We start from the raw sequence: 525,510 nt of genomic DNA, 5'->3' as shown, positions 1-525,510 counted from the left end.
ATTGGTATTAATTCATTTCATGCTTCCTGCTTAGTTATTGCAAAATACAGAAAGTTACTTTTACAGCAGTTACATTAGTTATATTTATTATATTACAGTTTTAGTTTGGATGAGTGTCGAAGTGATATGATTATATTATATTATTATAAAATTTATATTATATTTATATATAATATATATATTTTTAATTTGTATGTTTTTATCATGAATATATAATAAAATTATACAAAATATATAATTGTTTTATTTTTATATATATATCAGAAAAACTTAACCTATACTCATTTAATATATATTTTAAATAGAAAGTGACAGATGGACAAGAAGATATCTGTAGTCTGTAAGAAATGGCAACACCGCCTTCAAAATGGCAACATCGCTGCATCCCGAAATCGTGCCCAGTAATGTTTCTTGTTTATAACATTGGGTTGGTACTTCTTAGGTTTTCTATGGGTATCTATGGGTATCCATAACCTCTTTTTCAAACATCAGTTTGACAAGTGTTTAATACACACGTGCCAAAATTGTTTTAAAATTATATAGTACGCAAAGTCACTCCACAAAAATGGGTCAGTTTTCAGAGGAACAAATCGAGAAAATCGGCGATCTCCTGAACGACCCGAATAGACCGTTAAAAGAACGATTTCGAGCCTTATTCACATTGAGAAACATCGGTGGCCCGACTAGCATAAAATTCATTGAAAAATGCTTCGGCGACACCTCCGCACTCTTAAAACACGAATTGGCTTATTGTTTAGGTCAAATGCAAGATCCCGCCGCGAATCCAGTACTGGTCAAAGTTTTAGAAAACACAACAGAAGAACCCATGGTCAGACATGAAGCAGGTAATAAATAAACAGTAAAATTTAAACAATTATTTATATTATTAAATTTTAGCTGAAGCTCTGGGAGCCATAGGTAGTCCCGACAGTTTAAAAGTCTTAGAGAAGTATAAGGAAGATAGTGTTGTGGATGTTGCCGAAACTTGTGAAATAGCTTTGGATAGAATAAAGTGGTTGCAAAATCCTGAAAATAAGAATCTCACTCAAAACCCATACAACTCTGTTGATCCTGCACCACCAACTGAAACTAAATCAGTGGAAGAACTTAAAAAAATCCTATTGAATGACTCCTTACCATTGTTTCAAAGGTACAGAGCAATGTTTTCACTCAGGAACATGAGAAACAAGGAATCAGTATTAGCTTTAGGTGAGGCTTTGGAGCATGGCAGTGCTTTGTTCAGGCATGAAGTGGCCTTTGTACTTGGACAACTACAGGATGAAAATGCAGTGCCTTATTTGACTAAGTCACTGGAAAATGTTGAGGAAAGTGCTATGGTGAGACATGAGTGTGCTGAAGCTTTAGGAGCTATTGCTACAGATGAGTGCAACAGGGTGTTGAATAAGTATTTAGAGGATTCAGCTAGAGTTGTTAAGGAGAGTTGTGAGATTGCTTTAGACATGTGTGAATATGAAAATAGTGAAGAATTTCAGTACGCTAATTCTTTGAATATTTCTGGTGAAAAATAATATTTTAAATTGTGATGATTTATATTATATTGTTATAATAAATATATATATTTTTATATTGTTTCACTGATTATTATTTTCCGTTTCTATTTTTCTTATTGGATAAATGAGTCAAGTATAATGTATTTTTAATGTGTAAAGAATGATGTTTGCATTTATTTATAAAGTTTTATCCATTTTTTAATACTCTTAAAATTATGCTTTACAATATTTCATATTTTATAAATGCACTTATCTGTTTATTGACTATTAAATAAAAACATTAAAATCTATATAAAAAGCATTATAAATTTTTTATAAAGGTTTTTATAGAAAAATATTCTGCATAATTTAGACAATATTAATGTTTTTTAAAATCAGAACTTCTGTAAAAGCTATGAAGCACAATGATTTTTAAATTCTTCTGCTTTGCTGTAATCAAATTTGTGTTCAGTTGGAAGTTTGCGTTAAATATAACAGATTATTATGATACTGAAAGTGATGAATGTCTTAACGAATTTCTTGAAAATATGAAATCTATCAAAACGGTATATATTTTGAATAGCACTGTGGTGCTTAATTATCAACTGATAAGAGAAAATTATATGAATAATGTGCAATATATTCCTGCCCAAGTGTACATTTTAAAAACCAGCCCACAAGAAATCGAATCGCTAATATTCAGTTTTAGGAATTACGTATACACAGATACGAGAAATGTATTTGTATATATTTTAAGTGACTTAGATGACTCTGTACTAAAAATCCTGGTGAAATATTACATGTACGAGAGTTTCATTATGCATAATAATTCCATGTTCACCTACAATCCATATTATAGAGAAAATTTACACGAACACAACAACTTGATATTTTACAAAATTGGAGAATGCACTAAAGGTAAATTTATCAGTAGTGAAAAACCATTATTTAACATATTACCAAAAAAATGGAGGAACACTACAATAAAAATTGTATATAAATTAACAGAGCCTTTCATTTTCAATCCAAGGGAAGGTACAGATGTTTTAATGCTACAATTCATACAAAGAAATCTAAATTTTAAATACGAAATGTTGGAAGTAAGAACTGAAGAAGAAATAAAGAATGCTCTAAAAAATGAATTATACGATTTGTGTCTCGGTTGTTCTCGAATTAATGTACCATACAAGTTAAATTTCGGTGCGGTATATATGTACGATGAGTTCACGTTTTTCTTCCCGCTGAAAAAAGCACAAGCATTTTGGATGTTATTTTTCTCAGTTTTTACCACTAATACTTGGATTTTGTTAATATTGATTCTGTTATTTAATATAATAATTGCTTATTTTTTAAAAGATGTGTACAGTTGGTTCCCGATAATCTATATTTTAGAGCAAGTCGATAGGATGCCTAAAAACACGATTTCCAGATATGTATTGGTGGGATTTATGATTTTCAGTTTGAATATTTCAACTATTTTTAAAAGTAAATATACGTCATTATTAGGGTACAAGAATTACGAAAGGAATTTAAATTTTGAGGAAATATTCAAGGATGATACCAGAATGTGCGACACTTCCACATCAGTTTATGAAGACTTGAATCCATCAATTGAAGTGGAAAACGAATACAGAAAACGGTTGATTATGTACGACAATACTAGACAATGTTTGGATGAAACAATATCTGGAAACAACGTAGTTACTTTATCGACAATCAAATCAGTAGAATATTTGTACAAGGAATACATAGACAGTAATGGTGATCCATTGGTTTACTCGAAAATTTCTAATTATTGGCATATTGTAACAATATATTTTAATAAAGGATTGCCACTTTTTGACGATTTCAGAAGCATGTTGATGAGAGCTTATGAAACTGGTATATCTCTGAGGAACTACAACAGTTTGGTGGTACCTTCTTTGACAATCACTGATAAAAAGACCAGTGTACAATTGAAGGCTCAAGTTTTAACACTAGAACATTATTTTTTTCCGTTTCTAATACTTGCTGTTGGCTTCTTTTTAGGAATAGTTAGTTTTGTTGTTGAAATTACCAGTTGTTGCAAATTAAGGGTTATTGATTATAAATAAAGATTAATAATTTGATGATAAATGGTTATACGAGACGCAAATAAATATAAGTAAACAACCAATATCATTTTAAGTTGAAGGTCGATATTTAAAGGTGAAAGCGTGGGTAATTTGTACGTTTTCAGCATTTGGTTATTTTGCGTCTAAATTTAGTCAAAAGAAATATTTCAGTCCTATTAACCAAAACAGGTTTCATTTAAGTGTGTATAATTTCTAACTAGGTAACATTTTAGGTCTATTTCCGAAGTTAAATTAAAGTAATTAAGTCCAGTACTTCATTTGCTATGTTTTGTGAGACCTTATTAATTTACACTTGAATGAATCCTTTCTGACTTTACATTTAAAAAATCTTGCTTTACAACAGGGTCGCTAGCTTTCTTGTACATATCAGCATTGCGTTCACGTATGATTAAGACATGAAAATTACTCACACAAATACGAAAAATACACCGTGACACAATGAAATATCAATTTCTTCGGAATGATAAAAGACGACGGTGTCGTGCGTCTGGAGTCAGCAAACGCATTTGTCAGGATTATCCTGGGTCGTATTGTTAAAACGGGCGCGGCGTATATAAACGGCATTATCCGGACATCCACATACTCTCATTACGCGCACGGATTCATTGTTAAAGGATTATGCGTTAGTGCATGACCTTTCCTCATTCCCTTCAGTTTGTCCGCTCCGCTCCACTCTTATTTTCCGATATATCATATCCAAGGAAACAGTTTTCTTAATCATTTTTACTCGATTCGTCATGCTGTCGCTGCTATGAATAAAGTGGCCGAATCAATCAAACGCTTATCACTGTCAAATCGGGGTTTTGATATTAAGATTCGGCGGCACGTCTTTATTTATATGTGCCGGTCGGTACCAGCAAATTGAATGGACCCACTCTGAATTCAAAATGTACTATACAACAGGAAAATATGAAATAATACTTTTGGTAACACACAAGAAATTTTAAATCAAAATCATTGTTAATCAATTAATAATTGAAAAATAAATTCATATGTTGTCTCGAATAGACTGAAAAATTGTCTTCATGAAATAACTGAGATAACACGATTTTTATACACTGCATTGAGTTAATCTTGGAAAAAGCCCGAACAATTAAAAATACATTACCATTGAAAGTTATTTGTGATTGTAATGTCGTTAATCCCGCTGAAAAGCTGGCGAGCGACGATCCACGCCAAATTAACTTTCCGTTGGGAATTATTTAAGTCGGTAAGTTTCACTTAAAGGGGCTACGAAAAACGTGATTTAACAACGCACAAATTAATAAGACGTCCCGGAAAACTGTGGACTGTTTTCCTTGTGAACAATGGATCCGTTGAACTTTGTCTAAAGGCCAAGGACAATTATGGCGAATAAAATAATATGTAATCATGTGAATCTTTATTAAAACAAATATTAATTTTGTAATCTTTATCTTTTGATAATAGTCTCAACTTATTTTCTTTTAATGGAATCAAAATTATGTGGGAAAACAACTGATAATTAACTTATTACTAAAAGAATGAATAATTTTGAATTAAATCAGAAATATTAATATTCTTACTATAGTCAAAATATTTTCATTATACCGTGTATTTTCTATGACTTCTATTTCTAGGTTAGAACCGGAAGATGAATAATTAATTTCCTTTAAGTTTATCTAGGATCAAGGTTCAAATGCAAACAGAACAGTTTCATTCTGACAATATATTAAAATGTATTAGTTCTATCTTTGCGTTCGCATCGGGTTAAGGAACCTTTCACTTTTTTTCCGGTTAACACAGCCGGTCGTTTTCAGTCGGCTGAACACAAAGATCAGTCGTCACCCTGTAAGAGATTAATCATGCGGTTTAAAAAGGACAAATCGCAATTTCAAAGGACAAAGGAACCTGAAACAATACCCCGCTTTCCCACATTCTGTATGCACAGCATTGTAATTAATTATGTTAACACTAAAACGGGGTACATATTGTGTCACTGTAAACTAATCTTCTTACAAACCCATATCTTACCATATTTCAAATGTTTTCAGGATATTTTCAGAGAATGTAACACATAAGTTTGAGTAATATTGTTTTTTAGTACTCGCAATAACATGATTTCCATAAAAATTATTCTTACTCTAAGAATTATAATTTTAATAATAATATAATTTTAGGCATAAGATTGTATGATGATAACGAATATCTTATTATATCTGATTATTTTATAGAAATTGTAATTTCTTGGTATAATAAAATAGTTTTCAATTTTTGTTTGTTATTTGTCATTCAGCGTTGTCTAGTTAATTTTATCAAATGTAGTGCGATACTAAAAATTTAACACAAACCCTCTTGTTGATGACAGAAGAAAATTGCCGGGAGACTTGGTGTGTCTTACACATCAGTTTTCAGAATGTTAGAAGACAACATTGAAGGTGTTAGACTAAGCCTTTAAACGATTCCACAAAGCTAATATACAATCTCCTATTCCTGTTGGAGACCTAAATTAACCATGGATCATCGTACAGTTCAGTTAAACTTTGCAAAAGAACGCAGACAGAAGCTAAATGAGAACGGATGTGTGCAGAATTTGACTGTATACTTGCGATAAACGTATGAAAGTTGAAAGTTAAATGATAGAAATCGTGTTACAACTCCTACTCAAAATCGTTTTTTGAGACTTTCAACTTTAAGACAACGGTTTCTGAAGCTTACAGTCTCAGTTAGAAAACATAGAAGGGTTCGAATAAGTATTGAAACTATTCTATTGAAAATAATTTGTTCCGTGTTTCTGATCGAGGCCTGACCTTAACCCTGAATCATTGCAGAGTCTGGCTAAATTTTGGTAGGGAGCACGTCAATTGGACAGAAGCGGATTGGGAACGAGTTCACAGATGAATCTATATTTTGCTTGAACACATACGATTGACGCATTCGTGTGTTTCGATGGCCAAATGAAAGATTTGTATATAATATAATATAACATCGCAAATATAGGTTTATTTCGTGGGGGCTCAATTTTGGTGTAGGAATCTTAATGCTGAGCGTTACTATTTTAAAGATTCTTGAAGAACATATCGTGCCATACGCCCTTTTTATAGGTCCAAATTGTTTACTAATGCAGGATAATTCATGACCAAATACAGCCCATGTTATCCAAAATTATCTGGCTGATGTTGAGATTAATGCTATGGCCTGGCCAGCTCGCAGTCCACATCTTAACCTAATAAAACATTCTGGGACATCCTTGAGAGATGTTTAAGAGACCATCCTAACCGTCCGAATAACTTAGAGGTTGTAGAGCATCTTATGCTGCTGAAATTTGAGAGAACTTGGATCAAAATGAAATTCGAACCCAGATTTTGAGTATGAACAGAAGATGTTCGTAATAGGGGTACCCCATATTAAGTTCAAACTTATTTGGATCTGTTGTACTAATTTACCAGAATCAATATAAACACAAATATAATAAATTAATTAAAACTTGTTTTTTTACTAATTAAAAAAAGATGTAAAATTATATATATATATATATATATATATATATATATATATATTATATAGAAATTAAAATAACACCCACCAAATATCCAAATATTTATTATCTTGTTATTTAGAATAATTAAGTCATATTTATTTTTTTATTTAAAACCTCTGTTGTTTACGACAGCTCTCTATCGATTTAGCACATTTAATATCAGCTTGTTTTGGTTTATGTTTGGCTTTACCGCCAAAATTAGCTGCCACTGGTCTCCATAATGGTTTTGGCGATTCTCCAAGTCTTTTTTCATAGCATCCCATAATTTTTCTATTGGGTTAAAATATGGGGAGTTTGCTGGCCAAGGTAATACGCTCTTGTCATTCTCTTCGAATGTGGCCTAGCGTTATTCTGCTGAAAAATGGAATTTGGTCCTATATTGGTTGAATAAGGTAACACAATAAGTAAAACTATGTTGTCGAGATAACAAACTGCATTCAAAGTGATTTCCATAAAAAAGAGGTTCTTGGTTCTTCCACCAGTATTAATTCCTTCCCAAAACACCAAACATTCAAAATTCACCACCTCACGAGCATGTTGTAGCCGTGCTTGGTTTCCAGATTCTCTCTATATACGTATCCTTCCAGAATTTGGGTGGTAACAAAATCTTGACTCATCAGAAAAGAGAAGGCTCCAATCATTAGGACCCCAATTAAGATGTTTTTGTGCCCTAGCTAAACGAGTAGCGCCATTTGCTGGGAAAAATCGGGGTACTCTTAAAGTCTGTGAAATAGACTTTGCTCTCCGATACGGTTTTTGATGATTTGTGTTGACACAATCACATCGTGGGTCCTAAGGAGCTCTTGTCTTAGCCGGGGCAATTTTCGTCTCCGAGCTTGCAAAATCAATCAATGAATCTTCTACCGGAGTAGTTCTCCTACTGCGGCCTGGATGACTTTTTATTATACTCATTGTAACATTTCCACAATCTGCTTACAACACTCATAGATGCGTTTGACTCATTTGACGAGTTACTTCACGTTGTGATGATCCACCCTGTATCGTACCAATTGCACTAAGTTTGTATTTACTTAATAATAAAAGTATTTTATTTATTTTGGAGAATATTGCGTCAATAATACGAGATATACTAAATTGCATCTTTCGACAGGTACCCAGAAATAGTATAAATAAAAAACCCTACTTTTTAAGACAAACAATGTACTATTTATGTATTTTAAAATTATAGGTGGTGCGTTAATTTCTTGGAACAATGTTTATTAGGGGAACCGGAAAGTAATTCCGCTTTCTCATATTGAATTCAAACGAATAAGATTTTATTTTTAATCAATTATGTAATTACCCTCAATCATGAACCGATAAAAATCAATTGATTTTTGAGTAAAAAATCATCTAATTTTATTTTTTTTATTTAGAAGTCAACAAATCACAGTAACTTTAAAATGTCTAATATCAACATGTGCAGAAATGGTCCCCCTAAAACAGTGTATGATTATGAGATTATGTGATCTGTGGTGTATCTATACCTATTCCAGTTTATTCATTTATTTATTTATTGGGAGACATTATAGTAGGGCGTACCAACAACAACAAAAAATATACTAATAATATACGATTTGCTCCTTCTACCATATTGATTCAAAATGTTTGTTTGTTTATACAACGTAACTATCGATCACATACAGCCCGGGTAGTCCAAAATTATCTTTTGGAAATTGTGATTCATAGTATGGTCTGGCGAATCCGTCCAGTCAAATTGAACATATCTATGACATGCTTAAGAATAAATCGTAAATATCTTAATAACTTGGCATCTTCTTATAAGAATATAGAAGGAATTAAATCATAACTAAAACAAAAATAATGGCTAAATATTTTAATTTGTTATTTTTTAAATTTTAACATTTAACAATTTATAATTAGTTTTTATTTGTTATTTTTAGGGTTACATTAAAAAAAGCAACTTTTTAATGAATAAATATATTAACTGCATTAAATATTCAGTCAGTTATTTTTAACGTTAAAATAAAATATTATAAATATCATGTTAGTAACATGTTAATATCTTGGAACATTATAGCTGAGTGCCTGTCTAATAAGACGTAAAATTTGAGTCTCTTTCAGTGCGATTTTCTAGTGATGCACGTGCCAATTCAATTCGCCCGAACATCTCACTTGACTCACGCAAAAACGGCGGTCGACATCTTGAGTCCTAGTAAAAAACTAAATAAATCAATTTATATGCATTATTGTGTACATTTGCAGCGAATTGACTCCGGCAATCCTGCGGGGATAAAAAGTCTCCGTCCCCTTATTGCACTTTTTGGGACCGGGGAACCACCGTCTAATTTTATGTTTTTCATGTGGAATCTCGATTTCGTTTTCGGGAAATGGCCGATTAAGCGACTGTTTCAAACTCACTTAGAAGTTGCCGTCTGGATTGTTGAAGAGTTTTTGTCGTTCGTTGAATTTTCTTAGCCGGCAGCCCGAATAAATTCGCCATACAAGAAATTTTCGTCCAGTAACATGTTCACATTTACCGCAATTAAAATCGGTGGCATTTAAATTCAAATTTCGGTTAATTTATTCGGTCGGGATTTTTATCAACTGGCACCATCTCCCTGTGAGTATAAGTAGCGCAAAATCCCGTGTAACTTTAATTGGATTCCCGCTCCCGCTTTCTTTATTAACATCCAGCTTCTTCCACGTACTTAATGGACGGAGATGTCTATGTTACGGCATTAAAATTCGACTAATGCATTTCTTGGAAAATTTACATCGATTCATTCGTAAAATCTTGGGGTTGGGGAACGTTTACGCCAGACCAGGCGGAAGATTTGTACACGGACACATTTCGCGTTAATATCCGGCGTTTGTTTTGGGGACCGCAAATTCAAGTCCATGTTTCTCTCATTAATGATGGTGCCTTAGTGGGTCGTACACAACTGAATTATCGTCACGCTCCGGATTATTACGTCCCGGATTTTAATCGGTTTAATACCGTGCACGGGATGAAAACACCAACGTCTTAAGAATAAATAACCGGTCTCAAGTATCACTGTAAATATCCCTCTGCAATTTCGTATCGGAAATAATTTTAAATCGCTTTTTTTATGACACGGCACTTTAATTTGTGCGTAATATTAAAATGAAAGTGGATATTCGGGTCGGTTTCAACGAAATAAAGGAGCTTTTAATAAATTAGCTACTTAACTTGTTTATGACTTGCACGTTTACGAGCCGATAAATACTTTTTAATTGCCAAGGAATTTTGTTCCACGCGCTGAAAACACGGCAAAAAAGACAGTTTATTCGACTTGCCGCATATTCTTTTCATTCATGTTTACGTGTTTTTAATGCCATTAATGTTTCGCATTTTATTTCAACGGCTGTTTTGAATTTTTTCGAATGTTTAAATCCGTTGTGATACATTTTTGGTTGGAATAATAATTCGTTGCGCCTCTTTTGGTAACACCGTCTTTAACATGCAGGAATTCAATTAAGGATGGAAGCATGAAATATCTCGTCGATTTTTTTTCTATTGTGGGTTTCAGGGTCATGTCCATTAATCATTCAACGTATCAATTAAAATATATTATGTATGCCTTAAATATTTATTTTGTATCACAATACAAAATTTGTTTACGTTTTTTAGTCGGACTTGTTTGAACGTTTAAATATCGTTTAATGTTTTGCCGAAAGGGTAATTGAAAAAGTAATTGAGGATAAAAAGTATATTATAAGAACACTTTATAATTATTTAATAACATAACTAAGAAGAATTAGTGTTATAATTATCAAAAAAAGTTTCCTTATCATATTTACGTGTGAAGAGGCTAAAAAGGGGTAGAAAAGAAAGTTTTCTTATCATATTTAGGTACGAGGTGGCCAAAAAGTTGACATTGTCAACTTTTCATATTTTTATCGTCCGATAAAAAGAAATTTGATTTTTATCAGTTTCTTTCATTTTCATGAATTTTTACTTGAATAAAAATATATACCACCGCATTTGAAATTTTGGTGAACTAAGGGTTTTTTCAATTAAATGACAACCCCTAAAATGAAATTGTCTTATATGTAGTTAGATAAACTACTGAAAATAAAAATCGAACGACAAATTATGAGTTATGAACTAGTCCAAAATTCATCATTTTGACGTTATTTTTCCGATCAATTTGATAACGTGAAAATAAGTGCCACAGAGCGACGGTATCACGATTTTTCGAATACAGAGATGATGGAATATATTTTTCTGATACGAGAAACATACGATGGAAACAATAAAAAGGGGCTAGAATTATTTATAACACAATTTTAATATAACAAAGGTAAATTTAATTTCAATTGTCTCAATAAAAGGTAGAGAAAATCTTAAAATTGTCGAAAAGCATTGGTCTACTATTGTAAAATTTATAACTTCATAATTGGTCGTTCCATTTTTAATTTCGTAAACGTGTCAACCGCATGTAAGAAAGTTGGTGAAACTTTGAAAATCGTAGTGGGATATGGAAGCCAAAATGGCCAGTGTTGATAATAGTTAAGTAGACTCGTACTCTCACTCTAGACGTTTTAACGTTTTTGTAATACAAATTTAAATGATAAGGTTTTTATTTTACTTACTTCACACTATTTACAAATTTAATTTAATAATTAATAGTTTATTCTGAGACACATTTTAATTTGAAGTATTAATGAAAGATTTTATTTTCTTTGGAGGAACTTTAATTAATTTTATAATATTCTGAAAAAATCTGGTTTTATGGAACAATTTACTTATTTTTTTGCCGATTTCGATGAACGTAAAAAAGGTAGGTCATCAAAACAGTTCTACGTCCAATCCACCGTGTAATTTATTCCAGCGGTCATCCTCAGAGGCAATTCTTCCCTCCGGCTAATGAATGTTGCGGACACATTGGAAAAATTACGGCGGTGTTTTGATTTATCTGTTCCACGGGCGTCGAAACTATTATAAATGGCATAAAGTCGATTTGTGATTGAGTTGTTATAGGTTTGTTGTTAGAGTATGCCGGAAAGCAGCATCGTTTATGCTAATTTACGTTGATTGAACGTGCATGCAAGCTGTCTTTTACTATTTATGGCAATGACAAGGTATGATTTCGTATTCAAATTAGGCTTGAATTAATATTGTTTTTGGCAAATTAAGAGCTGGCCCTCTTCGGAACTGGTACACCATGAAAGGATCAAATATCAATGGCTCGAAAATAGAAAACGTTCATTAATTTTGAGCCCAATATGTGTGCAAGCAAATTGTGGAAATTTGGCCGTAACATTCATTTGTATGAAACGTAATTAACGTAGTAATTACTGGAGGGTCCTGATGGACAATGTCGCGTTTCGGGATAAGGAATGGACGGCGTTGGGATAATTGCAGGAGAATATGTAGGTGTATTGTTTGCGGGTTAACGAACCGACCATTTCGAAATCCAGACGAAAATTATCACGCGATTTTTCAAGTTTAAAGGAAAAGTAACGATGTGTTGAATTGCATGGGGCTTTTCACGTTTATGAATAAAATAATAACAAGTTTAAATAACCAACCTCTTGGAGCAGAATATGAATAGGAAAATTAAAATTGTAAGAACAATTTTGGAAAATTTTTATCAAAAATAGTGATGATTCAACTGTATTCAGATATTTAATGATAAATTTACAGAATATATTAAACATGTATTAATATAAATAACTAAAATTCTTAACTACCTTTGTATTATTAATGCCATCATAATTTCTAAGTGAAAAAAGTATGGAATATTTTTAAAAATTGTTTTTTTATTTCCTGGGATTATTCACATCTGTTGCAATGGTGTGAAACAAATTCACTAGGTTGTGTTTACCATACTAGTATTGTAGTTCATCGTTTTTTGTCTATATCTTTGTATTCGATTCGTTTTTTGACTTGGAAAAAAGTATGGAATATTATTTTCAGTTGTACTTAAATTCATAACATTTTCAGTCGATTTCAACGTAGTATTACCTAAACACGTTTACTTTTCTGTTCAATTTAAGAAAAGAGTGGTTGAACTTTGTGAAAGTGGCCGAACCCAATATGACGTGGTAAACACATTAAATATTACTCAGAGTGCTGTTTCGAATATTTTGTGTAAATTCCGCACTGAAGGTGGTGTTGAAAACCGACACAAGCCAGGACGTCCACGAAAAACCACTCCCAAGATAGACAAAGACTCTCCCTCAAAGATCGAGATCTTACAAAACATCAAGACAAATCACGGATGGAATTTTGACACAATTTAATCTAGGTGATAGTGGTATAACAGTGAGAAATAGCCTCATTGATGCGGTCGGGTTAAAAAAAAACACTGCTATCAAAGAAAAACAGAACGTCCCATCTGTTATTTGTAAAATCCCACTCAGAAAAAATGGAATACTGTCCTTTTGAGTGGCGAAAGTAAATTTAATTTGTTTGGATCTGATGGCAGAATATTTGTGAGACGGCCAGTATGGCAATGATACCATTTTAAATACCAAATTCTTACGGTTAAACATGGCGACCGAAGCTGATGGTTTAGGGATACTTTGAGCACCTTAGGAAAGTATTAGCCATTGCATCTGAACAAATAACATCAAAAGCGAATAAGAACTTCTTCAAACCATACAGAAGCAGTGGCAAGAAATTCTTGTTGACACTAAAAGATGCCAAGCAGTGATAGAAACCAAAAGTTACGCCCCAAATATTGAAATATTGTTAATTTTTATGGGTATTAATAAAATATTCCGTACTTTTTTCCAGACCACATTGATATTTTATTAAAAAGAAATAATAAAAATCTGTGAATATAATGATCATTGTGATTAATGAACCGATCTTATCGTAAATTAGATTTGTTCAGATTTGCAACAAAATAGGAAAAACATTAAGTAACATTTGTAACAAGTAACTAAATATTTCATACCTTTTTCCATCACTGTATATATATATATATATATATATATATATATATATATATATATATATATATATATATATATATATATATCCACATTGTTGTCCATTTGAAAACGAGATACCCCCATATTTTTTGTTCAATTTTGACAATTTTTTTTCATTTCAAGCATAAAAATATGTATGTAAATAAAATTTCACGATTTTTGGCTCAAAACCAAAGCCTACAAAATAATATTTTAGGCATGAATCTTGAAAAAATGATAGTAGCAAATTTTTTATAGAAAATCTAATTACATCACTGGATTAAGCACCTCCTGAAATATTATACCACGAACTTTGGAAAATTTAAAATTTAAGAATCTTGTTGTTGAAAAATCGCATACTTTGTGCTGTTTTTGACAGTTTAATGTGATTATTTATTTCATTAAAAAATAAATTTACAAAAAGAATTTTAAGATTTTTAATTTTTTCACTGAATTATGAATATGCATATTTTTTATGAAAATTAAACTAAGTTTTAATTTCTACATTCCATGGCTTAAATAAATTTTCTTTCGTATACTGCGTGCAAAAAAAACGCGACACCTAAATATAATTGATTTACTTCATTTTTTAAGAAAAATATTAATCTATTACAGAATAATAATTGATTAAAAAATTAAACAAACACCTCATACGAATTTGAGGTCTAAGTTTATTAAGAGTCCGTGGAGAGCGCTTTAAATTCCTTAAACGTCGCCCCATCATATCCTACATATGTTCGGTTGAGGAAAGGTCTGAAAGTCTGGGTGGCCAAAACGGAAAATTCAAAAGGGATTCTTGTAGGAAGTTTAATGTGTTCCTGTCAATATGTGGACGGACATTATCTTGCTCAAAATTAGTCCGAGATCTCTTCTTATGTAGGGATGTAAATAAGACTTCAAAACATCATCCACATATTGCCACTAATGAAAACTGAAGGTGACTTGTTACCATAAGCAATAACAACCCATGTTATTAAACCCATAATGTTATGAATATGACTTACTTACTAACACATGATCGTCGTCATGTCCAACCAAAATCGTGATTCATCACTAAACACAATGTGATTCCATTCCTCATCTAACTCTTGACGTACTATATACCAGTCACTACGTTGGCGCCTATGATTTGCTGGTAAAAGAAAGTCCAAAAAAGGGCGATAAATCCACATGCCAAAAGACCGTATACGGAGGTAAACAGATCGAATACCAATTGGCCTACCTTCATCTGTAAAAAATTCATCAGCAATCATTCGCGTTGAATTCATTCTGCCTGGGTCTTACGGAACCTCTTCTGTCCTCTTCACTCCATGACTGCCAACATCGTATTATAATATTTCATATTTCTGTTCAAACGTTCAAACGTATTGGGTTATTCGGAAAGTCATTTCGTTTTTTCCCGACAGAGGATTTAATTGTATTTTTTTGCACCCAACTTCACACTTAAGCCGTATAATTTTTATATGCATTGAGAGCTCATATAGCAAGCCTTGTGTGTGAAAAATTCCAATTAATTCTAAGTAGTAGTTTTTGGTTGGTGCCCTTTTAAATATGGAGAGCGATAAGCAGCATTTTCGACATATCTTACAGTTTTACTACAGAAAGGGTAAAAATGCTGTTCAAGCCAGAAAGAAATTGACCGATGTGTATGGAGGTGTGTTGACAGTACGCCAGTGCCAGAACTGGTTCGCTAAATTTCGATCCGGCAATTTTGATGTCGAAGATGCACCACGTTCGGGAAGGCCGGTTGAAGCTGATAAAGACGCGATAAAGGCATTAGTTGATGCGAACCGACGAATAACAACACGTGAGATCGGATTGAGGTTAAATTTATCAAATTCAACAGTTTATGACCACTTGAAAGGCCTGGGATTATCCTCGAAACTCTCACAGAGAGAAAAATACGAAATTACTTTCCGAACAACCCAATATTTTTCGAAACGAAATTTCTGCTTCATCCACGCCCACTATTCGATATGCTTGTTTGAGATGAGAGAAACGAAGAAAAAAGACAAAAAAACAACAAATTTCTTGTTTCAAAATGTAGTGTATTTTTAATAGCTTAGCTAGTAGAATCATCTGAGATTTCAATAAGGATGGGGAAAAATTGATTTTACCAAAAAATTAACTATGATCGTTTTGAGGCACGTGTTCTTGTGATTGAATAAAATTCCCTAGTGTTTTTTCATCAAAAAGAAGTTTTAGAGAGTGTCGCAAGGGATTTAATCTTTAACGAACAGTCTACTGTATAATAACTCAAAATGCAGTTAATAATACTATTATTAGTAATATTTTTATAACAAAAAAGATGATATTTTTGTGCAAAAAATAAGTGTCTCTGATTTTTGAATTCTTCAAAACGGTATATTTCATAAAATTATTATTGAGTAATAACAAATCTGAATCATTTTTAAAAATCATTTCATTATTATTTTTCTTTTATAATGAATCTGTTCCTTTTGACAAAGTAAATTATACTTTGGAATATCAGTGGGTTGATTAATGACATTAAGACGGATAAGTTCAATTTTATTTAATATACTTTTTCACTAATAATGACACGAATATAACATATTTAAAGTTATTTTAACAACCTCAGATACTTTTCATATCTCCTTCCATGATTTAATCAATTTATTTAATTAGAAAACATAAAAAATGTGATTTTTAATTCAATTTATTTTTTTTTTAATATCATAACTAATTTTTCTCATATAAAAATAATTTTCAAAATATACAGTTTTAAAGGATGTTAATTCAGTTAAGAATTTAATATTTGCTTGAAAAATACTGATTAATTTCTCATATTTTTTACATAAATTGGTCTCTTGGTGACATTCAATGGATTACTTGATAAGAAGAAATAAAATACCAAATATATTATTGTTAAATAATTTTTTTAATGAAATTTGGTTAAATGAAGAATTGTTTTTATAAAAATTGTTTTATAAATATGTAATTGTATCAATGGTTCCCATTTATTAACTAAAAATACATACATACATTTATGGGGTGTGTCTTTTCCTCTATTATTCATTAAAATAAAAAAAAAGAAAGTGGTGTTTTCATCTTCAATATGAGCCATACTGTATAAACTATATATAACTTTGTAAACTTAAAGACAAGTAACAAATAAATGGTAAAAAGGGGGAAGAAAATATTTATTTTTGTTTTCAGTGGAGAACAAACTTTCGCTGAAACCATGCAATCCCATTTATCGCTGCGATCTCGGCAACGATGCACACAAAGTCCGAATTATTAAATCTGATAAGACCGCATCCGTCCGGGATGCATCTTCGAGTACGGCTGGATCGCGCATGCCGACGAAGAAATGTGGAATATATATTAAAAAATAACCGTGTTTTCGCAGTATACGTATTCCAAATTTTGTTAGACGCGCGCCACTCGGAATACTAAGCGGACACGCCGTCACACCGGCCGTTCTGCCGTTGCGACTAGCCGATTTGAATAAATTTCAGTTCTTGTGTGCCGCTCCGGTCCGACGATTCGGCGATCTGCAGGCCGATCCGAGGATGGATCCCGAGTTCGAATTGAATGTGACTGGCCAAATGACCGATGCCAATCAGACGCTTGACAAGTTCTATTTTTATGGTGTAAGTCATTTTTTATTATCACGAATTCAACAAGTTCTTCTGACAAAATTTATCGGAACAATTAAATTATTATACTAAAATTGTATTGTAACTGCAACATTTTATTTTATTTTTTAATTGTATTCCTCCTATCTGTATTTTTTTCTATATATGTAGTTACTCTAAATTATTTTAATTAGCAGTAATAAATTAACTGTATTTTTTATACACCCATTTTATTCTGATAAAATGGACCGCATATATTTTGTTGGAAATTTAATTATTTTCTTTAATACAAGATTTCATCTTTTGGTCATTAAAAGTTTCTGTCTGAAACTAACTTAATTGGGTCTTGTCTACATTTGGTAAAATATGTAAAATCAACGATAATCTCTACTGTGGCATAAAAAAGAAACTAACTTTTGAAACTCAAATTGGTTAATAATAATTAATAAATATTAATGTACATAATACATTGTGCTAGTTTTTTAAACGTTTTACTTGTTACTTTAAGCAATTTGAATAAAATTTACATACTGTTAACCTAGTAGTGCTTAGATGAACAAAATTCATTAAATAATTTTCCAGACTTTAATAAAGTTTAACACTAATTTCAAAATTATTAAATATTAACGCCTATTCGAGTATTCCTGACCTTAACTCCAATTACAAAAAATATATTTATAACTAACTAATAAAATAATATGAATATTTTTAAAGAATCAATATAAACAAACTATTACTTGTTTTTATGTTTGTGTAAATGTGACATACTTTGATCTTTTTAATTTATTAAAATACAATTTTAGAAAATATACAGAAACAAATTAAACTCAGAAATAAAAATGATTACGATTTTAGAAATACAGTTTTTTATCCACAAATAATTCCCCCAAACTTAATTCGTTCAAAATTGCGCCTTCGGGTAAGACTTAATCATAGGTCACAGGTCTTGATCTATATAATTGAATATCAATTGTGCCATACGTTTTTTTCTGTAGAATTAATTCAAATTGTATGTGTTTTGGCGATTCGCAGCTGTCTCCATTTTTAACATAAACTGGAACGGATTTATTATTTAATTCTGCATCCGAATTATAGAAAAACGAAGTGATCGCCTGCAGATTAAAGAAAGATATCAGAGGTAATGTATAAAAATTGAAAAAGCTAACTCTTGTAACTGTAACTACAATTAAAAAACAAAACAATTAAAAATTATACTGATTAAAATTAAACATAAATATTTGAAATAAAGCAAAAAAATCATATTTGGAAATAGGAGTACAAGGTAGGACTTTTAGTCTGACCTCTTTTTAATTGTTGAGAAAAGATAAGCGAACATTATATGACTCCATAATTATGTAGTTCAGTGATTATGACTAATTGAATATGACAGAAAAATAGTTTTCCTCTTCTTTGATGATTTTCTAACTTTCAAGCACTAAGTATCACAGAATATTTTCTTTATTTGATTGTTTACAGGATTCTTTCACGAACATTTTGAGCTTATAAATATGCATGCAGCCTACGATAAATTATTGGAACAGTGTCTTTTCATTTTTTTATACATGCTTATTTCTCCATTTTCTTGATACTTACAATAATTACTGTTTTGCGAGGTAGATAATCTCAATAGGCAAGATCAGAAAATTATTACGTTATATACATGCTGCTAATTCAACTCTTATCGAAGCAAGTAGAGTTATGTCAAATCCTCTCCATATAAATATCGACCTAATAAAACAGGATTTTAGATGTAAGTAGCCTTGCATTTTAATATATGAGGATTTTAGATGTAAGTAGCCTTGCATTTTAATATATTATCATAGTTTTTCAGAAACTGTGTTTCTAAAATATTAAAGAATGTTTAATGATTCTCAAATATGTAAATTGTGCAGGAAGGTGACGAATTTGTGCAGAAATTAAATGATTGATGATTATTTTGATTATCATCTAAGGTTGAAGATTATGTTTTTTTAGAAAACTAGAAAATTGATAATTATATAAAAATTGTTAAGAATTTACTAGTTTTTTTTTTACTATGCTGTAGTTGTTAATATGCACTTAAAATTATGTTTTCTTATATATAAAAATATATTCTTATGATGTAAGAACATTTTCACCAAAATATAATTATGGAAATTAGGTATCCGGATTATTGGAAAGTGTGCATGTTAAGTAATTAATGCTGAAGAAAATAATATTAAGAAGTACAAATAAAATTCAACATCCACTCTTTCCTCAATACAAAGATAAACTACATACTTTTTTGCAGATATTTCATAGTGTAGCCCATTTCAAAGGGGGCACTTCCATAAAATTTGTATTTTTTTGTCCGATTTTGACAAACTTCTTTTTCAATTGTAAGACATTAAAATATATAATTATAGAGAATATTTCATGTTTTTTGGCAAATCCTACAGGGTAATTTTTAGACATGAAAATTGAACAAATCATACGTAAATTTTTTATAAACAATCTATTTACACCACTGGATTAAGCACCTCCTGAAATGGTTATACACCCAATTTTATAAAAAATATGCTTACTTTTATGAATTTATTTTTTAATCAATTGCCCTATAGGTTATTTTGTCGATAAGTACATATTTTCAAGCTTTACAATTGAAAAAAAGTTTGTTAAAATCGGACAAAAAATTAAATTTAGTGTCCGCTTTCAAATGGGGCACACTATATATCAAATAAAAAAACAAACATTTTCAAATAATAATGAAAATTTCACTTGTAACTAGTGTTATTGATTCAAATTTAGTTAGCTGATCAATTTGAAAACAAAAATTATAATCGTAGTTAATTTCAATATCAAATTTTTCTGGCCTATTAATAAAGCGGTTCTTGTTTACCCATACTAACAAACCTGCAGAAATTTCCATTACACTATTTACCATTAAATATTATTAAACACACGGCTTAATTAATAAGTGTTTATTTACGTATGCGTGGTTGGTAAACCGCCTAAATCAACAAATTAAATATATATATATATATATATATATATATATATATATATATATAAAAGATGTAACCTTACGTTTATTTAAATTATGAATCGATTCGCCGAATAGTTAAATTAGCATCTAACTAACAGATACCGATTGCGTATGCAAACTATTCGCAAAGTACGAGAACATAAGAACCTCGAAATGTTGCTCTATGCAAAGTGAGCGTTCCGTTTTAATTAAAGCGGCTGTTTCAATTCGAACACAATTAAATCGCTACCGGCGAAATTGGCCAATGTCTTGTAACAAAACATATTCGATATAAATAAATGCGTGAAGGAATCAGATCGTGGAAATGTCATTACGACGGTGAAAAATAACCGAAATTAATCAAATCTGTATGTCGCTTCCTTTCCTTCCCGTAACCTATTTCTGTAATTGTTCCGGGGCCGCGCTCAAAATTGCCCCGGTTCCAAAACACCCCGTCGAAAAACAATCCCGGAACTTAATTAGTACTCCTTCCGGATTGGTTTTCGGTCAATCGCTCGGTGAATGCGTCGCGACAAAACAAACCGGCATCGGTCCCATTGTCGGTTTCGAATTTTTGACACAAAGCAGTATGTTTCACTGGAAATTAAATTTGTATTAACGTTGCATTAATGTCATGAATGTGCTTTGGGTTCTAGTTTCCATTGCAACGGGAAAATTATAATGTGCAATTTAATTTTGATTTTGTTAAAATGAACTTACACATTGTTGTTGTATTTTATTGTCTAAAGTTTTTACACAGTTTACACTCAATCTACGTACGTGAACTAGAGATTAAAATTGTTCTGATTAAGTTTAGGAATTTATGAACGATTATTGAAAACGTTTTTTGTTTTTTAAATAACAGCAGGAATAGATTTAATTGATTCTAAGCAATTTTCTGGAAAATATATATTAATAAATATAATTCGACATTATTAGATATTATTATACCAAAACTTTTAAAAATACTCATACAGGCGATTTGATAAATTAAACAAAATATTTGTCAAAAGTCAACTAAAGAAAAAAATTGAGGGTTGTATTTTGTAAATAATAGAAAGAGTTTTCGTGGTAATAATAGGAATATGATACATTTAATTGATTTTAAGAGAAATGTTATTGATAAAGTACCAGTTATTTTCTATCCTAGTCTACCACTGAGTCTTAAATAAAAGAAATTCCAATTATTGAATTGGTTGAATTTTGGTTTAAATAATTAAAGTTTCTGTTTTTTGTGGTGACAGAGTAGATTTAAGTGGTTTAAAAAATGTTTAGAAATACAGTTTGATATTATTGTTTGTTCTTATATAAAAACTTTTAAAAATAGTCGTATAAACGATTCGAAAAATTGAACAAGAAATTTGTCAAAAGTTGAAATAGTGTTACCTTTTTTATGAATTTATTTTTAAATCAAGTAGTCTATAGAATAAACTGCCAAAAATAGCACAAATTATCTTATTTTTCAAGAATATTGGAACATTCAACTTGATTAAAAAATTATTTCTTTCATTTTCTATTTGATAAATATTAAAGTAGTAGCGACTTCCTAATCTAGTTTGCCTAAGGGTGTTAATAAGAGAAATTTCAATTATAATGAATTTTTATTTTGAAAATAATTAAAAGTTTTTGTTTTTTTTTTCGGCGACAGTTGGGATATATTTAATGGATTTTAAATCTTTTTTTAGAGAGTGTGTATTGTTAAATATAGTACGACATTATTTAATATTCTTATGTCAAAAACTTTTATATATATATATATATATATATATATATATATAAGTTGAAATATTAATTACTTTTTATCTTGGTCTTTCTTCAAGTGTCAATTAAATAGGAAAAATTCTAATTATAAAATTATAGAAACTGTTAAAAAAACACGGATAGATTTGAAAATTTAATAAATTTTTTTGTGGTGTCAATTAAAATAGATATTAGATTAAAATAATTAATTTTAAGTTTTTATGGAAAATGTATATGACATTAATAAATATAGTTGTATAAACGATTTGGAAAATTTGAATAAAAGAATTGTCAAAAGTTAAAATAGTAGTTATTTTCTACCTTGGTCTCTGAAAAATAAATATATAAACAAATGCATTTGGATATTTTTTGGATATTAACATATTAAAACTGTGGTTTATCAGCGATTTAAAGAATTGAAAAAAAAAATGGAAACAAGTTAAAGTAGTAGTTATTTTCTAATCTGGTCAACCAATTAAATAAAAAAATATGATTATCAATTGTGTATTATAATTTATAAATTATCATAATTAATTTGGTTGGTTATACATTTTTCTTTAGTGATTTACATCTTAGATAAAAAAACATAAAATTAAAGCTTTTTCTTTGGTGTTTTTAACTTTAGATAAAAAAGCATAAAATTAAAGCTTTAAGCTTTCAAAATTACAAAACTGGGTAAGTTAATCCTTTATACTTTGACCACAACAAAAAAACATTTTCTTTTGACTTCAGAATTATATTTAATTAAACTTAAAATGTCCGTTAACAGTTGCTTTCAATTTACTCCAATCCATTCCATTATTATTTCATAATTTGACTCTCAAGTGATCAATAAAGAAAACTAAATATTCTATTTATAAAAGTTCTTTAGGAATATTGTTCTCGTTGATATGTTGACTTGTTCGAGTGGTTTCGCATTTTCTCTCATTCTGTTTACGACACTTGAAAAGGTCTGTTTCCACATGGAAAACACCATTATAAAAATTTGTCGCATCCCTCCGACGAATGGTAAATCATCGAGCGTCTTATAATATCGCGAGTTCTGGCACTAAATTAAATTTATGTTTCATAAAGTATCGTGATTTTATTGTCGGTGCGCCGTGGCGGAAGGTGAAGGTTCGACCTTGTGGGCCTTTATTAGCCCTCTTGTACCATCCAATTCTGGATATTTGTGAGGAAGTCATTTGTGTAGTAAAATACTTCATGAAGCAGTTCTTCGAGACTTGTAAAATGTATTGAGGAAAGCTGAGCGTTATATATTAATTTAAGCGGGATTTTATTTCAGTTGTCTTCCACACGAAACGGGATTTATTGCAAAAGTATGTCGTTCACTTCCTGCATTAAGTGGGTCAAACCAAACTACGGGTTTTTTGGGTATGAGGATCTGATGTCGCCTTAAAGAATGTTTTTCCATGATTTGTGAGTGTATTTGGGGGGAACCGGCCCAATTTGCAATAAAACACAATTGACGCCGGATTTTCCTAATTAAAATCGACAGGTTCGTTAAGGGATGAATTCCGGGCAGTCCGGGATTTCCTGATTGCATGATTAAGGGAGAAATCGATATTCATTGAACTGATTTTCTTTAATATATTAAATATTGAAAGGCGATAGATTTTTATTAAAATATTCAAACGAATGAATCCGTAGGAAGTGCATTATCATTATAATGCAACAAAAGGAATTTAAATAAGAATTAGTTGTGAGAAAGTACGAAATAAAACTTCATTTCAGATCTAATAATGATAGCTTTGTTGATAGTATTAAATTCGTATATCCGTCAAATAAAAATTAACGGTGAACTTGAACCCTGTTTATTGCGAAATCAGCTCGGACCTTTCAATCCTGATTGTATCCTTTTGATCGCGCCAATCCTAATTGCATTAAGTCCGACGAAAAGTCCTGATGGAAAAAAATTGGATCGGACATAATTTAGTGAGGCTCGGAAATAATCCGCTCTTGAAGCCGGATAATAAAAAACTTTAACAAAAAAAACTTTTTATTGGCTCTTTTCGTTACTTACATCCGGTATTCTGTTATGTATCATTTTCCCATTGACATAATCTGTTTTGTGTAATTCATTTCATTTTTATCGATGGATTTCATTGTGAGCTTGCCATTCGATTGTATTAGATCGAATGACAACCGATTAATTTATTTTTTATTGCTTTCGATGGTTTCCCAATAAGCAATATGTTCAATAATCCCAAAAATTGTCAATTACAATTAACATTACAATTAATTATGCCATATATAGATTATAAATACTACTTTTATTCCTAAATGACGTAGTTTAAACTTAGAAGAGATGGGAATTATTTTTAAGATTTTTCTAGAGGATATTTTTCCATATAAATGCAAATCGGTTCAGAAGTATGACTTAAAGGGGATGAAAATTTATTAGGACGTTATCTATTAATTCAAATAGGATTTTTATGAGGTTCTTTTATACATCTAGTCTCCAATATCGTAATTTTCACTAAATTTTTTGAAATAAATCAAACTTCCAAAAAATTAACTCCCAAATTTAGATAATATGGTAGTATAATTTTGTATTATTTGTATTATTTAACATATTTTTAAAAATTATTACATAATTATCTAATAAAATGTAACGGTGAGTTATTATTAGTCGTATTTTGTGTAAAAAAGTTTCCACAAATTACAGATTTTTTCCTCGTTCAGAGCTACAAACAAATAAAAGAAACAACAAGGATTAAAACAGTTCTGGTGAAAGTTTAGGGATTTATTAGCGGTAATTTAGAACTTGTGTTTGACGATGTATTTTTGACAGTGATAGAGATATTTTTATTTAACTTGGGAATCGTACTCATTTTTTAAACATTAATGTACTAAAACTTTGTAAATGTGAAATACAGTGAATCTCTAGAAGTCGAACTACGTAATACCATTGAAAATGGTTAACAATAGCTTTTAGGGTGAGAATTACTTTTTTATTTAATAACTCCATTGGCTTTATAATGGTAACAAAATATGGTAATTGATTAGAATCACGACTCCACCTACTTTCAGCCATAAAAAATTGAAAAATTGAGCTTTTGAGAAATTTTTTATTCAAAATATTCTATTCTTCAGCACATTATAAAGTAAGTTTAGATCGAGTATAAGAAATTAATATTTCTTAGAGAAAAATTAATTTTAAAATTGAAAAAAAGTTCGTTTTTGTGGTTTTTGCTCGAACAAAAATTTTATATTATATTTTTTTTTCAAAAAGTTCGTCAAAATTGTAGATAATAGAACTTTTAATTTTTTATGAATTTTTTAAAATTTAACAATTTTTATTAAACTGACTCCGTATGAGATAATCAGAAAAATTAAAATTTTCAGTTTTAGACAGCCTATTTTGATCCTTATTCTGGAGTGGGGAAGATTCCTTTGAAGGACAAAAGTAAACGTATTCAACTTCAAATATAATCTGAAGTTTGGAAAGTTACTAAAAATATAGGGTCGTGTTCGTTAATGAATTTTATCAAGGAGATGACAATATTGATACTTCAAAATTTTCTACAAGCGGTTATGTTATCAAGCTTTGTAGATCTCATTGCAAATTTGGATAGTTTTACATCATTCATACATACACAAGGTAATTTATTATTTTTTCTAACCTAGGAATTCATATTTAAACATAAAATATAATATAAATGAGTCACTTTTTTAAAAAACATTACACGAACTCCTTTCATTAATTAAAACTAATAAGTTTTGTAAAAATATATAGAGTGTGGCCCATTTGAAAGCGAGACACCACCATAAAATTTGTATTTTTTGCCCGATTTTGACAAACATTTTTTAATTGTAAGGCATGAAAATAGGTACTTACAGACAAAATGATATATTTTTTGGTCTAAAACTAAAAACAATAGCAAATATTTATAGAAAAACTACATCTCTGGATTTCCCCCAGGAATGGGTATACTCCAAATTTCACAAAATAATTATGTATATTCATAATTCTGTGGAAAAGTTAATGAGATCTGTGAAATAAACTGTCAAAAGTACAAATCTTATTTTTCATGATACTAGATTATTATACCAATAATACCATTCTTATTATTTTTATTTTTTATATTAATAACATACATATATATTACAAATTTTATTTATTTCCACCAAACCACTGTTCAGTTCAATACATTTATTACATATTTTTAGTAAATTCGTAGTTTTCTTTCTCAATTCATTTGATAATTCACATAATTGATTAATTCTACCACGAAAATTTGAGTTTTAAGAATTTTAGTTTGATTATAGTATAATTAGTATGGTATATTTGATATATACCCACTTCAGGGGATGATAGTTTTCCTATAAAAAATTTGCTAGTATGATTTATTCAATTTTCATGCCTAAAAATTATACAGTAGATTTCGGTTTTGGGATAAAAAACGTGAGATTTTGTCTGTAATTACATATTTTTATTTATGTTGAAAAAAAGTTAAAATCGGATAAAAAATACAAAATTTTCCCACTTTCAAATGTGCCACACTATATAAACATGTTCTATAATTGACACATAGTAAATGTACAATTTTTAATTTGAACATTTGTCCACGGTTGACCAAGATTAGTTCTGGGGCATGATGTAAAATCAAAAATCCGTTGTAAAATTTATTTTACATTTGAATTTTAGATTGAAAATGGTTCTAATATAGGGAGATACAATTATTCGTTGAGTATAATAAATTGCCCTTTATAATATTATAAATCGGTACAAAATATCTTTTGTGATCAGAAAGGAGTAGAATGACTTTTAATTAAGCACTTCGTCAAGTGTGCGGATATCAAATTGCCCGAAATAATAAATTACTTAAAAGGCAACCAATTTCGGACGAGACTCCTTAATTCCGTCCCTTTAATTAATTGAAAATAATGAGAAACACGATAAGTGATCGTTTGTTAAATGTGAATGAACCGGAATTTCCGTTTGGTACCGAATTTTGCAATTATTCAACCGGCTCGCACTTAATCAACAGGCGAATCTCTTCAATAACAAATTATAATTGAGTGAATTTCCAAACCACAACACCGATATTTTGGTTTAATGTTATGTGTGAACATCGTATCGAGTTCTTGTACGTGATAAATGTGAAAAATAATAATATCGTTTTGCTTGATAAAAACCGCACGTATGCAGATCAATTGTTTCACGTATTAGAACCCGATACATTCGCCTAACAAATTAGAATTGCGACTAATTTATTTTTACCATCATTTGGATTCACGATCAGTTCCGGATGAATTGCGGTCGACAAAAAAATATTGGGTTTGTTGTTTAGGGAATGAATTGTTACATGTCTTAAAGGAATACTACCAAGTTCGTTGTGCATTTGAATCAAATCTTATTGCTGAAAATGTCATTTCAATTATATTTTAAAGGGGTGGGTGATTTAATAACGAATTCTCAAAATTGTTCACCAACTTGAAGTCGCTTTTCTATGGAAATGAGGAAGTAATTTAGTAAAATTGTAAAACCTCTGAGAGCAAGGATTAGCAATATTTGCACCACTCTCATCGCTCAAATAGTGTCGATGCTGAAGGGAATTTTGGGGGAGAAAATCTGGCCAACCTTTGTTGTCATCCCCATTCAATAAGAAATACACGGGGTACGTCAAAACTTTTGGTTCTTTATGAAAGAAAATGTGTTATATATATTCAAAAATTGTCAGTTTGCGTGACAAGAATGTTAAACGAATTCACTGATTTTTAATATAATTTATCCACACTTGGTCAACGTGTCCGACAGTTATACAGTGGCAAAACGTTTTATTTCTTGTTCCACGAAAATTCTGATAAATTCCGTCGTTTTGTCGTAATAAATCTTAATTCTCGCCGTCCGTTTTTGCCGTGTTCGCACCCATGTTCCCAATAGATCCGTTTTCGTAGCAAATAAAATGTCGATTTAACTATTTGTTTGTATAAAATCGGCTAATTAAAAGGAAAAAGTTTAAGCCAACTGTCGACACACGCGTTCCGAAGTTTACGATTTGAAAGTAATACTAAAAACAAACACTATATCAAAGAATTTTTACCGTTTCGCATCAGACCAAATAAATTATAATAAAATAACGGGCGTACGTAACATTTTAACGGATTATTTTTAGAACCAATGGACCTAATCGTATTTGGGTGAAATTAATTCGTATCTTATATTCATACAATCATTTCCTTTCGGTGTGACCGCATGTATAAATGTCTCATTAGATATCAATGAAAATGGTATATGGTTAGTTGTGCATATAAATCTGATATCCGCTCAGTTACATTGTTGTGCCATTTTAAAATATCTAATGAGCATGTTTAGTCACATAAATTAATATATTTTGGACTGGAACCTCGTGATTGATTTTTTACCGACGAATAATCTTAAAAACTTGTTACTTGTTTGTTGTTCAATAATTATCAATTTATTTCAACATTTAAATTTTTTCATATCTCATTTACTACTCTTTTAGAATTGTGTCAAATATGTTCAACATACAACTAAAAATGTATTTATACTGTTGAGGGCTAAGCTTATCAAAATTAATAGCAAAATAGTTTAAATGTTTACTTATCTTTTGACAAAAAATTCAAGTTTGCTAATATTAATTTTTTAAAAATGAATCATTTTTATGTTATCTTTATATAGTTTCCTAATGAGCAAGTATAATAACAATTTGAAATGGACCTTCGTAATACCAATACATGAGGCTATTTTATTTTTTTTTTTTCTTAATGAGGAATTACTAATTTATTATAACTTTCACAATTTTTTGATATTTTGTTACTGGGTGTTTAAAATGTATTAAATATATTCAGTATACAATTAAAAATGTATTTACATTGTTGAGTGCTAAGCTTATCAAAATCAATGGAAAAATAATTTTTAATTTTTACTTACCTTAAGGTATTTTAATTTCTTTTTTTTTGTTAGTGAGAAATTACTAATTTATAAATTTTGCTTATTGAGCCTTTAAAAATGATTAAAACTTTTAATTTAAATATTTACACTGTTGAGTGCTAAGCTTATCAAAATTAATGGAAACGTATGTTAAATGTTTTTTTCTTTAAAAATTTTATCAGAAAATTTTTATGTTTGATTCGTATACATACAATTTGAAATGGACCTTCGTAATTGATTATTCACCTATCATGGGCAAGCTTTTTTTCTTATCAATTAATATCCAAAAAATGAAAAATAATATATAAATAAAATATAAAAAATATTTAGTCATTATTAATTTATTAATCACGTTAATATTAGGTATTAAGAACAGTTATATCCTTGCATCGTCGATTTATGCTTAAAATGATTTGATGATGATGGGTTTCATACTATCGAATTGATATCTCATTTGCTACCATACTAGTCAAATCTTAGTACAAATCCCACGTCTAAAAGATAATTTTGGATTACCAGAGGAGTATATCGTCGAGTATTCTCCTGCATGAGTAAGAATTTGGACAAATATAAGAAGCATAAGCAACACCTTTTCTTCAAGAATGTGCAATATGTAATGGTCAGCGTTAAGGATACAGTTGGAAAACACCACTAGATCGATATGATCTTTCAACATGTCTCCCGACACCAAAACTAAGTTTAATCTATCATTATCCACGGTTAATGTTAAACCTTAATGCTTCCCTGAGTATTCTGAATCGTTTTGAGACTTAGTTGGACATATTTAATAGTTTCAAGATGAGACTGCAACATTTTTGTTTTAACATATTGTGGCCTTAAAATAAAAAGTCTTGAGATACGGTCTTGACCAAGCTTTGCAACCTCTGCCAGCTTTTAGCTCTTCGAGTATGGTCACCCATTTTCCTATACCGTTGCAATATTCTGAAAATGTATGTATGTGGTACATAGTTTCCCAATCATTCAACGAAAATTCGAACCTCCAACAGCTTGGACCGTTCTTCATATATCAAATTTATAGTATCGCATTACGTTTGATATCATTAAATAATTATTAATATTATTAATTTATTCAATAATTTACTGTAAAGAGGAATCCAAACTAACATATTTTATCAGGAAATGGCACATTTCACACAAAATATTCAATACAAAAGCTATTAATAAACAGTACATACGACGTTGATTCAAAATAATGGGAATCATTTACCCTTTACAGGTGAATTAAATTTATTTCGAAAATTATAGAAATATTTAGCAGTGTGGTTTATAGAGAAAACATACATTTTATATATTTTAGGGTAATTTAGGTGCGCGGAATATGGAAATTTATGTATTTAAATATTTGTTAATGAAGAATTTTGTTTTTGTGCCTTTACAAATGTGTTAAATACTCTCAGTAAGCAATTAAAAATAAAATGTTGAGTTCTAAAATGTCACAAACAAAAGTTTATGGGAAAATGATTTAATTTTCAAGTGGAAAATCTTTGTTATTTGTTCTAATATTCATAGTGTTGTTGACATATGAGTATACAGTTAGTTTAAAAATATTTATATTTAAACAATATATATTTTTAAATATACATACATTAATAAATTTATTTTGCATAGCATAGGGTATAGTGAATAAATATATACATTTATAAATGTTTTTTAAACCAGTTTTTGTAAGAATGTCGATTCTTTTTGATATTTTAAAATGTTATATTTTGGTTAGTGCTGTTTTCTAATCTAATTTTCCAATTTACATTTAAATTATTAAAACATTAACATAATTGATGAGTTCTTCTTTTCTATAATCATAAAGATATCTTTGTTTAATTCTATTAAAATTGAATTATTTTGATTAAACAAGGTACCATGACTTTTAATTAAGCAATACCCGTCTTGATAAAAAAATATTGAAAAACACGAAAATCTGTAGTTGTGACACATGTGGGATAATCCGATAATCCTTTAATTAAGGAAATCATCCGGTTAGATGAGCCGTAAAACAGTCCGCAAATGGTAATGCTATCTATTATGGTAACGAGGGAATCAAGATATTACAGTGGCAATTTCGCGACGAAGAAACATCATAATTTTCTCTAATGCACGCTCCGTTTTTCTCCAATAGAATAAAAAGACTGTGTGCACATTGCAACGGATCATTAAGTCGTTAAATTCGATCGTAATTTTTCGATTTTTTTGAGTGAATATGAATTCAGTGTGATTATCGCGTTGAGTGTTTCTTGCAATATGAACGGATTAAAGTTAAAGCTTTTACACCGTCGTTTTTCATTCTTATACACCAACACGCCTCGAATTAATGATCCAAGAAATGTATTTTATATTCAGATTTTTACAGCGGGATATTATATTTTTAGTCGTTTGGTTAGAATTACTTAACTGAGTTGACGTAGGTGGGATTATACTGAAAAACAAAGTTACACCGCTTTTACGGAACGAATGAAAATAGTTACCATATAACTATATATTAAATATAAAATTTTCATAAAATATTTTTCGCACTCTTGTATTTTCTTTTTACGAAACGCGTAAGTAGTATTACTCTGCACGGTTCTACCAATATGCACAAAAAGCGGTCTTCCCGTTCCTCAAGCATACTTGAAAGGATCATATTCAAAACAATAATAAAATACTTACCTTCTGCTACGACAATATCAATTTCAAAATGTATTTATGGAATTTAATATATGACAAACAAATTCTCATGATTTTGTAATATGTTTTGATTTACATTAATCTGTTTTTCCTAGAATGTATATTTATTTGCATTTAAATTGAACGGTTTTGTCCGTTCACATTCAGGATTGTTATTTGTTTATTTGTCTGAAAATTACAGTGAATCCTACAATAACCGGAATTACTGGAATAACAGGAATAACAGAATGAAAGATAAAACTAATCTGATATTCTCAACTTGAGTTTAAGAGCTTCTAACGAGAGTTGATTGTTATAAATGTTCTCATAGAATGTTACTTAAAAGGATTTACAATTACATTTGTGTTTGTTTACTTTAAAATACACTTTAAGTTATTAGGCAACAAATATCTTCTATTTTAAGTCTTTCGATTATGTTTAACGAATTGATGTCACTACATCTAAGTTACGAATTATGGCCAAACTATTCTATATATAGTTTAATCTTTGATAACTCGAATGTGTTAATAATTTGAACAAAATATTTGTCACAAAATTAGGTAAGTCTAATTTAAGAACAGAATCCTTAATTCCCTTACTAACCGTTTATATAAGTTGATCATAGTTTGTGATCAGGATCTGCATCTAATTTAATTTCGAACAGCTTACATTTTGTTTTATTAGTCTCTGATGTAAAAAAGGTATAAAATAAGGAAGATGTGGTAAAGAAGATTCTTTTTAGATAGTTTATCCATTTTTATTTACATAAATTAAATTTTTATTATATTTGTTTATACACTTATTCGATTAGTAGTTTCTGAGGTATGGCCAACGATTATTATTTGGCCACTCATACTCATTTTGTAGTTTATTTGATAATTTGTTTTCTGGCAAGTTATACTTTGACTAAACACAAAACACAACATGTGTTATAACCATTGCTGTTTTCTAACAAATTATTATTATTATTTTATTTAAAATATAAGGAACAAAAATATTTCACTCAAAGTACTGGCCATCACTAGCCACTACTTTTCCCCATCTTTCTGGTAGCATACAAATTCCTCGTCGGAAAAACCATATGCCTTTTGAGGCTATCAAATAATCGATCCATTCTTTAATATCTTCGTAAAAATAGTTGTTCAGCAAGGGTATATGCCATCGAATGGAATAGGTGAAAATCGGAAGTGGCTATGTCAGGTGATACAGTGGGTGGTGTACAACTTCCAGTTGAAGCGGTTTCAGTGTTTGCAACATGGGGCAAATGTCATGTAACAAAATCTACTTGTCGATTCTCTTGTCGTATAGCGGTCGATTTTTTTTTGGGCACGACTCAAACGCATCAGTTGAAGTGGATAGCAATCTCCCATGATAGTCTCATTCGGTTTGAGCAGTTCATAATAAATTACACCCTGCAGATCTTACCAAATGCAGAAAAGAAGCTTCGAACCATGAATATCTGGTTTAACGAACGATGTTCATACATGTCCGAGTTTACTCCACGATTACCATAGTGTATCTACTTTTCGTCGCCAAACACGATTTTCTACACTTTATATTACCGTAGTGTATCCACTTTTCATTGCCAAACACGACACAAAAGCTGTCCTTGCTTCTGGGTGACTCCTAACACTTTTAAATGGCTTGAAACTATTAACTCATATTAACTAACTATTAACTACTTGTAATGTTTTTACAAGTTCTGCCATCGCTTGACATCGGTCTTAAACAAATATCTCTTCCAATTATTTATCTTCAAATGCGCCAGAACATTGTTTATCCTCAAGTTCAAAATCATTATTTTTAAAGCATCGAAACCAGTCTCTGCATGTCGTATCTAACAGAGCACTGTTATCGCAAGAATTGCGTGTGTGCTTCACAACAACAGATTTCCTTTGAATAAAATAGTGCAATAAAATTTCTCGCAAATACACTTTATTTCGAGCAAAAGTAGAAATAAAAATTACTTTGTTTAGAATAAAGTGAACTAGCATACACTGAAATTTAAGGTATATTTTTGCAGGTGCGTCACCGCTACTGCCATTTTTGAAGTTTTAATATAATTTTATTTTAGATTTTATTAAATAACTTCTGTTTAAACCAATACTTTTGTGCGAAATTCTGAAAATATTGTAAATTAAAGAAGCACCTCGTAAGACAACAAACGTATTTTAGAACCTTTATAACTTCTACATTCTTTTATATTTTAATTTGTTGAAATACCATTATTGGGTAACAGTTAATTTTCATTTAAATAACTATAATATTGTTTAACTGAGCCTCACTAGTTATGGAAGAGTTTACATTAAGCGTGAATTCCGTAATAAAATACATTTATGAAAACAATCTCACACGATTTCACTAAAAAATCATAATTTTTTACATAAAAAACTATAGTATTATTTAACTGTAATCCACCAACTTTCACTGAATGATTATAATTTCTTATATAAAAATAATATTAAATTATTATTATTATAAGTTTTTCAATATTGAATATAATGGCGTTCAAAAATGGCGAATGCGTATCTTTTTATTCAAGATCAGATTAAATGAGATTTTTGAGGGAAACATTTAAATTTATGCGTTTTTCCAGACACTGGGACCACCATAAAATTGAAAACCACTTCTTTGACAGCTTTTTATCTGGCTAGACAAACGTATGTAAGTTATGGAAATGGATGAACAGTCAGATAATGTAATGAACTCAACCCAGTAAATTCAATTTTTGCATACAGTTTTAGTTGTTTTCAGTCTACCATCTGCATATGTAACAAACAAACTGTTTGATGTTGTTAGAACAGATTCGAAAATAAACTTCACAGTTGAACAATAGCAAAACAAGCTGCTTCATAATATCTAAAGCAACCTTAGACTTTTTATAATTACTTCCCCTAACCTTTTATTATAATTAATGTCTCCTTTAATTTGCCTACCCGCTTTTCTTACCCGCTCCAACAATACGAAATCGATAAATTTACAAAATAGAATAATGATTCGAAACTGATGCAAAAAATAAAATCCTAAAGTAAAATATGTACTTGCATCAACTCGTCGTTCTGCAATCTCACCTTTGGAGGCTCTTAGTTTTATTGGACGGGAAAGTGTGAGGAATGGGTAATGCGTGATAATGTTCCGACGTCAGTAATTTGTATTTACAGGGCCGGTTCGAATCTGCCCCCGGGCCTCGAATTTCCCGGAAATGGAAACGAATAAACGGGAAATGGAAATTAATTCTGCTTTTCGGTGAGCGATAAATATTTCTTCGGGCGACAAAATGTGTGAATTGTAATTATAGATGGGATTGGGATCGGACTCGTCTGTTTAAACCTGCGCATTCGCCATAATCATAACATCCAAAATAAAATAAACCCGATTGTGTAGATAAACTGAATTAGCTCATTTTTAAATTGAAACTAAGTTTATGAAAACATCACGAACAATTTTAGACTAAATCCGAATCTTTGTTAACAAGTCCCAAGGGGCGAAATAAATTTCGTTGTATTTTTTGCAAGCTGAATTCCTGAGTATTTCGAACAATAAAACGTCTCCCTCGCGTACTAAATCCTTGCTTTGCGTAATTTAAGTTTATAATTGCGCAAAACACCGTGCGAAACGTCCGTTTCAATTACGAATGTTTCCGCACACGTTTATCGCGACGAAAAGGTGGTGAAAATGGTTCGTTGCGTCGGTGTTATTTTTCTAGATTACGGGGATGAACTGGTTGTTATCTAAATAGCCTGTGCGTGTCACATTGATTTTATTTTATTTTTATTAATTCTATTTCGGGACGGACGCATCCATCATATGACTAATGATGCGGGATTATAGCTACAAATCGGGTCTTTTGTTAACTGGCACGGGGACTTATTATCAGTGAAATAAAATCATTTGTTTTAGTTTGATGAATTGACGACACATAACCTGTTACATAAGGCGGGAGATTTAATTATTTTTTTTTTTTTTCAGTCGTACCAGTTTCCAGTTCTATGTCTGTTGTTCGTTATGACCGTGGTTGGTAATTTGTTGCTCATGTACACATTAATCAAGGGGAAGCACAGGAAGAGCCGCATGAACTTTTTCATCATCAATTTGGCATTCGCAGGTGAGTGTATGGTGAAAGTTTTATCCGGGACATAAACGGTGTCGCGAGAACTTTTCTTTCCCAATAAGTTTATTTGAGTTGTAAAGGGTTCTAATGATTATTTTATTCGGGTTTATTTTGGACTGTACAGAAAATGGGAGGCCGTCTCAACTAATATATAAACTCTTTTGTATTGTTTTATTATTTAAATTTTATCGTTCGTAAACTCCTCGTTGAAATTTACATTCAATTCAATGCGATTTTTTTTAAAAGTACGTGAGATGTAAATTAATCTAATCATAAAATGATTTTGCATGACAGTTTAATTGTGTTTATCTGGACTAAATTTATGGAATTATGTATCTAATATGGGTTTAAATCATCTCGTGTACATTTTGGACCACGCTTTCGTAAATTATATCTTTTTGACACTTAAACCTGCAAAAAATTATATGAAAAAAATATATAAAGTATATTTAAGTTATTTAACTGCAATATTGTTATTATTTTTTAGATTTTACTGTTGGACTAATAAATATACCGACTGATGTAATATGGAAGATAACAATAGGTTGGTATGCGGGCAATATTGCATGCAAGATTATTAAATTTTTGCAGGTTTGTATTTCTCCCTTTACATATTTTTGATGAATAGATTCAAGGAAAATCAAATGCGATTAGTATATACAAAAATAGTATTTCTTTGAATCTATTTTCATCAATTGTGTGTATGTATGTTGTACCCTTGAATTTTAACAAGTAAATATAAAAATTGTTGTGTTTATCATAAACAGGATACATTTATATATTCTCGCCCACAGGAAATAATAAAATCTAAAAATCGACGACAGATAATGAAAATAAACAGAGCACAATATATTGTAAATAGTTTACATCGTAAATTATGATATTCTTGATCAAGTTCACGTAACATTCCATCAAACCTATTGACGTTTTCATTAACCTCCATATTTCATAATAATTATTGATATTCCAGTTTTAAAATTTATAGAGTGTTTAAAAGTTGAGAAGTTTTTAAGTCAATTTGGTGTTTTATTTTGCGGAAGAAATTTACCGCTTTTATCTTCTATCCAGTCACTCTCAATTTACTAACGTTGAAATAATCCAGAAACCGTCTTATTGATAGTAATAATTTGCTCTAGTTTCAAAATTTGAATATGAACTATTTTCAGGCGTAATGTATTTCAATATATTTTAGGTTCTTGTGATTTATGCATCAACCTATGTTCTAGTAGCTTTGAGTATCGATAGATACAATGCGATTAGACATCCCATGAAGTTCTCTCAAAGTTGTAAGTAATAAAACAAATACTCAATGACATTTATTTAATCGTTGTGCACACTTACGTTAAATACATATTAGTATTTTTTAGGGAAGAGGGCAAAGTGTTTGATAATTTCAGCATGGATTTCCAGCGCTTTTTTGTCTTCTCCTATGCTGTACATTTTTAAAGAGCGAGACATTCAAGGTATTAATATATTTTAATTTATTTCATTTGATTAATTTGATATAATTAATTAAATTATAGGTCGAATGCAATGTTGGATGATTGATATGGACATAATATACTTGAAAATTTATGTAACTTTAGCATGTCTGACAGTTTTAATTATACCAACAGGAATAATAAGCACTTGTTACGCTATAATAATAATTACTATTTGGACTAAAAGTAACGAAGTCGCCTTCCACCATGCCAAAAAATCTTCGTCCAACGGAAGACTTGGTAACAATTAAAAATATGGTCAAACAATTAATATGTGTAATTGTTTTAGGTTCTGACAATTCCAAAAGGGCAAGTTCTCGTGGTCTATTTCCGAGAGCAAAAATAAAAACCATTAAAATATCATTCATCATGGTTAGTGGTGAGTAATCCACATACAATATAATGAAAAGTTTCAAGTTGAAAGACAAAAATGGTGTGATATAAAAGAGTGCATCTTAAAAATAGGTTAATTTCTCTATCGACATAAAACCCACGCGTTCCCGCTTTCTCGCAGATGAATTCCGGGTTTATTCGCGCTTCCGGGAAACCCGAGCAAATAAACAATGTCAAATAAGCAACTTTATTCATTTTTTTTTTATTAAAGAAAACCACCATCGACTTTTTTATCTACACGAGCCACACGATCTTTACAAGTGCTATAACATAATTTCGATAAAATTGCGAGCGTAAACGCTAAGCACATTTCCTCAACCTACATGTAACCTGTTTTATTTTATTTTCAGCTTTTATCATCTGTTGGAGTCCGTACATGATTTTCGATTTGCTTCAAGTTTACGGACACATTCAGGAATCGCAAACAACGATGGCGATCGCCACTTTCGTGCAAAGCTTGGCGTTCTTAAACTCGGCCGCCAATCCCATAATTTACTGTCTGCTTTCCACCCAAACCTGTCGAACTTTATGGTAAATATTTTTTAGGTAGTTCTACATAATTTATATTGAAATAATTTTTATACAGGTCCTTGCCGCCATTTAAATGGATATGCAAGAAGAAAAAGAAGCGGCACTTGGACTATTCCGGTACCACTCAAAGCAGCAGTTTGTCTGAATTTTTGTCTAACAACTCGACTGTTAAGAGGCGCACCGAGAAAATATGTTTAACCAATACCCATTCAGTATTACTGCATTAAATAAATACCAAAAATTTGATGTTTATCATCCCCCTAACGATAAGTATTTATTACTGTATTTATTTTATATGTAAGCTAGTTTAGAAGGCATGTAATATAATGAAACGAGGAATGTATTTTGTGTATATTATTAAATAAATATGAAATAAATCGCATCTGTGTCTTTTTATTTACGTTTGAATTGAATATTTGCAGTTATTGAAATTAACGTCTATTCTTTGATACTTATTTTATAATTGAATATGCACTTTAATAACGATTCCTTCTTTGTTTAATGATGTTCCTATTGCTATTGAAATTGATTAAAAACTAATTGAAATTTAAAAAAATAGGACAATAAAATGATATTAAAGAAACTATTAAATTGAAACGATTTCATTCAAAACACATTAGTCTGCTTTTGTCTTAAATTTCAAAAATGTAAAAAATAACTGAATTAAAAGGATTGAGTGTTGGCAAATCCCACAATGAAATTACCAAAGCTAAAAACCGATCTCACTGGGCACCGCAAAACGTTTTGTGCAAACAGGGACACATGATATTAGGAAAACAACCGAGAAAGAAAAATAACTTGGGCTTTAGTGATCGTATTTGAAGCCGCGACTTATATAGGGTTGGCCACGAAAAATTGGCGTTTTAAAATTGTTGTAAAAAAACTGATCAATATTTTGTCTTTATTGAAATGCCTCAATATTCCGGTTAATGATGGAACACCACTTCATTCACATGGCTGCCGCGGCAGGCCTTGCAATAGCCGATTCTGTCGACCCACTTTTTCAACGCATTTTGTGTGGCCGGAATGTTGAGGCATTTCAATAAAGGCAAAATCATTGAAAAATATTTTTTCTTTTTTTTATAGCAATTTTAAAACGCAAATTTTTCGTGGCCCACCCTTTAGAAATAGTTCTGTTAAAGTTGATGGACTAGTGAGAACCACGACTATTAGGAGTGGATTTTCAAATGTAGGTTGGTAAAGAAATAAAACAGGTTCTAGATCAAAACTATCCCTTAATGATCAAAAGTGGTAGTTGGGCAGTTGCTATTGATGTCATCAAAGGGCATGTTGATATTAAGTTATCGGATAGTTTTAGTAAACATTCGTCTTCTGTGCGCGAATGTGTGCTGTGGGGTAGAGGAATGTTTTTGTCACTGATGTTAGAGGGTGTTATACTTGTTGTTGTTATGAATATTATTATTTTATTTAATTGCTATCAATATCCGTTTTTTATTTTTGTGTTGTTTGTGTTAGAACTAGAAGTAAACTTAAATAAATTTTATGAAATATGTCATAAAACTTACAATGGCTTTTGGACATATAAAACGTATAACCTTTGTCTTAATCAAAATAAAAAGAAAGTAAATATGTAAACACGTAGTCTATAAAGTGTTGTATTAAAAAAAAATACAAAAGTAGCCCAAATTTGAGATGTTTTTTATTGCTTATTATATATACCAATAAGATTAACGCAAAGAATTGTGACACGGTTTACATGCAGGAAAAGCTATAAATAAAAAAATCACGTTGTTATTGTTGTTATTATTATTATTTAATTAATGTCAATTACCCAAGGCAACAAATTTAATTTTTTTGGGTATTTTAATATTTTTACTTCTCCCGACTCTGGCTGCTCTAAGAATCACTAATGCATTCTTGTCCGATAAATTTATTGTATGATCTTTGCTATTATACTTTTAAATAACATTAATGTTTAAAAATTAAAAACTGCCTGATAACAAAATGCCAACTTACTTTCTGATGAAGTCAACACCAACTATTCATCTTAACACTAAAATCATCCCTAAATGCATCCTCATACTAAGGATCTTTGAGGGCATTCATTAGGGATAGTTTTGAGTCAGAACCCACTTATTATATCCACTGCATAAGGTACTCCCTAAAAGTGGAATAAAACTCTTTAATCACATTTACACATTTAGGGGTAGTTTTCAGTCATTTCTCTATTTAGGTTTAAATCAAACTAAATTAAGGTGGTACGTAGAATGAAGCGTCCAATCGCAAAATCTCAATTCCACCACCAGCATCTGACATTTTTTAAAAAGAAAGATGTGGGTCCCCAATATGATATAAAACGTAAACCTAGACGTCTTAGAAAAAGAATCGCTGTAATAATCAAAGCGAAAGGTGTACCCAACAAATTTAAATAAAAAAATACAATTACAAAACAATTAAAAACATTAGTCTTATTTCTTAAGACTTTTGATTGTAATATACATATATTTGTATTCCTTTGTTACTTCAGTCTCATATACACTATCGTTTATATGTAGAGCAACAAATTAAAAAACAAAACCATTTTATAAAAAGAACGATTCTTTTTAATTTAAATTCATTTTAAAATTATACATTTTAAAATTATTAGTCTAAACTTTTTTTATTTCGAGCAGGGTTTATAAGTAAAGCAACTAAACCATATATTCAATACAGTTGATTTTTTAATTTATTTCTGCTTCCGACATACGTAAAAATGTCTGAAGGTGTACATATCAATAAAAATTAAACAATAAATTGTAGAAAAGTTACGGAATTGTGAAAAGCAGAGTAAATTTGTAGTCGATTTAAATTTAAACAAATTGATTATTTCTAGGACCATTTCCAATTTTAACAGAAAAAATACACTGGAAGGTGTTCCCAAAATTGGTAGAAAACGTAGGTCTAACAGAGCCGTAGACAGGAAAATAAAAATGTTTGCTGTTCGCGGCCCTTTCATCAGTGCATCCCACATAAATGTATGTTGGTGACTACCATAAAACGAATACTAAAAAAAGCTGTTCTCTATGGTAGAAAATCAGCAAAGAAGCACTTCTTTTCTTTAACAAATAGACCAGCAAGAATACTTTTTTTTCAAGAGAACACGTGGTTTCCCTTGAAAGTCTGTTCCAATTATTTTATTTCATGGATGAGAAGATTAATGAAAGGTATGACCCTAAGTACATTATGACCTATTGGAAACGTTGTGGTTTGGGGATGTTTTTTTGGGTTTGGCATGGATCATTTAATTTATCGTGACATTCTGGACAATCATATGCTTCCATTTGCTGAAGATAACATGAGTTTATGGTGAAACTTCCAGCACGATAACGATCCAAAACACACGTCTCAGTTAGTTAAAGAATGGTTCCGTTTTCAAGAAGTATGTGTAATGTCTTGGTCAGCACCTAGACCTTAATCCAATTGAAAATCTTTAGGATGAAATTGAGCGGAAAATCCATGCAAAAAGACTAACAAATTTAAATGAACTCTACGAAGAAGTTCAAAATCAGTGCAAAGAAATATCGAACGATTATATTGAACAACTACTAAAATCAATAAAAAAAGGTGTTTAGAAGTTATTGGAAATAATAGATATGTTACTAGATACTAAATAAAGGAAGGTTAAATGTACGTATGGTTATTTTATTTTATAGTTGCCCTTGAATTTTTAAGTATTAATAAATAACTAACTAGACACACTAATAAATAATTATATTTCTGTATTGTTGTTATCAGACATACTGAATAACTGACAATAATATGGATTTTTAAAAGTACACTTTTAACAAGACAAATGTAAATGAAAAGTTACTTTACATATAATAAATAATTAGTAATAATAGTATAACAAATTAATAAAATTAATAAAATAATAATGTAAAAAGGATTTAAATATATATTCTATTAATACTAATGTAGTATTTGAATACATGAAGTATTTCCTGGCATCTAGCGAACAAGTTATAAATTTTAGGCTCTCAATTACAGTTTTCTTTCTAGAAGGTTTTTCATAATATTCATTTCATATTTTATATTATCTTCATAAAATATATTAATAATTTAAAATATTTAAATTTAAATTATTTAAATTATTAAATTCTAAATTATTTTATATTTTGTTATGTACATAACTTTAAATTTTGAGGTTATTCAAAACTACATAGTTAACCTCACTTTTTCACATGATATTAAAAACATTTTTATTGTTGTCCTACAGTTCAAAGAGAATATTTATTAATTAAAATGGGAGCGAAATTTAAGAATCATACAAAAGTGCCACAACAAAATGAAGTAAAAACGAGGAAACAGCTTAGAAAGGAAAAACGCAAAGAAAAAAAATCGAAAAAGAATGAATGGTATACAACTAGGAATAAACCAGGTAAATATGTCGTAAATCCAAACAAAGATGATGAGGAAAGCAATTCTATTCCTAAAAAAACTGTTTTGAAGAATGAAAGTATTTCTGAGAAACCTGTCCAGGTAAATGTTTTTATTTTACAATCACCAAGAATGTTCGATAAAAATTATTACTTTTAGGGTTTGTCAGTGGAACAACAACGAAAAAAGGAACAAAAAGAGCAAAAGAATCTTGAAAAAGAAATGCAGAAACAGAGAAGATTACAACTGATTGAAGCAAACAAAATTGAAGAAAGGAACATAAAACAATTAGAAAAGCAATTGAATTTAAACAAGAGAAAGTCAAAAGGCATACCCAAATCTTTTATTGAAGATGGTTTAGGATGTAAGTTGAATTTTTTTATAAATTTTTTATGATAAAATATTCACATTTTACTAAAAGGTATTTGTTTAATTAATAATCTGTAAGATTTCTAGAATAATTGTAATTGCAATTAAAAATTTATCATAAATACTTTAAATTAATTATTATTAATTTAAATTTCCAATTAAATTACTTTATATTTAATTAGAATTAGTAGAGGAATCCAATTTAATTCTATGTTTAAATTATTTCTATTAATACTTCATATAATTATTACTCAAACTTGAGCAAAAATGAGTTATTATTAATAATTATTAATGCAGAAAATTCTTAAATATTTTTTTAATGTAAATACATTATACAGAAAATACAAATCAGTGAAATTTATAAATAAAATCCAAAATATTGGAAATTGTTTATTTAATAAATTTAGAAACAATCAAAGCATTTAACATATTTAAAGCAAAATTAATTCTAAAACTAAATTCGAAAAAATATCATTAGTTCATATACTGTACTTCTGACAGTAGCAATATATTATTTCTAAGAGGTTTTTGCTCAGGAGAAAGCAAAGTAACCGTTTGTTCCTCGCAGTCCACGTCTATGACACAGACAAAACCTGCTACATTGTCTGTAATGATGCCTCCATAAACTTGTTCACACATTGAAACGGACAACAAATGATTTAAAATATGGTTATTAGGCAAAACACGTACTAAGCGTGTCGAATAATCTTCCTCTTTCATTCCGAACGGCAAACAAGATTGAGGAATTGGGTTGTCGCCTATTTTATATATTTGAATATCGGCCCAATTCATTTTAAAACTGTGCGGATATAGCGGCTCCTTTACATATCCGTAGAAGTATCCCCTAATGCGTTCAGCTATTTCTTCCTTTCTCATTTTTTCAGTGCGTTGAACCACTCCGCCGCTTTTCGGCAATCCAATTACATTTACATCGCTGGCAACGTCCCTTTTGAGCATGTGTTCAAGCCTCTCATTGTCCATAACGAGGATAACATCCACTGCAAATTCCCTGACCATGTGCAAGAATTGCTCATAATCCTTCTCCATGTTCCAACTGCTGGTGTTGATTATGACACCGGACGATTTAACTGGCTCTTTTCTTTCTCTAATTACCTCAGCTAGTTGCCTAACTAATAGAGTAAAAAGGGTATAGTTCATCGTTTTCCTCTTATTCCCAACATGGAACACTAGCGGCGCATCGTGAACGAAATCCTCTCCTATTGGAGATGGTCTATCTACGTATAACGCACCAATTGTACCAGGAACTGCTATTTGTCCCTCATCGATATCCAAATCTACGTACATAGGTTTGCGCGAATACTTAACTGCATAATTCAACAATATTCTGCAAAATGTTGACTTACCAGCATCTTTGCCACCGACAATCATCGCATTCGGTCCGTTTGTGTGATTTTTAGCCGCATCGACTCTTAGATTCTCCAATGCAAAGTGACAATTCATGTACTGCCACATTGGAGTGTTTACTCCAATGTATATAGATGCGGGTTTTCCAATAACTTCAAGCGTACATCCGTGCCAGGTGTATATGGCAGTTTTAGATGTTGGCTTGTATTCGTATATTATTCCTTCTACCAGTTCAGTACCAAAGTTTTCAGCCAAGCCGCTCTTCAACTTCACGAAAACTTTCTCATCTTTGTCAACTTCCAATCTGAGTTCAGTTTCCGGCTCTAGTTTATAAAGTGTTCCTTCTGATTTATTTTCTTTCGGCATTTTGTCTTGGTCGTATCAAATGTAATCAAGGTCAAACGATTGGTTACATAAGAAACTTTAATTGTTTAATAAATTATTTCATTGTGACAAGCAGTGTTTGAATTAATAAACGTACAATGTTCTGCGCGTCTCCAAGGCGCATGTGAGGGCGCCACTTGTGGTGACTTAAAAAATCCGCCAATATTTGAATATATCCTATAGGACATGTATATGACTCTGTTCAGAATTCAAAAACTCTTAAGGTAATTTTAATTTAAAATATCTTCAGGTCATAATAGTACAGTATAAGTAGTTAAAGACATATTTAAAATGTTTAATTCTTAATGTTTTATCTATAGCTTAATATACGCATTCTAATTTCCATAGTCTGAATGAATGAATGTTTATATTACAGATTTATTAGAAGTGTGTGACAGTGAACATATGAAGGATGCAGTTGAAGCTGAAAAGGAACTGTTAAATGCAAACGACGATTTCGACGAAGATTTTGCTTTAATGACTGGTTCAAAAATCAAATCAAAATCTAAGATAAACCAAAATAACCAAGATACCTCAGAAAATAACGAGGAAGAATTTGATGATGAAAATGATGGATTAGATGATTTTGAAGATCTTTTAAATGAAGATGATGAATCAGATTTAGATTTAGGTGAAGAGGAAGAATATGAAGATATTAATGAAGAGGACTTGCAGGAAGACTACAGTTCAGACGAAGCTGATTTAAAGTTCAAAGCAGGAATTAATAAAAAAGATATTACTGAATCAGATAATGATGTAGAACATGGGGACTCTGATGGTAGTGAACAATTAGTAAACAAGAAGAGAAAAAAATCTAATGGAAATGTGAATAAAAGCAAAAAGAAAGTCAAGTTTGCAGATGACAGTTCTGATGAAGACACAGAAGAACTTGAAGAAAATTCTGATGCAGATGTACTAGCAGACAACTCTGATGAGGATAATTTAGATAGTGAGAATAAGGAAGAAATCAGTAAATCAAAGTCTAAAATGAATCCAGATGGAACCTGGGAAGATATTTACGGACGATTAAGAGGAAAAGATGGTTCCGTTATAACTGTAAGTCAGTTAAAAACAATAATGGATTTGCAATATATAATTTATTTTTAGAATAATGAACAAAAATACATTCCTCCTGCAGTAAGAGCAAAAATGGAAGCAGGAACTTCTGAGTCTGATAAAAAAAGATCGGAGAAATTAAGCAGATTAAGAAAACAAATCAAAGGTAAATCCAACATAAAATCACAAGTAAACAAACAAACACTTTTATCATTGCAGGTCTCCTCAATAGATTAGCAGAAAGTAACATGCATAGTATTGCGTCACAGATGGAAGAATTGTATATGAACAATAGCAGAAACGACATGAATGATACGCTTACTTCTTTAGTAATGGAATCAGTAATTTCGAATGTAATCACACCAGAAAGACTGCTTATGGAACACGTTTTGCTTATCACAATTCTACATGCGAACGTAGGCACTGAAGTAGGAGCACATTTTTTGCAAACTATTGTCAAAAAATTCGATGAATACCACAGAGATGGGCATCCTGTAGAAAATAAAATGTTGGATAACACCGTAAACGTGATAGCACAATTATACAATTTTAAATTGTTTGATTCCAAATTGGTCTACGAAGTTTTGGACCGTTTGTCTGAGAAGTTTGAAGAGAAAGATGTGGAGTGCATCTTACATATTCTCAAAGCCATTGGCTTTGGATTAAGAAAAGATGACCCTCTGGCTTTAAAAAATTTAATATTGAAGCTGCAGAAACAGGCTGCAAGTGTTTCTGAGGCTACTAGAGATAAGTAAGTTGCCATATTTTTTATTGATAGTTCGTCTAATTTGTGGGGTTCAGTTCTAGGATCAAGTTTATGTTGGATATTCTTCTGGCGATAAAAAATAACAATGTGACCAAAATACCGAATTACGACACGTCATATTCTGAACATCTGAAAAAAATAATGAAAGGTTTTATCAGGAAAGGAAATTATATATCACAGCTAAATATTTCATTGGACGACTTACTGAAAGGTAAAATATTAACATGTTTTGTTATTTGAAGTGTAATAATGTTATTGTAGCTGATGAAAGAGGAAAATGGTGGGTTGTTGGCTCAGCTTGGACAGGCAACATTTCTGAAACCAGTGAGAAAATTAATCAGAATAAATCTGAGGGTTTTTCAACGAAACTGTTGGAACTGGCTCGAAAACAAAGAATGAATACGGATACTAGAAGGAATATATTTTGTATTATTATGTCAGCAGAGGTATGAAATATACTCAGTGACAAAAAGTAGATCCAGTGGTCAAATTTTAACGAAACTTGTCTATATGAGTAAAACAATTATTACATTTTGAAGGTTGTTTGTCAAAGAATTCTCTCATTTATTTCAAATGCTGTTAGTAAAAAGAACATCATGAAAGACTTGCTGGAGATTCAGAAAGACGTCGCCATTCAGCATCAAGTGGTGTATTACGGAATTAAGCACCAGGACGAAACTGATTACCTCATTAGATCAATGCCAAGATGAGTCAATGAATATCTAGATCGTCGTGGATTTCCAATTCTTTATTAGTTAAAAAAATGATATTGACTATTATACTTAATATGTTTGTCTGAAATTTTATTCATTTATTACACTCTAAAGTGTACACCAAAAAATGAATGAAATCTTACCACTGGATACTACTATGTTACCTAGTATAAATAAGCATATTTTTCGGAGTAAAAATACATTTCAAATGATTTTAGGACTACTTAGATGCTTTTGAAAAACTTTTAAAACTTGGATTAAAAAATCAACAGGAACGGGAAATAGTTCACGTTATTTTACACTGTTGTCTTCATGAGAAGGTTTATAATCCTTATTATTCAGTATTGGCACAAAAGTTCTGTGAATATGACAGAAAGTTTCAGGTAACAAGGTTAATTATTGTTAGTTTATTTTTTACAATGTTTCTTTTAGATGACCATAAAATATTCCATATGGGACAAATTAAAAGTTTTAAACGAACACTCAGGCTCTCAAATATCGAATTTGGCAAAGCTGTTGACTCACTTGTTTATAGAAAAAGGATTGCCAATTTCCACATTAAAGGTAAATAAAATGATTACATAACAGATTACAAAATTTTATTCTATTATTTTTAGATTGTTGAATTTAGCGAACTGGATAAAATAACTCTGCGATTTATTCGACAAATATTACTTGGAATATTGTTGCATAATGATGTTGAAGCAATTTTGGGCGTGTTCGAAAAAGTTGCACTGTCCGACAAACTAAAGATGTTCCGTGAAAGTTTAAGACTGTTCATTCATCACTTCCTCTTAAGAAATCTGAAATCAGATACAATAGATGCTGAGCAGAAAGCGTTATTGGAGAACAGATCTAAAATTGTTGAAAAGGTTCTGATTGCCAAAGAAAGCAGAGCCAAATTTTAAATTGTTTTAATAAATATTTTTTTTTGTTTTTTTATATGCTTTATTGGAAAAAATAAAGAAAATATTAATTTGAAAGGTAATTTATTTCATATCCGTACATACATATTATATTTAAATATATTTTTAAAGTTAAAACAAGTTTTAAGTTGTACTTACATTTAATATTAAACACTGGTATGAATAATACTCATAATTTAATGCACAAACATTCAATGATGTCATTTATAATAAAAGTAATTAGAGTCAGTACAAGGTTCATTGAAAGCTATTTCCAAATTCGTCTCGTACTTTTTATTATAGCACCTCAATTCACAAGTGTTGCCAAAAGTCAAGCCTGTTGTCGTGCAAACTGGTGCCATAATCCTGTTGCACAAACATATTTCTTCTCCATAAATGAAAACTGGTAGAACAATAAACAAAATCATAACAGTCTTCATAATAAGCTATTTTTAAAACTAGAAAAAAACTAATTGACATCAATCAATTTAATGATCTAGTTGTGAGTGAGAAACAGCCCAGTTTATAAATAATTTGGATGGGAAATGTTTGTTTATCTGAATCACAACGTAGACAAATTCATTATAATTACTTATGCGCATGTTAATGTTGTTAATAATAGTTAGTTGATAGTTTCTTATCAATTAAAGTTTGTTTATTATAGTTTAAAACAGCGGTCGGCAATCTTTTGGCAGGTAAGGGCAACTTAGTAACAAAAGGAGCCGCGGGCGGCAAAAACAAGGGTGGCGGGCCGTTGGTTGCCGACTGCTGTTTCAAAACATAAATATGTAAGTATTATTATATTTTTTCCACAACTTAAAAATATATTTTTTTTAATTAGTCATTAATTTAATTTGAGATAAAAATTCTTATCTGAATACATTCAGAAATAGGTGTTAAGTCTTTATTTATAAAAATAAGGTGGGTGGATAATATAAACACGTTAATTATTGTCAAAATTTTATTATTTTTTTACAAATTCACTCCATATATCCGCAAAATATGTACAATTGGTCAAAAATATTGTAAAAATATACAATGATAATTAAAATCTTTGGGATTTAAAATTGGTACGTATTTCAGGTAAACAGTTATAATGAAGCTAAATTTGTTCATATCTTATTTTAATTAATATACATAAGAGAGCCTACACCACAATAATTGTACTAGATTTGACAAAACATCAATACCCGGTTTAGTAAGTTGAAATGTTGATAAAATTGCCTAGATATGTTTGCCATAATTTTTTGATTTGATGCTAACATTGGGAACATAGTTGACCTTATGTTTGTACACCTCTCTTGGCAAAAGACATTGCAAAAACACGTTTGTGATAATACCGGTCAAGCCCCATATCCTTCTTTGCCCGCCCAAAAACACGGGGGCTGAAAAAGCCCCCCTAAATTGCGTATGTCGGATTAGCTTCGGATTGCACAGGTCCTCTAGTGATACGCAGAATACTTCTTCAACTTCCTTAGGATTCACGCGTAGCCTGCTCAAATCCAGTTTACCTTTTATTTCACCAACAACAGGCATAACTGATGTTTCGTGCCTGGATATGAGCGTGTTACCTGGACCCCAAATCTTCACGAAGCTAGGATCGATTCCCAATTCTTCTTGGCATTCCCTAAGTGCGGTGTATTCTAAAGTTGGGTCTAGTTCATCTTGCATACCTGAAATTAATATATACAAATCAATTATGTTTTCAACGTTCGTAAAATTCATTAACGGTTACCCCCAGGAAAACTGACTTGTCCCCTATGCGATTTTAAACCGGCCGCTCTGAGTGTGTACAATAGCGACACCTTTCCGTCCATGACGCAAATCGGAACCAAAACAGCGGCCTTCCTAGCCGTCGCTTGACACTGTTTAATGGGTCTGATGGTTTGAAATTGGGCCATTGTTTTCTTGACATTGTCCTCGCTGAGGACCATCTCCGGCGCGAAAACGCTGACATACCTTTTGCCGGTACATGACCGTAGGGCGAAGCGGGACACGTGAAACATTTTTCCGGGACGAATTACTACGTGTGTATCATGACTTGGAATTTATTTGAGTGAATTGGGAAGTGTCACCCGGTCACGGCACCATTGATATGGCAGTTGTTTGCACGGGTACCCTGGGCAATCGTCAATTGTTACGATAACTGGTGGCGGGTTTGTTAACGTCATACATAGGTTGATTCTCACCTCGGGTTCCGTTTCTGACGTTTTTATTGAGCTTTCCACTGTTTTTACGTTGTCATAAAAAGGCGGGAAATTTGAATGAAGCCATATAACGGATCCTAAAAAGAGTAAATTAATTATTATTGTAACCTAAATTTCTATAATATAAAATTACAAGAAGAATCAATATTGATCTATCAACAATTATAATTTAATAATTAATTTAAATTTGTTGTTATCTCATATCTCATATGTACTATTTAATGAATAAGAATTTCTTTAATCGGAGATAATAAAAATTGTTTACAAAACTTGCCCTCAATAAAAAATGTTTTTGTAATATATTAACATTATTTTAAGAAAATTTTTAAATCATACACAATAGACTAATTATTGTTGTTTTTGAGATATTTTTGAAACTTGAATTGAAATGAGATAAACCAAATGATTTTTTGCAGTTTGTTTTGTAAAATGTGATATGTTCAAATAAATGACATTAGTTGTTTTTCAATATCAGTTCACATGCTCCTAAACTGATATTAAACTACTCCAATACGTTCTAAATAGAACGTATCGATAAAATAAAAATTCAAATGTTCATGTTTCAATATTGGAAATAATAATTTATGTTATTAATTTATAATTGTGTAGAAATTCTTATTCTGTGTTATAAATAACAAAAATTTCATCCTGGGTTACAAATTAACAGTTCATTGAAGGAACTAGGGAAGGAAGCTCGAAATAGTGTCGCTCCCATATTTGTTACGTATACTTGCTTGTGGACTACTCTTTCATAATAATCGAAAGCACCCATTATTCGAAGGATGCTTGGTTTTCTATGGTGAAACTAGCTGAATCCGAACATTCGTTCGTTTAGAGCTTCAATTAATTTAAATTTATTTGATGAATGCTGGCGCCATTTAGGACAAATCAGCTGAATATGCAAAGTAATATAATTCAGATAATACAGATTCCGTTAAACACATATGACGGAAAAAAGGCCTTTGGGTACTAATTTTAAAATATATTTAATTTTATTTAAATTTTAAATGATACCATATACTGTATAAGTAGGTGTTCTGAGTAGCTTTTGTTTTAACTTTTCACTTACCATTCCAGTTTGTCTGTCTTTTTTTATGACTGATGAAACTGCGAAATTTACTTGTAAAATATTTTACCTTACTTTATTCAGATTATGACTTGACATGGACTGTACCTTTCATTAATTTACAATCAAAGAAGTGATACTGGAAATCAAATTTGCAAAACCAGTTAACCAAGACATACAGTATTGAATTAAGAAATAAATTGTCTGTCGGAAACAGAAAAAAATATGTATGGTTTTGTTTAAAAAAAAAGAGGGTGATAACAAACAATAAAATATAAAAATTAAGCAAATGAATTTGTTTAGCTATGATCTTCGGCGTTTTTCGTTAGTTTTCAGGTACGTGCTTAAATGAATGAATAACCATGAACATACATGCTGACGAAAATAAATGCACATTTTACTAAATAAGCATTATTGGGTAACGAAATTGTGTTAATTTAATCGATACTTACATGTTAAAACAGTATGATAAAAAATAAATAAAAAAATTGCTTAAATTTTATACACCTTTATTTCTTAGATATCAACGTTTTGATTAACATCTAAGCCTTAAAATACGTAAAAATACATAGGGGCTTCTATAATAAAAATCATTTCCAATACAAATGCAATTTTTAAGTAACTTAACGATTATAAGAAGAAAACAAAGCAGGTTAAGAATATTTTCTTAGATGTAATCCTAAAAATATTTACAAACAAAGATTTAATGTGTACCTTTTATGACATGAAACCTAAACATTATAAAAGTCTCGTCAATATTAACGCGAAATAAATAAAAGTAAAAATTGTTTGTTACGCACTGGTCTCGTTAAAAAATCGCTTATAAAAATGTTAAATTCTCATTTTTTACTTCATTGTAGAAAATATTAACAAAACCTAAAGCTTTTTTATCCACTATACAGGCTGACTAGTTATGATTCTGACAATATAGGAATGGAAGTTGTGAACACGGGCGTCTCAAGCTCTATTCTCGCTGTCGTCTTGATGCCCAGCTGGTTCTTAATATGACTAATGATGTCCTGATCGGCCGGACAACTTTGTCTGAACGCCTCCAGCTCGTACATGTTCGACATGTATCTCCAAAGGGCGGTCAGCCTGGTCGGAATCTCGAATTTGCGGAAGGCCTTCGCGCCAATGCGGATGTGCTGCAGACGCGGCATAAGCTCGCAATCAAAACAGGACATGGTGTCGCCGGTTAGGAATCGTGTGCCACGCTTCGCCAGGAAGTCGTTTATCCTCTCCAGGTGGTGCAACAGAGGCGGGTTCGGGGTGGAGTCTTCTTTGCCATCAGACACAAATTTTGTAACGTACGATTTGAATTTCGTGTAGATGTTTTCAATTAATGTTGCTACTTCTTTATCCTAAACAAAAGACGATGAGCAATTGACAAAATTCATCACTGGATACGTACCTGTACGAAAAGATTGTGTCCGCCCGGCACGGTTTTCATGATGTGCCTCTCGATCTTCTCGTTCTCGAGTATGGCCATGCCACGGTCGATCAGAATGGGAGGCGGCGTCGCCTCGAAGTTGGTGCGGAAATCTGGCGGCGGCTTCTGCATGTCGACAGTTGTGACCTTGAGGCTGATGGTCTTAAGTTCGGCTAGGAGGTACAACTCCATGAAGTACTCCTGGCAGAACAGGCATGCTCCCTTTCGCCTTCCGTCGATGGTCGAAGCCTGCATCCAATAAAAAAAACATTAATTTATTGATGTTTGTGGGGACCGGCAATTAAAAACGAAAAACCACCTTTCCTTTGTGTTTATCTGTAGATGCGATTAAAACGTATTATTATAATATCACGACCATCTGTTGCTAAGAGCAAAGACTTCCTGGACATCCACACAGAACAGTGGGCGCACCATTAATCCGGTATCAATTATCCGATCCAGTACCTCGGATTGAACATCGAAGGAAAACCATTTGCATGGCCATTACACGCGCAATTTAAAACAGCTTCATTTTCCGACCCAATTGCGTTTCATGCACGGTCACCTTAACGATGGTTTCGATGTTGATTTCGGATTGTCACCCTGTCGTGATTAACAGAGCATTGTTTGTGTATGTCAGGATTGATTGGTTACCGCAACGGAGGAAAAAGCCTACCGAAAATGCATTTAACCTTGGCACTGAAGTTAATGTCACGCCTGCTTTCTAGGTGACTCCTTAAAACCTTGCATTTGCGTAATCTCATTACCGGTAATGGATAATAATAGACTGGTGTTTACACGATTTAAAATTGGCATTCAGCTACAATCTTGTTTTTTTTTTCTGAAAACCGTTAATACACATGGCTCGGTGTGAATATATTGTAAACAATAAATTTTTATAACACAACATAAACAGATCGCGACGTTACATGGATTGTGAGTGAATGTGGCCATAAAAATTGCACAACACGAACAATAAACATTTGCACATGTCAATCGAAAGTTGATTAAAAAAGCATCGTTTTAACTCTCAAACGCCTTAAAAGCCGATTTCCTCTCGTACGTGTTTGTCGTGAAAGTTCAACGTAACAGGTCGAGGATGGAAAACGAAAATGTTTAGGTAAGTGAAAATAAATCGGTGGCGTTGCACTCAACGGGCCCAATAAGGATTTGCACATGTTACCAATGAGGATTTCGTTTCCTTCGTTATCGAAACGGCCTGGCAATTAATCAACGTACGGCTAATTGAGAATTTTATAACTCAGAAAAGAAACCGCCGTTTAACAGTTAAGTTGCGCTGCTGGTGTACAATAAAAACTAGACAAATTGACTTAAAAGTGTGCTTATACATTTTTATCATTACTTATTTTTATCGAAGGTTACACCACACGATTTAGATAAAAACCACATAATTTCTCGGAAATAATGCAGTAAAAATTACAATTAAATAATCTTTACCCATAATGGTCTACTTTTGCTTCGAGTCGTTTTATATGCACTAGGGTAATGATGGCAATCAAACGAGTATTGCACTCAAAAACCTTTTAACTTCGAATGGGCGCGATCGGTTAATTAATTTTTACCATTGTATCTGTGAATTATTTCAACGCTAACTAATATTCTAGCCTACAATTTATGGTAATACGGTTCGTGTAGACTTAATAGTTGTGTTTATTCGTGTAACATTTAAAAATCTATAAATACAGTTTCTATTTGTGTCTCATAATGATACAAAAACGGTTGAAAACATTCAATATTATTAATGGGTATGGTAATTGACAATAATTATGATAATTTAACGCAATAGCAGAATTATCATCAATAAAACTAAGTTTTAATTTACTAAATAGAATGTAAATTTCTAACTTTTAAAATACTTATTATATTTTAACAGATTTTGAGAAAGAAAATAATCATATTGTCCTCATGTAGACATTGACCCAGAGTACCAGCGACCAAAAGTAGTACTGTCATATCAAGATCAATTTAATGACTAGTGGTACTTAATGAAACTAACTTTGAAACACTTAATCGAAACAATATCTATGTTAAAGCGAGTACGCCTCTCCACGAGGGACCCGTTAATTGCATTGTAGTACCAGGAGTGCGTCCAGATGGAAAGTTAAGCGAATATGGAGTCGTACTAGCATCGTGGTGTGTGCGACACGGCACGTTTTCTCTTATCTGCGACACCTCGACACTAAAAATACCACCTTGTTAAGATACGACTAGTGGTACCGGTGTTAAAAGCAATTCAGATACTTGTTTGCTCGTTGAGTGGAGTTGGTGCACTCAACGTTTAGGCATGCAAACGAAATATGATTTGAAACCGTTAAATAATAAAATGCGACACACTTCTCGTTGATCCAAATGACGCGGTTATGCCAATTACATTTGGGTTAAATATAGGATTTACCAGTTTTTTATTTGTGCGGCGTGTTGTTTAAACAATCGACAGCCACAAGCGAAGTGACTCAGTTTATTACAGATGTGGGAAAAATGGCTTTTTCAATTGGAAACTGTTTATGGTTAAAATATGTTTTGGAGACTATATCGCAACAAGACAAGGTCCTTTCTCAACAAACACCGAGTAGATTACGTCATTGTTAAACTATCTGGTTTATTCAATTCCCAGGCTTTTGAAACAGATATCATCATTATCTTATAAAAGAAACCATACAAGTCTCTAGGATTTAGACGAGGTGTTTTATTTAGCTTGGTCAAAAAATTAATAAAAATATAATCAATAACCGTGTGCATAAGAATGTACACATTTTCTGGGCGTATTTTTTCAACCCACAATTAACATCATTAATTTTATGAAAGTAGAAGCACTCATTCAACAGTTTCGTTCGCCTATGTAGCAATAATGGCCTCCGGCCCAATTGAACCTATTGTTGGGCAACAACATTGGGATGGTACAACGTCTAAAATGTTAATAACTTACATATGGTTATGTTAATTAATCCGATTAAATTATATGAAATCACTTTTCTAATTCTAACGTGGAATAAATGGTTTATCTAGTTTAAATGTGTCAAAAACATTGTTTTTTTCGAGTGTTTCATTATTTTTTAATATCAATTGTCAGCAAAGGTTGATGATAGGAACAACAGATATTATGTTAGATATCTGAGAGAAATTTGTCCGATACATATGTTTAAGTACTTTACCCTTTTGGTTTGCTTTTACGATTATTTTTTAAATGGCTTACCCGGAAAAGTAATAAAATTATAAGTTATTGACAAATAAGAATTAAAAAGTAAACGTTTAAATGTTGTAATTCAAATCAAATTGGTTGTGCGATTAATTCTTATTCAAGCCATTAAGGAGCTCATCATACAATTTATTACAAAACATTTATATTTTTATGTCATCGTTATGCATAATTATATACATATGTAGGCATAATTATAACATATTATGCTAATATTCATGTTTCCGTTGTGCATTTCGCAACTATTAACTTGTTTATAAATAAAACGGAAATTAAATGCAACTCCAAAACTATGTTTCATATTTCCACGCGTTCGATGTGCACTACGTAAAGACAATTTTTCAAATTGCCATACCTAAAACAGAATTTTAAGTCCGATGTGACCATTTCCCTCGAACAAACGGCTTGTTGGTGACTCAGTATACCATTTGAGTACACTACGCAACAAGAATGACAACTTGTTACATCATAGGTCGTTTACATTGTATTTAAATTTTTAAGTACCACTTTAATTAAATGTGACAGCAAAATTAATCGATCATGAAATTACATATAAAGAATTGAACTTCTAATGAATAATTTTTGTAAATTCACTTACGCAGTTACTGTCTAACAATATAATGTAATTATTTTCTGGACAAATGAATTAATAGTCGCATAAAACTTGGAAAATGATAATAGTCTATTTAACCATCTGCTTTTGGCATTAATAATTATCCAAACAAACCCATATGGTATGATCTATTTATAATTCGTCTAATGAAAACGCTTCAGAAGTTTGTACCGTATAAAAAATCACAAATAATAACAACAATTACCATAAAACGCCCATATGAATAGTATTATTCATGGGTATTTAATCGAATTCGTTTATTTTTTTGTGTAAATTCGAAAGTGAAATCCAACGTAAATGTTTTGAAACGAATAATTTATGAAAATTTAATGTATATATTAACTGCAAATATTATCTTTATTTAATTGTAATTGTTCTAATTAGACATTAATATAGCGTTGAAGAATCCATTTAAAATTTAAATCGCATGAAAATATTCAGCTGTTTTTATGTATATTAAACAAAACCGGGAAAACTTTTAAACTGCATTTGAAACTTTCACAAAAAATTTGTTTAATGAGACTTGCAAGTATAATAATACGTTGTAACTATTATAATAATGCAATTTAGATAGAATAGTTTATACAAGGATAGTAATGAATGGCAAGATTTTGATTAAGGTAGAAATAATAGAAAACGTTTTATCTAAAGGTCATACGTGTATGATATTTATTTCATTATAATGGATTTGATTAGATAAATAAAATGACTGGCGCTGATTATAAAAATAAATATAAGATAAGCAGCACCGTATGCAAAATGATCTCATTTTTCGTTCAATTTTAATAAAACTTTAAATTGGTTATTAATTAATGAGTTTTTAAAATTGTTCATTCGTCATAATCTGGAAATGATGCGGGTGGTAATTTCAAAACATCAAAGCCTAATTGAACATCAGCGTTTAGCCCATTCAACTTTATTTCCCTCCCAAGTGCTCAATATCAAATAACATACCACTCAATTAAGTTTTATGCGTTTATTTACCGGCAAAGCTTGAAATCGAGCAACGGCCTCGCATTGGAACTTTCTTTGTACCGAGCTGGCGAATCCGTGCGATGACCTTGAAGCCAGAAGCCACACATGTGTGTCACTATTATACCGTGGTTAACTGAATAAAATGCCAAAGGAGAATGTGTGTTACTGTTTTTTTTTACAGGCGACAGATTCAAATTGAAACAGGTCCAAACGCATCAATGGGTTTGCAATACGGCTTTGGGCAGCTGGCACCGTCAAAATGTTGAAGGAGAACCTGGTGGACGAGACCTATTCCAAAGTATCGTCGGATCAGACGTTTCCAGAACGACGTGTGCACAAACATAATACCGAAATATTGTTGGGAAGAACGAGTAGAAACGTACCGTTTGGCGTTCATTGGTAACGAGGTCTTGGAGGCCACGAATGCCACCGCATCGGAGGCGAAATAGTGGGTCAACGGGCCCGCATTGTCTGCAGTCGCGCCCGTTCCCATGCAAATGCCCCGCGTGCATAATGCGACGTTTTGTAGTCTGGTGCTTGCTCGTTCGCATAGACCAAGGCCTGGTGCAATCGAACAATGGATCCGGCTTTTTGGTACCATTGTCCTCTTCTCTGCACCATCGCGGAGTGTTTGATGGTCTTTTTAATAACATCCTTATTTGGTCTTACACACAAATTTGCAACCATTAACCTTATTATCTCCCGCTGTAAAGGCAATATAACTCAGTGCTCACGGTATCAAAGATGTTTCTTTTGGAACTATCTACTTTATTTACATTTAAGAATAAAAGAAGTGAATCATTGAAGACAATTTATTAAGAATACACACTCATTTATAGTAAAACATAAATCACCAGTCAATAAATATTATAATCTCGTAGTAGCATAAATCAAACCACGCTATTAATACATCTGGAACCTGCAAATAATAAACAACATACGGCTCAAATTGGCGTATTATCTAAACCCATCCCGTACTTGTTAAACCGTTCCTTCTCTTTGTTTATCAGCGGACAAAGAATCGTCTAATTGCATTTACAAAGTTTATCTCGCGCATTGTTTAAATGTCACAATCCGACTTTCACTACGACCATCAGTCTGAAGATTTGTTTACAATTATGTAACATATTGAATGCCATTAAATTACGTCAAATTCCATGAATAAATTACGTCCAGATTAATACGCTTAAAGATCCACTCATATTGGACAGGAAGTCGGAAAATATGGGTTTTTAATGTTTTAGAAAGCCCAAATTGAAAAATATGCGTGCTTCTATGTTGAAAGCAGTTTTTCCAGGTTTCAAATAATGTGAATCGAGTTAAGGTGTGTCGCAAACCTTTTGTCCAAATCGTATCAATTAATCTGGTCAAATTTTTCCAGGTGAGCAATACAAGTAGGTTATATTTGTATGTATCACTTGCACAACATCAGTAAATCATTTTTCATGCCGTCTAATGTTGTAACAAGATAAACAAGAGTGACTTTCTAATATGGCATTTCGTGATTCATCATCTCGAATGACAGAAGTTTAGCAGTTCGCAATAAGAAATGCAAGCCGCAATAATCGTACGGCGTGTTTCCGTTATTCACTTCAATTCGAAAACATCTGTTATTAAAAGTCTAAATGGTTTTTTTGTCGCCCCGTTTTGTGCGAATCTATAAATTAACATATATAGCTTTAATTATAACACAGATTTCACTTCGATACACCGTAAATTGTACCAAAGCCATCAATTAAGTTGTGATTAGTAACCAACACGCAAGTTGCATGTGGAAGTAACCAAATGAAAAAAGTGAATCTAAAAACATGCTGCCGTTATGCATTCCTTTGCAGTAGAAAAAAATGCAATGAACTGTTAAGTCTGCAATTTGCATAGCCGGTGATATCGCAGTGCTTCAAAAGGACGTTTCGAACCGTTTTATAACCGACGTGATGCGGTTTGTATACTTTCCTCTTTCTAATTACCAAAAATCGGACACGCCATAATTACTTCCAATTTCTAAAAAAAATGTATTTCGTCGATGAGTCGTCGACCACCAAATTAAATTCGAATTAGTGGCATATCCGCTTTTTCAAATTAAGAAACTGCGCTGGCTGATCAATTTAATTTGGATTAGCCTCGATTTTTATCTCTGGTTCAAACGTAAACCTGACGCAATTTTGTAAGGCACTGTGTCTATTTGCCAAACATTATCAGGCAACAAATATGAATAAAGATATAATTAATATTTAGGTAAATATTTGTTCGAAAATTCCTGTACTGGAACAAAATTCATGATGGTATTGCGGCAAGAATACCGGAACTGTCGTCAATTTCTCAGATCGACAAAATTGAATCATTCGCACAACATGTTTCCCAGTGGTTTGATTGTTGATTTAAATAAATTTTTAAATAAACATCTTGTGTTATGTGCTGGTACCGTGAGTAATATTTGAGGTGACGTGATTTACGTTACGTAAAGTTTATATTTAACTTTTATCCGTATGTGAATTTTATGTTCTTTAATTGAATGAAAAGATTTGTATGTGAATGTTAAGCATAATTATCGGTTATGTAATGAGGATGATGTTCATTCAAAAGATATTTTGAAATGGTTCTGTCTACTTTCATTTAAGTGGTATTACAAGTTAAAAATAAAATATTTCTGGTTACAAAAACTGAAAAATAATTTTTCAATCAATCGAAATAAGTAGAAAAACCCACGTTGATGCAAATCTGACGGGTCAAAGAGGCCAATTATGCAAATTTGTCTAATTGAAAACGATTATTCGTGTCTGTTTCTAAACGTGATTCACTTGCTGAATACTAATTTTGTGCATTTTACAAGTTTTATTGTTACCTTAAATAAAAACGTGACTCAAAAATTTCAGAAAGCATTTGCAACATAAGTATATTTATACTATTACAAAATTGTAAGGATGATGAAAACATTTGGAGGTAGGCTAGATAAAATACTTGAGTAATAGTGTTTACCATAATAGGTTTGCAACAATAATTACGGATATGGAACTAAAATTATCACGTAAAATCTGACAATAAATTATAATTTAAATTTACAAAATAACTTCCAAATATATTCAGTGTTAAAAGAAATATTTATATAAATATTTATTAAAGATTCTATCAATTTTTACATACATAAATTTATAATTAGTCTCATTTACAAAGAGATATTTTCCCAAAAACAATATAAAAAATTTAACAATTAAGAAAATAAAATAATTTAGAAAACCAATAATGAGCTTTCTGAATGGTCAAATAAGAACTAGATTTTATTGAAATGTGTTCCTCATTTTTTACATTTGCATGCAACAGTCGCTGCTTTGTTAGGTGGGTTTACTAAACTCTGCTGTTTTCAGCAACAGAAAAGTTCGAAGTAGGTGCCATGAATGTCACCAACCCAACTCTTATTAAAGCAAGTAGAGTTGCAGTGGTGATTATTATATATATATATATATATATATATATATATATATATAGCAACTTTTTAAAATGTTAAATATTTTAGCCATAACTTTTTTAATGTGAACTGTTCAAATATTATTAATTTATTACTGTTTTATATAATATTATAAAATATTATATATTCTTTTTATATAAAACGATGTTACACATATTTTTCTGAATTGAGCTGGATATACATATAATAACTCAAATTTTGAGACGGATTTTTAATGAAATCTGAAAATCTGTGCCATTTAATTTGACAGTATCACTTTGTATAATATCCTTTTATAATTTTGGTCCATTTTCGTGGCATAGAATCGATCGTTTTCCGAATATAGTACGAGTTATTTAAATTTATAAAATTTCTTATAGAACATGGTTATAAAATCGTTCCCCATGTTTTCTATAGAGTTTATGTTATGTCTGAATATTGGGATGCGCAAAACAAAACATCAATTCTTTTAACCAGTCCGACACAATTTTGGGATTTGTAATTGGGATTGTTTCCTTGTTAAATCACATTTATTAACAGCATCATTTCTTCAATATATGGACGTAAATTGTTGTTTATATATTCTTGCACATAAATCAGTATAAGGGCGCCTTTACCAGAAAAAATGGGGGTTTAATTTTGTCTTTGTAAGATGTTTAACATAAACAGAACCATGTTATAAATTAAATTTGGACTCATCGCTAAAATCTACTCGTCCACACTGATCTGTGGTCCAATAAATGTGATGCTAAGCAAGTTAAAACTGGATTTCCATATTAGTGGAACTCAGGATTTTTTTAGTGGTTTTGGGATCAAAGGAACTTCTATACAATAACCGTCTTCTCACAAAGTTTGAACTAATTTCAGCAAGACCTATTTCCTCTAGATTTAATTTCACTTGGAGTGTTTTTTGATGTTCTGATTAATTATCCAATTATTGATTTCGAACTCAGATGTTTCCTAACGATCATTTGGCTAGTTCTCTTCTCTCTTATTTCTCTGGGTCTTGGTAACATTGAATTATTAGTTGTTTTTATATTTTCATTTCGATTAATCATAATAAATATTTATAGTAAGCAGAAGACGGCTAGTAAATAATCAATTTGAAATCTGAGACAGCAATGAAAGACTATAAAGTAAGAAGTTGCTATTACTTCGTTCAAAATTAGATAGACCAGTTGCATAGTAGACACAATAAATACAGAAAAAAACAATAACCCATTACAGGCACTGACATCCCATTCAAGTATATCATATTTTTAATATATTATAATAAATTCCTATTATTAATACTGTATATTATCTTTATTTCATATAAATTTTGGAGTAATGAGAAACTTCAAAATGATCGTAGCCCTGTATATCTTTTCCAAATATTTAAGAAAGCACCTGTGGCGTCCTTCAAATCTGTAAGCTAATCCAATGCAAGATGACCAATTTGTCCAGAAACAACAGAGATAATAGTTATGTAAAAATTGTTTAGAAACTACAATACTATATACGTATATGTGAATACGTGCCAATATGTCTTTATAATTTAATTTCCTGCTCTGCCATATAGATTATTTTCCTCCTAATTTAGAAGTTGAACGTAGACGACGAAAGTTCTAGTTGGAATTTAATTACTAAGCAAAAAAATGTCAGGAATATTTGGTTATGGAAATTTTAGCTGATTATTGCTGGACAAAGATACGAAGTGCTGCTTATACACTTTCTTCAGTACAAACTCTTTATACAACTGATATTATTATAGTACAAAATAAAAAAAATGTGCGAAAAGCATTATAAAAATACTGTTTCATGTTTATGAGCTTAAAATACTCCTTAAACAGCCTTCTAAACCATCAAGTCTTTTTTGTTCATTTTCGTGGATTCTTAATGTCTGAAAGTTGGAACATATGGAAGGGAACAAAAAATCATTTTATTTAGTAGTGGTAACTATTAAGGATAATTATCAAAGAACTTTGCTGGGCTATTACTTTATATCCAAAAAGAAGCAACGAGAAAAGCTGCAAATTTCCTCATTCGATTATCCAATTTTTACAACATTAACAAGCCGTTTCATGTGACCTCATAAAGTTCAAACCAAAACCATGCATTTAAGCACGATAATAATTGGTTAGCCGTCACATCAGCCTCATCCGAAAGCCATCAGTAGGCCTCCGCTTGACCCTTGCGTGCAACAAAATAAAGTCATTATGACAGTTGCACCGTGCAAAATGGGAGGTCGCGGCGGCGCTCAGATGCAAACGTGCTTTAATTGCCGACCGAGTCCCACATTCGCGGCCCACGTGCCTGGAAAAATCGAAGCGGATTAGAAATTCATCGATGGCGATTTTTGCGACCGACTATCGAGCCTCTCGGCCAGCGGTGAAATTAAACGGGACTTATCACCGACCGGATAGGTGAACGGAACGAAAATTCACTACTTAAGGGTGATGAATGGATAGAAAGTCGCGTGAAAATTTTGCATTTCAAATTTACGACTTATCTCGTTTAATTAAAAAGTTTTCCGTTTAACTGTTTGACCATGTTCGAATAAGTACAAACTTGTTTTGACTTCGGGAAACTGATTAACGATGTAATTTACTTGTGCAGCCATTGTGTGTTAATGACCGTGATGTATATTAAGTTGCATAATCGTTATCGGCTTGCAGAACCCAATTGCAAACGCTGCTTGCATGTTTATTGAGATGTTTCAGGGTTACTATTTATTATATGTACAACAATTTATGGTGCATCTTCGAAACAAGCCGATGATGAATCATTTTACGGTTTGTGAATGTTGGCACAAGAAAATGTCACCGCTCGAGAGAACAGAAAGCTTGTCCTCGCCACACTTACCTGCAACTTATCCATATTGGCAGCGTAAAAAATACCACTGACCAATAAACAATAAAACAATGTTAATTCCAAGTCGAAGGAGTCCTTGACATGGTATTACGCACACTAGCGGTATTGAAAAAATAATGTTACGTTCAAGTACTTGCACATTTGTTATAACAGTACTAATAACAAACTGACCAAAAGTTGCAAGAGTTTACGTTTTTTAAATGTTGTAGAAATAAATGAAATAATTTTTTGTACCCTTTCCATTTAAAAAATGAGAAATACGTATTAATCGTCACCCCCTCTTTGAGGGAATGTTGACTAATGTCTAATATATTTTTGGAAATCTAATTTTATTAAATACAATGATAAGAAATGTAAATAAAGTATATTTATATTCTAAAAATAATCAAATAATATACAAAAAGATAGAGTACCACAATTAAGATGGAAATACCCCCGAATTATATTTTTATTTTATTAAACACTGCCTCAATGATACTTATATTTTATACATCCCACAACAGGATCTATAATAACATATTTTGTAGGCAAAATATGAGAAAAAATTTTATTATTTTAGTACGTCATATATATACTCTTGTAATATATATATATATATATATATATATATATATATATATATATTACTGAATGAGAAATATTAAAAAGTAGATTTTTCTTATATATTTCTTATGATCAAGTAAACCAATGAATAAAATGTCAAAAAGATATTTGAAAAACAGTATAAGGTGATAACATTTAATCCTTAGTGTCAACAAAACGCCCAAGTTCAATTTTGTCTGTTACACTATGATCACTAGGACATCACTCATATAAATTTAAATCAATTTCATGAACTTATTCATTTTAATCTTATAATCCATGAAATCAAATGTTAAAAATATATTAGAATACCACATAGTGACTTTTAATTCTTAGTGTCAACAAGACGCCCCAGTTTAATTTTGTCTGTTACACTATGTTCGCTAGGAGAACCCTTTAACAACAAATCAATGATATTAAAACTAATGCGTTATCGGTATTTAATATTTATAAACATTTTTGAGATTTTATACCATAATTTAGTTTACATGATCAAAAGACATAATTTTATTTCTGACCCATTAATAAGCTATATTTTTTTCTGAAATTTGGTATGAACTCACTTGAATGAATGCGAAGGAGAAGGATTATTGTTTCACATTCAGCTTTTCTCTACTTTTGATTAACTATTATATAGAATATTATAACTATAACGTATTTTTACCAATTATTCGTTATTTAATGCAATTGGAAATAAAAAAGTTTCTGGTGAGTTTCCATCTTAAATGGGTCTTACTGTATTTTTCATAAATTTATATTCACTCAAAATATTCTTTCACTCTTTTACACATATGTCTTGGGAAACTATATATCAAATTGCCTCCTTTAACACCAAGCAAATATAATAGAGCCATAAACATGTTGTATCTATCCTTCTTGATGGCCAAATAAGACTTACAGATATTATTGATTATGTTCCAATTTCTCATTTTTTACATGCAATAACCACTAGTTTAGTAAATGGATAAATCAAATTCTCATGCTTTATTTGTCACTGAAATTACTCTTTCAATGAGCAAGATCAAAACATTATGTAAGTTTAATATGGTCAGTAAGAGAGAAGATTAGGAATGTCGCTAATTCAGTTCTTAACGAAGCAAGTAGAGTTATATGCCTTTATTCCATATAAATCTGTGGGTAATAAAAAAACTCCTTGAAGGAATTACTTTCATTTCAATATTTTATCACTGTTTTCCAAATCATTAGATCACTAAGAAGCTGGAAGATGATGAATTTGTGTAGTAATTAAATATATAAAAAATGTTACAATAGATCTCTGCGGGGTGATATTTTTCATGCTTTAAACTATTTAATTATTTTTTGAGCTATTGTCTTAAACGGGTCACACTATATCCAATAGAAATCAACATTCATCCAAAATATTCGTTTCTTCTTGGGCACACATTTATTTCGAAACTAAGCACCAAGTTGCCTCTTTAATACAATACAAACATAAAAGAGTCATCACATATTGTTAACCATTAATGTCAATTTAATGCTTAATGATACATTCAACAAGCGTACTAAACGTTCAATTCAACAGAAAAATTTATGGTTTCAATTCATATTTCACGTATCAATGACCTTTCTAATGACATCAGCTGTATTTGCATGAAAGAATATATCCTGTGAGGAGTTTCGTATTTATGAGCGAGAAATTAAATTGTATAAGCATATTGACACAGTGTGTTAAAATAAGTCCTGACATAAAACCTCACATTCTGATTTATCTAGTTCATATCTGATCAGGTAAGTAATCATATACGTCAGTCAACTTGTTAATTTCTCTGAAAATTATTGGACTAAAGTACACTATTGTTATCATGATAATAGATAAATATAATCTAATTAACCTAATTAGTAGCATTTGGTTGCAGATAAAAAATATATAGCTCCTTAACGTGGCCCGGCGGTAATAACCCATTTTAATACCTCAAACTACAATAAAATGTAGACTAATAAATAAAATATTTTTCGGTTTTTGAAAATATGAGATAATAAACCATCTTATCGCTGCGACTTTTATTGTTGTTACAGTTGAATCACATCTCGACGTACATTAATTTTATGGATATTACTGAAGCCAAGTTTTACACTTTGTTGTATTTGAAATGTCAGTGATGTTCTCATCACATCTTGACATTTTAATGGAACCAATTTGTAATTACAAAATTATGTATTTGTAAATAATAACAACGTTAAGATAAAAATGGAAATTAAAAGTCATTATAAATTATTAAAATTTGTTGAATTAACGTATATATTTATCTAAGCAATTTTTAATGCAATTTAATCATGAGTAACATAAAACATAAATATGTGTGTCCACAAAACGTTTGTTTACGAGACAAACTTTTAACTCAACAAGCATAAACTTTCCACATACTCTTGATGTTGTCAGTACAAAATATAACAAATTGCTCCTCACACAAAATTAATAATATATTATTGAAGTTCTTATCTGGAAAAAGAAAATGCGTTGATCACTCAGTTGATGGACATAGTTATCATTATCAATCTACATATTGATGAAGCTTGTTACCAATAATGAAATTTTATTAGTGTCGTGATCATACGCTTTTCTAATTCAATATTAAATTACGGTAAAGTTTATTTGCAATTAAAATTGATTAGATTGAAGTAAAAAGAGCCTTTTTATGAAGCCAATGTCATTTTGAAATTATCTATTTCTGATACCACGTAGATAATTTTATGTAAGTTTTTGCGTGATTTCACGTTTGTTGTGTCGTAAAGTCAAACCTGGAAAGCTGTGTAAATAAGTCATAAAATTAAAAGTAAGTTCTAGGAAGAGCACAAAATAATCTTTTATTTTGAGGTTTCTTATTATTTTTGCTTTAACAATTTTCTTTCGTATTATTTTAAATAAACATATTTTTTGTCTACTAATGAGTTAATGTTTATCTGTTTAATTTACAACAAAATATAATATTTGACATGCATATTTCAATTTTTGTTGTTACAATATTTTTATTTCCATTAATAAAAATTATTTCACTTACAATTAGAAAATTAATCTTTAACAATATATAATTAGTAATTGTTAATTATGTGTATTATTTAACACGTTACATTGTTTAAGTTACTGATAAAATGTTATTGTAAATTTAACTACATAAATTATTCGAAACAATACTAACTAACTAACATTGATCAAGACCAGATCATAATAAGATTTTGTTAATTAAATTTAACAGATCCTCGTACACTTATTCATAAATAAACGTGAACATAGAAACAGGGAAAAACAACAGGTGGTTTGTTTACCAAATTGATAGGAACGTTGAATTTGAAACGAGCGGTTCGTAATTAATTGCACAAAAAAAACTAAGGTTCAAGTATGCATTATAAATAGAAACGTTAAAATTGCATCTTCTATGTAAATTCCAAGGTCATATACCTGACTTTTACCCTCAATCGGCGTACGGTTACATAAATAAATATAAATTTCGAAAACCCCGTTATCAAAACCTAACGGACCAGTTCCGCGATTTTTCCTTACCAACAAAAACACGAATACTTTCTTTCGCGTGCACTATCCTAGGAGTTGGGTAGGTGTTCCATGTCACGCCCCGCCGTTTCGCCGACAAATTCGTACTTACCCGTATTATCAGTTCGATTTCCGGCACTTCTTCATCGCTTAGTCCCGATGTGCCGTTCTGGGAGACCTCGTCGGCCATTTCGTCCGTAATTATTTAATACAACTTAATGCACAAAAACAAGGCACCAAGATTCGATCGTCCTCTTGCCGCACTACTGCACCGACATAGAAAACTCGACTGATCAAATCTTATGACTCAGTTGGAAATGTCAGGTAAACTGTGGCGCGGTAGTCTCATTATGTTTCGCGTTTGTTGCAGAAAGTTTCAAACACGATTTTTGTCCATCAGTTTGAAATTCGTTCGTCTACTCGGCGGCAGATGGCGCTAGACGGTAATGTAGATTACATTGGTACCATTATTCAGAATTTTTACATTTTCTGTAATTTTATTAATAAGTTCACAACATCACGTATAGATGGATTTCTCAAATTTCTGTGTAGAATCCCTTTTATTAAAATAAGAAACAGGAAAATATAACATTAGTTTACAAATTGGAAATTAATTTCTGTCTTTTGTATTCCTCCTAGATTTTCCTATTTTAGGACACTAAACCTAAAAATCACACTTAATATTTTTTATGGGAGCATTATCAATGTATTTTTGATTTGTTGTTAATTTTCGGAGTCGTACAACATTTTTGAGTATAACTCGAGATGTAATGGATCGATTAGCTAAATATTCAAATTAAAGAAAAATAAATAAACATTAGTCTATTTTTATTTATATAGTTTTGAGACTGGTCCAATAGTTCAGATGTTAACGATTTTAATAATTTGATAAAGACGATTTTTCGGGCAAATATCGGGACTGAAAATTCATAAACCGTCCTAGCAATAATTAAATTAAGTAAGTGCACTTTAATTGTTTTTAAGTGAAGATAACGCTTTTACGAAAAAAATAACAAATTATGAAATTATGAATTTTTAAAAAATACACCAGAATTCAGTTTTTTGACTATTTTTACTTTTTTGTTTTTTTTTTTATTGAAACAATTGAAATTAAATCTACCTTTTGTACAATAAAACTGTATACTTTAGGGGATGTTTTTTGTTAGTCCCAAATTTTGACCATCTCTTTTTGAAACATCTTGTGTAAGTATTATATACTGTAACATTTTTATTTATAATTCGATAATAATAATACCTTAAAATATAGAGAATAAAAAATATTTTCTGGCAGAGATATATTAAACGTTTTTAAATTTTGAAAATATTAGTAAGTCTGTTGTAGAATTGAAAATTGCATTTCTCAGTAAAAATTGGTCTTCTGATCAACTAAATTATCTAAATTATAAAAAAATGAGAAATATCTGATATTAACATATAATATTTTTGAGTTATTATTCAATAAAATCGGAATATGAATAAAAAATTAGAAGGGTGTTTTCATATTAAAGGGCCCACCCTCCATTTTTTAGTACCCAAAAATTATCATGATCCTACACAATGAGATAAACTTGACTCTGAATATTCAAGTATTTAGATAAATATTTAAATATTCAAGTTGAATTTCGAATTTACATTTAGTGCAACAATCTCCATAATACCATCAATCATAACACTTACTTCATTTAACAGGATAAAAATTATACTAACTAGTTAATAATTCTTTTTTTATATATTTAACGAAATTGTCAGTTATGAAAATATTGTTATAAACCCCAAAGTTCCATCAATCACAATCACGATGACAGTGAAACTTGTCTTCACCGACATTTTGCATATGCGATCAGCATCCGAAACCGTCTTAAATCCATCCCGCGGCCCACGCACACCTATCGACTTACGATTGTCATTCCGAAACGGGACTGGAAGCGTCGAGGGGTGGGCAACACCCATATGCCGCGCCTGATTTACGTCCAATTCATCCCACGTGCACTCGCGTACTCCTCCAAATCGATTTTGTTCTTGTTTCGTTCCCGGTTAATTTTTGGCGCCCCGTATTTTACACGTCGGTCCGTCCGTTTTTTTTTTGTCTTCGTTGTTTTGTTTACGATCTTATTACCATTCGGAATTGCGAGTGCCGATGAAAAATGGTCGTGGCGGCGGCGTGTTGTGCTCTATTATGTTAATAAATTTGGAGGCGATACGGAGAATCAAACTGTGGTTGTAAATCAGAGGCTGTTTATAATTGGGTTTTATTTGCCGTTATAAATTTTGACCAGTCCAGACAGTGAAAAAATTGAAGATATAAGCTGCTTGATATGTTTGTCACCCACGATTTGAACTCTGTAATTAAATTTCCAACTAAGAACTGTGGTGTTTTTTTTTTTAATATTTTTCATCAACAACTGTGATCAAAACTGTCATATATTTATATACAATGCAAAAGATAAAAATTGTTTAGAATTGGACAGTTGGATCGAATTAATATGAAAAAAAAAGAAGATAAAAATTTACCTTATATTAAATTGAATTTTGTTCATATCAGTGTGCCCACACATACAACTGTAGGTCTCAATAATTATTAGGAAGAAGAAAGAATTGTATGTTTACGATGGCTGGCGAATTCTCCAGATATAAAAATATAAAATCATAGAATCAAGCAAAAAAACAAAAACGATAATATTTTCAAAAAAAAAAGTATGATCTTTGAAGCAGTTAAAATGGGAACAATATACGAGCCCTATCTCAGTGAAGTTGGCCCAACTAACCAAAATAGTTTTTTTTGAAGAAATTAATTATTAAAATCAGTACAGTTTTCGATTACTTTGGAAACGTTTATTTACTTCTGGCCTATTAAATTATATTTTTAAATGCTAAGAAATCCCTAGTTTATAAACAGAAAATGAATGAAAATTAAATTTAAAATTACCACTGCATTACATCGTCTTTTCGACGTATTATCGCGTATATTCGTCTCGACATACTATAATGTCAACTAATGTTTGGCAATCATCTGTAGTAAAATTATTCTATATTTCTTGGAGACGGGCACTCAACTCTTGGATGGTTCTTGATGATATTCCTAAAAATGTTCAAAAAATACTCTGGTAACGACAATCGCATATTTAAAAAAAAGTGTTACCGACTGTGAAAAAGAAATAAATATAGTCAAACTTCTCAAAAATGGGGATTAGAAACGATTTTATAAACATTAATGTTATTATAAGGAGCAAAATAGATTACAGATGTATCTGCAAAAAACAACACTATAAACAAAATAAACGTATTACAAAACAAAGCTAATCACAGTCTACACGTTTTTTCTGGAGAACATTCATCAAATGTGAGGAGAGAATATTTAACATATTGATATGCTACAAAAGTAATTGCCAACAAGGAGAACAAATCATCAACATGGCAGGAACGTCGATAACACAGACACAATCCAATTAATACAAGAATAACAAATGCAATTTTCCCAGTACATTAAAAATGCAATGGAGCACCTCAAAAAACTTACCCATCATGGTTTAGAAGTTTAATAGAATGCAATTTAAAGCTAAATAAGTAGCACAAAAAAGAAAATAATCTGTCTAATTTAAATCGAGAATTTTTGGTAAAACTAGATGATTGTAAAGATTTTAACATAATATATGCATCCAAATCAGAAGGGGGAGAGGAGCCTCCATCATACTAGAAAGCAGATCAATGTAAATACATTTAAACAATATGAGTAGTATTTTCACTTGAGAATTAATAGCAATATACAAAAAATAAAATCCTTATTATTATCAATTCATCGAGCTCACTGGATCTGCAAAAAACTTACTCAAACAACTCATGGTCATCCATAATCGACTGAAATTACAACTATTTTTTAAACTTGTTAAATACGAAAAACAAAACTGTCGTTCATTTGGGTACCATCTCATATTGGAATCGGCGGCAACGAATAAGCTGATAAAAGCGGAAGAACACAAATTACCTTTCAAAATGTCATAAAAAACATATTTGGCAATCGATATGGGGCATGTAGACCAATAACAAACTGAAAGTAATTATCAAGACAATAGAACAGAAAATTAAACTCCGACAAAGTAGAAATGAGTAAGTAGTTATAGATTTTTTTAGAGTTTTTAACACATCTACTTGTAAATAGCTAACAACAAATCTCTAAAAACTGTCATTCACCAATTTCAATTCTCCTAGAATACCCTAAATTTGAAGAGCTAGATAAAACCTTAAAGATTGCATCAACAAATTTGACATCACGAGAATATGTATACCTTATGGATATCAATGTTTTTAGAAAATTATAAATACTTAAGGTGCTTATGGTATGATTATAAGAGGTTAATGTAGCTATAAAAATAAAAAATATATATCAAAGAATTTGCATGGGGCAACTCTTTCTTACAGGAATTATGAATTGTCGCACTGGAAGGATGTACTCGTATTAGGATACGTCAGGACTACTTGGATAATCTTATTAATAGAATACCAAACATGTTGAGAGTATCTATTAATGAACAGGAAGGCAATAGGGATTGCTGTAGAGTATATTAATAGAACAGAATATTGATCGAATAATGCAGAGAGTGCTCAGGAAGGAGAAAACGGTAATCCCTCCTATTCATGGAGTGTTTGGCGTCGTATAAAGGGACGAAGATAAGGCGGAGGCATTTGCGGAAACTCTTGCAGAAGAGTGTTCGCTAAATGTCTCCGAAGAAGACGAGGACGAGGAACATCAGAGTTGGGTGCAAGAACAGTGTGAGAGAGTCGATAACTATTCTCCGAGATTAGGTGGCCTCAAACCTTCCTCCTTCAAGGAGGTCAAGGAGATAGTTATGCGACTCAGCAAGAAGAAGAGTCCTGGATACGACGACATCACAAATGTCATGATCCGTTTCCTACCCAAGAAGGCGTTGTGTCACCTAGTCAAGATCGCTAACAGTATCCTGCGTTTCTGTTACTTCCCAGAGGTGTGGAAGCGCGCCATAGTCTTGATGATCCCTAAACCTGGGAAGAGTCATACCTTTCCGGAAAATTACCGGCCCATTAGTCTCCTGCCTGGGTTGAGTAAGGTTGTAGAAAGGGTGATTTTGAAGAGGTTGACGGGTGAGGCAGAGGCGCTTCATGTGATTCCAGACCATCAGTTTGGTTCCAGGGCTGGCCATTCAGCGGAGCACCAAGTGCTGCGAGTGGTCAGTCAGATTGCCTCTGGATTTAACAGAAAAGAGGCCACCGGCGCAGTGTTTTTAGATGTAGCCCGAGCGTTTGACAGGGTGTGGCACGATGGCTTAGTTGCCAAAATGTGCAGCCTGGGGTTCTCTGGCAACATAACTAAGCTCACAAGGAGCTTTCTTAATGGCAGAGAAGCCATCACGAGAGTTGGGAGTGCGCACGCAAGTGCGCGTAAAATTGAGGCTGGAGTGTCCCAAGGGGCTGTACTATCGCCCATGCTGTATATCATCTTTGCGTCTGACATGCCGGCAGGCAGTAACGTCCTTATGGCACAATACGCTGATGATACAGCTATTGTGACCTCCAATAGAAATACCTCCATCATCTCCAGGCGACTGCAGGCTGCATTGGATGAAATCCAGAAATGGTGTGTCAGATGGAAGATTAAGCTAAACCCGGGGAAATTCCAAGCAGTTCTCTTTCAAAAGAGAAGGCTTGGCGTTCCGGTCGGCATAGCGGTGAACGGCAACGAGGTGGCATGGGCCAAGGATGCCAAGTACCTTGGAGTTCACCTCGACTCGCGGCTCACTTGGAAGCTCCATACCGACAGAATGAGGGGCAAAGCGAAAGCGGTATTAGGGAAATTATATCCCATGAAGTGTCGCAGGAGCCGGCTGGACCCAGCCATAAAGATAAAAATCATCAGGGCTGTGGTAAGGAGTCAGCTGGCTTACTGCTCGTCGGTATGGGGCTATGCAGCAAAAACTCACATCAAAAAGCTGGCCAGAGTAGAGAGCGTGTGGTTGAGGATGGCCATGAATGTTCCCTGGTTTATTCGCAACAGCCAGCTGTTCAGGGACATTCAATGAACAGAATTCCAGGAGTACATTAAGAAGAAGGCTACTAAGTTCTATACTGCTGCTGCAGACCACCCTAGCGCAGCAATAAGAAAGGCGGCGGAAGGGCCGACGGATGCAGAGAGTATGGTTTAATAAGATCGTCTATAGGATGCCGCGAGATATCCTACGGGATTAGAGTGGTTGTGAGGGTGGTCTGCCAGGCAGGGCAGAGATTAGTTTTTAGACCTGGACTTAGTGTGCGGCAGCTGCTGGAGGGAGGACAGGTGTTCTGGACAGTTACGTGGACTGGTAGGAAGAACCTTCGGAATAATAAAGAATTTAAGAAATTATTACCCCTCTGTGGGGGGGTTGGCGATGGTCCTGTTGGGGGCTGAAGTTTAGCTTTGGCCTCTAGCGGGATCAGGGCTGATCCCTTTGCAGAGGGTCGAGATTATTTTTGTCTTTGTTTGTTTTAGTTATGGTTTCAGTTTGTTTAATTTTTGTTTTTGTTCAATGCTAATTTAGCAAAGATGTTTTTAGGTTAGGTTCGTTGAGTTGGCACCCTGTATCTTGATGTAAGGATACAGGAGTCGTGTGATGCAATTGCACCCGCGGCGGAGGTGCATGAGATGAGACACGAATATTTGAGAAGTAATCTAGGTTTTAAAAAGGTCTTCAACCTGTAAAACCGAATCCCTGTTGCAAAGAGGGTAGGTGGTTAGAGGTTTGGTGGGTAGGCCCTTAAGGCCAGCCTCGGTGCTGGGTGTGCGTAAAAGCATTCCCCCACCTTTATATAAAAAAAAGATCGAATAATTTTTGGTACTTTATATGAATTATATTTGTTTTGGTTCTCTGATTTCTTAGAAAGATAAATACTCCTTTCTGGTGGTGTATTTAGAAGGCAATTTAGAAAATTTCCGGTTGAATGAATGTAATACGAAGGAATTAGATTTGCAACATAACACAGTTTAATATAAAAATCAAAGGAGTTCGTTCTGTCTGGAACATTTAAAATTGCTTGACACAAAGCATTGTGTGTGATATTTATTGTCCCTTTATATGGCCTGTGTAAAGACTAGCAAACATCCAGGCTCTAATAAATAAGAGAAGCATATTTTCGCTCCTACGACGCGTCATATAAAAGAGCAAAACATTGCTTTTGTTTTTGTGCAGGATTTAATCCGGACGCTGCAGAAAACACTCCGAGAGGCCCGACTTCGAAACAGCGAGAACGTACGCGTTTATTCCTTGAAAAAGGTCTTCGCAAACGTTTCCAAGATAAATGGATATTTTCACGCGCTATAAAATAGGATTTCGACATTTCAAATTCAACTGTTCTATTTTTCAACGCATCTTTTTTTGTATGCATAACCGCGAATAAATCTTCGTGTCTTTGTGTAATTTCGAACGGTGGCGATAAATCACCCCTTTTTACCCCCGGGACGTGCGAATCAACGCAACTTTTTCGATACGTTATTTTTTCGGTGGAATGAGAGAATCAAATACTATTTTTCATACATTTGCTGTTTTTAAACAGATGTTACCCGATTTTGATGTGCCAAAGCAGGCGTTATTTATTTGATTGTTTTCTCTCCCAAGTAAACATATCACAATTCAATCACAAATTTATTACTTTTTAAATGGTGAATCTGATTAAAACCTATTCAATTTAAGACTGTTTAAATTCTTGTTAAGCAAAACTTGAAATAACATCATTATGCCTTTCAAAGGATGCAGTGAAAGGTAAGAAGTTTGGGACGTCAAAAAAGAACGTTAAAAAGAAACAAAGTATACAAGTCTGCCTGAAACCTGAAAATATATTATACAAGACACCACCTGTTGACTAATTTAACCTAACGCCATAATTGGCCACAGAAATAAGCAACGTCCTGCACGGTTATTTGCAAACGGACACGACCGCATTGTTTTTACTGCGCCACGTAGAACGAAACATACGGGAATAAAAATAAATATGTCTAGACCGTTTTCGCAGAAGGAACAGGAGACTGGAATAATGAAACGTACTTACCTAGAAGCATTAAAAATTTGCCACACTTACATCGCTTAGAAGGCGAAAGAGCCGGTGAAAAGGTTAACGAGAACTCCGTTCGCAAACGGAAACTCATTATTGGATTTATTTATGTTTCGGGCGAACTGAAACATACTGTCAACCGAAGTGATTGCTGGAAAATCAATAGTGATGTATAATTCTTTTATATCCAGCTGCAAACATATAAAACATATAAAATACATTAGTCGTTTTCCAGTGGAATATAGAGCTGCTTTTGCTAATACGTCACATCAAGAATATCCATTGTGCTGGAATGACATGTCTTGATTATTCTGTTTGTTCCATTTTGGTATGAAACTGGAACAATCTTGCGAAACAATAAGGAACAAGGCACAACATAAATTAGCGCCTTGTAATTCTGCAATATAAATGCAAATGCTACGTTTATAATTTATTTTAATCTGGCTTATACAATTTATGGCTTGTTCTTATCAAACAGCGTTCAGAAATGTTGAAATTAATTTCTTCGGGAATTTCACCCGTAATAAAAAGATTTATTATTTATTGGATGCAGCTGAAGAAAACAATGTTCCGTCAATTTACAAAATAAACAAAACGTATCAATCACGAAACGAGATAAGAAAAATTGTATGGTGTATACTTTTATTGAACCTTTCGGTTATATTTAAATTCTCGATGCGTGCAGATTCATACATATTGACAAGCGAAAGGGCTCTCGTTCGTATCGATGACATTTGGATTCTATTTGTGTAAAACATGAAAATCTGCGCCGCACTTTTGAGTTTGATATGAGTTACAGACGTGACCGGACTTTTTCCTCAGACCGCAACACCGGGGGTCTTCGATACACAACTGCTGTTAAATTTTATCGACAGGATCCATGTGCATCGAATATTTGAAACGATCTATTTACTTATTTAGTTTTAGTTAGAGTGGACTTTTTTATTATGATGAACTGCACATCGATCGTTTCCATTATGTTCGAGAGGATTAAAAACAATCTAAAGGGAAATAAAAGTTTTGAAATATCATTGCATCAGGTCGGCGCCAGTAAAATTTTAATCAACCATGAATAAATAATTTTTGGATACGTCCCCCTTTGTTTCCGGAAATAGTGGCGGTGCGAATGTCACCGTGTCCTAAGTGGATCGTAAAGCCGAAAGTGCCCCATGTAGAAAATGCAAATTATCCGAAATTGTACCAGAGTTATCGTATAAATGAACATGAAACCCTGACATATGCACACTGGCGAATTTATCAAGCAATTTCGGGTACGTTTCAATCCGTTTCAGTTTACCCCTATCTCCCAGGTCCGCGTGTCACTCACTTTAAACGGGCGAGCCCGTTAAACTCTGACAGCCAGTTAGTCACAGCGGTTGAGTTCCATCCCGCGGGAATAGACGGTCAGATATGTGACCTTTGCACCAACGCGAAGTGGTCATCTTACGTTTCAATTTGCTTCGTCGAAGTTTTCGGACGGTGCTTAGCTACGCTTTTTTTGTGACGATTACCGACGACATGTTGAAGAGGGACGCGTCTGACCCTACTTTGAATATCTAATAGGTCACATAAATTCAATGTGAATATTTCATGAATAAATGTAGTATATTAAAACCCCTTGTGGTAGGAGGAGTAACATAAAAGTATGTGATCTTCATCAATATCTGTGCCTGTAGTCCAAATTAGTTAGTTATATTATTAAATCAAGTCAAAAATATACAAAATATTTTTGCAGTTCAGGTACATTTTTATAATACTTTCACAAATGTTGACAAAGGATATAAGATAAAAAAAATTAAAAACCATTTATTAAATAAAATTTTTAGACATTGTTTATAGACTTACGACTTTTTGTCACTTTTTTAAAACTCAATTAATTAAAAGAATGAAGATAGATTATCAAAAAAATTATTATTATTATTATATTTCATACAATAAACAAATTAGGAGACTTATTAGTAGAAAGTATTTTAAACAAGTTTGATTTACAAAAATACAAGGAAATGTCTTTTAAACAACACTAAAAATAAATAGCTTATTATTGAAGTATTTTAAACGGCTTTGATTTAAAAAAAATATTCTATTCACTATCATTTGATTCATTGTCTTCTTTTTCAGATACCGGAATATTATATATTATTAGAGAAATCGTGAAATTGAACTGGTATCCATTCTAGAAGTTTAATCTAATAAGTATGCTTTTTTAAATACTCTTTATCATTTTTCACTGAACTGGCAATTCTTCAGGCAAATTTTGCTTATTTTTTACTGATCTTGCAATATTTAAAGGTTTAATTTGTTATTTATTTATTTATTATTATTATTAATTAATATTATTTACAGTTTAGTAATCAAATACAAAAAAATAAATGATGTAATTAATGGTGGAGATACCATTGTTCACCTCGACAATAAAGTTATCTTACCGCTTTTTCTAATTCGTTAATTTAAATAATTCGTTCATCTGCAGTTTACTACCACAAGAAAATATTAAATTTGTTATTAGCTCCAATTTCGCCAAAAGTGGAATTACGATTATTTACTTCTACAGTACTCATACACACCGTCAAAAGTCTTGAACCTCTAATACTTTTGGGATTAAAAGAGGATATCATATTATAATTAATTGTACATAATTTATTACAATTTTTAGCATATTTGTTTATTAGGTTTGGTGTAGAAAGAAAATTAAAAACAAACTATGACCAAAAAAGTGGTTTACTGAATTTTGTAAATTTGTAAAATAATGTATTTCAAGAAACAAATACATATGTACTCTGGTACTCATGTGTTCTGAAGCAGTGAATTAATCTGTCGTGGTATTGAAAGAATTAAATTATTGATGTCTTCTTGCGAAATGTTGGCTCATCCGTCTCGAATTGCTACAATTAGCTCCTGAGGAGTGTGGATGGATTTAGTCTCCTTAAAATTACAAGACGTCGAGTTCGCTAGCCAATTCAATATTTGCACACTTGCCTCTTCTAACGCCCTAAAAAATAAAATTTTCTCCCATTTCTTGTCTCATTTGGAGGTAGATATTCCCTGTTAATGTATGTAGTATATGAAATTGTGGAGAACGTCGACCAGTCCCTCCCTGAAATGAGACTACTTCTCTACGAAAAGCCAGTCGTGCCGTAAGTCCTGGTTCCCACCAAACCCTCAGACGCCGGCTGTCACTCGTCAACCAAACTTGGATGTTTCTCCACTGCGATGAAAGCCAATTTATGTGCTCTTGAGCACATTCTAGACGGATGGCAATATGTTGCCCAGTAAGTCTAGTCTAGGAACTTAAATTAGCATGAGCAAGTCGTCGTCGCATTGTAGGTGTAGAAATCAGTTTACAGTAGGTTCTTCTAAACTGTGTTCATACAGCTGAGACAGTAACGTTATGGTTGTGTCGTACAAAATTGGCATTTTACTTTTGGACGTCCACCACCTGGTCCTCTATGCATATATCCACTCTCTTGGAAATTTTTTCGCATGACCTAGACGTTCTTTATCTTTCAGGTTGGAATCATCACTCTTAAATCGTCTAATGCATCGCATGCAAGCGTCTTGATTTGGAACATTGTCACCGTAATTAATGTTCAGGGGCAAAGTCATTCCAAATTTGGTAATATTCTGAAAATGTCAGTCTCAATCATATTTAAACCAGTACTGCTAAGGGACCAAGAAGTTTCACATTGATTTGGCTATGCGACAGACTGCTCCCAAGATACTTCCAATTAAATCTTTTATTTTGCTGTTAATCATAGCTTTTACCTTGCCTATGAGAATACATATTTAGATTTTAAAATTATTATTTCTGATTTCACTTTATAAAATCGAAGTTCATATTTATGAATTCATTTGTGACAAGATTCTCAAGATAAATTTTATTTAGACACCACTTGTTTTAAGTGCTTATACTTTTTTTGCATATTTGTATTAATTTCTCCATTTTTTTCATATTAGTTTATTACATTCCAAACTGTTGATTCAGTAATATTAACAGAGTCAAAAATCACATACTTTATTAGCAGAAATATCTGAGAATCTCAAATGGTGATAAGTTGTCATAGCCATAGTCTAATTCTTAGTGCCAACGAGAGTGTGATCAAATTTTTGTGATTCACTATAGCATCTCTCAGTGATACTAGGTATCAGAATTTACGTTTCTGGTTTATAATTTATTGGATTGAATTTTTATATTATGTTAAACTGTATATATTATTTGGACGCTTTTTTATGAAGGTGTTATTAAGTAAGTTAATTTTTCCTTTTTACACTGTATTTAAAACATTTTTAATGGTGTATTTAAGTGCTAAATTTGGATTACAAGTTCAAAAAATAAACTTGAAATAGATGAAGTCGTACGATTTTGGTTTAAAAGTGACGATTAATGCATTGAAGATGAGCAATATCAAGATCAACTTGAAAGTTGTACGAATGAAGATATCAATACATTATGTAGAATTCTCCTATAACATGTTTTAAAATAGGTCATTGTGATGAATCAACTATTAGAAAGAGTCTATGAAGCAAAATTTCATAAAAAAGATGCACAAATGAATTTCATATAAATTAATTAAGAATAAGGCGACAATTCTCACCGTTCTGAACAATGAGTTGAAGCTGTTAAATCTGGTGGAGTAGTATTTAATGTAAACTCTGGTAACTCTATAGTGGACTCCTCGTGGGACCAAATAATCAATGCAAAAATCTGTTGTTAGCGAATTGACCAAATTTTTTAAAAACTTACTAAAAGACGAATTTATTTAGACTAGGCTTTCTGGTTTTTAAAAATTCAAATAAAGCAACAAAATAATAAATGGGAAATTCTATCTCATCTTCCATATATACCAGATATTACTCCATGAGACCATTGTTTATTTTTGTCAATATCCAATTTCTTACGTAATACATGGTTTAATGCTGAAGAGAAGGTCAAAACTGAGGTTTCAAAGACATTTACATCTTTTTTCTTTGAATTTGCTTGTAAAAAGTTATTAATTAATTATTAATTAATTATAATCATAATTATTTTGTTCAATAAAGTTATTTTAAAGTTAAATGTTAAAAAAAAACTTAATACAATTTTTTTAACAATGTCGAATCTGATTGTGACAATAAATACGTCAATTCAATATTTCATATTCTCAACTATTTTTTATTCCATGGTACAGTTAATCAGGAGAAATAAATTCTTCAAATAACGATATTGAGCATCACTGAATAACTTTTAAATTTAATTTTTTTTATAAAATTTATATTCTCCATTAAATCAATTTTTATTTTTCTTCTTACCATAAAAATGTTGTAGAAGATTTGGTCGGATGATATAGAAAACAATTTTTGTGATATGAATGCATCGAATTTTTTTTTCTTTATGTTTTGAGCAGTTATTCATTAAAATCGAGTTATAAATAAAAAAGTTACCGAAGAAATTCCAACTTAAATGGGCCACATTGTATAAGGTGTGGAGTTCCCAGACACACCGAAAAAAGATTTATTACCCTCTGATACAATTTATTCGCACCTTAGAGCCGAAAAACCAAAACGAACTTTTAATTTCTCATTTGATTGCAGGAGATAACCGTTGGGGGCTCCTTATATTGTACATAAAACAAGTGAAAATGGAGTATCCCGGCAACGAGGAGGATCTATTTATTCTACGATAGCCGTAATAAGGAAACGCCCAGTGAAGTGATGTTTTCCTGTTCGTTCGCATTCATCAACCAGATAGCGTCAGGTGTAATGGAAAAATTCAACTGATATCATCTATTGGAATCGATCCTTTTTAAATCTCGGCTCGTTCGCGAATAGGTCCCTTTCCTTCCTGCTCCTTTTTCTCTTCTCCGCTGCTACGCTGCACGCTTCTTTTTCTTATTTATTGCACAATCAAATTTACTTAAGATGGTCCTTTTTCTCCGACAATCGCTGTTTATCCTTATCCTAGGGACCATTGGTTAGTTGAGAAATGATATAAAGGGGATATTGGAGATACGCCCCTCATTTCCATTATATTTTATTTATTTGACTCACCTGCTCGGCTCTGTTCTTGATTTTGATCATAATATATAATAAAAACGAACCTCGATTGTAATAAATTGGTGTTTTATGCCATATCCGATTCAGTTAAAAGGAAAAATGGATCCTTCGTTCAATATTAATAATTTCTTTTTCAATGCAAAAAATAAATATCAGCATACTGTCTCGACTTTTCATTTATAAACCTTGAGTGTTATTAATATTTAGACATTATTAATTTATATTTCTCTATAAGCAAAACTTTAGTGGCCAGTCGCTTCTATTCTCCAATATCAAACATGACTGAAATTGAGACCCTCAATGACGGAGGCGTTAGTTTTCTGCAATAAAATCACGCGGATCGCGCTCTGTTTGTGCAGCCTTTAATATAATGAAAGATTGCTGGCTGTAACAAGTACCGAAACGAGATTAACCGGGACCGAAACGGCAAATACAAAGCAAGTGGATCCTCGGTGTTGCGGTTTTCTACTTGTGATAAACGAGCCTGGATCACTTATGAGTTAAGTTATTCCCCTAGTTTGCCACCTTACGCTCCTCTCCACGGTCGAGGTGCGGGGAATTTCGGGGAGAGGGGTAGCCGCCTCCCAGAAACCATTTGCCGCCACGTCTACGTACAATATGCTTTACTGCAACTCGAAACTACTAAATATACAGCTCGAAATGAATTAGGGAGTGCGAGGACTTACGAAGTGAGGCTGTAAAGTTGCAGAAAGTTACGGGATTTCGGAATATGTACAATAATAGCGTTTTGGGGGGGCACGAAGAATTACAAGAAAAATATAACAGTTAAAATGCTCCTGGGATGGAAAATGTTGTTGCCATATTACCATATAAATGGAGATTGTAAAAATTTAATCACCAGTTGGCTGAAATTTTAACAAGTGTATTCCTGCAAATTAACTTTGATCCATACATTCGTTTGTTATGTGCAAAACGAAGAAATTTTAAAGCGTTTTTCATCGCGGAATCGTACGATCCAATGTATTCAAATCAAATATAAACTTTATAACTAACATTTTAAACCAATGGCAAAAATAAAAGAAGGCCCAAATATATGAGATAAGAACATATCCGTGCCGAAATAGTTCCGGCAGAGTGAGTATGCCCATTTCGTGCATCTGCTGCAGTGTAAATCATAGGAAAGGGACTCGCAATTCGGAAAAAAGCAAAAGTTATGGCTTTAAATAACTATTTGGAGCGGCCGAATTTTATATATGCAGATATATTTTTTTATTTGCGTGGGGCGGATCGCTGTTAATGAAAAAAGTTTCACGTAATTAAGTAACACGATGACGAGGAAGTTGTTACGTTCACGCTAACGATTTGTTTTACTGGCCAATGAAAATTTCACTTTTGCGATCGGAATTTAGTGTTGTTTTCGCTTTTTATAACCTCCGGCTTTTAGTAATCGTAAAGCTCGGACTTGTAAATATTTTTAGAGCTTTATTACATCTGAAATTGTGTTACAAAATCTGGTTTGTTTATTCTTTATTGTTAAATTTTGTTTACTTTCCTTATTTTGACAAAATACATGTGGAAAAGTAAGTCTCTCATAACTGTATTAAAAAATATTTTGTACTTTTGAATTCCTTTGAATTATTTGTAGTATAGTCCACTTCTACGTACAATGTCTACTTTTCAATATTTTTTTTAATAAATTGGTAAAAAATGTGTATTATGTAAATATGCAAATATTTTTTTAAATACGACGTTTAGTTCTTTAAATAATTATAACTTTTTAAAATTAAGTTACTCATCTTTTTTAACATTTGATATGTTTTACAAATAAAATTTTTATTCATCCTTCGTTTAATCTAACAAAGCTGCTCATGATCCAACCATCCTCTCTCTATATGTAATTTTTTTATACACATTAGAGTCATTTTGATTTGCTGAGTACGAAAAATATATAAATTTTTCCCTCATTAATTCATTTAGTTAACAGTAGATTTTAGTTTGTCGTCTTATAACTGTAAGACAAGTGACCTTAGTGAACTTACTGCTGATGAAATTTCAAGTTTTATACAATTGTCATTTTTTGAATATGAAATTTGATTTTAAATTTCATGAGCAGCAACTCAACTGTAATTCATTTGATCGATTTTTGTATTGTTATACGTGTAATTAAATTAATTATCTATCTTACAAAATATAATCCATTTTTTAATTGGTCCTGGGACGTCAGTTTTCTCATAGATCAAAGGTCCAGAATGAGAAAATTATTATTAACTTTTTCGTAAACAGGATATTTAATTACACAATTATTATTAATTAAACACTGATTTACAAATTTGAGTTTTAGAAATATATAACAATTTGTTTTAGGTAAACTGGGATAATTGTTTTTTTTTTGTTTTATTATTTTTTTTTTTGAACTATTTTCCAAATTTTTTCGATAGAATTAACAATAGCTGTGTTACAGACGACTTTTTTAAGAAATTTTTGTCCTAATACTCTCCAACTACAATTAATTCCAATAATAAAGTTGTACATTTTTATTCCTTAATTTATTCATTCAATAGATCATAAACATTTCTAGGACAAAAATGAAAGGGTGATAAAAGAATAAAAAACTAGTATAAAATTGGCTAAACATTTTCAAAAAGTAACTTAAATTTGAACCTTCAACTATTCATCAAATCGAAACGAATTGGATGCCCCACCGTTTAATAATTACTAATGATATATAGTGGTGGCAAAAATTTAAAATTAAACATTTTTTATGTTCATTCAAATTTTATCCAGTCAATATATAAAATATATTTCAATATTATGCAGTTTTTTGTCTTAAAATTGACAGAGATATTACTTTTATTGCACATATTAGTATGATTTGGTTGGCCAGAGAAGTAACGAATTCAAATATATTTACGTTTTGTGGTACTATTTAACATTACTGTTATTAATATTAGTAGTTTTATATTATTGAATAATTCAAATAATAATTAACAAGAAAAAACAAGATTTAAATATTGCTAACATCGTTAAAAACTTAAAATATAATGAGAAAAGATCTTAACAAAGCAACTTCTTTTAATGACAGACAGATTGGAAGGATTAGTAAACGAAATCCTTGTCATCTATATTTGAACAGGAATATATTAATTATCCTCCAACATTTTGTTGAATTTAGAGTGACGTCACTCTAATAGAATAATATTAGGTCATCGTCTATCAAATAAAAGTTAGGAACCTAGATACACTATAATAACTTTGAAATACGGATGAGGAAATGTATGGGGATCCTTTTCTTGGCATAGTATACTCTGTATCATCATTGGTAAAATGAAGTTTTATGAAAGTTGAGACAGCACGAGAGATATAATGGAAGACTTGCCAATGATTATTTACCAGTTAAATAGATTTTTATTATTTAAAAGATAAGAATGTTGAAGTTCTCTATAGACCAGCACAAAGTCCGGATCTAAATCCAATTAGAAACTTTTGAAACTTCAAAAACCTTTAAATTTAAATGAATTATGGTTATTAACTGAAGAGTCGTGGAATTTAACATTTAACATTGTGGTACTAACGTAAGAAATATGGAAAAACGAATAAAGTAAATCATCAATTCTAGGAAGAGTAAATCAACACGAGTGGCTTTATAAATCTAATAAACATAATAAATAACCTACTTACAACTTTGGAAACTTCATTAAACTGAACACCAGTTTGTTCATGTGTTTTTCGGGACGACCCACGTCAACAAGTTCCGTGTTCATTAATTTCAAACTTAGTGTACACAACGTGTCGTCAACGAAGTTGTCATAAAAGCGCATTATTTATTTAAATTTGCATTAAACACGGGCAAATATTTAAATACATTAATCATCAATTCCGGCACAAACACGAAGCCAAACACAAATATAAAGAGAAAGAGGAATGGCGTCGCACTGTCAGCTCCGGTCATATGATATTTGACGAATTACATTCCTGATATAATCCCACATGAAGGATGGTATGTAGGTTCAAAAGACAGATTTATATTTGCGAGGAATCATTCGAATTTTCAATATTTACAGCATACAACTTCGGCTACGGTTTTGATAAATTAAAATCCCGTGTGACATTTCATTTACCATGCGAAGGGTAGGGTGATAAAATAGAAAGTTTACAAGCGACACGCGGGGTTAATTTGTGACCAGAAGGAATATACATTTAGATATCTGGTTTTGTACGTTGTTACCGTTCCACGTTTTAATTAAAAAGGATTAATCTGCGGTCGGTTGTTGTTCCATTAAAAGAATATTGAAACATGTTGAAAACTAACCAGTTTATAGACTTGATTTAAGACAAAAATAGATTGAACAATTTGAATTTGTTTCTTTCTCAATAATTATAATAAATATTTACGAATATAATTGGAATAATAATATGCACCAGGAGGGAACATCAAAACAGAAATGCTAATAATAAATAAGTATTGCCCGATACTTCTGTGTATCTAAAGTGGTTCATTTCTAAACATATCCAAACTCGAGTAACAAATGGTGTGTTCTGAGCTGCATTGTAATTTAAATAAACCCATTTTATTCAGAGGCAATTATTCATGATTTTCGTTCCTTAGAAAAATGCATGCGATGAACGTGATTTATGCAAGCAATAGTTTGAATAAAGTGCCGAAGTATGTTATAGACGCGAACAATCAAAAATTCAAGAGTTTCCCACCCGCGTTTCGAATGCATCTGGTAACTTTGCTATATTATATCAATAAAACTTATTGATTGCAGCACTGACTGGTGCAAATATCGGCGTGCTATATGATTTAGAGGGTCCACGTGGGGCCCCTGATTGTAGCCCGGGCGTCTCTCAAATGAACACATCCATATTTTTTTCGCACATGTTACTGGCAGGACCGTTCCGTTAATATGTCCCCCAACGCAGAATATATATCTATAACCAGTTGGGCTAAAAACAATAAAAACCCTATCAATTTCGGATTGTGTCCGTAACTCATTTCGAGGAGCCAGCCTGTGTCTGGTTGTTTGGGGATTTTTGTTTTTATTAGTTCGGACGTCGTCGGTTTGATCGGCTCGACTGCTTGAGATTTTCTCTAATAAAACTTTACTCCAAACCTCCATCCATAATAAATAAATCTATTATCGTTGTACCGGGACATCTATCAGGTTTAAATCTGGTTTGAAGTTAAAGGGTGCGTGGAAAACCGTAATGACTTTCCCATACCGAATCATACCACTTCAAATGAACACAATAACTCTTGTATAATTGCTCGTGTGCCATACCTGTCCCGATATTATCTCGAAAGTGGGTAAACTAATTTTCCGCGCCGTCTTAGCTACGAACAGGGGAAAGTTCCTATTTTCCAGTCGCTAGACTTAGACGTGGGGGCGAATTAAAAAGAACACGTAAAACTTGCGCAATAAATTACACATAGTTAGCATAATTTCCCCACCGGTGCTGCTGGAACTGATTATAATTTTGAACGAGCCTTCTGAGAGACTGCTAGTCATTGTAGCTTAGCTGCACCTCGTAAATGTATTCATATACACTTTGTTTTACAGTAAACGGTTCCCTCTTACACTGCTCAACACAATAACTTTCTAAAATATTTCTACAAAGGATATTCCAGTTAAAACTTTAGTACCCTCATGTTTGTATTGATTGCAACCATATGCATATTCTTTTGCTGGATATTATTTCATCTTCCAGACACGTCAGTAGAAATTTCCCCCCATTAGTTTACGAACAGGTGCACATACGTTCCTGCAGGCATTGTTTGCAGGAGGAAACTATAACAACGTCAACTTTTATCTGAATTTCGGCTTAATTCATTGGTCTGGCACACCTGTCCGTAGTTCAAACAAAACGGTCCCATAAAGTATTGCCAACGGTGCAGACGATTTGCATAATATCCACTATTTCAATAAACAATATCTGTCAACGTTAAGTCTAGGTTTTAGTTACTGCCCAACGGAACGCTGCTTCATTATGATTAAATACCACCACCGGCTTTGGAGCTTATCTCTGTAGTAAATAAGCCATGATTATGTGCTTAGCGGCGAATAAATTCAATTATAACATATCAAATTGTCGTGAAATTTGATCACATCACGATAATTAATCTTAAATTGTAGAAAATACAATGTTGTCGTTTTACTTATATGGAATTCTTTTAAAAGGACGCTACTGGAAACAGCTCCAGTAACTTATATTGTTGCCATTGCGTTTTTTTGGCACTTGGAAAACCTCACGCATTTAAAATATTCATGGTGTTGTTTGCGACAAGGGGAAAGTGGATTGGAATAAATGAAAACGACTGGGCGAACTTCTGATCCTTTTCGTCTGAGTTGTTGAGAAGGACTTATGACTCCTCCTGTTTTTCTAGCTTACCTACTTTAGATTACTTTTGGGAAAACAAAAGGGATTTAAACTATATTCATTATACTTTGTGGCAGAGCCTGCTGCCGTTTTATTACTGTATTCTTTACGATTTCTCAGTGAGACAGGATTTAACTTCGTTTTAAATTTTTATTTCGCCTTAGCACATATCTCATTACCGCTGTTCAGACACCATAAGTTGCAGGAAATGCACAGATTTATCAATTTTTTCCACTTTGATTTGTTTTAGGCTCTAAGAAATTTACGATGCAGGGAAAAAATGGTCGAATCATCATGTGTTATGTTATATACGAAATTATTACGTTATTACATTCTAATGTGTAATATACGTGTTTAATTACATGTATAACCAGATTTTCAAATTAAATTAACCCAATATTGTTTTTAATTATTAATTATTTCAAAATGAGAAATATAAATGTTGGACTCGTTTGGAAATGTCGAATTGATTCGAGCAATTAAAATTTAAATAGTATTGTTATCGAAATTATGAAGTTGTGTTACAAAATGTAAAAATGATACATTTTTAATTGCGAGACTTCATTTGTACTGTTCCGTTTAAATTCCATTCTACATTGATTGTTTTTTAATGCCACATATTTTATTTATTAGTTAGTTTTACATTTTTATTAAGTAACGGTAAAAAAGATAGAAAAATAGCATTTTGTATAATTGAATATTTTGCAAAAATAAAAGATATATGAAATGAAATATTTAATTTAAAATTTAATTGACTTGTGTAAAGCTATATTACATATGTCAGTTTTTTTGGAATGTTTTGCATTTATATACAGAGGTGGTTAAAAATTTGAGATTTTTGTTAATCTTGTTTTTTTGGACTGATGTTTATAATATGGTTAAAATTTTTGTCATGTAGTGTGTTTCAATATTACTTGCGTTTACATTTTTGATGTTCTACAAACAAACTTTTAAGTTTACAGGAAATCATTAAACACCATTAAACTTCAGTGAGTAAAAGAAACAAATATTTATCAGAAGACTTTTTTTAGCGATCGACTGTATCAACGCTAGATTTCGCACTATTTAAGCATTAGTCAGGGTAGAGCTTTAAAAATTTATAGCAAATTTTGCATACAGGTTAATTTGAAAAGACGTATAATAATTGGACGTCCTCGAAAAACAAATCCAAATGTCGATAAACGCATCAGAATTATTTCGGTAAAAAATCCGACAAAATCTACAAGGCAAATTATACCAAGATTTCGGTGCAGATGTTTCTAATCGAACTGTAAAATGTTGATTATGTGAAACTGTAAAATCTAAATAGAGTTTGCCAAAAACCAATAGTTAAACACAGTGGTGGAAACATATGTTTTCTGACAACTGGTACTGTTCCCATAGTATGAATTGAAAGCAAAATGGATATGAAATTAAAAAAATTTCAAATTTGTTTATTATATTATATACATACTTATGTTTATAACTATTTTTTATTTAAATGTATTTAAATTGAATTAATAGTTTTTCTGTCATTCACATTTATAACCAATATACATATAGTTGTTTCTATTTAATAAGATAAAATATAGAAATAAATTTAATGGAATCAAAAATAAATTAAAATTTATTCCATTCTTTGGACCACCAGTGTATATTTTTAAATGAATCACTCTTCACTTAATCTTCCTTCTTCGTTACGTATAAAATTTGATGTGATTAGTTATAAAACTAGTCAGTTATAAAACATCAAGGATAATGTTCTAATAATTAACAAATGTATGCGGGTTTTTTCTTCTGAGAATCAAAGTAATTAACATTCCAGCAATTTGTAAAATCACTAAGGCGTTGATTTGTGACCTCCAAGTGAAATCCGAGACAAGGGAAAGCCAAGTAGCCAATTGCATCCGTAATATATGTAAATAGTGCACAAATGTTAATGATGATAGACTATTGTGGCTCCCCATTTCCCAATACCTTCCCAATAGAGCAACAGACAAGAAAGAGGAAGGTCCATTCGACTAGATACGATAAATCAACACGTCTCGTGGAGATCATTCTAACGGACCAACAATGGACCCAATAATGAAACACTGAGTCCGTTTTAATTCGGATGACTTTGAATTGAATTTAAACGTTCACGGTATTAGGATGGTGTTTGCTCAGATGCGCGTCCCTATTTTCGGGAGTTTGTGACGACGAGTGTTAATGCGTCAAATGAGGGTGCGAAAACATTTATATGGAAAAGAAGTGAATGGGGTTTAAATTGACGACCATTTAAAACTTTTTATGCGACAAGGCAAAGACAAATAGAAATATTTTAAGTTTACACTTTAAATTCTACTAGATTTCCTCTTGACATTTTACTTTAAACGTGTCAGTAAAAATATTATTTTAAAATCTAAAGGAAGTATTTTATCAAATATTCATCGTCATATGTGGCCATTTCAAATTGTCACTTTTCATCTAAATATTCCGTGTCCGTCACTTGCAATATTCAGTGGTTTTTTGCCGCCTATTTATAAGGGGGATGTCCGTACATGCTTTAATATTTATTACGACGAACAATATGTATAAAAAGAACTCGGTATCGGTTGCGTTGATCCTCCGGGACCGAAACGCGATATCAGGAACGTCTGGCTGCGACCTGCTTTAATGGGCCTTTCATATCTTGAAGAAATGACGCAGACACCTATGACAAGTCCACAAGGAACGGCCTGACTGTTTATCAGGGAATGCCCTCTAGCCAATACTCATGTTGTGCTTTTGGGGATTAGCATCAAATCAAATAAATAACTTGAGAGAAACAAGAGGATGTACTGAATAACGGGGGGATGGACACGGAAGATATTTACTATAGTTTGCTTGTCTGTTATGTTTGGAATGTGACAACTTGCTTGAGTGTAAGGAAATTATATTATTCCTAGAGTATTCCTTACAACAGTTAGTAGCTACAATTTGATAAATTCAAAGGTAGTCAATTTTTGTAACTCATTTCTAAGAGATTATTATTAAGTTGCTACTGGCATGACCGTAAAGTAATTATTTCAGAGTATCCTTTACAACTAATATTTTGGAATTAGATTTAGTAGTAAATGTTATTTATTTAGATTTAAAAGATAACTGATATATGAAAATAAATTTCTATATTTCATAAGATAAAAGAGCAAGTTGATTGAATATAAGAGTATTTCTTTTAACCAACAATTAGTAATTAGATATATAGGTAATTGGTATTTGTCTAAATTCAAAGAAGGATGTTGCATTATTTTTTGCAATCAACAGTTAATAATTGGAGATAAATTTTCAAATTAATTTCTAAATTTAAAAAACTAAAAACTAAAGTAAGATTAATTAATAAAACGTTAAGTTGATTGAATAACAGGAAATTATCTCAGAGTATTCCTTACAATCAACAATTAGTTATTAAATCTTTTGGTAATTGTTATTCATTTAGAATGACAGAAGGATGCTGAAGATACAAATATCATTTTCTATTTTTCATAAAATTAAGTTGCAATTTGCTTGAATGTAAGTAAATTACAATGGTGGAAAAAAGTATGGAATATTTTTATCCCCTCGAATTTTTCGTATTTGTTGTAATGGTGTTAAAGATACTCGTTAGTTTGTGTTTACCATCTGGTATACTAGTATTGTCGCTCACCGTTTTTTGTTTAGGTCTTTTTGTCGGATACGTTTTTTGACTTGGGAAAAAGTATAGAATATTATTTTATTTGCGGTGAGATGTACTTAAATTTTCTGTCGGTACTTTAATTTAGGAAAAGAGTAGTTGAACTTTGCAAAAGTGGCCGAACGTAATGTGAGGCGGTAAAAACATTAAATATTACTCAGAGTGCTGTTTCGAAAATTTGTGTAATTTTCGCACTTAAGGTGGTGTTGAAAATCGACGGAAGTCAGGATGTCCACGAAAAGGTCTTGTAAAACATTAAGACGAATCACGGAGAATATTTCGAACAACTTAATGTAGATGTTAGTAGAACAGTGAGAAATCGCTTTATTGATGCGGAACTACATGGCCGAGTTGTAGTTAAAAAAACTACTGCTATCAAAGAAACTTAGAGAGTCGCGTCTGACATTTGCGAAATACCACTTCTCCTGGACTCAAGAAAAATGGAACTCCTATGGAGTAACGAAAGTAAATTTAATTTACTTACTACGGAAGCATTACGATTTAGGGATGCTTTTCTGTTGGATGTTGGATCCTTGATTCAAGTGGAGGATAAAATGGATGGTTTTCAATATAGAGAGATACTGAAAAACACCATTCCATTTGCTGAGGAAGAGATACCACTACGTTTGATGTTTCAACAAGACAACTATCCCAAACTAATGAAAATCTTAACTGTGATTGTGTAGCCGTCTCAGTTCCCCGATCTAAAACCAACAGAGCACCTGTGGGTAGTATTAGACCGCCACATCTGAACAAAAAACATCAAAAGCAAACAAGAACTTCTTCAAACCATATAAATTTTATGACTAAAGGTTACCAAGCTGTGATGGAAGCCAAATGTTACGCCACAAAATATTGAAATATTTGAGTTATTGTTAATTTTTTATAAAATATTCCATACTTTTTTCCAGACCATATTGATTTTTCATTAAAAATAAAAATAAAAACCTGTGGGTTAAACCTTCTGGTAAATGTGTTTATCTAGATCCAAAAAATGATAAGGATATAAAAATCAATTTATATGTTTCATAATAAGAGAAAAGTAGAGATTTGCTTAAATATATTGTCACAGAGTATACCTCACAAGTAACATGTAGTAACTAAATCTTATTTAGATTCAAAGAAAGATGGATGATAAGGATATAAAAATTCTTGTAACCAACAGTTAACAATTAAAACTTCTCGTAAATGTCAAAGAAGGATACTAAACTCATAAAAATAAAAAAGTTAAATTTATTTGAATATTGTGATTTTAACTCAGAATATTTCTTAGGTTTAGTAATTAGACCTTTTCGTAAACGTTATTCATTTAGATTCAAAGAATAAAGCTAAATATATAAAAAAGATTTCTATATTTCACAGGTATATTAATAAGTTACAAGATCCTTAAATATGATGAATTTATCATAGAGAGTACCTCACAACCACTATGTAGCATCTTCTAATCAATCTTATGTAGTTTCAAAGAAGGGTTATAAAGGTATAAAAGTCAATTTCTATATTCCATAAGCTCGCATTTTGATTAAAACTTATTTGAGTATAAGGAAATTATTGCAAATATGACTTACTCTTAACACAGTTACTAGATCTTGGAACTTAGATTCAAAGAAGGATGATAAAGATATAAAAATCAATTTCTATATTCCATAAGATTATTATTAAGTTGCAACAATAAATCATAAAATATGACACTCTTTTGTGTGGTCCAAAGTTATCTGAATGTCATCGGCCGCAAATGTTATGCCGGTAATTCCTCCCAATGGAGTAGTACGTACAGTGCGTTGACTAAAAGCCCATAACCGATAATAGTGTATTCGTCCTTAATGTAATGCGTTTCGGGGGTGACAACACAATAGTTTACGTTCCGGCGGTGCATAATAAGACGGCCGGTGCCTCAAAAGCCTTCCTGATCCCGCTAGGAATTATCGGGGGGTTAGCCTATGGAGATAACGCTATTAGTTCATTAATTCCAATTCGGTCCGGTTAGTTTTGTTCTCAGTAAGAAATTATTTCGGATTATGGACTTTCAATGGATTTATTAAAATAATATGCTGAAACACATTTCGTGTAAAGGCTACCAAAACAATTTATAGTTAATTGGGAAGATGGAAGAAGTAAAACAGTATTCTAGGTTTAGGAAGACACAAAGGACAGATTTATAATAACGAACAAGCAAAAGCTTGATTTTAACGGCGTCGAGTGTAGTCAGTAAAATAAAGTTAACGCTGTCCCGCTTGTCATCCACCCTTGTTCCCTATTATAATAATAACTTTTGTTTTATTTTTAGTGTGCATTTTTCACGGTCATAACTTGTCATTTTCACCGGCCGTACACGCACTACATGTGTAGGGCGACAAATTTTCATTAGGCGCCTAAATGAAAACATACTGCCACAAACATGTACTTTCCCTCTCGACGAAAATGCGATTCGGGATGAATATAAAATGTGTAAGTGTGTGTCGACAGTTTTTTTTTCAGTGAATTATGGCATTGTTTTTGAGGTGCGACGACATTTACAATATAAAATTTAAATGAGAAATTTAATAAATTCTGGTTTCTGCAGAAAAACATTGATTAATAATAATTGTGGAAATTGCAGTAATTGGTTGTGTATAGAAAAATTAACCGAAGCAATTATTCTCTTTAATAACGAATTTGCTGCGCCAGAAGTGTATTTTGGCCCCGTAACCGCACTCGTACGAATTCTGATTAAAATGCGGCGAACGCAAACAGATTTATTACACTCACACGCACCGAAATGCCGAACTTCTGGCTTTCGCAACCGCCCCCACGCTTGTAAATGTTTATACGAACTCGCACCCTGGAAGCTATAGTAATATAAATTATTCAGTTATGTAACGAGTCGTTATTCAGAGCATTTTCTTAAATTTCCGGTCGCAACACGAAGTAGTTGCCTGTGAATGCGGACCCCGTTCCGGAGCGAATGTCAAACCTCTCGCAGATCAGGATTTCCTATTTGGAATTGTGTTGTATCAAACGTATCGTTCCGAAAACTTAAATTGCATTTCACTTTTCACCTATTGTGCTTTATTTTTATTGTGCGGCCCCTGCACGTAAACTTTACTGCTAGAATCGATAAAAACTACCTTCAAGACGTTTTAGGGTACATAATACTCCGCCAGATTGGATATTCGTGAATTTTGATGTGATCGAATTTTCTATAATATAACATTGATACTTGCATACACACGTATCGAAATTAATAATAAGTGTTATATTTTTAATATTTATTACAATTTTTATTGCCATACGCGTCTGTAATGGGAATCTAGATATTTAAATAGCCATCAGGACCGTATTTTCTTTGGGTTCAAGTCGTCTGAAACATTTACGTGCTGGTGACATAAATTTTCCGCTGCCGGTTAAATTCCAAGTAAAAAGTGTTCTTTTTTCGGTCCTATCTATTTGCAGTGGCGGAGACCCTCTTTAAAATAGCTGCTGCCTGAGAAAGTTTTATAGGCAATTTATTTTTATTGTCTGTTGTTTTAATCTAAACGTTCTCTACTTGCTAACGGGTGCTTAGTCGTAAAATTCAAAGAATCAAAATATCCCAAGTTTTTAGGGACTGTTGAAATAAAAGATGTACAACTGGAAATGTTTACCTTGTCTATAAAACTAGGGGAGGAGTTAAATTTATATTCAAGTAATTAAATTAGATAATTGATCCACTTTTCAATATGATTTCAAAGATAATTCGTCGTTCCCTATTTGTAATGTTTATAAATTTAGTTCAAGTGAGTTTATCTCTAGAATTTTAACAAAGGGTGAATAAATAAATCTGTCTTAATTTAAAAGCCAACTCAGGAATCTGTTTTACATGTAAATAGCTCAAAGAATTAAATAAAAAGTGGCCGCCCTTAATTAAACTTGGTTAAATAGTCTTCCAGTAATTTACAGTTTAAATTCGTATATTTAAAAACATTCCCCATTAAATTAACATAGCGAAAAGTTTGATAATAAATTCGAAAATTATGTTGAAAATATTTTATTTGTATTTGGGAATTTTGCATTAAACACTGCCGAAAATTTCTTGTCAAATAAAACATTCCCTGAATATGTGGGTAAAATAATTGCCCATCATTCGTACTATGACGATCCGCAATGTTCCTCCTAAAATTGAACACGAAATTTTACTCCTTCCGAGATATTATTAGAGAATATGCGCAGATATTATTTTAAAATGGGGACAATATATCACCTAAACTGCAAATTGTGTGTTATAAAATTGTCAACGCCCTTTGAAATACAACTTAAATTGTACTGCAAATAAAAAAATACGCTCGGAAACTTCAAGACACGAAACTTTACTTAAAATTTTCGTTATATATTACATACATGCACGGGCTATTTTAAAAAGGAATGTATTATACTTTTTTCGACCCGCTGAAATACTAAACTGCACGCTGGTCTAAAATAAACACCTAAACTTCTTAATTTGTTCGCACAGCAAAAATGTGACATCTTAAATAATAGATATTTTTATTTTTGTTATGTAAGTAACTTTGTCCATATAAAGTAACAATAATAAAAAAGTCAGTAAACTACGTTTTCTAATTAGAATACTTAGAGTAAAAATAAAATTAATTTAAAGAAACAAATGTTTTGTAAACAAAATACGAAAAGGAAATCTGAAACGTTCTTATTTGTTTATACTATAAATGTGTTTTTGATCATTTGTTGCATCTATACAAAATTCAAAAGAAATGTGTAAATTATTAAAATGTCAGTTATTAATTGATTTCTGAAATTAAATAAGATAGTTTAACTAAATAAACTTAATTGTTTAAAACAAACGAAAATTTAAAAATCTTTCAAGTCATACAGAGAACCAAGTTGTAATCAATATTGTCTAAATAAATTTATATTTCGGAAATGTGATTACCATTCAAACTAACCTTGCATAAAAAATTTTAAAAAGATATTTCATAAAAGGATATAACTCAAATTTTGTTTAATTAGTATAAAAATATATATTTTTCAATATTCTATATGTTTTTTGCTGTTTTTGTCACATATCTTGAAAATGTCTGAGACATTATTTTATAAGCACATATTAGTATGATTTGGTTGGAAAAAGAAATACCACATTCTACTTAAGTACTTTTAATAGAAAGTATTTATTTTTTGTATAATTTATATTATTTTTCTGAAAAAATCATTTTTAGTAGGAAGAAAGAGTCATTGCACCCCACAGAAGACAGAAATAATAATTAACATGAAAAATCAAGGTCTACATATTGCGACACACAATTGAAAATACAATAAGACAACGCCCTAACAAAAGACCAGCTCCTTAGACATATTGGAAAAATCAATAAATCAAATCCTTTCTTGCCTTCTAAGCAAATAATAAATGAATTAATTGAAAAGTTTGCACAAAAATATATTAATTTCTCTCCGAAATTTAGTCGAAGAATACTTTGGAGTGATCAATTCAAGTCCAATGGTTCCAATAAAAGTTTGGACACTAGATACCCTACAAAAGCTTTGAAACTTGGTAGAAGAAATGTTATTGTGTGGGGTTCTTTTCTTGGCATGGTATAAGACCATGCGTCCAAAATACAATCAAACTGTGGTAACTCAAACCATAATTTGCCAGAAATAGAAATCGAGTTTATCGAGTTTTTAAATAAAATTCATAACTAGAAAATTATGAAGTCTAGTAGTATCATTGTACGAGTTACCTTTAAGACATTTAATTTGAAAAACCCTTAGTATGTAAACACCATAAAGTAAATTGTAGGAGTTTCAGACATTATTCTAATCAATCGATAATTGGTCATAGAATTGTTGCCGACAGGGAATGACATTCGAACATAAAACAGGTATCATCGGAAAGGAAAAATCTCGAGGAGTGTGCCAAATATTTAGTTCGAGTTATCAATACATTCGAACAGCCGAATTTCGAGTTATTAAGTAAAAATTACACATCATTTTCACTCCATTGCGCCATTGCCAATCAATTTGCTTCGAGTTGGAATATTTGATTGCATTTAATTTGAAATGTGCTTTTCCTAATTAATTATTTCATTATAATATGTGTAGAAAACACCTAGATTAGAAATGTCACAAAACTACAATCCACCCGGATACCCATTCCGTCTCATAAAGGTTAAGAAATTTTTAAAATAAATTTTAAAATGCTTATTATTTTTTGATGCTTAAAATAATAATTAAATAAAATTAGCTGTTTACTTTTGTGTTTGCGCCGTATTCTGGAAACAATTTATTTATTTATCAAACCATATCATTTGATTTATGAAGATGGCGACCGAGTAAAAATATTTAAATGACAAATGTAGTGTTTTTCGCCTTGACAACTCCCCCCTAATACCACTCAACCTTATCTCTCAGAAATGTGTGTATACGAATGAGATCATCCTGGATACATTCGACTTGACAGTTCTGAAAACATCCGAATCCACGACAAAAGAGTCATAATAATAAAATAGCGAACGGGTATGATCTCCCATTAATTTTATTTATCTAAATCAGGCAGGATTATGGTGTTTGCAGTGAGGTTCCCGAAAAAGTTATAACCGTTTTATGAGGACCCCAAGAAACCTTAATCCTGCAAGGATATAAGACCGTCAAGGAGTCAACTAGGTTAGCGGTTTTGGATGCGAGGCATTAATTTTTAACAGCGACTTCACGGAAACCATAAGTTAGGCCCGCTATTGTCGGGAAATCTGTCTGTCAAAAGGCAAATCTAGTGTAAGAACGGCGTTAAGTTTAATGGATGATTTGAGTGTATGAGTTTAATCCGAGGTGAGACGGTCTTAGTATCCACTTAATAGGGTGGGAATTTTAAGCAGGCTACGTCTTGGGAAGATCTTAATTGAGTTAGGGGATGATATGGGAGATATCGTTATCAGGGACGGAGCAAAATTATTTTTTAAACAAATTTAAACGACAAATTAACTATATTTAGAATATCATTAACTTCTAATTAAAATAAATTCATTTACTTTTTTAGAAATTATATTATTGATTATTGTTATCAATTAATACTATTATAAAAAATAAATAATACAAAATAAATTTTTTTGCCTCTTAATCACTCATAAAATTTCCATCTTCCCGGTGTTTAAACTTTTTCCCCAATTCTGTATTTCCCAAATATAATTTTGTCATTTCATCATCAAAAATCATGAATTCTAAAATGGAAATTCGAAAACGATCATGGGTCTTGGACCAACTGTTCAAAAGAATTACCCATGTTAGGCCAGAATATCGGGAGCAGGGATGTTGATTGACAACGCGGAGGCAAAGGAGTTTTTGGCCAAAAGGGACGTTGATGTGTTGCTACATCCGCCATATTCGCCAGAATTAGTACCAGCAGACTTCTGGCTATTTTAAAAATTAATTCAACATTGTTTCAAATCGTTTTACAGACGATCCCAATGTTGTTTAAATGAGTGTACTTGGAACTATATTAAATAAAAATTACAATTTGTATACTCGTTTTGTTTATCTGAAATTAGTCATCTAATTTTTAAGACAGACTATATAACTATATTTATATATTTCATGCACGCCCCTGTTTTTATTACCTTCTCCAGCGTAATTCCCTACTAGCAGAAACAGAGGGTACCTTTCAAAAGTTGCGAGATATAAATTGTCCAGGTTATACTACATTAATTTCAAGCACTTAGCTGGAGTACGCCGACAAAAATTCTAATTACCAAATTAAGCCGGTTAATTTTTCGATACGGACGGGGGGCAAAGGGATTATGCAGATTGAAACGACAAACCGCCCGCCAAGAATCGTTTCATTCATTAGTCGCACCCCCTAGAAAGTCTAAACATGTTTTTTAGAAAAGTTTTTGCAACGAGATTGAGATTAATTAAAAGTGGCGGTTTTGTTGGGATTTAATTGTTTTCGTACAGAGGTATTAGTCACTAAAATGATTGTTGTTAAAGGAGGGTGAGAAATGAGACCTTGAACCATGTCAAAATTGTTGTTGCAAAAATAAAATTGTTTTTGTACAGACGTATCAGTCAATCATAATGTCTTTTGTTAAAGAAAGGTGAGAAATAAAAAACCTTGAACCATGTCAAAATTGTTGTTATAAAAATAGAATAACATATTAATACACACCAACGACTTTTCACTCCTTAAATGTGATCCAATTCGTCTTTCCTACAATCGCCGACCATAAATAATTTCGGATTTAAATTTCAATTCATCGGCACATTAATATCATTGACAGTTGAAAACTTTAAACCGAAATTGGCTGAGCCGTTTTCGGTAAAACTTCTCTCCAGCTCTTGCGATGTTTCTTTCCGTGTGTCAAAGCCATCAATCTCGTCAATTGTAAACTGCGTGAAAAAAGACCGGATTTCACTACACGTTCCGGTGAAATATTGCTTTTTCTCCCCTTTTCGCGGGTTTCTTTACTACTTTCGTTGTTGTTAAGAAGAGAAATTTTAGCCGGAAAACAGATTAATGATGCCACGCTAATTACCTCCAATTTCCATTAGTTTCCATTCATTTCAGTGGTGAAACGCGTTCTTTCACGAAACCTTATTGATTTTTTAGAACTATAAATTACCAATACATACATAAATATATTAATGAATAAGTACATGAACGAATGTTATATATGGAAGAGAAAGAAAAGATCAATTTTTATTTTCTTTTTTTAGAGACATCAATCGAAACTTAAATTGAATTTCCTCCTTTTCATCCATGAAATTTTCAATTACTTCGAACGGAACCACAACGCATTTTCCTCGTTTGAAAATATCTTCGGTTGGAGTGATATCATTTTCGCAAATTTCAGTTACCTTATATTTCCGTAAGCGACCTCTATAAATTTCAAATTCGTAATAATAGTGTTCGGCTTGGCATTTCGACCCAATTAACTGGAATACCCAGTATACTTTTTTTGCATCTACGTCCACTTTATGCTTATAGAAAAAATATTGGGCACCGTTGAAAAATGGAATCATTTGCACATCGACATAATTATTTGTCAGATTGATTTTCATTTCAGCTTCGGTTTTAAATGTCATCTTCTGGTTGTAGTGGCTTTCTTCAAAATGCTTGAACATTTCATCTAATGTTCCAGTCCAATTGCAGTTTAATTTGGCAAACCTGCTTGCTTCGCATTTGAATATTCTGTATTTGCATTCCAGCTCGTGAGCTGATTTGTCTTCTGCACTCAAAATGAACTTGCAGCCTGAAACGCATGTGTTTAAAAAAATGTTGATAATCAATAATAATTTATATAAATTACCTCTCGACCCGTTGCAACAACCCATCTTCATATGTTTTTGCACACTTTCAATCAGTTGTTCGAGTTGATAGCTACGGACCTTTGTGAGTTTGCCTCTGCATGTCGGACATTTTTGTACTTTGTTGTCCGAAACGCAGTCACCACACATATTATGTCCCCTCTCACACTGTATAATCGGAGCACGCATGGGGTCTAAACATATCGGACATTCCATTATTTTGTCTGGTTGATTAGCCATTCTGCGTCAAAAAATTGATTGAAATTGGTTATTGAACAAAAACTATGAAGTCTCTTAATAATAATGTTCCTTTTGGACTATTCAACAATTAGATACAGTTCAAATTTTTGGTTAGTAAAATGGAACTTCCCGTATAACACTGGAATAATATTAATTGCATAAACGCATTATCAGTGGCGGTTTCTCGGATGAGGCAAGTGAGGCACAGCCTCACCTATGAAAATGATTTTATTAACATAACGTTGATATCGAAAATACTTTTTAATGTTTTTATTCTTTACAATAGAATATTTCTTAATATTTAAACAAACGTAGAAGGGTAATATGTTGTAAAACCGACAATTAAACAAACAATAACTATTTTATATTAAATTTTAATAAATACTTTATGTGCAAGATCTGCAGTGGCACTTTTAAATGTGCCTCTTCGCGCCAATTCGTTTCATAAGTAAATTTTAAATGTTTCTATTTGGTTCCACATTTGCGTATGCGCTTTAAGGTGAGTCTGTGGTCTCAATGATAGAAAAGCTGAGGCAGTCAAATTAATAATTTGAATACATATTACTGGCTCTGTCGTGCATGTTGTCTCTCTCAACATTCAGTCGGATTAAACGCTTTCCAATTGGTATAATTTGCCTCAACAGACTCAAATCTCACGAGCCGCCTCTGGCATTCATAGAAATGTGATAATGTATTGATTAATTAATTAACTGTAGATTTAATATTAGATTAATATTATTGTATTTAAATTATAGAATAATAATACAACGTGACCCATCTAAAACGTACTGCGAGGAATCACGGGTTGCGAAATAACTTTTCGATAAACGTATTGTTGATATTTCAAAGCTTTTTCTAAACAAGTAGACCGATTTTCAAATACTAAGCACCACTCACATATGACATTCCATAATGCTTATTATGGTTTATAGTAACATTATATTTGACGCCAGCTCTGACTGTAATACATACTGAATAAGATAATCGTCGAGGTCATATTTAATAAACGATAATGTGTTGTTTAATTAAATAAAATATAAAATTATAACAGTTGACTAATTGTAGAGATAGAAGGTGGAGAAGATGGTAAAGACAAAACGAGTATCGGTAGGTACAATCATGCAGTGTCATCCCCATCCTTAAAGATGCTTCTTAGCGTAATTTAGATTAAGTATTATTGTTTGTTTTTTATTTGTAGCTATTTGTTTATAAAATATTTTGTATATATTTGAAATCTGTGTTTATCTGAGTTCCAACCCAACTCCTGATAACTCACAGGTGTGACAATATGTACGGAATAAAAAATGGTAGACCGACATTCTCATTTTTAAAAAATTGGGGGATGATACCCTCACTTAAGAGGTCGAAGGTTTTACTGTGCAGACGTGTTTTTGGATTTTGTCAAGTTCTTTGCCAGTCAGTAATGCCTAGCGGTACATTTTATAGGGGCCGTTCTCTTGAAAGTTACGTAGCCATAATAGGCCAAATTTTTGTTGTGTTTTAATTACTTCATCAAAAATCTATGAAATCAGTAATATTTGTACTATCTTCGAATCAATTAACAATTAGGTACAGTTCATATCATGGGATTCCCCTAGTTGCAGAACATTAGTGTAATGTGGATTACATAAATGTTTTCATTAAATCACTCGATTCATTTAACCCAAGTTAAATTGGATACGCACATTTGTTTATTTATATAGTATAAATATAAAAGCGTTAATGAAGACATAAAGGAAACTCCCCCGTCACATTGAAACATAATTCTACATATATTAATTAGCTAAAGGAATTTTAAATAAAAATGTGAAAATAAATTTCGGTAACAGAGAAAATTAATACTTACATGACAATTTACCCTTTCTTAAAATTACTCTTACTTGTCACTAACAATTCCCTTCTCTTAGATATATAAATTTGCAATTGAAAGAGTTATCGCAAGTTAAAGTTCAGCCCAACACAGACAATAAAACAATATTGGTGGTGGTACGACGTTGTCGGTTTTACAATATTATATGAAGTTATGAGAAAGATTATCTTATCTTATTTTATTAATGGTTTTTGTAATACAAAATAAATATTATTCATATTAATTAGATAGTTTCCCATATTCTATTAGAGAATAAATAAAAACTACAATACACAGCACTCAGCTATTATTTATGAAAATGAAGACGAACAAACGTTAAACCTAGATGCACTTTAAGTATATATTCATTTTATGATATTAGTGTTAAAAAGCATACTCTTGTACAATGTTCAGATAAAATAAAAATTAAAATTACTTTACTTTTGTATACTTTCATAGCATTTATAACAATTTACATGCATGTACTAAATATATAAAATTTGTACTTCTATATAAATATAAATTGTTATTTGTTATGTTAAGTACTCTATTTAGAAATTTTAGTTAACATTTGTGATATATTTGTTTGAAGGGTATTTGACAACTATGTAATGTAATTTTCAATGATTCAGTTACTGGGAACAAACTGTTTGTTAGTTCAAGGTCTTATTTAATGCATATTTGCAGAATCATGGGTGGCCAAGTGAATAGGGACGAGTGGGCAGCAGCCGAACATACTAGTTCGGCGGCGTCGGAAATGCACGATTCTTTTCAAAGGTCAACCTCTGTCATCTGGGAGAAACATGGAAAACTAGGGATTTTAGTATTTACATTTAGTAATTTGGTTATAGAAATTCCTAAAATTGACAGTAAAATGGCATAGTGTTTGTGTGAGTGGCGTGGTAGGAACATGTAAGTTTTTATTTTAATTATTATTTCTGTGATATTCTGTGATATAGTTTTATATAGTATTATTTTACAATGGTTTTTCCTCAGCAATCTCTACGTCCTGGTTGGATTAGTAAAAGATGCAGTTATCCTAAATGTTCCAATGCTTATTTAGTTAATGTCGAAGATCCCACTTTTAAAAATAAGTCTTTTTTTTAGCACCATTAATTCCTAATGTAAATCTAGTCTGGCGTTCTATTTGTCAAATTGAAAGTTCTGTAAAAAAATTCTATGTTTGCGAAGATCATTTTTTATCTTCAGATTTTTCTCATAATAATAATCAAAGACCTTGTCTGAAAAAGGGAACTGTACCTATTCCACCTCTTCAAGACATTTCTGCATTTCCTTCCACTTCGACTAATGTTCAAAGTCTAATATCTGATTTTAATTGTAGTTCTTATTCTTCGATACCTAATAATTTAATAAATCTTAATAAACAAATTATTGTACATTCTAATGTTTTACTAAAATGTTCTGATTCTTTTTCTGTTCCTGATGTTCCCTCGACTTCAAGTATTTCTCTTTTTTCAAATTCTCTTTTAGATACAAATAATAATTCTAATATTTCAAAAGACTCTCACTTGATTGTTCTGTTAGATCATTCCTATTGTAAATCTGCATCTCCTATCTGTGATAAAAATAATGCTGAGAAAAAATCATTGTTATATAAGTTGCATCGAAATGCTATTTCAAAAATTTCTAAGTTAAAGGCACGTTGCCAAAAACAAAAGTCTGATATTTCCAATCTTCGTAGTGTTATTAAAAGTGGAAAATTAGAAGAAATTTGTAGAGATTTAAATATGGTTACTAGAAATTTTATCGCTTCTCAATTGCGAAATTCCTGTAGAAAAACTCATGGCAGAACTTGGTCTCTCGACGATAAAACATTTGCACTTTCCATGTACAAACGCAGTGGCAAGCTATATCGTTATTTACAAACTCATTTTTCTTTACCTTCAATTTCTTCTCTCAAAAGTCTTCTAAGTAAATTTGAATTTGAGACTGGTATTAATGAACTATATTTTGAAAATTTAAAGTCTGTTTCTTCTGATTTAAATGATAAAAATTGTTGTCTATTATTTGACGAAATATCTTTAAGTTCTGGATTACATTTTCAAGTTAAAAAACAAGAATTTTGTGGTTTTGAGGATTACGGTCATCTTGGTAAAACTTCTAGGAAAGCAGATCATGCATTAGTTTTTATGATTCGAGGTCTATCATCTAACTGGAAAGAAGTTGTTGCCTACTATTTTTCTAAAGGTACAGTTCCCACAATAAACTTAAAATTAATTATTATTGAAATGATTTCTAAACTACAAAGCATTGGCTTAAATGTTAGGGCTACAGTTTGCGACCAAGGTAGCACAAATAGATCAGCTTTGAGTACTTTATCTTGTCAAACATCTTCTTCTGATTCTTATTTTCTAATTAACAATCGTCGCATTTATATAATTTTCGATGTCCCTCATTTATATAAAAATTCTAGGAATGCACTTTTACGAGGAAATATTTTATTTGAAGACGATAAGCTTGCCAAATTTGAACATATTATTCAAGCATTTATTTTAGATAAATCTAATGTCAATTTTCGTATGTGTCCAAAACTTGCCACCAATTCATCGCAGCATTAAAAACAGTTGTTGCCAATAAATTAAGTGTTCCTACTTTTATCAATAGTAATTGTAAGGATGATGGTGGCAAATCTTTAGGGGCATTTTCAAAATTTTTATCTGATTCCGTCAATTCGGTGACTATACCAGATGTTTCTATTTTCGAGTCTGATCTTAACTTAGTTGAAAAATTCATGTGTGATTCAAATTCTCTTCAAGGTTCTTCATATGTAGCAGGATATTTATTAAAGAAAATTCAAATTCCCGATTGCGACTCATGCCATGGGACCCTTCTCTCAAAAAATGTCACTGAAAAACATATTTTTATTTCTTTTAAAGAATACGACCAAGATTTTAATAAGTTAATTTATCCCAGCGACTTACTTGTAGATTTTATTTCAAATATCCATATTCATTTGTACACTTTTTTAAACGATAATTCGCACAAAAGTTCTTTAGAAACAAATTTTAAAGCATATTTTTCAAAAGTTTCGGATCAATTTGAATTTTGTAAAATCCATAATTGTAAAGATAAAATATTAGATAAATGTATCAGACTAACTATTTATAAATATCTTAAAGATAATAATAAAAAAGAGGGTCCCAAATTTCATAAAAAGTTTTAATACAATGTTTTAAATTTCTCAGTATAATCTTTTCCATTTTTAAAGAGAGTTTATTTTGTGTACATTTCGCTTGTTATGTTTATTTAGAGTATTTATTTATTTTTATATGAATATATGTTTATTTTTACCTGCATATTAGATATTAAGTGTTATACATGCAATATTTATTTATTTTTGTTATGCGTATTATGTTATGTTGTTTTTATTGAATGCTCGTTATTTTATTCTGGAAGAGAATTGAAACACTCCCATGAATTATATTAATACACTTCTGTTTGTAAAATTAAAGTAATCATATGTTTTTCTTTAGTATTTGTTTCTCTTAGTATATTAGAAAGAAGTGGTTAACATACTTCATGTTTGGGTTGCAATGTAGACTGCCTCCACGTGGTGCAACCTGGGTAACTCTAAATAGTCTACAATTTAATTTTAAAAGTATGTTTTAATTATTGTGAAGTCTTTTACTGTATTATTATTATTGTTATTTATTTTGTACAAGTTTCTTGTTTTTAGAAATATATGTATCAATTTTATATCAAATGTATATTCTCTTTGTGTATTTATAATAAAACTTTTGTTAAATATATAAGCGTTTTATTTTTATATATTATAAATTGAACCTAACCTATATTAGTAAAATTTAAATGCTATAAGATCTCCCGCCATCGCAGTTTTCCCGCTCTTTTTGAATGACAGAAAAAAAGGTTTCTGTAATAAAATTAAATGGCAACACCGCTTGTTGTTACATTTGGCAATCCGCCACTTAGTCTTGAGCCCAGTAATGTTTCTCTTTTATAACATTGGGTTGGTACTTCTTAGGTTTTCATGGGTGGCCAAGTGAATAGGGACGAGTGGGCAGCAGCCGAACATACTAGTTCGGAGGCGTCGGAAATGCACGATTCTGGGACGAAAGTGGGGTCAAAGGTCAACCTCTGTCATCTGGGAAAAACATAGAAAACTGGGGATTTTAGTATTTACATTTGGTAATTTGGTTATAGAAATTCCTAAAATTGACAGTAAAATGGCATAGTGTTTGTGTGAGTGGCGTGGTAGGAACATGTAAGTTTCTATTGTAATTATTATTTCTGTGATATTATGTGATAGAGTTTTATATAATATTATTTTACAATGGTTTTTCCTCAGCAATCTCTACGTCCTGGTTGGATTAGTAAAAGATGTAGATATACTAAATGTTCCAATGCTTATTTAGTTAATGTCGAAGATCCCACTTTTAAAAATAAGTCTTTATTTTTAGCACCATTAATTCCTATTGTAAATCTAGTCTGCCGTTCTATTTGTCAAATTTGAAGTTCTGCATTTCCTTCCACTTCGACTAATGTTCTAAGTCTAATATCTGATTTTAATTGTAGTTCTTACTCTTCGATATCAAATAATTTAATAAATCTTAATAAACAAATTATTGTACATTCTAATGTTTTACTAAAATGTTCTGATTCTTTTTCTGTTCCTGATGTTCCCTCGGCTTCAAGTATTTCTCTTTGTTCAAATTCTCTTTTAGATACAAATAATAATTCTAATATTTCGAAAGACTGTCACTTGATTGTTCTGTTAGATCATTCCTATTGCAAATCTACATCTCCTATCTGTGATAAAAATAATGCTGAGAGTTAAAGGCACGTTGCCAAAAGTAAAAAGTATGTTTTAATTATTGTGAAGTCTTTTACTGTATTATTATTATTGTTATTTTGTACAAGTTTCTTGTTTTTAGGAATATATGTATCAATTTTATATCAAATGTGTATTCTCATTGTGTATTTATAATAAAACTTTTGTTAAATATATAAGCGTTTTATTTTTATATATTATAAATTGAACCTAACCTATATTAGTCAAATTTAAATGCTATAAGATCTCCCGCCATCGCAGTTTTCCCGCTCTTTTTGAATGACACAAAAAAAGGTTTCTGTAATAAAATTAAATGGCAACACCGCGTGTTGTTACATTTGGCAATCCGCCACTTAGCCTTGAGCCCAGTAATGTTTCTCTTTTATAACATTGGGTTGGTACTTCTTAGGTTTTCTATGTAGGTTTTCTATGTGCAGAATGGCATTACCACCCTAAGGTCCAGTTTCACTTGCAGTCTGAATATGAGAGTTTGGTTGTGAGAGAGAGCGGTACAGCAAGAAGGTGCTTGTACAAGTGAGACAACAAATTCGTTATGTTGGTGGGCTCTGCTATATTATTAAACCCCAAATTCAATGAATTTACATGTTTTTTCAAGTATTTTTAAAGTAAACCTCTTCTAAGGTAAAGTAACCCAATAATTTGTAGAACACTTGTAACACTTCTAAATCAGTATTAATATTTTGTTTCAAAAAAAAAAAAAAAAAAAATACATATATATGTTACTAAAAAATAAATTTTATTTATGTCATAATTATAATAATATTTTATAATAATATATATTAATTTTAATCTCAATTCTACTAAAATACTAGTCAGTCACTGTTTTAGTTAATAAAAAATTTAAATTTAAAATCCAAACTTAATACTACTTTATAAATGTTCTACAAATTATTGAGTTAAAATCAATTCAAATTATTTTAATATTTATGATTTAGTTAAAGTAATAATATTTGAAATATATAAAATTTTTATTATTAAAGACATATTTTTGTAGTAATAAAAAGATATAATATAAAATAATATAAAATAAATTAAAAATTTTTTAAACCATTTGTCAAATAAGTGTTATGTTATAATTGGATTTCATCAATACAATCAATATTTCAACCAGAGACTCAAAAAATTAAGTAGACATTTTTTTAAATTAATATATATAATATAAATTAATGTATATAATATTTAATCCCAAATATTATTGTAATTTTTCAATTCTAAGAAAAAGTATAGTCTGTATCAATATAAAAATAAATATAATTTTATCAGTTCCAACCTATGTTTCAATTTCATTACATTATGACGAAATTGATTTGAAAATTACGACGACACCAAAATGTAAAGTGTGTAAATTTTCAATTAATTTTATATAAATATTAATATTAAAAATAACGATTATCTTATAGTAGTAGTATAATCTAATTTTAAATATATTTTTCCAAATTTTGACTGGACAGAGCTTATCGATAGCGGGTCACATAAGATTTTGTAAGTAGTAATGCCATTCTGCAGCCGACTGTATTTTGAATCGGATATTAATGTATACAACTGTTTTATAATTACGGTGATTATTGTTTAATTCCTATAATAGCATCTAATTGTTGTCCGACTTCTAATATGTTTAATCTAAAAGAAATTTTACTCAATTAGGAATTATATTCATATCGTATGAAAGTATTACAGTTTTTTACCATATCGTATTCGTCAATAAATGTTAAATTATAATCTAAGTAAAACAAATAAATTAAAAAATAATAATACTTTTCACAAAAATAGGCATAGCAATAAATGTCTATTTTAACAAAATAAATTAGATGATCAATTTATAAGCAACAAAAATAAAAAGAACTCATATTTAAACATTAAAATATATAATCATAAAATTATAAAATACAACTGGTATTAGAGTAAAAAGGAGGGAGAGTAACAATGCATCTCAAGCGATTCTTAATTCGAAGTGTAACTGCAGATACGTGGTTAACCGTACGTTTTTCATAAATATGTCTTTTAAATATGTTAACCGTAACAAATATAGATTAAAAATTTTCTCCAAAAAATTGGAATTAGCCATTAAGTTCAAATTACATTCGATTTTGAGGTTTTCAACGTAACAAGCTACTTCACGATTTTGAATGGTGGCTCCGAGTGACGTGTACATTTGAAGTGCGCGTTGCTTTATTGTTATTCGGGTCACAATAAGGTAAGACAATCGAATGTGCTCATCATAAAAGGGTACCAAGGCCGAACGAGAGCGAAAGGAATTTTCCCGTCGGGCCCCGTTTGATCTCCTCTAACTCAGTTTGCCGATTTGGTAATTCTATTAGGACGCCGATATCGGATACGACTAACAAACTGAATTCTATAAGAGCTTGTTTTCACTTCCATAGTTTTGATGAAAACACCAAAGAAAGAACATTAATTTTACGTACCTATAATATTTTATGGATGCAAAATTTAAATCCCTAAAACGTAAGGAATTGCAGAAAAGCTTTATGGTTTGCAACATAGTCGTTCTTTAACGAAAATAAGCTACTAAAATATTATTATATTAATTCATACATTGTAATTTCGTTACGAGTTTTATTGTGTCATTCTTGCGCTAACGCCAAGACATGAATTAAGTGATCCGGTTGCTAAAGTAAAGGGGGAAGAAAACCAAGACCGGTTAAATTTTGCTAATTCGAAACATTAGTTACTGTCTAAATCCGTACAAATTCACTATGAAAACAGGGCAATATTTCCTGAAACCGTTATTATGTGATATTATTCAGACACACCTGTTCTGTAAAGTAGCAAGGTGTCAAAACCGAGTTCTAAGATACATTTATAATGTGTTTGGATTATTTATGTTATATCCTAACAAACAAACACTCATTTATCTCCTATATTTTTATTTTTAAATTATACTGTGAAACTTGCGCATTCGCCACGATTTCAATATTTTATCGTTAAAACTTAAAATGTTTGCAATAAAGACTGATTTTTGAGTTGAAATATTCTTTTTTATATTATATGGGTTGGTGACAAGAGTAAATTTGGACTAGCACTGCAACTGACATACACATTCGAAAAGTGTAACAGTTAATTCACGAGATGGCTGCATCACTTACAGAGTTACAGTAGAATTTACTGCACCGTCTGACGGCAATAATTAAATTAGTCAAAGTTGAGTTGCGTTTGGCCAACCACACGTTTCTATGCATACTACGAAACTGGAGATTTCGTAGTATGCATAGAAGTGTTGTTACACTTGTGATTAGACAGTAAATAAAATTAAAGCTTCTAAATTTAAAAAATGCTGAAAACTAGATTCTTAAATAAAAACTTTTGGGACGAAAGTAAAAAGTCGATGTCGTCCGAGTTTTTGGGAAATTGAAAGCTATTTATCTGACTAAAATACTGACTAATATATAATATCAGATCCTAGGGTAACTATTTTATTCTTGGAGGGAATAAAATAAAATTTGTAAAAATAACTCGTCTAATCTAATATTTTAATTGATATAGTAAATTTAATTTGTCACTTGTTAACTTTTACTTAGGAAGAGAGGCAATGATCACCGATGATATTAACAAATACTCCGAGTCCCTAGCCCGGCCGTGTGAATTATTTAAGTTTTATCTATAAAAATATTCAATATATTAAAATGAAACAAACTTCATTCTTCTATTTGTGGTACGTATGTCATTAGACACAGCTTGAATTTGAAATTTTTATCCGATGGGATTTTTCATTTATGTTGTGATGATGTTAATAATCATTTTTATTTAGGTTTTTCTATCGGATACGTTTGACTTGGAAAAAAATATGAAATATTATTTTATTTGCGGTAAGTTGTGCTTAAATTCTCTGAGTGCTGTTTCGAAGATATAAATTCTGCATTCAAGGTGGTGTTGAAAATGGTAGCAAGTCAGGACGTTCACGATAAACCACTCCACTATAAACAAAATTATAAAAAAACTCCCTTTCAAAGATCCTCGCTAAACATAAATACAACGGAGGATATTTCAAAACAATTTAATCTAGATATTAGTAGCAGAACAGTGAGAAATCCCCGTATTGATGCGTAACTACATGGCAGAGTCACAGTTAAAAAACAATTGCTATCAAAGAAAAACGGAGAGTCCCACTTGTATGGACAATCATTTGGAGTGACGAAAGTAAATTTGATTTCTTTGAGTCGGATAGTAGAACATGAGGGAAGGCCAGTGGGGCAACGATTACTATTTTAAATACCAAATATTAATACTTATAGCTAAACGTGGTGTCGGAAGCATTGTGGTTTGGAGATGCTTTTCTCGATTCCAAAGTTGGACTCTTAATTCAAGTGGAAGGTAAAATAGATCGTTTTCAATACAGTGACATACAAGAGATGCCACCTCGTTGGATATATCAACAAGATATAGGATATCCCAAGAACGCGTCTAAAATTAGAGTGGTAATGAAAAACTTAACTGTGCTGAATGGCCGCCTCCGTCCGCCGATCTAAATTCTATTAAGCATCTTTGGTAGTATTAAACCATCGCATCCGAATTTCTTCAAAACATACAGTGACAACAAATTATTTTTGGAGTATTACAGAGACTGGTAGATTCTTTGTCTAAAAGTTGGCAAGCAATGACAAAAGGTAAAGGTTATACCACAAAATATTGAAATATTTGAGTTATTGTTAATATTTTTTTAATATTAATTAAATATTCCATATTTTTTTTCGAGACCAAATTGATTTCTTATTAAAAAAATTAAAAACCTGTGAATATAATTAATCATTGTGATTTGTGCAGATTTGCAACAGATTACGGAAAACATTAAGTAACATTTATAAAGTATAAAGTAAATATTCCATACTTTTTATAGAAACAATATCTACAGATATATAAATAGAATTACATCAAGAGCCATCAATATCTCCAATAAAATCTCATATCGAAACCAAAAGAGTAATTGTACGGCGCCTCGAATTTAAATCGGGCCGTATCTTTTAATTTATAACCCATAGATAATTCGCGACAGTAGACGACGGCACCGGGGACCGAACATTAAAGGAACCGGAGGACGCATGCAAACGCAATAAATAACAGGAGACGGCGATCGGCGATTGTTGCAGCGTGGCGCTCTTTGATCTGCCAGTTTTGGCGCTGGGCGAAGAATCCGGAACGTCACGTGGCCAGCACGCTTACCATCAACTCGGTGTCTTTCTAGATCGGGACCCGTGACTCAGCGATTCGGACATTAGCGTTGGCTACATGTAATTAATAGGGTTAGGACAACGTGTTTGGTAACGGGATGCTGCTGGTTTTAAGGAGGGGCGGGCGGTTACTGTGTCGAGGATTGAATTTTCAAAGCGACTGGTGATGGTGGGGTGATATCCGAAACAAATCCCCGATGATAAGAGACTTTGCCGCGATAAATGCACAATTAGGTTTAACTGCACTCGTTGTGATTCATCTCGATGTCGATTTTTAATGCACTCTGTTTCTACACCAGGGCACAGTTTATATTTGATATAATGGTATAAAAAGATCCTTTGATGGTATGGGGTTCTTTATAACATTACAAATTTTTCCAGTGTCCTAGCAAACTAGATTATTATGAAAGGCCTCCCAAAAATTCGAGTTATGTTTTTGGTGTTGCCCAGATTCATAATCACTAATGAACAAGTGAAGTGTTGCAGTGCTTTGCAAGATCTCGTCTATTTTCCTGATTACTTCCATAATATTAAGTCCTAGTAGATAAATTTGGTAAACAGGCAACTAAAAACAAACGCCCGATTCGAGGCTTGGGATTAGGCGAAGTAAGTTTCGCAGGAGATTATTCTAATCGCATTACCACTTATTTTCAACTTTGTTAAGTACCTGTGTAATCGCCGCACGAAAATCTACCGCCAAAACTTACTTACAAGTTGGTGTCTTAAATGCTCCCGTATTATAATAATTTGCGTTTCGTTCCAGGCTATGGCGAACTGACAATAAAATATCTGTGAGTTCGCGAGCACACCTATGTGACACGAATCGGTAAATATGAGCAAGAATTTCAGAAGGGGATGATATTTTAAGCCGAATGGGATTATGACGTGTTTTTGTTGCATTTAGACGGAAACTTTCGAAACGGAGTTCTGTCTTTTGGCGCAGACAAAAACATTCTTAGATCGCATTTCGATAAAAGGAGTTGCTAACATTGTTAAAGGCACTATAACACTTATTTTGAATTACCAGATTTTCCTGCCTGGATTTCAATGTTTCAAAACTTTGTTGTTTGGAAAGGAACATCCCACTTGAAGTGACGTCATTAGTTACATATTAATTTCTAATTAAAACTGGTGCATTTGTTATTTGGTCTAAGATAAATCAATTTAATAAAGTTTCAAACGCATTACATCCATCATTAAATTATGGCTTATAATAGTTTCGATACCGTTTTGTTTTTAAGGACCTGCCGAACGCAATGTGGCTCGATGCCACACACATTCATATAAATAAAACCAATTATAATGAGATACACCTACCCGAGTGGGTGTTAGACAATAAACTGATCACCTGTGGATACCGAAATGGAACTTTTAACGATGCGAACAAAAGAAATTAACAAACCGCAGCCATGAGTTACAAGGGTGAGCCCTAGCATCGAAAAATGCTGAATATATTACAGACAGTTTCGCCAATAACCGCACATATCTCGCTCTCGAACAACAGCTTTATGGCGTCTTAAATTTTAAATAAGTGTTTCATATCGACATCGATATGGTATTAATTTATAACTGCAGATAAGCACAATTGAAACGGGGAGCCGGCATATATACCACGCGATTTTTTCGTTTATTTTTGATAGTTTACTGGCTACAGTTGCAGATAACAATGCGATTCTTCAGACGTATCAAACGAATGTGTTCTGAAGTTATTTAATTAATAAATTTAGTAAAGTTTTCATTCAAGAGAAATTTACAGTTTATAAAATAAAGTTATAACAGTTTGTCAGTAAGAATCAATATTATACTTTTACAAAATCATATAAGGTTTGTTAGAATTATTATAAGTATTAAGAGGAATGATTAAGTATTTTATAAATTATTAAGTAAAATTGACTAAAAATAAGTTTAATATAATTTTATCAGACAATTAGCGTATTTGTACTCTAATGAGAATAATACGTTACAATGACAATAAGAATTATGCATTAAATAAACTATATAACTTAGGTTGTATATTATATTATACATCTCTCTCTTTATTTAAAAAGTTTTTGACTAAAATCGTGTACTATGTAGATCAATGTAGATCAACGAATTAAAAAATAAATATTTTATTAAAAGATTCTTTTTACTTTAAATTAATTTTATTATTAAGTGTCTAAACATTTCGTACCTCCTTTTATATACCGATATCTGTATTTGCATAATTTTTATATAAATTATTATTTCGAGCAGGGTTCGCAAGTAAAGCAACCAAACTGTATATTCAGTACAGTTGATTTTATAATGTCCGACATCGTTCCTTAAAACTAAAAATGCCTAGAGGTGTCGATTTAACGACGAATTAAAAAACAAATTGTGGAAAAGTTACAGAATGGTGAAAAGAAGAATAAAATAGCAGTCGATTTAAATTTAAGGAATATATTGAAAGGAGTTCCCAAAAGTGGTACAAAACGTAAAATTAACAAAGCCTTAGACAGCAAAATAAAAATGCTTGATGTTCGTGACGGTGAGTACCATAAAAGGAAGACTAGCTGGTCTCTATGGTAGAAAATCAGCAAAGAAAACCTTCATTTCTGCAAAAAATATAGCATTGAGACTACTTTTTGTTAGTGAACATGTGAACTGGACAGATGGACAATAGGAAGGTAATATATTGGCTAAGGGTAAGGCAATTCCCAAGTATCTTGCCTACCCACCTGAGCACGGGAATGTAAAACAAATCAGGAATATTCGAAAATCCTCTCTTCGCCACTGGCTTGTGGAATGATATCGAGGGAAAATCTTCAAAAGACATGGATTTTGGAGGCAGTGCCGGGTTTTTGCCGTCTAAAAATTCCTTCCATGGTATTGATGAAATAAGGACACTATTACCTCAGAAGAAGCCCAACATGAAAACAAGGTAATCCTCGCAGATACACAAAACATAATTAAAAATGCCTTTCAACAAAATTGAATGAAATTAAACGCCACGTCCTTAGCACTCCTAAAGAACCGATGATAAGAAAAGAACAGATTATAATAACCCGTCTTAAAATTGGTCATACAAAACGCACACATGGATACTTTCTAAGTGCTGAAGAACCACCATTTTGCGAGATCTGCCATAGTCGACTAACTATAAAACATATACTGACCGAATGTGATCAATTCCGACAAGAAAGAACAGAAATCAACATACCCAACACTATCCAGGAAATTAAGAAGACAAATTATCAGTTATTAACCTAATACCTAAAAAATATTCAAATGTATAATAAGATATAATGTAAAACTATATATACATATTCGCTAATAACCCTTAAGTAGTTGATGCGATTAATAATAAAAGAAACAATCAAGAAGATTTGGGAAATCTTTCTCGGAAAGATTGGAATTATGGTAGGATCCGTTGTTTTCCACTGAAACTGACTTGCGAAATGGTACTGAGCCTCAGAATCACGTCAAGGTGGATCCATTCTGCGGTGATATAGAGTTTTTTATTTAAAATAAAGGGAGAAAATCTTCAAAAGATGGAATCAGAGATAGTGTCGGATTTTTATCGATGAAAAAACTTCTTACTGGAATGTTCGAACAACAAAACAAATCTGAATAATTTTAGTATTTAATGTAAAGTTTTTTAATTAATAGAGCAAACCTTGAAAACAATAGACATAATATGAGAAATTATTTTTTAATTAATTTTAATATTTTGTTTAAAAAAATATTATTTAAAAGATATGAAATTTTAACATAAGTGACAAAAAAATTATTTAAAGATTTCTTCTAGAAATTCTTCAATAAAAATTAAAATTAAATAAATTAATCAAATTTAACTTTTTTAAATGAGAATAATAATAATTTTAGTTTAACCTTTCTTGAGAAATTATTATGGAAGTAGTTTTTAACTTCTGTTATATATTGTTATATATAAATTCTCCACAATTACTGTACATTCAAAGTATTTCCAGTTAAATTAGTCGGAATTATGTAAAAAAATAAAAAACATAACTTAAATGTTATTCTTTCAATTAAATACTTCATTTAAAAAAAATTTTTAACTAACATCACATACACTCGTTTAATACACATATGATTTTTGTTCATATTGTTTTATAGAGATTAGCCGATGTCCAATTTTACTAAAATTTGTATTTTTTACAGCATAGTGTATAATTTCACTCTTTGGCTTAGTGTTCATATTTGAAAGAATATATTAATAGATAAATATATTTTTTTCAGTAATAATAATTTAACCATTTCTTCAATTTTCTTATCTACTACCTTTTCTTATCTGGAATAATTTAAGTGATTTAAAGCTTTTGTTTAATTAAGTAGTAAACAAGAACATACACCAAGTACGCTTTAAGGTAATGAATTAAAGATTGATAAAATCATTTTAAATTATTTTGTAGAATTTTGAAGTCAAATATGTATTATATTAATTATTTAGAAATAAATGTCTAACTTCTTACTGATAAAATTAAACAAACCAAAATAATTTTGGTGGATTGGCAAAGATCCTTCGTACACCTACCGACAATTAATGGTACGAATTAATTAAAGGACAGTTGAATTTAACATTTTGGCATGTAGAATATTCCGGGGGTCGAATGCGGGGGCCGTAAATAACGCTTCAGCCGACCGCAAGACGCAAGTTCTTAGCGAAGTAGTCGGTGGCGAGGCCGTGTGTTCCGACATCCGGTGCCCGTGCCTCAATTTATGGTTACATGTGCCCTTTACAAGTGTTGCGCCCCGCAAAAGCCAGATTTATCGGTCGCCGACTGGATGGGCCATCGGATACAACGACGACCTTAATTATGGGACCCCTTTTCGCTTAAATTCTAAGCCGCGATCTCCACTGTCCGCTCACAAACTGTTTATAACTTGTTCATTAGAACTTCCGAACGTCGTGCGCATCGTTTTGTTGTTTCGCAACGGTATATGGCGATTTAACCAACCACCCCGGAGAGAAAGCGAATTTTAATACGACCAGTTTTTAATTTATGCCTAAATTTGCAAAAAAAGGCCACAGTATCCGTTTAATCTTTTATTGCCATTTTCGTGATTAATACCGTTCGCAGTGTCAGAACTCGTGCTAATCAATTTTCACGACTTTTTGCCCGAATCAGATTACAGCAGTAGCAACCGTTAATTTGTTGATTAATTTAAACTACCTGGGGGCACACACATATAGGTACATGCTCGATAATAATTAATTCCTGCGATAATTACCGCTATTAAAGGAAGATATCAATTTCCCTAATGATATATTTATGCAGCTGTGGCAGACATGTTTGCCAACACCACGAATACCGAATTACGAAATAACATAACTTAAGTAAAATACGTGTCATATTAATTGTGGAACTTTTATTTTAATGCAATGAAAATGTTACATTTCATTAACTCGTTATATTTAAATTGGTTTATTAATAAGTGATGAATTGTTTCAACACGGGTTGTTTTGAAAATCACTCCAGAAGTTCATTCGCGTAGATGTAGATATGAAAATGAGACAAACAGGAGAGGAATAACTACAGTATCAAGTAGCGAAGACGATATCACCGGATTCTGTGCAATTCAAACAAGGCACCGTGAGAGCTAATAAAACACTTCATATAGCGCATAGGTAGTTTAAAACGAATATACACAACAAACACTACAGTCTGGAAAATAGCTTTACCAAACTTGAGCAATTCGTTTCTAAATCTATCAGTGTATTAAACTGGTTTTCAAAATTCAATTTTAGAATTTTAGATATTTTCGCATATTATTTTTTCGAGGTAATTTCGCTGCATTGTGTATGAAAAATGACTTTTAATTTTTTATTCGTTCTCTGTACTAGTGTTCAGATTGAATGACAAAAGTCCGATCTAGATGAATTATATTATGTTACAAAAGTAATTAAATTATGTCGTCCAAAGGTATTCAATTTTAATATTGAACGTAACTGAGTTACAGCTGAAGAAATTTTTAACTATTTTCAGCGTTGCTTGCTTTTGTGATTTACTCAGTGGCGGCTACTCAGAAGAGGCAAGTGAGGCGGACCTCAACTATGAAAAGGGTTTTATTGTTAATATTAAATAATACATTTTTTGTTTTTATTATTTGAAATAGAATATAACTGAATACTTATTTAAAATAAAGGTAGATAGGTAATATTTTGTAAAACCGACGATAACTGTTTTATATTTAATTTCAATGAATACTTTATGTGCGAGTTCTTCAGAGGTACTTTTAAATGTGTCTCTTCGCGTCAATCTTGAATATTTCTATTTGGTTACAACATGCCCTTTAAGATCAGGCTATTGTTTCAACAGTAGGGAAGCTGAGGCATGCCTCTAGCCAATGAGATAACTTCAAATAACGACATAATCGGGTATGTCTGACGAAATATTTTTAACACCGCACCTTTTTTTAATATGATATGACGCCAACTAATACTAACACGAACGAATTTATAAACATAAGAAATGCCGTTGACATGCTGGATATTTTATTAAATAAATGTGTAATAATTTTCAGTTTAAATTACTGTGACAAAATGTTTGTTGTTAATGAATTTAACCGTCCAATTCCTAACTGGAATACATAAAAAATATCAGACAAAAAAACGCGGATTTACTATATCTTGGTACACTAATGAATTTATGAATCAAGTTACTTTGTTACTCTATGTCTTTTATTTTCAAAGGACAATGAAGATATTTGATATAAAAGGAGTTTTTGTGATTAGAAAAATCTGTTTTGCGGACTAAATTTACATGACAAAAGCAATGATCATTCGAATTGTATGTTGTTAATGATGCATAAATAAAAATAAAATATTGTTTATGTTTTTTTTTGTTCTATATATAATTTGCCTCACGAGCTGCCACTTGATTTTTTTAACAACAAAAATATCTGAAATGTACCCCCCTGCAATCCATAATAACATCAAACTAAAAGAGATAAACTTCTTCAAATATCTAGGGCACATTATAAACGTCAATCTTAACGAAGAAGATGACACTCAAAAGCATTAGAGTTCATTATAATTATATGAAGTGAAAAATTTACTTTTACTTTTTCTGGATACATTTTAATTTCAATTTTCATTGGTATACCCAGATCAAAATAATGAGAAATAGAATAGAATAAATTTTTTCTTGTCACAATATTTTCATTTTTTTATTCGATCGTGGTTTGCTAGTGGTTGAAATTTTTCTAACTGACGTTATCGATTACAAATGCGAAGCTTGGAATATCGGAATTATTGGTGGTTGAATAAATTTTTTCAAATGTAGAAAAATGTCTGAAAATCGTCAAAAATTGAATGGAATCTTTGATCAGTTGAAACTCTGCTATTTTTCAGCCGATTAAAGTAAATTGCGTAAAGGTAGACGCATAATTTAATCATTTTACGAACAAAATGTGATTTTTTATCCATCGAATAGGTCATTCATTCAGAAAATAGTATTTTCACAACAACAAATGAAAAAATATTAGTTTCTCGTGTTTAGTGCACTCAAAATAGCTTAAATATGTAAAAGTAAGTTTATAATGTTATGTACATTTTTTCTATGTATTCAACATAAAAATGTTGTCATTTTATTACAAAAACTAGAAGACATGAAAGGAATCCATAATTGAAAAATCTTATAGACATTTCACCCTCTTTATCGCCGATAACATAATTGCGCAATGGCCCACGAGAAATAAATACAGCCATCAAATCTCTCATTGCTCTGGTCCATTATGGCGTAACAAAATATGCCGTCACCGTTGGGACAGTTATTAACAGTATTGCGTTTTTTCAACTCCACTGCATCCGAACTATTGTCATGTTTCCAGTAATATGACCCGATATTCAAGGTCGCAAAACGTTCATGCGTGGGGTGAACGTGCAGATTTTCTATTAGATAAGTCTGGTTACGCAGATACGCATTGATGTGTTTAAGGGTGGGGTGGCACCCCAAAAAATTACGGACTACATTTGTTCGTTAAATATTTGGGTCATTTTACTGAATTTTCCTGCACAATAATTATTTTATTCTGGAGGTAAAATGTACGGTTTTCCTAGTTGATGCCTCCCGGTGGAAGACATCGTGGCACACTTTAATTAGAACCGTTCCCGTTTAATCCCGATCGTTCTCGCTCGATTCATTTCAATTCACCGATTGTCGTCGAGTTCAAAGGCAACATTAGCGAAATAGTGCAATAAATCGAGCCACCCTCCGTGAGTTAATAATGAAATAGTCCTTAGCACATCACCTTTTTCCTACTTTCCCCGTCGCCATCACTCGAACGGACGAATGAAAAGATGATTGTTAAGGAGACAGCGGAGGATCGTAAAATCAGCATACACAGTGCAGATCTTAATGAAAAAGTGCACATCAGCCTTTGCCGCCTCCTTAGATTACCGCCGTCAGGGAACGCATTGTTCGAGATGGAGAATAGGTAAGCACTCGACAATGGAACAGTCTAACAGCTTTCGGCGAGTGGAATTCAGCCAATTTTAGTTCGGTATATAAATAATTATGTCGGAGGGTGCTTTATTAAAAAACTAGGCGCCTCTGAAGCTAAATCGAAACACAATTGAATTATGGCATTGATCTCCTTTGATTATAATCCAGATATGTATTTTCTCGAGAATATTTTCTCTTCGGTCTATCAATTAATTTAATTACTTGACTTGAAATCGATTATTCTAAATAAAAGAAATATTATATTCGTTACATCATAGAAATAGAATTAGTAAAAAATAGCAGAGTGATTCGATCTTATATAGAAGGGAGTTAAACACTCGAAATTGGCACAAAACCCTAAGCAAACTCGGATTTAATCTCGGAGACCTGGTCGCGCTCTAAATTAAAATCCTCTTCGTAATACGCTATTTCAATTGACGTGTGAGTACCAGAGTGACTCACCGTCATCATTAAAATAAAATCCCCAAGTAGTGAGCGTGTGTTATGAACACATGCGGCTCCGTCACTTCATCGGGCTCTAAACTAAAACGACAAATTTTCTGGTGCGGGGTGGAGACTTTTTTAATCGCACAGTGGGGATATATTTTATATCTTAAGGTTTTTTTTGTTAAATTCCAAACAATTTTAATTATTTACTCACACTATTTATTTATTTAAAATTTTATTTTAAAATTAGCAACCTGCGCTAAATTTTTATTGTAAGAATAAAAACATTTATAAATGTTATCACTTTTGTTTCTTTAAAAAATAAAATGAATTTTTTTTGTGGATAACTCAAGCGCTTATGTTGTAAATTATATTAGCCAGGTTTACACTTATTTTAATTATACTTAATAACGTTTTATAGCAATAATGGTTAGAAAAGTAGATTGACAACATTTTATATTGTCCGTTGGCCTGTATTTTGCTCCAAAGTTTTTTTTAATCTATACGGTAATTTATGGATAATACGGAGAGAAACTTGAAAAATTTGCTAATCTTTTTCGGATTACTAAACCTGAATTATGGAAGTTACAGTAGATGATATAAAGTTGTTGTTGTTGTTCGCATTATAGAATTCAATACAATTTTCAGAATAATGATTTATGATAAAAAAATTCAAATTAAAAAGTTCATAAAAATAATGAAAATAAGAACTACTAAGTCAGAGGTGATACTCAAATTCAGATTGTGGAGATTATATATTCCTCTATAATCCTATAATTAGGATTATAAAGGAATTGGAATACTCATAACATACCTTATTATTTTAATTTTAGTTTGGAAATAAAAATTTAATAATAATAAAAAAGTGTTTACCATCATTTCTAAAAATTAAGTAATAATATAAAATTAATAATAGAACATTTGAACTGCAAAATTATCTTTGATAATATTATAATGTACTGTTTTTCAAAATTAATAAACTTTACTATTATTTATTATTGTCAGATACAAAACAAATATTACACTATTAGTGCAGGAAAATGAGCGTTATTTTTACATTTTAGACAAAATCTTTGTTAATATTCAATTTAATTATGCTGAAACATACTTGGCGTTCTTCTGAAAATAACTGTTATTGATGTTTTAAGATGCACAAAATTAAATATAAGTACGAACACCCTATATAATATTTGAATGTATTAATAATGGTTCGTTGTAGAATTGTCCTTATTTAATGTGTATTAGATTGGTCACTAAAATTAAATATCTTGTGACTCCGTCCAAAAAGATTTCTTTGGATCAGTAAACACTATTTTTTTTGAATCACAACAACATGATGACTCAAAATGATCTAAGTTAACTTTTTGGTACTTTTTTTCCACATCCTTATTCAAATCTTACAAATTCTAGAAGTAAAGGTATTAAAAATACGAAAGGAGAGAAGAAATCAATTTGACTATCTTTTATTCTTTATATAAATTTGAAATTATATTTTCTTTTTAAGTTTTTATTTATTTGGGTTCTAAAAATGTTTTTATATATCGAATAAATTTTTATTTTTTATAAAAAAATCTAAAAAAGAAACATGATTTCTTCAAAAAAATTAACTCAGATCGTCCTGAGGCACACTCCTAGTTTTCTCACCAATCAAAATTGTTTGTAAATAATCAATTTAGGTAATTTAAAAATCTAAAAATATACGGGGTGCTCCATTGAACAAAGTTCAGGTTATTTCCATCGAAACCGGGTTCAAAATAAATTAGAAAAGTAGTTCAGGTTATAATTGTCATATAATTTTCAAATCAATAACTTATTCCATTCTCCATAACTTTCTAATGATTTGGTTTAAATTTAATTCGTGTTTTTTTCAACTCGGCTTTCATTCTAATAATAATTCTCCTTTAATTGAAACAACTTCCCAAATTGTTAGTGAAAAGTCCGTCCAATTTAAAACTTTCATTCGGTTTTTGTGGGGCACAGCCTTCGTCAATTTCCGGTCGAAAATTGACACATATGAATCATTTTCCGTGGCAATTAATCTTGTGGCGCGGTGCATGTTTGTCCCCGCGCCAACCCCTTCGATCTTGCCGAACCCCTTTTTGTGCGGCAACTCTTTTAGACGGTCCCGCAGCCACCTCCCGGTTTTTTTTCAGCTTCATTGAACGGACCTTCGGGCTCGTCGAGGACACCCTCTCGCAATCATAGCGAACCCCGAGGGTTTGGCACTTGCTTTTGTTTTAGCACACATTGTTAAAAATTATTCTTTTTTTAATTTATCCGAGTGAGCCGGGCACCGAGACGGCTGGCTTTTGTTTCCTGGCGAGCTGAGAGGAAATTAAAAACTCGGAAACTACTTGGTACGTAGGCGTATGAAAGGGGTTTAGGTTCTAATTTGGGTCAGCGTATGACGAGTTAATGTCCTCTAAATAGGAACGGGGTGCTTTTTTTCCGCTTGCATGATATTTTAATTACTGCTGATTAGCGTTTTAATGCGGATTTTTACGTCATGAAAATGAAGGTTGATCATATGTTGATTTTTCCATAAATAATAAATTTAAATAAGTGTAATATAATTTAGTTTTATTCTTTATATTATGAAGGATTATTACTAATTGTGTAATAACTGTAATTAAGGCAATTTTCGAAATCCTACCCACATCTGCATGTACCGTATATGAATTTACGGTAAAATAATTCATTTAAATATACCTTATACTGACAAATATAGAAAATGATTGTGATTACAAAGTGAAAATTTGCTCAGTTACGGGATACACTTGATTGGTTCCCTCGATCGAGCCTGTGGGTACATCGATATTAAACAATAAATAATTCATCCTTTTAAAGGAAGTATTAAAACGTAATATGGTTTCATCGCATCATTGGATATATCTAATCCTAAGGACTCAAAGGCGAATGATATTTCCGAATCAAATCAGTAATATATGAAAATAAAAAATGAGTCTAATTCAAATGATATATGCACATCACGTGTTGATTTTAAAGCTTTTCTCAGCTTTGAATAAGCTTATGTTTTGGTAATAACTAGGAAGAGAAGCTGAACTTTAGTCATTATTCTTTTTATAAACCAAATCAACATAAAAAGAACGTATTCAAATAAAAGTATTAATCTGAATCAAAGTTAAAACAACAATCTAAATTAAAAGTGCCATCTGAATCTAAAGTGCCATTTAAATTAAAAAAAGATAAATACAAGTCAAAGGATGCATCAAAACCCAGAGAGTTGTCTATATCGAAGAATACATCTACATCTCCCGAAGATCAGTGAAAACCAAAGGATACATCCAAGTCGAATGGTCAAATGAAGCAATGAATGGCTATTTAATTTAATATGAACTGTTAAAATCGGAATATGTGTTAAAATATTAATGTATATAAATATTCTATTCTAAAACCTAATATTTTCTTATTGTATAAAATGTTACTTATATTTTACTGAATATAACAATCTCAATTTAGAAAAGATTTTTTACTGACTAAATGAATAACGTTTAATTTAACATTAATAGTTATAATATCCTTTTCATATATCAGCACATCTCCGACTTGTAGACTTGACCAATTTTCGAATATATGGTGCTTATATTCCTCCAAACTTCTTGAATTGATGTGAAGATTTCTTTTAAATTTATATAATTTTTTTGTAGAATTTTGGTTATTAACATGATCACACATGTTAAGGTTGGCATCTGGAGATTGCGTCAGACAAGACAAAATATTGATGGCTTGATTTTTTAACCAATCCATCACAATTTTGGATTAGTGTTTATTATTGTTATCGTGTTGAAACACATTACATAACATCGTTTCCTCAACATGTGGATACAAATTTTTTAATATACATAAATTGGTCTATGCGAATGAAGAAAGGGACCTACACCAGAAACATGGAAGCATTGCCATTTCATAATTACATAACTCATCATTATATAACAAACGTTTTGTGCAGTTCTGTGCCTCTAAGACATATGACGTAAGTTAAACCTCCTTTTTTAAATAAATTAAATGTAGATTCATCATTAAAAACCCATTGCCACTGATTTGTGGATTCATAGGGGATATTACAAAAACAGTAAAAAGTTGCTGTTCATGACATTAAAACAAAAGAAGCATCCGAACCGAAAAAGACATCTAAATTGAAGGATACATATAGATCTCTCGAAGATAACTAAGAACTGAAGAATACATCCTTGGTCAAATGGTGTTACTGATGCATATAATTTTGAAACACCTTTGTTTACCGGCGATATGTTAATACATAAGCCGAAAGAGAAGTTGCATTCAATCGATGAATGGAAATCAAGTAAGAACATACTTAAAGGATATTTACTCTTTATCTCATAAATTAAATTAATTACAAATAAACAAATTAGCAACAATTTATACAGAAAAAACTGTATTATTAAAAAGTTTGAATGTGCAAAGCAGCTGAGGCATTGATTCGGTATTGATTAAGGTCCCTCCGATGAACGGACCTATTTATCTAGCACACGTGTATTGTTCGTTTTACAATGTTCCAGTCACTAAGGGGTCTCGTTTTTATTATCTCTTGAGAGTTGGTGCACGATGCACTGGCGATTATTACTGCATTCACTGGCAAATGCATGGGCTAATGAAAAGATTACAGCGGATTTAACAGTGGCATTCGTTAAAAATAATTGTGGTCTGGGAACTGTGAGAACATTTTTTTTTTCGGTCCATTGTGATTTATGGGGGTGTTACTGTTTTACGAGTGGCCGGGCGAGTCTGGGGACTCTTTGTTAAATGTTGTAAAAATATACATTCACCATTTTTTCAGTGATGCCCGTTTGGTATCTTGCTAAAATAGTTATATATAAAGGTGCTATGTAAATGATTCGTCCGTGTTTAAACTATCCATTCAATCACACAATTCATCCTCATGAAATGGGGGCATAAATTAATAATTACCAAACAAAAAATGAAGCCTCTTAAGAACAAAGAAGCCATCCCCGTGCACACGGCATGTGAATCTGTCATGTTTTTTCGAACCAGTTGATTGGTAATGTGAAATTAATTGAAAAGTTGATGAGATGCACACTACTGAACGATAGAGGGGAATGTTCATTGGGCCTACTCGTTTGTAAAAAGAGCTACACCACAGTGGGTGAAAATTATTTTTGATAGCTTCGGTACTCAAACCCTCGTAAGAGTGTAATAATCGTTAAAAACTGCACTAGAATTTGAAGCACAGGTTGAAGATCACAATCATCGCATTTAAGGTCCAGCATATTTAACGAATCGTTGCTCCATATAAGCAGTACGGCGTATAAACAGGCACGCAATGGTCCAAGATGAAAGATCTGCGGTAGCAGTAGCATAAGTTAAAAAGAACAAGTCCTCGCCATGCTCCGGTCTAGATAACATTGCACATTTTGTATCCATTAGACTTAATTTTTTTCGTTGCGGCTCGGTTGCCTTCAGAGAGCGCTCCGTAACGTATTGTTCTGGCTTGCTAACCGTATTGCCACAGTATCTATGGGTATAATAAGTGAACGTACAGTGTATGCAAAGCAACATTTTGAACACAATTACGTTAATTTACATACAATAGTGCCCCATCGCAAGATGCCCATTAAAACAAAAACGAACGAATAATTAGTTGTTGGGAGTCTCGGTTGTCTCCGGATCGGTGTGAATCACTGGGCTAGTCGAATTTTTCATATTGTAATGATACTTGACACAAACTGAAAAGACTAGCAGAATTATATTTTATATATTATATATAAGGTGAAAGAAAACCGTACATGTTTTCTTATTGAAATTATATTTTATCCTCATAATATAATATTCTAAAAAGCAAAAGCAAAAATCTTCATAAAATTTGTTTTTTTTGTCCAATTTAGATTTCACTTGTAAAGTATGCAAATATGTATTTATAGACAAAATATCACGTTTTTTAACTCAAAATCAAAACCTATTAGGTAATTTTGTAGACACGAAAAATTTAGCATATTTTTATAGCGAATTCGTTGAAAGCATTTCATTTTTAGCTTTCAATTTATAAAAAATATGTAATATTTATAGATGTGGATAAATTCTGAATATTATGAATTAACAAAAATTAAATATAAAATTCAATAATTTAACTGTAATATAAAAATGTTAAAAACCTGGAAAATCGAAATAACAAGAACATAAATAAAAAATAAATTCATAATAAAATATTCGAAAACTCGGAACCTAAATAAATTGAAATTAACCATTTATGTTTTAGTAATTTACATTTTATTTAGTTATAACAAAACAACAAAATAAGCATCTGAAATATAACAAAGACGGCAAAACAGGTAAAATGAGAATCTATATAAATTTAAATCATTTATATTTTAATAATTTATATCTTGTTTTGTTAGAAAAAATAAATTTCAAAATTTTTAAATCTAAAATAAATTATTATTTATATAAAATTAATTTGGTTGACATATAGACAAATACATCGCTTTTTGGTAATTTGTATTTGTATTTTTGGTAATCCGGAAAAACTGATAAATAAGAACCTGAAATGTCAAAACTTATATTTATTTAGATTATAAATAAGAAATAAAAAGAAGAATCAAAATAAACTGATTTAGAGAAAATATATACCAAAGTCTAACAAAGGGCAACAGATATTTCAAGAGAATCGTAACAAACTCAAATTTGACATTTATTTTTAGTTTTGTAATTGTTTCTTGTTTTCTTTTATAGATAATAAATATAGTATATTTATCTCCTTATTTATTTGGTCCTGCCTTATAGAACCCAAAATCAAAAGAATTATTTTGTACATTATATACCGTGTGGGCCGTTTGAAAGCAGCACACCCCTATAAAATTTATATTTTTCTATCGATTTTGACAAACTTTTTTTTCAGTTGTAAAGTATGAAAGTATGTATTTATAGACAAAATGTTACATTTTTGGCAGAAAATTAAATCATAATAGCAGGTTTTTTATAACAAATCTAACTATATAATAGAATTAAACACTCCCTGAAATGGAGAACTTTCATAAAAAAAATATGCGTAGTAATAATAATTCGGTGGAATAATTAAAAATCATATTCTTATGAATTTATTTTTTTAATCAAGTACTCTATGAAATAAACTGTCAAAAATTGTACAAATTACATTATTTTTCAATAATATTTGAATATTATAATGTACTAATCAAGTTATACTAATAAGTTGGTGACAAATCACGTGATAAATTAATTCTACTATGAACTTACGAAAAAGATATATTATAATAGATGCATTGGTCAGATCGGTGGATTATTAAAATCGAACGAAAAATATAAATTTTATGAGGATGTCCCGCAAATGGCCCACTCTGTATATAATAGTGTATTGAAAAAGAAAATGATTGTTATATTATTAATTAAAAGGAACAGAGCTCGCAGTTCACAGATTTGAAGCCCTTCGCCAAAGTCAATTAAACTCGACCCTTCAGCAGTAGAATATAACAGATCGCCAAACCCAAAAATTAAACAATCCACTAACAAACTAACTCATAAATTATCGCGTTTCACGCATCAAAAACGGCCACACTACACTTATGGTAAGGGGGTTAGGGTTTGCCCCTACCCTATCCTAACATTTCTGCTCATTACCCCACTGCACTATAATAAGGCATTGATCTGTATTGATTTATGCCCCCCGAGAGAATGGGACTATGTACATTGGGCACGCGTATTGTGCATTTTACATTGAGGGTTCGCGTCTGCAAAAATCGTGCATCGTGCCGCCGTGATTACCGGCACCATTCGCACTAGTTAATGAAATGGTTATTGCGAGATTTAATAGTTGTGACTTTTTAAATTGCTTGTGGTGAGAATATTGATATTTTTTTACAACTGGGCGTGACATTAATTGAATGAAATTACTTTTGGGTATTTTATTTATGATTTGATTAATAATTTTGGTACTATGTATAGACAATATTTTTGTAAAAAAATATATATTTTTAATTTTATATTTTTCAAATATATAAAAATAAATATATGTTTATTTTTGTTATAAACTAAATAAAATATTAACACATTCTGTGTTCAATTTTGTGCTTTTAATTAAATAGACCATAAAAATGATGTTGCTACGAGCTTACAAGTAAGTAAAGGTATGTCTAATGGATATTTGATCAGAGAGTGTACAATTTATGGGTAGTTAAATATGTTTGTAGTTGCATCATGTGGATCTGATCATATTCGTATGGCGCCAACGTTGCACCGGCATAAACTAAAGCGATAAAACACATCGACGCCGCCGAAACTGGAACATTTTATTAAATTAAATCCCGGAAAGTTAGTACAAACAACGGGTCCGGCGGATCGAGAGTAGTGCGGTCATTAGGAAGTCCACGGTCCGTACGATCAAAATTCACGGGCTGTCCAAACGGGCACTGTTAGCCCAAACAGTTACCGTCAATTTGGCGAGCAGTTTCCAGATAGTTTCGAAAGGTTATACGTTCTCACCTCGACGGAGATACACTGTCAGCATATCGAATCGGTTCGAACGTCTCCGATTGTCGGTCAGCACTTTCCTCCACTAACTTCAGTCCCCCTTAAGATATGGCTTTCCCTTAATTGGCGTCATTCAAATTAATAATTACTGGTATTGGGTAATCAATTACTAGTTTACTGATAATTGTCGGCCCGTTTCAAGTTGACTTCTGCGGGCAATCGATCGCGCAACTTCGAAATGTATTACTTCCACACCATGATTTTCAATAAAAGTTGCCAACTACACCGAATTTAATAATTATAATACCCCGCACAATTTCCAATGATGTTTAGACCAATAATAATTATCGGCCACTGGTATTTACTGCTACATCTGTTTCGCGGTAAATTTACGATGGCAACACCGGCACCGAACATATTCTTATTGCATTAATTACCGGAATAAACGTCTATTTGAAAACTTAATTAAGTTTATGTATCGCAGTAAAATGCATTTTACGACACCTTTCTGGCCCCTCCACGCCGAACACTAAATTTTAACTGTGGTTACTAATTTACCACCCCCCACGACCAGTCGAATGGGAATAAATAGAATGTCGTACAACGGCGCCACATTTTATTAATGAAACTAAAACAAAACCGTTAAAGTGTCATTAATGGAACGCAAGTTTTACTCCTTCATCAAATTGCGATACAACAGATGCATTAAAACTAATTCGATCCAAATATGGAACCTGTGAATTATTTCAAGCTCTATGGTGGTTCAACCATTATTTGTTTAAAACTTAATTAGGACAATTTTCCGATTTTTCTTTTAATAAAATCTCTTCGACTCTTTAAACATCTGAGAAATGGCACCAGAATAAAACTTTAACTGATCAATTGAAAGGAGATTTAAGAAAAATGAAAAGAAATTCCATGACCCACATAATCATCAAAGCCAGACCTTGTGGGAAGTTGCTGCCCGTAAACTTGTCCTTTTGCAGCACAATTAAAAATCCAAAATTTATAGTGGAGATTATCATACAATTATTTATACTCGAATCCGACTCATATTTAATTAATACCCGAAAAGACTTAATTGTTTGGCAACGATATATATTTCGGCTTTCGCACTAAACCCCGTTTGTCACAACACCGCGTTCCTGTTAATCCTTTAACGCGAAAACTAATATTTGGTAAAACGTTCAGCTCGTAGCTGATTTACGTCGCGGCCGTAAATCCGTCCGTGACAATCGCCATAGCACCATCGATTGTCGATCGGTATCAGCTGATGGATTCGGTTTACGCACAGCAGAAACATGTTTGTCCAAGTATTTATGCAGATAGGCGTTTTGATGGATGACGATCGATCGATATATCCGTGTGTCACTTATCCTCGAGAAATAAATCAGATGGGGGTAGCAGCCATATTTATAATCGCCACGTTCTCTCTCCACTGGTTATTATGCTTTAGGAGCTTTCATTATTTTTCATTTGTTTGGCCTCGACAAACAGGATCATGCAATAAATAAACAGATGATGGAGGACTTTCATTCGTAATCGTTTATGCCTGTTTCGATAGTTCCTCCATCGATAGGGTAGCTTTAATCATTCCGAATTTCATGTGGGCTTTATCAGTCTGGGAAATGATTTTAATTAGTATGAATGGAACAATAGATGTGTTTTTGTGTCTTCACGAAATAAATGTTACATTTGTGTATAAATAGTGTCGTCTAGACAATGAAATGCGACTCTTCCAGTTTAATTAACAGGGCAAGATTTAATTTACAAAAAACAACAGAACAATGAGCTATTCTACTTTTCCATTCATCCTTTGGCAATTAAAAAATATTGCTACTCTTCTCTCTTAACAATCGTTTTGACTTTTAATTCGAACTGCCGAAGTTTCAGTAATAAAAATAAAAAGTTTCAGTGGTTTATTTTGTGTCATAGATAGAACCTATACAAAATTAAACTGCGAAAGCAAAATGACCGAAATGAAACAGCATACCTGCAGTGGATCGTTCTAAATAAATCTCAGGAATCCGCACTCTTTATCCCGTTGCCGTTGCTTTCGACAGCCGAATTCATTTGTGTATCGGGCCGAAGACAATAAATAAAATTAACATGGCACGAACTTAATGAAACACCCTTTGATTTAGTTGCCAAATGCGGAATCGAGAGCGAACGGCACATGTGCCAGTCGTCTTATTGTCTGTGTATGAGCTCCCGGTTCGCATGTAAAATTGCCCGTTTGAATCCGCTGCCAATTATGCTAAATATGTTTTATTACCGTGCAATGCATGCTGCTAATGATCTAATTAATAGTTTTGGCCAGGCGACATTTGGTTTGTCTTCGACGGGGATCTAACATTAGCACATCAAAAACTGGGGTTGTGATAGAACACAATGAACCTTTAATGAACAGGAATCCTTACTGATTAAATTATGTTATGTTGCAATGGGTTTTCTAATGAGGAAACACAATGGGTTCGTAATATAATCAGCGAGACTCACGTATTAATTAATTAAAATGATCAAAATACATCGAAACCATCATTTCCTTTTCACAATAAGATTGATCCATTTCAATTATATCAAGTATATTTTGTACCAACATGAAAATAATTCCAGCTGAAATGTCAGCGTTAGAAATTAGCCGTAACCGGGATAAGCACAATTTGATTGATTGACATCCGGGATATTTATCTAAACTGTTACGACCTTACAAAATAATAACTAAACCCCCCCAAAATTCATTGCGACGGCAAAACGGATGATCACACGGTAAAATCAGAGTCGGTGATCGTTCAACGGCCGATGACAGTTCGGGAGAGTCTGGGGGTCGAGGGGAGCAGCGTTTTTAGATAAACTGGAAAGGGGTAGCCTGCAACGCCGCTGACATTTACAGGGTCTACTTTACTGATTACTCTATTGTGTAGTCACATATTATATTCGCTAGTTCATTTATTTTAAAATTCACAGGCCGTGGCTCGATGAAAACCTAACTCTGTGATGTGCCGAAACCCATTGGCGTACAAATGTCTGGTCTGAACGTATGTTTAAATTCGGCATTTGTGTGCAGTTGTTATAAATTAAATCGATTATTTAATATTATAGTGCAACAAAAAATACACACAATGAAAAAATAATCTTAAAAATCTTTCTTAATGTTTATGACAAACTTTGATTATTTGATATGACTGTGTTTCGTTCTTTATTTTGCATTTTTATAAGCTTCTCAGCCCGACAAAATGGATTCATATAGTTAATGGCTTGGGTAATATTCATAACTAGTGCAAAATTTTAGTTTTTTGTTGCGCCACTGGTATGACGTCCGCCACTCGTCATTTAGCGCATTAACAGTAATCCGTTTATTCTTTATAATAATTTTGATAGATTGTTAAAACCATAATGCATTAGTGAAAAATTTTGTTGTGCTCGTCCGTAGCTTGATAGATTACTGGGACGCATATCGTAATTTAAAATTACAGTCTGGCCATTTTTCACTTCGTTTGTTTCCGTTGCAACTGCACATTATCAGACGCGTATTGACAAATCCTATTGTGAACAGGAAAAATAATTTTAATCTCCCTCCAGTTTTTTTTTGAACGCTACAGAAAATTTAAAAATTTAAAATTACATAAAACTTTGATTAAACGCGTCTGCTTTTCAGATTGAAATTATAAAGAGTAAATTAAAATTAAAAAAATAGACGTGGATGTAAATTATGTGTTGTTCACGTGTAATCCATGGACAATTTTAAATGCACCCGTTCCATCCAGTTAATCTCTATCAATTAGAGAAGATATTTACAGCATCCATGTACATGGTTCAATTGTTCTTAAATCTTTTTAATCGTTTGGCACCATGTGCGAAAGAGTTAACTTTAATTTATTCACCCGACAAAGGGCGTGATAGTTTTAATACAGTAAATTTTGGCTGCAGGACATGCACATCGAGTCTATATTAAAAACGTCGCATATGGTGTCAATTTGTCATCTTGCATTATTTCTTTAAAAAGGGGTTTGTACTAGTGACAAGTGTTGGATGTTCAATAAACTGTCATGTGTCTTTTGTTATGATTTCGGTCGCATTTGGCGGATTCCGGTTGATTAATTGGGCATTTTGTTGATTACGTTTTCTGACCATTACTTTAAACACAAATCATCTAAAATTGTGTTTCATATTATTATCTTTCGGGGCCATAAATTGTCTTCTATTATCTGTAGACACCCGGAAAGTCTACACACTTGGCTGCGATAATACAAATTTTATTTACAACTTTGGCGAATGTACAAATCCCGAATCCGGGGCCATTTTACAGACTTAAGGTTTTAAGGTGCGCTATGTGGAATTTATGAATTGGTTTATGAAACACAATAAAAGACGCGGACGGAAATTGGATCTAACCTTGGCGAAGACGAGGGAATACCTTCGAGACCAGGTCTCGTCTAAAAATTATTGATAGGGCGAAATTCGTGAGAGTACAATCATACAAAAATAATCGTATCAACAAGGATTTCGTTTCTAAATAACTTATTCGTCTGTTATTTTATTTTTATAATGCAAAATCTAAGGTTTCAACTCTTAATATTTTTAAACGCTTGAAAGACGATGCATTTTAGTTTTAGAAAGTAAAACAAGCGATAGTTTAAAATTAAACACTAATAATTTTCGTGGAATTACAATTCTATAAATTATATATTAGAACCGTGACTACAAAAGAACTCAAAAATAATAATTACTCAGCTCGAGGCGTTCTTTAAAAACATCTCAAATAAGTTCGGTCAGAATTCCTTTAATCATTTCGCTTTGACTGTAACGAAGTGCGATGAATTAATTCGTCGAAACATAAATTCTATTAATACGCACCTAATTAAAAGAGATTTTTTTTGTTTCGAATAGCGAATTAACTATTTTTAATTGTCGAGATATAAAACACGGCTAATTGTAACCTCTAGGTGTTGATAATAGTTCTTTTTGTTTCGTTTCTTTTGATGTACAGTTATAATTTGCAAAACATATGTAACTGCTGCATGAACATATTTGGTTAGTGGAATGTGGGAAAAAATCAAAGAAAGTTTAATCATGAGTCATTAGGAAAATATTTATCGGATCTTCTATTAGTGTTTAGTACACATATGGCTTGACGGTTTACATTTGACATAACTGTTACTGGCACGAAGATATTCGCTTGATTCTTAAAAATGTGGAATGTAAAATTAACCGAATCTAATTAAAACACAAAGCTTGCATTGTTTAAGTTGTCATTAATTAATTCGGAGAAAAAACGGGTCCCAGACCGAAACGAACTATTGAAAAATAATATTGTGCACGTGCCAGTGGAGCCCATTGGTTCGATTCTAAAATTGCCCAGTTCAACAATTCCGCTCCATTGTCCGACAACGAAGCGTGAAACTAAACTTATTAACCACCTGTCACACACTGCAAGACATTAAGCAGCCAGTTGTGTATTCAACGGCTAACGGAAAAATGATTTTTCCCCAGTAATGGATCATTTATATCCCGACTAACAATAAACAAATATGGCTGTATGAGCGTCAGAAACTAATTCGATGGGAATTGATGGAACGCTAATGTTTCACTTTACAGTTGATCGAATGTTTATAAATGGGTAATTGTTTTCAAATATTGATTTTCATGAATGTCAGTCTGCATCGCGGTATCATTTGAGGGTCGTCTGGTATAAAAATTATGAAAATAATTGAAATTCTGTTTGTTTCAATCCGATGAACGGAGAATAGATAAATGTTCAAACAAATCCGAATAAATTGATTGAATGATGAAAATGAAAAATCATTTCCGTCTTTAATTATTCACAAAAAAATTATTATTCAGGTTCAGTAAACACCTTTTCAAATGGTATATTTAGTTCATTTAAGCTAGGATAGTTCTTATCTTTTTAGTTATTTTTAAATTATGAAATTTTTTGCCATTATTTATAAATATACTTCATAAAGTATATTTATAAATAAAAATTAAAATAAATTTAAATTATCAATGAGTAAATGTCTAGTCTAGATGTTCTTTTCATTTTTTATATATTTGGCTATTTTTTTTCATACAGTGTGGTCCGTTTGAAAGGACGCCCCCATATAATTTGCATTTTTCGTCTTATTTTGACAAACTTTTTTTCAATTATAAAGCACGAAAATATATTAAATTAATATTTATGGAGAAAATGTCACATTTTTTCGGATTAAAACCAACACCTACTCACAAGCTTTTTGGATATGAAAACTGAGTAAATCATACTAGTAATTTTTTATAGCAAATCTAACTTAAATATTGGATTAACTGTCATCTGAAGAGGGTATATATTATATTCAAAAAGAAATATACATATTTATAATTTTGTAAACATTAAAAATCATATAAAAATTAAAAATAATGAATCAAAATTTTTCTTATGAATTTATTTTTTTAATCAAGTAGCGTAGGGAATAAGCTACTACAAATAGCACAACTAATAATAATATTCTAATTATACTATATTTATTCTATTTATTATATTATTTGTTTCCCCCAATCTATGGTTCAAATCAATGAATTTATCATAACTTTTTCATAAATTCTTGGTAGAATCATGTGGGGATATTACCTCAGAACTATTGAGAAAAGTAACCACGAACTTACGAAAAAGATACGATAAATGTTAAACATTTGATTGGTAGAAGAAAATGAATTTGAGTATTGCGAGTTTTAATATGAGCAAAATATTATTATATCATATAGTATATTCCAATATTGTTGAAAAACAAGAAAAATTTGTTTTATTTTTGATAGTTTATTACATAGCCTACTTGATTAGAAAAAGAAATTCACAAGAAGAATATGATTTTTATTTTTTCCACAAAAAACTTAGTATGATTTGATTTTGTGTCCAAAAAATGTGACATTTTGTCATTCTTTACAATTAAAACAAGTTTGTCAAAATCAGACGAAAAATAAATGGCAAATTTCAGTTTCTAACCTTTCTCAATTTTCATATATTTTGAAATATCTTCTGATATCTTTTCTTTATACTTTGGGATATATTTTCTCTAAATCAATCAAACAAATCATGAATGGCTAATTGTATTTTCCAAATTTTGGATTTTATTTTATACAACTATTTAAAGTTTATTTAGGTTATTATTTTTCATATTCTGTATATTTTGTATATCTATAGTTCTTATTTCTTATTTATAAAAGAAAGCTAAATAAAACGAATATAAAAAATAAATGTTAAATTTCAGTTTAAGTTATTTATTTGTTTTGAGATTTCAGGCTCTTATTTTTCAGTTTTTTCGAATTTTTGCATTTATTTTCTCAAACTTATAAGCAAAAAACTAAAACTAAAATATAATTGACTAAAAACTATAAGTTAATTTAAATTTGTTTACATTATTATATTTTATATATTAAATGACACAACTAAATATAATGTAAAAAACGAATAGATGAGATTATATTTCAGGCTCTCATTCTTTTGATTTCCGGGATTTTATTTATAATGTATTTTCTCTAAGTAAACCAAATTAAATGTGATTTATTAAAAAAGGTTAATTTAGTTTATTTAGGTGTTTAGTTCTAATATACTATATTATTAATATTTTAGTTTTCAAAATTTTTGTAATTTATTTTCTGTAAGACAACAAAGTAAAATATAAATTATTAAAAAATAAAATTATTTAGATTTTAGGATTTATTTTTTGTAAGACATAACCAAAAATTTTGAAATTTATTTTCTGTAAATACAAGTAAACTGTAGGCAAAAAAATAGAGAATATTGCAAGTTCAATTAAAAGGGGGACTAAAAATTGTCAAATTTGTATTCTCAAAGTATGTTGATATTTACACAAATAAAATATTCAGTAATCCGGCGCTTTTTAAAAGTCTAGTCTAGTCTTGAAAATGGAAGATTTTGAAAAATGATTCAATATCTTGTAAGGTCACTTCTAGCTTCTACAACAGCTTGAATACGATGAGGCATACTTTGTATGAAGTTGTCAATCGTATCTTGAGAAATACATCCCATATGTTTTTGATAGCATTCATCGATGGTAAAGGAAGATGCGAAATTTCAAGAAGTTTTAAGAACACTTTCTGTCCTATGAGATCGTGCGTTATCGTCTAAAAACTGGAATTCCTCTTCTACCTCCTCGAAAATTGGTTTGACAATGTTTGTGATGATGTCTTTTCTGTACATTTCACTGTTCATGTTGTCGTCACAAATGTACAATGGTGTTCAGCGACCTAAAGCGATACCACCCTAAACCATTATCGAGCCACCACTAAAAGCGTGAACTTGGACAAATCTGCGATGCCTTGAAAGATTTCTTTGCCTCCACGTCCTAACTCGTCTCGAATCATTATGCAAGGCATACTTGCACTCATCAGAATACATCACGGCGTTCCATTCGGCCACCCAATATTACCTCTTTAGCACCCACCGCACCCTGTTTTGTTGCTGGTGATCAGTGAGGGGTACTCTTCTTCTAGGCACTAAACCGCTTTCGTAAAATCGATTTCGAATGGTTCTAACAGATACTTTTCTACCAGTTATAAATACGTTTTATGCTAAACAAAATTTTCAAAAGTATTCTGTTAAGGTGGCGTAAATTCAATATCCCCTATTTCTTGTCAGCAGTTTAAATAAAATGTAAAGTACTAAAACATAAATAGTTTAATTTTTATTTAGACTCCGATGTGTATATGTTTCGATATTTATTTTTTATTTATGTTTTTCTTATTTTTCATTAAATTTAGTTTATTAAATTTTATGATACAACGTAATTTTTGTTAACCTTATTTTCATAATATTCAAGCTTTCTCTTAAGTCCATATATATTGTAAATTTTTTATAAAAAAATTGAAATGTTTATAGCTAAAAATTAAATGCTTTTAACGAATTTGAATGTGCTTCCTTCAATTTAATTCCCATTTTATTTCGGAAAACAGGATATTCGTATTAAAATCAGACGGCTATATTTTCCAAATTTCATTGCGACACTAATAAACTTAAAAGGCGGAATATAATTGAATATAGCGCGGAACGAGCAGTTTTTCTTGAAACACGAACGAATAAGCAGCCAGAATTTAAAATGAAGTGACATATCCATTAGAAAAGTATTTTTCGGCAGTCGGGGAAACAGATAAATATGTAGCCGAGTTCGTGTCAGCTCATAATTTAACACGGTTCTCCACTTTTGCTCGAATCAAAAAACAAAAAGTCCTCCAGAAATATAATGAGCGGAGCGTACGTACTTATGTAAATTTTTGTAAGAGCTTTGTTTAGAATTTTAGGCGGGACTGTTGATTTCAAGTTTACTGTCACGGACAGACGATTGTCCCAAGTTACTTTTCCATATCTTATTAAACTTCTTTTACTTCTCCGTCAAGATTTCGACGTTGGAATAAAGTTGCAGCTATCAAAACGAGTTGGAGAGAGTTTCATGAGTACACGGCGCGCCGCAAAACAAACAAAACCGGTAAATAGGTAACCCGACACGCTAATTCTCTGTTTGCAATATCAAGAATGGCAGAAATTAACATGTTTCGTAACGTTGGCATCGATTTGTGCAATTACAACATTAAGCTGTAAAATACATAATTCATATGCATATTCATCTTGTGTGGTCGCGGCTATGAAACACAGGTCGGTAGGGAAAAGAGCCCGCAGATATCTCGTTTCAAATAAACGTGCGGTTTGTCTGCGTCTTTTTTGTTTTTTCTTGTAAAAAACCCAGTCTGTTCGACTGGATAAGGTTTACAACATGTGACAGATATTTGCTAGGTTCGAGAACGGCTAATTAGCGCTCGTATGCGTATTTGCCTGCCATCAGCTATGATGATGAGAGGAAAACTCAACGAACATATCTTCTTTCGGTGTCTTGGTAATTGTATTTATCAGGTAGAACAGAAATTTAATTGAATCATTAAATTAATTGTATAACTTTTTTATACAACAGTGTGGCCCCTTTAATATGGAAACATCCACGTAACTTTATTTACCGATTTAAATAAATATTAGCAGAAATGTGAACAATAAAGTTCGTGGAGACTAAAAAATCATATCTTTTTAAAACTTTAAATGATTTATTTAGTTTATTTTAAGTTGGTATAGTTTAACTCAGATCAGGTAACTGGTAAAAAATAAATTATTTTTAAATATGTTTTAACATATTATGTTTAAAGTTATTATTCTTTAGATTTTTCAGATTTTGGAATTTATTTTCTATAAGATACAACCAAATAAAATATAAATAATTAATTCAAATTTTTTATATATTTGATGATAATAAATTACAAAAATATAAATAAGTAAAATAAATTTGAGGGTTACAGTTTTTATGCTCCGACATTTCTTTTACATTTTAAATTCTTATTTTCTAAATTTTCCCTTTATTTATTTTATATAAGAGACAAATGTTAAATTTATTGATATTCTTATATTTCACATTCAGTTACTGGTGTTCTTTTCATCTTAAATTGACCACAATTAAGAAACATTTCAAGAATAAATTTTCTAATTTTGATATACATTTTTAATATTGAATTAAAAAACTGAGAAAGAGAAGTTCTATAAATAAACACTTCGACACAGTTTTCTCTTGTCGTTTCTCTAGTGTCCACTTGGTTTACGCATCGTGGTCGTGTGGGGTTGGTTTGTCGCCCGCTGGGAGGCCATAAGAATCGTTTGGCCACGGGAGCTGGCCGCTTAATGCCGCACAAAGTGGCCGTATAAATTACATCGACTCGATATGAGAGTCTTTGTCGAATGGTTAAAGGAGCATTATACAGGAAAAAATGTTATTTATTATAACAATAAGTTATTATGATAAAGAAAATGTGAGCGGGGGTCGAAATAAAACGGAGACAGTGTATTAGAAGGATTAACCACTAGAAGGAATAGATGGGGTTTTATTGCTGGTCGAGCACATAACGAGAGATATATTTTATCTTGTTACTGGTTTAATTCAATTTCTATAATTGTATTATTATTGTGCTTTTGGCGGAGAACAATAAAACTTTTTCCTGGAGGCAATTCATAATCTCTGTTTTTTTGTCGGTGAAACCAAACTTTTGGGTAATCGCAAAACAATATTCAAATAAAATGGAACTGGTTTTAATTGAAAAATGAGTCAAGTGAAAAGGGTTATGCACGATAAGACTAAATTTACGTTTAAGATAACAACACGAACCTCAAGTGTTTTTGTTACGATTGGTATCCAAACAATACTCAACCCCAGAGTCATACACACGATTTGTTTATTTAGTTTTGGAATGCGTCCTATCTGGCTAATTGAATCGGGGTGGTCTCCATCATCGAATAACGAATAAATTATGATATGTAAATTTTTATTGTCCTTACTTGTTGTACCAATATTCTGTATTACAAAACAGATGTCATTTAATACCAAGCGGACAGATAAGTGAAATTTACACTTCCACGCCGAATGCCTACGTATAATATGATACATTATTGTATAAAAATGTTAGTTTTATGTTATTATCCTTGGCCATTGTAAATCTATCTTAACACACAAAAATATTTATTCGTACGGTCGGTCGAATGCAATCAATGATTATTCACCGCTTACGACAAAATGACAAAGATGACTACATTTTAAACGTTCGGTGTAAAAATAACGGGCAAACAGAGTAGCGTTTTCGTTGCATCATTATGTCTTCACATGTACAAAAGACTATTACTTTTGTGCCCTCCAACATAGCAATTAACCCTGAAACCAATGTAGTGCTCCGAAATAGGCTGTCAACTGTCGCAGCATGCAAAACTGGAATCATTACCCATAAAACAATAAAGACGTCGGACAGTCGCACCCCATCCAGTGGTGACGAGTCTTTATGTGCATAGGAAGCCATAAAAATTCCAGTCAGTTGTGCATCACGTCCAGCTTTTTTCGTATCCGAAATTGATGAATCCTCTCGCATTGTATTCAAATTAAGGGTGAAGGCGTCGCGACAAAGGGGTGCATTGCGCAACCGGGGACAAATATTCCATTGTGTTAACGTACTTTTAAACAATTTTGATAGACGTATTATGTGCAGTGGTCAACGTGTCCATAACCTTTGTTCAACGCGAAATACGTATAGGATTACACACGTAACCAGAAACTGGCCGGGGGTTGTTTGAACCTCTCTAATGAATTGCATATATCCAACTATATTAATATCCCCGGACTTAATTAATCTAATACTATTTGACGATGGTTTAATACTACCGAATCGGGATTATTAGATTTCGGCTCCTCTAATCCGTATGTTACGGCAGAAATATGCGATCGAGACTGAAGCTCCATTAAACCAAACCGTAAACGGGTCTAGTGTAATATTGGTGATATATTTTATTTCATTATTAACAGCCCATTCTTCATTGCCTTCAAACTAAAAGCTTCATCTATCAATTGGTTTGTAATTTTTTTTAATATGATACGAATTTGGTTAATCGGATTACAAGCCAGTACATTAGAGATGGTTACCAGATACAAAAACGGTTAACTCGTATATAATGTATTCTGTTTTGTGGTCACCCTAAATCAATTAGGCCGATAGTCACCAGAAAAATAAACAAACATACCCTTGAAGGGAGACTAGTGTACACTGACCACTGACCAACAGTGAGTGGCCACTCAATGACAAAGGGTTGACTTGTGTGTCACGTCAGTGCGTCCCTATTGTGACTTGTCGGCATCACCCTTTAATATCGACGATTGGAGGCGCTGTGCCACGTGCGAAACTGCATTAATGTGATGGTTGTCTGTTTAAAATATCCAACATTTGATTCACGGACATTTCCACAAACTTGTGGTAAAGAAAGCGAACTGCAAAGCATAAATGGAACCAATTAAGATTCAGTTTCTTTGTGTATAGTTAATTGCGTTAGGGGCAAGTTCTTTATACGTGCAGTGTCCATTAAGGACAAAAGGGGTCCTGGCCAGTTGTCAGGCGACCGTCTCAGACGTTTACCTGCATTGTTATTCAGGATGCGACAGGACCTCTGGCGGTCCGGACCTCCGTTGATTGGCTCCGTAGTCCGGGACGCACTCGTTGCAATCCGTGCGCCCGGATCTTTGACTTTTCCCTCCTTCTTCTCGCCCCGGGACACCGTCCAGATGCATGCAGACTATTAAATCAGCCCGATATTTCGGGGCCCTTCTAAATTCGTTGCAGTTTTTGTTTTTGTTTTCTATGGCGTGGCCGCGTCGCGACGGGACGAACAGCTTTGTCAACCAGATAATGCAATTTCGGAGGTGGAAGTTTGACTTTTATGGATTGCGGAACTGATGCCCGGAAAATATTTTACGACGAAAAACAAAAAAAGACACAGCTACTTTTTTATGACATTTCATATAAAAAACATGCATTATTTTTATTTTTCGAAGTAATTATTGGTCTCCGTAAGACTAAATATCATTAAAATTCTTCAACTAACATGTTTTCATCACTAGTAACATTATTACTGCTGTTGCACTGACAGTAACAATACATAAAGCGAATTTATTGTGTTAAGAATCACTTGGCAAGACGATAGAACGACATAACTTCCCTACAGCTTTTAATAGAGTTGAATTAAACTCATTCCTTATTATATTTTCATTACATTCTTTTTTCATTTTCTGTTATAAAAGTCGTTTGGTATTGATGCCAAGAATGCTTTTATGCAAATTTTTCAGATGTTCGTCGTAAATATAGGAGGTATTTGTACAGATGTTGGTGCTTGATCAACACGGGGACATTTGTAATTATCATGGAGATGTTATCGCGATTTCTAGATGCCGTCAATTTATCTTTCGCCTGTCTTTGTGCGAAGTGAGATACTGCTAAGGGACAAGACGTTATTGTTTTGCTTTGAACAGCTGAGCTCCAGGAAAAAAACCATCAGACGTGAGATGCGTGCGATTTTTCAGTGTAGGATCTAATGAATTTCTTTGAATAACAAATTTCGTCGTTCCGGGTAAATAATGTAAGGGTAAACAGACAATCTAGTTCATTCACGAGATGGAGACGTATTTCTATTTTTGGATTACTGTTTAGTCTTAAATTTAATTGTTCGCGTATATTTAACTGTCAGCCGTGCTCCCTAACAACACATCCATACACACAATTATAGAAAAATTTAGGGGTTTCAAGCAAAATTTGTTGACACCATGTTTCATCCCATTTCGGAGCTTCTGTACATTACTCATTTATACTAGCTCATCACATTTGAATTGTCCTAAATAAATTAAAGCTAAAAGAATGTAAATAACATAGGAATAAGAAAGTATGCAGGACGCAGCTTTACTTTTCCTCTCTTAATACTAGTATACTCCGGAGCACGTACACATTGTTGTGATAAAGCTTTCACGTGTACGGCGAGAATCTCCAGGACTCGACAACTGCACTAATGATGTATTACCACTTAAATCTTGTGTCTGCTCCTTATTCTCGCTGCACTCGGTGCCGACAGGCCGTCGCAGTTTTTTGCATTAGCATATTGTTGTCGAGTGCCTGCCGGTTTGCAAACTTCATCTTTAAGATGGAAAACGGTGTTCGCTACTGATTTTATCTTTGTTATAGACGTGTTTGTTATGGAATTTCGTGTTGGTTTATTTAACAGGTTTATCGGTTTAATGGCAATTTTGTTTTAAGCTCCCTTATTGAAAGGAGCATTCCATCAACGTTTTCATCCGAATAATGGAAGAAGAAAGTATTTGCATTATTATATATTTGCAGCACAATGGAGTGTATTTAAAACTCATTTCAAAATAAATATCTTGTGGAAGAAAAAAAAAACATTTATATTGCGAAACACATGCTTCTCTTAATGTATATTTTAATACGCGTACCGTGTTTAGTATTGTCACACGCTGCAACCGTCCTAAAATTAAGTATTCATTAAATTCCAGTAAAGTACTTAGTAATTGCGTTGCAGCAGTATCATATTTTGTTCTATTTGTTAAGTGCATGCAAGTGAATCCATTGTCGTATCCATTCCGCATTGCTTAAAGTGATTACAGTTGGCAACAATGTAAACCGAGACGGGACAAAAGGGGAATTATAATATTGTTCGCAATGTTCGCTGCCCTACGCTAATGCCAAATTAATACCGCCCGTATTCAGCTGATAAATTATTATTGAAATTGTATGATTGTTTGTGTTTTCCAGACCAGAAATGCGGATTTCGAGGATTTTGGAGCTTAAATTGCCCAGATTTTCAAACTGAATAACCTGATTTTATACCGATTTCTGTCCACTATATACAAACTAAGTGTGATTAATTATTTCCAGTTAAAGTAGATCATGAAATACACTGATATGGCAAATAGTTACCAGTAATAATAAAAATTGTAAAGTTAAAAACAATAAACTGCTGGTAACAATGAACAATTTTATTTAGGAATTAAGAATAAAGTGAATATCATATTAAATGAAATAATAAGAATATTCTCCATTTTACAGAAATATTCAAATGAATAATTATTTATTATTTTCAGGCAAAGTAGGTTGAAAATGTCAATTTCCAGCGTAAATAAAAATTGGAAAATTAAAGCACTAAACATTGAAATGGCAAATAATTTCCAGCAATATTAAAAAATTGCGATATTAGAAACAATAACAGTAATTATCAAACAAGAAATCTATTTCAGGATTAAGAAAAGAAGAAGGGAAGGAGATTATAATAAATTAAAAACACCAAACAAGAAATATCAAATTATAAATCTATTTCAGAATAAAGGAAATTGAAACTGTAGTATTATCTTGAATAAAATAATGATGTTGTTTCTCTTCTTAGGATCATGTCACATGATCATCATCAACTTGAATTTATACTGACTTTTCTCTATTAATTAAAAACCAAGTGTGATTAATTGTTTACAGCTAAATTAAATCTAGAAAAACATTGCAAATAATCACCATCAATATTAAAAAATTAAGAAATTAGGAACAATAAACAGAACTTAAAATTAGGAATCAAAGGAATGTGAAAATGTGCAATTTGTTCTTGAAAGAAATAATATAATATTTTCTTCTTCGAATCATTTCACACAAACATTCAGATGAATAAATTGGATTTATATCAATTTATGTCTACTAAATTTAAACTAAGTTTTACTATGAAAAACATTGAAATGGTAAATAATTTCTAGTAATAAGATTAAAAAAACAATAAATAGTAATCAAAATCAATAAATAGTAATCAAATAAGAAATTTATTTTACAATTTAAAGGAATGTGAAACTGTAATATCATCTTGAATGAAATGAAAACGAATTTCTCTCCTTCTGATTTTTTTATAGAAATATGCTGATGAATCCCAACAAAATAGTGATTAATTATGTCGAGGTAAAGTTGATCGTGAAATATCATAGAATAAAGTGACAAATAATTTACAGCAATAAAAAAAATTGTGAAATTAAAAATATAAAACAGGAAGTATCAAATAAGAAATCTTTTTCAGAATTAGGAATCTAAGGAATGTGAAACTGTAATATCATCTTGAATGAAATAATAATGGTTTTCTCTTCTTCGAATCATTTCACAGAAATATTCAGATGTAATTTGTGCCGTGGGCGAACACTTCCTGCAAATTAAATCGTTAAGTCTGACACGGATTTGCAAACATCGATGACCGCGTTTGTTTCCGTTAATTGAACGTAATTTCCATAAACAAGTATTTAAGATAAATATGAATGACGTTCAGCATCTTTCCGATTTCCTCTCATTTCCCCCTGTCTTCCGCTGTCGGAAGTCGCGAGTGGAAACCGAGGGGTTTTCCATGATAAAAACGGGAGGTTCTTTGTGCCGGCGTAGAGAAAGGCAAAGTTAAAATATTAAAGTGGTCCCAGTGCAGGCATCACTTGAATTTAAATTTTGCATTTGAACTTTTCGGCAAACTTTTATTTCCTGTCTTAATAGGGTGGAGTACACTATATTTAAGAAGTTCGTACCAAGATTGTATTTTGTAAACAACAAATATAAAGTTCATGAGACCACTTTCCATCTTTTCAATCTGAGTTTTAAAAAACAGCTGAGAAAAAACGTGTTTTCAAGTTGATAAAGATCAACACATGTCAGGGACGCCATAAACAGAACAGCCACTTCACGGTTAATCTAAAAAAGAGAATGGGTGGCAATTAACACATTTAAAGTAACCCCAACCAACCCCGTGAAACACTCGAGAGGAAGTTTCGGCTTAAAAGGCAATATAATAAACGCAGTGAAAAAATCGAATTATTCCCATAAATAAACCAAACTTCATAGTATCAAAGAAACCGAAAATACTTTACACGTTTGAGCTCGGCGCGAGTCTAATAAATTATCGACAGGCCAGACCAACAGTTGCGTTTTCGGCCCCTTCGACTGCTTCCAAGCACTTTACTACTTATATGGCACACTGTGTAGTTACATGTGTGTGTCAGCTTTGTTTCTAATTTCATTTGTTAGAATTTTTTCCCGCTCCTCTTTGTCACAACACGGAGACTGTGTGTTACGACGAGAATTGCTGATTGCTTTTTGTTTTTGTGTGTCTTATTTTTTGCCTTTTTAGGTAATTAACTAATGGAGTAATGAATGTGGTGTTTGTTTTCAGGCTTGATGCGGTTTTGCACCAAATGAAATCTAGAGACCTTTTTTTATGGGGGTTGTTTTTACCCTTGAAAATGTGATGAAATGCTCTCTGTCAATGATTGCTAACAATTTTTATAATATATGTTTAAATATTTAATTTTATCTGGTAATTATGTACGCTTGTGGTATTTGCAATTCATTATTGTGATTACCTGATGAAATGTTGCTTAGTGTAGTTTGTAATTAAATGTTTGTTTTTAATTATAATAATTAATTGTCGGTTAATTAAAACATAGTTGAGTTTTAAGTAAATATTATTTGAACGTTTCCTTAATATTCATAATCACTGTTTAAGAAATTTAAAAAGTAAACATATTGTAATATAACAGCTCATTAAAGACAAAGTAACAAATGGTAAGGTTGTAAAGTAGAGTATTTAAATTGCGCAGATTCTAGTTCACAGATTCATTTTTAGCTAGCAATTTGTCAGCGTCTTGAAACTTGCATATTTACATCCTCTAAATTTAAGCCTCAAACTAATATAATCTATTTGTGACTAATAGCAAAACCATGTTCTCTAGATAGTCGGGTCACAACTGTACGTCAACAGTGGAAACACCTTTAGACCTTTAGTAGTTTCAGGTACCCATCAAAATATCTGACTGTTTTCGCTTGTCACTTTGATCTGCTTTCTGAATAACACCTTGAGAACACTTTAAGTTTACAATGTTTGCACAAACTGTTTGGGTTGAGGGTTATTGCCAAAAGTACTCGTTCAATCCACAAATAGCTCTGAGATAAAGGAAAAAAATGGTAAAGTCAAACATTAATCTTTTCCTAATTTTACAACCAACCCGAAAATTCAAACTATCTCTAATTGCAACTTCTAATATTTCCCCCTAATGTCGTAAAACCCGTCAGAATTTTACTAGGATACATTAGATAAGTGAAATCGTGTCTTATATACCAAACGATTCGCTAAATAATAGTGAAGTGCGTATTCAGTTACTGTCGCACTGACAACTATTTAATTTTGCCCGAATTTAATTAGACCCCACTTATGTACGTAGGGTGATTCCGATTATCTCATCAAATTACACAGAGAAAACTAACCCTTGCCACCTCGATCTACTACTGTCACTTAACTCGAAATTCCCCTGTTTATCAAACACAAAACGGACCCATCGTCTTAAATTAGACAAATTAAAATATAACTAGGGGTAAACCTCAACGTCAGTCGCGTGTTCATTTTTACCCATGTCCTCAAGGTAGAGACAGGTTCAATGAGATACAGTGTGAAGTTAAAAAATCTCTGGAAACACAACTTGAGTGTGACTCCTCTGGATTCCACGACCGTGTGAAAACATCGTCTTGAATACACCAGGAGCCCGTGGGTAATTTAATAATTATTAGCGCGAAATGTTGGTGGGCGTTGAATAACGACCAAACGGCCATTTTATCATAATATTTTTTTTTTATTTATGGGGCAATCAAATATGGAATTTAATCGGCGAAGAAAGATGAAAGTAAGTAGTTCTCATTATTAAGAGTACGGTCGGTAATAAAACACTGTTGATTTATACTCGAGTCGGTTTAAATATGGACTGCGCCGAAAGAATGCGTTTATAGCTTCTGACAGCATGAAACTCTTTTGTTATTGTGTTTTTTCATCAAATGTTAATTGTGTTAATATGTTTGTTCATGCATATTACTTTGAATATTTTACTAATAACACCAGTTTACAGATTTTGAAAATTATATACATGTACTACACAAATGTTTTGGGGTAAAATTTTGTGTAGAATTTAAAAACATACTTTTTAAATATAAACGAAACATGGAAGAACATTTTAAATCATTGTACAATAGTAATACACTGTACCCCGGGAATATCGTACTTCCGGTTATTACGTACTCATTTTATTGATCCGGTTAAAATACATTGATTTTATATCGGATATTAGGTACTATATATAATTTTTACTTCGGTTATAAAGCACAATATTCAGTAGCCAAATTCCTGATGTAAAGTATGTGTGCACGTTAAAACCGGAATAACAGTCGGGGGTTCCCCAATTTTCCAGTAATCGTCTGTGGGATTTCAGGTAGTCGATGATAAAGTTCTACACCTAACATATATGATATATTGGATGATTTTCAAAGTTCTGACAACGAAAACGACATTGAAGTTCAACAGGACAAGGTACCAAGATATTCTTGGGCACTTGGTGCCTGCATATGTTACATGTACGTAGCACATATTATATGTTTTTATTTTAATTGTGTAGTTTAGTTTCTGTTTTTATACCTAATGCACATGTAATATTTATAGTGTCTATAGAGTACCATTTTTTTTAATCGTAGGGGGTACTTTATACCCGGAGTTCACCTATCTAGTTCAGTGAGTATAAGAGATTGAATACAATATTGCAACATATTTGTTAATATTTTATTTTAGAAGCATGCCCATTGGCGCTAGTGTATAACTTATACCACTTAAACACCCGATAAACCCCAATACGTTATGAGATTATATGCTGGTGTATTTAGTAACTACGTTTATTAGCCTAGTTCCAGATTGCTACAGATAACCTTCTAGAATTTAATAGTATAGATTCCTAAATTGGGCGCCATCACCCCCTAGTGTGTGCTGTATCGATTTAGGGGGGCGGTGGTGGCCACAGATGCAGTCATGAATAACTTTAAATTAATTAACAAAAAAAAATGGTAGCACGCAGTCAATCACGGTGATTACTACTGACAAAAATAGAGCTGTGGATTACTAAGTTAGTAGCAATACACCAGGTTCCTCCTTGTCATTAAACTTATTTCGAATATTTTAACTTTTTTGTATTACCTTTTTATTCTGAGTTCTATAAATAGTTTCAATTTACACTTTTCTCGACTGTTTTTTTTTAAAAAAGTAGGTAGGTATTTTTTCGAAGACGAGCTTTAGGTCAAATAAGTTTGGGAACCACTATGATAGATAATTTTATGAATATTTTAAGTATAAGGCAATCAATAATACATTTAACCAAAAAAGAAATTTAATGAAATAAAACAATTTCGTATTTTTTATACATTTTATCGGACATTCGATTTAAAATATAGTATTTTACAAATAGTACATACGGTTGTTTGTACAAACACATGTGATGTGTTTGTACATGTGTGTCTACTGATTGCTTATATAACTATACATTACAACAATACTACTATATATTACTATACAACAATAAACACTTAATATCTAATTATTCTGAGGTCTTATTCCCATAGCAATAAAATTTTGGTGTATAATCTAGATGAGAGTGTAAATGTACTTTTAAGGACATATCGACATCCATATCACAGTGGTTTTAAAAGTATTATATTTTTAACAATTTTAACCTAACTATCAACTTCCTTGTTTATGGACAACAATCTTAATTGATAGCCAAAGTCTTGCGTGATTTTTATTTAATATCTGTACAAATTTGTACAATTTCCTAATTTGAGAGCCTTTAGTCAAAATTTTTTTAATATTATAGAAAGACAGTTTCGAAAAACAGGTGATATGATATTGAAATGCAGGGCTACTAGCCTCTAATATTTTCAGTTTTTTATTAGGTCTAGATTTACATGATTTAAAGGACTTTAACATAAATTAAATAATATTAAATATAAATTCTGAGATAATAATTTCAATAAGGACAATTAAAAAAAAGTAAACTAAATTATCATAAAAATATCGTTTTTATAGTACAATATGGCCATTATGTACTCTAATAAAAAATGTGACTTTGGCAATATTACAGAAGCGGGATATAAATTAAAAAGAAAACAAGTATTAATATATATGGACTCTCTGTACATTTTAATACAAAACAGTTTATTTTTATGATATACTTTTTTTTCGTCTAAACTAGTGTAATTTAATATCATTCGGTAATAAATGTATTCATTATTCAACCGCAAATGATCTAATTGATGTTTAATTTAAAATGCGTACTGACCGACCGCCCATATTAATTCCATAATCAATAAAACTCTATTTAATGATAGTGCACGTCCAGGTAACATTTTCGGACCCTTTGAAATCACTGGTCCTGTCCAAATGTGTGCTGTACGTTTTTCATGATTACATACATTAAGGTTATTCCACAACCAATGCAACGTTCGAGGTAATTTATTACGGTGTGTTATTATACGTTATTTATTATTAAATTTTAATTTTATACGTAATATAAATAAGTCGAAAGGTATTTATTATTTTTTAACTGTCGACACATTTATAATTAATATAATGCGTCTAAAATATAGTAAGTTGTTTAAAGTAATTGTTTAAAGTGTGGCAAATCTAAATGGAACAAAGTTAAATTTCTCGGTACAACTAAATACAATGCCAGTGTAAATTGGGGCAAAGTACAACGGGAACTCGGTCCGCAATGTGGGAACGTTCGCGGACCTCTTTGTACGTAGGTTTCGTTTTCAAACCGCCCCTGGAAACAGCTCGGTTAATGTAATTCATTACCGGCAATGTTACCGTTGGGCATAAGTCGGTGTAACGTCTGAAACGTTTTGTCCTGCGACAGTTTACACAGACGAACCGATGATGATGGACATTTATCACCGGCGACGACATTATACGTACCTAAACTGAAAACCAAAAATGTTTATTTCTTAATTTTAATTTGTAGAACAAAACCGATATCAATTGGATTAAAAACGAAATGTGGATTAAACCAGATGCCCGATCTGATGTCGGTATTTGCATTTTAACCAAATAAAATGACGTCGGGTCCGTATAGCGCGGCCATAAATTAATTTGTCCCCGAAATCAGATTTTATAAATCACCGGAATTTTTGTATTCCATCCGTGGCGTACGAAGTGGCCTGCAGCGTCAGCCAGTGAATGAATAAATTCGGGTTAATAATGAAGTTAATTTTAATAAAGGAGTCTAGTTCTAAGTACCTGACTGGAATTTTATGCCTTTGTCAGTGGAGAGTATATTGGATATAAAATTTTATTTTACGATTTTTATCGTGCCATGGAGTGTCTTGTCTAGACTGTCGGATTTACATAAAAATGATTTCATTGGGTTATAAATTTTTATTTAAATAGCACCTTAATTTCTCTCATTTAAATTATATCAATGTGTTACTTTGTAATTAACATTTTTATTGTAGACGGTTACTCTTAACACTTAAAATGAATTCGAAATTGTGTAATGATACAACCGGTATATCTGAAATTCCTGCTGTATTAACCTATTGGACCTTTAACCAGATATCAAACGGCACAGGCGGGCAACGAATGTTTTGATCAACGATACCGAATAATTGCAATGTAGACGGTAAGCTGTGTGCAATTACTTCACGTTTTATTATCAAAAAATTATAATTGCCTCTTGTAAATTACACGCCAGCAAATTATTGAAATTACCGCTTATATATCATTAATGATCAATACGATCTATATGTTACTGGATTGTTGTTGCTGGAAGTCAAGGAACTGTTCTTATGTCGAGGAAGTGCACCTAACTGTGTATCTGGCATTCTTTAATAAGAATATTTTTTCAGTCATTAATTCTTTCACAATTAACATATTATTAAATGTATTTATTTGTTAAATAAAATTATAGCATGGGCAATAAAGAGGAGAAAGTTGGCAAAAACTTTTAATTAACTGTTAAAATCCAAAACAGAATCAAGACTAATTAATGCACTGAACAAATAATTTTGAAATAAGTAATAATTAGTCCTTAAAGCAAATGCTTTATAGCATTAAATTAACGAATTCCTTTATTATATATTTAAATATAATATTTAATAAGATAAAATGTATAATCAGTTAAACAACTTTAATAATATACTAAAAGGCACAAATATCTCAAGTTGATTGCACAATTATTATTCAAATCGCGAATAGAAAAATGAGAGAAAACACAGATGAGCTGTATTTTCGCTGGCTAACCAACGGTAAACTTGTTTTATGCGGGAGGTTGTTTGAAAATGCAGCTTTAATTTCGTACAATTTTGAATAGACGTCCCTCGTCTTGTTTTCCCGTTACAATATTCGTGGCACGTACGAAAGTCCAGACCGTTTATGCTGGAAGCAACGTTATTACACCCTGTATCCTTCTCACTTTCACCGTCGCCAAGGTCTCTGTTCCGCCGTTTCTTATTAGTCTGCGCCGAGGGTGATTTTTCTCTTAATTTTCATTAGGTTTCCTAGAGACCCTAGTGCACCATTAATTTTATAACATTTAAATTTACAATCGGTGTTTATAAAACGTATTGTCGATAGAACTTGCTTACATTTAGGACTACTATTAAATACATGAAACGTTTTAACTAAAAACTAAAAACTAAAAACTAAAAACTAAAAACTAAAAACTAAAAACTAAAAACTAAAAACTAAAAACTAAAAACTAAAAACTAAAAACTAAAAACTAAAAACTAAAAACTAAAAACTAAAAACTAAAAACTAAAAACTAAAAACTAAAAACTAAAAACTAAAAACTAAAAACTAAAAACTAAAAACTAAAAACTAAAAACTAAAAACTAAAAACTAAAAACTAAAAACTAAAAACTAAAAACTAAAAACTAAAAACTAAAAACTAAAAACTAAAAACTAAAAACTAAAAACTAAAAACTAAAAACTAAAAACTAAAAACTAAAAACTAAAAACTAAAAACTAAAAACTAAAAACTAAAAACTAAAAACTAAAAACTAAAAACTAAAAACTAAAAACTAAAAACTAAAAACTAAAAACTAAAAACTAAAAACTAAAAACTAAAAACTAAAAACTAAAAACTAAAAACTAAAAACTAAAAACTAAAAACTAAAAACTAAAAACTAAAAACTAAAAACTAAAAACTAAAAACTAAAAACTAAAAACTAAAAACTAAAAACTAAAAACTAAAAACTAAAAACTAAAAACTAAAAACTAAAAACTAAAAACTAAAAACTAAAAACTAAAAACTAAAAACTAAAAACTAAAAACTAAAAACTAAAAACTAAAAACTAAAAACTAAAAACTAAAAACTAAAAACTAAAAACTAAAAACTAAAAACTAAAAACTAAAAACTAAAAACTAAAAACTAAAAACTAAAAACTAAAAACTAAAAACTAAAAACTAAAAACTAAAAACTAAAAACTAAAAACTAAAAACTAAAAACTAAAAACTAAAAACTAAAAACTAAAAACTAAAAACTAAAAACTAAAAACTAAAAACTAAAAACTAAAAATTAAAAACTAAAAACTAATTAGAAAATAAAAATTAAAAATTGAAAACAAGAAACTAAAGTTAGAAACTAACTAAAACCCATAAACTAGAAACTAAAAACTAGAAACTATAAACAAGAAACGAAAAGCGAAAACTAAAAAGTCTTTATTATTATAATCACTAATATAATCACCTTCGTTATCGTACGTTGATATTTTTTAATCCTGAACCGATAAAAATTAATTGGTTTTTGCATAAAATATGTCTAGATAGTATTTTAGACATTGTGAAAATTTTCAAATTTTATTGCAAAATGTAGGGATCGGTATAAATTGAGATCCGAGGGTGCAATATCGGGTGACTATGCAGTGAGACAGTACCTCACACAGCAATTCACTATTTTTTCCAATGTTGATCTTGCACAGTGTGGTCTTGCATTGTCGTGTTACAGAATGACGCCTTTTTTCCTTTTTTTGTCGACAATCGCTGGACATTTTTAATTTAATAACTATATATTTAACTCATAAATAAGTCTTTTTTGCCTTGTGTTAAGTATAAATTTTAAATTACGATTATTTGATCCCTGTATGATTATTATTTTAAAAATGCCGGAAAAATCTAAAAACGGATAGTGAGACTATTCATGTTCAATTATTATACAAATAGAATAAGTCTTGAAATTACCAAATCTACGAATCTAAAATTATAATTACTACAGTACTTATTTTGTAACATAATGCTAAAAAAACGCTACTTTCAAACTATTTTTATGATAACTGTATTAATTTTCTATTTTTTAAATTCTTCGCCTTGAAAATATGATAAACTCATTTTATTTATGTCACATAAGTATATTCGTTTGCTTAAACGTAAATTTTATATTTAGTCTAAGAAACGACAGGAACAAATAATTTTTTTACATATATATTTCTAAGAAGTACAATAGCAACAGAATATAAATGTTGTGTCAATTTTGACAGTTACATATGCAGGAACAAACTGGAACAATCTATTTTTCAACATACATCTCATAAAAAAGTATTTTAAATATACCACTATAAATATTGGGCACATAAAACACAATATTGTGAATTTTAAAAATTTTGTATATATCCTTTGTGATACTACATACAATTCAGTAAAAACAATAAAATGTTTATAGATATAATATACAAACTGTCAATTAAAATTGGACGTTCATATTTTAATAAAAACAATATCCACTGAATAATAAAAAATAATTAATAATTTAATATCACTTGAAAGAAATTAAGATATTTGCTAGAAAAATTTAATTGTTCTAAAATAATGGAAAAAAAACAGGTTAACTGTAATCTTCTACTTTATTATCTCACCACCATAATTTTGCCAATGGAATAATGAGAAAAGCCAATAAAAATATTAATATATAATAAAATTTCTTTAATAAGTGAGATTTCATTTCTCTATATGCAAATAATAAAAGATGATCGCAACAAGTTTTTAATATTTTATCGATAGCCATTTTAGCAAGTATTCAAGCACTTTATTCATTCATGTAATACAAATCTTAATTTGAAGTTTGTGATCGTCTTTCTACATTATTATGTAGTTCTATTCAGGTATCAAATAATAATCGTAAGAATAACATATCTAATCCAATTAAATTATATATTTTCATAGCATTTTTCATGACACAATTGAAATTGGGATCCTTCAAAGAAAATTTTTCCAGAAACATAAAGTACTTGTTAGATATCATATTTTTAGAATGAAAATATTGAAAATATATGAAACCAATAAACCGAAAATGACAATAAGACATTATATCATTATATTTGAGTATTGTTTCAAATACATTGAGGTTACCTCTCAATGCCACAAATAGTATAATTAGTTAATTTTTCGCTCCTGTAGCATGTTTTATATATGCAGGGTGTTTTATAACTTATCCGAAATATTTTAACCAGATATACACTTCTAAATAATAAGTCGATTTCTTAAAAGCATTCTAATAAAAATCCAACAGAAAACGAGATAAAAAATGTTATTTCATTGTTTTGTTTATTTTTCTTATTATATTTAAATTCACTAGAGAAGAAAATTTTATTATCCATTTTTTTTTAATTTACCTTGTTTACTTAAATTTTCACATGTGTTATTATCTGTATCTATATCATCTACATCAATGATTCACAGAATTTGTAACCTTTAGTATACTACTACCTATAACTCTTCAAGTGGACTTGTAGTCCATTTTGTTCGTTATTCGTAAACTATTGTTCTCAAGTCTATACTAAAATAAATTTGGATTCTTCATAACCTTTTTATTACATTTTTGTTGCTCGTCAAATACAGAATCATTTTTCTCCAAAAAATTATATTCTCAAAAATTCGTAAAATTCTTTTTTTCCTGAAATCAAAATGTATGTAAAGCAAATTAAAAGTTTAAAAAATTTCTTAATCGCACTGCCTGTGTTGTTCCTATTATATTAATATTTAAGTTAAGTTCATAGGATATTCTTCTAAATCATCGAAAAATGAAATATATATATATATATATATATATATATATATCTTGTGCTAAAAATACAATGAAAAATTCTTATCAAAATTTAGTCACTACTATAAAATATGTCAATATTGCAAAACCAAGATAAATACGTGCAATATTACAGTTTTTGAGTTATTTAAATTTTGTTTCTAAGCATAACTGTGTATAACTGTGTAATATAATATTACGTGTAGGAAGGCATTATTAAATTTGAATATTAAAAAATATAAGAGATGTTTCACGAACCCATGGGTCATAATTTTATCTAGGACTAATATTATCTGGTTAAGCTGTGAATGGTGCTGCTGCGGAGTGGTTAACTTCAATGGCGACGTTATTCATAGATTCCAATAAAGTCCGGTTAATTAGATCTGGCCTGCAGTGGAATAAACAACGTTATTGAATTGACTTATACTGCACTTTGCTTAGAAATGTGATTATTGTTTGTCGACGTCAATTGGAAAATGTATAATAGGTACTATTGAGAGGTATTATCCTATATATTGATTTTGTATATTGATAATAGAAAATATTAATTTCAATAATATGTATTAAATTTATTATATTGCAACCGTATAATAATAAGTATTGTAGAGGTCCTGTTTTAAATTTAAATTTTGGATAATGTAAAATTGCGAAAATCGACTAAAACTGGTACCATCACTTCTCCTTTTCACTTGAAGTCATTTAGAAGAGCAATTGTTATAAATGTACTAATTTTTTGTATTAGTTGTATTTCTTGTAAAATTCTAATGTAAGTACCTTCATTTGTCTATTTACTAAATATGTCATCTTAAACTTGTTCGGGGTACTTTGATGTTTTGACACAGTTACAATGACATTGAAGCAAAAAAAAATATGGGAACTTCTCATGTTATTCTGAAACATTTTATACAAATCTGGAAGATTTCGGGACACATTGTAAGTAACATAAAAACCACTTCTAACATTTATATAACAATAATTTTAATTATTATAGATAATTAAAAATAAACTATATATACATTTCTGAACAAAAATTTGGGAACCTTACGATATAATTGTTTAAAATAGCAAATAATCAATAATTATTAATATAAATATTAAAATAAACCTCTTAAATTAAATAAAATTTTGTACATCTACCAGTACGTTTAGTTTCTGATTGTAGTATGCAAATTAAAAATTGCAAAATTGTGAATAAATTTGACATTTCTGGATTTGTTGCGGATTGTCCCAGAGCAGGCAAACTTCACAGTACGGATAAAATTCTTGATAGGCGCATAAAGCGTATATCCCAGAAAAATCCCAGATTGACAGCCAGTTATATTCATCAAGAATCATTGCAGAGTAGTGTACAAAATTTATCCGACTGTGTAAAGAAGATAGCGGGAAACGAAGAAAATCCGCAAAGAAACCCCTTATATCAAACAAAATATAAAGAACAGGCATCTTTCATGGTCCAACGAAAAGTGGGGATAGGTATAGTGATGAAAATAAGTTTAATTTATTTGAAAATGATATGGTAAGGTAATGGTAAGGGGTTTATAAAGCGACCAGTGGGCAAACGGTTCCATAAAAATACCAATTACAGATAGTTAAACACGAAGGGGACAATGTTATGTTACGGCGCTGGTCGATATATGTCGTTGGCCCGTTGGTCCAATTTACCGAAAAAATGTATCTATTTGTTTATGGGAACATATTAAAGGACCACATGCTACCTTTCACGGAGGATAATATGTCACTAAGATAGTTGGTACCAGACTTTAACTTCATCACCGGATCTAAATTCTATAGAAAATCTTTGGGATTATTTAGAAAGGAATATTCGGCAGTACACTTTTAAAAATAAAACAGTTATTGAAAAGGCATCAAATGGAATAGCAAATAATATCTCCTAAATTTACTAGAAAACAATAGGTGTGCAGTAGTCATACAAGCTTATGCTTATGCAACAAAATATTAATTCTTCTATTTGTTTTTGGTTTGTATATCAATAAAAACAGTGTTTGAATATTGAATAAGTTAAAAATTTTAACCGATATCACGAACAAATATCGCTATCGCCAACCATCAATTGAAGCAGGTGGTGTAAGACATTTTTGACGGGCAACAATAACTCCTTTACAGCACCTGAACATTTTAAACAGTATTAGCCGTTCATCTATTAATTTTCCATTTGTGAAAACATCAAGCCTCTGATCAGGTCAATCACAATAAAGCCCTGGGTCGGTCCGGGTCATTATTAGTCTTTTAACAAGCCCACACGTGACAACAAACTTACAAACATGCGAAGGTTAGATAATAGGAAAATAAAAAAATTCGACACTTGAACTTTTATTAAAAACAACTTTATTACAAAAATAAATATTGTTTTGTTTTCAGGTACTAAAAAATAAAAATAAAACATTCAACAATTAAAAATTTTTATTTACAAAATATAGTAATAATAACTCGATATTTTATTAAGCTTATTTATTATTATTTGATTTTACATTTCTTAAAATATATAACACATTAGAGTAAAATTTCAATTGTTTAAATTCTGAACACGTAAAGTGGGTTTTCTTGCCAATAACATTTACATCGCAATAGTAGATCTTCTGTTGAAATGAAAAATTCATATTAAAATAAGGATAATGTGTATAATATGTAATTGAATCTTCTAAATATTCCATAAAGTACAATAACCTTATAATATTTGCGTTTGCGTATTGTCCATAATTTTCATCAATTTTATCAATTTCCGCATAATGAAGTGTCATTGATAGCCAAATATTCATAAAAACTGTTGTTAAAATTATTGCTGTAAAAATAACAAATATGGTCTGTGATTGGCCAACTTTAGAAACCTCAGTTGAAGAACTAAATTCTCCCATCATGATAAATAATACGTAACTAACACTTTCAGCATATGTCATATAAAATCCAAACATTATCGGTATACAAAATATAAGAATGAATACAGCAAATAAAATAAGGTTTTTAAATACTCTTTGTACCATTAGAGACCATCTGGATAATTTTGGATGATATCCCACTTTTAAAAAAAACGATATCGTCAAGGACAGGATGTAAAAATTAAATATAATTGTGTTATCAAGTTCTATAAATTTCATTATACATTGAAGTGTATGCAAAACTAGAAGACAACTATGGCATATTATATCAAACCATTCCAGGAATTTACGAACTTTTAATATAAATAAAATAAAAAAAAGTGGAATTATACTTGAAATCAGAAACAACCATTTATTAACAAGAGAGATTGCCTGAAATGCATACAGGATAATCAGTAGACCAACCAATAAATAATACATTTTGTTCATTAAATGCCATTTCATTTGAATATATGCATATATTAATGGATGGTCTAGACTAGGTTGTATATCTTTTCTCCTAGCAATCTCAATTAGAAGGCGTGAATGTTGTTCGTCATCATCAAAAAAATCTTGAAAGTTGATATAAAGTCTGTGATCATCATGAAATTCTCTTTCTTCAGTAACGTTTAAATATATCCTGGCATCAAAGAGTGTCTGTATGAAACTTGATGTTATATAATTTAAATATTTTTCACCATTGTGATCTTCGTCGAGTAAAGATAAACCTTTATTTAATAACATTTTCAATCCAATTAAATTTTCTAGCTTTATAGAATTCATTAGAGCTCGATTGTAAGTAGACGATTCTATATCAAATTCTTCCAATAATTCAAAATATCTATCTGGTACCATTCCTTTAGTATGAAAATATTGAAAGTCCATAAATTCGGTAATTGATAAGTGACAAGTTTTTGAATATTGTTTTAATAGTTTCTTGAAAACTAAGAAGTTATCTTTCAAAGCCGACATCAGTAATGGAGTTAATCTTCTATTTTTAGTACCTGTTTCCCAGTACTTTACGTGTCTATCCAATAATTCATGTATAAATTCATTTCTATTAAGATATATGGAGCATTGAAGCAATGTCATTTCTCCATCTTCCCAATTAATATTATCTTTTGTTAATATTCTTTTAAATTTTGAAAAGCAATTTTCTATAATACAATTAAATATTATTATAGAATAATTAATGTTTTCCTAAAAATAATATAAGGAGATCACACTTATCGATTAAATATAAATATATCTTTAGTGAATTTACATATTAATAATGTTTACCTACCAAATTTTCCGCCCCACACAAAATAGTTTCCACATCTTCACTAATTTCATATGTTTTTAATTTTCTGACAAACTCTATATCATTTAATAACATGTCCTTAGGTTTTTGTCCATGATAATCCAATTTTTTATTTATATTCGATGAAGTGGTTATAAATTTTAAACAATCAATAAACTTTTGTCCAGTTTCTGGATATCCATATTTCATGAGAAATATTAAAGCGGTTTCTCCATCTTTGGTTGAGTTTAATATTGCCGAATTCTGATAAGTTAATTGTCTTATTATTGGTATATCACAACATGCACTGGCAAAAAATATTTTATTGTCTTTCTTAAATTCATTAATATATGTTTGATTTTTTGCATATGTACGTTCACTTGTACATATTGAGTAACCACATTTAATAATAGCTTTTATAACATCTCTCCATTTCAAATAAATATCATCCGTAACTGTTTTATCTAAAAGTTTTTCATAAAATATTGGTAATATTGTTCTGAAATGTTTATCAAACGCGAATCGATGGTAAAATAAAAGTGGATTATTTTCTAACCGGGTTTTAACGTTTTCTAAATATTTTTTAAAAGTTATATCTTCATTTTTCTTTAAAAAGTTGTGATTTAACATTAATTTGACATTTTCATAAAAATCTTTTTTCCCTGAAATTATATTACTTGTTACTTTAAAAACAAACAATAAAACTTTTCTTACTCACCTTGAAAATAGGCAGCGGGATATTCTTTAAAATAAACCATTTTTGATTCACTGTGAATACTTTTGTATAATGTAACATTTTATTTGTATTAGCATTTATATATACACATTATATATGATTTATATCATAGTGATTGTAATTGATAAGATACGGGATAGAGGCTTAGCAACATTGAACCAAGTTTCATTAAAATATTTAGAAGCAAATCATAAATATTATATATAAAAAATCTATTGAAAAGTTTACCACCCTGTATCACAAGATTTAAGACGTTTAGAATATACAATTTTTTTTTCTTAAAAATACCTAAGAAGTGCCTATTTTACTGATTTCTGTTATATTAACGTTATGATGGTACCACATAAAGGATAGTTCTATCTATACAGGCATTTTTTATTACAAATTTCCAGACACATATGGCAAAAAAGAAAAATGTTTAAAATTATTTTGATCCAATTAAGTTATATTCATTTAGTGAAAGATTATACATTATAGATTACAAGTGACAAGTGACATAAATGATATCTAATAATGCCTTAATTTTGCAATAACATATATGATACCAGTTATCATATCTAAAGATATGAAAAATACATTTATTACATCGTAGGTTTAGAAAAAAACTGTTGCTTCGGCCTAAATAAAAAAATTACAATTAATTACGATTGATTGGTCAATTGGAAAGGGGGTGATTCTATAATTAATTTTTAATATTTAATACTAGTCTATTTTTTTTTTAATTCGCCAACTCCGTCGATCCGACTAATTTAATTCGTTCGATTCCAGAAACGCATTTATTTTTATGGTATAAGTTTAAATAGTTCTCTTTTTGATCCAATAAATTGGAACCGGGGATGAACGGATGATTGAAACAATGTCTCATATGGCATTTCATGTTTAATGCATTAATTAGTTATTTGCTTTGGATCTAATAATAGTGTTATAGTGCAAGTCATTTAAATTTTGATAATTTTTTTAGAAAAACAATTTACCAATATTCAAGTTAAATTTTTATCAAATCTGAATAGGTTCATATTAGAATAGGAACTCTGGATTCCTATGTTTTGTTTTTTGTTGAATATGTGTGTAACAAACGAGAGAATGAAAGTCTAGAACAAAGTTCCCGATCGTAATATCAAAAATCGAAGCGCATCCTCATTAGGACGTAATCAACGGGCACCGTGTTTCATTACGTCGGGAAATGGACCCATAAATTCGGCCCGTGGAAATAGCGGCGCTCCCCTTTCGTGACGTGGGATCCGGTGCCGAATTCCACTAAGCGATACGTTTAATCCGAAAACTTGTCTGGCAACAATGAAATTTTATGTAGTTCCGCGTAACGACTTTAGTTTTTCTGTTTGTGTGTTTTCTATATTCCCGTTCCATGGCCCTAATGTAATTACTCCTTGTTATATGTAATCCGAGCTATAACGAAACTCCCAACTTCCCGAACTGCACTAATGGCGAAATGCACGGACTAAACTCGAACTATATTCGAAATGGCACATGAAGAATCCAGTAACAAACTTGGAGAATGTACTGATTGATTGAAAATAAATTGGACACATTTATATTTTTCACTTGTATTTTATTTCTAAAGAAGAAGTCTTGTTATTCAGCGAAACGCTTCAAAAACCTGTGTTACTTGATTATGCTATTATTCAATAGGTGTTACCTTTCATGTCCGAAACACGTCCAGCAAAACCCTAAATTGTAATATTAAGATATCGAGGGAGGGCCATTAGGGTTGATCGCCATGGATTATTAGCGTTAATACATTTCTATAATCCGTTGGATATCAGTGCGTGCAGTGCGTCCGGTCCATTCCAGGCTGGATCGTTATCGCAGGTATTGTCCGGTCCGGCCGGTCCTAATCGCCATCGGTGGAAATTAAACGTAAGTGCGTATGTGGCGCAAATTTACGGCGGTCGACTTGTCGCCGCACTAAATCAACCGAAGTGTGCATTGTTGAAGTTCTCTGTTAACAGATGGAGATTTAGGGGTTGTGTGTAATGGGAATCACCAGTGCGATGGAGCGGACATCACGAAACACGCTGTTTATTTGAAGATTTTTCCAAATATAGTTGCTACAGTTACGAAATTGTGACCAAAAGTATTGTCTTTACGCAAATATGATAGATTATTTATTTTTGTAAATTAGGTTATTTTCGTTTTCTGTCACTTTACACTTATGCTAAATATTAATAAATAAAGTAATTTCATCACCACGATTAAAATGATGGTTTGAGATTGTGCACGATATTAATAATTGTTTATTTTCTTAAAAATTCGTTGAAAGTTCAAAGACAACATCAGTTATCGCACACATTTAAATATTTAAACGTGGCTTAAACGCAATATCTTATTTTTGTGTTCCGTTTGTTTGTTAACGAATCTGTATGTTGTACAGATCAACGACAAAAACTGTATAATTCATCTGTTTTTGTGTTCTTTGCTCGTCTATAAATAAGCTGCTGTTTATACTAAATACTAATTGCCGTTGACAAGTTGCTTCCTACTTCTATAACTTTATAAATAAACTTAATATTTTCAGTGTCTGTTGGTATGCTTTTAATTACACATTCGGATACCTTAACTTTAAAATAAAAGTGAGATATTGTATCATAATGTGTTATGACAAGGCTTTTAATAAACAATTTGTATCTCTTCCTTAATATTTAAGATCTTTCTAAATGTTTATGATAACCAAAATTTTAAAAATTGCATTAAGATCCGTCGTCTCTTTCCAATTGAATTTGAAAATGACGAGGTAAAAGGGAATTTCGATCCCAGAAATCTACACGTTCCTTGTATACTCGACAAGACTATAGATTAAAAGATTATTTTCAAGAGTTCACTTCCTCCGCTCGCACAAAACATGGCGAGGACTTTATGAAGTAGAAAAATATTGTGAATGAATGTTTGGTCCTTTGTTATCCAGAAATAATGACTCGAGAACTGCTTTATTTTCATCTTAATGCCCGATGCAATGCGCAAGAAAGTGGAAAGCATGCGACAAATAGAGAAAAATAGAGGCAGGTAGTTTATTAGGTTTTATATGGCGTTAGAAAGGGAGAATTAAGAATGTGCCAACTTTTTTCACACCACAACGATTACATATACAATTCTTAAATAATAGTTTAGCTCATGTGAAAAGGAAATATTAGATTTGTACGTCTGCAAATACGAAACTTAAGAGACATTCTCATAAAATTTATACATATCGAACGGAAAACCTTAATATATGTTTTAATCAAATATATAGAATTTAAAATATTTATACCCGTTGTAATTATTTGTTTTAAAGTTAAGTGATTGGAAATGAAAAATGTTGGAGAACAATTATTGATTTGCACTCCACCGGTCTGGCCTGATGGTGGAAGTAGCTGCACAACTCGTGCAAAAACAGTCCAATTTAAATGAATAGTTTATTCGTCCGCAGACGGGAAAAAAGAAATCTTGAAAGCGGCAACTTTTGTAAGTTCGTGCATTTTAATTTAATTTGGGGCCCGTCGCCGCTTTAAACTTAATATCGACAGTGTCGTTATGTAAATGTCTTCCAGTTGGTGCAATTGGTGTTTTAAGGTTGCCCGCCCCGTTGGAATCAGCCACATCGCGGGATGCTCTTTATGGCCCCACTAAATTGTTGCCTACTGTATAAATTTCGCTAGACGATGTAAATTGCTAGTGCGCCTAGTTTAACTGCGGATTAACCGTTATGAACGTTAATTTTTGATGGGGACAAGACCGTCCCCTGATTATTTTCCGTAATTAACGGACCTCGGAAATATTGTCCCAGTTGGTCAGTTGTAATTACGTTCACGATTCTGTCCGCTGTGTTTTGCATGGAATGTACGAATTATGCATCATCCATCTACCTGACTCCTACAGAACTTTTGAATTCATAATTCCGACGTTGGGAACTACGATCGTAACATTTCCAGTTTTGTTAAACAGACGTGAGGAGATCGAGATTAAATCAGAATGCTACCGAATTCTTGTAGCGGTTCGAGTACTAAACAAAAAACTGTCTGACCTCTTGAACCGTCACGATGGTCACTATGTCTTCGGAATGTGTATTTTAAACACCACACATCTTTTGTTGTCATTTTAAGTTTTTTCGGAATTTCAGTTCTTACTATCAGGACAGGTCAAGCCTTCGTTAGTTTATTGATTTCAGATTTTAAACATTTATTAGTTACATCCATAAATCAAAGAAATTATAATGTGAATGTGTTTTAAACGATCTCATTTCCTTCGCCATCTAGTAAGTTATTTGACTCTATGAATTTAAGTGTCTCTTTTTAGCTTTCGTCATTATGGAAAACAAATCTATCAATCCAGTTATTATTAAAATGTCAAAAACCAGACTTACAAGGTTTACCTCATCATCATCATCTCGATTTACACATACCGAACGATAATAGTTCATACTTAAGGATTCAACAAAACATTCGAAATTTCCATAAGTGAAACGTCTTAATTTAGTAAGACTGGGAAATGTTTAATTCATCGATTTAACGACTCTATCATTTAAAATGTAAATGAACCCTGAAAGCACCGGCAACGCAAGAAAATAAATTCATTAGTTTAATTGTCACTACGCACATTAATAAGAACTTGGATATTATCGCTGTGTTAATGTTAATTTTTATGACACAACAAACATTTATTAACACTAACACTACAGAAGACAAATAGACCTTGAATCAAATCTCCATGGCATAATTTTGGCTTAAGAGGCATTGATGTTATCGTTCAAGTAGGAAACCGCATTAAGACAAACTGGATCGTTAATACCATAATACCCACTTGTTATTTCCGATATCAAAACATAATAGAGTAATGCGGAGTTCCTAATAATAGGCACTCGGTTTACCTTTAGGCCATTGAACGGTATTATACCGGTATTTAATGTAAGAGAAGTGCCTTATTGCCAAAATCTATTCATATGAGTTGATCAATAGGTATTCTTCAAACTATAATACAATAGTGCTAGTTCTTAGCTTTGAGCAAAGTCTATAATCGGAGACCGGATGGCAACGCAAAATATTTTTGTTAATCTAGTATAAGTAAGTGACTTCAGCTGATTGTAAATTTGTCAAATGTGTTTGATTGCATGTGTGAAACAAACTAATCATTAAATTTTAATTAGATTTTTCGTCCCACCATAATAGTAAATGTTCGGCCACAATAAAATCTTTAGTTTATGTTTAAAAAAAATATGTTAAAATCAACTGTTGTCCAGTAGATGTTTACCACATGTACGCTTGTATTCTTTCACAAAACCCGAAAACCCCCTGTCGAGTGCAGTAATAACAAATATTTTCGGGATATAAAAGTTTTCGGCTTCAGCGTAGATATATGACGCCCATTCATGGATCGTCTATAAGGGAAACAGTCACTATTAAAACTATAAAAGACGTAAGACATTCGTGTAACATAGTATTACGTTTTATGGGGGAAATGAAATAGATACTGTTCTTTGGGTTAGGTCCATTTGTGTGGTAACTATCTAAGTTCTTTTTAACTATCTAAGCTCAATTTTTTCTTTCGAATACAAACAACACTTAAATGTGTGATAGGTTTGATGTTTATTACAGCAGAAAATTTATCTGCAGATAATTGTAGAAATGTAAGTAGCAGTTCACTAATTCGAGAACGACAGCTCTTAATACAGTCCCCTTAACATAATTTTACCGTAGAGTTAATCTATCAATTTCTGGAACACAATCACTGCGAGCCGACATCATAAACAGATGTAGCAGCCAACATGACATCGGCTGTTGCTGAGAGCGAGCCGAAACGGCATAAAGACGGAAAGTGCTGCGAACGATATCGAAAAGCGAAATTATGAAAGGGAAATCGTTATCATTGCCAGACAGAAATAATAAATCATTCCATTGTGCCCAAGTTTTCTACGTTTCCATTGCCAATCCATCCAAAACAATATCTGGAAAAGTTTCGCCCTGGCGCATAGACCAAGCTCATTTACTAATTATCCCTGATTTAACCCTTTCCGAACCGATGAGGCGGCTGGGATTACTAATGACGCTCCTCTTTTGTTCGCACCAAAATTAAACGCCCGCCACGGAGGGACTTGTTTGTCTTAATTTAACCTTTTTTATCGCGCTCAAGTTTTCCTATTAATTCTTACTAAGCAATTTGTTATGGTTGTTATTAATTGCCCGCGCGCGGGATACAGACCTTAAGCCAAACGACTCCATAATTTATACACAACCCTTTACTTAATAGCCAAATTAAGGAGCAATCTCAAAAGGTCTTTTATTTTAAATTTACAATAAAAAGTAACATTTATGGTACGTCACTGGTGTAGTGTTTCAGTTGATGCAGATGCAGCTGATTGCTGAGGACGGCCGGCAGAAAGATACGACCACCTCGCCATTAGACGAACACCCATCAATCGGCCTACCTATTCCGCGTGCCCGCCGCCCCACTCGATCGGAAATCGATGTTCACGAGCCGTAAAGACGGCTCCAACGTTCGCGTCATTGTTTCCGATGTGCACTTGTCCAGAATCACGCCATCTGCAACCGAAATCGGGCCGGTATCCACGGATTCAATGCACACGATAACATGAAGGCCAGAAAAGGGTGAACCAGTCTTGTCGCTTTAAATTTTTCATTTTATCGTGAAACGACAAGTAAATAAAGGCAAGGTGGTATTATACTTTACAAATAAAAAAAATAAAACAATTAGCTAATATTTGAAGTCACTACTATATTGTTGTTCACCTTCATCTTCTTAAAATTAAATGTTTGTGTGAGAGTGCGTTGGTAGATGAATGGTCTGTAGTAACGGAATCTATAAAATTTCCCTGGTCGACGTTATGGTCCATCAAAGTAACTTAACAGAAGTTCTCAAGAGATTCCGAACTGATTTTTCCTGAGATGGGCACTTCTAATTCTAAAACTGGCTATAACTGGCCCTAAATCTGAATGAATTCGATGGCAAATGGTTTGGAATCACTTAAGGTTTGAAAATTTGCAAGTTTAGAAAGATAAATGAATCAATATCTTTATGATTTCCTGATGGCATGAGAGGTCTTAATAATTAAGATTTCATATTCTTAACCTCGCCAACTAAACAATAAACTAAGATTTATTGCATGTTTATTATTATCCCATGAATTTTAATGTCTCCTCATTACAATTAAAACTTGAATAACAATGTAATTAACACCACAACACGGTAATTCTTTACTTTTGCTATATCACATGCCTTAACTATTTACATATCAAGTTTTAAATGACTTTTTCTTATCCATTAACAAATTAATTAATTGAAAACAATTCATTGATGAGATCTTCATTCAAAAGTAAAAGGAAACTACAGATTCATATGTTATAAATTGCTAATCACAATATTCGATGTTAACTTCACCCTTTTTTCTTGATTGGCCGCAGATGTTTAAAAGCGTGTCCCTGTCAATAATCCCAACATGCAACTTAAGCCCTTTCTACAAAACACATGGATAATTAGCAATCCCCATCAAGCATTACTCTTTCTTTCCGTGTCAAAATAAAACGTCACCTGAATAATGCGCCAGCAAAGTATTAATTTCACTTATTATATTGTGGTGCAAAAAAAAAGACACAGCCTGGCCGTCATTTTTAAAAACGACCCCCATGTTTGTTTTCGATTTCACAAAATACACCGCATCAACATTTAACGGCGTTCAACCGCAACGGGAGTTCAAAAGAAAGAGCCTGCGTTCGGAAACACATCTGCCCTTTTTCTTTCATGTACGATTATCGATGATTGTGCGCTATGGTTGAGTTAATTATTCTCCCATTGAAAAGTAACACTACGAACATAGTAAATCTTTACACAATATGGGGAAAATTTGCAATTTTAATCTGTGTTCCTCTATAACAAATCAATTGTTCGTCGTTCGGGTATTGTTGCATTTCTGGGTGAATTTAAGGGATGACTTTTACCGCATGTGTTTGCGATTACGTGCACGAACATATTATTAATACACGTTATAAAATTTTATTCCGTATCCAAAGGCAGTCAAGAATAAAAACAAACCGCATCTCCTAAAATTCTATATGTTTATCGATCACGAATTCACGTGAGCTTTTGCTCGCAGGGTTCGCGGTAAAAAGTTGCGGGCCAATATTCAAAAATCAGATGCGAGCACACAAGAAAAACCGCATCCTTTGTCTAGCGTCGGATTATAATAAAATTGGTATTCAGGTCGTCGCAAGTATTTGCTGAAATCGGAAGAAAAAAAATCAATCGAAAGTGAACGACATAGACGTCTGGTATAAAAAGTAATATTTATTGTTTCAACAGTTACGGATTGCTTTTAATTCGGCCATTTAGATTTAATTTGATATTGTCTTATTGTAAAAAATTATTGAATATAATCGTGAACATAAGATCAATGCTAAAAATAATTTATTAAGTTTGCAAACATCATTAAAATCAAAAATTGATTCGAAACTCTTTTAGTAAACGTCTTTTTGTAATCATATATAACAACTGGCTAATTTTAATAATTAAAAAATATATACAGTTTACAGGTCTCAACTAAAAAATTATACTTATAAGATTAAAAATTAAAAAAAAAGGAAAAATAATTTGATATTAATATGTTTTTAAATTAAATTTACGTTTACAACTACAAATTTTAAATAGTTCGTAATCAAATTTAATAATAAAGATATTATATTTAAATTTAAATAAAAATAAAATAAAATAAAATCGTAAGTACTTTTAAATTTACATAAATTTTATATATAATTTCAATTAAAATAATTTTAAATTAAAAACAATACTGAAATATAATAAAAAAATACTCGAAAAAATAAATAAATACAATTCATCAAATATCTAATATTATTTTTACAAACCATTTAGTTTTAATTAGATATCGTTTTGTTGTAAAATTATAAAATATAATAGTGATCATAAAAAGAATTTATTGATGAAAAAAGTTCAATTTTCATCATCATTAAGATCAGGAATTTGTTAGAAACTCTTTTCTGTTTTTTTTTGTAACCATAATAATAGCAAAATTTTAATAACTAAATGAATTACATGAATTATTTAAATAGTTTCCTCCAAAATTAAAAAAATACTAAACATATATATAAAAACTAAAATATATGAAAAACTAAAATAAAATAATTTAATTTACACATATTAGAATTAAAGTTTTAAGTATATAATAAAATTAAATAATAAATATTAAATATAAACAGAGACAAGTTATAATTTTTAAAATCTAAGTACAAAAATACAAGTAACAAAAATATCCAAGTTATTTGTTCAAATGATAAAAAGTATCTACTATCTAATATTACTTTTACCAACATAATGAACCTTTACCAAATAAATAACGATGGTCCCAAAAAAGGGTTTCTTAAAGTATATTATTATGTCTTAGTTGACCATCCTACTTTTAGTTTGCATTTCTAATTTCGCTTATTTAATTATTGTAATGGGATAATGCGATGTCGGTGTCATTTCTGTTGGCATAAATCTCGACCAAAATTACTTTTAATAACAGTAATCTTTCGAAATCTGTGGGCGTTATATCCGGGGAGTCGGCCGGTTTATGATTTATGTGTGCACTGAAAAACGTGAATCACGATTAGTTTCATTAGATTTACATAAGAGCAATCGAGACTTCATGAAAGTTCTTCATAGCTATTTTTTTTTCAATTCGGATTTTTCTAAAAGCTTAAACACTGTAACGTGTATTGTGGAAACGTTCTCCCCCCCCAACTTATCACGATCGGTTTGATTTATTGGGAAATTAAACCGATACATGGATGGTCCTTTGTAAAATTTGATGCATTGCTTTCATTTAAATATTTTTACAACAATAAATTTAATGGGGCCGACATTCTACATAAACTACCCGAAAAATTATTACCGCTATAAATAAATATTATTTTTAATTGATACAGCATATCTATTTTATTTTACATTTTGTTTTATATATTTAAATAAATAAATATTTGTATAATACCGGGATGTTGTATCAACAAAAATAATGCGAAATATATTGGTTATGTTTTGGGATAGAATTCGAAACTTTTGTGTGTCTGTTTGTTTGTTTACCATGGCTTTTATCCAGTGTGTTTGTATGTTTGACGATATCCCATATAAATTGGATTTTAAGCGCACTTCTTTTTTCAGTGCCCGTTTCGAGTACTTGAAATTCAGGTGCCGATTGTGACAGAAATATGTTAAATCCCCACAATTCTAAATTAGTCCCTGTCCTCCTGTTTAAAATTCTCCGATCGACATTAGTTCGAGTCAAACGACGATTTTACGAGTTAGTAAATTTCGTTACCTTATGGCCTTAACAATTTCGTCGCGCGGTTGTTTTTTTCACAAAAGCAAACGCGCTCCGGAATTGGCGAAACGTCGTACTTGCCATCAAAAAACGAGACGGGAAAAGAACAAGAAATATAATGGTAATTAACAGTCCGCTCCATGCCGGAGACTGAGAGATGATATTTTTTATGGGAACCAGGGAACATACATATAAAGAAAACTAGTATTACGTATATGGAATTGGCCGCACTGAGTGTTTGCGGACTGAAAATGCGACGTATCAAACTCACTTCTGCTGCTTTTGGCAAATATTTGGCGTATCGTGTTCCAGAAATAATAGATTGTATACATTTGAGCGAATTTCTGGGAAAACGTTTGCTCTAAATAGTTCCACAGTTGTACTGTGTATGTGTGTGTGTATTTTATTATAATAAATGTTCGAAATTCTGAAAATTATTTTATAATTTAGTAAAATTAATTTAAATTCCTAAAGAATTTTCTTCTTTTAAACCCTTTGAATAAAAAATAAAAGTGGAACAAAAATGAAACAATATTGTGTGTATTTTTAAATATTTAGATTTTATAAAATCTGATCATTTATCGAAAATTTAAATATGTATAATAAAAAATATGAATATAAAACAATATATAATTTCATGTTATTAAAATAATGATTCGAAATTTTAAAATTTAAAGTTTTTCAAATATCTATACTATTTCCTTATAAATAAGAATATTCGAATAATGTAATTTACAATAGAATAATTTCTTAGCTTAAATATATTTAAAAACATTTTCAATATGTTTTGTTTTTACCTGTAATATCATTTGAATGTTCGCAGTCGGTCAATAATTTAAATTTAATTTATTTATATATATATATATATATATATATATATATATATATATATATATATAAAATACGCTCTAGGGCTGATTTTCGTGGAAGGGCAAAAATAAAAGTATATTTATATATTTTTATTTAATATTTATTTTACACAGAATACAGAAATTTAAATTTATTCAATTACAGTCATGTCATCTTCTTCTGGAACATCATCATCTAGTCTTCGTGCAGACGTTGGAATCACCTCATCGTGGACGTGGTGAAATATGTAATGAGCAAAACATGGACCCAACTGTTGCTCTTGGAGCAGATTTTCTAACCGTACGGAGAGAACAAGATGGGTATTGCTCATATAAACCGAGAAATTATGACTGCAATCCAATTGAACAAGTATCTGATGGTCTTTAAAGACAAATTTACTCTCGAAATCACCTGCCTCAAAATTTGGAGTAGCTTGCCAATATTGTTGGAGAAGAATGACAGGAAAAGAATTTATTATTCGTTGACTACTGCCAATTAGAATGGAAATTATTTGTATATATATATGATTATTATTCTGTCCTTTTTTAATTTTAAAAAATTTGGTTCTATTAGTTTTATTGCAACTTTAAATGTTCTATTCTTGATACAATTTTATATTTTCTTATACAGAATATTACATTTTTACTAAAATTTATTTTGATATTATGTTGATTGCAACATAATGCCATTAGTATTATCTTTAAATATTAAGTAAATATAATAAAGTATTAATTGATTAATCTAAGATATTAGATAAAATAGGAACAGGTACAATTTTTGAAAAAAATCAATGCGATAATAATCGCATTACTTAATAAAGTAAATAAATAAAACATTTATTACTTGAAATTAATGGAAGTCAGTGGCGGTTCCTGAGGTTTGAGTCTGGTGTGGAATAATTTAAATAAAACAAACAATACAATATTTTATATATATTTATGTATAATTAACAACATTCGTATGATCAGTGTAAATTGTAAATGATTCAGTGAAAATGTAAATTTAGTCCGCAGGATAGATTTTTCAAATCACAAAAACTCCTTTTATACCAAATATCTTCACTACCCTTTGAAAATAAAAGACATGGCCAACAATATAATTTATTCGTTATTATACTTCCCGCTACCGAATCCACCGGACACACACACGACCAAGTAGTTTTTGCACTTCCTTTGAATCGGTATTTGGAGTTATCTCATAGACCAGAGGCACTCCTCAGCTCCCCTATCATTGAAACAATAGTCCGAGCTTAAAACGCATGTGCGAATGTTGGAACCAAATATAAATATTCAAGATTTACTTATGAAACGAATTAGCTCGAAGAGGCACATATAAAAGTGCCTCTGAACAACTTGTCACAAAATATTCATTAAAATTTAATTAAAAACTGTTACTGCTTGTTTAGTTGTCGGTCTAACAACAACGTCCTGTCTTCATTTAAATATAAATTATATTCTATTTTAATAAGTAAAAACATAAAAATCATATTTTTCAATAAAATATTCGAGGGCGTCCTTTCAGATCGATACACTTATTCTAGCGATTTTTCAACTTTTTGATCCTGTTCAAGAATTAAAAAAATAATTTTCCGAGAGGGGACTACTCCGCGAACTCAATTTTTTGTTGAAGAGCCATCTTTTGAGGTCTGAGAAGAGATAATAGTCCGATGGAGCTAAGTCTGACAATAATGTGGATAGGGAAGCAACTGGAGCCTTAAATTGATGCTCTTGAGTGGCGTATTATCTTTCAAAAACAATATATTTTTTCGTTTTATGTGAGGCGTCGCTGCGAAAGTTCGGACTTCAATCGCTCAAATAATGCGCAGTAATACTCGCTGTTGATGGTTTTTCCTTTTTCGAGGTAGTCCACGAAGAGTATGCCATGACAATCCCATTGGAGGACCTGCTGTTACGGACTTCATCGGCAGTGGAGTTTTCGGTCACTATGAACCAGTACTTCACGGTGTAATCTGAAGGAGCATTAGCCCCATAATATTTATACAACTTTTCTTTTGTTTCCTTCGCCGTTTTGCATCTCAGAAAAATATATTTTATGGGAGATCGAAAATCATGATGCCAAACACGTAACCAAACATCAACTGTCAAAACAAAACTAAGGGCTGTATCGGGCTGAAATTTGACATGTCGGCCTAAACATGAATCTGCTATAAGGCATCATAATCTATGTTGCGATAGAAGCGCATTTTGGTGGTCAAGGTGGTTACTTTTCAGTCCACCCGTTATAATCTAAGATGAAATTCTATAAGATAAAATATCTATTTTATCAGATATTGCGTATAATCATTAAAATATAACTATGAGTGGAGCAATTAAAAAAATTAAATTTTATAAAATTTAAAAGAACCACATGCAAAATATAATTAATTTACTATTTGTTAATTATATGTGTCAAGCATTTTATTTCAGTAATTATAATACCTTTACCTGTTGTAGAACTAATGCATCAAACCACTACTTCATATTCCATGGTTTAATTGTTCAGAAAAAATCAATTTATTAAAAGAATGTAATTTTTGATTCATTCACACTCTAACCACATTCAGGTCCCAATTATTATTTATATTTGTCTCTGGGAGATGAGAGTGATATAGAAAATATTTTTTATTATTTATCTTATTATTATTACATTCATGGAAATCTAATCATAAAATTAGAAAGTTACATATTAAATGGACAACATTCTATAATATTTGATTTTATGAAAATTTTTGGCATAATTTTGACATTACCTTTCCGATTTCGATCGAGTAAATATTATTATGATTAGTTAAACCATATTTACATACTAATTATCTAAATAAGCGCATCAACTCACCAATAGTAAACACTACCCCGTATACAATAGTAAACATTTACCAATTGCCAACAATTTCAGCAATTCCGCAATTTAATAAGCATCCGGTAAATTCGGCTATTAAAAATTTCAAGGCAACGTGACCACAAATGAATGCAGAACCAATAATTTTCTGTCGTACATATGTTATTCAGACACTAACAATCTGCTTTTTAAAGAAACATATATATATACGAAAACAACGCTTAACATTTTTTTCGACTTGGGTGGGCGATCTCTTTATTTAATTTTTTTGCCTTAAATTATACAGTCCAGTTTGCACGCACCACTGCCAAGTTTGCAATTATTTTTATAATAAAGTTATTTTTAACGTAAGTATACCTGACGGAAATCGTGCGAACGCATTCTTAACAGCTGTTTATAACTCTCTGAATTAGAGAAAAAATTATACTGATAAATACCATCATATGATTTTAAGGGACGCATATTCTGCACACCCTGTATCTCTGTGCAAATTTAGGGATCATATGTCATAATCAAGTTGAATCTCAATGCTAATAACGTCCATCTGTTCCCTTATCTCTAAACCATTGACCAGTTTTATCAAGCAGATCTTAAACGTGCCATGTTATTTTTATTTGTCATTTGAAACTATCCAGTCAACCCAACAAATGGTGTTCGCCTGTGCTAAACTATCACACCTTAAATGAAGATTGCAAAGTAAACATTTCACTTGCAAAAGAGTTCATTATTTTTTTATATTACAGTGTATATAAAATAATTGTGTTGTTGTGTTTAATTAATTAATGTCAACACAAGGCAATATGACCCTTTAATTCTTAATTAAACAACAAACGAAATAAAATTAAGCGAAGACAAATAAAAACGCAGACGTATTTTTCTTGGTTCGTTCACGAAGTAGGTCATATGTATTTACCCTAGCGCCAATTCCTCGTTCCCAATATTTGTTTAATGTATTCCTGTTTATAGTACAATATTTATTCAGATCCACAGAACGAATCTAAATTAAACATATAAAACACAAGAACTGTAGCCTACCGTGTTGATTTAACAAAACTCCTTCAAACATTAAAAATGTCTTTCTGTTTACTTATAAAGCAGGGCTCGTAATAAATTTAAATTATCTGCCCTCTTACGGTGCTTATTAAATAAAATAACTCATTACAAACAAAAAACGGTGCCCGAGGACCCTCGTTAACTAACTACAATCGTTTGATTTATGTAATGTGGACTGTGCCATTAAAAAAATTCAATGGTCCACGGTGTAAACTTTCCCGGACTTTTTTACCACCCCGTATCCGAAACACAATGTCACATTGTGGGCGGGGTTACGTGTTTCAAAGCCATCTGTTCAGAAGCTACTGTTGTATCTGTGCTACGTTTTCAGGGATGCAGGGCTCTCCATTGTCGCCAGTGACACCTTATAAAACATGACTCTCTCTCTGGAGTGCCAGATATGGGTGGTCAGTTTTTATATTGGACATTTTACCTGGCATGTTTGTAGTTGTGGAGATGTTTCGCAGTGATATTGATCCGGATATGGATTTTATCTGTTAGGTTGGGATGTAAGACTTGATCAAATTACTGGCTTCCTCTTACACATAAGTTGTATTATTTGATTACGATTTTCTTAAAATATACTAAATTTCGCTTTAAGTAATGTACTGAACAATAACAGAAACAAAATCTCAAAATTACTTTAGAATTAATTAACAACAAATAAATACTAAAACACATATTCGTAGATATTTAAAGATTTTGGTATAACAAATTAAAAATGTAAATAAATATAAATAATTTATGCTGATCTAATTTATCTGAACTTGTAGCATTCAAAGATAATTCAGAAAAATTAATTAATTGTAAATCATTGGTGAATAAAAAAGAGAATAAGCGAAGTGCAAAAAGTCTAAAATATTAGGACCTTGAATAAGTTCTCGCTGTTTCTTCAAAAAACGCTCTCTCTGTGCATGGAATTTCGAATTAAATTTCAGTGTATGCTAATTCACTTCAGTGTATTTATGTATGTATTTTTTTTTGTTACATAAATACACTATAGATATCTATATAGATATCTACAGTTGATTTTTTTTATTGGGTCAAAGAGGGGAAAATCTACAAGACGCCTTCTGGTAGAAGTCGAAGGCAGTGTCGGACTAACCGACTAAAAACCCCTCTCCGGGATCATTGCCTAAGAGTATAACCATATAGGTTTAGGAAAATAGAGAGAAGGAAAAAATTAAAGAGGTTTGCAGCTAACCGCTGCATACTAAAGAAAAGATGTCCCAAAGAGACGCAGAGGTCTAGACAGCCAAGAGACAAGGTCTTTTGCATCTGTCAGATTCACAGGGTTGGATGTCATGCAAGCATGCAATCTCCGGATCAGAGTATTGAAAGATAGATCTCCGGAGATTGAGGGCATGTTTGCGCCGCAGCTCCAAAAGAGAGGAAATGTTGTATTCGAAACAGACTTGTCTGTTACGAATATAGTATGGGACCTGACTAGCCTCATGTAGGTCCCTTGCAGGCACCTAATGAGCCAAGGGGCGGCGGTGCCCCATATAGGAAGAGCATAGGTGAAGAGAGAGTGGGCTGTCGCGTTAAATACACGCAACTTAACTGAAGAGGAAAGACGTTTAGAAAGGAAGAAAGATTTCAAAGCAACAAAGGCTGCTAGAGCTTTCCCCTTTACCAAAGCGACCTGGCGAGAGAAACTGAGTTTCTTGCCAAGTATGACACCCAGGTACTTGGCGCTGGAACTCCACTTAACTTGGTGATCATTGATATGGAATTTAGGTGGCAACCTTCGTCGATTTGAGAAGAAGATAGCTTCGGATTTAGAAGGATTGATCTCCGATCTCCATCGAGAGTACCAACAGAGCAGTTTAGGCAGGAAGTTCCTAATATGGATCCCCGCATAAACTATACATCTGTGGGAGCTAATTAAGGCAACGTCATCGGCATACATTGCCATAGTAACTCTAGGACAAGATGGTATGTCGCTACAATAGAGATTGAAGAGAGTAGGAGATAGTTTGGAGCCTTGCGGGACACCAGCGGTAATAGTTCTCGAAGAAGAGAACTCGCTTCCAACCCTGGAACGAAAGGAGCGGTTGGAAAGGAAAGAGCGGATAGTGCCGATCAGATAAGAAGGAAAGTTTAACGAAGCCAGCGTGCCAGACCCTGTCAAACGCCTGCTTGACATCAAGGAGCAACATGGTACCATGCTGCCCCTTGTTACGCCTTCCAGCCATGTCCTCGGTCACTCGCAAAAGCTGATGACCGGTACCATGGCCTCGACGAAATCCAAACTGAGCGTTCGGCAGGATGTGCTGGTCAGCCATAAATTCCTCAAGCCGAGTCCGAATAACCTGCTCCACCACCCTGCTTAGCGAAGAGAGGAGGCTAATGGGACGATAACTGCTAGCAAGGTGGGCAGGTTTGTTGGGTTTTAAATTGGACACTACCGTCGCCACCTTCCATGCCGACGGGAAGTAGTGGAGACGGAGCATCGCATTTATAATGTTAGTAAGCATTGCCACCTGAATGGTAGCAAGCTTCCTAAGGGCCACGTTGGGGATGGTGTCTGAGCCGGGACTTTTCCGGTTATTGAGGGCTTTAAGGATACCACTGACTTCGCTGGGAGAAGTAGGAAGAATGTCACTATCAGGTTTTGGGAAAGTCATAGAGTCCACCTGACGGCTGATGGAGTTGTGCTCTACAACAAACCCAGGAAGACTGGCATTTGGAGAGCACACATGCAGAGATTGGTTTCGACGCTTTAAAAATAATTATTTTGAATTTGAGAAAAAAGAGCATTCTGGAACACCGAAAATATTAACATTGTTTGATCAAGACCGATGTCAGACGCTAATAGAACTTGGAAAAACATTGCAAGTAGTTGATTCAATAGTTTCAAAAATTTAAAAGCGTTAGTAGTGATTTAGAAGCAAGGACATTGGGTGCCGTATGATTTGAAGCTGATAACAGCTTTCTCACGTGTGAACTACCGCTTCAACAGCCGAAAAAAAGGTTTTTTTGCACCGTATCGTATCTGGCGATGAAAAGTGGATACATTATGATAATCCAAAAAGTAGACAATCGTTTGTCCGGACATACATCAACATCGTCCGCAAAACCAAATATTCATGGTTCGAAGCTTCTTCTCTGCATTTGGTAGAATCTGCAGGGTTTAATTTAATATGAGCAGCTCAAACCGAATGAAACTATGACGGCAGATCGCTATCGACTTCAATTGATACTTTTTAGTCGAGTCTTAAAAGAAAAACGGTCACTATGCGAACAAAGACATCAGAAAGTATTTTTGTTACATTACAACGCTTGGCCTCATGTTGCAAAACCAGTGAAAACCTACCTGGAAACGGTTTTATGGGAAGTTCTACCCCACCCGCTGTATTCACTTGACATAACTCCTTCCGATTTTCACATATTCCGTTCGATGGTACAGTCATAAGCATAATGGCATTACCACTTTCCAAACAAAATCGCTTGCGACCCGCTCTCGCTAAGCCCCGCCCAGAACCCCAAAAAAAATAACCATAAAACCCAGGTAGACGTAACAAAGGGTCAATGGTACCAGGTCAAAATATTTACTTCTGTCGATTATATAATAAGTATTTCATATTTTTAGAAATATGAATTGAATTGAAAAAACTTAGTTTTTGCAAATTATTATCTCAGGTAGACATAAATTAAATAAAATAGCCCTATTTATAAAAACTAATAAAAATGTATAAAATTATTTCGCTTTTTTGAGAATTCAAATACTATTGTTTTTTAGTATTTATTATAAATATTTTAAAATATAGTCATACTTTTTAGTTGTAAGCAATTGGGATAATAAATTATTATGCGGTCATTGGTCATAATTTCACTCTATTCAGGGAATTGAATAAAACGACTCCTTCTAATTATATAGCGGCTACTTTTTTACGCTTTACGTTATATTAGCAACCACTACTGCCATTCGTAATTGAGTATCTGAATAGTAGGAACATAACTCAGACTGACCGATTCCGAAAATGAATTATGATAAGAATTTTTCGCAAAAATTTTTGAACGCAATACTCAGAATTGACATCAAACTAACTATAAAACGATTGTTCTGCCATCCAGAGCAAATTCTGGTCATTATTTGGACGTTCTTAATAACGTCATGTTGCCGTCCGTTCGTACACTTTACCCGGCCGATGATATGGAGATAATTAATTTTGTTGACGACAATTGCCCCATTCATCCAGCTCGTATTGTGAGAGAGTGGTTTGCGGCCCACAGAGAGATAAACAGAATACCATGGCCTCCTAGATCACCGGATCTTAACCCAATCGAAAACCTTTGGGGGCTCATGATGCAGATGTGGGAGAACCACAACGAACGAACGCCTGGAGACCTGTATCAGCATTGCCTCCACATATTGGAAGGTTTGCGAAGACGGAACTATTGTCACAATATTGTTAATTCAATGAGGGATCGTTTTGAAGCCGTAATAGCCGCTGATGGCGGCTACACACGTTTTTAATTTTATTTATATTATTAATATATTTATTTAATAAAACTATATAATAAATAACTATATATTTTGCTTTATATTTAGTTATTTTATTTCATCTATTAATATCAAAAATAAATGCACAAAATATATTGTAAATCATACGATGTAAATTTACAAATAATAAATTTATAATAATATAATTATACATCTACTCCAAAAACTTTAAATTTACAGAAGTATTCTACAATTATTGCGTTAAGATGGTCACACAAAATGTTACTTACCTACTAAAATACAAATAAATGTAAATTTTGGGATAATTTATGCGAGCCCGCTTGTTCAGGTCGCAAACGAAACTCGACCTTAGGGTGGTAATGCCATTATGCTTATGACTGTACATGGCCTGGCTGAGCAGTGCTTCCATTCTTACGAAGATACTAAGGAATGGATCGATTCTTGGATAGTCTCAAAAGAGATATGTTTTTTCCGACGAATAATTTATATGCTGCCAGAAAGATGTGAGAAAATAGTGTTGGTTAATACTTTGAGTGAAATATTTTTGTTCCATATATTTCAAATAAATAAAAAAAACAGCGAGAACTTATTCAAGGTCCTAATAACACAACCTAAATGTAAACATGTATAGTTAATTTAACCTAACATAACATAACTTAGTATGACCTGATCTATCCTAACATAAGTTAACCTAAGGTAATATAAGCTAACCTAATGTCACATATTAATATTAAGCTTATCTTAAAAGTGACTTTAAATTAATGTTTAAAATTCATGACCAGAGAGAGTCTTTATAAGAAAGTTCTATAATATTTTAATTTGGAAATGATTTTCATCACCATCAAATATTTTGTCAGCTTCTTTCACAAAACATTAAGACCATTTAATACTGTTTAGTATGCATTGTTAATGCATTTGTATCTGTGTTTGCAATTAATAAATAACTCACACTCGGCCCCACTAAGAGACAATCGCAGTAAATAAAGGAGTGTTTGGTATTTTGTTTGAGTACGAGATAAAAAATTGACAGTGTTAAATGTTGTTTTAACACAACGGACAGGTTTTAAATTAAGAAATATCTCAGCCAACGCGCCCGATCTCAGTCCCCGATACAATGCAGCTTGGGCCGGTCATTTTCATAACTGTTACAGATCGTATCAATTATTTAACTGCGAGAAGTTAATAGAAACTGCTAGTTACGATCGGATGCCGGTGTAAATTTAATGGAAAATAGAAATGAGTATGTGACAGAGTGCATTTGCATTTGTAAATGATATCTTTGTGTTTATACTCGGCATATCCGATTTAATCAGTCATTTATATCGAAAAATATTGTATTTCAAATTGGCTTCTGCGAATTTTAATTCAATATTATTCATAGCATATTGCTTTGATAAGTTTTGTTTATGTTTATGTCAAATTAAGTACTACCTAGTCATATTAAAAAAAAAACTGCATATTTTGAGATAATTAACCCGCTGAAAATTTTGACTCGTTAATAATACCTGGAAGGCATAAGTAAGTGAGTTCTTAGTAAAATTTACCGAATGGATTAAATAATATATTTTATTTAATACAAGGGCGTTTTCTGAAAGATCAGCGGCAGATCGCTGAGTAAATTAATACGTTCCATTTATAACTAGATCAAATAAAACGAAGATCCACTTAAATACCTTGTGATGTTTACATTAGCGCATATTAAAAATGCAAAGCTCCCAAATAAAAAAGTTTCTCTCTACATTTACATGCTTTTTCGCTTCATTTGCTTTAATAAATATGAAATGAAATAAATGTAGCTCTCTAAAATCTAAATGTGGATAGACAGTTTTAGGCGTAAATGAATTGACAAAATAAACCAATTGAACTGACGTGGAAACAGGAAAGTGTATTTCTAAAACGTCTATCTAGATGAATTATGACTGTTTGGCGTATCATAAATTATGCTTGTGTCATTATTGTTTAAATAAACATGTTGTGTATAATGCTTGTTAATATCAAATGCAAAAATGACAAATATGTTTGCAAAATACCCGAAGAAAGCTAGAAAATGTATTATTACATTATTTTTATAAAGAAATAACTCAAAAAATAATCCCAGGCCAAATACTGCACATTAAAAAATAAATAAATAACTAATATACAAAATTAAACAAAGAAATGAAGTCACAATTCTTTTATAATAATTCAAATATGTTATATATAATACAAATAAATCAGATTTTAATATTATAAATATTAATTATACAATTATGTAATAATAAGTATAAATTTGCAAATTCTTTTAAATATATTTAGAGTACACAAATTTTAATTGACGTAATTAAAAGTAAAAATGTTGTATCTCAAATTGACTGATTTTGACTGTTTCATATATACCAGATAGAGAAAAACTGACTTAGGTGTTTATAACTCATTTTTATCTTTATTTATCTTTTATCTATATCTTCAATTTTATACTATCATTTTATTTATGAAAAATATGAAACATTAGCGTGCCAGCAAGATTCACAAATTAAATTTCATTTGTTATATGTTCACTGAATATTAATTGAATCATTGAATATCATATTTTTAAAGATATTTTAATCATATTGTAAAATCTAGTTGTTTAGAAGATATGATTTCTAAATTTGTCAAAGATTTATTAACATGTAAAATGAATGGATTTTTTTTCATAAACAATGCTCTAATCAATTTTTCTGATTTAGTGGTAAAAAATTATAGCAGGCATCTATTTAATTTAAAGAAACACGATATTAATAACTAGTAGAAATATCGAATATTTTAGTAAACACTAAATACAATTTGTTGGAGTGACAATATTTTACAGTTTTTATTCTAGATCGACAGCTTGTTCAATTCAATAGTTTTTTATAACCTTACTGTATTTTATATCAAAAATTTATTAGGAAGTATTAAGTTATTATTAAAAATAATAATCTATGTGAAATAAAAAAAAAAAACATTTTATTAAAATTGGAAAATATAAAAAGAAACTAAAATAGTAATCTCAAAATTGGTACATATATAAAATATAAAGAAAAAGATAAAATTAAAAAAAATCTTATTTTTTAATTCATCTTTTATTGTTAATTCGAAGTAGAAGTAACCCTTCAATGGGAATACGGTATCTAAAAATAATGAGCGAGAAATTCATTTCTGCCATAACATATTTTTGGTCCCGCGTGGTTTCCGTCACATTTCTATAAAACCCGTGCTCCAGCTTAATGACGTAATGGGACCGAAGCTGTTCCGATGTTCCCGCCTATCAATCACTTAGTCTTATCTCGCAGCCAGATGATGACAGCCTCCTCATTTGCCGTTATTGACGTGGACCAGGTTCTCTAGTTCGAACCTATTTGCGAAATTAACGCGTTATCATAGTGCGACGATCTTACCAAATCGAGGTTCGGAAAGAAACCGTTCGGACTTTTTTATCCATTAGGATTGATGGGATTTTGCGGCAATTAGATTACAGCTTGGTTTGTCAAACAAACCACGTAATGTTATTAAAGAAGTTGAATTTGATAAAAAAGAGAAAAACAGTATTTGTTAATATTTGTGCTTTAACTTAAATGACGGCGTAATTAAATTAATTAACGGACAAGAATATTCATTATAAAATAACGGCGTGAACTATATAATTAAAAATAGCCCGACCACACTAATTATATTACATCTCGTAAACCAGACGAGTTTGAATCGGTCTGCGGTCATCAATTAACTTATTGGCTTTTTATTGGCCAATACATTGTACAGGACGGTCTATAACTTTTCTTGGTCGTTGGGAATTTTGTTTTCGAGAAAAGAAAAATCTCCTTAACGCTCAATAAGTCCCAATAAAAACTTTCCGTCCCCGATCCAATCTTAAAGTAATATGACAAATTACTATCGGATGGATCCTTTAATCAAAAAGCTTTTCATCTGTTATCCGATGACATAATGATAAGCGTGATAGGACGCACCGGGAATTTTATTTTACGGTCAGTAAAAATTTATCATTTTATAAATCTGTTTGAGTAACTGGAATAATTCAAACTTTGGAAGTGCATTGTTTTTTACTAAACAATTAAATCCATAGAATAAAATCAAACAATATTAATAATGTAATTATATCTCTAAACTAATAAAGCTAAAAGCGAGCTTTTGTAAATTAATGAATATTAGGCAGAACAATACACTGTACCTACCAAATTAATATATTAATTTTAATTTAATGTTAAATTATGTTAAAAACAACAACAAAGCAAATTGAAATTTAATGCATTGTATATAATAGATTTAATATTTAGTTTTAAAAATACACAACTCCAAATATTAACCAATAAACGTTTTCACTATACAATGATTTTGTTAATTAAAACGATATATTAAATTTATTTTAGCCAAACCAAATTTGAAACAAAACGTTTTGGATCGATGCATTGTTCCCTTGTCTGTTTGTAAATAATACAAGTTGTAATTAAATTTATTTTTAGTAATTTATTTGAAGCGGGCAATTAAAAATGCGGGTGTTAATCGTCGAATGCAGATAAAATCTTTTTTTAAAAAAAGTACATGAATATGTAATAAGGGAAAAAGGTGTCGGTGAGGCCATAACAAAACCAATTTAAATTCGGAACTAAGATTCCACGATTTTTTCCACTAGATTCTAGACCCGAAGCGGAAATAGCAAAGTTGATTTCTAAATGACCGGCGATAATCTTCAAGAAACTGTGGGGAATAATGGAAATGGCACTGTGTATTTGCATTTACGTGATCTAAGAATGTTTATTTAACAAAGTGTGTGGCGCAGATGAAAGCAAGTGAATATAGAAATGATAATAAATTCTAACTGCTGAAAAGGCTGGAAATTTATCGCGTTTTATTCAATTCGTCGTATATCATGTTCAATAAGAGAATTGCTAATAAATTCTTATGAATGGTGATAATTATTTAATACCATAATTATAAATTAATTTAGATGTATTTAAAACTCTTTTTTTAAAAACAGTGTGGTCTAGAAACGCCCCTGTAACTTTTTTATTTATAATTTGATTTTAATGATTAAAAAAGTGGGTAGTAAAAAACTTTATGCAAAGTATAAAATTGGTTTTTATGTCATCCAACAGAAATAGCTCCATTTTAATAATTTTTACAGTTAAAAAATTAGGAATTTTTTTTTATAAAAAATTAAGATTTCCTTATTTTATTCTATAAAAATTGTAATAATTATCTAAAATTCAATTAAACTTCTATAAAACGAATTTCGATAATGTGAACTTTGGTTTCTGAAATATCTCGATAACTCGATAATATTTTGCATAACCTTATATAAGTTGAATTTCTCCTGCCTCAGATAAACTCCTGTCAAACCAATTATTGATAGATTAGGATAATGTCGGAACAACCTACTTTATGATGTCCAACATCCTATATTCTAAATGGAAGAACATTTTACCAAGGGCGTGTTAAATTTACGTTTTTCCTAAAAATGATAAACAATCAATTTTTAACATTTTTTATTGTAAAATTTAGTAGAAAACATTTTTTATCGCTTGCATAGCGCTTATTTTATGTTTAAAATTAATGAAAAAAGTATTACACACATATTACATTTTATAGATTTAGATAATATTAAACCTGTCAAAAAATTTAAAAATATTTTCTTAACCAAGATAGTTTTAAGTTTTATCAATACCAAAATCCTTAGTAAAAAAATATATAAGTTTAAAACGAACACACATCTTATCAAGATCCAATTACCTAATTAAACAAATAACGCAAGAGGCGACGTTGCAGGAGTCTGCGAAGCGTTTGGATAAAATAAACAAATCGCGATCTCGCGAAATTTGTATGCAAAATGGAATTGGGTAGGTGTATAATCCATTTCCTGTGCATAAAATTACAATTTGTATACCTATGCGAAGGTATGGTCAACGTTATTGTCAATTGTGCATGCCTTATTTTATAGTTGTCTGCCTTTTTTTACTGTCATTCTAAATTTAAATAATAGACGCATATACTTCCACCAAGAACCAGTACGTGATACTGAAAATGATTAATTCTTGTTAGGTCTTTTTAGTGGTATCCAAAACGTTTGTGACAAAATACTATAAACATATCAAAAGGTTCAAACAAAATCGCCTTATTTATATTGTTTTCATGCACATGAACATATTTACTATTGTTATTTTTAGTTGGGAATAAAACACGGTGTTCATTCTTTTTTAAACTCCACTACATCTTATAAATCTGTAAGTGCAAGATTAATGGTTGTACAACACCTACACCACATAATTTAATTAAATCATCCATCCGTCTAACTATTTATACACATCTATTTTCCTTGTCACTGTTCTGTGTTCCAAGCGACAGTTTCACTCGATTTGTTTCAGCAATAATTAGACGGACGGATCGAACGTACTAAAATCGTCATTATTAATATTGAATTAATGTGCACGTTCAAAATCAATCATTGAAACGTATAATTAATAATTTTTTGCAGAAATTGACGTGTTCGATTGCTGCAAAAACTAAATCATCGCAGACTGAATTAATATTATGCTAGATTGAGTTGATTGCATTAAAATTTCATAGTTTAATTTCAGCCATAAATTTCATGATATAACTAGATCATAATTGATCAGAACTTGGTTTATTTTATTGAATTATTATAATAAATGTCAATTATGTATATTCTTTCATTCTTATTTGTTTACGGTCGTTCATGACTACTGAATATTAGCATGCAATTTTAAATTGAAATTAAACGAATGGTGTTTTTAATAAATATAGTTTTAATATTACTTTTATTATATAATCACATTTTTGTACAAATATACTTCAAAAAGTATTTATTTTTTTTTCGGATATATAGCAATAAAGTTTCGGAGCTATTTAATTATTATTATATATTATATTATTACAATAATACTATTATATTACAATTTTGAAATATGTGTTTTTATTAAATAAGAGCACAAAATAGTTAAATACTATAACATACAATAATACACTCACTTTTAAAATACTTTTTGATATTTAAAGATTTTGAAAATTTACTCTAATTGCAAATATCTTTACTTCTAAAATTGAATAGTTCTTACAAATATTTGATTATACTCCACTAATTTTTTACAATTTTATACATATTTATTAATCATAAATATTTTTTATACAAACATAAACCGAAGAAAATAAAAATAAAAAATAATGAAAACAAAAAATTTAAGTACGTGTGTATGTATTACATGTGTAACTAATTTGCTTTGGTATAAAAGAAGTTAAATAATAATTATCATTGTATCTTCATTAATTAAATATTCTTTTATACATTAAAATTTTAATATCAGTAAACTTTACTCATTTACTGAATAAAGTAAGTCATTTTTACTATATAAATAAATATCATTTCTATTTTTAAGTCACTTGAAGAAAATTAATAAAACATGTTTAAATACAAACATAAAAAATATATGTAAAAATTCACTTTTATCAACTGATTTTTGTGTAAAGGGAGTAAATCATTTTTTACTGTATGAATAAGTAACTATATTACTTTTGAAGTTATCAAGTATATTTCTCATCATATCCATGTGGTATAAATTTTTAGTTAAGACATTTAAAAATTAGATCTTTAAAATATATATTATTATTATTATTAAATAAAAATAAAATTAATAAACTTTATTTTATTATTGAATATAGTATATCTCTTTTCAATATATGAATAAGTATAATACCTATAATAAGTTAAATATCTTACATTTGAAGGAAGTGATGAGTAATAAAATATGTCAATTATTTTATTGTACAACTACAAATATAAAAATTAAGTTTAATAAATGTTAATTATGTTTAAATTAAATTATTAATTGTTATATACTAAATATTTCGTGATTGTTACATATTACTTATTTTAAAGTGATATAATAAAAATGTGTCTAACAAATATAAATTTAATATAAATAAATATAATCGGGACAACAAATATAATTTTTTAATAGATTTTAAATTAAACTTTTGTAACATTCCATTCATTTCTGATATTTTTTTAAAAAATTAATTAAGCAGTTGAAATATGTAATTTTTTTCAAAAATACATTAATTTCTTCTTTAGTACATAGAATTTTTAATAATATAAAAAAATTCTATACACTTTTTCGAAGACATTAATTAATTTTTTAAATTTTTAGAAAGAAATTATCAATTTTTCAAATTTTTTCATTTTTAATTATACAATTTTAATGGGACAAGCTCCATCATCTCCTTGCTTGTATTTTATTTGTTATAATTATAATACTAGCTTACAGTGGTAAGTATATAAAATTTCTTTTTCACATTTCAGGGTATGCAAAAAACGAGACATACTATTATTTGTTTTATTTGGGTAATTAATATAATCAAAAATCAGTTTCCAAATATGACAATTCAATGAATTTTATCAGGTCAGTTAGTTTTTATTCGACCAAAAAGAGTTCACAAACGGCGAAAAACTAAAATATACCAACTAAAGAATATTCCTAAAATATGTATAACAATGTCCACTGTAACCAGTGTTATTTATTTTATTTATAAAAATAATATAAAATTCAAAGTTGCAAAATTTAAAAAATCAATGATTCTGTTTAAAAAACTCAAAAATCTTGTAGAACATAAATCGAAAAGAGTCTTTTTTTCATTTATTACTTTCAAAAATGAATGATAAAAAAACGTGTTATTTGTGAAAAATGTCACATACGTTTTAATACTATAGTTACTACACTATACGGTACTATAGTATAGTATTTATTATAATGCAAAATTATTTCAGGTGAATCCAAAGAGGTGCCATTTAAAAAGCGTATTTTTTATTTTTTGGTTTTCTAAAATATTTTTAAAAATTATAATTTTTAAAATATATTTTTTTTAGAAAATGTATGTACAATATCACTAATAAAAAACACATGTCATGTTATCGTAGTTAAAATAGCATAAAGCTGATATCGCATGAGTGTGACGTCTGATGCAAGATAGCCGTGCATCGGATATCGGACGGTGGCGCCCACGCGTTTTTCCTGAAACTCTGAAACCGGGACTCCCGGCACACAAGAAGAAGAGAGCTTTCAGCTCGCTTCCTGCCGAACAGGTATTCCGCTGCTGAACCGGCTACCAGGCGACCAGAAAGCGACCGAAGCTCCGCCATCGCCGACCCGACGGCAACCCCCCCGGAAAGCTCGACGGTGACGGTGCCGCGAGACTTCGTCCTGACGCGCCAGACAGCTTTTGCACGAGAGCCAGCGTTTTACGGAGCCGGCCTGCGCATTGGCGTTCTGGTAGGGGAGCCGGGCATCAATGGCCGCACTCTTGCGCCTTCCGTCGCTCAGTCTCGTTACGGCCGCATTGAGCGATTGTACGCAGCCCGCGACCACTCCGATGTTTATACGATTTTGACAGATAAACAATAACAATGACGGACATGTGAATGGAGTAGCGCGCCATCAACCCCCTTCGATCTGAAGCACACCTGTACACCCGGCGTGTCCTGTGCCAGTGACGTTCGACGATATTTTCTGCTTTTTTGTCTTTGGCGAATCCCCAATTCGCCGGCCTCCCTTGACAGTTTTATTGAAAACACGACGCACACACCACACACTTGACAGTTATCGGTGCTACGGCCGAATCCAATTTTGGGTTTGCAGTTCCGCGAGAGGTTGTTTTTGTGATCGGAGAATTCCGTATGGTTTGTGTGGGTGCCTAAAACGTGCAGTGCCCGAAGAAAAAAAAAAACTGTTTTGCCATCGAGCTTCACGCACACTTGTTTCCTCTCTATGCGAAGACGATAGACGAACGTCGAAATGGGTTGGATCGTCGTCTACGTCGTCTGTCTGCTGCAAATTGCTCAAGGTATGCACGTATTTGTTTTTCGTGTGGGACACGGCACAGAGTTCCTTTGCACGAGCCGGCGAACGTCGAATTTCAAGTCGATACTCTTGTTTTCGACGCGAAACAGGAGGAATTCCAGACTGGATAGCCCGAAAGCATTCACGGAACAGCGGCAAATTTAAAGCTCCCTGAGCGTGAAACTTTCGCCGTTCGCCGTTTGCCGTTTCCAGACACGCTGAAATTCAGGCGGAGGAGCAATAAAAAAAAATAAATAAATAAAGAAACACGCGTTTAATGCATTAGGTCGCATACCGTACGTGCCCATGAATATTGCAATATCGGTTTTATCGACTTAAAAGATTACTTTCTGTCAGTGGCATTTCTATTTTATCCTATCGTATCTCACCTTGTTATAATTTATAATATTTGCATTATATGTAAATATAATTACGTGACGATTGTTTATGATTTGGTAATATTGCCCTTATAAAATTTATATATAAAATATATGTATGGTATATTTAATTAATAATTCGGATAATTCTATTAACCATTTATTTTCGTTTGTATGAAATTACAGATTTAAATGTATTAATTTTAATATACCCGTATACTGACAATTTTTAAATATAAAATTTTGAAGGTATTTTTTTAAAATATACGAAGTATTTTTATTAAAATTACATTGTACAGTTTAGAAATGTATGCAACATAAAATTCTTATTAGAATTAAATTTTTATGAAACCCACACCAATTTCAACATTTTAATTTTAAATAGACAATTATAGTACAGAAACATACTATTAAAAATATTGAAAGTTTCTAATTTAATGAATAAATTGTTATATTGCATAGTTTATTCATATTTCTAATTTAAAATATGAAGAATAGAAGAAAATTAAAGAATATTCCATATTTACCAGTCTTTTCAATTTTTTGTTGGTGCCGTTTACAGAAAATTAGTTAATTTTGTAAAATCTAAAAATTCTGATTGATATTGATTTGATTAAAATTAATCAGAATTATATACACTTATTTTATTTAATTTGAAAGTTCTATCTGTATAAATTTTATAAAAATAAAAACATATTGTATTTATTATTATGGTTTATTAAAACAAAATAATATTCTTATATAATACTTTATAAATAAATTAAATTTAAAAATATAAGTTAAAAATACAAATTATTAATTAAAAAGTATTTTTGATTAATATAAAATACATAAATATATTTAAATCTGGCATTTATTTAAATAATAAATATATTTTATTGTTTAAAGTTCCACTAAATCTTAATAAAAACAAAGTAAAAAAATTGTATTTCCCATTAACTTACAGTAAAACAATTTAAGCATTCCATTGCATTTAATTCTGGCTTTCATTTAAATAAAATTGAATATATTAATAATAGAAATTTACAAACAAAAGTTTCTCTATATCTCAATAAAAATAAAATTAAATTGTATTTCCTATTAATTTAACCAACAAATTACCGATTATATGTAATTAGATTTTTTAAAATTAAACGAAGCAAAATAATACAAAATATTCAACGTTTAAGTAATTCCAATTTTTTAACCATTAAATCAAAAGAAACTATTTTTTATATAGTTATTGCAATTATATATTAATAAATCGTTTAAGTCAACTTAATATGATGGAAATGGTTACTTTTTTAAAATCTAAAAATTTTGATAATGCTGTGACTTTAAGTTAATAAAATTAAAATTATATAGGTACAATCGTTTTATTTAATTCAAATTTTCTATCTAAGGAATATACATATACAAAAATAATGTTAATAATGAAAATTATAAATTACATAGTATTTTTGATTTATATCAATTATCCCCTTTAAAAATATATAAATTGATATAACTACAAATAAAGCACGCTAAATGAATTTTAATTTCTAAATATTTAGCCAGTTCGAAAGAAAAAATATATATATTTTAGGAACTATTTATAATATTTTCCCGTATTTAGTTAGGATATTTACTTAGAGAAACTCTGTTGATTTTTCGGCAAACGAAATGCCTTTGAAATACGAGCCAGGTCAAAACTGAAATTCAAACCAAACATGAGGTGTATTATCTGTAACCATGTGAAACGAGAAGTAAATTTGTCTTTAAATATACGTAATTCATTAAACTGGTTATGAATATCTACGGCAAACATTATGATCAATCCATGTATGATATTTAATGTCACTCGTTTTATGTACCCTTTATCAGTTCATGTATGTAAATAATAAGTCTGTTAATCACTTATGGTGAATAAATATGCTACCACTTTATCAATATTTTATTTGGAACAGTTGCTTTAATTCATAAGTATATAATTATTATATGTATAAACAGAAGATAATGCAAATATATTCTGCCAATAATTAAGTTTTATGCGGTTTCATATTTGTAAAAACCGAAGATAACGTAAATCGTTTCTCAGTCATGAATTATTAACCAACCAAGAGCAAAATATGCTAATATGGTGTTCAACACCCAGATCATACCTTTATCATCAATCAATGGCGATTTTTTTTATAACATAGGCTCCATTATATTCCACAAATTGGACACCTAACAATACTGACATGTTATAAGGAGACTTGTAACAATAAATATCTATTCATATGTTAGAATAGACATCAATCATTAGCTAAATGTGTGTGGCTAATAACGGAACCGGACAAAGAAATTGTTGTTGCCTGTATCTCGTGTCAAAGATATTTAAAAAAAATTCTTGAGCAACGTTCTGATTGAAAAAGTTAATTGCCGCAATTTAGGACTGATCGTCCAAGGCTATTTTTTGTGAATCTGTAAATCATTTAATTTATATGCTAATGCGGCGTGGAATTTCTTAATTCCAATGTCGAAATTTTGACAGTGCAGCATCAAAAATTTTTGAATTAAAATCCCAGTAAAAGGAATTCATCTGAATGCCAGAAGATCCAACCGCAAGCAAGTATGATGAACCATATGCCGACCCCCGTAATTTTTTTTCCGTACGCCACAAAAACATTTTGATATGTTAGATTGTGACATTACATTCAACCATCATGGGGACAATGTGCAGGCACAAAAGCCTATTATCGAATATCCTGTGTTCAAGTTTCGACAATAAACGAATGGGCGCCATTTACCAAACACCTTTTATAATTCAGCTCGTCCTCACGCCTGGTTAGGTTCGTTTAGCAATTTATTTCTAATTAACAATTCACAATGCACGAGTAGCGAACTGTGAACTTTGCTCAATGGAAATTGCGAAGTCAACAACATCCAATCCGGGAAAAAGCTCATCAAACCCATCGGAGATCTGAGATCGGTTTAATGGAGAGGAGTTTCTAATTAGAAACTTCCAGGTTAGCCCAGCGAAATTATGGGTGTGCGTTTCGAATATGACTCAGAAAGTGGTAAAAATATTTCCCCGACAACGGATTGTTCTCTGGGACTGTGCGTGTTCCCAACCATTAATATAACGTATGGACGCCGTTTATTTTAAGTGGCTATAGATTCTAACTGTGTTCCCGCTCAATTTGCATGATCAAATTCAACTTCGTAAGTTCGCGGCAACTTAAAATTGCGTTGTCCGGAATTTATTTCAGTAAGGACAGGTACGTGTGTTCCGGATAATTCAAAGCAAATTTTACGCATTACATTCCGTACAACTGGAGGTATGTTAATGTCCTGAAAGTACCACCACAATTTATATACCTTTATGGAACTTTCGTTGAAATATTGGACATTACAGAAATGAGCAGAAAAGAGCTACAAAAAAATGCTTTCTTGAATCATAGAAAGTAATCTTCATCGCTATTTCTAAAATAAAGTACTTTTTGCAGGCAAAGGAGGCGTTAACGTAAACGTTTTGACACACTAAAAACATATCTGTCTAAAATAACACAGATTATCAAAACAAATTGACCTCACACAAAACGAAATCCGGTACTTCCTCATCATTCGAAAATTACAGGCTCCGAAAACAATCTGAAACCCTCCGAAATGACAAATTGCCTATACACATGTAAAATTCCCGAAGCACGCCCATAATTTCGTTAACAAACCGGATTTAACAAATAACATTCATACGGCACACATTCGAAAAATTTGCATCTGTCGCCGATCGGTAGATTTTTAATATTTAAGCGAGCCGTACCGTACGTTTCCGGCACCATTGCTTATCCAATCTGGTTGAGCAATCACTTGGGGCTAAAGGCCTATTTCCGGAGGGGCGGTGCACGTGCCCAGGTGTCCCGGGTAAAAACCCCCCCCTGGCAGAGGGATCGGCGGTACCTCTTTTGTCACCGATCGGTTTCTGCGCTTTGAACCAGAGGTTGAGATCTTAAAATAACACCTAGGTTCTACAGGTGGGATATAAATACTGATAAAATGAGAATTGTGCAACGGATAACTGTCCATATATATTTTAGAAAAACTAATAACTTACAACTTCTCTAAAAGACTATAATATAAATTGAAAACGTTGAAGCAATTCATTAAAATTTGATAAACACCTGGGAGAAATGTGTCGTCCTCATGGATTTTCTCAAGGCCCGTTAATATTAAACGGGGTATGATTTATTCAATTAATTTTAAAATTAGAGCACGCCTAGCTCTTATTTAACAAAGTACACGTGTAAAATGTCAGTATTCATTATCCCATCCACTTAACTTCCAGATAGGAGCTCTAATCGTTCACGTCTACAAATTATTGGGATTCTCTACACAACGAGGCATGAATGCATATAATTTAGGGCAATTTTCAATGAACTACAATTTAGAGGTGAATAAGTGATGCCTTAGCAGTGTTTTAATGTTATTGACACCGAAACAAAACATTCATTTACACAAAACGTGAATTGGGTCATAGAATGACTTGGAAATGTGATATTTGACAATGGCCACATTTCATTCACGAATATTTTCACACATATCGAATTGTTGCCCAAAAACGTCACGATGATATATTAAGACCCCGTAACAGATGATATTCGTTTCAGTTCGCAAAAAAGGTGACAATCTTTAAAAGGCTATTGTCGACTTTCAAAAGGCAGGTAGCAGTAAATGATGAATAACTCCATTCATAAAGTTTCGCCGACACTGAGCTATTTATACACGTACGAAAGGTCTTAAAATATCAGATGTGCAGGGCGGTCTGTCTAAATTATTTTTACCATGTTTTCGTGAGAAAACGCCCCAATTTTGAGCAACACTTTTCGTTTATGCCGAAATACGATGTGTTGTAGTTTAGCACCACACATCTCATTTCTGAACTAATCACAAAACGAACGCGATAAGGAATGAGAACGAGCTGGCCATACATTTCCCATGGAAATAATCAAAATCGCCATGTCGATCTATTGCTACAGCCAATATTAGCGGTGTTTCTTGGAAGTTGACGTGTCGAGTTCATATTGACATAAAATTAACAACAGGGTCGTTAACATTGCCTTAATAGATTCATTTAATCTTTTAATCACACTAAAACCCCATGCATAAAGCTGCGGATGGAGCTATGCAAAATTCCTAGATAACGGCTAGCCGAACCTGTGTGGCTACGATAAGAGCGTCGTAAAACAAACTATCGTCTAATTAAAAATGGCCGTAAACTATCGGTAATGATTCACTTCTGGATATATTCGCCAAAGAGCATAAAAAACGGACTCGGCCAATAAAGATACGGCTTTCGGGCACTCGATACGTTTAAAACGGGAATATAATCCAACTAAAACCTACACGGCACAGATAAAGCCGTTATTTATATCAATTGGTACGTATTCCTCAGAGAATAATTGTTATCTTGGCGTATATGGTGAAGTAAAGATTAGTTTTTGTTAATAAATATTTCGTATGGTGAGATTTTAAACCCGGCTTTCATTTAATTACATTGAAATTTATTGTACGGTACCGCTCCGAGATAAAAGGCTGGTGTTTGGGCTTCGGATATGTTTATCGTGCTAATATATTTTGATGTAATGGGAAAACAACTGCATTCTTGTAAACAAATCCGTACGTAAAATGTTATCTTAGGAAAGTACTCCTTGTACCACTTTTAAATGATTAACTAACTTGCTTCGTTGTCAAATAAATATCTCTTGTATAAAAATGTTCGTATGCTATTATCATTAATATTAAAATCTGACATTTTGTCTCATCATAACATCATAACTGTAAATAAAAAAAGAAGAAACAATTAAGTTTCTTAAAGGGTTTGCTACAACAGAGTATATTCATCAACATCAAAGAAAAGGATTTTAACTATTCAAAAACAACTTCATTAATTTAATAATGTTGGGTCATATTGTTTTCATCATCAAGAAAAAACGAATTTAATTAGTGGAAAAATTAATTTTGTCTTTCAAATATTATTAAACAACACAGATTTTTACCTGGTTTATAATTTGTCGTTAATTAGTCACTAATTAGACGTATGAGAATTAATTTTATCGTTTAAGTATTTACAAATTAATCTCAACAATTCTAATAAGACTCTTCCTTCTCCTTTTCTTCACTCATATATAAAATAAATTGTTTTTTTAATTGTTTAAAATTTATTTAAGTATATTTTTACATAAACTTTTTCATTTTGTATAACAAAATTGTATATACTTATTCTTTACCAAAAATCCAGAATATAAAAAATTATGACAAAAATACTCTTCTGCCAATTATAACATTTCTTTAAAATAAGAATTTATTTTATGTGTGATTCTAGAAGGATTTTGTTGGAGTTTCTTCGATTAATTTTTATCTGCAAAAAGTTATTAGTTCTTGTTTTAAGTATTAAGAGGCAGAAATTAGTTAAAACAATTCTAATAAGATTGCTCCATTTCCTTTTTACCATCATACTTAGAAAATAATATAAAACTAATTACTGTACTTAAATGAAATTCTATGTTTGATAATATAGGTTATTACTATTATTTTAAAAAATGGGATATTGGTGAATAAGTAATATCTTGATTTTATAAATATGTCATTTGGTATTCTGTGACTATTTTGATTGACAGGTTTTAAATCGGGATTTTATAACATATTTTTAGAATTAGTTGTGAATTTGTATTGCTTTTTAAAATACCGTAATTTGATTGATAACAAGTTATTTTACCACAATCAATTAGCGACTAATTAACGACAAATTATAAATTAGGTCAGAAATAAAAAATTTTAAGTAAAAAAGCTTTTATAAACCAAGCCTAGCAAAGCAAATGATAAAATTAATTTAATTACAACTAATTAGCGATTAATTAACAAGTAATAACTCAGGTAAAACAATTGTTTAAAACTGTTTTACTATGTTCCTATAAAGTTGCACAGGAGTCAAAATTTAAAAAAATATTGAACAACAAAATCAAATTAATTAGCCATTATGTTTGAATTTTGATTAAATTTTTATTTTTTTTTTTTTTTTTAATTTTGGCAGACAGGTGCTTTGCTAACTTCACATTCATATTTTTAAATGGTTTAGATAAGCTCCTTTTATCCCATCATTATCTTCATTATTTTAATAACATAAGACCAGTTTTATGCTTCAGAAATTGCTGATAAAATTGCAAATATTGATATGATTACAACATGGGAACAATTCCAGGATGTGTATAAGAAGTATTTAAACGGTTTATCAAAATCTATCAAGTTACCAAACATTGTGGAGACTCAACAAAAACGGATATATATGTTCGTAAGTGGTATCCGAGCTATCTAAAAATATGTTCACACATGCTCACGTCTCGAGATTACCTAAACCTTGAAATTTGCCATGTTCCCCAGTTTCTTCATCCGACCAAAAATTAAACGGAAAGATGTAATCTCCAGATGAAATATCGGCCGTCTTAATCCTTCTTATGAGGGTGGTAGGTTGTGCTCGGTCTGGACCGTAGACGTCTCAACATATTAACACATTTTGGTATGAAAAGGGGCGCCCTTGTGTGACGCATCGGACCGAAATAGCACGGAAACCCTATAATTTAGTTTAAAATTTTAAACCGTGTAATCTTCTGAAAGTCTGAAATGCTGTTGAGATTAATAGCGCCAGGCAACCAGTGGCATGGCACTGGTAAAGGAAACGGTGATTTGTGTGTTCTAGGCTGTAATTATTGCAATTGCTAAATTACACCTTTTACCACAATTGATATTTCAGTATTTATGCATGTAATACTAGAAGTTCGCCTCAGTTAGTTTTCAGAATTCGAGAAAAATGCAAGGAGAAACGGGTTTTTGCTTATTTAAATATTTAATTGGGGTTATTATGCGAAGGAAACACGCCCGTTTCAGTTGTTTATCTTTTGACGCTTTCACAAATATTGGTAATCCTGTCAACTACACAATTTCCAACCAGAAATCATTTCATTAATATTAAACTTTATGTTTGGATGATTGTATAAACAAATTGTAATCCTATTCAATTTACATAATGTAAGTCTTATCGCGTTTTATCTCCACATTCGAACTCTTCCAATTGATATTGAAAGAGAACCCATTAAACTGCATAGTTGGGTGCTGATTTAAATATTCAAATCGAAAACTGATTGAAATATTTCGATTTGACAACATCCGGTGACTTAATTTACCAGAAGTGTTATTCTTTCGTACGACAAAAACCTAATTTAAGCAGATGACAAATTGGCCATTACTCATTCATGGGTTTATGGTAATCGCCGATGAGATCTATTGACTGAAATCAATGGTTCAGATTGATTAATGCAGATAGACTGGAGCGGTAAAAATATTGTTATGTTTATTAAATGGACTTCTAAGGTCACGAACTTTGTCTCATTGATTTGTTATTAACATATTTAGCAGTTGTTTTCATCATAAATCACTCGCTGATTTGATGTTATCGCGGTAATAAGTTTAGAAAGCCATAATGAAATAGCCTGGTTGTGGTTACATTACGAGGTGATATATTTTACATTTTATTGCGTTATTACTTCCTCGATTGTTGTATTTACTACTCATTTTTATTACGTTAATGTGAATAAAATTACAGAAAAATCAAAAACAAACAGTGAAACTTCGATACAATCATTAACACTTGTAATTTACAGATCTATCGCTCGATAGCCGTGCCCGAGTAAATATTTCACACACAATTGGAAGTTGCGTCTTTAATCTTGCATCAGTAATCATTGCAGTTCAGCTGTTCGTATATCCGTCTGGCGTAATGGCCACATACACTTGTTAGTTTTGGCATTAGAGTTTCCACACCTGCGCATCTAAAATTACCATTAAGATGGACAACGATCTCGTCTATTTTCCAGTCTCGTCGACGTACACTGGTAATTTTGTACGGAGTTATGGGCGACACTTGTATCCAGATGTCACGTGTCAAAGAAGACCTGACTCAAAGGTACGCCATCCATATTACATGGCGTTTTGGCACCGCGACGCATGCTGGAGGCCATCTGGATGGGAAACCATTGATTCCGCACATCGCTGGAAACAGATTAGTGCGTTTTCCAAATATCAATTACTCAAAAGCTGGCTCATTTATATTGGAATCGTTTATGCTATTCTCTTTTGGATTCGTGCACATTTAACTGTTTTGATAGATGCACCATCTCCCTCAAAGTACAAGGATTAATTCTTCATCTGTTACCTACCTTACCTATAGCTATTAAGTTTGATGATAGATAGATACATCTTTATTTGCTCTTTGGAAATATCTGATGTAAGATTCGTATTTGTATCAATGCTTAAATACTGTTCTTGGCCAACAAATAGTAGACGAACCGTTACGAGGTTGGTATGGGGTGAAAAATAATCAATTAAAAATAAATTAGGCTAGTCCCACCCGACACGTCACATGCCCAATATCGCACGGTTGTCGTGGGGTTCTACTCTAATTCACAAAGACCTTTAATCGCTGTTTTAGTTGGGGGGTTGGAAACGATACATTTTGAATACACACGTCTTCGTTTAATATTGGAAATTATGCAGTTTGTCAGATAAGGGGATAAACTAAACGTTTTTATCGATAGATCCGGTAAATCTAATTAGCTGGCTAACAATTTGTGTGTTTTGCCTGTGGCGCAACATTAATTATAAAACCAGATGCAATTATTAAAATGAAATGTATCTCTAACTGTACTAGGTGAAAACATGGACTGCATAAGTACAGATAATTTAACCGAGGCATAAAATAAAAATAAATACTGCTGTAATTGACACAGCATTACGCTATCTATTCGTTTCATCAGTGGAAGAATTTTTTGTAACAGCTGCAGCGCATATCGGGTAAAAGTCAGACACGGGGTATTGATTTATATGGTCAGTCCTCATTGACATATCTCAGTGATTTATTTTAATTATGGAATAAAATAAATATCTTTGTTCATTAATTATTGCTCCGATGAAGCTCCAATTAATTAACCCGGCCCACGTGAAAAGTACCAACCAATCAGTACCAAATGTAAATATTCCCCCGGCTAATTGGACCGCTTCAGATTAATTCCATCTCAAGTCAATTAATGGGTCCGATTCACTTTGGCCGAATCGATGATTTCGATTTATTTGCCTTAATTACGTACGTGTATTGATCTCCTAATTCTCTGCAGGTTAAATAATGCAGACATAAGGAAGTTTGCTCGGCTTAAATATTTATGCGGTTAATAATAAATTTGTGACGCGGTCTCGTTGATTCTGTTACATGACACAAACCACAAGCTCCAATGAATATAATCACATACGGATCGATTCCGGGAATTAATAAGTAATAAATTAAAGCTGAAAAACTTTCGTTCGAATCGTGCGTTGACATATTCGCTGCTGATTTTTCACCTTGTGACTTCGGTGCGTAAACTTTCGCCCCGGAAAAAATCAATACCCACAGAAATGCAGTCGTCTGTAATACGAGGGAGTACAAGGAAGTGTCAGTTAGGGGGAGAGAGCTGGTCCTATCTGTTTGCTTTATTCACTCATAGTTACGCCACTATAATCCTATAATACAATTTTATGAAATGTATTGTCAAAATATTTTCTTTGCGAATGCGTGGTTTACCGGGGTGCGCCCAAAACTGGCTTTTAGTGTGCCGCTACGGAAATTGACCGTCAAAAACTTCTGCTAACTGTTATAAAGCCACAAAGATGCTGTTTTCATTGTGTTTTAAAATTTTTCAACCACAATTATTTATCGATTTTGTTACGAAATCGAAGATCGTTTTTTTTCTTAGCTACTAACATTTAAGAGCTGGGGGTAAGTTTAATTGCGTTTTCAAGTATGCAGTTGCTAGAAAATTAATTAAAGGTCTCACCTCACTAATTTTTACTACCAATAAAAGCAATTTATTTCCCCGACTAATTAAAAAATAGCCGCCTGTGTATGAAGAGAAATGTGTCTACCTGATGAGCCGTAAAATTTAACTGCTGCCCTTAGTGCTTCGAAAAAACACCGCAGATAAAAAAATGTTTACATTAAATATAGTATTAAACATAACTCTCACATCAGGGGATTTTTAAGTACCCAAATTTTGTCCAAAAGTGTACTTTTAGTAACTAAAAATAAGAAACAGTTTATATAACCTTGTATTGATAATAATTTGTTTGACAAATGAAATTAAATCAACATCAAATAATAGTCAATTTAATTTTATTGTAACTGAGTAAATTTTTGACTATTTAACCACAACACATCAATAATTTACACAAACCTCATTATCGTCAACCCAAAAAAAAAAATAATAAGTTAAGATATATAAACATATTTTTACACAGTTAACCTGATTTTTGCAGGGTAAATTCGGTAAACCCCTAGTACAGTATTAAGTCGCGTGTTGATAGGTTTAGTAGGTACGTCCCTCATACTAGTCCCAAATTATTATGGTGGTACCACGTATGCGTAACAGCATCCCCACATTAATAAAGCCTAAAAATCGAAAAAAAAAAACACTTTTGTTTAATTATATTCTCGATCAAAGGAAACATTCATTGATATTTTAGGTCGGGGTGAATCAAATGGGATTCATGACACGGTGGAAATAGTTTTTTAACACAGGAAATATAAATTATCTATTCAAAGTTAACCGTTTGTGAACGATTATAAATAGACAGGATACTTGTATTGACAGAAGAGGGATATTTAATTAAGCTTTTCATTAGTTCATATTAATTGTGACCAATCAGCTCTGCCACAGTCCATATGTCATTGTTACACATTTTAATTGTACTTTATCCAGTTCTACAATGAAGGGTGTAAACCTTTTGTTTTGAACATTCCATTTTTGTTCACACGTGAAATCTTCACAGTCAATTCGCATGTTTTTCTTGTAAATTGCATCGTTGAGACGTATTTATGTAAATATGTAAATTGTGGGCAATTCATTGTGAATGTTGAACGAAAGTAAAGTGTAAAGTACTTTGTGTTTACGTTTTTACAAACGCTATCAATCCTTTTGTAAATACACTTCTGTAAAAGGCTCGAACGTTTCGAATAAGAGAATAGCAGGTTGGTATTGCGACCAGACTCTTTAAAACCATGTTTTATGTAAATTAATTTAAATCTGTGCCAAATAGGCCGATTTTATTTTTACCTACATACGTTTTAACAGAATACAATGCGCGAATTAAAGATCCGCCGATTTATAACCAGATTAAATTTAGTCCTTGTAAAACAAGCCTCTCGAACGCAAGTTTACATAGTAAATAAACGGCTAAGATGTATTTCTCTTTCCATTGTCATCGCATTGAGATTTTGCGCCAAAACAATTTCTAAATGCGTCCAAAGCGCTCTCGGTGAAATTAAATTTATTCAGAGTGAAGCCAAAACAATCACCTAGTTCTTTTGCTTCTGCAGCTTGTTGGATGCACTTTGCGTTATTATCGTGCGGATGTAATTCAATTTGCAATTGCCACTGTTCCACCAGCGAAATGAATTGGTCGAATTTACAATGAACCGGTTTCTAGATGATTATGTGCTGCTGTTGGTACTGGGACGAACAAAAAAAATGTTGAAATATTATCAGTCGGAGAATTGGAAGTGATAATGAGTGAGCCGGTGGATTGTCTAACAGCATTTCCATGTTTCCTTTAATGATTTGTAAACAATAAATCTGTATAAACCCTCGAACGTTCCTTTGGTGCACTTCGGGGTAGGTAAGATAGGGAAGTGATTTATGAGCAGCGACGACACGGCACAAATAAAAAAAGGCCCCGAGAATTTCTGCTGACCCAGTGGGTTGGGCAAACAGAAATTATTTTCATTTGTTTGAAGAAATTACGCTCGAAAAAAGGGAAATTCGAACTTGTACAAACACAGATGGAACGAATGTTTACCGGACACGTTTTTAAATTTATTAAGGTCGCAACAAGGGTGTGTACATTGTAACCTTATAGCTTCGGTTTTATAGCCGATGAACAATTTAAAGTACTAATGATATTCTATACTGGAACGATTCGAACACAAACAATAACTTAGCACATGTGAGGCCATAAATTTTCGGTTTGGAAAAAAAACACGAAGGATGTGTGGGTAAAGTAAACTAGTTTTCTGGGCAAGAAAGTAAAAGGGATTGTGAAATTATCACAGACAATACACTAATAAATAGTTTTCTTTTTGTTACTTATGCCTTATTAGTTGTAAAGTAGATGTTTATCTTGTTGAATGTCACTCACGAGATTTATTGTCTATGAATAAACATTTCAAAATGTACAACGCTGGAAATTTTAACATGTTTTTGAAGGAAATTTTGATGTTGTGGTGTGGTATAAAATCAAAAAAGTACTTTTACGTTTTATCTCACAATCAGAATTATTAATCAACGACCACAAGACCACTCTCTCTTGCGTGGAATATAAATTCACAGACTTTTAAGACATTCTGGCTCCGGTAATACTTTTTCACGCAGTGTAATAAAGTGGTACCAACAGGTACTACGTCCGTAAAGAAACCTTTTGTGTAAGCGTAACATTTAGGAAGCCCTAAATGTTTACAGATTAACAAAGAGAAGAATGATCGAGTTTCTGTTGGAAACAAAAATCAATACATGATAAATCAGTATAATGAGGAGACTATGCATTTTAATATAGCCATTCTAACACAAATGAATGTGTAGTTGTACGTAATTTATGATGGATTCTGCACGATATTAACCACTTCGCGTGCTGTACACACACAAGCTATTTAGAAATTATTGTCGGCGATGTGAATATAAATAGATGGATTATACACAAGATGTAGCGAACTATTAATTTAATTTTCATTTGTTATAGTTTATGCTCGTCGCTATTTATAATTTAATTGCTGTTGACACTGATAGTGATATATTGTTCTGGACGAGGATTATCGGATTTTTCCATTTAAAGGCAATCGGTGCAAAACATCTGCATTGTTTACTGTACTGCTTTTCGGTCCACTTTCTGTGCAGCCTTAATTTGAATTTGTAATGTTTCAATTAGACTCATTAATTGCTGTTAACAAGAGTGAGATTTTAATTGATAAAATATCACTTTTTTGTAAACGAAATCCTCTTAAGGAAAATTATAAAATGAAGCCGATCGTAATTGCTTTCAGATAGGCCGAATTCATTTTAGTACGGCTTCTTGTATGTAGGGTACTTAAACCGGAAAAATTCAAATTTAGGGTCTGATGGATTCTATATCGTTTAGCTCGAAACTAATTTAAATAGCGCGAAAAATATATAATAAAATCCGCGTCCTCCGAAATTGGAAAAGTGATTTATACGCTATTATTTTTTGGGATGCTGCCTTCGCAGCACATAGTAATATTAGATTTTATATTAAAAATTGTCGGCGGATAATTAATCATGAGTAATGAGATTATGAGTTAAATAAGGCAGTTTTAATAAGAGATAAGTAAGAACAAAAGATATTAAGGAATGTCTCGAACATCGTTAATCTTGGAAATATAAGTAAATGAATTCCTACACTCACTTCAATGCCTTTCAAATGAAATTTAAATGAAAATAACTTTTTAATTTCATATTTAGAATATTTGTCTCTAGTACACATAAATTCTTAATTCTTTAAGAAATTATTTAATTTTTACTTTGTTATTATTAAATTATTATTAATAAATCTATGGTTAAAAATTACATTACTATTGATTTTTACTATATATTTTGGATATTTGTAAACCTGAAAGTTAGTTTCGTAACAAATTTAAAATTCGTAGATGTAATTTGATATAAGTACAAAAATTAAAAAAATGAAACGTTTAAATTTCAACGAGAAATTAAATTATAAAATATGTACACAAAATTATATTATATAAAAATTATATTTTGTAATATAAAATTACATAATATAAAATATAAATTTCAAAAATTCTGACACATGTTTTTAACATATTTGTTAAATTTTTTAAATGAGATTTTGTTTAATATTTTTTATTACATTTTTAATATAATTACAAACATTTTTTATTTCCAATGGAAAAATAAATATTTATATAACACAATATACAAAATAGAAAGTTTTATCCATTTATAAAATTCTTAACAATTTTTGTTTTTATGCTTATAAAATTTGCCATCTAGTACTTCAAATGGCAAACAAAGATGTTACTATGTGTGATCCATAAATATGTCACTAAATATTTGTCTCCGTCAAATTTTGAGAGCAAGATAAAGACGTTCTATGTAAATTATCAACTGCATATGAAAAATATCCATTATAACCCATTCCACTATACGCTTACATAAATATGTAACACATGTATTCGTGGTCGAAAAAAGCATTTGTATACATTAACCCCACGGATGTGTGTGTATAGCTTATTCATACCCGAAGTGATGAATACCAACATAAACTAAAAATTTAACTTAAATCACTGATTTATACATGTGTAGCCGTCAGTTGGATTTATTCGTTCGGTTGTCAACACTGTTTTTATGCGTCTGCTGCGGATATTTGTTTTTAATTCATATTTATAACAGACAGCTTAATACCCTCATGGTTATGCGCCCGTAATTTGGGCGGATGAAAAATAGCGTCCATTTGTTTTCCTGTTAGGTCTCTAAATAATTCTAATGGTCTAATAAACCACCCAATTATATCGTATGACCTGACTGAAAAATACATTCACAATTAGAGGACGAATTTTAGGAAAACGAACAATCAACATTAAAGTGTACAGAGTCATTAATCTAAATAGTCTTTAACGTGGACAAGGAAAATTATTTTTACATTGCTTTAATTGACATTTTATTATTCTAACGATGTACGAGACCCCATATCAACTTGTAAAAGTAAGTGAAGTAATATGATAAATGTTTTATTTCATTTTTATTTCAACTTAAAATTAATGTTATTATATTTGTATAATAACAATACAGCAAATATTTCATTTACTAAAAAATGTTGTTGTTGGGAAAATGTTTCAACTTAATTAAAATTTGAACGTTAAAATTCAGAACGCTGTAATTTCAGAAATCGGCTTTAATTTAAACATTTATTCAGAAATTGATACCTCAATCTGTATACGCGAACCCACTTGGGAAATGGGAAAAATCGAATTCAAACAAAGCGCTTTCGGGCCGGCGATTTTTAGCATAAATATTAATATACAGAAGGGATTTGTTTGATGTAGGCGTCGAACAGGGAAAAACTCTATCGGGAAAATTGTTTATCATTAAATATACTGCAAAAACAACATCTATTTATGAGTTTATTTAACTTGCGTATTGTGTTTCGAGCGAATAAACAGCCACCGTTCGAAATATCAATAAATCTGCACAAACATTGCGAAATTCCGATGACTTCTCATCGATATTTGGCCATTTCATCGGCCAAACCGAATTTATTAATTATTCCGTTTTATTTATTGGAGGTAACTAACATTGATGTATTTTCAATCCCGGTTTGCGGTGAGTTTCACAAATAAAAATTGTGTCACTGAAATAAAATTGAATTAAAAATGACCGAGGCTGCCATTTAAATAACCGACCGTTTAATAAAGATATCGGAGAAAATTATGCCGTTATAAAAGTGTCAAATTTATTTCTGGATTTGTGGCTTAACAAACGTCATAATTAATAGGCATTACCAGTTCCTGTTGAGCCATGTCGTATTTCATTCCCCACTTAGATCTTCGGTAACGTTCGATACGTACACATAAACATTCTTGTCCGTCGTACAAGTCCTTTTGTTATGTAAATTCCCAACTTATTTATCTACTTATCGATACATAAACTGGCATGAAGTACACAATATAATTTGTAAAATATTGTTCGACTGTGCGGAGTTACGGCGACAGAATCGTACGATAGAGTAATTGTTTATTGGTCTGGCTTGAAATTAAGTTAGGAGTGGGCACGAATTATATTTCTTGATTGGCCGTTCGATATTTATCTGCCCGAATAAATAACATTGCACATTTCAGTGGAAACAACCTGTCAGCGAGTCGAGTAAGAATTTTAAGCGGCTTAATCCGTAAAAAATTAAACTCGGGGTGATTAAACCGAGTACATAAAAACTTAATATCTTAACAAGCCCGTTAAGTACTTAATTAGAGGCTTTGGTTATAATCTTACTTCCTAGAATAATATCAGTTAAGTTTTGTAATTATAATTACCGATTCCGATGTTGGAAACGCGTACATACAAGTGTACTTGTACGAGTTTGTATGTTCGCTTCGTGTATTGATAAGGAGGTAAACATACTCGGAATTACCATAACAAAAGCCTTCAATGTACACGGTTAGGATGTTTATGTCTTTGTACACAACAGTTTTGAGTTATTGAATGTATTTGATGAAGGTTAATGATTCCAGATCAGGATTGTGATATTTTAATCATATCTGTGTACCTTATTAACATAAGTTCTACAGATAAGTCTTGAAGGGTTGATTAATATTTTTACGACAATTATAAACTTTATTCCTTGTTTAATATTTACTTTGTTATATATACAATCCTTTTATTAAATGGTTACCTCTATGTGTGAGTTATTCTATTTGCATATTTCATTACAAATTTTTATTATATAAATTTTACATTTTCTTTTACTTTTTAAGACCATTTTGTAAAATGTATTATTAATTTATTATGTTTATTATATATTTTTTAATGGAAATATTAGAGCAAAAAAAAATAATAAAATTTTATTCAATTTTAATTAAATACATGTGTTCAAACTTTATTCATTTAAATTATTTGAATGAAATAAAAGAAAATAAATTTAATTTAATATGTAGTATTTATTTAATTTTAAAAACTTACTGCATCATAATAAATAAATTCACTATAAGTAAAATTAATTTTAATTTGTTAAAATTTGTACTAAAAGACTTCAACTTGTTCGTAAATTAAATTTTTTATATTAATTTTATTTTAGTAAATTTAATATACGTAGAGTAGAATATTTTATAATTAAAAAATAATAAAGAAAGTTGCAATTAAAAAGTTTCTGTAGTAATGCTTTTAATTTTTACATATTATTAATATTTAAACTATTGCAATTTATTGTTGTATATTTTGTGATATAAACTACTTGTGTAATTTAACATTATTTAATTCATACACGTTTTATTAAAAATAGAGAAGTAAACAAAAAAAGTCTATTTTATATTATATATTGCGATTGAATTTTAAAAATGACTATAATTTATGAAGAAAAACAATTTTTTTTTTTCAACTCATCTTTTAGAAACTTTTTTTTATACTTTTAACACTAAAAAAATACTCACACGTAAAATTGTGTACCTCAAAATTTTTTAAATAAAGTATAATATTATATAGTAGTTTTCAACCAATATTTAAAAAAATAAGTATTTTTTTCTTTACACTTCACTCTTATTTCTAACATTTAGAAAATCACCCAAAATCACTTGTTACAATGTAATTGTCAGTCCCTGTATAATATAGACTGCACAAGGGATAAATATTTAACATCTTTCATCAATAAAACTGGAAATATCTTTCATTAAATGCTACCTAATCTAAAAAAGCTTTTGCGTGTTTGTTATTTAACTGAATTATCTTTTACGTTAAGTAAGTCATTAGTTGAAATGTATTTGCGATAAAACAAATCAGAAACATGTTTGTAAAGAATTTTTACAAAAGTAGTACATTTTTAGCCAATTACACTTTTATTACAACCCACGACAATTTATTACAATCTAGATAATTCTCCTTTATTTTTTACACATTGTAGCTCATAAAATAACCCCCATGTCGTCAAAAAAAAAAGTAAGCATCCAGTCTAACCAAGGAAAAAAGAACTGGTTAACTTTTTTTCCATGTGTATCTATGATCTTATCTCGTGCGACACATGAGTGTGTGCAAATCGCGGTGCCTTGTCTCTCGATGATTAATGCGTTGCCGACGGCGAAAACAAAACGATTTCATCCTTTATTAAAAGCGATATTTCTAATGTTAGAAACCGCTCGCGCGCCTCAAAAATAAAACGCCGCGTTTCATTAAAACGTCCATTTTTCTCGCCGATCATATCTCGATGTCAAATTATTTTTAGATGTGCAGTTAATACGGCTGTCACACCGACAAACTTTCATAATTAATAAACCTGAATGGTTTTTTTTGTCGCCTTCGCGCCAACCCAACTACAGGAACTGCCACATATATTTTTAATGGTTAGTTGACTACGTTGAAACACCATATGCGTACAAACGACATATTTCTTCTATGTTTTTTTTTTTTTGCTAACAAAAATTCACTTTTCATCTGTTTTGTTAATTTACTTGGAAGCGTTGCACCGGACCTTTCGCATCGCATTTTAACCCTTTTCAGCGTACGTACATCCACCTAATTAAGCACCCGCTTAGAGCTAAACGTCCACGTAAACAGGAGGTCGAAATGAACGCGTTGTTTATGCCGTCGCTTTTGTTGTGGCCTTCCATTCGTTCCCCTTATCGGGGACAATTGCACCGTTTAAGAAAATACCTGCGTCGTTAACAAATCGTGATTAAGGAACATTTAGACGCTGAACGGACTAATTCCAGGTTTTATGCGATTAGGGCTAATTTATTTGTTGCTGGCTTTCAAACCCACCATACAGAACGATACAAAGTGGTTTTGTTTCAATTTTCAAGACTATACCATTTTTACGATTTTAAGCGTAATTTTTTGACTCTTTGGACACTAATAGAAGTGAAATGTTGGAAGAAGTAATGTGAGACGAACGAAGACTGATGTACCCAAAACTTCACTTAACTAAATAACTGATAAATAACTGAGAATCACTTAACTAAATAACTGATTTGGTACTAATCCTTTTTGCTCCATACCCTTTAAATATTCTAATCTTCTATTTTTCTATTTTTTCCAAAAAGATGAATGTATATTTCTCTCCCAGAAGATTTTTTAACTTGTATTAATTTATTTACATTCAATTATCTATGTTGCTACTACATTTTCTTCAGTTCTTTTCTTTTTCAAATAGTTAAACAAAAAGTTGTTTTTTAAACACAAATTGGAGAGTTCAAACGATTTATTTTGAATCTTTTCCTTGTATGCATCTGAAATATTCGCTTCTTCACTTCTACTTTTTCAAAGAGTCGAAAAATTCCTACTAAAAGAAAACGTATATATTTTTTTAACTCTCATTGATGATGTGCCAGATTTAAAATTAAATAACTATTTTGCAACTTAGAACCTTTTGTGACATTCTCTTTGGCTGACCGAAAGGATTATTAGTACATGTAAATGTAATGCCAGATGGAACACGTGCATTTTGACGTTTACACGTTTGTTTTTTGCCGTAAACAAATGGAAATCCATTATTTTGAATAATACATGTGCATATGTACTTACAGAGTGAACGTACAGCGTGTCGAGATGTGAAAGCAAGACTGATGCTGATTTTTGTCCGTGTTATCAGTAATACGGATTCATGTAGATGCCGGCAGTTAATCACGCGTTCCAGTTTAGCGTAGGGAAAATATCGCATAATTGACAGGCGACCGAGCCAACGACGGACTCCGAAGCCATAGATCACAATCATATGGCTTAGATTTCTAGTGCAATTATCTGGCGCAGTGTCAGCTGTACATGAGATTCCTCTTATTGACTAATTGATGCGACCGAATGATTGGAATAATGCATCCCGGCAAGCGCTGAATTCAGGGCCTGCTGCTATTATGCGTGGCTGAGTGATTTGTGGTCGAGAGGAGTGTAAACTCGTCCGTACGTCTATCCAGTGTTCCCCTTTATCTGGCTCCAAATTGTGTCGAGAGCGTCACACCAATTCTATGCCAAGGAAAAATTGCACGTCCATTATCACCTTTCAATTAGGTGCTTCATTCAAATCACACGGTACAACCCCATTTGTCAACTGACATGATCCACACGATCTATGTTAGATAGTTTGCTTTTGTGATGATTGCGGTTTTTCGCATCAATTTAATTTTGCGAAGGTGTCCGGAGGCGTTGCGGTTTTGCTATCCGTTTCACTTATTAATTTTCCTGGGACCACCTCTCGGTGCATAACTGCTGGGCAAGTCTTTCACCGCAATTTTTCCAGCATTGCTCCCAGTGAGCCGGTAGTATTGTCTGTCTATAAGAACTTCCTGCTGCAGCGTCGAGTCTCGATGCATAATTGGATTGAAATATAGAGGCGAGCCGGGCTCCGTAACAGTGGCTTAAAGGTAAATTTTATTAAAGTTATTGCAGCCTTCACACATTGTCTTGGCGATGCGAATTTGCATATAAAACACAGGAAGGCGTTATTACAATGAAAAATAATGGCGTTATTCTGTAAAATTATAAGAATATTTGCCTGGGGAGGCATTTCTGAGAGCGCTCGGAGCACAATGCTCCGTTACGAGGGTACGGCAACTCGTGAGGCTATAAAATTATTTTAATTAAGACTACCATCCATTTTACGCCGCTGCCGCGTTATACCGGCTCTTTCATAAAGTGCCTATGCTACTTGCCTGCGCCTTTTTGTTATGTATTTGCCTGTTAAACGCGCTGTACTCCCTACCTTTATTGTCAGGTGTTTATGGACAAAAATCAGACATTAGCTCTTAAAGGAAATTTATTGGTGTTCTTGTCACTACTTTTTCCTTCATTATCTTTGGACTGCGCAAATATCATTGTTAAAGAAATTCTAAGGAATTTTCAAATGGAACACTATGATTGCACTCTTGATGATGATGATGATGATGATGATGAAGTTGGTTTGTCCTATTTTCTTCAACATAAATGCCAATTAAAAAGCCTTAACTAAAATTAATTTGTATTATTTATTATCATGTTCTTAACCTTTATTGTCAGGTATTATGAGTATAAGACAGACAATAACTCATAGGAAAATTTATAGGTGTTCTTGATAGTATTTTTTCTCCACCGTCTTTGTACTCAAATATCGTTGTCATATACAGTCGAACTTCGATAACTCGAAACAAATTGGTTGGCAATGGCGTCCAGGGTGAAAATTATGTATAATTTTTTACTTGACAATTCGAACTTCGATTACTCGAATATTTTGATAACTCGAACTAAATATTTGGCACAACATCCAATAACTCGAAGTATTGATAACTCAAATTTTTTTGTGGCAAATCATGTTTCAAATTATCGAAGCTCAATTGTATCTCTTTATGAACATAAAGTTTTTCTCCTCTCTTCCTAGAAATACACGTGCAATATCAATTTGATTATATGTGAGCTTTGTTATTTTTAGATTACAAGTTCCTGCTTAATTACTCTGTTGTTTATTATTATGGTCTTAACATTAAATTCACATGCCATTCCTTGATAATAGTGAGAATCCCTCTGCATCATATTTCCTGTTTACGATTTTAATCTACTCGCTTTGTACCATGCATATCCTGCCCTTTTCGGTGGAATTATAATGTAGGGCCCAGGCCCCACGGAAATTTCTCGAATTGTGTTTTGCTGGGTTCTTTAGCGTTGTTACATTTTATGATGTTTTGAACTCTGTATTCCGGGAAGCTTCGCCAGATGTGGAGTACCGAGAGGACTTGCCAGATGTAGAAAGTGCTGTCCTTTGAGGCACACATGTGTGGCGTTAGAAAGTGCGTGTTCCACGAAGGCCCACCAGATGTGGAAGTGCCTGGACACCCTTTAAATAGCCTTAGCGCCCTAACTCGATCTCTCAGTCTGTCATCCGTCTCAATCACGGCTCAGTCTCTCTCAGTCAACTCTCGTCCGACTCCTCCGTCTGGATCAGCTTCCATGTGTATCACAGTGATTAATAAACCTATCAAACTCAAGTGCATTTCTGTAGTGTACCACCCGTGTTCGTACACCCATCCTTTACTCCAGCAGACAGTATAAATAGGTGTTCAATCTACAAGCGAACGCCAAATTGGTGACCCCGACGTGATCTGTTGTGAGTAAAATTTTGTGAAAAATGCCAGCCAATGCCGATCAACATGCCACTAACAGCGCCGAAACCACCGATGACGTCCGTACGACCCGAACCATCACCTTACCACCATTTATGGAAAGTGAACCCGAATTTTGGTTCGACATGTTGGAAATGAGGTTTGATGCAGCCCACCTAAACAATCCTGTAGAGCGTTTTATACAGACTTTCGCCGCACTAAGCCCTAGCGTGTCTCTATTGGCAAAAGACCTTATAAAGCCGCCAATAAACAGTGAATCGTATTCACGTTTGAAGGAGAGAGTGGTAAGTCGCCTTACTTTATCACACGAACATCGGATACGGCAACTTCTGGAAACAGAAACTATAGGTGACGACAAACCGTCAGTATTCCTATGGCGTCTACAAAGTCTGGCAGGCCCTGATGTACCCGAGCCGCTTCTGCGAACGATTTGGGAGAGCCGTTTGCCTTCTGATGTTCGTATGCATGTTAGCATGGATCCCAATGTGCCACTTTCTAAGGCAGCGGAAACTGGTGATCGCGCCTATGACATCATCAAAGCCTCGAATTCGAGGGCAGTGAGCGCCAGCTTACCAAATAGTATGGACATGATGGGTCGTATTCTTGAAAGGCTAATCCGGGTCGAAGAGAAGTTGGCATCACAGCAAATTAACCAGCTGGACGTTAGAAATGATCTATCGAGGAGACGCGATAATCGACGTGGGAGATCCCGTTCGCGAACAAGAAGTCCCAGTAGACCGAGAGATGCTAACGGGGTGTGTTGGTATCATTGGAAGTTTGCCGAAAATGCAAGGAAGTGCAAGCAGCCGTGCACGTACCACAGCGCGGGAAACGTCTCGGGCACTCGTTAATGGCGCCGAACGAGATCAGCCCTACAACTTCGCGCCGTTTATTCGTTACGGATCGGACTACCCAAAAACGGTTCCTCGTCGATACAGGGGCGGATTTATGTGTGTATCCACGTACATATCTGCCAGAGCCGCGTACTAGATCCACGTACGAACTGACAGCCGCGAACGGAACCGTAATCCACACTTACGGTACTGTAGATTTGACTCTTAATTTGGGCCTGAGGAGAGTTTTCACCTGGAGTTTTGTGGTAGCTGATATTTCCAAGCCTATCATCGGTGCTGATTTTTTAGCGCATTTTGGACTGCTAGTGGATATAGGACGTCGAAGGCTTCTAGACCAAGTGACCCAGCTTACTTCAACCGGAGAGGTAACTGAGTACAACGGACCGAGCATCAAAACTATTGCAGGTTCAACACCGTACCACGGCCTATTGCAGCAGTATCCAGAAATCACACGCCCCAGAGGAGCACCGAGCGAAGTATTGCATTCCACACGACATCACATCGTAACCACACCAGGGCCTCCCGTCGCGCAACGGCCAAGAAGACTTGCCCCGGACAAACTGCGGGCTGCTCGGAAAGAGTTCCAGACGATGGTAAATCTTGGAATCGCTCGACCTTCTAAAAGTCCGTGGTCTTCGCCTCTTCATATGGTCCCAAAAACTGGAGACGAATGGCGACCATGTGGCGATTACCGTGCTCTCAACGCGAAAACCTGCCCTGACAGGTATCCGGTGAGACACATCCAAGATTACGCTCAAACACTCAGCGGCAAGACTATTTTTTCGACCATCGATCTTGTGCGAGCGTTCAACCAAATACCGGTCGCGGAAGAAGATATTCCGAAAACTGCCATCACCACACCGTTTGGACTTTTTGAATTCAATTTTATGACGTTTGGACTACGTAATGCAGCTCAGACTTTTCAGCGTTTCATCGACGAAGTACTCCAAGGTCTCGAGTTTTGTTTCGCCTATATTGATGACATTCTTGTAGCGTCATCATCTCACGAGGAACACCTACGACACTTGGAGATCTTATTCAAACGCCTGAAGAGTTACGGAGTGGTTATAAATCCGGGAAAATGTGTATTCGGTAAATCCGAGGTGAGATTCCTCGGCTACCTAGTATCAGACACGGGCACTCGTCCATTACCCGAGAAGGTTAGCGCAATTCGTAGCTTCCCGCAGCCACACACCGTGAAGCAACTTCGGCAGTTTCTCGGCATGGTAAACTTTTACAGAAGGTTTCTGCCGAGAGCGGCACATATTCAAGCACCGCTAAATCAACTTCTGCAAGGTAACGAGAAGGGAAAGACGCCTGTTAAGTGGACACCAGAGGCTATCAAGGCTTTTGAAGATACAAAGGAGTGCCTAGCGCAAGCTACACTCCTTGCTCATCCTGCATTGGGTGCACCATTGACAATATTCACTGATGCGTCGGATTTTGCGATTGGTGCGTCCTTGCAACAAAAAATCGGTGATGACTGGCAACCACTAGAATTTTTCTCGAAGAAGTTGAGCCCTGCTGAAATGAAATACGGCGCTTACGATCGAGAATTGCTCGCAATCTACCAAGCCGTAAGGCATTTTCGACACATGGTCGAAGGAAGAGAATTCTCAATCCATACTGACCACAAACCAATCACCTTCGCGTTCAGAAAAAAGGATCACCAGTGCTCGCCACGTCAATTTCGTCACCTAGACTACATAAGTCAGTTTACCACCGATATTCGACATATCTCGGGAGAAGACAATGTTGTCGCAGATACGCTCTCGCGAGTGGAGGAAGTTCACTGTATCTTAGATTATGAAACTCTTGCCTCGGAACAACGGGATGATACGGAACTCCGTCGTTACCTCGAAGATAAAGAATCAGGACTCGATCTTAAATTGGTAAACATTCCTAATTCATCGGCCACACTATATTGCGATGTGTCGACACGGACAGCAAGGCCCTTCATCACGAAGAACTTCCGTCGAACTGCTTTTGACACAGTTCACCGATTGTCGCATCCCGGAATCAAGGCCACGGTTAAGTTGGTAACTCAACGATTCGTATGGCCATCCATCAAAGCTGACTGCCGAGAATGGGCTCGTACGTGTGAGCAATGTCAACGTTCGAAGGTTACCCGGCACGTGTCAGGACCAGTTGGTAATTTCGTACCACCGGCAGAAAGATTCGAACACGTACATCTGGATATTGTGATCATGCCCTATTCCGAGGGGAGCAGGTATTGCTTAACTATGGTGGATCGCTACACTCGTTGGCCGGAAGCTGTGCCCATGCCTAATCAGGAAGCCTCAACGGTGGCTCGTGTGTTCTATGACACATGGATCGCGCGGTTTGGTACACCATTGCGTATAACAACGGATCAGGGCAGACAATTTGAATCCTATCTATTTAAACATCTTAATAGTTTACTAGGTACGACTCATCTACGGACAACTGCCTACCATCCAGCAGCAAATGGCATGGTAGAACGCCTGCATCGACAGTTAAAGGCAGCGATCATGTGTCATCGGCATAGCACATGGACCCAAGCACTATCAACGGTACTACTAGGGATCCGCACTGCATGGAGGAACGATCTTGAAGGTACTGCAGCCGACCTAGTCTATGGACAGTCGTTACGCCTACCAGGAGAGTTCCTAGGAGACTTCCAGAAGCGAAACACTGAAAACGCCTCCGACTATATTAAGGAGTTGCGCCAACATATGCGTAACCTTAATCCAACGAGTGGAAGCCGTCATGGTAATACGAAGATTTTCGTCTTCAAGGACCTTCACACGGCAGACCAAGTGTTCCTACGCAATGATGGTCCTAAAGCACCATTACAACCGCCATATGAGGGACCGTACAAGGTGGTTAAGCGGAATGAACAGACATTCACCTTGGACATCCGCGGACGTCATGTCACGGTGAATGTAGATCGTCTTAAACCAGCACATACTCTCTCAGAGAATATCCCAGAGGAATATGTGCATACCGATGTGGGGAATACGTATATTTTTGTACCAGATAGACCAGCAACACTGGACAATACGGCCCAACCAGGCCCGTCCAGTGACAATTCCAAGAAGAACAAGGATACAGCGCAGCCCGGTTCCAATCAGGACACACCACAGGAACCAAACCAACAACATGCGTTACCAGTACCTACAGGAACAAGTCTACGCAGATCGAACAGAAGAGTTCGATTCGTAGATAGGTACCAAGCCGGATTTTCGTGAACTTCATCACTGGTAGGGGGGTGATGTAGGGCCCAGGCCCCACGGAAATTTCTCGAATTGTGTTTTGCTGGGTTCTTTAGCGTTGTTACATTTTATGATGTTTTGAACTCTGTATTCCGGGAAGCTTCGCCAGATGTGGAGTACCGAGAGGACTTGCCAGATGTAGAAAGTGCTGTCCTTTGAGGCACACATGTGTGGCGTTAGAAAGTGCGTGTTCCACGAAGGCCCACCAGATGTGGAAGTGCCTGGACACCCTTTAAATAGCCTTAGCGCCCTAACTCGATCTCTCAGTCTGTCATCCGTCTCAATCACGGCTCAGTCTCTCTCAGTCAACTCTCGTCCGACTCCTCCGTCTGGATCAGCTTCCATGTGTATCACAGTGATTAATAAACCTATCAAACTCAAGTGCATTTCTGTAGTGTACCACCCGTGTTCGTACACCCATCCTTTACTCCAGCAGACAGTATAAATAGGTGTTCAATCTACAAGCGAACGCCAAAATAATATTTGCGGAAGCGCTTATCTCAAAACCAAAATATTATTTCCACTATTATCAATTAACAAATCCACAAACACTTTTTATCTTCGATGTCCATCAAAATATTTCCAAACATGTCAATGTTGGCACGATTAAAATCGTGAAAAGTCGACAAACCTGACTCTAACTAATACCACACAATTAAGGATAATAAACGAGTCAAAGTTTCGCGATGATTGCGTGTCCTAAAACATGTCACGACATGGTCCTGTGCCTGTCACATTTCGCTTTAGACCCCACCGGTGCTAATGTCACCCACTTGTAAGTTATCGGGATGGATTTCGACGAATAATGTCGTTTTTCCGTCCCACGTGATCTAGATAATTTGCAAATGCTAGTGGAAATCTAAGGCGCGACCGTCTATTGTATTCAAACGCGAAAATTTAACTTGGATCATGGCAGTATGTAAAATTACACATAATTGAAACTTATCTCGTGCCACTCCGGGATTCAATGGCCTTTGTCGAGCGTCCCCCGGTCGTTATTCGCAAATAATTTTCCCAATAGTTCGATTTTCTGACCGTAAAAGTCCAGAAATTACCTGAATAATATTCCCATTGTGCTTTTGTTATGGTAATTCGGCCACTATTTGCTATTCTTATCAAACCACGGCCCGGCAGAATACATTAGACGCTTTTGAATTGACCGTGCCCGGGATCAGACAACAATAATTCATACAATAAATTTGAATAGTGCACCGGGAAATATACGTTTTATAATTAAGATGGGCAATTTGCATAAGAATCAAACCGTACCATGTGCATTCTTGTCCTTATATGCGAGTGAAACTGTCTTAATTATTTGTCTTGTTCGTACACGCCCAATTAACTACGGAATTTATTGGCTATGCGGGATTGTGCAAATGTTAATTTAATTCTCATACATCTGTATTATTATCATTTATATATAATTTTTCTTCTCTTTTGATGTGTTAGTGAAAACAACACATTTAAAGTTAATAATGCATTACGTTTAATAAAAGTACTAATCACATGTTTCTTTTTCAGGTAAGAATCTCATTTCATTCTGTTCTTTTTTATTGGCATATTCCTTTATCATGATGATGTCGGTAAGGTAAGTTATATGAACGTAATTCTAACTTAACTTTATTTTTCGCGCACATAAAAAAATAATGTCTTATAAAAACCATTCATCTTATTAGGTAGAGAAATGTTAGAGAGTTATCACATGGAAGATTTGAGAATGACATTACTTTATGCTTCTATATGTTAATTTAGACTTCTTACTGAAATAAGTCTTGAAAAGTATTATTTTTAACTAAGTCACGTTCTGTCGTGTCAAACATTTCAATTTCTTGTAAAATTGGAGGATATCCATAAATCTATACAGATTCCTTAGAACTCGTCGTCTGTGTTTCTCCGCCCATTAGTATGTCATTAACACCATGGCCTTTGCCTCGGTTTGTTCGTACCGGTAATATTTCTGAATATTAAATTTATGTTCGTCTTTTCCTCTTGGAACCGGAAACGAGAGTTGAACAAATATTTTAGTGTGTTTCAAGAGCCCGGTCCCAAATTGGAATTAGTCATTGTACATCAAGCTGGAAGCCGTTGAACTTGGTGGAGTAACACGATGTATCAATGTCAATAAACAATCGTGAATAGTTAAAGTCGCCTCGATCAAAGTTGCACAAAAGTTTGGTGTACTATACACAACTGCATTACCAAGTACACTGGCTGCCTATAATAATAAGAATAATAATGTATTCATGTGGACCACCTGTTACATAAATAAATTACCAAAATAACAATTACAAAAAACGAATTAAACACGTTGTAAATTTGAACAATAGCCCCTCGAACAAACGACAAAGAATGTAATTTTTTGGCATCGTAAAACTTAAGTTACATGCAGCTTTTATAGAGGCAATTCGACTTTAATTTCTTTCACTGTGTGCAGTCCGTCTTATATGCTCATTCACACTTTTTACGACCTGGCCGATTCTTTTGAACGGGACGGAGATGCTGCCACATCTAAGAATAACTGGCGGGAACACACAGACGATGGTCTTTTGTTACTGTCATCGACACCTCGGTTCTTATAATTACTGTTGGCGTCGACTGGTGGCACTACGGGTTCATCAGATAAAAGGAGAAATTAGCCATCAGGAAATTGTAGAATTGGATAATGGACACGTTTTATTGACGTGTGAAGAGATACGTGTCAATACCGACGTAACAATTGTTTAATTGCAGCAGCCAAACGTGGAAATATTAAAAAACCATCCATATAAATCCACCCTTGTTCCATTCATTCTTGCCCGTTCGAGGCGCTTGTAATTAATGGGTTCCCATGGCTTGTAAGATATATAGATAGGGATTAATTAAATGACTTTTTCAACATACTTACACGTCAGGATTTCAATGAAACGAACGTAGATAATCAATAAATGCAGAGCGTCTTTTTTTTTCTTTCGGTCGGTTGTTAAGCCACCTACGGTAATGTATACGAAAAACGTGTCTAATAACTCCTAATGCGAGTTATTAATTTAAATAATCTTCCTCTGTATCTGTAGCACCGCCGTTCGTTTTATGGATGAGATCGGGCTCTTGACCTTGTCTGATTGTTTATACATTAGTGTGGTACTATGAAATATGATAACCAACACCAAAATAATAATGGTACAGGTATGATGAACAGTTCAGGGAGTTCCCAATTAATATTTTGAATAGTTTGGAAAGTAAATGTTATGAACTTAAACTCTTATCGAAAAGCAAATACAATTTTATCACATTAGGTGTGATTTACTGCTCTAAACTTTAAACTTTCTTACGCAGAAACGGCTCATAAAGAGACCAAATTAGATTCCGTTTTATTTATTTGATTTCCACATCGACGACACATTAAAAAAGGGACTATAAATGTCGCACTCCATCATAAACACTTTAGTTTAATTTAATGAACATCGATAAAGTGAATTTATGATTTTATTTTTAGTAATACAGTCGTTAGGAATTACAGTTTATCGCTTCTACATTTCATTCATCAGCACTGATAAAATAGTAAAAACATTTCAATTTTCAGTAACTGATAGTTGTAAATGCATGAAACAATTTGTGAGACATGCCAGCTGATCAAGTTTCATTAGATTGTACTTTATTGAGTGCAACTGAATTATCATTGTTGACTTGATTACAATTTTGTAATAACCGTACATGTACATGCCTTTTCATTGTTTAGCAAACATCAACTTTTAATGCCTTTAAATATTTAAGTGCACTGAAACGTGATGAAATGATACATTCAATTTATGTAAAGTAACTGTATGAAAGAGCACATTTTTATACGCAGGTTAAATTTTCCTGTAAAAAATGCATCATTGATTGGATCTCAATTTGGCAATTAAAGATGTCATGTTGAATTGGTATTAATTTCTGATGGCTTTGTTTCAATTTTAACAGATGTGGGTACTTAAACCAGTATTAAAAACTTATACAGCTTAATAATTTGTTTACTTTGAATGATTGGTTTATAATAAACCGCTTGAATCATTTATCACCGCAATAATTCTTAATCATAGCGCATCATTACGATCTGTGTATATTGTACATGGTACCATCAACAGTTCGAAATTGTAATGATACTCGTTTATTGCCAGTCCATAATTAGCCGACATTTTTATGCCGCTTGGAGAAAGAACAGACATTTGTCGAGCCTTGAAAATTCAAACAATAGAACAGTCGGACTATCTTTGATTTTCCGATTTGTTATTGCAGTTGAATGGCGTTCAACGAAGAGACTTGTTATTTTTAGAAAAGGATTGTTTTAATTAGAAACGGAGATGAACGTGGCTGATGAATTGGATGGAGGCCTTTGTGAAATTTTACATCTGCTTGTAATTATCTGTCGTGACGTTTTCTGGGGAATAACACGAAAAAAATCAATATCTTGACCCACTCACCGACAACTAAACATGTCATATTCTCTCCCGAACTATCGGATTTGATATCTGACTGGTAATTAAAGTCTGAAAGCGCGAATCCTAACCAGTCCATTAAGATAATTAATTAATAAATCACAATGACCAATTTATTCGGCGCACTGAAAGCTCTGCATTTTTCAAATCGGTTCGCTGCGAAAATGGTTTTTTAATCGAAATTCATTCGTATGCCAAAACATTTTCGTTAATTAACTCTGACAGTCGAACATCAACATTTCACGGCCCGTACATTCGGTATTGAATATTATATCCCTCAATGGAGTTGGCTATAATTGGACACAGAACTAGTTTTCATGTCGGAACGGAGTTTGTTGCAAAAAGTTTTTAGTGTTCGGCAGTTAGGTAAATGGTTCAAGCAAATTGATGTACAGATTATTAAAACACAGGTGCAAACTAAACAAGTGTTTATTTCACTGACACTCGAAATAATTGAACACACATCTCGTTATCAAGTTATTAAAATTGGAAGACGACGTGTGATTGGAGTGAATAGATTGGCACGCTAATTTGGAATATGGCTTGGCAAATTAAAAACATAACGGTTTTAATAATAATCTATAATCTATAAATTGTAAAGTAATTTTTTTATTTTCTAATCTAAAGTAAGTATCGTCAAGTTATTTTGATTAACCAGCCATTAAATAATAGATGATGAAAGAAAAAAAAACTAATATGGAATATATCAGTTTGAGTAGTAACAGTCTAATAATAGAACAATAAAATTGTCGTCGATTTAATCACCCGTTTGAACCATCCGTAGTATCTCCCTAACACTTTTTACAACGATCTCGAGAAACCACATCCAAGAATAAAACGGCGTTTTGCGTTACGGATCTATCGTCACGTTGTCATCGACAGGATCCGGCGGAACAACAAGAGTAGTTAATTTGAATGTCGTAATTGCCTCGAAAATAAAGCCATTTTTACAGGTTTATTTCAGTGCGGGCACTAGAACCGACAGCTGTCACACGTCGAAGCGAGACAGGGCGATCGGTCCGGGGTCCCAATTATCATTAAAAAGTCATTGAAACTCGGTTGTGCTTTGATTAGTGCGGCACCATGCCGATTAATTGGGTATAAAATCGTCTAATCATCGGGCAGGAGTTCTCGTGTGTCCTACGATGTTCACGTCAAGATCAGGTCTGCTGTTAGAGCTCACCTATGACCAATTAGTGAGGGTGTAGTTTGTCATCGGGTATAATAAGCCAAATTGATTGGATGCGAGCTTTTAGAGAGCCGAACGGTATCCGTGGAGCTATTGACAGCGGAGCAAATTAGTTCTAAAAATAGATGGCCAGAGAACTATGTAGAATAGGCGTTTACACATACATATTCATGCAATCCAATTAGTGTGAAGTAATAAGCCGCCGGTGCTTGCTGTTATTAATTCTTATTGAAAATTATGATAATATTCCCGGATTCTACTAGAAAATTGCGAAAAAACTGACATGAGACATGGCCTATAATGAGTTAATTTTAAGCTGGGATGGCTCACAACCACACTTATTTGTTTGTAATATCTTAATATGGCATAATGGCCATTTAATTATAAAACCAACTTACGGCGCTTGATTATAGTGCATCGTATTAAATTAACTACTAGTTTTCAGTTATACATAAAAATTTTACTGCTCTCATTATGTATAGTCTCTCTCTTAAAACCACTCAATTCTGTAATAACTTTAAACGTGCTTTCGTTTACAGCAGAGCGCGATACTTTGTTTATGTTTCTGGTTTTTATTTCAATCAGCTATTATCAGGTTATTACTTTTTTCTTCACAATGTTCGTAATTTATAAAAAATATTGAGGTTCTCTTTCAGAAATTGCAAAATTATTTAAATTTTATTTACCGTTTCAAACTATAAAAAAGTGGCACATTGTCTTTAGGCAAAAAACAAGATTTTCTAAGGAAAAAAAATCACCAACGTCAAATTATTTAAAATTATATAGTAATAATAAGACAAACAAAACTAACATTTTGAAATTTATTTGTTCCTTTTTTATATTATTCCTTGCAAAATTTCAGAGCAACATCTCCGATAATAAAAATTTATCACTCTGCAAAAATTAAAAAAGGTATGGTAAGCCGATACTAAAAATAAGTAGTATGTTGTATATCTTTACCATCTAACACACATTTTATCAAGATTGGCAGAGAGTTCAAAGACACGTAACCATGAAATTTCGCGTGACCCTGATCTTGGTAACAAATGTAAATTAAGATTTTTTAACAACATTAACATGTGCCAACTCGTGAGACCTGCATTCAGGACAGTAAATAAATTGCCACGCATGATGTATGATGGTGTTTATCTGTCCTTTGTGTAATAAATATCAAAATTTATTTAATTAATTCATTCAGTGTGCAATATTCAATAAATTATAAAAGCTCACAACACTGATACATTCACTGACACCGTAACCAAAAGATAACCGTTGCACTTCTGTAATGGAATTTCTATGATGTTTACTAAACAAAATATCAACCGAATGGTTTATTACGCGTAAAACCCGATAAGTGTTCGATATGAAATTAATTATTGGGCCATTTATGGCCTGTATAAGTATAAAACAGGCCCACTTATTTAGCGGCATTATAAAATGTCAAACGCATATAATTGGAATGTCAATCCGAATATAAAGTAGATTAAAAAAATGCGTTACGCGTTCATTAAATTGACCGCAGCATGAGAGATTCAATTAATCGAAATGCCTCGTTAGCTCTAACTGAGTGTATAAAATCCATTTCACGCCTTTCGTTTTTGAGATATTTACGAAATCTAATGGGATTAATAAAGATGTCCGATTTTAAGCTCATGCGAGCGTGTCATAAACTCTCACTTTCGAAATTACTATTGTGCCTAATTGTCAACCATTCAATGCAGAAGCAAGGAATCGTGGAATTCTAAACGTATCCGGATATATTTTGAATCGATTTGGAAGTAGACAAAACACTTACGCAGGGTCTTTTGATGTTTCGAGGAAGAGAGACACTTTGATGTCCGAAAAGCTTGACTGCCTTTAATCACTTAATGGTGTATATCGTTGCAATCATCTCAGAATCTTCCCAGTGTTGACAACGCTAGGGTACGTCGTCAGTTCCACTTACAGCGTCACTAAACATTCTATTTTACCATCAAAAGTGAAATAAAATTAAAAAAAGTTGGGCAAAATTAAAAGCAATTAAAACACGTTTTAGAGTATCATTTCGATTCACGTCAGTAATAAAATATGCCGTGTTGCGATAAATACAATATATTTTGTGCATTTCGAATAAATAATTCGGAACCCGGTAACATGTAAATGTTTGCAATTTAGTAATTATCTGCGGTGTAAATAAAGGACTAATTATTTTGGTCCGTTGCGAATTCCCGTATATTGATTGATCCAGTTTATTAAAAAAAAACATGAATGCAAAATCGCTGAAAATCCAATTTGCGAACTTCCCCTCCAATAAAAATCGGCGTGAAACTTTTTTGGACGATGCGAAGGAGGCAAAAATAAAAATGGAATTTTTTATGGGAGCACTAAGCCACTTCTTAAAGATAACGTGTTGCCGGTGTCACGTCCTAAAAAACTGAATTAATTGCTTCGTAAAAGTGTTATCTTGTAAGTTGATTCTTGAATAATTAAAGAAAGAAATTTTTCAGTTCGGTCTTTGGCCGGGCGTCGTCTGGATCCTGCCTCGCTGGAAGCGCGGGGCCATGAAATACTGCCGTTGACTCTGTAATTTTATAATTAGATTTTAAATTGTGTTCGCCGTGATAAATAATATTTAAAGCGTTATGCTGCTGGGGAGTTTAATTTGTCTTCGATGATTTAGAAGTAGTAACACGAGAGATTTTCGGTTTACCGTCATTTGTAATACGTTTGCCAAGGACCGTGATTATCTTTAGCTTTAGTCTTAATTTCGTAAAATGTTGGTCCTTTTAAAGTCATTTCATGTAATTAATTCAAGTTTAAATTTCAAGGACCCTTATCGAGTGGACTATTGTTCCGCCAGCCTTGTAAGTTGTGTCAAAGCGGAGTAGCTCAGAAATCTTATTTGCAAATTGACTTATTTCCATACAAATGCTGTCCTCTATAATTTTTGTGCACCACCTTGCATGATAATCTCCATAATAATCTAAACAGCGCTTAGCATTACACGTCCATATTTAGCTTTGATCTTTAATAGCTCATCAACGTTACTCATACAAAGCGTTTACAACATGTGAGTAAAATGTTGTTTTTGTTTTAGGTAAGAGGACAAAAGGCAGGAAACTGAACGTTCTGTAAGCTTATTAGCATCGCTATCAATTTCACTCACTCAATCAGTTACAAGACCGAACCGAACGCGATTATTTTAAGAAGTGCATTGACTCAAGCCTACTAATCACACTTGTCAGCCTAATAAAAATCTGGTCCCATGCATGGCGAGACGGAAACGACGTTAGTCGCATGTTCACCGTCAATATTTGCCCTGCCGCCCCGTCGGCAACATCAAACGGAACGCAGAGGTGCAATTCGGAATTATTCATTTCGGATATTAGACCTTAATCTGGCTGCGACAACGTTTCGGTTTTCAATTTGCACAAACGTGACGTGATCGGGGGGTTCCCTCAGCCAGCCGATGCGTTTCAAAGGCTTTCGCGGTTTGTTTGCGCGTCGGATAATTTCTGCGCACGGACTTGGTTTTTTGGGGTCGCAGTTTAATTTAATTCCGTGCATGACCGGAAAAAATAATGTTGGTTGTTGCAATTTGTATGATGTTCGTCTCTCCGGCACTAAAATTTTATATTTTCGGAGGGTGAATATGAGCCCGCGTTTATTCCCTTGTAAATTACCCAGGTTTATAAGTCCTGTCCCGCTTCACTTTACCTTTGTGTCTGCGTATTTCAGTCACATATGCCATCAATAATTAATTATTGTAAAATAGAGGCCGATCTGATAATTATTCGTTAAACGATTATTCTACATGATCGGTCGAACTACGGCACCGTGTATTATCGAAATTAATACAATCCATTACCTTTGTTATAAATTCGGGTCATTAATAGCGGAGTTAACAATTAGGCCCAAGTGATTATTCTCGGTTAAAACGGCGTATTCCAGAGGAAACCCTAATTATAATGTAAGGCATTCCATCTCTGTTTCCCGTCACACACTGACAGCCAACATCTATAAAGGCCCCCAAACCGAAGCGCCGAATTGATTTCTCGGTGTGTTCGAAGTATTCTGTGAAACGGGAATCCGGAGCGTACAAGACTAAATCTTCCGTTTATAAGCGTACGATTATTTAAATTTATGCCGAATTTTGCGTCACTCTTGATAAGACATCTATTAGCAACGGACTCTTAAAACTTGACGGACGAATGTTGGCAAATATTTGTCGCTTTTGTCACGTTTATTTATTGTTTAAGTGATTTTTATTGTGAGATAATAAACATTACCATGAACACAGTTTGCATTTCAACGTTTCAGCATCGAAAAATAAACAAACATTCAACTTGATAATTTATTAAAGATTATGATATGGAAAAATCCTTAATAGCTTGTACAATATTGAGACTAGAGTTTCTCCAGTTTAACATGAAACGTTATTGCCACGCCCTTCAGATGCGCATTGGGCGTATTCTTTTGCTTTTGCGCACATGTGACTCACCATTAGCTCAGAAAACTAGAGCATTTTATTTTATTTATTAATTTTATAATATTTATCAGTTAAACAGACTTCACCTACTTTGTAAAATCTAGATTGTAGAAGGTACTGAGCAATTTTTTTTTCACATTATATAATTGTTATTGTAATCAAATGGCCAATTAATGCGGGCATTCTCGCCTGACCCCAAATAAATTTATTGTCCCCCGATCGGCGACTATGTGGGTTAAGTCTATGCAACCCCATACAAATTGATTTATGTCAGCATTGAACTTGAACATCGACGCTCCCGTCCGCCCCCTCAATTAATTAAGCGCCCCCCGCGCCTCCACCTACCTACCTACCCGTCATTATATTAGCGATTGGATGCTGTTGCTGCAAAGTCGCATTGTCAACTTTGGCACTGGCTGAATTACCGTAATGGAAGCGACACAAGTAAACTGTCGAATCGCGCGATTTCGACGAAATTGATAAACAGGCGTTTTAGCTGATGTTGATTGGGTTTAAGTTCCAATTTAACTGATTGGTATGATTGAAATTGACGATTAACGTCGTGTCTTGCGTTTCCCTTGAGGAACGATAATCGGAAATAGGGAAATCACGGTATAAAATATCCTCTTGTTCTTGTTCGGCACATCCTCCGGTTATTTCAGTGTGTCTGTAACATTTACCGAGTCGCATACCTGCTATTATTAACTCGGATGCTTGTAACAATGTGGTCTTTAACGAATTTTGGCGAAACTCCAGTCCGCACTGTTTGCTTTTGTTTGCGGCACTCGCAATCTTGATGATGAATAAATATCACTCGTTAGTTCTTTTCAATAGATGCCATTCATGATTCGAAATAACAGCATGAATCAGAGGAAGTTTGTTATTTTATTTATACGAAACATGAGTGCATAATTAGTTGCAGCATGTGGACGCCTTCAGATTTCAACTATAAACAAATTATATGTGTAACAGAAGGGCGACAGCGAGACTGCAATAAAACAGGTTCTGTTGTTTCGATTGAAATTGCTTCAGTATTGAAGAATAATAGATGGGACCCTGTAGATACATTGCACTTTGATATTGGTAAGGGCAACGAGAAGTAGAAAAATCCACCCACAGATCCGAGCTTAGTCGCCAGTTCGAGTAGGCGAAGCGAACACCAGCTCCCCATTCCACCGCCAGACCAGATATTAACGTCAAGAACACACATGGAATTATTGCCCGCCCACCCGACAATTAGGGATTTCGTTACTGGGGTTGATCCTGTTGTTTTGCGTTCGCATTGTCGGTATTGCTGATATTTTGCGCGAGTTGAATATTAATTTCGCCCCAGGTCGTATATTAAGGTCCGGATTTCGGGGCGCACCTACCGGCCATAAAACCGACTGCCGGGCCCCGAAAATCTGCCGAAAAGAGGGTAGTCTGAGCCGTTCATATTCAAATTTGACACATGTTACGTTGTAGCCGGTAGTTTTGTCGGGCTGTAAACTTTATTGCCATTTTCGTTCGCGGTGCATCGCCGACTCTGCCCGCTATATTTGAATTTTTGTCTCGAGTTATTGAAACGGCACTCACGCCACTTTATTACGCAATTTTAAATCGGCGAACACCATAAAATCCCGGATTAGAGTCGCCGAAAACTTTAATATGGTCTGTTAACGTTCCGCCAACATTTTATTACTTGTTTAATGCAGAAATGACACAAAATACTCTTCTAGGAATTATCTCATAGGTTTATTATACTATTTTATGACAATTTAATTCGTCATTCCATTTTTAACTATCAATAATTGATCATTATAATATATTTTCCACAATTTCTTGTAAAACATTCTTCCTCTGCTGGAATTAGCTTATTTTGTAGTTGCGTAAAGTTAGTTTATTAAATTAGATATCTACTTTACCGAAACTAATATCAAATTATTTAGTTTTTATTTAAATACTAATTTTTATTGCATATTTAACCTTTGGCTTGGCTAGTCTTTAATATCTTCAATTTAAAATAAAACTTTTTAATTAATAACATAAATTAAAATTTCAGTGATTACAAGTCAAAACGTAACAATGGACTTAAAACAATTCGACCAGGTGTTATTAAACATTTATATGGTTATCTAAACATTTAAAAACGTCCATAGATGGTAAAACGTCTCAAGTACTCATGCCGATTATGTGGTACCGCATATATAGAAAATCGTTTCGAAACTAACTGAACCATTCCCGTACAAATCTCCTTGTATGAAAATTGCAGTTTCTATTTATGTACGAGTCGAGAACGCATTTGCACATTGAACGAGGCAGTTCCTTCTCCTGGAATGCCACACAAGTAATAATGTTTTATATTTAACGTCTCTTTCAGGATATTTAGGTTTAAAATTAAATGCCAGAGGTAATTCGTTGCCAGAAGAAAATAAATATTTGTCAGCATTTATACACCATAATATTATTTTATGGTAATTACACCGAAACTACTAGTTGCTAATTTAATATTCATATTTAAGGCCTGAGGTTGGGTTTATGAGAGAAGTTTAGATCGGAATATGCGGCGAGTTATTCTAAATAAGTAATAAGGGAGTGAACAGAGCAATTATTTTGGTTTCTTGAGCGTAAATATTTTTGAAAGCTTACAACCCGACTGTCATTATTATGGTAATGTTAACAGGAATGTTCGCGGTGTTGAGCAAAATACCAACTAATAATATAATCTGCCAGGCAGAACCAGAACCTTTTCCATCTGTCTTGCAAAATCGATATGGAGTCGAATTAATTCAATAAAGGTGCACTTAAATTATTCATACAACAAATACGGACACACTTATTAAACAATGTTCAGGAAAATGTTAATTTAATATCTATTCTGTGCATTTAAACCCGCAACAGTGCACGTACATTGGTATTATTTATTTCTCTGTAGCTAACACACGAACCATACACTGAATATTAATCAGCATAGATAATTTCAGTTTGTCAGTTGTGTAGAAACAATCCGATTTACATCAACAATGTTTTAGGAAATTGTTATGTATTGTTCAAACAATTTTACCCAGCAACAATTATCGTTTTATATTGATTTGACATATCCGGTAGTAATTTTTATGATTACTCGGTAACCTATAAAAATTATTACTATCACAGAATAATAGTTATTTTTCCGACTTAGTACAGGAAATTACATACAATCTAATTGAGCTTTACACTGTCCAATGGACATGCAAGGTTCTAAATTGACTTCAGTTCCAAAGTTTGATTTTAATGGAACGGAAAATCATTATCCTGGAAAATGTCGACTTTCAATTAAAGCATCCTGGAAAAGAGCTGACCCAGTCAGAAACGAATAAGTTTCCGTAGTTGGCTGCAGCTTGAATTATTGCCCAGATTGTTTTCTTAGGACCGTAGCAATATTTCTTATAAACCAAATAATCCCTGGAAATGGTCGGAGTTTTATTAAATCGGTTCCAAAGCGCCAAAGTTTTTATTTAATAAATTATTTTTACTGGACATTGGGTTTTAAACAAATTTCGATTGGATTTACGATATGTTCAAGATTCAATCTATCGTATTGGATGGAAGAATTCCGTAGGTTTTGTTTTAGTGCTTGTCTTAAGATTTATTACGAGGAGGGAGCTGGACGTTGGGGTCTACTTGAGATTTGTCCCTTTTTAAGTGGACATTCCCTCGCTTCAACTCTGGAATACAATAGAATACAACTTATACAAGTACTTTAGTTAATTAAACTGGCAGCAGTGTATAACTTTTGCAAATACTATCTTGCAAATGATAGTGTATATCCAGCAGAAACTTGGGGAGTCATTCTAAGTCTGTGAACACGAGGTTTAGACCTAAAATTTAACTAATTTTAACATCTAATGCCCTGTAAGACCCGTCGCTTAGCCCGAAACATATCGTCCTCGATATTAAACTCATTCTGAACTGTTAGACCGGTCCTTTATTCAATATGCTGGAACCAATTTCATAGAACAACATATAAATTGCAGTGGCTTGTTATTAAGTTTTCTAATTTACTTGTTACAGCTCGTACTTTATCTGACACAATATCATTGGAACATGTAAGCTTCATTTGGGGTTGGCACGCAATGAATGCCAATTTGTGACCGTCAAAAGCGACCAGATAAAAAAATCCGTTTTGTACCACCACCATGATGGTGCATTCGATGTCCCAGTGAACTTTACGAACGCTCCCCCATTAGTTGGGGTTAAACGAAAATGTTGCTTCATGACACGATAACCAAAATCACCCCTTTTTGCGGCTGACTTTTTAATAAAATTACGCCATTTCACGAGATATTGTGTTACATAATGCATGACATTAAATTTTATCATTCAAATACATGAACGCGGGTTTTAAGGGACGCAACTGATACATCCGCTAAACTTTATGATTCATTTTGTTAAGTGTTCTTTTGTTTTATATCGTTAGGCAGATTTAGGAGTTTTACTTTATTGCATCATAAATGTCACGCATGATATCCTCATTTGATAATTTTCAATGGGAAGAATAGAAGAGCTCAACAAATTGCGGTAACACTTTGCTCTTGAATAATGAGCTCATTGTAGCTTTGTCCGAACGAAAAGAATAGGACCAAATTAAGAATGTACTCACTGTCAACATAAAAAATTGCTTTTATAATACATCCTATCTTATCTAGAAATTTTTTGTACAAGATGAAAAATAGTATCGTACATAAAAATCGCTTTAAGTGTGAGTGTTCGAGAGGCAATTTCTGAATAAATTATCGGACTCTGAATGGCGTATAGAGGTCGAAAACCGAAAACCCAAAGCAATTTGATGCCCGGTACAAGATAAAGAAGACACTTTAGAAATGAATTTGAAAGTCAAATATAACCACATAATATAGACAATCGGAGAGATAAAGAAACCCGTGACATCGATCGAAGAACAAACTAAGGACTTGTATCAACCAGAATTAAGTCAAAAATTAAGTCAATGTATTTACTACGACAACTGCATAAAATTTTTGTTTTGATCAACTAATATTGTCACTTCTAAGGAGTCGTTTCTTTTTTGGAATATGTTGTAACATTATTTTGTTGAAAATGTGGTGTTTAACTTTAATCTAATCTAATGATTTTGGCTAGATTTATATCAAGAAGGCTACTTTGGAACGTACTAAAATCGGTACTACAAAGTTTGGAAAATAAAATAATTATCACTCCATTTGTTTGTTATTACTCTGAGAATAATTCCTAACTTATTGACAGTCGTAACTAAAGATCTACGCATCAAAATCGTTGCTACGAAGAATCTGTTACATTATCTTTGAGAACATATTGGAGATTTGTGTGCCATATTTATCAATTAGTTGGCCAGTATGATCTGTGTGAAAACGTCCGTGGTAATTGGCTCCAATTGAACTTGTCAGTTATCGAATTAAGCAATTAATCCTCGACAATCCGCCATAGTTCCTCCACGTCCGTACCAGTTGTAAAACACGGCATTATGCTTTGTTTACCCGGCCGGAGTCTCGAGTGGTACTGCCGTAAATCGCCGGTACTCAATTTAGACATGTGTTCGGAGACGGCACAGTAAAACTTCGCCATTTGATCTCATAATCCCGGGGATATTAAGGTCGTATTTCAGCCGGTACGAATTAATAAATCACGATTGCGTTGTTGCTCGTCCGACGATACACCTATTAACAACCACCGACCCGCATGCGGAAGGACATGCTTCACTGCGAAGTGCGTGGCTTCGCCGTGAAATATGCCTTAATTTACTTCGGAAAACATACTAATATTTAACGGCGCGTAATTAAGGACAAACGTGCAAGACCATATACAGTTAAATTCAATAAAGGCGACACAAAGCGAAGGTTCAATGGTCCCTTAAATAATTCTCGGAAAACTTAAACGAGCAACAATTTAAAACACTTTAAAATAACACCCACAAATTTGGCGAAAGTGTTGATGAATGCGCGCCAACTGCATTTGCAACAGGACCCCGTGGAACCAAGAGTCGCAGCCTGCGGCGGTATTCATCAAGACAAACGCGATGTTTGGACGTTTTGTGTCGCCCAAAAGCCGGAGATTTATGCGGACATTAATCATTTTGTTTGTTGTGCGAAATATGTACAAGTATTCGCCGTTGAAATGCAGGCACGCTCTTTAAGATGCCACCACGCTAATGGCACCCACTTTCGCAATCTCCACTTGATTGCGCCTCGCCACGAGATTGATCGCGGAGACAATCACCGCGGAAAATGCTAAATAATGTTAATGAATTTCACCGCGAGGCGCCACAACGCGAAGACATTCCGTGGAATTTTAAAAATAACGTTATTCGAATGTGTGCAGAAGAATGTGCCGTGCGGTGTGTCCGAATGTCGAAGGATCGTGTCGGACCTTCACTTAATTTTCATTCCTGTGTGACAGTTACTCTTTCAAACTATTCTGGTCTTTTCTATTTTTTCTTTAATAACAATCCTCATCATGATGAAAATGTTTTATCAGTATAATGCGTTTCCTTCAGACACAGAAAGAACTATTAAATTTCTTCGTGCCATGTAAAATAATAATGTAGAAACTTCTATAAATCCAATTTTTAATAACACGAAGCGAATTGGTTTCCAATGGCGTCGAGGGTGAAAACTATGTGTAATTTGCATATCTTGGAAATGTCGGAAACTCATACAATTTACTTTATGGTGTTTACATGATTACAACATCCTAAATTCTAAATGAAAGTACATTTTACTAAGATATTTTCCAATTAAATGTCTTAAAGGCAACCCCACAATGGTAATATTTATATTTTGCTACTGGGCTTCATGTGAGAAAGAAAATGTTAAGTGGAATGGTTTAATCGTAGCTTTTTTTGAAAATGAAAATACAAATAACTGACTTTACGTAATATAATACATAATAACAATAATAATGTTGATTGTATTTTGTATTACATATTTTTTAGATTTCAAAGTGTTATTTTTGATAAATATTGTACTTTAGGAGTATCTTTTGTAACATCTGGTTTAAATTATACTTACATGACAAATACACATTTATAACTTTCTATGTATGTATTTTATTTAATAACAAGAAGTGTTGATAACTCGAATTTTTTGTACCAAATCATGATACGAGTTATAGAAGTTCGACTGTATTCTGAAAATGTTTAATAATGAGTAGACAGATATTTTATAAAAAACTCATACTATTCATAATAATAAAAAAATAAACATGAAAATTAAATTTAATTATGAATATTAAAAAATTTTTGACAAGAAAAAAAATATTATTTTTAACATGCTCAAAAAATGGATGGTAAAAATACGTCTAAAAATTTTTGTGTATTATTTATTATTATAATTTTTTTTTTGAGTGTCATAAAAACAAATGAACTTTAGAAAAGTACAAATTAAAAAATAACACGGAAGAGTTAAATAAACATATTTGAAAAAATAGTAAGAAATTGTAGAACCCACCAAATTTTAAAACATACATTCAAAAATCTATGTTGTGGAAATAAGTAAAAATAGCATACATTAATAATCCAATATTTCTGAAATTAAGTTTAATTGTACCAAAAAAGAAAAATTTAAAATTATTGATGAACAGTTAGTTCATCAAGAATTTATGAAATTAAAAAAATATATTATAGAGATCATAAAATAAAAATGATTTTGCTTGGAATGCTCCTAAGTTTGAGAAGCAATGGATTTAAAAATATTTAATAAACATTAAAAAGATCCTTGAATGTCCAATATTGACATTTTCTGTGTAATATCGCAAGACGAGTCAGGCTTACTGTCTGACGTCCGGATTTTAATCAGTCGACTCGGACAGAAATATCGCCGTCGAATTAGACAATATAAATGCATAAGATCCAATAAAAACACAGCAATACATTATTTAGTCGGGATGCCGGAGGATCGAGATAAACGCATGAATGTTTGATGCGGAATGCCTGTCCATTGTGAGGGACTGATTGGAGTCTAACTGCCCTTCTGGGCCCCCCATAAATTACGGTACCCCCCAACCCCGCTTTTGTACGTTTGACGGGGCCGTCCGCCCGATTTTATAAGGGACATATTGCATCTGTCGAATTTATAGATAACATCATTAATACATAATTGACTTAATCTAGTTATATTGCGCGATTTACTGCTATGCTAATAATAATTAGCCGGGGCAATAAGTCACATACTCCACGTCAATAGATAGTTCCGGCTGTTCGGCCTCAAATATGACTAATTAATTGCAGTCGAGTATTCTTCGGTAATGAGAATAATTGATTGGTTGTATATTATTGTCTAATTAACTCTAATGTTCCATATGGATTGTGTCCGAGTACTAAGATCACATCAAATCAATATGTCTGCTATGAACAAACACTAAAATAAAACATTCGTTGAGTTTGATAAAGCCGGACATCATTATATTCACAAAGCTGTTATCCTGATCCTACTCGTTGTTTACATTTCTATTTTTACCTAAATCACAGAACGGTTTTCCATGTCGACCATCCGTTTCCGTTGCAATAACAATCATTAACGTGTTTACGTAGATCTGTGTATTTTGCAGACTGCATTTAATTACTAATCCCCTCGTAATGTTCGCCGGTATACAGGTGTAATTGCACCGGTTAATCCTTTAAACAGAGCGATATTTAAGGGGGGAAAGGAACAATGGACGTTAAGCAGTCTCTCCCGCAAGATTAGCTCGTGACGTTCCAAACAAATGAAAATATTCGGGGAAAGGGTTTAATAACTGTATTGTTAGTATTGTCGGGTATTTGGGGTTGATGTATGTATGGTAATATGCCGGATTGCTGAGCTGGATGGCAGTCAATAATTTTGTTAATTTGGATAATGGTCTCTATATTTCAAAATAATTTCGTTCTGTTGAAGCAATACAACAATTAACCCGTTGTTTCTGTTGCAGGTAAGCGGAAGAGCCATTTATGCAGGTAAATCGATATTCTCGTCTGTGAGGGAGAAGTTCCACCAAAATGTCACGAATAGCATGAACATATATCTTGTTCATTTTAATGTACAACAGTTTACACTCTTGTTCAGTATGATGTAATGATTAATGAGTTGTATGTGCTGTCCCAAAGGGACTTGTACTATTGTAAAATTATTCAAAAATGGCAAACAACTGTAGACTATTCAATTTTAGAACTTTTATAAAAATATATGTTGAGTATCTTGCAATAGGATAGCTCTTTAAAACTTTATTATTTTGCAGACAAAAAGAGAATTTAAAATATTGAAATATGTGAACATTTTTTTAAAACATGCAATGAGCAGTCTACATGCATCATTTGTAGCACTTAAAATACGTATTAAAAAGTAAAAAAATACTAGAATTATATTTTTGTCCGTTGACTTCATAGGCATTATTCTCACTCATGTGTCATAACAAATAAACAAATTACTGTTTAATGTCCAATTGTTTGCATTATAGCTCAACAAAACAGCCCCTAGCGATGATTAATTACATTACGCGAAGACCCAAATGGTTTTTTTATTGTTTCTCCGCTGGTTTTTATTTTATTTGCTCAAAACGCACAGTGGTGTTCTTTTGACCGGCCCCAGGCACTAATTAATAATCGATTTTCCGTGTTATTGTTTGGGTTATTAAAAGTTCGCCCCGTTTGATAAAACGCATAGGGATTGATGGATGAATCTGAGTAAAAGTTTTCTATTCAGGGAAGTTTTTACCTTGAAACGGAAAAATGAAATGAAAGACCGACAAGTCTTGGTAAATGGATTTTCCCTTATTGTTCCTATCAAAGGTTCTTCTTGTCTTTTATACGCGAGTTCTAATTATGGTCGGTCTGGTTGTTTTAAACAATTTTGTATCCTTCTTAAAATATTTTCTCATCGTTCATTACCTCATCAAGTATAATTAAAACCTATAGACTTGGCATGGTAAAGGACATTAATGAAGATAGAAAATTAAAACGTCCCCATTTCTTTGATTCTACATCTTTCCAGCAATATTCTTATTTTCTTACATTTAATACATGGTCCAGATTCGGGTTTTCGGCAAAACGCAACGTTGACTGAAATCCAGAGGACGGTCGGACCTCCCGAAGTCCAGGGGGGAAGGTTGATACATTATTGGATTACCGTGTCAGCGGTGATGAAGGAGGCGTTGCGGTCTCGCGTCCCAAGCACCCCCAAGACCGGGGGGAATATGGGGGAGCCGGTGCGTGAGGGTCAAACTGCGTCCTTGCGTAGGGCCCTTCGAGTGATCCTCAAGACGCCGCATCCTGTCTTTAATATCGAACGTACTCATCTTGCGGAGCAGACTTTTATTAAACTGTTTAGATTATGGAAGACACTAAACGTCATGCCTGCGGGGGAGGATGAATCGTCCATCACGGACAATACAACCATCTCCCCTCGGGGATTTATCTTCGCGAAATCTTGATTTTTCATTTTATCTTTTGCATAAAATTATTATTGAATACACAGACCTCAATAAAATTTTAAGATTTTTATTGAGGTAAAGAAAATTTTTCATCTTATCGAGCACGATGTTCATCTGAAGTATGCGGTTATAAGGAAATCGATAAAAGTTTGTTGTTCCGAATTTAATACCAGCTATCCAATTAATAGTTTAATTAAATTACAAACAAAATTGAAACTTTCAAAATCTGGATAATGTCGATACTTAATTCCATTCGTTTCCTTCCTGTTCCTGAACAGCGGAAGGCTTCAAAATAAACCTTTTATAAGGATACATCAATACACGTCACATAACAGTCAGAATATCAAACTGACTACAACGTTCTTTTTATACATTTACACTTCGATGAATTGCAATGTTAGATGTCATCGATTGTTAATCTCTGGACCGATCTGCCATCTCAAAAACTCCAATAAATCTCGACCGATCTCCGAATCGTTTATATGAGTGAAATGGTCGTCCATTTGGTATGTCGCAACTCCGTCGTCCAGCATATTTTCCGACTTATGATTGAAGAGAGTCGACCACATAGCAAAGATTAAATGATACATCATGCGGTCTTTTAAGTAATGTTGACCGGCGTTTTGGGACCGAGTTTAAATGATAAATTGTCCTGGACTCGGAACGAACGCGATGAGAAATCGCGAACATTTGTTTTCCCAACATGGAAAAATTAGACGATTGCGGTAAATGGAGGCTTCTCCCATGATATGTAGGATTTGGAGTTTTTCTAGATGTTTTCGTATGGCTGACTTGAAATGCTCCCAAGATTTGATCAAATGACGCAATTGAAGCAATTTATGAACTGCACAATTTTTGGTGGAATTTTTGTTGATTATTAAATGGGATACTGGAGTCTTCGTTTGATACAATTCGTCTTCGTTAAAGCCATTAGAAAATTTTCTGTCCAATTAAAGCCACATTCGGAACAAATGGACGTAATTAGGCGGAGATCAAATGGTGAATAATTCGTTGGGTTTTATTACTTTTTCTCTCCATCCCCCTAAAGACAAATGAAAATAACGTTGCATTACTTACAACACCGCAAGGGAAAGTAATGAATCCTGAAATAAATGAACTGTCGGACACTAGTGGCGTCTGGATTCCGAGTGATCACGCATCGCGCCAGACTGGGGATATAATGACCACTCAAATGTTTTTCCGAAGTTATCTGGACTCCGTTCCATCCACCGATAATTTGTTTGGAAAGACACGAACATCTGGAATTAACGGAAATTAAGCTGTTAATGAATCTCGTCCAGAGCACTCAACACTTTTTAATCTAGATTTGGTATTGATGAACATTTTTACGTCACGATATTTGTAGATTCAACTAGTTTACTGGTTGTATCAATAAATGTGATTGGAACACCGTTTTTACACCCATTAATGGCAAAGGGAACAAATTTCTCATCATTTATCAATAACTCAAGTTGTGTATTCTGTTCTCATCTTCCAAAGAGCCAGAAGCATAATCCCATACATTATTATTTATTAGCATTGCAACTCCACCTGATTTAATTTGCAAATTACAATTTTGCAGATTTGAAAATTACTCAATCCAAACAGAAATTGCGGAATAATTTCGCTAAGGATGCACGACATTGGCAGATTATAGCTTTAGAATTCACCGTGTAATTTTGTTCACTGAACTTACCTCATTAAAATCATAACATATGCTGGCGCAAAGCAGCTGCTAACGACCAAAGTATATCTGTAATTTAATACTGAATAGCCAATGATATTTGCTTTGTGTCATATGCAAATGTTGCGTTTTTGTCTCCTTAAAAGGCGAGAGACAAGGTGCTACACCCCGTTTTGCCCCGTACATTTCCACGAAACGAAACATTGAGTTTTAGAGATCGATTTATTTTTTGCTTATATTTGAGTCATTCGCTCGTGTAAACATCTTCAAAACGCCGCGTTTTATGAGCGCAAATTTCAAAGAATCGTAAAGTTGTTAAGCTATCAAAATAAAATTAACCTGCGTTTGAAAAGCATAAAACGGTGTCGGTGCCTTTATTATCTGATATCGTACATATTCATATTTGTATTATGAATTACATTGTTAGCATTTGAATATATAGCAAGCATATGTTCCACATCTGAGAACAAATTACCCATTAAATTAACAGTTTCTTTATGCGCGCCCGGTTATTTATAACTTGGACCGAAATATTTTTCGCCAAAAAACGATTTCAACGGAGCCATTACTGTAATGACTTTTGCTTTACACACATTTATTTAAATGTTTTTTTCTTCTCATTTAGCTCCATATCCATTTGTACGAATGTGTACTCACCGAAATTGTTTTTAGTGTAACCGGATACTTTATAACATATGATCTGTTATGATTGAGGACCTAAAAAGTTTAATGCATGACATAAATTAAGCGGATGACAAGCTGGAAATTGAGCTGATTCAAATCATGAGCCTGGAGATCTCCGATGCCATCCGCCACTTGCATAGAGAAGTGCAACGTTTAATTGGACGACTGTAGTAATCTAAATTGATAATTCACATTAATTTTTGAATGCTCCAGACGTGATTATGTTCGTTTTCGAATTACCAGACTCCGGTAATTAATTAAATAGCGGCACAGACCCAATAAAAAAGTTATATAATGTCTAAAAGACACGCTCTGAAACATTCAACAATATCCACGATTACAAAATTTAATTGGAAACGGCCGTTTTATTGCAAAGAATTAAAATTAATTAGAGCTTAATCCCATAGAGAGAAATTTATGTGGCGCTAGAACTGCAATTATGAATTCAACCTGAGAATGTGGTGACCACCCAAGTCAATAATCTCATTATATGTAACCATTCAATCAACTGTTAAACATTTAAACTTTTTAACACGCAATTCATAACTCCATAGTTAACACAGCCATGCGTGCTTGTATACATTGCAGTTATGGACTGGAAAAAAATAACACGTGATGTATAATAAATTGGCCGTAGGAACACATTCCCGTGGAAATTTATGGTGCCGAGGAAACGGGCAGAAGAAAACCATTGCATTTCGATTCGGCGGCCGATAAGTAATGGCGCACACATGCTAACATGTTGATTTTTAATATTACCGATGTTTTCTTTTGTGTTTAACACACACAATTTTATAAACCAAAAAAAAAATTAAAGGCAAATTAATCACAATACTGCAAAACTTTAACTTATTCATACGCGTCCCTAATCCCGACACGACATTAAAAGCACTCGAGAAACTACAAGTGAAGTGGTTGGGGTGAAAACTACAATCGTCACTCCCGGACTTCCATTCACCGGCACCCGGAGTCTGACCTGCCGAAATCCACACACACAGTCGAGTTAATTTATGTAAGGCACTCCGCAAAACGACGGCCCGAAGAAAATTTGAATAACTTCAACAAATCCGGGGGTGTGAACGGAACGCGTGCACGGCTAAGTGATGGTTTTTTTGCGCCGGGCCGGGGTTCCATTGAATGGAATTGAAATTGAACGTGGGACCGTAAAGTTAAAATTCTTGTCGGGAACGGCTCATTACTCGCGATGGCGAGGGAATTAAGTCGTTACATACGTACCGAGGGCTTAAAACGATGTAAAAATGGCCTCGTTACATTTGGGGTGGCGCATTGCCCCCGCAATGAAATCGAAATTTGAATCTGTCTGCCCGCTCCGAATTCCCTAATGGAGTGTTATTTCGGCGGATGATTTTATTAACGAAAAGGTGCTCTTGTATTACCAACCGAAACTGTGTTAACCTCTTTTGGTAACCGTTGTCCGATAATTATTGTCGAGACTCAAAGCGGCAAACATGAGATTTTTCGACGTACAGCTAATTAGCACCGTGTTTGCGGTAATTCCGTTCAAAAACAGTGCGAATGGCGGGGAAGGCTTTCCATTAATTTGCGCTAAAGAGCAACATCAATTGGCCGCGGCTAATATACACGTATGTATCGAGGCTTTATTTGTCCATTATATAAATACGTTCGGTGTCGCGTCCCGACCGATTAAATTGAAACACAGCCCCGGTAATGCATGCAAACATTTAAAATCCACATGATATTCGGTTCCAATTAATTACGGGGACGCGCATCCACCCCGGAAACCACCCCCCAATTTGGCAATCCGGGGGATGCAATTTAATTAAAACCTCAAATATATACATATTTTGTTTAATTGAATATTTGTTTTGTGTATCAGGTAATGAGATCTGTTGAATATAAATTTCAGTCGATTTCGGCTAATCCCCGGGATTTGGACAACGCGAGTCAAGTCACTAATGCTGCAATTCGATTTATTTCCGGATTAGGGGGCGCTAATAGAATTTATTATCAGTTGTGTGCATTCCTGGATCGGTGTTCGTTATTCGGATTTTAAATCATATTTGTCAGGTCACGTGAAAATCCACACCGTATTGTCTACTGTTATGTCTAGTCACAACCGATTCCATTTCATATCACTTAAAAATTATAATCGGTCATACATCCTTAGTTTTTTTATATTATATCTAATAATATTTACGTTTCCTCAATATACTGTTGTTATGATCGCAATCTTTATGTCAAAGTAAATACGCTTATTACATTCAACTACACATATGTCAACTTAGATTGTACTGACCTAGACATGTCAATCTCACTTTAAACTATAATTTACTATTTTATCTAACTGTTTACTGGTTTTGTAATAATGTTTTGAATTTTTTAAATTTTTTCTTCAAAAATGTATTATTTGTTTACAAATACATTCACTTATTTTTTTTTTGTCAAATAATCACTTAATAGTCTAAATAGTTTATATTATTATAAACAAATAAATCACTTTAAAACATAAGATAATTTTTTATTTAGTTTATAAAATCCAATTTTTGAAAATTTAATTTTAATTTTTTTCATCATCTCAGTATAAATATGTCTTTTATGTATGTAGTTTTATTCTATTTTAATTTATATTTAAAAACAATATTGAACTGAACAAATAAATCACGTTTACTTTAAAACGTAAGATAATCTTTTATTTAGTCAATAAAATCCAATTTTTGAAAATTAATTTTTGATTTTTTTGTTATTTCTGCATAAATGTGTTTTTAATTTGATTTCAATTATTCATATTCAAGTACAAAATAGCATTTTTTGTAGTTTCATTCTATTTTAATTTATAATTAAAACAATATTGAGTTAAACAACTAAATCACTTTTACTTTGAAACATAAGATAATGTTTTATTTAATCTGTAAAATTCAATTTTTGAAAATTAAATTTTGATTTTTTTTATTATCTCTACATAAATATGTTCTTAACTTGACTCAAGTATAAAATAGCACTTTTTGTAGTTTTACTCTATTTTAATTTATATTTAATTATGAAGTAGTAAATAGGTTTTTTTTAATTGCAAAATTTTACTTAGTAAATGGTTTCATCTACAATACTCATTAATTTATAAATATCGGAAATTATTAAAAACATTGGTTAGTTTTACTGTTGCTTGAATTTTTATACAATATTTGAAAATTAAATTTTAATTATTTCTTCATCTTAACTTCCATTATTTAAAGTATATACACAACATTTTTCAAAATTTTTCACCAGAAATTTCATTACAAATAAATCGGTCTATTGTTAATTGACCTAGACAAATCTATTTTACTTTAAAACGTAATTGTAATGTTTTATTTATTTTGTTGAATACTATTTTTGAAAATAAATTTTTTGATTTTTTTTATTTTCTCATAATGAATGAATTTTACCAGATATTTTTACATAATCTTATATTTTTAGATGACTTAAATCGTAATGAGCCAGAAAAATCAATGACACTTTGCAATTTGATTTATGCTTTATTTATTCTATTAAATACTGTTTTTGATAATAAGGTTTTGGATTCTGCTTTAAAAAAACGTTTTATAACTTGATTTTAATTATTTAAAATATGTAACAATTTTTGTAGTTTTTGCCAAATATTTCATTACATGCATTTTCATCTCGACTTTCATTATTTAAAAAAAATATTTTTTTATGTTTATAACAAATATTTCATTAAAATTAATGTTTCTTTAATATCTTCATATATAATTTCAACTTATTGATCACAATCATTTGAATACGTGTACCATTTAATTATTAACGACTCACTAAAACAAAAACAAAACTTAAATAATAAATTAAGTCCAGATCTTCATATTGATCGCGTTAAGTTTCCAGGACGCATCTTTAATTCATTCGCGATTATCTACTAGAATCAGACAGTCTAACCCTTGCCTCTTAAAATCACGTTAATATTAACGCCTCGCATATTGCAGTAAAACTTCGGCAAGAAACAATTTTTCAACTTCACAAAAACGTCCCTCTTTGAGCTCGTAACGGATTACGGCCGCGAACTTCTTAATATAATAGCTAATGCTTAATTAATGCAATCATTTCCAGTATTTTGACTCGTGAAGAATGGATGGGGTAAGTTTCGCGGGGGGGAAGAAGCGAGTCCTTGTCCGGATAAGATGACAGATTTCTTAAATAACTTATCGTTTACCACCGCGCAGCGAACGGAAGACGTCGACTGCCGCCTCACGCCCAAACTGGAATCCCCGATTAATAATTAATGCGTCGGACCCGGTGATATGAAGGAGGGGTCGCCGAAGTGGATACTGATCCGCTAATCCCCATAAAATATACATAAGCTTACACGAAAAACCTATAATTCTTACACGAATAAATTTTATTATATTTATACATCGGATGCGCGTTTTGTTTTCGGATACGGACGGACGCGGATTATTTTTGATTTAGTGAGGATGCTGCGTCCATAAATTCGGAAAAATCTATGCGTGCACACCGTTTTTAGCATAAAACGCAAAAAAATTTTACCATTCGAGTCAGTTCGAGGTGTTTATAAATAATTATGATATATATTGTGTCATAACAATGACAAACTTGCCAAACTAGAATGGCACGACAACTAAAATATATTATTACAAGATAACAATAATTTTAATTTGTCTCAGTTTAGCATGTCCATTTGATTAATGCCCTTTATGATTTAAACAATAGAGAAAGTCACCGAACGGCTGACTATAATAGGAGACCATACAAATTCATAATTTGCAGACAATGTATGGATTAATTTTAGAAATAATCAGCCCCATTTAAGTATTAGATATTCAAATTTGAATGCATTAATCCTGGCATAGTTGAACCGATTTAAATTCAATTCCCGGACTAAACGGGCATGAACATAATCGTATTGTCACTTGGTTAATTAAATATGTGTATAAGTATTGCGCTACGGGTTTTTAAAATGAGATTATGAAATTATTTTAAAACTCTTGCTATTTGATTAAAGTTAACTGAATAAAGGAAGTAAAGACGTTAAAAGTTTTTTAATCAGGAAGTTGTAATACAATTACAACACTGGAAAAGTTTAAATACATTTTGTTAAGCGCGCTTTTATTTAAAAAAGAGCATCCATTCCTGCTTTTCCCAAAGTCAATTATTGAAGTTGAATAGGAATGGGACACACAACAGACTTTTCTTAAAGGAAAATTCTTATTTCGGTTGAATGAAGTTGCTTTGTACAAGTCAACTAACTACATATAAAAGGTGAATAAAGTAAAAATTATTTTTGTTGTATTTTTAATTAAATTATTGCATATAAATGTTGTGAACTATCTCTATTTGTTTTTTAATATATGTCATATTATTTTTAAAGGTTTTTCAATCAATTTAAATTTTTGTGTATTTTCTCGTCATTTTATTCTATTATTCTATTTAATTTATATTTAAAACAATATAAAATAGTATGTTTTTTGTTAATTAAGTTTTTTAATTTTAATAAAGAAAAATTTTAAATTTGGCCAGTTACTTGGTTTCATGTGCATACATTAATTTTACAATGGTTACAATGATTAATTTTGCCGTTACCTTTTTTATACAATTATCTTATAAATAGTTGTCAGTTTATTAAAATTTAATTTCTTCTTTCGATTGGTTTTTAAATTAAAAAAAATATTATAGTGTATATTTTAAATTTCTTAAATAAATTTTATTAATTTTTCCCTCAATCATTTAATTTAGAATTACACTTTTCATCAGTTTTATATTAGTATATATTAGTAAAATATGTTTAATTTTTATTTATTTAATTAATTTGAAAATTTCAGTCTTTGTACAAAAAGATATTAAAAAATTCTAGAATAAATATTTTTTATAAAAATTAGTATTAAAAATAAGGTAAAATTAAATATTTTTATAATTTCTTATTTTTAAATTATTTTTAAAAAATTCAATTTTACTATATTTTAAATTAGAATTTAGAATAAATTTTTATAATAATTATTGGTTATTAAATTATTAGATATTTAAAAATAAAATAAAATATGTTCCGTAAGTAGTCCGTTTGAACAAAAACTGCATTCAACATTTTAGATTAATTATTTTTTGCTAAAAACAAAGTTAAAAAAAATAATATTTAACAATTAAATTGAATACTTTGCTATTAATTCTTACATTCTTTATTTTTCTTAATCTATTTATTGAAGAAAGAGGTATTATTGCATTCACTTTGAATGTTTCTAGTAAAAACAGAAAATGGAAGTGTTGAATCAAAGATTAATTATTTTGTTGAGGGAGTTGTTGACAAGTATACATCATCATGCTAAGAACCTCTTACCCTACCAAAAACAAAGCAGCACTCCATTGCGACAAGTAAACGTTGCACAGTGTGTCGAGACAACGGTCCACAATAAAATAAATCAAATACCGTCCTAAAAACGCCGGAAAAACCTCCCTCAGTGGGTGTAACATGTTTTTACCGATGCACCGGCCACTGTTCTCCATCGTGGACAAATGTCAGACCCTTGTTGTCCAATTGTTTCCGTTTCTATCAGGCACACGCGCTGCTGAATAATGGCACAGCATTTGTCAGGAGCATTAATTTATTCAGATAAATGACCGGAGATAAATAAAATGATAAAGCCGAAAGCCGCGGAGTCAAGACAAGTGATTAAGCTACCCGGAAATTCTAGGCGAATTAATGGAGACAACTATACTGAGGTTTTTTCAGCTCGGCCTGGATATGTAATGAGGAAACCGTATGTAAAGGTGATAATCGATGATTCGAATGAAGTCGTGAATCCATTAATGTCCGAAGAAATATTCATGACCATTCTACCACTCTAACATATAAATTACCCGGGCACGTTGAAAAACGTGAGTTCGAAGCGGCTATGTTTGTGCGTATACACAACTACAGAAATGGGTCGGTGAAATTAAAATTCGCCCGTTTCGCTTTGTCATAAAGTTAGACGAACTAAATTTTAAATTAATTCCGCGTGTCAACTCCAAACAATCGTCTCTGAATTTTCGGGTTTGCATGGTGAATTTTAAACGGAATCGATTTTTTAAATGCGCCAGCACGAAATTAAAAGTGAACAACTTGATGCCGGTTGATTTACAGTGAAAGCTCTCGAACCGAACGAAATTTATTGAGCTGCGACTGAAAAACATGGTCCCGATAATTACCTTCGTCATTTTTGAGCTACTTAATAATAACCATACAATTATCGTGCAAGGGGAATTATACTCGTAATGGACCCGATAAATTTGTTATTACTGTATTTGGTTTAATAATATCGGGTTGGTTAATTATATGAAAATTATCTTAGTTCGCCCTAGGTGATGTGATACTTCATTTAAATTTTACATGATGCTGAATTTATTGTTCCACATAATTATACGACAGATCGTGTACCGTTAAACGCATGCAATTTATCCGTAACAAAATGCCATTAATTGTGCATGTATAACTACAACTTACGCCAGACCTTTTTATTATCAAAGACTGCAACTGGGAAATTTTACTAAACGCTCCCGGTTGCCGGATCGACCATCAGCAAAAATTAGGGTCATTCCGAAACTTTCGACACTTTCATTTTCTATCCGCTTAATTAAGTTCACTCCGTTGTACAACCGAACAACAAAAACGTTGCATATAAAACAAGAGGAGCGAACTTGCAGTTCGTGTAACGAAACTAGTTCCAACCAGTGCACAAATGCCTCTGTCGTTGTCCCGTGAGACCTGAAAACTTTGGCACTTACGTTTTACAACCGCCGTTTCAGCATTGTCGTCACTTCAGACGGGACGGTACAAACAGCCTGAAAATTAACCGAATAAAACGCAAACGCCAAATTGGATGGAAACATAAACAATACAATTTGCACCTGAAATGCTTTCCTGTTTATTGTTTCGAGAAGTTCATGTTTAATCGTTGCAGTCACATCAACTGACATAATAGATCCGAAATAGAGTTATTTATTAATACAACAAAGTACTTCGAATGCCTTTCAGACCTATCTGCGCTGAATCATTTACATTAACTTGTTTTAAACTCAAACACACAAAGCGCATTGTTGGCCACTCCGAAATTATGTTACGCGGAAGGGAAACTGTTGTTTTATCGAACAGTGTTCAAATCAATTATTATCACCTTTGCTTCCAGCTTCCACCGCTCCAAACACTTCAACGCGTATCTTGAGCCAATTCAGTGCCTCGAAAATGTTTATGATGAAGCACATCTGAAACTTTTGAGCTGTATTAGGACGCCCCAAATCATAACTCCGGCGACTTATACAATTACTCAGGAGCTAGTTCATTTTACGTGACCGAAAACAATCAGGCAAACAAGGGTTTGACGTTTGTCCACGGCGCGCGGACGCTTTTTAGGCCCGCGCCCCAGTAAAAACATGTAACACCCTCGGCGAGTGGTTTCTCCTCGGTTTTTGGGCCGGACATTGATTTATTTCCGAGTCGAAACATTGTCTTTGCAACGTGTCATGTGAATATGGGAAACGGTTTCCTAAGCCGCAAAGGGATGAAGCGGGGCTTTTTCAGATTAACAAAAAAAAAAACAAACAAACAAACAATGAGCTATTTAATTTAGCCTTGTAATTGTGCTTAGAGAAATTTTAACGTGTTTGCTTTATTTTTCAGGTAAGGGAATGATGAATCAAAACTGGTAAGGCTACTTCTGATGTGATTTATGGCTGCGGGAGTTTTTTTCATCGACGTCAATATTTCGTGATCGTATCTCGTTCATGAGAAACCGGCGCACTGTCAGGTGACCGAAAATCCAATTTTGAGTGGTTTGTGAGTCGCCCCGGGACTCCGGATTTAAATAAAACATTAAAATTAATTATTGGAGCCCCCATCCGGTAATCCCGATACGAATTTCGATAAAGAACGCCACCCATGGCTTAATATCTATGTAAAGATTGTAAGGACAGTGCTGGTAGCACAATAAAATGAAATACCGAATAGTTGGCTATCTTGGCAATATTTCACGTTAGCATTAAATTATTGCCGCATTTGTTGTGTGTGTGCCTTGCAACCGTAAACAAAGGAGATTTTAGATATGACAAATGCATTGTGCATTAAGGCAACTGAGATGAAGCCACCTTTGTGATCGGAAAAGGCAGTTACGATTGTAAAACTCAATTCGAGTTCTAGTTTTGCATTTTAATCTTTCGGCGAAACAATGACAATATATCAGCGGTGATATTTCAGATTGTTTCGCGCAACTTCAGACGTTTAATTTAGAGCGCATTTAGATTTATGTAAAGTGGTCTTGTTAAAACTACTCTCAATTCGTCTGCGACAAAAAGTAAATAAGTTTCAAAAGTTTGCAGCTATGCATCAGCCTGATCAATGGGATCAATGGAAAAAGTATTGTCACTGACTGTAAAAAATTTACGGATATTTTTAGAGTCTATCAAATAAATCCCTACTTCGCTTTATATCTAGCTGAAATACTGCTTTGTATATTGAAACAAAGCAATAATTTTAACTAAACTTTATGTCTGTTAGGGAAACAAGCGACAATCATTTTATGACGACTAAATCATAATTATGCTCAAATGCCAGTCTTTATATTTACTTACGAACTTTTCATCGTTAGCTGTTGTCTTAGATGCGCACGCTAAATTTATGTAGTTCAGACAATTGAAATTATGTAGCAGATCCATTTTACACTTGCGATAAGAATTATGCGCCATTTAAATTATCATAAATATGTCTGGTTCTATTATTATATTTGTATCTAAGCACAATCTAAAGCATCAATTAATCTATTTTAAAAATTATGAAAAGACTATGATGGTTCATGACTTTCTGTATCTAAAAGACCTAATTATGGATTGGATGAAACATTTATTGAATTCTGAAAAGAATTTTCTCTTCATAACAGTTTACATTATCATAAATGCGTCTGGTTTTAGTGTTATGTTTGTATCTGGGCACAATTTGAAGTATCAATTAAATTGTTCGAGGAAACCACTAACATAGTTCTTGACTTGATGTGTCTTAGAGACCTGATGCCTTGGCCAAAAAGGAACTGTCTCTATTTAATTTAAAAACTTCTTTCCACAATGGTCTTAAAACTTTGTCATGTAAAGGAGAACTATGTCGACAAATAGTTGATGTTGATTTTAGATAATTCTAGCCCAATAAGAGTATTGATCAGACGCAGCTTTTCCAATCTCCTTCCTTATGCCACCAATTTATTATTCTCGAAGGTCCACGACTCCTAAGATTATTCATGACCACTTCCAAGACAGAAGCCAAGATTTTATTTACGCATCCCTGCGACGTAATGTAAAAATCCCCCCCATTATTACACCCCTGACGGAACTGGATGCACGAAATGTCTTCGCATCGTCCCCCCCGTACAAAGATCAGCGGCTCCGTGCACCGGTGATGCTCATTTATTATTTACCTCCCTTCACGTGTTCTTGAAAGGGCGATATTTCATGGTCACACCGCCGTGATACAAATTCCATCAGGGCGGGGAGTTTGATACTTTTTGTTTTTATTGTCGGCGATCTGATCGGGGTTTTGACGTGCGCCAACCGCTCGTTACGGTCAACGGTCATTTTTCATGAGATTGTTTTCGGTTTTATACGGTGCAATTTTTGCAAGTGACTGTTCAAAGAAGAGCTATTCGTTGCCTAACTTGCCATGTAAAAATATTTTTTAATTTTTCTAGCGGCAACTCTTTCTCTTAGGTTATATTAGGCTCGTTTCTTCACTATTCTTTTTTTAATTTTTCACTGCCAACTTCTTCGCACCAGAAGTTACTATTCGATGAGGAGATACTCGTTTCCTTACAATTCTTTAACTAAATTTTCTGCCGCCCACTCCTTCATTCCGTTGTTACTGGCAACTTTTTCAGTCTAGTGGAGGTTGTAGGTATTTGATGAGGAGGTACTCGTTTCCTCACTTTTCTACTGGTCATAATATGTTTAAATGCAACAATGTAAATTGAAAACGTAATTTATTCAGATAATAACGCATTTTTGCTCCTCACATAAAATATTTTTACGATATTTGAACTCGTGTATTTATGTGGCGAGTGAATCCGGCGGAAGAAAATTAAGCAGATCCCTCCCGTTTTCACTAAAAATTACTTATGACCCCACCCCGGCAATTCCGGCGAGCATATTTAAAAATTTAAAACGAACGGTCTAGCAGACAGCTCCATAAAAATATTTTATGTCGGGAATAAGCTGGCGTAGTGGCCGCGCCGAGAGGAACGATTATTGCCTTTTCACTGCCAAAAATAAAACGCGCTAGATAAAGTTGTGCTATGCACTGCATTCCTGCACTGTTCACGGTGGTTTTTTGGCCGATTTTCCCCGCACACTCGACTTAATTGGATGGTAATTAATTGGTTTTGGTGAAAATTGAAAACGTTAATTTCAACCCTGACAGTCGTACGAGTTTACTAGATGCCCGCTCCCCGGATTAAATCGTGTTTGCCCATTTTTTTTTTTAATTTTTGTTCCGTATGGAGGTGAATTACTTGAAATTTTTAAGGGTTTTCGGTGCGATAGTCATAGGAACAAAAGGCAACTGGTGGCGCAAGTGCGAACCTAAGCTTTTTGCGAAATTTAAACCATGTATTAAAGTGTGTGTGTGTGTTCTTGTAATGCTTTATGGAAATGTAAACATTGTAAATCTTTTGTTTGTCGCATCTCCGTAATCCTAAAACAAAAGTTAATACCACAATATCCTGTGTTTATTCGTTTGTTTACTGTTCATGGCACACTTTGCCGACGTAATTAATGTGACTAATGCTTAAGCATAAAGCAACATAGTTTAATTCCAGTTCATACGCTTCTTGAAAGGAAGTGGAAGCTTTGTGACCCGGTTTTCGTACGTATATTGAAAGGTATATATTTCTAGTAAATTATTTCCTGAAAAACCTATAGCAATCAATTTTATCAGTAGCGGGAAATGCCTCTTTTCTCTCCTTCCATTATTCCTTCCTTATTTTCACTCCTTCCTTTATCTTTATTTCAAATCTGTTCATTTTCCCTCGCATTGGCATCCATTCGTTTCTCTATTTCCACGTGGTACAAAAGGCCCGTACACAAATCAATTTCACTCACCATCACATTAAAGACAACATTTTCATACGGACATAAAAAAAACGTGCCCCGTTCAATTTAAACCCTCGCATTCGGACTGTTTAAGAAAAACCAATAGGCGCGGGACTACGCGGGGAAAATCGAAGGAAAACGACACGATCCATCACCGCGTCGATACGATGTGTGTGTGTCTGTGTGTTTCCCCGGGGCCGTGTGCAACTCGCCCACTTCATTTTCCAGACAAATGAAACAATTGAAAACGAATGGGACTGCTTGATTTGCTACTGGCGGCAATTTCTCGGCATACATATTGCATTAAGGCGGTTTCGGGAAGGAACATGCCGGAACGCGAACTGAATTACGTGTCACATTCAAATTGCGACGTGAAGTGAAGTAATCGCGTTAAAAAGACCGGAGTTTTCAATATGTTAGTTCACATTATTTTGTTTTTCTTTTACCACGTGTCAGTCAAAGAACGTATTTGCTTGTTGTTAAACGATTTTAAAGACATGCACATTTTTCCAATAATCATAAGATGAATGATTTTTTTTTATTATAAAAAATTGTTTCTATAGTGTAAGCCATTATAATTACAAATAAAGTTTTTGAAATTTAATATATAGTATTTAAAAAAAGAGTATGTGTTACAGTTTACTTGTCAAAAAATGAGTCAATTTATTTAATAATAAATAAAATAAAGTATTCTTATTCATTTATTCTAACAAATATTTATCTTATTTAAATTACAGTGGAACTCGATAACTCAAATTTTTTATAAGTTAAATAAAATTGGTTGGCAGTTGCGCCCAGGGTGAAGATTATGTGCAATTTTTACTTGATAACTCGAACTTCGATTACTCGAATATCTTGATAACTGGAACTGGAACAACCTTTGATAAGTCGAATTTCTCCTGCCTCAGCTAAACTCTTCGAGGTTATCAATATCAATTATCATTAAAATAATGTCGGAAACTCCTATAATTTACTTTAAGATGTTTACATGATTACATCTTCAATTCTACATGGAAGTACATTTTACTAAGGGTTACTCCAATTAAATGTCTTAAAGACAATCCCTAAAATGGTAATGCTTATATTTTGCTGCTAAGCTTCGTGCGAGAAAACCTATGTATGAAAATGTTGACGAAGCTATTTTGAAATGGTGTAATCGTAGCTTTTTTTTCAAAATGAAAATAAAAATCCTATCGTCAAACACAAACAACTGACATTTTTACATTAAAATAAAAACATAATATAATACATAATAATAATAATATTGATTGTATTATGTATTATGTATTTTATTTATATTTTTATTTTTTCAAAATGTTATTTTTGATAAGTAGTGTACTTTAGCAGTATCTTTTGTAATATCTTACTTAAATGATATTTACATAATAAATGCACATTTATAACTTTTTATATATTTTATTTAATAACTCAAATTAAATTTGTGATGTGGCAGTATTTTTAACTCAAAAACAGTCTATTAATTTAAATTAATATATTAAATTATTTACTATTAAATACTAAATATAAAGCTTGCAATAATCATGTAGTACATTATATTATACATAAATATTTTTGCATAATTTATAGTACTAATGGAAAATTCTAAATAATAAATGCATGCTATTAGCGTACCAATTAAAATGTACCATAATACAAATTTAACTTTTGAAATTAACAAAAACGTGTTCAGATTTACTTGATTTATAAAACTAGTATATTTTACAATTTATTTTTCAAAATTATATTTTATTTATTTATGGATAATGTTCATTTTGTGTAAAGTAACATATATAGTTAATCTAGATGAATAAAATGGTGCATTTATAAATTTTATATAAATATATTTATTTTTTAATACAGAAATACTATACTTATATTCAAATTAATAAGTGTATATAAATTTTAAAAGTTATGTTACTTTTAAAATTACTAAAAAATAATTATTGAAATTTACTAAATTTATAAAATCAATTTACTCCACTGTTTGTGAAGTTTATTTTAATTATATTTATTTATATTTAATTTATAAATTTACTTTTAGTATTTAATTTAACAAATAGCTTTAACATTTCTAAATTGTGGCTTGTGTAATTATCTATTATTTACCATTACATTATATTTTAATATAAGTAGTTTTAACTTGGAAAACTACGTTTGTTAATTTAAATAAATGTACTAAATTATTTGCTATTAACTACTTAATGCATGGCTCAACAAATTCGCTTATTTTACGCCACAATATACATAAATAATTGTGCATAATTTATAGTATTTTAATGGAAAATTGTAAATAATAAATGCATGCACTCATTAATGCACCAATTTTATGTAACTTTTAACATTGGAAAATATAAATAAATAAGTCAGATAAGGGATATAAAGTGAGATTAATAATAGCTGATAATGTGCCATATTGTAAAACGTGGACCAATAATTCAACCTTTTTGTCCAATTTGTAATAATCCGATGAGATTTTGGCAATATATTACCTAGGAAACCGCTAATTTCCCAATAATTAGTTAAAATATAATTTATAAGCATTTTAGGGCCCTCAGGTGTGGTCGATATGTTATATGGGAATAAATCAAACGTTCCGCATTTCGAAAAAATACGGGCCGCGAATTTATACGGCCAAATTTAACGAGCATCGTTTATTTGGCGCCATAAATTTTATTGCTGCAATTCGATATTCCGCACTAAACAGTAAACAAACATAAATACATCCACCGGTTTCCTTCAGGATACAAAAAGTAAATCCACATTTTATCCATCCTTAAGAGACAATAAAAAAGCGCCGTTCGCCACTTGAAAACTTTACGTACACAAACGTGGTCGGGTAAATGCGAAAAAGAACAAAATAAAAATTCACAAATCCTTTCATACGCTAATTAACCGCACACACAGATGCATAAATTGGACGTCGCTCATCTCGCAGCCAATTATGCCGGGCTATCAGTTGCACTCAATGCGGCCGGGCATTTTTTCGACCCCGGCCCGTTTCTGTTTGAACAGCTGGCCCCCGTTCATGGCGTCTTTTCAATCTTCATAATTTTACGGCATATTTGCGCCGAATGCGGGAGCGTTCTCGCCCCGGCGCACCACTCGAAAGCTCCTCCACTTGTCAGAAAGTGTTGAGAAATCCCGCGCGCCCGTCCAGACCCGAACTGAATGGAAATTTCGGGACTGGCACGCAGGTGAAACCCCGAAACGCCATTCGAAGTCGTTCGCACGGAAGCAACGACTATTAGACCTTGTTTGTTAGTGAAATTCCGGGTATTTTCCTACATAATGCAGTTTATGGTACAGTAACTTTCAACTCAACGATAATCTGCTGTTGTCAATTGTCACATTCGTGATCGGCCACGTTTCGGCCTGTTGAGGAACTCGAAAAACTAATAATACCACGACTATAGCCATGAATATAATGACTTCTGCAAACCGCACAAAAAATGGATTACTTGTTTTATTCATGGGAGTTGTGATTTTTTTTTTTTTGTGTGTGGTTCGGTCCTGCGAACCAGCATTTCGAAACGCTGACTGTGGATGAAGCATTTAGAGCAACGCTATTAAATGCATGTATGGGGGAGAAAAAGTGAAGTGAAAACCCATCGACCTCACTCACTCACACGGTTTTAACAATTTAACACGTTTAGAGTTCCGGGGGCCCGACATGTGGGTCCCATCGATTCGGCGGCCGCTTGCCATTTTTGCAATTCAGGTCTTTAATTGCCGCACGTTAATAATCCATAAATCAAAGTTTGCGTGGGGTTTTTGATGCCATGCCAAACGTTACATTAGATCTTACACATTTTTACAGGCGTCGATTTGATATTTTAACTGTTCTGTTAGCTTTACAAAATAAATAATATTTTATTAATATAAAAAATGTTGATAATAACATTTACATTTTCGTTAAATTTAAACAAATTATTATTTTTTAAATTTTGAGAATAGTCTTAAAATACAAAAAACATAATATTCGATTATAAAAACATAAAATACTTGAAAAATGTATTCAAATGACCGGTTAATAATTGTTTTTATTACAATTCTAGTTGATTAACAAAGTAACAATTTTGTACATTATTATAGAAACCAAAAAATATTGTTAATTACATATTTTCTCTAGAGGTGCCACATAGTAAATTTTAATGAAGAGCAATTACAATACTTATTGCTAGTTATAAGTGAATACAGAAAAAAATTGCCAAATTGTAGTAAAAGTCTGATAGTGTAACGATATATACTACTTTGATTATAATAAACAATAAATTTTTTTAGTAAAAATCTATTTATTTAAGTAAAATGCTTAATTTTAAGCAGTAAACTAACATTTATTTAATAAAATTTATAGTTTTCAGCAGGTAACTTATGATATGTAAAAAATATCAAAAACTTTTTCGGAGATAGGAAATTGAATTCTCTACAAAAAATGTCATATAAAATTTTCCCATAAAGTTGATGGTTGCGTCAGAAAATGAGAAAAATGTCAAAATTTTAAATCAATCCAACTTTAATGTTAAATAACTTTTGAAAAAATGAATATATCAAAAAACTGTAAGAGACATTTTTTATAGAGCGTTAAATTTTTTATAAAAATCTGTTTTGATCATTTTGAAATATTATCTCTAACGAGAGTTAAAAAATTTCAAAATCTAAGAGAACACCATTCCCGAATATTAAGAGCTGTAACTTTCATAGTATTTTTTTTACTATTTCCAACAAAATTTTCGATATACATAAGACTCTGAAAACAAAATCAGTTGGATAAACAAAATAAAAATTTAATATTTTATTATAAAAAACAAAAAAATAATAATAGGTGCATTTATTAAGAATGATATTTAAATATCCTAAATTTAATATATTTCTAACAGAAAATTTCTTTTTAATAATTGTTTTTCTGAATAATTTTAAAGAAAATTTGAGAAAGGTACACAAGAATTTTCGGTTGATTAACCAAGTAAAACTTATTTTATTACTTCGAAAGTTTTTAAATATATTTCGAAAAAAAGATATGAAAATTATTTATTAATTATTGTTTTCTCTTGCAACTTAAAAATCTAAAAAGAAAAAGAAAAATGTTTCGTCAGTTTAATTAACAGAAAATATGATGTAATCATGAATAATTTTCATACTGACAATGATATTTATATTTTCTGAACTATATCTGAAAAAATACTATTGTTTTAAAAAAATAAACATCATAAGGTTAAAAAATGTTTAAAGAAAATGTGAATGTATACCACACGAGGCATAAACGGGCCCTTTTTACGACTCAAACAGAATACAACAATTAAGGATTAATTTAAAAGGTACATTCCCAGTTAAGGCCGACCGTAATTATTCCAGTGCCCAGAACGTATTAATTGTTTATGATGTAGTGCAAAACGCAGCGGTAATTAGAACTGAAGTAGGCCCCCGGAAGTTTTAATTCACCGTTTATGACCCCCATGGTCGGGCCCAGATAAATATATTAAATCTTCATTACGCACCCGAAATCCCCGAATTAAAGGCCCGAAAATCTTATTTCCCGCCCATCACGGTGGGTCGCGCAACAAACGCATACCAGTCCCACTAGATTGCTTAGATAACGAGGTTACGTAAGAAATTGGGGAGTGACAGATTGTCGCGAGGACCGCTATCGGTCTTCCCGTTTTATTTAATTTACGAACGGTCAACGCCATTTTTTCCGTCGCCCAAAACACTGGCGTTTCCTTCAGTTTCTTCAGACGGGGGTTAATATGAGATTAATCGGGAATTTTTCGATTTCCCCGACAAATTGATAGGATATTGGGGCACAACAAACAACATATGGACCACATTTAGATAAACATTATTGCATTACCAAGTTCTGTTTTCTTTGGAAAATTTTATTAATACAATCTATTTTAATTAAACTTGAATAAGTTATTTCCTTCTACCGTAAGTGACTACAAAAACCACCACCAAGTTTCCAGTTCGTGGTGGCCTTTCAAAGAAACTTATTTATTTTCCCGTAACGACGTTTACCTCGCTGCGGAGATACATCTTAAAGGATACTTTTTAATTTAATAACATCCTTTTATATAAAACTAACAGGGGAAATAATATAATAAATGTAGGAAATGTCAGGGATTTTTCCTTCTATGAAGTCTTGTCCGTAGTCGCATCGTATTAGCATAATATAAAAGCGACTCCTTTTATACACACTGGTTCCGATAGCATGGAAAAGTTCACGGCTGCATTTTCCACAAACTGAATCGATATCCAGACCCTGTTTACATATACATGACTTCTGGCTTCCTGAATCGCTAAATAAAAACCAATAAAATAAATTGAACCATTTATCAACTAGGAAAAAAATTACTCGTTCCGCTCCATCCAGGAAATATGGTTATGGTTAATTCATTGCGTGTTCTATGCATAATTTTTTCGACAATTTAAATAAACCAATCACTTTTTCCCATTTTTTATCACCTCATCTGATTCGAGGATCTATTGTTTCCACTTGGCAGCAATCTTTCAAGTAGTCCGATTCCAAATTCCTTTGTTGGACCATGATGACGCAAAAAATTCTTGAATATCATTAAGTTTAATATTCCCATTTGTTCGATGATAATCTGATTATCTAAACATTGATCTTTTTGATAGCCGATAAACGCGCATATTCCTCATTAAAATTACAAGATTTCATTTGGTTTTAAGTTCCTTTAATTAAATTAAAATTGCCCCGGGTTTTGTGTACGGCTTAACGAATTGGCGTGTTGAAATACGGGCGCCGTAACTCCGTTATTGTAGCGCTAAATCATTTTTTAACATAACAAATGTGAAAAGGAACAATCGAAGGTGGGTCCGTAAATATTTCACCAATTAGGTGGTTCTCAGCTCTTTTGTTCCGTAATTTATGTAGTTATTATAATCATATTTAAATAAGAGTGTTAAATATAACACGTGTTGATGCTTTGGGCCAATTACTCGTTATTCAAGCATAATTAGTGAAGTGGAAGAAACAAATAAGATCTTAATGCGAGCAAACTCTTGCAATTATTAATGAATGAAAGGAAGAAAATGAGGAGCTGTCAATTCTTTAACTGTAATTGAAGAAGGTTTAGTGAAGTGGATGAAAGAAAAAGTATTCTTAGCCTTTCAAACACTTGCTAAAATTATTAATCGAATAAAAGGAAATAAGAACTTGTCAGTCGAGATTAAGTGATGGATTTGAAACGTTGTTACAACACAATTCTAAAGAATAATGGCCATCGGCAGATAATTGACTAATATATATTTGGATTTTGTGTTGATTTTGTGTTTATCTGAGCTACTTCCCAACCCCCCATAAATCACAGGTGTGACAACAACCATGAAGATTATTTTTGAAAATCCAAGTTTAATAATTAAAGGAGTAGCAAGTAAACAACTCTAAGAATCGTTATTAAACTTGAGATTCGCTCCAAACCAGTAGTATTACTACTTCAAAGAAATAAACTTCATCTTGAAATAACCTCTTGGTAAGTTTTGCTTCTTGTTCCATAACTTATAATGAAACAAGAGTACATAAAAATATAAACTCATTATACTTTTATTATTCTTCCAATTGATGAAAGAATCCCAATATTAAATCAAACTTCATTTAATAATCATTTAGAAGGGATGAAATAGATAAACCAACTGACCAAATATCTGATTAGATTATTGATTGACGTTTCATATAAAAACAATCCAAAGGCAACAAGTACAATGGTCGTATAAAAAAAGGCCGAAGCTTTCTCTTATGATAAACTGTTTTCATAACTCATCATCTCCACATGCAGCCTTAAATCACCTACTACATTGAATGTAACTATTAAAGCGACTGTGTTGCAATGCGCCGGGCTAAACCAACAAAAAATAACAAGGAACGACTCACTCAAATATAAATCACTTTTCGATATACTTACGAGATCGTTATGGCAGCATCTCATTTAATTATGGCGGCGCATATTGCTTCTTAATGCATTTGACCCAGTCTTATTTAAATACTTGTTTAACCATAACGAATCCCTCGGGCGATATTAAACCGTAAATAAAGATTTCTTTATAAGATCGCGGAGGAGAGTGGTCCCGTACCTTCGGCGCAACGAGCAACACAATGGCCATTGTACTTCGGGGACTTAACTGTCTCGTTTCAGGACCGCGCAAAGCAAAAAGCCACTATCGTCCCGGCTATCGTTAACTCGGGGCGATCTGCGCTTTTAAAAAATCCACTGGAACTGGCTCATTTCCTCAACTACTGCAACAAAGCAACGAGCAACTCTTTCGGTCCGATCGAAAAAACGATCGGGCCATAAACGTTTCGCCACAATCGTGGAGTTGCTCGCCCGCTTTACTGTTATTGATGTTACCGAACGGGGGAATTATTTTTGTTTTGTTGCACACATTCCATCTGATTGTTTCGCTTCACTTGCATGGATTAGTGCAATAATCGTGGTTCTGCACTACTCGCCCAATTACACATTCGAAGTTGTTTGGAGTTGCCTTTTAATGGTTTTATACAAGATCAAACTGACAATTGCTTTATTTACTGAAACTTACATAATTACATAGTAACACTGTATATATATATTTTAGGAGAGCAACTTAAACTTTAATTCAGATCGAACGTAACCATGTCTGCCAATATTCTGATGGTATATAAGTAAAAGACGAAGTCGTACTTGGAAACAGTAATACTTAGTTTTTAAAACATTTATAAGCCCTCAAAGACAAGAGTTTCATGTTTAAATATTAAATATACTTCAAGCAAGATTTTTTCTTCTGGAAGAAGCAACTCTTCCCAACATACATACACATACTATGATTTTTATTTTTGCTTTTAAAACATCAACCTCATTAATTCAGAGAAAATATGTTTTGATTCTCCTTGTTTTCCTTCGCATATTTTAAAATGACAAAAGCATAATATTTAAAAACTTCTTTATTATAATGAAATTCCTACAATGATATATCTTACCCTGTAATAACTATGACTAAATAGTTGTTTTATTTTCAGGTAAGCGAGCTTCTTTAATATCTCGTTGAACAATGTAGTAAGAACTATACAAATAGCATTTTCGTGATGGATAAATCTTAAGAGAACCGTTTGTCCTTGCGGTGTTACGGTTCCAATCCACCCATGATTTACTGGCCACCCAGACAAAATGTAGCAATAAAACACTGTAACGTTTTGTTTTTTCATCTAATGCAAGTTAAATCAACGATAAAATCGAGAAATATCTCAGGAACCGTAACTTATATTGCCCGTAAATAAAATCGTGATGTCGGGCATAAAACTTTTATTTATTGATCGGATGGGGGTCCTACACCACTTTAATAATTTTATATCCAAATAAGAACTGCAACGCAGGATTTGAACGCGCGATTAGACAGACGGTAATATTTCTCTTTTCTGTTTGGTCGATATTTATGTTTGGGACTTATCGGAACCTTTCGACTTAATCGCCTGTGGCTGAATTGATATCCGATAGAAATTATTGTTTGTCCCTCCTAAAACATGACCATGACCATCTAGGATTTCAGATTTAATTGTCTTTTTGTCTATATGTCGTCAGATATGGTTTGACAAATAGGGACGTTGTTAAATACAAATTCCGGGTACATCGAAATACTATTTTTCATCATCCCCATTAAATTAACGAGTAAAAGTATTAAATTAAACGAGGCATTGTACCAAATAAAATCGTTACACTTTTAATTGGAAAAACGCGGAATTCTCTCAATACACACGGATGAAAAAAGGACCATATCAACCCCCATTAATTACACAATCCACCGGATATATTCGATTTCTGGCCGTGTTCAATTAGAGAAATTATTTAGCGCCGAGTCAATAGTCCGGGGGCGATATTTCAAGATCTAATTCAGCGATGTTGCCGTTATTGTAGCGTAACCGTGTCTGGTTGTGGATTTTTCCGGTTTGCGAGCGAGACGGGGGATAAATAAATCAATCCTGCTAGACAATCGTTGCAGGAAATAAGGAAATCGACGGCGACCGCCTTCGGGCTCTACACATGTTTCCCTACCCGTCTTACGGACCCTTCAATTGAAATTAAATTTGAGACGGTTTATAATTGTGCGACGAGCAGAAAACGAAATGGACACGTGTTTGTGTGAGGTATTAGGGAAATACCGAGTGTGGAGAGTCGCTCATTTATTTACCATAATTACCTATACTTTTTGCCGGCAGTTAATCCTGCTCTGGAGCTTATCACCACCATCGTAATAGGAAAATTTCCTGCACATTAGCCTCGAAAGCCCTCTTTAAAAACGTACAAAAAGAATCGTACATAAATACCTCTAGGTAGTTGCAATAAATAAGAAATATTCGTTTGTTTGGCCATTTAAATATTTTCCGCAATCGTTTTCGAAATATTTACGCCCCAAACTACACATTAAGCAGGATTTATCGACTATGAATAAAATTGAAATCTCCACCAGAAAACGGCTTGTTTAATCGTACTGAATTTTTTAGTTTTTATTTCTCGGTCCAATTGATTATTACAGCTAATGGCCGGTTTAATGGCCACGGTTAATGCGTTGTAACACCAGTGCTAATAAATTTAAAATTAATGATGTTGCACAATTGAAGAAATGAAATTCACCTAATTGCCATTGTAACACAATGAATTTTAAAATAGGCGTTAAATTAATAATTAATAATAATGGTGTATTAAAGAAGAATGGTTTTAAATTTGTCGAAGGTAAAATTGGTTGCCAATTCCTAAATCTATTAGTGCCTCGATCAAATTTATCTACGCCGCATTCCACCCAAAAATAACTAGACAAATATGACGGGGTGATGCGGTTTTATTATGTCTTGTGTCTTGTAGTCTACTCAACATAAACTTGTTAATTTTATCGCACCTGCCACTTGAGAAGAGCAGTTATCACCCCATAAGTTAATTACATAAAGCTGTCTACGGTTGCCTTGCAACCTAAAACAACAAAACGGCCAAAGTAAATTTCTTAAAACGTCAGTATCCCGGTGCATCCGCATGTGGCACCGCCGAACGGAATCGCTCCCCAGACGGCAATTGTTCCGTGTAATCCATGTTCCTTGCGAGTCTTGAATCTACACGATTCACATCCACTGCCTACACACGTGTGCGTTATTTGTATCACTGCTCATTGTGGTTGTGTTGGTTAATGGGCTTTTTATTATGCATAAATTATTAACGTGACACCCACCCAGTACATTTATCAATAACGATCCTGAGTGCGTTCAATTAAACTTAACCGGGGATCTTATTTGACTGCACCATATCGACTGAACGGTACTGTTTATGGCTCTATTCTTAATTCTTTGCCTCGAAATGACAACGAAATGCCGTTTCGAGTGGTTTATTACGGAATTAAGACCTGTTTCAATAGTCCACAACTCAGATCAAAGATAAAACACTAGTTTATTTGGTGTCTCTGTTTGGATATGTCGGAAAACATTTTTTTCTATGATTTGTTGGAAGTGAAATTTTCAACACACATAGATTATTCGATATTAAAATTATTTCAAATATGTTGTATCTTAGCATTCGTTAGAAGGATACTTTTTCTTTGATATTTAGTAATTTTGCTCCAAAGTCACTCGGCGATGTTATTTCCTAAAATTAATTACTTTAAAACTGGAGTGAATGTGTTTTGATTATTAGCTACCCAACACTTTCTATTCAGTTTTCCGACATATGTCACAAATGTGTTTATCTATGTTAACATTATAATTTTAATAATAATATTAATGATTAGCGTTCAGAATTATACATTAATGGGAATTATCAATGATTCAGACTGCAAAATAATATTCATCCTTTCAATATATTGTCCTGTGCCAACGAACAACCTAATAATCAAAATTGATCCATTGTGAGAACGAGCCCATAACAGACGATTAATATTTAAAATCGTGATTTAATTTTCTCCCTCGTGCAGTACATATTCTATTATGGAGAAATCAGAAACACCCCTTTGGAAAAGACATAATGGCATTTAGAGGAAAACTGCATTTAAACAAAACAGATTACAGCCCAAAGCTGTGATTACTTCTCTTAATCATATTATTAATGCAATTTGTTTTCGATATAAGTGAAAAGGAGAAAGGGTGGCCTCCGTTGCCTGGAGCGTTAATATTTTTCATCCAGATGTTGTAATTCTGACTGTGACTACCCCAATGATACCGTCCCCGTATGGGGGTGGTAAACAATGGATGTGAATGGATATCGTGTGGATTATGAATGTCACGGGCACATATCGGTTATCATTAGCTTAAAATTTGACATAGAGACTCCCTAAAATGTCATAAATACACCTGACTCATCATAACGTAAATGTATAATCTACATACTGATGACTGAATTTTATGGAGTAAACATCTGGGAAAATAATGTAAAGGAGTGGTAACGATAATTAAATTAACTTAATGGAGCCAACACAAGAGAGAGAGTGAACCAGATCAGTTGGAGCAAATCCTTGTTTCCTTATTTTAAAACGATAAAGGCCACAAAAAAACTGTATTGTGCATGTCGCTAACAAGGAAATATTGACCCCACGTTTTCAGAATTCTTATCATTTATGGTATGTTTATGACTCTATTATTAATTCCCGGCCCGCAAAAGAAATCAAAGCGTGCTCCTGTTTTACAATAAACAAGCGAGCACGAAGCGATTAGATTGTCAGCGTGCTTTGATCGTTTTTTGACTCGTTTACAATTATAATTAGGCATATCAGAGCAAATGATCTGTAAAGTGGATGGTTTTTTTTTCCTTCGTCCGGATTTAACGCCGTTCCATACAATGGCCCCTTTCACTCCGCTGCCATTTATGTACCCGTTGCAAAATTAATTATGGCAACTTTCTCTCGGGTAAAACAAACACCATATTTCAGATTGAGCTGTTTATTATCGCGGGGCTTTGGCAGAGTGAGTAATTTTTACCTGTCATTTTACATGAAGACGTTTTCTGTTAAAATTATATTAACTAAATATTTATAGAAATTTTCTCAATTTTATGCCAGGTTTTGTTAATATTTATCGTGTTTTCAATTTCCGGAGTTTATTTAAGAAAGTTCATTATTTACATATTATTGTTGCATTGTTTAATGTTCCGTTAAAGTGACTATTAAGTATTGCAACTTAAAGATTATTAACAATCAGTAGTAAACAACATTTTCCTCTATGAAACCAAACTGTTATTGTATACTAAACTTAACAGTTTGCACATAAAATAAGGCATAGATTATCCATATAAAATTTATTTATGTTTACAAATTAAATACAAAGAAAAGTCGTGAACTATAGGCTATTAGAGTCTAATTTCCATATTGATGAGCGATATTTATTGCCCATACATCTGTGCACCCAACATGTCATTAGGGAAAATGAAAATTGAATCGTACCATGGGAACGCACCATACGGTGCATTTTTCACACACACTCTCCGAAATAAACCGTGTATTTTTATCTAGTTTTAAATCTATTTATAACACTCGACACTTTATTGATGATTATTAGCATAAGCACTAAAATTTAGATTTATCTACAATAAAATCTGGACATTAAAAAACGTATATTACATGGAGTCGAGCTAGTTTTATCGTTTGGAAGTCATAAAAATAAAATAACAATCAAAACTATTAAGTTGTTGCAGTAATTGCGCAATGGGCGTTACGAAAATATGTAGAAAATGGAAGAATTCACAAAATTCAAACCTAATGTAAAATTGAATAATATATTTTTTTATTTTTCAGTTGTTTTAGTTGATGAACTAACATTAAGAATAACGATAGGAATATAGATTATATTTAAATTGTTTGTAATTTCCTTCCAGTTAGTAGATGTTTATGAAAATTATAAATTAATATTCAATAGATTTTGATATATAGAATCAAAATATCCTTAGTAATTTAATTGTTAACTTGTTTGAAAGATTTTAACTGATACTTCCAAAATGAATACCTTAGTTTTTTATATACACAATAAAAATTTCACTGCTATTGTTATTTTAATGTTAAAAATATTTTTTGTGATAGTTTCATTTCACTTACTAATTTTCTATGAAAATTCTTAATTAGTTTTTAGTAGAATTTTAATGCAGAATCAAAATTTCATTAGTCATTTAATTGTTAATACTTTCTTGAATGATTTCCTCAAATACTCCCAAAATGAATAGCTTCTTTATTATTGTGTATCAAATCTTCTTGTTGTTATAATAAATTTAATGTTAAAAATATTGTTTGTAAAAGTTCCGTCCGGGATACAAGATTTTCATGTAATTTCTGAATTAATATTCAGTAAATTTTATACACAGAATCAAAATTTGCTCAGTCTTCTCATCAAATATAAACGTCTTGGGGTTTTGTTAAACTGTTTTGAATTATACTTTTTCACCACAGTGGAAAATGACGAAGAATGGCGTATTGTGAAACAGTCCATTGTTCCGTTTCCTCCGTTTTCGTCTTTCCAAATTGAAAGATGGCGTTTTTGCATCAACCCATATCTGACATTCATTTTTTAAAGGCTTATCATTCACAACATTAAATGCTAACAGTGACCGGCTGTCTAAGTAATCCAGTTCCTAAATGAAAATCGTTATTTTTAATATCAATTACCGAGATCCTGAGCGTTCTTGTCGGCGTCCTTAATGTTCCACATGGCGGTTAACTAAACGGATGTTCGAACGTAGCCCCGGCATTACGGGCATAAAGAATATATTTCGCCACCGCGGAGGCGGAAAATCTAATTACACACAAATTAGCGTCGCAAGTTTCCAGCTCTAATGAATGCCGCCCATTATGCGGATAATTTTCCTTCGTTCCGTGACGCGTCGCCGTGAAGGATGGCCGAAAACATCTTTTCTGCATTTTTACCAAAACCTACCCGCATAATCGTCCCGCACACATGCGCCCATCGAGATCCCGACGATGACCAGTTATGGGTAGCAACGAATCAGAGCGGTGAAAACACTCCTTAATTCAATTTTAACATCCTCGGTCGTAAATCCGGATGTTTTTTTTTGCAAACATTAAATTGACAGACGGGCAGTTTTTGCCACCGCTTAACATTTGTTAATGTTCCTGGTTATTTTTTTTTCAGCATTGTTTTTTCGCCAAACAGTTTTAAAAAACATCGGTCGTTGCAGCTCAAGCTTCCATTAGCGGCTTAGTTAATTACCAGCGCAGTACGCTGCGGAAAACAAAGAGCGTGTGCGGCCGAGATCGCAGGTGGCGGATTGCTGAAACGGCCGATCACTTAGTGCCGCGATTAAGCGCCCTCTCTTTGTCCGTTTATTGCGTCTGCAATTCCCCGTCGACTGCATCTCAACATCTTTTCCAATAATGCACCACAATCTATCTCCATCTACTCGCAAGGAATGGGTGGTGTTGTGACTTTTTTGGAACAACTGTACCGGCAAATTGACCGGGAATCGTGAATTATGAATTATGGCCTGTTTAATTTTGAAAACTTTTCAGATTAAAACTCATCGATCAATTCTGCATAATAAGCAAGATTCATTACCGAAATTGAGTCCCCTTGTTGCTGGAGCGCTAATGACTTAATTAATTCCTTAATAAAAAAATCGCCGGGAATTAATGATTGACGTTTTCTGGGGGGACGCAACGTGACGGCCCCGTTTGCGTTGGGGGCGGGCAATTTGCAAATCATCAGTTGCAACGGTGCGGGTATGAACTTTGCAACTGATTGCGTTTTCATTACACCAAACGTATGATGGCAACATATGGCCCTAATGTCTTATTAATGGATGTTTCGTGTAAAAGATCCGCGTTGTGTATAAGTGTATAAGGAATGCGGAGAGGGTTTTTTAATTGTTCCTTATTGGATGAGGACTGTTGCTTCCTTAAGCCGTCATTAATTATCTTGGCTGCTTTTGGTTTTGTCTGGCGTGTCATTCTGTCAGTTCTTGTGTGAAAATCTCGAGTGTGGTCTACATACCGCACGATCATTTACAATATTTAGATGCAGTTCATAGCCTGGATTTGTCTGATGTGTCATTAGTTGCGAGCTTGACAGATTCACATTAGGAATTGACGGCGACCAACTGATTTGTCACCCCCACGTTTCCTGAAACCATCAAAATACCGGCGCATAGAATTTTACAATTTTTATATGCAACAAACGGTAATATAGTCGAACTTCGATAACTAGAATCAAATTGGTTGGCAATGGTTTCCAATGGAATTAAATTTTTCTAAGGGTTTTTCCAATTAAATGTCACCCTTATAGTGATAATGGTTATATTTCTCTTTTAGGCTTCGTGTGAGAAAATGAAAATATAAATTCTATCGTAAAACTTAATATAATAATAATAATAATAATAATAATAATAATAATATATTTTTTAATTTTTAAGGCAAATCATAGTTCGAGTTATCGTAGTTCGACTGTATATTAAGTGAAAATTAAAAAACTTATTTACATTTAGAATATGAAAATGAATAACTGAAAAATTGATTGCGAAGAAAAAATATTATTAAATAACAAATAAATAAATACATATACATATTTCATCAAATATTTACTTTTAAAACAATGTTCCTTTAAAAAACATAATTATACTATTCCAATTAATTAAATATTATTTTACATCCTTCATTGTTGTTTTTCTGTAGATGAATTTTATGCACAATTTATTTTCATATAATTTCATTACAATAATTTTTGTCGATGAATTTAAATTATTTATAAATGAAAACGATTTTTGTTTTGTAATTTCGAATATTTCATATTTGCAGAGTTGCTTTCCGATTCATAAATTATTTCAGCATTATTAAAAGTAGCCTTTCTATTATTTCATTTGTAGGATTAACATTTTATTTGATATATTTTACTGAAATGAAACAGCTACATTGTTCTATTTGAAACTATACACATAAAACAGGAATATATATTTTTTTAAAAATAGCTTTGTGTAACTGTAATATGTGGATATTGATATTTGATGTTTAAACATCGAAATTCACAATTCTAAAAACATCATCCAATTGACATGTTCCTCTCAGTTGTATATTTATACCATCCTAATAGCCCATTCATTTTTATGTATTTATCTGAAATATTTATCCTCGCAAATAAATCTGTTAGCGGTGGCCGCATCCAAAAATAAAAACCGCTGTTGGAACTGTCGTCGGACATTCTTCGATCGTTGAAATCTTCGGACGCTCGCGGCTCAATTAAATTTGTTTATAGAGGAAAAATCGTGGCACGGAAAACTCCGTCGAACTAATCTATTCACATCAATATATCTGGAATGGTACAGACGAAGGCACTTCGGAACGTCAACGCTCGGGCAAATGTAGCAGTAACGGAGTGTCGACGTTAAAGAACACTCTCGCCATCCGCGAGATGATGAAAAAATCCCGATACGCCCTTATCCAGCACCCGCGTCTAATTTATGATGATCTGAATTTATGTTACATAACCGGTGTTAAAAGTGTCGCCTCCTTTTTTTTCATAATTTATATGTTTACACGTATTTCCTGCGATGATTTACGGCCTACGGGCAAGACGTTTCGGCTCTTAATATCGCGGCAAAAGGGGGATGATGCTGAGGACAACCACTGTTTTTATTTTTTTCAATCACTAGTTCTGTTTGTGTTAAGATTACTTTAACACATGCAAGTCGAAAAAATGCACTCGATAATTTGGTGAGTTTGTGTAGTTAACAGTCAACATGTGTGAATGTGTGTGTGTGTTTTCTAAAAAAAATCGAATCACAAATAAATAATTCCCAAGCTGTAAAACCCATTCGTTTAAACCCATTAATACAGCTTACGGCCATTAAATCCTTGTCGTTGGAAGTGTTTAATACTTGCAGCGGAATTCAAAAATGATAATCTCGAGAACCGCAAGCGCACTTGTGCACTTGAAAAGTGCACGCCGTGCAAAAAGTTTCAGCAACAGATGCGGCCGTCCGTGGGGAACGAAGGGGCGGCGAAAGGGCGCTTTTTATTACATCTGGATGTTCCGATCGGCAATTTACCTAATGATTGACAACGGGCCCACCAGATCCGTTTTCCACGACGCTAATGACACAAGTTCGTCGCATCTGGTTTTCTTGTTAAATCGACGGTAATTTGGAAAGTCGTTACCAAATTGCACATTAAAAATTTTTGTTGCCATTAATTAGTTGATTTAATAACTACCCCGAACAGCCCTAATGTTTTACATTAAGTACAGTGTGACAATTAAAAACTCTTTGGGCATTTATATTTTAATTTTTCAGGTATTCTTTTGAAACTTTTGTGGTAAATTAGATGCAGAGAGGTCGTAAAAAGTTACTTCCTAATAATTATATAGATACAACCAAAAAATTTGTGTAAATGTTGACTGTTGACTGCAATTTTTATAGATTATCAAATTATTTCGAAATAAACCCTGGATAGTTTTTTGGAAGTTTATCTAACATATCAAAGGAATCACTCATGAATAGCTACAACTCACCTGATTTTAGCCAGCAATATCCTTGAACAGAGAACAAAAATATCTTACAAATGACATATCAGAAGACCATACAAAAGAAAGCAGTTCATAGAGTCCATATAGTACTAGGAAATTGTATGGCAAAATTAATTAATTGATATATCATTCCAAGTTATCCCACTGTATATATTTTAATATTTATATTATATATAATAAAATATATATATTAAAATTAAAATTTTAGTGATCCACTAGCACAAATTAATGAGTGAAGAACAGGGAGAAGTATTGATTATGAAAATGAAGCTGACATGCTCCCGATTACACAAATATTTAACAAGATTCCGGGATGAATAATTAAATCGACGTCCGCCGAACATAAAAGGACTCGATAAAAATTCATAAAGTCGCAAAAACCAAACTTTTACCCGGCCATGTGTCTCACGCAACCCGCCGTGCGATGCATTATTAAAATCCCCCGTGCATTATAGGGGGGCTCCTCGAAACACCTAATCCTTTGAGTCCTTGCGGCCGCCTTACTTTTATCTGCTTACAACTTCGAATATCCCCACCACGGACACTTTTAAAGCCTTTTACGTCTCCTTGTCCGACGCCGCAAAAAAGTTAAATTCGTCTGAACAACCAACGTGCATAACGATTTTCACCGTAAAGTTTCTCCCCGCTCAACTAATTGCATCGACGAAAAACAATAAATCATTTTTAAACTTCGACGAATAAGGAAAAAAGAAAACTTTTGTAGTTCAAATACATATTTCTTATTAAGGACTGATTGCGCCCTCGCATTTTAATCTTCCCTTAATCTTCCCCGCGTATTGTTCGATATCGCGTCGACTCTGAAAAGGCACGTACATGACAGATTTACTGTTCGACGTCGGCGGAAAAAGTGATTTCCCCGCTCGAGACGCGATTCGAAAATATTTAGGGGCCCGAAGTTTTGCGCTTATAAATTGCTTTTTAGGTGATTGGTAGCATGTGGCGTTTAAAAAAAGTTTTTAATTTATAACGCACCGGTACATGTTTATAAATAAAGTCGAAAACGTATTTACAGGCCGGCGAAATGTGAATGGGCAACATGGAAAGTAGGTTCCATGAAAGGGAATGGAAGTGCGGGAAATACACAATGGTTTCAGTGAAGAAATTATCACCATTAATAGTGGAGATCAAAGCTATAAGATAAAAGCTACGTTAAAGCTAAAAAAATGTCATTGCCTCCGACAGAAATTAATATCTGGAAAGTTTTTTAATCTTTGTTTTTTTTCTTTTATAGGTAAGGAAAATGGTACGACCATCGTGGCACGAACAAAGGGTATGACATCAAATTAGCAATTACCATAAAATAAATGTATTTATGAAAAGTGTAGTGCCAGTTACACTACATGAAAACTTGTGCAACTTCACTTACATTCATAACACCTACTGCAATTTTCTCGAATTAAATGGTTACTTAAAATAATTATTAAAAAAGTTTATTGAAATAACATTTAAAAGTCCTGTCAGATAAACGATTTATTAATATGTACTGTAAATTAAATCAATGTTTTAATAATTTGGAAATCAAGCTAATATTTCTTAAATTAAACTGTAGCAAAAAATTTGATCAAACTATACAAACTTCTGGCAGTTAAATGAATATTTAATATTCCTTTTAAATTAGAGTTCTGTCTTGTTATTTTTCATTAAAATGTGTAAATTAAGGAAATATTGAATATTAATATAAACTATAATAAGAAAATTATTTTAAAGTACTCAATAATATAATAATTAATATTCTTCATAAACCACAATAGAATAGAGTAAATTTCTAAAATTAATTAAATTAAAAAAAAATACTTAATATGTGTGTCAATTGTAGCAAACAATTTTTACTGTTGACAATTAGAGTTGATAAGTGTGTAAAAGAAGGAATTATTTAATATTCTAAACTGAAAACATTGCCCTTTTCTACAGTTCCTTATAGACTCACTGATCATTAAACTTCGTAATATTCGACGTTGCTGTATACTAATAAAACCTGCACACAAAACAATACGAATGAATATAAATTTATCCAGCGCTTAATCCAACCTTTTCTAAATTCCGAATGAGTTACGCTCTCACTTCCTGCCTGAGTTTCTGCCGACGTAACAAATAATAAAACCGGGCGGTCAGGGATGTGTAATTTCGGAATTTACATGCGAATTTATAATTCAATAATAGAATAAAACTGCAGTTTCGGGCCGGTATCGTATGAAATTTATGCGACTGTAAAGTACGAAAACTGAATTAAACTTTGCACGGTTCCGGCACCAAAATTACTGAAAAGGTAATTACGATTATCTGCTACCCATATTAATTCTTATGCCCCTCTTACTGATAATGTTCCCGTATAATCCGCATGGATGTTGGATTTATTAATTAGACTTTCGGGGCGTGTAATTTATTTTTATGTTGGCTGTGCAAAAACATACTTCTACCCTTTTGTGAATTAACTGAAAGAAACAGTGCCATTCCGGCAACAAATTTTTAACATGTCTCCCCCCTTATCTGCCAACCAAAGATGCTTTTTATCTGCAAAAATTTGAGAGTTTACGTCAATTTTTATACGTGTAGTAGGAGGGGAAGTTGGTGAGGGAGACGCACAATACACTTAGCACAAAATCAATCAGTCTATCCATTGATCTGCAAATATTATCATGTTTCCACTTAGTCGGTCACGCAGATTTTCCTATAATAAAATGGCCAGACACCATTATAGTCCAATTTAATTAATACTTATTTGGCAGAACGATAAAAAAACAATGGATGCGGAAACTGGGAAACAAAGACGAAGTCCAGGAACGTACATCATGCAATAACGATGTATCTTAAGTGTCATTCAAGGGCGAATAAAAAAGGAGGAAGTGGCCGTTGAATCGTCGGAAGAAGTTACGGTTTTTGTTATTACGCCGGGGAAAAATATTGTTTTATCAATTTGCTGATGATCGCCGGGCATTCCGAAGGGTTAAAGTTTTCCAATAATGGCTGGAGATTTACTTCGAAACACTCGGGGACAATAAAACTTAGATTAAATTCCCTCGTGATAAAGTACACAAGTTTAAAAGTTATTACTAATAAATTACAATATTTTCGGTTTCATATTACGCCATATATGTATGGTAACGGCACAAAAACACACACATATGTTGCTACATCTGGTTCAATAAAATGTTTATCGGTGTGCATTGTATTATTAATAAATCAAAATAATGTTAGCATATTTTATTATAACACTGTGATAAATTTGCTGTAACACAACAAGAGCAAAGCCGAAAACATCCATATTAATGAACAAAATGAATTATCATTGTAGTCTGGTGTCGGATGAGACGAAATTTTCCGAATTTTAATTAAAGCATGTGCTCCGTCGCTGAATTAAATTAATAAACAAAAATCGATATTGATGTTGGCGGTGTTACGGGTGCGGGACGGCAAAATAATTTTGATTAAAAATCGTAAATACCTCCGGATAATACCGTCGAGTTATTAATGAACCTTTTACAGGGTTAATTAATTAATAAATTCCGTTGCCGGGCGAAATATTCCGGTCGTTTGGTAAATTTAAAGCGCGCAAGGAACTGCACCTCCAGTTTTTGATACACAACGGAATGTGATCGCACAAACGACAACAACATCATCTTATATTTGAGGGGTATTCGTGGCATTTAATTCGAATTATGATCTCGACGAATTGACTGAATTTCTACAGAAATGATAATTGATATTATCTATATTACGTCGACATTCCTTTTAAATTCATGTTGTGTGTTCATAATGAATTTGTCTTACAATTAATGTTTGAATTATAAAACGATATGAATTTTATGAATTTGTAGAATTTTATTATGAATCCGTGATTTTAAAATCAATTGTCGATTATTTAATTATTTAATAATAATTTAAATATAATACATACATTTCTGGAAAAAGTTTAGATAAAATAAGTACTGGTAAATATGTTAAAATATAGTTTATTTCGTACTATAAAATTTAATATGACAAAGTTTTATTATAATTCTTAATAATAATAACCTTTAAAATATATGAACAAAAATTATGTTATACATTAGATTGAGATTATATAGTAATACGATATATATTATTAAAATTAATGTGAATTAAAATATGGTCCCAGAATTTAATTAAAATTTTAAAAAATAAGGATTAAAATGATTTATATTTATTTTAGTATATTAATACTCAAATATGAAAAAACGAATTAAAACAAATTGGAATATTAGATTGTTTAAATAAAATTTTTTACTATATAAAAATAAAATCCAAAATTATTTTGTAAACTATTTGATTAGTTAAAATCTAACTATGGTTTACAATATATTTAAAATAAAGTTTAAATTGCCATAATTTTATTAGATTTAAATAATAGATAGATAATAAAAATAAATATTATTAAAATGGTAATTTACTTAATTAAAAAAAACACGTAAAATTATTTTACTAGTAAATATTTTAAAGTATTGCTAACAGAATTTATTTAAAACAAAATTTCAAATGTCAATATTAGATAAAACAAAAACAAGGATTAAGGATAATAATGTATTCCACACAGAAGTTGTTAGTCTAAAGTTATTCTCCTTTTAATGAATTTACCGCACATTTCCGCACAACCCAACAATTACAATAATTGTTTAATCCATCCCTCGCCACCAAAACAATTAATACAATTTTGACGCGATTAATAATCCATTTTATTACTGAGACCGCACTTAAATTACCGCATCTGATGCGGAGTATCTGTCGCATCCGAGTTGCTAAACGGCTCGGGTTTCACTCTATAATTTAGTCCTCATTTCGGTCCGAGTTATTGTGACGCCTCTTAATAAATTCGATGGGATAAGATTCTTGTCAATTGCATAAATTGTAATTATTTAAATTCGCCCGGTCCCACGCACAAATACGGTTGACGCACCACCTACATTTCTTCGTCTAGACTTCCAGTTCGTTTAATTGCAAGATAAATGTTACAGATGTTGCTCGTAGTTGGAGTTCTACGAAAGTTTCTGTCATTTCGCACGTAACAACGAAGTCGTAAGAGTGCATGGAGCATTAGGTCAAACACCCGGATGCATTTTTCCCGCGTGGAACGAATAAATAATGCAACTTAATTTAAAACTTTCCAGGCTACGATATTACTTTAAACTTTCAATATATTTCCCCCGCATCGAATTTCATCATATTTCTTACTGAGCCCGTTCCCCTTATAAATCCTCCTAAATGCGAGTTTGATTTCTTGGCCGATACATCAACAATATTTTTTACCGCAGCGGATTTATTCATTCCGATCACCGCCAGTTTTATGGCATCAATAAATTTTGGAATGTACGCTGTCGATTTTATCCTGAGTGTTTCCGGTTCATCAAGAAAATTAATAAAATACAACAGGAAACAATTTACGTGTGGATTATTACAGTTTCAGCCTTGGACGAGGTTAATTCGGCGCACAAAGAAACATGTTTTTGGGATGAAAAAGGCGGACCAAATTCAATAAGCGGTCCCGGCTTAACCGAGATGGCAGCAAAAATTCCCTTCCATTCAAATGCGATTTGATTATTCCTTTCATTTTATAATATTATGATAATAAAGGAATGCACAAATATGCTGTGGCGTTTTCCGTCTCGTTTCGGTCCGTTGACGAAATGGCAATGTTCTTCTTGTTCTCGGATAAGTCTTAGAGCTGAGATTAAACTCGTCAACGAGGGGTTGAATTTCATATAAAAAATTACTTTGATAACGTAACATGTTAACACGGAATACATCAAAAAATAAACGTTTCGAGCTAATTATGAAATAAAAAATGCACTATTGTATATGAAATCATTATCTTTACATGGAATTTGTTGGACGTGATAATAGTGGCGTGCAATAATTATTGCTGCAATTTTTATTACATGCAAGAAAATTGTTAGGTGTAAAGCTGTTTTGAAATTATTCCTATCAAAAGCGTTCAGATAAGAGATGATTAATGTTTTCACCATGCGAATTACAACTATTTACTTTATTTCAATCAAAACTATCTTAGAATTGCTAATGAACCATTATGAATGACTCTTTTAGTTGTGTGGCTTTACCAGTCTCCGGCATTAAACAAAAATTCCTCAAAGGAAACAAAATAACGGAATTAAATTATAAAGTGAATATAATTATTTTGATTCAATACAGATCAGCATTGTTCAAGCACTTTTCGTCTTCCTTGATTCTCCCTCCACGCCGAATCCCTTCAAGAAAGAAACACATCGTCTCGAATCCAGCAACAGGATTATAATGTAAAGGAAGCCCCCGCCAAAGGGGGGTGGCGTCCCCGTCTGAGCGTCGAGGGATGGAGCCGAGGAATTTCGGAGAAGTTGCAGAAGCACTTACTTAAATTACTTACAAGGAGATCGCAATTGCCGCGATAAAAATATGAAACACGACGCAGATCAGCCTTATGAAAATGTTTCGGGGGCTTGAAACGCCGTTGAAAATCAAAATGGGGTCGTAATTGGATACTGCCGTTTTTTTTTTCCTTTTTCAGTGTGCATTTCGGCCACGTGTTAAAACTTCTGTTTGTTCCCGATCACGTGAACGCGAGATTAAGCGGAGGCGCGTTTTATTGTTTTAGTTTCGGTCAGGGTGGAAGGCCGCAGGATTTGGCACTTGGTTATTTGTAACACGTAGCCCGGCAGGAAAGTTCTCCTGCGAGCCTTGCCGAGAGCCATCAGCTATTGTTTTCCCGACGAACTTTCAACGGAACACGGAAGCCGAACCGTTTTCCATCAGCAACGGCTTAAGTTGTACAAGTTATTGTTTCGTACGTGGAAAAAGTTACTTGTTGAAAATCTGTTAGGGGAGTGGACCGAAAATTCAACTTCACGAACCGATTTTAGTTTAATGGAATAGTTCTAATCGTATATGAATTCAATTAAATTGTTCCGGTTATCTTAGTCGGGTTTAATCTGGTGTAATGTATTTTTAACAAAGCCCGAAATTAACTGAAACTAGGTCCCGTTGTGTGAAGCTTCTGATTCAGCAACGACTGTAAATCTAGCAATTTAACAGCACCACTATATTGTACATTTACCAGGAGATTTATTAGGTTTTGCTGAATCTAGATAAGGTCGGCCGAAATAGAACTTTTAGGGACGTTAATTTCGGCAGTCATATTTTTTTATTTCCACCAGCAATAAATCCAGTACTTTCCTTAGAAATCCTTCGAGCGTGAATCGACGAAAATACGAATTAACTTTATCTCCATCCGAAGAAAAAATGCTCAGAATTTGCGGGAGTGTCCCAATTGGTGACAATAAAATAGCTTATACTGACTTTTTTGCAATAAATTATGATGACTTAAAAAAACTGTAAGTATGATAATAAATAAAAGTTTTATTCTTTCATGAATAAATTCATCAAATTGAGTTGTGTTTATTAATTTGTAACTAGTAATTATGTGTAGTATTCCAGTAAAACAGATGTTGAATTTGTATTTATGTTAAATTAATTACTGGTTCTATCTATCTATCTAATTATGCTCGCTGTATTGAATAAATAACTAGACAATGGAATATCTTGAAATTCCTCTATATTGTAAGTTATAATTTATAACCATCTCATGCTTCACACCACCAATTATAATTACAATTACAAGTCTTAAATATATTTAAATTTGTCAATAATTTAATTAATTTAAACTGACTCAGTCGCCCCAAAAGCTTATCACTAAAAAAATATCCCTCGGATGTTGTTGGATGGAAGGAAAATGATGGCAGTCAGTTTGACGAAACAAAACCGAATCGAAATTGATAATGAAATTCAATTCAATTTAAATATAAATGATATGTCTGTGCGTAAACGATGGAACAATGCAAAACAACAATACCAAGCATACCCACAGATATATTGAGAGAAGCAGCATAATACTCGGAATTACGTTTGATTATTAATACCCTAAATAATTATACAAAGCCGCCTTGTTATATATTAAACAGAATTACGCCGACTTCCCCCAACTTAATTATGTCTGCTTAATTTAAACGAACAATATGAAATAATGCATAATTATTGATATCGATGACGTTTACGGGTCATATCAGATTACAAGCGTCACGCAGTGATTTATTTTTTCATGGACGAACCTTTCTTAATTTGATTTGTGGTAATTATTTTGTGAGGGTTGTTGTAATGAGGTCAGAAGTTTATAATAATTAAATTGCTTATCACATTGAGTATGCCAATTTTGGAAAGCCGATGACGATCGGGACTGTAACAGTAATTTGTGCAAAAATGAAATACGAAGATGCGACTGCCCAATGCACACAAGCAATCACATTCGATTTAAAAAATAGAGAATCTTTAATGCCATATGTGGACTGTAATAGGATTTGGTGATTTGGAAAAATTTCCCTATTATCCTGTTTGTTTTCTCATCCGGCGTCACTGATATATAAAAAAATCGATTAGACGAGGCGAGCAGTCTAAGCCCGTTCGTCTAAATAGTCCTCATAAAACGGATGAAACAGATCAACGTGGCCATTGGCCAAACTAAAACAAATGAAACTGAAATTGAGAACATAAAAATGCGTCCGTTTCCATCCGGTTTATCTGTATAGTTTAAATTACTTTTTCTTATAAGCGACGGATCTGCAGAAGATAAATTTGCCTGCACTTGTTTATCGAAAAACTTTTGCCAGTGGAACGGAAAACTTGGATACAATTTTTGCTGCTGTCGTTGTTGTCTTTTTGGCGCGCGGGGCGCCTTCTCCACCACTCCAATGATTTATGTGCGGCCGTACTTGTATAGTCTGCAATTGCTCGAAAGCATCCGCGAATTATTTTTCAGCAAATATCTGAGATGTATTATTCAATTTGTCAGGAGTGCATTCCATGGAAAGATAAGTTTGGCGAAAATATGGCTATAAATTATTTAGCTGCTGGTTCACATTCACATCCACAATGTGTTTTGCATTTCGAAATTATTCAATAGACTGGAATTTTTATCGGCCGTTTCTTAAAAGATTGTTTGTACCTTCGAATTTGATTAAACATCAAATGTACAATTTCAGTGTACTCTAATATGGCTGAAAGCTCGCATTAACTGCCGGCGCGGAAAAAGTCAGTGTATGTGTGTACAGTTAATATTAGATTCGATATTGATATGCGGAGTTAAATCGAAAAACAAAACATTTATCGTAGCGACTTGACACGTAAATCAATAGCAAACCCTCTATTTTGCCCGGTAACGCTAAATTATTCCTTACAGTTTGACAGACAAAATAATTGAGCCGACTAACACAAGTTTTGTTCTTTTAGTTGAGTTTCCACACGGAATGCATTTCGACGGTGATATTAGAAAGCGCCGTCAGTGGGCCGAGTAAAATGGAAATAATGGTATGCAAGTTTTAAAGCCGGGAAAAGTTCAGAAAGGAAAAAACAACGAACCCTTATCATGAACAAGAAAATTAAACATGTACCACTCAGTCTAATTTACATTAAAAATAAATTAAAGACCGCGTCCCATTCATTGGACCCACGATTCCGAAATCCTTAGTTTTAAAGCCGATCCGACCTTCGAAAGTAAAATATCCGTAATCCTTTAATGTAACTTTTGAAGTGGCCGGGATGAAGGCCCATTGTATGGGCAGTATCAGCCAATTTCCAGCCTGTCCCGTGCATACGAGCGGGACAAAGGACATTAATCCTGCAGGATTAACATCGGGGCCGCATCCTTTTGACCCCTGCACACCTAATGGGTCTGCGTGGCAGGAATTATATCGCGACGAATTTATGTGACACCTCGTTACGGAGTTAATCAGAGGAAAAGTTTCGCTATTGGGTCAGTTGATTTTAACCAGAAACTGGACACTGGCACGCCCAAGTTTCTAATGAGGCAAAATTATCCAACTGGCTCACAAATTATTATGCAAGGAATGTACAATGAGGATTTTGTTTCAAAGGATTTAGGTTGTTCACATAATATTTTCCCAGAGCAACGTAGTTGTTAGTTTCCATTTATAATCACCACCTAAAATGGTCTAAAAAAGAAGGAGGATTTATCAATGCTAAGTTGACAAGGAGGCTAATAAATTCGTTATCTAGTATGATCATTCAAAAAAATGTTTCATTACAAAACCGCACAGGGGGCGAAAGTTTCGCAAATGAAATTGATTTCATTTGAAGTTGAAATTGGGCAATCCCGAACTTTTGTTATCCGATAGCCGATGAGCAATTGGAATCCGGAGTCATCCACGAAACAATTTCAATTCGCGCAGTTAGACGAGGAGGCTAGGTCGTGCCGGTATGATTAAAGCCATTAAAACAAAGTGGAATAAGTAAATGAGGAAAATAAAACAAACAAATTAAATTCATGGCTTTAATTTATATCAGCGCGCTCGAGCGGGCAACGAAGAGAGAGAGAGAGTGAGATGGAGAAGGAGGATTCTAATTGATGCTGGAAATCAGTCCCGGTGGTGAATCCGAAATCGGGGAAAATGCAAGAAAAGGGTTGGCCAGACTGTGCCGGGCTCTTAATCCACCCCTTGCTTACCTTCATTAGCTTTTCAGACGGCAGAGCACACTCGTCCTTAATGAAATCAAACGGATTGATGAGTACTCTTTAACGCAAAACGCGAATCGCTTAATGGACAACTCAATTCAGGCCATTATTGCAAATAAATAGTTCCGGGCCGTGTTTCTCTCGTTTAATTTGTTTTTTTTTTGTGGGGTGTACGGAATCGTTTTTTACTTGAAACGCCCGATAAATCCTCGGGGGATGCACAATCCAGGGTCATTTATTCGGTTGAAAAACAAGTTGCATTTTCACCTCCCTAACTCACTGTCTAAAAAAATGGTTATGGTTATTTGGTACATGCCTCAACGTCCAGAAGATATAAAATAATCCGGATCTTTTCCCCAAGCCAGGACGATCTCCTCCCAACGAATTGCCGCTGTAAATAAACTCCTTGATTCCTTGATTGTTTTAGTACGTTTTTGTCCTTGTTGTGCGGGCGATAATTCCAAGTGAAGATAACCAACCGCCATACGTTTATATTGTAAATGTTTGCATAAATTAGACCTTGGCTTACAACGACCAGAACTCTGACCATTACGCCCGTCTCGCATCTGCATAATCTACAAGTTGTAAGCCCTTAATCAACGATTTGTTTTCTAAGATTTATTCCGACCCTTTCAGTGCCCCATCAACTGTTGTACTACACACCAACGTAACTGGGTTATGCCGCCACCCGCAACCCCGGGACTCCGGGTGGCGGTAATAAACTGGATGGTTTAATTAACATTGAGTCGGCTGGCCAGAGCACTAAATTCAATAGGATAAAAGCCGTCGGTAGGAGTAGGAAGCGCAAGCGATAACACTGTTTGCGGATTAATGGCCGGGCACGATTCCTGAAAACAAAACAACGCGCACGGTTTTCGGTTAAGCCCATTTTTACCCCGGGAACTGCTTTTTTTCTAGCACAATACATATCGTGTGATCCTTGTTAACAATTTTATTAATTATAGTTTGGCTGTCATATTTAAACTGTATCTCATTACTAATTAAGCTTCAGGAAAATAATTATTACATGTTGTTTAATTAAAATGGGTGTTTTAACCCGCTAAAAATTATTAAATGTATACCAAATAAAGTTTAACAAGCAGTTTTTACTCCCATTAAAAATTAATATCAAAAGTTTGTTCATTACATCAACTCTTTGTTACAACATTGTTATACAACAAAAAATCTAATTAGAACATTGCATAAAATTTGTTCAACTTTGTTTTAACCACGGTAATCTTCAATTAATTAACTCAATGGATTCGAACCTAGCTGATTCAATCCTGTGAAGTTTACGAGTCAATGCGGGAGTTTTTGTGCATATTGATCCAATAACTGGCAAATGACAAATGGGTCGAATGCAACAGTGCGATAGGAAGCGAGAAAACCGCCATAAAACACCCACCGAAGGCTTATCTGGAAAAAAATGTGGACACTTGCACTCGGTCTAGTAAATACACGCCCTCCTGTATCTTTTATTTTATTAAACTCTTTATTGCGTATTTTTTTTTGGACAGAGGGACTGAAATGGCCGTGACACATGATTTAACAGTCAGTTTTCCATTGATAAGGTCGCCCTCAAAGGACATAAAGATCATGGTGTAAAGTTATTGGGTTTGGGTGGGAACAACAACGGCGTCTTTTAGTTATTTTCTTAGTAAACTTTTTCCGTGCAGGTTTTTATGGAACTGATGAAGTTAGTACAAAGACTTTTATTCTCTTAAGAGCTGAGTGTCAAGTAGTTACCTCGCGTAATGGAAAAGGCTCGTATAAAAATGCATCAAATCAACAAAGCCATTATCTGATACGAATTACTTTGTTTAAAACTGTGATTTTGCCACGATATAATGGAACCTATAATTTTATCGTAAATGAATGGCTTCAAAAGAATATTATCAAATTACTGAAATCTAGCACTGACTCAATTTTCTGGTTTCATAATAAGGAGAAAACTGAAAACACAATCGTATTATTGAAAGTAAACGAATTTTAATTTGCAATTTGGATGAGATTAAATATTTATGGTTTTATCATAAGTGCAAACTTATTTTATAACAATAGAAACAATTCAGTATTTTTTGTGTCGTTCTTGTTTGATTCTATCGTGGAGTAAGACTTAAAAATATTAAATAAACATAGAGTGTGAAAAGAGTGGATGCAATATGTATTTAACAATAGTTCTGCCACATAAAATCGAGACAATGTAGTCCATAGATAAGACTAGATAAAAGCTCGTAGAAGAAAAGTTTTTATTATCTCGAGCCAATGCCGCAGATAAACATTGACGTTCCGTGTGTAACCGTCTAGAATTTAAACGTCGCGGAATCTTTCATATACTTTCTTTCCAATTTTACGACATATTTACACTGATTTATCGACATCTATTCTGTAAATTTGTCGCAGACAGTCAGACATACAATTCCATGAGTCCGGGGGCTGTATGAAGGAGATTTGTGGCGGCCAAACTAAGTTCATCATCCATCACACATCGCCCGAAGTCGAATGAAACTATTTGGTGAAACATCAGTAACTCGCCGCCATCGAATTTATCGGTAAAATTCGTGGAATGTTTTAATCAAATCCCGCCGGTGGCTGGCCCCATCTATCCTGCATACGTTCTGTAGGTAACTGAAATTTCCGCGGATTTTTCCTGCAACCGGCCATAAAAAAACACACGAATACAATATTGCACTCCGACGCAGGAATTTTAATATTGCATTGTTCCTGATGCACGAACATTTTTAACATTATAAATTGCATTGGGACCTGATATTGATATTTTTTAATACAGATCCAAAACATTGGCATGTTATTAAATTTTCAGTTTTTTTTTTTTTAATTTTGTACTACATTATTGTGGACACGAATATGTTTAATCTCTTCTGAAAGAATAATAACGTAATTTTCGGCACTTGGAATTGCCGCATCTAAGCGCAACACTACAATTTTATTAAAATTCAAGTCGAAAAATTGTACATTTCCCCAGATGTGTACTTTTACGATCTGGGAAGCGGGGCCCCGTCGCCCAATAATTTTTGCTTAACAATAGCGAAAGTGCATTCGATGAAATGCGAATTTTATCGAATTCTCACCCGGAACACTGGCCCATTATTCCGTGCGGAATGGCCATCGACGGATTTTCGCCAAAAAATTTACCATATGCGTCTTTTTAACATTTTTATGGGCGGTGGGGCGGTTGGGGGGCGGCTGTTTTATATTCATGCAGTCCCTCCATCGTAACTGCACCCTGCCGCCAGTATTGGTTTTCTTAGATATCATCTTAATATGCGATATTTCTCATGCGTGCCGCAGCTTTTTTTATTCGACAGAGTTATGGGACCACTTTCGCAGGGGATTTCCGCCAAAGGATCCGCGATTTAGAAACAAAAAAGCAAAGGCGGGGATTTTATGTCGTTTTTATGTTACGCTCCTGCACTACTAACTTTTTCATACGTGCTTAAAATCGTAGTTGCCCCGTAATGATTGCGGCGCAAGTTCCTCCTGTCTTGTCTGAACATTTCGGTTCACTTGCGGGTTTTTATCAGATACATGCATAACACTAAAACGGAATTGCCTGTTTTTTTTTCTTGTTTAGTGTTTCGGTCTTTATATCCGCATTTCTTTTCGGAAATCTTCATCAAATTTTATGTGTACCTTCAGACTCATAAATGTTTGCATTGCATTGAATACTGGAAGTTATGCAAAGCCATCTTTGTAACAAAAAATTATTAAAGTTAATATGGATTTTCTATTAATTATTCAGCCCGCGCAATTGTACTATAGTGGCGAAGAATAATAAAGTGGCGTTGTTCTTTTGTATTTTTTCTGGTTAATTAACCACCCCGTCGCTAATTACCCCCACCCCATTAAACACCCCCATAACTGGCCGCCATTGTGCTCGGTTGCATCTCGCTCACTTGGCTAGCCCCAAATTTTCGGGTTTCCTCTTTGTGATAAATCAAATGTGAACAAAGAAATTAAGTTAATTATCATCTCAAATTACCCCGCCGAGATTTAAATTGGCAAGAATTATGTTTAACAACTTTGAGGAGTTATTTCCTTTTAATTCCCGTCGGTCTAACGGTTTAATTGCGTAGGCATGGGTGGATGACTTTTCCCAATTAAATGCAGCCAATAATTTAAAATTGTGGCCAACATAATGCTAACGTCAGGTAAAAGGATTCACACCACAATATTTAACATATCACTTAACGTAAATAATAAACGATGAGTTGATTTAGTGATTTATTAAAGAGATTCGTTCTGGGACTTCCTGGATCTTTGCAGTTTTATTGGTCTCGCCTCGGATACGAGAGTATGATGAATGTAGAAGACCAATAACCGTTTGGTGTGGCACGTGCATGAAAGCAACAAAACCCATCGACAAATGAAACATGTAACTCTATCATGGAGCGCACTCGCAACATTCAAACGTATTAAGGAAACGTTTCCATAAATCTTTTGCCGTTGCGACATTTCGCTTTAAATCCACGTCCTTTCCGTCTCTTTTCTCCCCGGCCATTCAAAAATAGATCAGCGACCATAATTCTACGCGGCGTTGACTGGCCACTTACTCAAATTAATTCCCGCATCCTCTGGAAACTTTTGTGGCGGCATAAACAACACTAAATGTTGCATACGACGGCATCAAGCGGCCAACTTCAGCACGCCTGAAAATCACCCGTTACGGCCTGGGATACTGACTTGTTTCAGCTGTTTAATTTTATGAAAGTCGAGACGCTTTACGACGCTCACATAACGACGGGTCACACTCATAAAATGATATGGCGATTAAATTTTTATGTTCTTCGCTACATGTGCGCTTTTTCAAATACGTATTTGCATTGGCTGGAACTAATAGAGCGTTTTAACTAGTTCAAAGTTACCGTGGTTTATGGTCTTTCGGCTTTCAAGGGTCCTTTGCAACGAAATTGGTTTGATTTCCCCTGTTGATGACTTCGTTCACCTTTGGTGATGTTGCAAATCATCTTCATTTTATCCAATTCCAATAACAATCATTTATGGTCTTCAACTTTCTTAAATTATCTACCACAATGTTGGTGTATCTTCCTCTTACTTTTTCGTTGGACTTTAGACGATGTAAGAAATCATCTTCAACGTATCCACTAACTAATTATGAAACAAAACGATTTGTGACCTTAATCTGCTAGTCTAAGAAATATTAAACAGGATCATACATCATTTTTAATGCCAATTCGAGAATCTAAAGGTCTTTAATGTTCCCCCAACAAGTGTTGCGACTCATAACAATGGATGTTGCCCTAATAAAACTGCATGAAAAATGATGAAGCACCGAACTAAAAACATTATTAACCCGTTTATGAAACCTGTTAAGAGAGCAGCCCAATTAATATGAGGAACGTTCCGCGTGGGGAAAAAGTGATCGTTTCGGGTATTAATAAGGGGATAAGTCGACCCCGTTACTCCCGTCCTCTCCCGTTTTCCTTCCCGGCTATTACCTTCGTAACCCGGGACGTCTGAACGCCTTTACATTGTCTGAGGATTCCGCCATCTTGGATACGACCGAATTATACGGACATATGTAGTGGATTTGTTTAGCATCCGGGACGTATGAATTTATCAAATGGAAATCGGACGAAAACAGCAGAAGTGAATAAAATATTTCAGCTTTATGCATCCGGTTCTTTATGTATGTAGCTATCGATCTGCACGTTTAAACTGCTCCAGTATCAGTTTTTCTCCAATAACCTCTGTAATGAGATTCTAATCGCGCGTCCAATTTAAATTCTAATAACTTCATTTTCCGGGAACGCAATTCCGTGGTTATATTTTAATATTTTATGAAGTCGTAAACTATACCGCGAACATATTTTACAAATTCCATCTTGCAGAGTTTGTTTTAAGTGAAAATTTTACCTATTTAAATTCATTTCCAGTTTATGCATATTGAATTGCGTTAATTGAATTAAAATTTTAACATTCACGTTTTTGTGGGCACGAATTCGGGCATTCCCCATCCCCCGCCCCCATAAATATGGAATTAGTTTCGAAATAGTCACGATTAAGTGGCCAGATATGACAAGACAATGCTTTTATTTAATTACCAGACGTCATAACTCACTACTAAAATGTATATATTAACGCGACCGCTTTGTAACTCCAGAAGTGCTTTATCTCCCGTTTTATTCCGTATTGTGCCCGGTTTTATTGCTAAGAAATTTCTGGTTATTATTTCATGATTTATGTTATGACTTTCCCGGTTTTTCATTTGTGCTTTTGACGAATATTGAAATTAGGTACTTTATGGCATACAGGGAAACTTTATGTAGGCTGACTGCTTTCATTGAGGGGTATTAAACTTTAATTTTCAATAACCTGTGTTTAATGGAATAGATAAGTGCATAATTTTACGCCTATGTCAATAATTTAAAACTTGTACCGTTTTTATATTCCGTTCGTTAAGTATTTATTTTACGAGGTAATTTGCATATCTTTAATCTGTGTTTATTTAGAATTAATTTAATGAAAACAGCAAAATTAGATAATAAACTTTCAATTTGTTATACAGATTGCATTTAATTAAAGCATAACCAAAGTATATTTTTACAATCACAAAAAGTTGTCTTATTTACATCAGCAACGAGACAGAATATAAATTTCTTAGTATTCCAATTTCCTTTTGGTGTTCAACATTATAGTCAGATATCATATTTCAACTTGTGACAAACATAAACTTCGTCATAAAATGTGCAGTGAGATTTATGGCGTAATGAAATAAACAGATATTTTGTAGGTCCAATTTTAAAGGTAACCATAAAAACGTCTGGAACACGGACTTCAGTTACGTAAATGAAAAAGACAATTTTCCACGGTTCAATTTCTGTCAATTTGAAAGTATCCGGTTCAAAATACGTTAATTCGCGACACTCCAGAAACGCGGCACACCTGGTGTTGTATTCCCGGGCAATAACCAAGTAAGGGTTGTCTAGTGTCTAAGAACCCTTAACGACGCCCGACTTACACAGTATAACACTTACCTCTGTACTGGATGGCACTTAGTCGCTAGCTCGCAATTATTTCCTTCGGTTTACGTCGAAATTAAACAATACAACGACTACATTATGCCCGGGCAGGGCTGGATTAATTATTTTTCCGGGGCCGTAATTAGGATAATGAGCCTTCCTCGCTGAGAAGTCCGGAAAAACTAAAAGTTTTAAATTGCCTGTTCTATGTTGCGAGAAATTAGGACACTTTAATATTGCCAGTCGACGCTTTCGAAGAACGTACTCAAAGGTTTAACAGATAACAACACCAATAATTCGATTACGTTCTTTAGCAAAAAGTAAAACTTAGAAGCTAATCCTCATTTGTTTAAATTAAGAACAATCTTTGAGTTACTCAACCTGTGTAAACTCTACGTACATACTGTCATATATTTTTTCCGTATGAAGGCCCTACAGTTGAGAAATATTTTAGAATAACTAATGTCGACATCTGTTCAATCAAATTTAAGTTGTTTTAAAAGAATGCGGTAGAACTACGATAATGGCATTAATGGGTGAAAATTAGGTGTAATTTTTATTTAATAACTATTTGGCACTACCTTGGATAAGTCGAATTTCTTCTGCCTCAGGTTAACTCCACGAGGTTTTTCCTTTCCGATGATACCTATCTTATGCTCGAACGGATTCCCTGGTGCTAACAATTCTAAAACCAATTATCGATTGATTAGAATAATGCTGGAAGGCCCTATAACTTACTTTACGATGTTTACATGATTACAACATCCTAAATTCTAAATGGAAGTACATTGTACTAAGGGGTTTTCCAATTAAATGTCTTAAAGACCCCTGCATAGTAATGCTTATGAAATGACAACAAAAATCATTTCGTTAAACGCAAATAACTGTTTTTTGCATTAAAATAAAAACTTTACATAATATAATACATAATAATAATAATAATAATAATAATAATAATAATTGATTGTATTATGTGTTACATATTTTATGTATTTTTGATAAGTAGTTTACTTCAGCAGTATCTTCTATAATATCTAGCTTAATCATATTTACATGATAAATATACTTTTATAATTTTCTAAGTATGTATTTATTCTATTTAATAACTCGAAGTCTTAATTTTTTTGTGACAAATGATAGCTCGAGTTATGGAGGTTCTACTGTTATTAATTTTTATAAATATCGTTTGTAAAATCCTCAAGATGATTAATTTAAATGTCTTAAATAATTGGTAAATTAAAAATAAAAATTGATTTTTATGATAAATCAGTGGTGTTAAACCCCCTAGCAGCGATCTAAAAAACTTAAAAATATGTTCCTGTCTCTTTCGAGTCACTTTCATTAGGCCACCTTATATATTTATAATTAGTTTGTATTTTATTTGATAACTTGAAATCTTGATAAGTGAAACTTTTTCCTGGCAAGTCACGGTCCCAGTTATCGAAGTTCGACCGTATCGACAATTGAAAAAATTCGTTGTCAAAACAGCATGAAGCACGTAAATTAAATCAGCCAGGCATGTTTACTGTTAAGATTTCCCTCTCCCAATTAAACTTTTCTTACTGTCTCGGAAAATTACTTTTTCCACCCTTTTTTCCCCGCCGATTTCCGCATTCCTGCGAAATCTCGTGGAGTTGAGAAGCTCCCCCCCACCCCTGACTCTGACTCGAGATTGGCCTGTCGAGGAATTCGCGCTATGCAGTCGAATTAAATTAATAAACGATGGGCCGAGATGCTATAGTTTTATTGCCGCGTAACGATCTTGACAGGTGCTCTGCACAACGTCACGGATATATCTTGATATGGTGGACTGGCTGTTCGCGCACATCATGGAATTTTGTGCGGCGTTCTCATTAGCCGTGAATCATTGCCTTAAATTTTAAAATTATCGCCGTTAACGTTGTAGTTGAATGTGTCGGAATTGTAGCGTAATTATGTTTCACGACGGATTGATCGAGTTATGTGCGCGATTTTATTTAACAAGCTGGAAAGATTTTAACTCGCTCATTACAGGTGATAAGATTTGCATGTATTACCGATAAATTAAACTCCTTTTACTAATAGCAAATAATAAGCGTACGATTGATTAAAAATAAATCATGATGTTGGTCGAACTAACAAACGTGAGTGTCCTTGTTTAAATGGAATAAAAAATGATGTAGAAACTGGCTTTGTAACGTTCCAATATTGATCAGTCCGCCATGTAAATCGTCCATTACCTGTGATTCAATTAATAAATATTTATATGTTTACAAAAAGTTTTCCAATTTATTTTTCCGTTTTTATCAAACCTCAACAAACAACTAAGCACTAAAACGGTTGTGTGTTTAACATAACACAACAACACGGGGAAATAAGTTCCTTATCTGGGGGCATAATTAAAAGGCTTGATTAAAGTTCATTATTTAAATATCATGACATGTTAGGAAACAATCCAGCTCGGTTTACATGAATTGCATTACCCCGCACACACACAGCCCATAGACATTACTCCGTAATTTAAATCGACCCGAAACTTTTAATCTGGAGGACGAATCTACCAAACACACCGCTGTTGCACGACACCTATGCACAGTGCAGAAAAACCTCAAAAACGTATACCTCACATTCAACCCTCGAAAAGTCCTAAATTCTGTTAAAAAATGACAAGATTTCATCTGTTTCCAATTGGTTTAGTTTGTAAAAGACTTGAAACAAAAATAGAAGCATTAAGGAATTCACATGTTTGATGGGGGTTGACGTTACTGTGCGCTAGCTGCAATGTTCGATGGCATGTTAAGGGGTCGGGGTTATTGTTTTGTCTATGCACAGGAATCTAGATGTCTTCGGCCCTTCGAGCAATAACCGACGAGGGTGCTCTTTAATGGATGCAAAACTGCTCAAGACGTTTACGTGCTCCCGAGCAGAGGTTTTTAATGAGGAATTAGCAAGCACGATAAATCCACCCGGGAAACAACGCGGGTCGTGTGGAAATGCATCCGGAACTGTTTCTGGTTGTGATTAATTGGCGACGTTTTTGGAATAGGCGGATGAAATATTGAATCGATACGCCGGCACTAACTACCTGCAAAACGAAACGATGTTGTAACGGTATTAGTGGGAATCTTGCAAAATATGTAACGTCAGTTAGACAAAGGCAAAATACTCGTCTTAATCATCTTTGTGTGATTGTGTGCCAAATCATGTCTTGTTTACAATATTAAACTGAAGCGTACAAATTGTGTTGAACCTTTCCAGTGTTCAGCGTTCCATAATTCATATGTGGTATGGTATTCCGCTTGTCTCGAATTCGTTCCTCCTAATTTATATCGAATTTCGCTTCATCTCGACAAAAACCGTGCGCCCCACTAAATAATTCAGCTGGGATTAGCCTTAAGGTTGCCACGAATTAACTATCTGACTACATAAACGCACTAAAAGACAACATTCCCCTTTCACTAAGGCCGGATAAAATATCATTGGCTATCAGTGTGTCCGAGCAGGCCGATTAGTTAGTCGATCTTAGGAGGCTTATCGTCGTTATGATGGGCTTAAGGGTAATCCCCCCTCTTCAGATAGTGGGCACACTAACAACTGTAATCAGGTTAAAAAGTCGCCTAGGAGGAGATGGTTACTTGTGCGTATGTGACTCACCGTTCCATACGTGTATAATTGATGAGCCTAAAGAATAAGCTGACAGCAACTAGATTTTGATCGTCAGGCAAATCTAAATCGTTTAAATCTCTAATAAGAATGGGAAATGAAGGTTGGGTTGTCGATTTACTAAGCCATTTATGGTTTTGGGAGAGCTAGCTCAAATTTGGTAAGGCAGTTTTAATTGATGAGACAGTTGCGAGGAATAAATTGACTGGAAGGATTTTCTAATGTCCCTAGCTCATTTGAATAAGAAATGGGAGGAAATAAGTGTTTTTTGATAAACTTCTTACAGAAATGTCGGCTTTAATGAAAAAAAAAAAAAAAATGCTACAGATTTCACACACAAAAAAATATTTATTTCTTGGAGTTTGGTATATTCGCATAAAAAGTTTATTTAAAAGTTTTTTGTATTCGTATGATAATAATAATCAACGTACATATAACTTGTAATTCTCTCATAGCTAATAAAAAATATGCCGCAATATTTTCTATAAACAGAAATATTACGAATATAAAAGGCAGCAGCAGGGTTTTGAATAATTAAAATGGTCTAATTAATATTCGAGCATTCCATCAATTAGTGAAGTTTGATGCACAGAACTAAACAAACTGGCTGAAAGCCCCGGTAGTGGAGTCTTTTAATTATTTAGAATATCTCGTGGAATGAGTTTGTAAAGCAGAAAGTTGAGTTTAATATTTCGTATTTGCATTTCGGAATGGCTGGCTCATTCACTGCCATCCGGAAAATATTAAACAGATTAATCAAAATTAAAGGGACAGAACTCCCGGATTAGATACTTCGCTGATCATAGACCTTGATGTGACACGGGAACTAATTTTATTATGAAGTTTGTCTTTTAAACTTGATTTCGGAAGGGAAGTTTTTCAATAATCGGAATTGGCACCTAACTAATGGGCGGCAACCAACACCTTCCCATTTCGTTTCAGTTAATTATTTTAATTTAGAAATAAATTGAAACACTAATTGTCAGGAATTGCAGAAACTCTCTCATAATTTTATACTTTTTAAATATTGATTAAAAATTTAATCAAAAGAAATTCCCAATTAACTTTAAATTATACTTGAATTTTAACCTACAATAGTTTGTACACTTGGCAGTGGATGGTGAACACATGTAATTTCAGTTTTTATTGAAACGATTTAAATTAGTTGTCAGTCAGTGTCAAATTTTCAATATTGAATTTAATGAGACAAGTCCCGTCCAATTCACACTTCCAAAACGGTCCATCTCTTTACATTGCCCAACGTACCGTATTGACTCGTTCTTGTTGCTTGTACAATTTAAAAGTCATTATTTGGGATTTGATTGAAACAAGACAGGATGAAAATAAAAACAATTACATGAAGAATTCGATTCGTAATTAACATCGTGTCCGTGAGATTAAACAAAAATGTTTTATTCAATACGGGTTGATGATAATAAAAAGAATCAGTGCATAAAAATTTCTCTTTGCATACCTTTGAAAACAACTAAGTCGACTCACTTTATTGCAGCAGTAACGTTATTTTTACTGCCCTTATCCACCTTTTTATTGTCAGACGTCTAGGTAATAATCTTAGATCACTTTATCTTGATCAGGGGAGTCCCCCCTCCATAAACCGGGCGATATTGTAAATCCATAGATAACGGGGCTCTCAACAGGGGGTGCCTTCTTCGCCGGCGAAGTCGAAATCCTTACGAGGAGATGGTGCTGAATGCAAAATATCATCTACGACGCCATCGAGATATAATGGGTTTAATATGATTGTAAGTTGAGCCCTGGACATTAAGAGAGGGCGGCCGCCCCTTCAATACGCAGTGCGTGAGCGGAATCGAAAGCACAGGTGAAGTGAGGGCAATTTTCTTGTTATCGATCTCATAAATGGATAGATAACATAATGTACACGAAAAATTTCGGACGAAAAGTTTGTATCGAAACTGTTATTGAATCATGCAAGTTGGAAGTTTATACAAAAACTACTGTACTAAATGTAACTGCTTTAAAACAAAACCGCATATATAAACGGCCCGGAAAATAAAAATGTTTCTTTGAAATTTTAAATCCTCCCTTGTAACTGTACTTTTTTGCTCATAAAGATTTTAATTTATTATCTTCATTATCAATTTTTTCTCCAGATAATTACACACGTCTCAGAAATTATTATGTAATAATCTACCCATGTTAAATGAGATAAACTGAAGGTTAAAACTGTAAAAATTAAATATAAACAACTTTTAGCACCTTGTGCAGACATAACAAATTACAAAGTGAAACATGTTATTAGTCTAGCTGTAACAGAAACAAATATTTTATCAGTGAGGAATTTCAAAATTGCCACTCACACAACAAGAGATTACTGCAACCTTGTAAACAAGCTTAAGCAGCCAGATATTTCATCAGAATAAAATAATTAATTTGTCAAAACGAAATTTCGAGCCGTCACATAAAAACGTACATAATAAGATTACACGAGCTGTAAAGAATATTTATTAGGCCATAATAATTTCAGCTTATGTGTCCATAACTTTTCATTTGTGCCATAAAAAATTTTAAACGCGACGCCACGGAACGCCGCGCTTTATTTATTAAACCATGGGCCGTGCGATTTAAATCGATTTATTCGCACCGCAATAACGCAATTTCCGAACTAATAACTCGATTTTGTTGCAGCGTACCACCACGAAAACCAACAGCCACCAAAAATCACCGAACACCCGGTCGACACGAGCGTCGCCAGACACGAGCCGGCAACGTTGAATTGCCAGGCTTCCGGTAAACCGGAACCGACCATAACATGGTACAAGGACGGGGTCCTGTTGAGAACCGCGCCGCAGGACGCGCGGAGCCATCGGGTTCTGCTGCCGGCCGGAAGTCTTTTCTTCCTGAAGGTCATGCAGAGCCGGAAGGAGTCCGATGCGGGAGTCTACTGGTGCGAAGCCAGCAACGCACTGGGCAAGGCGAGAAGCAAGAACGCCACCTTAACTGTTGCAGGTAAGAATTTTTCTGTGTGTCAAATGATATGGTAACTGTCACACCCAGGTGTTGAAAGGTAGATGTGGCCAACTCCTTTGCAGTTCTTTAGTATCATGTAATGGTCTTCATTAGCAAATAATCATGAAAGTTGAAGACTCTTCAAATAATCATGTGGAAGGAAGGAGGGATTAACTACTTTGCTTCTTTGATTAAATACAATAGTAAAAGCACTTTAAATTAGACTATTCTGTGTTGAAGAGATCAATTTCTTTGCAGTTTTTTAGTTTAAATAATGTACGATAGGAAAGTCTATTAAAGTTGAAACCACTTTAAGTCATTTTTTTCCTCTTAATCAAATGATACTAAGGAAGGGACCATTTCCAATTCTTTAGTGTAAAGTAAAAAAGTCGGTGACTACGAAAGAAAAAAGAGATCAGTTCCTTTACAGTTCTTTTCAAAAAACTCCATAACAGCAATGAATTATGAAGGTTGAAAGCACTTTAAATTTAAGATCTCTTCCTCTAAAATTGATAATTAAAGACTTCATCTAAACTGAGACAGAAATAACCAAGTAATTCTGATTTTAGAATTCCATTAAAACGGTGACAGTTCGATTCAAATATACGGTTGTAATATTGGACGTTCCCCTTTTTTAAATTTTAATTTAATCCGCCACCTTGTCTATGATTTATAATGATTATGTCGTAAATCAAGCGTAAAACTTAATATAACCCGCAAAAATTCGGGGGCGCCTTTGACTTTTCCAAGTGCGGTTTAATGATTTCATCCGAGCATAATTCAAAATTCAATATTATAAGTAGCCAGGTCTCCCCCTTGGAAAGTCTGTTTTCCTTTCGTTTCGGGCTTAAAACGAAAACCAAATGACAGAGCATAATTTCTGTTTGCTTATTATATGGGCTATCGCGTTACCGGGGTTATTGATTTTTTCAAGATAGAGGAGAGTCGATTTTAATGAATCGTCATTGTATAATACGCTACCAAGTTAAGATATCACGTTGCATTTAAAATAGATAAGATCCATTTCACTATTTGAACATTATTAAGCGACCAATTGTCTTTGTAAGACTACAAACTTCGCTGCAACTCAAACTCAAAAACTTTAGGAATACTAACTATGACGATTTAACTTTGCAACTTTCTGAACTACTTTGAGTCAAACAAAAGTCGGTAATAAGGTACTGAGTCATCGTCGAAACTGTGCCATTTAGAAACCGAAACAAAAACAATGGTGGCATTTTACGGCTCTCGAAAATATTCCTGAAACGTCTGGGCAATTAATTCTGGTTTATTTAAAGCCCTGTGAACGGGAGCGGCCCAAAAAATCTCGCACAAACAGAAGCACGGCTAATGGAAGTCCCTTTCTGACGGGAACATCAAAGTTCGAACACAAACAAAATTAATTATGTTTAGGAAAAAATCCGATTCAGTATAAATAAGCATGTTGTAAATTAATGAGCTGGCGAAATGTGAAAATTGTGGAAAAAACCGAATCTGTTTAGATTGTTTCACTTGGTATAATGTCAAAGTATGAGAACGGAAACTATTAAGCAAGATTTATTTTCTAATTATCTAACATGCGAGTAATGAAACGAGCTCGACAGGATTGCAATTTAGAACACGTTTACTTTGTTATTTTTTTAATCAATTTCGAATGTTTAATTAAATAATAACTGACTAAGGCATATACTTCGCATTAAAATTACTCGGTTGATTAATAGACTCGATTATAAAAACTTAAACGCAGTTTAACACCAATTTGTACAATTAAAATATATTTTTAAACATTCCTTAAGCACAAAGTTTTACTTCGTTATTATAAGTGTTATAAATGAGTGAATTTCTGAACACTTTTAGCAATTACCAATTAGCAAGTATGTGTGATCCGCACTTTTGGCAAATGTAATTAAAACCTTTTTACACCAAAAGCCTTTATTAAAAGCTTTCCTCTCCTCCATTCAAATTCGTTTAATCTCTGAATTCTTGATCACAAAACCACATGGTCCGTATTTACGTGAACTGGTGTTCCCCTCGATGATCCATTATTTAATGTTTGGCCCGAATACGTCTTTTGTTGACTCAATTTAGCTTTAATCTTCGACACGGAGTGTTTTGGTTGGCTTTCGACAAACACCAAACCGTAGGGCCACGAATTAAAGCAAATGTTTAGGTTAAGGTCCTGTATATGCTTTTAGTGCGCAGAGACAAAGATGAGACCGTTCATTAGGGGTCGCTTTCGGAAATATATAAATAAATATTGACCTTATGTTTCACATACATCTCCTTGACAGATTGCTAGCATAAAAACAACAGCGACGGGCACGGGACTCGGGGATCCAAAGAGGAACACATAAAATTTTAGTTGAAAGTGGAATTCCTCGTTTTATTGCCGCCTGAACAAATATGCAATGTTGTAGCTAATTGACTAGTCCACGTTTAGAAGTTCCCAATTAATTATCCCCTGCTAAAAACAACGGTTTGTGATTTTTAGTTTTTCATTTCGAATATCGATGTTGTGCCAGATTTTCATTTGCAATCAATCACCAAAAATCCAGCGGCTTTGCGGTACGCTAAAAAGATTTATAGGCCATTTCCGGAATCACGCAACCTCGTGCCTCAAATCAAATACGCACAATACAAATCATTTTTTTTTTTCGGGGCTAAAGTAACCCAAATTTAACCGACTCATCCATCCGCTTTGTTTCATGCGAAACGTCACTTTCGTGGGGGGTTTCGTGATGCAGTCAATCGATCGCGTTAGATGAGTTATAAATAAATTACTTTTTATTTTTGCCATACGAAACCGAAAATATTAGGTATTACTAGGTAATAATGTTCATAATTGCATATGATTAGTCCGGATTAATGTCGTGAAAACATGCCATTCGTTTTAGATCCGGCTTTTGTGGAAAATTGAATAATAATATGTGTTTTTGTGTGTCGACATTACGGCAGAGAATAAATCAACTTGTTTTTAATTGAAAACTCACTGGGTTATAACAATTACATGCGCAACATTGAATTTTAAATAAAACACGTACGGCAGCAAAATCCATGTTGGCAACTTGTGGTGAATTTGCCGATTTGCATTGGAAATGTTTTCGCGTTTGCACTTTTCCTTCAGCAGTTCGAATTTATACCGTTTTAAAAAGGAAAACAAAAATACTTTTCTCCATAATAGAAATCCTAGTCAAGTTTTTATTGAGATTCAAATTTGCTTAAAATCAACACTAGATACTTCTATCCACCTAACTCGTAGTTCTTATAAAACTTTATTTTAAGTGCACTTTGCTGCGTTTTATAAAGCCGGGCGCATTTCATTCATCAACTCACCGAAGGTTCCAAGATTTATGCACCGTCTATTGCCCCAGTAAATCCGGCTTCCAATCTTAAATCATAATTCAAAAACTGGCGGCGATAAATTTCCATCAGCGCACGGCTAATTGACTCTGATTAAACCGAATAAAGATTGAAACAATTGTTTCGTGCAACTAGAGGCGCGCATTTGTCAATTTATTTTATTAAAATAACGCCGTTTGTCGCGTGGGCTTACCGAACCCAACAATTAATTGTGGGCTCTAACACGCAGCGACGGCAATTGCCTTTAAATTACGAATAAACGCATCCTTCCTGATATCGTAAAAAAAGAAGATTTATGCGTTGGTCGCCGCTAATGATCGAGATTGGATCGATTCGGTCTGGAAATGTTATTTTTCCAATAAAGGAATATTAAAGGGGCTCGACCGCGTAATCTTGTTATTGTTAACATTTGTGCGCGGCTTATCAAAAAAATATTTTACTTCGGTTCAAATTTAATTAGTGTAATCCTTTTGTCGGGCAAATACAATTTTAGCATTTATTTTCTTCATGACAAAGCCCGAGGTAATTACTTTCTAATTTTCTTTATTCCGTCTCCGGGAATGCTCGCTCGTTCACGTCAAACAAACCTCTTCAAATTCATTTAATACATAATGTACCGAAACGAGTGTGCTTTGCTTGTCTGTGTGTGTGTGTGTGACGCAATCGAAACAACACTCGGCGCAATTAAGATTCCAGTGAAACAACTTTGATCATTTTAATTAATAGTTGCATAATTTATGGACTGAGCGTTTTGCTATTTATTAGTTGATCTCTTGGCAAAACGCTCAAATCCCTTAATTTATCATCACTTTAACCCAATGAGGTTAGTGTAACTATTATTTGTGTTTGATTATGTTTCTACAAAATTAATACAATCTGATTGAATTTGCTCTTTAGCTTCTTCTTTGAAACTGTTTAGAGACAGACATTTCAAATTCTTGGATTTATTCGGGCAAAGTTTTACAAACTAATTCAAACAAAATTAAATAAAATATTTTTCAGCTTAATTAGATAATTAGTTAATTTTATGGTAAAGTGTATGCATACACTCAAATCTCTTAATGTGTCTTCATTTTAATCTAATTTGTGAAGATTGTACCAAAAGTTTCTCAAACGAACTGAAGTAATAATCTAAATAAAGTAACAAGTTACCATACCATTTTATTTTGATAAAAAAATCAATGTATAAGTTTAATTCCACAATTAGTTGATCTTTTGATAAAACTCTACACGCCCAAATCTCATAATTTGTAATCGTCAAATTAAAGGTTAGTGTGCCTATTCATTGTATTTGATCCTCTTTTTACAAAATAAACACAAACCAATTGATTTAATTGTTTACTTTGTTCTTTGAAAGAAGTGTTTAGAGACGGACTTTTCAGTTCTAAAGATTCTTGGATTTGTTTGCTGATGGTTATGGCAAAAATTTGTGAAATATTATAAACTTTTCAAAACTAATTGAAACATAATAATTCTAAATAAAGTAACAAATTTATTTGTTTATTTATTTCTATAAATAATTTAGTAAATCAAAACTAGATAATTAGTTAATCTTATGATAAGGTGCCATACAAGTTCAAATCTCTTAATGTATCATCATTTTAACCCAATTTGACCAAAATCAACATAAACTAATTGATTTTATTGTTTAGATTCTTCTTTGAAAGAAATGTTTAGAAATGAACTCTTCAGTTCTTAAGATTCTAATATTTGTTCAAGATTGTATCAAAAGTTTGTGACAGATCATAGTTTTTCAGAGACCTAAAGAAACAACAAATTACTGTACCATTTTATTTTGAAAAAAAAATCATTATATCAGCTTAATTCCATAATTATCTTTTGATAAAAAGATAAATCTCTTAATTTTCATTTAATTTAAGGTTAGAGTATGTAATATTTGATTTGATCTAATTACCTGGTTCTTATCAGTATCATAAAGTTTTCCAAACTAAATAAAACAATAATTTTAAATAAAACAACAAATTACTGTTTGTTTTTAGATTTTAGTTAGATAAACAATGGATTATATCAGCTTAATTAGATAATTAGCTAATCTTGTTTTAAGTTACTACACATGCACGAATTTCTTAATGTATCATATTAATAAGGTTAGTGTAACTATTATTTTTGTTTGATCCAATTTGATAAAAATCAACACAAACGAATTGTTTTTGTTGTAGTTTATTCTTCTCAAGAAGTATTTAAAAACGAATTTGTCAGTCCCAAAAATTGTAGGTTTGTGTTATAATAATAATAATAATAATAATAATCTATATGAAACAATAAATTACTGTACAATTTTATGTAGATAGAAAATTTAATATATGAATTTCATAATTAGTTGATTTTTTGGTAAAAGACTATACCCACTATACTATATCTCTTTAATTTGCTATCATTTTAACCCAATTAGATTAATGTAACTATTATTTGTGTTTGATCCTATTTATACAAAATAAACACAAACTAATTGATTCTGTTGTTCAATTGTTCTTGAATTATACCTTTAGAGAAAATCCTTTTAATACTAAATATCCTTAGATTTGTTTGACAATGATTGAACTATATATTTATGCAATATATAAATTTTCAAACAAACATAATAGTTTTAAATAAAATACAAATTTTTATACTTTTTCAATTAGACATCAAAGGTCTATATCAGTTTAATTCCATAATTAGTTGATATTTCCTGAAAACACTCACACACTCAAATCTGTATCACTATTTTAATGATGTTAATGTAATTATTATGTTTTTAATTCTATTGCTTAGTTTCTTCTATGAAAGGTGTGCATATGGAATTTCCAATTCCAAAGATTATGATATTTATTTGATGGTGAATATACCAAAAGTTTTTAAAATATCAAAAATATATTCAAACGGACTAATTGTTTTTTTTTTTTTTTTTTTTTTTTGTTTAATTTCTTGCCTCAAAAGTGTGTTTATAAAAAGATTTTTTAATCCACAAAATTTGAGGTTTATTTGGTGGTGAATAAACCAAAAGTTTTTAAATTTACACAAATGCCTCTCAAACGAACTGAAACGTAATAATCCTAAATAAAGCAACAAATTACTGTACCATTTTATTTAGACAAAAAAAAAATCACTACATCAGCGTAATTTCGATGGTATTAATTCCGCAATTCCGCTTTCGTTTCGAACGCACTCGTGCAGTCCGAAACGCAAAATTCCCCAGCGTAAATATTCAAATTCGCTCAGCTAAACAAGGAATCGCAATCGTTCCGCCCTTGCCCCCGGAAAAAGTTAAAACTATTTAATCACTGTAGGTAGGCAGCTTCAAAGTGAATCGGAAACGAACTCGAGCGGGGGGCGAATCGAACTGTTATCGGCGACCCCGCGGCTTTGTTGTGAATCCGGACCATTGTTCCGGGGGAATCCGTCGGAGATCACGGGCCGCGTAGTCAAAATAAAGAAAAAATGAAATTCGCAGCAGCGGCACGGGTGTATTTAGCGATTCACGGGCCGATGGCTTAAAGGGGCTCGCCGTGCGCCTTTTGTTTGTGTTGCGGCCTAAGCCGAAATGGCCGCCGCGTACCTTGTGCGAACCGTTTTATGAACGGCAACCCCTTCGTCGCTAATGCCTCCTCCTAAAACTATTGTGCTTGGCTCTTTGTTTTCCGCGACCGCTCATCAAAAATTCAGGGGATTTGCGGCGATATGTTTCGAGCCGCTCGTTGCGGATTCGCGCTGAGATAGACGGATTTTTCGCAATCGCTCTTTTGCTTGTTTATTATCCTAAATAAACAGGGGATGATTATTTCTGCACAGTCTGGTGATTTTTCCTTATGTTTTAACGGGCTGATTGCCTTCGACATCAATATTCTGAAACACTGCAATAAGGAATTTGTATGTTTATACCTTACTTTACTACTTTATACTTTTACAAGAAGCAGTTCAGAAAAAGAATAGAAGAAAATTTTTCAATTTTTATTTTTGAGTCAAATAAAAAGCACACCCCTGTTATTTATTATTTTATATTAAAAACGTACACGACCTGCTAGTTGCCATAAGTTAAATTATACATAAATTTTGTTAACGGTACATATTATTTAATTATTATTTTAAATGTAAAATAATAATTAACTAATATATAACACTGAAGAAGTAACGTACACACTTTTATTTGTACGAACAGAATACATACAATGAATTATTATTTGTTATTTTAAATGTACCTTTAACAAAATCTATATGCAACTTCAACTGTTTTTCTTTTTAATTTATGACGCAGCTCCTGATGATAAATTAATAGGCCAAAACATTCAAGTTTTATGTTAAAATAATGAAAAATAGCAGGGAAGTAGTTTGTTGTTGCTTGATTAAAAAATTAATAAAAATATTACTGTTAAAATAAATATGGCAATTCAAAATATTATATTTTATTGTTGTTGATATACTTTGTACGTACATGTAAGTGGAAATTCACACTAAAAAACTTATTTACATATTGAAAAATTCTCTGATATTCTGCTTAAATAGTTATTTACAAGTTAAAAACTTACTTATCTTTCGTTTCATTTTTATTTTGTAAACAGTTTATTCCTTTTTACTAATGACCTGTAAAAATTAAAATAACATCAGGAAGAAATATAAATACATATTATAAAATCATCCGCCAGTTTTAGTTTCATAGAGTTAATTATTGTTAATTGTTTTAAAAACACAATTTTATATATATATATATATATATATATATATATATATATATATATATATAATTCTATTTTTAAATGAATCTGTTTAACAATTTAATAACGTTTTTAACTACTGTAGTAAAAGAGAAAGAAGAAAGTAGTAGTAGTAAAAGAAAGATAAACTGCAAGTGAAAATTCATAATAAAAATACTTAATTACTTATTTAAAATATTTTAAAACGTTTCTCTAATTCTTCCGATCAAAAACATTATTTAAAATGTTTCTCTAATACTTTCGATTTAAAATTATCATTATGGGAAATGTAAGAAAACGCATATAAATATTTAAATTTCTTTTCCTTTTTATTTCGTAATGCTTGCAAGTTTGCTTTTATTACCACTTTAGAAAATTACAAAATTAATTCATTGAAAAACATATTTTTAGCTTGTATGTTTATTTTTAAATAAATTTATTAATAAAATACCAGTAAATTCTCTTAATTTTAAAATTCATGTAATTCAAATACATTTTTAACTCTTCTCAATATGTTTTTTGCTTGTATTTCTATTTTTAAATAAATTAAATAAGCTTTTTTAATAAATTACTGGAAAATTCTGTTAAATAATTTAATAAAGCTTGTAATAAATTAATTTATCATAAAATTTTAAAATTAATTTAATTCAAATACATTTTTAACTCTTCATTTTATCATGCACATTGTACCAATATAAACCATGATTTTATTTTTTTGCGTTCAAATATTTTCCCTTTATATAAAAATTTAATTAAAAACTACCGATACGATTCTATAAATAATCTACTTACCAATCTATCATTCAATACGTCGAGCCCAGATTTATTTGATCAATCCGAAAAATTCATTATTTCGACTCTAAACGAAAACTTTAGATGGCCGATGCAGCGGAAAATTATCGTGTGCATTTCCCCTCTAGGATAACTGTCCTTTTTCATTAGTGCAGTTTTGTAGTGTACTTGGGGAGAAACCCCCAGACGCCGAGGAACTGATACCGTAGCTCAAGATACATCGAACCTTCAAAGCGAAACACTAACTGCAAGTTTACGATTTAACAAATTTTCTGTTTTATGCATGCGGGCTGAAAGATACAAACGTTTGCTCCGTTATCTATTATAATACCTTAATCTCCCCCATGTTTAAGCAACAGAGGGAACAAATCTTCAGCGTTTCTTTTTTACGTTACACATATTATAAATAAAAATTGTTTTGTTTCAGGTAAGACCGTAAAACCGAATAAAAAATGAAAATATCTTACACGGGGGTAAGTTTGTACATTTAAGAAAACATATGTGAACGGACGGAAAGGCCCGACTTCACCCTTAGGTGCACTGGTGATTTATTCATTTATATTTTTGCGACCATATGGCACGTCAGTTTTACGGTTGACCCTCGGCAAATCATCAAAGAGGTGGTCCGTTCTTTTTCCGCCGTTTTTATTAATTTCTTCTCGCCCCGGCGAACAACAGAAGTTGGCCGTAAAACGCGAAAACGTATGACAGACGCCCGCGAGATTTATCTCAAATGGCCGGATAAACATAAGGATGAAACTGACTGAGAAACAACCGATAAATACATGTGGGAAACGTGTTTTTACACTAGCGGGTTTTCTTTTATTGTCGGGGATGATTTATTTGGAATTAAATATATGCGGGAGAATAAAATATGTAACAATTAATTAGAGTGTTACAATATTTGAGCCTGTGTTAATTAAAGTCCTGCTTCACACAAAATATTCACTATACTAATTATTAATATATGTAATGTTGTGTTTTAGTTGCAGACATTTTAATTAAAAAATACTGTTGAGTCGCTATTACATTTGCATAATTTAAATTTTCCATTCGGCTGTTGTTCATAATCGAAATTACATATTCATAATTGTTAATTGAAAAATTGTTTAATTTCGCAAATATGTTTATGATTTCAAATTACACAATTGTAAATAATGACCGTCATAAACATTATTTACGATGTATTTATAGAATTGTTTCAAAGTTTTACAAGTCATTAAAAATTTATGCCACGTCTAATTTTTAATTAAAACAATAAAAAATTATTTTGAACTCATCCACTATACTATACATTTTTTCTCTGTGAACGTATTCTATTTTTTATTATTTGTCCGTTTTTCGTTGACCTGAAATACACCAGCAGGATTTCATAACAACTCAGTAATTACTCATTATGTTACGTTCACGTGTTGTTTGCCGCCAATTATTTGTTCATTACCGCCGTTAATTTCACTTACCGACGCAATCGATGTTTCTTCCAGTTCCAAAGTCGCCAGTAATTGGACCTTTGGTGGCTGAAAGACGATTGTGCCTTAAGGTGTTTGTTCCATGAACTGATAAAACACTTCCATTAACCTCACGTATTGTGGGGGCCATCTTCCGTCGGAGACAAAACCGATATCGGAACGTATTTACGAGATTTACATCCTGCGACTGGATCCGATAACGTTGTCGTGAAGGACCTTTAAAAGGGACGCGGCTAATTTCGTTCCCGGAATGGAACATTATCGCTTTCTCATCTTTGGAGCCGCCGCTCGCCTTTTTTGCCCGTCCCTAATTGTTTTGATTAATAAAGTCGTTTTGTGAGGACCAAGATAATTATGGATAAACATTTCTTAAATGCCCCCTTTTCAGAATTTCGTCCATTAAAAGTAGATTAGCGTCGTATTTTTGCAACAGTGCATTTTCCATGATGACAGGATGTTTTCAATTTAAAAAAACGTACTCACTCTAACGGAGGTAACGGAGCCCGAAAACAAGGGAAAATCAAACACGACCCCAGATGTCAAGGAGACATCAAATTTTGCGACACAGCAGACATTAAGTGGAGAAATGGGATTTGCAGACTCGGTAATAGTGGCGAAAGCGTAAAATATTCAGATCAAGACACCACCTGCTGGATGATGCAGAAAATTGCCAATAACTCAACGTCAGCGTTTCGGTTTTATTTTTTCCTGTCCCCGTCGATTATGGGGTAGCAGTCTCCATGGTTGCGCTCGGAATGGAGTACAGCAATTTGCAAGAAGTTTTATGATTAACATTTTTAAATACGCTCTTCACGTAAGACATCTAAACGATGGGAAACTGATGTACAAACGGGTGAACAAAATTAAACGAGGAAAAAAAATCGATTATCGTCAGTCGTTTTATTAATCCGGCAACGAAATGGAATGATTTTCGCGTGCAACGAACAAACGGAATTGGGACGGACCGGGGTATTAAATCAATCCCGCCGGCAAACACCAATATTTGCACGACCAGAATCAATAATTTGATCGTCCCTCAAAATGACCCGGCCAGAAAATTTTACAAGGCAAATATGATAATACAAATCGATCGTTTGTGTAGTCCTTAATTAACTAAAATTTATCGGTATTTACTAATTAGTAAACAAGGTCCGAAGCTGCGATTCTAAACGAAACTCAACTTATTTCGAGGAATTTTGATGCTGTTTTGCTTTATTGTTCTATATATGCATCTAATTAGTGGCCAAAATAGATTGTAACAAAGACCGTAAATTATATATACATTGAGAAAATGTTTACTTTGATGTACCTAACTTGTTATTAAATTAAAATCTGTCTTAGCTTTTAAATACTACCCCCAACCAATTTTATTTTTTAAACGTTATTTTCAAATTGGCACCATTCAATTACAATTCCAACATAAATTCATCACAAAATTACAAATATATTTAACTGAGACAAGATAAACAAAAGGCCGCCTAAGGACGTTTCGACAATCGGTTTCAACTCGAACCCGTTGAGTTTTCCCCGGTGTGTTTTTTTGAAAATACTCCTGCGATTATTGCAATTTCCTACGTTCTTCACATTTCTATTATCTTCGCCGCGTAAGCGCAGGCACGTATTAAATACCCACCTCGGAGATGTGTTTTATAAAAACAGGAATAAATAATTCATGAACGGTTGTCCTTTTGTTCGTTCTGGGAAATGCCGCAGGAAAATTAAACAATTATCGTGCAGTTGTCATTAGATTGAGGTAATCTCTGGGGTTTGTATAGAAATGAATTTTGTTTAAAGATAAAAAGTTGTTTTTCTTGAACTTGCCAAAACCAGCTTAGCCGAATGACAAGTACTGCAAATAATAATGTTTATTTTTATGTCTTAAACATTTCAAACACAGAAAACGCTTTAAAATTGTCCCAGTCAACAAGACAGCCTTTTAATTATGCGCTGCCAATTATAAACCTTGTTTCTTAAGAAAAATAGCTGATATTTGAGTAAATTAAATTATTCACAGTCACGTTAATGTCCGTAACTGAAATAAAACTGAATAAACAAGTAATTTATATTAATTAAATGAATTTATAAGTAAAAGAATTATTGACCAAATGAACGCGTATAAATTAATCTCACTTAATTAAATAATTTAATCTATATTTATTAAATAAATATTTTTGTTTTGCGTGTACAGGATTATCGACAAAATAAATTGTATAATCTATGTATTAAGAAGGTTGATTTAAACAGGATCAGCTTTCATTAATTTCTTAGAAAGTTATCAAAGGATACTTTCATTTATATAAATATTATATATGATATTAGAACGGTGCACGAACATATTTTTCAAATTTAATTTTAGAATAAAAAGCTTTGATTATTTTTCATTCGACCTCATTTGAAGTGGATTTCAAGCATTGAGCCATTTATCCTGTGCAGCAGGAAAATTTCATTTCCAAACATTTTTTCATTAGCTGAATTATCTGTCGTCCATTTGCCTAAAAATCACTCCATTCACTTCGGCACAGTCAACAAGGGCTTAATAAAAATGTTTATTCGGTGATAATCCTGAAATTCCACAATTAATTGGGCGCAATTTCATGTTGTATGGATGCCTGATGGACAATCATTTGCATTCACGATCGCCGTTCCCATGGCTCAATTAAAAAATTGCTTATTACAAAAATCCATTCAGAATTATATTCGGGATTATTCGGGATATTAATTCATTTTATAAAATGTTCCAGCCAATTTGTGACCCACAAGAAAATGTCAATGGAATAAAAGATAAATTATTATCAATGACCGGCAAATTTAATCCACGATCAGATAAGCCATACTGGCTTTAAGGTGTGCCGCAACTTCCCAATAAATAATTATTGAACTAGCCCGATATTATAGATAAATCTGCAGATAATGAAACTAATGTCGAACGATCGCAGCAAAATTCAGCAACTAGCTGACCCATTTCCAGCCCACGGAAGAAACCTTAAAATTAATTAACCCTAATGGCCGCCCGACACGATATTTTCACCGTAGATTTTTCGTAGATAATTAAAAAGTAATTGGGTCGTATTTTTTTGCTTGCCGTGCGGAAGAATTTATGAATCGGTCCCTTTTTTCAAGTGTCAACTGTTAATAAATTTAATACCTAGGGACTGAACGATAACTAAGATTGTCGTTCTTAATGAAAAAGACAAACCGTTTCGGAAACTGTTTTTCGGACACACGTCAGACTTTATAAACGCGAGAGCAAAAAAGGGACGATTTAGAGTATCAATCGGTTCTGGCACAGGGCGAAAGTTGCGGTAACCCCGTGTAATCCATCCAGACGAACAATTTATCTCGGCATGATGTCTCCGCGTTATTTACGTCCAATAAAAAACTTTTGACGTTCGCCCGATCTATAAGTAAGAAGTTATAACTTTTCGCTCGTGGTTATCTTGTTCCAAATCAAATTAGAGGCGGTTTTTTTCGAAAGTGAAAAGTTCCATCTGTCTCTCGAATATCTGATACTGTTGTTGAAGTTTCCACGACCAAAGTTCGGATCCCTACAATAAACGGGAGACGATAAATTTACAGACGTTAAATATCGCGGCGGGATTGTCCTTAAAAATTTTCGACCGTGCCACATGAACCGCGATAATTCCCTGTCTTTTAGTTTGGAAAATTAGTTTTCCGCGCACGGAATTCCGTCTCCGCGGAGAAGTTTTTATCTTCCGACAAACTGGAAATTCGTCACAATCGGGAGTAAATTTTAGGTAGCTAATGGCCGAAGGGCGATTAAAAAACATTAATGAGTAACCAAGACTTGTAATCGCTTTGCCCTAATCCCAATTCTGAAGTTCAAGCAGAATATATTCTTACGAACTTGAAATTATGGTATTAACGAATTTGAATTCCATTCAAATTACATTAAATCAACTGTGTTCATTTAAATTTAAAGTAATTGTTTCAGAAATAAATCGTTCGCCACGTACACAATGAACACGTGCATTTTGACAATACGTTCTCATTAATTACAGCGTGTTCTAGGTCACGGTATTAATTCGACAAACATCAAAAACCCGAAAGTTAACAACCATTGAGATAATTGAAGGGCCGAAAAAATCGCTCCGACATTAATTCGTAACGAGGCTGAAACAGTGGCGCTGGATCGCGAGTAATTGAATGTTTTGCATAAAACGAGAGAATTTTCCACTATTAAACAACCCCTTCAGCAATGGGTCAGGTATTTTTGCTCGACTCTTAGTTTGGCGTCGCCGTGTGAAGAGTTCGTAATCTGACCCCGTTACGGCCATTAACTGTCGTTTTATTTTCAATTTATTCGCCATCAAAGCGAAAATGAAACTTTTAATAGAGGCGTAACGTGTGAGTGTGTGTCGGGTGGTCCCGTTAGAAAATTGTTAATTATCTTCTACGCGTACGAACTTAATGGCCAGATAAAATGCAAAGTTGATAGTTAAATTTGTCGTTAATACGGTCCCGGAGCGGTTTTATGGAACATCTGCCGTGGAGATCGCAAGATAGTGACGGCGGATTTCCAGAAAACTCGCCCCCGTGCCCCCGCACTCAGCCACCACAACTTCGGAGAGACTACGAGATAATGGGGAAATACAATAAGAACAAAAATTCAACCAGCTACCGGTTAATTCGGAAACGCTGATCCGGGAATAATTCCGGCAAGTGATTTGTAATTGAAATTTTCGCCGTACGTGCCCAAGACACTTTTGTTAATCTCTTTGTTAATTGCCACGGCAACGATAACCTGTGAAATAGGTTCAATGTTGAAAATTTGCCGATCTGATTATATTAGAATATTGCCAAGGTAAACTATACGTGAATAGGATTTTCAATTTTCAGCAGGTACTATTTGATTAAACGAGTTATAAATAAGTTAAGACTCAAATCTTTAGCTTTCGTTTTATTTAACATACTTTTTATATTCGTCTTTCTTTCTGGTCTATCATAAACTTACAATTAAACATATGATTTGATAAGTCAGGTTAAAATATGTTAAGACTCAAATCTTACTGTCTTTGGCCTTCGCCGTGCCTCTGTTTCTAGAGAAGAGAAGCCTTTTCGACTTCAATTCGTTCAATTTTTCTCATTACTTAAATTTATACTTGTACAAAACTTTCAATCTCTCTTCTTCCCTTCTTATGTAATCTTAGACCGATCCTTAGTAAATCAATCAAGAATTTAAGGCTAATAATCCAATTTTCGGCGCTCCGGGACTCATCAAAAGACGAATGACTCACAAAGAACGCGTAATTATCCAAGATATATACGGAACCTTTAATTGCACTACCCGTGCCAGTTTGCTTTAATTTTGTTTGCCCAGTGTTTCCCCTAACTGTGAGGCTTAGCTTTGTGTCCCCCCCAATAATTAAAAACAAACCTGGCCATGAATAAAGATGTGCCGATCGACGATTGTTAATGCCCACTGTAAACACAAGGGTTGAGGTGGATTGAGTTTTCGGGGGTGACATCTTTGAACCGACTTTAAATGGCTCAAGAAAGACTAAGGTGTTTTGAGAGAAAATATTGGGGAAGAAGTGTTCTTAACTGTATCCCGTTCCGGATAATAATTATGATAATGACATTAACTGTAATTTCATGCAATTAATTTTGCGTTTTGCTTCCAGGTATGTAAACGTCGCATTGAATAAGCACGGGGTAAGATATTAAAAAACGTAAAGCACCAAAAAAGACAGAGATCGATAATTGAGGAGCCGTGAAAAAAAGCCGCCTCAACGCCGAGTGGGGTCAGGTGACGGGAGGATGGGTTTGTACCACCGAAACGAATGGGCGCCATTAGAGTGTGGCTGAGAAATAATGAGGAACAGACTGCGATCGGATGTGCCTGCCCAAAAACAAACCACTTTGCCGTTCCCCGATTTATGCTATTAGTTGGCTACCGACTGCGGTCGCAATGAATACATCCATCGATGGTCACGATTTATAATTCGTCCCTTTTGGGCACGCGTAATTTAACTACCGACGCGCAAATTCCACCCCTTCTATCGTGATGTAATTCGGTTTTCGCGTTTTTCCCCAGTCATATTTTCGAAGGAAAAAAACCGTCCTGGATGGAAACCATGACGACTGGTTTAGAACTAGGTTGATCTTTTGTTTGGTCGATTCTCGTGGAATATCCAATTGAGTTGTCGGAGTTATTTAAACGGTTTCAAGTCTGTTGGAGTGATGTATTTGTGACATAAAGGATAGCAATCTCGTTCCCCCTAGAATTGTCAACTGCAATGGCTAAATAGATAAGGCAGCAATTTCTGGATTTCCGGTTTCCACGACGGAGAGTAGGTTCAGTGGCGGAACGTGGTGCTTTAAACACCATCGGCATCGGACCGGTGACTTCGCGTCGTTAGATGCATATAAACTACGTCTAATTTGGCAAAAAAGACAACGAGAATATCGAAGGTCCCCATTGTGTCGAGCGTGGTTTATGACGCTAGCCAAGATTACAATGGAGAGCAGGCTGCATGAAATTGGGTGTTTTATATTCAGGAAAGGTGTCAGTCATAATAAGCGTTGTTTATCTTACTTTTGTCGTTTTACATGAAAATTGCCTCCTTGGAGGAGATTAGCACCAGGACGTTTTTTTTTCGGTATCTCTCGTTGCGTGGCTGAAGAAAAATGAAAATGGGACATGGGGGCAATGTGAAATGATACATATCATACAAACCTTCATTTACTTCTAAATGGAGGCACTCTTATCTATACATGATTTTTTTCTTGTGCATTTCAAGATGGCCACGAAATTGATTAATACATTCAAGACTTATGGGATCTAAAATTATTTTAGTCTATTAATACAACAGTTATTAAATTGTCGTTATTGACAATAAACCCGAGAACATTATTGCGCTATTAAAAGACGTTAGTTGAAATTTTAACTCGAAATTATATTTTCAGCAGTGAAGTTTATTGTTAGTAATTTAGAATTTTACAGCCGTTCTTTTGTAAAGTAATAAGCACTCGGAAAAAAGCAAATAAAATTTTGAAAGCCGAAGCTAGAAATAAAAACTCTAATAGTTCGACTAATTGGACTGTAATGTAGTTTTATGGAAATTTTACAGCGAAACAAGAATTTTAATCTTAAGTGCGCTGGAAATGAAATCACCAAGTATTTGGCCTTCTCGCCATGTCTTCGTGCTGGTTTATACATATATGTATTTATATATAAAAAAATAAAACCGGACAATTACATATTTTCAACAGCTCTCGTCGTTTGACATGAAAGACACCGTCCCGTCCATTTTTCCAACGAGATCCAAATCTTTATGGCGAAATTCACAAGTGCTTTTACGACTTCTACCTCTTCGGCGTTCAAAATTTATACGTGGGCAGAAATTTTCGACACATTTCACGGACAGGCGAAACGTTAACGCGTTAAAATTCCCAACCGTTCATATCGAGATCTCATATTTTTGAATAAATAACGCCGCCAAACGCACATTAGAATGTAAGACGAAACGTACGAACGTTTTGTTTTTTTTTTTGCCCGCACGGATATTTATTTGGGGGCGGTTTCCGCGTTATTAGTTTTTATGATTTGAGCATGCCTTTAGAATGTGCAAAAGGCCATTTCAAATGTTACATGAGGCGGTTGAGTTTGTGTAAATATGGCACGTTTGCATTTGGGCTAGGTACGGTGGATAATATATAGCTTTGTGCGAAAAGTTCAAGGAGACGTAAATTGTGATGAAAAATTATCTGGAATAATGTCGTACGAGTTAAAAGTCGTTTTTCCGGGGGTTTAATGTGCGGAAGGAATATAAATGGAGCGTAACATTAATAAACCACCCCATATTATTTCATCTAATTAAGGGATCAAACCGAATATTCACACGTCAGTGGACTTCAAAACAGCGCGTTGAATATTTAAAATTCTCCGTTTAATAACCCCCCACATTCAGTCATACGCCCACTAATTATAAACTCACATATTTATATAATTATATTCACCGGAACGAAATGCACCTGGCAGTCCATTTTATTTACCGTCTAGTCGCCATTAATTACAGGTTTTTCGGTAATTATGTAGTTTTGTGCGGTGAAAGTTACCAAAAAAGCAGATGCGTAATGCACCAAGCCCAAAATAATCATCAACCTTCGATAGCTCAGTTGGTAGAGCGGTGGACTGTAGTTTGTAATTGAAATAGGCATCCATAGGTCGCTGGTTCAAATCCGGCTCGAAGGAACTTTTTTGTGTCCTGTATAAAAATATTTTTATAGCGCTTTTACTACTTTGACCACATAAAATATGATACAGTTAATAAAAGTATAACACAAAACATTCTAATGGTTGATCAATTATTGAATAAAATAGTAGCCAAATAGTAAAAGTTGGCCATGTCTCAAAAAACTAGTAATGGAAAATGTCTAGAAAAAAAATTATAATTAAAAGTGGTTCTGAAAAAGCAGAAAACATTTTTACGTCTCTAAGATGACAGCTGGGGGCCTAATATCACTGAGACTGAGACAATTTTTCTTTCTCCTTCAACAATATATTTGAATATTTATCTTGAACACATTTTTATTACAATCTTCTTGTCATCTCTTAAAATAAAATAGTGATAACATTGAACATTCAATTAATATATTTTTTGATTTCAATTTTTTGTCTTTCACTATCTTTTCAAAGTTTTTTTAAAAATATAATTAATATAATAAAATAATGTATTCGAATTGTTGACACATTCAAATTATTGAATTTAGAGTGTATAAAGAAAAAATACACGCAATTTTCTCTGTTGACACTATTACCAATCATTTGATTTATCGAATTTCAAAGTGTATACATAATAAAAAGTAGTTTTCCTCAAAGCAAAGATAATATACTATAATTATATTTCAAATTTCTTTTACAGAAACCATTTAATCATCAAAGGTTAGGTCGTATAAACAAACCAAACAGATTAAACACGTCTAAATATTTCAACCATTTTTTAATCCAAACTCCGATTTATAATTAAACCAAGTGTAGTTGTTATATGTTGGTATCCACATAGCAAAATTAAATCCACTTTGAACAGAGTTCGTACCTATTATTCAACCACATGGAAAATCAAAATTCTATTTGATTGATTCACTCCCCCACACACGAGAATCTGGCGTTCCCCGCGGACAACTTTGTACAGTGTTTATACGTCCGAAAACCGAATCTAAAATATTTAAACATCAAAGGACCGTACGTACAGTTCAACCACTAGCAGGGATAAACAAAACCTATTTAGAGAGGACTTAGGTGCATTTCTCCTGTCGAAGGGCAATTCCCGGCCATGTGCCCTTGGGGAATCTCATTGACGAACCTTTCTAAACACCACGTCCAGCGATTAAACAGATAAAAAAACAGAAGTCGATGCTTGTGAGCCGCCATCTTGCAAGGAATAACCGGGTCGGTATTGTTTGAGAAAACAGTAATAAATATATCGATGGCGGTGTGTTTGAGATGGAGTTTTGTTCGAAATAAGGCCTTATATTAAACGTTTGTTTTTATTTAATATAATAAGAGGATTGGCCTGTTTGTTTGCGATAGCGTCTAATGAAACGTAAATATTTTTCGTTGAGGTCGGGCGCATATTCTCCTTTGGAAACGTGATTTTACAATATTATATGGGGCAGGAAATGTTTATAAAGTCAAGCCTTACAAAACACTGTTTGCGGCACAAATTGATTATCGAGGATTGTAGTTATTTGCTACAACATAAATTTCTATGATTTGCTGAATATCCGAAAAATAACTAAGACTTTAATCCGTGCCTTTTAGTCTTGTTGCATTAACCCACATCTTCGTAAACAACAAGGCTATAAACGGAACAATATTAATGAAGAATTAATAATTCCCCTTTCCTCGACATTCTCCGTGATTATCTCTTGTATTCGACGTCGTTTCCTTGTTTAGTTCGATGCAACGACAGTTTTAAAGGGACTTTGTCGCCCGTTAAAATCCGTACTTAATGTTATTTGTCTGCGTGTTCCATAAAATCCCTAGACGAAATTAAGCAATAACAGTCAGATAAACATCAAAACTGGAGTGTTATTTTAACAATTGACTCTGTCTTGATGTTTCTTGGTAGAATTCCAAATCGGTTTGGGCTTAAAGTACGTTACACACGAACGATATTACATCCGGAATTGGAATTAATATTTTTATGAATATAAAAATATTTTATTTCAACTCACCCAATTAAACTATATGCACCGTTTGCCAAATTGCAAAGCTCGTTACGGTGGTACGTTCAAAATATTGTTTCAATTCACCTACGAGTAAGTACAATGTACATTTTGTGTAAGCGTTGCAAACAGAAACTCATTTCATTTGGGTAAGATGCCAAAATTTCCGCGCTGATCTCAATTTTAAACAGTCTGCCATTGGATGCGGTGCTTTTAGTTGGGTATTCAAAAGATAAAACTCTTTGGTATACCTGTAAGTCCGTCCAATACTAAAAGTCTATTTGTATTCGTATTCTCAACTATTTTCAGATGAAGCAAACTATCTGGCTCACCGTCCGGAATAAGTCTCACTGTATTGTTCCTCGAGCATATTTATTACCCTTATTTGAATTCTTTATAGCGTTCCGGTAAACTATTATTATTGTGGCACTTCGAAAATGTTATTTCAACCCGTTGACGATAAATCTCGGTGTCTATTTATAATCGTATGCCGGTGATAAATTTAATTGTTGTACGCGCGTCGACTTGAACGTTTTTATTGCCCGAGGAGGTTTTTTCATGAAATTGTGCTTAAATAATCCGAATTTGACAGCAATTAATACGTGCGTGGGACAATGAATGGGCCTGATTAACCCGAACCTGGGAACCTGGTGTGGCCATTGCCTGGGAACGTTTCCAAATCACTTTGGGTGATTTTTAAACAATAAATTTAATTTTGCATAAAAAATTAATCACTCTTTGGGCCGCGGTTAAGGTCATTATTCTAATAACTCGCAGTTGATGAATAAGGTCATCGATCCCGTTTTGTTTCGTAAATGCTTTTCTACAATAAGCAGTTTAAAAACATCTTATGTTAGCAGTGATTAAATATGCAACCGTATGTACAAATGCTGCATACGAATATTATTTTTTCAAATAGATATCAGCGGCTCGTTGGTCTAGGGGTATGATTTCCGCTTAGGGTGCGGGAGGTCCCGGGTTCAAATCCCGGACGAGCCCAGTTACTTTTTTGTTTTTTTTTTTACTCAATATGTTTATATTCTTTATTGTTATATTAATAAATTACGAGTGAAACGCGATTAAATGTTTATATAATTATATTTAATAGGACATTATAAACGTGAATCGCGAGGTAACTTAATTTTTGTCAAGTCTCACCTCGTAGATGTCGAAGTCTATTAAAATTATAAACGTCGCAATTTATTTTTATTAAAATCGAAATACTGTAAGAGAAAAACATGGGAGAAACGAGCAGCGAGAGTCTCGTAAAAGGCTGGAGGCGGTAACGAAGTTAACTTTTTTATTGAATTACCTTTAGCGGATACCAGTTACAAGATGTTTCGTTCCTAGTCGCTCCACCGGAACGGATTAGACATTTATATACAAAAAAAATAACTCGGTTAGCGCAGCAAACGTCGCGAACCGTTCGAAAGAATTCGGACTTATTTGCCAGTCAGGCAGAAGTGGAAAATTGTGTGAGATACACTGAAATAAACATACAAATATAATGAGTAATAATTCACGGAACAAAAATGTTAATCACCTCCAAACTGGAGATCTGTAACAAGCGACCGTTCCATTTGACAAAAATTAATGGGCTCTTCAGAACAATTAAAATTACATACGACCAAACCATAAATCACTCGATAATCTGGCGGCTTCGGAAAACGAAATCCCCGTCAAAAATCTATTTGTTATTTCAAAATATCCTAAAACCAAAGGCGGGGTAATTATCCGTCGGAATCTCACGACTAATCCATCATATGCATCTGCCTGTTAACCTTCTAAAAATACACCGAACCACCGTCCGAAAAAGTGGTATAAAAAGGTTTTTGGGGTGCGAAAATGACATATATCTTTGGCGTCGAGACATATACGAGGTACTTAACCGTCAGTCTTGGTCTAGATGTTTTTGCTTGTTTGTTCGCTTTTTCCTATTTCACACGCCATTGGATTCATTGCAGTTTCTTTCTCCGGGAAACGACGATATATTAGTTTACTTAAATGGATATTCCCTTGAAACACGTGTTTTTTATAATAATTCAGCACTACAACAAAGGACACGAACGCAAACTTGGTTAAATCGTTCAAAGTGGTTTATTGTTAACATTACCAATTAAGTAATATTTTCTATAAATATCATTAGTTCTCCTATAAAACCTGCTCCGTTGTTTTGTCTTGTACTTATAAGCTCTTTTCGAAAACATTAGATTGATTGTAGGGTCTTTGTGCTTCTGAACATTGACATATCCGGTCCAATTTGGCAAATGATTGTGTACAGGCATGCAATCACTTAAAATATCCGTCAGAACTCCATTGATTGGAGAACCCAGATGATGTACCTTTTAAACAAGTAGAACTTAATCTCTGATATGGATTTTTCCAGGCTAGGCCTCTTACCGGTATTAAAATGTAGGTCTTTTAAAAGAGCGCAAATTTTCCCCCCTTTTCAGGTCAATATTAATATTCAACGTTGCATGAGTTCCAACAATCCAGTCCGTGACTAAGACTCTTCTTTTATATTTATCCACTCTGACGCGTTGCGTCCCCTTTTTTCCAACCCCCGGCCTAAAGGTGAAGTCTGCCAGGTGATTATATGATCTATTTGCGTTAAGAAAGTAGCTCTCTTTATTCTTGACCAACGCTCCATCATCCGTTAAACACAATTTTTTTCAACAAAACCATTACTCCTCCTTGAGTCAAGTTGAAATTCACTTGAGATCATCGAGTTAAATCATGTATTCCATTAGCAAATTAAAGGATATGATAAACAATCACTCCGTTAAATTAAAAACAACACGTTGTATTCAAATGGCGCCTCATAAACCAACGATATTATTCCGGTGCTCAAATGAAGCTGTTTACGTCTCCGTACCTCGGACATGTTCCGCAACGTTGAACGTTACTTATTTCATCTAAATTAATTCAAAATAAAACAGTTTTTCTATTTGCGTTTCGAGTTGATTAAGAACTGTTGCCTCCGCAAGAATAAATCATAGCGGCCGTTCTGATTTTCATACCAGATTTAATATTTAAATGGCTCCCTGTCGTCGAGCGTCTTTTTAGTCGGTTGCACGCCCACCGCTCGATTTGTAATTTTAAAATATTGAAATACACGCAGCTTGAAAAGAACTGTTTCCACTTAGCTCTTGTCGTGTCCGACATATGGTGTTTATCACTGATAAATTAACTTAAAAAAAACTCGAGACACGGCTTTTCCTTCCACTCCACAACTCTCAACCGTCGATTAGTTTCGAGTCACATCGTACCTCACGTATCCGTCATGAATAATCACGTATTGATAACTCGAACTTCGATTACCCGACTATCTTGATAACTCGACTATCTTGATAACTCGAACTAAATATTTAACACAACTTTCGATAAGTCGAATTTCTCCTGTCTCAGGTAAACTCCTCGAGATTTTTCCTTTTTCATGATACCTGTCTTGTGTCCCTATTGGCAACAATACTAAGACCAATTATCGAATGATTGGAATAGTGCCGGTATGTCATACAATTACTTCACGATGTTTACATGATTACAACATCCTAAATTCTAAATGGAAGTACATTTTACTAAGGTTTTTCCAATTAAATGTCTTAAAGACTTAAGAGCTTAAGAAATGAATTTTATTTTATATGATATTTAACTTTTAAACACTTCTCTTAGTGAAGCATTCTTTCAGACACTAAAAATTTTAAGTAAAATTTAAATCAATATCTTTCAAATAAGCATATAAAAAACATCGTTTATGACCTCATTTCGGTGGCTTAATCAAACGAAGTGCATTAATTCCATGACATCGCGATCGGTCCCGCGAGTCTCACAAACTTTCGTTCCTGCAAAACACACAGTCTCCCGTATCCGGGGCGAAGACGCCGAAGTTTCCGGTAAGTTAGTTATAGACGGAAGTCGGCGACAAACTGGACAACAATATAATGAACGTTCGTACTGTCAAACGGGCATTAAGCCGTCTATAAATTGCTTGTTTATTGGCCCTTTCCGAGCGATACAAAGTGGATGCGATTAACGACGGAAGTTTTTACCGCAAAAAACCTGAACGGGAACTCGGGATCATTTTCGGGGGTCATAAAACTTCATCTCGATTGTTTTATAATATTTATTGCACTGATTGTATTTATGGTTCTCGGAGTGCGCCCTCTTAGTTCGGTTTATGATACAAATTTAGCATTTGTGTTGAACTTTTTGTGATATTTTACGTTCGCGTAACACTTAAATAACATAAATTTTGAAGAACATCTGCAAGGTACAAGGAGAGAATCGTGCCGCATATGCATAATTCAAAACGTAAAACTTAAAAACGTTTATTTAAATCAGTTCCTGTATCGACAACATAATATTATGATTTCGAAGGCGTGATATATTCGGATTGTAAATGACGCGTTCTCCATTTGTCATTATTAAAATTTATTCGGGATCATCCCGACTAATGTACCACGATGTGTTGAGGCAATTGAATAAATGACCGTCGTGATTTAGTGACGCGTTCGTTAAGGTGATACAATTTTCCAGACTTGTAACTACAATTTCGTTAAGTATAATTTTATTCCAGGTTGCGTAGCAAATATACTTTTTCCCTTTGAATAAATTACGACCGATAATTGACAAAACATCAACGACGCACCACAAAAGAACATTAAATTATATTCGTTCATAAATGTCAACCGTGATTCATGGCAACTCAAATCGGATATAACTTTTCCGTTGGCTTTTATTGCGTTTTATTAGATTTCCCGTTAATCGGTGGAAAGCAATATGCAGTTTTCCGATCGAAGTTACGTAAAACACGACATACCTTGACAGCAATCTGACATGTGATATCGAAGAAATGTACACGATGAAAACGAAGGCATTCCGCACAATGGGGGAAACCACTCCAGTTTATTCTATATACATTTTAGAAAATATATACATTTTTAAAATAAAATTATTAGATTAGAGATTAAATGCAAGTTTAAAAAATTATTTTTATTTTAAATCTTAATAATTTATATATTTAATTATATTAATAAATTATTACAATAAGCAAGAAAATATTTTCTTACTAATATGTATTCTTAGCTGCCTAACTGTTCCTTAAAATATACTTAAAATGCAGTCAAACTTTGATAACTTAAACCATGATTTGCCACAAAAAATTCCAGTTTTTAAATAAAATACATAGAAAGTTGTAAAATATACAAATGTATATTTACCATATATGTATAATTTATGTTAGATATTATATACTACTTATCAAAAATAACATTTTGAAACCAATAAAATATATAATACATAATATAATCAATGTTATTATTAATATTATGTATTATATTATCTAAAGTTTTTATTTTAATGCAAGAAAGTCAATTATTTTTTTTCTCATTTTCAAAAAAGGTACGATTAAAAACCATTCCAGAATAGTTGAAAAATGTATTTCCATTTATTATTTCCATCTTCAGTATTCACGAATTTTTTAATTTGTGAAGAATGTGTTATGTTATAGCTAATATACAAACTTGAACTATTCATAAACTTATGTACTTTTACAGAAAACTCTACTTCTCTTAAATTAATACACAGTTTATAACCAATATTTGCCATGTCCCTTAATAATTCTAAGTTCATTAGCCAAATTCTTTATCTAACTGCCAATTTATTTACATTATAAACTATCAAGTTATTTTTTGTTCAATTTTCAAACTGAATGAAATATATTTGTTTCTTTTTTAAACGAATTATTATTTGTATGTCAAACCCCTTTTTATTATCCACACTTACACCAAGCTATTTAAAGTTTATCGCATATTTTTCAATAGAAATCTATCGTGGCAGTCAGCCCATTGTGCTTTCAGTAACGTAAAGCTCGAATGGACGTTGTAAATCACCCGCCACACACGCAAAGAGCTTTCCTTTAAATAAACATTGTCAGTCGGCTTCGGAAAAACAAATGTTACAGTCACATGAAACAAAGAAGAATATCAAAAGGATTACCTAATTAATTCTCTGTTATGACGGATTGTTCAGATGCATGTGCCAACTTCTCGCCAACATATTTAATTATGAGCACATCCGCGTTTATTCCAGTGTGTGTTTTTAATTTGCGAAACGGTATTTTAATATTGGAATAAGCTGTCAATTCCAAACGGAACGATAAGAACAAATCAAAACAGGAGGGCGTGGAGGATAACAGTGTGTACTTCAAGAGGAAAAAAACACATAAATAAGCGAATGGTTTTCGATTGGGAGCGGATGAAAATATTCGTGCATCCGGAAAATGCGAATCAATTTGGAAAATAAGACACCAATCAATTTCCGAACGGTCTGTAAATTGCTGCATCGATGGCGAAGTGTTTTTGGGGTGCATAATTATGATTATTTTCGATGTCTTTGAAGCCGACACCATTAATACGATATGGAATCAGATTTTATTCATAAATAATAACCATGGTTTCAGTAACAGTTAAATTACACATTTGCGTGATGCAGTTCACGCCGAACCGTTTTCTGTTTAAAGAAAAATATTAACACATAATCAAATCGATTTTAAAATTACACGATTGGTTCGCTTCATAAATCACTAAATTTTTAAGTCAGTCTACACGTAATAAATCTGTAAATAATTTTTTTTCTATGTATGAGCATCACCCGGAAACACCTCGTCGGATTTTTATAGAACCTGACACACACTCCTTAGCTTGAATACTTCGTCAAAATTTAGAGGGCTTTTATCCTATAATATAATAAAAAAAAACTACAAAATAACTAATAGTACCATCTATAGTGGGTGTGTTAATAATTTGTTACATAGACAAGTGTTTGGAATTTTGGTAGTAAAAAATATGTACAGTTATTTAGATAAAATGTTAATATTTTCACCCCATAACTATTTATTATAACGGATTCGATTGAGGTTCTCTGTAGTAACAGCAATAATAAAACGGACAATGCATAATTTGAATAGGACTACAAAAACAGTTAATAAAACTCCAAATCACCGCCGAACATACCGTATCTATTAATTATCTTTTAATTACGTTTTCGTTTTAAATTATTCCAATCGAACAAGGGGAAAATAGTCATAAAAACATGGATGAACGCGGATCCATGGTTGTGTTCGAAACAATGCAAATTCGAGTGGCGGTTTTGTATGTTTTATTTTATGTAAACTGCCTTTTCAATAAACAAAATTTATTGTAATAGACTAATAACATAGCAAAAATGGTTAAAAAAAAACAGAAAAATAAACATTTGTGGGGCCATGATTCGAAAATTGATGGTTGCCGGGCCTAATCAAAATTCCTTCTGTGTCACCCAATGTTTTCTACGAATCCTGAAGAGCAATTAAATGTGGACTCTAATGCGATAATTCAAATAAAGAATCGAGAGAATTAATTAAAAACAATGTTAACAGAATATTAAATTAGTTTGTAAATTACACTAGGTGACAATTATTGCCTGGGCCGTATCCCTTTTATTGTCAATCAAAACGACAGAGCATGCATTGAATAATTTAATTTTATATTACATATTCCCAGGAAATCAAAATGTTTTTTACTGCCGGTTTTAATTAATTTTATCATGGTGTAATAGGAATAATTATTACAAGGTGTCTAATAATTCTTCGACGATTTGTTCAATGTCTTGATCGATAAACGACGCCAAGTGAGAAAATGATTTCCACAGATTGTCATTAATCCCTTTTACCAGTGTTTGATTACGTTTTAATTCGATTGAATGCCCGGCCCCGGTCGTAACGAGTTTTTAAAACCGGCGCAGCCCCATTTCATCTTGTAATTAAATAGAAATCAATCCGAGATTCTTATTGGAACCTTACTCGTTTTACTGTCTACCTTTCCTCAATATTCACTTCAGACAACCAACCACTCTTGTTACAGTTTAAGAATGCACCTGCAAAAAAAATAAAGTACTTGGACAAAATGATTTTTACTTGAAAAATACACTAGGTCGATATGCATAAAATAGCAATAGCAATCTAGAATTCCCAGCAAAGATAATAGATAGCCCCATCAAAAAACACACAATACATCCAACCTCGTGATCAAAGAGACCCCGAATCAATTATTTCCGTTGTCTCTCCATCAATTCCGCGGCGTTTTTTTGCCAATCACCCCCCAACATATTATTCCAGAAATTTCCATATAAAAATAGCGGGGTAGTTCGGTAAAAAGTGGCCGTTTTTCCAGTCGAACGGTCTGTTTTGTCGGAAACAGACAAAACAAGTAATTAATGCAAAGAAAACAAGTGCGAATCCCCCTTTGGGCGAATCCCCCTGCACGCGTGCTTCGCCGTTCCACCACCATAAAACTCCCCGCGGCAAACTTACGAGTTAAACACTATTATGTTAATTTGGGGTGTTTTATTGCATTGCCGAGAAAATGGAAACTTCTCAAGTGCAGTTCATGCTCAAGTTAATCAATTAAATTAAACCCCGAAGACCTTTCTTTTCTCGAATAAAAAAAAGAGACGTTAAGGATGTTAGTTTGGACAAACAACAACAACAATAGAGATTTATAAACGTCTTATCGTTTAGATAAAAACGCGGAACGGCGAACGGCGCTTCAAGTACAACAATTTGCGCGGAATTTATTACAGCCCCTGGACTTATGCCCTAACGGTTCCCGGAAAACTCTCGATAGTGTGGCAGATTCGGTAAATCAGCCGTGAACTTTATTCAAATTGCCGAGTTTAACAAAAACAAATGGAGTGTGTCTTGGAGGAGCAGCAAAAGTGGTTACGGCATGCATAATAAAATCATCAACTTCCAACAGCTTACAATAATAACAGCGCGAAACCGTGGCTTTATGCTAATCGCATGAAAGTAATCGCGTTCCGCGCCCTTCCGGCCATACGTTGCTCCAGAAATATTTTCTTTCAATTAATTTCGCAAATCGAATTTCTGCCATTGGTCCGGACCTCTTTCGAGTGCGATTCATCAAGTCCAAACGATTTAACTGGCTACAGTTGACCCACTTTAAATGCAATAAATTTATTTAAATAAATGCAACTTGTTAGATCTAAACTTTTCAAACTCTTTTATTTCCCTTTATTTATTAGAAAACTAGTCTTAAAATAAATAGATTTCCAATGTCTATTTCTATGTTCTAACATTAATTTGAATAAAAATTAATATTTTTTAATAGAAAATTTTATTTTATTTAAAAAAATATTTAGAAATTTCAACTTAAAAGAAAATAAACTTTTTATTCTAATTTATTATTATTTTATTTGAAAACTGCACTTAAAACAAAAGTGTTTTTTAAACTGTTAATAAAAATTAAACTTCTGTCATATTTTGATGCTAAATATTAATTTATGTTATAAAAATGTTTATTAAATTAATCTTTATTGTAACAAAACAATATTTTTATTTTAATTTAATTATTAGAAAATTATACTATAAATTTAATATAATTAAAACAAAAATTCAACTTGATAGAAAAAAAAATCTAATGTATTAATTTTATTTCTTTCAAGGGAAAGCTATTCTTAAAACAAATAGGAGTGAAACCTTTTAATATTAATTATCATTAAAATTTAACTACATTTTATACTAAATATATATTTTTTTTTAATTTAACTTAAAAGTCAAAACTTTTTAATTCAATATATGTATACCATCTTTTTTATTAGATTACATTTTTTAAATAAATTGTTTTTCTATTCTAGAAGATTCTAATAATAAAAATTTATTTATTGTGAAATCCTGTAACGTTAATAAAAATTATAATTTCAAAATTTCAACTTAATAGAAAAAATCTTTGTAACATAATCTTACTTATTTTATTGGAAAATTATTCTTAAAACATATACTTTTTTATTTTGAAAGCACTTAATATTAACATTAATTAAAATTTAGCTACATTTTGTACTAAATATTATTATTTCTAAAAGGTTCAACTTAAAAGAAAAAAGTTTTTAAATAAATCTACTTATTATATTATTGTTATATCTTTTTTATTAGAAAACTATTCTTGAACATATTGTTTTCTGTTCTAAAAGATTTTAATGTTAATAAAAATAAAATTATTTTTCATTTCATTTATGAAAACTATTTTTACCGTTTGCAATTCTTGGAAAACCATTATAATTTTTTAAAAATTCTTTTTAAATAATTGCAGTGAAATAAATGTCATAAAAATTGTATTAATGCAACTGAATGTTTTTTTCTTAATTCAACAATTTTATAATGACTATTTAATTTTAGACAAGTTTCATGAAAATTCCAATTAGTATCCGCCGATGTCGACTAATGAGACTGTTAAAATTGAATTTCAAGAAAATATGGACCACTAATAACCGAGAGATGGATTTTATCTAGCGCTAAGGGATTATCAATTATCTGGGGTGTTTAAAGTAATTTTGATTCGCATTATACTTAACTGATATTTCTAGCACACACATTATACTGCAAGGCAACTAAACTCGGAGATATTATTAAGTTAAGATGATTTTCCGCTGAAATGATTCTGTGCAAACTTAATACCATGCTTCCCATTTAGTCATTCTATTTTCCTCTAAGTGTTATTATAGGAAAACATAATAATGTACGTATTTCCCTTGTTTTATCTTTGGTTTGCTTAACTTTGCACTGCTGACAATAAATATTTCTTTACTTGTTGTCATTTTTGATACGATACAATGTTGTGTGCTTCCACATTTTCATTTTAATTAATGCAAATGTTATTAAAATTTTGCACTCGTGATATTGTTTAATTATTTTGAAAGCTTTTTGCGTAGAAACGTTGCAACAGGATTAGGCTGGATAATTAATTTTTCATTTTAATTATTCTAAATATTTTCATTGACTAAGTCAAACAACTAAGTATTTGTATTTTGTCTAAATTATGCAAATAAACATATCTTTTTGTGTGTTTTTACAATTTTCAAAGCCTTATTTTAAATTTGCTTCAGGCAGTTGTTTACCTTTTTATGTTGTGAAAATGTTTTTCGTACGTTTGTGTTTTTCATTTCAGGTAAACCTGATAAATTACCCAAACTCGATATTATATTTTGCCGAGTTAAAACAAAAACATTTCCTACGAGATGAGTATATTTTAAGATAAATTGCGAAGATGTGTGTTTCATACGCTTGTCAAATCGTGAAACGTTCCACCGCATCGGTGCGTGGATTTATGCAGACGCTTTGGGGACTCCGGCTCCCCGTTTTGCATAAACACTGATAATGCGAAAGTTTTCGAAAACGAAAACAACCAAGCCGACAAGAAAGTGCAAAGTTGCGGTCCCAGTGCGCGGATTATTATTACACGCGGTAAATTCCACATCAGCCGATAAGTTTTATGTTATCTTTACGTTCGGGACTTGAGGCAGTTTTGGCGTATCTGCGATCGGGCTTCACGGTTTTAAAGAAAGTTTCTTTAATTATGGAGATCGTGTCACGAGAGCCATTTTTACTGTTATTTGTAACGAAAAAGTCGTTTGCGATCGCTTCCTGGACCTGAAAACCTTCCAGCGATCATTACCACTAGACTCGATCGAGAAATTATTGCCTTTCTGTCTTGCACAATTATACACATTATTATTTTATTGCCGGAAGAATGTTCTACAAGTTTCTTACGGGGTAATTTCAACTTCATGACCCATTTTAATAAGAAAAAAACCCTTTGAAACTCCCATTAATCATCCAAAATATGTAAGGGTAACGGTGTTCGAGAACTGGGACAAAAAATCTCCTCCTGAATATTTAAAAAGGTTAATCTATCATTATTCTTTTGTTCTTTGCGGAGTTTTCATCAACTCAACTACAAAATTCATGTCGATTTACATTTCAAAGCGAAAAGAATGTAAAGTTTAATTACGAGAAGAATGATCGAGTATTACGGGGCATAACAGTTTTCGTTTCGAACAGCTGGTCTCGTTTCCCACGATTTTTCAACCCGGGAAAACGCGGAAGTTTTAGATAAATGGGCGGCAATTTTTATTTGTACTACGACGAGAAAGAGAAAGAAAAATGAACAATAAAGGTAATCGGGCATAAGAAAGCGTATCAATTTGGAAATAAATTGAAATTGTTCTTGGTGGAGAAAAAAAAAAATATATATATATATACGTAAACGTATCATAATCAATCTCTCAAAGAGGATAAATCCGAACGGTCTAATGAAATGAATGGTTCTGCGCGAAAAACTTAATTGATCACCATTGTGAAGGAAAAATTACAAATTTTTTATTAAGAAATAGTTAACAGACTCGATTTATTAAACAATTTTATAAAATTTAATATTTCATTTAAATATTTTAATGTATTTTTCATGATAACAGCATGAATTGGTTTTTATTTAAATGTGCTTGTTTGTCAAATATCCGATTTACAATTTCAATTGTACTCCATATCTGTGATTACATTCCAAATTAATTTTATTCTATTAAACTTCACATTGTGCAAACAGTCGCAACAAACAGTGGATTTTCAAAATGTCATTACAAAATTAGGATTTTCCATTTAATAACGTTCATCAAAGACAAACGATCAAATAGCGATTTTAATTCGACAGAACTAAATGTAATTAAACTGCATGGGGCCAACTCCATTTTACGGATTTGTATTGTTCGAAATTAATAATCGCAATTAGCTGTTTCGTTAAATTAAACAACAATCGACAATTACGAGTTAATTAGTGTGAGAGTTTATTAAATAGTTTTTGCCGGCTTTAGGAGAGATTGTAATTGAAAAACGTTTGGTGTTGGGCGGACCATTTTCATCTATATACTGAACATGACAACTTATTAAATTGCACCAGGTTTATATTAATTGAATTTATTAATATTAATTTAATTTTCATAAATATAAATAATGGTATTTCATAACAATTCCAAACATTGGTATGACGGTTTCGAAGATATTGAGAATTATTTTCTTCTGCAACATTAATGTATCATACTTTTTTTTTAATTTCTTTTGATTTTTTAACGGCAAAGATTTTGAGAATTATTTTCTTCTACAACATTAATGTATTATACTTCTTTTTGAATCTTTTAATTTTTTAATGGTAAAGATTTGGCAGTATCGGTTTCCAGATAATAGCGTTCTCAGTTTTAACAAATTAAATTTTAAACGTTAACCCAGGCAACATCAAATATTAATTAATTGTCAATAAAGGGTGAGATTTTTTGCTTTTATTTGGGATACCATAGTTGTATACTTTTGAGAATAAAAACTAAAGATAGTAAAAAAATAATTTGGTACGATAGAGGGAAAATGATAATCCTCGGCGTCCCTGAAAATAGTCATTCCTATATTCATTAATACTTTTCTTTATATTTTAAGTCACATTACATTCCATTAAAGTTTGGAACTGACTAGAATAATAATGTTTCTGAAAGAAATAAACCTAGATCTCTGAAACTGTATATTTGCGTTCACAAAGACTTTTTTTTAACACCATGAAGAGCTCAAATCGAAGATGTGTAATAAAATACTAAACTGTAATTATTTGGACACAAATGTGACGTAAATTGTTATTTTGATAGTAGAAAATCCTTGTAGTATATATCAGGCCATCAAGATACGTTAAATCGTTAACTTATTATCCTTGTTAAAGTTATTTCTATTCTATTCCGTTTATAAACTAATTTATATCTTAATTGGAAGGTATCGAATGTGTGCGTTGCTTTTATAGCACCACCAATTTAAAATGTTAATTCCTCACCAAATTGCCCCAGTTCCCGAAACAGCACCGTTCCAACGTTAGTGTCGAAAGCAATTTATAATAACGCACAATGAAACCGGGCCTATAACCGAATAGTGTTATTATGCCGTCACAATAGACGGAGCCTAATATGCATATAAAATCTGATAGTTGTGCGTCAATCAAGGCGGCTTTTAAGGGCCCGGCCCAATATCGACGGACGTGTTACATATGGATAAGTGAGTTTTGGAATACTGCCAGTGCGTAAGTAATTCGATTTCGACGCATACATTATTACCTCGAAAACGGTTCGACCTATTTAAACTGATTAGTATCGGACATTCGCCAGGATAACGCACCTCCATGGTTCGCATTCGTAATGACCCATTCACAAAAGAGTTACAACTCAATTAACTAATGATAGTTAACATACTACAATTGTTTTCGTTTGAATTTGTTCGACGTTTTTCGAATGTTTTTCTGACTTGATTTAAAAATTAAGTAATGATGTATTAAATTTAATTTATTATTATAACATATATACGGTTGGTGTGAGGCTATGGACAGCTCATCCGTCATTTAAGAAAAACTCTGCATATCACGTTCAGTTAAATTTTATTCTGAGACAAGAAGATAAAACGTTAAAGGATCTAAGTAATCTGCCTGCCTGTTGAAATTGATATTAAGTACAAAAGAAATAATTCTTGTGCACATGACCAGTTTTCATCGTGCACATACTTTCGCCCCGGGAGATCTTACAGAAGTCCACCGAACACTTAAAATTTAATATAAATTACTGAAATAGCCCCGTTGAGCGTTCTTAAATGGTGTACCCCGTCGTGATTGCAGGCATATTAAAATCCTGCAAAGACGGCTCCAATAATCCGGCTGCGCCATTTGTCCCGTCAACCATTATTAAATTCCCGCGTATTTTTAATGAAATAAAACACCCAATGTGTGAGTGCGAGTGCATTTGGGTGAAGGAAAAAGGGAAATGAAAATTTCTGATTGATATATCAGTTCGATTCATCGCAATCGTTCCCCAACTATCTCAATTTCCTTTAGCGTTCCGCGTTTCGAATTCGAAATTGACTTTAAATTTAAGTTTATAGTCAGTTTAGGGTCAAATCTATTGCCGCATTAATTTTTATTTGGCAGGGCGTATCGATTCTCCGACGCTCGTTTCCCCAAAGAATCCGACACGCTTTTAATTACCGGCTTCGTTATTTGAATTTTTATTGGACCATCCAATAAGTTCCTTCTTAATTGATATGTGTTTTAAAACTGCATGTAGGTGTGTAATAAAAGTAATTATTGAAATTGATCATTACTACTGCAATAATAATTTACATAAATGTTATTCTAAACTGCTATAAAAGTGAAGATCATTTAAAAAGCATTGTCTATGCCTCGATGAAAAATAAAAATAATTATTTTATATCATATTATTTACAACTTTGTATTATTACATATTAAATCTAACCTCTATCATTGTTTCCAGTATTAAGAGATGAATTCCGCTACGAGCCACAAAGCTCGCAGGTGGCAGCAGGAGAAGACACCATTTTGGAGTGTTCGCCTCCGAAGGGTACACCCGATCCGGTAGTTTTCTGGAAGAAAGATGGCCAACCGTTGACAATAGAGAAAAGACTGAAACTGGTAGATGGCTCAAACCTCGCCATCACTGATACAAAACCCTCTGACCAAGGAAAATACCAGTGCATCGCCAAAAATTACGCCGGCGTACGGGAGAGCAGTGTGGCAGTACTTAATGTTTACGGTAAGTTACCTGCTGTTTAAAAAAAACACAATTATTTTCAATTTTTTGTTTATTTTCAGTTAAACCATACATGATTCATGCCCCTAAAAATGTTGTTGCTTTGGCTGGCAGTACTGTGGAGTTCGCTTGCGGAGCAGGTGGTGATCCGATCCCCGATGTTTTATGGAGGCGAAACGCGCCAGGTGGTACAATGCCACTAGGAAGGGTTCGAGTACTTGAAGACCGAACACTTCGTCTTGAAAGAATCACAATTATGGATGAAGGGGTTTATACATGCGAAGCAGACAATTCTGCTGGGGTAGTCTCAGCTTCCGGCATTTTAACAGTTCATCAGCCCCCAACTTTTACTGTACGTCCATCTGCGCAAACAATCGAACAGGGTCAAGAAGTTACCTTTCACTGCAACGTACAGGGTAGTCCAACTCCGTTTATTTTCTGGTCGTTGGAAGGCGATAGAGCTTTGATTTATCCCGGATCCAGTTCTGGCAACTTCGAAGCCTTCACTTCCTCAGATGGACATTCAACTCTCATATTGAAGAATGCCCAAGTACAAAACTCGAAAACGGTGATTATTTGTTCTGCTGTTAATGCCGCAGGTTCCATTTCGACAAGAACTAGACTCACTGTTACATCCAAAGAAGATAGACCTCCACCAGTAATTATACGAGGTCCGGTGAATCAAACTTTACCAATTCACTCTGTAGCTTTCCTCACGTGTGAAGCTAGCGGGAATCCCAAACCTGTGATATCATGGTATAAAGAAAGTACGCCTGTATCGGCCAGTGATAGAATAAACATGTCTAATCCAAGCCACATAGAAATCTACAATCTCAAAAAAGATGATTCGGGATCCTACACCTGCGTAGCGTCTTCAAGAGGTGGAAAGGCCACATGGACTGGTCATCTTTTAGTTGAGAATCCTAAAAATCCAAACATTAACTTCTTTAAGGCATCTGAACCCGCCATGCTTCCAGGACCACCAAGCAGACCACACGCTTTAAACCAATCAGAGGAAAGTGTCACTATCACTTGGGGACAAAATAATAAAATAGGCTCATCTAGTCTACTGGGTTATCAAATCGAATTGTTCGGAAGAGAAGAAGGTGTAACTCCCACTTGGACCGTCGTTGCAAAAAGAGTGATGGGACCAACTTATACACAACCACTTTTAAGCCCTGGTGTCCCATATACATTTTTGGTGAGGGCTGAAAATTCACATGGACTAGGACCTCCATCCCAACTGTCAGAACCTATACTTGTTGGTATAGATTCGTCTCAGAACTGGGGAAATCCTGAAGTTACAATACTCAGCGAAGCAAGGGCTAGTTTAGTGTCGAGTAATGTTGTAACACTTATTGATGCCATACCGATATCTTCAACGGCAATTAAATTGACTTGGAAAACTGAAGAAATTTTATTTGTTGAGGGATTGTACATTTATTACGTTGCACTAGAAAGTTCTCCTGAAACTCCCAGGACTTACAGTATGCTAACAGTATTACATGCTGGAGACACGAATTCGTTCGTTGTTAATAACTTGGAAAAGTGGTCGAAATACGAATTTTTCATTGTACCTTATTATAAATCGGTTGAAGGACAGCCATCAAATTCAAGGACCGCTAGAACTTTAGAAGACAGTAAGCTATACAATATTATCTATTTAACAATTTACTTACTTAAATTATTTTTACAGTTCCTAGAGAGGCTCCATCTAGCATGGAAGCTAGATTATTGAATTCCACTGCGGTATACTTAACATGGAAACCTCCCCCACTGATGTCCTTAAACGGGGAACTGCAAGGCTTTAAAGTGGAGGTCAAAACTAATGGATCAGAATCCCTTGAAGCTATCAGTGTTGGATCAACACCTTCATTAATGTTGACCAATCTGACTTCTGGAGTTTCTTATTTCGTTCGTGTGGCAGCTTCAACAAGAGCTGGTTTAGGACCTTTCAGTCCTGCAGCAACTCTACGCCTGGATCCTACTAGCAGAACTGTTGATAATAACAGTCAAAGGTAAATTAATAAAATATAGATAAAGTATATTATTTACATGTACGGTTTGTTTTTTAGACCTGTAGATGCTCAATCAGGTGACTTTATAACAGAGACTTGGTTTATGGCACTATTAATCAGTATGGTATCTGTCATGGTAATATTATTTGGTGCTATGCTATTCGTTCGAAGAAGACAAATGTTGTCAAAGAAAACAATGACCCCAAGTAGATCAAACGGCCGTGTATTGTCAACCCCACTAGCTTCTAAACACGAAGCCCCATTATGGTTGGACAAAGACGCGCTTCCCGAGTACGCCAGCACCTTGCCCGAGTATTCCAAGTTGAATCCTCATGAATACAGAGACTACATAAACGCTAGTCCACAGTCCAACAGCATGAACCATAACAGCGTTAACTTGCACAATAATCCGATGCATCCTAATGAGTACAGTCGGCCTAACGATTTGGAGTACTCTTCAGATAAGAGCTACGCCATGAGGAACTCCCAAAACGCTGAATACGCAGAAGTTGATTCGACTCTAATCCAACAGGACAATAACAGCGGAGCTTGTTCTCCGGCTCCGTACGCTACAACGACCCTCGTTACTGGCGGCAGAAAATTCGGAAATTCAATGGTAAGTCTTTTATTAATAAAATTAAGACAAGATATATTACAAGCATTTTCAGAATTGGAGTTCCTCGCATTCTAACGACTCGTCCGATGAATCGCCCTATCCCTCATACAACGGAGGTTACTACAATCGAAAAGTTTACTCTGACTCTTATTCGGCCCCTAATGAAACCCTACGGAAGAACAAAAAAGTCCGAAAGAACTCACAAGAAAATCCACCAGACTTAGTTTCTCCAAATCAACCGGTTTACGCACGTGTGGGTCCACCCGGTATGTCGTGGAGGAATGGAGCGCCATCTATGTCCAGTTTTACGCCGCAACCCCACAACAAGCACTACGCTTCGACTAGAAGTGAACCGGGGAACCCCTTGTGAATGCAAATTAGATTCTAAGAGGCCTAAATATCTGAGAAGTAAGGCGGCCTAAAACTGGGTGGATTTGACATGGATAAAGAGTGTATATACGGGAACTTGAGAATTATATAAGCGTGTACGTGGAATGAAATTTTGCCTAGCTAAGTAATCCATTGATAAATTACCTAGTTTTTGTTTCTATGCCTAAAAAGTGATAAAAACAAAAGTTAACTCTGTATAAATTGTTTATTATTAATTATTTGTTAGTGATATCGTGTTGATAGTTTTTCTGCTACATTATAGTACTATGGAAAAACTGTTAAATAATTAGTTTCAGTGTAATTTATAAGCATAACTATTGTCGAATACGTTACATTGTTGTATGCCAATACGATCGCCTAATTTTGCCGCAAATCATTTACTATATTATTAGAGCTCTAGTAAGACTGAATAATTATTTGACTCGATATATTTTAGGATTCTCACTATTAAACCGTCACACTGAAGCTTTTACCTAATTTCTTTACAAAAATGTGATTTCTAGTCATAGTTTACGTTTAAGTCACTCATTAAAAACATTGATTGGATATATACATAATTAGTGGCTGAATTTAATTTCTAAAAATGTGGATTAAAAGGTCTATATAGTGTAAATCGTCCATTTTAAATGCTAATGTAGGTTTAATCTTTAAATTAAGAGGTATTGTATAAACTATTTGTGAATCTGCCGTTCGTCTGAAAATATTCTGAAAAATAGGCGCACGTAACGTCTATTTCTGGTATTTTTGGTATCTGTAACTACTTAAAGCATTTGTATAAAACACATATCAATAAAATATGTATAAAAATATGACTGTAAAAAGTAGAACCTAGATTTGTACTTATTTAATTTTAATGCAAATACTGTTTGAAAACAATATTCGTCGTAGTATATCATATAATTAATGATAAAACTTTCCCATCTAATGTGCAACACTCGAATATTCTGTAAAAAAGTCATGGTATAAATTTTTTGAAATTTGTACATTAGCAAGGAAACAGTAGATTCTTTATTTAAATAAAGTATTTTAGGGTTTAGCGTTTAATCTATAAATGAAACGAAAATGTCAATAATTATAAACTTAGCGTCGTATTAGCTAAACGCTAAAATATAAAATTTTTATAAAGAATCTTGCATCAATGAACGAATCATGATATATCAATGTTGTTAATTTATAATACTTTTGTATAAACTTTTTGGCATATCAAGCATTTACTTTGTGATTCCTTAGAAAATCTGTTTGGTGTAGATCTTGATATGTCACGACTAAACTAAGTAATAAATAAATAATTCAATCATAATACTTAAGACAGACTCATTAAACTAGGCATTCGTAAACGATATTAAAGAAAACATTCATGAGCCCATTTGATTTATGATCGTTCTTTTAATTTTGTAAAATATTGTACTATATAAATAATTAGGTATATATAATGTAAACTTTATTGTTTTTTATTTTAAAAGTCTTCCTTATTTATCATTTTTTATGTGGCAAATGATGTGCTCATATTTTTTATAAAACAATGTGCCATTAAGTATGTTAAACAGTGTATGTACAGTATTTAACAATAAATTTTTAATGGAAATGCCGCTTTTTATTATAAATATAAAAGAAAGGATAAAAAGTTGTATAACGTCACTTCTAACTCGAGCCACACGAACAAATTAGTTATATAAACAATCTATCCGCATGGATCGAGTCAGCAAAAACGTTACAAGTGAAAAATCTTTAATAAATTCTATTGTTGATGCGCCCTTATGGGCACAATCCAGTACTTCTAAGAATTGAGTTCTCTCTACTCGAGTACTTTTAAGAATCGAATATGAGTACCGAGTACCAAGCAATTCAAACGCAGCGCATATGATGCGAGTTGACTGGTATTCGAATGCACGCCGCATCCGAATCTCGACCGTGATTTAGTCGGGTATATTGAGTTCAAAACAATCATTAGAGTCCTTGGATATTATGATACGCGTCGCTCTCGAGTACATGTATTAAGATCTGAATCTGAATTAAGTTAAAGAGTTATTTGAATACCACTAATAGAAGTACTCGAGTGTACCAAGTACTTTTAAGAATCCTAAAAGTAATAAACGATTTTTGTAGTCCAGTCGCCTATCACTAGTTTTTATTTTTAAAAAACCATAATAATAACAAATTTACTATACGTGACACGGTATTCTAGAACAGAACTTATTTAAATTTCAATTGTCGATACGGTCGAACTAATTAGATGATAAAGAATATTTTTATGTTCAGGAAAGTCAGATAACATGCAAATGGGCTTTAGAAATAGACAACAGTGTTATCAAAACATTAAAATACAATATTCTGCATAGTTATGATCACAAAGTAAAATATTTTTTTAAAAAAACTAAATTTTAGTTTAACTATATGTAATAATTTGTAGTCAGGGAAAGAACAACGTTGTGTAATCTGGAAGCAAATATTAATTCCATTCAGTTTTACTTAATATCTTCAACCAATAATGATTTATAACTCATTGTTTCTATTAAAAATATAATGCGTTTGCAGAACGAACATAAAGAAGCCAGCAGAAGCAAAAGTAGAAGAAAGCTACATATATAAAATTAATCAAAATATAAAATTTATCAATTTCGTCAGACAATTCTTGGGAAAACATTTCAATAAGGACCAAATCGTCAAACCACATTCAATTAATTAAATCAGTCAGTCAGTAACAAAGACTTAAAATCTAATATGAATAATTGGTGACTTACCTGGTGTGCCTAGAAGTGCACCGTGCGAAGCTCGAAGGGAAAATGACACGTAAAGCAACTACATCCAGTCCATAACACTTCCAGATATTATCGGTAAGGCGCCATCTTTTTCTTCATTGGAATGGAAAAGGAAAAAAGATAAGGTGTCTAGTACTGGAAAAGCGTATGTGGAGCATACCTGTACGCCACATTGATAATTTTATATCAATATCCTATGCGATAAAATGCAAATGTATACTAAAAATATGGAAATATTGTGCAGTAGCGTCCACGTGTGTGGAAAACCGTATGACGCTTTGGTGGCACCCAGATTGACATTCACAATTTTAATTGTTTTTCATGAAATATAACATATTTGAATTAGTTTGTTTTTCATTTACGACTGCATTTATTCCAGTATAATCTTACTAGGATATTAAATTTCAATGGCAATTGATTCTAGAGTCATAAACATGAGCGCGCTCTCATATACGAATACCATTTCATGTCTTTATGGTACCGAAGAATATTCCTAAAGCAAATTGATTTCAACTACTATTATTCAACTTTATTAGCATCTTAATACAAGTCATGTCCATATATTACTGATAAAGTTCCGTATTTTTTCCAAATTTATCGATACATTAAATGAGTATATTTTAATTGACGATGCAACCTTCAAATGTGTTGTTTATTAAAATTGAACAAAAATATTAAGTCAACCACGTCACTGTTTTTAACTATCTTTAAAATTTTTTAAGGAACTTATCAATGCATACCCACAAAAAGTAACACTTACGTGTCGACTGATTAATATTTTTGTAAATTACTAACTATATTTTAGCACTATAATAAAGGTACTACTTATATAGCAAGTCTACTACTGGTCGTTATTACAGCAACTTTTTAAAATGCTTAATATTTTAGCCCTAAGTCTTTTATTTAATGTAAAGTTTACATTGTAAACTATAAAAATAATATTATTTTCCTATTGTTGTTTGATTTTGTATTATAAAAACTACTATATTCTTATCTTATAAAATATTACTTATTTTTCTGAGTTGAGCTGGACTTTATGGTAACTTTAATTTTGAATTGTGATTAAATATACGCTACTTAACATTAACCATTTGTGTGACATTCTTTTTGTTCTATAATGTTAACCCATCTTCGTGGCATAGACTCGACCATTTTCCGAATATACAAGTCTATATCGTCCAAGCTTTTTGAATTGTTTTGAAGGGTTCATTTAAATTTGTAAAATATTTATGTCGAATTTGGTTGTAAACCTCCCATGTTTCTTTAACCAGTCCGTCACAATTTTGGATTTGTGTTTGGGATGGCTTCTTGCCCTGTAGGATATTTAACATAATTAGAATCATAATTTTTTTAAAAATTAAATTTAGACTCATCACAAAAAATTAATCATGCAGTCTAGTGAATGTGATCCTAAGCAAATCAAAATTGGACTTGGACTTTAGACTTTTCAGCAGATTTCTAGTAGGTCTGAGATCAAATGAATCCTGATTCATTAACTATTTTCTTAAACTAATTTCAGCAAGACCCATTTTTTTCCAGATTGGTTTTAATTATGAAGTTGATGTTAAGATTGGAGTGTATTTTGACATTTGAACTATCCAGTTATCGATTTTCTCGATTTCTTCTCAGACAATTTTTTCGTACGTACCACTTCGCCAATTTCTCTAATTTTTTTAATAAAACTGGAAACGATTTACTTATTTAACCATAAATTCTTAGCCATATCTTCTTGTTTCTCTCGGTCTTGATAACACTAAATTATAATTTGTTCTTATAGTTTCAAATAATTATAATAAACAAAGGATCGCTAGGAAATAATCGGTTTAAATTCACAAAGAGTAAAGAAAGAACATAAAGTAAACAGTTGCTATAATCTTGTCTATTGAAAGAAAAGTAGGCAGTTTTTTAAAGATTAAAATTATATTGATCAATTAGGAAAAAACATCAAATTCAAATAATTTGTATAATAAAAACCATACAAAATTTATTAAACTATTTAATTATTACATCTCCAGATTGTTATAGGTAAAGAAAGTTCCTGTTTATACTGCTTGCAAATTTTCTCCCACTCAATTTCGCTGGGACTAAAGATTGCCTTGGATCTAAGACTTCCTTTCGCTGTTTCTAAATCCTAAAATAACGAAGTCAAAATATTTCAATTGTAACAAAGGACTAACAAATAAAGCTTTCCTTCTTTTCATATTTGTTAATTTCATTTTCTTACTTACTTTCATCAGTTGTAAATTACGTTCAGCAACTTCTTTTATTGTTAAAAAGTCTTTTATTACAATTGTTTGTTTTGATTTTTTTTCATCATCAATTTTGTTAAAATTTCTAAAATTATTTTTATTTAATAATTTTACTCACTCATTCTGTAAATGTTACGTACTTCTCTTTTATAATACTTTCAATTTTTTCTTCATCTTGTTCATATTTTTTAAGTAATTGTTCTACTTCAGCAATAGGCATTATTGTATGAGATGTTTGTTTGTATTAACTTAAAATTATGTTACCATAGCAATAAAAGGTAAAATGGCAACAGAAATACAACAAATTTTTAAATATTTTATTATTATTTATAGTACATATAATTATTTTATTTCTTTATATAAAAACTTAAATTGTATGCTTGTGTAACACAAATAACTGTAGTCTACCTGAATAATATATTCACTAAGTAACGATAACACAAAAATATTGATTACACACGGCGAGGTTTACGATTCATAAGTTATGAACATGTGATAAGAGTGTTAAAATACTTATTTCTGAAAATGTTCACTACCTATTTACATTATTTTAATATATAAAATTCATATTTGTATGTTTAATATACTAGAATAGTATAGTAATACGGGTTGCAGCATATTATTTTAAAACATACAGGGTAATATATGATCCTCACCTATGGTATAAAATTCCACCAGCATATATAATATAATATAAAGTAAATCCAAATTGATAATATAATCTGATTAAATACAATACAATTTGTTTAATAATAAGTGTGTCGTAACATTTAGGTATTTGTTCAAGAGTTTGAAAAAAAACATACATTTAATATATATTTTGTATACTTTATTTAAAATAATATAAATTAAAAAATAAATAATTTAAAACAGCCTAGTCCTGTGAAGTCACCGACTTGTTACATCAATATAATATGTATCTATAAATTTTCTAGGATATTATAAACTTGTGTATTATATCGGCAACACAAGCACCATCATTTAGATGTAGATGATGTGTACCATCGACAACGTGTCTTTCCAGTTTTTTCGCCGATTTTTCAATTTCATCCAAAACTATATTATAATTTTCGGGAATGTCAAATTTCATGCCGGGGTTTCCCCGAATATTCAAAACTTCGCATTTTATTTGTCGCGCCAAATGCAAAACTTGCTCCATGCAAAGAAATCCGAGACTGGAAACCTTCAATCTCGTATCTCTGGTGAAAACATAATAACCTTCTTTATGTTTTGCAGGCTTAACGGCCCTTTTCAATAAATATTCGCAACCCTGTCTAGTCACGGATCCATTGTGCGCATCTACCAAGATGTCCAGCATCTCCTCTTTCGTGTAACAAGGATGTTTCTCCTCCGGTAGGGTTTCGTAATACAGAAATTTATCGACAGCTGCACCGATTGCAGACACCATTTTTTCTGGTGTCCTGACACTCGGACTGGCGATATCAATACTGACGTACTTCTTGATTTGATCGGGATATGCCGCAGCATACAGGAATGCGATGGCACCACCCAAGGAATGTCCTATGACGGTTATAGGCTCCGTCCACTTGTAATATTTGACCACGCGTCTCAGAAAATGAACTCCATCCCAGAATATGTAGTAAAACTGACCGTCAGGTAAGTGAGAGGACAAACCATGTCCTGGGAGGTCTATGCACAGTAAAGACAGACCTTTTTCTTTCAGTAAAGGGGCGAGACTATCGAAGGTGCCTGAATTGTCTTGCCAACCGTGTATTGCGATTATTGGTTGCGTGTTTTTGGGACCCCACCATTTTCCTGAAAATACAATTAAGTTATTTTAAATTGTTGCATACATTATGTTTACATTTATAATTATTATTTATAATATTCAGGTTTAAGGGAAACTGCTCGTTATAAAGTAAACTGACACAAATAGTTTAATTGGCCATAAGAAACTAAGACCTTCGTTATGTTTACAGAAATTTATCGTAAGCATCGTTTAAACCTATTATGGGTGCAATAATGAACGGTAAAACATACATAATTATTGTGTAGTAAACTTTCCACAATTTAACATATTTTAGTTGTATTTAATTGTGATACAATATCTTAGGCCAAATCGGGCGGTTTGAAAAATTTCTTGATTTTGACTAAATCGATGTTTTTTCAATTTTTTGTCCACATTTTCACGTATAACTAATTGGATGATTTTTTTCTGAATTATCCCAATTTCGAATATCCTGGAAAATATACAAAGTGTTTTCACTCTCTTTATTTATAGAATTTTGTATTTAATTTTTGGTTATAACATGTAAACAGAAAAGATAAGTAAGAAAGTAAACAAATATTTAATAAATATATCATATCATTAATCTGATAAAAAAACCGTCTGTTATTTTTTACGTAGAATTGATTATTCCAAATAGGAATATTATTCAATAAAATAAAAAGTTAATTCCGTAATTTTTATTAAAACAATATTAAAACTACCATTTTAATAGCGTAATGGAATTGTAAATATTCCAAGCATGGGTTTTAAGAAAATATACAACGGACAAACAGGGTAGAAACGACACTTTGAATTGAATTGATTTGAATTTCAAGAAAAATTGTAACATAAATAAAATCATATAAAATATGACTTTTATCTGTATGTTTAATCAAAACCAAAAGTTACAATATGTAATAGTTAATAATTATGAATTTTATGTTTGCAATCAATTTTCATATCAATTATTTTTATAGAATTCGAAAGAAGTCAAAAATAATTTGACAAAATATTGAAATTCCCTCAATGGGTATATACCAGGTTTCAATAAAAAATTATATATATTCATAATTCTGAAGAAAAATCGTATTCTTTTTAGGAATTTATTTTTTTAATTAAGTAGTCTATAAAATAAACTCTCAGAAATTGTCACAAATTATCTTATTTTCTAAGAATATTGGAATATTAGTGGTGTAGTTAGACTTGCTATAAAAACATTACTATTATAATTCTTCAATTTTCAAGTCTAAAAAATTAACCTGTAGGTTTCAGTTTTATAAAATTTGTTAAAATGGCATAAAAACACAATTTTTATGAGGGTATTAAATTAACAGTGAATATTTTGTTTCATATTAATTAAAAATTTAAATCAAATAAATTAAAAATACTTAATACGTTTTATTTTCTATATATATATATATATATATATATATATATATATATATATATATATATATATATATATATATAAAATATAAATATAAATAAATAAATATATAAATAAAATTATTATATATATATATATATATATATATATATATATATATATATATTAATTTTAATGTGAAATTATGTGTCTTGTAAGAATTGCACAGAAAATTAATGGTGTATACAACTAAGCAATGTATTACACCATCAATAATCAATAATGTTAATTAAATTGCCAAATTGCTATTTATAAAATTACAAATGTGCTAACTTTAAGTTAGAACACTTACCACTTATGTGTCCCCAAGGTACAGGAATAGTAATTTCCTCATATACTTCGTAAACATCTTTGTCTGCAGAATATGTACACAAAAGTTAGGTTAAAATCAAGTCACAAATCTAACATTTCATTTCAAAAATTACTCTCACCTTTAATTCCGTTTGTAACTGCAGCCATTTCGACCAATTTCCAAAGTTGTCACCACCAAATGAACGTTCCAATTGCAATTTGTTAATAGCTGATTACACGATCGAATTCAATAACTCACTGGCATCGCTGTAACGCACAGATCGCGTTTTTGCAGTTATTTTGTTCAGGAAGCCCGAAAGCACTGCTCACCTCTCACGATACCTTTACAGTAAGGGGCAAGGTCCGAAAATTTTTGCCATGTCATTACAAGGACGGCGAAATTACATAAAACGGTACGCGTTTCCGCGCCGCTTCGTTTATTTGAATTGCTCAATCGTGATTATCACACTTTTACACGTGCACAACACTCACTATTTTAGGAAATCGACGTTTTATTTGGTGTAACTTCACGACTGTACTCTTTTATTTGTTTATGTATTTTTGCAATACAAAAATTAATGGTTTCGTAAAATTGTGCAAATATATTTTGTTGTTAATAAATTTTATAGGTACAACCGAGGAATAAATAAAACAACATTTACATGTATTTTAAATAATATCATTTATTTGATTTTATTACATGAACGTTCAATCTGCTTGATACTTTGATTCCTAGCTAATTCTATTCCCTTAATTATATTAAATACATCCTTTATTTTTCTGGCATTGATCCACACCTTTCCATTGACACCAACAGCAATTTCATACACTAACTTTCTTCCCAATGTCCTCAAAATGGGGTTGTCTATGTTCAACAATTGAACAGCCTCATGTGGACTAATATTTAATAAGAACCCATCTGCTGAAAGTACTCCTAGCCTTCCGGCCTTAGAATATGAATCAATACATATCAATTCAGGCTCCATTTCTCTGTGTGCGTTTAACAATTTAGCATACACCACATCTCCAACTTGTACATCTGGCTTTTGCTTCTTGGTGGCTCCTTCGAAAGCCAATATGGACAATGAAGCGAACTCAGCACTTCCAATGTCTACTTTGAGCGCATCGCCTGATTTTTTCGTTACTATTCCTACAACCAAGTCTCCTTTTTTTGGTATATATCTGTGCCTGTGGCCCTCAATCCAGTATACGTTTGGTGTCTTAAAGCACAAATTCCCAGACTGTGTAACACACAAAGTGTTCGGCCGTTCACCGTTTCTACGCAAACCTGGTCCAATTATTGTGATCCCTTTTGCTGATTTTATGTCGGTGATTATTTCGCCGGGCACGTAAAATTCGCCCATTGTTATTGTCATTTTGTTTAACTTAACCTTTAATTTTCATGTGCCATGTTTATTCCACAGACATCTCTTTGATTTGGTGACTAGTTTCTGTTGGTATTCTTTATATAACTATAGTATTTATATTCCATGTAATATTTTAAATAAAGTTTATAAAAGTAACACGTAAAAATACTCGAGGAATACTTATTAATACTTTGTCTCTAATTTATGTTTTAATTTGTTATGAAATATCCTAATGATAAAATATCTTTAACAAATGAATTCTGTTGGCACTCATAAAAGTTTCTTGAAAAGTTTTCTATGCATATGTAGTCTATAGGTGGGAGGTTATAAACTCTTTAACATTCGAATGTCAAAGTTGTAAACACCCGGGTTAATTTATCGAAAATTTTGCTGATTTTACCCATTTATACCATCCAAATCAATTTGTAATTGTTTCCTTAATAGGTAAATAATCTTTCTAATGCAAAATTTATGTTACAGACAATAAAATGGCTGCATTAGAGAACCAAGTGCTGCAGGTGACAAATTTGCTCGAAAAACAAATAGATACTGCTATTGAACAAATCGACAATTTGGATGTCAACGACTTGGAACAAATTAGGAAGGCTCGAATGGAAGAGCTCAAGAAACTCGAGGACAAAAAACGTGAGTGGTTATCAAACGGACATGGGAAATATGAAGAATTGGCTGAAGAGAAAATGTTTTTTGATATCATAAAGAAGTCTGATAATGTAGTAATACATTTTTTTACTGGTAGTTCACCAAGATGTGAGATTGTTGATAAACACTTAAAAATCTTGGCCCCAAAACATATTGAAACCCTGTTCACAAAACTGAATGCAGAGAAATGTCCATTTTTGGCAGAAAAACTGAGAATCAAAACCATTCCCTCCATAGTTTTAATTCAAAATAGTGTTATGATTGATAAAATAGTTGGATTTACACAGTTGGGTAACAGAGATGATTTCACAACTGATGTGATGGAATGGAGAATTGCCCAGAATAATGTGATTAATTATGAGGGTGACCTTTCCACACCACCTGATCAGCAACAGAAGAAATCAACAAAATCAACTAGTGGTGGCAGGAAAATCAGAGATGGCTACTACAACAGAGATGATTATGATCTTGACATTGAAGAAGAAGCAATTGCTAGAGACAATTTGAAATCTGAACAAGGATTTAAGATCAAAAGTGAACATTTGTCTACAGAACTTACAGAGGAAGAAGCTGCTGAATTAGGACTGGATGATTAAATTATACTACAGTATTTTTAACATGTTTCTGAGCTTTAACAATTTTTTTATTAATATCTATCCTCAATACTATTTTGATTCACTTTCAAAATACTTTATTTACATTTAATATATTTTATTCACTTTTATATTGTTTTATTGTAATAACCTACATAATTTTTTTAATTCTAAAAATACGTGATTTGTGTTCACAAAATAAAGAGAAATTTAACACAAATATGGTAGATGTAAAAAATACAAAATTAAAAGCTGTAAAAATACATTTAATACAAACTTTTTTTATAACTGTAATTTTAAATTGATTGATATTGTATTACATTAATAAAAGTACAAATACTTTATGAAGTCAAAGATATAATCCTCCAATGTGAGTTGAGGCCATTTGTTAGAAATATATAAAACTAAAATTTGTAAAAATTTATTACTTATCACAAAATTATATAAATATATAGTATAAAACCATGTAGTTTTTTATAGTACATTTGCATCCAAAATATATTAGTTATGCCTCAAGTGCAACAGCTTCCTTAACTTTGGCTTTTTCTAGAAATAAAAATGGTATTATAATTTACTTCCTCAGAAAGTTACGAGATAAGCTACCTTTTTTGGGTGATTCCTTTTCTTTTTCACCTTCCTCAACTTCTTCAGTTTCTAGTTTAGTTTCAGGAACTTCTGGCATTTGTTTGCTTAGAATTTCAGCTAATTCCTCTTCCACAGCCTGTTCATCTTCATCAGTCAAAGTTCCACTTAACATGGCATTTATTTCCTAAAATATTTAACAATAAAAACATCCAGTGTTAGAAAAAATTCAAATCAAACCTCTTGTTTTTCAATTCCCTCTCTTGTTTCATCCAATATTTTTTCAATGTCTTCAATGTTGAGTGCATCATTGACTTTTTTAAGGGCTTCATTACCTACTTTCAAACCTTCTATAACTTGCAATTCAACTTGAGCAAATTCTATATCATGTGTCAACTGTTCCAAATTGGTCAGTTGCCCATCTGTCTTTGTTAGAAGTTGTTCTTGGAATCTTTTCTTTCTTAATAATAGTTTTGCGCGACTAGAAAATTGAATATGTTGCATATTGTTTGAATGTTTTTCATATATTTAACTTACTCTCTTTGGCCTTTATTTAATAGTGTTTTGGCTAGTAGTCTATCTTTTTCCAAGTTTTGTTCAATACGTTTTTGATATTGTTTCAACTTGTCTCTTTGTTGTTTGAGTTGCTGAAATTAGAATTTAAAATAAACATAACCAAACTTTGTGAAAATCCTACCAACACTGCTTTGTCTTGTTGTGTTATCCTAGTTGAAGCCTTTTTCTTTCCAAAAATGATGCCCATATTCTTTAATTCTTGCAACAATCCTTTAATTTAATTTTAGTGTCTAAACCTCAGGACTGATTAATCTAATAACTACTCTGTTGACATAAACCTTCTGTCAAATGTGAGATGATATTTCTATTCTAGATGGCACCAGCATTGCCCGATCGACAAATTTTAATATATTTATTTATTATTTATTATACTCAAGAGAAGTATTGACCGGTCATCTTTTCTCAAATATATGACAAAGAGAATTACAAAAAATATTGTGGTTGTCACCATTCGATGTATTTTATTTCAATTATAACATTCTGCAAATTTCAAAGGAATATTCCAAATTCTCAAAAGGGTCAGGGCCTTTTAAGAATATAGGTATTATTAAAAATTTAAACTTTTGGCTTGTTGTCTTTGGATAGAGATAATATCATACTTGATATTGTAATTATTGGTTAAAAATATCCCACACTTTGCACCCAAATATTTATCAATATTACTTATAAAAAACAATTCAAAAATATTATAATCATTATGTATTGGTAATAAAAAATACAAAACATTATAAATTTTAACATTTATTGGTAACTCATTACTTTACATTGAATTATGTAATAATAATTTTTATACACCTAAATACAATAAAATAAATCACATCTGATATATTTGTTATAAAAATAAGTCAATAACTGAAATGTCCAATCTTCAGAACTAGATAACAGACATTCGTGGTCTCTACATAATACTTCAAGAAAATAATACGTAATCAGAGCACAATATGATCCGGTTCCAGCAATTACAAGACACATGTGCATTATATGAGATTCTTATAAAAATATTATTCCAGAAACATGAGAATGACAGTGGAAATAGTAGATTCATTTTTCAGTCATTTTGGCAGAGTTAAATCATATTTCAGCCTTAATACAGATTAATGATAAGTTCTGTTAAAATTGATTCAACTCCTTCAAAATCTTATTTTATCTTGTTTTTGTTGGACCTAAACAAGTTGTGTCTGTTAAAATATCTACAATATTATTGCTAATAAAATAGCTAGAAAACTATTTTATAGTAGTGTTTTACAGACAAGGAACAACATGACTATGCAACATCCATCTATACAATGTATTTTTTAGTAAAGCAGCGAAAGAGTTAAAAAAAATCTAAACGAATTTGAACAAAATTTGCAAATAAAAATCAAATGACAATTATTATGGTGGTTATATAATAGGAATACAAGAAATAAAAGGAAGTTTGACTTTAAAATATTTTTACACAGACAATTAAAAACTTGAAAAAGGATGTAGGCAGTGTAATTACGTCAAGGACAATTTTTCATTACTAGAAAAGACATATATTGCTAAGGCTAAGAATATATTCCCTAAATATTTCTTGCATATCCCACCATGTCCACCATTCCAAGAAAATTCCATTTAACTTATTGTCACGCTGCATTTTCCACGGGAGGCGTTGTTCCATAATACAATCGAGGGAATGAGCATTAACATCTATTGTGCCTGATTCAGAAACAAACTCGGTGAAAGGTGAGACAAAAGACTTGCTGTCGTGTTGACAATTTATGGCACTTAAAACATTCCGTTATTGAGGTCTCACCTCATTATTTGCTGCCAGTGTCGTATATAGAAAACCAACAAAACAAACTAATTTCAAAATCTTGCCTAAAGCTAAAAACAATCATTTTATTGCACGATTCTAATACAGGCTTCACTTTGGCGAACCCAAATACTTTTATCTACAAGCATTAATATATGATTTTATATATATATCTGTACACTGAACATTATTTATAGTTATGTAACACTCGATATTTTTTTGGTAAAACAATGGCTTGTGAACATTTTCTGTATGTGCATGCACATACTTGTTAACATTCATGCAATGAAAATGGCACAAAAGGCGGAACGAAACGAAATAAATATATGTATGATAATGATATGACAACTTAATCGCCTTGATTTTGTTGTTGATTATAATACTATTTTATAATATAATTAATAAAATCTAAGTACAAATTACAGAAAGTACGTGTTGTTGTTCACATACTGAAAATCTTCCTGTTTCTTTGGTTGTAGGCAGAGATTGCACTAAATTTACTTCAATATTTAGAACGTTGTTTTCATGCCTATTTTTCATCGTTTTTAGTAGGCTGGCGCCTGGAAATCGGTAGGACCTGAAACACATAATTTATTTTATAACATTCATAACTAACACAGAACATTGTACAAATGTATTAGGCACCCTATAAAAATTACAATGCATTGTACCTTAAAAATATTTTTATATTTGATCTTTTAAAGGCCATATCAGGTATTCGATATTATTTAGTCGGTTCCATTTCTGATTTTGATGTAATACTTTTTTCTTTAAAATACCCCAGGAGCATGCAATCGGATAGAGATCAGGCGCGTGCGGATGCTACTTGAGTTTTTCAAATTCATGTCCTTGTATCCACTACATTGACAGTATTGTTTTATGGCATAACGCATCGTCTTTTTCGGACATATTCCAGGTATCACCATAAATGAATAGTTCCAAAGTTGTTTTAAGGATTTCCACATATTTTTTAACAATGCCACCTTGGAAAAAAACATTTTTCCAACACTACATACAACCATGCTGGCTTAGATATTAACCGTGTGTAAATTTGAATATCATGGACTCATTATTTTTAGATGCTCTAAATATAATGTGAACAAACTTCAATAGATCCATCTATAAATTTTAATACTTATTTCACTCGAACACTCGAAGAGGATTTTTTCGTACAACTTACTGATTTGCGTATTAATTCCCAGCAGCTTTTTTGTTTTTACTCTATTATTTTATTTTTGACTATTTGATCTTGTGACTTGCGTTTTATTGAAATTTAATCCTCTTAAAATATTATATTAAAAAATCATTCTGCATGTATTTCAATTCAGTACGTTCACTAATAATTCCAAGTTTTATAAGTTAAAAATAATTTCTTGGAAACCAACTACCACTTGTATTACTTACAAAGTATCATATGTACGTTATTTGTGCAAATAAATCATTTTCATTCTAGGAATCCAAATTGGTACAGAATAAATTAGTAGTTGAATAATAATTGGTTGATAATATCGATAGTTTTGAATTATTTGCGACATACTGATCATAATACATTTTAATTGTTATTTATTATAAAACTGTTTTTCCATTATTACTATAAAAATGTATGAAAATATATTTTTTGGTCTACAGATCGGCACCAATATCGATATTTTTTACAAATTTTATTAATATAATAATTTTGTTTGAAGATATATATTATCTGATATACACAGAGTGTGACTAAAAAGAACCACTTTAATTCTTTAAATGTATTTTTGAACTGTTCAGTTTAAAACTATCTAAACGCAACTTCTTGTATTTTTAATGGGTTTTCTCCCTATTAAATCAAATTTTAGATAAGCAACTTTTTCCGTTATAAAGAATAAACTGAAAATGTATTAAATTGTTCACTTCATTAGGTTTACTGTAAAAGTTATATAAAAAGTTTATATATGAAATTTAAGATGTATTGTCCCACCCCCTTGAAGGTGGCAAAAATATATTACTTTTATGACAACCATAAAATTCTAAATTCGTTAGAATTGTGGAAAATCATATGATTCTGGCAATTAATTGCTTTAATTTAATTTGAATAACTTGGTTATGGTTATAAAACTAATAATTTAAAGAAGAGAGTTATTACCATTAAGTTTTAAACCGAAATATATAAAATGATGTATATCGTACCTAAAACATCCTTCTTGCCTCTACGGGATCAGCAAAAAGGAACAACATTTGAACCAGTACGCCAAAATTGACGAGCCCAAGCTTGCGTTCAAGTCAATGGAAACATTTTTGATAACGAAGTGAATTGTTTGTTATACTGTGTATAATACTAAATTAACGTTTTCAATACTATCGATATTACTATATAAATATGACGACTAGTAGAAATGCATAGTAGTGCCTAATACTTTTGCAAGAATCTTTAATCTGACCTCTTTGGTTGGGACCGGCGGAGAACGGTGGTTCTTGATAGTGTTGATCTGAGTCGGGGCCGCCGGGATACGAGGGATACGATGTGGGCATACTGGTATCAGCCTCATAATTCGTCGCGAAAGCTGCACCTGCTCCTTGTCTGAAACGTTGAAATGCGAAGAAAGCGCAGCCCGCCTAGAATAAAATCAAATCAGTTTTATCTCTTGAACGACTTCCAACTGCGAAGTGTACCCATGAGAAGATCGAGAAGAAAGAGAAAGCTATGGCGGCCTGCATGTTATTCACTCCGTAGCCATTTGGAGGTGTCTTTGACTTGCCCCACTGGTTGGCCAAGTACCAGAAGCCGACGAAGTACAAAAACGACCAGGCTCCTACGGAAAAATATCAGCATATAGAATTCGAAACCGGCACTTATTTAGGACACATGTTCAAACCCACGTGACAATTACATGTGATTAAACATCATTCCGTTGTATTTGACTGGCGACTTGAGGTCACGAAATTGAATCTTACCGGAGAACGCGAGATCTCCCAGAACGTAATGTTTCCTGGTCTTCACCGAGGACATCTGCTCGAAGAGGTATTCGCCAGCGAGGAAAGCCATGCTCGCAAGGAAGGCTATCACACTTATGCCGACGCCGTAGTTGCATGCATTGGAGTCTCCGTTGTAGAGACACTTCTCCTTCTTGTCGCCTTCATCCAGAAGCCAACCTTGCGATGATATGCATCCGAATACAATGATAGAGAACAGCTGAAATCATTTAATTGATTGTTTTAATTGTCGTTCAAATATTCGACACAGAATGTGTTGAATAGGTTCGAATTATTGATCAATTTCAAATTGAGTATTTCTATAGGTGATATTCAATTGGGTACAATTTAAAAAGGTTTAATGAAATAACATTACGTCGGAAATGTTAAAGGTCGTTTCTATTTAATTATAACGTTCTTATAGGTGGGCGATGAGAACGAACTTTCTTTTGTAAAATCTAAACAGATGTTAACACAACTTTAGTTCTTCCATCATTAGCTTTTGACGTTTCTATTATGTGATATATTTTTATAACGTTTTCTTTTATGCAATTAAAATAATGCGAAAATACGAGAAAGTAAATGTTGATACAACGATAGTTTTGTATTAAATTTACTTTACTGATTCAACACACGTAATATTAATGTGGATATGCGAATAATTCTTCAATATGTTTAATATTGTTGTTTTATGTTTTATTATAAATAGAATAAAGTACAAAAACCACAGTAAAATTATATGAAATGTTTGTGTGATTTTAATTAACGAATAATATTGCCACAAAACTTTTCAGTTATAAAGGTTATTGATAATATTTTAATAAGATTTAGCAGCAGAGAAAATTAATTGAAATATATCCCAACCAAAGCATATTTTTAATTATTTGTTTTTCTCACATTTTGTTTCAATTTTCAAAGTAATATGATGTTTCTTTTATTGCCTATTAGATAGATTTGGGGCATAATTAGATTAAATAATTCCGTTTCAAAGGTCAGATTCAGACTAATTACAATTAATTTACCAACGATTTAAGATGTCAATTCGAGCAAAGTCAATGCATTACAATACAAATACATAAAATGAATGTGTTAGTGGTTTATTTTTGGCGAACTTTGTTAAAATTCATTTATTCAAATAATAATTTCAACTCATATTTGATAAGGACATTTTTACATTTATAAGACATTTTTTATAATTTAGTAACAGAAATTGACAAATACATAGGACTAAATTAAGACATGTTTAGTATTGATTAATAAAAATACTACTAGAAAAAAGCACATTTCTAGTCATTAATTTTGAACATAGTTTATTTATTTAATAAGATTACATAATTTTAATAATTAAAATCAAATCAAATATTAAAATTTTACCAAAAAAATGAAGTTTGTTTGGAATAATTTTTAAACAATTTTAAATGCTAATCTGAGCAAATTGAATGGGATTACAAATAGTAGTCCTTATTTATAATAAGAATATTTTAAATACGTAAAATTTAGGCATAAAATTCATTTATTTCAAATAGATGATTTGATAAGAATTAATTCTATGGTTAAAATATTTTTTGATAATAATCTTTCCAGTATTTGTAGGCTGCATCTAATTGGATTAAATTAAAAACCAACATAGTTCAGAATTGGTGCAGCTCTATTTAAAATATACGACATAAAAAATATTTTTGCGTCCGTTAAAAAATAAATTTAAACGTTAATAAAAAGGTACTAAAGTATTGTATAAACAAGTTAAACATTTGTAGTGTTAATTATACGATAATCTACAATAAAGTAAATATTTACACTTTTAAATATTAGTTAAATATTGGTTTTTTAGTCAATATTCATGTTTAAAGGCTAACAACAAATATCCTGATATTATCAACCTTTGTTGTCATCCTGAAATTTTGATTTAGAAGCGGCCCGAACAAAAATTCATTAGAACCGTTTACATTAACATATACAACTAGCCGTTATTACATATGAAATAATTCAATAACATTTCAATTTGGCTATGCCAAAAAGAAGTAAAATTTCAAGTGACCCATTTCAAAAATTCAAATAATCAATAACATATGACACACCCCCACCAGAACGGCCACTGTCAAATCGATTATTCAAAAAGTGAATACAACAATCGTATTATTGAACGAGGCGCACCGGCCACCGTTTAAAAAAAACTATTTTAATATGCTTACCCAGCAGACCCCTCGCAGTATGACCTGGGGCCGTTGTACAAATCCAAGGGGGTCGAATGCGCCGCCAGCTTTGCCGCCACCATAAGCACCCTGGCCGTCCATGTTTTGAAACACTACTGATCCAGTGTTGCCAACGACTGGGCGATTGCAACCACACAGAAGACCAACGACGCGAGCTTTTGCGCGACACAAAACTTTCCGCGGTTACTCCCTATTGGGGGATTAATTTTAACTGTCTATTTGGCAATTTGTCATGGCTTTTTTGATTTTGAACAAGTAATTTCTATGGATAATAGAGGGATATTTTAAATTATTTAAGGTAGGAATTGATGACGTAATCTGGGTTGCCTATTATTTTATTAATATATTTAATACATCAAAATTATTAAATTTTAAATTTCCTTATATGATAAAAATTAAATAAAATTTAATCCAAACTAACTGTAATATCTTGCATATTTTAAAGTAAAACATATTTAAGAATTTACGGATTTTTACAAAGGTAAGTTACATATATTATATTAATTTTAAATGAACCGTAGCTGGTTGAAGAAAAAATGTGTAAATAGTGCTATAGTACTATAGAAGTTGTACAAAGTATTATCAAACTTGAAATTCGTATGAAATTGTTCGCATGGTTTACAACATTTATATGATATTGGGACATTTTCAATGAAAATATTTTACGGTATATTTTATAATTTATTTAAATGAAAAAATATATTTATTTTACAATTCAAAATTAAAACACAGTATCTAACTGTTTTATCACCTTTGGACAATATTTTCTAGCTAAATTTAAATAAGGCGCGTTGGAATCCAATGAAAGTTCCAAATGAGCACTCAACTTATTCCAGAAATGGACTCCCTTGCTATCCTTGATTTCATTATCAACAAATCGAGTATAATTGATATTAAAAAATTTCTGCCATGATGTGTAATAAATGGCATAAAATGTTTTAGGAGGATATATAGTCAAATCTTTGCAATGAGTCAGATTACCGAATACAGTGGGTCTTCTACAAACTGCATCCGTCATTCTGGAAACAACAACAAAAAAGATGAAAATATAAATATTGCATACTAAGTACCTTTTCACAACATCTGGTCCATTTCCAGCCCATGTTTCTCCATTGTAGTTCTTAACAATGTTATATAAACAATATTCCGCATACTTATGACCACTACCATGTATGCTAAAAGCCATAGCTCCATTAGCCATTTCGTTTACTGTCTGTGGCACGACGAAGTTAGTATCCATTTTTTCAAGGCTTTTCATGACGATTATGTCCAAATCCAAGTACATACCTCCATATTTCCACAGTGTTAACATTCTACAGTCGCTTAATTTGGTTAATCAAAAATGAATGAAAAAATTTTTAACTGACCTTAATATATCGCTCGCGTGGACTGTTTGATACAGAGACTTTTTCAGTTCACCATTTTTGAATAGTTGCTCAACAGGCGTATTACTTACATACTCTTCAATGTTAATCCGGTACAGGAACACGTTGTCATAACTTAAGACAGCTTTCATAATGCGATCTGGTTCTATGTTCGTATCGCCAATCAACCCCGGAGATAAATATAGTAGGTTGACGACCGTGTTAGGGTTTGCTTTTGCTGCCGATTCGACGGAACAAGCTTGCCTAGCATTAAGAATAATTCTTCCAGCCCTGTCAGATCTACAAGTAGTTTCCAGAAAAAATATTGAAGGTTTGTCGAATTTGGCTTTAGTGATAACCGGCAGCGATGGTGCATGTTTTTCGTAACAGTACAGATCTCCCGTTTCAACAAACAATGCGATTTCCTTTACTATAAACAAATGTGTTGTTGTTTTTCACTATTTCAAATAATTCACGATAAAATGTGTTACCTTGATGTAAGGAAAGGTGGGTGTATGAAAATACTATTAACATAATACAACCCACTGTGATGAAACAAGTTTTAATAAATCTTCTTGTGCGAGGTAATTCCATTATATAAATTTTGTCCTAAAAAGTAATACATTTTAAATCGAATAGATAATAAAACGTCTCGATATACACGCACATATTTATAATATACTAGTACCGATATTATATCAGGAATTAAATTTTGCCTTCGATTATCGTGCATTATCATTCTCATTCCTTACATTGTACAGATTTTGCAATTGTACAAAAATTCCCCTTGATAATAATGACACTAGTACTTAACCAACGAATTTCCTTATTCTGTAACTTATTGTCGTCCGCTAACGAATGAAATTATAATTAAATCAGATCATTCACGAATAACGGTTTCCGTTGGGTAAGAAAGTTGCATTGTCAGAGACCTAAATGATAAGTTTTACTAAATAATAATTTAATTTGTCCACCAGCATTTTTATTCTTTATAAAAAATCAACCAGTAAGTTATCATTTTATTTCTTTATATTATATTGATATTCTACAAATGTAAATGAATAATTTTAGTACATTCAAAATTGTTTATTTTAAAACATATAATAATAAGTTATAATAACCTTGTTGTTTTCTCATCATTTATTTTACTAACACTGAAAAAATTGTAATTAAAATAATTACTAGAAACAAAAACCCTGATTTACTAGAAAATGATAGAAATGTTTATTAGAAATATGTTAATGTACAAATATTTTATTTGTTTATTGTATATTTTGATATTAGTTATGTTTTAATTAAATATATATTAATACTTACTGTTTTATGACATAAAAGTAATATGTTATTTCTTTTATACCTTATTAGATAGATTTGGAATATAATTAGATTAGATTCAGACTAATCGTAATTTCAATGCTCTACAACATAAATACATTTACAAATACATTTATTTCTGACAAACTTGATTAAAATTCATTTATTTAAATAATACAATTCATATTTGATAAGGATATTTTTATATTTATGCAACATTTATTAAAATTCAACAAGCAGACTGACAAAAAATCATAAGAATAAATTAAATTTGAAGACATGTTTAGTATTGGTTAATAAAAATACTACAGAACTATAATTTATTAATTTAATAAGATTAAATGATTCTATAAGTTCATATTTTTAAATCGAAATTAGAATTTAATTATACCAAATAAGAAATATTTTATAATGAATATTAGATGGATTAATTTACAACAATTTTAATGATTTTCAAATCTGAGCAAAATGAATGAGTTTACTAATTACAAGACCGTTTAATACAAATATTTGAAACAGACACATTAATTTAACATTTTAAAATAAGTTTGTTCATTAGTACATTCTTTCTACAAATATAAAAGAAATCAATCTATAAATTGTTAACATTAGAATATCATTATACTTCATTGACAAGTGTACTAGTATTGTTGTAAATATGTAAATATTATAAATATGGTAGTGTACATATATTTTATTTGTTTTTTTTTTTTGTATATTTTGATAAGTTAGTTTTGTTATAATTATAAATATATATATATTAATTAATTAATACTTACTTTTAAGCGAGTAGTATGGAGATTTACCACTTTGACATATTTTGGCAGATAAACCAAATTGTGGTTACAAGTTATATCGACACGAATTTTTACAAAGTCACGCAGTATGATAAATTTAAATTGTTACTTTTACTACAATTCATCCATTTGAAGCAAATTTTAGTTAACCTTTGTGAAAATCGCACATAGTCTTTGCATTTTAGAATTGAAACTCACCTGCTATTCTGTTGGAACTTTTTAGACTTTTGTAGACAAAGGTATGTTTATAATTAATTCTGTCACAACTGACAGAAAAGGATACCTAATTTCAAAATAACTCATAGAAGATATGCAATTGTTTTTATACTTTAGAACTACCTTTTTTTAAATTTTTAATTCATTCATAAAACTTGAAAATTGGATAAATAATTCGTTTTTTTCTTCATGATATTTATTTTTTAATGAAATACACAAATTAAAAAAGAATATGTGAATTTATAGTTTATAAAGTTTTTATAATTATTAACTTTTCAAAGTGGATCATTTTTTTTAAATTCTATTTACAAACAAAACTTTCATTGATTGTATTTGGTCTCTCAATAGATTCTGAATGTTGCTAATTGTTCCCCACTTCTGGTTTGAGATGTATTTTATTGTGTAGATCTGACTATATTTGGGTTTGATCTGCTGATTCCTGATTGTACTGGACTGTTTGTCTTGTGAGCCTGTCGATTTTTTCATTTCCTTTGATTCTACCAATAGCAATGAAATCTGTAGGAAGACAAGATTCACACTTTGTTTTATCCTTTATAATTTCTTTCACCAGTCTGAAAAGAGGGTTTTTTGAAAACAATTGTTTGGCACTGAGTAAGTAGCAAATAAGTGATTTTTGTGTTCTAAAATCTTGAATGTGTAGTATAGCCTTATTTATATACAGTTTACTGTTCTTCATAATATGGAAATTAAAAATTTTATTTTTATAAATAATAAACAAATAATTTCTAAGATTAATCAATAACTTATTTAATTTCAAGCTCTAGCATAAAAGATAGATGAATGTGAATATTATGATGAAAAGGAGGAAAAATAAGTATATAAATATAAATCTTTTTCAGCGACTTCAGAAGTGGATTATTTGAATTATTCAAAAATTAAAATACCAATTATATTAAATTGCAATCAATATATTGAAAATATATATGGAAATAAATTTTATTTTATTTATATTAATAAACATTGATATAATTTATATTAATAAACATTGATAAATTAAATTAAATTGCATCAACAACAGAACTTTTAAACGAGTAATAAAACTAATATCGTCAAATTCTTTGGGAAATTAATAAAACAATTAATTAGAATTAAAAAAAAATAACAATATTAACTGTTAACATTTTTGTACTTGGTGGGTTCCTCCTTTGCTCTATGACCAGCTTCCAACTTCCTTGGCTTACATACGTACGAACTAGTGAATAAATTCTTGATCTGTAGCTCGCCATTCATTTCTAAAAGCATTAGCAACCTCTTTCAAATTTTGGGACTAGTGTTTGCGAGCATATACTTGTCTTTGAAGGTGGTGTTAAATTGAAATGTTAAATTGAACTGCAGTCTGGTGAACACGAAGATTATTATATACAAATATTGTCATAATTTTGTAACATCAACGCACGGTGAAATCAGCTATTGCTGTCTACAAAAAATAAATTTGCTCCAAATTCATGAGCAAATGGAATAGTAATAAACTGTCACCATTTAGACCCTGTATCCAAATATGGCTATCGTAGTGTATGTATATCTACATTGTGAACAAACAATTAGACAGACTTACAACGTCCAAAGCCTAAATGTGCAATTTGGTCTAGCAAAAAACTGTCCTGTCTTCTGGTTGAACCTCGTTGTCCACCACCACCAGACGTATTGGCATTACCAGTTTTCCGATAATTTTTTTTTTTGGGGGACAAAGAGGGGAAAGTTTAAAAACCTCTCTCCGGGCACCGATCCGAAGATCACAACCATAGGTGTTTACCATATATGATAAATCATACATGGGGGAAAAGAACGTATATTTGCATATACGAGGTATGCTGAATCAGAAGACGGGACTGACAAAGATGCCAGCCCCTGTTAACTGGGTTCGGAAGAACGAACCCAATCTGAAGAAGATCCGAGATCTTTCTGGGGATGGATTGGATTTGCAGGTGTTGGATCCATTAGCTCCCCACTGCCACTGGTTTGCGGAGCGGTACTGAGCCTCAGGACCACGACAAGGTGGATCCATCCTGGGACTTTCCGATAAGAATTCCAGGTGCCATTTATTACACTTTGTAAGATATTATGCATGTAACTTATTTGATGTTGACTCAGGTTAAAATGTCCCAAAATTGCATATAATTGCAAAATTTACGGTGCTAATGAACAGATAAATTGAGGATGAACCCAATAAAATGTGTTTAAATTAACATTTTTTTTTAATTAAAAATTTTGCAAGAAATGAAATATTATATATATTATTATATATAGCACAAATTATTTTATTTTTCAAAAATATTGGAACATTATGCTAATAACATAATATTATAATTATATGAATACTCTTAATACCCAAATTTTATTTACTTCCACCAATCCATTCAATTCATTATACATTATATAATATTCCAATATTCTTGAAAAATAAAATAATTTGTGCTATTTTGATTTTTGGAGGTGTCCTGTTTTGAATTATGCCAAATTATATTTATGTATACATATTGAAAGTATTTTGAAATTTATAAAATCGAAAACCGAGTAACCGACGAATAAGGTGAAAGATTCCACCAAGAGATGTCTGCAATAGAATAAAATATAGACAAAATAGCAGAGTTTCTGGTATGAGCAAACGATGGAGGACTATTGCTTGTTCCCTATGCGTGAAGATAAAGATGAAATGAAAGAAAAATATAGATTTAGTAGTAAATTTCTTCTTATCTTTTTTTGCCGCAACATTTTTATGTTTTTATATGCTCTTAGTCGGCTAGGTCCTGAAAATGTGTTTTAGAATACATTATTAGTTTGGAATATTAATATTATTAAATTCATGAAGAAATTACTTGTCTATGAATGCGTAATTTAATTACGAATCTAACGAAATAATCAGTTTCCACAAGGCTTGCCATTTTCTTCGAATGTTGGTTTAAATAAAAAAAAAAACAAATATACCGATATCTATGTGGCTTATATGAAAAAATAGAACAAGCATGTGTTTTACCTTGTTTATTCAAAAGAAAAAACATTAAAAATGGCGGTCTCAAAACTCTTCAAAATCAATCAATAAAAATGACAATTGAAATGTTTTTTTGAAAAATGTATACATTTTCAATTGGTTAAATATTCTGAATATTGATTTTTTAAGAAATTCATGTTTTTTCCGATAGAATCAACACATAGAGAACACGGGTGTTATAGGAAAAGCAACTCAGTTCAGGAGTCCGATTTAAAGGTAGTTAACTAGGGATGGATTGTCCCATGCATAATTTTTATATCTAAATCAAAACCGTTATGTTGTATGAATAAAACACATATATATTTACTTCATATAACAATATATTTACATTTTTTTAATAAAATACATCTCCTACTTATTGTTCTTATACAAGTATTTGATTATGAATTGATAAAAGTATCACAAAAAACTGTGAGTTATAAAATATGAATTTTGGTCATGTAAATCAATCAAACTAATCTATGTACAAACATTTATAGAGTTATTTCGTTATTAGAGCAAAGCAGGTTTTGGTGCTGTATACTTAAAAATATATATATTTATGTACAAGAGAATTAAATTATTACAAATTATACCAATTTCTTTGTAGATTATTGCTCAAGTTTGACTTTAACTTGAATAACTTTAAAATATTTTCTGCCCGGTCATATAAGTTACATTTTATGGTACCTAAGTCGAAGTGTAAAATATTAAAAAAAATTAAAAAAAAAAAAAAAAAATACACGCGACCTCAATATTGAACAAAACATAAAACTACAAATAATATTGACATAACAATATTTACATGTTGTTGAGAACTTATGACAATATAAAAATATAAATTGATTGCTTTTTAAAATTATTACTTAAGTCATCGTATTTACAAGTATTAATTCCTTATTAATATACAATAATATAAGAAGAAATGGACAATGTACAACATTTTCCTTTACAAACATATAAAATGTAATTAGTATAATTATAATTAAAATCATTAAATTATATCACATTACAAATAGTGGTGAAAATTTTAATTATATATAGTTCAATTGGTTTACAATTATTTAACTACTAGATTAACCTAAGGAGGTAGAAATTTAACTGAATCAACTGTCTTGCAAACTTGACTAGATGTTTAACACTTAAAAATATTTACAAATTAAAATAATTTAACGAGAAATTGAAAATAAATTGATGAGTTGATGAGTTCTACATTTCCAATATTTTGTTATTTAAATATCTGAATATAAATTGAAAAGTTTATACATGAATAGAAATTAAAATCGTGCAGACTATGATGAAATTCATAAATTTTAAATAAATATCCTATATTTAAATACACGTTGTAATAAAATTTTTTTATCAAAATGAATACTTTGTAATCAAATCACTTTATTATCTCGTTCAAACATTATGTTTAATAAACATGATGTCAATTTTTTATTATCCGTGGAGTAAATATTACTCATTTTATTGGTTACATTATCCAGAAATATTTTCGTATTTGTTTCCTGTTTACCATATTTTTCATCATTAAAATGCAATTCCAAATAAAACTTTTCGCTTTATTTTTACATTTAGTGTCTAAGTTCCGTCTTTTTAACTTTTTTGAACTTAAAGAATTACAAGTTTTATTTAATTAATTTAATTGAAATTATTTTTCTATACCCTAGCAATAAATCCAAGTAAGAAATAATAACCAGTGATTCGCTTACAAAAAAACGCCATAGGAACAAACAAACCAAAGCAGATAGAGCAAATAAATTCCAAATATACAGAATTAATTTCCTCAGCACCCTTACGTCTAAGACCCCTTGAGCATTTTCATGAAGATCCCGACGGGCTTGGTGGGCGGATCCTGCAAAGGAGTCAGGTTGCACTTGCCCCACAGTTCCTTGTAGCGCGCAGTCACAACAGGCACTAACTGGTCCTTATACCTATAAGCAGTCTTGTCCACTGTAGACGCCGTCTTGATACAATCGTTACCACCGAACTCGCAAATTCTGTAATGGTGAAGGATCGCCGCGTCCGACGGCACGTTCAACGTTCCGTGTCCCGGAACGAATTCCCAGATAAAGTGATTGCCTGCCTCCACCACCAGTTCCGGCCTGCAAATGTACTTCGACCGTTGCTTGTGGGGATGAAGTTTTGTTTTTCTTCGAGTCTTCTTCAGGGTGACCAAGCTGGAGGCCACCGAGTCCTTGAAATCGTAGATGGATTCGTCGTCCTGCCACTGCAGATAGAAGAACGCGTTTTGGAAGGAGTATGAGCCTGTGGTCCGGGTGTTGAGTCGTTTGTTCAAGTAACTGGAAAGGGCAAAGTGTTAAGAAACATTTTTAACAAATGTGGTATTCAAAATTAATACTCTCCTATGTACACAAACATAATTAAACTAGGGAGAAAAATATCTTCAACTATTAACATACACATGTAATGAATAAGTACAGAACAAACTTTGTTTTGTTGGCTAGAACAAATGTGTACCTAGTTAAATGTAATTATTTTAACATCATTAATTCGTATTAACATTTCCCAAATGCTCAAAGCAACTAAGCTACTATCAATGTAATGATAATTATGGGATTTTAAATGATATACATACGTGAAATTGAATACATGTTATCGTCAAGGCTAATTAACACCCACTGTTTAGAAACTGACTATAATTGAAGTATCGAGTTTATAATTTTTGAGTGTAACATCACTTCTTTATATTTATTTAGTTTTTTTGAGTTCCTTAGGAAATTAATAATTCCATTTGGAAATTTTTAATTCTTATTTTAGTTCGATGGTACATCACATAATATAAAAAACTCTTTAACAGTTTTGTAACATCAGAAGAAATTTAACATTGCAAAATTAATATTTAAAGTTTATCCAACATTTCTCTGTATATTTATATGTCAACATCCAGTTGAACACAGTTTTAAATGAAATTGTTTCTGAATGTTGTGCAGTGTCTTATTGTTTTACGACCGAGTTATCTTGTGCTTTGCAGAATGCTTTCTAATTGCAATCAGCACTTAATTTTATGGGCACATTAACAGTTATCAAACAAGTAAATTCAGCCAGTAACCTGCAATGTCTGTGATAAAGTTTTCGTCTGCAGAATGTGCCATTGGAGTTGGCAAAATTGCGGCAATGTGGCGCATCCATCTTCTTAATAGATGCTTTGAAAATTTATAATTACGAAGTGAAACACATCAATAATAATGTATAAGTTTTTCCGATTGAATATAATTTAATTTGGACATCATAAACTTGCCATATTTCGAGGCGTTGGTGTGAAAAATGACCACTTAACTATTATTTATCGATATTTTGTCACCATTAATCAGGACTGACCCTCCATCAATTCATTACAAAGGAAGGGACGCCAGATCGGTAGGTGGAAGAAAACAAACGCGATAAAAAAACTGTTAGTTAAAACACAAAGTGTGCTGTCAATGTGATATATGAGGGACTTTACCGAGCATGCAAATTTTCAACGATTCCAAATCCTTTTTAAAATAAATCAATAATTCCAAACCTTTATAAAAAAATAAACTCCACTCAAAAGATAATCTTACTCGATTAATTGGGGCAAAGTGTCATTGTAATTCGGTATGATGTACTCGTCCAAGTCGATCAACAGTACGTGGGAGTACTTGTACATGCTCCTGTACAAACAGTCGTTCAATGCTGCAAAGAGACCTTCAGTTCTGATCTCCTTCTGGGTGATCATGTCCAGCTGCCAGGGCAACATCGTGACGATGCCCCTGTTGATGTAGTCCTGCAGGATACAACCGACCTGCGGCCCCACCGTGTGGTTGTAGAACGTGAAGTGGTCCACGCCCATCAGCCTGTTCAGCTCGATGAACTCCAGCAACTGCATCTCCTGGAGCAGAACAAAAGGAAGAAATTAGATTATTTCCAATTACAGTTGTGTAGCTTTAGGTTTTGACATAAATGTATTCGTAAATTTTCCTTGGACTGCTTCAAATTGTCATTGCCCTCAAAACCACCCGTTCATTGAATAGAATTAACCCCGTCCGACTTCCTTATTCCGACTTGTTAGTACAATAAAAGTATCTACGCCTCTTTTAAATTGAACTAAACTGTCTTTTTATCTAAACGACAAGAAGTGGAGGCTATTTCCGTCGTTTCTGGGTTCTATTTAAATGCAAATTGAATTTAAGTCAAATAAATACTGTTTTGTGCCGTGCTAATATCCACCGTAGTGGAATTGGCTGTCGAATAAATACTAGAGGATTATATTTTAAGATATTTTGTGAACAAACTAATTTGTAATAATAATTCCAGTATTATAACTAAACTAACATTAAAAATACGTGCTCGAAGTTGAAAACACACTTAAAATTATAACAGGGATAATTAATTGTTACATTTCCACAGATATTTTCTGGAAAACAAGAAAACAAATAAATAATTTTATTTCGTTGTTACAGCGAGTTAAAACCAACGTAGCATTCCCGGCAATATATCAGATATGCCGCTGCTTTTCCTTTTATCATTTTTAACATTATTATTACGATCCTTAATAGAGAAAACCGATCAGAAAATAGTTTTATTTTAAAGGTTGTTTTAGAATAAAGCACTTCTCTTTTCATTACTTCAATTGAATTAGTGAATCATTCAATTAATATATCATTATCACAACAATTGAATAAGTTTCTTCTCTTGTCAAAAAAATGTAATAAAATAAATTGATACTAAATATTAAAGTGTCTAATTGTAAGACATCAAACTTTACGTGCCACGTGCTTGCGACTTTTATTTCTTAACGTCTTGTGTAATAAATTGAACTTCCGAATGTCCTAACTTTAGTGCAATAACAATTTTATTTTGTGTACTTTTAAAGGAACCATATAAACCATTGAAAATAATCTGCCAATACCAATTTATAGCTTTTTAATTAAAGATTGTGCCATTTTTAGCAGGCCTTACAACTGATTATAAAATGTAAACTTCCCTAATTGAAAGTTCCCTTTTCCATTCATAAACCCCCACTTTCTATTTTAGGGCCATTAATGCAATGTCGACAAACTTAGAAGACCTTTCCTCTAATGACTCATCGAATTAAACAGCTTTATCAATAAGGACGACCTGTTGATGCAAATCAATACTTATTCAATGTCCTACAAACAAGAGCCTGTATCAATAAAATCCCCTCATTTGTTTGAGATGCAACATCCCTCTTAGTGTAAACATTTTGCAAAAGAAAGCTTGTGTGTTTTTCACACTCTACTCCGTGTAAAATAAACAATTAAATAAGCACATACTGAAATAATATTGAGAAATGTCCAACAACACATCTTTGCGAAAACAATTGTTAATATTTTACGTCACATCATATTAAATGATCCATGTTATACGCGATAATAAAATAATGGGGCGTAAAAGAGTAACGAGGTCGAAGCAAGCAATTATATAACATTATCAGGGTTGTAATATTGGTTATCATCATAACCGTTAGCTTGTTTAATGCTGGATAAAGTACTTGGAAAGTTTAAACTACTAATTAATGTATTTTATTAGTTTTGGACCTAACGACGAGTGTGTGAAATTTGTAAACATGTTGCGCGAACTGGTCACTGCGCAGATAATTCTCAACTTACAATTAGATGAGTTCTCGAATTTATTAATGGATCATTAGAATAAGAAAGTTTTGAAGCCATTTAAATTGGATATTGGAGATTTTAAAACTCCGATCTCGTATTTCCACCATTAAAACGTCAATTATTTCGATCGAACTGATTCGTTTGGCCTTAAACATCCCATAATCGATTTCGTCCTGAAGGCATACATAATGTATAAGTTGCCACTCACAAACATCGAGTCCCCAGACAAACTGATCCATTGCATCAGTGAGTTATCTCCTAAGCTTTTTCTGGGGGACAAAAAAGGGAAATGGACGAATTTAAAGCAGACAACACGAATTAGGAAAGTGTAATTAATGGGTGAATTTTAAGTATGTTCAGTAAAATATCTGTGTTACTGTTTTATTGCTGTGTGAAAGTGTTTTAAGCTTGAAATAAAAAAGATGAATTTGCCCCACCAATATAAATAAGTTTTATGAATAAAATGTAATAAATACATAAAATTATTTTTCAGATTTTAAAAATTAATCTTGAAAGATAGCAAGACGATAATTTTATTATCTAGCAAATTGTAAAATAATGAAGTTTTATGTATATTACGACATTTTAGATACTGTGGGATAAATACTATACGGAACATTAGTATCTAAGCTACCAGGTAATAAAACCTGTCGGGTAATAAGGCCTAATTAACGAAAATTGTTAATAAAATGAAACAGTAGCTCAAAATCATCCTCACAGATACCTAAAATACAAACATGTTACTACCGTTTGTCGACGCACATTATTGTTGCTGTGATCAATTGTTAATACCTATGTACACTCTTCCAAGAAATTAACGCACCACTCATAATTTTGTAAATAAGGTCGTGCTACAACTCCTGCTCAAGATCATTTTTGGAGACAACGGTTTGTAACTACAAGAAGTTTACAGACTCAGTTAAATAGGGTAGAAAGAGTTCGAATAAGAATTGAAACTATTCGACGACTTAGGAAAGATAATTTGCAGTCCCGTGTTTCCGCTCGAGGGCTGACTTTGCATTTTGAACATTCTAGAAGAACATATCCAAATTTTTTATTGGTGCAGAATAATGCCTAACCACATACAATCAATATTATCCGAAATTATCTTGCTGAATAGCTCAGAGGATGTGAAGCGTCTTATACTCGAAATTTGGGACAATTTGAACCAAAATGACATTGAAACTCAGATTTTGAGTATGAACAAAAGATGTAAGGTTGTCATATTTTTTATATATATCGAATTTTGTTAATTTTTATTTTTTTAAGAAAAACAATATTTTTAACATTTTTTGTGACATTTATAAATAAAAACCTATTTTTAAGTAAATATGCAAAGAGTGTATACGTTTATTTTTCCCGTTTTCAGTAAATATTAATAATAATCAATTATTATTGGTGTGACGCGGTAATTTCTTGGAACAGTGTATATTATATATAGTTAATGTAATAAGTCTATTCATTCATTAAAGAATGCACTTATGATCTAGAATATTTTAAAATCATTGTATTATTATTTTTAATTTTCCTTGGACAGTATTAACTATAACCTACCTAATTGTCAAATCAAAATTTGTTTTGCACTATATTAACATCTTACCATTAGTTAAACAATTGCGTAGATAAGACAAAAATCAATTTGAGACAACAAAAAGCCGAATGTATAACGTTTCACAAAGTCACTCTCGGAATTGTTATCGGCAAAGTGGGAACACGTATGGGACTGTCTCTAAAATTTATACTCAAAACCATCATCCTCAAAATTTGGAGGAGCTTGCGATGCTCTTAGAGAAGAATAGAATTTATTCATTCATTAATTTTGAGTATGTCGTGGAGAGTGGTAGCTGTTTGTAGAGTGAGGGGGCCAGATTAAGTACTGATTGGAAAAATTTAGTCAATAATATTGTTTTTTTCTTTTAATTTTAAATAATTTTGTTTTATTAATTTCCCAAGGAATTTGGAGTTTAGTTGTTATTACTAGTTTCATTATTGATATAATTTTGTTTAACTTATGCAGGAGATTAAATTGTTTATTAAATTTTTTTTATATATATTGTTGTCATTGATATTCTGAAAAATTTTGAAATAATTCAAATAATCTATTCACTTTGATGCACAATATATTTTTCAAATTTAAAAAAGTGCTTAAACAAAGAGCTTTAAAACTCTCATCACAAAATTAATTTTTATTCAGTTTTTAATAAAAGTCACATAAAAGGTATGAGTATAAAGGCAGCATACAGTTTAAAAAATATATTTATTCTATGATATGTGTTATTTTGTTATAATTCGTTTTTTGCTGCCCCTATGTAAAACAAAAGGTAGCGAAGCGTAAAGCACAGAATTATATTGTAGCAAATAAAAGCACAATTTATTAACAAAAAAATATTGCTTGTTTTTTTATTTAAAACTTTTATTATTCCAAACCGACCGAACCTCGAATATAAAAGCATGGAGCCTCACAACACTCGAAAACTATATTTCAAAAACAATAACAAAAAAAAACAGTCGTTTTACATCGTATTGCAGAAATATATCATGCATAATGTAAATTTACACTGCGAGACAGCGATTTTAGGATATAAAACACTGGTTGTGCAACTTTTCGAGCGTTTTCTCGCGAGATACGCGGAAAACTTTTAACAGCGCAGGAAACGTACGATGCCAACCAATTTCTTTTCGCTGCGACGAATGCGAAAAAAAAAAAAAAAATACAAGAAAGGCACGAGTTTCCGGTAATATTTGTAATTGTGAGTCGAGTCTTTTTTAAATTAAAAATGTCGATTGTGTCATGAAAATGGCTTACGAGAATGAATTTGCGGGGTCTTGCGTTCGTTTTGCAATCCGTCGAAAGGAAACCGTTCATTTCGGAAATTCTTTATGTGGATATTAATTTGCATACGTAAATATGGATGTGATCGGAATTGAGCAACTTCAACTCCAAGGGTGTATTGAATTGTACAAATGTGAAGTTTGTATAAACGCATTTCAATGGAAAAATTGTGAATTGTGCAAGGAAAATATTTTTTATGAGAATGTGTATTTTAATATTTTACGGCCACGAAATGTAGTATGTATGCATGATACATTATTAAGGAATTATTAAAAGAAATTCGTGGTGTTTTTACGATCAGAAAGGGACAGTCAAATATTAAATAAGCCTTCAGCTTAAAAGCGCTTTTATGATCCATTAAAATATTATGCCGGTACTCACATATTAAAATTGAATATGTGCGGAAAATGAAAATTACGCGGTACAGTTAACAATCCCGGTATCTGAATGTTATGTGTGCAATGTCAACAATACATACCGTAACATGCGGTACTCCCACATGAATTGCGGGCATTTCGCATGCATTGGCCAGAAATCCTCGAGTTCGTTTCGTATGCCCGACTAGAGCTTATATTGCATTATTCCAGTCGCAATTTATACAGGTATAGACATGGGAACAAGTTGGGTGGATAAAAGTGGACCATTATTCTTGGGGTTATTTCCTACTGAATGTTAGATTTTGTGATGCAAAAATTTGAAACGGGTCAAATGGAAAATTGACATAAATATAACTGATCATTTGTAGTCCCTTAAAAACAATTACTACCTTGAAATTCATGTAAATAAACAAGAACATCTAGAAAGAGCATTTTAAATTATATCATATGATTGTGTATGTGTTTTAAAAAATAAATTCGATCAATTCTCGTTTGATTAGATTTGTAATTAATCGACAAATTACTATACTGTTGCAATTATAAGTTAATCATTCGCAAATAATTGTGCCACAAGGTTTGTTTCAGTTTGCGCAGTTGTCCATAAAATTTCTAATTGAATAAGTCAATTAATCATTATTTCATATTTACAATTGATTAATTTTAGAAAAAAAGTGCTGTTTCGTATCCTGTAATTAAGGTTTGTAATTCGATGCGAATAATTCGAATATTCTAATTTTGAATATATTCGAACTTCGATCATTCAAAATTGACTTGATAGAAAAAAAAAATAATTTACCAAGAATTCGAAACTACAAAATAATTATGAATATACCGAGTGGTCAAATAGTGAATGTTGTCTAATAGGTATGTAAAAAAATAGAATATTTTTTAAACAATTGCTCTGAAAGAAAATTTGAATTTAGTACAAAATATTAATAATTTATTATTATATTCGAATTAATGAAATTCGAGGTATCAAATAAAACCTACACTTAATTTGCCAACCAATTTTTTTCCTGTTTTTTCATTATAATTCAAATTGAGTGAACTTATCTGCCAAAAATATTGTTTACAAAGAAAATAATAATTTAATTAAAATACGTAATTTAAATATTTTCATAATCATTCATTAAAATGATTAATTTAAAAATTCTGTAATTAACTGTAATTATATCTACTATTTAATTATTGTAGGAAATGAATTTCACAATTAATTTATTAATAAATTTTAATGTCATATTACTGGAAATATTTCATTAGTCAACAGCAGATTCGAGCTCATTAAAACTTGTTTTGTGTTTAGAAACGTTTGTAACATTTCTGTGCTTTAAAATGCAGTAAACTAATCTGAAAATTAATTATAAGAGTAGATGTAATTATTCACAAGTTTCTTATTAAAGAACTTTGACAATGCTCACTCGAAAAGTTTAAAAACTAAAGCAATTTAACCTTTTACGTTTTCAAATTTTTCAGGAGGCTGAAGTGAACATTTGAAATATAAAATGCACAATTTAATGACATAATTTCTAAAATTTCTTGGTAACGGAAACAAACAGTAACAAAAACCTTTTGAAGTGTGCGTAATTAATTACTAGGATAATACATATATATTATATGGTGACATTTGCTAGGGGTGCATATTTTAGTTTCAGCTAGCTTTGTAAACAAAAACGTACTTTCAATAAATCGTTAAAGGAAACAATTTGTGTCAGAGTGGTGTTTTATTCATTTGTCAAAATAATATTTATGTAATATTTTACGATGTTTAATCATAAAAGAAAACAATTTTCGTTTATAGAATAGGATTTAAATTGCTATTTACTTGTTACAATTTCGTCAAACAAATTAATCGAAACCCAAAAACAACGAATGAAATTTACATTGTTGTCCGATCCAATAAAACGAGAATCCTCCGAACCAAATAAAAAATGGGAATGGTATCAATCCTTACCCGGTTGTAATCGAAATGGAACGGTTTGACGCAAACGGCAAAGTTCATGTTCGTCCTTTCCCTGGTGTCGTTGTAGTTGTTCACCACCGTTAAAAGGTTCGTCGGCGCGTCCTTTATCTTGTAGACGATCGAGACGCTGGCGGGTACTGTTTGGTTCGCAGTCAGTGGACACATGACGAAACAGGCGCTGTATAGCAGGTTCCAATTCTCACGGATGACCTGAAACGAAATTTGTGAATGTTTAATTGAAATGGCACTTAAAATGATCATTAACTTCAAGGAAATTATGAGACGACGATATTTTTCAATTAGGTTTAGAAATTTAGAGAGTTAATGTTCAAAGAAAAAATTAGATTAAATTGAAATATTTAAAATTAGAATGTATGATGTATTGTAACATATGAAAGAACTATACGTTAAATATATCCAAATTTTGGTTATCGAAACCCATTATAAAATTTAGATATATTTTGTAAACATACTTTTTAATTGAATTTTGCATTATAATTCAAATAAATTGATTATAAATGCATGTGAGAGAAAATAACAATAATATACCGTATCACTAATTAAATATGAATCAAAATGGAACAGAGGAAAATTAGTATGATTTTAATATAAATAAAAATTAAAAATGTAAAATATTCAAGTTAAACAGTGAAATTAAAATAACCTTTATTTGTGATGATATTCTAAAATGTTAATTAATTTGTATATTTAGGTTCATTTAAAGAAATAATAAATTTTACAAGATCTAAATTAAAGTAAAAAAACACATAAAAACATGTGTTAAATACATTTTTAATATATACATATTTTTGAGTTTAATTATAATTGTAAATAAATTAATTATATATAAATTACTCAATGATGTAATGATAATGTATAAATTTTATTTAATTTTTGTTAAACAATATAAAAAGCATGTTAGAGATTTTAAGTATAAACATGATTAAAGTGCATTCTCCATTATTTGTAAAATATAATATATTTTTTATGTTTAATTTACTTTAGAAAAAATAATTACCAGTACGTAAAAATATTTATTAAATACAAATATTTTTACACATACATTTTTAATTGTATTCGGAATAATAATTAAAATTAAATTGATCTAAAATGCAAATAATTTATAATAATATTGTTATAATTAACTAAATTAATTAGTTAAATAAATACAAATATTAAACGAAAATAAAAAGTAATAATTTAATAAAAACAAAGAATAAAATTATGTAATGGAATCAAAAGAATTCTTAACAAAATTATCGATTTAAAACAATATAAAATATTTTATTATCTACTATAGTTTTTTTACGTTGAAATTCATTTTGAATAATAATTCCTTAAGAACATTATAGCTTTGCAATTTTGTTTGGCTTTAAAACTTTAAATTTAAAGTAGTTAAAATTTCACATAAACGAATCAACCGATTGGAAACAATGGAACGAACAAAATTTTATCATAGTTAGTTATCTTTGTAAATTAAATGAAAATAATCTCGAAGAAAAATATTATCTTTCAATTAATTTGTAAATTACATGAAAATAATGGTTTGTGGAAAACTTCGATTATCTTAAATTTGCATAAGTTCGATTGAGAAAAAAATAGACAAGTTTAAAATAACAATAACACTGGTATGTTAATTTCAACTCAATTTTTAGAAATTTTCTTTTACATTTTTAGGATTATTCAGATGAGCACAGCACCATTTTTTTTTTCATTTGACAAAGGCCAATTTATGTTTTTGTTTTCTTAAAAAAATAGACTAACAGCAGGTTGATTAAATCACGCGTTTAGCAATATATAATTTGTTCCTATTATAAAGAAAATATCTGAGTTGCAGCTTCAGATTTCATGTAAGACAGTTTTAAGCGATTGTTTATTCAATTATAACATTTCAGGTCCCGGTGGACTAAAATCTAATAAAGAATAAAAATATTATATTTCCTGTAATTTCAGTTATATGGTTAGTACATTTAAATAGCATTCATTTCTTAAAAAAATATCCTATATTCTATAACGTATTCAATAAACGTTTGAACATAGTTTACTTAAAAGCATTTCAGTAAGTGGTTAACAAGTTATTGGGACAAATGTATCAGTTTCGTCAAAAAAGATCAACGCCTTACTTCAAAAGTACAACGCAATTGATAAGTGGGAATGTTTTAATTAATAATTTTAAGGCATATTCATGACAAATTATTTAATTTAAATTTTCAGTTTCAAATAAATTAATATCCAATTTTTCTTCAATCATTTAATTTTCTTCCCCGAAACTCTTGATGATCAATGTGATGAACAAGATAAAAGAAGGCGGGCAAGTAAATGATACGGAATAGAGAACATAAAAATTCAAGTCGAATAGGCATAATTAAGTGATTGAAATTTAAAAACATATGTTAGTTTCCATGCACATATTATATAATAAATGAAAATTAAATTTGAGATGCATGTATGTATTTATAACTTGAATTAACTGTCATTTATCCGGATAAAATGTTAATTTTCATCTGTGCCGCTTAGTGATTCACGACCGGTCGGCAGTTCCGTGAGACAAGAGCCCGGAACAGTTCGCCCACTTTTCACGTATTACCTGCAGCATGTCCAGAGGTTTAAGTCACGATTGCACTCAATAATGCAGGAGATGCGGCCAGGATATGTCGACGTGACGGTCCGATTGTCGGTTTTTCTCTAAAGCAGACAGCCAACATTCGTCCCGTTTTTTTTGTCCAACGACGTGTCTTTGTCGAAATTGTTTGCCGACCTTTTCACATCCTCAAGAAATTAGACCCGACTTTAACCACAATGTAATTGAGTGTAAGAGCCGTAAACTTTGAAAATATTACATTGCCACCTTCCAGACATATTAGAAACCGATTTTATTGCGGAAATTCAAATGTTCACTATATTTTAGTTAAACTGCCGAGACGTCACAAGAAACATACTAAACCCAAATTGAATTACACACGTATGACTGCATGATTTATTCGCTACGTAAAATTTTATTTATATGCAAATTCGATATTAAACTTTTATTTTATTATTTGTCAATGTACGCCATTATTATCATTTCATTTCTAGCTCCAGGCGAATATATCTTTAGTGACCCCCTGTTTATATTACTGCAGTAGATGATTAAACAAACCATTCGAATAGACATGGTTGTTGTTTAATAAGCCCAACTTCGATAAACATTGAAATAACTTGATTCCAAGTTTCCCTGCGAGTTGAAACTCGAGCTACTTTTAATGATCAGAAGTTAGTTTTGTAACTCGTGTGTATTGGTTAAATTTAACTAAATTACAATACGAGTTAGGAATGAAATTATGGCGTAAAGAAACATTAACAATTGTTATATGTACCGAGGAAAATTTAATTTTAATTATCTAAAGGAAATATTTGAATTCAGATTTTACGTTCTCGCTTAATGTTGAAAAGTGATTTGAAGTAAATTAATAATTTCAAAGATTCATATTAAACCTGAAGGTAAGTAATTCCTTTGCGATTCGTAAAGCTTCTTATTTCCTTTTGAGTGTTTTGCATGAAGAACTGACATAAACTGTCGTCAAAAATTTAAATACTAATAAAAATGTTTACACTGGATAATATATTCATTTATAAATTTGAAATTTAAATTACCACCACCAGGGAAATTTATCAGGAAAGTAATTTGTAGTGAGTGAACAACAAAAAACATTCATTATGTACATATTCATAAAAATATATATCACTGAATAACGTACATATATTTATTTTAATTATAATTCACCATAATAAACTGTTTAAAACGAAAGGGGGTAAAGACCTAAAAAATCATAAACAAAGGGAGTTTTTCCCGTTAATTTTACTTATTGTTGTCGGCAACAATAAAAAGCTGAAAACAGATTAGAGCGTTGCCCGTTTTAGTTCTCGTTCGGCCGCAGAATGAAATAAAGCAATTTAAAATATGCGATGCGTCAAAAAGAACACTTTTTTAATTAACTTTTATCGCGCATCAGAAACTGGAAACTGCAGATTCTATGGAATCGCATATTGTTGAAAATTGAGATTCGTTGTTTAATTAAACACGTTTCAAATTTTACTCTACGTGCTGGTGACAAGTTTTGAAAAAGTGAATCGCATTGAATCGCTATTCCCAAGAATTTCATATTTTTCTGTATTCAATAAATTAGTATGTATAGTTTAATTATTACATTTTTTTAGATACAATGTGGCCCATTTAAGATGTAGATATTCCTGTACATTTTATATTCATATTTCCATTTTAATGAATAATAATTCAAAATAGATAATAAAAAGATTTGTTTTCTGTACCAATCATTATTGCCATTGCAAAAAATTAAAAAAGAATGATTAGGTAGTACTGTACCCAACTTTAAATTTTAATGTATGCTAGTTTACTTCGTTGTAAAACATTGTAATTTTTTTTGGTTCTGAAAATGTCTATACTTTTGTGCCAAATAAAGTGTATTTGTGGGGAATTTTATTGCACTATTTCTGTAAATATGATTTAGACGATTCAAAAATAATGATTTTAAACTTGAGGACAAATAATTGGAGATATTACTTGATCAAGACCGATGTCCGGTGCTAGCTGAACTTGGAAAAACATTACAAGTAGATGAGTCAACAGTTTCAAAACGTTTATAGTAAAAGAGCTAGGGAGTGATTCAGAAGCAAGGACATTGGGATCCGTATGATTTGAAGCTGAGAGACGTCGAACGGCGTTTTATCATGTGAAAACTGCTGCTTCAATGGCCGATAAATGAAAGGTTTTTTACATCTAATCGTGTCTGACAATGAAAAGAGACAAAATCATGGTTCTTCTTTTGCAGCTGCTCAAACTGAATGAAACTATCACGGGAGATCGCTATCGACTTCTATTGATGCGTTTGAGTGAAGCCTTAAAAGAAAAACGGCCACTATAGGAACAGAGACACGACAAAATGATTTTGTTATGTGACAACGCACAGCTTTGTTTCAAAATCAGTGAAAGCCTACCTGGAAACGCTTCTATGGGAAGTTCAACCCTACCCGCTCTATCCACCTGGCATAGCCCCTCCCGATTTGCACCTATTCCGTTCGATGGCCTGGCTGAGCAGCGCTTCCATTCTTACGAAGATACTAAAGAATGGATCGATTCATGGATAGCCTCAAAAGACACGGTTTTTCCGACTTATATGCTGCCAGAAAGATAGGAGAAAGTAACGGCTAGTGATGGCATTGAGTGAAATATTTTTGTTCATTATATTTTAAATAAAGCTTTTATTTTGTAAAAAAAAAACAGCGAGAACTTCAAGGTTCTAATATAAAGTTTTTTACGAGAACGAGAAATTCAATGACGTACCTACTGTTCATCAAAACTTTAATTCAATTATAATAGAATTTTGTCAGATGTGATAAAAAACTGACAAATAATTTTTATAGCAAAGACTTTTTCGTTTTGAGGTATAATTCAGTTATAAATAAAAAGTTGGAGAAATTGTGCCACACCGTACATTGAATGCAAAACACAAAATAATTTTAATACAATGTATGTTAATGAACAGAAGGACACAGAATTTAGTATTCGTTCAAATTTAAAATAATAGCGTAATATAAAAATTATGTTACAATTTTTAATTAACTTTTACAGAGTTTGTGAAATTGTAATTAAACATTTTCCCCATTTTAATTAAACGGTGATATATTTTATTGTATGTGCAGTTGACACGTGATATTTGTAAAATATAAATAATTTAAAAACTGATTTTTAGGATGTGAATTAAATCATTTCAAACATGTCAATTAAATATAACAAATTATATCATGAAATAATTATATTCAATTTGATGCTTCTAATTAAGGATATTGCAGGCTTATTCTGAATATAATTTCATTTCTGAACAATATTTAATTGCAAATTCTCCTTTAGATTAGTCAAATTCTATATTGCAGTATCATATAACTGCTTTACTAATTGTCTCAAACACAATAGGTCTTAATTAAGCGATATTATTATATTCCAAATGTATATCCCATTGTTAAAATGTATCTGAGGTTAACCGCGCATTTTATTCGGTTAAATTTGCCAAAATTCAACTTGATTTGTTATTTACCTGATCTCATTAAACGTTAATAATTGATTTTGTTCAATATAATTCAAATACCGCAATAAATAAAATTAGCAAACGAGTAATTTCAAATGCGTGTACCGATTACGGGTTAATTCGCAATAATGAAGTTCGCATAAATCAGTTATAAATGTAACATTCAGCTGCGCAAAATGTAACAATATTAGCATCATGTCGCGGCTAATTGAGAATTACGCAGCGGCTGAGGCAAAATGAAAGTAACTTTTTCGAATGGTAATGCAAAATACTGCAACGGAATGCCGTTACTGCCATTTAACTCTACTGTTCAACTTGGAGCTTAATTATTTTATCTCCGCCAGTTTTTCCTCCGTTTTAACAGTGTTTTCAGCTCACACATTATCATTTCATGAACCCCTCAAATAATATTAATTGTACGCAAGGATTAAAAGTGTTGAAGCACCTCAAGACAAGACGTATTCCAAATGCTTAACGTTTTATTAAATTTAATTAACTCGGTATGTGATTCTACTCAACGTTTCCTAATTATTTTCCAAAGTTACGTGCGGATTAATTCTGCATCTTTATTAGTTCGCGTTTCATTAATGTCTCATAATGATAATCAATATTGTGGTGCACCGCACCCAATGAGAAATGAAATTACGGTTTACCTGCTTTATACGAAGAGCCAATTTGCTTTTAAATTAATTAAAGCGTATCGTATTTTTAACAAATTTTGTGTGTTTGATGCATTTGTAAATTGTTAATTTAACTCCTTTGTTTAAAAATTTCAGCACAATAGCCGAGGTTAATTATAAAGCGGCATACTACAAAGGATTTAGCATGAAAGTATTTGGAATAAAAACTATTTTCGGTTATATTTTGTTTAAAATTCATTTTCAGTCTACATGCAAAGTAAGCACATAAATATAAAATTTCTATGCTAAAAGTTTTTCTATAAAGGCCGGCTTTTAACAGAATAATGTACTCCAACTCAGTGGCACACTTTGAATATTTTAGCGCTGAACTTTAATAGAAAGCTCGTAAAAGTTTATGTACAAAAATAAGCGCGTTCGCCATTATTAGTCTGATTGTTATATACTATTTTCTGGGATGGATGTTAAAATACGCGTTTAAAACTATTGTTATGTTTGAGGATGTTTTTATGCGGTCAACAATTAGTTATATATTGGCGTTGCTCCGTGTAATTATTTTAGACCACAGAATTTTGAAATGGTAATAAACAAAATTAGGAATGACTAATTTTAAATGTATGTACCAATTGCCGGCTAATTCATACTAATATAGTTTCCATACATCATTCCCATTTACAGATTTATCATTGTGATGCGCGCCCCAATTTTGCACATTGTAACAGCATTAACATAATGTTAACACTAATTGAGATCTATCAGTTAGCTGATGCATGTTATATTTTTGAAAATGTTAATGATGATTCTGCAAAATGGCTTTCAGTTTATTAACACTGAAATGATATTATGATAATGAAATTTTACCTAATTAAAAATGTAACGGGTGGTGGAATTTTGGGGGTACACGTTAAACATTGAAAAAGATAAAAGTCGATATTTCCAGTTTGGTTCAAGAAAATTCGATGATATGAAAAGAATGTTTTCTTCGCTTTACTTACTGACTTTTTACATAAATTTTGCAGTTGTTTAGCCGCCAACGACATTCATTTTATAATAATTTTATCTACAGGTAAATGAAGAATAAAAAACCAGTGCAGTGTCTGAAAGTCGCGTGTATAAACGAAAGTAGGAGAAATATATAGTAGTCACCCACTTATAGATTATGTGTAATATACTAAAATTATTTAATTAACTAATTTTTATTTTTACGATGGCCTTATGCATATCTGGTACCGCGTTCCATATAAAAGTTTCACTACTTCTGAATTATAACACAGATTCAGAGAGAACATCATCCACATTGAAGGATATTCATATAAATAGATGAAAGATAATATGAATATACCGTAACGACTGCAAAAATATATTACACATAACATTCTTCATTTCGTTTTGAAAGTCCAATTAATCAATCTATGTAATTGGCATATTTTATAAACAACAAATAATAAAATTTTATTTTTAATCGAATAATAACTACAATTTATTTTCTTAATTATTTTGTATTATTATACAAACCAAAAAAATTGAAAATTGATTTAGAATATATTGGACGTACTGATTCCATCAGAGCAGATTTATTAGTTCTAGTTTTAGAAGTATAATTAAATTAGGTACCATTAGAGCCCCTTATTGGACAGCAAACTGTATATACAAAATATCCTTGTTTTTTATATATTTGAGGCAACAAGGCTAAGAATTAGTCCAGGATTTTTAGCTTTTAAAAATTATCATAATTCAAGGAAAATAAAACGTAATAAAGAAACCTTTAGTTCCTAGTGAAACATCTTATTTTCATATATATATATATATATATATATATATATATATATATATATATATATATATATATGATATAGATACTTTTTATTGTATAAAAGATAATTGTGACCATTTGGTAGCAATATTAATATTTTTTAAGCATCCTCTAATTTGTTAAATGACACATGAGTTAGATCTTAAAAAAACGTATTTGGCGTCAGTTAGCAATAAAGAAAAAAAAATCGGTTTTTTATGACATTTACTAAGAAAAATGGTAATTTTAGAAAATGTATCTAGTTTTAAAAATCTCAATTTTGTTGAATTGTCTGAATTAATTCTTTACAATTTTCTTTGTGGAAGATTAAATCAATACTTTTGACAAAATTTGAGTAGGTTTGTTGTTTAAAATTATTTTCTTGCTTCGTTTACTTTCATGAGAAATTGTTAACCAATTTTGTCACAATTATTTTAATCTTTTACAGTAGAAAATGCTTTGTTCATTATTTATTGTCATTTAATCGAAAGATCAGTTATGGCGATCGGAAAAGGACCTATGCTGAAGTTTATCATTTATTCAATGAATTTCACCCTAACCGAACACTCCTTAACAAATCTATTGTAAGCAGACATCAAAAATTTAATAGAACAGGGAGCGTAAGAGATCGTCTTACGGGGGCATTCTGGTTTACAAATTTCAAAAAATCATTTTTCTTTCTTTCATATTATCAAAACTTAACCATCTAAGAATATGTCCCCTAAGAGAATTTTTCAAAATTCAAATTATTTTCGGAAATATTTTAGTGATGCGGCATCCAAATCGACTCGGCCAGATCGAATCGAACAAAAGACGTTAGGGATCGTCCCCTGCTTCTACTTGAGATCATGTTGCCTTTATACTTTCTTCTATCGAACTATCACAAGTTCAATACCATTTTTCAACTTCGAAAATCGGAAAAATAAAAATAATGGTACAAAAATTTATCATTTTTTCAGACAGTCGCATTTTTTTCAACATATTTTCAGTTAGTACGATAGTAACATTACTCTAGATTAATATTTATCGCGCGCCAATTTTTTGGGACCCCCATTTCGTTAGCCAACATCTTTTTCAATTTTTAATTTTTTCACTTTTTTTAATGTATTCTTTAAATATTAATAATTTTAATAATTTTTTTTGTAAAATATATAGATAGTAAAATATTATTTGTCTTCTTATTGTACTTAAAAAAGCACATAAAATTCATCCTTGGAGCCCGAGCGTCCTTGGAAAGAAAATTATTGCTGGATCTATTGCTTGCTGTTCAGAAAACTCCGAAAACTTCTGCACAGAAACTTGCTAAAATTAACCAGATATCCATACGTTCTGTACAATGGATTTTACATTGGGAAAAGTATGTTCCCTTCAAAATTCAAAATCTGTAAGAATATTTACACAGGATTTTAATAGAATATTCAAATTCAGTGAAGAAATAATTCAAATAATTCAAATTGAAATTTTTTAAATTACGTTGTTTTTTCTAAACTTTTGTCTTTGTCGACATAATTGTCGATATTGGTGTGATAGTAACCTTCATTAGATGGAAGAAATTCATATTTAATATCCTGAAAAACTAAACATTGTTAATCATCAAGCATCTTCATAGAAGGCATTTTATTAGTTTCAGGCTATATAGGATAATTACGAAAAAATATTAAACCTCGCATAAGAGAATTATGTCAAAATAATTTCCTCAATATCTACTTAACATACAAGATGGCGCTCCCCTCATTTTAATCAGGAAGTAAGGGACCCCTATCGATGAATAAGCAGAAGAGAATCCACGGAGAAGCCCGCTACGTCTCCTTATTTGTCCCCATTCGATAATTTTATCTGGGTTCATTTAAAAAGCGTTATGTGTAACTATCGACTGGTGGATTTGAGACAGTTGCTAGACCGAATTGTAATGTTCTTTCAACAACTCCCCCAACACATCACAGCAGAACGTGATTCGTCAATTTGACAACAGGCTTTATTACTGTCAAGAGGTGTAGAGGGCTCATTTTCAATATCTCCAATAAAGTAAAATTTCAATTTTTCTAAATAAATTTCGATTTTTTCGTTATAGTTAAATGTCACTAAATAATTCATAACAAGTAATAATTAAAGCCATTTAAAAGTATGCTGAATACGCTGTCAATAAATAGTCACAAATTATCTGCTATACAATTCTGCAAATATTGAATCTGACTTATATTTGCACAATCCCGTAAATTATCATAATTCATATTTTATTTATATTTCTAATAAAAAATATCTTGATGCGATTTTCATTTTTTTGATATTTCATTATTTTCATCCATAAAACTAAATAAAAGTACATTATTAATATCATTATTTTTTAAATTTTTGAAAAAAAAACTTTGATAGAATAGTATATTTATATATGTACTATAAAATAGCTACAAAATGTCTGCAGGAAACAGAAAGTTATAAACAATATTTGATGAGGTACTATTTTAAGAGATGCGATAAAAATATCGACCATAATAAAAAATATTTTCCACAAAATTTTCAGTGACATATTAAATGATAATATTTTTTCGCATATTTATTCAATTAGTAGTTTCTGAGGTATGGCCAACAATTATTTGTCAACCTGGTGTATTTGTAACATTTCCAAGTGCGTGTAATATTGTAAAAAATAAACTAACCTTGACTTTAGCTGGAATGCTTCTTGGAACGTAAGTGACGGTATTATTTTCAGTGTACTTGTACCACATTCTGCACCAGACACGTTCTGGTCCTCTCGTTTTCGTAGCACCGATCACCCTCACCGACCGTTGGCCTTTTCTGTTATCGAAAAACGCAGAGAACACGAAAAATTTGTATCTGAAACAAAAAAACTCAGTATTAAATTCCTATATTTCTTTATATTTAAGAGGTTGAAGTTTCACATTTCGACAACAGGAGAGTCTCCTTCAACGAGTAGTAGCTTCGTAAGTTCGTGATATATTATCATCACACACACACACTTAGTGGAAAGCATGTTATTTCCAAGTTTCTAAGTATTTTTTTTTTTTTGTAATTTTGGTATTTAAATTCTGTAACATTTTCTGCAGTCCGTTCGAATATTCACATACGGTAAATAAATTATACAAAATGACATTTAACTTTAAAACAAACTCGTTTAGATACTGCAAATGTTCTTGTTTATACATCCCATGTGTTTTGCACGTACGTTCGCTTACAAGGGAATTATTTAGTAAGCGGTGTATTTATTGCGCTCGTTTTGGGGCCGCGCAATTTCTGTCAGAGAGGCCGATTTAATATACAACGTCATTTGCCGACTGAATTTAGTTTTGTGAACGTTCCTTAATTACTTCATACGTTTGTGTGTGTACACATAGATTATAATTATGCTAACTACTAAAATACACCCACTTACTTTATTTAATTTTATTTCATCTTGTTTTTAATAAGTGATATGTCATATTTAGTGTGAAAGACGTCGTGTCTCATCATTGCGAAGTAATTCGCCGTAACATCGTGAAAGAAATGTGGAAAGTTCACGCATGCCTGAACAAAATGTGCTTTGAATTTCGTCTGGCGATAAAGTAAAGTGGAAACTTTGATAAACACTTTAATATCGTTCACAACTTTACGAATGAAAAGACCAACTTAAGTAAAATTTGTGTTAAATTGTGTTTGCCGTAAACATTGCGAACTTTCGATGTGACGTCCAGGCCAATATAGCCTCAGAAGTGTGGTAAATTGTGTTCCATCGATCTTCGAATTCACGACGCTCCGCAAGAATTTTGAATGCTTTCATAACGAGTTCAATGTCCGGTTCATTTTCAAGTCATTTTCCTCGATGTGACGGAGAAGAAATTTTGCATTTACATATAATAAAAACCCCCAAATGATAATAATATTTTTTTAACAGGAAGTTTACAATTTGGACCGACTTCCAAAAGGGAAGACCCGGCAGGCATCAACTTGATAACGTCGCCGTGAATTAATGGAGAAAATCTATTTTGGCGGAATAATATGCGGCGCGGAGAGTCGTTCGGGCGTTTTAAAACAATCGGAAAAGAGAACGGGGACGTAATGCCAGGTTCAGCATGAAATATGCGAACGGCTGCCATTCCATTTGAGACACTGGTATTTCGAGGATATACGACTGTTTCGGTCCTTGCGGAATTGTAGCTTGGAACGAGCCATTTTTTTTTATAAACTTCTGTAATTGCAAAATATCGACCAACAGCTTCCTTGAAAGACACGAAAATCTACAGTGTGATCATATAAAAAATACAGACGAATTGGGAGAGAAAATATAGGTGTTGAAAGAACTCAAAATTTAGACCCTTGCAATCATCATTCTTGTGAAAGTCAACTGAGTGTAAAATGTACAAGTTGCTTAAACTGTTTAAAGATTTAAAAGACTGTAAAGTATCCAGAAAGAATACGAAGAAAGCCGATTTAAATAAAAAAGAGTCAACACTTGATTTTGTGACTTAAAATATAAATGATCCAAAAAACACAAACATTAATTTAAGGAACAAACCAGCCAGTTTTTCAAATAGGCCCCAACTTGAATAATTCAGGCTGTTAATTTGATGTACCCAGTTCTGGAGGCATGACATGTTACGACTTGTACTACCCAATTGCCTTACGGATCCTTTGTCACCCGCCGACTGACTTCATTCCTCTTATCATCTTCCACTTCGTGTTATAGTTAATGACAACCTCCTTCCCAAGTTTCTAAGTGCTTAATTTATAATGTCTTTCATGTTAATAGCATAAAACCCTGGGTTGGAACACGGTTTACAAATAATCATCCCGAGCTTAGGACTCCGGAAAGCCAAACATATGAAATTAACCTTTGTATTTTGCTTATTCACCGCAGCGAACGAGCGAATTAGGCACAAAATAATTATGTTTACTACTGTACAGAACTACAATTGCTGTATGTATTTATTATTATTAGAAAATTTAACAGTATCAATATCAAAGTAGTATTTAATAATCCGATGGTTCAGTTGAGTGCAACTCATTAAACTGTCCCATTCAGTTAGATCCTTTATACCGTCTTCTTTGATCTTATTGTCATCGTAACACATCAAGAGATAAATAAAAATTCAGCCTCGCGGTATGAATGTAACATCTGTAGCTCTTTCATCATTCTCTAATGCCGCTTCCAGTTTCATCACAGTCCCACAGGCAGTATTTGCTAATTTATTAAACCCAGCTCTGACAGATTTTGCTTCATATCTCGGTCCTTCGTCTTTATATCCAAGAGATTAGTATTGAAATTGAGCCCATGCAGTTTATTTAATCTGGTTTGTGAATTTCAACTTAAATTATGATTAAGAAACCAAACTTGAATAGTTAAAGCAGGAATTAAAGAAAATATCATATGTACAAGTGATCGTATTACGTGACACAAAGGAGGAATTAATTTCGGAACAAAACAGAAGGGACAGAAACGTCTACAAGGCAAAGTCCCCGAACTATAACTTTGGTCTTTTTTAGTGTTGTACCTTTCAAGTTTTAAATCCTCCTCTCCCGAGTTCTTTCCGGTTAGTCACCGTTTCCTGGTAGAAAATCCAGTGTCGGTATAAATGACGGCAATGGCCAGTTCAGTGCACACAAAGGACCCCATTTGCACCCGGATAATATAACTGTGCTGTCGTTGCGTCGGCTGTACAGGTCGGCCTTAATTACGAATTTACTTTGTGCAGATCAGGGATCGCACAAAATACCTCGTCATCTAACCAAATAGGCGAAATTCGATGCTAAATTAAGTCCGGACATTTTATCACTTTGACAAAAATAAAATGATTATTTTACTTTTTCTGTACAACAGCTAATAATCCTAATGTAATAAACCTTCCCGAAAAATCTCGAGCGAAAAAACATTAAAAGAGAAATCTCGCCTTTCATCGTGTTCGGCTCCGCTTATTGTCGAAATTGTTTCCCATATTTGGGCGCAAAATGATAAATTCCGAGTGAGAGCACAGAAAGCTTAATTGGGTCATTTACCGAACGTAGCTTTTTTGGTGGCAGTATTAATTTAAATTAACGCCCACGACGAAAACCGGGGGCCGTTCTCGAGGAATTTAATCGAAACTTGGGGTCGGCCGTCATTATTTATGATTTGCTACTCGGCCGAAAAGTTAATTAGAAAGTTTTGTAGTTGTACCGTTGCGGCACAGAAACGACTATTTACGTCGGTGCGTCGGTTTAGACGGGCTTAATTTGACAGCAAAAGCGGGAATGAATATGTACCTGCCATTGAGAAAAGTTCCAACGGTAGACATGTGTGCATGATGTTCTTGGTATAGAGGAAAGGTATTTATTAATCATCATTCTCTTTAAAAAAAAATATATTTTTTAAAACCTAGAAATTCAACAAGTCAAAAAAAACATCCGATTTTCTTTTTCCTGTTCCATAATATAATGCAAAATTTATTGAATTCTAAAAAGTGCTAAAAGAGTCTAAGCTACGATTGGTGATATTTTAATCGAATTTAATTTATAGACATTATGTTGAAAAGTGCATGTTTGGCAATAAAAATGTAGTTTTTACCTTGTTCCTTGTACAGTTTGCCACTTCCCATCGACTGGTGGCAGATAATCGGGATAGGGAGGAAGTTGGTTCTCCAACACGACTCTGGAAGACACCGAGGCGGAATTATCTACAATGGGAATGGCGGCTGGGGCCCTTCCTCCCATCAGAATTGATTGGAACGTGTCGTCGTTCATCATAGCCGCCCCAACTCGAATTGATATGTAGTCATCATTCTGAAAAGATAATTAACTTATTAACTCTGTTATTAATATCATTATAATTTGAGTACGTAGGTTTAAAAAAAATCAACAATTGCTTCATCAGATTAGCCACCATTCACCTCCGTAAATATAATTTTGTCTGTCAAAATTAAACAGAGTAATTGACTTTTGACCACTTTAGCCTCAATACTTCTCAGTATTCGCCATGGGTTTAAATATTGATATTAAATTAAAATTGAAAAAGTGTTTGTACATAATGAAGAGGACATTCCATATTGGTTTCACCCCTTTTATAGTCTTCATGGACTGGCGACTTGGACCAGATGTTGGATGCAGTCCCTTCAAAATATCCGAGCTTCTTTGGTAGGAAAAGTGTATATCCATTTGGCTTGAAATTGTAAAAAATTTTGTCACATTATTATTAAATTTATGTATAAACAATAAAGAGAAAATAAATAAATAAGTTGCTTGACAACCATTTATAACAAAACATTAAAAAATCATTTTTATTGTCAGAAATAGTTTTACATTTTATTGTGGTTCAATTAATTCAGAATGGATTTAACTCCTGATGCTAAAGAAAGACTGGAAATCATTCTTACAATATTGAAAAAGACTTTCCACGTTGGCTATATACCACTTGTACTGTACATGGGCTGGAAGCTTGGTCCTGATGCTGGATGCGACCCATTCAAGTTTACCCATCTTCTTTGGCATTACTGAATGTTTTCAACAATATTTTGTATAACGTAATTTAACTTTAAATTTAAATTTGTAAATTGATAATTTATAAATGTAATAAATTTTTGGTATTAGTAACATTTGACTTTTATTCATAACCATAACTACTTTAGTAATAAAGTAAATAGTGGATAATATGTATTTAATTTATAACTTGACAGGAGTCACATGACCATTGCATTTTTGACGAAACAAAAAATAATCTTTAAAGTCAAACGCCAAATGGCATAAATTAGTTATATTATTATACGACAGTTTGTTTTAAGCAAATTCGCAATGGAACTGAGCAAGGAATCGAAAGAAACTATACGAATGGTTGTTAATATCCTGAAGGGAACATTCCACGTGGGTTATATACCGTTGGTACTTTACATGGGCTGGAGAATGGGACCTACCGGCGAATGTGGACCATTCCAACTTCATCGTATTCTTTGGTGATGTGTGATTTAATGTAATTATCATAATTCACCCTGATTTATAAATAAATCGTCTCACATGACGTTTCTCTGTTTTATTAACGTAACGAATTTTAAAATTCGTACCGTAGGGTAATATTATAGGTTATATTTAAATGATTAAAATTGTGATATTAACCTTCAAATTTTAAAAAATACCATGTAAAATAGAATAGAAATTAAATGTGGTGACTACGTGTAATTAGTAGTTAGTTGTAGAACTGGTAACGTACAACCTTTTTGACAATATTTAGATAATAACAATAAGAAAAACTTCAATAACATAAGTCAATTTTTGATAACTTGGCAAAAATTATTTTCAAGTTCATAATGGATATACGAATAGAAGCTAAGAAATTGGTAAAAAAAATTTTCCCAGTAATGAAGACAATATTTCGATTTAGTTATGTACCACTCATAATGTATTTGAGTTGGAAATTTCGTCCTACTATCAAGTACGACCCATATAGAGTAACACAGTTAATTTGGTTTGTGAGCCTGTTTTTAGCAAGACCTATGTAAGAATTTTCATAAAATAAATTATACGCTGATGAACAATTCGTTGTTTTATTAATTTATATTTTATAATAATAAGTAACATCGTTTGTCACACTGAAGTTCCACATAAACTTCATTGATATCATAAGAAAAACATTCAGTGCACAGAGTCTAGTAGGTTTATCGATTCAATATATTCAATTTAAAATGATCGTCTTTTATACTTTATGATATATCACTGGAAAAAAAAGTGTTCGATGCAGAAGCACATGCACGTTATCTTTAATCTATTTGCTTTGCCGGTAATATATGGATATGAACACGTCGTGTTGTTCTTTCGATATAACGCAGTACGTTTTACTGGAAATTGAAACATTAAATTTCGATCGATAAGCCTCCATGTGAACGACATTTTTACTTAATAACTGAATATTGCAATTTTTAATGTTTGTGTATTCAATACATGTACCGCAACTATTAGTGATTTATTTTTACATGTATAGGACCTGCTTTGGTAGTTCGGAATAAATTGCATTTAAACGTATTATTTGAAAAATAAACAGTTTTGTAATTTTTTTAATCTACCTATTTTATTGGTAATTACCAATGTTATTAACTATTTAAGTTATTAAATTCATTTAAAATTACATTAGTAAAAAGTTTATTAAGTCAATTGTAAAGCATTTTTAACGGATCATAGTTGAATGGTACAAAAATATTAGTTGTTTGATCAAATTTACCTTATTCCAAAGTTAATCATAATAGAGATATGAGTGGTTAAATTTAAAATTTTTGTTTCGATTTCATTAAATAATTTATATTTTAATCCAATCTTTTACGCTAAATCTGGTAAAATAATGGTTCTGTAACTTTTTGCTTATTATTTTGTTGTAGGTTAAAGAGAGCACCTCGTACGGCGCCTAACATATTTTAACCCTGTCCCAACTTCTTTTTATTTCTGACAAACAATGACGTTGTAATTCAGGTTTGGCAAAATGACAAGCAATGACATTGTCATTCAGTCTTGTAGAAATGACTATCCTTTATATTTGACAGAAAATTAATCATTGTCTAGCTAATTTGTTGTTAAAAAGTTGAATTATTGGAAAAATTTTAACAATTGACCAATTTAAAATACTAAATCGAATGTTTTATAAGTAAACATCTAGAAAATGGTCAGTCTGCGAGAGATCTTAACAAGGTGTCTTTTACCACTAAAAGTTTTCATAAAACATTTTATAGTATATTAGGTTACAAAGAAGCAAAAATAATGATCAAAATCTACATTCTTAAAATAAAAAACCTTTTGCTTCAAATGTTGCTTAAAAAGATCGATTTAAATAGAAGTTATTGTTATTTATAATGATAAAATCGATATGAAAACAAATTTTTTAATTTGCCCGCTTGTATCTGGATTATTATTAAAATTTGAATGAGGCAAATTTGCAATACTTTTTCACTATAATCACAGTATATAATTATGAACCATTTTATTGTTCTTGAAAAAGCAGTTAAAGATTTAATAACAAGATTTTCGCCACATTAACTTATAAAAGAAGCAAATGTGAACTAGAAACACTTTTTTGTAAAAATTTACTTTTTATACTGAATTTCCTAGTCATACAAATATTTTTTAAAATGTCTTCATTTTTACACATAAACTTATTTTCAAGGTAATTTATAAAATAAAAGAACATAACTTAAGTTACAACATCATTTATTTTATTACCTGAAAATCATCATAGTCCGCCTTGTCCTGGTGTTTGGTGTGGTAGGTGAGGGAGCCGTGCCGCACCAGGACGCCTGCCCCCCGACCTCGCTCGTCAATGAGAAAGATCTCGGTGAACACGATTATACCGAACACCGAGAAGAACATGACCACGATGAAAAAACTCATGTTGGCCCGTTGCCGGTTCCGAAACGAGATGTAACGACGTCCGCCCCCGCTGCTCGACCCCATGTCGCCGTCACTGTAACAAAAATGATCGGGTTATTACGCTGCGGCGGGATAATTCAATTTTCTGGAAACCGAGAACAAAGAGTGTAACGTTTAATGAATATTTATTGGTTTGGGATCGCTGATAATTAATTGAGGACCGGCGGAAATGAAGGTAATTAATAATATTAAACTGTTTTGGGTTTCGTTCACTTTTGTTGTCGTATTATTTACTATAATTTTGTTCTAACAGTAAATGTAAATACAGGTCTAGTTCAATAATAATCCAGTATTTTTTTTAAATTGTTTCATTTTATCATTTCTTTTTGCATATCTTAACTTGACAAAACAAAAAATTAGAAAGTGAAATTCATGTTTTTGTAATATTACGCCCATAAAAGGAATTTGCATTTTATGAAATGGATACTGTAACTGACAAATTTGAATATGGAATGATTCAAACGCTCATTACAACATTGACAAACAAATCAGAAAACGAGTTATGATGTAAATATGATGTATTATTGAAGAGTAAATCCAATATTCTGACAAATTTTGATTAAACGCCATGAATATTAATTAAAATTCTTGATTTGTGATTAAAATTCCTATTCATCATAACATTTGCATTAATTTAATAATAATAGTTTAATAAGTAAATTCATATATTTTATCACACAGATACACACATATTTTGATAAACATCTATTTTATATTTAAAATAAATTACGTAGATATGTGAATGTTCATTAAATAAACATACAAATAATAAAATAATACGTAATATTTATGAAAATAAATATACACATACGTCTAACTATTTTATGAATATATTAATTTCCCGAATATATTTTGTTAAATGTAATAGTAGTGAAAATGTGTACAAAAAACCTAGAGAGTCTAATAATCAAATGTAATAAATTCATTAATTAAACTGCGCATCAAAATTAATGTGTAAATCTTAGTTCGAATTCATTCGTTGTTTATCTACGCATTTTTAAACAAAAATATTAAACACGAAGAAATGTATTTTATTTCAATGTTAGTTAAGCCTGATTTCCCTACGTGCCCTCATAATATCAGAGATGATTTATTTAATTAATCAATAACAGATATAAAATTGTAATTTATTTGGATCAGACTGCACTAGAGACATTACACTTTACGAAGAAAGCTATATTCAAGCTCAGCTGACTCAACGATACAATGTGAACCAATTAATAATCCTGAGTTCTGAGATAATAATAAGATAATAACACATGAAGACCAAGTCAGGGTAAAAAATAAACCATGTCCAAGATCGTTTTCCACATATGCATTGAGGCAAAGGTTTGTAAATTGAATTTCCGGAGCGAGAGAATTTTAATATGTGAAGCAACACTTTTGAGAAGATTCGCAGAAGGTGATATCAGGCCCAAAGGGGCAGCCATGCTTACCAGAGACCACCGGAAGCAAGCACTGGATTTTATACGTAAACATATTGCGTGCAATAACAAATATGGGGCGTGAATGTTTTCTGATGAGTTATTTTCTCTGATGATAGACGAAATAAGATATATAGAAAGCCAACAGAAAATTACACGCAGTATAATATTGTTAGTACAGTGAGTACTACTGAAGCTGTGTAATGGTTTAGGGTGACATAAATGTGAACGCTCGTACGGAGTTAATTCTAGTGGATAACTGCACATCGGTATATTATATTATCGAGATTTTAGAAAATCATGTTATTACATCTGCATTATTTGTTCAGGAGATCGAAATTTTTACAATGGTTGAGCCTCCTAGAAGTCCAGACCTCAGTCCAATTGAGCATATGTGAAATATGATGAGTAGACGACTGAAACAACTTCAAATCCCTCCAAATAATTTAAATGAGATTGGTCGAAATTTGGAATGAAATCACTAAGACCAAATTCGGTCATAAATTTTTAGCATGAGGGATTGTTGTCATGTTGTAATTAATGTTAGAGGAGGACTCGATATTAATTTAATTTTATTTACTTTAATTTTGAAGCTTTTTAGAAATATAACACATCGTTCAATAAGTCCCGAGACTAATCCAGAAATGGTCCTAGTAGTACCAAACTGGCCACGTTTCCCTAGAGTACGAACCTATACATGAAACGTGTAAAAATTTCGAGTCGATCGGACCACAAACAGCAGAGTTATCGAAGTTAGAGTTAAGTCACTTTGTAATTTGTTTGAAAAATGGAGAAAAGTGAGTCTCGCGTGTTGATAAAACATTGTTTTTAATGGGTAAAAACACCGTAGAAGCCCAGCAATGGCTTGAAAAACATTATCCGGACTTCTCTCCATCCAAACCAACGATTTGTCGGTGGTATGCTAAGTTTAAACGTGGTCGTACAGACACAAACAATGCGGATCGTTCGGGTAGTCCATTGGAAGCCGTTACACCGGAAAATGTGAGTGAAATGTTAAAAGTCATAATGAAAAATCGCAAGGTGAAGGTCCGTGAGATTGCAGAAATGACACAGATATCATCTGGAAGCGTATTTACAATCCTTCATGAAAAATTGAGCATGAAAAAGGTTTCTTCCAAGTGGGTGCCGCGATTGCTTTCAGTGGAACAAAACAGCAAGCCACAAGTCCATGAAAACAAAGGCAAAATTGAACGAGTTTGGCCCCAGCGACTATTAGCTCTTTGATGATCCCAAAAAAATGCTCCAGGGAAAAAAATTTGGCTCGAATGAGGAGGTCACTGCCGAAACTGAATCCTATTTTGAAGCAAAGGATAAATCCTTTTATAAACATGGTATAGAAATGTTGGAAAGGCGTTGGAACGATTGTATCACTCTAAAAGGAGATTATATTGATGAATAAAAATGATTTTTGAAAAAAAAATGTTGTTTTCGTTGTTAGTCTCGGGACTTATTGAACGATGTGTTAATAGATTATTGTTTTTGAATACATTTTCTGGAAATGTTGTTTTCATTTAAAATGTTTAATAATTTATCTTTATCTTCCTAGGAAAATATCTTCTTTTCATAACAAAATAAACATTTATAAATTATATTAATTTTAAGTTAATTTTGATATCCAGTGTATTAAAAAAAAATCCGAAATGAATCAATTTTAGATAACGGAATGCCATTCTGCAATGAAAAAATTTATCGCTACATAATTATTATTTTCAAATTTATAGCAAAAATTAACAAAAATATAGTTAAGTTCATCATCATCATCATTCAATATAATGTACCAAAAGATGATTAAGTTTAATTAAGATTTTATTTTATTTATAATGCTAATTTTTGTAATAATACTGAAAAGAAATTTAATTACATTTTTAAACAAAGAATGTAAAGGCGTTTTATGATATGATAATTAAAAACGCTTACTTTCCATTTAAAAAAAATTGATGAATTTCAGGATTTGTTATAAATGTTAAATAAAATAATGAATTTATTCCAGTTGGCTATTACACTATATAGGTTGAACATAGTGGTTCGATTTTTTTAACAATTCGATGTCTACTTTTATGACCAAATCAATAATTACATCAAAGTAAATAATATACCATTGACAATTATTAACACAGAAAATGAAATTTATGTGACATTATCGTATCAACAGTAATTGAAATTGGCCATTAAAGTGCTTCTTCGAATATTAAAGGATGTCTTTTTACATTTTCAGGAAAGTCTTTAGGTTTTTAATAGTTAATAACTTTTAAGTAACATCAAAATCAATTTATATTACCTTACGTTTATTACCAAATCGTCAACACTTTGTTAAATTCAAAACTACACCATAATTATTTAAAAAAAAATATTGTTGAGTTTGTCAGCAATTATCACAACCAGACTGCGATAATGAAATTTCTAGCATTCACCACAAACAATTTTTAAAACACATCATTTTCATAATGGAAATTAACATTTTTTAAATGCTAGTGTTAGTAAACTTTATTCATATTCTATGCTTAAATATATAAAATTATGAACGGTATAACAAATTAATTAATTAATATCATCAATAAATCCAGTCACATAGTTTCGCAATAACCTGTTTATATTTTATGTGATATATTCGTGTTTATATTTAAAAACTTCTTCGGAACTTTAACGGTTTTCGTACCAATGGTAACATAAATTTAGTCATAAATTCCGAAAGCTGATACGTTCCAGAACCAATTTCGAAATATTTGTAGCCCTATTTTTTCTATACGTGCGTTTAAATGTTTGAGGGATGTTTTTGATAACCCTATAAAACGTTTTCATTAGAATACAAAAAATTACGGGAATTTTCGTTATAGATTTGTTATTTCAAATATACTGCTATATATTCAATTTTGTGTTGAAAATTGGGAATATTTATTTTAAAATTCGATTGTAAGTAATTTTTTATTTTGGTCTTTCCGGGCAATTTAATATTTTATGTCCAATAAACAAAACAGAGATAAATTGTATTAAAATGTTATTGATAAAAATCATAATTCTCTACACTGTTGCAAAACATTTTATTTTAATGTAGGTGGAATTCATTTAAAAATAATTCGACGTGGCCGTACACACAAATCAATGTTAATTACTTTTGATTTGATTGACTTTTCATGATTGGAAACTATTTCTAGCTGTTAGGGAAACTTTTTTGGAACGATTAAAAACTGTATGTTTCAACAAATATAAAACGTTGAACAAAGACACAAACATACTTCTGAATTATTAATATCAGTATCATATTTTGAGAATGTTCATTAATATTCTAAGGAAAAATTTCCCGTACAATTTGAATATGATAATATTTTTTTAAAGTTGACTACTGTTTTTAAATATCTACAAAGTAATAATTATGTCAAGTGTAGTACATAAAATTACATATTCGTCTGTAAAAGCGGTACTATTTACGAGAACTTGCCCGATTTTTTATTCAAATAAAGAGAAAATATACACGAACATTTTAAACCTTGTAAAAATTCATATATGTTAGTATTTCGGTAACTATGTTGAAGGAACGAATACAATTATTTCTCCTCTTTTATTCCATATTTCCTGCCATTAAGAATTACAGGAAACAATCAAAAACATCTTACACAACTTACTGGCTTCTTTAACATTTTGAACCTATAGATATATAACTATATTGGGCATCTTCTGAAGTAGATAATTTGAATTATTTTAAAAATCATAATACCAATGGCAAACTATAGTAACAAATATATTATCAAAATATGCGTAAATTAAGTTGCACCAGAACGCAACTTTTAAACCAGTAATATCACCAATATTGGATTACATTGTAAATGAAGCTGGTAAAATGTGTTCATTCATAATCCACAAATGCGTTTTTGGAAATATATATTAAATATATAAAAAGCAAAACAAATTTAATATACCATGTAGAGAAGCGAATAATCAAATAAGTCAAAATAAGACGAATTAAAAATGTTTTAAAATTTATTTAATCTAAATTGAATGTATCTACGTCAAGAGACGGGCAGCATTATTAACGTTATTTATCTGAATAATTGTTTTATAGTGTTTTTCTTAGATTTTGTTCTACAATTAAAAACAAATAAAAAATTTAAAAATATTATAATACAAACTTATGACGACTATGTTCACTTGTTAGAAAGACTAGGTTAGCAACATTCAAGAACTTACTTCCAACTCTGATCTTACTTGCCAAATAGAACTTGCATAGATAATATTCTGATCTTGCTCATTGAGATGACAAGAAAAAAGGTATACATACCTTGCGAATAAGTAATTAGTAAAAGAAAACGTAATAAAATAAGAAGAAATTGACGTGCATTTCAAAAATCAAGTTGATAAAATAATAAACAAAATGGCCGTATTTATTCTATGAGCTAGATGTATGTCTGTAGACTCAAAATGTATATAAAAGGGCCCTCCATATAATCAATAAAGAATATATTGGTTTTGGTCTAGTTTTCGTGATTCTTGTAGTTTTTTTATATTTGAATCATAGATAGTCTAAAATATTACTACCTACCGTTAAAAAAATAAAGAGACTAAATGCCATAAAAATATCGTTTTTACAGATATGTGCTACCAAGTACTTTAAAAAATATGTCTTTTTAGTGATGTGTATTTTAAATTCTACATAAAATTTTACTATAGTAGTTCATTCCTCGTATACCTAATGTTTTTTCGTGTAAACTAACATAGTGTAATTTATATGTTCTTAAATAAAAATTAATAAATAAAATGATGATGAATCCCAACAATATGGAGAGTAAAACTATTCACGATCCATCGAATTACCATACATTTTGATTTGTTATCTGATAATACATTTTGTCTATTTAGGTTTGCTGAGCATTTTGTTTGATTAACTCCTCAATTAACATTTTGGTTGAAGTTGCCAATCATTTCCATCCAGTTAATTAACGACCGCACAAGATTGATGGACAAGTGCATTGATTGTTTAACCACCCTGATGCATTAACATAGAATTAATTTCCGACTGATCCTTGAAAGTTACACATAAGTTGCGACTAAAATTTGCCTGAGCCCGGAGCCACTTAAAAACTACTTTGTATGCCCGGTAAGTATTAATCCGGGCTAATTTCCACAGAAACAACTCACTCAAAAGTTTCCGGTTAGCATTAAACATCAATGGGATAATGTATTCAACAGTTGCGCAATAAATTTTAGTGCTGTCATGTAAGCACCTTATGCATCATAAATAATTCAGTGCATTTTCACACTTAAAAATATGAATGTGCCGACATTCCGGCCATCTCTTAACTAACTTAGAGACGGGATACTCAAGGAGCAATTCCGCTAAAATACTGCGGGAGTTTCTCGATATTTTAACAACTACTGAATTCCGGTTAAGGGTTGTTAACTTATTTCACATTTCATTCTTTTATTTTATAAAGTTTTAATTAAGCTAGAGACAAAAGAAAGGGGATTTTAAAGGTGAAAGATTCCCTTCCCAATTTATTACTATGCAAGTAGTTTTATTTCACAGTCACAGCAGGTGAATGAAGCTAAGAAAAGTTTTATAATTTCATAGCTCATTTTATTATGAGAAAATTTAATTTATGTTTTTACGATATAACTTAACATTTCACCACAGATAATTTTTATTGGTTACTAATTGTAAGTTAATTTTTTTGAAGTATATTTATATACGATACAGGCCATTATTATAGCAAGTTACTAAAATATATTAACAATATGAACTGTACTACTTGAAATAAATTCTTGTATATGTAATGTTTATTGTCTTTAATGTTTTTGTTGTGTTCACTATACAGTTGGTTAATTTAATTTTAATCTTTAAAGAACTGCGTATGTTTTTTTTTATTTTTAGCTAGACAAAACTATAGTAATTTTTTTACTTTACAGTACTACAATACACCGTGTTGATTCAGTCGATTCTTTACGAGTAGTCTTTTCCTTATTATAACTATTTAATAATGAATCGTTAAACTGTAACATGTATTGTAAGAAAAATTATTAATTCAGCCTTCCCAAGACCGGGAGAATGAAATAAACATTGCTAAGCAAGTCAGTCGTTTCCTGTATTAATAAAAAATAAGAAACAGGGCAGTGGAACTTGTGAGGAGAAGGTTAGTGGATGGGGGTTTGTTTGGCCACACATCTTGAAAGAAAACCCTGTTTTCTACTAAGAATTCGAAGACCCGAATTAAATTTGCTCAGGATCACGTCCACTGGATTTCAAAATAGTGGACTAAGGTAGTTTTAAATTAGACATTCTACAGGGACAATGTTTGTTATACCCATGTTTTTCTGCTTCTGTCATAGGAGCTCTTGATCATATAGACGGACACATGGACCGATGTATGTACAGGGCTAAATTAAACAATAAGCTGATTCCACATATTGAAAAAATGATGCCATTAAGAAATGTGTTTCACTGCGATAACAATTCCAAACACATGTGGCGGATTGGTCAAAACATCAAACCATCAATGTTTTATCTCTGATGATGCAATTTCCTGATATCAACTCTGTAGAAAACATCTAGGATCACGTTGATAACCAAATTCGTTGTTTAGTTAGTTACTTTATTCTCTCTTATTTCTCGAACGTAGAAATAACCGACATGAATTTCAAGTAATATCGTACTTATGGCACTGCCACCGAAGCACGTCATCTTTATAGTTTATACATAGATTATCTATGTTCTGTACATTGTAGCTTTGGAAGAATTCAATAAAGACTGCGTATTAGACCTCCGGCGAGCAAACTCTACTATATGTGCGGAATATCAGGTCTGAATTTATTCTCAGAGTAGAAGAAGAAATTTTAACGCACGTAGAACATAACTGGGGGACGAGTGTGTGGAAAATATCAGCTGAGGTAGCTAAGAATTAATGCTTCTATTGTTTAGAGAACCCACCATGAGTAGCAACTGCTTTATCCATGCACGATGGCGATGTTGAATACCCTCATTTTCGTTCCAGATTTTATGGTTGAGGCTAGATTCAACCGAAATGTAGTTGTTAATTGTTGTTGTGTAATGAAATGACAGGTATGTTTTTTCATTTACTTCTAGGTTCTGTTGTTTTACTAAACTGATTAACTGTCTACCTAAACTTTCTAGAGAACATAATGGGTCTTTGGAATGATATTTATTTGGACAAAAAGTAGAATAATGATGGTTCAGCTCTCTTATCAATATTTGAAAACATAAGCTATGACAGTACCGTAAATAAATTCCACGAGCTGAAGCTACGAATTAATTAAAAAATCCAACCAATGTGGGGATTTTACAAAGAGTTTGATGAATTATGTTAAAAGTTTTTTAGTTTATTTGTACAAATAATTTCAAATAAATGTTTGAAAAAAGAATAATGTTCTCGAATCTCCGGAACCATTGATTTACTGAGTCATGTTTTCTGCTTTTTTGATAAGTACCACTTCACCTTTACATACATTTTTACACCTTTTATATATGGGTTAAAATTGATTAAAAATTTGCTATTTAATTAAAGTTCACTTATTCAAAGTTTAAGTAAAAAGAGGAGTTATATTTATTAAGTGCATCTTTTTTCTAAACGAAAGTTTGGACATAATTATTTAATAAAAAATTAAAATATACCAAGCAGGAAAAGTGTCATACGATCTTGTAACTAATTTATTTCTGAACAAAGCAAATTTGATTAAATCGCAATAATTTTGTTCCATAACTACAATATTCAACAACCCGTAAGGAAAATCTATTAAATAATTGTATATTATTGTTATTAAAAGTTATAATATAATATACAATTAAGGAATGTAAACTTTTCAAGAGAATGAACAAAATGTAGGTTTATGTAGTCGTAACCTGCGCAACTGAATCAAAAACCTTCTATAAAGTTCTGGTTTAATTCTACGTTTACAGTAAAGCATGAATCGTTTTTAATTATTTATAATGTTCGTTTTCTTCAATTAGAATTTTAAATGGTACGTTTTAATTAAAAAGAAATGTGTGATAAGAATCCACAATTTAAATTGACTAAAAATACTGTACATAATCAAAACAATTATAAAGCACCTACTTACATTTATTAATTAAAGTTATCCACATTATTTTGATTACAACACTGAACTACATCACGTTCGCTACAATAATTCTCTTTTGCGTGTTTAATTATTGATATAAATGACATCATATGTATCAAATTATGGTCATGTGCATTCGAAATTAATTTGTTTACGAAATTTACTAATTATAATAGGAATTAATATTATAATTATTATTAATAAATTGTTGAAATGTTCGTCAAACGCACACACATGATTAATATAAAACAAGGAACGTAGATTTTATCGGAATGCTTTGACCGCAACATATAAACGTGATTATTCTTCGTTATTGGTTTTTCAAAATCCGGCGGGTTATTATTGGGTTCGCCGCGGGGAATCGATCATTTATGGCCGATGCGAGTCCATAAATTTTGGACTAATATCCGGTGTTTGTCTGTCATAGGCAGAATTTCGATTTTGAAAAAGTATAATTTCGCATATATCTGAACACTAAACAAATCGACGGTGTATTATAAATGGGCCTTTAACATGTAATGGAAAAAAGATACGGCCAAAATCATGCAAGGATTTTCTAATCAAGGCAAATAATAAAGGAGTTATTATTTAGCTCACAAAGGGCTTTTATATCAAAGCAGTATCAGTGTAACAAACCTGATTACATATTCAGTGTTCAGTGTTCATTGTATGTTTTGTCATATGTTATACAAAAGAGCAGACAATATACATGGCACGACGTGTTAACCTAGTTGTTTTATTAAAAGAAATTCATGTAGATATTATAACAAAAATTCAAATCTCTGTTACGTCCTTTGTTATCACTTTGTTACTCTAATGAACGAACTTGAAATATCTGGAACAAGTTTGAATTGATTTCCATCCCAAATAATATTTTTGTTCTATTATTCCTGGAAAGAAAAGACTATAAGGAACAAGTTGAATGAATTTCATTCGTTGTTTCTCAGTTAAGTGTACAATATATACTTTTTTATTTATATACTACTTTTCAACTTTTTAAAGAAATTGTATTGGAACTAATTTTTTTGAGTTTCTTTTGATATATTTAAATTAGTTGTAAGAAAAGGTCAATTAAACTCATCTCAAAAGGAATGAATTTATTAGACTTAGCGAACTTTTTTTGAGTTTCTTTTGATATATTTAAATTAGTTGTAAGAAAGTGTCAATTAAACTCATCTAAAAAGGAATGAAGACTTAGCGAAGTTGGTTTATCCATCTGAGAAGTTGCTAGAAGTTAATCAATCGGTCTATCTCTAGTATGGTCAAGTGTTGGCGTTGATGATCTATAGAAATGCGAAACGATTGTTACAGGGGCTCTGTAGAACCAAAAGATACTACAGAAAGGCAAGATCAGTAAATGCGACAATTGACTTTTAGAGACCGTTGTATATTGACAAATCGTACGGCAGCTGCTTGGCAAAATGCAGTGGATTGAAGAATTGGTGTATCGTCAATATAGCGCCGAGTGAATCGTTTTGATTTTCGCAGTTACCTTCAACATTTGGTGTTTCTTCTGACTACCGAATATCGGCGACAAAGTTGAATGATCCCATGATTGAACCAATTGGAATGGTTAATGGGATGGTGGCTTAAACTGTGGTGGTAATGATTTCGTTATTTTTTATAGAGGCAAGCCTCTGCGTTATAAAGGCACATCGGTTTGTACTGGAAGTTTCATAGCCATACATTAACATATGTTCAAAGTATCCTAGACGTCCAGTCCCCAGTGACTCATGTTACGATTTCTCAACTTGTACTTCTCCATTTTCTTAACTTGTCCCCGATTGAACATGTGTGAGAAATCATAGGAAGAAAAATGAGTAATCTTCCCAAGCAGCTAGAGACCCTGAAACAATTGAGGTGCGAAATTCGAATAATATAAGTTTCTTTACATCAGGAACAAATTAACAACCTGTACTGTGTCATACCTACAAGATTAGGTGAGTGTGAACCTACACAGACAATATTGATGAAATTGTATGTCAATTTTTAATAAAATATTATTTTGATACTACGTATGTTATATTAGCATGTATTAAATATTATTAATTTTTCTGGATGTTCATATTTTATTCGTATGTAGTTTGATTCTACTTCACTCAGCGTCAGTATTTTAAGTTCTAATTGAATATTAAAAGTCTCAGGCATAATTAACAATATTTTTTTTTCTTTATTGTTTCTCCTTTGACTTATTATTCGCCAAAATTGAAATATAAATAAATCAGTTTTACTAATTTATTCAAGTAGATATCAATAATAATTGAGAAAATTTGTCTGTCTGTTTAATTAAAGCATCATGTTAACTCCATCAAAATTGTTGTATATACACCTTAACTAGTCATCAAAATTAATTAGAACCTCATTAGAATAAAACTCGGAAAATTCCTTCATTACATTCAAAACACAAAGTTTATTTTTTCAGTAAATCCGAACAAAACACCAACGGCACCGTCTAATTGTTCCGTTCCAGTAAAAAGACTGTTTCGTTTCCAATTCTTTCTGAAACATTAATTGCATATCGATCGTCGTTAAGTGAAACGACTCAATTCCCATTTTTTCTCCGATACAACTGACAACTTGTCATCGAACGTTTTACTGACACGCGAACGAGCAACGAGACAACTTTCAGCATGGGTTTATCATATGAAACTATTTCCACGACATTCGGCGTGGTTATGCAGAAAATTGCAATTTTCTTTATTGCCGCCCGGAGGTTAAACGAGTGCACCATTTAAATTTGAATTTCTATTTATTTCGTGCCAGTTGCATACACACAATTTTTATGAAAGTTATGTAAAACGATGTTTGTAAATTTGGTTTATATTTTACCAAAACAAACATTTAATTTGCCTATATTGCAGTCTAAATATAAATTAAAAAGATTATTTAATATTCATATTTCGTTTTATTAAAAACAAAAATTAAAAAACAAATATTTTATTTAGGTAATTACTCAAGAACTTTTCTAATAAAAATGTTTCAAAACAAAAGTGGATTAACTCAATTAAAGTTGTAAAAATTTAATATGAAATTTTCCAACCTCAAGTCATTAATGTTCTTAAAATACTGCATTATAAATTCCTTCAAAAAAGGATATTAAATATGCATTGCTAAGTAATTCAAGACGTCACAGTCATCGTGAGCGAGCGCGAGTTTACGTAATTCGAATGAAAGCTCGATATTCAGAATTTAATTCGTCGTTTCTTCCAGCTCGAAACATGACAAGTTAATGCTCTGAAAAGCTATCAAATGCCTTGGCAATTGATTAAAGTATACGCCATGTTCACTACATTTAAGACCTTGTTTCGTCTATAGTTTATGTCTGAGTAATTTCCATATAAATATTTTACTACCAAATAAATTACGTGTAATTTTCATGGTTGAGTTAATTTCATTTCGAATGCACTAATAGATAAACAAATAATAATACTAAAGTCTCAAAGTTTGTATGTTTGCATGCATAAGTGGTCTACATACCACTTTTCGAAGCCCTTGACCTCGACCGTCATATTCTGTCACCGTGTATCGTTTAGGTTCAAAAACTGAATCAGTGTAAGTTTTGACACTGTGAGGTGTATCGAAATTATAGAATACAATAAGCAGGACTGTAAGGACTGGAATACGGCAAATTACGAACTAATTTTGTAAGCATTAGTTATTCAGAGAATATTTTTCCTGTTTTGTTAAAATTATTATGTTAACCACAACATTTGAAACGATTATTTAAATGACAAATATTAAATTAATCTTAATTAACATTATTTTGTTTAATTTTATGAGATTATATATTGGGTAAACACATTAGTTCTAATAAATTTTCATCTATCTTTTACAGATTCTATCAGTTACATATATTTTGTCCTTTTTTATTTATTTAAATTGTTTATGAGATTCTTATGTAATATTATACAAATATTTAGAGGTTTGAGAAAAAAATTACTGCTGTGGGCCAAACGTTTATATTAGTCGCGAAGTAAACAACTGTTTTTTTGTCTTTTTTTATAGCATTACAAAATCTTGAATATATGAAACTGGCTGTGAAACAATTAAAATTAAAATATGTAACTTAAAAAATGTTATATTATAATGAAAAGCCTCTATATGTATAAAATTGGTGACCAAATTGACAAACAACGGAAAACCTAGTAAAACATCCCCATACTTTGATGACAACAAAGATATACAACATCGGTGACAGCGACAAAATTACAAAATTAATTATAAACTAATTCTCCCAGTTTTCTTTTATTTTCTATCTTACGGTATCTTTTAAGGTAATCTTGCAGAATCCGCTACTTTAAGGAACATTTTCTAGCGCATGCGTCGTGAGGCACTGGTTTCGCACTTCGCAAAGGTCAAAATATTCGAATTATTCTTTGTGGTTGAATTCTTATTAATATTGTGTATTATATTTTTTATTTTTTTTTTTTTTTGGTAAGTATATTCTTTCTTCTAATTTAATGGTTATTGCTCATTAATTAAAATATTATTCTTTACAGTTTATATTCTCCTGGTGTTTTTAAAAAAATAAAAATTATTATCCCTATTCTGGTAATTATATTCTTAATTTACTGGTATGCTCATTTAATATATTTTACTTTATAGATTATTTCCATTTTTAAAATATTATACTTTTATACCTTTAGTAAGATCATTTTTAATTTATTGGTAGTCATTTTTTAAGTTATCTTACTTAACTTATAGATTATTTGTGTGCTGTATTTATTAATATTATTATTATTATTATTATTATTATTTTGTTAAGTATGATCTTAATTTATTGATATGGGTCATTAATTAATTAATATATTTTACTATATAGTATTGTATTTAATTAAAAATGTATTTTTATTATTTTTTGACTTATTCCTAATTTATTAATAATTTTTATACTATATTTGCCTTGTGCAATTTTTTTCGAGGTACATAGACCATGCCTGTTCCTCGGAAGATCTATTTCCATCGTACCTCCACGAATTCATATGGAGAAATAAATTAAAAAATCATAATATGTTTATGAGCATTTTAAATTGTATCAGCGAGCAATATCTAGTGAAATAGGTTTTTTTGTTTTAATTGATTTTGTTTTTTATGATAAAATATAAAAATATATTTTTTTGTTAATTTTATGTTAATGTATTATTTTTTATAAAAATTATTCATTCCTCTGTAAATTTACCTAATTATTAAATAATTTCTCAATTTATTTAAACTTTTAATTAAATAGTTAAACTATCGAATAATTATAGAGTAAATAAAAAAATAATATACTAATTAATAAAGTGATTAGAATTTTTAGAATTCAACCACATAAATAACATAAGTCATACATGAATAACATAATAAATTACATATAGATTTTTCTAATAACAATTTTCTCTAGATATTTTGTTTGAATTAAAATCTCCGAAACAGATGATTTCAAATCAAGTTGACGCATGCGCTAAAAGTATTCCTTAGAGTCGCGGACTCTGCAATATTAGCATTTTTAATTCTCTATATATTTCAGATATATTTTTGCCTTGTTCATTAAGAAAAACAATACGCATACGCGTTTCTTCGTTTAGATTCGTTTGCAATAATAAAAATGCACATTGAATAGACAACACATCTGAGAATCGCATCTTACTATGTGGTGGGCAGTAGGCAGTACACAGTAATACAGAATGTGACCGTATAGGGTGTGCAGTCAATTAAGTGGCAGACCACTTACGCATGCGATAGTATATGGAATAATAGTAATCATTTAACACGTGTGGTGGTTGATAGTAATTGTACATTGTACTTACTTACATACAGTATAATATCAAGTATTCTAAAGATTAAATAATCGTAATATGTTAAGTTAACAACAGAATAAGACTCATTAAACACTTTTTCAATGGAGTTTAGATCGAGAAATCGACGTGGCCAGTTCATAACATTAATTATTTCCCTTAAAAGCCACTATTTTGTATGTGCTGGACCAATAAAAACTGCCAAATTTATGATTTTACTGTTTATTTTACTCGAAGCATCTGACTTGTGTGTTGCTCTTGAAATGCCTTAAATTTAACTCACACAAACTAAAGGAAGGGGGTTGCGTATTAGATGTTGCCAATGTTGACAAGTACTCTAACAGCTACTGCTTCAAATATTTTGAAGTGTGCTTCGGGTCATTATCTTGTTGAAAATAATGTTTTAGTGACATATTTTTATCTGAATACAGTACCATGGTGTTAAACTTAACTTTGGGTTAAACTTTTCATGAACTCCAGATCGCTCGTGTCCAACCATTTAATGTCAAGTAAAAGGGACCTAGTAAACTCAACTCTGGCTCGTCTGTTCTAATAGTTTTTTGGGTGACCTTCTCGCAAGACCCCCTTGTAGTAATATATCTTTTACGGTTCTTGAAGAAACGTTAATTGTGTCTCAAGTAGACCTTTTATTTTACTGAAACTCAGGAAAGAATCTTTTTTGGAGTGAGATAAAATTTGTTTGGTTTTTTTTGGTCTTCCAGTTTTATTTTTGCCTTCCACATTACCAAATATTGGAAATTGTTGTAAAACACTCGTTACAATCAAGCGATATTGATTTTTCTTTCATCGGATTGAAAAAACGATACAATTCGTAATTTTAATTCGGAAAATAATTTCTTTCCACGAGGCATTATTAACTCAGTTGACTTTGGTCCATACTGTAAAATTAAAAATGATTGTGGATTTTGTAGAGATTAGTGACATTTAGTAGTAAAGTTGCTCTACTTATTGCCATCTGAATATTGAGTTTTTTGATTGGTAACAAAAATTATTTGAATTTTAAAAAAGTTGCTCTTCTTTCTGCCAATACTGTACCTAGTATAAAATATGCGGAATATTATTCTTCGTAAAGTATCTTTGAAAGCACAGTTTTATGATAATCAAACAGCAAATTGTTTGGACCACGGATGTTTGTGGTATTTTTCTCAAGGCCCTTCAAACTAATATTTAAATAACCATTATGTTATCTAAACTAATTGTAAGTTGCAACAAATTTACCAGGAAAAGCAGTTCTTTTAATTGAAGTGTCTGAATTTTTTTTCTGAGATAATTATCTTATGTTAATACTGTTGACTTATGAATAAATATCTTTGAAAATTTTTACTATTTTGCAATTTTAATATTACAGATAGTTTTAATTAATAAATTCTGTTACACGATCATTGCTAGTTTTCCTTCATTTGCAAACAAATTAATTGATAATTTCCAATCTTCAAATATGACTTTGATATTTTTTGCGCCAGATTCCTTTGTAACAAAATATGATTATCACAAGCAACGATGAGGTTTAATTGGATACGAACAAAATCAAACAGAACGCACAGAAACAAACATAAAATCCAGGAAGAGCCGTACAAAAGACACCGATAAAAGAGCGTATCGGAACTTTGAAGTTCAAAAAGCCATCGATTGCGACCGGTCAAAGCGACGTTCCCGAGACAAGGGATTTTCTAATCGGTTTGCACAACTCTATGCTGACCGGTTTGTTGACTTTGACCGAATGTTCCGGGGGGGATACGATTATTTCTCCGACAAGCAAAATTATTTTCGAATAGTTTTGCGAGTTCCCAACTAAATGCTGACTCTTTCCTCCATAATCCATCAGTAAATGGAACTTTAGCTTTTATATGATAATAAAATTAGTAGAGATGTACATGAAAGACTGATTGTTCAAACAAATCCTTTCTGGTTAAAATACTAAAAAGGACTGTAGAGATCGTAGTCCCTTTACATTCAAAATTACACGAAATCCTTTGTATTTTAACAGACTGAAAAAATGCAGGGAATCTTGGTGCAGTGCGCAGTCCGCAACAGGAATTTCGTGGAGTATTAATGGAACGATCATTTGTTGCTGAAGGTTACTGGTATTGAATTTTCTTGTTGGAAGCAACGGTCCAACTTGTTCATTACACGGTTACGTGGCTATTTTATCGAACAGAACTTGTTCATTTTATGTTGTAACAAATGCGGGCATTCAGAAATATGAAACTAATGTTTGGTTTGTCAATACGAGAGCCAGTTTTGCGCAAACACATTTTATTTTTTAATTATTCCGACGGATTATTAAAATGCGAATAATCACATCTCGTAAAGCTGTGCAAATTGTCAAAATCCATCAAGCGATTTATTGAAAATTTTGACTGGGTATAAATCATATTTATTTTATTATCAATCCGTGAAACAGAACCGGGGATTACTTGTTAAATTCGATATCAATTTTTGTCAGCGAGAAAGATTTTTACGTTTTATATAGATAATCCCAACGTGATTATGAAATACATGTTTGTGAAAAAATTGCAATTATAAAGAATGAATTTTACATGAATTTTAATATCGATTTTGCAATTGGATTTTTGCAATTCGAAAAGCTTTAAAGTTCATTTTGTTATGAACAAAATTATAATTATTTTATTTTAATAGTCTTTTAGTTTATGTTGTAAAATTATTAGGTCTATTATAACAGTATAACTCGATTATTTCAAAAGTTATTTAAACTTTTTTTAACAAACGGTAAAAACTTAATACCTAAAATAAGGTAGATAAAAAATAAAATAAAATAATTGAAAAAGAAAGAAGAAGAAAAAAGCTTTTCAAAAATGTATAATTTAGTGTATATTAAATTAAATACAAAAATATTAAGAACGAAGAAATTTACCAGAAATTACAATTTTTTTTTTGTTTTTTCATAATTTTAAAAACAAATTTTAATATGTTTTCCATTTGAAATAAAAATTGTGTACGTATTATCTCAAAATTTTTATGTCAGTATCTTATATTAAAAAAAAAAATAAAAAAAAATTGAGATGAGATTGAGAACATTTTTTTGTCTGGTTTAGAAATACACTAGGGCGTGTTTTTTTTTTAAATTCCCTAAGTAGTTTTTCTTAATTTTCCAATAGACTTCTGCCAATTTGATGACATGCATATAGTTTTTATTTTAAATGATAAAATAGGTTTATAAGTAAAAAAGTTGAAGAGGTGTTCCCATTTTAAAGGGGACACACAATTTGTAAATAAAGAGCTGTTAAAAAAATTACCAATTACGTTTACAATAGATTTCCAATGTAGTAATTAATGTGTGTATTGTAGCCACAAGTAGAAATATTACTGGTATATTTTTCGATTGATGTCAAGGAAAACTTAAATTACCAATATTTTATGCATGTATGTATGTATATGTATGCAATATAAATATAATGACAAAGGAAAAGTTACACAAAAGCGATTTCAATTGCTAACCTATAAAAGAATTTTCACATTCAATTTTGTATTTTAATATAATGGAGTTTTGTGACTGCTATAATAGTTTATTAAATATTAACGATTTATGAATTCTATACTACATGGTATTTATTATACTACATTTATTATTTTAAAAGTCGTATTCGTAAAATATTTACAAAATAGTCAAATATTTAGTATTTTAATATATTTTATAATTTATTTTAAATCTGGCTAGTTCAAATGAAGACTTCCAATTCTTGCCTTGAAATTGGATTCTGAATTGAAATAATCTGCACCATAATATCTCTAAAATTGAAAAGTTTTCATTCCAACTTTTAGTTTATAAAAAGATAATAATTTCCACGAATTTCCTCGTATATAAAATTTTGACAGATATATTAGTATATCATAAATTAATTTAATTAAATATATAAAATTCTTCTTTATAAATTCACAGGTTCATTGTCAACTTGATTAACTTGCGCCTGAGCAAAACACTTTGTACCGTTACCATTGTTAATTTAAAGACCGATAGAGGAGAATAATTAGCGACGATAAGCACGAACCTGTACTGTTGAATCTAGGCACCGATAACACGAACAAATCCTCTGCAAATTGTTAAAGAAGATTTTCGTCCGGTTTAGCGGAAAATTACGTTATCTGTCTCTCGGGTCCGTTGGGAATACACTCGGAGGTAGGCTCTTTTTTTTTGACTAAAGAGAATACAAAATTTATGCGCCTTTGAATATAAAAAGCGGGTGAAAGGACATTTATAGATAATATCTAGATTTAAGTTGTTTTAAACTTTTATATATTTTTATTTGGTGAGCGACTATTGTTTCCAAGAAAGTTATGGTCATACATGAATATCTTTGAGAATGTTTCATGTAAAAGTTGAATTGTTTCTCAGATATATCTAGTTATCACCAAAATAACTATAACAAAATGTACAAAGATAAATTGACTATCCTCAAGCATAACCACACCTCTTGAATATTGTTCACTTATCTCACATGAAGTGAATCAAAACGGAAATGACAAAATAGTCATCATTGTAGTTGATGATGTGGTTTCTAATCGGCAACATTTGTAATAAAGAAAAGCACATAATTTAATGTTTAATACCTTACAAAATTGGCTTCAGAAAGAAAAATTTACTTGCCCCATGCCGCTTGTAAATTCGGAGAGTTGCCATTGTAAGACATTAATGTTGCTTTTTTTAAAGCAATCTTTCTGTATTGTGCTCCGAGTTTCCTATTATCCGAGTAATGCACCGTATCAGTATTTATAAGGATGTCTTGCGAGCACGTAAGCGGCTCCATCTCGATTTTGGCCTCATCCGAAAATGCCGGCATCAAGCGGGATTTCGCAACGGAGTTATGTCCGACATTAGCCGTTTCAGCTGCGGACACATCCCCTTATTAAATACATTCGTTGTCGGTTCAAGTGCCTCCATTTGACGTGTATGGATGAGCGAAAAACGGTATTACGTTATTGGTTGCTATGGGTGATTTTGCCGAATATTTTTCACCTGCTTGTTTGTGTAAAGTAGAGTTACATTAACCAACGGTTCCACAGTAATGTTAGTAAGAATTAAAGAAGATATTGACATAAATAAACTTACCGGTTATAAAATGACATCATTTTAACTGACAAACTTAAAACGTGCGAACCGCATATGTAACATGTTAGAAAAACATTGGCAACTGTTTGATCTATACAAAAAATATTAAAATTGGATCATCATAACAATGATAAGATATCTCTTCTAGTTTTATCAGAATCATGAATATATATTTGATAATATTAGCAGGTTTGGTATCCCCATATCAGATAATAAAATACTGAATTGAATTTAACAATAATTGAAGTGTACTGATTTATTTATTTTATTTTAAAGTTTGAAAAAGGGGCTCTCTGGATATACCTCCTTTAAATAAAATATATTAAATATTATATATACTCTTTTTTATTTTATTAATAAAAATTACGTACAAAATTTATTCTAAATATTTTTCTCATAAACATATAATTTATAATTATGTAGTTTACCTTAATTAAGTTGAACAAAAAAGTGTAGAGTACTTTAAATTATAAATAAAATATCAAATTTTTAAAATAATTTATTACATTTCGATACTGAAAATTGATAGAAATTAAACTACTCCAATGAAAAATTCCATTTTGACTTTTTCTTTCACCGTTCATTGGCGTTTGCACTTGAGGTAATTGGTAAATACTCATTTCCATTAAAAACTGACCACTTTCCTAGCATTAAAGTTTTAGATGAAAATTGCACTCTCGAGAATGGCATATTTGCGGTCGTAATTAAGACCAGGATAATCTGCACTGCAATTAAATGGTTCCTTGGTAATTTTCGTTTATCTGGTTATCCGGTTCAGTCATTAATGTATTGGAAATTCCAAGCAACGTTTGATTCAAGTCATCCATATTTATTTTATTTGTTTACATTCAAAAATTGAATTGTGGAAATTTATGTACATATACACATGGTGGTCTATCGAAACATCCACGAAACTTTTTTATTTTTTATGATTTTATTTTAATTGATATTTAAAAATGATAGATTGTTGCTTGTTTTCATAGCATTGAGGTCTATTATGATATTTTATACACTTAACTGATATGCTGGTTTAATTAAAAGATATCAATGAATTTTAATTGCCGCTATAGCATTATGTTATCTATTTTCATAAAAATTTATCTGGTGTAAAAACTAATTTATTAATTCTGTTTAGTTTCTAATTAAAATGTTCAAAAATTTATTCGTATTTTCGTTTTTCTCCTATTTTAAATGTCAATAACTATCTTTTTGGATTGAAATCACCATAAAATTCTCTGTTGATATATTGTAGCATACCTTACAGTTAAAATAAATATTTAGTGAGATATTATAAATAATTTGAAAAACCTCACTCGATTCATATATGTTGTTTTAGCTAAGCAGTTTTAAATGTAATATTTTTATTTTCTTATCGTTTATCTTTGTAACATTATTTGTGAAATTTCTATGAAATTTGAAACCATTCAAAGAACGCTATACGCGTTTTTCACATTTTTAATACCTCAGTAAATATTAATTTTAGATATACGATACGTTAAATATATCAGTACAGATATATTATATAGGTCTGTCGAATGGTGTCAAGAATTTATTGTGGTTCTATTTAAAATAATATGTTGTTGCTAGTTTAATATTTTGAAACACTGTTTATTAATGCCTCCTAATAGATAGACTTTTGTTACTGTTAAATCAAAAATGTACTTTTCAATAATGCAAATTTTCTAGTTAGTCATGCTAAATGTTCATATCAAATTTCTTGAAAAATTAAATATATTAAAAACAAACTATAAAAAATCCAGACAAACGCTAAATGTAGGGTTCCAAAATGCATTAATTTTTACAGTGCTCTATCAGAAAGAACAAAGTTTGAACATGAAGTTTGTGGAAGATATTTTAAAAAAATAAATAACCTAAGATCGTAAAATCAACCACAATTTCAGCTTTGTATTTCTTTTAGCTTACATTCTTATAATGTATCAGTTAAAGAACTTTACTGTGTTTAAATTTCGTATCCTTCAAAGTGGATGTATGCCAAATTTCACAAAGAAATTGAATTTTAATAAATCTGAGGCACAAAATCACATTTTTCTGAATTTATTTCAGAACAAAAAACAAAGCATTGTCAAAAATATCTTAGAATATCAGATAGAGATTCATATGCATTATGTTTGAAAGATGAAGAAAGATTTTAAGCAAAAAATGCCATGTAATTTTTCTCATGTTTTGATATTTTTTATGAATGACTTATTTATTATTCATTAAAAAGCAAAAGACACTATTTTAATGTCAATCAAAAGTTACAGTTGATGATAATTTTATACATTCATGATTTTATTGCTTCGAATAAATATTAATTACATTATTTCTGTTTATTTTAATTAATGATATGTTAAAATAATGGTTACAAATTTTGTTGTCTTTTATTATTTTTTGTAACCTTTTAAATTAATTTAATGTTGTTTTAAACCTAATATAAAAACCATTACATAATATTACGTCACTTTATATTTCCAAATCATTTGGATTATTATTATTTAAAACATAAACAAGCGTTTCTACAATGTTTGATAACATTATTTAAAACATTAACAAGTGGTTATACAATGTCACACCTGATTAATCTATTTCTAAACTATATACTTGTTTTTGTTATAAAACTTTAAAAGTTGTTGACCGTTTTCAGTTATATTTAGATATTAATTCGATAAATTTGAGATTTTAATCAGATTATGTTATATTAAAAATTATTGTAGACTAAAGATAAATCATATCAGTTTATCATTGTGTTATTCAAAAAAATTTAACTAAAGGTTTTGTCAAGGACATCTTTTGATGAATCAAAGTTTTTCGAATATATTTTCACATTCTTGACTCACATAAAATAAAATGACGTCAAGTTCGGAACGATGGAAAAGTGTTGCACGATACTGGATGTTGAACGAGACAATACTAAATTGCGGTTATCGGGAATAATACGAGCAGCCTCGAATAAATCGTGTTTGTTCATAAATCGCGCCTAGTTTTTAGATCAATTGTTTTAGTTCGGAACAAAGTCCGCAATTCTGAACCAGAAATCAATTTTCCGTGCGATGGACCCGACGCTAACTTTGAAACAAAAGGACATTTGTCAGAGTTAAATAAGTTTTGTGTAATGTAGTGTCGGAGATTATAAATCAATATTATAGACTAGTTAGTGAGTTTCGCGGTTGTTGCACCATTCTATTTTCCTGCTGGAGTTGCAGGCCGAATTGTTTTGCTGCCGTAAACAAAAGCGAACCATCATGTTCCGACCGCGGAATTCCAACGGAATTCCGAATACTTCGGAGGAAGTTGTTAAAGTTTTAGAATACATAAAAATTTACGCGCTGCGCAATTTTCGCCGTAAGGCGCAATGATGTACCAAGAATGTCGATGATCCATCGTGGATTTACGAAAGATGGAACGGCTTACTGAAACTTCACAAACTATGACACACTCAATAACCGATCCATCAAAACATTCTGTTAACATACGCACCGGATCGTACATTTTAATGAGACAATTTCACGTCAACATCAGGAAAAAATTATAATGGAAAATATACCGTGCCTGTACACAATACATTTTCGACACGACTGCTGAAGAGGGAAAGAGTCTGTTGTGAGTATTATTCAGAGACGAGAATTGCCTGTGGGAACGTTCAAAAATAATTTAGGACTGCAAACTAGAAGACGGCGGAAAGAAGTTAAATTAAGGTTATAAAAGTGACGTACGGTCAAGGAAATAAAAGTTTGAAAGGCGGGAAAATTACGAAGTAAACTTGGTCGCAATATGTTAGTGCTATTTTATTCATTTTGTTCATCGAGGGTATTAAACGAATATTAACTGAAAGCAACAAGGTATATTTTAATTTCTACCGCATAATTTTCATGCTCTATTTTTAAACTATGGTAAGTTGGTTTATAATCGTTGAAAAATTTGAGCCTGAAATGAAGTAATAAATCACGTCTAAAATTGGGTTAATGCAAAGGCAAGAAATTGTTATCCTTACCCCACATTTAATTGCGGAAAAGTTTGCTGGCTCACCGTTATTAAACTGTGCAATTGCCGCATTTGAATATCGATTTATTAAATAATACCTTGGTCAAAGTTATAGATATTCCCCATATTTCATGTACTTAAATAGTAATTCTCATGGGGAGTTTTTGCGTTGTAAATTACTTTACTTTTAATTTATGGAAATTTTTACAATCATTTATAAGTTTTTTGTTGGCAGGTAATTGCAGGAAAGTTCCGTCAGAGTAATTGATTTTAATCGGAAATCAATAATTTTAGACACGATGTTTGTGAAAGGACTGAACAATTGAAATTTAAAACAAAATCATTTATTAATTATTTAAAAATTAAATGTATGTGAATAAAAATTATTTTAGCATAATTAATTACATTAATTATTATTAAAAAAAATTATGTTATATAATAATTTTGTTTAATAACTTAACTTTTAAACTTAATTGAAAATAATAATTATTCTTTAAAGTGTACGACCCCTAACAACTATATATTGGGACAAATGAATTAGTTGCATAATTTAAGTGTGTATATTTTATTTTTTCCCTATGTATTATTTATTATTCCTTAATAATTAGTTAGTTTTCAATAAACATTATCAATCAAAAACACAATAAACAAAATATTTAGTCTATTATCACCTATTAGAAAAATATGGTCATTTTGTGTGACAACTAAATATTGGGACAGTATAAATAAACTGTAATAAAAAAGAAATTGAATTCGTTAATTGAAGAAAATGGTGCGTGGTATAGCCGCAAGATTCAAAATTCGTGAGTTAATGGTTAAAAATTATTGACGTAACAAAACAATACGTGAAGTGGGAGAAGAACTTAATATTCCTAAATCAACAATCTGAAATATAATTAGACATTATGGTCAAACTGGAAATATTCTGGAAAAGAAAGTAAAAATGCTGGTCGTTCAAAATTAGTTTCCGAAAGGAATAAAAGAATATTAATAAAAATATGCAAAAATGGTCGAACTCAACTTTCCGGCAAATTACAACTGAATGGAATAATGAAACTGGATTAAATTTGCCAAGGGAATGCTGTCGCAAGTGGATTCATAAATGTGGTAAAATATAAAATAACAATTTAAAGGTGTCTAAAACCAAAAATTTCGTATTTGTATAGACAAAAGAAAAGATACTGTTAAAACAAAAGCAAAATTGGTTTATATGGGCAAAGTAAAAACTCTTTTGGTCTGTAGAAGACTGATCCAGGGTAATTTTTAGGGATTAATTAAAATTCGACGTTTGTGTTGTTGAGTATCGAAATTGCCTAAAAAGAACGGCAACGCCCAAAGGAGTTGTGATTTGATGTTGTGATATCAACAAATACTTCAAAATAATTTGCAAAATCTGAATGTTATCGAATATTACATTTTTCAACAGAATGAAGAGAAGTCATACAGCAAAAACCACAAAAAATTGTTTTGATGACAACAATATCAATGTTCCAGCTGATCTGAGTGTCATTGAAACTGTATGGCATACAATAAAACAACCCATATCGGACATTACCCCAATTTAAGGCCAAAATAGAGGAAATTTGGCATACATTACCTCAGAAAAGTGCACTTCCCTAGAGAAATCAATGCCTAAACGAATTCAAGCGGTCATTAGAATAAAAGGTAATGCGATTCCACATTAAACATAAAATATCATACCTAGATACTATTCTTCTATCTACTGATTTTCTTCTTTATTAGTTATAATACAAAGAATAAGTTAGAATAAATAAATATCTGAATTATGAATGCATTTTATTTTGTCCAAATATGTTATATGTTGTTGTATAGTGCTAGTAGTCTTAATATTTTAAAAGATTTTGATGTGTAAAATGAAAATATTCACTTATTGAAGTAAATTTTTTATTACAGTTTTAATTATTTTTAATGAAAAAAATAATATGTAAATAATCCTATAAACGGCTTAATATTAATAATATTAAAATGAAATCCAGAATAAAAAATAGTAAAATTAACTTATTGTTGAAATATATTAAATATTGAAGTATGATATTTCACACTTAGTATAATATATATATATATATATATATATATATATATATATATATATATATATATATATATACATATATATATTTAAATTTTTTAAACCAAATAACCAAATAAATAAATAAAAATAAATAATATATATCAAGGAAATATTTTTATATTATATAAATAAAAAGACCAATTTTAATATTAGGATTATAAAAATAAATAATTAATTTAAAATATTAATACAAAATGACATATTTCATTGTCAATATTGACCAAATGAATTATACAATGTATTAATTAATTAAAATTATTTCAGGCATCTAAATGCAAAACCCTCGTCCAGTAAAATAAAATTTAATGAAATGGGGATAAATAGTTGAAGTGTGAGTGTGATTTGATGGAAAATGTTGAAAATAAATAATTTAAATACAGTTGCATAATATTCATTAATTAAAAAAATCAAATGAAACCCAGAAATGGGTTATTGTTCAATGAACATATACGTTATAAATGTTTTAAATATTACGACAAAATCCAGTTAATGTAGTAAAATAATTAATTTTAAATTTTTATAGTTTACAAACCTAATTAAGGAATAAGAGAAAAAATCCTTTTGAAGTCGATAAAAATTTAATTGTAATAAACGTTTCTTCGTAAATCAAAGGAAAGCAATTTAACTAGTAACTTGTTTGCTCTTATATTTTTTTGCGTATTTGATAAATTCATTCACCTTGACTAATTATATTGGACTCTTGCTCCAATTTAAATTTATCTCTTTGCTCCTCAACTAATTAACGAACTAATAATTTTCTATTTTCCCGTCTTTATTGAAAACTTTCAACTTAAATTACATTTCAGTGTGCCCTTTTCCAAATATAATGTACATAAGCTTTATAAGAAAGGGTAATCAAATTTGAAACCTACGTACATTTCCATAATACCCAATTCAGTCAGTGATGTGTTGGTAATTCAATTCTCCGGTTGAATTAAGCGACTTGTTATCCAAATTGAGCTTTAATTTCATTAACATGCGACAACAATAACAACTAATACACACAATGCTGTGTAATAAATCTCACAGTTTCATAGATAACCGAAAACTGTAATCACACAAATTAGGTACGGCAGTTATTAGAACAGCACTTGCGTAGTTGTGGTCTTAACGAAAGCCAAAATTGCATCCTGAGGGTCAACAGACTTGTCATTGTTCCGTTCTCTTTATCACAATATCCGTTGCGGTTTGACGTGTTAGAGATCGTGTGAATTAAAGCGACTTATCGCCGAAATTGAGCTTTAGAGTGTTAACGATCCTCATTAATATGCACCGGCAACTATTCACAATTCGCGTTTCATGCACTAAGGTCGTGCATGTGATGGTGATTAACGGACGTGTTTTAAATATTTAGCCAATTAATTTGCTGTCGCGTCTATTTTTTCTTTCTTTTTTTTGGTTGCACGAAATTGGTTTCGGTGGTAAATAAACTTTGCAAGTTTAGTATTCCTTTAACAATTTAATGAGAGCAAAATGGAATTCAAAATTGTAAAATATACAGAGTATCCTATAATTAATAACTATTCATTAAGTCTACAATAACCGTGATGAAAGGGCTTCAACTCCTATACATTTTAAAACCGTTGTAATTTTTTAAATTTTTCATATCATATCTTATTTTTTTATAAAATAATTGTTTGTCTTTATCTCAGTTTTCAAATTGTTCGTATTTAGCTGTTACGAATGTTTCCAGACCATATAAATCCAAATTAACTTAAGTAGTCAGAATTCAATTTCTTTATAATATTGATTGCCGCAAATAGTATTTTATCCATTTCTGAAATTAAATAAAAATATTTGGCAAATTTCACCTTTTCAAAAAATATATAATTTGTGATATATTTGAGATATATTATAATGCCATTTATGAAATATATGGAAAACAACATTTTTCATAAGTGCCTATGTTAAACATACACAATATGTATTTAATCATTAATAATTTGTTTGATAATCAGTAATTATATCATACTTTTTGCGTGAATGTGTGTATATAAAATTTACTTTTTGAAAACATAAATAGAATAAATTATCAGCTTATTTACTTTCATGGGGGACAATATTAAATATCTCGAAATTTGCTAGAAATTATATTTTTGCTAAAGAACAATAAATTACATATTTTTGGAAGCTATTTTGTTATCTTTTATAGGTAAATTTATTATTGAAATTTGAAATATTTTATCTTTTATTATACTTTATCTTAATTAATTTTTGTAAATGTGCGACAATCAACAATTTTAAAAATTTGACCCAAGACACTGTATATGATCTAAAATATAATATATAAAATAATAGTCAAAAACCCTGTATATTTTATATTAGATAACATATAATAGGTATATAGTTTAATGATATGTAACTTACAGTTATCAATTAAAAGTTTAATGAAGCATTTAGATTACTAATCACTCAAATGGAGCTAGGGTGTTAATGGTTGGCATTATCATGCATAGACAAGAATTAATTCTACACGGTAATTCTGATGTATTCATCAGACTAATTCGCATTAAACTACACAAGATATTCAAATTTATCAATATAATATTAAAGCCTATGTTAAAGATTTATGTAGCCTATAACTGCTTCAGCCTATTATGGTCAATTCAGAGAGTAGGTGTAGCTTTTTTGGGCAATTAGAACACATATTCATGAATGTAGTATTGAATTTGCGGACTAATTCATTGAATAGCTTTGGAAATAGTTCCCTCAACACCATTAACTACTTAATAAAGATTAATCGCTTAAAATTTAAACACATTTCCGTATGAGAATACAACAACTTTCCTTAGTGTAGTAACCAATACAGTTATCCTTAATGGAGCTTTGAAATGTTAATGGTTCATTATGCATTTTGCAAGCTGATTAGTAAATCTGTATGAAAGTTTCAGCTGGAGACTTTATTTAAATTGGGTAAAACGGTATTTGTGGTTCGAGTGCAGTTTAAAACAGACTCTGTAATGCACTTAGAGAGCTTGGTCGAGATGTGTGTTCGTGTTTACGGTTCAAAATAAAGTTTCGAATTAAATTTATGGTCGTTTAGGAGTTTGCAGGTTGTAAAATGTATTTGTTTAAAATATTTTTTGTTATATTAATTTATATATAATATTGAAAGATTAAATTAAAATTATTAAGCCGTCATATATCAGTTCAACAATAATTACCAGAAATGTGTTATTTTATAGCTCACTAATACGGTAATTTGAAAAATGTCCACAGTTAATTTTATAACTCATTAAATTTTATTTGTTTTTACATGTAAGTATCCTTAATAGAGCTCTATAAAAGTAAACGATGATCATTTGCATTTTTTGTTGTATTAATGTACAGTAAAAACATCTAAATACTGAATATGAATTATTAAATCAACACATAATAGTTTAATAATCAAATTGCGATAAATGTATGTAATATTATAGTTGACTAATACAGTAATTTGAATAAAAAATATTTACTGCTAATTTAATAACTATTAATTCATTACACTTTACTGGTTTTTATATGTAAATATTCTTAATGGAGTTTAATAATTTATGACAATAAATTATAAGTAGTTCAGGTACTTTTACTTTACTTTTGGACTTTACTTTAGTCTTTGAACAGATTTGCTGTTATGACATTACACTAATGTGCGACAAGAGTTCTTTTAATAATGACATTCTGAAAATAATTATTTTAATTCATTTATATTTAAAAATGTTTAATACAACATTTTCTTTACATTTTGACACCTCAAATTCATGAAAACAGAACGCGCTAATTAAAATGTGAAATGAGCTACTAGACAAAATTGTGCACCTAGTTTTAATCCGGGTTGTTGTTCTTCCCTTCCGGCTAGTGAAAATTAAAAATTCTGTTTGTACAAAAATATACTTTAAGCAGCATTTCGCAACCTACATTATGGCGTTATTACGTGAATGTAGGCCACAATGTAATTTAATGATGAGTTCCCCTTTCCTAGTTTATTTAATTTTGACAAGAATTAAATTAAACGCAGCTGTATGAATATTGAATTATTTTAACAAGCACAACAACATGTTGTTAAAGCACATCGTGAAATTATAAAATAAATAAATAAAATAAAAAAATTAAATATATAACATAAAGTGTTAATCAACAAAATAGGAAAAAGTTTGCAACATTAATATAAGTAAATATAAAAAACTCATTCAACTACACTTAAAATGATGTATAACCTGTGGGGTGAGACCGAATGGGGCATTGTGTATAAGTTGATACAGAAAAATACTACCCATCATACATCAAACTCCTCTCATGTCTAAAGAAAGTTTATTTTTCATTTTCTTTCCCTTTTGACATTTTTAAATAACCATGTTTCCTACCTTTTCATTATGTTTATCCCATACAAAATTATCAAGCACATAAAGCAACGAATTTTTGCTTAGATCACATACGAAATTTCATGATCCAGCAACACCGCATCGCTTATCCACCCCGAAATCAGGGATAACACATTTACCGTCGTCGTGTATCTCATAAACCTTCTATTACGTGATATTTGATGAATAAAACGACCCGAATTAGGGCCGCTTAATACGGCAAAAAGCCAAACAGTCCGTCGAATTAGGGAAGCCACCCTACGTGAGATGTTTGTCGAAAAAGGATTTGCTTCCAGAAGGAAAAAATATGTTCAATAATAAATTTGGCACGTGTGTTAAAAGTACATTAATATAATGTATTGTTTTTATTAAACGTGCAAGATGGTGGGAATTAATATGTGGAATATGGAGTAGGAAACATATTAAGGCCGGAGCCAATGATAAAGCCGGCATTTTCATAATAAATGTTGGCTATAAATAAAAATAACTGCTTCATCTTATGTACAAAGTAATGGAATTACATTTTCCCTCAAGGGCTTGGTTTTGGTGTAGTGCATTAATTTATTCCAGACGTCTGATAAAATTTCGCATTGCACGGTGTAGTTTATTCACTGATTCCGGTTTCCGAATTTCGGATGTTATTCCAATAGTGGCTTTTATTGACATTTTCAATAAAGATTCGTTTCGTTTATTTCCATCCATTCGGCCACGAACAGGTATAATATTGAAATTGAAGAAATGCTCGTAAAATAATAAACCTTTTTTTAGATTCCTACAAACGACATATCTGGATTTTCAACAGCGAAATAAGTTGATTAGAACTATAAATATAAAGTATTCGAGATTCCCATGAGAAATTCCCACACAACGTGTTATTAAATTCCTTCAATGGCGAAATAATATGCCCATTTTTCAACGTAGGAATATTCAATTTTCTTTGGGCGAACTGCAATTCCAATTTTCACATTTACACATACATTAATAAGGAAATTGATTTCAAATAATAATTGCAAGTATTTCGTATATTGGTCTGTTTGATTAAAAATAATAAATAAATTGTCAGGAAAAAACTGTGCGAAATTCGTTTTATTTAACATTTACACACAATAAATCTATGTTAATAATTTAATTATTCATCCGTATTGTTCAGATAAGTTATAAAACTTTACAGTGTATATTTAGAGCGATAAAGATATAGGTAGTCTCTTGAAATGTCGAAAACAAATTGCAAAGTGTAATTCGAAAAAAAGTTAGTTGGTAACTAACAAAAGGCACAAAAAGATTTATTGAAAGTGTAAAACCCATCTTGTACGAAGCCTCAGGAACTTTTGAAAAGATGTCTTTCCAACTTGTTTCTAAGAATCGTGTGAAGTTGACTTCCTAGTTCTAAATGAGTTATGTAATAATGTGCAGGTACATTCTTATATAAATCCCATTTTAACTTTGTAGAAACAATGTAATTATGTTGCATCAATATAATAATAATAATAATAATAATAATAATAAATTTAATTAATAAGCAATAAAAAATTACATTTTTTATTACTTATTAATTAAATTTTAGTTTAGTTTAATAAGTGAATGTTTTTATCTCATTTTATTGTAGAATTCAAGATTAATGACGCTCGTTTGATATTTCTCTCTCTAGTAATTAAATTTTATTCAACATAATTAATTCTAATTCTGTTTTAAATTTTAACTTTGTAACGAACAGATTTGTTATTCTTTTTTTATTTTTTTTTTTTTCTAAAAAGTGATGGATTGTTAAATAAAAGAAATTCTTTTTGAAAGGAAAATATGATCAATTACAAGTAAATAAAAACAGAAAATTGAGTGATGTATATTTTATATGCAAATTTGTTAGTTTTATAGTACTATATTTAAAATAGATTTTTAGAATATCAATTTGTAAGATAGACATTACTGAAAATTATACAAATGTACGATTTTTTTATTTTAATAATAATTTAAAAAATGAATGTTTATTTAGTATTAAATTTTATTATATTAATATATATTAATATTGATGATTTGTACCATTAGTTTAGATTTCAATTGGTGTAAATGTATCGTGAAAAATTGCAAACCTGAGTTTTATTTACATACACTTCCAAAACCTTAATGTAATAGGTTATGGGCCCAGACAACTTTTATGAAAATAATCTCAAGTAATCAAAGTACGTAGATATGCGTATAAACTCCATAATTTTAACAAGTTCGCTTGTTTGTCAAGTCACATATGATACCTAGAACAATTAAGCAACGTATTATCGATAAACCGTTGCAAATTGAAATAATTATAGAGTTGCAATACATTATAGATTTGAAATCAAAAGTTTCTGTCTGTAAAGATACGCTTCTCGAAAGTTTGAAGCAATTAACATACATATTCATGGAGATTTGTAATTTACTCAATATTCTTACTAATGCTCACTTAAAATCAAAAACAATGAAGAAGAGTGAAAGCCAGGCCTAGAAGAAATTCAATGTTTCAAAGTTAACTAATAATTTCATTTCAACCAAAGTCCTGAGGTGTTACGATATTGCTTCAACAAGAGTCACTTACCGTCGGATTTAATCTTGTAGAAAAATCTCTAGATTAAAATGACGAAAAGCAAGAATAATGATAAGCGGTAAACGGAATTTCAAGTAGACGCGTTCTACGGTATTTAAAATATACATAGGATTTGGGATGACATAAAAAACCAACATCTTCAAAGATCTTTCGAAGCGGACTGGAGAAATTGTCCTCTTGACAAACATTCATACACAGGGTTAACCTCCATTATTAAGGAAGCTGCTTTTTCTTATGAAGATCGAAAACAACGCACAGTGACATTATCATCCACAGAGGTGGAATATATGGAACTTACCGGCGCTATGAAAGAAAAAATACATATTTAATTCATCTCCATAAGGAATTAGACTTTGAATCATTAAACAAGGTAAATTTGTATAGTGACAAACAGGAAGTTTATCGTTAGGAAGCCGAATTAATAGAAATATTGCAACAATAATTTAAAATATTAAGGAAAACAATGCGAAAAAGGAAAATATTCCGAAAACGGTCGTTGCAAAAAATGAAGAGAAATAAAACTGTTACAACGGCTAATCGTACGATATAATCCGCACCAAAATAATGGTAAACATCTAATTCCTCAAGTTAAACACCCCCGTCACCAAATTTTACTCAAAAAGGGTAGTTCAGATAGAAGATATTTAATAAAATTGAAAGTTAAATTACAACTTGAATTTTATTTTTATATAATAATTCATTAATAACAACAATATTTTGATATCAATATAAATACAAATAAAACATACTTCATTTACTTGTTTTTCTTTAATAAAATAAATATGTATAAATAATGTTTATAGTGTCATACAAATGTAAATTCAGAAAAATTTATAATTCTGTAACTGTAGTAAATAAAAAATTAAATAAAATTGTTTAAAAATCTTCTGTAAATTTTAAACTATTTATGTTTATCGCATGCATCGACAAAACACGTTAGTGTCCCCAACATTTTCTATTCACAAAATGACTAATTCAGTCATTTCAATTTCCTGCCGTACCGCTCCACAATATTTACCGTCACTCCGTATTTCGCCAGCGGAAGACTGTAACCTCATCGCCAAATGTGACTGAAAGTCGACGCTAGTTAATATAAAAGAGCACTTACCTTGCAGTTAACCTCTTGAAGAACAGCGACACTCGTACACATTATCGGCAAAAACAGGTGTGAACCCTGACGGTGATAGGGTGGCATAGACGCCGAACCGCCGACTCGACCGTCGCAGCGCCAACAGCTGACTGCCGAGGGTGAAATCTCCTGCGACAACACGAAAAGATCGGACTCGGTCGGTTGCACCCTTCCTCTTCCGCGTTGCATGTCGCACTGTCATCCGAATCGATAAATAATTAGTGGACGTGCATGTTTCTCTAATTTAGATTTGATGTTTCGGCCGACGATCGATTTTTGAACGGATTTGCGGACTGTTTTGGGGCGGCCAGTTCGCCATCGGGCCTCGCCGATTATTCACACCACCCGACATTCATTTTTCAGTTAGTGCTTCATTCGACTATACATATTTAACACATTTAATGAGAATTAAATTGTATGTTAATTATGGTTCAATTTTTTTGTTAATTTATTATTGTTATATTAGTATCAATATAAATTTGTTTTTTAAGGGTTGCTGCTTTTCTGGATAGAGGGCGGTATAACTCAATACGTTTTCTCCTTAAACAGTTTTCTGTTTGATCAAGTTGCGATCACCCCTATATTCCATCTTAGGTTTTAAGATTACTTCAAGCTTTACAGTAGAGTTTTTAAAATGTCATTGATCCAATGTATTAAAAAAAATTTTAGTGATTTATAAATATTTATTTGGCATTTTTATATTTACTTACATTTATGTAAAGTTTTAATGAAAATGATTTTTTTAATTTTTAACCTTCATAAATTGTGTTTTAAAATAATTATCTGAGTGATTACTCTTAAACGCCCACATTTATCACATATATGTACATATATAAACATTAATTACATAAATGATCCTATATATAAAGACAAACCTACGTACATTTATATTTTATGAATATCATTAGAGCTCATTAGTTCACAATTTAAATTAAATTGACTTAAGCATATAATTGACGTTTCATTTATAGGAAGTTTTTAATTGCTGCTAAATTTTTGTATCTATTTAACTTTCTAAAGTTTATTTGCTGAAAATAGTTTGAAAATTCTTTTTTAATTGGAATAAAATACTTATTAAATATCTAATTTAAATTTAATTTTTAAAAATAGTTTGTACTTATTTTTAAATTGAATTTAAAATCATTATATAGTTAAGTTGATGATATTTAAAAAAGTATGGAATAATTTTAAGAAATTGGTTATTTTTGTTAATATCGGTTAATTGAGAATTCGTTATACCGCTTTAATATATCGTAATAATCAATATTTTTGTCAAATAATATATTTCAATGTTATTTGAATTATTAAAGTTTTGTGTAAAGATGGGTAAAAACATAAGATTTGAAGAAACGAATCGTAGATTTTTATGAATATGAACTGAATTAACGCCAGTATTCGTAAAATTTAAGAATTAGTTTAGGGACTGGTTCAAAAATTGTCCACATATTGTGGATCATCCTGTATATCCAAACGAAATCGTGATGTCCGAATGGAGTTTGCCAGAAATCATGTAGACTGGATCCCATGCGTGTAAAGTATAAATTGTTGTTTATATGGTAGAAATATGTACGGAGACTGGTTGAACAATTTTAAGTACCAAAAACCAACAGGTAAAAATAGTGGTGAAAACATTATGGTATGGGGATGTTTGAAGACAAAATGGATGGTTTTTTCTATGATGATGACCTTTGCGGAAAATAATAACATTCCAAAACACAGATGCAGCCTGGTAAAAAATTGATTTTTGATTTTCAGATGGTGAATGTTTTCCCACGGCACGCTAGTCTGGACTTAAATTCAGTTGAACATCTATGACAGAATCTCAAATTAAAAATCAGACAAAAAATATCATCAACAAAGAGTATTTTTAGCAAATTATACAAAAAGAATGGGTACCTATTTCTGTATGTTGAGAAATAATTAAACAAAATGGTTACGCTGTATGTCCTAAAATAAACTTGATGATATAGTTGATTATTTATAAAACACAAACCCATTCACAATTACTTTCGAGAACTTTTTCCAAGATCATATTGCTTGTAACAAGCAAGTGAAACACCTAAACATTTCTCATTTTACATGGATAAATTAGGTGTCAAATGAATGAATTTTGTTGACGAAATATGATATTTAAGCAAGCTAATCAAGGAAGGACGCCCGACTTGCAAGCTGTTTAATTTGCGGAAACAAATCGTTTTACCTTGACATTAGGTGTAATTTTAAATTTGTATTGTAGTCATTCGTTATTTGAATGTTATGCCTCATTTTTACTTCCACTAACAGAATATATGAAAATGATTGAATCAATATTGTAATTTTATTCAATTGAATTTTTATATACATCATCCATTGTTGTAAACATATATTTTCCGATGTAGAAAAATATATGTTACTTTTATATTAACATTTAAATTAAAATTGATGATATTATTAAACATAAATATTTTTATTTTTACAAATCATTTCTATTTATATAAACAATTTTGGTTCTTAAAAATTTATGATTTTTTGTTTTATTTAACGATATTGATATTAATATTTTGGAATTTTGATGGAATTTAATTTCACAATCATTATTTTATATTTATACATTATTATTATTATTGAGACCTAATGAATAAATTTGGTCTAAACTCCTACGTGAAAACCACAAAAACAATGTATTCGCGAATACCTATAAGTAATTGCTTGATGCCATTAAAACTACATTATTATAAATGAAAATTTTAGGAAATCTCATTATACGTTCCGCGTTAAATAGTAGTTAAAAGAACGTTTCTCAGGGATTTTACCTTGCAACTGAACGTATTAATTGGGGTGGACGGTAAATGGGAGTGATTACGATACCTATATAATATTATGTGACGCGAATCATGTTTGTTAGTTTTGTGCTTTTGGTTAATGGTACGACGAAAGTTTAATTACATTTTAGTTACACCTTCAACGTGGTCAAGTTCGCAACTACAATAAGTGTATGTTTCTAGTGTGTGTATTTTTGTAACAAGTTTTGTGTAAGTAAATTTTATTTTTTATTTTGCATTTAATATATCATAAAGCAACAATCAATAATAATACTCTGGATAATTTGATTTGCTTTATGCTACTAAAATATATTATTTAGATTTTTTTATGTAATTAGAAAAATAATAAGTTAATTTTTAAAAATTTTTGATTATACCATTTAACTTAATCTACATTGAAAATATTAATTATTAAATTAAGTTTAATTTTATATATAAATTTAATTGCACCTGAATAGTGATAAAAATATATTGTAACACTTTTTATTTTTTAATTTAGACCATTTTTTAACACTATTAGTAATTACCAAATTTTTTATTTTGTATTTTAATTAAAATAACCTCAAATTTTAATTGAATTTTCTTCTTTGTTGTTGTTGACACTCGTAAATTATAATAAAAATATTAGTTTTTATCAACTCTCTATGTAAAATTTATCAATTTCAAAATATCTGTGTCGTTAGTTATAGTACTAGTTTTGCATTGTTGTTTATAGTTTGAACACAACGAGTTTACTGTAGTAAAAGGTATTATAAATTGTAGGTAATCGATAATATCAGAAACTATATAAATATAGTAACTAATATAATAATATCATAAATTTCTTATAATCTAATCAGAAATATTTACAATTATAAAACGTAACGTAATAATAATGTATTTACATTTATTAGACGTTATAAGTTATCATTAATGACAAAGACTGATACTATGTAAATTCAACATTTAAAAATATTGGTTTAAATTATCATTACACGATAGATTTAATATTACATTACATAAGTGCTTTTTCTTTTTAGATTATAGTTAAGATGTCAAAATTAGCTAAAAACTTGGTCGAAAGTCCAGTAACCGAATTTTACAAAGGAAAAACAATTTTTTTAACTGGATCTACAGGTTTTTTAGGAAAAGTCTTTATAGAAAAAATATGTCGAGTTTGTCCAGACATTCAAAAAATTTATGTCATATTAAGACCAAAGAAAGGCAAAACGACTAAACAAAGACTGGACGATATGGTTGACTCGCCGGTAATAATTAATCTATTTTTTTAATTTTTTCCATATTTCTACTCCAAGAATTTTAGATGTTTGAAAATTTGAAAAAAACCAACCCCAATTTTATAGAAAAACTTTCAATGATAGAAGGTGACTGTGCATTACCAAATCTAGGCATTTCTTTTACTGATCAAGAGAAGCTAGTGAAAGAAGTAGACGTAGTTGTACATTGTGCTGCAACAACAAGATTTGATGAACATCTACGAACTGCTACGTATATCAACGTTCGTGCGTTGCATGATTTAATCCAAATCGCGGAAAAAATGGAAAAACTGAAGGCATTCATTCACGTTTCTACCGCATATTCAAACTGTATCAGAAAAGATGTGGGCGAAATTTGCTACAAACCTACAATGAGTCCTGGTGATTTGATTAACATTGTTGATGGTATGGACAATGAATCGTTAACAGCAGTGACACCAATGTAAGATTTAAAAAAAGAAAAAATAGTGTCTTTAATTCTAAATATTTTTAGACTCTTGAAAGACCATCCGAATACATATACATTCACGAAACAAGTGGCGGAGCAGTGTGTAGAAGCAAACAAGAGCAAATTACCAATTGCTATATTCAGACCATCCATTGGCAAGTTGTAATCATGACCATGTAAGAGCTTCTTAATAGTTTTAATTATTACAGTTATATCATCTTATAAAGAACCCATGCCGGGGTGGATTGACAACATGTTTGGACCAGTTTCTGCGTCTGTAGGTGTTGGAGTTGGAGTTGTTAGATGTTTGCCAGCAAAAAGGGACAATAACCTGGACATAGTTCCAGTAGATTATGTTATTAATAGCATAATTTCTTTTGTTTGGGATGTTGCAACCAAATAGTAATTAAATAGAAGTGTGTTTAAATTTTTTCCTTATTACAAACTGTTTTAGTGAAGATGATAAGATTAATAAGAACTTAGGAAGGGAACTACCAATATGCAACTTTGTGAGTTCCGTTGAAAGTCCGTTAACCCAGGGTAGGTAGTATAACATTATTGCAATTTGCAATTTTAAAACTTGCATTTTCAGGTGATTATATTTCATTGGCCTTCAAGCATTTTAGTAAATATCCCACATTGTTTTCCATTTGGTACGCCACTGTTATCGTTTGCACCACAATGACAGCATACAAATTTTGGGCCTTTTTCTTTCACACAATTCCTGCACACTTGTTCGATTTGATTTTGACTTGTATTGGCAGGAAACCGATGTAAGTACTCGATGTATTTTATATTTAATTACAATAAATACTACATATCTTTGTACGTATTAATATGAAATTAAGAAAAGATGTTTTATAGGGTAGTTAAAGGCTATACAAAAATTGACAAATTTATGACCACTTATGCATATTTTGCATATCGACAGTGGAACTTCAAAAACGACAACGTACAAAGGTTATGGAGAAACCTCACCGAGAAGGACAAAGATACGTTCCCTTTTAGTATGAAGAACTTTGACTGGTCGACTTATTTTGATAGGCTGGGATTGGGAGGTCGTATTTATCTTCTCAAAGATCCAATTGAAACATTGGATAGGGCGAAAAAGTGGTTCTTATTTTTAAAATTTATGCATTATGCTGTGATTACACTTTTTTTGTATGGATTTTATAAATTATGCATGTCTGCTTTAAGTTATTTATTTGTTGTATGATATAAAATAAAAAGATAATTAAGCATTTTTTACAGTTGAATAAAAAATCTAAAATGGGTAAATATAATAAATATTGTGTGTGTTTAAACATTTTATTTACATATATTATAAACATGAGTACAATTGAATAATATTATTACGGATCAATATAATTGACACATATACATCAAAGGACGGGCACAAATCCAAAAGGAGTTTGCACTTACATTTGAATAAAATTCGTATTGAACTCCAAAGATTATATAATGTAAAATACTTTTAAAATATGTTATTTCTCGTATTTTATTTGTACATAAGCCATTGTACTTTGAACTCCATTCCACTGAACATGTATATTTATTAACATTTATTATAATACTGTATTGTACCCTTAAAATATTCATACTTGTTATTTTTGTACAAATGTTATAATAGGGGCTGAACTGGGGTTACGATTATTAGTTTCGACATTCGTTAGGTATGTCTGAGCATATAGATTATTCTCGTAGTGTATTGCCTCCTGTAAATTAAACTAAAGTTACCTTATTAATTATAATATAATAAAAAACATTCACCTCACTATGGTGTAAAGACAGGGCTAATCTTGCCCTGTGATGGAGCTGTTTGATAGCACATGGAGATTGAGAGGCGCTGGGAAAGTGCAGTTCTGATCCCAGAAGATTCATCCCTGGCCTTCGTAGAAGATCAGGTGTTTTACTCAGTCCTAAAGTATAAGAATATCATATATACACTGTAATTATTTAAATGAAACAGTACTTTCTGAACTTATACTATTAAACAGTGTTGATCCAACGATTTCTTCACGTATCCTCGCCAATCTCTGGGCAGAATCCTCTCCCACCAACCAATAAGTATGCATCTCACCTTTGCCCTACAATTATTTCAAATTTTATTTACATAATATATATTAAAATTTAGTTGAGTTAAGGAAAATAAAATATAAGTAACACTTATGCAACCATACATTTTGACTAAATTATAGATTTCTATTACGAAGGTAAGGATTACCTTTATTGGAATAACCCCCCTTTCTTCGCATATGTAGCCTCCAAGTCTTTGGAGCAACGTGTAAGTGGCATGTGATATGTGAATTCTGAATGCTTCGCCTGAACTTTCCATTCTGGAAGCAGTGTTAACAGTATCTCCAAAAAGGCAATATCTTGGCATTTTTAAACCAACCACACCGGCTACACAGTGACCTGAAACATAAAATATATGTTGTGTAAGTTATGTTAAGAAAATTAATTTTTACAACCGTAACAAACATTTTATAATAACCTTAACCTTTGTTTGCATGTTGTTGACCTACAAGTTAACAATTCAATGCAGTACACAATTTAGAATTTAGAAATGGATTAGATGCCTACATAGTTATTGGAAAAAATCGCAATTTCTATTTATTATTTAAATATTGTTAGGAAAAAATAAGTTGTTTCTCACCGGAATGAATTCCGATCCTTAATTGTAAAACTTCCCCTTTTCTGTGTTTGATTTCAAACTTTTTAATTTTACTCAACAAATGTAATGCCATGGAAGCAATTTCTCCAGCATGTCTGTCCCCATTTCGTATAGGCAAACCACTAACTACCATGTATGCATCTCCAATAGTTTCGACCTAATTAAAAACTTAAATGAAAATGAATTTACGCAGTTAAACAAACAGTTTTACCTTGTAAACATCATAGTGAGATATAATTGAGTCGAAACAAGTATATAAATCATTGAGCAAATCAATAACTTGAAGTGGCGTACTGACTGCGGACAATTCGGTAAATCCAACAATATCACTGAAGTAAATTGTTACACAATCAAAAATCTCTGCTTCAACTTTATCTCCTCGTTTCAAGCATTCAGCAACGTATCTACAATATAATATGCAATAACAGTCTTAATTTCATAATTAATTTGTTAGATTTTTACTTTGGCAACATTCTATGTAAAAGTGCGTCAGTTTTCTTCTTCTCTTCAGTAAGTTGATTGGTCCTTTCTTGGACCAAACTTTCTAAATTATAAGCGTATTTCTCCATTATCGCCAACATATTGTCAAAAATATTCGGTTTTAGACCAGCCTAAACACAAAAAATATTTCTCTGATTTATCTGACAAATAAATTAAATTTATAAATTAATATGAATAAAAAATAAGAATTACCTGCATTTCTTTTAATATCACACGGACATATCTAATATCTGGTCTAGTTTCCGGATCTTCTTCCCAGCAAGCTTTCATACATCTAATAATATAACTAGACACTCCCAGATCATCTAAAGGAGGTCTAAATGGAACGCTCTTATCTACTTTTTTAACCTCAGCAATAATTTCTAAAACACAATAATTGAATATAAATAGTATATTAATCTATCCGAAAATACCACTAGGAGACATAATAATCTTCCCCCATGGTCCATTTCTACCGATGATTTCGTATAAAATTATGCCGAAAGAGTAGACGTCGCCTTTTTGAGTGCCTCTTGGTAAATGATTCGGATCTCTTAACAGTTCTGGTGCTTTCCAAAGAGACCTGCGCAATATTTTCTCACTGTATTCAGAAGAATCATTACCCTCTACAATAGTATAAATTAGAATCAGTTTAATATTTAAAACGAAATCTAACGTTTGAATTCATGTAAACCAAAGTCGGATATTTGCAAAACCCAACGATTGTCGATGAGGCAATTGCTGGACCTAAGGTTTCCGTGAGAAATAATCTCGCTGTCATGTATGTAGATTAATCCCTGCGAAATTAAACAATGATAAAAGAAAATCAATTTGTCGAAAAAAGTCGTTATTAACCTTGAGAATATCGGTGACTAAAGAAGAAACAAACATCTGATCCAAATTGAGATCCTCGTTCTTCAAGACATCTTCCAAACTTCCTCTAGCACTATATGCCGTTAAAATTGCCACATGTCCATGATCAACGCTGGCCCCAATAAAAGGAATGAGATTTTCATGTCTCATCTCTCTGATCTGTTTCAATTCTTTCCGTATGGATCTGGTTAAATCCACTGATTTTTTATTTAAACTTTTGATGGCAACAATATTTCCTCGGTACAGACCGATGGTGGTGTAAGCCCTCTTGGGGGATTGTTCGGATATCTCGACGATGCTGCTGCTAGTGGGAGCATGAAAAACACTCTGCCTGCAAACTCTTATCTGAAAAACTTGCACTGTATTACACCAGATTGTGAAATCGGCATCCGTAAATTACCATATTTTTGTTTCTGTTGGTAATTTCAGCCGTATCCGTTGGAATGATGGTTACATCTTTCATATCGATTTTCCATAAGAGACACGCCAGTTTTTGTTCGTATCTGTATTGTCTGTAAAGATGAAAAGGGACTTTGTTGTTAGAATCGTGTTTTTGTCAGGGAAAACTAAACCACAATTTACAGTTACTGAATATTAATTTAAATTTACTATTCAGGCCAGGGAATTATTAAACTGGAATGAATGTAAAGCAATGTGGCTGAATAAATTATTATAATTAAAATTGGTTGAGTACACATTTAATTCACTTACTTTACGCCAAACAGAATAGCAACGATGACAATTATTGATATTAGTACGATGCTTGCGATGATCTTCCAATCGACTGTGTTGACGCATTTCTCTTCGAAAAATCCACATTCCGGCTCTGCGACAGGTACTTTTCCTCCAATCCATTGTATGGGTCGGTCCGGATTCAAATACTTGAATTCCTGAAAACAAGTTAAAGGTTATATAGTGATGCACATTGTGGAATTATAAACAAGGACGAATTTAAATTAAATAGAGAAAAAACAAAGTCCTGTTATTTACAAATCAACGATTGTCCAAAAAGTATAAAAGTCACATTACAATTCAAACATCAAACATTTTATAAACAACGAAGTTCTTTATATGTACGTATGACAAACGTATAAAGGCAACTCATTCGGAAATTCCGCTTGTTACACATTTCGCAACGTATAATTAACAACAAGTTCAATTTAAAAATTCAGTAAAATAAAATACCGGCAATGTTGAAGAGCTTCCATTAGCTTTATACTGAAAGTATCCTACTGGCTGCATGCTCATCCACTGCGTCCCGTTAGCCTTTTCATCATCCAAAAGAACTACTACAGTAAAGTTCCCTTCGGCGTCTCCATTACCATCCATAAAAACCTTCAGTGGAAACAATTATTTAATTAAATATCCAATATAATAAATTTTACTTACATCAAATCCCTGAATAGAGTGATACCAACGATTAACGATTCTCTTAAGAACTGCAATTCCGTTCCTAGGATCTCCGTTCGTTTGAAAAATCTCCGTAAGAGCTCTCGCCAGAATTACGACGGCATCAAAGACTCTGGCTGCTCCAATAGATACCTATGAACAAAATATGAATCAATTTCATTAAAGTTACGTTTTACTTCAAACAAAATATTTGAGTTAGTAATCACATACTTACCGAAATGCTTCCAAATATAGTTGCATGGTAAGGAACACAAAAAGGTTTCCTGATAGAAAGAGCTTTAATCTTCTCGACGAATTCTCTGTAAACATGCAAGTAATTACCATCAAATATTTCAACTTCAGAACCCACAACGATTTCGTTTACTTATACGCGAAGCATTCACATTGTTTTTATTACCGCGTTTTATTTTTTAACAAATAAATATTTGAACAAATTAATTATAAAAACTTCTTATCACAATGATTAATGGTATAACTTACTTATACTTTGGATTTCCTGGATAAGATGGAGTAAGCTTTAGAACCGATCTAAAGCCCATTACTTTGTCCCAAGACTCATTCAAGAACGGGTCCAAATAATCTACAACAAGGATACATTCTCATTTAATGCAAGACCTTGTCATGTCGAGATAAATTAGAAATTCTGTGTCCTTAAGTTTAATGCTACAAGGAAATTAACTGGGAAATTAAAAGGCAATGTTTTTTGTTCGTCGTTTATCAAGTTTATTAAAATATCTAATTATGGATCACAAAATAAAATAACTGAAATCTCTCGCATGACTATTGATATATTTGACGGGTTTAATTAAAAAATCGTTCGATGACTGAAAACAAATATCGAAGTTCACCACCTGTAGGAACTCACCTCTGCTCAGTATTTTTATGGTGCGGTTGGGGTCGTAAATTTCATCGTCGACGGAGATAACCACATAATCCCCGCTGTACAATAGGTTTCTTCTCTGCAAGCACTTTATAAAGTCGATTAATGCGATGTGTTCTCCGACGAAAACATAAACTGAAAAAGTCAGGGACATTTTCAATTTTCGATTAATCTCGAATGTCGAAAGTAAATTGGAAGGGTAAAACAGTATTCTCAACATTCTTTGTTTCACATGGGCAGTTACTCGTGCGCAAGCTCTTCCGGAGTTAAAAACTAATAACTAACATGACAGATCTACTTACTTCTAGTTATTTGATAAGTACTTCCGACGATAGTGCACATTTCCTCAATGTATCTTGGAATGTAAAACTCCGAGTATTGCTTCGTATCGATCACAATTAATCCTTCTTTCAAAGCCAGCTCCTGAAAACTTGCTATGTAAATATTTGGTGTAATATAATTTTGTTTTCCAAATTTAAACTTATTACGTTGAAGTTTAGTAATGGGCGTAGAAGTTAACGCTTTCAATCAAGTACTTGGAAACGTAATTATTAACTAGTGTAGGTTTGAAATTTAATATTGTTTATTAACATGTACATGCAGCATAATTATGAAAATTCCATTATTCATTAGTGCAGAATTAATTTAATATTAATTACTGCAAAAACATAACAAACACAAAATAATTTACGTCATAATCCATTAGACTGCAATGAAAACTTTTAGATCTGTTTAAATTAAATTTGTGTTCACTTTTAGATGTTTTTAAAAATACCAATTTTGATCAAATAATTATTATCTAATTAATAATATCTGGATATTTATTTCATTATTATGCATTAATCATTTTAATGATGCTTTGAAATTCAGTAATTTTATACAGCTGAATAATCAAGAAACAGGTGGTCAAATTTTAATTTCCATTACATTAAATGGCTTCAATGTAAAACAATATTTCTAAGCGCAAATTAACGAACAGGGGATTTTTAAATTAAGAAATTAAATTTGGTTATTTTGCCGTAGTTTAAACAGGATACCTACGTCTACTTTTTTACTTATTCGTTTATTTTAATTTTTATAAAAATTAATAAATAAAATATATTTTTGTGAAAAAAGATGGAACAAATATATCTTTCAAGATGTTAATATTTAATAAATTTACCATTTTAAAATCTGCTTTCTAACAATAAATTTATGATTAATTTTCCGACATCCAGGGACGTTGTCAAGTTTAACAGATTGCAAGGAGCGGACGTTGTCATTTAGGCGTGTCAGAATCACAAAAAATAATTTTATTCAGATCCGGCAACCTAGCTAATTTATTAATAAAAAGTTGAATTAATTAATGGATATATGACAATAATATACCATTTTATTGGTATGAATATTTAGTATATTAGTTTTAATATACGTATGTTGTACGAAATACTCTCTTTAATCGAGAATAACAAGTTTAACATTTTTTGTTGTCACATTTATACAGGGTGTTAAAATAAATGTCACGAAATTTAAGGAAATGTAGTATAGCCTAAATGTATAATGAAAAGACTTTCTCAACATAGGTCTATAAATGAGATACCGAAGATTATTTCTTTCAGCACATTAGAGTATTTTTCTGATAGTCGATTGTTATTATTCGCAAAAATATATCACATTACATGGGTGAACAAAACAATGCTTTTTCTTCTTTTTAATTTATTTTGTGAATGTGGAGGATGTGGTTGTTTAGGATTCAATATTTGATACATTTTTGCCAATAAAAACAAAAAAAGAATCAATAAATACACTGATATGACAGAAAAAAATAATTCTCGTTATTTCCGAAACCGTTTATTTGCGAACTATGTTCATTAAGACTTCATGTTTTACACCAAATTACATCCCCTTAAAGTTTATCACACTTTTTTTTAACACCTTATATACAGCATTATTACAATTGTAGAAGTGTGCATAATAATTATGAAAAAGTAATACGTGTAATGGTGTTGTTAATTAGAGAATAATATTTCGTCCAATTAAACAAAATTAATCATTATACTAAAAACACAAATAGTCCCTTTGCATATTCGCCCAACATCAAATCATTAAAATGCCACGCACTCAGGCACATTCATCAAAACAAATTTATTCAAAAGAGACACAATTTAATTTAACATGAGTACGAAACTTTGAAAGGCCGTTCAAATGCAAACGTTTCCCTTTGCGAATCCGGAATTATCCTTCGTATCCATGTAGAAAATCTGCGACCCGGTTTATTTATTTCCTTTTAAAATACATGAAAATTTATAGTGACCTACATAGTAAACAGTTTCTGTGTCAAGGATGTACCTTAATTGCTTGAATGAAACGTGCGTTTTGAAATTTTCCCCATGAAAATTTAACGTAATTGCTGAAATTACTGTATTGTATTGCCTGGATTTCCATTTGCAACCTTGCAGGTTTTCCGTGTCAAGTTTTCCAGCTCATCAACATAAAGTTAATGAGGAAATTGAAAATTGCATTAGAAATAATTTATGACGAACTTAATGAGGAAAAATGATCAGTTTTATATTAAATAAACATCGATAAATTAACAATAACATTTAAATGGTTTGGTTTAATGGTTAATTAGGCGATAAATAACAAAACAGTCACGCCCGTTTTTATAAGTTGCTATTATGGGCACATACTACGTCAAGAAACTTTGAGGAACGATGAATGGATTGAAATTGCCTCACCTCAATGGCTTCTTTGACCTCACTTCCCGAAGAAGGCGTACTACCGGTGACCAAAACGAACCTGTCCCAATGGAAGGCTTTCAAAAGTGCAACCACGCTCTTCGACACTTTGCTTGACGGCGTCAAAGTTCTAGCGAACGTTGAATATATCTTTTTATCGGACACTTTAGTTTCACTGCATTTCTGTAACAAAATTAATTGAAATTACATTAGAGCAAGTTAATGCGTCTGTCGCGAACACTTGGGTAACTTGTATTATATCATAATTCCAACATTAATCCTGTTCATGTTTATGCCATCACGATTTTCATTAAAAGCCATTACGTTCAGTTTTTTTTTGAGAATTTGGCGAATTAATTCCCTTAACAGGCGGCTTCTGACGATTTAATTAAAATGTAGTAAACAAGTAACGGTGTCGCGCAATATTCAATCAAAGCCAATAAGTGACGGTTTAATGAACTTGAAAAACTGTCCGCGCCTGAAAATCGCCTCTTTATTATGTTTGCCTGTGACTTTTTCACACACGTACGTGGGAGTTAATTGCAATTGCCAACAACAGTCGGAAATAGGTAGTTCAATTTTGTTTACAGGAGAGACTGTATTTTAATATAAACAATTTTTAAAATGCACTCTCTATACAAACTATATTTAAAATTATTCATTAATATTTTAATTCTGATAGAGACATTCTCTTTGAACCAGCAATTTTTAATTATTTTAATTCTGAAAAAGACTTTTTCTTGGAAAGAGAACATTTTAATTATCATAATGTTGTGTTGTTTGTCATTTGTATTTTGTAATATAAAACAATAAGAACAACGTATAAAAGTACGTTGTAATAAATTATTAATTTTCTCGACAGCCTTGAAATGATTTAAATTGATTGTATCCAATTTCAAAAGTAATTTGAGCAGGGTTAAAATATCCTCTAATATTCTCTTTGATGTCAGTCGTTGAACCTTTTTGAGACAATTATCTGTTGTTCTGCTTCATATATTATTCAGAATAGGTAAATAACAAACAATTTGCAAATAAAATAAGGATAAACTTTTTTTTATTTACCTAAAGTAATAAATCTTATTATAAAAATATAATAATAATTAATCAATATTTAAAGATAAATTGACAATTTTTGTTGTCTATATTATATTTGTGCCGTGTAGGTTATTATAAATGTTTTCACTTGAAGTATACTATACTATATATACACTGCGAAAAATGCTCTCCGTGTCTGGATGTTGTAAGAGATGGATGCACGACAAAGAGAGAAAAATTTTGCCCGGTAGTAGGAATCCCCACTCTCAGAGAGAATGCGCCGTGCTAGTGCGCGCTTATGCACAATGTAAATTAATCTTTGCGAATGCATTTAGTAACTCTCCATATGCGATATCAAAAACAAAATTAAGTATTCTAAAAATAAACTTCTTTTTTCAAAATAAAAATATATCCCAAAAATTAAATAAAATAAATAAATGCATAAATAAAAAAAACTAAAAACAATTAAATAAAGTGTTCAAAGACACCGACTCGTCTACGGAGACGAACCGCATGCTAAACGCAGCAAAACTAAATGATCCCCTCCAGTCAGTCCAGCCCGCCCACATAATTGCATGTATATCTTTCTTTTTTGTTTACAAAGGGGTATTGATGTTCCGTCTCAATACGCGAGTAGACACGTTCATCATTTTTGATACTGTATATGTAGTATACACAGCGTGAGTCATTAAAGATGACCATAAAACGTTGCATGCCATAAAAACTTCTTTTTCCAGTACCGTAAACTATTTATTCTATTATAACATTTTTTACTGTTAAAAATGACAAAAATTGATTACGGCATTTTTTATTAAAAAAATAAGTCATACTTCCAAATTTACATTTTTCAAATAAATTTATTCCTTCTGATTATAGTATTTTTCGAACTATAAGACACACCTTTTACATAGAAAAATTGACTCAAATTTGGGATGCATCTTACTGTGCGAATATAATATTAAAGTAACATAAATAGGTAAAATATTTTTTCTAAAAATCCTCTTATAATATTTGAGGTGCGTCTTATCGGTCGGTGCATCTTATACTTTCAAAAATGCGGCAAATAAACCATGGAATAAATATTTCAGAATATCTCAGAATATTGGGAAAAATATTTTTTTTTTCTTATTATACATAATCATATTTATTCCATATTAATACATTAAGCGTTATTGTTCCAGGCGCTTAAGTTTAACAGTTGATAAAGTATATTTTTCTGGTTTATAATTGTAAGAATGGTAGAGATTTATTTTTATTATATTCCATCGGAAGTCATAGGATAATTTATATACATACAGAGTGGCCTATTTGAAGGATACGCCTATAAAATTTAAATATTTTGTCTGATGTAGCCAAACTTTTTATTCAATTATGAAGCATGAAAACATGACAAAACGTTTCTTGGCCCAAGATCAAAACTTTGAGGGTAACTTTTTAGGCATGAAAATACCGTATTTCATAAAAAAATTATGCATATTCATAAATCTGTGGAAAAATTAATTAATCATCTAAGCTATGGAATAAACTGTCAAAAGAAACATAAATTATCTTGTTTTCAAGAATATAGAAATATTATTGTAATAAAATTATACTTAAACTAATACAATTTTTTTTACTTCCACCAATCCACTACTCAATTCAATGCATTTGTAATATCTTTTTGGTAAGTTCGTAATTTCCCAAAAAAGTATTTTTTTTTTTTTCATTTTAGAGATAATTAGAGTTCAACAAATAATTTGTATTTAATCTTATACTTTACAAATAATAAAATAAAATAATATTTACTGATTCTGTATAATATATAAATATAGTAAATACAGTTAAATACATGTTACAAATAGACTATACCTATCTAAATATTTTATAATACTGACATCTATTTAGCTCAAAATAGTGTTCACAGCAATAAGAAACACTTGATGAAAGAACATGTTTTTGTATTATTCCTTTTCACCTCTTTGTACCACTTTTTTTCGTAACTTCGAATTATTTGAAACACTTATAAATATTTTTATTGGTACAGTAAACGCAGTATTTTACACTTACCTTTTATAGTTTTTATGTTGTGTCACAACCATAATCAAAACAAATTCAAACGTACAAATAGTTAGATATTACTATACGTCCGAACAAATATTGTTACGTGTGCTGGAGAAGAAAATTCAACGCCAATATTATTGTCAATTTTAAATAAATATCTTTTATGTCTTAATTAGTTTAATATTTAGTGTCAATTTTATCTATTACATTATGTTTTCTGCACCTTTCTGCTATACACTTTTTAATATATTTTAACAACCACTTAATTGCTTATAAAACGTGAAATCTAATACGTTCAGTATTTAATATCCTTATATATTTTATACTTTATCGTTTAATTTTAGTGATTAGAAGAGACAATTTTATTGAAACAATGAAATTTTTAGTAGTATTTTTTACGAAATTTTTAAAAGATGCTAAATTCAATGGCGCACTTATTGTTTTCATAAAAATTGCCTCATAATTTGTCTCATATTTTCACATAAAAAATATTATAATAGACATCTCCCAGTGGATACGGAAAACAATTTTTATGGCATACATAGAGTTTTTATGGTCTATCTTGTGGACTATTATTCACAAAAATTGTGTACTAAATAAAAAAGTTACGGAAGTATTTGTCAAACCTAGCTACTGCATTAAATTAAAAATTTAAATTAAAATTTATAATACTTTTTAAAATTGATAAATTGTACTCGTTTTTACAACTTATGATAAAATATATATTTTTATTAATTAAATATTTTTCATATTATATAGACTAATATAAGTTTAGAATTGCTTTACTCCTTCTCGTAAATATTTCTTTATTATATAGCCAAAAATCAATTATCTAAATGAAAATTTATATCGGAAAGTAGACCGTAAAAGAAATATTTGCAGATAATATTCTCACAGTTCCGTCAAATCTCTCGATAACCCAGCGTTTATCCCGACACCCTAATAACCCTAATAAATGCGGAGTGCCGTGCAATCTGGGTTACGGAATTTCTCCCGAGGAAATCCCCTTTTAGTTGCATACGCGGCCTCACAAGATTTACCGTGGTCCGCATTAAGTGCACATGAAATTGACATTATATCCCGACTTTGTTCCCCTCGTTTGTGCCCTAAATAGATCAAGGATCTAAAAAAGGGCGGCGGTGCGAAAATTGGAACGATATTTTTGTTGCGTTCGATTTATTTCTGTTGGTTTATGAAAATAAAAACGAATCATCTTAGGGTATATAATAAACACAAATTCAATGTGGTAATATTTGTTTGCTTACTGGAAGAGTATTAAAGAAATTGAAACCGTAGTGCAGAAACGTGTTAATTATCGGATTTAACAACTGGAAACGGCCTGAATTGATTGATCAATTGTGATTCTGGTCGTTAACTACATTGGTTTGATATCGCAATTAATCCTGGTGATTATCAAAATAAATTAATATTAAGTTATGAAATTTAATACCCATTGTATTCATTGAATTAATTTGACATAATTAAACATGTTTAAATATACAAATTTGTTTTACTAACGAAACAGATGGAAATTTCTCAGCATGGCAATCAATAATTTTAATATTTCGGAATTTTAAGTCGTCTTTATGAAAAAAATTGTTTTTGAAGTCGATAACCACCGAACTTACATAAGAAATCATGGGCAAATTCCAGGCGGCAGCGACGAGGGCTTCGGGCAGACAGGAGGCGTCCGGTCCAATGAAGGCGACGACGCCGTTGTCCCGCATCTCGGTCATGATGCGGATCGCCTGGGTGGCGAGAGAGGATGCCGGACTGGAACCAATGTCCGCTGTTACGAACTTCAGCACTCGTCCTGGCAGCAAATCTGAAACCGAATAATGATCAACTGTATTGACCTCACAATTATTTGATTGAATAATCTTCAAAATACAAAACACGATAAGATTTAACATAAAAGAGAATTTAAGGGAAATGGAACAAGACTCAGAAATAAAACAAAAAAATAAAAAGTTTGTAAACATTTTGTAAATTAACAAGCACTATGGCAATATTAAATTTAAATGAAATCCTAAGGACAAAATAAAACTGCTTAGCAATACAAACCATCGTTTTACATCAAGAAATTTAATAAAAAAATTAAATTATAACAGATAATTTAAAAAGAAGTTTCCCAATAATTTTATATTTTCTGTTATGAACTGCTAATACATGATTTTAAATATATTTAACAAATTTGTTTATTTAACAATGCTCTGATATCATTTTTATATTTATTATTATGAAAATGTAAAATAACTATGTTGTTATATATTGTTCTTTAGAATATTATAATACATTCTATATTTTCTACTAATTATTTCAAAAATCTGAATACCTTATATTGAAACTAATATATTATGAAAATTGCATCAACAACAGACTTTTAAATTAGTAACAAAACTAATATAATTATCACAGAAATTCTTAGGGAAATTAACTGCTACATTTTTCCAATCAATACTTGGACCACCCTTGTTTTACGAACAGGTTCCACCCTCTTTAGCATACTCAAAATTAGGATGAATGTTAATTAAATATATACGTAATTCTTGATCTACAGTTCGCTATTTTTCTCCAATATCATTAACAAGCTTTTCAAAATTTTGAGGTAGGTGGTTCCGAGTATTTTTCTTTGAAAACGGACCCACACGTGTTCAATTGGATTATAGTCTGGGGAATGGGGGGCACTGCATCTGAGTAATTTCATGATTTATCAATGCCAAATATTTAAGTTTCGCGCGATGAGCACGATCATTGTCGTCTACAAGTACGAAATCTGAAATCATCTGAGCAAATGGAATAATAATTAGTTGAATAACCAAGTCGTAATATGGTCGAGCAATTATAGTTTCTCAGTTTAATATGAGCTTCAAACAACTTTGTTCTGATGAAAGACAGACTTATAGTGATTCCAAAGTCTGCACGAAGCTTGTGTCCAGAGAATGTACGATTTCGTCTAGCAGAAATAATCAGAAAACGATCCCGTCTTCTGCTTATAACTCGCTGTCATATTACTAGCTTGCCGATAACGATTCTAATTGCGACTTACTACACTTTGAGGCACTTGTTTTTAACTCAGAGTTTACTCTTCCAAAATTGAAATTAGGTTGACAAAATTTTTTGAAAAAAGTCTTATTTTATGCATTTAACAATGCTAAAATCAAATCCACTTAATGAGTTTTTTGAAAAGAGAAATGGAATGTTGTTTTTTCTGCCTATTAAATATATAAAAAGTAAAATAAATTTAATATAGTAATTTAAGTTTAAAACTGCAAATAATCATAACTCTAATAGACTCTAAGTACATGCTTTTTGTAATAATATAAAAAGTCGTATACTTTTACTATTGTATTGAGTGGACGGTGTGAAGGTTGTCAGCCATATCTATTCAAATAAGCACAGAAAAATTTAAATTAATAGAAATATCCCTGAAACAAACAGCGACAATAGTTTTGTTTACAGGATGGTTTATAAGGTGGTTTTAACATCCCTTAACAAAAATTAAAAATTTATATAATTTGCAAATTAAACATATTAATTACAATTATTCGTCATAATTTATCTTAATTACCATATTTTTTATTAAAGTATTTTTTGCCCTTAAAATAAAGTGCTAAAATAAAACTTGACAACTCCAGTTTGTCTCAATGAATGTCACTGAATTCTGTGTCAAAAGAAACACTTTCTTGACACTAAAATCAGAATCTAAGAAAATGCTTTATTTTGTGTTTTTTTTATTGTTTGTCCGAAACTGGAACAAAAAGTAGAGATTCTTATTTAGAATTTCAAAGTTACATTTCAACATTAATGTTTTCTCCCGCGGAATTATATTTGGAAGCATTAACTTAAAAAAAATTACTCTATGTAGATCAATAAAGCGTAAAAAATCAAAGATGTTGGTAGAAATCGCATCATAATAAACTTTTACTACAAAGATAAAAACAGAAATATCTTGAAAGTCTGCACTTTAATTTAAAACTAAACTATACACATATTTAATATTTAAAATTTGTTGTTCAACTAATAAAACAGATAGCAATTAAATCGTGTTTAAATAAGTTAATATGAATTAATCAATACTTCATTGTGAAAGACACATAGCAACATTTTAGAATGGTAGATATTCGGATTATTTTTAATTTAAAACATAATATTTAATTTTGTTATATTTTTACCTGCAGAAATTTTGTTACACAATTTTTTAATTAATTTTCTTTGACAAATTTGATATACTTTAATATAAAATATAATTAACATGCCACAACTCTAACAATATTTAATACACGTTTACAATTTATTACAAGCGAATTATGTTAATTATTAGTAATGGTGAATGTTTTTAACTTTTTACAATATAATATAATATAAATTTATTTTTACAATAATATTAATCAAATATAAAAAATATTAACTGTAACAAATTTTTATATAATTGTTCTAAAAATCAATAAAAGTATTAAAATGTATATTTATGATATTACAATGTTATTCAATTTATCTAACAAATTGTAGGATTTATAAATCGTTTGTTCACAGTTCTCATCTCAATATAGTTATTTCCCATGAGATTCTTGATAATACGCATCCCACTTGTCATACACACCAATATCCAATATTTCGTACCTGCATATGAAATGTACTTAATTTTTACATAATTTAAATTGCAACAACTAATAATGAAGTGATGTAATTTTGAATAAAATATTTATTCAATTTTGTACACGATAAAATTTAATTTGCATTACAAAATTGTGTAGGGACTGAATAACATGAAATTAATAGAGAATTTTTATGTTTTCTGAAACGTATTTATTCACCTTTCATTCAAAATAACAAACGATAAATATAAAAAAGAAATAAACACATCATGGAATGAAGGGCACTTTAATTAAACTGTTATACTCTGACGAATTTTTAAATAAATTAAGTAAAATTAATAGTAGTAGTATTTTAATATATATAATCGAAACACATAATAAATTCACAGTTAAAAATCTAAACGGGACACGAGGAGAAATTTAAAAAAATAATGAAATAATAAAAAATTACTTTTTTATAAAAAAAACACTGAAGTAGGTGGTAACTTAAGTTCTTATACCTCCAGAAACGTTACTAGTCTAACCAATTAAATTAATTGAACAATTTTTTTTATCCTTAACAACATTATTTAAGAGTATTCCTGATTATAAAATCATACATTAAACAAGAGTACTTGGTCTAAACAACGTTTTCGCAATTACTCATTTCATAGAGTTTAAAAATATAAAACTCAAAGATGTTTACTATACTAGTACTACTACTTTCTCCATATAAAATCATTTCAAACTAAACATTGATTGTTATATATTTTTTTGCCATTTCTCATTCTTATTATTATTCAGATTTACAGATAAAACCCTTGAAAGGTAAACAGACAATGATTGTGTAGTGGTTTTTCCTCTTATTACATAGTTGCGAATAATTGTAATATTTCATTCTAATTAAACGAGTAATCAATAGTAAGATAAAATTTTATTTAAGTTGAACTGAATAACAAAAAATTAATAAAGAATTTTTATGTTTTTAAATATTTAATTACCTTTTATGTTTTCTATGTCTATGATGAACAGCGTCTGATTTATTTTCGCAAACATGAGAATCCTAAGGGAATAAAAGTATTACGCTCCGAAGCATAACTTCATGGATTTTTCATTACTTTTATTTTGTGTTATTTTTAGTTTATTGGAGAAGGTAATCATATAAATATGATATCAAATTATTGAAAAAATGTAATCATATTTTGTAACATTGTAACAAGTTTTTACATTTAAATTTAAATTGGAGTTTAAAACTTGCGTCTTTAAATTTCAATATTTTAAAATATTTTCACTTATTACATTATTTATTTCTTAACATAATTTTCCATATAAAATCCATATAAACAATTTTTTCTTCAAATATATCTGCGTTACGCAATCCTCAACAACAGAAAGAACCATAAACTTTTTAACAACACAACAAAAATAAGCTCCTGACAAAGAAGTAATTTGCACACATACAGATGTTCGCCCATTAAATTAATAAAAAATCGTGACCCACAACAATAAAAGAGAGATGGAAGCAAGGCCTGACACTAAATTTAATGAATAATTTATCATTTTTCTGGTGAAAGCTTTTAAAAATTCTAAGTCGCAAACACCACCACCACGTATTTAAATATTTTTAATTCCACAAAAAGAGTAATTTTGCACGAAAATATTATTTATTCTAAAGGCGGAGTTGCGAGTCACCCTAAAATAGCAATACTTGAGACATAACTTCTCTCCTAAAAATTAAATTTCATCTCAATAAGCAATTTACGAGGTTTTCTAAATATATTCTTGTCAATAAATATTTAATATTATTCAAATTTCATGTTTCCCTTTATATATTTAGACCATGTGGAATTAGAAAAAGCTTAACTGAAATGAATATACATGTATTGAGGAATAATTAGGAAAACGTAGCTTACGGTTCATTATAAATTCCGTATTAACACTACAAATGCTTCAACGCATATTAATTCAGTACTATTTATTCGTAAAGCATATGCAACGATTTTACAATTAAACCCAACTACTTATAGTATTTCCAATATTAAAATTAAAACAACTCCTACAAAAGTTTTAATAAAAAAAATATGTCAAATGTGTCTAATTTTAAGTCATTTCATTTGTTTATGTTTATTTGTATTTCTTTCGAGGAGCAGTTCAATACTGGGTCAAATAAGTTAAAGGTCACGAAAATCACATAAAAGGGTTTCCAACTTGAATATGTATTAACGTTTCTAAAGAATCGCGCTGCATAATTCAGTAAAACATGACCTGATGGAAATAATAGACATATACGTTCAATAGAATTCACTACATGCATTCTGTATTACGAAACTTGTGCACAATAATAATATACATGAATGGTTTCAAATTTGATACTTGATTCAACGTACTAATTGTAAATTGTATGTAATGTAGAATTTTCTGTCACAAATTTAAACAAAAGTATACGGATAAAATAGCATAAACTTATGTACTAATAAAAGAAAGAGAAGTTCTATGCTTTGGACAAAATAATAATCTAATAGATTTACATATTTTCCTTGAAATATATCTTCATCATCAGGCGTTGACACGACAATAAAAAATGTGACGCACATCACTAAAAGGGAAAGACAAATGGAATTAAAGAATACTTGAATATTTTATGAATAATTTACTTAATGTGGCTTATGTAAGTTTAGGGGTGGTTGATTATGAATTTTAACGCGGATCCGCAGACTTTTCGACTAGTTTTGTTCAGTTTTCAAATTATTGCACAGTTCATTCGCGCTTTGAATGTAATAATGACTATTGAAAACGAAATGCACTTTCGAATAAAGGTTAGACAAATAAATCGGCGTTAGATTAATGTTTACACAGTTTCGCCAAATAAAAACAACCTAGAACATGCAATTTCGATAAATTGGATGCAACTAGATAAAATCAACAAACGTGTTTATATTAAAAGAAATCGTAAACTTCATGCAATTTATTCCCGTTTCAGTATCGATTGCATTATTGAAGCTGAAGCGAATAAATTTGAAATAGTAATTCGTAAAAATAACCAATAAATATGGGATTAAAGAAAATCAAAACATTTTCAGTGGTTGGATTCAATTGCGGTAATTGAATTTTATTATATCTCGAAAAGATTCGCTGTTAAACGAACTGTTCAATTCTGCTCGATAATGTATGTAATCACTGCACATTACAAGATTACTTCTGTGCATTCTATTTGATTTACAAACAATAAAATGTTATTTAATTGGATATTTCGTTATACTACAGGAAATATTACGAGAGGTAATAAAATTTAATTGACTTATTATCTATTAGACTATTCTTACCAATAATAAAAATATCTTTTGAAAAAATGGCGAATGCGCCATCATTTGTTAGGAAATTGGTGAATGAGTTATCTCTCAAGGAGAAAAATTTTATATATAGTTCGAAAATATTAGTATTTTTTAATTTTAGTTAATTATGTAATATAAGTTTGTTGAAAATTGGAATACTTGACGGCACATATTAGACTATAAATACGACATTTTTAGTAGTATTTTCGTTCGATATTTTTTAAACGACAGAGATAAAATATTTGAACATTTTAAGATAATATGACACCAATACTATAATAGCTCGGTAATTAAGGATATAACGTACATTTTCTTTATTTTGCACTGAAACTGAAACTAAAATAAATTAAATAAAAACTTTTTTTTTATTCAATACAATTTTATATATTCTAATATAAAAATTACTGGTTTATAAAGTAGATTTATCAAATTCTCCTCATTCTTTGTCTTTGAAATAACGATCTTAATGAGCAAACTCAAAATATTGTATACGTTCAATTTGCACAGTAAGAAAAGTAATCTCATGAATGTTGCCATCTTATCGAAATAAGTAGAATTATATTACGTCCTCTCCATCTATATTTCAGTTTAATAAAAAATGAAAAAATTAGTTGTTATGATGTTCAAAAATTAAATGAAAATTACACACGATCTTGGTTATCAAGATATGATAATTATGTAAATGTAAAAATTATTTAGAATTTACCAATTTTAAAACTACCACGTCTTACGTTAATAGATCCGTAAAAATACATTTTCTACACTCTTATCTGAATTACTTTCCCCCTAATTTAGAAGTTACAAATAGTACACCAGCAAGATTAACATTTCCACTAAAAATGAATTATTATGGAAATAAGGTATCAGAATTGTTGGAAGGAGGGCATGCTAGTTAATTATTTCTTAACAAATATACTAAAATCTAATTACAAAAAAAATTACAAAAACAAAATCAACGTAAACACTTCTGACAGTACAAGCAATAAATATAACAGACATTACCTTGTTCTATATTTTAAATTGAATATTAGAAGAGAGACACTGTTGATTTAATTTTATTCACAACACAAAATTTATGAAAAGCAGCATAATACACTTTTCGATTAAGTGAATTATGCTGATATTATATATCCATGGATTCAAAAAGTTCATAAAAAAGCAATAAATTATTATTGTATTTTAATTGGAACGGCATTTCGAAATTTCAATATAAATTTTAAATAAAACGATATTGCCAATTAAAAAAATATGAAAAGCAACATAATACATTTTTCGATTAAGTGAATTATGCTGATATTATATATCCATGGATTTAAAAAGTTCATAAAACTCTAACCATTATGTTATGAAAGATACTTAATGCTATTTACAATGGACAAAATTATAGCAACTTTTTACTTTATGGTGTTTCATTGTTCGTTGTGAATTTAATTCGATTATTTAGTGCCGGTCCTTTGCTTATTACAATTGTTTAATCATTGGTCATAGTGGAACCCAGATCGAGAGAAACAAGAAGAGATTACTAAGAGTTGTCGACTAAATAAGTCAATCGTGTTCCGCATTATTAAAAAATTTAAAGAAATTGGTGTAATGGTAGCTTCGAAAAACTTGAAAGAAAATCGATAACTGGATAATTCAAATGTCAAAAAACAATCCAATCTTATCGTCAACAGAAATTAAAGCCAACAATGAGGAAATGGGACCTATTGAAATTAGTTCAAGAACTGTGAGAAGATGTGGAGGTCCCTTTGACTCCAAATCTACAAGGAAAAACTCTGGATTTTACTAATTTATAAAAAAGTGATGGTTCTGCTTATGTTAAATATCTTACAGGGGCAAAACTATATTTATATCTACATTAAAACATGATGGCAGTTCAATTATGCTATAGGGATGCTTCAATGATTCTGTTGAAAGTCCTTTAAATTAATTTATGTATGGGGATATATTATACAACAATTTGCTTCCATAATTGAAGAAATGACACTTTTAATAAATGTATTTCAACATGAAAACAATCCCAAACACTAATTCAAAATTGTCACAAATTGGTTAATAATAAACCATCGATGATTTGTGATGTCCATCTCAATCTCTAGACATAAACCCTATAGAACACATGGAGAATAAATTCGATATAAAAATTTTACAAATTCAAATAGATTCACGACAATAATTCAAGAAGCTTTAAGTAATATAGACATATATTCAGAAAATAGTCAAATCTACGTCACGGAAATGGATTAAAATTATAAAACAAAAAGAATATTATGCAAATGTTAAATTAAATAACACAGATTAAATTTAAAAATTCCTTAATTCCCCAAAAATTAAAATTGTTATATTTATGTCCACCTCAATTTATGTAATAATATATGTAACATTTTATGGAATAAGTATAGTAAGTTTTATAATACTGTATAAAACAACATATATAAATATAATTAATATTTATACACACACACTAATAAAACATTTTTTACCTTTATTTGCGTTGACCTCATCGACGGCTAAAGGTAGAGCTCCCAAATCCACAGGCGCTTCCCCATAGGCGCCCACAAAACCTATGGTGACGGATTCCGTAAAATTGTGCGCTCCCGTTCCAGTTAAGTAATCGTACAGTGTAGAATAATTTTTTAAATCACTAGATGAATCGCTGTTATTACAGAGTGAAGAACTAGTCGAAATGTGGGCCAAAACCAGACATTCCATGTCGACGATTAGGATTAAAACGCTCATCGATATTCGAAAATGCATCGTGCTCTGTCGACGAAAATACTGGTTAAAATAAAAAAAGTAATAAATAAATATTGTATTTTAATTGAAACGACATTTCGAAATTTAATATAAATTTTAAATAAAACGATATTGCCAATTAAAAAAATACGTATATATATATATATATATATATATATATATATATATATATATATATATTTTGAAATGGCTCTTTACATTTTGGATGACTGCATCTCCAGTAAATTAATGTTCATAGAATTCAGCGAATACTGACGAATATTCTAATATTTAATTTTACCCATTATTCATAGATATTCGAATGATTTTACATGTTCTGCACCGTTCCCAACATAGTTCAGCGCAAAAGCTTGAAGACTCGCTTTTGTGTTGGCATTCCAATAGTAAAAGTTTTATTAGAATGACGTAATTAATTGCATTAATTACAAACAAACTTAATGAAACCACATTTGCATGTGAATTCTGTTTTATTTAATATAAGAAATTGTGGTAATTAATAATGAATTTTAAAAAAAGTTTTTGACATATTTAGCATGGAAACACTTTTATAACTTTTTAATTTATATTTATAATTTGATTTTAACTAATAATAGATAAACAATAAAAAAATTAATTTTAAAATCCTTTGAGACATTATTAATCAAAATTGAATTATAAATAAAAACGTTGCAGAGATGCTTCCAGCTCTCGTGATATTTTAGGTAGTTAACAAAAATATGATTAATTAAACATATCTTAAACAGACGATTAACTCAAATAAACCTTCATTAAGAAATTAATTATTTATGTATATCTTCTCAGTTAAAAACAGGTTTACTTTGGAGAAGTGTATTAATAAAATATTTTTAATATATAATACAATTAATTTAAAATTGGAATGCCTTATTTAAGCAATTTTTTTAATAAGACGAAAGAAGTGTGGATGAAAATAAACTTCACAATTATCGATTTTCTTACATCACAATCTGTACTAAAATGAAAATTATTCATGTTTCTGAGGCATATCGATTTTGCATTCAACTCCTTTCAGTTTCATAACCAATTAAAGTGGTTTATTCCGGAAATTGTAATTTAGATACGAAATAAAAACAGATATTATACTTTAACTATAAATAATCTGCAAATGGAAAACTAACAAACTGATTATTAAGTTGAACAACATTAAAAGAAACTTTCAGCACTTTATTCAAAGTTTTATGGGAAAACTTGGATACACTGAAAATAACATAATTTAATTTTATCATATTGGTAAACTTTTTAAAATGCATAATTACATATTATTTATATTATTTTTTAAATTAATATTGTTTTGCATATGGTAATTATTTAAATCATAAATGTCAAAAGTTTTCAAGGATTAACTGTTGGGAAAGTGACTTAAAAATTAATATGCGAAGCACTCAAAAGTTATTTACGGTTTTCTCCCCTAAAAATAATGTTGACAAGCTTTAACAAGTTAATTCAACTTTATTTAATAATATTCTAAAAATGTTTCCAATAATAATTAAGTGTTAAAAACGCTACATAAAATTGAGCTCTCACCATTTTATAATTTACTCTCATCAATATGCAACTGTGGCACAATTTTTATGAATTTAATATTATGCAGTCCAAATGTAAGGGCTCAAAGTTTCAGAGAATTTTACTGCTGATGAAAGTTGTACGTGGTAAATGAATCCGCAAAGTTTCGCATATTTTCGCACAGAATCAAATGAGAAGTATAAAATGTGTTCGTATACAAAAACGTACATTATTTTCTCTTAATTTCAATTAGCGTTTGATTAATTACATGTTTAGTTCACGCGTTTAAGCATTTACAATATTTCACTAGATATTTAAAAAATCAATACATTAATTTCTGACTTTTCAGAGTAAATAAGGTTGTGGGTGCCAAAGAGTAAACGTCTACATCAAACTAACTTGAAGTGATTCTTTGCAATTAATCCAAGTCATTAAGTTTATAGAGATTTATCCGTACAATTTCAAAGTTTTCCAATATGTTAAATATGGAGTGCGGAAAAGTCGGCGTTCAGCGTCAAAATTTTTAATAAATATTCGAAATTTTTCAAATTCACATAAATCACAATGTTATCTTATTTATCCGTCAAATCTTCTTTACTCCCCGTGGTTCTGTCAATAAATATTGATATCAGATTCAGTGGAAACGTTTCTGAATTGATACCATGAATGCCGCCATTAATCTACTCCATAGAGTGTATTGAGATTTAGTTGTACTCTTTCAGCTTAAGCTTGTCTCGGATAAGAAATGGGAAAAATGTCGACTTCATTGAAGGAGTTTTCATTAATAACTATCATTACTTCCGATTTATGTTTGTTTGTGTACAATTTCCATTTTTTTTTTACTATTCAAATACACTGATATCGATTGTTTGATTATGATTTATTACTTGTCTTTTTTTTTGGCTATTATCATTTAATGTATTATGTTACGCATAAAAGAGATAAATTAGTTTATCGATGAAATATAATTTCCTGTAACCAGAACATGAAAAACATGCAGCCATTTAGCAATTGTAATTTTCTGTTGATATTATGTTTCCGTTCGTTGGTCTGTTGATGCTCCAAATCCCGTTTTATGGTATATATTACTTTCATTATGCGGAAGGTCAATGCCAAAAGTCCATTCCATGGTTATACGGTTTGGCAGATCTCCAAAACTTCCTCTTTGGGATTGAGCCAACACGAGTCTCGACTAGAATACTAATAAAAGTATAAACAGTTGGTGTTTATATACTTTGTCATATTGGAACAACCCTTCAGGACTCAAGTTGTGTATCTTTTAATTGACTATAAAAACCAAATTTCTTTTTCTAGATCTACTTTTCGTTAGTTTAGGTTATCATTAAATTGTGAAAAGTAAGTAGATAAGATAATCACTTAAGATTTTACACTACTTATACACTCAAAAAAAATTAAATTAATTATATTTTTAATAAAACAATGTTGCCAAAGTTTACATTAAACTAATAAGTAATTAATTTTGTATAAAAATATATATTAATTTAAAAGCCGTTTTAATTTCACTGCGAAAAAAACTTAAAATTAACTTAAATATGAAATAAAATCATACAAAAATTTTTAATAATTATAAAATGTGAAAAACTTACAAATTAAATATACAAAAAACACTATAAATTTCTCTCGAACTCCCACTTCAACTTCATAGTCCGCAGTGAAAAGTCGCGCTGTTAAGGACTTTGTCGTGACAGACCGTGAGACGAACGCTCTGAAACTGAAAGAGAAATCCAGCGGAAAATTAACTCGCTGGCTGCCGTTTTCCTGAATGAATTTGATGGCGCATGGTCCTGTGCAACAGGTAAACACAATTAAGTAGGTCTGTATAAAACAACGAATAAATATTATTCGATGTGCGATTAATATAAAGTGTCGAATCGCAATTTGTTAATGTGGTAAATTCTTGATATTTATTAAAATATTCCGATTTTTTTTTAGTTATATTTTAAACTTTGGAAACAAAACGTTATCAAAGTGACATCACTCTAAAATATTATTTATTTTTTTTTAAGTAATTTGAATGCGGTTTAATCGGAAATGGCATTAATTTTAATTTTGCAAATGGAACTGGGTTTTTGAAATATTTAATTTTTCAAAGGGAATAACAAAAATGTTTATAATAGTAACAATTAAAATATCAAAAGTTCATTCATTAATTAATGTGTATCGTGTCAGGAGCTATTAATAATATTCCAAAATATTAAAATATTTCCTCTTACTTTTTTTCTACCTTAAAGGCCACTAATTTTCTTATTATGAGAGAATCATCAATGTAAATTTTAGTGAAATTTAACTGAATATTATGAATATGAATAATTTTACTTTTTATTTTTACGTAAAACATTTCAACATTAAATAAATTAGGACATGTAACGTCCACTGGTGACTATATACACGAGTCGAATTAGCATTTTTATCATAGTTTATAATAACTCGGTCAATATATTTCAGATATTACTTTAAACGTACTTCTTAGCCTGGATTGGTTTGCACATATAAAATATTTTTATGACACTATGTAAGTACCCTTACAATAGTAACAATTTACTAATTACTAAAATAGAATATAAGAAGTCTCAATTAAAACACCAAAAAATTTTAAATTTGCGTGAATTGTGGCTAAATCTGATAGAAAACTTATGGAACAACATGAAGTCCCAATTAAAACACCAAAAAATTTCAAATTTGTGTGAATTGTGGCTATTATTGTGGTTGTGGTTGTTTAATTTCAAACGACCATTAGCGATATCTCGATAAATATATGTCTTTTTTTAAGTTTTGTACAACTTAATACACTTAATACACATTGTGCATTTATTTTATTTAAGCTTTAATTTTTGTAGAAATTATTCTGATTTAGATACAAAATGAATATCTGTAGAAAGATAACAGTGTAAATATAACATAAAATACTTTGATTGCACTTAAATGCTATATTTAGAGGTGTGAATTTCCTAATTAACAATAAATAGAAATATATCTATTGTAATATATTTTAAATATATTAAATTATATATTACAACAGTTTTGTAAATAATATATATAAAACATTCACATTTTTCAACATTTAAAAATTTAAATTTTTAAGCATATATTTCTGTAAATTCTTAAAACACTAACTAAAATTAAATTATAAAAATAAATTATTGTCGGTTTTATTATTTACCAAGAAAAAAATAATTAAACGGCATCACCTTTAATATTTGTTTTAAAATTATTCCTTACACAGTTTCTGTGAAAAATCGCCCACAATATAAGCCAAATTAAATTGGAAGTAGAAAGATCAATTATTTGATAAAACTTCTGCCTTTCTTAATAATCCTAAGATTATTTCCAATCGAAACTTTAAATTGAGTTACTTTCAAGTAACTTTTTTTATAATAATGTCTATTTTCTTAAACAACACTCCACAATTACTGAGAAGTAATTGTCGACAAAAGAAAAACAGCACAACTAAAAATAATACCTGTCGTTTTAAATTTAGTTGATAAACGTTAAAATACTGGCCAGTACTTCGTACACGTGGGATTTATTTATTAAATTATGCATGTAACTTGTTTCTTTTGGCAATTGACTCAATAATTCTTCATGTTTCAATAACAAACACTTCTTGTTTATATTTTGTAAACAACAAATATTAAAAATGTACCAAAGACTGTTGTATACAAATCGGCGGTCATCCGACATAATATACATTTTGCTTGCGCATTTTATTAAAGTCGAAGCTTTATTGTTTTCGGCGTCCATAAATAAAAAGAATCCCTTTGGAAAGTTAATAGAAAACCCTTAAAAATTCTTATTCAGACATTTTCTTTATTTTCGATTCTGCATTACATTGAAAGTTTGCCGAGGTTTCAATACATATTGCTCTTTATATTTACGCCTGTTTTTATGTGTATGCCAGCAATGAGAATGTGAAAAAATTAACACTTGGAAATGTATTTTAAATAAGATCGTCCGACCTTCGAAACGTCAACCTTCAGACAATAAAATTGATATCACAAAAGGCACTACGTAAAAAACGACGACGAGAATTGATTTCATAGTTATTAAACGTCGATTGTGTATGTCGTTGTAACAAATTATCTTATATTTACTTTTGAAAATTCTCGACTTGAAACTTTATATTGTACACAATGGAAACCTCCTTATACAAATAATTTCCTTTGTTTCAATAGTCACAATTATTACGGTGTTGAAATATAAAATACAGAAATGCATTTTAAAGTTCTTATTTTTTTTATAGTTTCAATAAATATTTGTGTAGCGGGTAAGTTTTTAATCTCAATAAAATTTTCAATTTTTTTGTTTGGGGTTTCTGGGTTAATCGACTCATTCCATCGCACCAGCCTATATTTAGACAGACACAATTAATAACCGCATTTCGCAGCTCTAAATTAAATTGACACCTGATCTGTTTCGACTTGCCGTATAAATTATCATTGATTTCACCTCATATTCCAAAAACATCAGTAGCTACGCTAGGAAGAGTCGATTATGTTAATTTATATTACATTCACTATTTAGAAAATTAAAACATTTTTTGTACGACATTGATTATAAGATCAGTTTTTTGAGTACTACAAATTTAAATCAGTTCTAGATTGTGTTGACGGAGAAGTTTGGTTCGAGAGATGTAAATATTGTAGATGCTATGGGGAAAAAGTGAAATGTTACAAAACAGACTGTATGTCGTGTAAGTAAAAAAAAATAATAATTACATGAAATTCGAAAGAGTCATTTCAGATTCTTGCACACCTGGAGTTATTTGGTTTGCGGACGATTATCGCTGTCATTGCAACAGGAAAAACGAACTTATTTGCGTTAATAGATTCCAAAAAGGCATAAAAATTATCATTTTCAATAAATATCCTTTAAAAATATGTATATATATATATTTTAGAACTTGAAGGTAAACCATGCGATGATGATGTTGTAGCATTCGACTCTTTTGTTATATGTGAATGTAGAGAGGGAAAAACTGCTTGTGATTCACTCACGGGTGTAGCGTCCACAATTGCAGGTAAAACTAACTACACAATGTCACATACTTTCCTTAATGTATTATTTTAAGGATACTGTGAGGAAGGAGAGGACATAATGGAGAACTGTTACAAATGCACGTGTACCCGATCGTTGTTCCGAAGATGTGTTTTCGTTGAAGACTGTTTAAATCCTAAAGGTATCAGTTCTACTTTATTTTTGTATAATTATTAAATTATTTTATGTTAGCTAAAAAACCAGGTAAATGTTTGCATGTGGAATCGTTGTACAACTTGGCTGAAAGTATTTTTTGTCTGGAACTCCGAAAACAGGAATGCATTAGTGATTATGGTTGCCCTGGTGACAAAATCTGCTGCCTTGTAACAGACTGTTATTACAGGTGCATGGATCCAATTCCATTCATTTAAATGTTTGTATGTTAATAATTTGTAATGCATTTTTTTTAAATAAAACATGTTGATAGTTATATATTATTTATTTATTTAATCAAGTTTGACAGATCCAACAGAAATAATCGTATAATTGTAAATACAATTATAATATGGTTACACTTTACATGATACAATCTCGTACACAAACACAAATCATCACCCTGCAATGGAAGAAATTCAAACTATACCAAAACAGTCGTACTCTATATACATCTGCAAAGTACACATATCCAAAAATAATCAGAACATCTTAGTAATGATTTATAGGGTTCCCATGACAATCAATTTGCATAATACAGTCACAATTTAGAATATTACAGTCCTGTCATTCAAGAACTAATAGAACCTAACAATAAATATTTAAAATTATTATTAAATAGGTGTAAACTATTGAAACCATAATGCGATATATTTGAGATAAGAACCCCCATATGTAAATATATTACATACACTAATTATATATTTTCTAATAGTAATCTACGATAAAAAATAAACCAACGAAAAGATTACCTAAAAATAATTGATTATTGTACCTAAAGATCACCAGATAAAATATAAACTACTGTTTTCTAGTAAATTAAACCTAATACGAAAATTAGTAGTTGATAATATAATTTCAAATTGTAGACATATATAAATACGTGATCAAAGAAATGGCAATTATGTCGTATATTTTAAGAGAGATCGGTTGCATAAATGAATCCTTGTTGTTGCAGTACAAATAAGCGTTTTTCTACAGCGTCTTTATCTGAAATAAATATCGCCTTAATAAATATATTAAGTACAATAAAAATGTTACTTACATTTAGTCAATAGCATTCTATCTTGTTGATTATGCACCTGTTGTGACAAACTGTGAAGTAGGATTTGAGCTGTTTGGTATCGAGAAAAGCATTCTTCAGGATTACCAAACAGTTCGTCTAAAGCTGCCGACTGACACTAAACGAAGAACATTTAATTTAATAATGCCTGAGTGATCATTAGTTTTGTCCCTTACCATTTGTATCGCGTGATTGTAAAGTATTTTCTCTGCTGTTATATTCGTAGATCCGAGCTTGTTCAGCAAGCCGGTGCTGTTCAGTTGCTTGCATTCATGAAGCGTGGATCTAAATTTGGTGTTCATTGTAGAAATCACTGAAAACAAAACAAAACGAAATCAATTAATTTCATAATGTTATATGCAAAAACCTGTTACCATTCTTGACGGAGCTGCTGGGCCTCAACTGGCCGGACTTTAGTTGTTTGCAAGCTAGATCTAGTCCGCTGCTGAGCAATTGCATTGCCCGCACCAAAAGGACCAACTGTTCGGCGCGCCTTCCCATCTCACTCTGCGGATGATTCTGCTGGGTGGGATCGATTAACGCGGCGATCGGTGTGGCCCTCTGCTGCGCCAACTCCAGAATGCAGTTGCTCAGCGCCAACACGAAGTTGACTTTAGCCAAGGTTTCGTTGTGCTCCTTCTGCAAAATATGAATAATTAATACGACTATTAACCGAACAAATCACAGGGTCTTGCCTCCAAAAGTGTTTCTTCGTTGAGTTCAGGTGCCAAGAATGTAATCGGATGGTTCTCGTGATTGGAGGCGGTATCGTTGAAGAAATTGTGGTAGTTGCCCATCTCCGAAATCTCCGGCAGAGTAACGGCCCTGGTGCAGAACGGAACCACCGGCGACTTACCCAAATTATTGTTGTCGCTGAGATTCGGACTGCTCAAGATCGGCACTCTGGCCAGGGGACCGCTCAGAATCGGTGGAGATGTACCCGATCTGCGCAATGGAGAGTTCATTGGCATGTTTCGAGCGGCCGTGGGCGAAACCGTCCATATGTTAGGGGGCGGCGGGGTTTCGCACAGGCTGCTCGAAGTTGACCTTCTTCTGCCGCCGGGCGGTGTGCCAATCACAAATTGCACCTATAGAAGATTGTTAGTTAAATAATTGGCTATTATGTTCATTACTAAACTTACTGAAGGGGGAGACAATGAACTGATGTCAATATCGCTCACTTTCTTCTCGAGCCTCTTCATGGTGATGGGTTGGGATCGCGGCACGCTACTACTTGCACCCTAAATTACACAAATATATAATAATAGCTGACGTCGTAAGAAAAATAAACGTACTGTGGTGGGAGAAGAGGGTTCTTCTTTCTTCTCGGATTGACTATAGGTTCTTTGGTAATGAGGCCGTCTCGGAACCGGAATAGGTTCGGAGATAGGCAGCGTGCTCGGTCTTGTGGGACTCACGACAGGCACAGATGGAGACGGTATCGCCTTAGCTGGTAAATTTAGAGTACTAAAAAATATATATAATTGAGGTTCCTTATAACTTTTATATATATTTAGTTTGACTTACCTGGGTTTCTCCTTTTCAACACTCTCGACGATGTTGTCTGATGTTTGGATGTTTTGTGGAACTATAACATAATCATCGTCCTCGTTTGAGGAACTCAGTGCGTTTCTTGTAGATCGTGGTGATTCTACAAGGGGACAAGCGATGGCATGAACCAAGTGTCAAGTTAATTTAAGAAATTTAGCAATGCGTAATCATGAATGAGTTAATACGAGTTAATGGTCAACGATGCATTTAGACAACCGCAACATTTTTGTCTGGTCATTGGAATGCACCACAAGGAAATCAAGATTAAAATCAAATCAGCCAACAGTATCTTTAAAATCATTCGGAAAAACGTTTTATTTTTGAACGTATAATATAGATATTTTAAATTCGATTTTGATCTTGAGTATAAATTTTTTGACTTCCAACACCAAAGGTGATTTTAAAAAATCAACAATGTTATTCTCAAAGCAATTTATATGTATTTATTATATGGATTTGTAATCCTGTGTTAAAACAACATTTAAAGTTTTTGCAAAGTAAGAAAATAAGATTTATGATCAAGTCCAACAGAGTTAATGTTGTTATTTTAGAACATATTATATCTAATTGTAACACGATAAAATCAAAATAAACTAATTGAAAAGTATTTATTTATCGTGTACAGCACTTGAATTCAATTAATATCATATAGATACACGACTATTATTAAAAATTGCGAGTTAATCTTGGAACGCTATCAATTTACTAGCGCCAACTTTGAGATAAACACCGTGATATTGTGCTAGAATGAATAAATAAAGGCCATGGTTTCATTCAAGCACAGAAATTTGGTTCACGTTATGAAATGAAATTAAAGTGCGAGACTTACCCGGTTGAGAGATTGGAGGTGTGCTCAATTTAGCAACTGGAGGAGGCGACCTCGAAGGCACCTTGCTTGTGCCAATAATATTTGAAAATGGTATATCTATAAGAAAGAAACCTTAATATCCGTGAAAAAAAAACAAAATAGATGTTTGCATTGGAATAATGCAGTTGGTCCATGAAATATTTGCTGTATAATCGTCACTTACCCATCTTCGAAAATTATTCAGTTAATCACAACAAAAGCTGTAGTTAAACATTTTCTTCTTCTGTTTAATTTTAACTGACAATGATATACAAAAAACGCACCATATAACGTTTCTACCAATGACAGTTGTACCATGACAACATTTTATTAATGTCTATAATACTAATTTTCAGAGAAAATATAGAAACTTTCTTAAATTTATTTATGTAAGGTAATTTAGGTATGAGACATGAGAAATATATTATTATTATTTCATTTGGACCATTCACCTAGTAACGGTATATTTGTGAGATATGTTCAGTATATTAACCACACCCAAATTACCCTAAATTTTTTAGAGAAAAATTCTATTCTAAAAATGAATGTTTGAACTAAAATACAATTAAAAAATATTTTTAACTTTAATTATCATCATGATAATTGATAACTTAATTTCAAGAAATTTTAATTTTTAATTAATTTCGAATGGTTATAGTGATTCTTCCAGATCATTTTCTGTACTTGTGATAGATTGAAGGATACTAACTGATAACATTTTAAACTGAGAATACCATATCTCAATAGAAATTATATGTTTCAATTGTAACAAAATTCCGTTTAAAATTTAACGTTCCTCTTTTACATACATACCACATACCTACGATTTTATTAAAATCTACAACTTTTTGTATTGTATCTTTCGCCAAACCACCGAAATTCTGTATATCTGTAAATAACGGTAAACTGTCCATTGGTTTTAACATCCATTCAACGCTTGGCAAATATTGGGCAACTAAAAAATTCTCCAGAGTTATAAATCTTCAATTCAATTCTCCTATTAATTTAAATATATGTCTACCAAAATCCTAACTACTCAGTAAACATTTCTGCAAATAAATCGTGTTTGCTTAACCAGCTACACCAACCAATTCATGGATTCAACCATTCAACATCAAATCTAGTACATACAGAATAAATTCGTCCAACATTAGTATCAACTGTGGTATATAAATGGTTAGTGTCAATAGACCAACGAACATTTTCCATGCCTCAATTTAAATACGAAACGCACCTGCTTGAAGTGGACTTTGTACAGGTGGCTCGGGTCTTTGCAGGAACTTGTGATTGAAGAACGACTCAAAATTCATACGCTCCTTCGCGTTGCGTTTCAGCAAACCTTGCAGGAGATCGGTCAGCTCCGGACTAGTCTGCGGGGGAATCCTAGAATTTTAACACAGCCATAAAGTTCCGCTCAGTCAATAAGGACGGGGTATTACTTTGGTGCTAGGTTGGCGTTCTTTTCGTAGAACTGCTTGAGTTGCTGAGGCGTGTTCGCCTGGAACGGCGCCTTGCCTACCAGGCATTGAAAAACGATGGTGCCCAAGCTCCACAGGTCAGCTTTGGCGTCGTATTGAAGAGACATTATCACTTCGGGCGCCTGTTTAAGGTACAAATTTAACATATGCACATATTTTAATGCAAATATTGAAATTGCAATACAAATAATTGTATTCAGATTGAAAACGGTTATTTCAGATACATGAATCACTCTGTCATAGATAAAAATTATCGATCGATTTTATTTATATAAGATAAAATCAATTTTTTACTTGTACATTACACATCATTCAGTCACTCACCATGTACATTGGACTACCACAGAGGGTCGCCGCCATGACCCCGTCCTGCAGAAATCTGGCGAATCCAAAATCCGCTGCAAATAATACACTGACATTACATTTCTGTCGGACGAATTTTGAATTGTACTTACCTATTTTTAATTTGATTTCGGACGGTTGCGGATACAGTTTAGCCCCGCTGTGCGATAATAAAATATTTTGCGGCTTAAGATCACGATGTACGACTCCCATTGCGTACAACGCTTTCATAGCACCAGCTAAAAATCACTGATATTAGACACAGAAATTGGATTTTAACATAGGTACTGACCTAATTGCACTAAAAATAAGCGTATTGTATCCTCACTAAGTGTCCCTTTCGCTACAAAACAAAATAAAAGTGAATAAATATCTCGTTTAGACTTTGTCACTGTGAAAACTTACCTCCTAAGTAATCGGCCAAATCGCCACCATTGCAATACTAAAAAAATAACACATGATATTATTAAAGATTGGACCAAAACTTTTTAAACGTTCAAACACGCATGAGCAGAAACATGTCCTGAGGAACATTATACATACTATTAATTTATTTTAATCTAATTTACTATTGCATTCATTGCATTTACAGGGAAACAATTTTGTGTTGATAGCATGAGATTATTTAAAAATGTATCCAATGGAGTGTTAATGACGTCGAAACCTTGAGTAGTAATATTGTTTATTAGATTACATAACGCATGAAATAATACTTATTATTTATAAATTTATGAATCGGTACGAACGGTAAGTTCAGTTCATCAGTTTTGATGAAATTACAATAGTAATTATTTTAAATCTTTCTTTTATTATTGAAAAGTACTCCGGATTTTCCTAACTGAATGTAGCACAATTTACCTAGTTACTTTGAAGTTTCTTATCAATATTATTAATATATTTACATTAAAATTTCCTGTGAATCGTCATGACTCATCAGATTTCATATAAACAAATTTGTAGCCAGGTAACACAATTGTAAAAAAATAATAATAACTTTATTTATTTTAATGAAACCTTTACATTTTGTATGTAACAAAACATTTTTCTTTTTCAACACAGTAAGACAAATCATATTGAAGGAAAACAATAACATCAAAATTATAATTTGTCACGCACAATTTGCTTATACGTGTTAATTATTTGTACATACTGCTTGCAAATTTAAGATTAGTATAGAATCTACCTTCACGGTATGTATTAAATGATATGTATCTTATCTTATCAAAAATTCGAACCTCTAGTCAGTTTAATTCGTGCTTTCTCCTAGTGCAGAGGTGTACTACACACACGGTTATAAAATGATTTGGAAGTTATTTTTATTTTGTTTTATCGGGTAAGTAAATAAATTATAAATTAATAGATCTTAATCAACATGAGTTTTATTACAAATCAGTAACTTTATCTGTATATGTAACACTATATGTTTTAACATATATTACAACTCGCTTTTCTTATTATTCCCTATCTAATATAAATAAAAATATCACTGTTCAAACACAATTTATTGGGTATCCTGTGATATACAATTGTGCACAAATCACATGAATGGCAATCATTCAAGATGGCAAATGTTATAATTTTTACTTTACAATAAAGGAAGTTATCGATTGATGAAATTAACGATTTAAAGGTGAACTAATCTAATAAATTTTATCTATGATTAAAAAAGTAATACTCTAAGGAGAATGATAACTTGAGATCAAATTACGAATGCAAATATAAAATTAACTAAAACACGTTAGGACACTCAATGTTAAACCACTAGCCATAAAAAACTTAAGTACAATAAATAATCATAAATCTGTCATATAAATCCAAATATTTGTCATAATTTAACTAATTAAACCCATTTCCTGTATTTAAAATATTAATATTAGTTAATAAAAAATATTCTAAATTGAAAAACAAACAATCGCTTCAAACGTTAATTTAGTATTTATGTTTCAGAACAATTTCTGCATTCACATTAAACAGACAATCAGACGTACAGACGGTAAGTTACCTATATTTTTAAACTACACTGGTTCATTTTGATCAACTGTATCTGATAGTAAAGGATTCTTTGTAAACATTTAACATTTATAATGTAATAAAAATGTCATTTAATACGTACACGTATTATTTAAATAGTGATAAGATGGTCTCCAAATGCAATTCATGTAAATAATCTGAGAATGATAAAAGTAAAAATTAATTTTTTATTACAGGTAAAAATATGGAATGAAAGGTTCAATTCCATTGAAGATTTAGGTGAAGATGCGCAATATCAGGAAACATTATCCATTCAAAAGCGTCAAGTGGCAGAAGGTAATTACTACATGTTCAACACTCTTTTTGTTAAAACATTGAATTTTTAGAACCACAGGAGGAGGACACTGGAGTGTCAGATACTGAAGGACAAGAATCTCAACAAGGTAAGAATTTTATTTTTTTTTAAATAAATAAAACACCCACCATGTATTAATTACAGGCGCAGCGGCACCAGAAGTTAATGACGATGTCACACAACCTCGTAAGTTTTATCATATTATAATAATATTTTTAACACAAGTATTTTAATTTTTAGCGGCAGACAATGAAGAGCCTAAGCAGGATGCGGTTTCAACAAATGAAGAAGAGCCTAAGCCGGATGCGGTTTCAACAAATGAAGAAGAGCCTAAAGAAGTTAACGGTGACACTCCGGAACAACACGAAGAAGATTCCACCTATAATGCAGCTCCGACAAATGCAGAAGAGCCTAAAGAGGTTAACGGTGACAATACGGAAAAACAAGAACAATCCGTCGATAATGCAGCTCCAACAAATGAAGAACCTGCAAATACAAAGGGTGACGAACCGGAAAAGCAAGACGAACAATCGGTCAATAATGCAAATACGAAAAATGAAGAAGAGCCTAAAAATATAACCGGTGATAACCCAGAAAAAGAGGAGGAAGAACATTCTGTCGATAATGAAACTGCGACAAATGAAGAAGTGTCTGAAAAGATAAGCGGTGACAACCTAGAGAATCAAGGAGTACAGTCTGTAGATAATGCAGCTCCGACAAATGAAGAGGAGCCTAAAGAGGTAAGCGGTGACAATCCGGAAAAAGAGGAAGAACAATCCGTCGATAATGCAACTGCAACAAATGAGGAAGAACCTAAAAGTATAAGCGGTGACAACCCGGAAAAACAGGAAGAAGAACAATCGGTCGATAATGCAACTCCGACAAATGAAGAAGGGCCTATAAAGATAAGCGGTGACAATTCAGAATTACAAGGAGAAGAAAAGCCTACCGATAATGTAGCTCCGATAAATGAAAAAGAGTCTAAAGAAGTAAAAGGTGAAAGCTCTGAGAAACAGGAAGAACAATCTGCAGAGAATGCAACTCCGACTAATGAAGGAGAGTCTAAAGAGGTAAAGGGTGACAACTCGGAAAAACAGGAAGGACCTGCCGATAACAGTAAGTTTACTATTGTTAAATTGTTGTGTGTATAACGTTATACTTTTTAAATTTACAGCACCTGTTGGCAATGTGCAGCTGAATGCCTCCATAAACGGAGATAGTAGCAATACTCATGGTAAGCTCTATATTTAATTTACGAACATAGAAAACAATGTTACTGTTATTCAGAAACCGATCAAGATAAGAACCAAGAGGTTCCAGAAAGTGATGATGCCGCGCCATCAAATGACATGAATGCTGTCTCAGAAAATAAAGGTAAGCATACAAAAAGTAATAATTTGTAACTAACAAAATATAATTTCAATTATGTTTATCAGATGATAATAAGGCGATCAATCCTCCAACAATTAATGAAGGAGACGATAATACTGGAAGTAAAAGAAAGAAAGGAGGTAGAAGATTAGAAGAAATTAATTCCTTACAAGATAACAGCAACACCGTCGAATCCAAACCTACGGACATTGAAAGTGGATCACCCCTACCGCGACCAGGTAAGGATCACTGCACTCTTAATTACAAAACTGAAAGTTTTTGTAAAAGAGTATATATTTTTAAGAATGTTATTAATTTGCAGGTCCAAAATCAGCTAGTATTAATTCAGTTGATGGTAGGTGCTCTCAAATATTGCTGGTAAATCAGGAAGCTAATGAACGTTGTATTTTCATTTTTACACTTATCTCCCAGATCTACCAGAAATATTTTTAATAAACTATTCTACTGTTAAAGCTTCACGTGCAGTAGACGAAATATTCTAATATAAATCATATAAATACCGAAATTTCTAAAGGCTTGTTTCTATTCTAGAATCCCCAGAACAAAATAATGCAGCAGAGGAGCAAACTCCAGGTGAGTGGATTAACAATAATGTTTTTACCTAAATTAAAAATATGATGCTTTTATAGATACTAAATCAAAAACTGACGACAGCGATGCCACAAAAGCTGGTGAGTAAACTTGTAAAAATTTCCAATCGTTTTTACATGTTTTATTTTTGTCAGAGGAAGAACCAAAATCCGGAGCGTCGCAAGAAAACAAGAACACCAACATCCTGATATTCCTTTTTGTCGCCGTTTTGATAGTAGGCTTGACCGCAGTAGGATACAATTACATCAAGAAACGCAAGGATGGCGAATATGAAGTCGAAGAGGAACCCGTTAAAGAATCGAAAGAAATGAAACCGTTGATCGCCAAGAACCAAGCAACTCCTCAAGTAAGAGAAGACGTTATCCGCATTCCGTTAAGCGAGCCCAGTACCAGTGGAGAAAACAATCAAAAAGCTTAAATCACGTGATACTTATAATAAAAGTCGTATGTATTTTGTTTTTTGAAATGAATATAGTATCATTAACAAGTCTGTGACAGTGAACGTTCTTTTGAAATTTCAAATGTTTGTGTTTGGTATTTAAATTTTATATTGATAGAAGACTCGATAGCTAAGTTATTAAGAATTTGTATTATTTTATAGATAACTATAATTGTAACTATTATGTGTAAGTTTAATAAATTGTAAAATTTAAATTACGAATTGTAAATATTTATATTACCTCTTAAAATTTAATTGTCTATTGTAATTTTAATTTTGAATAAACACATTAAATACTTATAATTTTGTATTATATTGAATCATTTGGGGAAAATTAAATTATTTTGCGTAACTTACACGTAAGACTATAACCGATTGTTGTACACATGCGCAGTTAAATACTTCAATACAATTCTTGGATGGGAAAGTTGTCAACAGAGATATCACATATCTCTGACTCTTTAATAAATTATTATTTGGTTTTGCAAAAAGCATTATATGTCTCACAGACGAAAAAATGATTTCTAATCGCTCTTGATATATAATGTATTATTATTTGTGGTACTACATTTTTAAGTTCTAATTGCGACTTTTCATATTATTGCAATTTTATTAATACTTAAATTAAAACTTACCTCCATAACAAGGTATACATTGTTCTTACATTCCTTGCAATCCAATAATGCAACAACATTTTCATGATGTAACTCGGTTAAGTCCTGAAAAATAAATTATAATGAACAAGACATTCCTTATCAAATTTTATTTATAGAACATCACGTTACAACAAAATTTACAAAATGCCAGTTTGTTAACTAAATAAATAGCACCGATTTCAAAAATAACTCTGATTCATCCAGATGCATTACCCAAAGCAATTCTTACAAAATTGTATATGCATCTTTTACAAGAAAATGTGAAGAATTTATTATCCGTTCTTTATGTAAAAATAAATATAACAAACAAAATTAGTTTTCGGCTATTTAAATATAAAAAAATTCTGTTTATTCTTTATTTACAGCATTGAGGAGTTTTTATAACGTCATCAATCATATTGATCGAAGATAAAAGCATGAATAATAATAAGTGATAAAAATGTATATTTAATACCTAGCCAAAAAATAATAGCTAATCTAAAAAAGTGCCTTATTAAAATGGTTGTAACAGGATATTTACATTAGAAAATAAATAAACTATATAATTTGTAATGTACAAAAGAAAAATGTGTGTATTACATTTATCTTAATTATTCGACTTAATTCGTCTATAAAACTACAAACTCTAATTTCTGAAGCATGGCTTAACCAGACTTGACTGGCATAGTAATAATGATTACATTATTAAACTTTAAATAATTTTGGGGAATTATTTTCCAGAATCCTCTAAAATATCATTTAGTTAAATTTTGGGCGACCGGACTTGGAAAACAACTAAATTGATTGCAAATATAATAATTATGTTATTTTTTGGAATTAGTAAACTAAAATAAATTCTATTCAATACTTCTCGATAACTTTGAAGTTGATTGAATTATTTATATATTTGTATTAACATAATTTTTGATTGTTAGGAAACCATTTTTTAATAATTGTTTAATTTTATTTTCTGTGTATCTTAACACACTATAGGCGGGTAACAAAATAGTCCAAACTAAGTTGTTGAATGATAACAAAAAATAAGAGATAATTCGTTCAGTTCCGTTTGTAAACCAATAGAGTAAAATTATCTCACCCCGTTTTTAAAGTAAATACATTCAAAAAGGTAAAAATTACGGTCCGCTAACAATCAACAGTTTTCGAGACGGGTATTTTTACCCGACCCGCTTATAGTGTGTAAATAGAACTTTCAAATATACAGATATATTAAAAAACTTCAAATGACAGGAACACAACACAAATTTAATCATTAATTTAATAAATAATTAAAACTTGCCTATTTGAATACTCATAATAATAAATGAATATATGAGCATTTCAATTGTAAACAATTCTGTATCCACATAAAATCAAAATAGAATAAAAAAGAACTCTGTTTATTTTGTGACATTAAAGTATATCTACCATAACCTAACTGTCATAAAAGTGGATCTTTCTGTAACACTTGATGCAAACCATTTTAATAACAACTAGAATGTATTTATAAATATTAATCACGTAAAATATTTATAACAAACGCGTATTTTAATTATTCGTAAGTATGGCAGTAAACAATAATCATAAACAAACCAAAACAAATCAACCATTACAAACAATGACAAAGTAAACAGAAATATCCTTGTTTCACACTCACCTTTAATATTTTAATCTCCTTTCCGAGTAGGTTTTGCGATTTAGCGAGGCTCTTCTTTGTGATGCTCTTTATCGCCACCGTCAAATTCGGATTCTGGAATCGGGCACGTTTTTGTAAATTTGTTATTATTCGCATGCTAGTTTACTGACCTTTTTATGTCTGCCTTTGAAGACGACAGCGAAAGCCCCGTGTCCTATCAGGTCCTTTGTGCTGTATTCGTAATCGCCTATGCTCTCCATGTTTATATTAATTTGTCGCGTAGTCGTATTTATATATTAAGGAGTAATCCGCACTACTAATTAACTTAGCACACAGCACTATTTCCGAGCAGTTTCACAATGAATCGTTTATATTCTACATGTTTGCGATTACTGATTAACGCACACAACACCTAGTTTATGCTAAGAACGAGACAGATGCTCTGGATGATTTAATTTCTGGAGATTTTCCACATTTTCGTTTATAATCTACGTAAATTCTGTCAAAGAATAACACCAAAATATTATTGAATGATTGTTGCGCATTAACGCTTACTGACGACGTATACCTGAACTATAAGTATTGTACTAGTTACAGGTAACTGTGCTTGATTCTTTATCATTGGGCTGAATTGAAAAAGATGTCGTTGAAAACATAAAATGCATATGTTTTAGAAGGTATTACGAATTTTAATTCTAATTTAGAATAAAATTTCTTAACTACAGTTATTGTGAGCACTTAAAATCTATTTGAAAGTTTTAAGAAATTTGTTACATATTTACAACTCAGTAAAAGAAATTATGTGAAATGTGATACATACATAAGTTTGCTTAAAACCATCAGATGCAAATATATATGACTTTAATTTTTGTGAATAAATGTTAACGGGATAAAATATTACCAGTTTATTACTTCACTTAACGGGGAATACCCTTGTAACCGAGGGGCGCGTAAATAGTATAATGCGACATACACGCCTATAACGAAATATTAATTATATGTAGAAAAAATAAAAAATTGTGTACTTTCAAAGTACGATCAGAGAAACTAGAAATAAGTATTTTCCATTTATTATCTAAATTAATAAAATTTTTTAATTGGAATTTACATCTAAAACATCTGACAATATCTTTCCTTACGAATAAAAGCGTGGTATTTTTATTTCTTAGTTAACGTAAAAGTTGTCAGTAGAGGAAATGAAAATACTATTTACACTATAGTACATTACCCCCGCGGAATGAATTAGTTTGGATAATGCATATTTTTATTGTTTAGTGCTTAATTACTCGATATATTTGAAATAAAATATGTGAAAAAATTCTCCGAACTATTTCTTTTGACAGACATTACTTTTAAAAATAAAACAAAATATATAATTTAAAAAATTTATTTCATAACAAAATGCACCTTTATGCAAAAAATTAAAAAAAAAACTTATCGACATATATGTGACTCATTACTTTAACAGGGCGTCCTAATCAGGGACGCACATCATTTAGGGCCCATGCCCAGGGGTTACAACACCCACGTAGACAAGAGTATGCAGACAACCCAAATGGCCGGACCTCTTTGTTTTGTCGCCCATCTTAAGCATTTCAATTGTGCAGTTCTATATCAAATTTTAATTAAACATAACTTCCACATTCATAAAATCACATTTTACTTAACTGTCGTCTACATCTAGCAAACGATAAAACACATTTAAAATAAAAAATACATAAATATAAGTCATAAATAAAGTCAGTAAAGTAAAACGTATTAAAACCATTGCTTATTGACGTCGAAGTTTTCTGAAACAAATTACACATATAAATAAAATTGTATTAACAATTATTTGGAAGAGTAGTTTATGATATGTAAAAATGTTTAAGTTACAGTTATGCAAACAAAACAAAACAATTTATGATTAATACACTCGTTAATTCTAAAATTTCCTTTAATTATAATCTATTTCTAGATTATAATTTATAAACCTAAATACTTGATAAGCATATTCTATAAGATCATCTATTTTCTTTAACTAATATTTATAAACAATACAAAACTTAATCAATAACCTCTAACAGTCTTAAAAACCTAAATTTAAATATTAATTATCATCGCCTTAATTTTCTGTAAAATAAGTGAAAAAATTTTAACCAGCCATTAATAAAAATATAATTGATTGTAATGAATTAATACGTACTTAATCAACGTTGGTTCTTTGAATTTTCCAGGTGTCACATTTACTCTTTTGGGCCTAGGAGACCTATAATTATCAAGTTTTATTTCCAAATTAGTATCTCAATATTATACTTACCTTGAACTTTTTTTGAGAACAGGGGAACTCTGCCTCACTGGACTCGTAACCAGCATTTTATTCAAGCTCTCTTTTTGTGATTCAGCTGAATACATGTGAATGTCTCTAATAATCAAAATAAATTAAAAGATTAATTTTAAACATGAGTAAGTTATATATATATATATATATAACTTACTTTTCTTTTACTACAGTTTTGGGTCGTCCACGTGATTTTTTTATGCAGCTTCTGAAACACAAAGAAAAAGTAAACAATGTAAAGATAAAATTATATATATATATATATATATATATATATATATATATATTCACTTAAATTTATCACTTACATATTTTCATCAACCATGTCAAGTCGTCGAGGTACTGCAATGTTCTGCGATTCAGTTATTTCCCTTAAAGTATAAATCAGTAATTAGATTTTCACAAGGATTGAAATACTTACTTAGATTTTGGTCTTCCACGTTTCCGTTTTTCCGGTGAGTCTTCACGTTTCCTATGTTTAAAAAGTAATATATATTATAAATGTACACTTTAAAATCATGTTGATTATTTTTAATCTTAATAAAGAGAGATACAAATTAATTTTATAATTTGTGTTTAACAGCTTAAAAAATCAATATATTTTAACTTACTCTATTTTTCTTTTCGTTATAAAATTAGGCGTTAAGCTTATCAACGACCCACTTCTTGTTTTCGACATCGATATTGATCCAATAGGCGTTGATCTAAAGTTTACCCATTATGTATTTATTATTTTTTAATATTATTTTCAACTTACGTTTTAAATTCTGAATCTCTCACTCGCAATCCAATTCTGTAATAATTAGATATAAAAATTATTTAAAAAAATTATTAGTATCACTCGTACTTACTTCATCAATGCCATTTCCTTTAAATTATTTATATCAAATGGATCTATGAATTCATTATTGTCTCGAATTGACTAAAAATACAGTTGTATACAGTTTTGTTTTTTGTAATTTCATTTATTTAATAGCAACTTACATTTATCAAACTTTCTGAAAACGTCATATCCGAATTGGTACTTTGCGATGAATTTTCCAGAATTTCATTTGGATTGTTATTGGTAATTTGTCTTAAAATCACTCGGGAATCCTGAAATAATAAATCCCAGTATTCAAATTGAAAAGCAAAATTAATATTATTTACCTCATCACTATTTATAGAAGATGCTGTTGATGCATTCATTGATATATCTAAAAAGCTGGTCTTATTCATATTTCTTACTTCTCCCTGAATTCTTTCCAACATGGTCCTTGGTAGTGGACTTAGAAGTATTTGTACCTTGAAAAGTAAAGTCTTATGATTTCAATCACTTAATTATGAAAAGGACATGTTAATACTTACATCTCTGACTGAACCAAGCTTAATTTGTGGACATTCATTATGAGTTGTCAGTGTGGTTTCTGATTCACTTAACTCAGTAATTGTTGAAAGGCCTCTATAATTCAAATATATATAAATAAACAATACTAAACATTATTTTTTGTTTACATACTCTGGTGCTACATCACTAGCTGTTCTCTCACTTTGTTGTTGTTCATTATCTAATAAAGTAATTGATGGATTAATTATTTATACTATAACTAACAAAATTTTATTAATATTAAAATAAATATTCTACCTGACAACTCATTTTCAGATTCATCTGAGGGTGTTGTTACTTCAATTGCAGGAATTGTTTGTTCAGGCAAGTCCTAAAAATAATTTTTGTAAATAGGGTTTTACAAGTCAATATTTTTAAAAAACTTACAGGATTTTCGTCAATTGTTTCTGTAGATTTTGAAGTAACCTTTGAAACTCTTTTTGGTTGTACATTGTCAGACAGTCTAGTTAATGATATTGTTGGCGTTTGCAAAACATGTCCATTAACAACAGATGGTTTTACTACTTGAGTTTGAGTTGTATGTAATGATTCTAAAACATACCACAATAAATAATTCCCATTATAAGAATTAACAATATTTCATACTGTTATTTAGCTGTGCTGTTGTGTTAGTTTGAGAGGCTTGTGGAATAAAACTTTGCAATGTATTAAAAGACTCTGAAAGTCCCAATAAGTTTTCTATTGATGCCTTAGTTATTGTGGCTATAACTTGTAACAAATGCTGAAAATATTCTGTATTTAAAAAAACAGTTACAACTGCAGGTTAGATTATTACATTATAATCCATTTTGGTTGTCAAATACTTCTTATTTACTTCGTTCAAGGCATCTTTTAGGTACCCATTTTCCATTTTAAGTTCCGCATTCAACTGAGTAACCTCCTTGTTGGTGGCTTTCAAGTTTTTGATTTCTAAAAAAATACATATAATACACACAAACATTTTAATAATATTACTTACCATCTTCTAGAAGCATTGGAGATTTTTTGGACATTTGGCTTTCATTAGATTTTATATTCTGCATTTTTTATCATTCATTTTACTCCATAAACAACCGTTGAAAACAAGCATCAAATATTTTTCTTCGTAATGTTGTCAAACTTGCTAACGGAAGTTTGCAATATTATTTTGATTTAGTTAATGTGGATATATTTCATTATTTATTATTATTCTTTCTTTTTAGAGTACAACGATTATAGTTTACAATTTGAAAAACATTTGAACACAGAGAGTCGCCTCTGATTTGTCTTACAGTTATAGTTGGAAGAAGAAGACTCATCATGTATTAAATTACGGTAAATGTGCAGAAACTAATAATTTGGTTTTCATTTTGACCCTTTACTTAGAAAGGTGTATATTTGTATCTTCATTTTATTTAAACTAGTACTGTGAGTGAACGATAAATGCTGTCAAGATAAATAATTATAATCAAAAGTGATTAAATTATTCTCACAAATTTTTAATAATTTTTAGTCATTTTCCCATTTAAATATTTTTTTCAATAATAATTATTTATTTTTATTCCTATTTTTCTACCCGGTAATTTTATCTAATGTATAATTTTATTTTTGTAATTTTTGTTATTTAAAATATAAGTTACCAAATAGAAATAGCGAAGTGCGCTATTGCCACATTATTCCATAAATAAGTTTTGTCACCGGTGACAAATCTCTCTCGTTTTCGTGGTAAACCCTTATTTCGTTTATTTTTTCAAACAATCGTAACTCGTTGTTTCTTTTTGAATGAATTCTTCAAAAAATACACATTTTACTTTACTTTATATTTCAAAAAAATTTTCAGTGTTTAGAAATCTACCTCATTTTTCAAATGTCACCATTTTTAATTTGCAACTGCATTTTCTTCTATTTTGTAAACATTTATTTGGTCAATATTCAAATTTTGTCCAGTTAGTATAAAAAATATATTTCAATTTTCTATATTTTTTTATTACGCATCATATAAATCCCTCTTTGACACAATAAAAAAAAAATCATATAAACTTTAAACGTTGGTTGGCCAAAGAAATAACACATTCAAATGAATGTACGTTTTGTGTATGTATTTAACAATATTCTCAATAGTTAGAGTAGAATTTATAATATAAAATCACTTTTTATGAGAACAGGAAAATAATAATTTTCATGTTCTCATAGAATTTATTTCATGTTTTAATATCGCTAATATTGCTGATATCGCTAAAAACTTTTGATGCTCAATAAATATAAGATAATATCCTAATAAGAAACAATTCCTTTTATTGACAGACAAACTAGAAAAATCAGTAAACGACATTCTTTTTTGTCAACTAAGTAAATAAAAAATAAATTAATTGGGTATGTCTAGTAGAACAATTAGACGTCGACTGAATAAATAAAGTATATATTTCAGTAAATAAATCATTGGTTTGACAAAAGAATATTCGGACAAGACTAAAAGTTTGCATAAAAATATATTAATTATTGTCCAGAAATTTGGCAAAATTTCATTAATCGCCCGCCTAATAAAAATTTGGTTCCCAGATACACTACAAAAATTTTGAAACACGATGGAGTAAATGTTTTGATTTGGGATTCCTTTCCTTGGCATGCTATAAAATAATTATAAAAATTATTAGTAAAATTGATCCTAGAGACATCATAAGAGATGTAATGGAACTATTTACCAATGATAATTTACCAATTACATGGATTTTTATTCATGATAATGATACGAAGCGTGCATCCAAAGTTGTTTAAAGTTGATTAAAAGATAAAAAATCTTGATTGGCAAGCCGGGATCTAAATACAAAAACTTGTGAAACGGCATTATTAATTAAAAAACTGAATTGTGGTAATTAATTGAAGAATCGTAAAATTTAATTTCAAATGACCATCATTTTTTGTTGAATCTTTGCCTCACCGTTTACAGGTGGTTATAACGAACAATTTTGTTTAAAGTTATGTATAAATTATTTAACAAATATATATTCTTCAAAAGTACTGTGATTTCTGTAATCAGTATATATATATATATATATATATATATATATATATATATATAAATGTAGGATATTCCAACAAAACTATTGTTTGTTATGGACGTCCAAGCGTCAGTAGTCAAAGAAACGGAAGAAACTTTATTAATAAATTATTTAACCCTTAAAACAAATTCCTCATACAAACTATTTAATTCAACTATTTGAAATAATTTGTGAAGTCAGCAGCTTGTCTATAATTTCTTACTGTTGACTGTAAGTTTTTTAGGAAGATGGATGTTAAAGCAGTTATTTAACGATACGACATCAAACTGGCGGAAGTGATGGAGACATTGCCAATATATCTTAAAATTAAATATTTTTAAGTGTACTAATGCATTCATATTTTATTCATTACTATAGTAATTCTGATAAGCAATATGCAACTAATGTTTTACTTGTAACTCAAGGATGTGGAAAATTATTTTCTGACTATCAATATTGAAGAAAAAATACGTTCACATCGTTGGTATAGTCACACATAATCAAAAATATTTATCAATATTTCAAAACATTCAAATTTAATTTTAAAAAGTAAATAACTTGCTTTCTTATTTAAAATCCAAAATGTCGAACATTTTTATTGTTGATTTTTTTTTATTATATGTCGTTTTAAATTTGAAATACAGTCAAACTTCAATAACTCGAATTTTGGATAACTTAAGGTAAAGTTCACTTCAAGGGTATAATTATATGTAATTTTTACTTGATAACTCGATTTTTTTTTCTGGTAAATCATAGTTCGAATTATTGAAGTCCGACTGTAGTTGATTTAAATCACATATCACATTTTGTAATTTGATTTCTACTGTTTGTAATTTATGTTGTAATACAATACAAATCAAAAACAATTTGGCGGAATGGGAAATGATTTCAACATGAAATAAATATATCACCGAAACAAACTAAATGTTATTTTTTAATAACGCTATTTATTACGTATATATTCGAATAAAAATAGATTAATAAAAATTTTTTAAACTATTGGAATTGAGAAAAATGAAACAGTTTATCGCAGAACGTAAAAGCGGATAATAGTTTACAGAAAATAATTGTAGTTGAAAAAGTTGTGTGCATACAATACAGTAAAGTTGAAAATCCGAATGAAAATAATTTTTATGTAGTCAATGACAAATATGAAGTATATGATGAAACACAAACGTCTCTGAAACATTGAGAATCTATAACTAAGAGACACTGTTATGTGTCAACACCAATCAAAAGTACAGTTGAATAGATGAACTATTTAATTGAACACGCTCCCAGATGAAAACGGTATTGCAATTTATAATTACATGTTAAAATGGTTCAGCACTTTAGCTTGTTTTTTAACATCTCTGTTAACTTTTAAAGTGGGCACTGATATGGCATGATACCAAAAAAATGAGAAAAATTGTCGCGTTTATCACGATCTTAGTTAATTTAAACCTAGGTTTAAATAACAATACATAAACTTTTAAAATTTTGGATTATTTAAAACAGAACAATACATCAAAACTAGAGTAGAAAAAGGGAACGGTGACATCCAGCGTTGTCAGGTCCTGTACGTTGTTTTTCCCTATAATTGATACAAAAAATCTGGATTTCCTTTGTTGCTTTTTCTTTAAAAATTCACTAGAATTCCCTAATAACTGAGACGGATTAAGTGTTTGTAATAAATAATAAAATATATTAATTTATTAATCCACCCACACCAACTTGTATAATAAATAAAAATAATTATATACAATATTATTAACATAAAAAATTTAAATTTTATAGTTCTAGACGTAGAATTCTCGTATGTACTAACTAAACTTTTAATAATTTTTTAAGTATATCGCCTTAAATGAAAAGTTTTTATCAGATAAGTACAGTTACTTGTAGAAATTTTCGTATTTAGTCTAAATTTATTTAAAAAAATACATATTCGACTGTGGTAATAGAATGGAAAAAGCATAATATTACAAACATTATTAAATATGGGTGACTGAAATCACAAATATTATTAAATGTGGGTCTTTTTATGTTCAGATTTTGAAATTCTTTAGTAAAATCAAAATTTCTTAGTTGCTATGCGCTTTTCAAGTTTTTTCAAATGGTCAACTTGAATAAAATTTTGAAATTTAATTTAAATTCGAACACACAATTCCAATTATGGTAAAGTTGTTCCAAAGATATTTTCTCGTAAAAAACACACTCTTACAAAACTATAAACATAAACATGGAGAACTTCCGTTAATTTTATATTGTCCAACAAAGTGGAAAATTTAGTAGGTATGTTAGAACGATTTGTTGAACTGAAAAATTGTATGAGAAAAGCGTTAAAGAATACATTAATACTCAACATCAGATTCAACTTTGTCCATTGCTTGGATCCAGTTAAAACGAATATCAGAACGAAGAACCATGATGTCTGGAATTACGCATCTCAAAATCTCATCAAGTAGGATAGTGAAGATACTTTTTTAAATTTACCTTTGATCAATAAAATTGCTATTTTGGTAAAAAATATTTCAGAAAGCTTATCAAGAAATGTTTTCAGCGGGCAAGCCTATTAAATGAAGTTAAACATTTTAGACTGAAAAACAAACCCGAAAAAGCTTCTACGCTATTATTTGATATAATTATAAAATTTCGGCTAGTCGATTCTACCTTAAATGCACTACTGATACTCAGAAGCTATATCCGTTCTAAATTTTTGTAATATTTCACTATTTAATAGTTTTTTCAAGTTATTTAGTGAAAAACACATTTTATATTATATTTCAAAGATATTTTATTATCATTTTAGCAAATTAAGCGAGTTTGATAGAAAGAGAATAGTGGGGCTCGATGAAGCAGAAATTTCGTTTCGAGAAATAGCGCGACGTTTGAACACAAATGTGAGCATTGTAATACGATGTTGGCACTTATAGAGTAAAGATAGCAGAAGAGTTAGAGCAAGAGGATCCGGTGGATCCAGAGCTACCACAGAGGCACAAAACCGTCGTCTTAGATTATTGGCTCTAAGGGACAGGATGAGTTTAAGGAGGATGATTGCTGATGAATTTTTTGCCGATGGAGGTAGGCCAATTGATATTCGATCTGATTACCTCCGTATATGGTCTTTTGGCCTACGGATTTATTGCCCTTTTTCGGACTTACTTCTACCAGCAACCCATAAGTGTCAACGTAGTGACTGGTGTATGGAATGTTAACAGTGGGATGAGGAATGGAATCACATTGTGTTTAGTGATGTATCATGCTTTTGCTTAGGCTTGAACCATAGTCATGTGTTAGTAAGATGGCGATGTAGAGAAACACGTGATCCTCGCTTTGCTGTGGAGAATCATATTCATAACACTACGGATTTAATGGATTGGGGTTTATTGCTTTTAATAGTAGGTCACTTTCAGTTTTCTTTAGTGGCAATATGACGTCCCAGCGACTCGGACTAACTTTTCACCAAGATAATGCCCCTCCACATATTGCCAGGAATACATTAAATTTTGAAGAAGTCTCCCATGTGAATTTACTGGGTTGGTCACCCAGATCATCAAACCTTTCAACCTTAATAAACTAAGGCTTAATAAACAAGAAAATGTGATAATCTTATTAGATCGATGCCACGATGCGTCAATGATTCTCAAAGAGAGAGTCCGACCCATTATTAGCTTCTGACAATTTATGCTTTAAGTTTTTTGATTAATTTTTTAATCAATTATTATTCTGTAATAGGTTAATATTTTTCAAAAAAAAATTGGAATAAATCAATTATATCTAGGTGTTGTTTTTTGTCAGTAGTAGAAATAGAAATAATAGAATTAGAATCAGAATTTAATTATTATTTTTATATTAGTATTGATGTTTTTTGAACAAGATTAATTTATTATTACAAATTATTAGAGATAATGCGAAATCTATTCTAACTATTAAATAAATAAATATTTTGTTGTTGTTTAAATCTTATATAAATCGTAGGTTTAAATTTCAATGTGATTTAATGTTATTCAAATAATGTGTGTATTTTTTAATTTTCCTTGAAGTTAGGCGTATATAGAAAATTTTCCTTTTTCTCCGAAATTATAAAAAACTCAGATCTAGGGAAATTTTTTCACACTTGACAAACCTGCTGTCATCAAATCTGGTAACCTATCTTTCTCATTGACCTTAAATATCTACATTGTTAAAATTAGAAGAAGAAGACTAACCATTTCAATAATTCAGTCTTATTTAGTAATTGTAAATATATAAAATGAGACACGCAAAATTTATAGCAAGAACAATATTTGTCCAAAACAACGATGTGGATGCTGCATGTCGAGTTTTGAATAGAATATTGGGCAGAGAGGATATTTTAGATCAGTTTAGAAGAACTCGGTATTTTGAAAAACCTTACCAGGTACTGCATTAAAATGTTATATTAAATATCTAATTTGGTAATGTTATTATTATTTAAGTTTCGGAGGAGGATAAACTTTGAAAAGTGTAAGGCTATTTACAATGAAGATATGGATAGAAAAATACAATTCGTGCTGAGGAAGAATAGAACCGATCCATTCCCTGGTTCCATTTAATTTGTATTTATTAATGTTAGTGTAATAAATTGTTTTAGTCGTTAATTATGTTTTTATAATTGATATGTTTTTTTGCATTTATTAACTTTAAACAATTAGTATTTGCCTGAAAATAAAATATACTTTTTAATTATATTGTTAAGGATTCTAGAATCCTATATATAAAAAAAACTAAATTGAAAAACTAAAGCTGTTGAAAATCTTTTACTAGCTGCTATCCTTTATCTGATTTAAACAAATTAAGTATTATAATTTCTGGTATGGTTATTTAAACATTTTTGAACAAAATATAAATTAACCTAAATTGTGCTGGCCAAATTCAATCTGGACTGTTGTAGTAAAATAAACTAAGAAACACAAATATTGGATAATACAAATTAGTTTAAAATTGTTTAAGAGAAAATTGTAATTTCTAAACTTAAAATTTTTAAACCAGTATTATGAAAAGTTCCCATTGTATATATTACATTAGGGAACTTCTAGAGGGAAAATAAAACAATAATTGATCAGTTATGTGCAGAAGTATTTTATTATATTATAATGTTAAGGCTTGGTCTTAGTGTAACACCCGATGTTATATTATTACAATGTAACTGTACAATTGTTGGAACATACGTTTAAATATCAGTCATATAAATTTTATGCAACGTCTGCTATTAAACAACTTGCAAAAATACATACCAAGAAGACTTTTTTTATTATATAAACCATTAATAATTTTTATTTTCAGAATGTTCAGTACTAAATATCTTAACATTTTTCTTGGCTGTTTAATCTCAAAAATGTACCGAAGTTACAGTAAAAAACAATAGCAACTTTTGTACAATTGCAATGTACAGAGTGATATTTGAATATATCAGTCCAAATAGTAAATCAAAATGTTATATACCTACACAAATATAAAGAGCTACATTGTTATAAAATTGATTTTACAATGTGTCTATGATAGTTTTAGACAATAGTAAAAATTCACAAAACGTGAACAATTTTTATAAAGTAATACAACTGATTGCAAAAAAATAAAAGACAATATTATTTTTAATGAGAAGCCATTGTAAAAATGTAATTTATTTCAATGATGTTCTTTGAAAATAAAATTCTTTGTATCACTTAATATATATACAAAAAGTAATGAACGCTTAATAAATCTGATACCTTTTAATTTTTGCCGTCAGTTTATTCTTATTTTAGTAATACACGAACGTGTACAATATTTTGTGATTTTTTACACCAGTTGAAATTAACCAGTAAAGAGGACTGTTAAACAAAAACTGAATTCTACAGACGTTACGAATATTACATTATAATATATATATATCGTAGGTAAGTCGATTGTTGATTAACAATATATTTCAATAATGCTTCGTTTTAATCACCTATAAAATGATAATTTTATTGGTTTATAGCAAGTTATAAATCCATAAAGATAGCAGCTATGTTGGTATTTAAACGAGTAATTTCGAAATTAATTGCCGCTCTCACGAAGCATTAAAGAATGTAATGTCTAAAGTTTTACAACAATGTGAAGTATTTTTTATGTAGAGAAATAAAGGTTTTTTTTCTGAAAGTCAAGTAAATTTTAATAATTTTAACTTTACAAAAATTAACATTTTCACATTTTGAATTTAAAACACCATACCATACTGCTTTTGTAATTTTATATATACATTCCATTCATGCTGTTGTTTTATACAGTGTCTATTATAATGAAAATATTTTTGATAATTTTAATATAATTTAAACACATATAAATAAGACTATTGTATTGTATACGATACATATACAGTTCCATGGGGTCATTCATCCTAAAATATCCATCAGCAATATCAAGTCGGATGTATTATGTATATTATCTTGAAGCGACGATATGTGAAAAGTATTGAAAACAAAACGTGTAGATAATAATAATGATAATTTCTGCAGTGTAGTGGGAAATAATCCAAATCTTCTGAACTTGAAAAATTTGATATTATACCCTATTATTCTATCAAAACCATAAGAAATGTAAGGTATGTATAGTAGTTAATTCTAGTATTGATTATTAAAAATTGTAAATGCACATCCTGTTTTTATATTGTGGTGGACATTTTTGAATTGCGTTACATACGGAGTTAGCTAAAATGGGTAACTTCACTTTTCAGGGGGTAATTGGAACCAAGCGGAGTATTTTTAGCAAACAAAGTTCATTGTAGCATGTTTCGTTGCCAACATAAACAAATATTCATTGCACATATCTTATAATTAATAAATAATAGATAGTCTTAATAGTTATTCAGATATATAATGTTCGTATCACATGATTTTTAAGTTATATCTATGTATAATAATATATCAACACACTGTTTCTTTTAATTTACATGTATCTCCAGTTAATCATTTAATATGTATCACAAACTAGTCTTAAACACACTTCACGGTTATTTTTAATATTCGCACAATTATATTATATATATTATATTTGTTGATGGAAATAAGGCTGGGATGGGTTTGACATAAGTACAACAAACGATAATACAGTAAATGATACTGAATCGAAATAAAAACGGTTATAAACCGTGTAATCATTTGTCATACGACTGGTTCCTCCCGTTTGAAGTTGATGTTCTGCGAGGCGCAGAAATCACGCGTAAACGGTATGCAGTTAAAGTAAGAGCATAGTTTGCAATCGTAGACCGGTATAATGTAGAACAGTAGTACCAAAACGATGAAGAGGATGCCAGCCGAGAGCAAACAAACCCAAATTAAAACGATCTTCTTTTGCCGATCGTACGATCCGAACGTCACGAAAGGCATCAGGGCGTACGATATTAGGAAGCCGAAGATGAAGCCGAACAAATGAGCGTAATTGTCCACCCAGGGCAAAAGACCTATTGCGAACAGGAACATGGTGAGGGAGACAAGTTTCCAAAGGGCTTGGCGAGGGTGTTTCAACATGGGCCATGCTTTCAGTACCTCGACGATCAGGCAGGCGAGGAGGCCGAACTGAGAACCGGCTGGTCCCACCTATCGAAAAAGGTTATTTGTAAATAGTCATAATTTAACTGCGGATTACTTACATCTGCTCTGTATGGCACGAAAATGGCACTGGCAAGATTGCCCCCTACTCCAGAGCATATGTATATAATTGCAATCCTCAGGCTTCCAGTCAGTTTTTCCAGGTCTCTCATCAGGAACCACTGTATTAAAACAGTGATTGCTAGTTGAAGGATTCCGGCGTGCATGAATAGAGACGTCCACAGTCTGTAAAATTGGTCGGGGACGTCCGGGAAATAGAACGGCAACATTCCGCAAACATCATTTAAACATGAAACCTAAAAATCAAATAAAATTTCGTAAAATATATTACCATATTAAATTAATATTAATTACCTGTGAGCATAGTGAGGCTTCCTCATGGAATGTGCCTTTGACAAAGTCGCAATATTCCTTGGTTGTTATCTTGCACTTGCCGTGAATACCAATGCAGCACGGATGTCCGATCACTTCGCATACCATATGCTCGGCTTGAGGATCCTTTTTTGGTCTCTTCTGAGTGGAAAACTGCGTGTTGGCTTTTCGACAAATGGGCCACTTGGTTATGTCGTCCGGCCACTCGTAGGGCGCGACGCTAGGCGGCGAATCGCAGAATCTGATGTAAAAATAAAATTGCAATCAAGGGTTGAAATAGAAATAAACATGTGTATTACTTTGGATCTAGCCCACAAACGGATCCAGACATTCTGCCACCAGGTCCAGACTCGCTAGCCGTCCATTTCTTCCATGTGGATATCGTTTTCTGGAAACGATCAAGCATTATTCTAAATATAATACGATTGTCGCACAACTAATGCAAGTCTTTCTACATAACATTGGACATAAATATGGCTTTTACATGCTGTTATATTTATAGCATATAAATAATAAGTAAAACACAATATTACAAATTACAGATTTGTGTTGTACATACCGCTGGTCTCAATCCTCTGACCTTTTGAGGCAAGTTAAAAAAATACATATTGTTAAATTAATCAATCATATTTTAGTATTCAACTAAATCACAAAATGTAACTATTATTGGTAACTAAATAAAACGTTTTTGGTGTCTCAGTAACGTTCTCAATTTAATGTATTAAAACCTTTATGTTGTATCATATATATAAATACTTACCGAGCATTCTGACTGACTAGATTGTACACAACCAGAATCATCATTTCTAATACAACACGCAGTGTCCCGTTCTTTCGTTCTCAGTTTTTCTATTTCTTGAGTCACTTTGTCATCTACCCTCATGCAAGGTGCAAACTTGGCCCCTAGATGGATAAGATCCCCGGCTCTTGGTCCGCCCCTAGAAAAAACATTGCATGACACAATACTAAGTGTTGATGACATTATTGTTTACCAGAAATTAGCTGGTTCCAAGTAATCGACCTGCTGCAACGATAAACTCGGTACCAGTACTTGTCCTGATCTCGCTTGTAAATTTATACCGAAAGGACCGAATCCATAGCAAATAATAGATATAAACAAGACCAGGATTTGCACAGTGGTCACCCAGTACGTGAACATGGGTCTGTGATCCTCCAAGTCGTCAAGTTGTTCCTGAATGTGTCTTTCGTTGGCCACGGACTTTCTCATAGATCGTCTACGATAAGTAAGAATTTCAGTAAAGATCATATATTTGTTGTTGTTTCTTACCCAAACATCTTTCCAACCCATCCCATTCCAAACTGTCTTCTGTCAGAGTTGTCCAAGACGTGATCCAAGAAGTTCGAGAATATTCTCGATCCTCCAACTCCTTGCCTATGATCGCCATGTCTGAGTTCCACATCCGGATGCTCCCTTCTCCATCCACCACCCGGGGGCCTTGTGTAACTAAATTAACAAGTTAGAAGTAACGAAAACGAATTAAAAATCACATACTTTTCGCGATAATTCTGCGACACGCCTAATTCACGTCCCCTGTCTACCGTGTCGCTGATTTCAGGTGTCTTAGGGAGCGTACCGGTTGAACGACGATCGAAAAAGCTTTGCTCCTCTGGCGATGATGGAGGTGAACTTGGCGATTCCGGCGGATAACTTCTGGACCACTGAGCCTGTTGTGACCTGGGTCTTGGTCTGTTCCTTGTCAAAGTCTGAAAAGAGCAAAAAAATATATAATTTAACTTTTATAATGGACCATAAAGTTGTGAACGAAGTAATAAGGGGGATTTGTGGATGGTTTGTTTTAATCCATTGGCGTGGATTAGAATTCTAAAAATTCCTGATCAAGACTCCACAGTAGCAATTTCAAGTTGGGTGGCTTTTTTCTTTTATTTTCGCTCGCTTCCTTTTTATCGTGTTCGTTAGGCGAAGGGCTCACTTTAAACTGTTTAACCTAGTTCCAAATTGTCTTACGACTTTTTAAAACATGCACAAAAGGAAAAGTAGCCAAACAAACTCCGAATTAATTTCACCAGAGGTACTAGTCTTCAAATTAAAATTGCAACAAATTAAAGCGAGTAGGATTTTTCGAGGAAACTGGAGCGGCAATAAAAGTTGTGCATATCTCTTCTCGGCTCTTAATGTGTATGTGAATATATTACGAATACATTTGCAAACGTAAGTAGATATGTTCTATCGCGTTTTAGAAGCTAATGTTATCTTTGTGCTCATTTCACTTTGACGAAATTAGAGATGCATGTCTGGATTAAAATTTATCATTTTCACGTTGAAGCTTCCAGTTCAGGTGACAGATAAATCAATTCTCATAGACACATTCGAAATTTTGTTTGAATAGGATTGGGATTCTGTTTACATAAATCTATTTGACTTGCCATGGTGCTCTCGAAAGTATTAATACAAATTAAAACGACCAACAAAGGGAAGCTTCACTGTTACTTTATAGTCGATGCTTCAATAACAATAGTTAAAGGTGGGGGCAAGAGATTTGCATTTTAATTAGAACCCAACTTGTAGAAAACAATATATTAGTTTATACTCTAATCACTATTTAGTCTGCTAACTAACAAGACGGCTTTTATCATTAGATTCTGTAGAATCTTTGAAAATTGTCTTTAAACAAGGATCTACAGAAGTTTACACACAACTGTTAATCTTAAAATGAAATATTAAAATGTGGGTTCTTAGAAAATATTGGCGAGCTATGGATCAGGAATTTATTCGTTCACTAATTTTGAGTATGCCAAGGAGGGTGAAACCTGTTTGTAGGGCAAGGGTGAATCGATCAAGTAGTGATTAGAAAAACTTATTGGTTAATACTTTGTTTCTCTATTTTCTTTAATTTTCATTAATTTTGTTTTATAAATTTCCCAAGAAGTTTGGTGATATTAGATTTATTACTGGTTTAAAAGTTTTGTTGTTGTTTAATTTATGCAATAGATTAAATTGTTTTTTGATTTTTTTAAATAATTCAAATTGTCCACTTCAAAATATGCGTAGTGTAGTACAATTTATTTGGAGTTTTTGTAAATTATATAATATTGTGTATCAAAATTTTATATATTTTTATGTGGAATAAAATTGTGCATAAAATAAAATTACAAAATATTTGCACAGAATGGGCAAATATTGCAAAACCGTTTATCAATATATTTATTTGAAGGTATTTATGGAAAAAATTCAAACACAAATTTAACTATAGCTTTAAAATAATATAAATATATATTATTTAAAAATTCTTTCCAAATTAAATTCACAGAAATTGTGAAGTCATAAAACGAATGTTTTTATCTCATGTGGTAGTTTAATAACATAAAATAAATGATTAAACTAAATAAAGTGAGCGTGAAATATTAAAATAATTAAGAGGAAAATACAATTATATGTTCAATATTATAACATTTTTTAATTATTTTCATATTAAAAATAAGTTTAGTAAGTGTAAATGCTTAATTATCATTAACAATTTATTGTAAACTAAATGAATTATAAATTGGGCATTTAATAAAGGGATTAATATTTTTAAAAGTTAACTGTATTAATTTAGTGTTAATGGGTTTTATTAAAATAAATACAATAAACACAAAATTAATTTGATGGAAACAATAAATGAATTTCAGTTTTCATAAAATACCATTGCAGCACAGAGGTAAAATATTTTCATTCAACTAATCATTTGACGACAGAGAAGTTAAATAAAGTTTGTCAAATAAGTAAGATAAAAATATTCAGCATTTACATCGTAAAATTGCTCGTACATTGTTCTTGTAATAAAAATTCATCTTACTAAAAAAACATTTAAATTGCTCGGAGATTATAAAGATATTAGTAAAGAAGGACAAAAAAACGTTAAGTGTGGTACATAAAAACCTGGGCAAATAAATCTTGTTGTTCGACGGCCCGCATAGCTGCTGCTTGCAAGATCAAAATAAATCTTCTTAGGCGCAGCGAAGCTGCCTGCTTGTATCAGCTATTTAATAAGGGAAAAATGCCTCCATAATTTACTATGCTGCGCCTCCACAGTAAATCCCCCTCCAGATATATTATTACGGAAAATAGGGGGCTTTAATAAAACGGAAATTGACATTTCAATTTCATGGAACGGCGTCTCAATATAAAACACCATTATGTGCTAAAAAAAATTAATAAAATGATTAAGAATCTGGCGAATAAATTCGAAGTCATGTTAATTAAGCACGTGTACAATCATTAAAATTAAACGGTCGAACGCTTCACTTCGTTAAAGCTCCCGGTTTTATTAAAGCGAAATCCTCCCCGACGGCTCTAATGCCTCCAACGACCTTCGATATTTGAAATCGTGCCGCATTTTTATTATGCGCGACCCCAATTGTTTAAGCGCCATTTAAAACAAGTTTGTTAATTGTCTGCGTCTGATCTGATTTTTTCCTCCGAGTTATCCGAGTTAATTAATAAAGTTATTTATCGATAGAATTCAATTAATTGGCGGCGACGATGAAAAACTGCAACATCGAATCGTTAAGACTGTTTATTCTGAAAGTATAATTGGTCGTGGCGAGGGCACTCGTAAATTGCGCTTCCGTTTGTCACGAAACGTCATCGAAAAGGATCGACTTTGGACATCATTAATTATGTGTCATTCATGATATCATATTTGCACTTACCGGTCGCGTTAGCCCTTTGACGGCCGCTTAAAAAAATACGTGTGTTCGACGCCTTTTGTGCCCGAACTCGTCTTTACAATCGGGACTTTTTTTCTTTTTTGAAATGTAGGTTAATTTGGCGGATCCGAGGGCCTGTTTCACACGTACTCGCTGTGTTCTACATTGCAAATTATGTAAAATTAGCTGGGGGAAGGTAATGTGGGGTGAAGCAATTTTTTTCATGCTGTGCGTGGGAGAATACTATTAGGGGGTAAGATATTTAAATTTGTACCAACGTTTAGTGGGTTTTAGTATATTCAATAACCTTCAGTTTTTTCTTTCATTTTTAGTACCTGATTTACATATTTAATCGCCCACTTTTTCTGACTTAAAAACTTTTTTAAATTGATTATGAGCGTAGAACCAAGGTTGGTACAAAACAAGATTGTTTTTTCATTGTTTTGGTGTGGAGAACGATGAGTATGGTTAATTAATAAAGTTAATAAAACTGATTTGAACCTTCAGTTCCATCAATTAGTGAGGATTTGATGAAATAATAGAAAATGATTAAAAACTGCGAAATTAATTCGTTCCATTCATCGATAGAGACCTGCAGGCTTTTTTTAATTAGGTACACCATTCATTCAAAATATAAAGATTCTATATTACACGTATGGCGTTATGAATATTGATTAACTATAAACAATTACATGATTTTTTCAGTTGTGAGAAGGAAATTATAAGCATGTTCGAATGTCACAACAACTTTCTTTTCATATTACATCACTCTTTTGAAATGAATAAAGGCTACAGTTGTTACTGCACTTCTACATCAACTTTTATATTAACAGGACTTTTTTAAAAAAGAAGAGGGCTTTATAAATTTTAAAACTGTCTCCGTTTTGTCTGGTAACGGTGAAATATTAATTCCGTTGCAAAACTTTCAACACTGATAGATAACATTGTGTAGATTACAGTATCTAGTAATATTTTCGAGCTTTCATATTGATAATGGTTTGATAAAAATGATGCCAAAAAGTGCTAAACTTTGTAAATATTTATAGTGTGGCCTTATTTACGATGACAGTATTCTATTCTATTTCAATTTTATTGAATAATAGTACAAAAGATAGACAATACAATATTTTGAGCATGTTTCAGAAACCTTCTTAAATGCATCATACGATATTTAAACATCTAGTCAAATTTTATGAGGAAACTTTCAAATAGTAATTATCTGTTTTGATACATGAATCACATATGGCATTGGAAACTTAAAGTGACTCTATCTATACCTTTTGAACTACTTTCTCTATAAATGCCAGTTTCCGTAACTTAGTTACTGACCATCACTAATGGAAAACTTTTATCTTAGACTAATTCGCATCGCATTTTGGCGAATTTAACTCTTTCGCAAGGATAAAAGTGCTGAGTATGGGTCATGACACAAATCCTTTGTAGTGTGTTTCCGTTTTTAAATTGTGCCCCAATCCCGTCGAGGACGGGTGGCACACTCCCCGCGCCTTTTATCAACGCACGCATTATTAGGTACGAGGGTGTCGTTGGCGAGTGGAACTACTTAGCACGTCGGAATTAATATTTCATTTCGCCGAACTGGGACAGAGACAGTATTAAATTATCTAGACGGGGTGCAATTCGGGGAATTTCGTCTTGAGGATGTCGTGTAATTAAATAAATGCCGTGGATTAGCAGACACTTAATTAACTGGAATAAAATGACTGCTAGTGTTGTTCTTAGTTTGAAAAGTTTTATAGCAAGTTGTTGTAAACTATGAGGAAATATCTTTTGATCATTATGGACTTTATTTAATTGCTATAATAAATTTTATTTCAGAAATTTTATTCCGATATATAAAAATACATCATTTATTTAATGTCGAGTAATTCCGCCTTTACTTCCTATTACAACTTGTACCCCATGTGGCATACTTCTTATCACGTTATCCAGATGATTTTGTTCCAAAGTGTTCCATAATTCTGGGATTAATTATCTTTCAAGTATATCCCAGGCATGTTCTATGCAATTAAGCTTAATTTGGGCATTTTCTAAGTGACTGAGGGCAAATCCTAGTTCTTTGCTCTAGCTTTGTCGTCTAAAAATCGAAAATTTGGTTCCAAATTCCATCCAATGTTATGGTACACACATTTATTCTTTGACTTGAAGGTCTTCAGACTCATATTGTCCTTCTATCACTAAATAACCCAAATCTGCTTTCATCTGCATCCCTCTCTTTATGTCACAATTCTCTTTCTTGACACTAAGTTAATTTCGCAGCACGATGGGCAACCTCAAGGAGTAGCCAAAATTAGGTCTTGTCTGAAAAGTTAATTAATAATATGTCTGCCTGGTCAGATGTAACTCTTGATCGACCTCATCAACTTGTCTTGAGCCAGCCTGAAGCATTCTTACAGCACATGTAGGTCAGCTTATAATAACTAATAACTGCATGATTTTAAGAAAAGGTAGTAGAAATTGTTTGTTAAATCTGGAACGGAGTTTAAATTAAACTGAATATTTAAATATCGACTGCAATCCTTGATGTGTTTTTAGACCTCGTTGTTTTTTGTCTAAGGTTTTATTGTTTTCATTTGTTAATATACATAACTTTTTTCGATCAGTTTAAATGACATAATCCTCGGTAACTCCGAAACCGTTTATTTGTATTTGTGAGATACTTTTACAAACTATAAAATTTAGTTTATATACAATAACAACGTCACTCAAGTCTCCAGTAAACACTCAGATACTAATTTGCTTTAAAAATCGACTGTCCTCGTTTTCGTTTAGGTGCTTTTAAATTGGGAAAAGGGTTGTAAACAAAAATGAGAATTAGAAATTTGAATTTAAGTTGTATTAATTAACAAATAAAGGACTAAGAATCAATCTAAAGTGAATTGGTATTATCCACTACTTTTTAGTGCATATGTTGAACTTTTGACAGGGTATCACTATATTAAATCAAAGATGTTGAGATCAGTAAAATTAAGTTCTTTTCATAGAAAGCTATTTTTATAGATTTAGTTGAATGACATCAAATTTTTATGGTATTAATTAAATTAATTTAGTTTAGTTTTTTGTTCTGATAATAAATTTTATTCAAACAAATTTATTCTGTTTGATTTGTTTTTTTTTGTTGTTGATGAATATCACAAATTATAGTTTATGTGGTTACCTAAATTATTTTAAATAACATTAATATAACAAAGTTTAATCATAAACCGATATAGGAAATAAACCACGGAAAATGACAAATTACAGTTTGGAATGTTGCCGAAATCGTTAAGACTAATATATTTTTAATTAGGGTTTGGGGTTACTGATTTTCATAAATGCCATAAGCCGACACAATTGTTGTTATTATGAGTTACGACTGACATGCTCCAAATTATGTTCGGTAAAAAAATATTGATATGCAATTTATTTCAAATAAAATTGGATTTCTTTTAATAATGTGCCTAAAAATATTTACACAAACGATGGCTACTACAGTTCCATTCAATATATTAAGAAAACTTTTATTCAGTCATCTTAATCCATTGGATGTGAGTCACATAATTTATGATCAAAGTTTAATTCAAGTGAAACAATCACTTAAAATTTGCTTATTGAACGTTGTAACGCAATAAATCTGTCGTCCCATACGGCGGCGCGGAGGCATTCCGAAAATGGAACAAAAGTGATTGCGCGACCAAAAAGTGATCGGTACAAATGGAGGAAGTGCACTGTTCGCTACACTTTTTAATAAATTAAAAAGTAACCCACGCTAACGGTCCTTTTTTCCGGCAGTCTTTCAATTCGGAAAGTGTCCGACCTTTTTCGTATCCACTTGATCGTGGTTTATGGTTATCGGCCACGGATCCAATGTTTCGGGGGAAACGATTCCAAGTTGTTTTTTTTTTTCATGTACGATTTTTGTTTGTCGAATCGCATTTTCAACAAAGTCGGAATTGCAGTAGATAAAATTCATTCATTGGAAAAAATACTCCTTTGCAGGCAAATTGGAATTAATAAATTTCTTTTATATTCCACCACTGGATTTAATTGCAGTTTAGTTCAATTAATGTGGTAATCTTAACTAAAAATGTTATTTATTACATAAAAATTAGTTTTCTAAAAAAAATAGAAACTAACAAAATATATGTTATGTATTATATTATTATTATTAAATAACCTTCCAACTGAGATTACAAAACTATTCAATTTAATATCCTCATTAAGAAGACACTTCCAACAAACATTTAGTTAAATATTAGCTTTTGACATTAGAAGGTAATTTAAAAAAAAATATATTTTTATATGTTTTTTAATTATTTTTTTACTTGTTACAAATGTTACTCTGTTGTTTTTCTTAATCTGTTGCAAATCTAAACAAATCTAATTTACTACAAGATCGGTCTAATTACAATAATTATTATATTTATAGATTTTTACTTTTTTTAAATAAAAAATCAATTTAGTCTGGAAAAGTATGAAATATTTTATTAATATTCATAAAAAATAACAATAATTCAAATATTTCAATATTTTGTGGCGTAACCTTTTGCCTCTATTACTGTTTGGCATCTTTTAGGCATAGAATCTCTTAAATGAGTTGACAGGAATTTTTTACCATTGCTCTTGTGTTTTAATAGTATTTAGAATGGGAGAGTGAGACGGTCATTCAAGTACAGTTAAGTTTTTCATTAGGAACCACTCTATCCAATATCCAACAAAGTTGCGTCTCTTCCTTAGCAAATGGAAATTCTAATATATCTCTGTATTGAAAACGATCCATTTTACCCACCACAAAGGTAGAACTTTGGATCGAGAAAAGCATCGCCAAATCATAATGCTCCGCCAGCATATTTAACTCTAGAAATTTGGTATTCAAAATGGTATCGTTGCCTCACTGGCCGTCTCACAAATGTTCTATCATCCGACCCAAACAAATTAAATTTACTTTCGTCACTCCAAAGGACACTGTTCTATTTTTCCTGAGTTCATGACAAGTGGGATGTTGCAAATACCAGATGACACGCTGTTTTTCTTTGAGAGCAGTAGTTTTTTAATTGCAACTCAATCATGTAGTTCCATATCAATAAGACGATTTTTCACTGTTAATGTTTTTCGATGATCTTTGAAGGAGAATTTTTTCTATCTTCGGAATGATTTTCCGTGGAAGTCCTGACTTGCTTCGATTTTCTACACCACTTTGAGTGCGGAATCTTCGAAACAACACTCTGAGTATTATTTAATATTTTTGTCATGTCACAAAATGTTAAGAGTTAAAAATATTATATACTTTTTTCCATCACTGTATATTTCAAATTTTACTCAAGATTTAACTGCAATTTAATTTAGTTAATATAAAAGATTATTCAAAATGATTTTATAAAATTATTAAAAAAGTCTAAAATAACATTTAAAAAATTAAATTTTTAAATAAAAAATATGCTTAACAAAAGTACATCATATTTTTTATTTTTTATTGTTAATTAATCTTGTAACTTGGGGCACAAATCCGTGTAATTTAGTTTAACTAAAATTAAAAAAGTAGCCCGGAATTCAAGTTTCTATAAATTAGTAATTGCTTCCTCGTCGTAATCAGAAATATTTGCATGTCCGTAAAAAACTTTGTTTGGATTTGTTGGATACCTCTTTATTTAGACACAGTTGGACGTTATTTCCCGAAAATTAAAGGGGAATTAAATGTAAAAAACTCGCTACTACACCAATTGTTATTCATGTCGAACGTGTCGTTAATTAACACTACAGACAAATGAAATAGAAAACAAATGGAAAAAACTGAAACAAATAAAATGTAACGGGTTCAGTTGAATTCGTAGTGTCGTAAATAATTTGTGAACAACACAACGGATAATGGGTGGTGTTTTAAAATAAAAAAAAGCAAACAAACAATAATTGTAATTTAAAATGGGACTTTCGAAATACAGTTGTACAGTTTTAATAAAAGTAAGAATGAGATTCGAACCAGTGAATTTATGTTCGTTGTAAAAATTGTTTGATGTAAAGTAATATAAATGACATACTGAACATACGAACGTGTCTGACATGGCTATTTTTAAAAAAAAGTCGGATAATTTATATTTTCTTTTGCTTCGGAGACTTCATTAATCATTTCGATTTGCTTGTTTTGTTCCACCCCATATTACTTGAAATGTGTTACATTTCTCTTGTTCGTATGGCGTAAAAATAAACCGCTTATCAACAACAGATATTTTTTAATATCACTTTTATTGCCACCCGTAAAAATATGTCTCTGTTTGTCACTCAAAATTTGAATGGTGGACATGTTTTAATACGTACATTGCGTCTGAATCCAAAACATGAAAAATGTACCGTATCCATTTCTGTCTGCTTGAAGAAATGTGTGTCAAAGAAAGAAAACGGGCGCCATTAATAATAATAAGGAGCCATTATGATACTTTATGGGAGAAAACTTGGCTAAAAACTGAAAACGGCCGAGAAACACATAAAGAGTCCCGGGACGCGGGACGGAGACGAAATGAATTTAGGAGTCCCGCGGGTCGCAACGGTCCTGTCTTCTATCCGACGACGCAAAAAGGGAAAAGTTCATCGCGGAAAATTTCGGGATACGTTCACGCATCTAATCACACCGGCGTTACGTCTTTTTAACTTAATGGCAACGGGGTCGGTTGAAGAGAGTGAAAATTAGTGTCGCGGCCGGGGGATGAAATTGTGTCGCACTTTAAAAGGTCACGGGAAATGTGTTTTATTTCATTTTCTTACCTATTATGCGGATCCTTTTTAAAACATCTACTTATTGTTAGATAACAAAACAATAATTTTAAGCAAATTCCGATTTTATGTCCTTTTATCAAATGTAAATATTACAATGATTTACAAATTTAAACTTTTAAAAATACAAATGTCCTTCACATATTTTTTTTTTAGTTTGGCAATTGAGATAAGTTGAACGCGAGTGGTAAATGGTTGTTTTTGTATGTATAATACTATTTCTTTAGAAGTAGACCCAATTAATTTTGTTCGGAAGAAAATGAACCAATTCCAGCTGTTGAAAGTTTAAATTTCATAAAATTTTTGACATTTTTTCTACATTTGAGTAATTCTTTTCAACAGTAAATAATTTCAATGTCCCAAGTTTTACATTTTGATAGCTTATTCAATTTCGAACATTTTCTAGTCCTAGTAGACAACGATGATGGATAAAAAATGAAAATATGACAGTAAGAAAAAGAATATTGTAATAAGTTACTTATCGATATATCTCGTTCATATGATCCGCAAAAAATTGCCAATTGAAATTCCCCTATTTTAGATGGATAACATATATAGTATATTTAAGTAATATTTGCATTTGAAAAAAATCGATATTATCAAAACATTCAATTCAAGTGTATATTTCAAAATAATGTTCATATCATTCTATAACGAGAATGTATTTAACGAATGTTTGAACGTATTTCACATAGGAAGAATTTAGCGAGTCTTTAACGAGTTTTTGGTGTCATGACCGAAATAGAAAGAAGATATCAAAGCTTCAGGGACAAGTGAATGATGATAGACTGACTGGTTTCTTATACGAGAAGGTCCTACCGATAGAAAATGTAAAAGTTCTAGTGGAAGCTTGAAAGTTTTTTTAATATCATTTTTTTAACATTTTCATTTATTATCTTATTTTGGTCTATCAAAGCTTAAAATCCGTATAACTGAATAAACTTTAGGATATTGAAATTTATTGTTGAAAACATTGCATGATATTTAATGAGTCAAATGTTACTCCTGTCAATTGGACTTCCCGTTAATTTTATACGCTGCTTTGAGTAAAATGATAAATCGAAAAGATGAATATGATTTTCGTGTTAAGCACGTTTTTATTTACATCATAATATTTTTATTTATCGTCCTATTTTGGTCCACTAAAGTTTAAAATGTATGTAACTGAATAAATTAAATTTAAAAAATATGAGAGGATATATCGAAAAGATGAATGTGATTTTTGTATTAAGTATATTTTTATTTACATCGAAACATTTTCATTCATATTTTGGTCCTGTAAAGTTTAAAATACACATAACTGAATAAATTAAATTTGAAAATATTAAGATATTCGAATATATTATTGAAAACTTTATTCAAATGAAGATAGTGACTGAAACTAATCAGAAATTGCACAGGTTCAACTCAGATTCTATCGAAATAAATTAAAAATTGTTGGATTCATAATTTAATGAGCCACATATTATTCCTGTCAATTGGACTTCACCTTAATATTGTACGCTGCTTTCAGTAAAATGATATATAGAAAAGACGAATATGATTTTCGTGGTAGGCACTTTTTTAATGACGTCATAACATTTTCATTTATTATCCTATTTTCGTCTATCAAAGCTTAATATGCATGTATCTGAATAAATTTAAAAATATAAAGTTATTGAAATTTATTGTTAAGACTATTATTAAAATGAAAAAAGTGAGTGAAACTGATAAGAATTGCATGAAATTTGATTCTTCTACAGCCATTAGATTGAGTAGATTGATAAAACGAATAAAAAAAATGAATAAGTACACCAAAATTACCTGAAAAATATGTAAAAACAATTTTCTATAATACATTTTATTAATAATTAATAAGTATAATTATGCAAATTTTATACCTCATTAACAAAAGTTTTTTCCGGTATAATCATTTCCTTTTTTTAGAAACATGCATAAATTATTTTTAAAATTGAAATCTCAACCTTTCACTGTTAAGATAATTTACATTCCAAAAAGAAAAACGACTTAATAAAATTTCAGTCCACGTCGCAAATCATACTAATATTATAATAATGTCTGTTTTAACTCGAGGTAGTAAAATTAAACTGCGGGGGTTATTGCAAAAAATAAAAGCGCGCTCAAACAAATTTGAAAAAAGGGACAGCAGCATACACTTTTACGAGAACTCCGTTTTATAGCGAATTAATGTGGATTTAATTTGTCATATCTTCGAATAGATGTGTCATCAGATAAAAAAGCAAATTGGATCTGCATATTCTGAATAACAGGATAAATATTTATTGGGAACTTTTTGTCGTCGTTTCCAATGTTCGTTATTTCGCTTATTGGCAAATATTTTTGTCCTTTTTTTAATAGCATTGTTTTAAATTTATTTTTGTTCATTATCGCTGCGCTTTTTAAAGATGCGAACTTTGCTCGTTAAAAATGTTTTAATTGTGACTTCTACATGTACATTTATATTTTACAATAATTATTGTTGAAGTAAATTCGATTAAAATAACATGTATTGTATCTAGATAAAACAAAAACAATACGAAACCACCTCTAAAAATTTAACAATTATAAAAAACGGCTAAAATTTCATATATTAGAGATATTTATCTAAATATTTAATATTTATTAATACAAATATTACCATGAAAATCAATGTTTCATATTAATTTACTATTTATTTGTTTCACAAAATTCCAATTCAAATTGCTTGCCATCCGACACACAATTCGGGATGGGTCAATACAAGACTAGTTATATAAACTAGTTAAAAAAAGGATTGCAAAAGACTTCGGGACCTATTAAGAGGTTCAAGACTCATTTTTAGTCTGGTGTCGATGAATATTTTTGATAGATGTCCCTGCAATTTAAAAACATCTCCGAAAACTTCTAAGTACACGAGCGAGTGAATGTATCCTTTAGGCGTGCAGTGTTTTCATCATTAAAACTTTAGCAACTTTTTAATAAATCGACTGAATCTCTGTTTATGCAGCGAACCGAAAGTTTGTAATCTTGTCAAATTTTCACAAAATATTTTTTATTTTATAAGCATCCGAGAATATAATGCAGTCTCTGTTTATAATAATTATATTATAACAATGTTCTTGTACAATGTCTTAAAAGTTTCTTTACCTAAATTAATTTTCACGAATTTTCCTTCATAATAGGATTTATAAAACTAGTCCAGATTTTATTATTGCATAAAAGCCACATTAAAATATAATTTATTAACAAAAAATAAGGACGATATGTTGTGGTTTCCTTACATGTAAATAATTTATACGAAACTAAGTTTTATTTTATTGTACTTTCCCCATTAAACGACTAGTTTTATTTATTTTGGTTAATTCCGCAATTTTTTAGGTTTCGCTCAACTTTGTCCTCAAAACTAGTTCAACGGTGACATTATGTGATTGTGGCGTGTTTCCCGACTATAAATTTCGTTTTTTATGTTTGCAGTCTCTAACTTCCGACGGCTTCGCTTTTTTTCACGTTTTCCCGTTAACTTTCTGAATTTGTCATAGCAAATTACTGTTTAATATTGACATCTTTATTTGTATTTTTATGTTCCATAATTTTATTTTGTGTAAAACCCTGTATGTCGAACTCCAAACACACATTCCGAACGCAATCTATTACCCCCAAAAAAACTCAACACACAAAAACTTACCGTAACAACATAAGAGAGTCCATCCAAAGTCATCCTGGCAACCGAATCCTTTCTTCTGACGGTCACGCCGTTCCCCAATCTATCCTGGCCATCCGGAATGTCGCCACTGGGACCGGGCAAAACGTCCGGTCTTTCGGCCACCAGTTGTCCGGACGTTGCACTCAATCCTATGTTCTCTGAATACGCCCGCCTGTGGTTTCGACCCATTGTGGACATGTATTCCTCTTTTAAAGGACCCATGGTTCTAAGAAAAGAAACATTTGTTGGCAGTTACTTATTTAATGCAAAAAAAAAACGACGTATCTTCACATTAATATCATAAGATTTATGTGTTCGTTTATCTCTGGTTATTAAGAAAATAAGGGTAATATTGTGGATGAAAAGAAATATTGTCAAAATGTAGGTTGACTCTAGTAATTCCTATAAATACTCATAATCGCATCGTTATCATCTTTTTGATGTATCCCATATTGTGGTCCGGACCTTATTTCGTGTCGTCCTCGAGCACTCTTCCTTGTTTAGGCCCATGCTCATGGAAGTTAATTAATAACGTTAACTAACGGCCCGAAGGATCAAGGATTAATTTGCGGGATATCTAGGCGGGAGATATGGGTTATTGTCCAATTGTGCCTGGGAGTACATATTTCAATAATAAGATGCGATTAATGGGGGAGACAGAATCTGCTTGTGCAAACCTTCTATTCTGATTACTTGTTATTTAAGATCGGGGGTCTTTACAAATAAGAGGGTTCTATTACTGTATATAGACAAGCATATATTTGAACAGGTCCGGGGGCGGTTGTCAGGCTCTTATCTTATGAGATTCTTTGCATTGTTAAGGAATGATTAGTTTTATTACAACGCAAATATGGTTCAATGGATGATACCATGGAATCAGCATCTGTGATGAACAAAATAAATTACCTGCAGGCCATTCTCTTCCTCCTCTCGAGCCACCGTTCCCGGTTCTCTTCTTCATTCTCTTCATCCACTCCGAAGAAATTGGCCGTTTCCTTCTTGATGTACTTTTTGATCACCTCCTTCTTGCTGGCGGATCTGTTCAGCGGCCTTTGTCTGTTGGGTATCCGTTCGCTTTGCGAGTATCCGACTTGTCTTTGGGGCCTCGGCCTTTCGATAACGGAGGCGGCGGGCAATGAAACGGCCCTCTGGTATGTCACACCCCTTTGTTGGGGCGGACTGGTTTGCGTATGTGTTTGCTGTAAATGAAGGGATTTGATTAACGTGACGCGTGTGGCGTAATTTGCCTCTATTATAAATATTGATCCGGTAATTGGATGAAAAATTACTTCTAATAAATCTGCGACCGGAAGTGCAATGTGGGCGCACTAATGAACGCGCCAATAATTATACAGAAGTAATGGTTAAGTAATATTTCTAATGACCATTGTGTGGGTTGCCGCAGTCGTTATGCTAATAGGGTTTCAAAGTGGTAGTTTTCAGAGTTAACTTATGGTCGTCCGTATTAACATTTAATTATGATGGGTTGTGACCATCACAGAACAAGAAAAATTAATTTTTTTGTTTTACCTGTTTTGTGGCTTGAGGTGCGCTGATCGGCTTCATTTCCTGCTCCTGTCGAGGTGCGGGAGACTGTTGCTCCTGCTGTGACCCTTCGGAAGGTACCACAGTCCCGGCACCATTGGCGGTGGCGACGGGAGTGGCGGCTCTCGCTGCCGCTTGTTGAGGTTGTATGGTTGTGGCGACATGTGGTTGTTGTTGTTGTTGCGGATGTTGCTGCTCGATCGGCTGTTGTTGTGGTTGCTGTTGCTGCTGTTGTGGCGGCACATGCTGGGACTGCGGCGGTGTTGTACGCCTAGAAAAAATATTTAAAAAATTAATAATTAGTCTTTCACAGTACCTAAACATTTATCAATAATAACTAGAATATTAATCTTGATGAGTTAGAATATTTGTCTTTAGTTTAGATTATTTCTGTAGATTACGACTTTTAATATTTTCAAATTTAAATTTGATAGTGACATTAATTTTGTCCTCTTCTTCCAAACCATTTTTCAAGTTGTATCAATATTCTAGGTTTCCTTAAGTGAGAAAACAGTTTCTTCAAGCTCTGTTACAAATTGCAAATGTTGAGAGTTGATTCGATAGTGGGTAATAGAAATTCAATACAATTTTTCCTCGTTTCCAACACCTCTGGAAGTAAGCTAGTTTCCTTTAACGACGGCTTAAGGACACGACACTTAACAACTGCAAAGGAATTCGGAAGTAAGCGAAGTTAGTTTTAATCTTTCACTAAAAACGTTGGAAAGTTGTCGGTGTGTTTTCGGGAAATCAATTTTACAACGGCCAAAGTTCAGTGATGTGTGAGTCGGTTGGTTCGCGATAGAATTTAGCGTAATTCCGAATTCTCCATGGGATGCAGGTAGTTTGTGGCTTCTTGGAGAGTAACCACTCTTCGAACTACGTGCCGACACACGACCGGTATTCCCTCGGTTATATCAGGATCTAACTTTTCCTATATTTTATAATAAGGACTAACAGGACGTCCGCGAAATTTTCCCTAACGTAAACATACTGCTGATTCAGATTTCAGATCGTTTTGCATTTTCATTAGGAATATAAAGTGCACGGAACAATTGTCGTAATTTCTGATACGAATCTATAAAACTGACAAGTTGCATTGATTTTCCTTCTTGGAATTTAAAATTCTCACTAAAAATCAACCAAATAAAATGTTTATTTTCTTCGTATATCTTCACAATTATGTTTCTGTTTTATTATTTAATATTTTATGGTAATCAATTTTGTAATATAAACTAAATTCTGTTTTGGGTTTATTTTAAAATCTATGAATCGCTTGAGTTTAACTTTCAAATATAAACAGAGATTAGTTAATTATATTAGAATTTTACAATTATGTTTTCATTATATTATATATTATTAATAATTATTATATTTCAATATGTGAATTATTTTATTTTAATTTGGTTATTCTTCAATAAATAAAATAAATTCCTTCGAGAGATTTAGATTTATACCAAAATTCATATTCATGTCGGTTGAGTCTCGAATTTGAAATAGTAATTATTTTTATAGAATATAGAAGTAATGTTTTTATTACATAGTTTATTATTTTATATCAAATAAAAGAAAGAAACTTTTCGTTTCAAATTTAAATTGTGATTATTTTGTTGATTGATATTTATAATGATGGTTTATAAGTTTACTAATTTATCGTAATTAATTTTGCAACCTGAGTATACTTCGATAAAAAAAAATGAATCCAATTCAAAAGAGTTTCATTTCAATTAATGCGAGTTTCGATAAAATTGTGATCCGACCCTGCGGATCAGTGGCAACTTGACACGGGATGACTTCTTATAGAATCTTGGGGAAACTCGATAGATGTTATTTTGTTTTTATGTGACGTATCAACATAACTTTTTCGCAAGTTTCGCAAGCCGTTAGTGTTCTGATGCGGACGACTTTTTGCACGAAAAGTTATATTTTACGATCGGCTCGTAAATAGGACTTTAAGATCGTCTCTTAATGGTGATTAAAAGTTGGGGGCATCTACGTATTGGTTTTATTATCCTTGATATGGAAGCATGAATTTTCTATTTTTTAAAGGTACACATTGTCTGCATGTTCGATAAAAGTAAATTTTATTATCTTGGTACAGCGGTTAAAAGGTTATGTTAGAACATAAAACAGTAGTTCAAACACATTTTTCATTTAATAAACGTGTGCATAATTAAATTCATTACCATGTAACAAACAAGGCAATCAAAGTTACTATTAATTACTAATAAACAGTGTTTTATGTTTGCTGTAATTTAATCTAAAGTTATGGGAAAATAAAACTGCATTGGTTACATAAGCATTTTCTTATCGCACATTATTTATTGTTCCTAAACATGATTTAATCGGGCAGGATAAAAACAATTTCACATGCTACTGGCAAATAATAACACATCTGGAGTTAAGTTTTTGACAAAACATAAATATACAACGAAAGACGCCCCATGTGCAAATTACGCGCACAACCTAAACAACGTACGATGGAGAAAAATAAAATTTTATGGCACCGCCTAATAGTTCAATTTTCACGTATTGGAATTGATATCCCGTCAAGATATTCGTTGCGGTTTTAATCGATAACCAGAAACTTTTTCCATCAAAATTCCATTTCAACGTAAAATGTTAACGTGGTTTTAAAGGATATTTACAAAATGGTCAGGATTATAAACATGCTAATGTTAAAATGTCTTTCATAAATAGTAGAGATAAAACGTGGAAAAATTATTGTAGGTTAATAAAAAGTAAATTAGAAACGTCTGTAGTAGGATTTCCATGCAATTTATTCGCAAATCTAGAACTACAATGCACTTCATTAATTTACAAAGAAGAACAAATTTAGTTTTCATGAATATGCACCGTTTTATTTGTGCTTTTGGAAAATTGTTCGTATAAAATGTAGAATTTTTCTGGGCAAATGGATGTTTTTGTTACGTTTTAAGATTTGCTAATGTAAATATTAAAATGTAAATATTCTGTTTTCGTATATTCAGAAAATAATTTATATTAATTTGTTAAAAAATTAAAAAAGCCAGTTTTCTTGTGAAATTAAGGCTTCTGATATCAGGAAATGATATATATTATTATAATATGATTTATATAAAATTGATTAATTTTATTTACATAATTTGTCTATTTTTATATAGACAAACTGTATCACAAATAAAGAAGTAAATATACAGTTTTAAAAATACAGTTTTTCAGAATATATAGAAATTGACTTACAGTGACTGACTGCCAATATAATGGTCTTGATAATAAAAACTAAAAATGGCTGACAAAAATTAACAGAGAAACGTGGATCCGTGCAAATGATTAAAATTTAATTTTTATTTTATCTCAGCCTCTGAACTAATATGATTTATATTAATTTTAAATAAATAACGTAGTTGAAATATTTATATTATATTTATTTAGTTTTACAAATATAATTGAAAAAACTATATAACAAAAAGTAAATATTAAATTACTATAGCATTCTTAAATATCTGGTTATAGTGGTAAATTATTTACTACACTAAATTTAGCTCGTTAAATAATTCATTTTTATGTGCTAGGAAATGGGTCAAGTTTAACCTCGAGTCACGCCATATTTAATATTTCCAAACTTAACAGGATGGAAGCTCACAATAAAAGCTTGCGATTTATATTGTTTGACTTCGCTTATTCCCTATTATACCATAAAATATCTAGGAAATATTGTATTCCCTATATCGTTATACAAAGAAAATTGAAAATCCGATTACACATTAAAACTGCAGGCATATATATTTTTCAATAATAGATGATTATTCAAGTCAAACAACATATAATATTCATATTACATTTTAAAATATCGCTTTTGTTGTAACGGTCATTCCGTTAAATTTTACTTCCCCTCTAAGAAGACTAAATAAATTATCACATGGTCGTCTTCGTTTCAAATAATTAGGAACCCAGTTGTAATAATAATAAAAATAACAATAACAATAATAATAATATAACAACAAGTAGAAAATACATTAGTAATTAAGTAGTAACCCAATTCAGAATGCATATAACTGTTAAATTATATGAGGAAAATAATAATCACAAATAAAATATAACAAATGTAATTTATATTAATTCAAAATTAATTCAAAAGTTAGAGATATTAAACTTATATAAATCAAAATGGGTTCATTTTAATTGCATTTGTTCAATATATTAGACACAAAAAGAAAAGGAAAAAAAAACGATTTTAATGCGATGTGTATTTAGTTTATAATTGATATACATATGTCCAGATGTAAATTAAGTTCGAGTGTGAGGGAAACAGCAATTGAAGGTTGGAATTTAGGAGTAGCACAAAATGATATTTGTCACTTGCATACTCGATTTTGTGAAACTAGCTGTACGTGGTAGACCAAGAAAATCTAGAGCAAATGAAGTCGACCTACGCATCCTCGTAACTTGTTGGTCAACTAAAAAACGGTACGGTACGATAATGGTTGGCAAATGCAGATTTTCGTTGAGCATTGCATTTAACCCAAAACCATAAGCAACAACGATTGGAATCATCGACGAATTTAAAAATGTTTCCCATTTCAAAGAGGTTCGTTCCTTTATGATATGGAGAAATATTTATTGTAGTGGACGTACAAAATTGTACATTATGTCAATGACCAGTTTAATATATGCCAGGGATATTGTTAATAGTACACTACCAAATTTTCAGGCTGCTATGGACGAGAAAAGTTGATGATAGCGAACGGCTGTAAACGTCAGGTGTTCAAACCTTCCAATTTCCCTCTAGACCTCCTCATCTAAATCCTATCGAGCATGCATGAGATATGTTAAAAGGGTATCTTTCGAACTATCAACGCCATCCATTGCTCCAAAACTTCGTGCTATAATTCACCGACATAGGTCAATATACTACAACAAGAATTGAATTTTAAAGTCATGCATATTTTTAGTAAATATTTTATTTTTTATTTTTTTCTACTTTTAATTAAAAACATTTAAAGAGTAGATTAACAAAATGTCAATAAAAATAGATTTTTACATACTTTTCAATATCCTTTACTTTTCAACGTGACTTATAGAACTATTATTATATAATATATTGACTTACAGTGACTATGACTGTTAATGTAATGTGTCTTGATAATGGAAACTAAAAATGGCTGACAAAAATTAACACAGAAACGAGAAGCCGTGCGAATTATATATCAACATCATATTAACAAGATTCCAAATAGTCCTAATAGATATTTAACAAATATGGTAGAATACAGATACAGTTATAATTTGATTTTATAATATTTATTGTGTTTCTGTATAAAAATACATATATTAATAATTATTAATATCTTTCTAGTTGTAAATAACTTTTATTCGAATATCAGAGTTACATTGGTATCTAGTACTCGTCGATTTGCACAATTTGGCCTCATCATGGGTTAGCAGGAATTTAAATAAAAATCGCGGTCACTATGTCACATTTTTATTTTGAATGCGCTTCACTTGTAGATAAATCAGTATGCATAAAAACAAATAGGACATCAATTCTTATAAAAAGTCAAACAGAGAACACATTTCCGGGTGATCGTACAAAATTCCGAACGTAGGTGGAATTGAAATATGTAGGATGTACATTCGGTCTCCTGCAATGAACGTTTAACGTATGGCATCAATAAATAACTGCAATATCAATAGGACGCGCTGAAATCCCTAACATTACACGTGCAGTATATCAGGATCAGGTCGAGTTCCAGCCACCGACCGTTTTCTGACTGATAGAGAAGAGATGAGAAACTATTACTCACAGTCAGATAAAACAGTGGTAAAATGTTAAATTATTCATGGAAATTCGCGAAATGTTCCGCGTCCCGATAAAAATACGGCGATGCTCTTATCTGTATCACCGATGTATGGTGATGGATCTTCCTGCTGGCGAGCCACTATTTTTGTAAAAAGTTGGATAGTTTATTACTATAATAATGTCTTTTGGCGAGTCGACATTGTTTTGCAAGCAATTTTGTTTTACGGTAAAACTGGAACGATGCAATAAATTGCAATTTAAGATGTCACATCAATACAAGTTGTTACAGTCAACCAATCCAATATTTTTAAATTTGAAAATATTTGAATCTCAATAAGTAGTCTGAAATTAGCAATTCAATTTTAGGTAACAAAATTATTCGGATTGAATACAAATTTTGAAATGTATTTATTGCTTCATTTCAATCACTTTTATTTTGCATTTTCAAAGCATTGTTTCAATATTTTTAAAATTAGCTTTATGAAACTTGTCAAATATTTGGTGCATTAACTTGTTAAAAGAATATACTCTACTTCAATAACCACATAAATATTCAACAGTTTCATTGATTTAACATTCATTTTTCAATACTGTTTAATGCATATTGTTTTTACTTTTTAATCTCTATGAAATTTATGCATTTTTTAGAATTACTTTATTCAAATTTAAAAATTTATTGTTTATCAGAATTCATTGTATTAATAATATAAATAATAATAATAATATAATTATTAATATATTACTAAATTACGATATTTTTAGAATACTGTAAATATTCTCAAAAATTTAATGACTAATTTAGTTATTTTGTTATTATGAATTATTTTTACCAAATTTTATTTTACCCATGTATTTTTAAAAACAGAATTTTTTTAACTTAAAAATAGTTTAATAAATTTTTGCAACCTGTTTTTCATTTAAAAACATAATTATTTATAAATTATACAGGTATCATAATTTTATTTTAAATATATTAATTATAGTAAATGAAATATTTGTAACTATATTTATTATTTAAAATTAATTTTGAACAATTTACAGAGTTATTAAATCTAAATATTCATTGTGTATTTCTATAAAAAATTATAAATATTTATTTTATAATTTTATGTGGAAATTCTATTTTAGAGTTGTAAAATAATTACAATAATAAAATGTTGAATGTTTAATGCAATAATTAAATGTATATAATAGTTTCTCAAATTTATTTCGCACAATTTTGTTTGAACAACTTTTTTCTACTTTATTGTAATTCAATTCAAATTATTGTGTATTTGTACAAAACGTAATAATGTTGTTTAAAATTTTTCTCATTGTGTATTATAAATAAATTACACTTATTCAAGTCTTTTTTCTCTTAAAATTTTTAATTCAGGCAATAAAGAAGTAAACATGTAAAATAAACAAATTTGACTTTAAATCTAATATTTACTGCTTTGAAATAATATATCCAAAATTAATTATTTTCCTGACTATTTATAATTTTCTTTTTCTTCGCCTCGTAGGATTAAAACGGGTCAATGGAGTGCTTTATATTCCAATCACCTTAATATCACTTAGCCGCTCAAATTAAATAAATACCACTAATCCTCTTGTTTGGCCCGTTTAAACAAGAAAAAGTTTTTCAATCTACTAAGATTAAGGTCTCCATCCTCCGGCCTTGTTCAATTTCATTAATTTTCAAAATATCACCCTAGCACTAATGTACAATGATATCGTTATTTCCGCAAGAAAATTCCAATGCAGACGGCCTGATAGAAAATTTTAAAAAACAAAGTAAATAAATTGAGGGCGTGCAATAACGACGGCAACGGTAAATTATTGATGGAGCAGGCAATTATTTAAAAAAGAATTTTTAGCGAAAAACTTTCGAGGCACGGCTTAAAGAATCCGGCGAAGTAGATTCATAATTCCCCGTGGCGTTTTAATGCTTTCCTTTATTTAATATATTACACGGCAAACAGGATCGTTACACTGTCAAGGCACATACAGAAACTACTTAATCAGTTTGAGAAGTTCGCTGCAACTTTTTAATGGGGAACGATTTTTTACTGACCCACTTTCCACTCTCGCTTTAATTAAAGTAATTTCAGCATACGCATACCTCCAGGTAGCGGTTCTGTGGAAGCAATAAAGGGGTTTCGTTAGAAATTAAACGGGATTAGTCACTGTCGAACTGAATTCCAACATAGAAAACTGCACCATTTTCTTGGGAGACAATTAATCATAATTATTTCCCAAAAGCTTTCATACCGAGAATATTGGATATTGTCGTTTTACAAGAAATGGCAAGGATAACTCATCTCGGAAAAATTTTTCCATTTTGATGTTGTAGTTCGAAGAATAAAGACGATTCAAAGCAAATTATAATTTTTTACACTTTAAATTATTAACTAAAGGTTTATTTATATAAAATACTGTAGAGAATAAATAAGTTATTTTAACATAATTTATGAATGAAAGACTAATTGTTTACAATAGCAGCTGGAAATTACATTGCTCCAAGAAATGAACACACCATGTATAATTTTTTGTATTAACTTCGAAACGCGTTCGTATACAGTAGGAAAAGCGTTTGACTCGTCTGAGAGAGACATTATGCATGACAGACACAGTAGAAGTCTGTCCTATGGTGGGAGACTTACTGTCTTTATTGCACATGATGTCTCTTTCAGGATTCAGATGGATCAAACTCTTCTTGTACTGTACTTTTTAAAACTCATTTATCATTTTTAATTTTCGCTAATTGTCAATATGCAACAGCAATTTAGAAATTTAACTCGTGATGAGTGTGCTTAATTGATTGTTTTAGTGAAATAAGGTTGGAATTTCCGCAGAATAGCCGAAGTTTTGGTGTATCCCATCCATTTCCCTTCGCTAAAAGACCAGATCAGGATAGAAATTATGCTACAACTGCTGCTCAAGATCGTTATTTGAGACTTTTAGCTTTGATCAACGGTTTGTGAATACAAGAAGGTATTTTGGGAAGATACTCAACCTTAACCCTAGATCATCGCAGAACCAGGTAGAAGTGGAATAGGAACTAGTTTTGTAAATACCAACTTATTTGGTAGGGGCTCAATTATGGGAACCATTCTAGAAAAACATGCTCATATGCCTCATTTATAGATCTAAATTTTTTACTAATGTAGGATAATGCGCGACCACATACAGCCCATGTCCGAAATTTTCTTGCTGACGTTGGGATTAATGCTATGGCTTGGCCAGTTCACAGTCCAGATCTTCATCCAATAGAACACATCTGTGACATTCTTGAGAGACGTTTAAGTGACCATCCTAACCGTCTGAATAACTTAGAGGATGGGGAGCGTCCTCTACTCGAAATTTGGAAAAATTTGTACCAAAATGAAATATGAGTCTAGATTTTGAAAAAGAACAGAAAATGTGATGTGATGTGATGTCATTCGTACTAGAGGTGGAAATAACCTTTGTTAAGTTCATATTTTTATTTTTTATAAACACAAATTTTGTTAATTTTTAATTATTTTAGAAAAAATTTTTAATTTTTTTTAGAAAAATTATAAATAAAAATCTATTTTTAAATAAAGTGTGTATACGTTTATTTTTACCATTTTCAGAAAGTATTTTAATTATTGGTGTAATTTTATTACGATGTAATAATTTCTTGGAGCGGAGTATTTTATAATTTAGATAAACTAAGATAAAATAATATAATAACATTTCAAACAGAAAGAGATAAAATTAAAAAATATTAATATACAATTTGTATAAAAAATGAGAAATATTTAAATTCCACAACAGTCCAGCAGTAAATATTTACAACGGTGAATAATACAAGAATTTCTGAGTCATTTTAATCAACTCGGAAGGGTAATGCAAAATATTATGACTGTTATTTTATGTGGCGGTCAATAAAGATAGTTTTGTTATACTGAAAGTTTAAACATAAACTGAAAATATTATGGTCGTAAACATTCCCTCAGACATATTTTATGAAGAACGTATAAATTATTAGAATACATGGTGGAATTCTTCATCTTAGAAAATTACCATAGTGTTTTGTAAACCTGCTCTGCTTTATAATTAAATTTATTTCACGAGAAGCAATTTTTTACCCTCCATCCCCTTGAAAACAAACGGAAGGTAATAAATTTCGAGTAATCTTTGTAAACAAGTAAATAACTGTCGGGCATTTAGATAAATTCATTCTGTAAGATATTATAGAGTTCTTGAAACGAAACCATTTAACTGAAGGAACCTGCTGTTAGCAACTACAAAATTAACAGCCATGCATTCATAATATAATATTAAATAGAAATTTCAACAAACATAAGTTTTCCAGCTCTAATGTCTAACTCGAAAACTTGAGTAAATAAAAGTTGCCCGTGTCATGTTCTTGTGTACACTCCGGGAAACTTATTAGAGCGCCTCAGAATTATCAAGGATTCAGTTTCGCAGCAATATATTTCGAACTTCAAAATTTCAAGTTTAATATTGTCTCGAGCACAACACAAAAAACATCGAATGCACACGGGGGCCAACTTGATGCAGTATGAAGTACGCACTATTTAATTTGAAATATTTCAGTTGTTTGTCGATGCAGCAATTAAAGGCCCGCCTCCAGAGAAATAAAATAGCTGTGCCAATTAAAACAAATAAACTGCACGGTAAACATTGCTTTTGTGACAATGAGGACGGTTTATTAAAACAGTGGAAAACGTCTCTGGGATTATTTAATTTCGTAATGGATCGGCCGCTTTGCTATTCAGCGGAGTAGTTAATATGCGATTTGTGAATCGGCAAACGAGGGAATCCATTAACACTAGCCATGTTCTACGGCATATTGAAAAATTGAACACACATAATTGCCAGCTGAATTTATATCTCGTTTGTTAATCACAATTCCGTTTCTATTTGTGTTATTTTCCGACAAAGGCGGTTTAATTCATTTCAAAATTAAAGACGTTGTCTCCAAGATGATGAATAATTAACAAGACTGGATGAAGACGAGATCTAAAAGTAAATGTTTTAATAATTACACAGCCGAAATTGGATAAAAATAAAACAGACATTTAACTATAAACATTCGGAACTTCTCAAAATGTGCATTTTACGGACACAAGTTTATTTTTTGTTTGTTACATAGGGTTGGAATTAGAAACATTCTTAAATATATTTTATTTCATTTTTTATAATATTTATCTATATTATTTAAGAAAAACCAGAACAATTTATACGAATTTGAACTAAGAAATTAAAAATAAAAAAATCTATTAGTAGAACTAACTGTATCTGAAGTTTATAATTTCAGACTTAATTTCAGAAGCCCATAGTGAAAATATTTCATGCAAATTATTTTTAGTTTAAAGGGAATATTAATTTACTGTATAATATTTATTACAGAGGGTATCCTGTAACCAATGTAACGTAGTTTAAATATTAACCTTATTTAATAAGAATCAATATATAAAGGGTCAAATTTATAATGTTGAATATGATTTTTGGGTATAAAGGCCGTCGTGGCAGTGAATTGCTATATAACATTTCACCAACTTAAATGACCTCTTTACGGTGACTGTGTGTACTTTGCCACATGTGCAAGGGATACGATAGACCCTAAAGGCAGACGGAGAATCTCGTTTGTCCTTAACTGATCTTAATAGATTACTCATCTTGCTAGTGGCTATCTGTAACCGTGTGTACATAGGGTAGAAAGGCTGTACTAACTAGAGGATCTGTGTCTGTTTTTCATTCTAATGTTTTACGAGTCAAATCTGAGGTTGTTCCTTGTGTATCCCGGAGGAGAATTCTAGATTGTAAAATGGGTTTAACGAGAAGTCTCTTTAAGTAGATATTATTTAATAAAATAGAAACTAAAATTTTAAATTTGACATTTTGTAACTTGATTATAAATAATTAATAACCAAGGTATAACTTGTGAGATACCCTCGATATTATTTATATAATTGAATAAAAAACATTGTGAACAATGGGTTGTTAAACCTTAAACCGGTTATTTAAACAAAGTCCTTTATATAGAACAGGAATTAGAAGCTCATCCAGACTAAAGCACAATACAATTTGAACGTTTGCAGATTCCAGCATTCATATCGGACTCAAACACAACAAAACGAAATAAGACATTCACTTTGTTTGCATTAAGGTTGTAAACACCGGCAGATTCCGGATCTTGTTTTGAATATCGGGCCAAACCATTGCGGCGAAAGCCAATCATTGTTCCACGAGACCTTCAAGCCAATAATACACATTTGGGTTCGAAGTGGCCCGATATAAAAAAGCTCCTATATTTTCGCCCAAAGCTGATCCATTATTGTTTTTGTGCGTATAAATCAAACGGGGAAGGATACGCAAAGGCACGAGGAAACTTATTTATTGGTCTGCGTCTCGTTGATGATCCAAAAAATGAAATACGACTTTATGTGAGGTTTTATTATTAATAATGATCTTGGAACCTTATGATACAGCGTGGTTAATGTTTACTGTTGCATATATTATGCATGCCCATGAAATGTTACGGTTTGTTAGTTAACGTGAAAACGGATACTCTTTCCAAGTGGCATAGTTGGTTTAATCCTTGCTCTGTAATTTTACATCTCCCATAAAATTGCAAGTAATTTAGTAAAATCGTCGATTTACCTACAACAGGGACATTAACTGCAACAATTTTGCCCTAATGCGCGTCGTCGTCATATCTTTAATGGGGATAATTGAGATTGCCAAGCAAACATAAAATTACAAACCCAGAGCAAAACGGAGACTATTATGGCAACCGTCATAGGAAACACTTATACGAATCTACATCCGTAATTTTGATAATTTCATTGCAGACAACCTTATGTGCCATTTTTCTTCGGCCTGGTCACGCGTTTTTTTGCTGCCTCCGGATGTATCTGTGAACTCTATTAAGTCATGCAACCATTAATCAGATATTTAGATGATACTAAAATGTATCTTTGTTAAACATAGTTCTAAATAGAAGCTTTAGAGGAAATTGTCTTGGCACACAACCTGGTAACGGTGCAATCGTTGCATTATGATAATTTAGGCATGCAAAATTCGTTAACTGTTGTACGAAAATATGTAAATTAAGTTTATACAGTGTTGGTGGTAATTTTCGATAAAACTGCAAATTATTCAGTGCATTATCCACATTGCCAGATGTTTAGACAGTTTAATGCGATGTTGTGATTATCAACTCATCAGTAACGTAAATTAAAACTGTCAAATTGTTTTTCATCAACCAAAACGGTTCACCAGAGATAGCTGTACCGGAAATCACAGGATAATTTTATCAGATAATCATTATTAATGGAAAATTTTGATTTCATAAAGTTCCACGCTAATTTCCGAAGTCTAACGAGTCAGAATTACGTAATCTGACGGGAAGTATCTAATAACTGTAGTAAATAACGCAATTCCCCGTCCATCCATCAAGACCCTTTATCACCGTCCTTGTGCCAGATAAGACGTCCTCATTGTCTCCCACTTAAGTTTATCCCGTTTACAATCAGTATTCATCAGTGTAATTGGGCCCAGTTGGGCAGAGAGTGCGTTAATTAGAACGGAATCCACCCTCCCGCACTTCCACACTTTATTGCCAAAATGTCGTCTTTTGCGGGACCTAAGGATCCAGCCGTTACGGATGTTTTTATTGTTGGTTTTCTCGCTCGGCCAGTTCTTGTTTCAGCTGCTGGACAATATTTCGGTGGGACAGATGCTGCTAACGAATTTTCTGCCATAAACATACATCACAATTATCACATTGTATATCGTACAATATTAACGTACATTTTTATTGGATTATTTAATGTGATACAGATGCTGATTTATGGAACATCACAATCTGGTCGGTGCTGTAATTTACCAAGGCATTTAGGTTTCAGCACGTCTCTTATTATAATAATTAATAGGTTATTAATAGGGCTTAATTATGGAAAATTGATCAATATTTGATATTATAACCCCAGTTTACACCTTACCTTTTTCCAGGGTAATTTGGTTGTGCTGAACACGAAAAACATATTCATTTTTTTGTATTTGAATTACTCACCGAGATGACGGTGTATTTCTTATATGCAAGAAAGATCACTAAATTGGCTATCCAATATTACTCAAATTGTTTTGAATGAATTAAAATTAGCGGAAATAAAGCAGATGAAAATAAACCTTCCATACAATTTTGTCGTTGATGTTTCAATTAATTCTCATTCATTCTTAGATTCTTATAAAAATTATATAATTCTGGTTTACGGTATGAATTAAGGCATATTTTCTCTTCACTCATTTATATTTTTCTAGCCAAAATCTAGTTAAAAGCTTTAAATAGAGTTAAAATTGAAGAAATATATAGATTTTACATTAAATATAAATACTATTACAATTTTTTATACAATATCTAAAAACTTTATACAATGAATAACAAACGAATAAACAGAAGTTTCGACGTTAAACAAATGAATTGGTTCCCTATAAACAAAAATAAAAAAAAATGCATGAAATATTTGTAATTGAATTAATTATCGATATAAATGTGAAATATCGAATATTCAAATTATTTGTTGTTGAAATAAACAATAAAAATTCACCAACAAATGTGAAACTTCATCGGCAGCATTTTTTATTTGAATAAAACTAATTAAATACCGTTGGACATGTAATTTAGTCACTCTCTGTTGAAATATATTTAAATAAAAATTATATTTGTTTATTATGTGTTTTATGTACAGAGCTCCCAAATTAGAAAAAAAAAAAAAATGTAAGAGATAATTTAAAATTCTAAATCAGTGTAATTGTACAACAAAATTATTACATATTTCTTTTACTGAAATTATATTCCTGAAATATAATAATACGAGAATGTATGAAAAGTAACAGTGATAAAAAATGTAATTTATACAAAAACACCCCCGTAAAACAGCTTTTATTTCATTTTAATTTGTTCTGACGCAAAATTTTATGTACACATTGTTTTACATAAAAAATACGAGCTGCGAGTTAGCATTCTTCGTTGCTACAAAACATTTTTATTATGTGAGCCTTTTACAAACTGGCAATTCCCGAAAAACTTGATTCCCCTTGCAACCAGAACGCACGAACTAGAACGGAATCCCTCAGACTTAGTTAATATCAAACCCCAATTAATTTAACCGGCAACCCTATTTCCACTGTAACCGAAAATTTACACATGACATTTAGTTCTATTTATAGTATGCATATTAAATTTGTTGTATTAATTATAAATAATACGAGCCTCCCTAGATGTGAATGTTTCAGCCTTTGGTAGCAGTCAACCACTCCTACATCGGTTAGGCTTGTTTTACATCACGGGCAGGGACTAATTGAACGTGGTTGCGTGGAAACAATTTTAATTGGAAATTAATATGTCCTTACGTCTTTCTAATTAATTGCCGCCATACACAGTCATTCATGTACGTTAGTTTTAAAGTCGCCGAAACAATATGAATGTGGAAAAGTACGAAATTTTAATATCTATCACAAACCCCCAGATGTTATGAACAGTCCCAATGAAAACCTTTTACGACAGCACAAATTTAAATAAACGCATAAACTGCAAAATTGAATTGGAAATTTTACAACCGCAGCTTGTGAAACTACGAGTTACTTAATAGATAATAAAACCGGACAACGACACTTTCAATATGATAAAAGTGTCTCTCGTTCGCTTCGATCATGTGTGCGTGCAAAAAATTTGGCAACGCGGCATCCGCAGAGATTCATCCGTCGATATAACACCCCCGGCTTTGTTGTGTACAGTTTTCGGGGGGAGTGGGGCAGTCGGCGGTGATTTATTCCGGAAAAATAAAAGGAAAGCTCTTTACATATGAACGTTCGACGGGCGGGATCTCTCAAGGTCTGCGCCAATAATACACAATGGGACGCCGGTGTGTCGAATATATTGCTAAATAAAATTCCCCACGAATTTTTCTTTTTAAATGAAACAAGAATTGCTAATACGCACAGCGGAAAAGTTTCGTTGCTTTTGTATTCATCGAATTTACGTTTGAGCCTGTATAAATTACAATTTCGGGCGGTGTAGACTTTTTTTAACCGCTTGAGAGAGGGAGCATTATTAAAATATATTGGAATAATATTTATTCTTCTTCAGTTTATTTTTCTCGGAAATGAACATATGAAACAAAGATACAAAATGAGATGTAAATATTGATTTAACTGTTCCTGGTTCATTTTCTTAGAGAAAGAAAATTACGTAAAAGTAACTGATGTTTTCAACAGTCACATATAAAACTTGAAAATATCATAATCATAATTAGGAGCATGCATTAAAATCAAAAATGTCTTCATATATCAGATAGTGGTTTAAATGCATTAATTTTCATAATTAGTTTCATTCTTGCTATCATCTGTAATTAATATACACATGATCAATAAAGTCATCATTCAGTTATAGATTTTTAACAAGCACTAAATTCATTGTGAAAACTAATACGTGATTTAGATAGTTTAGTTTAATAAAATATAAAATTTCATTATTAAAAATGTGATTTCCCGTTCTGGCATAGACTTATTGTACGTATTGATTTTGAATCATGCTAAATTCAATGAGAAACTTATTGTTTTATTAAAAATGTCCTAATCGATTTTTCCTATTTTTTAACTAAATGAAATATTATAATAGACTTTTGACGGAAAAATAGATGACAATTTTTATTTAATCCATGCCTAGAGTCCAGATCTGGTTAAAGCAAGTACTAAATAAAAAGTTAATATAGTCAAACTGTTTCATCGAAGTATAAAAACATCACTCGCAAAGAAAAATGATTTTTTCTTTTGTTTTAAAATGTGTACAACTTTGATATTATTTATCTTGGGAACATTTGCCATGCTTTTTATTATCCTTTCCTCCTATTTTTTTTAACTAAAGTTGTGTTAACACATTATACGTTGAAGAAAAGTGAAAGTCTAATTCAATTGGCTGAACACAAGTCGATAAAGTATCAAAGGAGAAAGTTTTCTTTGATCTATCTTCTATATTTAATATATTTTTAATCAGCCGAAAATTAATATTGTGGTGAATGCGCTTCGAAATTATGGCGAATGATTTAAAATTATAGCGCATATAAGATAATGGTGAAGGCTCCAACACACAAAAAACGTAATTAATTATTGTTTCCAATTTATGGATACAAAAAAGCACTCTCCACATTCTTTGTTCGTTTCCAATTTCTCAAATGCGAATGATCAAAAGTACTTCCCCAAACAGTAACATTAATATCCGATTGCGAAGAGGCGTCCGGAGGGCAAAAACACAACGTTCAAATGTGCGACGGAAGACCTTCCAAAAGGGGACGGGCGATTTTCCAAGGGCGAGCCGAAAGTTCGATCGGAGGTCTGGCCCGTACAACTATTACCCTCAGAACAAACATCGGTTTCTGGCCAGAAAGTAACGCCGAAGCTAAACCCACCGACTTTCCAAGGGACATTGCCGCAGACTTAATGCGCCCCTCGCATAACATCTGTCAATTTGTCTTCTATTATGGGGACTACCGACGATATTTGCTACGGACTTCCACGTTTATTACTATTAATGGTTGATATATAAATAGTGTTTTCTACATAAAGAACCAGATTGGGTTGATTGCAGTTTGGTATTTCTTTTATAACGTTATGATCTACATGTGTTTTATGCCTGTTGCAAACGTACACCGTAAATTAAATATTTAACCCGATATTTAATGATTAATTATTGAACAGAATTTATGGCGAATTTAGGCGTTCAATTCGATGATATTTATTCGAATATTTCGAATTAAAACCGACATGCCGGATAATATATTGATGAAATTTGAAACTATGAACAAAAATATTGTGGAAAATCATAGAACGAAGTGATTACGCATACATTAAAACTGTCAATTTGCAATTCAACACAATTAACGTTACTGTGAAAATACTACAAAATATTTTATATCCAGTAGCTTAAAAAATTCCATAAATTTTTAGGCATAAAATATTTTCGATTACAATATATGTAATTATGTGTTTTAATTTTCAGCATCATCCAGTACCAAAATATAATAATGTAACCAATTTCAAATTATATTAATTAATTATAATTAACGAATTAATTTTTAATTAATAACTCATAAATATATATTTGTATGCATATATTATGTATTGTATAAAATAAATTTAACGATCGTACGGTTTTATGAAATTAAATAATAAACAGTTCCTAATCGTATTTTCTTATAAACATCAAGCAATATTTATTACTAAATATTTTAAAAATAGATTATAATTCTATGACAAAATATAAATCTTTCATTTGCATAGATTTTGGGTGATTCGGGTGTGCTGAACACAAAAGTCATATTCATTTTTTTAAATTAGAAGTATTAAATTATGCATTCAATGGTACGTTTAATTAGAAGAAAAATGGCAAATTTCATCCAATTTTTGACATGAAAATATTGCGAAGGAAAAAAAAAATAATTAAAATCTACTGTTAAATCTTTCACTTTCATCTTATTTAAACTGTCTGAAGAGCTTCGACAGTACTACTTTCTTTTTGATCGGACGAATCTTTTCATATAAAAAACCGAAGGTAGTCTGACAATTGCTTTGTATTTTAATTACGTGTTGGTGAAACTTTTCAGTGAGGAACAGCTTTGACCATCTTCTAAGAAGAAAAGCAAAACTAAAGAGAATCTTCAAATTGAAATTGACATATAAAACATATAATGAATTAGTATTTATTGAAATATTTCCACTCGTGTAGGTAATTTACATTGTACTTTTGTAATAATGTCTTGATCTTTTTGATATACTTAAAATATTTCTATTGGAAATGTTCCTATAAGAACTATGTCCATACATTAAATCATTTCCGTTGTACAACGTAATCATTTGAAGGCCGTTCTGAAATATCCACTTCAAATGAACTTTTTTGTGATACCGGAAATTTGTTTTCCAGGAATCAGATACTCTTCCACATTACTGAAATTTCATCGATTGTGTAATAAAAGAGAAAAATTTGTATATTTCAAAAAAAAAAAAAAAAAATTAAATTTGTAAACCAGTTTAACCTATTCTGATAATTCATTTCATATTAGTTATGATTAAAATCCTTCATTCTACGCGTAATATACGTTTTTACATAGATTTAGGATAATTGGCAGAAAATAAAAAATCGTGTGGGTAATAAAAATAGAATGATTTGTTTAGAAAAAAAAATTCACACTTCAGCATGAGAATAATGTAATTACCCAATTTGGCCCCATTTAAATTCACCTTACTGAATGCAGTGCGGAATTAAACGAAAAACTCGAACAAAACCCATTAAAATGAGCCCGGGCCTTTATATTTATTCAATTCCAATTTCTGCTCGTAATTTTTGACCGCATTTAATTTTAAAACGTAGTTAATTGAACCGCTCATTCGAAATGGATAAAAAATAGAAATTGCATAATAAAATACAGAACGATTTTATTTAAAAGTTTCATTTGGTGCTACCATTAACTTTTTATAGTTCCATTTAGTAAAAGCTATTGTTTCCGTTTAGTTTTAATAATAAAAATAATAATAATATCGTTTATACGATGATTACAATCTGCAGCTAGTTAGGTGTTCTGGTCTTAAGATTAATTTCCTTAGTGTTCATCATCAAAAATAACCCCCCGAGAAACATCTGTGGTAATCCGTGGATAATTTCCAGCATTGTAATTTTAACTGGCGCAATTATTACTGCGAGTTCTGTTTGTTATTCATTATAATAATGCAACGGCTGCAAATTGGCGTTCGTATTGCTGTTGCACAACAAACTGCTTCAATAATCAGCTTCCACATTAATTTCAATAATGCGGCTTACAACTATCAACAAATATTATCTGTTGCGTACTTTTTGGGGTATAAATTAATTAGTATGGCAGGATCTTGCCTTTGTAACAGGCTTCGCTTCCGGCGCAAAACGTCGCCGTCGATATTAGGTTATTTGCTTAATTATGTACCGTATTTATCATGCACTAGATGTTACGTGGAGCAAGTACTGACCTCAAAAGTTATATGCGTCTAACGTAATTGCATCCCGTAACTCAAATAAACTGCCATAATTATCACAATTTAATGCGCATCCGCCAAAACTTTAACGCACACTCAAATTACTATTACTGTTACTATTTTGTTGTAGAGGCAAAAAAAGTATTATTTACGTTTTCCAAATTTCAAATAAAAAAAAACATATTTTGATCACGTCTTTCTCAATTCGCAAACAAATTGTGCATTGTATTTATTTGATGTAGGATGAACTAAAATAGAATGGATCTGCCCGACAGACCGCACGTATCAAATTTAAATTCAGTATGGCATAGGGTATAATTGGGCTGATTGAGCCGCCGTAGCCAACAAAACCACGTAAATGAATAAAGATATTCCATCCCCGATAGATATGGAAAACCGATTGGCAATGAAATTTCGCGTGAACAGTGGCCCGGTCGTGGACTAGGCAGTGCAAAAGCACACCGACAATGGATAGTTTGTAGATGCGACCTGCATATAAACCGGGAAGACCGCGCCGCGCCATAATGTTTAATATTGTCGACGGGCGATTCATGGACAAAACCGCCATCGTTAGTAATGTGACACGAACGGGGATAATGGTTGTTTACGCTGATCCAATTGCTCCACAACCGGGGATGAAATTATTCCATATGAGTTGGGGTTATTCATCGTCCCGTAACGTGTTGAATCCGCCGGAATTGGGATTAATTACTAGCCCCGCAAATGTTACATTAAAACATATTTTTGTATGTTTTATTTTTTTAAATGTATTAATTTGGTTTTTACATATATCCTTGTGATAGTATTTAGGTTACTATTATACTATACAATGTTTATTTAATATTATCACTAAATTGAGCAGAAGAATCGATTTAGTGTTTTTTTAAACCAGATTTTATATAATTTTTTAACATTTTAAATTTTTACATTTTTACTTCTTTCTTGAACTATGAAAATTGATAAACTTAGCCAAATGCTAACAAAAATAGCCCATTTTAAACTTACAATTTATTTTTGAATGAGAGTTTCTTTTTTGATGTTATTGATAAAATTTCAAGTATAATATTATTACTACTACTTTTTAAATTTTGCAGAAATATTTGTTTTTGATTGTAAGTAATGTAATTTTTTTCACTTGATTTCTTACGTAATATTTTCACAAATTCTTGATTTTTAATGAACATTAACGAATTTTATCGCTTGTCAATTTATAATATTTCAACATTCATGTTACCTTTTTTTTAATTTTATATCTTAATAAGAATTTTTCATTTTCTTTTTATTTAGAATTTTTTATATTGTGTAAGATGTTTCAAATTTTAATATTCATCGTCGATCAAATAGGTATATAAAAATAATTTTGCAAGCGTCTACTAATAATATATTTAAGATATTTGATTGTTTATCCTGAAAATGAAATCATTTTATTGTATTTAATAAACGAATGTGGTGG

The 525,510-nt window shown here is 31.6% G+C and overlaps 24 protein-coding genes and 2 non-coding genes across 38 annotated transcripts in view; 11 read left to right on the top strand and 15 right to left on the bottom strand.

Moving 5' to 3' along the window:
* The first annotated feature begins 475 nt into the window (after window positions 1-475).
* Window positions 476-1,592, top strand: LOC109596705 (deoxyhypusine hydroxylase). The gene is made up of 2 exons (XM_020012273.2): window positions 476-845; window positions 898-1,592. Exons 1-2 carry the CDS (start codon window positions 566-568, stop codon window positions 1,527-1,529), a joined length of 912 nt encoding a protein of 303 aa, XP_019867832.1. The 5' UTR covers window positions 476-565; the 3' UTR covers window positions 1,530-1,592.
* A 15,851-nt stretch (window positions 1,593-17,443) lies between these two features.
* On the top strand, window positions 17,444-38,744 carry LOC109596710 (cardioacceleratory peptide receptor). The gene is made up of 9 exons (XM_020012281.2): window positions 17,444-17,626; window positions 35,866-36,001; window positions 36,495-36,598; window positions 37,200-37,293; window positions 37,375-37,470; window positions 37,531-37,728; window positions 37,778-37,867; window positions 38,232-38,412; window positions 38,468-38,744. Exons 1-9 carry the CDS (start codon window positions 17,546-17,548, stop codon window positions 38,637-38,639), a joined length of 1,152 nt encoding a protein of 383 aa, XP_019867840.2. The 5' UTR covers window positions 17,444-17,545; the 3' UTR covers window positions 38,640-38,744.
* Window positions 38,745-42,572: 3,828 nt separating this feature from the next.
* Window positions 42,573-48,425, top strand: LOC109596698 (nucleolar MIF4G domain-containing protein 1). Its single transcript, XM_020012265.2, has 10 exons — window positions 42,573-42,891; window positions 42,949-43,153; window positions 45,284-45,963; window positions 46,015-46,129; window positions 46,183-46,714; window positions 46,765-46,940; window positions 46,991-47,175; window positions 47,661-47,825; window positions 47,875-48,006; window positions 48,060-48,425. The coding sequence occupies exons 1-10, from the start codon at window positions 42,655-42,657 to the stop codon at window positions 48,348-48,350; spliced, it is 2,718 nt and encodes a 905-aa protein (XP_019867824.2). The 5' UTR covers window positions 42,573-42,654; the 3' UTR covers window positions 48,351-48,425.
* Window positions 48,426-49,284: 859 nt separating this feature from the next.
* Window positions 49,285-50,616, bottom strand: LOC109596709 (mitochondrial coenzyme A diphosphatase NUDT8). Its single transcript, XM_020012280.2, has 2 exons — window positions 50,083-50,616; window positions 49,285-50,020 (listed from the first exon to the last, which is right to left on the bottom strand). Exons 1-2 carry the CDS (start codon window positions 50,351-50,353, stop codon window positions 49,572-49,574), a joined length of 720 nt encoding a protein of 239 aa, XP_019867839.1. The 5' UTR covers window positions 50,354-50,616; the 3' UTR covers window positions 49,285-49,571.
* A 1,496-nt stretch (window positions 50,617-52,112) lies between these two features.
* On the bottom strand, window positions 52,113-68,518 carry LOC109596731 (chloride intracellular channel exc-4). The gene is made up of 3 exons (XM_020012310.2): window positions 68,352-68,518; window positions 53,032-53,298; window positions 52,113-52,981 (listed from the first exon to the last, which is right to left on the bottom strand). The coding sequence occupies exons 1-3, from the start codon at window positions 68,427-68,429 to the stop codon at window positions 52,532-52,534; spliced, it is 795 nt and encodes a 264-aa protein (XP_019867869.1). The 5' UTR covers window positions 68,430-68,518; the 3' UTR covers window positions 52,113-52,531.
* Window positions 68,519-100,403: 31,885 nt separating this feature from the next.
* On the bottom strand, window positions 100,404-103,798 carry LOC109596707 (E3 ubiquitin-protein ligase sina). Of its 2 annotated transcripts, none has more exons than XM_020012278.2 (3): window positions 103,678-103,798; window positions 101,594-101,832; window positions 100,404-101,536 (listed from the first exon to the last, which is right to left on the bottom strand). In XM_020012278.2, exons 2-3 carry the CDS (start codon window positions 101,829-101,831, stop codon window positions 100,977-100,979), a joined length of 798 nt encoding a protein of 265 aa, XP_019867837.1. In that variant the 5' UTR covers window position 101,832; window positions 103,678-103,798; the 3' UTR covers window positions 100,404-100,976. The 2 variants fall into 2 exon arrangements, with proteins under 2 accessions (XP_019867837.1, XP_019867838.1); XM_020012279.2 differs by having other exon boundaries at window positions 101,594-101,785; window positions 103,678-103,784.
* Window positions 103,799-160,398: 56,600 nt separating this feature from the next.
* Window positions 160,399-162,394, bottom strand: LOC126266554 (transient receptor potential cation channel protein painless-like). The gene is made up of 2 exons (XM_049970760.1): window positions 160,841-162,394; window positions 160,399-160,471 (listed from the first exon to the last, which is right to left on the bottom strand). Exons 1-2 carry the CDS (start codon window positions 162,307-162,309, stop codon window positions 160,399-160,401), a joined length of 1,542 nt encoding a protein of 513 aa, XP_049826717.1. The 5' UTR covers window positions 162,310-162,394.
* Window positions 162,395-192,108: 29,714 nt separating this feature from the next.
* Window positions 192,109-338,193, top strand: LOC109608881 (roundabout homolog 1-like). The gene is made up of 7 exons (XM_049962083.1): window positions 192,109-192,631; window positions 297,317-297,637; window positions 333,315-333,593; window positions 333,653-335,230; window positions 335,287-335,608; window positions 335,666-336,224; window positions 336,277-338,193. The coding sequence occupies exons 1-7, from the start codon at window positions 192,583-192,585 to the stop codon at window positions 336,592-336,594; spliced, it is 3,426 nt and encodes a 1,141-aa protein (XP_049818040.1). The 5' UTR covers window positions 192,109-192,582; the 3' UTR covers window positions 336,595-338,193.
* Trnay-gua (transfer RNA tyrosine (anticodon GUA)) lies at window positions 316,074-316,164 on the top strand. The gene is given in 2 exon segments: window positions 316,074-316,110; window positions 316,129-316,164. It is a non-coding gene; the product is annotated as a tRNA-Tyr (tRNA).
* Window positions 319,068-319,139, top strand: Trnap-agg (transfer RNA proline (anticodon AGG)). Its single transcript has one exon. It is a non-coding gene; the product is annotated as a tRNA-Pro (tRNA).
* A 3,163-nt stretch (window positions 338,194-341,356) lies between the features above and the next one.
* LOC126264376 (uncharacterized) lies at window positions 341,357-341,857 on the bottom strand. The gene is made up of 3 exons (XM_049962096.1): window positions 341,763-341,857; window positions 341,602-341,707; window positions 341,357-341,504 (listed from the first exon to the last, which is right to left on the bottom strand). The coding sequence occupies exons 1-3, from the start codon at window positions 341,840-341,842 to the stop codon at window positions 341,370-341,372; spliced, it is 321 nt and encodes a 106-aa protein (XP_049818053.1). The 5' UTR covers window positions 341,843-341,857; the 3' UTR covers window positions 341,357-341,369.
* Window positions 341,858-342,429: 572 nt separating this feature from the next.
* On the bottom strand, window positions 342,430-345,619 carry LOC109608847 (probable serine hydrolase). 2 transcript variants are annotated; one of them, XM_049962093.1, is made up of 3 exons: window positions 345,203-345,619; window positions 345,070-345,132; window positions 342,430-343,398 (listed from the first exon to the last, which is right to left on the bottom strand). In XM_049962093.1, exons 1-3 carry the CDS (start codon window positions 345,234-345,236, stop codon window positions 342,554-342,556), a joined length of 942 nt encoding a protein of 313 aa, XP_049818050.1. In that variant the 5' UTR covers window positions 345,237-345,619; the 3' UTR covers window positions 342,430-342,553. The 2 variants fall into 2 exon arrangements, with proteins under 2 accessions (XP_049818050.1, XP_019880960.1); XM_020025401.2 differs by having other exon boundaries at window positions 345,209-345,615.
* Window positions 345,620-345,731: 112 nt separating this feature from the next.
* LOC109608842 (exosome complex component RRP40) lies at window positions 345,732-346,582 on the bottom strand. Its single transcript, XM_020025394.2, has one exon. The coding sequence runs from the start codon at window positions 346,442-346,444 to the stop codon at window positions 345,752-345,754; it is 693 nt and encodes a 230-aa protein (XP_019880953.1). The 5' UTR covers window positions 346,445-346,582; the 3' UTR covers window positions 345,732-345,751.
* A 141-nt stretch (window positions 346,583-346,723) lies between these two features.
* LOC109608841 (thioredoxin domain-containing protein 9-like) lies at window positions 346,724-347,817 on the top strand. Its single transcript, XM_049962095.1, has 2 exons — window positions 346,724-346,860; window positions 346,916-347,817. The coding sequence occupies exon 2, from the start codon at window positions 346,924-346,926 to the stop codon at window positions 347,689-347,691; it is 768 nt and encodes a 255-aa protein (XP_049818052.1). The 5' UTR covers window positions 346,724-346,860; window positions 346,916-346,923; the 3' UTR covers window positions 347,692-347,817.
* A 276-nt stretch (window positions 347,818-348,093) lies between these two features.
* LOC109608852 (charged multivesicular body protein 6) lies at window positions 348,094-349,135 on the bottom strand. Its single transcript, XM_020025406.2, has 5 exons — window positions 348,968-349,135; window positions 348,808-348,917; window positions 348,511-348,751; window positions 348,292-348,457; window positions 348,094-348,234 (listed from the first exon to the last, which is right to left on the bottom strand). Exons 1-5 carry the CDS (start codon window positions 349,031-349,033, stop codon window positions 348,194-348,196), a joined length of 624 nt encoding a protein of 207 aa, XP_019880965.1. The 5' UTR covers window positions 349,034-349,135; the 3' UTR covers window positions 348,094-348,193.
* Window positions 349,136-349,571: 436 nt separating this feature from the next.
* LOC109608833 (synaptogyrin) lies at window positions 349,572-355,932 on the bottom strand. The gene is made up of 5 exons (XM_020025384.2): window positions 355,765-355,932; window positions 353,555-353,792; window positions 353,273-353,412; window positions 353,041-353,215; window positions 349,572-351,200 (listed from the first exon to the last, which is right to left on the bottom strand). Exons 1-5 carry the CDS (start codon window positions 355,864-355,866, stop codon window positions 351,169-351,171), a joined length of 687 nt encoding a protein of 228 aa, XP_019880943.1. The 5' UTR covers window positions 355,867-355,932; the 3' UTR covers window positions 349,572-351,168.
* Window positions 355,933-356,453: 521 nt separating this feature from the next.
* Window positions 356,454-359,413, bottom strand: LOC109608855 (lactosylceramide 4-alpha-galactosyltransferase-like). Its single transcript, XM_020025410.2, has 5 exons — window positions 359,243-359,413; window positions 357,641-357,758; window positions 357,153-357,579; window positions 356,856-357,098; window positions 356,454-356,804 (listed from the first exon to the last, which is right to left on the bottom strand). Exons 2-5 carry the CDS (start codon window positions 357,741-357,743, stop codon window positions 356,507-356,509), a joined length of 1,071 nt encoding a protein of 356 aa, XP_019880969.2. The 5' UTR covers window positions 357,744-357,758; window positions 359,243-359,413; the 3' UTR covers window positions 356,454-356,506.
* Window positions 359,414-362,784: 3,371 nt separating this feature from the next.
* Window positions 362,785-426,712, bottom strand: LOC109608840 (beta-1,4-galactosyltransferase galt-1). Of its 2 annotated transcripts, XM_020025393.2 has the most exons (7): window positions 426,609-426,712; window positions 391,931-392,171; window positions 388,305-388,519; window positions 384,427-384,604; window positions 373,248-373,466; window positions 366,035-366,342; window positions 362,785-364,771 (listed from the first exon to the last, which is right to left on the bottom strand). In XM_020025393.2, exons 2-7 carry the CDS (start codon window positions 392,159-392,161, stop codon window positions 364,270-364,272), a joined length of 1,653 nt encoding a protein of 550 aa, XP_019880952.1. In that variant the 5' UTR covers window positions 392,162-392,171; window positions 426,609-426,712; the 3' UTR covers window positions 362,785-364,269. The 2 variants fall into 2 exon arrangements, with proteins under 2 accessions (XP_019880952.1, XP_049818047.1); XM_049962090.1 differs by lacking the exons at window positions 391,931-392,171; window positions 426,609-426,712 and adding an exon at window positions 388,576-389,366.
* Window positions 426,713-429,530: 2,818 nt separating this feature from the next.
* On the top strand, window positions 429,531-432,377 carry LOC109608853 (fatty acyl-CoA reductase wat-like). Its single transcript, XM_049970794.1, has 8 exons — window positions 429,531-429,640; window positions 430,450-430,677; window positions 430,734-431,128; window positions 431,180-431,289; window positions 431,344-431,536; window positions 431,589-431,674; window positions 431,727-431,907; window positions 431,999-432,377. Exons 2-8 carry the CDS (start codon window positions 430,462-430,464, stop codon window positions 432,348-432,350), a joined length of 1,533 nt encoding a protein of 510 aa, XP_049826751.1. The 5' UTR covers window positions 429,531-429,640; window positions 430,450-430,461; the 3' UTR covers window positions 432,351-432,377.
* Window positions 432,378-432,443: 66 nt separating this feature from the next.
* LOC109608828 (guanylate cyclase 32E) lies at window positions 432,444-444,982 on the bottom strand. 2 transcript variants are annotated; one of them, XM_049970793.1, is made up of 21 exons: window positions 444,872-444,982; window positions 440,169-440,351; window positions 437,754-437,874; window positions 437,437-437,586; window positions 437,052-437,151; window positions 436,786-436,870; window positions 436,551-436,703; window positions 436,347-436,496; window positions 435,873-436,051; window positions 435,562-435,673; window positions 435,144-435,506; window positions 434,965-435,085; window positions 434,723-434,914; window positions 434,502-434,671; window positions 434,271-434,419; window positions 434,020-434,212; window positions 433,791-433,965; window positions 433,359-433,549; window positions 433,107-433,221; window positions 432,905-433,053; window positions 432,444-432,849 (listed from the first exon to the last, which is right to left on the bottom strand). In XM_049970793.1, exons 1-21 carry the CDS (start codon window positions 444,977-444,979, stop codon window positions 432,739-432,741), a joined length of 3,270 nt encoding a protein of 1,089 aa, XP_049826750.1. In that variant the 5' UTR covers window positions 444,980-444,982; the 3' UTR covers window positions 432,444-432,738. The 2 variants fall into 2 exon arrangements, with proteins under 2 accessions (XP_049826750.1, XP_049826749.1); XM_049970792.1 differs by lacking the exons at window positions 440,169-440,351; window positions 444,872-444,982 and adding an exon at window positions 437,940-438,018 and having other exon boundaries at window positions 432,447-432,849.
* Window positions 444,983-456,692: 11,710 nt separating this feature from the next.
* On the top strand, window positions 456,693-460,909 carry LOC109608872 (uncharacterized). Of its 4 annotated transcripts, XM_049962349.1 has the most exons (7): window positions 456,693-456,786; window positions 457,104-457,246; window positions 460,043-460,141; window positions 460,192-460,287; window positions 460,349-460,468; window positions 460,520-460,627; window positions 460,678-460,909. In XM_049962349.1, the coding sequence occupies exons 3-7, from the start codon at window positions 460,135-460,137 to the stop codon at window positions 460,854-460,856; spliced, it is 510 nt and encodes a 169-aa protein (XP_049818306.1). In that variant the 5' UTR covers window positions 456,693-456,786; window positions 457,104-457,246; window positions 460,043-460,134; the 3' UTR covers window positions 460,857-460,909. The 4 variants fall into 4 exon arrangements, with proteins under 4 accessions (XP_049818306.1, XP_049818307.1, XP_049818305.1 ...); XM_049962350.1 differs by lacking the exon at window positions 457,104-457,246 and having other exon boundaries at window positions 456,743-456,786; XM_049962348.1 differs by lacking the exons at window positions 456,693-456,786; window positions 457,104-457,246 and adding an exon at window positions 458,748-459,715.
* LOC109608871 (serine/threonine-protein kinase ULK2) lies at window positions 460,910-473,447 on the bottom strand. 2 transcript variants are annotated; one of them, XM_020025426.2, is made up of 18 exons: window positions 473,106-473,447; window positions 472,957-473,049; window positions 471,303-471,386; window positions 466,325-466,361; window positions 466,212-466,262; window positions 466,033-466,158; window positions 465,902-465,975; window positions 465,539-465,699; window positions 465,334-465,482; window positions 464,082-464,177; window positions 463,229-463,352; window positions 462,997-463,168; window positions 462,844-462,942; window positions 462,397-462,789; window positions 462,076-462,340; window positions 461,878-462,014; window positions 461,684-461,819; window positions 460,910-461,628 (listed from the first exon to the last, which is right to left on the bottom strand). In XM_020025426.2, the coding sequence occupies exons 1-18, from the start codon at window positions 473,193-473,195 to the stop codon at window positions 461,555-461,557; spliced, it is 2,361 nt and encodes a 786-aa protein (XP_019880985.1). In that variant the 5' UTR covers window positions 473,196-473,447; the 3' UTR covers window positions 460,910-461,554. The 2 variants fall into 2 exon arrangements, with proteins under 2 accessions (XP_019880985.1, XP_019880986.1); XM_020025427.2 differs by having other exon boundaries at window positions 463,229-463,289.
* LOC126264406 (neurofilament medium polypeptide-like) lies at window positions 467,157-470,970 on the top strand. 2 transcript variants are annotated; one of them, XM_049962343.1, is made up of 13 exons: window positions 467,157-467,252; window positions 467,867-467,912; window positions 468,127-468,226; window positions 468,277-468,333; window positions 468,390-468,431; window positions 468,486-469,361; window positions 469,420-469,479; window positions 469,533-469,619; window positions 469,682-469,855; window positions 469,939-469,971; window positions 470,169-470,210; window positions 470,267-470,308; window positions 470,363-470,970. In XM_049962343.1, the coding sequence occupies exons 1-13, from the start codon at window positions 467,218-467,220 to the stop codon at window positions 470,644-470,646; spliced, it is 1,878 nt and encodes a 625-aa protein (XP_049818300.1). In that variant the 5' UTR covers window positions 467,157-467,217; the 3' UTR covers window positions 470,647-470,970. The 2 variants fall into 2 exon arrangements, with proteins under 2 accessions (XP_049818300.1, XP_049818304.1); XM_049962347.1 differs by lacking the exon at window positions 469,939-469,971.
* An 859-nt stretch (window positions 473,448-474,306) lies between the features above and the next one.
* On the bottom strand, window positions 474,307-477,742 carry LOC109608851 (putative leucine-rich repeat-containing protein DDB_G0290503). 2 transcript variants are annotated; one of them, XM_020025404.2, is made up of 18 exons: window positions 477,601-477,742; window positions 477,418-477,551; window positions 477,228-477,363; window positions 477,009-477,172; window positions 476,880-476,952; window positions 476,754-476,802; window positions 476,603-476,696; window positions 476,405-476,539; window positions 476,240-476,350; window positions 476,107-476,177; window positions 476,013-476,048; window positions 475,867-475,959; window positions 475,677-475,727; window positions 475,564-475,626; window positions 475,413-475,463; window positions 475,235-475,339; window positions 475,121-475,183; window positions 474,307-474,725 (listed from the first exon to the last, which is right to left on the bottom strand). In XM_020025404.2, exons 1-18 carry the CDS (start codon window positions 477,662-477,664, stop codon window positions 474,707-474,709), a joined length of 1,512 nt encoding a protein of 503 aa, XP_019880963.1. In that variant the 5' UTR covers window positions 477,665-477,742; the 3' UTR covers window positions 474,307-474,706. The 2 variants fall into 2 exon arrangements, with proteins under 2 accessions (XP_019880963.1, XP_019880964.1); XM_020025405.2 differs by lacking the exon at window positions 474,307-474,725 and adding an exon at window positions 474,902-475,047.
* Window positions 477,743-483,802: 6,060 nt separating this feature from the next.
* Window positions 483,803-484,236, top strand: LOC109608856 (28S ribosomal protein S21, mitochondrial). Its single transcript, XM_020025411.2, has 2 exons — window positions 483,803-484,016; window positions 484,075-484,236. Exons 1-2 carry the CDS (start codon window positions 483,870-483,872, stop codon window positions 484,189-484,191), a joined length of 264 nt encoding a protein of 87 aa, XP_019880970.1. The 5' UTR covers window positions 483,803-483,869; the 3' UTR covers window positions 484,192-484,236.
* Window positions 484,237-484,693: 457 nt separating this feature from the next.
* The window catches only part of LOC109608827 (uncharacterized), a 127,453-nt gene continuing 86,636 nt past the window's right edge, over window positions 484,694-525,510 (bottom strand). The window contains exons 5-16 of one of the 3 annotated variants that reach the window (XM_049965793.1): window positions 504,224-504,509; window positions 503,600-503,892; window positions 502,676-502,919; window positions 489,092-489,303; window positions 488,867-489,043; window positions 488,571-488,813; window positions 488,339-488,516; window positions 488,138-488,158; window positions 487,878-487,966; window positions 487,561-487,819; window positions 487,248-487,502; window positions 484,694-487,194 (exon numbers count right to left, since the gene is read on the bottom strand). In XM_049965793.1, the coding sequence (XP_049821750.1) occupies window positions 486,760-487,194; window positions 487,248-487,502; window positions 487,561-487,819; window positions 487,878-487,966; window positions 488,138-488,158; window positions 488,339-488,516; window positions 488,571-488,813; window positions 488,867-489,043; window positions 489,092-489,303; window positions 502,676-502,919; window positions 503,600-503,892; window positions 504,224-504,509 (2,692 nt within the window). In that variant the 3' untranslated portion in view covers window positions 484,694-486,759. The remainder of the gene's footprint in view (window positions 487,195-487,247; window positions 487,503-487,560; window positions 487,820-487,877; window positions 487,967-488,137; window positions 488,159-488,338; window positions 488,517-488,570; window positions 488,814-488,866; window positions 489,044-489,091; window positions 489,304-502,675; window positions 502,920-503,599; window positions 503,893-504,223; window positions 504,510-525,510) is intronic. The other 2 variants (XM_020025377.2, XM_049965794.1) reach the window with 2 other exon arrangements.

Source organism: Aethina tumida, chromosome 1 (genome assembly GCF_024364675.1).
Source record: "Aethina tumida isolate Nest 87 chromosome 1, icAetTumi1.1, whole genome shotgun sequence".
In the NCBI taxonomy this organism is placed as follows: Eukaryota; Metazoa; Arthropoda; class Insecta; order Coleoptera; family Nitidulidae; genus Aethina; species Aethina tumida.
Note: the sequence above shows the minus strand (reverse complement) of the source record. Positions and strands in the feature narration are given on the sequence as shown.

Bases quoted from the DNA above. Each gene is read 5' to 3' on its own strand.
- LOC109608842 (XM_020025394.2), bottom strand. From the start codon at position 346,444: ATGACAATAACAATGGGCGAATTTTACGTGCCCGGCGAAATAATCACC.
- LOC126264376 (XM_049962096.1), bottom strand. From the start codon at position 341,842: ATGCCTATTGCTGAAGTAGAACAATTACTTAAAAAATATGAACAAGAT. The intron at 341,708-341,762 runs GTACGTAACATT...AAATAATTTTAG, and splicing joins GAAAGTATTATAAAAGAGAA to AAATTTTAACAAAATTGATG. The intron at 341,505-341,601 runs GTAAGTAAGAAA...TCGTTATTTTAG, and splicing joins GTAATTTACAACTGATGAAA to GATTTAGAAACAGCGAAAGG.
- LOC109596698 (XM_020012265.2), top strand. From the start codon at position 42,655: ATGGGAGCGAAATTTAAGAATCATACAAAAGTGCCACAACAAAATGAA. The intron at 46,941-46,990 runs GTAAAATATTAA...ATGTTATTGTAG, and splicing joins ATTGGACGACTTACTGAAAG to CTGATGAAAGAGGAAAATGG. The intron at 48,007-48,059 runs GTAAATAAAATG...TATTATTTTTAG, and splicing joins TGCCAATTTCCACATTAAAG to ATTGTTGAATTTAGCGAACT.
- LOC109608847 (XM_049962093.1), bottom strand. From the start codon at position 345,236: ATGGCTGCAGTTACAAACGGAATTAAAGGTGAGA. The intron at 345,133-345,202 runs GTAATTTTTGAA...CATATTCTGCAG, and splicing joins AAACGGAATTAAAGGTGAGA to ACAAAGATGTTTACGAAGTA. The intron at 343,399-345,069 runs GTAAGTGTTCTA...TTGTATTTTCAG, and splicing joins ACCTTGGGGACACATAAGTG to GAAAATGGTGGGGTCCCAAA.
- LOC126264406 (XM_049962343.1), top strand. From the start codon at position 467,218: ATGATTTGGAAGTTATTTTTATTTTGTTTTATCGG. The intron at 468,227-468,276 runs GTAATTACTACA...TTGAATTTTTAG, and splicing joins AAAGCGTCAAGTGGCAGAAG to AACCACAGGAGGAGGACACT. The intron at 469,856-469,938 runs GTAAGGATCACT...ATTAATTTGCAG, and splicing joins ATCACCCCTACCGCGACCAG to GTCCAAAATCAGCTAGTATT.
- LOC109596709 (XM_020012280.2), bottom strand. From the start codon at position 50,353: ATGTTTCACGTGTCCCGCTTCGCCCTACGGTCATGTACCGGCAAAAGG. The intron at 50,021-50,082 runs GTAACCGTTAAT...TATTAATTTCAG, and splicing joins ACAAGTCAGTTTTCCTGGGG to GTATGCAAGATGAACTAGAC.
- LOC109608852 (XM_020025406.2), bottom strand. From the start codon at position 349,033: ATGGGCATCATTTTTGGAAAGAAAAAGGCTTCAACTAGGATAACACAA. The intron at 348,918-348,967 runs GTAGGATTTTCA...TTCTAATTTCAG, and splicing joins AACAAGACAAAGCAGTGTTG to CAACTCAAACAACAAAGAGA. The intron at 348,235-348,291 runs GTAGCTTATCTC...TTTTATTTCTAG, and splicing joins AAAGGAATCACCCAAAAAAG to AAAAAGCCAAAGTTAAGGAA.
- LOC109608855 (XM_020025410.2), bottom strand. From the start codon at position 357,743: ATGGAATTACCTCGCACAAGAAGATTTATTAAAACTTGTTTCATCACA. The intron at 357,580-357,640 runs GTAACACATTTT...ATTTGTTTATAG, and splicing joins CCACCTTTCCTTACATCAAG to TAAAGGAAATCGCATTGTTT. The intron at 357,099-357,152 runs GTCAGTTAAAAA...AAGCGACTGTAG, and splicing joins CACGCGAGCGATATATTAAG to AATGTTAACACTGTGGAAAT.
- LOC109608872 (XM_049962348.1), top strand. From the start codon at position 459,661: ATGCATTTTAAAGTTCTTATTTTTTTTATAGTTTCAATAAATATTTGT. The intron at 460,288-460,348 runs GCATAAAAATTA...TATATATTTTAG, and splicing joins CGTTAATAGATTCCAAAAAG to AACTTGAAGGTAAACCATGC. The intron at 460,628-460,677 runs GTATCAGTTCTA...ATTTTATGTTAG, and splicing joins AGACTGTTTAAATCCTAAAG to CTAAAAAACCAGGTAAATGT.
- LOC109608856 (XM_020025411.2), top strand. From the start codon at position 483,870: ATGAGACACGCAAAATTTATAGCAAGAACAATATTTGTCCAAAACAAC. The intron at 484,017-484,074 runs GTACTGCATTAA...TTATTATTTAAG, and splicing joins ATTTTGAAAAACCTTACCAG to TTTCGGAGGAGGATAAACTT.
- LOC109596710 (XM_020012281.2), top strand. From the start codon at position 17,546: ATGGATCCCGAGTTCGAATTGAATGTGACTGGCCAAATGACCGATGCC. The intron at 36,599-37,199 runs GTTTGTATTTCT...AATATATTTTAG, and splicing joins AGATTATTAAATTTTTGCAG to GTTCTTGTGATTTATGCATC. The intron at 37,471-37,530 runs GTATTAATATAT...ATTAAATTATAG, and splicing joins TAAAGAGCGAGACATTCAAG to GTCGAATGCAATGTTGGATG.
- LOC109596707 (XM_020012278.2), bottom strand. From the start codon at position 101,831: ATGGCTAATCAACCAGACAAAATAATGGAATGTCCGATATGTTTAGAC. The intron at 101,537-101,593 runs GTAATTTATATA...CATGCGTTTCAG, and splicing joins TTGTTGCAACGGGTCGAGAG to GCTGCAAGTTCATTTTGAGT.
- LOC109608841 (XM_049962095.1), top strand. From the start codon at position 346,924: ATGGCTGCATTAGAGAACCAAGTGCTGCAGGTGACAAATTTGCTCGAA.
- LOC109608851 (XM_020025404.2), bottom strand. From the start codon at position 477,664: ATGCAGAATATAAAATCTAATGAAAGCCAAATGTCCAAAAAATCTCCA. The intron at 476,351-476,404 runs GTAAATAATATT...TTATTATTTCAG, and splicing joins CTTCTATAAATAGTGATGAG to GATTCCCGAGTGATTTTAAG. The intron at 475,464-475,563 runs GTAAGTGATAAA...TTTGTGTTTCAG, and splicing joins GACATGGTTGATGAAAATAT to AAGCTGCATAAAAAAATCAC.
- LOC109608833 (XM_020025384.2), bottom strand. From the start codon at position 355,866: ATGGACGGCCAGGGTGCTTATGGTGGCGGCAAAGCTGGCGGCGCATTC. The intron at 353,216-353,272 runs GTACACTTCGCA...ATTTTATTCTAG, and splicing joins TCTTCTCGATCTTCTCATGG to GCGGGCTGCGCTTTCTTCGC. The intron at 351,201-353,040 runs GTCAGATTAAAG...TATGTGTTTCAG, and splicing joins CGCCGGTCCCAACCAAAGAG to GTCCTACCGATTTCCAGGCG.
- LOC109608871 (XM_020025426.2), bottom strand. From the start codon at position 473,195: ATGGAGAGCATAGGCGATTACGAATACAGCACAAAGGACCTGATAGGA. The intron at 465,976-466,032 runs GTAAGTACAATT...TATTATTTGCAG, and splicing joins CGAAATCAAATTAAAAATAG to CGGATTTTGGATTCGCCAGA. The intron at 462,790-462,843 runs GTAAGTTTAGTA...AATCTTCTATAG, and splicing joins GTTCATTGTCTCCCCCTTCA to GTGCAATTTGTGATTGGCAC.
- LOC109596705 (XM_020012273.2), top strand. From the start codon at position 566: ATGGGTCAGTTTTCAGAGGAACAAATCGAGAAAATCGGCGATCTCCTG. The intron at 846-897 runs GTAATAAATAAA...ATTAAATTTTAG, and splicing joins CATGGTCAGACATGAAGCAG to CTGAAGCTCTGGGAGCCATA.
- LOC109596731 (XM_020012310.2), bottom strand. From the start codon at position 68,429: ATGGCCGACGAGGTCTCCCAGAACGGCACATCGGGACTAAGCGATGAA. The intron at 53,299-68,351 runs GTAAGTACGAAT...TATTGGATGCAG, and splicing joins AAATCGAACTGATAATACGG to GCTTCGACCATCGACGGAAG. The intron at 52,982-53,031 runs GTACGTATCCAG...TCTTTTGTTTAG, and splicing joins GACACAATCTTTTCGTACAG to GATAAAGAAGTAGCAACATT.
- LOC126266554 (XM_049970760.1), bottom strand. From the start codon at position 162,309: ATGACATTGCTTCAATGCTCCATATATCTTAATAGAAATGAATTTATA. The intron at 160,472-160,840 runs AAGAAATGTAAA...TAAAATGTTCAG, and splicing joins TCTAATGTGTTATATATTTT to GTGCTGTAAAGGAGTTATTG.
- LOC109608853 (XM_049970794.1), top strand. From the start codon at position 430,462: ATGTCAAAATTAGCTAAAAACTTGGTCGAAAGTCCAGTAACCGAATTT. The intron at 431,129-431,179 runs GTAAGATTTAAA...AAATATTTTTAG, and splicing joins TTAACAGCAGTGACACCAAT to ACTCTTGAAAGACCATCCGA. The intron at 431,537-431,588 runs GTAATTAAATAG...AAACTGTTTTAG, and splicing joins TGGGATGTTGCAACCAAATA to TGAAGATGATAAGATTAATA.
- LOC109608840 (XM_020025393.2), bottom strand. From the start codon at position 392,161: ATGGGGTCGAGCAGCGGGGGCGGACGTCGTTACATCTCGTTTCGGAAC. The intron at 384,605-388,304 runs GTAAAAACTACA...TTTTTGTTTCAG, and splicing joins CAAACTGTACAAGGAACAAG to ATACAAATTTTTCGTGTTCT. The intron at 364,772-366,034 runs GTAAGATTATCT...TGCCCTTTCCAG, and splicing joins ACTTTGCCCCAATTAATCGA to TTACTTGAACAAACGACTCA.
- LOC109608828 (XM_049970793.1), bottom strand. From the start codon at position 444,979: ATGACCGAGATGCGGGACAACGGCGTCGTCGCCTTCATTGGACCGGAC. The intron at 434,915-434,964 runs GTTAGATTTCGT...ATACTATTGTAG, and splicing joins TGGTTTACATGAATTCAAAC to AGGGTAATGATTCTTCTGAA. The intron at 434,213-434,270 runs GTAAAAATCTAA...ATTATATTGTAG, and splicing joins TTACATAGAATGTTGCCAAA to ATACGTTGCTGAATGCTTGA.
- LOC109608881 (XM_049962083.1), top strand. From the start codon at position 192,583: ATGGGTTGGATCGTCGTCTACGTCGTCTGTCTGCTGCAAATTGCTCAA. The intron at 335,231-335,286 runs GTAAGCTATACA...TTATTTTTACAG, and splicing joins CGCTAGAACTTTAGAAGACA to TTCCTAGAGAGGCTCCATCT. The intron at 336,225-336,276 runs GTAAGTCTTTTA...AAGCATTTTCAG, and splicing joins GAAAATTCGGAAATTCAATG to AATTGGAGTTCCTCGCATTC.